Source organism: Schistocerca nitens, chromosome 6 (genome assembly GCF_023898315.1).
Source record: "Schistocerca nitens isolate TAMUIC-IGC-003100 chromosome 6, iqSchNite1.1, whole genome shotgun sequence".
NCBI classification, from domain to species: domain Eukaryota; kingdom Metazoa; phylum Arthropoda; class Insecta; order Orthoptera; family Acrididae; genus Schistocerca; species Schistocerca nitens.
Window position 1 is genome coordinate 698,297,302 of NC_064619.1, and position 576,716 is coordinate 698,874,017.

The following is a 576,716-nucleotide window of genomic DNA, read 5'->3' on the forward strand; positions in this document are numbered from 1 at the left end:
ACATTCACTGGTTTTAGCCACTTAATCTTCTCCATACGGCTATCGTGCAGTGCTGGCGCAAAGGAGCAGTGACAGTTCTGAGCAACCTATTGCCTCTGCGTTGAAGATGCAGACACTCACTCAGAAGAACTACTGGGAAATCGTTTTAGAAGCTTTGGCAATCATCTTTGCCCTTGAGAAGTTTCTTGTCTGCCTATTCAGGACCAAGTTTAGCCTCATTACCGACCACAAACCACAGGTATTCCTCTTTGGGCTTAACCCTCGGCATCTGGATTGAATGACACAATGGCACCAGCATTAAGTGGATGACACAATGACACCAGCATTAGGCACTTGGTCTCGGCTGCTACAACTATACCTCTAACTACAAGCCCACAGCATTGTGCAAATGCAGATGCTCTCCCTCTCGTCTCCCTTCAAGGCCTGATCTTGCATTTAACGAACAGGAAATCTCATGTTTCCACATCAACACAGAATGACAGCACGGCTTGGACTTGTTTCTCCTTATGGCTATTCGTATCACTGCAGACATGTGCCATGACCCTGTCTTATTGGCTTTTCATGCACTATGTGGCCTTTGGGTGGCCCACTTCATTATTGAAGTCCGCCGATCTGGAACTCCAGGCCTGGGATCGCCTCTCCCACCGTTTGTTGGTTGTCTCTCATGTTCTGCTGCTTGATATGGAAGTAGATACTCATCATGTCGTCATCCCATTGACCCTACACCCTCAGTTTTGCATCTCTTCCATCGTGGGCATTAGCGTATATCACATATGAAAAGCTCTTACAAGGAGACACATTTAGTGGCCAGGACTGAATAAAGGTGTGGAGGCCATGGTGCACAGTTCTTCTGGCTGTGCCTGGAAGCATACTGCTCCTCCCAACCTCTTGCCCACCTCCCATCGCCCCTGGCACCACATTCATCTGGACTTTACTGGCCCCTTTCTGAGTTCTATGTGGCTCGTTATTGTGGAAGCTTATTCTAATAACCCAAATGTGGTAGGCATGGTGTCCACCACCACTGACACCATTTTCACTGATCTCGTCCAGATTGTAGCTGTAGAAGCGTTTCCCCACACCATCTTTTCGGACACAGGCCCCAATTCGTGGCGACGGCTTTTGAACAGTTCTGCACTTCCAATTGCATCAAACAGCTGTTTAAACCACCATTTCACCCATCCTCTAATAGTAGAGTGGAGTTTATGGTGCAAACATTTGAACAAATGTAAAAAAGCGGTGGCCAGTTCCACCACCACTGCTATACTCACTGTGTTTCTGAGCATCTGCAGGGCCAAACCTGACCATTGTCATGTTGTTGTTGTTGTTGTTGTTGTTGTAGTCTTCAGTCCTGAGACTGGTTTGATGCAGCTCTCCATGCTACCCTATCCTGTGCAAGCTTCTTCATCCCCCAGTACTTACTGCAACCTACATCCTTCTGAGTCTGCTTAGTGTATTCATCTCTTGGTCTCCCTCTACGATTTTTACCCTTCAATGTTAAATTTGTGATCTCTTGATGCCTCAGAACATGTCTTACTAACCGGTCCCTTCTTTTTGTCAAGTTGTGCCACAAACTCCTCTTCTCCCCAATTCTATTCAGTACTTCATCATTAGTTATGTGATCTACCCATCTAATCTTTAGCATTCTTCTGTAGCACCACATTTCGAAAGCTTCTATTCTCTTCTTGTCCAAACTATTTATCGTCCATGTTTCACTTCCATTCATGGTTACACTCCATACAAATACTTTCTGACAAATCTATACTCGATGTTGATAAATTTCTCTTCTTCAGAAATGCTTTCCTTGCCATTGCCAGTCTGCAATTTATATCTTCTCTGCATCGACCATCATCAGTTATTTTGCTCCCCAAATAGCAAAACTCCTTTACTACTTTAAGTGTCTCATTTCCTAATCTAATTCCCTCAGCATCACCCGACTTAATTCGACTACATTCCATTATCCTAGTTTTGCTTTTGTTGATGTTCATCTTATATCCTCCTTTCAAGACACTGTCCATTCCGTTCAACTGCTCTTCCAAGTCCTTTGCGGTCTCTGACAGAATTACAATGTCATCGGCGAACCTCAAAGTTTTTATTTCTTCTCCATGGATTTTAATACCTACTCCGAATTTTTCTTTTGTTTCCTTTACTGCCATTGTCATAGCCCAGTAGTATTCCTCCATGGGTGGCAGCCATGTGCTCTCCTCCATCTCCTGGCCCCTCAGCCCAAGGAACACTGTCATCGGCGAACCTCAAAGTTTTTATTTCTTCTCCATGGATTTTAATACCTACTCCGAATTTTTCTTTTGTTTCCTTTACTGCCATTGTCATAGCCCAGTAGTATTCCTCCATGGGTGGCAGCCATGTGCTCTCCTCCATCTCCTGGCCCCTCAGCCCAAGGAACACTGGACCTGCCATGCCAGGGGCTACCACCTGGGCTCAGCCATATGGGCACACTCATACAGGGCGAAACCATTGTGGAAGCCTCCTACAGAGGTTGTTACCCACGGGCAGTGCCTTACAGTGGTCGACACTCCGAGGGGCTTGGAGCGCCGTTACACAAATCTACTTCATCCCCGACTACCAACTGCACCATCTGTGGCTCAGTCGGACCTGGAATGTCCATCTTACCGATGCCCCAATTGCACCGGCTCAACTTGCGCTCCAAGATAGAACTGGCAGTTCCCGTGGATGCAGCCATGGAAGAGGAGGTCTCAGTGCCACCTCCATCCTCTCAGCCACCGTCCCCCATATCGTCGTCTCCCCACTGCCGCGCCCCTGAACATTGCTCTATTCCTCCCTACCAGCTAGCAGACTTCCTTGCTAGGACTCCACCCATGCGACCAGTTCGCCTTCCCGAGCTGCTTACGGCCCTTAGCGCCCGTCTCAGGGAGGCGGGATCTGCTGTCACGGGTCAGCGATTTCGAAGACCCGTCGGAAGATACGGAACTCGATGACAGCTGCTACATCTGCAGGCGCTGGTGTCGCCGCTGCAAACATCGCAAGGACACACCCACCATGTCAGCTTGTCAACATCCGGGGCTCTCCTTTGAAGCCGGCAGCGCAGCGGCTCTCCGGTCAGTCGTGATTTCTCCTCGCTGTTGTATTGATCGTTGTTTTGTTTCTGAATTCGCTGCATCTTAAGTTTTCGTTCTTGGTTTACTCGATGGACATGTTATTCTGCCGTGGTGTCTCTATTGCCCGTCGTTCCCTCATTGTTGTCCACCTGTTCACTCTAAGGCGTCTCGTTGTGACGCTTTCGACCGATCGGTCAGTTTCAACTGGCTCTCGAGTCGTCCGTGGTCTTGTCAAAGTCCTGCTTTTTGTAGGTGGGACTCTGAATAACTACTAGTACGTACAGTTCCTAACACATAAACTGCTGCGGTTGGTGGAAGACATCTGACAGGACATAAGGCAATACCTGTGGTACAAACTTGATGGATGTCCCGTCCATTCTGCACATATAATGAAACATGTGGAGGTCACTGGATCGGTGGTTCGGGAAACACAAAGTGTCATGCATCCGTACCAGATGTAGCATCTCCGTGTGCAAAATTAAAACAGGATATCTACAAACAAGCAACGACTCCCAAAAACACGAAATGCCCGATAAAACGCCCCATTCAGAGGTGAGTACAGATGAAATTCAAATAGCAATATTGTCCGTCCATAGTCGCTTCGTAGTATGTATCAGTACTCCATGTCAACATTTTGAGCACTTTGTCCGACAGTAATAGCATTAAACGCACGAACCGTGCCTGACTCGCATGTTTGCTTTCATTTCGTGCAGTAGCACAAACGTTTGAAGGATCTCGTCACCTGACCGCGGGCAGTGGTTAGTGGCGCTGTTATCAAGTTACTGCATCATCAAGTTAAAATGCTCTTCGAAGGCTCTTTCCAGTGCAACAGCAGAAAATATACATCTCCACTGAAAAACAAGGTCTGTGTCATAATTCGGCAGCTATAAAAATTAAAAATTACTTGCTTAAATCAGAAAAAATCGCCACTTCTCATTCACAATTTAGTACAAAGCGCTCTGGATGGGTTCGGGTGCCCTGTCTTAGTTGCCTCAGAATGCGTGTACTGGATGTACTCTGTTACAAGCACAAACCGAAGGGGCAAGTAGTGGACCATGAAACAAGCAAATAATCCTAATAAACATCTAGAGCTACATCATACTCCGCAAGCCACCTAATGGTGTGTGGCTGGGGTTACCTTTTGTACCACTAACTGAGCCCACCAACCCTGTTCCACTCGCGAATAGTCCGTGGGAAGAATGATTGTCGGTAAGCCTCTGTATTGGCTCTAATTTCTCGAATTTTCTCCTCATTGTCATTACGCGAGACGTATGTGGGGGAAAGTAATATGTTGTCCGACTCATCCCGGAAAGTACTGTATCGAAATTTCAATAGTAAATCTCTCCTTAATGCGCCGGCCGAGGTGGCCGAGCGGTTCTAGGCGCTTCAGTCTGGAACCGTGCGACCGCTACGGTCGCAGGTTCGAATCCTGCCTCTGGCGTGGATATGTGTGATGTCCTTAGGTTAGTTAGGTTTAAGTAGTTCTTAGTTCTAGGGGACTGATGACCTCAGATGTTAAATCCCATAGTTCTCAGAGCCACTTGATTTTGAACTCTCCTTGATGCACAACGCCTCTCTTGTAACGCGTGCCAATGGACTTTGTTGAGCCCAACAGAGAGCCATCCCGTGCTGGTTGAGTTGTCATCAACACTGGCCAGCAACTCGTACCTGTTGCTAGCATGGGAAGCCAGCCGCGCGACGTGCTCCCTCGTTCGAGTTCCGCTCAGTGACACGCGAACACACCACTGTCTGTCACCCACTCTCGAGTGATGACGGACTGGCCACAGTTGCAAAATGGTTCAAATGGCTCTGAGCACTATGGGACTTAACATCTATGGTCATCAGTCCCCTAGAACTTAGAACTACTTAAACCTAACTAACCTAAGGACATCACACAACACCCAGTCATCACGAGGCAGAGAAAATCCCTGACCCCGCCGGGAATCGAACCCGGGAACCCGGGCGTAGGAAGCGAGAACGCTACCGCACGACCACGAGTTGCGGACGCCACAGTTGCATATCAGTAGTGTGTAAAAATAGGTATAAGATCTCAAATGGTACTATCGAGTTTGGAATGTATGCAAAATGGAATGAGGAAAATAAAGAAACACTAAAAACTACTCTGCAGATTGCTGACTATGCCCTGAAATGGCAAATTATAAACAGAAATAAATTTCTCCACTGAAGTGAATATATCTACACTCACCTGCTACTAGAAACTCTGTTTACCAGCGAGTTACTGCACAAGGTAAGTATGCAAACGAGAATGCACTGATCTAAACTATATGCTTTTGCCCGCTCGAGATTTAAAGTTAGTGGCGTGACGTGGCCGTCTGACGGCAGGAAAATTACACTAGGAAGCCTCCTTACTCAAAGATATGCACCAAGACTTAAGCAAAAACAAAAACTTAGCGAACTAAATTACTGTGTCTCAGACAACAGATCCGGGAACCAATGGTTCCCCAAACGACGTATTATGACTGGCAAGGAGACATCACCAAGTTGACCTCATATTTTGAGAAGAAAGAAAGCCCCAGCAATTGATCCCGCCTGAAAATTTGGGCCATTATTTTGACAGCATGCAGTTATGATCTTCTGGAAAGTGAAGCTTTTAACTTTTCTCGCTCATGTAGGGTTCTTATTATATTTTGGAAAGCAAGAAAGTGGGTACTGTTTGTAACTTTTAGGACGGAAAAACAGGACACTTCCCATATTTTAAATTTATTACATAACAAACAGAAAATAAAAACAAAAATATTACATACATCACACATACCTACTTAGGTTTAGAGCTCATGTCCTATATGTATTTTGCATTGGACCGAATCTTTTTGAAAGTTCCTTTTGTCGTCACAAATATTTAAAAAAGTTTTGCAATTCAAATGTCTAAAATTAAATTTCATCATTTCAATCCCTTTTACAGATTCTATTTTGAGTTTATTTCTCCCTTTTTCCACTGTGCCTGCATTAAGAACAACCTCTCAACACAAGCGTTTATCGGTTGCCACTGCAAAGAACTGCCAAATTTTAATTAATTCACTAAACTGCTCCTCACTACTACACGACTCATGCACCATTTCTTCTGGCTTCATTCAGACTTTCCACCATATGTGGCTACGAATTGTTTTATATTTGAAAATTGATGACAACACTTTTCATCATCTCAGGGATAGACGTTACAGCTGTCTGTGAGTTATAAACATCGAAACATCGATTGTAAGGCCGGTAGAGAACAAAGAATGTATTTACCTTGATATCAACATATATATAGCAGTTCATGACAAATTACAAAACTCCGCCATCTCTCTCCCCACATCCACCACTGCTGGCGGCTCACCTCCAACTGTGCAACGCTACGCGCTGTTCGCAGCCAGCTGCCTAACACTACAACGGCGAGTATTACAACAATGCAAAGCAGCCACAGACTGCACACGGCACAGCCAGTGATTTTCATACTGAGGTGGCGTTACCAATAAAAAAACCTAAACAGCCTACTTACATAGCCCCCATGCTACCCACAAAAAATTTTACAAATTTTTTTTGGGCACTGGCCAATACATATTTGTTAAAATTTTTTTTCACAATTACAATAACAAAGAAATCAAATGCACACACTTATTGATACAATGTTGGTCAAAAGCTCAAATTTTCTCACAGTCCATAAAGACAGTCGTGATCGTTCATGACGGTAAAATAGCAGTGTTTTTCTCAAAGTCTGAGCAGTAAAAGAAAATGCACACGGAAGTAGTGGATTTCCATGCAGTCTTGAAGAAGTAGCGTTGTCCTTCCAACGGAAAGACAGTGCTGACTCTTGACATGCTGACAGGTAATGGGCCACAACAGAGCAAACCCACAGCGGAGTCAATCGAAGTTTTGAAGAATATCGTTTGGTAGGTCATCACAGAGCAGACCCACTGTAGTCCTGGTAGAGATTACGGTATTGGTGGGCCACCAGATGTGCAGACCCACTGCAGTCCTTGTAGAGATTGTGGTATTGGTGGGCCACCAGAGGTGCAGACCCACTGTAGTCCTTGTAGAGATTGTGGTATTGGTGGGCCACCAGAGGTGCAGACCCACTGTAGTCCTTGTAGAGATGGCCAGCAGCCATCTGTTGTGACTGTGCAGGTGCACAATCACCATTGAAGAGTCTTGCGGATAATATAGCAAGTCCATAACCACCACTTGTGCACTCACAAAGTTTTTGGAATTGTCCTTAGAACCAGCAATGCTGTTATCCAGTCCCTTGTTGAATTATTAACACACGTGCAAACACTAACAGTCCCTACTTCTCACATATTGTCCATATACTATGACCAACAGAAACGTGTGCAGTGAAATGTAACTTACAAGTTACTTAATTTGATGAACTGCTGTCAATTACAATTTTATAACATGAGAATACAATTACAAAGATACAAAATACATCATTAAAGAACATAACAACACAGATAACATTTGTAGTAAAACAGGCTTTACAAAAGAATAGAAATAGACATATACGTCAATGTTACAGGAATTATGACATAAGTTCATACATAAAAGATCAGAATAACTTTTGAAACATCAACTTCATACCTAAGCATTAACACAGAACAGAATAAATAATATCTAAGCATATTTACAAGTAAAATAACATATTATTAATAGCAATTATATTTGAGGATAACAGTATTCCTCATCATAGTGAATGTAGCTTAGTATTAGAAGAAGAAAAAATTCTATGAAACTACACAGAGACAGGAAGAAAACAAATACACAAGGGTACACAAACACATAGGGGGATAACACAATGGAAAGGACAGGGTTCGTTTTCAGAGTAACTTTTGGTACTGCAGTCCAACCCAAGACTTCATTCCCTAGATCTTTCGTCTTATTTCCACATTTGTTTCCACCAAAAAAATCCTATTCAAGCATGCTTTCTGTATATATAGGTTCACATATTTCTTACCTCATTATTTATTTTCCATTATCTTACTTCATCATTTATTTCCAAGAAAATCCTACCTAAACCTGTTGTCCCTAAAACCTACTTTTTTGTTCATATCCTCTTTCAAAATACTGTTTTGGCCAAACCATTTTCTTATAGATGTTCAATGTATTTCTTCCAATTCATCACAACTTGTTCTCTTATATAGTCTACCCCCTCTTAAGCTAACTTAAATCTACTGAGCTTAGATATATATACCAAGGGACGAGGCAATGCAGCATCACATAAAACAATTAATATAAACAGCAATGAAAAAAAACGCAGATTTGCGAAGCAAGCAGCATTAAGAAATTAGCAAAGCAATTGTAATATTACAACTAATCTAAGGCAATGTGCAGCAAACAATAAAAATAAATCACAAACAATAAAAATAAATCATTAGTAAAACTGGCTTAACAGCGTAATACAAAGTCAAATTCAGTAACATTATGCCTGGCAAACAGCAGAAGCAAAAGCAATAAATTATATCTAAACATGACAACGCTCAGGCAGAAAAATATTACAGTAAAGACAACAATGCAGATAAGGGAAATGTATAATCACATCTTAATATCTAAGTAATTAAAGTGGTGCACCACAAGAAGTTATTCTACCAAAAAAAATTACCCTGTAGTTGAAAAGAAAATTCCGTATGCAATTCCTGTGAAGGGAAATATCTTTTTATGCTGCTTCGTTTTTTTTTAATAGATCATAAAATTATTTACTGGATCTGTAGGCATAAAATATTTATATCAGTACATCTATTAAATTTTATTTTAACCAATGCTGCAGTGCAGCTAGAAACTAGATATTAAACAAAATGAGTTAATAAATACATAAAGCAAGCCATATGGCATTTCTCTCAACTAGCACGACAATAGCCGTGAAATGTTTCTCATCGTTTCATTAGTCATTTTAGTAAATATCATAAATTAAGAACTTTACAGTGTAATCATGTTTTCAAGTTTGCGCGTGTCGTATTTACGAGGATGTCAATAGTGAGGATAATGGCCTCCCTTTTTTTTTTTTCTGCCTGTGCCGCTGGAAGGCACACGCTAATGGCTTTTTTTCTCGGGCGGCTGTCGCCCATCTGGGTGCCCACGACGCATTACGTGCAGGTGGTCACTTAACTTTCTTACCGAAATATTTACGACACCAGTTTCCGCTACAGTGACAGTCTCATATAAAAATTTCATAGGTCAAGAATTTGCGTTACAAATCTGTAGAAACAAAATCGTATGAATATAACAGTGTCCAAAAAAAATATTCGTCAGCATTGTGATACAGTCACACATTTACACACATTTCATAACCTTGAAGTACGATTCTTGGTTTCCAACAACCTTTCCCACAAAGCAGAGTCCCTAATTCATTACTCCTTACCTTATTACACATATACATATTCGTCGACACTTCTTCATTATTTCCTCATAACAGACATGTAGCATAATCAAATTCCTCATATAGCATCAAATTGTTCATCATAAACATACCTCAACAGCATAATACACATCGTCATCGTAAAAATAACATCATAAAACCTCAGCCAAATCTCAAAATCGTCGTAGCTTCCTGAATATTTTAAAACCTAAAAAAAAATTCTCTGCTCATTTCAAAAGTGTTATCTACCTCAAACGTACTTCAAAAATCATGATACCATACCAAATACATCTTTCAAAGCTCTCATAGTATCACAATGGTTCCAAAAAAATATGAACAGTTCACAAAGTACTGACAAAATACAATTTCATAAGTGTGAAGTTATCCAACTGTGTAATTACGTAAACATCTGTCACTGATGTAGTAAAAAAAAATGTTTATCTCTCAGTTAAATGATCAGATAGCTGTGTAATTTGTGTGTTAGAGAAATACGGTACCGATGTGTAAAGTTGTATAAGCAAATACCATATTAGCTAGGGTTCCTTGTGGTTGCCACACACATGGTACACAAAGTAAGCGTGTACCCCCCTGAGGATAAATGTAATTATACCCTCCGGTGTTACAAATTACAGCAATGGAATGAAATGTATCACGGAAAACTTTCTTTGCAATTCAAAAATCTTTAAAAATACATGTTTTAAGTACAAAATTAATCACTCAATTACGTGTCCTGTAGCGCTAAACTGTGCGTCATGTTGTAACATAATCTCTGTGGAAGTGTCGTAGTTATCGTCCTCCGAAAGATAAGTTCTGCAGAAGTCAATGTACTTACCTCATGATACACAAAAGTGAAATGCTTTGCGTATAGATATCTTAGTTATTACGCTTATTGTTGTGATGAAGAAAGTACTGTACTGTAACGTATTGTTGTGCCACGAAAAAGGCTGTCTCATTGTTGCTATACCACAAAAGCTACTACTAAAACATGTTTTTCTTTCCAGAATAATTCAGAAAACTGTGCAGATATAAAACAGATACACCGCAAAAGCAACATTGTAAATTGTCACTCATTAGTAGCGTCGTGATAAAATCGTGTAGCTGTTACATAAACTAACCCCTGTGTCATTTGGTATCTCTCAGAAAGCACTTTAATTTCAGAATGTATTTTCAAATAAACCAAAATGTTGCATTAAAATCTCATTTACAGTACTGGTAAATGTTCTAAGTATGTAAGCCTGATAATCGTTACGTAATCGTGCAGCTAACAAGCAAGAATGTACAAATACAACACTGGTCGTCTGTTCACTATAACAATACATTCGTAATTTCTGTTTAAAAATGTTCCCTAGGTTCTAGACTGGATATTTAACTTCAAACATTGTTGCATGTTAATAGTTTCTCAGTCTGACAAAGCATACTAGAGATGTGAAGTGAAAAGTTTTATGGCAAAGACAAAGTTAAAAAGCAGATTATCTCTCAATAAATGGTTTTACATGTGAAATGTGGTGTAAACCTTTACTCTTCCTAGTACGCAGACTTTCAACTGAAAAGCAATTGTCATATTTTATACTTCGGTAAGGAATGCTAAATCTTTTCTCAAGGTTAGCGTCTGTGTTATTTTTCTCGGAGCCAGCCGGCGCACGCGGCTCCCTGCGGTGCGAGTCATTGTCTGTCCCTTTGTTGGTGCACGTCGTTATTGGGATTAGGAGACCGAACTTCTACAAATTCACCGTGACGAGAGGGCCCAGCTCTGTTTAAATCCCGCCAGTTCTGATGCAATTCAGGTCTGTCGTTACGAATATATCGTCTGTCGTCATGTCGGTAGGTTCCGTAGTTTCTTCCTTGTCCGTCACGTGGTGGAGAATTTCTCCCTGAATCGTAACTGTGCGCCGAACTGTTGCGTCTGAAGTTATTCTGCCTCCCTTGATAATAATTGTTTTGGTTCCCATATTGTCTGTTTCTCTGATTGTCTCTGTGATAGTCATTACTACGGAAATGCGATCTTTCTCTGTAACTATTACTACTCTGCCAACGGTTGTCATACGGGTGGTGTCTGTTTTGGTCACGATTTGTGTTGTGAGAATAGCCTTGTCGTGTCCAGTTCTTGTTTCTGTCGTCACGGAATTGTAACATATGTGACCTGTAGTGATTGTTTTCCTGTTTTCGCATCCGGCAACTGTCAGTGTCAATTTCTAATTCTTGTAAGAGTCCCTGAAATGCTTCAATGTCGTCTTTGCAACGTCCTGCCAAAATAATGTGTCGTAAATGTTCAGGTAATTTCATTAAGCAAATGCGGATGGGTTCTGAGGGGCTGTATGGGTTTGAAAGATACTGATTCTTGTGCAACATGTCTTCAAAATATTTCACAAGACTGGAAAATTCAGATTGTTCGAAATGTTTCATCATTATGATGCTATGTTTTACTCGGTCTTGTGTAGCTTGAGACCAATATGCTGAGAGGAAGGCATGGTAAAATTCTCCTTCACTGTGGCAATCGTGAATGACCGATCGCATTCTTACAGCTGGTTCATTCTCTAAGTAGCCACACATAAATTCTAATCTGTGTTCTAACGACCAGTTGGGAGGAAAACAATGAGAGAATTGATGGAGCCACGCTTGTGGATGAATGTCGTTGGCAGAATTTTTAAACGTTTTGAATTTACGTGTAGTAATGAACAGCTTATAGTCAAAATCATCGTGTCGGCGAGTCGCATATCGGTCATTGTTACGTCGTACCGGCGGTTCCACTTCAAAATTCGGTGCGCCTTGCCAATTTCTGTCATAATTTCCGAAGTGTCCTGTGTTATTATTTTGTGGCTGTTCCATATTTCTAAGTCCCTCTTCCTGTATTGGGTAGCGAGTGTCCTCTGAAATACGTAATTCTTGTATTACCTGTGTCAGCTGATCTTGTACTTCGCGGATTTCTCTTTGGTGTTGCGTGTTAATTTGATTCAGATTTTGTTTCAGTTTCCTAATTTGTTCGCTCTCTTCTGTGTCATTAAAGACTACCGGTTTTGTGTCATTCAGATTATCATCTACCTTCGTAGATAAGTTAGTGAACTGATCCGAAAGTTCGGCTACTTTCTCCGATAGTGTACTTATTTCCTCAGTGTGTTTTTCTGAACCAAGTTTCAGAGTATCTACTGTGTCCTTTAAGTTTTCCTGAGTATTTGCAAGTTGCGTAACCGAATCGGTAGATGCAACTAAGTCAAATTTAGCTTGCAAGGTCTCATGATTTTCATGAACAGTAGTTTGCAGTTCTTTTATGGCAGCTTCGTGATTCTGTAGTGCATTTTCATGACGCGAAAAAATAGGTTGGAAATGCTCACAAATTTGTGTTTTTACGTCATTACAGACTTTTTGACATTTCGATTCAATGTGATGTAACTCGGTAGTTAAATCCTCACGTGTTTGTTCAAGAGTTTGCTCCAATGAGTCTAACTTTTGAAGATTTTGTTCCATTGTGTCTAACTTTTTAAGATTTTGTTCCACTGAGTCTAACTGTTGCTGTGTTTGTCTCTGGTGTTGTTCCATTGTGTTTAACTTTTGCTGTGTTTGACTCTGAATTTGTTCAAGCGTTGTGTCTAACTTTTGTAGCCTTTGTCCCATTTGTTGCATTAACTGTAATAACAATGCACTGGTGTCTGAAACACGTTCCTCAGTGCTTTTCGGCAGTGAAGTTGCACCGGCAACATTCACATTTTGACAAGCAGAAAATGTGTCTTGACTTATTTGAGAAAACGGTGAGGACCCAAATCCTGAATCCACAGCATTTGCGAGATTGTTTCCTGTCATTTCGGATTCCTGAGGCGAGCTGTCACCGACCGATCGATCGATAATGCTTCCCTGTTCTCTAATTGTTTCGCTGTCTACACCATTGTTTGCCGCCCGCTCCATTTCCCTATGCACAATTACCAAATTACTACTTTGAACATCAGTTAATTCATTACTCTGCGGCGCTAACACACTGCTTTCGTCTTCACTGTCATTTCTCAATTTAGTTTGGAGCCTAGTATTATGTTTTTCACATGCCATTATTGTCACAGTATTTCACACGACAACACAGAAAAGCACAATTTGAAGAGCAAAAATAAGAGAACACATTAACATAACACTGAAAATAATATCTAGTTAATTGCAGCTGCGAAATACTTGGTGCAAATCTACATGCATGCCACAACTGTTTTACTGTACAACAATGAAAAACTACAACTACAATGGAAATTCTCTCTATAATTACGTGCTAGCAATAAACAAAATCTACACTAATTACACAAACTACAAGAAAAAATCAGAAGATTCCAGTGAGGTATCCTAGGCTAAGGGTCGGCATATGAAACGTCCCCTTTTGAACAATTTTACGAGACTGTGCTTAGACTGACGCACAATATTTTTAGCGCAACGCAATCTGACTTTCAAAAAATCCCTACAAAAGAATGGCCCTGACTAACATTAAACTATACCTTTCACAAATCACTTACCTCACAAAAATCTTCGCTGCTCAAGCTACTGCAATACAGCGAGCGCCACTACTGCCAGCTAAATAAAAGATTCAAACTATGGAAGGCACTAACTACTGATAGGGATAGTTAGCAAATGAAAGATATTAATAGAGAACAAAGAATGTATTTACCTTGATATCATCATATATATAGCAGTTCATGACAAATTACAAAACTCCGCCATCTCTCTCCCCACATCCACCACTGCTGGCGGCTCACCTCCAACTGCGCAACGCTACGCGCTGTTCGCAGCCAGCTGCCTAACACTACAATGGCGAGTATTACAACAATGCAAAGCAGCCACAGACTGCACACAGCACAGCCAGTGATTTTCATACTGAGGTGGCGTTACCAATAAAAAAACCTAAACAGCCTACTTACAGCACCATTTCTTCTGGCTTCGTTCAGACTTTCCACCATATGTGGCTACGAATTGTTTTATATTTGAAAATTGATGACAACACTTTTCATCATCTCAGGGATAGACGTTACAGCTGTCTGTGAGTTATAAACATCGAAACATCGATTGTAAGGCCGGTATTACACTATCAAATTTCTTTGTCAAAGATTTGATCAAAGATGTGATCAAATATTCCGTCAAATATATTTGACAACGATCTTTGACGTAGCGGTAGAAGGGGCATTACACTGTCATGATATTTTTAGTCAAAGTTCAAGATGGCTGACAACAACAACCTGCTATTAACCGCAGCAGTTGCATGTACCACAATTGCACTGTGTGCACATGCGGAAGAGAAGTGGGGGAAAAAAAAAGAAAACATACCTGAGTGAAGCCGTGGGTTTTACGACAACACGATAAAAGCATTCAACAAAAGTTGTTATGTAAGCTTATAATGGAGGACGTCAAGTCGTACATCAATTAGGCGTACTTAAGAATGGATGAGCATACATTTCTCTATGTGCTCAGTGAAGCGTATCCTCATATCACAAAGCACAGTATTCACTTAAGAACTGCTACATCTGCAGAAGACAGGCTCACTGTAACACTCCGATTCCTTGCTACAGGAGAGAGTTAGGTTAGGTTAGGTCTCCAATCTTCTTAATCTATTTTTGTATTCAGGGTGCCTCATGTTGTAAAGCGCCTCATCAGCTTTATACATCTCTATTAATTTTGTAGCTGTCGGTACACACCAATTGTATTTGCCTGCAATGTTTATGAAAACACTGCAGATGACAGAACGCTGCACGTGGTAACATGTCACACTGCAGTGAATAGAAGACAAGCGACTTCTTTGATCAAATCTACAGCGAGGCCCTAGATTTGATCAAATATCTGACGACATTTGACAAAGTCCCCTATTACACCATCAAATTTCTTTGACAAAGATATTTCAAAAAGGTTCAAATGGCTCTGAGCACTATGGGACTTCACTTCTGAGGTCATCAGTCCCCAGAACTTAGAACTACTTAAACCTAACTAACCTAAGGACATCACACACAGCCATGCTCTTGGCAGGATTCGAACCTGCGACCGCAGCGGTCGCGCGGCTCCAGACTGTAGCGCCTAGAACCGCTCGGCCACTCCGGCCGGCCTAACCTACAGACATCACACACATCCATGCCCGAGGCAGGATTCGAACCTGCGCCCGTAGCGGTCGCAAGGTTCCAGACTGTAGCGCCTAGAACCGCTCGGCCATTCCGGCTGGCGACGAAGATATTTGACAAACATATTGGACAAAGAAATTTGATAGTGTAATACCGGCCTAAGCAATATATTTAAAACAACATTTTCAGTTTTACCAACATAACAGATCGATTGTAAGCAAATAGCAAATGATGTAATTGAAAAACGGAAGTAAAAATATATGAATTGTCGACGATACGAGATGAAACCAAAAACCAAAAGATCTGAATTCCCAAAACAAAAAAAAACAACAAAAAATTCGAACATTAACAGAAATCGTAAAGATATAGGCGGACGCTACACTTAACGTTGAAAACGCGGACATGTGGTAACTCTGCGCACACCGACTGTTTGTCACTCGTTCCGCCTCACTGCTGTGCCCCTAGAAGGCCGAATGCAAGGCACTGCACAGTGGAGTAAGAGGTTTGTGAAATACTGCTTGACACTGGTGCACGGTTTCTAACCTGTAGCGGGCACCAGAGATCTCTTCGATTTAAACATTTTTATGTTGCGATTCAAGAAATTAATGTTAATGAATAAAAAGAATCTGTGTGCCATTAACCTCTTCAGTCCGTGGCTATGCAAAACTGTAGTTCAAGTTTTCTGTTCGAAAATTAAGAAACTGTTTTTACCAACTCAAGACCTATGTGGCACGTTCGTTTCGGTCGCGAAGTTTTAGTTTGTGCCGCCAGGTCGCCTCAAACTCTGCTTGAAGTGCCACTTATCGATGTTTTGATAATATTACTTTGTAGAAAGGCTGCCCAAGCGCGCGCTCTGAAGGTATTTCGAAATAACACGTTATTCTGTAGCTAAGATTTATTTGTTGCTTTTAACACGTGAAAATGACCATATATTTGACTGATTTATTTGTCTGCTAGAGCTATTTCTTATGTTGATTACAGTATACATCGAAATTTGAAGTACACGCGAGTGTACTTCAGCCTCAATGCTTTTCTGTATTTCCGATACAGTGTAATTAGAAGCGTTTTTTGTTTTTACTGAGGGCAGCATCGCAATTATACAAGGTGGGGTAGATTGTGCTCAAAAATAACTCTTAAGAGAAAAAATTCGATACGTTGCGCCGTTTCCAAGATACACTCCTGGAAATTGAAATAAGAACACCGTGAATTCATTGTCCCAGGAAGGGGACACTTTATTGACACATTCCTGGGGTCAGATACATCACATGATCACACTGACAGAACCACAGGCACATAGACACAGGCAACAGAGCATGCACAATGTCGGCACTAGTACAGTGTATATCCACCTTTCGCAGCAATGCAGGCTGCTATTCTCCCATGGAGACGATCGTAGAGATGCTGGATGTAGTCCTGTGGAACGGCTTGCCATGCCATTTCCACCTGGCGCCTCAGTTGGACCAGCGTTCGTGCTGGACGTGCAGACCGCGTGAGATGACGCTTCATCCAGTCCCAAACATGCTCAATGGGGGACAGATCCGGAGATCTTGCTGGCCAGGGTAGTTGACTTACACCTTCTAGAGCACGTTGGGTGGCACGGGATACATGCGGACGTGCATTGTCCTGTTGGAACAGCAAGTTCCCTTGCCGGTCTAGGAATGGTAGAACGATGGGTTCGATGACGGTTTGGATGTACCGTGCACTATTCAGTGTCCCCTCGACGATCACCAGTGGTGTACGGCCAGTGTAGGAGATCGCTCCCCACACCATGATGCCGGGTGTTGGCCCTGTGTGCCTCGGTCGTATGCAGTCCTGATTGTGGCGCTCACCTGCACGGCGCCAAACACGCATACGACCATCATTGGCACCAAGGCAGAAGCGACTCTCATCGCTGAAGACGACACGTCCCCATTCGTCCCTCCATTCACGCCTGTCGCGACACTACTGGAGGCGGGCTGCACGATGTTGGGGCGTGAGCGGAAGATGGCCTAACGGTGTGCGGGACCGTAGCCCAGCTTCATGGAGACGGTTGCGAATGGTCCTCGCCGATACCCCAGGAGCAACAGTGTCCCTAATTTGCTGGGAAGTGGCGGTGCGGTCCCCTACGGCACTGCGTAGGATTCTACGGTCTTGGCGTGCATCCGTGCGTCGCTGCGGTCCGGTCCCAGGGCGACGGGCACGTGCACCTTCCGCCGACCACTGGCGACAACATCGATGTACTGTGGAGACCTCACGCCCCACGTGTTGAGCAATTCGGCGGTACGTCCACCCGGCCTCCCGCATGCCCACTATACGCCCTCGCTCAAAGTCCGTCAACTGCACATACGGTTCACGTCCACGCTGTCGCGGCATGCTACCAGTGTTAAAGACTGCGATGGAGCTCCGTATGCCACGTCAAACTAGCTGACACTGACGGCGGCGGTGCACAAATGCTGCGCAGCTAGCGCCATTCGACGGCCAACACCGCGGTTCCTGGTGTGTCCGCTGTGCCGTGCGTGTGATCATTGCTTGTACAGCCCTCTCGCAGTGTCCGGAGCAAGTATGGTGGGTCTGACACACCGGTGTCAATGTGTTCTTTTTTCCATTTCCAGGAGTGTAGTTAACATCGAAGTTAACCAATCAGGCAGTTATGTGGTCTAATTCAAGTGGCTCGCCAGATACAATCAGTGTCAGTTGCTCCCGTATCGTAGATGATAGATCACGTGACTGTTCAGCCTTTGGCTCTGGTTCGATCCTTACTCCAGCCCATGTTCAGTTTTTTACGTCGCTCCCTTGTTCGGTTTTAAGAAACCAAAAGAAAAACCCGCTTGGCGTTAACGTCTCTAGCGGGCCGCTTAAATTTACGCACTCAATTGCCTGACTGCTTAACTTCAATTCTAATTCACTCAGAAACGGTGCATCGTATCGAATTTTTTCTTAACAATTATTTCTCAGCATAACCTATCCCGCAACACCCTTTCAAACTTTTCATACTCTTTCTGACCACCCTGTGTGACGCTTCGATTATATGTAACTTGATAGTTGGGAAACAGCTTGTTATAATGTCAATAATTGATTCATATTAGAGTTTTCAGTTACCAACTACAAATACCGGGTGATCAAAAAGTCAGTATAAATTTGAAAACTTAATAAACCACGGAATAATGTAGATAGAGAGGTAAAATTTGACACACATGCTTGGAATGCCATGGGGTTTTATTAGAACAAAAAAAAAGGTTCATAAAATGTCCGACAGATGGCGCTGGACAGCAAAACGTCAGTGACTGCACATGACAATCGTGTATAAAAGGAGCTGTAATGAGAGAGAGAATCTCCCGCCTCTGCCTTCTGAAACTCCTGTCTGGCCGGACATGGGGATTGCATCCTTCTACCATCCTCCACACCTACAAATCCCTCATCCGTCCTATCCTCTGTTATGCCAGCGTTGCCTGGATCTCCGCCCCCACCCGCTTTTAAAAGGCCCTCCAAATCCTTGAACGCCATGCACTCCACCTTGCCTTCCGTATCCGCCTTCCTTCCCCCACACGGCTCCTGTATGAACTGATCCCCTTCCCCCACCTCCTCCTGTTCCTCCAACATCTCCGCATCCTTTACATTGTTCGCAGGCTTGATCCGCCCCAGCCTCTGGTTTCCTCCTTCCTCTCCAGCCCCCGCCCGTTGCCGCGCCTCTATCGCTGTATCCCTCCCTCTCTCCACCTCCACACCCTCCATCTCCTTCATCAGGGCAATTTCCAACGCCTCCCCCTCCTGGATGACGAACTTCGCCGTGACATCTACCCTTCCTTCCAACTGTAACCTGGCCTTGTCCCCCCCCCCTCCCCAGGGCCCCCTTTCTCCTCTGCCCTCCTTCTCCCAGAGCGGATTTTCCTCCATCCCCCCCTCCCATGAGACCCTGCACCCCATACTTGCCTCTTTCCTTCCCACATCCCTCCCTACCTGGCCCTCTTCAGTGCGCCCCCCGCTCATCTCCCCCATCTCTTCCTCTCCCTCCCTTCTTCAGGTCTCCCTCATCTCCTAGCTCCTGGCAGATCCTCTGCATTGATCATCATCAGTGTGCCACATCAGTGTTGTGCTTAGTGCTGTTTCTCCTGTGCGTCAAGAGGTGTGATTTTAATTGTGTCCTGCCTTGAGGTTCGCCGTCAGTGTTACGTTATGTGCTATGCCATCCGTCGATACCTTTGTGCTCCAGTCATACTGTGCCTTGTGTTCTTTTAATCGTCGCAGTGTGTGGCTTTTTGTGTGTGCTACTTTTAAACAGTTTTTTATCTCCATTTTACAGTCACCCCGTTTTTTGTCTATTGCCTTCCATGATGTTCCCCCTTTTTATATCTATGTTCACCTTATTCTCTCCTTTGCTGTTTTTAAATGTCTTCTATTGTTTTGCTCTATGTCTTTTGGCTGAAGAGCAGCGCATATGCTGCTGCCAGCCCGCCCCGATGGGGAATTGAAATACAATAAAGAAAAAAAAAAAAAAAAAAAGAGAGAGAGAGAGAGAATCAGATGCGCCAGCAGTCGCAGCATGTTGAAGTTACCTGAAAAGGCGCTTTTAGTGAAGCTGTATTATCAGAATGGGGAATGTGCTAGTTCAGCGTTACGATCCTATCGCCATGGGAAGGGGATTCGAACGGGTAAAGGTCCGTTGACAAAAGCAGCTGTGGCGAGAATGATTTCGAAGTTCGAAGCCACGGGTAGTTTAGACAATAGTCCCCGTAGTGGCCGACCGAGCACAAGGCGTAATGCTGCTGAGACATTTCAGGAAGAAATTACAGAGTACCTGACGGCTCAACACAAAAGTTTTGTCTCAAGTACAGATAGTGTTGAGGATCAGTGGACAAAGTTCAAAACCATCGTACAATATGCGTTAGATGAGTATGTGCCAAGCAAGATCGTAAAAGATGGAAAAGAGCCACCGTGGTACAACAACCGAGTTAGAAAACTGCTGCGGAAGCAAAGGGAACTTCACAGCAAACATAAACATAGCCAAAGCCTTGCAGACAAACAAAAATTACGCGAAGCGAAATGTAGTGTGAGGAGGGCTATGCGAGAGGCGTTCAATGAATTCGAAAGTAAAGTTCTATGTACTGACCTGGCAGAAAATCCTAAGAAATTTTGGTCTTATGTCAAAGCGGTAGGTGGATCAAAACAAAATGTCCAGACACTCTGTGACCAAAATAATACTGAAACAGAGGATGACAGACTAAAGGCCGAAATACTAAATGTCTTTTTCCAAAGATGTTTCACAGAGGAAGACTGCACTGTAGTTCCTTCTCTAGATTGTCGTACAGATGACAAAATGGTAGATATCGAAATAGACGACAGAAGGATAGAGAAACAATTAAAATCGCTCAAAAGAGGAAAGGCCGCTGGACCTGATGGGATACCAGTTCGATTTTACACAGAGTACGCGAAGGAACTTGCCCCCCTTCTTGCAGCGGTGTACTGTAGGTCTCTAGAAGAGCGTAGCGTTCCAAAGGAATGGAAAAGGGCACAGGTCATCCCTGTTTTCAAGAAGGGACGTCGAACGGATGTGCAGAACTATAGACCTATATCTGTAACGTCGATCAGTTGTAGAATTTTGGAACACGTATTATGTTCGAGTATAATGACTTTTTTGGAGACTAGAAATCTACTCTGTAGGAATCAGCATGGGTTTCGAAAAAGACGGTCGTGTGAAACCCAGCTCACGCTATTCGTACACGAGACTCAGAGGGCCATAGACACGGGTTCACAAGTAGATGCCGTGTTTCATGACTTCCGCAAGGCGTTCGATACAGTTCCCCACAGTCGTTTGATGAACAAAGTAAGAGCATATGGACTATCAGACCAATTGTGTGATTGGATTGAAGAGTTCCTAGATAACAGAACGCAGCATGTCATTCTCAATGGAGAGAAGTCTTCCGAAGTAAGAGTGATTTCAGGTGTGCCGCAGGGGAGTGTCATAGGACCGTTGCTATTAACAATATACATAAATGACCTTGTGGATGACATCGGAAGTTCACTGAGGCTTTTTGCAGATGATGCTGTGGTGTATCGAGAGGTTGTAACAATGGAAAACTGTACTGAAATGCAGGAGGATCTGCAGCGAGATGACGCATGGTGCAGGGAATGGCAATTGAATCTCATTGTAGAGAAGTGTAACGTGCTGCGAATACATAGAAAAATAGATCCCTTATCATTTAGCTACCAAATAGCAGGTCAGCAACTCGAAGCAGTTAATTCCATAAATTATCTGGGAGTACGCATTAGGAGTGATTTAAAATGGAACGACTATATAAAGTTGATCGTCGGTAAAGCAGATGCCAGACTGAGATTCATTGGAAGAATCCTAAGGAAATGCAATCCGAAAACAAATGAAGTAGGTTACAGTACGCTTGTTCGCCCACTGCTTGAATACTGCTCAGCAGTGTGGGATCCGTACCAGATAGGGTTGATAGAAGAGATAGAGAGGATCCAACGGAGAGCAGCGCGCTTCGTTACAGGATCATTTACTAATCGCGAAAGCGTTACGGAGATGATAGATAAACTCCAGTGGAAGACTCTGCAGGAGAGACGCTCAGTAGCTCGGTACGGGCTTTTGCTAAAGTTTCGAGAACATACCTTCACCGAAGAGTCAAGCAGTATATTGCTCCCTCCTACATAGAAGAGACCATGAGGATAAAATCAGAGAGATTAGAGCCCACACAGAAGCATACCGACAATCCTCCTTTCCACGAACAATACGAGACTGGAATAGAAGGGAGAACCGATAGAGGTACTCAGGGTACCCTCCGCAACACACCGTCAGGTGGCTTGCGGAGTATGGATGTAGATATGGAAACTGTACTGGGTTCCTCTATGCACGGGGAAGTCAGCGCTCGTGCAGTCGCACGTCGCACCGGCATTCCATATGCTACTGTTTGGTTGGCACTTAGGCGTACCCTCCGATGCTATCCGTACAAAATCCATCGGCATCATGAACTGTTACCTGGCGATTTAGTGAAGCGGAGGGCATTTGCGGTGTGGGCGTTTCAAAAGATGGCGGAAGATGACGATTGGTTGAGTAACGTGTTGTGGACCGACGAAGCTCATTTCACACTCCACGGGTCTGTCAACGCCCACAACTGCAGAATTTGGGCTACCGAAAATCCTAGTACTGTCGTGGAAACTCCATTGCACGACGAGAAAGTCACGGTATGGGTTGGATTTACCACATCTACCGTTGTCGGGCCTTTTTTCTTCGAGGTAATGTGTGATTCTGGTTTTGTAACTGCTACCGTGACGGGTGAGAGGTACGCCGGTATGTTACAGAATCGCATCATCCCCAGCCTGGCTGATAAACAAATGCTGGAACGTACGATGTTTATGCAGGATGGCGCTCCACCCCATATTGCTTGACGCGTGAAACATCTCTTGCGCGCGTCGTTTGGGGTTATTTGAAGTCGCAAATGTATCGTGATCGATCGATATCTCTTGGGATGCTGAAAGACAACATTCGACGCCAGTGCCTCACCATAACTCTCGACATGCTTTACAGTGCTGTTCACATTATTCCTCGACTGCAGCTATTGTTGAGGAATGATGGTGGACATATTGAGCATTTCCTGTAAAGAACATCATATTTGCTTTGTCTTACTTTGTTATGCTAATTATTGCTATTCTGATCAGATGAAGCACCATCTGTCCGACATTTTCCGAACTTTCGTATTTTTTTTGGTTCTAATAAAACCACCACGTCATTCCAAGAATGTGTGTCAGTTTGTACCTCTCTATCTACATTATTCCGTGATTTATTCAGTTTTCAAATTTATACTGACTTTTTGATCACCCGATAAATGCTTTGCATTTTCAATCTGTTATTCTACCCATCCGCCTGTGTTGGAAGTAAGCCACAAGGTATTTGTGCCCAAATAATTGCTAGTTAGGTTGTTTAACCATTTTACTGACTTAGCTGTTGTTAATTGTTTAATTGTGTACAACGGATCTAGTACAGAAGAAGGAGTAGCGAAATGTAATAGATTGTCCCCCAAATAAATTTGAGACTGAATTTGGCTGCTGAACTGCTAAAGTCTTCTCATGTGAGAATTTCCTCTCGGCTCTCCAAGTCGCTGTGGATGAATGGGAGAGCTCTGAAGGCTCTGGATCTGATGGTAATACATCTAAGAGAAGAAATTTTGTCCCTCAGTCAAGAAACTTCAGTCAACATAACCAAGTTTATCACCTTCCGCAACACGTAGATGTGAAGAAGGCCTCTAAATGTCGCTATGAGGGATGCACAACAATATGCAAGAAGTGTATTATATATTTTTGTGTACTTAAAAAATAGGTTTTGAAATTCCATGAACAGTGGTGTCGATATACGTTATAAAATAATCATTCTTCTACTGGTTAAGACCCGAAGTACAAATACGTATGCCTTAAATATTTCAGAAACCATCAAAAATAAAAAATAAAACAATGTAATTTAGAATGTAACTATGCGAAACAACAAGAAAACGCATGATAAAAATATTTTTCTTTTCTTATATTATCGGCAAGAGAGAAGAGGTTAAAGGAGTAGCGTAGCAATGTTTAATTACTAACACCGCTGCTTGGGTTTTTTTGTGTGTAAAAACTGGAACTGTTAAAGCTAAGTAGCCTACATTTTCAGATATGCTATTCTTCAACATGATTTGCGTGATTAAATTGTAAATCGAAAATCGTTAACTTCATTTCATAATTATTCTTCAATGACTTAGGTTTACTAATTTTGATTTTGAGGCGCATGTATAGCTGCAGAGTGCGGTTAAAATAACTTTGAACGTATATGTGCGTGAGTTTGACACATTACCTACTCCTGTTACTTAATATTTTTCGCGTAGAACAACTCGACTGTTCTCGAACAAGCTTACAAAACGCGTTGACCAGAGGTTGAAACGTCCCCTTTGTACAATTATACAAGACTGTGCTTAAACTGACGCACAATATTTTTAGCGCAACGCAATCTGACTTTCAATAATCTCTACAAGAGAATGGCCCTGACTAACATTAACCTGTACTTTTCACAAATCACTTACCTCACAAAAATCTTGGTTACTCCCACTACTGCAATACAGCAGGCGCCACTACTGCCAGCTAAATAAAAGATTCAAACTATGGAAGGCACTAACTACTGATAGGGATGGTTAGCAAATGAAAGATATTAATAGAGAACAAACAATGTATTTACCTTGATATCAGCATATACATATATATATAGAGCAGTTCATGACAAATCTCAAAACTCCGCCATCTCTCTCCCCACATCCACCACTGCTGGCGGCTCACCTCCAACTGCGCAACGCTACGCGCTGTTCACAGCCAGCTGCCTAACACTACAATGGCGAGTATTACAACAATGAAAAGCAGCCACAGACTGCACATGGCACAGCCAGTGATTTTCATACAGAGGTGGCGTTACCAATAAAAAAACCTAAACAGCCTACTTACATAGCCCCCATGCTCCCCACAAAAAATTTAACAAATTTTGTTGGGCACTGGCCAATGCATATTTGTTAAAATTTTTTCACAATTACAATAACAAACAAATCAAATGCACACACTTATTGATACAATGTTGGTCAAAAGCTAAAATTTTCTCACAGTCCATAAAGACAGTCCTGATCGTTGAATTGCAGTGTTTTTCTCAAAGACTGAGCAGTAAAAGACAATGCACACAGACGTAGTGGATTTCCATGCAGTCTTGAAGTAGTAGTGTTGTCCTTCCAACGGAAAGACAGTGCTGACTCGTGACATGCTGACAGGTAATGGGCCACAACAGAGCAAACCCACAGCGGAGTCAGTCGAAGTTTTGAAGAGTATTGGTGGGTAGGTCATCACAGAGCAGACCCACTGTAGTCCTGGTAGAGATTACGGTATTGGTGGGCCACCAGAGGTGCAGACCCACTGCAGTCCTTGTAGAGATTGTGGTATTGGTGGGCCACCTGAGGTGCTATGGCTCTGAGCACTATGGGACTCAACTGCTGTGGTCATAAGTCCCCTAGAACTTAGAACTACTTAAACCTAACTAACCTAAGGACAGCACACAACACCCAGCCATCACGAGGCAGAGAAAATCCCTGACCCCGCCGGGAATCGAACCCGGGAACCCGGACGTGGGAAGCGAGAATGCTACCGCACGACCACGAGATGCGGGCCACCAGAGGTGCAGACCCACTGTAGTCCTTGTAGAGATTGTGGTATTGGTGGGCCACCAGAGGTGCAGACCCACTGTAGTCCTTGTAGAGATGGCCAGCAGCCGTCTGTTGTGACTGTGCAGGTGCACAATCACCATTGAAGAGTCTTGCGGATAATATAGCAAGTCCATAACCACCACTTGTGCACTCACAAAGTTTTTGGAATTGTCCTTAGAACCAGCAATGCTGTTATCCAGTCCCTTGCTGAATTATTAACACACGTGCAAACACTAACAGTCCCTACTTGTCACATGTTGTCCATATAGTATGACCAACAGAAATGTGTGCAGTGAAATGTAACTTAATTTGAAGAACTGGTGTCAATTACAATTTTATAACATGAGAATACAATTACAAAGGTACAAAATACATCATTAAAAACATAATAATACAGATAACATTTGTAGGAATAGGGGCTTTACAAAAGAATAGAAATCAACATATACATCAGTGTTACAGGAATTATGACATGAGTACATACATAAAAGATCAGAATAGCTTTTGAAACATCAACTTTACACATGAGCATTAAAACAGAACAGAATAAATAATATCTAAGCATATTTACAAGTTAAATAACATATTATTAATACCAATTATATTTGAGGATGACAGTATTCCTCATCATAGTGAATGTAGCTGAGTATTAGAAGAAAAAAATTCTATGAAACTACACAAAGACAGGAAGAAAACAAATACACAAGGGTACACAAACACATAGTGGGATAACACAATGGAAAGGACAGGGTTCGTTTTCAGTGTAACTTTTGGTACTGCAGTCCAACCCAAAACTTCATTCCATAGATCTTTCGTCTTATTTCAACCTTTGCTTCCACCAAAAAAATCCTATCCAAGCATGCTTTCTGTATTTATTTCACATATTTCTTAACTCATTATTTATTTCCAAGAAAATCCTACCTATATCTGTTGTCCCTAAACCCTACTTTTTTTGGTTCATATCCTCTTTCAAAATACCCTTTTTTTTTTTTTGGCCAAAGCATTTTCTTTAAGCTTCTCAATGCATTTCTTCCAATCTATCATAGTTAGTTTCTTATATAGTCTACCCCCTCTTAAGCTAACTTAAATCTACTGAGCTCAGATGCTAAACTAAGGGACGAGGCAATGCAGCATCACATAAAACAATTAATATAAACAGCAATGAAAAAAAACGCAGATTTGTGAAGCAAGCAGCATTAAGAAATTAGCAAAGCAATTGTAATATTACAACTAATCTAAGGCACTGTGCAGCAACAATAAAAATAAATCATTAGTAAAACTGGCTTAACAGAATAATACAAAGTCAAATTCAATAACACTATGCCTGGCAAACAGCAGCAACTTATACCTAAACATGACATAGCTCAAGCAGAAAAAATATTACAGTAAAAATGGCCATGTATATCACATCTTAACACTAGAGTAATGCATCACGAGAACTTACACTAGCAGATAAGTTACCAAATCGTAAAGAAATTATTTATGCAATTCCTGTGAAGGGAAATGTCTATTTATGTGCCCTCGTTTTCTTGGAAGTAGATCACAAAACTATTATTTACTGGATCTGTAGACAGAAAATATTTATATTAGTACATCTATAAAATTTTATTTTTACCAATGCTGCAGTGCAGCTAGAAACTGGATGTTAAACAAAATGGGCAAAGCAAGGCGTGAAACGTCATTCACTAGCCATATGGCATTTCTCTCAATTAGCACGACAATAGCCGTGAAATTTTTCTCAGCGTTTTCAAGTTCGACCGTGTCGTTTTTGCGATGCTTTCTACAAAGGAACGTCAATAGCGAGGATAATGGCCCCCCCTTTTTTTTTCTACCTGTGCCGCTGGAAGGCTAATGGCTTTTTTTTCGGGTGGCTGTCGCCCTGGTGGGTGCCCGCGACGCATTACGTGCAGGTGGTCACTTAACTTTCGTACGGAAATATTTACGACAGCAGTTTGCGCTACAGTGGCAGTCTCATATAAAAATATTTCACAGGTCAAGAATTAGCGTTGCAAATCTGTAGAAACAAAACCGTATGAATATAACAGTGTCCGAAAAATTTTCGTAGGCATTGTGGTACATTCACGCATTTACACACATTTCATAACTCTTAAAGTACGATTCTTGGTTTCCAACATCCTTTTTCCCTAACCACTACTCATTATTCCTCACTTTATTACACAAATACATATTCGTCGACACGTCTTCAATATTTCATCTTAGAAATCCGTAGCATAATCAAATTCCTCATATACGGTAGCATCATCTTATTGATCATAAACATATCTCAATAGCATAATACACATCGTCGTCGTAAAAATAACATCATAACACCTCAGTCAAATATCTCAATCGTCGTAGCTTTCTGCAATAATATCAAAACCTAAAAAAAAATTCTCTGCTCATTTCAATGGTGTCATCTACCTCAAACGTACTTTAAAAAATTATGATCCCATACCAAATACATCATTCAAAGCTCTCATAGTATCACAATGGTTCCGAAAAAAATATGAACATTTCACGAAGTACAGACAAAATACAATTTCGTAAGTGTGAAGTTATCCACCTGTGTAATTACGTAAACATGTGTCACTGATGCAGTAAAAAAAATGTTTATCTCTCAGTTAAATGATCAGATAGCTGTGTAATTTGTGTTAGAGAAATATGGTACCGATGTTTAAAGTTGTATAAGCAAATACCATATTAGCTAGGGTTCCTTGTGGTTGCCACACACATGGTACACAAAGTAAGCGTGTACCCCCCTGAGGATAATGTAATTATACCCTCAGGTGTTACAGATTACAGCAATGGAATGAAATATATCACGGAAAACTTTCTTTGTAATTCAAAAACCTTTAAAAATAAATGTTTTAAGTACAAAATTAATCACTCAAATACGTGTCCTGTAGCGCTAAACTGTGCATCATGTTGTAAGATAATCTCTGTGGAAGTCTCGTAGTTATCGTCCTCCAAAAGCTAAGTTCTGCAGAAGTCAATGTACTTACCTCATGATAAACAAAAGTGAAATGTTTTGCGTATAGATATCTTAGTTATTACGCTTATTGTTGTGATGAAGAAAGTACTGTGCTGTGACGTATTGTTGTGCCACGGAAAAGGCTGTCTCATTGTAGCTATACCACAAAAGTTAAATACTAAAACATGTTTTACTTTCCAGAATAATAAATAAAACTGTGCAGACATAAAACAGAACACTGCAAAAGCAACAAGGTAAATTGTGTCACACATTAGTAGCGTCGTGATAACATCGTGTAGCTGTCAAATAAACCAAATGCTAAGTCATCCTTAATCCCACAGAAAGTACTTCAAATAAAGGATGTATTTTCAAGCAAACGAAAATGTTGCATTAAAATCTCATTAGCAGTACCTGTATATGTTCTAAGTATGTGATCCTTATAGTCGTTACGTGATAGTGGAACTAACAAGCAAGAATGTACACACACAATAACACTGTGACGCCGCTCTGTTCACTATAACAATGTATTCGTAATTTCTGTTTCAATAAGTTCTCTTGGTTCTTGACTGGATATTTAACTTCAAACATTGTTGCCTGTTAACAGTTTCTCAGAGTGACAAATTGTACTAGTAGCGTGGAGTGAAAAGTTTTATGGCAAAGACTAAGTTAAAAAGCAGATTATCTCTCAATAAACGGTTTTACATGTGAAATGTGGTGTAAACCTTTACTCTTCCTAGTGCACAGAGTTTCAACTTCAAAGCAATTATCATGTTGTATACATCGGTAAAGAAGGCTAAAATTTTTCTCAAGGCTAGCGTCTTATTTTACTTTTCTCGGAGCCAGCGGGCGCACGCGGCTGCCTGCTGTGCGAGTCATTGTCTGTCTCTTTGTTGGCGCGCGCCATTATTGGGATTAGGAGACCTAACTTCTACAAATTCACTTTGACGAGAAGGCCCTGCCCTGTTTAAATCCCGCCAGTTCTGATGCAATTCAGGTCTGTCGTTACGAATATATCGTCTGTCGTCATGTCGGTAGATTCCGTAGTTTCTTCCTTGTCCGTCACGTGGTGGAGAATTTCTCCCTGAATCGTAACTGTGCGCCGAACTGTGGCGTCTGAAGTTATTCTGCCTCCCTTGATAATAATTGTTTTGGTTCCCATATTGTCTGTTTCTATGGTTATCTCTGTAATAGTCATTACCGCGGAGAGGTGATCTTTCCCTGTAATTATTACTACTCTGCCAACAGTTGTTATACGGGTGGTGTCTGTTTCGGTCACGATTTGTGTTGTGAGAATAGCCTTGTCGCGTCCAGTTATTATTTCTTTCATCGCGGAATTGCGACGGATGTGATCTGTAATTGTTGTGCTCGTGCGTTCCGCGATTGTCAGTGTCAATTTCCAGTTCTTGTAAGAGTCCTTGAAATGCTTCAATGTCGTCTTTGCAACGTCCTGCCAAAATAATATGTCGTAAATGTTCAGGCAGTTTGATTAAGCAAATGCAGATGAGTTCTGAGGGGCTGTATGGGTTTGACAAGTACTGATTCTTGTGCAACATGTCTTCAAAATATTTCACAAGACTGGAGAATTCAGATTGTTCGAAATGTTTCATCATTATGATGCCATGTTTTACTCTGTCTTGCGTGGCTTGAGACCAATATGCTGAGAGGAAGGCATGGTAAAATTCTCCTTCACTATGACAATCGTGAATGACCGAACGCTTTCTTACAGCTGGTTCATTCTCTAAATAGCCACACATAAATTCTAATCTGTGTTCTAACGACCAGTTGGGAGGAAAACAATGAGAGAATTGATGAAGCCACGCTTGTGGATGAATGTCGTTGGCAGAATTCTTAAACGTTTTGAATTTACGTGTAGTAATGAACAGCTTATAGTCAAAATCATCGTGTCGGCGAGTAGCATATCGGTCATTGTTACGTCGTGTCGGCGGTTCCATCTCAAAATTCGGTGCACATTGCCAATTTCTTTCATAATTTCCGAAGTGCCCTGTGTTATTATTTTGTGGTTGTTCCGTATTTCTATTTCCCTCTTCCCGTGTTGGAGCGCGAGTGTCCTCTGAAATACGTAATTCTTGTATTACCTGTGTCAGCTGATCTTGTACTTCCCGGATTTCTCTTTGGTGTTGATTCAGATTTTGTTTCAGTTTCCTAATTTGTTCGCACTCTTCTGTGTCATTAAAGACTACCGGTTTTGTGTCGTTCAGATTATCATCTACCTTCGTAGATAAATTAGTGAACTGATCCGAAAGTTCGGCTACTTTCTCCGATAGTGTACTTATTTCCTCAGTGTATTTTTCTGAACCAAGTTTCAGAGTATCTACTGTGTCCTTTAAGTTTTCTTGAGTTTTTGCAAGTTACGTAACCGAATCGGTAGATGCATCTGAGTCAATTTTAGCCGACAAGGTCTCATGATTTTCATGAACAATGGTTTGCAGTTCTTTTATGGCTGCTTCGTGATTCTGTAATGCATTTTCATGCCGCGAAAAAATAGGTTGAAAATGCTCACAAATTTGTGTTTTTACATCATTACAGACTTTTTGACATTTCGATTCAATATTATGTAACTCGGTAGTTAAATCTTCACGTGTTTGTTCAAGCGTGGTGTGAAGATTTTGTTCCATTGCGTCTGTTGCTGTGTTTGTCTCTGGTGTTGTTCCATTGTGTCTAACTTTTGAAGATTTTGTTCCAGTCTGTCTAACTTTCGTAGCATTTGTTGCATTAATTGCAATAATAATGTATTAGTGTCCGGAATCTGTTTCTCTAGGCTTTTTGGCAGTGCATTTTCACCGGCAACATTCACATTTTGACAAGCAGAAAATGTGTCTTGACTTATGTGAGAAAACGGTGAGGACCCAAAACCTGAATCTGCAGTACTTGCAAGATTGTGTCCTGTCATTCCCGATTCCTGAGGCGAGCTGTTGCCGACCGATCAATCGATAATGCTTCCCTCTTCACTAATTGTTTCACTGTCCACGCCATTGTTTGCCGCCCGCTCCATTTCCCTATGCACAGTTACCAAATTACTACTTTGAATATTAGTTAATTCATTACACGGTGGCGCTAACACACCGCTTTCGTCTTCGCTGTCATTTCTCAATTTACTTTGGAGCCTAGTGTTACGTTTTTCACACGCCATTATTGTCACAATATTTCACACGACAACACAGAAAAACACAATTTGAAGATCAAAAATAGGGGAACACATTAACATAACACTGAAAATAATATCTAGTTAATTGCAGCTGCGAAATACTTGGTGCAAATCTACATGCATGCCACAACTGTTTTACTGTACAACAATGAAAAACTACAACTACAATGGAAATTCTCTCTATAATTACGCGCTGGCAATAAACAAAAACTACACTAATTACACAAACTAAATGAAAAAAAAAAAAATCAGAAGATTCCAGTGAGGTATCCTCGGCTAAGGGTCGACATATGAAACGTCCCCTTTGTACAATTATACAAGACTGTGCTTAAACTGACGCACAATATTTTTAGCGCAACGCAATCTGACTTTCAATAATCTCTACAAGAGAATGGCCCTGACTAACATTAACCTGTACTTTTCACAAATCACTTACCTCACAAAAATCTTGGTTACTCCCACTACTGCAATACAGCAGGCGCCACTACTGCCAGCTAAATAAAAGATTCAAACTATGGAAGGCACTAACTACTGATAGGGATGGTTAGCAAATGAAAGATATTAATAGAGAACAAACAATGTATTTACCTTGATATCAGCATATACATATATATATAGAGCAGTTCATGACAAATCTCAAAACTCCGCCATCTCTCTCCCCACATCCACCACTGCTGGCGGCTCACCTCCAACTGCGCAACGCTACGCGCTGTTCACAGCCAGCTGCCTAACACTACAATGGCGAGTATTACAACAATGAAAAGCAGCCACAGACTGCACACGGCACAGCCAGTGATTTTCATACAGAGGTGGCGTTACCAATAAAAAAACCTAAACAGCCTACTTACAAGGTGTTCAACTCCCCACTCTTCCGCCCTCGCCTTCAACATTCTACTTAATATATGAGGCCGTGTTGCTGCTGTTTCGTTGTCAGTACATGAACACTTTATAACAGAGCCCCCTAACACCCAAACTGCAGATGTGCACTTGAGGACAATCATATTACAGGTGTCTCACACGGCCACCGTTCATGTGAGAATAGACTTCAGCACGTCTCTTCATCGGTGGCTGTACGCATGCAAAAATATCATGCACGTACCGACTGCATTGACGACCATCCACAGTACATTCCCAGAGCACGGCATTGTCAGCAAGGTTGGAATACACCTAAGCTTTCAAATGTCATCACACATAAGAAACCATAGGATTCAAGTCTGCAGATTTGAAATGCCATGACACTGGCAGCCACAACTGTTCTCTAAACAGTATTTACCAGTAATTAGGTATAGGGAAGCCAACATTCTTTCCGCAGTAGTAACATCGGTTTCCGTCAGATCACTGAAGTGAAGCGCAGTCGGGCTTGGCTAGCCCTTGGATGGGTGACCGTTGGCAAGCGGTCTGCACACAACTCTTGTGAGACCAGTTGAGGAGTTCTTGATTGAGAAGTAATGACTCCGGTCTGAAAACACGATGGCTGGGAGAGCGGCGTGCTGACCACGTGCCCCTTCAACTCCACATCCAAAGACGCATATATGTTGTAATGTTGTTGCTTTAATTTGGGCCGTAAGCGGTGCTGCTAGACAAGACAATAAAAGTGGGTTAAAAGCTGCGCAACTGTTTCACCACGTATCCAGTCTAGCTTACCAAATTCCCAACCAGACTAACATTAATTATAATCTTTTAATAGTCATACGACAACCGGTGATATATATATAAGAGAATTTAAATAAAAAGAAATAAATCAGTTTATATTTGGAAATTTATTTTAACATTGATCATTGAAATTTCAACGTATTAAACTTGATTCATAACTAAACTGGTGCCTTATTTAGGATTGTGAAAATGTGAGATTGTAATCTTACCGAACACATAAAATATGGAGCCAAGATTGGGAGACTGCATACAACACTGCATTCATAAAATAACACACGAAGAACGTTGAAACATATGCAAGAGGAAATTAACCATAACCAACCGATTCAATTTTCTCCCAAAGAAGTTACGTTCGTAGCGCAATCCTGTCCATCATGTAGTTACCACACACTGGTATTCTAAATTCATACTAACTCTCTGTGAAATCTTCCCGAAAAGAATAGCTGAGGGCTACTTTGATGATTACACCACATGTTTCATGTGGTCAACTTGGTTTACACAAAGAGTGTAACTACACAATAATTTTGATAATTAAAATAAATTAGATCGAAAAGCAATTTACAAAAGAAAAACCTCGAACTGGTTACTATCGTCTTACTATTAACCTGATGGGTCAAACAATTGTATAAGCACGTGGTACTGGTCTCACAGAGTACACCCCACGTGGGTTGAACATAAAGAAAAGTTGCTATATTGAAAAATATTGTCAAGACGAGACGTTATAATCTCACGCACATTCGCATTTAAGATTGATGAACTTAGTTAGAGTTACTGATCAACACGTGGTTCCACTTTACTCACAAAGTAGTGACAAAGCAACTACTGGAAGATATTCTGAACTGTACACTCGAATCACATTGTGTTGCAATTTAAGATATTATTAGATATTTTAGAGCTAAACCTGAAATAAAGGTGATTAAATTTTCAGTTAGGCTGAACTTAAGAAATCCATTGTCCTACGGACTTAGCAGAGACGCGCTTAGCCGGAGATCTTACCACTTCAGACGCTCGCCACGGACAGACTGCCGTGCGTCCCTCCTGAGGGGTCCCTCACAAATACAAACGGAAGTGACCAGAGAGGCAGCTTCCTATACCAACATGACAAAGGACGGACAGGACCATACTAAGAATAGAAACCTCTCTGCTTTTAGAAAGCGTAGCTACCTGTTCCGACGTTGGTCCTACTGTTCTCTAGCAGACAGGCTTGTCTGCTACCATTAAGCATGCAGCTAGAAATACTTTTGCTCATTCATCCCTTCACACAGAAGGGAAGGTGGATGACAGTATCTTATCATATGCAGTATATAAAAGAAAGCGGATGTAGGTTCTGTATGAGACTGTGTTACATGAATTACATATAAACTGTGTTTTAAAGTGTAGTAGTGTGACAGATCGTTCTTGTTTATGTGTAAATGTAACACATTTCACTGCTCAGTCTCCTCCCAGATAGTCACAAACACCATAGTAAATTTAGAAGAGGAATTTATGCGGTAAATGACAACAGATTTAAGAAATTAAAATGAAAGGAATGCAACAGAGACCTTTCATAACCCCAATGCTCCAGGAAAAGACTGTGCAGGGAATTTTCTGGCCATGCTAGGACATTCCCAAGCAGGCTTCTCATACCCAACTTAAACCAAAAATGTAAAGAAAAGGCAAAGGGTCACCAGCTACTTGCTAAAACACAATAATTTCAACACATCTTTAGAACCTACCAATTTCAAAGAGAAAAAAAAAACAATCTGTGACACCTATTTAAATGATAATGTAGACCTATTTCGGTCAGCAAGTAAAAACAATGGTTCCTGTGTCATTAATCTGAAAACAATTTCTGGTTGTTACCCTTATGGAGTTCACCAGTATTTGCTCATTGCAAGAGCCAACTGATCACAGGAAAATTTATGACTGTTTATTAACAAGTAAAATTTATGAAAATAGCAAAGGTGCCACAGCAATTAAAAAAAAAACATGAAAATAACATCAGTATTATAAAGCAGAACATTACAATGCACAATCCGCAAAAGCAAAAAAAAAGATAAGAGAAAAAACATGTTTTACATAGTGGTTATCGCAAAAAAATTCTATATCTTATAAAACTAATAAGTTGTAGAATTAAAATAACTTTGTGGCACTAATTTAATCACTCTACTATATTTCAGTTAGTTGGCAAACTATGGTCACTGTGTCATTTTACTGAAACTACAATTAATTATGTGATTGTTACCCTTATGGGGTTCCTCACTATAAATATGCCTCATGCAAAGGCTAATCGATCACAGTCCAATGAGAATGAGTAGCTATCGGAATGATAAACGAAGCAATGCCACAGGAATGAATTTACGAAACAAAATATCACAAATCTAATACATCACACAAGAACAAACATTGATCAATAAAACAGCTCTGAAAGTACAATAGTCAACGTCTAAAAAAAAAAAAAAAAACACCTGCAAAATACAAGAGTCAAAGTCTAAAAAAAAAAACAATAAATAGAACACCTGCAAAATACAAGAGTCAGCACAATAAACACCAATAAATCGAACCCCTGCAAAACACACGAGTCAAAGTTTCTCTGGCAGAAACACACGTATATGCATTGAACTAAGAACCGTATAATCACTGTTCACTGACACACTCAGTAGTTCCACTATTCCGAGGCACAATATAAGGGGAGGGGGGGTTCGTCGCCACAGCTGTCAGTAGGGTATTTTGTCCATTTGTTGCGTGCAATCCCGCCGTCTCTTCCCTCTCATGAAGTTTCTCTTGGTGGGCCGTGTCACGTACATCTCGATTTGGTTCCATGTTTGCGGTATCCTCGTTTGACACGCCAGGTTGATATTCCTGGGAAAGGATGACACTTAATGGCTCTTCTTTGTGCCACCCTTAGCTACCAGAGAACATCGAACTATGATTTACTGTCGCTTGACAGTGGGCATCCGCCAGGAAATGTTAATAGGCGTCATCGAAGTCTGCCAGTTTCTCTGGACAGTATGTGTCAAAAGGCTCCATTCCCCTTGTGTTGTTACATTCTTGAGTTATCCTCAATTGGCTCGCCGGTTTGATATTCTTGGGGAAGGATGACACTTAATGGCTCTTCTTTGTGCCACCCTTAGCAACCAGAGAACGTCGAACCATGATTTACCGTCGCCTGACAGTAGGCATCCGTCAGGAAATGTCGATAGGCGTCGTTGACGTCTGCAAGTTTCTCTGGGCAGTACCTGTCAAAAGGCTCCACGCCCCTTTATCCCCTGTCTTTTGTCGTTTCGCCGCGGCCGTCTCGTCACGGTCGCGTGCGTGTGGTGCGTTGCCAGCAGATGGATTTCCGCGCGGTGGACCGCTCGGCCATCTCAGGTCATCGCCTCCATGGAGGGTCGCACTGGTGCGGCCGGCCATTAGCTCCGGGTGCAAGGGAAAGTGTTTGCCGTGAACCCTTCTTTTGTGGTCGACCGCGCTCCCGAAGTGGCCCGGTTGACAGTGTGTCCTGCTGGGAAACCCGCCAGTTTACAACTAGCCCTCCTCCTCGCTGCTCCCGCTGTCTCGTAAGAGTTTAGCCAGTTTGCTTTCACGTTCTCAACTGCATTCACAGAAATTGTTCATCATAGTTATGTGATTACAAAATGTCATACATAATACCACTTAGTATTTTCTTTCACAATTTTTAAGAGCAAAAGTGAGACTTAATTTTTTTAAATAAAAAAGTTAGATGAATCGACAATATAAAAATAAAAGTTAAATGACTTGACAGTATAAAAAAATAAAAGTGAAATGACTTGACAGTATAAAAATAAAAATTAAATAAACTGACAATATAATATCTAAATCCACTACACTAATGTGGTTCACTTGCGTTTTAATAAATCAAATGCTACTTATTAATTCACTAAAATGAATAGGATTATACCTTGTGCAAGTATAGGTCAGGACAGCATAGGGTTCACATGTTATTTACACACACACACACACACACACACACACACACACACACACACACACACACACACACACACACACACATGCACATCTGTTGTCTATACTACAAACTAACTACCCACAAACATGTATTACTCAAAATTCTACTTCAATCCACTACTAGTTAATCCAATAAGCTACTTCAATGCTACATCAACACAGTGTTTGTACCACTACAACATTGTTCTAATTCGTCCTCTTCTTGACGCTTGCGGCATTTGTCTTGTCACATGATAAATATGGAGAAACTTTCCTTAAACATACATAGTAAAAAGAACAATGGTTATTTACACGCCAAAACATTTATACCAACTGACACACCTGATAAGAGACTCGCAATTATACATTTATCATACTCATATTTATACATCAAACAGTAAGACAATTTCATCTAAAATTACGTTATCACAAGAATTAATAACACAGATGACTCTGAGAAGGGTAAAAATATTTTCTTCATACAAGTTATACTACATTTTCTTACCCATTTTGCTGCAATTTCGTTCCTTCTTTAAGTTACCTTTCGCTTCCAAATCAGTTATTTCGCCTGTGGTGGTTATTCTGAATTCATTTCTCATGAATGGCAAAGTTGTGGTCTCCTCTATTCTGTAAAACAGTTTCATCTTAACATCCTATTGAACTTAAAACTGACACAAAATATCCGAATCCTCCTGTAGTTTAAATGGCTCTGAGCACTATGGGACTCAACATCTTAGGTCATAAGTCCCCTAGAACTTAGAACTACTTAAACCTAACTAACCTAAGGACATCACACACACCCATGCCCGAGGCAGGATTCGAACCTGCGACCGTAGCAGTCCCGCGGTTCCGGTAGTTTAAATGACAAATGTTTTGCTTCATCCTTATTACATTAAACCAAGCTTTCCTTCGGCCCCTTAGTCAAAATTATTTAATCTTCCTCTACCGTCGAGAGGGAAATTTCCTCAGTACAACTCATATAGGCTGCAGTGCATCCCGCGCCAGCGAAAACAGTAAGCTGTAATGCTCACATCATCAGCAAAGCTATTTCAGGGCCACGTAAATTACACAAACCACAACTCTTCTTTCACCTTGAAGGGAATCAATCTACTTACGAAATCCACAGACAGCACTTTACATACTCAGCTATAAAGAAGAAAGAAGACATCTGTCATCAATATTAACATATCATCGCATATTGGGAAGCCAATGGTTAAACAATCGTATTATCGCATCCTGTTTTCAAGATTCTAAACTTACTCATTCCTTTCTCAGAGTTCTCCTATCTTAAAATATTCATACAGCACGCATACTATATAGTAAGAGATCCTCATTTATACTGACAGATATAGAATAGTAATAGATAGATAGTAGCACTGAAAGCAGAAAATCGGAAACAAGGCTACTAACAGCTGGGGGCCTGGGTTTGCCAGACCCATAATACCCACAGAACGGATATTCCCCTGAGTTTTGCATTAATTCAACACAGATCTTGCTTCTCTCATGAGCGACTCTTTTCAATTTACGCAAAAAAACATAAACAGCGTTTCACTCGTTCACAAAGAAACCTTTTATCTTCACATTTGAACCAACCTAAGTCCTAATTGCACAAGGAAAGAAAAAAAATTAAAAACATCACTTCAATCAACCACATAGAAACATCTTTATCATTATTTTTACCAACATATTATTCAAAATGCATACGTCACATATTTAAACTAATCAATTCTTCCTCCTCACCGTCCTCTCTACTTCTTACTGTCCTTTCTACTCATTTGCCATGTCGCTCATTTGTTCCGATTGGGCGCCTTCTGCGCTGATCGTTTGTCATTGCCGGTTTTGTTCATTTCCATTTGCTGGATTATGTCTAGGGTTAGCCGGCCGAATTTCAACATCATGAGGTGCTCCGCCTACACTCCTATTCCCACCGTATTCATCGTAGTATAGATTCTGGTTGCCGTACCTGTCGCGTTCACGATGTTGTCCACGTCCTCGATCATTTCCGTTGTTCCACCTGTGTTCGCTACTGTTACGCCAGTTTCTATATGGCCGGTCCCGATTATTGTTCCGTTCGCGTCACGACGACCAGTCACGCCGTTGATTAGTACTACGGCCACGATTGCGATCGCGCTTCTGTGCCCCGTAATAACTTTGTGCCTGATCAGGCGGGCATTCTGCTGTATTATATTCCAACTCTTGGAGAAGTGTCTTAAACGTTTCCACATCCTCTTTGCATCGTCCCGCAAGAATGGCGTGGCGCAAGTGCATCGGCAATTTGGTTATGCATATCCTAATTAGTTCCGCAAGGCCATATGGGTCGTATAGATATTGATTTGCCTGCAGCATGTGGTCAAATAGGCGTGCTGGGCTGCCGAAACCAGACTGGTTCAAATTTGGCAGCATAATTATGCCATGCTTGACCCTATCTTGTGCCGCTTCCGACCAATAGGCGGACAGAAAGGCTTGTCGAAACTCCCGAGTGGAGTTACAGTGACGCGCTGCCAACCTCATGCGAATCGCCGGTTCGCCTTCCAAATAGCCACACATATATTCTATCTTATGTGAACTTGCCCAGTCGGGGGGAAGACAGAACTCAAATTGCTCGAGCCATGCTCGTGGATGTATTCCTTTTTGCGATTTTCGAAATATCTCAAACTTTCTCACCGTAAGGAAATGTTTGAAATCAAATACCCGTATTTCCTCCCGGCAAGGCCCTTGAATGTTTCTATTTTTTCTCATGTCTGCCCCTCAAAATACATTCTTCCCTGTCGTCAAAATCTCCCTCGTGGCCGGAGTCCCTCTCTGCACTGTTCGTACGGCCATTTTTAGTGCTATTGGCGAGTTCGGAATCACACCCAATGCGGCTTTCCAGATGCGCCACGCGTTCTTGTAATTCGCCTGTTACAGCTTTGTGCCGCCTGTTCACTTCGAACTGTCCCTTCTGAAATCTAAGAAGCGAACACTCTTCTTCGGTCTCTGTGACCGCTACCCGAGTAGTATTGTTATCGCTCTCCGTCACCTTCATCGTGCCTACGATGTCCGCTAATGCCTCAATCTTATCATGTATTTGTCTGTTGTCCTCCGTCCCAGTCTGCTTCAATTGTTCTACTTGCTGTTCTAGTGCGTGAATCGCTTGTTTGCAGCTAGGGTGTTGATTTAATTAACATTTCATTCTAGAGAAGCTGCACGCTCATCAATGGTATATGTTCTTTCGGGAACAGACACTACCTTCATATAACGAGAAATTGTAGCTATGACAGGGAATGACAGAGTTTGTTTGCCGCTAGCAATAAAAGTTTTGACACTACATGTTTTCTGCGTCAGTGAGGACAGCAGGGCGGCAGAAGTCAAATAAACAGCCGCAGGCTCTTCAGGAAAGCAGCCAGCTTCTACAAAAGAGCGATGGCTGTGCTTGTGAGCGCAGGCGGTGTCATCTCCCCATAAGGTCGGCCCATGAAGGCAGCTGGTCTTCAGCAAGACAATGGCCAGTGGCCCGCAGACCGGAGGCGTCTTGTCTACCTCGGGTCTGCGAGCGACAAACAGGCGCCGACCTTTATGATTTGTTCAGGAAAGGAGTGCGTTGTCCGCCGCAGGCGTGGGATCGACGCGCGCTTCTCTGGCGCCAAGTTTAGCGCAGGAGAACATAGACTGTGGCTTCAAACATTTTCATTGGAGGGTTACCGCTATGCCACGTGTAGGCGGGTGATCTGGCGCGGTGTTATAAGCATGCCGTTGGTGCAATTAGTGCGGGCAGCTTGGCCATTGGAGCAGACAATTTTTGGCGACTTCGCGTGGATTTAGTGTCGAGGAGGGAAGAGAGGAGAGATTTTCGTGGCATTCGGTGGATGTCCAACATAGGGGACAGTCTGGGCAATACGGCCGAGGTACGCTGTATGCACAGCAAAATTGGCGGAGAGCCGCCACAGAGGACAATCTTGGTTTTTACGGCGCGCAAGCCGTGATTCTCTGCATATCTCGGCGCCAGGGTACACCGGCCGCAGTCTTTACAGCTGCGAAACTACGGCCAGTCTTCACGTCACCCACTAGGCAGTTCAGTGGTGCGCATATCGGCAGACCAGGCGTATCTGCCCCGGGTGGCAAATTCAGAGGGTACCAAATTCACAATCTTGAAGAAGAAAACCTTGTTTTATGAGGCACGTAGCATCCAGCGCACGTTTGTCTATCGATTACTTATATGATTTTCAAATGCATCCCGATTGGTTTTTGAACATTTCTGTAGACATTCTAAGTTGATTTCTGCACAAATCATAATTGATTTTTGAATGCGTGCGTAGTGCACGTGATGTCTCTGCCAGGGGAATCCCCGTCGCGTCAAGAAATAAAAACTTTTCCCACAGATAAAAGGGGACGGGGCCATATGAGCTGAGTCGAATAAGCACGAACGGGTGAATACCAATCGCTGTTTTTCTGTGTGGTTGACTGGGCGTGCGAATGATAAACGTTGTTGTAATTATTAACGTAATCCATAGATTCAAACTTACTAGCAGATTAAAACTGTGTGCCAGACCGAGACTGGAACTCTGACCTTTGCCTTTGCGTGCAAGTGCTCTAGCGACTTTTTTATTTATTTGTTTTTAGTAACTTATTTTGTTCATTATTGTTCGTTGTGTTTATTCGGGGTGAACGTCCCATGACACCCGTTCAAGTTCCTCGTTGATTCGTTCACTCAATTTTTCTTTATTACGGAGGGCAGCCAACCCTCTGACCGAACACGCTGATCTAGCGCGCCGGCACCGACTGAGCTACCCAATCACGACTCGCGATCCGTCTTCACAGCCGTACTTCCGCCATTACCTCGTCTCCATAGATGCAGAATACCAGAGTGGAAATAAATGACTAACAGGAATAACAGGTAAAAAAGATTACATATTATCTTCCTGGTGTATCCAAGAAAATAAAATTCTTTCCCCTGATAACGATGTCCTCTTGAGTAGTCCCCGCCCAGAGATCCGAATGGGGGACAATTTTACCTCTGGAATATTTTACCCAAGAGGACACCATCATCATTTAACCATACAGTAAATGCAAGTGGTTCTCCTTTCTCCAAAGGTCTCTTTAATTTTCCTGTAAGCAGTATCTATTTTACCCCTAGTGAGATAAGCCTCTACAGCCTTACATTTGTCCTCTAGCCATCCCTGCTTTGCCATTTTGCACTTCCTGTCGATCTCATTTTTGAGACGTTTGTATTCCTTTTTGCCTGCTTCATTTACTGCATTTTTATATTTTCTCCTTTCATCAATTAAATTCAATATTTCTTCTGTTACTCAAGGGTTTCTACTAGGCCTCGTCTTTTTACCTAGTTTGATCCTCTGCTGCCTTCACTATTTCATCCCTCAAAGCTACCCATTCTTCTTCTACTGTATTCCTTTCCCCCATTCCTGTCAATTGTTCCCTTGTGCTCTCCCTCAAACTCTGTACAACCTCTGGTTCTTTCAGTTTATCCAGGTCCCATCTCCTTAATTTCCCACCTTTTTGCAGTTTCTTCAGTTTTAGTCTACAGTTCATAACCAATAGATTGTGGTCAGAGTCCACATCTGCCCCTGGAAATGTCTTACAATTTAAAACCTGGTTCCTAAATCTCTGTCTTACCATTATATAATCTATCTGGCACCTTTTAGTATCTCCAGGGTTCTTCCATGTATACAACCTTCTTTTATGATTCTTGAACCAAGTGTTTGCTATGATTAAGTTATGCTCTGCGCAAAATTGTACAAGACGGCTTCCTCTTTCATTTCTTAGCCCCAGTCCATATTCACCTACTATGTTTCCTTCTCTCCCTTTTCCTACTACCGAATTCCAGTCACCCATGACTATTAAATTTTCGTCTCCCTTCACTACCTGAATAATTTCTTTTATCTCATAATACATTTCATCAATTTCTTCGTCATCTGCAGAGCTAGTTGGCATATAAACTTGTACTACTGTAGTAGGCATTGGCTTCGTGTCTATCTTGGCCACAATAATGTGTTCACTATGCTGTTTGTAGCAGCTGACCGGTACTCCTATTTTTTTTATTCATTATTAAACCTACACCTGCATTACCCCTATTTGCTTTTGTATTTATAACCCTGTATTCACCTGACTAAAAGTCTTGTTCCTCCTGCCACCAAACTTCACTAATTCCCACTATATCTAACTTTAACCTATCCATTTCCCTTTTTAAATTTTCTAACCTACCTGCTCGATTAAGGGATCTGACATTCCACGCTCCGATCCGTAGAACGCCAGTTTTCTTTCCCCTGATAACGATGTCCTCTTGAGTAGTCCCTGCCCGGAGATCCGAATGGGGGACAATTTTACCTCCGGAATATTTTACCCAAGAGGACGCCATCATCATTTAACCATACAGTAAAGCTGCATGCCCTCGGGAAAAATTACGGCTGCAGTTTCCCCTTGCTTTCAGCCATTCGCAGTACCAGAACCGCAAGGCCATTTTGGTTAGTGTTACAAGGCCAGATCAGTCAATCATCCAGACTGTTGCCCCTGCAACTACTGAAAAGGCTGCTGCCCCTCTTCAGGAACCACATGTTTGTCTGGCCTCTCAACAGATACCCCTCCGTTGTGGTTGCACCTACGGTACGGCTATCTGTATCGTTGAGGCACACAAGCTTCCCCACCAACGGCAAGGTCCATGGTTCATGGGGGGAGGACTTCTTGTATAAACCTCTGAAATGTGCTAGATGCATTTCAAAGTCCGAGCTGCATATAATTAAATTCATACAGACCAAAAGGAGTAATAAACACTGACTTTGGCTTGTCTTCTTTGGCTAATGGAATTTGATAAAAAGACTTTTAGTTGGTCAATCTTGTAGAATGTCTTCTTATTCTGCAGCATAAAATTTATATCATCTACTCGAGGGACTGGATACCAGTCTGGGAGAGTCCTGTCATTAAGACGACGATAATCTCCACAAACTTGTCACTGACCATTTGACTTCATAACAAGGTACAGTGGACTGTCCCATTGTGATTGTGATGGACATATAATACCATTATTCAACAGAAACTGATATTCTTTCTTAGCTATTTGCAATTTATGTGGTTCCAACCTGCGAGCTTTACTATACACCAGTGGCCCTCTAGAAGTAGTGATATAATGCTGTACTTTACGCTTTAACACCTTTGGTATTATAGATGGTTTTGTTAGCTCAGGAAATTTCTCTTAACAGCTTTGAATACTGACATTTTGCATAGAGTGAGCTGACTGAATTGTTAGCAGTCACAGTGGTTACCTCTGCAGAAATTTTTAGCTTACTAATGTTATCTATCAGCTTTTTATTTTTCAGATCTACGAGTAAACCAAAATGATGAAGAAAATCAGCTCCCAATATCCTTTTTGATACATCTGGCCATTCAAACTTACGTTTAAGACCTAAATCAATGGTTAACAGCTTTGACCCATAAGTTTTTATTTTAGAATGATTTGCGGCATAGAGATTACAGTCAGAGGGTTCAAGCTTCTTATTTTTTGACACTGGTATAACAGAAAAATCTGCACCGCTATCTACCAGATAAGATCGTCCACTAGTTCTGCCTTTAGCAAATAATTGATATTGGTGGCTTACTGTAGGAGCTAGGGCAGAACACTCAGCCACTTTTGACTCTACCCTTTCTTGTTTTCTTTATTTTTCCATTGGCAAGGCAGTACACACTTTTCAGCTTTACACCGTGAGCCAAATTTGAAGTGATAATAACAATATTACCATGTGTTTTGTTTCTACTTCTGCTGCACGATCTGGATCTATTTGATTCTCGGAGCATCTTAACTTCATTTTCTAATTCTTTAATTTTTACAAGAAGATCTTGGACTGATATGGATGTGGAAGGAACTTGCATTGCATCTCCACTATACGATCAGCCATCTGCGCGATTTTGTCTGTCGTTTCTTCTGATATTACTAATATACTTCGACTATTACTAGGAAGTTTATCGAGCCACAATGTTTTTAAAGTGTTTTCCGACAAGTTGGTCCCAGCATAGTTTTTCATTTTTCTTAATAACTGGCTAGGTTTCATATCACTCAGCTCCAACCTACTCAACAGTTTTTCTATTTTACGCTCCTCACTTACCTTGAAATTTGTTAAAGAGTCGTTCTTTTGCCAGCGAATATTTATTATTTTCATCACTGGTTACCAGATCCCAGATGTTTTTGACATATTTTGGTTCAAGCTGGGCCAGCAGGTAATTGAACTTAGTTGCTTCTGTTGCTAAAGCAGTGATTGTAAACTGAGCTTTGGCTTGGCAAAACCAAATATCGGGCTTTTCTACCCAAAAGGGAGGAAGCTTTACACTTACCTTATTAATTTCCAGAGTACTCACAGGATTTCCCCCATCAAGTCCACTTCCTATCAGCATTTTGAGTATTTTTATTAAACACCATCTGCGACAAATTGCAGCAGACTCCGCGTTGGACAATTTGCCGATAATTACGTTGCAGGGTTTTTTTGTTGCCTTGCTGATCACGTCGGGCTCACCACTTTTTGGTGGTGTCTAACTATGGTAAACACACACAAATAAGAACTTATAACTTCTTTATTATATAATTTTGTAAGACATGAAGTGATGTGTTACTTAGGCAACGATACATTTACAACTCTCTAAAACAAGTCAATCTTATTTTGTCTCTTGTGACGTCACAGAACATATATCTCTGAAGCCAATGCCAATGTCAAAACACTCACTGATACACACCAAAACACCATATGGCAGAGCAACCTGCTCCCACAACCTCATACACCCAAGCATTGGGGTTGAAACTGATCTAAGTTGTTTCTGCAGCTGGATTCAATGACAGATCAGTCCAAGAAGTGGAAATCATCACTGAGAAGTTGGATCAGGTTAAGATCAAAGCCTTGACTACGGCATAGAAGTGAAAACTTGTCCGGGAACAAAAAGAAAACAAAGGCAAAGAAAGGCTTCTTAAACATAAATGGAGGGAATTAAAAGGTCTCAAATCTAAGTCCTCCAAAAAAGGCCGTCTCAGAGTGAAGGGGGTACACATAACCATTCAACCTACAGGACAGGGAGCAAGAGAATAAGGGATGAGTCTAATACACCCACTTCTCAGTATAATTGGTTCCAGAAAAAGCCAAGGCAAGAAATAGGGAAACAGACCTATAGTACTGCAGCCTTTGTTTTTAGGATGGCAGTTATCCAACAAGGACATCCACTACACCACGTAGCCCTCACAGCAGAAACCGTTATTTCAGATGGCTCTCTTTGAGAAGACAAAGAGGGATGCAAGTCCAAGCCCAAATTCAGGAGAGTCTATCTGGACCAAGGTGCTCTAAACTGTGTCTGTGAGGGAATGGGAACAGTGGGTTGGCTAAATGGTGCCCAAAATATCTCCAAGGGAGGAGGAGAAGCTGCTGGTCATGACAGCAGCTGACCTCTTCAGGACGGTAAAGACAACAAGAAACTTCTTGAGGATGAGTGTCTAAAGCACTGGTCATCAAACTGCATCCTGCAGGCAGCATGCAGCCTGGCTCAAGTGTTCATACGGCCCACAGTTCTCAGCCATGTTTTATAATACTATACTTCTAACGGGTAACAGTAGAATCTAACAATGTCAACTAACATTAAAAGCCCCTTAAATGTGTATTTTTCTTGCTAAGTAACAGAAATACTTATGTACAATAATAGTTTAAGATGTGCTTAATTTTAACTGAGAGAGAGAGAGCTTGTTCTGTTATCGGCTGTGAGCTAAGTACAGTTGGCTGCTTAGCTCAGGGGGCAGAGTGGTATGTAGCACAGCTACTGCAGGGTTAATAGAAGTTAGAGGAGGAATATTTTATTACTGTCTTCCAATGCTGTTGACTCAAGAGCGTGTGAAACTAGCACTGATCAGTTGGTGTGGTATAAATGTCAAATGGAAGTAACATGGATTCGTGAATGTGCATTAGAGAGACAGTCATTTTGAAATGTGGTACATCTTTGTAGCAAGTAATATGAAATCAAATTTATAAGACTGCTGTGATACAATGCAATGAGTAAAAGGAAAACGACATTCAAAACAGGTAGTAAACATTTGTGATCGTGCCTCATGTTGCAATAACTATTATTAATTAATATAACATACTAATTTATGTAGGTTACCAATTAATAGTAAGATTGGCAGGGGAAGGTGTGGTAAACTGACCAGAACAACAAAAGTAGCCACTGCATATTGTCTGGAACATCGCTGCTGGCTGTGGAGAAGTGATCAGACTAAGTTCTGATAGTACAATTGTTGTCAGTGAGACTAAGAGAGGGAGCTTGTTCTGTTATTTGTAGTAAAAACTATTTTGTTTCTGAGTCATCTGATGTAAGATAATTCATTTGTATTATTGTTATCCCACTTGTATGAAGAGTAATAATTTGTTACAATAAATGACTGAAATTAACCACAGTAAGAGCTAGTTACTTAAAAATAAATAAATAAATAAAGGAAACATGCATAATATAAGAGGAAAAACTGACTTCTAAACCCTTTTATATTCAAAGCTATCATCTGCCATTCTACCCCTTTGTGACAATTTTAAATTAATTGAGTTATATTATTCAAGTCCATCTGTGTTTTGTTATACATATACTAAAGTCCAATTACAAATGGTCTGCTGCAACCACATGATATTCTTTCCGATAATAGGGTTTGAAAACACCTAAAAAATGGTCCTGTGAATTAGAAAAACAAACATGGGATCCTGTAGTGATGACTTGGCCCACTGGCCGCAGTAGCCACTTAGTATGGACAGCTGGTCACTATGTAAGCCTTTAGAAAAATGCATGTTCAAATATATTATTTTTGTTTTCACTTTAAAATAGTTAGTATGATACCTTATAATAAGTAGATGTGTAAGTGATAAGCTTTTATCAATAATCATAGTTTGGTGAAAACTTAATTTCTCTTGGAGTGGCCACTCCCCCCCCCCCTCCCCAATCCCCTTCTTCCTGTGCTGTCCAAGGTGGCGTCATCAATGTCAATACTTGCTCTTAAGCAAAAAAGTTTGATGACCACTGCTCTAAAGACTCTGAGAAAGTATGGGCCGCACATTAGAAGGTCTCCACAGAGGACTATAAAGCAATTTACCAGTAGGTTGTATCTGTAGGCTAAGTCCTTCTGGCTGAAGACAGTGAAGAATCCCTGAGGGCAATGCCAGAACTGTATTTAGGACTCTCACATGTTAAAGTTAGTATAATTACAAAATGACTGTGATGGCAAGCTGGGGGCTGCAAAAATTGCAGAAATACCTGCAACTCAATAAGAAGGCACCTGCTGTCATGAAACTTCTTCTGGGAAGACTGGAGGTGCACATGGCTCTGATCCAGAAACCCTGTTTGTATAAAGATGCATGTGAGGCTTCGGAGGTACTGGAGGTAGGTTTATTTAGGCTAGAAATCTAAAAAAATACAGAATATACATTTATGTCATAAATGGAATTTCATTCATGTTGATGATGGGCTTTTGTTCCCGGGTCCATCAGGATGAAACAACACAAGGAAGAAAGGATGAGGGAAATTGTATTGATTTTACTTACCGTCCTAACAAGGTAAGTGCTCTCCCTTCCCAGGAAGTGAGGAGACTGGTAGACAGCTGATCACAACTGCATGAACAACTGTTGGGTGGTTTTGAGGCCAATGTGTGCAACCTGGGAAGCAGCGACATCAACGACAGAAGTGAGTACCTATCAAGTATCCAATCAAGAGCAACTTGGAGATCTTGAATAAGGATAAGGAATGTACCTTCATGAATAAAAGATGGGATGAAGTAACTGACATAACTTTTGGGACCATCTTAATAGGTTGTTATGTAAAACAATGGCATTGGTGTTAGAGCCATTCTTCTTTGACCATATGTATATTAAGTTAGAGTCTGGAATGCACTATAGGAATACTACGAAAACAGACTGGGACTCATATAGGAAACACCTAAACTCATTTTCATTTGAAATCAGAACTTTGGTAAGAAATGGCAGACAAAGTGATGACTGCCATTATGATTTCATACCAAGAATATGTAATGTAGTTGAGTGGGGCAATACATCAAGAACAGATCGATACCAGGTCAACCAAAGTTTGCCATACCTTGACAGTTTGCTATGTCCATATATAACTTTAATGTTTTGTGCTTCCAATGTTTATTACTTGCATTATTCATATCAAACAAACAGTCTGAGATGCAGTTAACCAACTTACTCTATTACTTCAATGAATTTGCGTGATTACTGTACTGCAAAACACGTTTACTGTACTGAAATATTTTGAGTACTGCTGGAAGAAATAATAAATGTATCAGATAATACATGACAAATTTAACACAAAAACATGCTAGGAACATTCAAAATTACAGAATACTGAAGTAATTAATATTTTATGTAAAGAATAGTTCAGATAAATAACATCGTATATTTATGCATGCTAGGCAGTAAATCTGTGTTAATTATTGTCACCCATAATAGTTCACTCAAAATACCATCTGCATTTACTGTTCTGCTATGTGAATTGTAAAACTTTAATTGTAATATGTGATGATCTAGCAAACATCAATGTAAGTGTTCAGTTCTAATTATTGTAAAATTACAAAAAAAAGCCTGTTTGTAGTCCTGTGTGCATCAGTGTTGTAACAGATTTTGTAGTACCTCCAATGTGATGCTAGGAATTTGTAATGAAATGTTTTGAAGTTACATCCTGCATTTTGAACACATCATTTCTTAGTCAGTATGCCAGAAATAGCTTGACATAGCAAAGAAAAGAAGCACAGGCAAAATATTTTAATGGTGGAGCTATAAAATTAACTGAGTTACACCAACCATTATTCAACAACGGACAGCAAGTGCGACAATTTAACATGGTAACATTTCATTTTGGTTTGAGGAGCTGGGTATGCTGAAAAGGCCAAGGCAGAGGTACTAACCAAATTTTCAAATTTCAGATCTGTATGCATAACAATATATTACAGAAAATATATATATATATATATATATATATATATATATATATATATATATATATATATATATATATATATATAATAGAGGGAAACATTCCACATGGGAAAAATATATCTAAAAACAAAGATGATGTGACTTACCAAATGAAAGTGCTGGCAGGTCGATAGACACACAAACAAACACAAACATACACACAAAATTCGAGCTTTCGCAACAAACTGTTGCCTCATCGGGAAAGAGGGAAGGAGAGGGAAAGACGAAAGGATGTGGGTTTTAAGGCAGAGGGTAAGGAGTCATTCCAATCCCGGGAGCGGAAAGACTTACCTTAGGGGGAAAAAAGGACGGGTATACACTCGCACACACACACATATCCATCCACACATACACAGATACAAGCAGACATATTTAAAGACAAAGAGTTTGGGCAGAGATGTCAGTCGAGGCGGAAGTGCAGAGGCAAAGATGATGTTGAATGACAGGTGAGGTATGAGTGGCGGCAACTTGAAATTAGCGGAGATTGAGGCCTGGTGGGTAACGGGAAGAGAGGATATATTGAAGAGCAAGTTCCCATCTCCGGAGTTCGGATAGGTTGGTGTTGGTGGGAAGTATCCAGATAACCCGGACAGTGTAACACTGTGCCACGATGTGCTGGCCGTGCACCAAGGCATGTTTAGCCACAGGGTGATCCTCATTACCAACAAACACCGTCTGCCTGTGTCCATTCATGCGAATGGACAGTTTGTTGCTGGTCATTCCCACATAGAATGCATCACAGTGTAGGCAGGTCAGTTGGTAAATCACGTGGGTGCTTTCACATGTGTTTGTTTGATCGTGTACACCTTCCGGGTTACAGGACTGGAGTAGGTGGTGGTGGGACGGTGCATGGGACAGGTTTTACACCAGGGTCGGTTACAAGGATAGGAGCCAGAGGGTAGGGAAGGTGGTTTGGGGATTTCATAGGGATGAACTAACAGGTTACGAAGGTTAGGTGGATGGCGGAAAGACACTCTTGGTGGAGTGGGGAGGATTTCATGAAGGATGGATCTCATTTCAGGGCAGGATTTGAGGAAGTCGTATCCCTGCTGGAGAGCCACATTCAGAGTCTGGTCCAGTCCCGGAAAGTATCCTGTCACAAGTGGGGCACTTTTGTGGTTCTTCTGTGGGGGATTCTGGGTTTGAGGGGATGAAGTGGCTCTGGTTATTTGCTTCTGTACCAGGTCGGGAGGGTAGTTGCGGGATGCGAAAGCTGTTGTCAGGTTGTTGGTGTAATGGTTCAGGGATTCTGGACTGGAGCAGATTCGTTTGCCACGAAGACCTAGGCTGAAGGGAAGGGACTGTTTGATGTGGAATGGGTGGCAGCTGTCATAATGGAGGTACTGTTGCTTGTTGGTGGGTTTGATGTGGACGGACGTGTGAAGCTGGCCATTGGACAGGTGGAGGTCAACATCAAGGAAAGTGGCATGGGATTTGGAGTAGGACCAGGTGAATCTGATGGAACCAAAGGAGTTGAGGTTGGAGAGGAAATTCTGGAGTTCTTCTTCACTGTGAGTACAGATGTCATCAATAAATCTGTACCAAACTTTGGGTTGGCAGGCCTGGGTAACCAAGAAGGCTTCCTCTAAGTGACCCATGAATAGGTTGGCGTATGAGGGGGCCATCCTCGTACCCATGGCTGTTCCCTTTAATTGTTGGTATGTCTGGCCTTCAAAAGTGAAGAAGTTGTGGGTCAGGATGAAGCTGGCTAAGGTGATGAGGAAAGAGGTTTTAGGTAGGGTGGCAGGTGATCGGCGTGAAAGGAAATGCAAAATCGCAGCGAGGCCCTGGACGTGCGGAATATTTGTGTATAAATCCTGCCCTGAAATGAGATCCTCAAATGAGATACATCCTTCATGAAATCCTCCCCACTCCACCAAGAGTGTCTTTCCGCCGTCCACCTAACCTTCGTAACCTGTTAGTTCATCCCTATGAAATCCCCAAACCACCTTCCCTACCCTCTGGCTCCTATCCTTGTAACTGCCCCTGATGTAAAACCTGTCCCATGCACCGTCCCACCACCACCTACTCCAGTCCTGTAACCCGGAAGGTGTACACGATCAAACAAACACATGTGAAAGCACCCACGTGATTTACCAACTGACCTGCCTACACTGTGATGCATTCTATGTGGGAATGACCAGCAACAAACTGTCCATTTGCATGAATGGACACAGGCAGACAGTGTTTGTTGGTAATGAGGATCACCCTGTGGCTAAACATGCCTTGGTGCACGGCCAGCACATCTTGGCACAGTGTTACACTGTCCGGGTTATCTGGATACTTCCCACCAACACCAACCTATCCGAACTCCGGAGATGGGAATTTGCTCTTCAATATATCCTCTCTTCCCGTTACCCACCAGGCCTCAATCTCCGCTAATTTCAAGTTGCTGCAACTCATACCTCACCTGTCATTCAACATCATCTTTGCCTCTGCACTTCCGCCTCGACTGACATCTCTGCCCAAACTCTTTGTCTTTAAATATGTCTGCTTGTATCTGTGTATGTGTGGATGGATATGTGTGTGTGTGCGAGTGTATACCCGTCCTTTTTTCCCCCTAAGGTAAGTCTTTCCGCTCCCGGGATTGGAATGACTCCTTACCCTCTGCCTTAAAACCCACATCCTTTCGTCTTTCCCTCTCCTTCCCTCTTTCCCGATGAGGCAACAGTTTGTTGCGAAAGCTCGAATTTTGTGTGTATGTTTGTGTTTGTTTGTGTGTCTATCGACCTGCCAGCACTTTCATTTGGTAAGTCACATCATCTTTGTTTTTAGATATATTTTTCCCATGTGGAATGTTTCCCTCTATTATATATATATATATATATATATATATATATATATATATATATATATATATATATATATATATATATATATATATATATATTTTCTGTAATATATTGTTATGCATACAGATCTGAAATTTGAAAATTTGGTTAGTACCTCTGCCTTGGCCTTTTCAGCATACCCAGCTCCTCAAACCAAAATGAAATGTTACCATGTTAAATTGTCGCACTTGCTGTCCGTTGTTGAATAATGGTTGGTGTAACTCAGTTAATTTTATAGCTCCACCATTAAAATATTTTGCCTGTGCTTCTTTTCTTTGCTATGTCAAGCTATTTCTGGCATACTGACTAAGAAATGATGTGTTCAAAATGCAGGATGTAACTTCAAAACATTTCATTACAAATTCCTAGCATCACATTGGAGGTACTACAAAATCTGTTACAACACTGATGCACACAGGACTACAAACAGGCTTTTTTTTGTAATTTTACAATAATTAGAACTGATGGTGGTGGTGGTGGTTAGTGTTTAACGTCCCGTCGACAACGAGGTCATTAGAGACGGAGCGCAAGCTCGGGTTAGGGATGGATTGGGAAGGAAATCGGCCGTGCCCTTTCAAAGGAACCATCCTGGCATTTGCCTGAAACGATTTAGGGAAATCACGGAAAACCTAAATCAGGATGGCCGGAGACGGGATTGAACCGTCGTCCTCCCGAATGCGAGTCCAGTGTGCTAACCACTGCGCCACCTCGCTCGGTGATTAGAACTGAACACTTACATTGATGTTTGCTAGATCATCACATATTACAATTAAAGTTTTACAATTCACATAGCAGAACAGTAAATGCAGATGGTATTTTGAGTGAACTATTATGGGTGACAATAATTAACACAGATTTACTGCCTAGCATGCATAAATATACGATGTTATTTATCTGAACTATTCTTTACATAAAATATTAATTACTTCAGTATTCTGTAATTTTGAATGTTCCTAGCATGTTTTTGTGTTAAATTTGTCATGTATTATCTGATACATTTATTATTTCTTCCAGCAGTACTCAAAATATTTCAGTACAGTAAACGTGTTTTGCAGTACAGTAATCACGCAAATTCATTGAAGTAATAGAGTAAGTTGGTTAACTGCATCTCAGACTGTTTGTTTGATATGAATAATGCAAGTAATAAACATTGGAAGCACAAAACATTAAAGTTATATATGGACATAGCAAACTGTCAAGGTATGGCAAACTTTGGTTGACCTGGTATCGATCTGTTCTTGATGTATTGCCCCACTCAACTACATTACATATTCTTGGTATGAAATCATAATGGCAGTCATCACTTTGTCTGCCATTTCTTACCAAAGTTCTGATTTCAAATGAAAATGAGTTTAGGTGTTTCCTATATGAGTCCCAGTCTGTTTTCGTAGTATTCCTATAGTGCATTCCAGACTCTAACTTAATATACATATGGTCAAAGAAGAATGGCTCTAACACCAATGCCATTGTTTTACATAACAACCTATTAAGATGGTCCCAAAAGTTATGTCAGTTACTTCATCCCATCTTTTATTCATGAAGGTACATTCCTTATCCTTATTCAAGATCTCCAAGTTGCTCTTGATTGGATACTTGATAGGTACTCACTTCTGTCGTTGATGTCGCTGCTTCCCAGGTTGCACACATTGGCCTCAAAACCGCCCAACAGTTGTTCATGCAGTTGTGATCAGCTGTCTACCAGTCTCCTCACTTCCTGGGAAGGGAGAGCACTTACCTTGTTAGGACGGTAAGTAAAATCAATACAATTTCCCTCATCCTTTCTTCCTTGTGTTGTTTCATCCTGATGGACCCGGGAACAAAAGCCCATCATCAACATGAATGAAATTCCATTTATGACATAAATGTATATTCTGTATTTTTTTAGATTTCTAGCCTAAATAAACCTACCTCCAGTACCTCCGAAGCCTCACATGCATCTTTATACAAACAGGGTTTCTGGATCAGAGCCATGTGCACCTCCAGTCTTCCCAGAAGAAGTTTCATGACAGCAGTTGCCTTCTTATTGAGTTGCAGGTATTTCTGCAATTTTTGCAGCCCCCAGCTTGCCATCACAGTCATTTTGTAATTATACTAACTTTAACATGTGAGAGTCCTAAATACAGTTCTGGCATTGCCCTCAGGGATTCTTCACTGTCTTCAGCCAGAAGGACTTAGCCTACAGATACAACCTACTGGTAAATTGCTTTATAGTCCTCTGTGGAGACCTTCTAATGTGCGGCCCATACTTTCTCAGAGTCTTTAGAGCAGTGGTCATCAAACTTTTTTGCTTAAGAGCAAGTATTGACATTGATGACGCCACCTTGGACAGCACAGGAAGAAGGGGATTGGGGAGGGGGGGGGAGTGGCCACTCCAAGAGAAATTAAGTTTTCACCAAACTATGATTATTGATAAAAGCTTATCACTTACACATCTACTTATTATAAGGTATCATACTAACTATTTTAAAGTGAAAACAAAAATAATATATTTGAACATGCATTTTTCTAAAGGCTTACATAGTGACCAGCTGTCCATACTAAGTGGCTACTGCGGCCAGTGGGCCAAGTCATCACTACAGGATCCCATGTTTGTTTTTCTAATTCACAGGACCATTTTTTAGGTGTTTTCAAACCCTATTATCGGAAAGAATATCATGTGGTTGCAGCAGACCATTTGTAATTGGACTTTAGTATATGTATAACAAAACACAGATGGACTTGAATAATATAACTCAATTAATTTAAAATTGTCACAAAGGGGTAGAATGGCAGATGATAGCTTTGAATATAAAAGGGTTTAGAAGTCAGTTTTTCCTCTTATATTATGCATGTTTCCTTTATTTATTTATTTATTTTTAAGTAACTAGCTCTTACTGTGGTTAATTTCAGTCATTTATTGTAACAAATTATTACTCTTCATACAAGTGGGATAACAATAATACAAATGAATTATCTTACATCAGATGACTCAGAAACAAAATAGTTTTTACTACAAATAACAGAACAAGCTCCCTCTCTTAGTCTCACTGACAACAATTGTACTATCAGAACTTAGTCTGATCACTTCTCCACAGCCAGCAGCGATGTTCCAGACAATATGCAGTGGCTACTTTTGTTGTTCTGGTCAGTTTACCACACCTTCCCCTGCCAATCTTACTATTAATTGGTAACCTACATAAATTAGTATGTTATATTAATTAATAATAGTTATTACAACATGAGGCACGATCACAAATGTTTACTACCTGTTTTGAATGTCGTTTTCCTTTTACTCATTGCATTGTATCACAGCAGTCTTATAAATTTGATTTCATATTACTTGCTACAAAGATGTACCACATTTCAAAATGACTGTCTCTCTAATGCACATTCACGAATCCATGTTACTTCCATTTGACATTTATACCACACCAACTGATCAGTGCTAGTTTCACACGCTCTTGAGTCAACAGCATTGGAAGACAGTAATAAAATATTCCTCCTCTAACTTCTATTAACCCTGCAGTAGCTGTGCTACATACCACTCTGCCCCCTGAGCTAAGCAGCCAACTGTACTTAGCTCACAGCCGATAACAGAACAAGCTCTCTCTCTCTCAGTTAAAATTAAGCACATCTTAAACTATTATTGTACATAAGTATTTCTGTTACTTAGCAAGAAAAATACACATTTAAGGGGCTTTTAATGTTAGTTGACATTGTTAGATTCTACTGTTACCCGTTAGAAGTATAGTATTATAAAACATGGCTGAGAACTGTGGGCCGTATGAACACTTGAGCCAGGCTGCATGCTGCCTGCAGGATGCAGTTTGATGACCAGTGCTTTAGACACTCATCCTCAAGAAGTTTCTTGTTGTCTTTACCGTCCTGAAGAGGTCAGCTGCTGTCATGACCAGCAGCTTCTCCTCCTCCCTTGGAGATATTTTGGGCACCATTTAGCCAACCCACTGTTCCCATTCCCTCACAGACACAGTTTAGAGCACCTTGGTCCAGATAGACTCTCCTGAATTTGGGCTTGGACTTGCATCCCTCTTTGTCTTCTCAAAGAGAGCCATCTGAAATAACGGTTTCTGCTGTGAGGGCTACGTGGTGTAGTGGATGTCCTTGTTGGATAACTGCCATCCTAAAAACAAAGGCTGCAGTACTATAGGTCTGTTTCCCTATTTCTTGCCTTGGCTTTTTCTGGAACCAATTATACTGAGAAGTGGGTGTATTAGACTCATCCCTTATTCTCTTGCTCCCTGTCCTGTAGGTTGAATGGTTATGTGTACCCCCTTCACTCTGAGACGGCCTTTTTTGGAGGACTTAGATTTGAGACCTTTTAATTCCCTCCATTTATGTTTAAGAAGCCTTTCTTTGCCTTTGTTTTCTTTTTGTTCCCGGACAAGTTTTCACTTCTATGCCGTAGTCAAGGCTTTGATCTTAACCTGATCCAACTTCTCAGTGATGATTTCCACTTCTTGGACTGATCTGTCATTGAATCCAGCTGCAGAAACAACTTAGATCAGTTTCAACCCCAATGCTTGGGTGTATGAGGTTGTGGGAGCAGGTTGCTCTGCCATATGGTGTTTTGGTGTGTATCAGTGAGTGTTTTGACATTGGCATTGGCTTCAGAGATATATGTTCTGTGACGTCACAAGAGACAAAATAAGATTGACTTGTTTTAGAGAGTTGTAAATGTATCGTTGCCTAAGTAACACATCACTTCATGTCTTACAAAATTATATAATAAAGAAGTTATAAGTTCTTATTTGTGTGTGTTTACCATAGTTAGACACCACCAAAAAGTGGTGAGCCCGACGTGATCAGCGAGGCAACAAAAAAACCCTGCAACGTAATTATCGGCAAATTGTCCAACGCGGAGTCTGCTGCAATTCGTCGCAGATGGTGTTACTCAAAATGCTGATAGGAAGTGGACTTGATGGGGGAAATCCTGTGAGTACTCTGGAAATCAATAAGGTAAGTGTACAGCTTCCTCCCTTTTGGGTAGAAAAGCCCGATATTTGGTTTTGCCAAGCCAAAGCTCAGTTTACAATCACTGCTTTAGCAACAGAAGCAACTAAGTTCAATTACCTGCTGGCCCAGCTTGAACCAAAATATGTCAAAAACATCTGGGATCTGGTAACCAGTGATGAAAATAATAAATATTCGCTGGCAAAAGAACGACTCTTTAACAAATTTCAAGGTAAGTGAGGAGCGTAAAATAGAAAAACTGTTGAGTAGGTTGGAGCTGAGTGATATGAAACCTAGCCAGTTATTAAGAAAAATGAAAAACTATGCTGGGACCAACTTGTCGGAAAACACTTTAAAAACATTGTGGCTCGATAAACTTCCTAGTAATAGTCGAAGTATATTAGTGATATCAGAAGAAACGACAGACAAAATCGCGCAGATGGCTGATCGTATAGTGGAGATGCAATGCAAGTTCCTTCCACATCCATATCAGTCCAAGATCTTCTTGTAAAAATTAAAGAATTAGAAAATGAAGTTAAGATGCTCCGAGAATCAAATAGATCCAGATCGTGCAGCAGAAGTAGAAACAAAACACATGGTAATATTGTTATTATCACTTCAAATTTGGCTCACGGTGTAAAGCTGAAAAGTGTGTACTGCCTTGCCAATGGAAAAATAAAGAAAACAAGAAAGGGTAGAGTCAAAAGTGGCTGAGTGTTCTGCCCTAGCTCCTACAGTAAGCCACCAATATCAATTATTTGCTAAAGGCAGAACTAGTGGACGATCTTATCTGGTAGATAGCGGTGCAGATTTTTCTGTTATACCAGTGTCAAAAACTAAGAAACTTGAACCCTCTGATTTAGTCTCTATGCCGCAAATCATTCTAAAATAAAAACTTATGGGTCAAAGCTGTTAACCATTGATTTAGGTCTTAAATGTAAGTTTGAATGGCCAGATGTATCAAAAAGGATATTGGGAGCTGATTTTCTTCATCATTTTGGTTTACTCGTAGATCTGAAAAATAAAAAGCTGATAGATAACATTAGTAAGTTAAAAATTTCTGCAGAGGTAACCACTGTGACTCCTAACAATTCAGTCAGCTCACTCTATGCAAAATGTCAGTATTCAAAGCTGTTAAGAGAAATTTCCTGAGCTAACAGAACCATCTATAATACCAAAGGTGTTAAAGCGTAAAGTACAGCATTATATCACTACTTCTAGAGGGCCACTGGTGTATAGTAAAGCTCGCAGGTTGGAACCACATAAATTGCAAATAGCTAAGAAAGAATATCAGTTTCTGTTGAATAATGGTATTATATGTCCATCACAATCACAATGGGACAGTCCACTGTACCTTGTTATGAAGTCAAATGGTCAGTGACAAGTTTGTGGAGATTATCGTCGTCTTAATGACAGGACTCTCCCAGACTGGTATCCAGTCCCTCGAGTAGATGATATAAATTTTATGCTGCAGAATAAGAAGACATTCTACAAGATTGACCAACTAAAAGTCTTTTTATCAAATTCCATTAGCCAAAGAAGACAAGCCAAAGTCAGTGTTTATTACTCCTTTTGGTCTGTATGAATTTAATTATATGCAGCTCGGACTTTGAAATGCATCTAGCACATTTCAGAGGTTTATACAAGAAGTCCTCCCCCCATGAACCATGGACCTTGCCGTTGGTGGGGAAGCTTGTGTGCCTCAACGATACAGATAGCCGTACCGTAGGTGCAACCACAACGGAAGGGTATCTGTTGAGAGGCCAGACAAACATGTGGTTCCTGAAGAGGGGCAGCAGCCTTTTCAGTAGTTGCAGGGGCAACAGTCTGGATGATTGACTGATCTGGCCTTGTAACACTAACCAAAATGGCCTTGCTGTTCTGGTACTGCGAATGGCTGAAAGCAAGGGGAAACTACAGCCGTAATTTTTCCCGAGGGCATGCAGCTTTACTGTATGGTTAAATGATGATGGCGTCCTCTTGGGTAAAATATTCCGGAGGTAAAATAGTCCCCCATTCGGATCTCCGGGCAGGGACTACTCAAGAGGGCATCGTTATCAGGGGAAAGAAAACTGGCGTTCTACGGATCGGAGCGTGGAATGTCAGATCCCTTAATCGGGCAGGTAGGTTAGAAAATTTAAAAAGGGAAATGGACAGGTTAAAGTTAGATATAGTGGGAATTAGTGAAGTTTGGTGGCAGGAGGAACAAGACTTTTGGTCAGGTGAATACAGGGTTATAAATACAAAAGCAAATAGGGGTAATGCAGGTGTAGGTTTAATAATGAATAAAAAAAATTGGAATACGGGTAAGCTGCTACAAACAGCATAGTGAACACATTATTGTGGCCAAGATAGACATGAAGCCAACGCCTACTACAGTAGTACAAGTTTATATGCCAACTAGCTCTGCAGATGTTTAAGAAATTGATGAAATGTATGATGAGATAAAAGAAATTATTCAGGTAGTGAAGGGAGATGAAAATTTAATAGTCATGGGTGACTGGAATTCGGTAGTAGGAAAAGGGAGAGAAGGAAACATAGTAGGTGAATATGGACTGGGGCTAAGAAATGAAAGAGGAAGCCGTCTTGTACAATTTTGTGCAGAGCATAACTTAATCATAGCTAACACTTGGTTCAAGAATCATAAAAGAAGGTTGTATACATGGAAGAACCCTGGAGATACTAAAAGGTGCCAGATAGATTATATAATGGTAAGACAGAGATTTAGGAACCAGGTTTTAAATTGTAAGACATTTCCAGGGGCAGATGTGGACTCTGACCACAATCTATTGGTTATGAACTGTAGACTAAAACTGAAGAAACTGCAAAAAGGTGGGAAATTAAGGAGATGGGACCTGGATAAACTGAAAGAACCAGAGGTTGTACAGAGTTTCAGGGAGAGCATAAGGGAACAATTGACAGGAATGGGGGAAAGGAATACAGTAGAAGAAGAATGGGCAGCTTTGAGGGATGAAATAGTGAAGGCAGCAGAGGATCAAACTAGGTAAAAAGACGAGGCCTAGTAGAAACCCTTGAGTAACAGAAGAAATATTGAATTTAATTGATGAAAGGAGAAAATATAAAAATGCAGTAAATGAAGCAGGCAAAAAGGAATACAAACGTCTCAAAAATGAGATCGACAGGAAGTGCAAAATGGCAAAGCAGGGATGGCTAGAGGACAAATGTAAGGCTGTAGAGGCTTATCTCACTAGGGGTAAAATAGATACTGCTTACAGGAAAATTAAAGAGACCTTTGGAGAAAGGAGAACCACTTGCATGAATATCAAGAGCTTTGATGGAAAACCAGTTCTAAGCACAGAAGGGAAAGCAGAAAGGTGGAAGGAGTATATAGAGGGTCTATACAAGGGCGACGTACTTGAGGACAATATTATGGAAATGGAAGAGGATGTAGATGAAGATGAAATGGGAGATATGATACTGCGTAAAGAGTTTGACAGAGCACTGAAAGACCTGAGTCGAAACAAGGCCCCCAGAGTAGACAACATTCCATTAGAACTACTGACAGCCTTGGGAGAGCCAGTCCTGACAAAACTCTACCATCTGGTGAGCAAGATGTATGAGACAGATGAAATACCCTCAGACTTCAAGAAGAATATAATAATTCCAATCCCAAAGAAAGCAGGTGCTGACAGATGTGAAAATTACCAAACTATCGGTTTAATAAGTCACAGCTGCAAAATACTAACGTGAATTCTTTACAGACGAATGGAAAAATTGTTAGAATCCGACCTCGGGGAAGATCAGTTTGGATTCCGTAGAAATGTTGGAACACGTGAGGCAATACTGACCCTACGACTTATCTTAGAAGAAAGATTAAGGAAAGGCAAACCTACATTTCTAGCAATTGTAGACTTAGAGAAAGCCCTTGACAATGTTGATTGGAATACTCTCTTTCAAATTCTGAAGGTGGCAGGAGTAAAATACAGGGAGCGAAAAGCCATTTACAATTTGTACAGAAACCAGATGGCAGTTATAAGAGTCGAGGGGTGTGAAAGGGAAGCAGTGGTTGGGAAGGGAGTGAGACAGGGTTGTAGCCTATCCCCAATGTTGTTCAATCTGTATATTGAGCAAACAATAAAGGAAACAAAAGAAAAGTTCGGAGCAGGTATTAAAATCCATGAAGAAGAAATAAAAACTTTGAGGTTCGCCGATGACATAGTAATTCTCTCAGAGACAGCAAAGGATTTGGAAGAGCAGTTGAACGGAATGGACAGTGTCTTAAAAGGAGGATATAAGATGAACATCAACAAAAGCAAAACGAGGATAATGGAATGTAGTCGAATAGGGTCGGGTGATGCTGAGGGAATTAGATTAGGAAATGAGACACGTAAAGTAGTAAAAGAGTTTTGCTATTTGGGGAGCAAAATAACTGACGATGGTCAAAGTAGAGAGGATATAAAATGTAGACTGGCAATGGCAAGGAAAGCGTTTCTGAAGAAGAAAAATTTGTTTACATCGAGTATAGATTTAAATGTCAGGAAGTCGTTTCTGAAAGTATTTGTATGGAGCGTAGCCATGTATGGAAGTGAAACATGGACGATAAATAGTTTAGACAAGAAGAGAATAGAAGCTTTCGAAATGTGGTGCTACAGAAGAATGCTGAAGATTAGATGGGTAGATCACATAACTAATGAGGAGGTATTGAATAGAATTGAGGAGAACAGGAGCTTGTGGCACAACTTGACTAGAAGAAGAGATCGGTTGGTAGGACATGTTCTGAGACATCGAGGGATCACCAATTTAGTATTGGAGGGCAGCGTGGAGGGTAAAAATCATAGAGGGAGACCAAGAGATGAATACACTAAGCAGATTCAGAAGGATGTAGGCTGCAGTAGGTACTGGGAGATGAAGAAGCTTGCACAGGATAGAGTAGCATGGAGAGCTGCATCAAACCAGTCTCAGGACTGAAGACCACAACAACAACAACAACAACAACAACAACAACATACTAGAAGTTGTAAGAGAGCTGGATTTCTGCTTTCCATATCTGGATAATATTTTAATAGCATCATAATCTCCAAAACAACATATTGAGCATCTAAATTTACTCTTTAAACAATTGAATCAGTATGGTCTGGTAATAAATGTTGGAAAATCCATATTTGGAGTGCAAGAACTGACATTCTTACGACAATTAATCACACCTGCACAAACGAAGCCAGATCCAGAAAAAGTGCCTGCGCTGATGAAGTACATGCAACCTGAAACTGTTCGCAAACTTTGACAATTTTTAGGAATCATCAATTTTTATCGTAGGCATTTAGAACATGCTGCAGAAAACCAAGCCTTGTTGAATGATTAACTAAAAGGACCAACTAAAAATTACCGAAGGCATATTGACTGGACAGAAGAAGCAATTGCTCAGTTCCAAAAATGTAAAGAAGATCTCGCAAATGCAATGCTTTTCCAGGTTTGCACAGCCAACTCGCATTATTTGTGGATGCATCAGTTTTTGCAGCTGGTGCTGTGCTGCAACAGAGGCAAGATGAACAATGGAAAGCTATTGGATTTTTTTCAAAAAAAGTTCACGATGGCACAGAAGAAGTATTCCACATCTGACAGAGAACTACTTAGTATATATATGGCTGTCAAGTATTTCAAATATCTGTTAGAAGGTAGAGACTTGGTTATTTATACTGATCATGCCCCTCTAACATACGCATTCAAGCAGAAGAATGAGAAAGCAACATCAATCCAATTACATTATCTCCAATATATTTCACAATTTACAACAGATTTGAAACATGTTTCTGGTAAAGCAAATGTTGTGGCTGATAGCTTTTCAAGGCTTGAAGAATTTGTTCCAATTAACTATGAAGAAATAGCCCAGGCACAAGAAAAGGACAAAGAGCTTCATCAACTGCAATCTGGCAATAATACTTCGCTTGAATTAAAATACTATTTGACTCAGACAGGAAAGCAATTGTGGTGTTATGTCTCGACACAAAGTATTCGACCTTATATTCCTGAACAATTCCGTTACGCTATTTTTCAACATTATCATAATTTGGTTCATGCAGGTATCAAGATAACTATAAAAATGGTTATATCATGATATGTCTGGATGAATATGAAAAAGGACATTGCAAACTGGTCACAAGCATGTAATGCTTGTCAAAAAAATAAGGTATCATGAAATGTGCATTCACCAATAGGACACTTTCCCAGCACTGATGAATGTTTTAAAGTAATTCATCTGGATTTGATAGGACCAATGCCTCCTTCTGATGAATATACATATTGCTTAACATGTATTGATAGAGTTACGAATTGGACAGAGGTAATACCAGTTCAGAATATACAAGCAGAGGCTGTAGCTCAAGCTTTCTAGATTTGGCACACCATATCAAATAGTAGCCGATCGTGGATGACAATTTAATTCTGAGCTATTTCAAGCACTATCAAAAATATATAGTTGTAGTCTAACTCAAACTACTGCATATAATCCTCAGTCCAATGGAAAAATAGAAAGATTTTGTCGCACACTTAAAGCAGCAATCCGTTCACATTCAACTACGAAATGGATTCAAACAATAGCTGTAATCCTTCTTAGTCTTTGTTGCTCAATCAGAGAAAACACTAATGCTATGATAGCAGAGATGATTTTTGGTTTGTTCATCAGGATACCTGGTGATTTTTTTCAAGAAGATGGAACAAACAGGGATTCAGAGTTACCCCAATTTGTTTCACAGCTAAAACAATATATGAACCGGCTGAAACCTGCGCAAAAATAGCTCACAAAGTAAAACAGACACCATTTGTATACAAGGACCTCAGCAGGTCAACACACGTATTTGTAAGGATTGACATGGTTAAAAAGTCATTAGAATCTCCATATGAAGGCCCATATGAAGGCCCATACAAAGTCGTGGAAAGAACACCAAAATGTTTTGGACTCAAAATGAATGACCACATAAAAAACATTTCCAGCCACTGATTGAAACCTGCATATTTGCTAAATGAAGATGTTAAATTGCCAGAAGATACTCCAGTTTCACCACCACCCCAGGACAAACAACCTGAAGATAAAAAACCACGAACATCAAGATCAGGCCGCATAATTTGATTTCCCGCAAGACTAGTGTAAGTGGTACAATGAATTGTGACCGTCTTACTGAGAAGGGGGTGATGTGGGAGCAGGTTTCTCTGCCATATGGTGTTTTGGTGTGTGTCGGTGAGTGTTTTGACATCAATAAGGTTGGCTTCAGTGACAGATGTTCTGTGACATCACAAGAGACAAAAGAAGATTGTCTTGTTTTAGAGGACTGTAAATGTATCATTGCCTAAGTAACACACCAATTCATGTCTTACAAAATTATATAATAAAGAAGTTATAAGTTCTTAAGTTCTCTCCAAGTCCCTCAGTTCTTATTTTGTTTCTGTGTTCTCCACTTTGGTCACACAAGGATTGATGACACATCAGTCAACACCACAGAGCCACACCCAGTGCAAGGCTAATAGGGAGATCACCCAGTAGCCCTGAGGCTTCATTCAAGAATCATCTTCCCATTGCCATGAAACCCTTGGCACAGATGGTACCACACCTTGCGTTAGGCACCTGGGTAATGACTATAGGAATTGGTGCGGAAGACAGAGTATTGTGGGACATGCAGCATCCAGTTCATTTGCTGAGACCTGTCTGGTATGGGAGACCCTGCCAGTAGCTGCACCACAGCTGGCATAGATTTCAGCTTCATTGAACATGCAAAACCTCTCCACCCACATTGTCATTGGTGTGACAAGATGGTGTGCTTCAGAGAGGTCAGTTTACTGTGCATGATTTTGAACATCCAGCTGAGACAGCAACTCTCCAGCAGTGACTCATCAAATTCTGCCCTGAAGACATTGTTCTGGTACAAGAGGACATGGGTCCACAACACAAGGAGGAAGGCAAATATAGAAACAGTACTATCAAGGAGAGATGAGAAGGCAAGAACAATAAACCTCCACACACCAGAAGATCATACTTTTGCACCTGAGCATCAACAGATTAATAAATATCTTTTTCAGTGTTATGCATGTGCTCTGACTGTGCAGTTTTGTAACGAGGGTCAAGTGTACCATTTCAGATATGTCTGGATGAGGTGGCTTATCCAAATGAGATGATGAAAAGTGGAACATATTAAGGTAACACTTTCTGTATATGTGCTGTGGACACAACTTTGAGACTAGAAGAAGGATTTCCAAGAAGCAATCACAAAAAAAAAGAAAAGAAAAATGTGTAATCAAATATTGTACATGAAAGCAATACATGATAATTGCCCCCTGGAGTGTAACATAATTTTTTGTTTATTACTTTTTTTACTTTATTAAATGTAGTATGAAACAACTTGTGTTACTTTTATTGTAATGTCTTCACACAATGTAACTGTTCTGTACAACCACCATCGAAACTTTTGTCTTGTCTGTATTAAAACTTCTTGCATGATGTGGCATTTTTTTCATAAATCTCAGTGTTTATGACATATCTCTTGAACTATGCATTGTACAATGACATATTTGTGCAGGTACATTCAGTGGCATATAAGGATACTGTCTGCCAAATATGTAGCAAATAGAGTAAGTAACAAAGAAATAATGAATTTAAACATCATGCATGATGCGGCAGTTTTTAACGCACCTGGTTCTTACCCCCACAGCAGTTGTTTCCCGACAGTAAGGGATATTGTAACAAGTTAGGCCGAAATCGGTTCAGTGGTTTAGAAGATATGGAAGATTCACACATACATGCATCTTTATAATATGTGTGGATACAGATTATTACTGTTTCAGCTTAAATTTGCTTCACACCTTACATTAACATAGCTTTCAATGACACAGCCAGTATAATTATGTAATATTCTGATTATAAAAATTCTTGCTATTTTCAATACGTAAACATTTCCAATATTGCAGTATAGCAGTTTTCTACAGCAAAATTCACCAGTATGTAAAATGTATTTTTTGTAACACTTTTATTATTACACCAGCATTAAGCAGTTTGCTGTAATTTGGCAATAATTTGAATGTTAATTGGAAACACTGTTAGTGCATTTTTTTAATGTTATCATCAGCAAAAATACTGTAGGACATTTCTGCCGTAACTGTGATTTTGATCAAAAACATGTCTGCAATAATACAAGATTATGTAAGGCATTATTGTGATGTTGCTTAAATGACATGGCAGTGACCAAGTGTAGTGCCCCCAGAATTTTACAAAAGTCTGGAGACACTTGTGTTCCAGCATTTTCGAACACGCGTTATTTTAAAGCAGGGCATAAGGATGAGCATGGGATACTGCACCCATTTATTGTTTGTGCAGGCAAAACTGGAAGGGAGATAATTCGTTGGGGCTGGCAAGTGTTCAGCGTGACCTGCCAAGAATAATCAAATACGGCCCGGAAGCTCCGTGACTGGCTGCAAAGAGTAATGTAGCTTTGTATTGTTGAAAAACAAATGGAGTGACTCGAGATAGTGACTGTTTATTAGACATTGAACTGCTGTTGAGAGTACGTGGACTGGACGTGGATAGTCAGCCATGATAAAAGCGTATGTATTAATTGTGTTCAAAAATGTGTAATTAACTGATTCTGGGTGCCCGGTAATGTGTGTGCTTACGTCATAAAGTTCAGTTTTTTTTTTTTTTTTTTTGTACAAAGTAAAAATAAATATGTTCTGGTGCATTGAATGATATTCCAAGAGTAGCGTATTTTTTAAATAAGAAGAGAGAGAGCAAGAGAGTGAAAATTTCCCCTTCCTAGCACTGAAACCTTCGGAGAAGCGTCCAGTGCTAGCAGAAGACATCGGCGCTGCAAGAAAGCAGAATCAGCATTCTTCAACTAGTAAGTCCACGAAAACGCTTAAGCTGTGTAGAGAGAGCTTAACATTACACCGGACCACCGCAAGAACGTGGCGACCGTAAAGAAAGGACCTGAGGAAGAAGGGGAAATATTAAAGAAGTTATCAGAAAAAGAAAAAAAAACTGTTGGGAGTTGCCATAGCAACTGATTACAGCGGAGCTGAAGAGAGATTCCACGATACTTATCCAGAAATATCATGTTGATAAATGGTGAAATGATTAAGGGAATCAAGAAAATCGCACAACGCTGCAGTTAGTCTCAAATCGCCGATGCCGCCGTCTACCTACACTGCCGTCGCCATCCACCAACGCCGACGCCGCCATACACCAACGCCGACATCACATCACACCAACACCAATGCAGCCGTCCACAAAAGCCGAGGCCGTCGCCCACCTACGCCGATGCCGCCGTCCATCGACGCTGACGCCACCGTACACTGGTGCCAACGCCACCTTCCAATGAGGCTGGATGAACTACTACTGACCTTTGATTGTTTGTGAAGTGTGGGGGGTTGTGGAAATAAGCGAATATAATTTTAATGATAACTAGATTAAAGGCAAAACAAAACACAATGGAAAAGGAACATCAATCTGTAGAGTCTGTTGGGGCTATGGGAATTGAAAAACAGGGGCCAGATTTGGGCAAATTAATGAGGTTTATCAAAGCTCAGTTTGAATCACAGAACACAAAACAGGACGAACTGAAGGCAGAATTAAACTCTAAGTTAGATTTGCATAACACAAAACTAGAGGTTCAATTTAATATCCTAAGTAATCAGATGCAAGAATGGAAAAAAGAATTGAAAAAAGAATTGTCCGATTCCCTGAGTGAACAGACAAATATTTTACTTAAGGATTTAGAACAAAGAAATGAAGCTAATCTAAAAGGTTTAGTTCAAAAATTAGAATATGATGTAGACTGTAAATGTAGTAATTTGGAAACACAATTTAACGAAAAATACGACTCTTTGAAAAATGTATGTAATGTCACATTTGAAGTGGTCGAACGAGAATTAACTACGCTAAAAACCAATGTCCAGAAACAAGATAACTTGCTCCCCCAGTACAGGCGCAAATTTCAGGAGTCAAATCACGGGTGGAAACCGTAGAACAGAACTTCAAAGAAAAGTTAATGACTGCAGAGCTTATAAATTTGAATGGCTTAGAAGAACAAGTAGAAGAATTAATAGGACGAAAGGTTGAAGAGAAACTAAGTGTTGATATCTCTTCACCTACAGTAACTTCCGATTTAGATAACACCAAGAAAGACTTAGAAACATTGAGGAAAGAATTCAAGCTTATGCAGGAGAAACTAGAGAAAGGCACAGTTTCCCAAAATATTATATTAAGTAAGGACATGATAACTGATTTGCAATGGGGATCAAATTCAGCTTGTCAAGACAGTTTCCTAAATTCAAACCAGATGGGGAGGTACACCCCACCCATTTCTTAAAACAGTTTAACCAAGCCATACCTAAAAGTTGGGAGGATGCTAAGAAAACAGAGTTTGCAGTAGGTTATTTGGAGGGTGAAGCTTCAGAATGGGACACAGTAAATATTGAAAATTTCACATCCTGGGAAGATTTTCAGAGAAAGTTTAAGAAAAAATATTGGTCTTCAAAGGCAGCACTGAAAAAAGAAACACACAAATTTTTTCTGAAATACATAGGACCTTATCGTATTCAATCAATAGTACACCAAAAAACCCTATATTTAGTAGATCCTGTGATGGGAGAGGAAAAGGGTATGAATAATGTTAAGGATATAAAACGATACGTACAAAACTCCCAGGGACGTTGATGTTCTGTGTCAACGGGCAGAGTGACGTCCGCCGGTTCCCGAGTTGGGGTTGGTGTTACTACCACATTAGTTTTCCTGCACCAAACTCCCTTCAAATCTTCAACTATCCTGTAATCTATTTATAGACCTTAAGCTATCCTATCATATTAGTATTAAAAGAGACCAATTATGACTAATTTAAGGAGTCACAATAAACAGTAACCTCTAAGTGTGAGATAAAACTAACAGGGTAACATTCTAACAGGAGATATAATATGATGGTACTGTTTAGGAAGAATGATACCTAGATGACATAAACTGAACATGTGTATGAAATATAAAGTGAGTAACTATTTGATTATAGTGTATATAATTTCTATTTTTATAGAATGTTTTATATTTTTTGTAAAGTGTGATTTGATTGGGGAGGGTTTATATCTAATTTTGAAAGGGGTGGGTAGCATAGGCACAGACACAACCTACACACCACGACCTTCATACAACCCTCGAAAACAAGTGTGACTGGTTCTTCATCATTTGCCGTTCCATAGGAGTTGCTAAGATCTTTTCTTCGGGGACTTCAAAGGTGATGGTGAGAATGTCCATTCTACAGGAGACGCCGAACGTCATACCTCCTCCGGCTTCTCGCTTAAGTACCGGTGAAGTGGGGATCATGGGGAAGGGGGGTGGGAAGAGTTTCATGTCTTTGGGGCTGTCTTCTTTCTTTCTTTGATCTTAGCAACCAATTCTTTTGTTTCCTTTCTTACTTCTCTTAAGAGTACCAATCTATCTACCCTCTGTCCACATTCATATACTTCTATTGCTGAAGTCCTTCTCTTTTCCGTGATTTCTATAAATCTTCAACTAAGAACCTTAGTGGGCCAAAGAATCAGGATGCATGATCACACTTCCACACTCAAACAATTAAATACAAAGACGCAGACACGTAATACACAGAGAGCTGTAACAACTGTCACAGATAAGGGGGGAGGTAGTGGTCAGGAAGGGTTTGAGCACATGTGCTAAGTAATGATGGTTGCACATCTCAAGTGAAATGGTATAGTACCCTTAAGATAAAGGAACAAGGGGGGATGAAGTGTATATCCACCTGTGTTCATAGCTATAGTAGTACAAAGTAATATGAATGGAGATAAAAAGAAATAGATATTAAGCCAGAGGTATCGAGACAAATAAGTTTCTGATGAATAATAGGATTGTGCAGACTGAATAGCTTGATGAAAAGAAATAAAGTTACGATCATGGACGAAACATATTTAGTTATTAAGGCTATATAAGAGAGCTGTAAGCAATGAACAAGCGAAGAATTTAAGCAGGTATGCTGAAGGACTCAGGAGGAGGAAATGAGAGATAGATAGAAATTTTACCACGAAATTTTAAATAAAATAGTGTGCAGAGGAGTACGAATGAGGCAAGACTATGAATCATTGTTAGAGAAGATAGGGAGGGCACATCTGATATAGATGAAATGAGGGAAAGAGAGGCAGGTAGGCAGACCCAGAGGAGGCTGACCTATACTGTGCGGGCAGGGGCATCAAAAAGGGGATTGACATGTACCATAGTTTAGTATAAATGGAAGGGGCGTACCTACCCAAGGATGAGGAAGAAGATGTTTTCATAGTATCAACCCTTACGTAGATTGGAACCCAAAGGCAAAGGGTGGTATAGTGACCTGGGATTGTAGTGGAAAGTTTCTCCTGGTAAATTTGAATTCTAAAATTTTTTAAATAGAAAAGATGAGTCCTGCGTGAGGAGATAGAAAAAAGAGAAAACCCCCAGTACAACTAATTTTTTCCAGACCCGGAAAACCAGTGGTTATCATTGCAACAGCTTCTTTTTTTTTTTAAAAAAAAAAAAAAAAAAAGGACTCTACTCAGAATAATGCCTGAACTTTGAAACTGGCTAAGGGGAGGGATTTATTTTGGCTCATCCTGGAAGCAGGAGTAGATAAATCTATTGGAAATAGTTAATACTTGTTGTACTATTAGTTTAATATACTACTATGTCTATGGAAGATATTACCAACAGCTTAATGAAATACCGGAGATGGAAGAGAGTTTTTGTACCTAATGTTTTTATGTAGTACAAAGTAACAAGATAAGTGTTAAGAAAAAAAATTATTAAAATATGTGTTGTGTGCAAAATAACAAGTGTTTGAGCTAAGGGGAGGGATATGTAGTGCCCCCAGAATTTTATGAAAGTCTGGAGACACTTGTGTTCCAGCAGTTTCGAACACACGTTACTTTAAAGCAGGGCGTAAGGATGAGCATGGGATACTGCACCCATTTATTGTTTGTGCAGGCAAAACTGGAAGGGAGATAATTCGTCGGCACTGGCAAGTGTTCAGCGCGACCTGCCAAGAATAATCAAATACGGCCCGGAAGCTCCGTGGCCGGCTGCAAAGAGTATTGTTGAAAAACAAATGGAGTGACTCGAGATAGTGACTGTTTATTAGACGTTGAACTGCTGTTGAGATTACGTGGACTGGACGTGGATAGTCAGCCGCGATAAAAGCGTATGTATTAATTGTGTTCAAAAATGTGTAATTAACTGATTCTGGGTGCCCAGTAATGTGTGGGCTTACGTCACAAAAATGTTTAGTTGTTTTTTGAAAATTTCCCATTCCTAGCAGTGAAATCTTCGGAGAAGCGTCCAGTGCTAGCAGAAGACATCAGCACTGCAAGAAAGCAGAACCAGCATTCTTCAACAAGTAAGCCCACGAAAACGCTTAAGCTGTACAGAGAGAGCTTGAACATTACACCGGGCCACCGCACAAGCATGCACAGTCTTATCAATTTTTGTAGGGCTCAATCCTGATTCAAGTTGTGAGACAATTACTCTGATCACAGACAAATATAATGAAAAATGTTAAGTCAGTATGAAAGTTGTGTATACCCACCATTAAAGAGCCATTACAATAGGGATATTATGTAAGCTACTAGTTTACACTGCCTAATCTGCATTTCATTACCAAATATGAGATCAACAACTGGCTGAAAAACCAGGCAACACTATTTTTTGATGAAAGGATAAAGAAGCTGATGTTGCGATAAATCTTTGAATTTGGGTGGCATCTGTGTTGGACATAACGTCAACACATAAGTACCCATTGTATAAAGCAATATCTATTTTTAACAGCCAATCAAAGGTTAATTCATGAACAGCCCTTTTAATAGTGGACATTTTCCCCACACTTCCTTTATGACTGTTCCAGAAAGAAAAAATTGAGGATATAATTTTTGTCTTGCCTTATATCTATCCTTTGGCAAGGAATCTTGTTTGTACAGCATACAGTCAGGCCAGTTACCTACAAAATACGGTAAGTTTATCTATCTCATGGGATGGTTAACACTGAATATTGTGCATACTATTGACCCTTAAAATGTGGTGGCATGTCCAGTTCTGCAGTCACCAACACAGCCACAGAATTCACATTTGGTGCCGCAGGCAAGAGAACTAAATGAGAGAGCTGGTATCACATGTTGGGGAGGACTGTTTAACGTCTCATCAACAAAAAGGTCGTTAGAGACGAGGCATCACTTGTTGCTAGCACTACTGCCAGTAGCATGGCTCACACCCTCTTTCATCATTCACATATAGTGAAGTGCCTACTTGCCAATTAGGGCTGTTCAGCGATTTATTACAGTGAACTTGCTTGTTACCAGACTTGAGCTGGCTTTTATTCCCCACTTTTTCTGTCCACACGTGCAGTCTCTGATGCTCGGTCTACATATCTACATATATAAATCTAAAAACAAAGAAGATGTGACTTACCAAACAAAAGCACTAGCAGGTTGATAGACACACAACAAAGGCAAAGAGTTTGGCCCAAACTCTTTGCCTTTACAAATGTCTGCTTGTGTCTGTGTATGTGCGGATGGATATGTGTGTGTATGCGAGTGTATACCTGTCTTTTTTTCCCCCTAAGGTAAGTCTTTCCGCTCCCGGGATTGGAATGACTCCTTACCCTCTCCCTTAAAACCCACATCCTTTCGTCTTTCCCTCTTTCCTGATGAAGCAACTGTTGGTTGCGAAAGCTTGAATTTTGTGTGTATGTTTGTGTGTCTATCAACCTGCCAGCGCTTTCGTTTGGTAACTCACATCTTCTTTGTTTCTAGATTTATTTTTCACACGTGGAATGTTTCCCTCTATTATATTCATATCTACATATATATCTATATATATACTCCGGTAGCCACCAAGCGGTGTGTGGTGGAGGGTCACTGAAATTGTATTTACTGTGTACTTTGTTATTTGCAATAAAACTGTAGATACTACAGTTTTTGGCAAAAATGTCATTTCGTTGTGTGTGTGTTCCATGAGCACAATGACTACAGCATTGGTTCAGTTGTTACAACTGCTGCAGCAGCAGCAGCAGCAGCAGCAGCTCAAACAGCAACAACAGTAGTCAGACTTGCTCCATTAGCTGGTTACAACTTCACAGGGTGCCATGTCCTTCCACACCCACCTTCAGCACACCCACCCATGCCCACAGCTCCTTCACTGTACCAAGAGGCGAAGGAAGAGTGGGACTTGTACTTGTGGCGTTGGCAGCAGTGTTATGCAGTATTTCAGGTAATGGACCCATATCTGCAAAACTCCTTTTTCTTGTCTTGGATCAAGCCTGAAAACATCTCTTTTACTTCAGAAACACGCTCTGTCAGTGGACCATGCAGCATTATCGTTTTCTCAATCCTGTGAGTTGCTTAATGATAAACATCATAAGCAAACCCATGTTGTGGCTTCCCATATGGAGTTTCACCAGTGACAACAGAAGCCAGGCCAATCCCATCAGGTAAGCATAAGCCGACCTCTGGAGGCTGAATTGGAAGTACAGATTTACAAGTGCTTATTGTCAATGCTCCTTTGCTGACTCTATGATATGCAATGTTGTCGTCCCTTCTGCTCCAGCCAGAGAAGTGTGTCAGGAGGCATTGTGATTAAAAGATGCCACAGTCGAGAAAGTTCTGACAACAGATCAGGTGTTGTAAGTGTCACATGCTGTGATTGAACAGTTTGAGGACACAGTGGGAGTAGCGGCAGTGATTTCCATACCACAGCAACAGCATCATTCACCAACACCTTCATCATTTTCTTCTTGTTCACACTGTTCACCATCAGACTGTGGCTCTACTCGATGCAGTTTCCCGTCTTGTCCTGATGGTTTCGCAGCACATGTCTGTAGTTGCTCCCACATCTGCATGCATAGCTAGCCTTAACTAAGTTCATGTTGCAGCTATCTGCCACAGATGCCAGCATGGCCAGTACTCGGATGGAGACATAAGAGATCCTGGAGGTTCATAGTGTCACACTGATGCTCAGCCAGGAGCTCAGGCTTCCATGCAAGATTTATATTATACTGCAAAGATCATTCCATTTCCAGGCCAATACCAGAACATCTGTGAATCTTGAAAAGTATCATCACTTGAATCACCTTCCTCTTTCCTCCATCACTCATCATTTGGTCTGTTACGGAGATCAACCAATTCTTCTTCAAGGCCAGTTCACGGTCAACATTGAGTATCAGTTTATCATATGCGCACTCATGTTATTTTGGCCATCAACAGTGCAACGTCCAAAAATATTTTTGATCTTGATGCATTCATGTTTTTTTTTTCCGATTCAGGTTGCTGCACATCTCATTTCCAATTTCATCCTGTTCCGGGCACTAGATGACTTCTACCACGAGTTAGGGGCACTGTTTTCACTTGGATTGGGTGCTGCAGAAGATGGGGTACACATCACACTAAGTGATGGCTGTTCTCAAATTTGGTCATGCAGTGCCTATTCCATCTGCTCTGTGGCTGGCAGTTAAGCAAAAATTGGACTGGTTGCACAGCCTGTACATCACTGAACCCATTCCTTCCAGCCAGCAGGCTATGCCTCTGGTTGTTATTGGAAGACTTACAGGGTACCTAGTTTGTGCAGAAATTTTAAGTCCACCATTAACATCTAGTCTGTAGTGGATAGCTACCCCATTCCCCGGCCAAAAATAATACGCAGCTCGTGAATGGTGACTGCTTTTCTAAAATAGACTTGGCTGGATTATGGCTCTCGACAGATAATGATCATCAAGATGTCCCTTGGACTTAACCATTCTATTCACCTGTCATTTGGTACTGCGAGTGTGGTCATCATTTATCATTACACAGACAAAAAATCTACTCACCAATTGGTGGCAGGAGAACACACATATAAAAGGTATTATGTATGCAAGCTTCTGGAGCCAGTGGCTCCTACTTTTGGCTGGAGGCTTGACGTGGAGGGGAGAGGGGTGAAGGAAAAGGACTAGAGAGGTTTAGCAAAATGGGTGGCGTTCGGAAAAGTCATAAGTAATCCCGGATCAGGGGAGACTTAATGGATGGGATAACAAGTCTCTCCTCCTCATCCCGTCCAGTAACTTTCCCCTGACCCAGGGTTCTGGGTGACTTTTCCAAACTCTGCCTCTTTTCCTAAACCCCAAAACTCATTTTCCTTCACCCTTCCTTCTTTCCCTTCAACCCTTCTGCCAAAAGAAGCAGTCACTGCCTCCAAAAACTTGTACTCATAATACCTTTTATATGTATGTTCTCCTGTCACCATTTGGTGAGTATGTTTTATCATCTATCCAATTATATTTTCATACGAAAGCGCTGGCACGTCGATAGACACACAAACAAACACAAACATACACACAAAATTCAAGCTTTCGCAGCAAACTGTTGCCTCATCAGGAAAGAGGGAAGGAGAGGGAAAGACAAAAGGATGTGGGTTTTAAGGGAGAGGGTAAGGGAGAGGGTAAGGAGTCATTCCAATCCCGGGAGCGGAAAGACTTACCTTAGGGGGAAAAAAGGACGGGTATACACTCGCACACACACACACATATCCATCCACACATATATGTGTGGATCCGGGATTGGAATGACTCCTTACCCTCTCCCTTAAAACCCACATCCTTTCGTCTTTCCCTCTCCTTCCCTCTTTCCTGATGAGGCAACAGTTTGTTGTGAAAGCTTGAATTTTGTGTGTATGTTTGTGTTTTGTTTGTGTGTCTATCGACGTGCCAGCGCTTTCGTTTGGTAAGTCACATCATCTTTGTTTTTAGATATATTTTTCCCACGTGGAATGTTTCCCTCTATTAATTTATATCAATTATATTTTCAAAACTATTATTTTCAGGTATATACACAATTTTTCCATTGATTTTTACAACAGTTAACACGAGGTGTTCCATCATGTGCAAACTATCTTAAAGACAATGTCGCAGATTCCTCATGGCAGGAACACTCTCACTAACCCTTGATTCTATTCAGTGAATGGCAAGAGAAGGGCCTTAAGTGTAATCTATAAAAATCAAAGTTTTTTCATATGGAATTTGAACATTTGGGCCACCTTCTTTTAAAGGACAATGTCAAAGCTACGAAGCACCATGTAGTGGCGACTCAAACTCCCTAAACTGTGAAACCTGAAAGAACTTGAATCATTTCTGGGCAAAATCAGTTATTATTCAAAATTTCTCCCTAACTTGGCAGATACAACTCACTCATCAAAAGAATTGCAAAAAAGCAGTGTTTCTTTCTTTTGGTTATCAGCGTGAAAAGGAGTTTCCACGCATATAAAGACACTGCTAAAGACATTGCTGTGCCTTGGTACCTTTATACTGGGCAAAAACTTTGTCCTGGCAATGGTCACTTTCCACTATGGTGTTGGAGGTGTGTGAGCTTACAGAAAGGCAGATGGCTCTGAGCAGCCTCTTGTACCAAAATGTTGACAGCCACTCAACGCAATTATTCACAGATTGGAAAGGTGGCTTTAGCCATCATGTACGCCATCCAGACGTTCTACATTTCACTCTATGGCAGCAAATTACATCTTCTCTCAACACAGACCGTATGTCACTTTTCTCATCGTTTGGCGCCCCCTTCACAACTTCCTGACAACTCCAGTGTCGGACTTAGTTTTTGAGTGTGCACTACTATGAGGTTCATTACAGATCCACAGCACAGCATTCTAATGCTGACAAATTTTTGAATCTGCCCGTGGGACCTGACCCAGACTTTGACAAATCTAAAATTGGCTGTTTCCAGACTGATGCTTAGTTGCAGCACATGGTGGATATACTTCTAGTAGTGCCCCATCGCATTGCACAAGCTACCCACCTAGATCCCTGCTTCGAGAGGTAGTTGATTTTGTGTGTGATGGCAGCCATAGCACCTGCCTGCCGAGGTGTCTGGTCCACTCTGCTCCCATTTTATTCTCCATCAGTGGCTGGCTGTAGGCAATGGCACTTTCCTCCTACGGACTAACTCGGATGACTCCGGGGTCGTTGTCCCTCCAGTCCTGTGGACTCATATCATTGGTCTCTTACACCATGTCCACTGGGGTATGACCTGCATGAAGCCCCTTGTGCAGCTTTTTGTCTACTGGCTTGGCACTAACTCATTGATTGAGAGGATATCTGTAAGAAAAACAGTGCTAAACAGCACCTGGTGCTGCCAAGAACTTTTGCTCCACGGCCCATGCCACCTCAGCTGTGGGACCACATTTACATCATCTTTGTCAATCTCTTCTGTCATTTTATACGGTTGGTGGAGGTCAATATGTTGTCCTTTTACCCACATATTCTGCAAATGCACTCCACCACCAAGGGGGCTACTGAGTGAGCTCTCACACAGGTCTTTGTGATGAAGGGTTGCCCTAATGATTGTCTCCAGTAATGGCCCTCATTTTACATCAGTGCTGTTTCAAGATTTCTGCACCCAAAATTGTATTGCCCATCTCACGTCCATGCCTTTTCACTCAAATTCATGTGGGAAGGTGAAGCATATTGTGTGGACCTTTAAATTGCAGTTACAAAACTGCTTGGCACACTTGGTATTCCTCTGTTTCACGGCATCTACAGAACTACACCGCTGCATGGCAGAAGCGCGGCAAGGATCCTCCACAACTGACAACCCAGGACTCAGGACTCTGCTGCATCCACTCTGCCTTGCGGCATGGCCCAACGTGTGCTCACATCCATTGTGATACACCCAGCATGTATGTCTGGGAACATACTTTTAGTCAGCAGCTTGGATGGGTGCCAGCTACAGTGCAAGTGAAATGCACTACGCAAACATTCATTGTTGACACCAATACTGTGCTGCTCTCCAACCATCAGGGCACTGACCTGCCTTACCCAAAATCACTGTAGACTGCAGCAATGACTCAACATGCAAGTGCTGTGCACAGGTGCACCTTCACTTGAGGAACTGTTGAGCATGAACATTGAGCTGCGGCCACCTGCTGCACTGAGTCCTCTGCCAGTGCTCAACAGAGGGTGCCTGGACACCACCCTCCCACAGAATCGCTCATTGTTCCTGCCCTGTCCCTCATCGCTGATGGCACAGATTTCATGCCAGTGGCATGCGTGGTCTCGTCCCACACCTGGCTCGCCATTGTCTGGACCACTTTTCACTGTACGTCCTGCCAGGCTGGAGATAGCTGACAATCCAGTGCCACAGCAGCAATGCATCATTGGATGCCAACAAGCCAATGGAGGTGATCATCATCATCAACATGCATCTGCCATCGCATCACTGCCAATACTGCAGAATCACCTGGGCATGATTCATGGCATACTTGACCACACCAGTCCCCCTCTGACAATAACCTCATTCACATGGCCCCCCACCTTTTACCACCAATACATGTGGCTCCAGATCCCCAGAGGGGGTATGAGATGTGGAGGTGTGTCCAGTTACATCATGACCATCACACCTGCAGAGTTCACATTTGGCACTGCAGACAAGACTACGAAATTAGAGCGTCAGCACCCCTCATTGGCAGTGCCACCACCAGCAGATTGAGGACACCTGCACACCAACAGTGGGCGCACTCTCTCCCGCAAAGTTTATTTTCTGTGTAGGTTCTATGTGCCAATTAGGACAGTTCAGTGATTTGTTGTGATGAACTTGCCCATTACCAGACTTGGCCTGGGATGTGTTTCCCACTGTTTTTCTCCCTGTGTGTGACCAGCCTCTGGTGCTCAGTCACTACAAGTGCATTTACGATGCACTTTGTAATTTGCAATTAAACCTACTATGCCAAGTTCTTTGCAAAATGTCAAAACATATCAAAAGGTTATACTGAAGGAGCCATTGTTGCTTCTTGATTTTCAAACTTATAAAGGTTGAAATGTATAGTCTATTTTTCATAAAATATTCATTACATAAAATAGCCTATTTTCGGTTAGATATCTGAGTTAAGCCTTCAAGTGATGGAATATTAATATCAATTATGCCACAAAATCAACCCCAGTTTGTACATTTCCAGGAAAACAATCTAAAATATGAACTAATGTGGTCCCTTAAGACACATTTATCCATTAATGCTTGATGCTGTGCAGGATGCTGACATATCATAGCTCTAAAATTCAAATCTCTGTGCATCTGCAACTGCTTTCCTTCATATAAAACATTCACAAAATGATGGGTCATTGTCAGTTTCAAACTTTATGATACACCATACAATGGAAAATCCTGGACAGGATAATATAAAAAAGGATAAACTGCTTCTCGCCACGTAGAGGCAGTCCTGAGTGGTAGGTGCACACATTGGGAGGGGAGGGAGGGGGAGACTGCTATTGGAATACCTCCATCATCAGACACACACGCACGCACGCACGCAGCCCTGTCTCTGCGAGCACCTATGGCTCAACTCTGTAAGGAGCACCCAATGAAGATCTGACTTCTGAGCCACTCCATTTCACCTGCATACAACTTATGGATAAGAGCCTTAGCAGAGTGTAGGTAACACCTCGTGTACCATTGCTGCTCACCTCAGATGCAGTCAGATCTTAGTGCCCAGAGATGACAGTGGCCATGCATAATCATGTGCATGTGTTTCTTCTGTCTATATCTGATAATGGGCTTAGTCTGATAGCTAATAATATTTAGTATTCCCCCCCCCCCCCCCCCCCAATGTGCTTGTGTGAAATTCATGGGTTCCCTACGTGGTGAGTAGCAATCTATCCTCCTCATATTTTTTTTTCTGTTGATACACCAAATATTTACAAGAAGAACTTTAAGTGCTCAATCATTGCAAAGGGAAAACATTAATTCTCAAATTGATTATGTAGCATATATATCATACTTTTGTGATACCAATACAGAGGGTTAGAGGTAAAAATAAGATCTGTTACACACATTATCTAAAATATTATTTACTTTTATGTTCTTTAGTTACCAACATTTCTTATCACTAAACAATTCTTTGGTGATTGTCCATCACAGATTTAAGCAACATCCACTGTTGATATTTTTACATTATTTCACATTCAAACAAAACATGAAATAAGCATGACAAATATATCACATCATGTTACAAAATAGATGTTCAAGTACTGTTACACACAAATTTCTTGAAAAATATCTTGTCAATGGGAACAAATGCAATGATGTGATTCTACTGGTATTAGTATCCATATATAGACACATTACAATTTGTATAGTGTAAAGAAAATAGCTTACAGTTTCAAGTCCCTACAACATTAATGCCATTAAACTCAGCACTCACTCAAATAGAACACAAGTTAGGGAAGATCACCTGAGGTGATTTCAGAGAACAACAAAAGGAAGACTGGAACGTAACAGGACCCTACTCCCATTACTTACACATGCAACATCTCACAAATTTGGGAAGTACTAATCTATACACTACATGTGTAATAATAAGTCCTGGAAGACATGCAAAATAATAAAAAAAGCTAAGCAGCAGAAATGTAGATGAAGGGAAACACAAAATGGAAAGTGTGCAAAAGTTTGAAACTTTGAATTGCATATTCAATACAGCAAGAGGAACTGTAGGGACATACGCTCATGGATACATAATGTCCACTGCTCAAAGTCTTATTCACGTTTCCTTATTTTCTGTAATATCTTGCCATCAGCAGAGAGGAGGTTCTGTATCTAGCCAGTATATGAGATTAAGAAAAGAGGAAGCAATATACAAATTAAAATCTTATTCAACATGAAAGGGGAAATATATCACTAATATTAGTGACATGCAATAGAAGTCTACTTGCCTATTGACAAATTAACGGTATCTGAGGTTAAAGAGAAAATTTAAATTATGGTTGAACCTAGAGTTTAGTGAAGTTTATGTTTACTGATAGGTCTCATCAAGTAACTTTCCTTGGCTATGAACATCAATCCATAAATCTCATATACCTTTTTTATAATCAATACTTCATTTCTTCCAATTCGGAAATTAATGACACTTATAAAAGCTAGAGTGTAATTACATTTTCAGATTTGTGTCTCATCCCTACTCCATATACTGTTTTGACATCTGGTAATAAGTGGCCCATCTTCCATATTCAAAAATTGTTAAAATCTTATACATGTTAAAATATGTTTTATTTTACACTAAATTTTCATTTTATCATAAATAAAATTTAAGATATTTAAAACAATTGCATATATGAATTTGAATCTTCAACAAATTCAACTACAAACAAATTGCAGTTTTACATTTCACAAAGTATGAGATCCATAGACTGTTTCAACTAGGAACAAAACGTATATCCTCCAGTATATTTCCCTCAGCATCACTTTCACTTTCTTCATCATCACTTTCATCATCTCCATTTTTAGGAAGAGTACCCAACAGTCTGCTATCACGTCTGTCTGACAGCTCACATGCTTCAAGTACATGCTGATTAAAAGTTTCACTTTTATCAGCATATACATGGTGTCCAGCACCTGTAATTACCTGCAATATACAAAATGCAATAATTCCTTGTGTGGTGCATTTTACATGCTGCTTGTAACAGAACAGTATTACTTTTATATTTATGCAGTGTGTTGTAAATTTCTGATATGACATAATCATGATTATTTAAAGAGGTATAAAATAATGGTAAAAGAATATTTTGATTAATAATTAAACACTTTATTTCTTTGGTGTATACTTAAGGATTTAAAACAATAACATTTGTAAACTCTGGGATTTATTATTATGAAAAGAGAAGTACTCAGCCAATGAAACGGGGAAGCCATTACGCCAGAGAACTGCCAAGTTTTTTCCTTATCGTTCCATTTCTGGAACACCTTTTCTACAAGAGAAAATGTGCAGTAGGCTAACCCAGTGGGCAGTGTTGATACAGGGTTGGCAGTTGGGCTGTATCGTTAGTGCAAGATTTTTGTGGTTCATTAACATATGAAAATGGAGATACAAAACATTCGTAACAGCCATTGCTTAAATTCTCAAGACTAAAATAAATTCAGTCTGATGACAATAATTAACTTATTTTTCTTTGCACAGTTCATAAAGTAATGTCTGAAAGGGAAGTCTTTCAATTGTTCGTTTCATTCTGGTGCTAAAGCAAAAAATCTGTTTATTCAAACACACATTCATTACTGTTTCAAGTTTAACGTAGATTTACCTTCAAGATTCTGTTCTTTCAGGCCTGGTGGCAGATATCAAAAGGAGGAAAGCTCTGAAGGTGAGTTAGTATTGGTTCTGAGCTCAGTAGTAAATAATGACACTGTGTTTCAGTACAAAACATGACTCTTCAAAATAATTAAAGGTGTGAAGGTAAGTGTAGTGTAGACTGTTTCTGCATAGAGCAACACTCTAGTTTTCGACTAAATGCTATGGAAAAAGTATGATAGCCTAATTAATACTGAGACAGGTACAAACACAGTTATCATTTGTAAGAGAGTTCCGTTTACTTTAAAGGAGAGCTAACAATTTTTTTTTTTTTTTTTAATATAGCCAAGGTTGTAGCAAGGTCACACAGTTTAGCAGGCACAACCAGTCATTTGTAATAAAGGAGGTTAATAGTACATTATAGTTACGAGTAGAGTAGACAGCGCAGGGTCATTATATACAATAGCAAAAACGTTATAAAAATTAGATCCCGCTAATTGTAAACTTACAAATACAAATTGATTTATCAGTATATGATGACTAAAAGTTCATATGTTCTGACGGAGATATTTGGCTATAGGAGTAAAGGAAGATAACAGGATGGAAATAATTAGTAACTATATTTCCCCCTTACCACTCAGGAGTGATTTACTGGTATATACCTCTGTTTTTCTTTCATGTTTAGCAAACGAAATTTTGCATGTTTTTGCTCACACTGCTTAGAATATCTTACCTGCACATTGACATATGAATTTGTGCGAGCTTGCTGTATTGTTTCTCCCGGTGTGTTCTGAACCCAAGATCTTGAACCATATATTATGGTTATTGGAATCTCTGGAGGCAAGGAATGTATACGTTGAATCATTGGGTGTTTTGCCCACCCAAATCCAGACATCATTGCACGAAATGCAGCTTCACCTCTGTAAAAGGAAGCACAAATTTATCATCATAAACACCAACAAATTTGCAAACAATACGGTGAGGAACCATATGAATATCTCATGTGATTTGTATAATACAGCTAACATCACTAATACAAATATCCCCAGTAACTACCAAACAACAAAAGCTAGATATGTGAAACAAGGAAGTTCTGTGCTGATCTATATTATTAGAACACTTCTTATATATCTCTAATCTTGGATAAAAGTCTGAACACATCTACTGGCAACTAAATTACAAGCACCAATTTAATAGGGCGTACCACCACCCCTTTTCCCCTGATAGCAATAACATACTGTTGTGACATGGATTCCACATGCACCACAAGTGTTGTGAAACAATCATGATCCATGGCTGCTCAAGAGCTCCACGAGATAGCTGCATCTAAGGTATACACACCACATTCAATGGGGTCGCAGATGTGTACAACAGAACTGAGGGCAACTGACTGGGAGGAGAGAGGGTGGAGTGAGGTTGAACACACAAGTACTTCCTTATCTGCTGTGGAATGTTTTTCAAATAATTCTGACCAAGTGTGGGATTGATGGGGTGATAGACTGTCTTGTTGTAGGTAGAGGTTGACTAAAATGCTTAGGGTGAACAAACAAATGTGCATGACTGCACATCAGATTCATGGGTCATCTACCTGTGGCCGAGGAAAGTGATATCCTATTTCACCCTGTGTAAATATCCCCAATATGAGAATAACTCCGCTACCTGCCTGGATGGCAGGTTCCACTGCCTTGGGTGGCTTTCAATATACCCCTATCCTGCCACCAGTACACACTAAAAAGTTTCATCTCTAATCAGTAGGGGGTAGGAAAATTCCACATTAATGATAATGCAAAATCAGCAGCTTTTTAACAATGTAACATGAATTTGGCATTTTCCCCAATTCCATGTAATGATCTCTCAAATCAGAGGCCAGCAGTTTACTAATACTGGAAATTGCTAGTAACTGAATATTGATATTAATTCTGACCATTTCTCATGTATAATCTTAAATGACAGTTCATTTACCGCGCAAGGAACTATGGCCGTAGAAACAAAAATAGCCTATGACCGATGAACTCCATTTCAGTAACACTTTTAGTCACCAATGGCTCATTTCCTGATGCTTTTACACCACAAACAGTACCAAAAATAATGTTTATGAGAGTCTTTTATAGAAGTACATCTATTGATCTGCATTTTTTGTAGTACACAATAGTAAATATGAAATATCATGGTTGTTGATTGGTTGATTTGGAGGAGGGAACAAAACAACGAGGTCATCAGTCTCACATCAGATAGGGAAGGAAGTTGGCCGTGACCTTTCAAAGGAATCATCCTGGCATTTGCCTGAAGTGCTTTAGGGAAATCACAACAACCTAATCAGGATGGCTGGACACAGTTTGAACCAGTGTCCTCCCGAATGCGAATCCAGTGTGCTTATCACTGCGCTGCCTCACTCAGTTTTAAATCATGCTGCTTATGTAATATGATAACTTCTTATGGAATCATGTTCACTGGCCTTGCAGCAACTGAATTACGATCTTTCAAGCTAAGATACAGCTCCGGCCATCCAAAGGGTTAAGCTGTCTCCCCAAACTTCATTCATAAAATTGTAAAAAATATTGAATAAATATTAAAGTGAAAACATCATTAGTGTCCTAATTTACTTCCAAAAACAAATTCATGTGACATCTCATGTCCTGTGCTGTGATTAGCTGAAAGAGCCAAGTTGAGGAGGCGCCATGTTGGTTTATGCATTTCCGTAGTTAAATTGCTGTAATTGTTTGCTTCTTGTATATATATTTATGGACTATGAAAATATGCCATTTAGTTAATGCAAATGGGCCTCAATTATGGCCACATATCCACATAAGTCTGTTGTCTTCACCACCGTAAGCTCCTGTTTCAAATACAGGATGATAATTATGACCTCTGTTATTAACGCTCACACTGCATCCGGAATGGCAGGTTTCAGTCGTGTAGATATTCTAAAGGGATATAAATTCCTTCATAATTTTGAGGAAAAGCAACTTCCCATGCCAGAGGAAATGTGGACATTACCAAATGTATCTTCTTGTGCTGAAGACCATGTTCAAATATAGACTCTGGGTGACTGTTTTCACACTGAAATATTCATTTCTCACATGTTTCAGAGCTTCCTGGCACTGTGCGATATCACACTTGCGGCTGTGGTCAGAAACCACACAATCTCGGCAAGGTGTGGTGCACCAGACAAATTACATGGCCAACTGATCTACAATTTTAATTGGAAATGTTTATTATCAGACCCGGACTAATTCTCTGCACTGCTACACATGTACAATCAATGTAAGTGCTGCCAGCCCTGCGTCACCCTATGAGACATGATTAAATTTCTCACAAGTACAAAGCCACTAATTAGTGTCTTCTGGCAACCCAACTCTTGTCAGAAAGACTGCAAGAACTGACAGCTGAACAGGAATACAAACACAGCTAACACTTGAAACAATGCCTCTGGCCTCCGCTTTGCTACTATCAACTCCCACACTCAAACATAATAAATGTCCTTGTTAGTACTCTCAGCTTTCTGTACTTGAAGAAATACTTCCCAGATCACTAGTCTCTGAACATTCCACTCCAAGAAGTCACTCACTAAACACACATGATGCTGGCCAATTGACTACCTCCGATTTCATGAGCTCCAAACCACTCCACATAATTTTGTAACATTCAGGTCTTTCAGCCACTCAGACACAGTAATCACATTTCATTGGCCCATCCCCACTCATGCTAATCGCTCCATTCTAAAACACTCCCTTCTGCCAGATCACCTTTTCCAACAGGTGCTTGGAATGGCCTGCCATCCTGGGGAATTATTTTGCCCTTGAGCCATCCTGTTGGGTCTCCTCCACAACCCACTTGGGAAAGACCAGCTGAAAAAACTTACTTCCTACAATTACCAACTTGGCACACACAACTGATTAGATTTAATAAGTTCCGTGTAAATGTTTTTAATGTTAATGTAGATAAATGTACAGCTGGTGTCAGTAAATATCATATAGTTGGAAAGAATATTTTAATTTTCAACATAACAACATAAGAAAGTGAAATATGACAAAAAGAACTAACTGTCAGAAACTAAAACAACACCAAAATGGGCAGGAAAAAACGCCAAAAATGAGCAGAAAATAGCACTGAAACTGCAAGGAAGTAATGCCGAACCTGTCAAAAAGTAAAACTGAATGACACAAATAACTCCGAAACTACAAAAAAAAGGCCAAAAAATTATGTGAAAACTGAAAAAACGCAATTTGAGGGGGGGAGGGGGGGGGTGAAAGAAGCATCCACTGAAACTGTAAAAAACGGTACTAAAACTGCCAAAAGAGAACACCAAAATCAACAAAAAAATATCAAAATCCCCAAAAAATATTGTCCATGCTAACCAGTTAGTCAAGGTGTATCCACACATCAAACACACAATGGTAGCATTCCTGCATCTGTGCTAATTTCTGTGGCCTGTATCATATAGTGAATTAGGATACATATGTGGACCAGTAGATTCTCTGTCCCACAATCAGGTGGTGGATCTGTGCTATATGAGTGCCTGCTTGTTGCTGTTGCAGTTATTTGATAAATAATTTGCTGCATTTTAACCTTTCTATCCACTGTTAGAATCTACAACAGCTGATAGGAGACCTGTTATCAACATATTGTTGCCCATCAATACACTTGGCTCTCTTGATCAATCTGTCATCAAATGCACAAATATCATGCTTCTTGTTCCTATGCTCAACTGCCATTTCACTGGTGACTACAAGGTCAGATGAGATCCCAACTGCACGACATGCTGAACATCGCCATTTGCCATGGTGACAGAAGTGTGTGTGCCTATCCTACACAGCAGCTGCCATATATTTAAATTATTCCAAATTATTCGCTGACTGCAAACTTCATGATATCAACTGCAATGGATATAGGCATATTACCCAATTGTGACGTGCAAATTTAATCCAAACTAGTAAGTGAACCCCGATTTCTTGCTTATCATGAATGGTCACTTTACGCACTTAATAAAGGAAGATGTACATAGGACTATGATATCAGGATGTAGAAAGAAGGAGATCTGGATTGGGCACAGGAGCGTGCACAGATAGCCAAAATGATTAAGGTGACAGCTTATAAACTGGAACTCTGGGCTCCAGTCCCTGGCCAGTATAAATTTCATGTGTCACAACTGGATAATACATCTATACTCATTGCATCTGATGTCTCTCAATTCCCATTCAGCAAATAATTTGGAATAACATTTGATATAGCTGCTTATCATCATATCATATGTCCTCGGCAGCCAGAGAGAATGGTCGCACACGCACTGGTGTGCGTGTGCGTGTGCGTGTGCGTGTGCGTGTGCGTGTGCGTGTGCGTGTGCGTGTGGTGTGTGTGTGGGGGGGGGGGGGGGGGGGTCTAATTCAGATAATCCCTTTTTGGCCAAATGCTAACCTGTTTGACAGTTTTGTTGTTGTGTCTATCTGCAACTCAACGTCTCCACAATATGGAGAGTAGCAGTCTACCCTTTTCATAATAATATCATATGTAACCATATTTAACTCCTTATGAGTACACAACCACTCAAGATTACAGCAAGAAAATGAAGTTCCATTCTCTTCAGCTACATGTAAATTATACGTGAGGCTATAAATCAGTGCTAAAGTTTTGCAGCTCCAGCATTCCATGCTCTGTGCTAACATTCACTCTGATTTGAGAATAACTGGGAAAATGTTTCACAACTTGATTTAAGAGAATCTGAGGCATTCTTTCTCATCAGTATCTTTAAGAAAAGGAGTCAAATTGTAATTGCAGCAAGAAATATCAACATAAACTAACTGCAGCCTACCTCGAGAAGACTGCACTTCTGCCTACATTGCTGTTAATAAATACAACACTGTAGTGTCCTAGGGCATTTAATATAGTAATATCATAACGGGGATACAGTGAATGAATTCATGTCCAGTTATTTGGTGAGTCCGAATTCAGAACTGGGTTGGTTCAAATGGCTCTAAGCACTATGGGACTTAACATCTGAGGTCATCAGTCCCCTAGGCTTAGAACTACTTAAACCTAACTAACCTAAGGACATCACACACATCCATGCCCAAGGCAGGATTTGAACCTGCGACTGTAGCAGCAGCGCAATTCTGGACTGAAGTGCCTAGAACCGCTCGGCCACAGCGGCCAGCCTCAGAACTAGGCCTGTATACCAGACAATCTTACATTTGTGCATGAAACACCCCAAAATCATTGTGATGCACAGAATGAGGGAATAGCACCTTGGTAAATAAAAGCCCTCTTAAAATTACCCAAAAGATTTCTTTGCTAATTCGTGGGTATAAACAATAATATCAAGCAATCTATGTAGTAACTATTTTGAAATTCCATGTATTTTGTGTGTTGACCTCAATAATATATTACAAATCCACAGGTTATTTTGAAATAGAGTGGTGTAAAGTATGACAGGTAAAATTCAAATGTTTCTTATTTAGTTGCCAAGACAGACCTTACACATAAGGGTGAAATCAATTTTATTTTTGTCTGCTTGTAATAAATTTTTCTATGGACTGAATGAACCATAAAAATACTCAAACAGTACTTACGTGGGATTCTGAGCGTTGCACTGATAAATGTACTGAGGTATCAGGCTAACATTCTCTTCAAGTGCTGGTGCGAATTTTCTTGTAAGATCAGGTCTCGTCTTTGCTATTAACCACTCACCTGAAATATTTCATTGCAGATGTAACACGAGAATACATATTTAAAACTACGCACACAACATTTAACATACTTCAAGATATCAAATAAATCACCAAACACCAAATGTGAGACATCTGGGTGATGATTGAGCACATATAAAATAGTGATAGGCCAGGTCAGCCACTATCAATCACTTTAGAACTTCTGAAAACTTGGTGATTTTTGTGGGGCAGCAGCAGGTGCACAGCACAGAAATGTAATCCATGGGCACTGGCAGCAGTGAGTTCTTGATGCTTACAATGATGTGAAGGAGTAAACAGAAATGATGATGATGATGAGGAGGAGGAGGAGGAGGAGGAGGAGGAGGAGGAGGAGGAGGAGCAGACTTGGGGAAGGAGGTGTGAATGCAGGCAGTCCTGGGATAAGGAGGTCACGGATGTGGGGCATGGGGCTAGCAGAGACTGATGTCAGGAGGACTACAGGAATAAATGATGTATTTCAAGGACAACTCCCAGCTATGAAATTTGGAAAAGCAGGTTTTGGAGGGGGAGGGGGGAGGGGGGGGGGAGGATCCAGATGGAATGGATTGTGAAAGTCATTAATTCAAGTAAGTTGTGCTCTGCAGTGTGTTTCACCATTGGGTTTCCAAATCTGCTTTTGGCCAGTTTGACAGTGACCATTAACTCTCAGGTTTATTGTGGGCAGAATCTAACAAAGTCAAAAAAGACTCCAGCCAATGGCTGTCAATAGCAAGTTGCCAGGTGTGAACAGGAGGATAACAACAGGTGGGAGATGGACAACAGAGACAGCACACCCAAACGAGTATCCAAGAGCGAACACCTAAGGTTTAGCAAATTCTAAGACTAAAACAACACTGTGTACTGACAACGATACAAGAACACAGCAAAATCGTGACTTAAGACAGAGCTGGCACATCACTAGCTTTACAATGTAGCCACAAGCATCAATTGGCTGACAAGATAAGCACGGCTCTGCAACCAGAGCTGCAGCGGTGAGGCTAGCTCTCGCATATGCAGCAGTGCCATCTGCCGGTCATCATCGAATTCTGTGATCTCGGCTGAACTTTCAAAACCGTCAGTCCAGGGTACCAGAGGGTCAACAGCTGGTGGTAGTTACGCACACACAGAATGCTGTGCAGAAATTGCAGCAGAGCTGTATAAGATGGCTGCTTTCACACGTGGCTCTTCCTCTGATGAGACAGGATAAGCCTATACAGGATTGGAATAGAATGTGCTGTGTGGATGACTCAGACAGATCTTGCACCTGAATCTATCACACGTATATGATTCATGTGGCAATGGCTTGGGGAGTGGGTCTGGCACAGGGAAGGACCAGAGTGTTATTTAGATTGACTGGGAAGGGTACTCATTCTGCTAGAATTCATAATTACCATAGTTTAGAACTTCTGCACTAGTAATTATAAGGACTTTGTGACATTACAGTAAGCCAAGTAAGGTAAAACGCAAAGTATAATAAGTTCTGAGGCTGCCCACTAATCAGCAAAAAATTCAATATTTCAAATAAATTATGCCACATGTGCAATGAAATTCACATATAATATACAAATATAAAAATAAGGTTCATTAGATGGAGAGACATCATTACTTATTCATTCAAGTCTCCGGCAGGAGGCATATGACAATTATGTTACTGATTTAGCCTGTTGTATATTATGTTCAACCCTTTCCAGCAACTGTTCTGCTCTAATGCACAAGCACACTCATCAACAGTGGAACTATGGTACGGGAGACAACAAAACAACGTGCAACATTCCCCCTGAATTCCACCTCTGTAGAAGCATTTCTTATCCCCCCCCTCCCAAGTATCTCAGTAAGTATCTCCACCTTGGAGAATGGAGAAAGGGATTCTGGATTACTGGAAGTTTTACTGCATACCTAGAAATTCATAGGCAGTCTGCATTGCACTCATGGACTTTGAGCAAGTAATGAATTTCAACTTCTTACCATATCTAAACTGTCCAAAGACTTTAAGCAGCCTTTTGTTCAGGTCAGTGTAAAATAAATGGTTGATTCTTTTAGAGAAAGAGAATGCCCAGGGCATGTCATAGTTATCTGTCATTTTACACCACTTGGAGCACCGATCAGGTAAATGATGATCATAAACTTCCATAAACCCTGAAAAGTTAAATGCTGGCAACTGTGGTAATCTGATTAATGGCAGTGATAAAGGAATATTAGGAATATTCAGTCTCCACCACTTTGAATTAATGTATTCACCACACTACATATTTCAGATAGCCAGATATCATAAGGTATGGTACAGTGAATAAACTAGTCAGTTCATGAGAATAATTTAGACAGACACACACACACACACACACACACACACACACACACACCTTTTTCCATTGCTCTCAATGTCTCTATACAGTACACCAGTACAACAATGATGCATACCTGCATATAACACACATGTAACACAAACAGAACGAAAGAGTAGCCTGTAAAAACACTGACAACCAGGATTATTTGAGCATAATGGGTTCAGGGAAAGAAATGAGACAAGAGAAAATCTTCCAGAATATTGAGATATTTTTATTAACACTTTTGGAGCAGGAATAAATAGGTATTTTGACCATATTTTGCTGGCCGGGATGGCCGAGCAGTTCTAGGCTCTTCAGCCTGGAACCGCGCAACCGCTACAGTCGCAGGTTTGAATCGTGCCTCGGGCATGGATGTGTGCAATGTCCTTAGGTTAGTTAGGTTTAAGTAGTTCTAAGTTCTAGGGGACTGGTGACCTCAGATGTTAAGTCCCATAGTGCTCAGAGCCATTTGAACCATTTGACCATATTTTAAAGACCACATCACACTCCCAGCACAACATCTTTGCCCTTGGCCAGCAGGCATCTCTTCTCTGCAGACTATTTACAAATACCGCAAAGGCATTGCATGTTGTGGACATATTACTGTATACAAACAGTCTGTTGATACACTGACTGTTAGAGGCTCCACCAGGAGACAACAGCTGCGATTCCAAGTAGCATGTGCATCAGGAAACTGGGGGCACTGCTATCAAGGAAGCAAGTACCTTTCTGCACGCCATGGACATATCTCTGTCTGATAGCTACTTAATGTTAAGTGCAACCTCCTGTCACTGCATTCAACTGCTCACTCAGTTTTGGGCCAGGAACTGGCCACACTCGTAGCCCATCAATAGGAACTTGCCGAGACCGGCCCAGATGCTCTGCTCTACATCGCAGCTGCTCAGGATGAGGCTTCCCTCAGAATTTGTATTATGCCACTGAACTTTGTTTCTGTTATTCTCAACTGATCACAAACGATCTTTCAGTTGTTACTAGAACCAAACTTTGTTGTGAACTTGTGCCATGAATAAAGTATATTCTTAAGTTCGATCTGGGAATTATCATTTACTACAACCATTTACTGCAACGTTCATCACCCACAATTGGTTGTAACAGAGGCAAGAGTTAAACTTTTGATATAATAGAAGCAATGGCACTCTAATCTCATTCCAGGGACATTACTTTACTGCCCAGGTTGGACACTTCGTGTGAGAGAGAAACTTACACTGTGTGTACATTGTTGCACTTTTGTGGAATCTGTAGACCTGAATACCATATGTTTGTTTCCGGAGGTCAGGAGACCATCGCCTGTGGAAAAATAAGGGATAGTTCATCACATGTACATGGTATCACTTGACTGTGTGTCACGGCTGTACAGCGTCACTATTCACACCAGTACCTCCTCTGGCTCCAGTGCCTTTGTCAGCTCTTCCCTTAGTCCATTGCCCGCCTGCTCCCCATGTCCAGCTGTGCCTGACACTGCTCTGCCCATTGCAGTCATGGTCGGCCCTTCTCACAAAGCTGGCTCACCTGGACTTCCATTGGTGATGAGGTTTCAGTCCACATGCTGCAGCTCCTTGGGTCATCAACCCATGCCATCCTGCCCAGCCACCATGGCCCATCCCTTCCCCCATGCCCTATGCTGTCCTACCACTGTGAGCCTTCACCATGAAGATGCAGCCATGTTTGGAATTCCTCATGAGGGTGGCTCAGCTCAAGACATGTCACCTCATGAAGATGGCACACATCATCTACCAGCTGCAAGGTTCCCACTTTCTCTCCTTCTTGCCACATTTGATACTACATCCACAATGATGAAACCATTGTCAGATCCCTACACACAGCACCACGACTCAACTGCCACCTAAACACTGGCCTTTCCCAGTCACACCCGACAGACTCATTTTTTCTATGCCTTTGTCTTTTTTGCAGCCATGGCTGGCCTCCCTTTCCTATGTGGCACTACACTTTGACTTCTGCCAAGCATATAATCTGTAGTCTTTGCATCGTCTTGCAGTTCCACTACAGCTGAACCCGACGCTATCCTCCCACAGCCAAGTCTGTTGCTGCCCGCAAAATCATGCTGCCTCTTCCAGCCGATACATCAGTGGTTGAGCTCTTTCTTTCAAGAGCCACACAACCCTATGCACCTCTGCTTCTATGTAACGTACATCCGTCTCTGTGGTGAAGATTTTTGTATGCACCTAAGCATGCTGCAATGACAACCTTCCTGCTGCCCTTTGGTCTCACTCCATCCAATTGTTCCCATGTTCCAATGAATGCTGTGGAAATGGCCTTCCTGCCACCTCGGTCACCCTTTGGCCCATGTTTTTCCTGTGCTCCTGTGCCTGTGCCCTTTTCATTCCTTTTCGTGGCATCTCTCTGTCCTCTGGAATCCATCCAACATTCCTCTGCTCCTCTCATATGCTCTCAAAGCCGGTGACCACTGTCCACAAGTTAGTTAGTGCCTGCTGACACTGTGTCTGTCATCACCGTGGCAAGCCTTGCATCACACTGGTTGAGCCCAGTCTTCCATCGTATCCAGCAATGCTGCTACTCCATGGCTGCCAGTGCCTTTGCACCTCGTACTGGGCCACTGATCTTTCCTTTGTGGGCCACTGGGAGGCTCACATGTGGTTGCATTCTTCACTACCGCTAATTCTCCTGCGTTTTCTCTTCACAGTACTGGCCAGGTCAGCCACAACCTGGAAATCATTCACTTCAGAATACTCGGTAATCTATTCCTCCAACTAGGTTACAGCTGCTCTGGACTCCTCGTTCTGTTGGACCTCTCCTCAGCCAAAGTAAGTTCCAATGCAGTATTGGTGGCTTCAACAATTGGGCTCCATCATCTGTTCAAAGAACAGGGGTGTTGTAAATAGGCTGACCACATCATACATCCAGCACATCTTCGCCCAGAGTGTTTGCCCGCCCTTTGCGCACAGGCGTCTCTCCTCTGGAGACAATTTACAAATACCACAAGGGCTTCACATGTTGTGGACACAATACTGTATACAAACTGTCTGCTGATACACCCATTTTTACAGGCTTCACCAGGGGCACCAGCCAACAACTGCACCCAGTACCTGCACCAGGAAACTAGTGGAGCTCCTATTGAGGAAATGAGTACCATCCCTACACGTCATGAAGTCGCAGACATACTTCCAACTGCTCGATACTTAAGGTGAAGCAGCAGCATTCAATTGCTCACTAATTTCCAGGCCAGGAGCCGGCCACACTCATAGCCCATCAATCAGAACTCACAGTGACCAGCCCAGATGCTCCGCTCCACACAGCACTGTCTCCATATTGCTCCACAGTACTGCACATGCTACAGCCCCCAGCGAACACCATTCTACAGCCACCTGAGATGAGGCTTCCCCTGGAACTGGTATTATGTCAGTGAAATTTGTTTCTGTTATTGTCAAGCGATCACAAACAATCTTTCAGCTGTTCTCAGAACTAAACTTTATGGTATATTTGTGCTGTGAATAAAATGTTCTTGAGTTCAACCTGGGACTAATCATTTACTAAAGAGTGCATCACACGCAATGGCTCTTAACAGTGATGAGGAAATTTAAACTCTCATTATAACAAATACATATTTTCACAAAACATTTTCTATATAATCTTGTTTTCTATAAAAAGTAAAAACATTCCTGGCTGTAAATGTGCTGAACTTCCCACAAAAAAAATATTTTTGTATACCAAATTATTTTAATACTGAAGTATTTGAAATCTCTTATATAAAGAAATTAATAGTAATCAACTTTTGAAGCAGTGTAATTTGCACGGGCCTACTTGGGCAGTCTCTGGAAACTTGTTTCTTTGCCTAACACTTTTCCAGTCAGCTTCTTGCTTCTCTGAAAACACATTACACTTTGTCTACAATTCAGTTTCCTCCTTTTCTGTTTACATTTTCTTTGAGGAAATGACTGCCACCCAACAATGAGGGAAGGGGGAGATGGTGGGGGGGATGGAGAACAGGACAAGATTCAGAATGTTGGATATTGTTTCATTAAAACAGATGCCTAAGGAATATGATGGAAATGTCGTGTGGCTAGGGCCTCCCACCAGGTAGACCATTCGTCTTTCGAGTTGATGCCACTTCGGCGACTTGCGTGTTGATGGGGACGAAATGGTGATGATAAGGGCAACACAACACCCAGTCCCTGAGTGGAGAAAATCTCTGACCCAGCCGGGAATCGAACCCGGGCCATTAGGTATGACATTCTGTCGCGCTGACCACTCAGCTACCAGAGGCAGACAGGAATATGATTATCTTGAATGAATGCAATTGGCTGGATACTTGTTTGATGTAAAAGGTTGGAGCACTTTAGTTACTTTTTCCATTTCTACTTATACTGGCAATATTGAAAGATATGAACTTTGTTATTTCTAGCTTTTGCTAATAGTCTTAAGGAAAAAACTGACTTCACAAAAACATTATGTTTGGAGGAAGACTTGCAGCTATAAGTGTTTGTTCCAGCTTTCTTTGATGTGGCCTTTTTTGGTCACAAACATTGGCAGTTTAATAGCCTGATATGCAATTCTAATCTTGAAACACAGTCTCCAACAGCCTTCTTTTTCATGCATTTATTCATCTCTAGGAAAATTTGTCAGCTGCATGATTTTCAGAATAGTTTGTTTTATATAAACATACCGTTTTTATTTTACGTACAATTGTGAAACATTTATCACAACTTGTTTGGCTCTTGTATGACATAACATACTCATACTGCTGGCATTTGAAGAATTTCTTTTGGCTGGGCTCATGATCACACTTATGTCAAAGGAACTAGCCTTCTTAGATTCTGACAGCAATGGTGACTTGAAAGTGAGCATTTATGCTACTATTTTCTTGATATCGCGAGTTATTCGTATGGTATTTCCCACTTATGAAATCTTATGCTTCCTACTCATCATAAAATCTCAACAAGAAATGCTGCTTTTGATGAAGTTCGTGATGTTGTGGGACATCACCAGAAATAGGTGATCATCAAGGATTGTTCTCTTCTGTTGCAGCATTGACTATATAGGAGTAAGGATTTCTACAAGAAGTGTTCCATTTCTAAAGGCAGAGGAGTGGAAGGGGGAGGACTATGCCTGGACTTCCATGGGATTTGTGACAGTAATTGAAGGCACCTGACAGCTGCCGACTGCGTGAAAATTATTGTGCACCACCAACATCCTTTCATGTTTGATGTCTTTCTTCACGATGATGGCATCTTCCTGTAGGATAATTGTCCATGTCACAAGGTCAGAATCGTGCTTGAGTGGTTTGAAGTGCATGATGTTTTGACCATGTAATTTGCCTGATTTGAACTTGATGTAACACTTCTTAGATGCTATCAAATGCCAGATGTGCACCCACAAACCACCGGCCAACAATTTATGATAATACTTTACGAATAACTGTGCATCAATATCTGGTGCTCATACCTTCAGAACCATGTCCATGTTACACAGAATTGTCACTATATTGCATTACAAAGGCAGACAAACACAATATTAAGTAGATGGTTATAAAGTTTTGGCTCATCAGCGTATGGAAAAAATAGATCACTTAAAGCTACAGGAAGATTTTGGCAGAGAACTGAAAGACTTGTGTTCAAAGATATTAGCAAGGATGGGAAACATGAAGATTTATTTGTCTGTTGGAAAATTAGAGACAGTACTCGAATCTTGTGTCCAAGAAACATCATTCTAGTTAAAAACAAAAATAACAAAAAAGGCAACAATTATCACTTTATGCCTAGTCATTACATTCTCACTTCATGGTTATTCATTAAAGAAAGCAGTGAGAAATTCAGGATACATTCGGGAAATGTGCTTACTCTGGAAAGATTTTAAAAGTTACATGGGACATCCTATGCCACTGAATGCCTAATAGGAGAGTACACCCACTTTCAGTCCCAAATGTCTGACAATAGCCAATGCAGAGGGGCTTCAGAGACTGCACACTACAGTGTGTCTCACAAGCATGTAAGCCACCTGTACTTATTATGGTATTCTATCAGGTTTATTTATCAGAAATAGGGCATTTCTAGTTATTGAAGTCACAATTTTGTTATACTATTTAACATTTACAATACTTCAATATTTTAATCGTTTAGCTACTTTTAATTTTGGTAGTTACTGCTAGCATCATACTGACACAATAATTTGTAAGCACACTGACACGTTCAGAACTCAGTGGTTCACTATTGAGGCCGATGAATAGCTGCTCAAGAGAACGCAAAAATAAGAAGCAGTTGAGTCCAATATATTATTAAATTATACCAATATTACAAATTCCTGGATGTAATGGTACATTACACAATGGAAAGGCAACACTCGCCTACAGCAGGCTAATGTGTGAGCATAAAGACAAGTAACAGAAAATCACTTTAACTTTAAAGCTCTTGCACTACTTCTAGTAAAATTATACTCATTCACACACAACTACGAAAAACCCTAACGCACAAAGGCAGGCAGGCATGGTGGGAGGGAGGGAGGGAGGGAGGGAGGGAGGGAGGGGATGGGTGGAGGGGAGGGAGACCACATGGAAAGGAGAAAAGTGGTGGGAGAAGGCAGTACATGATCTGAACAGGGAAGGAGTGGTGTGGACATAAGAGAAAATGGGAAATGAAACGTAAGACAGTGAGAAATCTGGTTAGTAGAAGTTTATACCAGGGAGATTCCGAGTGTGCAGGATGAGCTGGAGAGATAATTCACACCTGCATAGTTAAGAGAAATGTGTGCTGGACTGGGGTACCAAGACAGCCCACATAGTGTAGCAGCTATTTAAATCATCAGTGTTGTTGTGTGCAGCGTATTCAGCATGTAAACTGTCACGTTTGTTGTTATCTACAGTTTGTTGGTGGGCGTTCACGCAAGTGGACAGTTGGTTACACGTCATACCCACAAAGTGTGTTGTGTAGTATTTTCAGCATGGCTGATATGTAATGCAGCTGCTAACAAGCATCACCATGCCTTTCATTGGGTAGGAAATGTCTGTGACTAGAATGCAGTTGCAGGAGTGGAGAGTGTATGGAACACATCTTGCACCTGGGTCAATCAAAAGGGAATTACCCTGGGGAGCAGGATTGGAATATGAATGGAAAAGGATATTCTGTAGGTTGGGTGGGTGGTGGAACTCTACTTCGGATTATGTCAATGGAATTTTAGGTAGGATATCCCTCATCTCAGGCCACAATGAGAGGTTGTTGAAGCCCTGGTGAAGCATCTTTTCAAGGTCAGGGTGATACTGGGTGAACAGAGCAGTGCTGGTTGGTGGCTGGTTACAACATTTACTGGTGTCAGAGGATGAGATGCCACACTCCTGTTTATGGATGAGCTGCATAAAATATTGTTTGCCAACACAGAATCTGATAAAGTTAGATTTTGACAACTCCAGCTTTCCCCTGCAGATGTAGCATACACAGGTGGTGGACTGTAAGGTATATACTTTTTGACAGGGAACATGTGGCATCTATCACAGTGGAGGTATCATTGGTGGTTGGTGCACTTGATATGAATAGAAGTATTTATGGAACCATCTGAGCAGTGGAAATCAACATTTAGGAAGGGTGGTAAGTTGTGTTGAGAAGGACCAGGTTAAGTGGATTTGGGAGTCGGTGTTGAGGCTATAGAGAAAAAAGCAAAAGCTGTCCCACTATGGTTCCCGATCATGGAAATGTCGTCAATAAATCTCAACCAGATGATTCATTTTAAGTGTTGACTGGATAAGAAGATTCCTCCAAATATATATATTTCCTATGGCTAATAGAATACAGCAGTAAGTAAGTAGTAACACAAACAACGTATAAAAACAATGAATGGTCAATGTTACAGGCAACAAACAATTATTAGATCTAAAAAAGGAAGTAAAACACAAAATACACAAAAATACATAGAAATTATAGTAATAGTATCTAGTAATAGGTTTTTCAGAAGGAGAAGAGTAGACTAGACTCATGGTTGTATGTCCAAGTCCCTCAGCCAGCCAGAAGCATCTCCCTCCAGGAGGTGCAGCTCCTGCATTGTGCCAGGGAATCTCCTCGTAGGGCAGTCCATTGCGATACGATGTAGAGTTTGTGGATTCCCACAGTCGCAGTTGGGTGAGTCAGTCTGTCCCCATTTGTGCTTCCAGTAATTACATCTACCATAGCCTGTTCGGATACGATTTAAAGTTGTCCAAGATTTTCTGGGAAGACCGAAGCCCTCGGGCCGTACGGTTGGGTCCGAGACTAAGTTAAGGTGATCAGGGTTAGACATATCCCATTCCCGACGCCAGGCTTCGTCGATATCATAATTGTCCTCGATCAGCTGTTGCCCTAATCTCCATGATGGCTTACGGGACTTGAGCCTGTGGCTGGAATTCTTGCAGTCTTCGTGTAAGGGTAGGTCACGGTTGTTAGCGCACTTTTGCCATTCCCTTTTCAGTGCAGATCTTCGCCTTAGATGAGGTGGGGCTATGTTAGCCAGTACCGGGAGCCATTGGTGGGGCGTCTGCTTAATAGTGCCTGAGATGAGCCTCATGGTGTCGTTTAGCTGGGTGTCCACCGTTGCTGTATAAGTGCTGTTTAGCCAGACCGGAGCGCAGTATTCAGCCACCGAATATACTAGTGCAAGAGCAGATGTTCTGAGAACTGTGGCGCTTGCTCGCCCCCCCCCCCCCTCCCCCCAGCTACTTCCAGTGAGTTTGTGTAGGACATTATTTCTGGTTTTGATTTTTGCTGCGCATTTGTATAAGTGCTCCTTGTACGTCAGAGATCGGTCCAATGTAATTCCAAGATACTTTGGGAGGGGATTGTAGTTAAGCAGCTGGCCTCTGAACTCTACGTGGGGTGCATAGTTTGCCTGTCTGTTGTTGAGGTGGAAACAGGAGACTTGGGTTTTAGAAGTATTAGGTCTGAGCCTCCACGTTTCGAAATATTCATCCATTTTGATAAGGTCTTCCTCAATGATTCTTTCGGAATTGTGGAAGTCTCGATGTTGATATGTGAGAGCAGTATCGTCTGCATAGATAAACTTCTTAGAAGATGTCTCTGGTAGGTCTGATGTATGTATATTAAAAAGTAATGGAGCTAGCACGGATCCTTGGGGCAGGCCATCATTTAACCTATATGTCTTGCTTATGTCTCCATCTAGGTGTACTTCAAAAAATCTATTTGAAAGCATATTGTTGATTAGGGTAGCCATTTTCTTGCAACGAATAATGCGTTGGGAGTTTACGAATCATTGCCTCCCTCCACACTGTGTCATACGCTGACGACAGATCTATGAACACGGCGACTGTCTTTTTCATCCTTTGAAATCCACTCTCAATATGTGTGATAAGAGATAATACTTGATCACAGCAGCTCCGACCGGGTCTAAATCCGGCTTGTTCAATAGGAATGAAATTCTCAGCAATGGGTTTTATTCTGTTGAGAATAAGTCTCTCCAATAGTTTGTAGCATACACTTAGAAGAGCTATAGGTCTATAGTCCTCTGGGAGCTTTCCATCTTTGCCAGGCTTAAGAATGGCGACGATCTTGGTTTGTTTAAATAGTGGTGGTAGTGTTTCCCATCGTTGGATGTCATTGTAAAACTGAGTTAGCCACAGTAGAGCTGGAGGTCCTAGGTGCCGTAAGAACTCGGGGTAGACCTCATCTAAACCAGCCGCTTTACCCATTTTCATTTCTTTCAGTGCTTCTGTGATCTCTAGGATGGTAAAGGTTTTTGAGAAATTATTGTTGGGTGTGGATTGTCGGAGCTTGGTTCTCAGTTCTTTCTTTACTTTCATAGTCTTATCCTTGTTGCTGCGTGGTGTTTTCCTCTTAAGGTTAACTATTCTGTTTGCTACCTCTTTGGGGTGTATGTTGCCACCCATACAGGTTTTAATGGAGCTTTCACCTAGGTTTTTAAGAAGGCACCAGGCTTTCTTGCTGGAGTGCTTGAAGTCCATATTTTTCATGAGAGTGTGCCACTTTTCTCGTCTTGCTGAGTCCAGGCATTGGAGAAGCTCGTCCGCAATTTCAGGATCATTGTTTTGCGAATATGCATTATATAGGTCTATGCATTCTTGGCTCCAGCCGGGAATATAAGTTTTCCTGTAGCCTCTGGGAATGTGTTTTTTGGCAATGGCTAGGAGTAATCCCACAAAGCGGTTGTAGTTCTTCGATGCGGGTGGGATCCATTGGATGTTGTGGTCCATTTCCTCCAAATGTGGCCCATAAATAAGTTTGCTAGGATGGCGTCATAGCAGTATAACAATATTAGACTTGTATAAGAACAATACTGTTATAGCACAAGCTTGTTTACAGAGTTGGCCTTCGGAAGTGAAATAACTGTGGGTCAGCATGTAGTTGGCTAGGAGGATTAGGAAAGAGATGGTGTGTTTGGTACCAGGAGGACATCAGGAAAGGATGTTAGGGGATATTCGTGTACAAGAATGTCACACCCACAGAGACCAATGAGTCAGGTGGTTAACGGGACAGGAATTGTGGAGAGAAAGTGAAGGAATTGAACAGTGTCTTGAATGTAAGATGGGAAATTACGGACAATAGTTTGGAGGTGTTGGTCAAGGAAGGTAGAGGTTGATTCTTTGGGAGCATTGTACCCAGCCAAAATGGGATGACTTGTAGAAAGACCTGTGAGGTTGGGTTTGTGGAGTTTGGGGAGTGGGAAAAAGGTTGGAGTGAAGGGGTTTGTTGGTGTGAGGAAGGAGATAAATTCAGATTCACAATTTGGGATGGACCCAAGGCCTTGATAAGCTGCTGGAGGACATGTTGGACTACTGTGATGAGATCACAGTCATCCGGTTTGTATGCAGATGTGTCAGAAAGTGGACAGAGACCTCAGCCACACAGCCACTCGATTTGTGACCACTGTGTAGGGCCTTTGTCTGTGGGAGGGATGACAAGGTTCAGGTTATGGATAACTGTGTGTTCCATTGGACTGCTGTTGGACACGCAATGGAGGGATTCAGGAAAGGAAGGTAAGGTCAGGTTAGAAGTGAGGAATTCCTGAAAGATTATCAGGGGACAACTGGGTGGATGGGGAAGCAGGATCATGGTTGGAGGGAGATTGGATGTGTTTTAAACAGTGTCATATAGGGGGTTTTGGTTGGCTGTTGTTAGTGGGGTGCATGGTGAAGAAATAGAGTAGCAATTCATGATTGGATGGCTGGAAGAAAGGAGGAGTCACTGAAAAAACTGTTAAATAAGGTTGAAAATTGCAAAGTAAAAACTTGTGGTGGTAGTGTTATAATGGAAAAATGGCAAGATTGGTATAGAGAGCTATGTAGGAAGTTTGAATGAAGGCGAGAACAGGTTTTAAAGAAGCAGGACATAGGCGGGGGTGCTCATACATAAATAGGTTCAATCATAAACTGACAAGTGCAACAGTAAGAAACACCTGTGATCATGCAACCCAATCATAAAAACACAGGCATGACTGGTTAACAATCAATCTGGACAGCACAAGAAGGTAGAGGAGAAAAAATTAAAAACAGCACTGGATTGAAATGTTCAAAAAACAGCCATCACCCCAAGAGCAGGAAGTTATAATGTGGCACTTATTAATGGGGTGGGTTGTTACAATAGGGGGTATTTAAATTGCGCAACAGAGGGTGGCTGATGTGTGTTTTGAAGGCAGGTGCAGTAGAGGAACAGAAAGTATAGACATATTAAAGAATGGGCAGTGAGTGGTAGGCACATAAACAAAGACAAACAAAGGTAATAATGTATAGGGAGGGAGAGAGAGAGAGAGAGAGAGAGAGAGAGAGAGAGAGAGAGAGAGAGAGAGAGCTGAATTAGCAAATTAACAATAATCAAAACTCTTGGTTAGAAAAATATGCAAAATATGGTAAAGGTAACCTCACATCTATAGTAAACTGATGTGTGGAGCATAGAAAACATGTAACAGAAAAAAGGAATTCATTCTGGCTTTCGAGCTCTTGCTCTTTTTCTAATAAAACTACAGACATTAACTCACACAACCATACAGACATTCAAAGGTTCATTTGTGTGGCCATGGTGAAATTTATTATCAGTTTTTGGAAGCAGCTGCTTGGGCTGATGGAGATGATGAGGGGATAAGAAAGGACACACAAGGCAAGGAAGGTTAGCAGATGATCAGTGGCTGCACAACAAGATTAAAGAAGTTCAGAGGGTGAAGCATATGAGTGATACACAGTGAGTGGAGGAGGAGAAAGAAGGGAGGGAAAAGGAAAGAGAGAAGGTCGGAGATGAAGAGGGGGGCAGAGGGGACAGGAGTGGAGAAAAGGGGCAGGGAGGGGAGGGGAGGGGAGGGGAGGGGGTTGAGGGAGGGAGGGAGGGAGGGAGGGAGGGAGGGAGGGAGAGAGAGAGAGAGAATTCCTGCATGGCAAGGGGGGGTGGGGGTGAAGGAGGAAGAGTGGAGGAAGGAGGAAGAGTGGAGGAAGGAGGAAGAGTGGAGGAAGGAGGAAGAGTGGAGGAAGGAGGAAGAGTGGAGGAAGGAGGAAGAGTGGAGGAAGGAGGAAGAGTGGAGGAAGGAGGAAGAGCGGAGGAAGGAGGAAGAGCGGAGGAAGGAGGAAGAGCGGAGGAAGGAGGAAGAGTGGAGGAAGGAGGAAGAGTGGAGTAAGAAGTCAGAAACAATGTGGGAGGGGGAGGACTCAAGTGAACAGACAAGAGAAGGAGAAAATAGTAGCATGCAGCAGTGGGAAACGGGTTAGTAGGCCAGGGGATTCCAAGAGCACAAGATATGCTGGAGAGAGAATTCTCACTTGTGTAGTTGAGAGAAACTTGTGCCAGAACAGGATATCCAGATGACCCATATAGTGAAGCAGCTGTTGAAGTTTTTTGTATTGTGGTGTGTAGCATATTTGGCAACTGGATGAATAAGCTTTTGTTTTGTCACAGTTTGGCAGTGGCCATTCATGCAAGGAGACAGTTGATTATTTGTCATGCCCATATCAAAGGTGGAGCAGTAACTGCAACATAGCTGATAAATAACAAGCCTGCTTTCACATGTGGTCCTGAATTTATTGCATATGAACTGCCTGTGACTGGATTGTAGTAGGTGGTGGGAGGGTGTATGTGACAGGTCTTGCACCCGGGCTGGAGACTCATGGGGAGAAAGAATGGAATATGGACAAACACGGATTTATTCTGCAGATTTGGTGGGCAGTGGAACACTATTTTGGGTGATGTTGGTAGGATTTTGGTATGATATCCTTCATCTCATGGGAAGACAATTAGGAGTCAAAGCCATGAGCTTTTCCAGGCCACAGTGACACTGGGTGATCAGAGAAGTGCTGGATGGTGGCCGAATCAGAGGTTTACCCGTGTAAGGCAATGGCATGAGAGATATGTTTATAATACAATCCAAGCTCAAACCATATTTCACAACCTCTACTCTTTTTGAAAAATCCTGTGACTCAGTTACCACAAATTCTTGAATCCCATCACTGTAACAGAAACTCTTGTCCTTAAATGGCTGGAATAGCATTCCCAGCACCATCAGAGGAAGCTGGCCCAGTTACTCCTGTCTCGTGTCAGCATGAGATTACCTAAAGCCAAGAAAGAGCCAACCCCTCTGATCCAACTACCATTAACCCTTCACAGCTCTCCGACATGACTTGTTGACATACTCAGTCTTTCACAACCCCCAGAACTTCCTCCCGTCTCCTCAAAATACATTCATTCGTTAACAACCATCCCATAATTCTGTTTCCAGAGATTGTGCCAAAATTCTGACCCCTATAGAAGTCTCAGTACTAAAACTAACACAAAACTAAGTTCAACCATGCTGAATTTGTAAAGGATGTTCTTTCCTTTACTGATTCTCTGAAGTGGAAATATTTTTTCACCATTCAGTCCACTGACAACAGCCAACCAAAATCCTGCATAGAACCTTGTTTAGAACATATCCAACCTCCCTCCATCCATGATCCTCCTCTCCCTTCCACCCAGTCATCCCCTGGTAATCTTTCAGGAATTCCTCACTTCTAACCTGGCCTCATCTTTCTTTCGTATATCTCTCCCCAGTCAGTCCAACATCACTCCTATGGAACACATACCTAACTGTAACCTGAAAACCAATCCAGATCTTATCATTTCCACAGACAAATGCTCCATCACTGCAATCATGAATTGTAATGCATATGTGCCTGAGGGCCTCTGACTTTCCAACATATTTGCAAACAAACCTTACAACTATAATCCCATTCCATTCCTTGTCAATGCCTTAGGTCCATCCCAAAACCTGAACCTGAATTCACCTCCCTCCTCACAGCAGTACCCCCCATACTTCAATCATTTACCTATTCCTTCAACTCCACAAACTCAACCCCACAGTTCTCCCTACTGGTCATCCTGTTGTGTCCGAGTACAATGCTCCCAGCAGAACAAACCTATGCCTTTGTTAATAAACACCTCCAAACTATTGTCCATAACCTCCCATCCTACACTCTGAACACTGCTCACTTTCTTCATCACCCCTCCACAGTTGTTGGTCACTGTGGATGTGATGTCCTTTTACACCAACATCCACTATATCCATAGCCTTGTGGCCATGGAACACTACCTTTCCCAATGTCGTCCTGATACTAAGCCCACCACCTCTTTCCTAATACTCCCAGTCAAATATATAAACAAGTCCATGGTCCTGCCATGGATACTTGTGTGGCACCATTCTGTGCCAACTTATTCATGGTACATCTGGACAAATCTTTTTCATCTAGTCAATGTCTAAAACCTATAGTCTTGTTCAGATTATTTGATGATATTTCCATGATATGCACTCATGGCAAAGACAACCTTTGGTCTTTCCTCCATAACCTCAACACCTACTCCCAAATCTGCTTTGCCTGATCCTTCTCAGCTCAACTTGCCATCTTCCTAGAAGTTCATTTCCACCATTAAGATGGCTCCATAAAAACTTATTGATCATGTCAAGAGCACCAACCATCAATAGTATCTCCAATCTGACAGCTGTCACCCATTCCTTATCAAAACATCTCTTTTCGACAGCCTCACTACCCTTGGGCACCACATCAAGACTGGAAGGCAGAAGTTGTCAAAGCGTACTTATCACCTTACCTGAAAGTTAACTGACAGACAATATTCTACCCAGCTCATCCATAAATAGATGTCCTGTGCAGTCTCCTGACACAAGCAAATGTGCTAACAAGCACCAATCAGCAGAAAAATTCAATGCTATCCTTCACCAGGGCTTCGACCACCTCTCAACAGTGCCCAAGATTAGGGGTAACCTACCACCATCCAAATAGTGTTCTGGCAGCCACCCACCTACAGAATATCCTTGTCCATCCTTAATCCACTCCTGCTCCCTATCCTGCACCCCATACAAACCCCATACAATGGCATGAGAGATCTGTTTATCACACAATCCAAGCTCAAACCATATTTCACAACCTCTACTCTTTTTGAAACCTTGTGTTCAGCTCAGGTGCAACACCTCTCCCATGCATCCACCCACTGCCTGCTAATGGAGTCTGGTCACGGGCATTTTCTAGCTAATAAAAGGCAGGGTCACGTGTGAAAGCAGATATATCAAACAATAGATATGCAGTCATTACAGCACCACATTCTGTGTGCATAACAAGGAACGAACTGTTCACTTGCATGAATGGCCTCTGCCGAACTATGAAAAACTGCAAACTTGACCTTCCAGCTGCCAAACATGCTGCAAACCACAGCACAAATCCCTTCAGCAGCTACTTGACTACACGGCCCATTTGGATATTCTCAATGTCAATGAAATTCACCAACAGCTGTATACTTTAAGATATTTTATTTTATTCTGAAAGCAACCAGTTTTGGCATTTCATTTTTCTATCTTCAGGCCCCTGAATAATAAAAGAGTATATATGTAGTATATAAGGGTGTACAAAGCACACTTACAGAAAGTGACGGGTAATCATAATACTGCTTAGCTTAAAAATGAAAGTACTGGCATTCAATCAAATCTTTTTGTGTATACAGCACACTAGATTAAAACATGTGCACATATTTGTTAGTAGCATTAAACCATATCTCTGTGTACATCCAGCACAATATACTAAAACATGTGTACATCTTTGTTAGTCATAAAACTAACACCAGAGATTTACAATGGAACATGTAAATACATTAAAAGATCAGCACTAGACTGTATACAATCAAGAGCTTCGTTGAAACAAAACTCATCTCTCTTCTTATATATATAAAGTAAAATGTCATACAGTAAGCTATGAAGTACAATAGCACATATATTTACAGCCTAGGCACTATCACAGAGGGTAATACAATTGCATACTATTGTACTTCATAGCTTACTGTGTGACATTTTATTTTAAATGAAGATTGGTCCTCATATGTACTAGGCACTTCCTGATCTGAGATGAGCTTTGTTACAACAGAGCTCTTGATTGTATACTGTCTAGTGCTGATCTTATTAATGTATTTACATGTTCCCTTGTAAATCTGTCTCATTAGCCTAAGCAACTGCTTTCCAATAATCAATAATTAGTATCATCACGGCCGTGGAAATGTACATTCGGGCATCTGTGCAGTTGTATGAGTGAATGTATGTACTTTTACTAGAAAAAGCAAGAGCTCAAAAGCTGGTATGACTACTGTTTTTCTTTTACATGTCTCTATGCGTCACACACCATTCCTCAATGAGTGAGCGATTGCTTTTCCCTTATTTTACATATTACTAAAAGTTAATAATATGAATGACATGAATGAGGAAAACTAGAATTAAAGTAAAAAAGTGGCTCTTCAAAGTTAAAGAGTCTGATATAATATGAACCTCAATGAGTGAGATCATGATTAGAGATCAGTTTCAAATGGCTCTGAGCACTATGGGACTTAACATCAGTCCCTTAGACTTAGAACTACTTCAACCTAACTAACCTAAGGACATCACACACATCCCTGCCCGAGGCAGGATTCGAACCTGTGACCGTAGCAGCAGCGCGGTTCTGGACTGAAGTGCCTAGAACCGCTCGGCCACAGTGGCCGGCTAGAGACCAGTTTGCTGAAGTAGATAAATAGTGGAGAAATGTAAATGTATCTGTGTTCTCAGTGCAATAACTATTACATGCTATTGAGTATAAAACAGGTCTTGGGTAACATTTGTTCATGGTTAGGAATTTGTGTTGGCTTGACACTTGCCATAGATTATGATGCTGACTAGTCATCTAGGGAAAGGCTGATGTATACACACAGTAGGTGAAAGTTATCATTAAAAGAATAAAACAATATCAGAAGTAAATCAAATGAAATCTTGCAACAGAATTAGCTGAAGTTTACAATGCTTTTCTAATCACAACAGTTATTCAAAAATACACTGGATTACTACTCACAACACAATGTTTATATATCAATTTTAACTTCATGACTAATGACTTACCAAATGGTCCTGCCAACCGAATAGGCCACAATGGATTAAATGGTTGCATAAGAAAAGCAATTGCTCGAACCCAGAGTGGAATGCGTCTTGAAGCTTCAGGTGGTCTTTCTGGGAAGCCCCATGGATCAGCCAGTATCAGATGCTTCACTCTGCACTTATTAAAAACATTAATGAAGCTAACTAAAACATATCTTTCATCAAGTATCATTTCATAAATTTATTACTGTGCAAATATAATAACAGTCACAATTATTTACAATATTAAAAGTATGTAAGTGAGTATACTATCAGTGAAAACAGCACCGAACACACACACACACACACACACACACACACACACACACACACACACACACACACACACACACACACACACACACACATAAATAAGTAAGAAACATAACCTTAATAACTAAAATTTGCTGGAGAGAAACTTCACAAAACTCAAAGTTTCATAATGGTTCAGATTTGAAACAGAGCGTATGAAAAAGCAATACATTGCTCTTGACAACTGCTACACATGCCGATGGGTGTGCACAAGTACACAAGAGGAATAGAACATTGTGTGAACAGTACACAGTAATGTAGAAGCCTCTGAAGTTAGGAAATGACTGCTACATTTGTCACGTAACTCACAGAAACCTGTTGAAATTAGTACTGTCTAATCACTTAGTTATGAAACACCATTAAGCAAAAGGAAAGCATCACTGTAGATCATTTACATTGTTAATGTCTTGATTTAGGCACTGGTATTTACCTCTGTGGGTGAGCAAGTGCATAAGATGCAGCAAGGAATCCACCCATACTGTGTCCCAAGAGTATAATTTTTTCCAGTTTCATTTCACGCCGCCATTCCTCCACAGAGCGCACAAATTGCTGTTCTGCTTCCATTGCATCTTTGCTGAATGTTGGTCTTGAACTTCGACCAAAACCTGAAGTGAAAGGATTTTAATTTAAAAAGCAGTGATAACACACTGTACTGGTTTGATGTGTTAATATTACTAAGAGATTTACAAATAAAACCTGCCATAATGGCCAAACAACTTGCTCTTTCAATCATTTTCAACACAGTAAATGTTTCACAATTCTTTTCTCTCCAAAAAATTATAGTAACAAAATGTTTGTGATTTTAAAAACAATTCAAACATTTTGTTAAACAGTATCTTTTTTAAGTCATAAAAATTTAATATATTGATATCAATTATTAACACACTGAGGCTCATGATATTCTTTGTAAAAGACAGGCCTCATATTTTATTTCTCAGCCAAATCATTTTTGAGTGGAAAGGCACCATTCATTCATGAATATTTATTAAACTTTATATTAGGCCATCCATATTATCAGTAATGATGGGGACAGAGATTAACAAAGAAATAACAAGAAACAAAAACAAAACAATCTTTCAACAAATATTCTCCCACAGATAGGATGAAAAGTTATGCATATGACAGATCAAAGGATTCAACTATCGTTCAAGTACACAAAATAAAATAATTGTGTAGGATGAATATAGTAATATGTTTCAAAAGAAACTGCATGGTGACATTCATTTTATTTTGTTAAACATGAAGAAATTGTCTTTTAAACTAACTAAAACTACTGATTAAGTATTCTTCTTCTGCATCCTCCAAAAGTCTCTACACTCATTGCTTCCTCTCTTCAGCAAACCTCTCCATCTTCATGTATGAAGAACATCCCATGACAGTTATAACATTTTTAAATAAGATATTCATGGTCATTCACTTGTTTCCTTTCCTATGACCCTGGATTCAAAAATGTTTTGTAAAAAACATCACCTTCAATTAAGTGGCAAAAGAGTTTTATTTTGTGATGGCCTACAACTAACAATACTTCTCTCTCTTATCTCTTACACACACACACAAAAATGACCATTGTCTTTGGGCACTAACACCCAACCGTGACTGTGTCCGACATGGGCAGCAATCTAGCTGGGGTGGGTAGTGAAGGTAAGGAAGAGGTGTGGCGCTGGAAGGAGAATGAATAGCAGGAAACAGGTGGGGAAAGATGCTAGAGATGGGAGTGTGCAGGGGTGTGGTGGGGACAGGATAGGGTTGTTAGATGCAACATTGGGAGGCTCCACATGGGGAAGGGGAGAGGATTTAAAGGGAGAAGAGGAAAGTAGGGAAGAGGAAACGTGTGTGTGTGTTGGGGTTTATGGGCGCTCAACAGCGAGGTCATCAGTGCCCTGACACACATGAAAAGGAACGAATGTGGAGAGACCTAATAAAACTGAAAAAACACTCAAAGAAAGCAGAAAAAGAGGGAAAATACTACATAAGAATGTAAAACCTAAGGAAAGGGAAAACATAGCAACAAGAATGACACAGGAAATTGTCATTGGCTGGCCACTTACATAAAATATGGGCGAGCTTGTCACACAGTGATCAAATTAAAATCCTCTCCCTAAAATCTTTGTAAAAACATTTGACATGGCACAGAACTTTAAAACTTTAACCACATTCGTCCGAGCGTTGCCTAAAAGAGTTGGCAGGTCCGCTGGCAAGTCAGCCGCAGCCCGCTGGTCAGAAAATAAAACGCAATCCAGTAAAACGTGGCGCACAGTGACCTGGACGCCGTAAGCACCACACAATGGAGGGTCTTCTCGCCGTAGCAGGAAGCCATGCGTCATAGGGCTGTGGCCTATTCGAAGCCGAGTGAGGAGAACCTCGTCCCGTCGATGGGGCTGAAAGGAAGTACACCACACACGTGTTGTGGGCTTGACTAGACGGAGCTTATTGTCAGTCACTTCCAGCCACTCATCCTCCCACCGACACATGACTCGGGAGCTCATCAGCGAGGTGAGTGTGTGCAAGGGGATAGCACACTGAGATACGTGTGGATCAAGACACGCCTCCTTGGCTGCGAGATCGGCCCTTTCATTCCCAGCAATGCCGACATGCCCCGGAACCCAGCAGAAAGCTACAACCTTCCCCAGTCGCTGTAGTCGGAGGAGGGCATCCTGGATGGTCTGGACTACTTTATCTGCCGGATACAAATGGTGCAATGATTGAAGGGCACTGAGTGAATCGGAACAGACAAGAAATTTAGGAGAGGAAGAACGTCTCATCTGCTCCAGCGCCCGCAAGATCGCAGACAATTCTGCATCAAAGACAGTAAAAGTCTGAGGCAGTCGGACCTTGAGGACACGATCCGGAAAAACAACTGAGCAACCAACGGAATCCCCTTGTTTCGACCCATCCGTAAAAACAGCTACATAGTCGTGGTGCTCAGATAAAATAGCAGAAAATGCTGCATTAAAAACGGTGGCGGGAGTGCAATCTCTCTTGTACTGCAATAAATCGAAAATCACACGTGGCCTCTTCAGTAACCAGGGTGGCAGGCGGTTAAAACCCAGGATTTGGGGTTGTACAGACTCCACACCGAGGGACTCAAGCACACGTTGCACTCGGATCCCAAACGGCAACGTAGCCCGGGGACGGCGGGAAAAAAGGCGGTCCAGAGGTGGATCTGGGAGCTGCAAGAAAGTGACAAGCCTGGCGCACCAGCAGGAGCTGCAGCCGGATGGTAAGTGGCGGTTCACCAGCCTCAGCACAGAGGCTGGGTATGGGACTGGTCCGATAAGCACCCGTGGCCAGTCGAATCCCAGCATGGTGAACAGCGTCAAGGATCCGCAAATAAGACGGCCTCGATGACCCATATACTGTGCACCCATAGTCCAGCCGGGAGCGCACGAAAGCTCGATAAAACTGAAGGAGACGCGCCCTGTCCGCTCCCCAAGACCTGTGGCTGAGGCACTTGAGGATGTTCAGTGCCTTCAGCGTTCTGGCTTTCAAGTCGCGTAGTTGTGGCAACCATGACAACTTGGAGTCAAAAATTAGGCCCAGAAACCGCACTGTGTCTCCAAAATGTAGGACAGTATCCCCCATATGCAAGGCAGGCAACGTAAAAAGACGACGAGAACGATTAAAATGAACACAAACACACTTATCGGCAGAAAACCTAAAACCCGTCTTTGCAGCCCACTCCTCTAACCGCCGCACTGTTAGTTGCAATTGACGGCTCGCGGATGCAACACTAGAGGAGGAACAGAAAACAGCAAAGTCGTCCACAAACAAGGAGCACTGTACTGGACTCCTCACTGTAGACGTTATACTGTTGATTGCTATGGTAAAGAGAGTAACGCTTAAAACACTGCCCTGGGGGACACCGTTCTCTTGCTCAAAGCGATCAGACAGTGTGTTACCAACGCGGGTCCGAAAAAACCGCTGAGACAGGAAAGACCGAATGAAAATGGGGAGGCGGCCACGAAAGCCCCATTGATGCAGTTGTGCAAGAATACAGTGTCTCCAAGTAGTATCATATGCCTTACTGATTTCAAAGAAGATACCGATACAGTGATGCCGATGGAGGAAAGCCTGCTGAATAGCCGCCTCGAGGAGGGTCAGGTTGTCGACTGTGGACCGAAATTTTCGGAATCCACACTGAAAGGGGCTAAGGAGCTGTCTGGTCTCTAGCAGCCAGACCAGACGACGGTTAACCATCCGTTCCAGGGCCTTTCCGACACAGCTTGTCAAGGCGATACTACGATAACTACTGGGACGTGTGCGCTCCTTTCCTGGTTTGAGGAGAGGGATGAGGATTGCCTCCCTCCACGAGGTGGGGAGCACTCCTGTCTGCCATATGAGATTAAAACATTCGAGGAGGATTTCCTTTGACGCCGCTGGCAGATGGCGAAGCATGGAGTACCGGATGCGGTCGTAACCTGGTGCAGTGTCAGAAGTCGCAGTAAGTGCCGATTCAAGTTCCCACATGGAGAAAGGGGAGTTGTAGGCCTCAGAACTGTTCGATCGAAAGTCCAACTTTGCTCGTTCGACAGTCGCACGGTAGCGACGAAATGCTGGATCCTGGGTTGCAGCGGCAGTACTTTGTGCAAAATGCCCTGCCAGCGTCTGAGCAATGGCTCTGGGTGTTGTGTGGAGGCATCCCTGGTTCAGGACTGCAGCTATTGGTAGACGGCTGCGTTTACCGGAAATCCTCCGGATGGCTTCCCATACTTTTGTGGAACAAGTGGAACGGTTGATGGAGTCCAGGAACTCCTGCCATGACCTTTTCTTGCTCTCTTTAATGACACGGCGTGCCCTGGCTCTCGCAATGCGAAAGGCGGTAAGATTGACTGCTGTTGGGCGGCATTTAAATCGGCGAAGAGCCGCACGCCTGTCCCGGATGGCTGAATGGCACTCATCCGTCCACCAAGGCACAATGCGCCGCTTAGGAGGGCCAGAAGACTGTGGTATGGACAGGTCAGCAGCATGATGGATCACAAGTGTGATGTGATCCACCCATTCCTGTACGCTGTTGTGGCGTTCAAAGACAGCCAATCGAGTGAACAGAGGCCAGTTAGCCCTGCCAATCATCCACGATGGCGGCCTCTGCTCCAGCAATACACCATCCAGGAGATGAATGCGGATGGGGAAGTGATCGCTGGAATGAAGGTCGTCAATGACCTCCCAGTGAACAGAGTCGGTGAGGGCGGGAGAGCAGAAAGATAGGTCAATGGCTGAGAATGACCCAGTAGCGGCAGAGAAATGAGTTGGAGTACCTGTGTTGAGGATGCACAACACTTGAGATGTTAGGAGGCTCTCCAAAATTCGACCTCGAGTGCAAAGAGAAGTGGAGCCCCACAGCACATGATGGGCATTGAAGTCTCCCAGGAGGAGAAAGGGGCGGGGGAGTTGGTCGATAAGATCTGTGAGAGCGTCTAAGGTCATTGCATCCAGAGGGGGTAAATAAAGGGAGCAAACAGTAAGCCTTCGACGGGAATGAATTTCAACTGCAACTGCTTGCAGGTCAGTATCCAGGGGGAGTGCAGAGGAGTGGTGGTCATTATTGACAAACACGGCGACTCCGCCTTTGGCTCTGTCGCCAGTCAGGTCATCTTTGCGATACAACGTATAGCCCCTGAGTACAGGAGCATCAGATGGTTTTAGATGTGTTTCCTGTAAACACAAGCACAGGGGGCGTTGCCGTGCTAGGAGGTGCAGTTCCTCCACATGTGCCCGGAATCCATTCATGTTCCACTGTATAATGGGAGCCATCGATCAGGGTGTGAGGACCTTCAGTCTCACTTTCTGTCGGGGAGGAGAGCCCACAACAGGTCGAGGTTCAGTTTTGGGGCGAGATGATTGCCCCAGTCTGACATCAACCTCCATCGCCTCTGAAGAGGAGTCGAGAGAGACGTCAGAAAGAATGACATCAACATCAGCAGACTGTAGAACTTCAGTCTCCTTTAGCGGTCGAGTCTTCACCTTTGGTTTGGGCTTCGATTTTCTGGCCTGAGGTGGCAGTGGAGCCAAAACCTCAGAAGCAGTAGGGGGTGTAGCAGCGCTGGGCATTGCACAAGACTGGACCTGGGAAGGGGCAGGAAGTTCCATGACGTTAGCTACCACGGCCTGGTCAGAAGGCAGGGGAGGAGCAGCAGGCTTCACAGGAACAGCAGCAGCACACGTACATTGACAAACGCAGGTGCTAGTTCTGACAGTAGCAACCTCCGTTTGTGTAGCGGCATCAGTTTTCAAGACTGGCTGTTTCAGAACGGAAGAAAAGGAAGCAGCGAACGTGGGCGGCTGCAGGGACTTGTAAATTTTCTTTGCCTCACCGTACGGGATGCGTTTGGTGGTTTTAAGTTCCTGGATCTTCCGTTCCTCAAGGAAAACTCTACATTCCCTACTCCACACAGGGTGATCCCCAGAGCAACCAACTCCCTCATGGGCGGCTTTACCACAGTTCCCGCAAGTGGCTTCCCCTTTACAGCCGAGAGTAGCGTGTCCAAAGCGTTGGCATTTAAAACACCGCATGGGGTTGGGGTAATAAGGCCGTACACTGAGACGGAGGAAACCTGCCTTCACATGCTCGGGCAATTTGGTGCTGTTAAACGTAAGGATAAACGAGTCAGATTTCATGAGAGCACCATCCACCCGTTTCATAACGTGTTGCACGTCGACAATTCCTTCCCGGGACCATTCAGCCTTCAGTTCGTCTTGGGGAATGTCAACGAGATCTCTGCAAGTCACAACACCCTTGCTGTAGTTCAAGGTGTTGTGAAATTCAGTCTCTATCGCAAACTCCCCAAGAAATTGTGCCTTCTGAAGGTTCTGAACTTGCTGGAAGCTAGATGTTTCAACCAGCAAGGTGCCATTGCGCAAGCGCTTTACAGACTTTAACGTGCCAGCAATACCCTCTAAGCCCTTCTGTATATAAAATGGCGAAACTTTTTCAAAACTCCCATCTTTTCTTTTAATTATGAGAAACACATTCTGGGAAGCAGCATGCGTTCTGTTACTAGTACCGAAATCAGGAGGACTGGCTACACGAGCCCTCTTGTTAGATTGGGTGTTAGAACCTACCAGCGGCCCACCCTTTCCGCTGGGAGGAGGAGAAGAAAAGTTCGAGGGTTCCATCTCGATCCCACGAGCAGCTAGGGAACTAGAAGTCCACCTAGACAGAGCCCCGCGTGCCTAGGTAAGCCTCATACAACTGAGGTGCGGCAGGTTCCCCAGAGGTTGCCCGCTATCGACTGTTCCACCTCAACAGCCATGCATCTCATCAGCGCGCAGCACACCTTGAGATTGAGGGTTTTTTTATAGAGGTTTATTCCATCCTCGCGATCCGGGCGGTCAAGCCAAGATCCCCATTCCCTGAGACACACAACGTTCCACCGCCGCGCCGCACGGTGGTCGCTGAAGTATGCTCAGAGCTTACGGTGACAGGGGACTGGCGGCGCTTACCAGTCCCCAGCTCAGGAACCCCGGGGTCGCCAAGCCCGTTCCCAGCAAATGAATGCTGAGCCCCTGGGGGCGAAGAGGAAACGAATATGTACATGTGTTGGTGGGCAAAAGATGTGTAGCTCTGGAGTGGGAGCAGGGATCCCACAGTGGTTTTCTATCGCACACCCAACCTACACAACATCATTGTCCATTGCTACTCTATCCCTGCTCCCTAGCCACTTGGCTCATAGCCTGCAACTGACCTAAAAGCAAAACCTATCCCATCCATCCTCCCACTACAACCTTCTCCAGTCCTGTCACTGCCACCTCTATCCCATCAAGGGCAAGGCCACCTGTGAATGTACATATGTGATCTACCAACTTAGCTGCAACCACTGTGCTGCATTCTACTTGGGCATGACAACTAACAAGCTGTCTGGCCATACAAATGGTCACAACCTAACTATGGCCAAGGTGCAGCTGGACCAGTCTGTTGCTGCAAAGACAATGTGCTTCCTTTTAATGACAGCTTCACAGCCTGTACTAATTGGACTCTTCTGACCAACATCAGCTTTTCTGAAATGCACAAGTAAGAACTCTCCTTGCAACATATCCTTCATCCCCATAATTGGTTTCAGTTCTTTTCCTTTCATTGCTGTTACCCCCTCCTCAATGAACATACAAAATAAGTAAAATGATAGAGGGCACTATTCACGCACTCTCCTTCTGTTTTTTGCTTCTTTCTTGCTATCATTATCATCTAATTCAGTACTTTGACTTTTGTATATACTCAAACTCAGTCGCCTGTCCCAGTCAAGCCCTACTTTGAGCAAAGCTTTGAAGTGTTAACAGAGTAATAGTAATAATAAAATTAATAATAAAGAAAGTAATAGAAAATAAAAACAATAGTTTCAGGTAGTAGTTTAATAAAAACCAGAGAGGGGGATGAATGCAGACTGCTGAGAAAGGAAGCAAAATACATGATGGCAAAAAGAAGAAAAATAGAATGGGCAGAATAATTCATGAAAATGACAGAACAGAGCTGTGATGGAAAAATCAACATGTTGCACAGAATGTGAAAAAGGAAGAGATGCGTTACAACAGATACCCCAAGTATGATAAATAAAGCAAGCAAGGAAGTTGAGAAAGTGGATGGAATAAAACAACTGCAGTGGAAACATTTCAGGTAACTCATCCAAACCAAGACAGAACTAAAGAGAAGGAATGAAAAGAAGATGAGTCAGAAGGGAACATAAGTATTCACATAATTAACACAAGAAGTAGTACAATGGGTGTTAAGAAAAATTAATGGAGGAAAGGAAGTGAGAGTTGAGATGAAGGCAGGAGGTAAGTAGGAAAGCTGTATCACAATCATGAAGGAAATGTGGAAGGAGATACACACACTTGTAGACTGAAAGGAGGACATTGTTACACCTGTTTTGAAGAAAGTATTGTAAAAAAAGTGGGATCATGCTACTTGAGGTCTTATTTCTAAGAGCATGGAGCAAGGAAGAAAAGGAAGTATGAGAAGAACAATAAGATTTCAGATTTTGTAGGCTGAACAAGTGCCGAGTATGGATAGAACATGGTGATGACTTTCCTTGACAGAGGAAATGCATGTGATAGGGTATGCAGAAGGTATGGGAAGCTTTCCAGAATAGGTGTTGATAATCACACCGAATGGATGGTAAGAAAAAAGGTGTATGAAGACAACTGAAGATTGAAGATGTGTAAAGGTTGGAGAGAACAGACTGTATGGAATAGAGACAAAGACTACAATAAAGAATTGTTCTTTCACCATTACTTTTCATCAAAGTGTCACAACATAATGGCACAAAATACTGTTAAAGAAAATAAGGAGCTATGCTAGTCGCAGAACAGTTAATCGAAAGGTGCAGGGAGAACAGCAAGTCCAACAGCAATTAGACACAGAGAAGGAAGAAGTGAAAGATTGTCTAATGAAGTTTAGTATAAAAGAGAGGGGAAGTTTTGATCACAAGAAATGAGATAAAGTGTATTAATGCAGAGGGCAGAACTGAAGAAAGTGAAAAGTTTTAAATATTTCGTCAGTGCAACAGATCAGGGTGGACAATGACACAGAATGTAATGAATGACAGTCGAAAGTTCAAACCTTCTACAAGTCCACCAGAAGCTTGATATCGAGCAAGGGATTGTACCCTAAAAAGACAATAGTGATACGCTACACATACCGCACACTAATACTGATGAATGTAGTTGGGAGATGGGTAATCAAGGAAAGAGACAAGAGTAACATACATTAAACATAATGCAATACCTGAGGAGCAGCATAAGAGACACACACAGTGATAGGGTAAGAAACATGGCAGTCAGAGGGACATAAAAAGTGAAACCCTGCAGGAAAAGAGAGAGAATCGAAATAGTAAAGACAAACAGAAAGTGAGTGGTCAAATGAAGAATACCAAATGTGATGCATGAAATGAATGTAGAGCAGGAAAGGTCATGTGGAAAAACAAAGGATAGTAGGCTAATGGGAGTACAAGAAGCGGTGCACAAGTGAAGGGAAGACTGGATAAAAATGTGTTCTCACATATAGTGGGAAAATGCACAGTTCATGCCCAGTAAAAGAAGGACATTAGTTATACATGTAAATAATCTACAGTTCATTACAACAATTTAATACATTTCAAGAAAAAAAAAGTATATCAGAATTCAAAACTGATGCTGCTACCTCCTGATTCCCTATTTAAATTATCTGAAGCACTACATTTTTAGACTGTCATTCATTTTGAGAAAACACGATGTAGTGCAGCTTTACCATAATTTACCTATCTAGCACAGATAAAAATGGTTAAAACATGAAGTAAGAGCATGTTTCTCTGAGTCTTACAAGAATGACAGAAGGGCAACAAACACTAAAATGGACAAAATCGGACATGAAAACCACAGAGACGAAAGAAACAGCTAGAAGAGATAAAAACAAGAGAGCAGATTACCATGGCTGGCTAACAATGAGAATAAAAAGGAGAAGCCAGCCACTGCAACACATTAAAACCTCCACCCTAAAAGCACTAGAATGGACACAGAGGGACAAAGGACATGCGCTAAAACTTAAGAGCAAATGATAAAATCCATCCTCATGAATAAAATGTAAAACTAAAGTGCTGTTGAGGCATTGTCGCCCAACACCGAAGGTAGGGTGCTAGTAAAGTTACAAGTCCGCCGCAGACCAGCTAAAACTGAGCAGTCCAGCAAGAGGTGGACAACCGTCATTTGTGAGCCACAGTGACACTGAGGTGGGTCCTCGCAACAGAGGAGGTAACCACGCGTTAGCCACATACAGCCAATGCGGAGCCGGCAGAGGACAACTGATTCCCTGCGAGAGGACCGCATGGAAGGCTTCCACACATTCATAGTCTCCTTAACGACACACAGTCTGTTGTGCGTACTGTTATGCCATTCCATCTCCCAAAGCCAAAAAACCCTGCAGCGTAAGATAGAATGCAAGTCAGTTTCAGAGATGCTCATCTCCAGAAGCGGTTTCCGCATACCCTGTTTGGCCAGCATGTTAGCAAGTTCGTTGCCTGGGATTCCGACGTGTCCTGGGTCCACACATCACCACTGAATGACAGGACCGTTCCAGGGCACAGATGGACTCCTGAATGGAAGCTACCAAAGGATGGCGAGGGTAACACTGGTCCATAGCTTGTAGGCTGCTCAAGGAGTCAGTGCACAGGAGAAATTACTCACCAGGGAATGAGCGGATGTGCCCAAGAGCATGAGATATGGCTGCCAGCTCTGCTGTGAAAGCACTGCAGCCATCTGGCAAGGAGTGCTGTTCAATATGTCCTCCATGAACATATAAAAAGCCTATGTGACCATCAGCCATCGAGCCATTGGTGTAAACCACTTCATGGGCCCGGTACTTGTTGAGAATCAAGAGGAAGTGATAGCGGAGATCCACGGGGATAATGGAGTCCTTAGGGCCATGCGAAAGCTCCATAAGGATCTGCGGCCTCTGTGTACACCGTGGAGGTGTACGTGAATGGACCTCAAGGAGAGGTGGCAATGGGAAGGACTCCAGTTCACACAGAAGGGACCGGACGCGAACCACAGTCATAAGCCTGACCTGGGCCACTGATGCGGGAGATGAACCACTGTGGTTGGGAAAAGGAGATGGTAATTCGGATACGCACAAGAACTATGAACATGTACAATGTAACTGGCAAGCAGTTGTGCACGCCTAACCTTCAATGGAGGGACTCAGGCCTCCACCAAGACACTGGTCACCAGACTCGTTCTAAAAGCTCCCATCACTGGGCGAACACCGCAGTGGTGCACTGGGTCAAGTAAATGCAATGCTGAGGGCACTGCTGAATAATAAACCAGACTCCCATAGTCAGGGCGGGATTGAACAAGGGCTCTGTTGAGCTGCAGCAGCATAGAGCGATACGTACCCCAGTTGGTGTTGCTCAGGCAGAGGAGGGCATTGAGGTACTGCCAGCACTTTCGGTTAAGCCGATGAACGTGAGGTAGCCAAGTCAATTATGCACTGAAAACCAGTCCTAATAATCAAAATGTCTCCGCTACAGTGAGTGGATTGTCATTAAGGTGAAGTTCTGGTTCTGGATGAATGGTGCGATGCCGACACAAATGCATGACACATGACTTCACGGCTGAAAACTGGAAACTGTGGGCTAGAGCCCAAGACTGTGCCTTGTGAATGGTTCACATAGGCACAGCTCAGCAACACCAGTACCGGAGGAGGAGTATGAAATGCAGAAGTCATCTGCATACAGAGAAGGTGAGACCGACGGCCCTAAAGCTGCTGTTAGACCGTTAATTGCCACTTAAAATAGAGACACACTCAATACGGAGCCCTGCGGAACGCCATACTCCTGAATTCGGGGGAACTATGGGAGGCACCAACTTGGACACTGAAAGTACGGAGCACAGGAAGTTTTAGATAAAAATCAGGAGTGGGCTCTGGAGACCCCACTCATACAATGTGGAAAGGATATGATGTCGCCAGGTTGTGTCGTATGCTTTACGTACCTCAAAAAAGATGGCAACCAGATGTTGGCATCTGGAAAAGGCTGTTTGGATGGCAGACTCAAGGGACACAAGATTATCAGTGGTAGAGTGACCCTGGCGGAAGCCGCCCTGACATAGAGCCAGTAGGCATCGTGACTCCAGGAAACAACCCAACCACTGACACACCATATGTTCCAGAAGCTTACAAAGAAAGCTGGTGAGGCTGATGAGCCAGTAACTATCCACATCAAGTGAGTTTTGACTGGGTTTGAGCACCGGAATGATGGTGCTCTCCTGCCATTGCGATGGAAAGACACCATCACACCAGATCCAGTTGAAGATGATGAGGGGATGTTGCTTGTAGTCAGACGAGAGATGTTTAATCATCTGACTGTGGATCCAATCCAGCCCAGGAGCTGTGTGGGGGCAATGTGCAAGGGCAATAAGGAACCCCCAATCTGTAAATGGGCACTATAGGGTTCACTATGGCATGTAGTGAACAAGAGGACTTTACTTTCCATCCGCTGTTTGAGGGTGTGAAAGGCTGGGGGTTAGTTATCCGACGCAGAGGCTCGAGCATAGTCCTCAGCAAAGTTCTCAGCAACTGTGTCTGCGTTGGTAGATAACACGCGATTGATGTTAATGCCAGGGGCACTTGTTGGGGTCTGGTTTCCCAAAAAGACATCTGATCTTCGTCCAGGCTTGGGAAGGTGACATATTGCACCCAATGGTCGACACATACCTCTCCCAACACTCATTTCCATTATTTTATAAGCTGGCGAAGGCAGGCATGGAGCTGCTTAAATGCTATTAGGTGCTCTAGGGAAGGGTGCTGCCTATGTCGCTGTAGAGCTCGCCGATGCTCTTTAATTGTCTCAGTGATTTCCGGTGGCCATCAAGGGACTGTCTTTCGCTGGGGGCACTCTAAAGAACGAGGGATCATGTTTTCTGCCACAAAGACGATTGTTGTAGTGATCTGCTCAATGACAACATTGATGGCACCATGTGGGGGATATTCAGCATTGACAGCAGAGGTGAAGGCTTCCCAATCTGCCTTGTTTAAATCCCATCTGGGTAGGCGCCCATGGGCATGATGCCAGGGGAATGACAGGAATATGGGGAAATGGTCACTACCACAAAGGTTGTCATGTGTTCTCCAGTGGATAGGCAGAAGGCCAGGACTGCAAACTGAGAAATCAAAGGCCAGATATGTGCCATGTGCCACAATGAAATGTGTGGGGACACCTGTATTTAAGAGGCATGAGTATAGAGGGAATGGGCACTACAAATGTAGTGTGTGGACAGTAAGTTGGAAGTGTGGGTCTCACCGGGAGCATGCCAGAGATAAGTCACTGCAGTCGCACCATCATCCGTGTCCTCGATGACTCACTCGGATAGTGTGTCTGCCATGTAAACAGGAGATCCCAGGATTAGATTAGGTTAGATTAGGTTCAAGTACTGGTTAGGGCACACATTGTCAACTGTCCATGTTGATATTTAGCAATGCCTGTAAGCACCTAATGGTCTGGATTTCATTGTTAATTACAGAATGGTAGTTTGAGCAAGATGAATGGGACATTAATTTCTAAAAGTCATTACCAAAGTCAATATTTCGAGATCCACATTGTCAAGAGCATGCCCAGAATACCACACGTCAGGCACTACCTCTCCACCACACACAACAAACTGGCTGACAGCTTTCACTTAACAGCTGAGAGCAGCAGCATTTGTGTGCAGTTGGCAGTGCTAACAGACAATGCTACTGTGAAATAATCACACAAATCAATGTGGGACGTACAACGAACATATCCTTTAGGACAGTGCAATGAAATTTAGCATATGTAGGCAGTGGCAGCAGGAGACCAATGCGAGTGCCTTTGCTAGCAGCACAAAATCACTTGCTGTATCTCTCCTGGGCTTGTGACCATATCGGTTAGATCCTAGATGATTGGAAAACTGTGGGCTGATCAGATTAGTCCCAATTTCAGTTGGTATGAGCTGATGGTAGGAATCGAGTGGGGTGCAGATCCCATAAAGCCATGGACTCAAGCTGTCAATAAGGCACAGTGCAAGCTGGCTGCACCTCCATAATGGTATGGGCTGTGTTTAAATGGAATGGACTGAGTCCTCTGGTCCAATTAAACTTATCACTGACTGAAAATGGTCATGTTCGGTTACTTGGAGCTAATTTGCAGTCATTCGTGGACTTGACATTCCCAAACATCTCATCAGGCTACAATTGTTTGCAACTGGTTTGAAGAACGTTCTGGACAATTCAACTAAACGATTTGGCCACCCACATTCCCTGACATGAATCCCATAAAACATTTATGGGACATAACGAAGTATGCAAGAGGTCAGTTTATGCACAAAATACTGCACCAGGAACACTTTCACAATTACGGAAAGTTACAGAGGCAGCATGGCTCAATATTTCTGCAGGGGACTTCCAACAACTTTTTGAGTCAATGCCATGTAGAGTTGCTACACTATACCAAGCAAAACTAGGTTTCCTGAATGAAATTTTCACTCTGCAGCGGAGTGAGTGCTGATTTGAAACTTCCTGGCGAATTAAAACTGTGTGCTGGACTGAGACTCGAACTCAGGACCTTTGCCTTTCATGGGCAAGTGCTCTACCAACTGAACTACCCAAGCAGAACTCACGACCCGTACACAATTTTAATCCACCAGGAAGTTTCAAATCAGCACACTCTCCACTGCAGAGTGAAAATTTCATTCTGGAAATATCCCCCAGGCTGTGGCAAAGCCACGTCTCTGCAATATCCTTTCTTCCAGGAGTGCAGTTCTGCAAGTTTTGCAGGAGAGCTTCTGTGAAGTTTGTAAGGTAGAAGACTAGGTACTAGCGAAAGTGAAGCTGTGAGGGCAGGTCGCAAATCATGCTTGGATAGCTCAGTTGGTAGAGCACTTGCCTGCGAAAGGCAAAGGTCCTGAGTTCAAGTCTCAGTCTGGCACACAGTTTTAATCCACCAGGAAGTTTCAAAAATAGGTTTGACACGATATTGGGATGTATCCCATTACTTTTGTCACCTCACTGTGTGTGTACAGACACTGGCACATTTTATGTAACAAAGTTTATCGTAAATAATATCTACAAAGCTTAACTAGCTAAACAACCTGTCTAACTAGAACTATGTTTTGATTTTTTCATTTTTTTAAACTATTACACAGCGGTTCTACACATCGTCAAAAGTAGTAATAACACTAACCCAGAAGATCAATTGCATATACAGGTCTTTTGCTGGCCAATGAATCATAATTAAGACACCACAAAGCAACACCTGCTGCGAGACCATGCAGTAATACAATTGGTGTTCGTGGAGATTCTTCATTAAGAGAAACGGTCCATACTTTGTCTGATGTCCCGACAACAGCTCCTATATCGACATACCATCCACGATATTTTGTTTTTAAACCTGTAACAATAACATAATTTTAAAACCTGATATCAATAATAAAAAGTTGTTCTACATAACATAGCAGCAATTGGAGAGCACTGACTTTATTTATGGTGAAGCCAAGTTTGCAGCACCAGCCGTTGGCTTTGATCCATGATGTAGCGGTGTTGTGTAACATCATTGTGATCATGTTTGCAGATGGCATGTTGGAGTAAGTACTGGCATACTTTAATGAGGGATGTTTATGTTTCTAAACTGATTGTGACTGATGTTGATGTGGCACTGGACTCAGTGTCAAGGGTACCCTGTGCTCAGGAAGTCTGTTTCTGCTTGTTTGGCAGTGAATAATTTTAATGTCATTAGTTATTGGCCACTGATATGTTTTTGGAATTGCTAGTTCATCATGTTATTAATGGTTCACAGTTAGAATTTTTTTTATTTTTTAGCTTGGTACTAGGCATGGCTCTTACTAGTGATTCATTAGTTGCTGCTATTAAACTTCCCTGGTTAAATGGTATTATGGTTGAATGTATGACATGTTGGCAGTGTGGGACATTGTATTGGGGTCAGGTATTAGCTGTTTAGTTGTTGTTGGGTGGTGGTGGTGGTGGTGGTGGTGGTGGTTTGTGTGTGTGTGTGTGTGTGTGTGTGTGTGTGTGTGTGTGTGTGTGTTTTTTGGGGGGGGAGGGGGGCTCTGTTTATGTACATAATTTTCTTTGAGGTGTGGCTATAGAAATTTATGTTGGAGTAGTTTTTTGCGACTTTATATTTCAGATTGGTACCTGCAGTTCACATTTAGTAGTTTATAATGGTGGGTATCTGTGGAGTGTGGTGGTACTATTTTGGTCTGGTACGATTTTGATAACAGTTATATTAGTTTGGCTCGTGGGTATCACAAGCTTTTTCCAAGCTATATAGGTCAAGCGAAATTTCCAGTACCCCTTTTTTAATGGTTTTTTAATTGTGATTTTGCTGAGGGCTGAGGTTTTCATTGGTTGAATTTTGCATTAGTATTTGATTTTGTATGTCTTCATTATTCTGATTGTCCCCGCCCAAAACACACAATTCCTATGCTTATTCCATTAGTTTCATGTTAGTTCTGACATTACTTTTTTGTATTGTTTGTGTGTATTCACATGTGTAATGTGTGACATAACGGTTGCCATATTGTACAAATTTTAAATAGGGGTATCTACCATCTTGATGACATCATGGGTCAAAGTTGATGTCTGGTACTGCAATCTTCAGTATTCTCTAATTTATAAATGTCTTCTTTAAACAGAAAAAAAAATTCAATTGCATTTAGAAAATCAATAGATCTCAATTACATTGTACACTTACATGTCATTATTTTCTTTTCAATTGTCCGAAGAGTATCTGTTGAAACTGGACACCATTGCAACCATTCCCACAATTGGCTGAAAGAAAACATTATCAGAGATGTTACAGTTTTGAAAGCACCATTCTCTTTTTACTTCAAACACCAATTGTTTTTAATAAATCAGAACACTAGCATTACTCAAAGATAAATAAAAATTGCCACTTTCTACTGGAAACAGTAATGTAGAGTGCTACAGAGTTCTGTAATACAGAGGATTATGCCTTCACCAAGGAAGATATAAAGAGCATTTATATTGTTCTACCACAGAGTGCAGCTGCACACCGCATACATACACTCTATCAGATGTTCCATGATTACCATCAGCTGAACACGCTCTTAGAAAGTGCTTAGAAATTATGACATCTACATCAGTAGTAAAATAAAGGAAGATTCAGGTTTTACAGCCCATCAACACAAGTTCAGATTGGACAAAGAAGTGGAAGGAAATCTTAGTGTTTGCTTTATGGGCAACCTTGGTGCAGCAACTCCAACTGATTACTGTTAGGTATTTTTGTGGCACTCCTATGCTGACTAAAATTTGACTTATATGATCTGTTCTGCTATGCTATGAATATTTTTTTTGGTCTTAAATTAAAGTAAACTTGGTAAGTATCCCACAAAGATTATGCATCACTTAATATTTTGTCAAACAAAATTCGTTGAGAAATAACCTTCATAAATGACAGACATTGTTACAGTGAATTCACATAACCCAATTTGGCAAAACCAAAGAATTCAGTAGCACCTGTTAACTTGGACCTGTGACATCAACATGGCAGACCCTTACTTCAGGCTTATTCAATATGGCAACCATGATGTCACCCATCACAGACGCAAAAATATACATAAAAAGATTTTAAAAAATTGCAGAAATAACATGAAACTAAGGAGACAGTCATGGGGTTTTCGGAGGCGAACAAAACAAATGTGTATGACAATTCTAATAATTAAGGTGCACCGAAACAAATACTAATGCAAAAATCAAGCACACAAAATCCTGTCATAAAACCAAAAATTTTGATTTCATGAAGCATCTATTAACAAATCTGTCACAGTTGCAATAAGTATATTTGACAACTAGTATCAAATGAACTGGCTCATTCTGAAGTTGGCCTACTGCGGCTGCACTGAAGGTGCCTGACCTTAATAACAAACATCAAAATGGCAATAAATGCTTTACAAAATGTTCACAGATGATTGTCACAATCAACATGGGCTATGTGGCAAGTCAGAATCAAACTTTATCACACACAGTCATCTGTGAACACTTTATAAAGCATGTACTGCCATTTTGATGTTTGTTATTAAGATCAGGCACTTTCAGTGCAGCTTCAACAGGTCAGGCTTGATACTAGTTGCCAACTATATGTACTGCAACTATAACAGATCTGCTGATAAACACTCTATGAAATATTAACCCTTAACTATAGTTGTGGGTCCAATGTACCCAGGTTGAATTTTTGAAGTAGCATGCAAGACCGTCTCCCCCCCCCCCCCCCCCCTCTCTCTCTCTCTCTCTCTCAGCACCTACCTTTAGTGCGTTGGAGTGCACATTGTGAGATGGATGCGTTTCACTTGCTACTCCTATGGTACATATTGGCTTTCGCGAGTGACCAATGGACTCATGACTATAGATACGTAACTTTTTTTATTTTTGTTAATCTATTTATTTTTGTTTATTGGTGCAGTTTATCATGATGGAAAATTGTAAACGTGTATGTGGTAATGGGGATGACATAATAGAAAAGTGGCTGAATGAAGAATTAGAAACCAATGATGAAGAAATTAATGAAAACTCCTTATTTTCTTGTAATGCTGAAACATATTCAGACAACGAGTTCTCAGACAATGACGAGGGCACTGTAATAGACAGCGACCGTGTCATGAGCTTTGAAATATCTGGCTGCGGAAGTTCTGATGACAATAGGGTGAGTGAACAACCACATTGCAACTGGGTATTTTTACAGGGAAAATTGGTATAGGTGGGCTAAAGCAACAACAACATGAAATACTCGAGTCAGAAGCCATAATACTATGAGATTGCCATCTACTACATCTCAATCAAGACCTGTTGAGCCATACCATCCAAAGGAAGCACCCACTTTACTGCTTGACAGTGATACGAACAACAAAATACTGTTTTGGACCAATAAAAAATTAGAAACTTTGATGTTGAGTTACAAATCTCCTGATCATACAGAACTGAGGGAAGAACTGGACTGTTTCTTAAGTCTGTTGATGTATTCTACTGTATTCATATCAAATCATGATGCTATTGTATCACTCTTTGTGAGAGATGGAATTGGAAGAGAGTTTTCCAACAAAGCATGTCTTCTTTATGATTTTATATAGTTCTAATATGCCTCCGCTTCAACAATCCTGAATATATAGAAAAGCACAAAAAAACCAACCCAAAATGTATCACTACAGAAATAATAAACTTGATACGCATTCCCAGCAAACCGAATAAATATGGTCTGAAAATGAAATGTCTTGCACATTCTATAACACACTATGTTCTAAATATGTATTTGTAGTATGGTAAAAATACTGATGGGCTCACTTTGACAGATGAAGAGGAGAAAGTACCAATACCAGTACAAGTTTGTCTACAATTAAGCCAACCAATTCTGAACCCCAATCATAACATTATGACTGACAGCTGGTACACCTCATTGGAATGTGTCAATACTATGTGAACAAAAGGCATTATAGTGGTAGGGATGATGAAAAACAAAAAGGAAATTCCTAAAGAATTTTTGCCACAGAAGGATCATTCAATTGTCAAATATGTACTCAAAAAATAAGAGCATCATACTTGTGTCTTCGATGCAGAACGACAACACAAGTCTGAAATCATTCTGCACCATAACGTCACAAAAGGTGGCATCAATGCTGTTGACCAGATGTGCTCTGTATATTCAAGCACTCTCAGAACACATCGTTGGACTTTGCCTTTTCTATATACACCGTTGGATATGAGTGCATTGAATGCTTACATCATTCAATAGTCATGAAAGAGCTGAAATGACACACATGTTGTTCTTGAAAGCATTGCTAAGGCTTTATGTGATCTATATATAAAATTGAGATACTGTAGTCAGAGACTGTCCGCACAACTTTAAATAAGCATTGCCACAACTATCACAATTCCACTGGCAGGGAAGAGAACTTCTTGGGAGACTCTAAAACTGGATAAGAACAAAACGAAGCGATGCTCATTCCATTTGCCTGGAAAGAGTGTGAAGACTGTCTACTGATATAGACTAAGTGTAGATGAAGTGTAAGCAGCCCGTATGCATGACTTGTGGAAATACTGCATGCAATTCATGCCTGTAATTGGGCAAGCGGTAGATTTTTTTACAAACATGCTATAATTTTTTGTTAATTTTGTGATACAACATACTTTTATTAATTAGGAGACAAAATATTGGTTTAGTTAACTTCTTTATTTTGTATTTTCTTTATATTTTTGTACATCACACATTTTCAGCCTACGAAAACTGATAACGTAAGTGTCATTTAGACAAAGAATTGTAAGCTCCTACTGTTGATTTTGATGGGTCAACGGAAGCGTCCAATTCCATCTATTGACTCTGACCCGTGACGTACTCCCGCTGTGGCGTGACGTCACAACGGTGCGGAGTTTAGTTTGTGAGTGTGGCGTGTTTATAAGTGTCGTTTTGATGCAGTCGGCGGTGCTCGCTGTTGGTGTGTTTATGGGTTGCGTGTTATGTGGTGTATAGGGTTTAGTTTGCAAGTGTGGCGTGTTTATTGGTGTCGTTTTGATGCGGTCGGAGGTGCTCTCTGTTGGTGTGTTTATGGGTGGCGTTTTTATATGGTGTATTGGGTTCAGTTGCGTGTTAGTCCTTGACGTGTGCGGTATTGCTGTTGACTGTGCGTTTACAGGAATAGTTTTCAGTGAGTTATCGATTTAGTTTTTGTTGTATCTAAGTTATTGTAGTGTTGTTTGCTGTTCGTCGTGTGTGAATTTTTTTACACTACTTTGTTTATGCCCTTGTTAGGTATGGATATGTCTGACAAATTGAACAGTACACCTTTGTGTGTGCAGGTGGAGGACAGTGCTTTGTCCCTTATCAAGTTTCTCTAGCTTTTTGAGCTGTTGGCCAAAGGGGTGAAGTGCTCTGTCTGATGCGATGGATGAAAGTTCTGGTGCCTCGGACCAGGGACGGCTTCATGTGGAGCTGCCATAGGGATAACCTATGGTGCTCTATAAGGTGAGGTTCCTGGTTCGAGAAGTCCAGAGTGGGCATGCGAGAAATTGTGTTAATGACTTATCATTTTTGTTACAGATCCTCTCTCAGTTTCTGTGCGCATGAGATTGGTGTGAGAGGACCGTGCTTGATTGGTATTCATTTTGTCGTGAGGTGTATTCAGCGTATATTAAGCACAGTAGTAAGTTGGATGGGCCTGGGGTGGTGGTGGTGGTGGTGGTGGTGGTGGTGGTGGTTGAGGAGTCGCAGTTTGGGAAGAAGTAGTATGGGAGGGGTAAGTCTTTGGTTGGTGTATGGGTGTGGGGGCCTGTTTTATCGGGAGGGGAGGGGGTTTCAGAATGTGTATTTAGGGTTTTGGAGCGACGGACAAAAAGGGAATTAGTGGGATTAATTGAGGATTCCATAGAAGAGGGGAGTACCATAGTTTCATATGCATTTTCATCTTCTAGGGAGTTTAGTAGTTAAACATGCAGTTGAGTTTTAAAATGATGAGACCGGGGCCTGTACGAATACCATGGAGGGGTTCTGGGGAGCCGTTAAGTCAGTCATTGGAAGGGGGAAGAGGCACTCTTCTAATCTTCAATCTCATTTAGATGAGTACAATTGGCAGAACAGCGTCACTGAGGGCTATTGTATTTTTAGGTTTTTTTTTAAAGGTCAGTTAGTACGATGTATCTGAAGGTTGTTGGTTAGGGAAGTGCCATGTGGGGGGGGGGGGGGGTTAGTTGTTGGCAAGTTTTTTGGAGGTAGACAGGTGGTGGTTGTTTCGTGATTTTGTTGTGGAATATCTCTTTTGTTCCTGTTGTTGAGTTGTAGTGTGTGATTGAGAGTTTTTTGGTTTTTATTGTTTATGGGTCTTTGATTTGGGGGGGGGGAGGGGGGGTGGGGTGGCTTGGGATTTTTTTTTTTGTTGTGGTTTTTTTTTCTTTCCTTGAGTGAGTGTGTGAGTGTGTGTGTGTGTGTGTGTGTGTGTGTGTGTGTGTGTGTGTGTGTGTGGTGTGTCTGACCTAGAATGCAGTGCCGGAACTTTTTTGTGGTAAGTTGTTTTTCTTTTCGGTGGTTTTTTTGTCTGTTTAGATGGTTGGTGGAGTATTTGTGAGTTGTTTGGTTGTTGGTATTGGTGATTTGGTATCGTGAGTTGCTGTTGATCTATATAGGTAAAGGGAAGTGTTTGATTCCAATTTGGTTTTTCTAGCTTTTTTTTGTGATAACAATAATTGTGGCAGTGGTGAAAGTTTTGAAGTTTTATAATGTGGTATCAATAGTTGCTGTTGAGCTATATAGGTCAAGGGAAGTGACAGACTCCAGAGGATATGATGTGTAGTGGAATTTGGTAAGGTTGTGGGGTCATTTTATTTTGTCGTTTTGTGTCATTTCGTACAGTGACGTGTGTTTATATTTAGTTTGTTCCCACCCAAAAACCCCCAATTTCCCACGGTTGTCCCATTAGTTTCATTACATTTTTTGAGGAAGATGTGTGTGATGATTTTTGATCTGTTTTCGAGTTTGTTGTCATGTTTACGTAATGACGTCATAGGCACGATATGGGAGTTGTGAAAGGTCGTTTCTGCCATATTGGTGACATCATGGGTCAAAGCAGACGGGTGGAATCTGACGCTTCCGTATTCCCATTTTGATAAATGTGTGTTACAAAATATTAATTTTAATTTAAATATCCTGAAAAATCCCCATATACACGGTTCCAATGGGCTCACGATTATAGAAGCGTAAGTATTTTTCACTACTATACATGAACCATGGACCTTGCCGTTGGTGGGGAGGCTTGCGTGCCTCAGCGATACAGATGGCCATACCGTAGGTGCAACCACAACGGAGGGGTATCTGTTGAGAGGCCAGACAAACATGTGGTTCCTGAAGACGGGCAGCAGCCTTTTCAGTAGTTGCAGGGGCAACAGTCTGGATGATTGACTGATCTGGCCTTGTAACATTAACCAAAATGGCCATGCTGTGCTGGTACTGCGAACAGCAGAAAGCAATGGGAAACTACAGCCGTAATTTTTTCCGAGGACATGCAGCTTTACTGTATGATTAAATGATGATGGCGTCCTCTTGGGTAAAATATTCCGGAGGTAAAATAGTCCCCCATTCGGATCTCCGGGCGGGGACTACTCAAGAGGACGTCGTTATCAGGAGAAAGAAAACTGGCGTTCTACAGATCGGAGCGTGGAATGTCAGATCCCTTAATCGGGCAGGTAGGTTAGAAAATTTAAAAAGGGAAATGGATAGGTTAAAGTTAGATATAGTGGGAATTAGTGAAGTTCGGTGGCAGGAGGAACAAGACTTTTGGTCAGGTGATTACAGGGTTATAAATACAAAATCAAATAGGGGTAATGCAGGAGTAGGTTTAATAATGAATAAAAAAATAGGAGTGCGGGTTAGCTACTACAAACAGCATAGTGAACGCATTATTGTGGCCAAGATAGACACAAAGCCCATGCCTACTACAGTAGTACAAGTTTATATGCCAACTAGCTCTGCAGATGATGAAGAAATTGATGAAATGTATGACGAGATAAAAGAAATTATTCAGGTAGTGAAGGGAGACGAAAATTTAATAGTCATGGGTGACTGGAATTCGTCAGTAGGAAAAGGGAGAGAAGGAAACATAGTAGGTGAATATGGATTGGGGGGAATAAATGAAAGAGGAAGCCGCCTTGTAGAATTTTGCACAGAGCATAACTTAATCATAGCTAACACTTGGTTCAAGAATCATAAAAGAAGGTTGTATACCTGGAAGAATCCTGGAGATACTAAAAGGTATCAGATAGATTATATAATGGTAAGACAGAGATTTAGGAACCAGGTTTTAAATTGTAAGACATTTCCAGGGGCAGATGTGGATTCTGACCACAATCTATTGGTTACGAACTGCAGATTGAAACTGAAGAAACTGCAAAAAGGTGGGAATTTAAGGAGATGGGACCCGGATAAACTGAAAGAACCAGAGGTTGTAGAGAGTTTGAGGGAGAGCATAAGGGAACAATTGACAGGAATGGGGGAAAGAAATACAGTAGAAGAAGAATGGGTAGCCCTGAGGGATGAAGTAGTGAAGGCAGCAGAGGATCAAGTAGGTAAAAAGACGAGGGCTAATAGAAATCCTTGGGGTAACAGAAGAAATATTGAATTTAATTGATGAAAGGAGAAAACATAAAAATGCAGTAAATGAAGCAGGCAAAAAGGAATACAACCGTCTCAAAAATGAGATCGACAGGAAGTGCAAAATGGCTAAGCAGGGATGGCTAGAGGACAAATGTAAGGATGTAGAGGCTTGTCTCACTAGGGGTAAGATAGATACTGCCTACAGTAAAATTAAAGAGACCTTTGGAGAGAAGAGATCCACTTGTATGAATATCAAGAGCTCAGATGGCAACCCAGTTCTAAGCAAAGAAGGGAAGGCAGAAAGGTGGAAGGAGTATATAGAGGTTTTATACAAGGGCGATGTACTTGAGGACAATATTATGGAAATGGAAGAGGATGTAGATGAAGATGAAATGGGAGATAAGATACTGCGTGAAGAGTTTGACAGAGCACTGATAGACCTGAGTCAAAACAAGGTCCCGGGAGTAGAAAACATTCCATTAGAACTACTGATGGCCTTGGGAGAGCCAGTCATGACAAAACTCTACCATCTGGTGAGCAAGATGTATGAGACAGGCGAAATACCCTCAGACTTCAAGAAGAATATAATAATTCCAATCCCAAAGAAAGCAGGTGTTGACAGATGTGAAAATTACCGAACTATCAGTGTGATAAGTCACGGCTGCAAAATACTATCGCGAATTCTTTACAGACGAATGGAAAAACTGGTAGAAGCTGACCTCGGGGAAGATCAGTTTGGATTCCGTAGCAATGTTGGAACACGTGAGGCAATACTAACCTTACGACTTATCTTAGAAGAAAGATTAAGAAAAGGCAAACCTACGTTTCTAGCATTTGTAGACTTAGAGAAATGCTTTTGACAATTTTAACTGGAATACTCTCTTTCAAATTCTGAAGGTGGCGGGGGTAAAATACAGGGAGCGAAAGGCTATTTACAATTTGTACAGAAACCAGATGGCAGTTATAAGAGTCGAGGGGCATGAAAGGGAAGCAGTGGTTGGGAAAGGAGTGAGACAGGGTTGTAGCCTCTCCCCAATGTTATTCAATCTGTATATTGAGCAAGCAGTAAAGGAAACAAAAGAAAAATTCGGAGTAGGTATTAAAATCCATGGAGAAGAGATAAAAACTTTGAGGTTCGCCGATGACATTGTAATTCTGTCAGAGACAGCAAAGGACTTGGAAGAGCAGTTGAACAGAATGGACAGTGTCTTGAAAGGAGGATATAAGATGAACATCAACAAAAGCAAAACGAGGATAATGGAATGTAGTCAAATTAAATCGGGTGATGCTGAGGGAATTAGATTAGGAAATGAGATACTTAAAGTAGTAAAGGAGTTTTGCTATTTAGGGAGTAAAATAACTGACGATGGTCAAAGTAGAGAGGATATAAAATGTAGACTGGCAATGGCAAGGAAATCGTTTCTGAAGAAGAGAAATTTGTTAACATCGAGTATAGATTTAAATGTCAGGAAGTCGTTTCTGAAAGTATTTGTATGGAGTGTAGCCATGTATGGAAGTGAAACATGGACGATAACTAGTTTGGACAAGAAGAGAATAGAAGCTTTCAAAATGTGGTGCTACAGAAGAATGCTGAAGATAAGGTGGGTAGATCACGTAACTAATGAGGAGGTATTGAATAGGATTGGGGAGAAGAGAAGTGTGTGGCACAACTTGACTAGAAGAAGGGATCGGTTGGTAGGACATATTTTGAGGCATCAAGGGATCACAAATTTAGCATTGGAGGGCAGTGTGGAGGGTAAAAATCGTAGAGGGAGGCCAAGAGATGAATACACCAAGCAGATTCAGAAGGATGTAGGTTGCAGTAGGTACTGGGAGATGATGAAGCTTGCACAGGATAGTAGAGTAGCATGGAGAGATGCATCAAACCAGTCTCAGGACTGAAGACCACAACAACAACAACAACAGTTAAGGGTTAAAAAAGTTGCTGATACTGTGTTAACAAAATGCTGAAACTGAAAAATTCTGGTATCTAACACTTCACTTGGCCTATACAGCTAAAACAAAGTGCCCTGTATCACGAGACCGAAGCTCATTCATACAACTAATACTGAAAACCTGATCTTAGCAATGTAGGTAAAACAAGTGCCACGATTCCTACTAATCACAATCCAAAATAATTACCAACAATGAACACAACAACCCAAAAGATTGTAAAAAAACAGCACTAACACCAATTTTGAAATGCAATTTCTACAGTTGCTCCACCACTGAATTGTCCTGAATAGAAAACCCTGTACATATTTGGTGACTGAAGCTCATCACTGTTATTGCTAAACAATGGTATAGGTGGATAACTTTTGGTCTTTCTGACTATTTATGTGTATGACTTTACAGGCAACGTTGAGAGGTCGGCTGCCAGAAACGGACTAAATGCTGACCTTCTGTGGGTCTTCCTGTACTTTGTACATGCTGATAAATTCTCTGTTGCACTATATCACATCCACTATTATTCACTAATATACCCACACAGTAATAAAAGCTGTCTTCAGATTACAAAATAGGTACAAGATTTGGAAATATGGAAGCGTCCGATCCCGCCCGTCTGCTTTGACCCATGACGTCACAAATACGGCGGAAACAAAAACACACACACACACTTTCCACAAGAAGCCTAATGACACTAACGGGACAAGCGCGGGAAATGGGGTGTTTTGGGTGGGGGGCAAACTAAATATAAACAAATTTAGACGCCCTGCGTAGCTACAAAGTGTAAGTGAAGACAGCCATGCATGAATACCCACCCACCTCCCCAGGGGTCGTAACCCCTGCAACCCATAGAAGATAAAGATGCTTCAGTAGCTGATTAGTGTTTTTTTGTCTTTAAAAAAAAAAAAAATCTCTCGGGATAGAATGAACAGATCAGAAAGATAAATATAATGAACTAAAACAGAAATTGGAGGAAACAGATAATTAAAATAAGTAATAAGTGTTTTTAAATTAAAAAAAAAAAAAATCTCACGAGATAGAACGAACAGATCAGAAAAGTAAATAAAATAAGATAAAACAGAACTGGAGACAGCCACACTCAAACCAAACTCCGCACCGTCATGACGTCACACACGACAACCCCCTTACGTCACTGGTCAAAGCCGACGCGCGGGATCGGACGCTTCTGTCGACCCCAAGATTTAACACTAGAACTGCCAACAGGACATTTCTGTCCCTTAGCAAAATTTTGTTCTCTCTGCCAATTCTATCTGTTTTAGGAGGTCGATGAGTGTTTGTTACTTTCAGAATTTCTTAGCCTACCTCATTCTGAAATAAAGTCTTAACACTTTCCGAGAAAAAAAAAAAAAAATAAATACCTAGGACTGCCGATGTGACATTTTTGTCCCATTTCATAAACTAGGTGCCAATTAATGCTACACATGTTGGTAACCTTTATTGTGTCTGTTGCTGCAATGGAGATGTGAACTTTAAGTGTGGCTTCTTCGTCAGAATAAAACATTACATAAATAAAACAAACAGGCACTGTAACAGTTTAGCTCATCACTGCTGTCTATTGATGAGCAGATGTTAGCTTTGACAAATAATACTGCAGAAGCTGAATCAGAAAAATAAGGTGTAAATGGTATTTCAACTGATTCTGATACTAAAACAATTACATGACGGAGTTCAAATGGCTCTGGGGCAGCAATGTAAATTGTGATGAATCTTCACGTGTACATGGTAATGGAAATTTGAAGAAATAAAATGTTTCCGAAATCAAATGGTTTTGTTTTATTGATCAAAGAGAGGTGTGTACAGCACTGAGGGATGAAGTATCATTAGAAGAGCTTGATGCATTTCTTGCTATTCTCTATGAAAAGGTAGCACTTAACACACAGGAACAGAGGTAGATCTTCTCTGGTCAAGAAATGGGCAATCTATAGGTTTCTAAAATTGACACTAACTTCCGTTTGCCACACAGTCTACATCCTTCAATTGTAGTCCACTAAATTCACCATCTAATGCTTGCAACATTACTTGGATACCCTGAAAAGGAAGAAAGAGACAATGAAGAATAGAGACCAATATTGTTATCACTGTGTGCCACCCAGGCTCGTAATACTTGAACGATCTCTGGATCATCAACACTGTCTGCTCTTTCAGACATGCATGTAAATTTGATAATTAGTTTCATGCACCATGGCTCATTTGAACAATAAATTGTAATGATGCACAACGAGTAATTTCACATTCACATCACAAGTTAAATTGTAAATACGATGTCATACTGTTCATTTGTAACGTTATTATGTCACACAGCACAACTACCGTTTTGCAATCTTTGGCTGTACTTATCTACCCCTGCTATCCAATTATGCTTCTCATTCTTCTTGCATTATTGTTTTATTTTCAATTTGGAACAGTTAATTCTTCAGGTTTTGTTGTCTTTATCTAAAGTCCCATTTGCAATGGTAGCCAGCAACATATTTTCCATTGAGTTTGTAGAGAAGAAAAGTGCTCTGATCAATTTCAATTGAGGTGTATTTCTACAATCACAATGATATTCATATAAACTTCACCATATTGTTTACAGTTTAGTTTGGGGTTCTATATTCTTGTGTTGAGGTCTTCAACAAGATTCCATCTGACAAGTAATTGAAAACCACTACAAATTGAAAGGAAATTAAAAACTAACTTCATTAACTACTACTCCAACAAATTAGCTGAGTATTTAGTTTCAAGTAATAAAAATTCCTAATGAACACATTGTTGTTTTTGTCCTCGAGCCAAAGATGGAAGTGATTCAGCTATCAAGGGGTAGCCTATCCTCTGCAAGCCTCTTCCTCTCTGGATAACTATTACGTCGTACATCAAGTTGGCCCTGCTTGCAGTACCAAGTCTTGGATTCCCTCCACATTTCACACCACCACCACATCATGGCTCAAATCAGACGGGCAGTATCTAAGGCTCAAGTTTTATCAAAGTCTGCATATAGTGTCTCATTGTAGACAGTGAACTTCTGGCACGAGGGGTAATATTTTCCAAAACGTTGAAAATTAAGTAGCCAATATTGGTTACAGGTAAAGATGTCAATTACAATAATTTTACAGAACTCTGAACGGAAATGTTTTCAAGAGGGGAGAGCATATACAAGCCTTGGGAGAGCACATACAAGACACCAAAAGAAGAACACATTCTGAATGGCAAACAGTGGGACGTTCTTCAAACAGCGCTGGTATAACAACTGCAAAGTTTACTTACACTACAAAATCTCAAATAACGATAGATTCATCAAATAATTTCTGTTCGGTGAGACATCCTACAGTGTGGCATTGCACGGTGGAGTGTGCAGCTTAAAAATTCTCAAGTTGCGTCTAATGTAACGAAAGGCCTTCCTACAAATAAAACTTTCCTACACAGAGAGCTTGCCAAACCAACTAGAACTGATACTGCTCTGTCGGTCTACCTTATTTTCAAACACTCCTAAACCTTATTTCCAACAATACTATTATTTATGATTACAGAAAATACTCAACCTGAATCGGCTTTTCACGCTCACAACCCCACCTTCAGCTGCCATTTTCAATTAGCAACGTTCTTATCAGGTGGTACTGAAATGACACTTCACGTAAACTAATACGTTGCCGGCTATTGTCAGTTCATGTTCATATTAAAGTGAGAAGGAGCCATGAATAAGGAATGATATAACTTCGCAAAACACATTACGTCATCCATTCCCAAATATAGGCCAAACAACAAAAATACTAAAAATTTTCCAAATTAATTACATGACGCCTTTCAAGGCTAACACAGTCAAAGACTAAACTACAACTGTCATTCGCTGAACTCTATTATACAATCTTTGCTTTCTCGCTAAACCAAAGAGAATACATTAATCCAAAGACAATTTCACGCTCAGCAATTACGGTGGATTCACGTTTGAAGGAACGTCACCGTCATGTGCTTGAACGTCGACGGTCAGAGGAACTCCTGAGCAAACACACTACACGGTACGTCAACGTCGACAGAACGTCGTTACCTTACAACTGGTTCATAAAATACTCAGCATTTCGTAGTTCATGGTAGAACGTCATAAACTGTCGAAATTTACTTTACAGCAGTTTGAATATTGCTGTTGCTCATGATGATGAGGAACAGAGAGCAAAAAGAGTATGGGTTAGAAAAATGTTAGAGTCGAGACTGTGAAGGAGAGTTCCACACTCTACAAGGCGCTGGAAGAGGAGGAGTAATCGTTCTATAAATATTTCAGAATGTCTAAACAATAGTTTTTATCTGTTAAGCAAAATACAAATAAAAATTACGAAGTTAAATAAAGATTTAGACGTCCAACATCACCTTGACACAAGAAGATGGTTTGTGTACAGTATATCTAGATGGGCCATTTTAGTATACTTGAACTATGTTCACATATATTTCTGCTACTTGCTGTTCATCGTTAATTTATTACGAATCTTATTTCCAATTTTTGCACGCCGTTTAAGCTTTATCATAGATTTACTTTTCGCTGTTCCACTGGAAAAATCGCCAGTTATGCACACTGAACAAGACATGTGTCCTTTATTTTGCAGTCTATTCCTTCAGTGTAGAAAATAAAATGCTTTAACCTAGTATTGTCTTCCAGTACGCATTAACACCTTTTTGCAATGGCAGTCAGTGGGGAATACTTTCGTATAAGTTCACATTGTGTACATAACGTAGCAGTTGCTCGCCAAGTAGGCCTCACTATGGCCCATCGAAACATACTTCCATCTTCCCGAGAAACTTTGACATGAGGTGAAGTGTCGATGACATTCCGCTGACGGCGTGTGTGAATGCCACCATCTGAACTACAGAAGAAAATCTTTTGATGTGGTGGTGACGTTCCGTCAAGTGCGAAGTCACATTTATTCAATATAACATCAACAGAAAAGAACAGATCATCACTTGATGTCGCCGTTAAATGTTGAAGGTTCACACTATCAGATCAGAAATTAGCTACATGTACTCCTTTTAAATTCGCCAGTGGGGTCCTACTACATCGCCTCCGAACTCGCAGTCTCTGTAATTTCAGAAACTTCACTCGGTGGTTCCGCTGCTGCCCATTTAGCTCAAAACTCGCCACTTGACCATGTTGTCATATACAAGTGAACTATACCAGCTTCAAAAGGAAATCGAATATACGAGTCCGCAAGGATAACCGAGGACTCGTGGCACTGCCGCTCATATGCAACCGTCGGGCGTGACGATTGTAATATTACCAATAAAGTCACTAATCGGTTGCAGCTTTCACAAAATGGATTCGTAGTCAGCGCTGACTTGTATTGTTAGCTAATAAACAGGTCGTAATAATACTTAGAAAGTGTATTTATGTGCAAACATACACTTTTTTAAATGGAAAAATGTTTATTGACCCTAACAAACTAAAAGTAGGGTAAATTAGCATGTCAGTGGTGTTTGTTGCAGAATTCTACTGCAAGTCGTTTACGAGATATCGCTTTTTGAATAGTTTCCACACCTACGCTTGTTTGTGCCATTCAAGCTGCGTAGTTGCTTATAGTGTGCTTGTGCGTCGCTTAAGTACCTTATAACTTGCTAGACAGTTCATGTGTGACACTCTACACAGAAAGTCGTGAGTGGGCGATGGGATTAACAACGCAGAAAAAGCTTATATGCTCATGGCGTATGGGGAGTGTAGGAAGAATGCAGTTCATTCTTGTATGATGTATGCTGCAAGATATCTCAATAGACGTCAACCATCTTGGCAATTATTTATCAGCCTCCTCAACCAGTTATGTGAAAGTGGTAGTGTAACACCTACACAACGTAAGAGAAGGAAACAAGTGACGACAGAAAAGGGGGAAATTAATGTTCTTGCCGCTGTTGCAATTGACCTGCAGGTTAGCTCCTGTGTAATCACACGAGGAAGTTGCATGAGTTAGGCAAGTGTCCTACACATTGTTCATCGACATAGGTTCCACGCACACCACATCTCTCTCCATCAAGAGCTGCATGGAAACGATTTTGAGAATAGTGTTTACTTCTGTACATGACCATTAAGACAGGATACTCCAGACGTATGTATCTTGTTTAGTGATGGAGCCACATTTACCAGTCATAGCAAGGTAAACCGCCTACACATGCACTATTGGTCTTTCGACAATTCCTATTGGCTTCATCATGTGGAACACCAGCGTACATGGAGTGCAAATTTGTGGTGTGGGATACTGAACCACTAAGCTCAAAGGCCTGTTTGGCATACAGGGAACACTGAATCTGCATAAATATCACAGCCTCCTAACAGACCATCTTCCATGGATGCTAGAAGACCTTCCTCTGCAGACAAGGAGGAAACCTATGGTACCAACATGATGATGCACTACAGCATGTCTTCATCAATTGTTTCGAAATCGTTGAATTGAACACAGAAGATCTGTACCTTGGTCGGCCCATTCCCTGGATTTGACACCTGAAGACTTTTTCTGTGGGGAAAGCTGAAAGACGCTGTCTACACGGACTTACCAACTACGCCTGATGATATGCAATGACATATTACTGCTGCCTGCTGGGACATCTCCGCTGAAATACTAGCATGTGTGCAACAGTCCTTCGATATCAGACAGGAAGAATGTATTGCCATACCTAGTGGTCATTTTGAACATAGACTGTGATCGTCACTTGTCTCGTTAATGGTCAGAATCCACATAACTAGTATATACTCTTGTGTTGTTCCTCAGTGGGTGTTAGCACAGGTATTTACAAGTTTCAGCGGGGCAACGTTTCAAAATAAGATATCTCGTAAGCGACTTATGCTAGAATCCTGTAACAAACGCCGCTGACATATTGCTTCATCATCATCATCATCATCATCATTTAAGACTGATTATGCCTTTCAGCGTTCAGTCTGGAGCATAGACCCCCTTCTAAAATTCCTCCATGATCCCCTATTCAGTGCTAACATTCGTGCCTCTTCTGATGTTAAACCTATTACTTCAAAATCATTCTTAACCGAATCCAGGTACCTTCTCCTTGGTCTGCCCCGACTCATCCTACCCTCTACTGCTGAACCCATGAGTCTCTTGGGTAACCTTGCTTCTCCCATGCGTGTAACATGACCCCACCATCTAAGCCTGTTCGCACTGACTGCTACATCTATAGAGTTCATTCCCAGTTTTTCTTTGATTTCCTCATTGTGGACACCCTCCTACCATTGTTCCCATCTACTAGTACCTGCAATCATCCTATCTACTTTCATATCCGTAACCTCAACCTTGTTGATAAGGTAACCTGAATCCACCCAGCTTTCGCTCCCATTCAACAAAGTTGTTCGAAAGATTGAACGGTGCACAGATAACTTAGTCTTCGTACTGACTTCCTACTTGCAGAAGAGAGTAGATCGTAGCTGAGCGCTCACTGCATTAGCTTTGCTACACCTCGCTTCCAGTTCTTTCACTATGTTACCATCCTGTGAGAATATGCATCCTAAATACTTGAAACCGTCCACCTGTTCTAACTTTGTTCCTCCTATTTGGCACTCAATCCGTTTATATTTCTTTCCCACTGACATTACTTTCGTTTTGGAGATGCTAATCTTCATACCATAGTCCTTACATTTCTGATCTAGCTCTGAAATATTACTTTGCAAACTTTCAATCGAATTTGTCATCACAACTAAGTCATCCACATATGCAGGACTGCTTATTTTGTGTTCACATATCTTAATCTCACCCAGCCAATCTATTGTTTTCAACATATGATCCATAAATAATATGAACAACAGTGGAGACAGGTTACAGCCTTGTCTTACCCCTGAAACTACTCTGAACCATGAACTCAATTTACTGTCAACTCTAACTGCTGCCTGACTATCCATGTAAAGACCTTTAATTGCTTGCAAAAGTTTGCCTCCTATTCCATCATCTCGTAGAACAGACAATAACTTCCTCCTAGGAACCCGGTCATATGCCTTTTCTAGATCTATAAAGCATAGATACAATTCCCTGTTCCACTCGTAACACTTCTCCATTATTTGCTGTAAGCTAAATATCTGGTCCTGACAACCTCTAAGAGGCGTAAACCCACACTGATTTTCATCCAATTGGTCCTCAACTAATACTCGCACTTTCCTTTCAACAATACCTGAGAAGATTTTACCCACAACGCTGATTAAAGAGATACCTCTGAAGTTGTTACAATCTTTTCTGTTTCCATGTTTAAAGATTGGTGTGATTACTGCTTTTGTCCAGTCTGATGGAACCTGTCCCGACTCCCAGGCCATTTCAGTTATCCTGTGTAGCCATTTAAGACCTGACATTGCACTGTATTTGATGAGTTCTGACTTGATTTCATCCACCCCAGCTGCTTTATTGCACTGCAATCTATTGACCATTTTCTCCACTTCCTTAAATGTGATCCTATTTCCATCATCATGCCTATCCCATTCTACCTCGAAATCTGAAACATTACTGATCGTATTTTTCACCTACATTGAGCAACTCTTCAAAATATTCCCTCCATCTGCCCAAGGCATCCACAGGATTCACCAGCAGTTTTCCTGACCTGTCCAAAATACTTGTCATTTCCTTCTTACCTCCCTTTCGAAGAATGCTAATTACACTCCAGAATGGTTTTCCAGCAGCTTGACCCTTAGTCTCCAACCTGTTTCCAAAGTCTTCCCAAGATTTCTTCTTGGATGCTGCAGTTATCTGTTTGGCTTTGTTTCTTTCTTCAACATAACTTTCTCTGTCTACCTGAGTTCTAGTATGTAGCTATTTTGATACGCCTTCTTTTTCCTTTTACAGGCTGCCTTGACTGTGTCATTCCACCAAGCTGTTTGCTTCATCCTACTTTTACACACTACTGTTCCGAGACATTCTTTAGCCACTTCTAGTACTGTGTCCCTGTACCTTGTCCATTCCTTTTCCAATGACTGTAATTTACTACATTCAACTAATTGGTACCTTTCTGAGATCGCTGTTATGTACTTGTGCCTGATTTCCTTATCCTGAAGTTTCTCCACTCTTATCCTCCTACATGTGGACCTGACCTCCTGCACTTTCGGCCTCACAATCCCAATTTCACTGCAGATTAAATAATGATCAGTGTCATCAAAGAATCCCCTGAATACACGTGTGTCCCTCACAGCCTTCCTGAATTCCTGATCTGTTATTATATAATCAATGACAGATCTGGTTCCCCTGCCTTCCCAAGTATACCGGTGAATGTTCTTATGTTTAAAAAAGGAGTTTGTGATTACTAAGCCCATACTGGCACAGAAATCCATGAGTTGTTTCCCGTTCCTGTTGGCCTCCATGTCCTCTCCAAATTTACACATAACCATTTCATACCCTTCTGTTCGATTTCCAATCCTGGCGTTAAAATCACCCATGAGCAGAACACTGTCCTTGTCCTTTACTCTAACAACTACATCACTGAGTGCCTCATAAAAACTATCCATCTTATTTTGATCTGTCCCTTCACAATGCGAATATACTGACACAATCCTAATTTTCTTGCTAGACACTGTGAAATCTATCCACATCAGTCGTTCGTTTACATACCTTATTGCAACTACGCTGGGTTCCATTTATTTCCTGATGTAAAGCCCTACACCACATTGTGCTATTCCTGCTTTGACTCCTGACAGGTAGACCTTGTATTCTCCCACTTCCTCTTCTTTCTCACCCCTTACCCGAATGTCACTAACAGCTAAAACGTCCAGCCCCATCTTACTTGCAGCCTCTGCCAGCTCTACCTTCTTCCCAGAGTAGCCCCCATTGATATTAATAGCTCCCCATCTCATTACCATTTGTTTGCCAAGTTGTATCTTAGGAGTCCCTGGTTTTTCAGTTAGAGGTGGGACTCCGTCACCTCCAAAGGTCCGAGGCATTTTGCTCTGATTGTTGCCAGCATCATATTTAAAGTACCAGGGAAGCAGGTTGCTAGCCTTACTTGCCCCGAGTCCCATTGGGTTTTACCCCTAACAGCTGAGGGACTAACCGGTGGATTTGGTAGTCTTTGCCGTATGAGCACAAAGGTGACCACGACGCAGAATATGTCCGAGATGCCCAGCCTTATTCCAAAGTAACTGATATCCCGACTGTCGGGACCACTTACTTGGCCACTCATACGTTGCCCGTGGTTCATGAACTAGGACATGACTACAGGAACCCACACCATGAACCACACATTTTGCTTTACCCTACTTTTAGTTTGTTAATGTCAACAGACATTGTTCGATTTAAAAAAAAAGTTGTGTTTCCACAAAACATACACTTCCTTGAATAACAATACAAGCCTCTGACTATGGATCATTATGTGAAAACAACACATCAATATTTGTTGTGCAAGTTTTAGGTGATTTACCCTGTGAATATACACACGCAGGATGTCGACCTAAGTTTGCCACCTCATACATTTCCGAAACGACACAAAATGTGAAAAATAAAATTGTCCAGGGATACACTTGTGCCGGTGGCTCACACAGTGGGCAGGAATGTACAATTCCTGCAAGTAAACAAATGTCACTTTCAAAAGAAAGTTTCGTTATTTAAACAGTAGATGTGTATTTTTCTTACTGAAATGAAGCCTAAAGGTACAATTAGTGATGGCAGACATGGTTTCACTCCTCTAAACCTTAAACCTTCTGGAATTTAAATAATAGAAATGGTGCCATAGTTTCTATTGTAATGCTGCAATGAGGGTTGCCTGCATTGTCCTGATGCTTTCTGTAGGCAACCCTTTTTCTGCACATTATGGCAGAAACTGTGGTGCTGTTATCATCCCTTCAAATCTAGGTATGTCGGAAGATATAAGGTTTAGAAAAGAGAAAACAGGTCTGATGCCATAATTGTACCTCTAGTTTTCATTTCAGTAGAGTACACATACATGTGCCATAAATAAAACGTAACTGTGTGTTGAAAGTGATGTTTCTTCACACTTATGTGCTGCACATTGTGGGAGCCCCTGACATAGGTGCATCCCCAGCCAACTCCAACTATTTACATTTTATTTCATTTCAGAAATACATGAGGTGGCATAATTAGTTGGGATATATATACAGGGTGAGTCACTAACTATTGCCATCAAGAATAACTCCGTAAGTATAACAGGAGCTGAAAAGCTTGTGGGACGGAAGTTGTACGGGACAGTGGAGGACATAATACGACCTTTTTTTTTGCTAGGTGAGGTCGCTTCAGAGATATGAAGGACAACATTGTTTTTTTTTAAATGGGATGCTATAGTTTGATACTTATTTTCTGATAGCAGCTATCAAGGTGAATCGAATGATGTGTGACAGTAAGGTCTCTGAAGGTTAATCAAGGTCACAAAGGTGGCATGAACGTCCATTTACAGAAGGTGTTCGAAGTGATGACGTCTGGTATCAATTCAGTGCTGCAATTGTCTTATCATGGATTGAGTGGTATTCATTGTTGGCACTTATCGAAGCACATGCTCTGACAATTCTCTCTCACATGTCTTCAGGTGTAGTTGAACCATATTTGTAAACAATGACTTTTACGAATCCCCACAAGAAGAAATCCAGAGGCTTCAAGTCTGGTGAATGAGCCGGCCAAGACACATCTGCTCTGCGTCCAATCCAACAATTTGGGAATTGTCTCTGCAACTCATTTCTAGCCATCAGTGAAAAATGTGCTGGACACCCATTGTCTTGATACCACATTCCGTTCCTTGTTCCTAAAAGTTTTTCTTCCAATAACAGATCTAGTGTTTCTTGCAGGAATGTGGTGTACTTCCTACCATTAAGATTTCCTGCGATGAAATAGCGGCCTAGAATTCTGTCCTCCAGAATCCCGCACCATACATTCACTGTCCACGGTTTTCCATGTGAAACTTACCACAGCCAACATGGATTTTCAGCTGCCCAATAATGCTTGTTATGCACATTAACATTTCCATGGTACATCAATGTAGTCTCGTCAGTAAAGAAAATCAAATTAATAAACGTGTCATTCCTCGGAATCTGAAGTTGAGCCCATCAGCAGAATTCAATGCGATGCATACAAGCTGTACCAGTTAATTATTGGTGGAGACTGATATGGTAACAATGATATTTAGGGCGATACAGAACACAAAAAACACTACTCTGGCTCATGCCAGGTTCCCTTGCGATTTGACGCGAACTAACACAAGGATTCCGAACCACAGTGCCAAGAGTATCAATTTCCATTTCCTTGTTATTAGCTTTCCTTTGCCGGATATGTTTCCGATGCATTAAAGATCCAGTTATTCTCAGTTTATCATACACACATTTAAATGTACGACGTGTATGGTGAGTACATTGAGGTTATTTTTCAGCTCTCGCTGAATCTCGTTGGCATTCTCAGTAAAAGAGAAGCGTATAGAGAATTGTCAGAGCATGTGCTTTGATAAGTGTTGAAGTGGTAAGGATACCCCTCAATCCATTATAAGAAGATTGCAGCAATGCATTGACACCAGTGGTCATTATTTCAAAACCCTTCTGTAAATGGACGTTGATGGCACCTTTTTGACCTTCATTGACCTTCAAAGACCATACTGTGACACATTATTGGCTTTGTCTTGACAGCTGCTATCAGAAAATAAGTACCAAACGATAGCATCCTATTTTTAAAAAAGCAAGGTTGACCTTCATATCTCTGAAGCGACCCAACCTAGCAACAAAAAACCGACGTCATATTATGACTCCCATTGTCCCATGCAACTTTAGTCCCACAAACTTTTCAGCAACTATCACACTTTCAAAGTTATTCTAGGAGGCAATAGTTTGTGACTGGGCCAAATATCTCGCGAAATAAGCATCAAACGAAACAACTACAAAGAACAAAACTTGTCTAGCTTGAAGGGGGAAACCAGATGGCGCTATGATTGGCCCACTAGGTGACGCTACCATAAGTCAAACGGATGTCAACTGCGTTTTTTTTAAATAGGAACCCCCATTTCTAATACATATTCGTGTAGTACATAAAGAAGTATGAATGTTTTAGTTGGACCACTTTTTTCGCTTTGTGATAGATGGCGCTGTAATAGTCACAAACGTATAAGTACGTGGTATCACATAACATTCCGGCCGTGCGGACGGTATTTGCTTCGTGATACATTACCCGTGTTAAAATGGACTGTTTACCAATTGCGGAAAAGGTCGAAATCGTGTTGATGCATGTCTGTTGTGATCAAAATGCCCAACAGGCGTGTGCTATGTATGCTGCTCGGTATCCTGGACGACATTATCCAAGTGTCCGCACCGTTCGCCGGATAGTTACGTTATTTTAGGAAACAGGAAGTGTTCAGCCACATGTGAAACGTAAACCACGACCTGCAACAAATGATGATGCCCAAGTAGGTGTTTTAGCTGTTGTCGTGGCTAATCTGCACATCAGTAGCAGACAAATTGCGCGAGAATCGGGAATCTCAAAAGCGTCGGTGTTGAGAATGCTACATCACCATTGATTGCACCCGTACCATATTTCTATGCACCAGGAATTGCATGGCGATGACTTTGAACGTCGTGTACAGTTCTGCCACTAGGCACAAGAGAAATTATGAGACGATGACAGATCTTTAGCACGCGTTCTATTTAGCGACGAAGCGTCATTCACCAACAGTGGTAACGTAAACCGGCATAATATGCACTGTTCGGCAACGGAAAATCCACGATGACTGCGACAAGTGGAACACAGCGACCTTGGCGGATTAATGTATGGTGCGGCATTATGGGAGTAAGAATAATTGGCCCCCATTTTATCAATGGCAATCTAAATCGTGCAATGTATGCTGATTTCCTATGTAATGTTCTACCGTTGTTACTACAAGATGTTTCACTGCATGACAGAATGGCGATGTACTTCCAACATGATGGATGTCCAGCACATAGCTCGCATGCAGTTGAAGCGTTATTGAATAGCATATTTCATGACAGGTGGATTGGTTGTCGAAGCACCATACCATGGCCCGCACGTTCACAGGATCTGACGTCCCCGGATTTCTTTCTGTAGGGAAAGTTGAAGGATATTTGTTGACGTAATCCACCGACAACGCCTAACAACATGCGACAGTGCATTGTCAATGCATGTGCGAACATTATGCAAGGCTAACTACTCGCTGTTGAGAGGAATGTCGTTACACGTATTGCGAAATGCATTGAGGTTCATGGACATCATTTTGAGTATTTATTGCATTAATGTGATATTACAGGTAATCACGCTGTAACAGCATGCGTTTTCAGAAATGACAAGTTCACAAAGGTACATGTATCACATTGGAACAACAGAAATAAAATGTTCAAATGTACCTACGTTCTGTATTTTAATTTAAAAAACCTACCTGTTACCAACTGTTCGTCTATAATTGTCAGACATATATTTATGACTATTACAGCGCCATCTATCGCAAAGCAAAAAAAGTGGTATAACTAAAACATTCATATTTCTTTACGTACTATACGAATATGTAATAAAAAATGGGGGTTCCTATTTTTAAAAACGAAGTTGATATCCATTTGACCTATGGCAGCGCCATCTAGCGGGCCAACCATAGCGCCATCTGGTTTCCCCCTTCAACCTAGACAAGTTTCGTCTTTGTAGTTTTAGTTTTTTCGTTTCTCGCTTATTTCGTGAGATATTTGGCCCGGTCAGCATCAATGGACCACCCTGTATATATATATATATATATATATATATATATATATATATATATATATATATATATATATATATATATATGTATGTATATACAGGGCGAACTAGAATGCCACCTACAAACTTTCACACACGCATTCTCAGTATTTTTGAATAAGGGACACAGGGTCTCTGGTGGTTTAGTACAGAGTAATAACATAATTATAACTTATTTGGTTTATTACCCCAATTACCCCAGTTTTTGCAATAATACCACCACAACACGAAAAAGCCTGTAACACACAATTAGTAGTATCTACAGTACAAAACAGAGATTAATGCAATAACTTTCAGGTGCTCAAGTATTGTGATGTGTGGTCGCCATAGCTATGGGAAGAATTCAGCATAGCGCCATTGTGACACTTTTCTGTTGCATTCAGTGATCCGTACACTATGTGAATATTGGCCAACCCTATCCACGTTGCCATGAATCAAAGTCAACATGCAATTAACACTGCTAGAAAAATAAACCCGAAACAGAACCAGTCAGTACTGAATAAATTCTTGAGAGGAATAATAAAATGGATATTATTGTTGAAAACAGGAAGAACTGTGAGAGAATGGAACAAGTTTGTTTCTGAATAAGACACAGTCATACCGTCGATATTTACATTGTTGCCCACTATTTTCAGTGCAGTGCAGTTACTTATGTATGTTTAACTATAATTATATAAAGTGCAATCAAAATTTTTCCATTTGACAGCGTTTCTGCAGCATATATGCTATGCAAAGTTGTATGACTCCAACCCGGATGTATAACCACCAATATGTAGACAAAGGATTCGTGGGTCATTTGAGTCTTTCTAATGTGCTTGCGGTAAATACAAAAATGCAAGCTATTGTGACATTATTGCCAAATGCGTCCAAATAGAGCCAATATGCTGATACTATTTTCCTGCGTACCGAAGAATGAACACAGACATTCACCGGAGAAAGAAGAATGTGTATGGGGCAGTATGTCTGCCATAAACCACTGTTGTGGTATGGTGTGCCAAGTTCCATGCTGCTACAATAATGCATCTTCCCATATCTCAAACATAATGCAGAAGTTATCGCAACTCAACAGGGTACACCCGAGCACGCCACCCCCCCCCCCCCCACACTATAGTTTTGATCTCTCCCCATGCTATAATCATGCCTGCAGTCCCTTAGAAAAGGCCTTGAAGAGTTGACGATTTCTGTCGGACGAGATGTGCAGCAGGCAGTAATGGATTTCAACCAGCAGTTTGTGGTATTTTACCAGATTGGTATGTTCAACCTGGTGCAGGTTGTTAAGTGTCTCCATCACATACAAGCGTTTTATTTGATGGAGACACTTAACACTTATAATGTCATCTCTCTTGGACGCCTATGTGCTACTAACGACAATTTTGTAAGGTCTGCGTGTTATAGGCAACTATTAATATCACCATAGTTTGCCATTATGTTGTAACCTGTATGTGTCCTAAGATCCAATGATGGCGGCTTTAGTTTCGCCGAAACCGGTAATCATTGAATAAAAAGATTTCCTGCGATCTTGGCAACCAGTTTATTGTTTTACAAGCATCTAGATCGCTCCACATGAGCACAATGTGCTCCCTACAAAACTTTCTATGTTCTTCATCTGAAGCTTGGACTATACCATCAATATTTTTCCAGATATCACCCTTTTTCTAAGCACTGTGTCACTTAACTTTTGGCACCACAGTCTCACAAAACACTGTTCTGTTAGACATCATATGATCCTGACAATTGGTATTCCACACTGTCAGTGTTGCTTTACAGTAGCATGTGCATTCAACTTCTGCCTATGCTGCGACAAGCTTCAATCCAGTAATCCAGTAATAGAGAACAAAACAATAAGTTGCAAGTGACTGTAGTGCTACAATTCTCAGTCTCGTCATACTCCCAGAACTACAGTGGGAAGGAATGAAGCTGGTATGGCAACGATGTAATGACAGTGCCTTGATTTATAGCGTATGCAACCCTTAACAGTAGACTCCTACTCAATCTGTTTTTTATCTCTAGTATATACTAGGTGGAATGTCAACATGATGTCAGTCCACTTAGCCCAGTACAGGATGATGAAAGTGAGATTACGAGGTATGTGATATAAGAGCCAGAGCATAGTATCACAATAAAGGAACTAGCAGTGATAAAGTTTATTAATGGCCAAAGCAAAATTCATAATGGATGCTCTTGATTAACGTTGAATGGCAAATTGCTGTGAAGTGAAGCAGCTTTTCAAAACACCGAAATTTATTTGCTACCAAAAACATAGCGCGATAGCGACGGAAATGTTATGTATGATGATACCACTAAAGCAGAGTTACTAAATACTGTTTTTCATATTTCACATAAAAGTAGATATCTTATGTGTTGCGAAACAATTCAAATTACTTAAAAAAGGAAAGTCTTCTGGTCTAGATGGTATACCAACCAGGTTCCTTTCAGAGTATGCTGATGCAATAGTGCCTTTCTTAGCAATCATACACAACCGCTCACTTGATGAAAGGTCTGTTCTTAAAGACTGGAAAGTAGCATAGGTGACACCAATATTCAAGAAAAGAAATAGGAGTAACCCATTGAATTACAGTCCCATATAACTGACCTCAATTTGCAGTACGATTTTGGAGCATATACTGTACTCGAACATTATTAATCACCTTGAAGAAATTGACTTATTGATACATAACCAACACGGATTCAGAAAATATCGTTCTTGTGCAACACAGCTAGCTCTTTATTCCCCTGAAGTAATGAGTGCTGTCAACAAGAGATCTCAGATCGATTCCATATTCCTAGATTTCCAAAAGGCTTTTGATATCGTTCCTCACAAGCGACTATTAATCAAATTGCGTGCACATGGAGTATCGTCTCGCTTGTGTGACTGGATTCGTGATTTCCTCTCAGAGAGGTCACAGTTCGTATTGATAGACGGCAAGTCATTGAGCAGAACAGAAGTGCTATCTGGCGTTCTGCAAAGTAGTGATATAGGCCCTCTGCTGTTCTTGATTTACATAAATGATCTACGTGATAATCTGAGCATCCCCCTTAGATTGTTTGCAGATGATGTTGTAATTTACCATCTAGTAAAATCATCAGACAATCAATTCCAATTACAAAATGATCTAGAGAGAATTTCTGTATGGTGCGAAAAGTGGCAATTAGCACTAAATAAAGAAAAGTGCGAGTTCATCCACATGGGTACTAAAAGAATTGCGATAAATTTTGGGTATAGGATAAATCGCGCAAATATAAGGGCTGTCAATTCGACTAAATACCTAGGAATTACAATTATGAGCAACTTAAATTGGAATGACCAAATAGATAATATTGTGGGGAAGATAAAACAAAGACTGCACTTTGTTGGCAGAACACTTAGAAGATGTGACAAACCCACTAAAGAGACAGCCTACATTACACTTGTCCGTCCTCTGCTGTAAAATTGCTGCATGGTTTGGGACCCTTACCAGGTAGTATTGGCAGAGGACATCGAAAAAGTGCAAAGAAGATCAGTTCGTTTCGTGTTATCGCGCAATAAGAGTGAGAGTGTCACTGATGTGATACGCGAGTTGGGGTGGCACTCATTGAAACAAAGGCGAATTTCTTTGTGGCGAGATCTATTTACGAAATTTCATTCACCAACTTTCTCTTCCGAATACGAAAATATTTTGTTGACGCCCACCTACGTAGGGAGAAATGATCATAATAAAATAAGAGAATTCAGAGATCGAACGGAAACACTTAGGTGTTTCTCTTTCCCATGTGCCATTCGAGAGTGGAAGGTAGAGAAGTAGTATGTAAATGATTCAATGAACCCTCTGCCAGGCACTTAAGTGTCAATTGCCGAGTAATCATGTAGATGTAGACGTAAGTCTACATACAAATACATCAAACAATATTTATAAGGAAATGTGTAGAGTTTTCCTACCTTACTCATAATTTTTTCTACATAGCAAATAACGTCGTAACCAACTATATTTTTCTCCTTCAACAGAACTGAATTTTTCAGTTAATAGAAGGTTATTTAATGAAAATAGCTTTGTCAATTTGTGTTATTATTTATATGCTGTGCAGGTATCAGCTGTGTTCAGTAAATGGAAAAATAAATCAGTTTTCGTTTTTAGGTACCTGATCTGTCACGTGTAATGTGAAAAATGCCGAAGTCGTTATGGAACATTTGCAATTTGTCACGAAAACAATGCAATACTATAAAATAAACACTAAGAAGAAGCAGGAGCACAAAATACACTGCCATAACATGAAATAGTACAGTGAAAATAGGTCAACTTCCGATGTTAGCTGATGAAGATACACTTTCCCTCATCAACGTTGCAAGTCATAACTTTCTCACCGATATTCAAGACATTGTTAGCCTTTGTGGAAGAGGTGATTTTAAATTCATTGTTGAATGTTTTCACACAGTATCACATGACCTTCTGTTCCAGTCATCTTTAAATGTGTTGGCTGAAAGCTTCAGTTTTACAGCAAATATTTATATATCTACAAAAACCAATGGTAATTTTAGTTTTGGATTCAATGATTGCCTCTTCCTTATGGAACGAAAAACAGTTTTTCGTGGATTTTCTTAGTTGGCTGTAACTACATGAAATGTTGGGGGAGAGTATTTCCGTATCACAAATGATTACACCTAATGAACGCACCCCACCAGTTTTGACGTGATTCATACAAAGGTTTTATTAGAAATGTCACTCGCTTACAGCAGTTGGGAGAACAGTGCACGTGAACGGCGATGATTAGAGCTCGACCCCAATCTGGTATGCTGTTTTAATGTGACTGGAAACTGCAATCTATGAATCTGGTCAAGAAAGAGATCCTACATGGCTATAAGATTAAAGAAGGAAGTGTGTTAAGAGTTTAGCGATATGCTGAAGTCTAGGTTGTTTGAGTGGAAGGTTCGATTGGATGAAGATGTGAGATGAAAAATCTGCAATCTCTTCTCGATCAAAATATCATGGCAATTTATAGTATTTCAAACGAGAATTTATAGACAGTGATTTGCAACTGGGTCTTTTCAAATAAAATTTGGCTCAGTTAATGATATACTTCACTTTTTGCTATGGGATAAATTAAAGAATGAGAAAAGGCAGCATGTCATACGCTACAACTGAAATAAAACCTCAAGAACATCACAAACAAGCAAGAAAAGCTAGTCTTTGTTGAGGTAGGAGATTGTCACAAAGCTAATGTCAGGACCTACTCTTACACCTTACTATGGTAAAGTTTTAGTTCTGCAAGCAGTGTAACATATGAATACCAAATATAAAAGCAAAGTATCAAGAAACCTTTAAGTTGTTTTAAATGGCAAAGTCAGGAGTATTGCCGTTAATATTTCTTTCCCTCCCTGAGAGGACCTGCAGTTTAATTCTCCAACTTACAGCAAAACTGGGCATACCTTTTCACATTCACAAAACCTTACATGGGTGGTAAGAAATAATGTAACTGTTACAAACGAGAAGGTATTGAGAATTTGCATTTATTTCCTATAACAAATTGTCAGTGTCCAGTCATGATTTCAGTAGCCATTAAATAGCAAATATACAGAGGCTGTATGCAGATGGTCTCTGTTAACAACCAAATCTGCTTGCCATCTATTATTTTGAATGTTCTCAAGAGCAGTAAACAACTTTCACATTACAACATTCAACACCGTGTGCCATCTGTTGGCTGGAATTTGTACTTCTTTCTCAGAACCTTGTGTCATGTTTTTGGTTTTTTATAATGTTATTTCTGCTGTTCTCAATAACAGTGTAACAGGTTAACAGTGAAATGTACGCTTATAACATCGAGCACCATGTGTCTGTTCTCAAGAACAGCATAACAGCGAAAAAATCATTATAACACCATGACTGCACAATTTTCGATAGTTAAACTAAATTAAATTGACAGTAGAGTAGATGGAATAAGATGTCCTCAGACATAACTTGTAAACGTCTCCCGCACTAATTGGTGTTACATATTCCATCAGAAACAACAGCCTTGAGAAATTTTACTTTCTGTCAGATACACACGAACATGGTCGAACATGTTTTAGCAGAAAGGTTGTATTTGAAGTGTTACGTTACAGGCTCTTGGCTAGTACTGTTTCTGAAACTCCATTGCCATTGGCGACAAATCAATCCTGTGGTTCAGAATGTGCCTGCACAGTGGTTACTTGGCTTCTCAGATAAGTTAGTCACTAGCAGACTTGGTGGTCCATCATACACTGCCGCCAAATACAAAATGTAGGATGCCGTGTGAGGTGGAATCTGTTGTTGAAGACCCGGTGGCAAGCATCACATACACTGCCATGGGAATCTGAACATTTAGAGCAGAGGAATTTCAAGCACCTGTAAACGCCACCACATACTGTACATTTATTAAAACCAAACCAGTTGATGAGGCACATGAAGAACTTAAAAATGAACCGGAATTAGAGGGACAACCGAACCTTCTGGGTAAAATAATTAACTTGTTAAGTATTTTGCTTGTTAAAATGGAGGTACAAGAAAAGAAAATAGATACTTAGGGTGTATCGATTCAAAAGGAAGGAGATACCCAAGAAAAGGAAATACATGTGCAGGGTACTTCGAACAAAACTGATATGGAGACATAGTCAAAGAAATTAGGCAAATCGTTTACCATTGTCAATAACAATATTATTACAGTGAATAAAAAAAGTAGATTCCTTAAAGAATAAAATGCATCAATGAATACCGAAATCGGTAGTCTTAAACTCGACTTGACAACAATGGAGTCGCAGGTTCAGAATACAAATGGATGACATGACTCAGAAATAGTTAAGTTTCAAGAAAAGGTTGAGCCTATTGTCGAATACTAAGTGGTCAAGTTGAGGGATGTACTTAAAGAACAAGATAGCTACAGCGCAACTGGGACAATTGAATGAAATCTCAAATCTGAAAAATTTTGAATTCATAGTTGGTTCGAAACTTAACAAGCAGAGTGAGACTTGTCAATAGAAAAAGATATAGGTGGAACATTGGCCACAACCACAGCCGAAATAGCGAGTGAAGTTGCGAAACTTGAACTAACAGTTCAAGGCAAACAGTTTCATATCCTGTCATTGTTGTTGTTGTGGTCTTCATTCGTGAGACTGGTTTGATGCAGCTCTCCATGCTACTCTATCCTGTGCAAACTCCTTCATCTCCCAGTACCTGCTGCAACTTACATCCTTCTGAATCTGCTTAGTGTATTCATCTCTTGGTCTCCCTCTACGATTTTTACCCTCTACGTTGTCCTCCAATACTAAATAGGTGATCCCTTGATGTCTCAGAACATGTCCTACTAACTGATCCCTTTTTCTAGTGAAGTTGTGCCGAACTTCGCTAATTCCCACTATATTTAACTTTAACCTATCCATTTCTCTTTTCAAATTTTCTAACCTACCTGCCCGATTAAGGGATCTGATATTCCACGCTTCGATCCATAGAACGCCAGTTTTCTTTCTCCTGATAACGACGTCATCCTGAGTAGTCCCCGCCCGGAGATCCGAATGGGGGACTATTTTACCTCCGGAATATATTACCCAAGAGGACACCATCATCATTTAACCGATCTGTAGAACGCCAGTTTTCTCTCTCCTGATAACGCCGTCCTCTCATGTACATGCCGATTTATTAGTGAAGGAAGAGAATTTTGACTCACTCAGAAATCAAAGTGGAGCTCATCCGACAGATTTTATTAAAGATTGTGAAAGGGTATTGCTAACAATAGGACAGACAAACAAAAGATAAATCCTTGATTGAAGTGATTGCAGAAGAAGCCAGCTGATAGGGTTTCAACCTTAGTATTTTAAAGTGAGTTTTCAAGAGTTCAGAACCGAATGCATGAAAAAACAATTGTACGAGGTGCATTCAAGTTTAAGGCCTCCGATTTTTTTTCTCCGGACTGGAAAGAGATAGAAACATGCACATTGTTTTAAAATGAGGCTGCGTTCATTGTCAATACGTCCCAGAGATGGCAGCACCGTACGGCAAATGGAATTTTACCGCCAGCGGCGAGAATGAGAACTGTTTTAAATGCTTAAATTGCGACGTTTTCCTTACTTGAACAGTGTGCAATCATTCGTTTTCTGAATTTGCGTGGTGTGAAACCAATTGAAATTCATCGACAGTTGAAGGAGACATGTGGTGATGGAGTTATGGATGTGTCGAAAGTGCGTTCGTGGGTGCGACAGTTTAATGAAGGCAGAACATCGTGTGACAACAAACCGAAACAACCTCGGGCTCGCAGAAGCCGGTCTGACGACATGATCGAGAAAGTGGAGAGAATTGTTTTGGGGATCGCCGAATTACTGTTGAACAGATCGCCTCCAGAGTTGGCATTTCTTTGGGTTCTGTGCACACGATCCTACATGACGACCTGAAAATGTTAAAAGTGTCATCCAGGGGGTGCCACGAATGCTGACGGACGACCACATGGCTGCCCGTGCGGCATGTTGCCAAGCAATGTTGACGCGCAACGACAGCATGAATGGGACTTTCTTTTCGTCGGTTGTGACGATGGATGAGACGTGGATGCCATTTTTCAATCAGAGACACAAAGCGCCAGTCAGCTCAATGGAAGCACACACATTCACCGCCACCAAAAAAATTTCGGGTAACCACCAGTGCTGAAAAAATGATGGTGTCCATGTTCTGGGACAGCGAGGGCGTAATTCTTACCCATTGCATTCCAAAGGGCACTACGGTAACAGGTGCATCCTACGAAAATGTTTTGAAGAACAAATTCCTTCCTGCACTGCAGCAAAAACGTCCAGGAAGGGCTGCGCGCGTGCTGTTTCACCAAGACAATGCACCCGCACATCGAGCTAACATTACGCAACAGTTTCTTCGTGATAACAACTTTGAAGTGATTCCTCATGCTCCCTACTCACCTGACCTGGCTCCTAGTGACTTTTGGCTTTTTCCAACAATGAAAGACACTCTCCGTGGCCGCACATTCACCAGCCGTGCTGCTATTGCCTCAGCGATTTTCCAGTGGTCAAAACAGACTCCTAAAGAAGCCGTCGCCGCTGCGATGAAATCATGGCGTCAGCGTTGTGAAAAATGTGTACGTCTGCAGGGCGATTACGTCGAGAAGTAACGCCAGTTTCATCGATTTCGGGTGAGTAGTTAATTAGAAAAAAAATCGGAGGCCTTAGAACTTGAATGCACCTCGTATGAGCAGAAGCAGGAAAGTGTATGCCGGGATTCTGTAGTGTCAAGACCCTATGACAATAACAGTTGAACCTCAGTGCGAGAGTTTTGTGAAAACTGCGTCCGCAAATTGGAGTATTTTGCGTGACCGACTATCAGAATCGAAGATCTTGTGAAGACTTTGGAAGAAGGTGCTGATGACTCCAAGTGGTACATTGGCAGTAAATGGAGAGCAATTACTGCGTTTTTAGGAAAAGTAAAGGACGAAGACAACTGGAGGAGTAAGTGTGAAAATTTTAGAAATTGCAGTCATAATAATGGAGAAAGAAACGGGAAGGGAAATACCTGCTAAACGTGATATAAGGACTGCAGATTGATAATGGAAAAAATAGAAGCAATCCAAATTACAGAATAACCGACAGGACTGGTGTTGCCAACACCTATCAGGAAAACCATAAGCGAACTGGTCAGGAGCCTAACGGGTATGGGGAGGTTTTGGCGGGACCAGAAAAGAAAAAAATCTGTATTGCTGTTATAAATTCGAATACGTAAATCGGCGATACGAAAGATAGTGCATTAACTCGGACCATGATGTACCTGCTGTAACGACCGTTAAGTTAGACGAAGGGATAGTAAAGTGCTTAACTTGAAGGGAAATGAAGAAGAAGTAGTACTGACCATAAACGAAGAGGCAGATGTTGTTAAAGCAACAGCGGAACTGCAGGCTCCGGTAAGGAGTGATTCACTGAATAAACTAAAGGAACCCATAGTGGAAAAAGCTGCCGTTATTGGTTGCAACTGTGAGGCGAAATCTACCGACGTTTCGTTAAATCAATTCAGTCTTACGTACGATGGGTTGAAACAGTGTAAGAAGAGATTTTGGAGTTGTGTTAATGGGAATAGCGGACAAAAACTGACACCTCTGACACCTGCACATGTTAGCAAATCTAAGGTGGAATGCTATGTGCAAGAGATACAGGCATGTCCGGACGATGTAGATATTGTTACCAAATGCAGTCCAGCTAGTCGTTGCGACCTCCACATAATCTATGTGAGAAGAGACAAAGTGACATAGAAAACGATGGGAGTGTACAATTTATCGAAAACTATGTACATTATAACGTCTATGAGGTAAAGGCAGATGTGGTACAGTTTGACGATAATGGAGGGGATGCGACAGCTCAAAAGACATCAGACTGTTACCGGTGAGATGCATTCCTCAAAATGAATCAGAAGATGTTATCTGTCTTTCCAAGGAATCATGAACATTATAGATTTGTGGGAAAAAACGGTTGACTGATGAATTAAGCGAAAATCTTACCATGCATATATCAATTCGATTGGCACATATTCATAATGAAATGAGAGAAATCAAACGTGTAGAAGAGCACAAGGAGGAACAAACCACCAGATAAATCTTGTTCGAAAATAGAACCAGATGGATTTTTTGTTAAAAGACGTTCCAGAGGTGGCAATAGTGCCAGTAGTGGGAGTAAGTCTAGTGGCAGCTACACGAAAAAGTAACAGACCTGTAAGTGATCATACATTAGTTTGTCTCAGAAGACAATGGGCAAAATTTGAACATGAATTTGTAGTGGTGCCCAGGATAAATGTGGAATTAGTTTCCAGACTTGACTAGTTACTGAAGCAACAAGCAATCATCGATTGTAGCAAATGCACTATGACATCTGTTGAAAAAGATAATAATGAAGTGAGAAGAAAATCTGATGAAATAAACAATGATGCAAGTTATAATTATCAACAACTTCCTATTGTGACATTACCTAGTAATGTAGTTTTAGGTGGAGGAAAGTATTCACAACATTTTAGAGGGTGTATTAGAAATTATTGACGACAAAGTACCAGATATTACACCCTAGCAAAGGGGAGATTTGTTTGAGATTTTAATGAAAACATATTCTTCGACAAGCCATTTAATTTGAGTGTCATTTAGATGTGAAACCTCATAAACCGTTTTTTGTTCGACAGTATACTTTACTATCAGCCAAAAAGGAAGTTGTTCAGCAAGAGATAGATCGAATGCTAGAGTGAAATGTTATGAAAGGAGCACTAGCTTAATTAGTGTTTTAAATCATGATGCAGCATCAGAGTCATGATCAATACTCGTACAACTGAAACAGATCGACCTGAGGGTATGGACGAAGCACTACAAAATTTCAGTAACATACACTTATGCAAGACTTTATCTCATATACAGCTACTGGAAATTGCTCTTGGAGCCAGAATCGCTAAAATATACTGCAGTTTTGTTCGCAGGCAGGTATTAGCAGTATACAGTCATATCAATCGGACCAGAAATATCCATTTCAGTATTAATGTGAGCTATTGACAGTTTGTTAGGTGCATCTTTAAGATCCAAGCCAATCATTTAGGGTGATGGCTTGTTGGTGGCTACATTCACCTGAGAGGAACATTGCAATTTACTGAATGTAGTATTCAATGAAATATGCAAGGGCAGAATGATACCCAATCTTATGAAGTGCGAATTTGCACAAAAAGAATTTAACTTTCGTGGTCACATAGTCACAATGCCAGGAATTGCTAAAGATCCACAGAAGATGGAGGCGATAAAGATTTGTCCTCCAACGAAAACGAAGAATGAACTTAAAAGTTTCCTTGGTTTAAGTGGATTCTAACGTATTTTATACAGGGGCAAGCGTTCAACGACAGAAACTTGAACAACCTGTTAAGAAAGAACACACCTTTTGTTTGGACTGACGAGCGAATGGACATTGTCGAAATGTGAACACAACTACACGATGTCGGAGAAAGAAGATTTAGCCATCGTTTTAAAAAGTATAAGGTTTATTTACGGGAGGATAAAGTTATCACAACGACTCTAAAGCTCTTTCCTACCTCAAATAATGCCATTTGTCGCATGAGTGACTGACCAGGTCGTCAGTGTTCTTGCGTCAATTTGACTGTGATATACAGTATATAAACGGCATTGACAACTGCATAGCTCATGCATTGTCATGTATTTGAGGGACGGACTGCACAAGTTCGGTGATCTCATGTTGATTAAGACCGACAAAAGTCAAGCGAGATTGATAGTGGGATATCCAACTTAAATTTATATGTAACAGACGCTTCAAATATATTGCCATACCTCGTACTAAAGCTTAGTATTTACCTATCCAGTTTATTATTTACCTATTGGACTGAAAATTATGGATCCATAATGTGGTAAATCTAAAATGGTATTAGTTACAAACTTTCTAAGAAAATGTGAAGTTCTCAGAAGTAATTTTTCAGTAATTATTTCTTTGGCATAAATGATCATTAAATACAATTTTTCGTGAGTTAAAAGTTTTGCTTCCAAAGCTAAGCAATAATATTAGGCCACTACAAGCCAAGGCAAGAGTACAAGAACTAGTAATTATATATTGTGATTATGTTTGACAAATGTACGAATGTAAAATTTTTATTTATAAAACGTGTAATGTGTCTGTAATTTATTGATGAACTTAAACGAGTTGTATAAGTTGCAGATACCAGTGTTTGTGGCAGAAATGGACAATGTTGAGTATGTCACTGTGATGGTGAGTAATGGACTTATTTGTGATTATTCCGGAGTGATATTTGTGAATGGAATGCGCTTGGATGTTGTATATGGTGCCACTGAATGAACAAAAGCTAGATGTGACATGCTGCGGTGGTGCAAACAACAGTGCTATAACTACACTGATCCACTGGCGGCTCTTCCCGATGCTGTACCTTAATATACCATTGCTCACAGAGCAGAATGTTTATTTTCTAAAGGACTGACTATGTCAGTCTACATATTTCTTCTATTTTTAAACAGTTTATGATTTTTAGATATAATGGATGATTTTATTTATTGTACAATGTAATTTGTTGAGAGGCAAATGTGTATTGAGATGTTAATTACGCTGACTTTATTTGAACTGATAATTTTCTGGTAAAAATAATTAATTAATTTGCTGTAAGTAATTTTTTCTCATTTATGAAACGCAAAGCTAGAAATGTTATGCTTATGTTATATATTACCACTGATACTAAAAATATTTGTTTTCGTTCAGATACACAAAGTACATTTTTTCTGAATCTGAAGGCTTATTGCCATCAATTGTATGATGTTCCTGTATTTATGTTGTGGACTGTTTCGTTTTCTATTTCGATGGAAAAGCGATGCAGAGAATAGTGAGTAAGATTACGAACACATCAACTCAGACAGAGTAACACATGAGTTTAATTGCACATCTGTATAAGCATTATTTTTTTTTTTTTGGACATTTCCTGATTCTGTACTTTTCACGATAGACCGATGAAATGTAGGGCATATGTAACACTTTAATACAAATTTACATTCTTAAAATTTTTTCCATTGTATTCTATAAATATTGCATTTCGATTTTCTTGTGAATCTTAAAAGATATTTGTATGTGTAAAGAATGTTTATAGATCTATGTAAACAATAATGTAAATAACTGTAACTTATACTGGGTCAGGGAAATGTTAATGACATGTATGAAAGAGCAAAAACGCACTGTGTAGTGGCGTGTCTGGATGTGAGGGTAGTGACTTTAGAATGTGTGCACTGCACAGGCACTTGGCTGTGGAGTCTGATGTGATCAGATGCGCGAATTGTGTGCTAAGTCAATGTGAGGAGAAGTTTTAATTAGCAACACAACAGCAGTTGACGAGTGTAAACAGATTAAAAGGCAGTTCCATTCATATTAAGATCCTGCTCTGTCAATGGCCATTGCTTAGTTAATCGCCGATCGCAAATTTTGTTTGGATCTACTGCAGCAATGTCGAAGATGTCTATGGTTTCATCTCCTCAACAACAAACGACTGTAAGATTGTTCCTCTTAGCTCACGTTTTTAGAACTGTAACAGCGTTACTCAGTGATATTGATGAACTTTTAGTTTTAAAAATAATTACTGCAGGATCTTAGAAACTTTAATCTAATAATTATCCCAAGTCATTATTACCGAACGAGGTGGCACAGTAGTTAGCACACTGGAGTTGCATTCAGGAGGACGGCAGTTCAAACCCGTGTCCAGCCATCCTTATTTAGGCTTTCTGTGATTTCCCTAAATCGCTTCAGGCAAATGCCAGCAAGCTTCCTTTGAAAGGGCATGGCTGACTTCCTACCCTAATCCATTGGGACCGATAACCTTGAAACAATCTGAGTGCTGTTTGTTTGAAAGGAAAGAAATATTTCAAAATTAATTTCAGTGCCATTTTCGTCCCATGTTTCTTAATAATTTAGAAAACACAAAAAAAAATACTTTTTAATGCGCCTCAGTAACCTCATGGGTGATATAAATATTGTTTAGAGGCAAAGTTACTTTTGTAGATCAAAAGAAAATTCAATTTTCTGAACTTAAATTATTTTCTGGCACTTCAAACTAAAGATTTCATGTGAAAGAAAACTATTATTCATACTTGCTAAATTTACATTAACTTGTAATGCTGTTTTGGGTGTTGCGCTGGTTCAAATTTTGGCATTGGAATTGTATTGATATTCAGCGGAAGAACTTTTACTTAAATAATTCTAAAGTCATCTGAAGTTTTCTTTCGTGTTTCAGTGCCAATTCCCAAGTTAACAAAAGTGAGTAAACACTACTGTGAGGTTATGCAGTTCTTCAGCATAACAGTAGGCAGCCTCCAGTTGCTTAGTGTGAGATTTATTTATTCCAGATTAATTTAATTGTGTTTCATAATGAGCATCACAATAACTGCAGTTCTTTCTCATTGTTATTTCGTGATGTGTTTTGTTACTGCAGACGTGTGTGAAGCCTTCTGTTGCCACATATGTTCAAATTATTCCTTACTCATTGCTGTTCACAGTTTTAATTACTTAGTGAAGAGACAGTGCCCAGTTGGTGTGGCGACCATTTTTTCATTTATTCCAAAAGTGTTCGTTGAGTTCACTGTTTTGCATCCTGAGTCCTGTGGTATCCATTTTCGTTGGAACAACATGTAAATGACGGCACAATTTTGATAATTGAAGTAAATTTAATTGAAAGTCGAGTAGGCAAAATAAGTTGTCCTCAGAGATAATTTGTTTTAAGCCTTTCCCTCACTAATCGGTGTTACATTTTCTTTCAGAAACGGTAGCCTTGCCAAATTTTGATTTCTGTTAGGCACAAGAGAACATGGTCAAACATATTTTAGCAAACGCCCACTGTGTAGAGGGGGACGTTAGTAGATCTTGGCTAGTACTTTTTCTGAGTCTCGGTGTGGCAGGCCGTTGGTGGCAAATCGATCACCTAGTTCAGAGTGTGCCTGCACGTCTCAGATAAGTGAGTCGCCAGCAGGACTAGCGGACTAGTGGTCCATCGTCTCCCACCTCCCAATACCGAATACTCTTGGAGGATGCTGTGTTATGTGGCAGCTTATCCATAAACTGTTATGCAACATATTTCATGACGTTACACGCACATCCCTATGGTCGAAGTAATCGCCCATTTAACGATGCATCCTAACCACAGCCAATATTCAGTACTATCAGTGACTGCTCAGTTAATTTACCTCTTCTCTTACTTTCCTTTATTTGGCAAGCGCCTGCTGTTTTCTACAGCCACAGAACAAGGGAATTCACTCAAAGGAACAGGGGAAGTCATAAATTCGTTCGGAAAGTTCTTGAAAGCACGTAAAGAATGCACAATTTGCACCATCCCAGATCTCTGCAGCAGGCGACTGAGGACGTGGCTACCTGCAATAAAAATCTTTTTAAGAAAAGTAAATGTCTAAGTCAGGTGCAGCTTTTAGAAATGGTAAGGCATGAGAACTGCAGATTTTCTAGGTAGCCACGCTACAGAAGAACGTTTATTTCAAGTCATTGAAACTGGCTTTCTGACTGGTTCATAATATTTATTTCTGATATATACACACATTCTCATGTGTGCCTATGTGTAAACCCTTCGATTAATCAGCTTCAGAATCATGTCATGGATTGGGAGAGGCTTTTGCCTTCCTCCCGACGCCATGGATCCATTGGTTTATTATAGCAAAATCTGCAGGAGTAGGAGTTCGTTTAAATTACGTACAAAATTATTACTGGGCAGAACTCACAAGGTCTGCTGCAACTGGCCAATGTTATTCCTGTACTGGCAGAAACAACCAAGTTTCAGAAACTTAAGTCAAAGAATATCTTGTGGTAGAGTAAAGACTTGCTTGTGAGGGTCTCATGAGTCTTGCTGTCGCACCAAAGATGTCTGCACTTTAGTACTGAGTACAGTGTGTTAACTGTAAGACGGCAGAGTTGTGCGGGGAGAGGAGGAAGCAAGCATTGGCTGGGGTGGGGAGGGGAGTGGGCCCTTTTGGGGGGGGGGGGGGGAGAAGGCACGACTACCAGTTGCAGTGCTGGCACTACAAATTGCGCGTCATGCTTACATGAAAGCAGACGAAAGGCTTCTTGTAAAAGTAGGCCTACCGGTAGGGGTTGCTGGCGACTCCCGAGATGGGCCAGCAACTGCATCTTCACTCACTTTGATAATGTTTAGCACAACTGCACAATAAAAACACGCAGAACAGTACTGCGCAAAACAATAACGAAGCAGACGACAATAGCTACCTTGTACAACACAGTCAGCTACGTAATGTTGGCAGCAGTCGAAACTGCGTGCCTACCGAAACCTCCCGACGTTTACCGACTTCTACCGATTCAGGACTAGGGAGATGTCTGCCATCTAAAAGTTTACACACTGTACAGAGGGTGAGCTAGACTCAGAATCCCCAGCCACTACCGCCACCGTCTTCTGCAGTCATACTACATAAGAGCGGTAAGAATGAGCTAGGAATGCAATGAGCTGCTAGTTAACTTTCATCGGGAATAATTTCATAGTTTTAATGTTCACAGCCTGTTAGTTGCTCCCAACATGCATTTTGGCGATTCTAATGGTTTTCATACTTATTTTCTGGGTTCTTCGTTTAATCCACGAACCAGTCTTGTCGTCATTGGCCATATCCACGATTTATTCTCTTGATTGTGCTTTCATTATATTCACCCACCTGTATCAAAGTTAGACTTCACTATTAAAATCCCTGTCCATTTATTAAATGTTCACTGACTTAATCTCAGTGTGTAATTTATATGCTGATGGTTTACAGTAATAAACCTAATTGTTATTGTTACTTCTTGTTTCTGTTATAAAACGATGACCCCCTCCTCTCATTAATATATCCATGTACGGTGTGGTACCCGTATTTTCACGCTTGATTGGGCCACCCCTTTACAGTATTATTTCATATGGCATTTCTGTTGCAGAATGTTGTCATTTTCTTAAAATCTGCATGATTTTATTAAGAGCTTCCCTTCTCTGTAGGTCATCAGAGACTAGATTTACAGCATTATAGTGTTATTCTAAACATTTCACAACTGGCATCCATCATCTGACTGCTCACTGCATTATCATGTGTGATTCCGAGCACAGACTGTTTCCAGAGATTCTAGGCAGTTGGGCCAGGTGCGGATAATATCTTGCAGAGACAATTGTGTACAAATTAGGATCCTTTTGAATTTCACCATATTACCGATAGCGATGGCCTGGGGAGCCAGGAGGATGCTTCTGGATAATTTGGGCATTAGCTTGGACTGCTTGTAGGACCTTGTGGAAGACGTAGAGAGTTATCTCGCAAATTAGCCTGCTCCTGAATTTCGCCACCGTCATCCTCGTGGTTACTGATCTGAGCTTTTGACATAGGAAATAGCGCACTCATTGCTGGACGATGTCTTGAAAATTAGTCATAGCGGAAGAACTGTTGTCGACTTTTGAAGATGCAGAAGATGAGTTTCTTGCCTTGGCCAGGGCTTTCACATTTTTTCCAGGTGGGAGTCTAGCACCAAATTATTGAAGACTTGTTTTAACAGAAAAATTTAGGACAGTCTCAAGTAATACCAAACTTTTAGAAAGAGAAAGGGAAATGTTTACTACATTCCCTCTCAGCGGCGATGTTTCTAAAAATCTGTCTAGCTGAACAACCAGTAATTTTTGATGGTGTTTCCACATACAGATGAGAGGAGCGACGTTTTTAAAGTATTCTCAGGTGGGATATGAAGCAGTTGAGTACTCTTTGCTGGGATGAAGAGGAACAAAGTTCTTTCAGTTAGAATGTGAAGCAGATCAGTACTCTTGATTGGGACTGAGCTGTTACAGTTCTCTTTGTCTGGATGGGGACCAAATCGAGAAACTCAAATTCTGTGCAAGTCGTGGGCAGCACTAGCAGCTCAGATGCCTTCTGCAATTGCTGAAGTCGCAGCTGGTCTTTTCGCCCCTTAAAGTTGGTAAGTTCTAGCAGCAGAGCAAGGCAAGATGTTATTGATGAGATAGGAGTAAATGCGTTTTCAGTTAAAGCATAAGGGGTCTCATTTTAAACCAAGCTCTGACAGGTGATGGCTCATCCATGAGTCAGTTATTTGAGTTCTTGCATGTATTTTTCTAAAACCACCAGAACGACACAATAACCATATCCAGTGTGAAAATGTTTTCTTAATTTATTTGAATATTCTCGTTGGTTAGTTCCCAGACTATTTCCTTCTCTTCCTCGTGGACTTCGCCATTCAGTTTCTGTCACTATTTTACTATATGGATTTCATGTTACCGATTTCTACTCATCCCCTGTATGTGATAGAATTAACTACTACGTTTGTTCATCATGTGCTGTTCTTCCTGTGGAGTATTTTGTAATAAATTATAGTCTAAGATACAGTTCATTCAGTTTGGCATTTAGAGATGAATCCTTTGGTCCTTGTTATAACTATTCACTTCAACAAAAACCATGCCCAAGACTCACTTGTCAGAGCCAAACCTTTTTCTATCTGTTTCCACTGCATGCAGTTTTCTGAATACATAAGAGTCATAAGATGACATTGTGCTTATCGAACAGGTTCCTTTGATTTAAACCAAAGGATTGTTTCTGTTTAGCCATAGCCGAGTGGCATCTTGCCACATTAACAATTTGAACAACTAATTGCGTATGTGGGAGCTGCTTTGAGTCTGCTTTGTGAATTTGGCTTTCAGGTATAGCTTACTGCAGTAACTAATGCCAACAGTACAGTTGTGTTTAATGGATAAATAATAAAAGTTTGAAAATATTCATTCTGTCATGTAACTTATCTGTTATGAACAACTGCAGCTACAATCTTTTATTTAGACCTTAATTAACAAATATGCAAAGAATTTTTTTGAGTCATTAGTAATCTGACTGGTTTGATGTGAGCTACCACAAATTCTCTCATGTGCTAACCTTTTCATCTCATAGAAGCACTTGCACGCTACATTCTCAATTATATTCTGCATGTATTCAAATCTCTGTCTTCCTATACAGTTTTTAAACCTATACTGAACCCTGATGTTGTAATATAAGTCTTAACATATTGTCCCTTCTTCTTGTCAGAGTTTTCCATGTGTTCTTTGCTTTGCCGATTCTGTGAAGAACCTCCTCAATCTTTACCTTACCAATTCACCTAATTTTCAAATTTCTTCTGTAATACTACATCTCAAGTGCTTCGATTCACGTCTGTTCTGATTTTCTGGCTGACCAAGATTCACTTCCATGCGACGCTGTGCTTCAAAACTACATTCTCAGAAATTTCTTCTTAAAATTGAGACTTATGTTTGATACCAGCAGACTTCTCCTGGGCATGAATGTCTTCGTTGCCAGTGCTAGTCTTGCTTCATTTGTCATTGGCAATTTTACCTCCAAGGTAGTAGAACCTTCATCTACTTCATGACCACCAATTTTTGTGTTGAGTTCATCGCTATTCTCACCTCTGCCAATTCTCTTTAAATAGAATTAAAAACGACCTTGACAACATAAAACATTTTTTTAATAATTCTAACCTGTTTTTGTCAGACTGTGGCCATCTTCGAACGATTTATACCATGACAGTAGTCAGGGGCAGTGACTGGAGCTGGTGACATGGCTCCACAAATGCCGAGTTGATGTTCTTGGAGTCACAACACGTTTTCTGTTCACTGCCACTACCTACCATCATGGACTGAATGATCTGAAAGTGCTTACATTCTGGACGAAATACAAATAAATATTTTATAGCGGTCAAGACTGAATTTAATCCATTTCAAAGTATTTTAGCTAGAGTGATGATGTTCTCCAAGAGAATTATTACTCCTCATTACCTTTGCCTTTCTCCAGTTTACTCTAAATCCACATTTTATGTCACTAGATTGTTGGTTCTGTCCAGCAGTTCTTATATTTCTTCTTCACATTCACTGAGGACAGCAGTATTACCAATGTCATCAGTGGATCATAGTCACCATGAATGTCATGCCACTCTTCATGCTTCCTTGATGTATAGATTTAACAGCTGGGGCAGAAGGCTGCATCCCTGTCTTACAACCTTTTTAACCCAAGTACTTCCTTCTTGATCTTCTATCTTATTGTTCCTTCTTCATATATATATATTACCCACCTTTCCTCGTAGTTTATTCGTATTTTACTCATAATTTGGAACAGCTTGCACCTTTTACATTGTCTACCGCTTTTTCTAAGTCGATGAAACCTATGAGGATGCCTTGATTTTTCTTTAGTCTTGTTTCCATTATCAAGCCTAATGTGAGAAATACCTCATTAACATTTCATAAAGCCAAACTGATCATCATCTAAGAGATACTAAATAATCCTTTCTTTCTCTATATTATTCTTGTCAGCAACTTGGGCATATTAACTGTGAAGCTGATGTCATCTGCCCCTGCTACCATCGGAATTGTGTAGATGATACTTTTCCGAAATTCTGATGGTACATCGCCAGTCTCATAGATTCTACTCTCCAACTTGAATGGTTGTTCGAATTTTGTCAACATTCGTTACCAAGTTTGCTTTGCACCTAACATCCCTCAGAGCACCAAGGTGAGATACTAAAAGTAGACCACAGCTACACTACCCTTACACTACTGGTTCCTTAATTCAGATATTATATTTCGAATTCTTGTATTTAGAATGGTACCTCATTATCTCAATATCACGGATCGTTACTGGGCTGAGGGAACTGGTGAATAGAGCTTTACGAACTCACAAATAACAATGATTTAAGGCAGATTAACACTGTATGTCAACAGTATGGAACGTAAAGTCAGGCGACGTCACCATGAAATGGTCGAAAATTCGCGCTAGATGGTACATCTACGTGATGTCAATTCGCTGAGCCTAGTACCGACCGGTGCAAGTGAGGTTGTGAGGTAACATCCGTGACACAAAAGTCGCGGTATAGTTCCGGAATTAGCAATTAAACAGTGATATAATTTGTTGATGAACAAAATAACTTTATAATGGGTGTTTTTGATCCTTTTCATATGGTAAATTGTTGAGAAGAGAAACAGCATTGTAAATATCAACATTTATTTGCTACCGAAAATATAGACGTAAAAACGCGCCAGACAAGTTTTATAGGGAAAGACATTGAGCTTCCTTACCTTATCCAATATGTAATTTTTTCCTAAGCAGCAAATAATCTAATACAATCACGCTGAAGGAAAAAATTATTCAGGTCGTCATGAGACAATTGCAATATACCATGAAAATAAAACAAAAATATGAAATAAATATTTAGAAAACACGGAAGCACAGAATCAACTGTTGTAACATGAATGAGAGCGATCAAAATGATTTTGCAGATGACGACATAGTTCCTGTCAGCAACGTCGGAGTCAAAACATTGTTCCCGAGAAACCTTGGCGGTGACATACTGTTCAGTGTCATAGACGGCTTGTGTGAATTCCGCTATTTGTAATCAATAGTGAAATGTTTTGACATGACGTTGCTTTGTTTTGTCAAGTGCGAACTGTCATTTATAAAGCAAGTCTTGCAGCAAGCATCGTAACAGCTAGTATGATATTTGGTGGCAACTAGGACTGCAGCTTCCAAGTTAAGTGAATAATATATACAGTTCCACGAAGTATAATGTATGGAGTAAAAAGTTTAAATGATAACTGCCACGGTCACTATTTTAAACAGCCGTGTTCCTGATCGATTACCCTCTCGATATGGCAATTGTTCGTGGAATTGTAGCTTTTGTGTTTATATTGTGATGTCTTCCGTTGAAGCTCTTGAGCGCGCGCGAATTTCCCGCGCTTTGTGTGTATTTTGCGACTTGGGAGAATAGATGTGTGGTGAAGCTTAGTAAAGTTTGTTGTGTATTACGTTTATACAGCGTGGGGTAAGTAGAAATGTAATGTTTTGAAACCTTATAAGTTATGCAGCTGTAACTAATTTCAATTCACCACCTTTTACGATTTACAATAACAGTTGGGGTGGAAGGACTCGTAAGGGGAAACTTAGTTTGTTTCCAAATTTTCTTCCAGTATTGTGCGCCCTTTACTATGTTGAAGAGAACTGTAATGTGTAGTAATGAATGTCATTGTCCCATTTGGTAGTTTAGTTATGTTCATCATTGTTTTTGTAGTGTAAATGATCATTTACAACAAGCGTTATGTGGGAATATGTATACTGTGAAGCAGTAGTCAAAGTGCCCAATTTCTTTGATAGGTGTTTATAAGATGATAGTATGTTTGCAGCCTTTATTATTCTTAAAGCATGTTTGTAAGCAAGGAAGACTTTCGTAAAGATTAGTTACCCCAGAACATAATTCTGCTTGTTGTGTATTATACATAAGATTGTTTACTCTAATGGGAAACGAAGTGTGGGAACCCCTCATGTGAGTTATCCACAGTCAGAATTATATGCCCAGACTATATTAGTTGAATTACGTAGTACAACTTTCTGCATTCTTTTGGTTAGATGTGGCATTTATTGGTTGGCTATACCATAAAACCCATAAAAATTACTTTTATCTAGGAGAATTCTGTGTTTCACACATTCAAGTGCCTTAAATAGGTCACATAAAATACTGACCAGTACCATTTTATTATTTAATGCTTGCAAAAGCAGATGAGTGAGCATGTAAATGGCATTGTCAGCAGAGCAGCTCTTCCGAAATCCAAATTATGGCACGCTATAGATATTATTTTTGTTGTTGTTAAGATGAGATACTGTTCTAGAATATATCACCGTCTCATATGTTTTGGAAAATGATGTCAGAAGGGAAACAGGTTTGTAGTTATTGATATCTCTCTTATTACCTTTCTTATAGAGGGGTTTAACAATGCGTGGAGTTAGTGACATGTTAAAAATTTCGGATAAACCAGGCTTATTATATCGTAACCAATCTTTGGTACTCTATTGAAACTCTGTCAAAGCAAAATGAGCTTTCATTTTTGAGAAATTTTTAATTTTCCTAATTTCAGGGGACATTGGTGATACATTTGTATGAGTGATTCTTATGAGAGTAACTTTTTGTCCCTATACACTCTGCTATATTTAAGAAATATTTATTAAATACGTTTGCTACCTGTGACTCATCAGTTATAGCCCTTTCATTCAGTTCAGTAGTGATGATGTCCAGTTCTGTGGCTGGTTGTCCTTTCTCCTATTCACTAAATTCCTTATAATATCAAGTATGTTGTCAGAATTAATGATTTATGACATTGTTTGGGTTAGAGATTAGAATTAAGATTTACATCATAACTATGTTTTGGTAATGATTTTCTTTTATGTAGCCATAAACTATAATGCCAACACCAACTAAAGATTCTGAGCCATCTTCTGCAAGGAAGGATGGAACACCATCACGAAGACGAGGAAGGGCTGGTTCAGAATCACGGGATGCCCCTTCTACCCCCGGAAGGGGCACACCTCGAAGGCGTCGTGAAAGAGGTGAAGAAGCGCCTGGTACACCTTCTAGATTGCTTACACCTCGTAGGGTACAGCCAGTGGAAGAAGAAGATACACAGAGTCCAGCGCGCCGCGGAACACCAAGGCGAGGTACTCCAAGGAGACCACAGCAACAAGAAAATGGTTCACCTGAACAAGCTGCTGAACAAGGACCAAGCAGTGCGTCAACGGAGAGAACACCAGCTAAACGTCAACGCAGATCAGCAACAGCTGAAGAAAATCTGGATGATGGGACAAGTGCAGCAGGTAGTGATAATCCACGTACACCAGCCGGAGCAGGCCCACCAACACACACACCTACTAGTTCCAGGCGGCGTCCCCGGGACACACCCTCAAAGTCTTCAGTATCCACTGGTGTAGGGACACCACGTCAACGGAGACGTGTAACCACTGGTGATCCAAGTATTATTTCGGAATCAGATCATCAGTCAGTTCCGCCTGCTTCGCCAGCAATAAGTCTTAATCCATCGAGTCCTTTTGGTAAGTGTATACAAGTGTCAAACCTGTGATTGCTATTTTGTGTTAGTAATATGTAATTTACTATTAATTTTCTTGTTTGACAGGTATGACAGAAATAGATTTAAGTTCACCGTTAAACTATGGCACCCCAAGCTCAATTTCCTCAATACGGACTCCTCGGTCAGGTATTCGAGGCACACCAATTAGAATGAGATCTGACATAAGGACAGACAAGAGAATTCGCCAAGTGAATATGAATGCAGAACCAGTGAGTATATAAACATTTATATCTATATTATCTAATTGGACTTACAATAAAATAATTATAAATTGACATACATATTTTCTCGCTGTTTTATAGTTCCTGAAACACCATAAAAAGGCTACAAACGTTATGGTCTTAAAGTAGCAGCACTTCCATGTAGGGAACATTGTTTACTTTTGTTCTTTCTGTCAACATTAGCTCCTTTTTCTTGTGTTTTTTGTGTGCATTAGTAGTACCTTTATTCACTTTACCTCCATCACAGTCCCCACAGAGCATGGTTCATGGTCTGAGATTGTTCAGTAGTCACTTGTTCTGCGTTTTACCAATTTACCATTATATCTTTATTCTTTTCCCTTTTCAGTTGAATTCCAGTGTTAAAAATAATTACATATAGTTCTGCTACTAAACGTTTGTAGTTCATTGAAGGCACCCACTTACCTATGCAGATAATGTGTGGTTTGAAACCGATGCATTTATCTAGCATGAAAGTACATACCGGTTTCTAGTTTCTCTCTATAAACTTCCATTCTTCATGATATTTTGTGTTTATTCCCAAATCATAGGTCGGTTTGGGGAATTATGTTATCTGTTCACAAGGCTGTACTCTGAAAATAGAATTTCATGAATCGGAAGTCTTATCTGCTTGGCCAGCACCATACCATACCTTTAGTATTGTCTTGGAAAGGTGTTGGACTTACGTGATTATTATGGCACACATATTCTATAAGTTCTGCTAAAACATTTTCCTTTCAAGGCTTCCATACATGTGCTGACTGCTGCTAGCAAGTAAGGCTACTAACTGACAAGTATTGGTGTGACTGGTAGACCACACTACTTGAATTTTATGTGGTACATTGCATCAATCAGTTCATTATTGCCTTCCACTCAATGTAAATTTTGAAGTGAATTTTATTAAGAAAATTGCTCATACACGATGAGATTGTACATACTGTATTAATAGTGTAAAAAATTCTCACTTGGCAATCCACATCTTTGGAAATGAATGTTCAAGAAGAGTCTTCAGTCAGGGGCAGTGCCATTAAATACACATTGTGTGGGGTCAGTGTTAGTGATGCTCACCAAGACGAGTGACAGGAACACAAGAAGGACATGTGCCAGTGCGTGGATAAAGTATCCAATGAGAGAGTGTCTTTATGCACCTGCAGATTCTCATGCTCAAGTGTCAGTAATTATACTTACTAATAAGTGAGAATTCAGAATGGATTGCACAGTTAACAGCCATAATATTAGAAGTGAAAAAAATTCTCATATAGACTATTTGCGCTCCAGGATTTAGAATGGAGTCTGGTGCAGAAGTCCTTCATGTCTAGATGAGGACTAGTACCAGTCAGAGCGATGTTTCTCTGCTGCTCTTAGGTCGGCAACACCTCAGTTCCACTTAGCCAGTGGTATGCTGCCTTCCACATAACTATTGAGAGGTGAGAAGAGAGAGAGAGAATTCCTATTGCTGAAATTCTCTTCACTTGTGTCACAAAAATGTTACCTTTTTTTCCAAATGTCACAAATTTCAAGGTTGTGATTAAGTTGGAACCTAATTGCACTGCTTACAATGCTGTGAGTGAATTGAGTAGCCATTAAATTTATAATTTTGGTTGCCACAAATATTTGAATTATTTTTTGTAATGTGTTAAAATTTCTGAGGTTGTGGTATATTGACGTGAGACTGTGACAGTATTCCTCTCTCTTTCTTTGAAAAACATGCCCTTTCATTCCTCTCATATCTCGCACTGAGCGTTGACAACATTGCTACACAAAACGTGTAAGTATGCCACTGGCCCTGATCTTTTTACCCAAAAGTTTATAACAGTTTGCTACTGGGTTTTGGGCAGAAAATTGAAAGTCCCTTAATATTCAAAGATATAGGCAAATACCTCACTAGCACTCCTACAGTTTATCAGAATATTTTGACTTGGGAATGTAAATTTTGGATTACTGTAATATTTGTGTTAGGTAGAGCCTGACTTTGTCTGGACAGCTGATAGTGGTCTGTATAAAGATATATAAATGCTTTGTCTGAAGTCTTAAGATAAAAACAGTAGCTGTTTTTCTCCCTAATCCATGTATACAAAGTAATCTAGACCCAGTTTCCATAATTATCAGTATGAGTAACTTAGCACCAATAGTAATATTTAAGAGAAGTAGCTAGCATTTGTTGCTTTAGCAAAACTTCACAAATGGGTGTCCACATGCTGCACATCTTCACAAAATAGATCAGAATGTGTCAGTGTGTCACCATATCAAATTGAAGGCAGCGAACAGGATGATAGTACATGGTATGCCACTCATATATGAAATATTCACTTGTGGTGGGTGGCCTTTTCATCAAATTCTTTTTTTTGCCACACACTGATATTTCTGTTAATAATTTTGCATTTGTTGCAAAGTTATTTCTGTTATTGATTATGTGCAACAGTTTTGCACTGTCAGATTTGAAATATTATTAATGATTCTTTCTCAAAAACAGATTCTAGGTGATGCTAACAGATAGATCTGTAGTATAGGTCTGTGTTAGCTGACATATTGGCAATTTTATTTTGTGATTCATGCATCCCAAGTGCTGTAGTATTTACAGGGTGTATACGACCCGGGAAAAACCTGGGAATTTTTCGTAATTCCGGGCATTTTTCATTCTTTTAGCTCTCAGTTAAATTTTTGTAATTTTGACTGGTATGAATTGATCCTCTAGCAAAGAATGTTACTGTATCCTGCTACTGGAGAATGATACTGCAGCAATAAAGTATAAAAGAGAGGAAAAAATAAAACTTTAGTGGCAAAGGAAATGCGCAATTTACAACAACAAAACACCATGCATGCAAAAGCGTCTGCAAATAGCAAAAATATGTCAAAAGGCCGCAGGGCGAAGACTATGTTAATCTTCGTAACAATAAACTGCTTGCTGTTAGCGTGTTGTCACAACTATTCACATTAGGTACGTTTGACCACTTGCCAGCGGGCTGGTGCGCATGCGTACTTGACTCGCGTATGAGCAGTACCTTCTCCCACTTCCCGCTACTTGAAGTGTGGCTGTTAGCTGTATGGGCAGTAGCAGCAAACAGCCAGATACACATGAGAAAAAATTTTCCTCCGCGCCCTAGTTGTCAGATTCGCGCGTGCGCAGAGTTGTCTGAGTTGTAGCGGGGTAGTTGTAGTCTCCACGTGACCCGTGTTTGCGTTAAGTGAGGCTGCTTCTCTTGGTTTACAGCTCCCACGTGAAATGAAAACAAAACGGATTTCTGTGGCTGGGAGCTATCAAGGGAATCAAAATACATTCACATAATTACGGAGGGCAAAAATATATTATTAGTTTCAGTTTTCTGATTTAATTTTATTTCCAAGTTATTAGCAGTCTAACATTAACCGCCTTGCAGAACAGTGAAGTTAGTTTTGCAAATCTGCTAAAGAAATTGGGCTTTATTAACCTTTCCGCTGAGGCAGCCATTTTATTTCGAACGAAGTGTTTCATTCCACAGTATTGGCTAGTTCCAACTGTTCGCTGAATTTCAAGTTCACGTTATCATATTCTGCCATGTATGACATTATGCCATAATAAACAACCAAAAATGAGATCGTAGAGTATCAGATGGGACCTACTTCATTGTGAATCTGGAAAAAAACCAATGTGCACTTCAAGCCGAATTGTGCATTTTAGTATGGTTTACGAAATTACGATGCCCTGGGGAGTATCCTCTGATGCCCTGTTTGTTTTATGGTGTAATTTAAGCGGCCTTAGTGCTTTATACATACGAACATGCGGTCTTCCTACACCACTGCAGCTGCGCACGCGGAATAATGCCTGTTTTCTGGCGCTCTCTGGCAACTGCTAAATCGAACCTAACAGTCTCCGGATAGTATTGTGAACGGTGGTTCGAAACGTGTTACTTTCAAAGTAAATTTCTTTTTACGCAAGCTGAATTATGTTACGTGCGAAAAAGTGGGAGGAATTTCTAAATCACAGAGCGTTTAAAACTGAACACTTTGAGGACCAGCTACTTACAAGAATTTCGAGCCCAGACATTTATGTCATAACTTTAAATTTACTGGCACATTTGTGTGATGTATCTTAAAGTATAAAACACACAAAAAAAGATCAATATTATATGAGAAAGCTTAGCTTTTCTAGTAGCTAAACTATGTATATTAATGTAAACCTTTAACTTTTCCTCTTCGTGTGTTCGCGCTACGTACCCAGTGATCTTGCTATTGGCTGAGTATAACAGGTGTCCTATGCTCTGGTATATCTGCTGTCATCGGCTGGCAAGATCACGTGGCATGAGGTATGATCGGCTTACACAAGGATATCGCAACCGCGGTTTCAACGCTCCGGAAACTAACGCGCTGTGTTTGGTGCAATTCGAATTTATACTTTCGTAATACGAAAATATGCAGCGTGTATGTAGCTGCAAATCGAAGGTCTTTCCAAAACTTCTCTCCCCCGTCTTTTCTTTTTTTTCCGGGAAATTCTACGCCAGTGTGTATAACGTCTTGATAAGTTCTACAGTTCCGAGGGAAAATCTATGGAAAACCCACTGTCACTTAGCACGGAAAAAGTGTATTTCCTCCCGGGAAAAAGCATATTTTTTAAACGGGATATCCGGGAATTTTTTTCCTTGTCCCTGTGTACACCCTGTATTTAGAAATAACATGCTCTACATTGATTATTTTTATGTTTATTAATTTACAAATCCTGATTTTAGATATCGTGACACTCGGGTAAAATAATAGCTGTAACAGCAAACATTTGCTAATAAATCCTTTCAATACTGGGAATACATTCTGTTATAAAAAGAAATATAAAAAGTAATTTATGTTTTGAAAGGTTTCCTCCAATCTCATTATGAAGTGTGTCAATGCATATTCATTCCTATTAAGAGCACATTGTCCTCTGTAAACCATAACATTTCATTCTCTCTGTCTGTCGTATCTATCTCTGTGTGTGTGTGTGTGTGTGTGTGTGTGTGTGTGTGTGTTGGAGGCGGGGGGGGGGGGGGGTCCTGGAACACCAAGATACAGTTAAAGCACTGCCGTATCCTAGTCTTGACCTACATAAGTGATTTATGTGGGACATTAGAGGACATCATGAAAATTGTGATGTTTGCCAGTGACACAAGTATAGTGATAAAGTGCACAAACACATCCATATCAGACGTAACCAAGACAGTAGTGAGCTGACTGAAGACACAATCACTGCACACACATTAACTCTTACAGAGACCTCACATTAGTGCAGTTACAAACAAATGAAAATGATGTACTATACTCCACCAGTTCGCCAGACATCATGTAGCAAGTGAAAAACTGCTAAATATTTTAAAAACCAGAATGAAAGATTGCCTTATGAGGCACTACTATAGTGTATTAAACAGGTGTTAATCTTGCCAGTACAGAAGGGTTTCAACTATCTTAACTGGGTTTATTTGGGCAATTGAACTGTATACATGTATTTATCAATAAAACAACACATAATTATAATGACATGACCTCTCTTGTTATTAGAAAGGCAAGTACAGGAGGATGGTGTGTAGTGCAGCATAGTAAACAAAAAAATATTTCATAATATGCATTCTGCATATACTGTACATACGTAAAGAATAAATGCTTTAAAAACGATACTTTTGGTCTGTTTAAGCAAGTGTACCCACTTACGAGCAGCACGTAAGTCACACAGTTTTTTCAGGACTGATACCTAGTACTGGTCACTTTCATCTTGAGCTTGAAACCATCACAAGGATGTAAACATGTAAATAAATGAGAAGCAGCCAAATTTTCATCTACATTTTTTGGGCCCCTAGTTGATACGATGCTGGCAGCATCAATTGTACCAGTGTGGATGTTTACAGTTTCTCTATCCTGCATGGTTTGATACTTTGGATCTGCATCATCTACACTTGTACATTCTTGATCATCATCTTTATCACTGACTAGCAACTGAGTTGTTTTAACCTTGTACATGCCAAGCGTGTCATTCTGTTCATTGTTTACAATCAGGCTGAGATTGCCAAACCCAGAGGTTTATTCCAGGCTCTCTTTTTTTCCATCCCCCCCCCCCCCCCCCCCAGATTCTTCTCCTTTACACTATATCAAGCTGCTGTAGTAATGTAGGACATATCTTTAAAATCAATATTTTTATGATTTCTTAAGACTTCCTTCTCTTTCTAACATAACAATTCTTTTTTTGTAATACTGTTTGAACATCCGAATGCCTGTATCCATTATGTTAGATGAAAGAAAAATCATTTTTATGAACTCGCCCTTTTCATTTAAGGTAATTGTGGTGGATGAGTTGATGGGTTGTTAAGGAGCAGTTTTTTTTACCATTCTTGGACTGATAAGCTTTTACAGAGGGTATAAAAACTCCCTTAAACCATTCTGTGAAATTCATATTTCACATCCCTGCACTCTTCTACCATATGTACACAGTGTGCATGCAGACATGTAACATGTTTGAAACAAAACAATTTTTTATTTTTACCAATGACGAAGATAGACCATGGATAGCTACCAGTAGCATTAGTACAAGCTAAAACAGTAATATGATCCTTGCTAATTTTTAGTGGTTTTAAGAAGCCCCGTCCACTACTGACCATTTGCACCTACAACATGGCATTACCACATTAACAAATAAAGCTTTCAGGGCTACCTGCCATTATATCACTTCGACTGTTTGGTGTTTGAATGGGCACAACCCATAATAGTGAAAATGTTCCAAGACAATGAGTTCCCACAGGGAATAGTACTCTACATCTTTGTACCCTGCAGAACGTCGACTTCACAGAGCTATACACAAAGCATGACTGCTGAGAATCATGGGTGTTGTTTCTCACCAGTGAAATCCTGTGTTGTACATTTTTATAGCCTTGTTGTACATTTTTATAGCCTTGTTGTATATTTCTGTAGCCTCTAGTTGATTCGTCCCAATACCGCACTTTGCTTAGGAGATAAACTGCTACAAGTATTCAACAATCATACTTTTTGCCTGTACTATTTGACAACTAATTAATGTAATTAACTCTCATTACCAACTAAAGGCAAACTATATGAGGAGGAAACTTCACATCTTCAGTTTCCTCAACACCACCACCTGTGGAGCAGATAGGATCATTTTATTATGGCTAAATCTTCTTGCCTAGTCTGTGTCACCTATGGTTCAGCAGAACCATTACAGCTCAGTTATGAGATCCTATCCACCATAGTGAAGTAAAACTATCAACTGGCATGGCTGCAAACTGTTACGGATTGTCCATAATTGTTACAGATTTATCACCTTAATTACCGAGTTATGGGAAGTTATTAAAAAATTACAGGAATAGACATTTTACAGTTTGGTGATTTTAAAAAAATACTGATCAGGTACAGTTTACATTTTGCTGATCATATGCTACCAAAATATGTTATAGATTTATAGATTGTAAAAATTTCCTTCCCGAGCATGTAGTAGACCTGTACCCTGTACACCCCACCTCTAGCAACTTCATCTGTTTTCAACCTTTGAGTAAACCAGACTGTCACATGAATGATATCATGGTTCTTTCTTCCACTGCTCATTCTCCTGTGGTTACATAGAAATATTTATTGCGGCAGCTGGAGATTATTGCATAGTCAGCTGACATTTCCCCTGACCATTTGTATGCTTACCGCAACAGTGGGAGTGCTGCTAATTCCATTGTTATGGCTAGGCCGACCAATCTCTGCACCTTCTTGTGCTTCTTAGCATCCACTTTATTCCACTATGTCACTCCACAAATTATCATAGGCCTGATTACTGGATTGAGATCCGTTGAGTGACTAAGACTCCAGGATTTTCCACATGTCGTCCTAGTGCACATAAGAGAGCACCTCTTGCCTAGGGACATGTATTCCTTTTATAAACGTTCTGTCAAATCATAACTGACAACAAGAAAATAGATGAAGATAAAAGGTGTTTCTGGTTACGACATCTCCAGTAAATGGCTAGTATCAAATAACAACAATCATTTTTCTGCTGACAACTATCAGGGATGGATTAAGCTGGAACAACTGTTTGAATCTGGTTGTTAGTAAGGTAACTATTCAGCTAGTATTCATTTTAAGAAAACTAAATAAATATGAATCACTGCACAGAAGGTTTAGTAACTGTTCTTGTGTATTTTGTTAGCTATACATTCCAAGTTGAATTAATTTAATGGTGTGGAAAAGCTTTAGAGACTCTTCACTGGTTTTTAAAAGTTTCATTGAAAGACTCAGTGTACTACAGTGGGTGGTAACGGTAACAATTTTGTGCCTTGGAATATTCAAGACAAATTTAGAAACATAGTGCTCGGAGCCACATACACCTCTCTACATAATAGTCTAATCAAAGGAAATCAGAAGGTGGGGAATGAAATAATACTGAAATTGTGTTGACATATCATTATTGCACGTATTCTTGTTATTAGGGTGTAACAGCAAAAATAATCAATTTTTGACAATATAACATAATTGGATTGATATAAAATGTACTCACCAAGTGGTGGCAGGAAACAGACACATAAAAAAGGACTTTACTTATGCAAACTTCCGTAGCCAGTTGCTCCTTCTTCCAGCAGAAGGGCTGAAGGGAAAGGAACTGGAGAGGAACCCAGTTTCTTTCCCTTCACACCTCTTCCTTCCCCTTCAACCCTTCTGCTGGAAGAAAGAGCCATTGGCTCCGGAAGCCCCTCCGAAAGCTTGCATAAGTAAAACATTTGTGTGTGTGTGTGTGTGTGTGTGTGTGTGTGTGTGTGTGTGTGTGGTCCTACTGCTGCTTGATGAGTAGATTCTTTTATCTATCTATGTTATATTGTGATTAGGTTATAAATGTTATATTGTGATTAGGTTGTAATAGAGTAGTTTCATGATTCTCTATCATCCAGTCAAAATTTAGAATAAACGGAAATTAAGCTCAATCATTTCTTTTTTGTACTGTTTTTGTGAACATTTCGGTTATCTTCTGAACTGATTTGAATTATTGGTAGCAAATATCTGAAAAGTATGCATTTCAACCGTGCGCGTAGTTCTAATAGTTCTGCCTTTGTGTAGAATCACCTCACTTTACTATATTGCAGGACATCATCGGATGTATGAAAGAAACAATCACATATGTGGAAGAAGAAATCACAAGTTGGTAATTACTTTCTCAGCAAAAGCCGATTCACTCTAAATTTTCATCAGTGTCTATTTGAGGAAAGGGATATGCGTGAGAGATATAGACTGATAAATGAAGTAGTGGAGAATACATGGGCATACACAGGTGATGGGAAGGAAACCAAGAATGCAATTTTAAAAAATAATTGGTGATTTTCACAGCTGGACACAATTCAAGAACAACCTGGTCCTGAAGCAGAGCCTCAGTTGGTCATCTGGGGAACAGATGTCGTCGTAAACAGATGCAAGGAAAAATTCAAGCGTTTTGTGGAAAATTATGTTGATCCAGAAGCAGATGATGATGAACGGACTGAGGGAATGGATGTTAACCAACCACTTTACATTCAGAAGTTGGAAGAGGTAGAGGTCACATATTATTTTCATTCATATTGATAACTTTAATTGCCACTGTTTGAAATATGTAGTTCAATACATAGTATTGTTTCATTATTTCAATGTAATAGTACTTAGATTGTTTTTCCTAGATTCATACGTTGGAAGAACCATTCTTGAATGTGAATTGTGCACATTTAGAATCTTTCGATAAAGAACTCTACAGGCAGTTGGTGTGTTATCCGCAAGAAGTTATTCCTACATTTGACATGGCAGTGAATGAGATGTTCTTTGAGCGTCACCCAGCTGCTGTTTTGGAACACCAGATTCAAGTACGACCATTCAATGCCCATAAAACAAGAAACATGAGGGGTCTAAACCCAGAAGGTATGTTGGATGAAGTCGTCGTTAATAATTTTAAGTGATATTATTTTAATGTTGTAGGAAGGCTGCCTATTAAAAAACAATACTCGTATCAGATGGCTTCATGACTGACTTGCTATTCTGTTTGTTGTCAAATTTTATCTTACAAAGTACACATTAATATATCTAAAAACAAAGATGATGTGACTTATCGAACGAAAGCGCTGGCAGGTCGATAGACACACAAACATACACACAAAATTCAAGCTTACGCAACAAACTGTTGCCTCATCAGGAAAGAGGGAAGGAGAGGGAAAGACGAAAGGATGTGGGTTTTAAGGGAGAGGGTAAGGAGTCATTCAAATCCCGGGAGCGGAAAGACTTACCTTAGGGGGAAAAAAGGATGGGTATACACTTGCGCGCACACACACACATATCCATCCACACATATACAGACACAAGCAGACATCTTACACATTAAGTATTTCAAGAGTAAAGGTTGGTTTGTCATAATTCTCTAGTCCTGGCAAAGTATTTGTTCAGTTGTTCCGGTCCAGCAGCAAAGGAGTTCTTGTCACTACAGATATGCCATCCTAAGTAGGTAAGGCTGTACGGGAGGAATTTTCTGGTGCAGAAGTGGCTGTCAAAATGCAGGTGCTGTAAAGGTGAGCATCCTGAAAGGTGGCACATTGCATTGAGAAGAAATGGGTGAAGTTGATGTGAGATAAGCTGTTGGAGGAATGAGGACAGGGTGTCTTGGTCATGAGTTCAGAAGTCAGAGATATCATCATTGAACCTGAAAAAGAGGTTTAGGGTTTGAGAGGCTAGCAAGGTTTCCTCTGAATGGCCCACAAAAAAGATTGACGTAGGAGGGTACCGTGCGAGTACTCAACATTACCATGGGTTTGTTTAAAGATTTGACCTTCAAAAACAAAAGTGAAATAATGGTGGTTTAGGATGTGGTTGGCTCGAGGTGGTAGATTTGATATCAAGAGGATGTTGACCTTTGCATCCGCAGGCATGAGAGGTGTTAGTGTAAGACATTACATCCTCAGTGATCCTAAACCTTGCTAATCCTTTTTCTTCGTCCCTTTTCCTTCGCCAGCAACCCTTCTACCAGAAGAAGCCGCCAATCTGAAAGCTTGCCCATTTTTACAGCTTTTATATGCGTCTTCTCCTGTCACCACTGTGACTAGATTTTTTAAATCAATCTATATTATATTTTCAAACACTGGTTATTTTTGTTGATTTTTTATTATTTTATGAGTAATCTCTACTGTCACTATATAGGCTTTTATTTTATTTTATTTTGTGTGGTTAACAAGTAGTGCTATGAAATCCACTAATGTGTTTTCAAGTTATTTACTTTACTTTTTATGTAATTTAAAATATTACTAATAATGAGGTGATTCAGACATCATTCATATACTCTGTTATTGTTGTTAAATGTGTATGCAAAATTACTTAATTATAAATGAAAAGTCTGGTGATGGTCTTGTAAGCAAAAAAAAAAAAAAAAAAACTGTTAATGAAATTAGTTAACACTGTAGAACATCCACAATTTTGCGCTGGTTATTTGTTCTGTGGTGGAAGAACCCATTAATATCCATGATTAATTTCTTATGTAAAAATATGAGGCAATGAATGTTACATGTAACTGTAACATCTTTTATGCCTTGATTGGATGCAGTCTTGAATGAAGTTCTTTCTAAATTTCTCAGGTTCAGCCCTTTATTTCACCTATCCTGTTAGCCTGTTGGTATTATTGTAAACCAAATTTTAGTTGACTTGTTTGTAGATAAAAAGAAATACATATGTTTTGCAGATATTGACCAGTTGATTACTGTCAGTGGAATGATAACAAGAACATCAAATATCATACCAGATATGCGAGAAGCGTTTTTTAAATGCCTTGTGTGCTCATTCAGTACAACTGTGGAGATTGATCGTGGGCGAATTGCAGAGCCTACCCTGTGTACGAATTGTAATACAAACCACTGTTTCTCATTGGTACATAATCGGTCACAGTTCACAGATAAACAAATAGTGAAACTTCAGGAATCACCTGGTATGTATATGCTAGTAGTTTAGATTTTTATGTCTATGTAACTATGTTTCGTCATTCTCCCTGTTGCCATTCCTTCTGATTTCATATCTTCATTGCAGTAGGCCAGTTTTCATTGCATAAACTTCATTTATATTTTTTGTTGTGTGTTAATTAAAGATGAGATGTTGAGCCTTTGTGAGAGAAACTTCTCATCCTAAGTAATAGTTTAATGCGCATTACCGAAAGATAGTTAAGACTTGTTCTTGTATTACTGTGAGAGTGAAAGAGCACATTGAATGAATATAGTAAAAACACATGTTCCTGGGGTTTGATAATACAGATATTAACTGGGTAATTTAAAGTTTCCATTTGCACTATTGTATGCTAAACTATTCTGAAGAATGTATTCACATAGAACTAAGTAGTATTGCTGTTGGCTCAGTGCAACCTATTTTACTGTCCACATCATACTGCCTGTATAACAAAGAGGAGGAAAAGGTTCGGGTGAAATTTTTGTGCTTGGAATCTATAGTTTGATGTTCTTTGCTCAGTTTTCTGAAGACTAATGTCAGTTCTAGTGTAGTGCGGAGTCACTTCTGTTTTGCTTTTGAAGCCTGACAGTAAATGTGAAATACACAGTGATGATCAGAAAATCTAATTTATAGGTTTGTTGGTCTGTCTCAGTAATGTCAGAAAAAATTAATAAAAGAAACCTTCAACAGAATTAGCTGAGCTGTTATTTTGTTTCTTACATTGCATTATTTGCGATTGTTGCCGCATGTTTCCATCTGCAGTCTCGAAATATTCGTAGAATGATTGGATTTATATATCAATTAATTATGTCTGTAGGTTTTACTTTGCTTTTTTTTGTTACTGTAACAATAGTTGACCTAATTTGGTTCATTACTGCCTTACATCTCACAAGTATTTTAAACAGTGCTTGGAACTGTTTCCAGAATCAATCATTCACTCTGTAATTGTTCTGAAGCTTCCTGGTGGATTCAGTCTGTGTGCTGGACCAGCAGTTGAACCTAAAGCCTTTCCCTTTTAGAGGCAGTGCTCTTACTAATTTGACTTATTCATGCATATCTCATGACCCACCCTCATTGCTTCAGTTCTGCCAATACCTCACTTCTAGTTTCCAAAATAAAAGTGCTTCCACAGCCATGTTACTCTTATACTTAATATAACAGGCAGTTTTTGACTTTAAGAGAGACAACTCAAAATGACCGTGTTTTGGACATGTTATATTAGAGGAGCAGTATGGCGCAGGGCATTCAATGCACGTTGTGTTCTACCTCTGTCAATCAGAGGTTTAATTTTCCCAGTCGCAATTTTGGTATTTATGCCTTTCTCGTGTACAAATACTTGTATCTATTCATGACTTGGCACTAATTATAGTCCTTCATAATGCTGTGAACAATAAAATTGCAAAAGTAGCAACAAAACCTTTGACAGCAATAAGTGGAATGTGATGTTATTGCAACAGTTTGATAGCTGCTGTTTTTACAAGGCATTCAATGTTTGTTAATTTTACAGTTATCTTTGATAATTTTATTACAATATCAGATACCAAATATGAATTAATTCAATATATTTTGGGTCTGTTTGTGGTTCCATTCAGATAATTCAGAAATTTTACTGTGTGTGTGTGTGGGGGGGGGGGGTGTTGTGTTATCAGAATTATAATTGTACTACCAGTTCTATTACAATGTAGTCTCAAAGAATAACTTTCTGTTTGTGATTTTAGACTTAAGATACTGTGACTGTGTATTTGCCTGCACTAATTTAACTTACAGTTAAACATAATCTAATTGATAAAAAAAATGTAGGTTTTATGTTCCAGTTTGAGCATTATTAGTGGAGTAATATTTACATAAAACATTTAAGACTTTCTTAATAATTTTGTTGCAATGTTTTACCTGTTTCATTATTTCTTGAAATACATGTGAAACAAGATTTTTTGTGTGTTTTCAACACTAGCTAAACTCAAAATAGTCACTCATAACTAATGCAAAGGTGCCACGTATTACGAATCAGTTGTAATAATTACAAATTTCCCTCAGTAATAACGACTTTCATGGCTCATGTGGCAAAAGTTACAATTTTTTCCATATTTTATTCATTTATAAGTGTAAATATATAAACCGCTCAAAAGGATGCAAAAGAGAAAACCATTCTCACTAATATTTCTTTCCACTTATTTCGTAAACAGTTCATATACTTGTCCGTTTCTGCCTCTTGCAGAATTTTGATTATGTCAAACACCATGAATGGTATATGCCTTCACTTATCGCAACCTGTAATCAAGTATGAACTGATTTATCTTGCAGAGTTGTTCTCTTTGCTAGTCACATGATGACCCTTCCTGGCATGCTACCACACATGTCTCTGTTTAGTTGTGATTGATGACAAATTGAAGTCAAGCTCTCTTTAATGAATAATGTGTATGTGTGTGACGTATTAACAAGCATTTATTGCATTGATCATAAACAAATTAACATCCAGTGCTCTTCTAGTGCATTCTAAGCATGTGTTGAGGAAATAGGTTTGTAATATATTGAATTAACAGGGTGTATTTGCCCTGGGAAAAACCTGGGAAGTTTCTCATCCAGAGAAATGAATGAAAAACAAGGATTTTTTTAAAATTATGGGAACATTTCATTGTTTTTGTTTTCAGTTAAATGTTTATTTTTCTGTCTGGTAAGAAATGATATTCTAACTAAGAATTTTACATCAGCCAGAATGACAATGTTGCAATAAAACATAGAGAGAATAACACCAAAAGAAAAATTCAGTTGCAAAGAAAGTGCACCATTCACAAAATCAAAAACACACAAGTGTCTGCCAACAGCAGAATGTCGGAATATGCAATACTTCGTAACAACCAACTGCTTTTGATGAGCACAATGTTACAACTGACAAACTGCCTATTGGCTTCTGTCTCGGGTTCTTCGGCCGACGTTCATCTAATGATTTTTCTGACGTTTCGCCAGCACCAGTGGCTGGCATTGTCAAAGCTTCACCCTCCATTGCTGGTGGTGAACTGGAGCCGAGCTCGCGGGTGCATACTAATATGTACCTGGCGCGCCAACGTCCGAGGGCTTCTCCGTGGTCATTTCCGGTGCGGTTCTCCTCTTGCTACCTGCGACGGTTGTTCGCTGCAGTACGGGAAGCCAGGATCCGTTTACCTTAAGGGTTTCCTCTTTCTTGTTGAAACTGTTCGCGTGTTTTTGTATTTCTACAGCTTCTCACGCATACGAACACGGCCATCACCTTGCGTCAATCTGGACTCGTCTGTGAATAACACGTTTCGCCAATGACGAAGTTGCCAGTTGACATGGGAACGGCAGAACTGAAGGCGAAATGAAGGCGCTGTCGTGTCAAGCGAGGTACTCAAACAGGACGTCTGGGACGTAAGGTCCTATCTAGTAACCTGTCCATTACCGTCTAATTGGAAACAAGGGCTCCAGTGGCCCGTCTGAAATCATCTTGCTGTGTTCTGACGTTATCCATACGACGCCACAACGCAGAGATGGCTGGACTGGCCTTCACGCGGGATTGTAACGCTTTGGTGACCTTGGCCAACTTGCATCGTGTGTGCCCTGTCTCCCTGCAGCCTGTCCACAACCTACGGATGACACATGGAGAGGCATTGGCATCTGCAGCAACACGAGCGAAAGTGTATCCGTTTTGGATGAAACCCCTTGCAACCTGCGCTGCGTTAAGATGTTGCACAGCATGTGCTTGGTTGAATACAACATTCACAAATGACATCTGCCACCTGCATACCTCGCTAGAACACAATGGGCCACCGGTACTCAATTCAGACTGAGGGATCACCTGCCATCGTAGTGGATAACACAGCCAGTAGACGGCTGTGTGCCGACACTGATAATGATGATCTCAAGCGATGCAATAAAACCAAAAATGGTTCAAATGGCTCTGAGCACTATGGGACTTAACTTATGAGGTCATCAGTCCCCTAGAACTTAGAACTACTTAAACCTAACTAACCTAAGGACATCACGCACATCCATGCCGAGGTAGGATTCGATCCTGCGACCGTAGCGGTCGCGGGGTTCCAGACTGTAGTGCCTAGAACCGCTCGGCCACTCCGGCCGGCCAATAAGACCACAGAAACCGCCTGCATCAAAACAGATACAACTTACCGGACGTTGAGTTACGTGTTCTCCCAATTCTTTTGAACCGTGTATTACACTCATCAAAAAAAGTTTTGCATCACCTCGGTTCCGAGAGTTCCGGAAACTGTACACAAAATTGGAATACAGATCAACATAAACATCATTTCCGCCCTTTTTATTGCTCATGAAAACCGAACATTGCATGTTGTACCATCATACAGCGAGACCTTCAGAGGTGGTGATCCAGATTGCTGTACACATCGGTACATCTAATACCCAGTAGCATGTCCTCCTGCATTGATGCATGCCTGTATTCGTCGTGGCATACTATCCACAAGTTCATCACGGCACTGTTGGCCCAGATTGTCCCACTCCTCAACGGCGATTGGGCGTACATCCCACAGAGTAGTTGGTGGGTCACGTCGTCCATAAAAAGCCCTTTTCAATCTATCCCAGGCATGTTCGATGGGGTTCATGTCTGGAGAACATGCTGGTCACTCTAGTTGAGCGATGTCGTTATCCTGAAGGAAGGTATTCACAAGATGTGCACGATGGGGGCGCGAATTGTCGTCCATGAAGACGAATGCCTCGCCAGTATGCTGCCAATGTGGTTGCACTATCGGTCGGAGGATGGCATTCAATTATCGTACAGCCTTTACGGCGTCTTTCATGACCACCAGCGGTGTGCGTCGTCCCAACATAATGCCACCCCAAAACATCAGGGAACCTCCACTTCACTGCACTCGCTGGACAGTGCGTCTAAGGCGTTCAGCCTGACCTGGTTGCCTGCAAACATGTCTCAAACGATTGTCTGGTTGAAGGCATATGCTACACTCATCGGTGAAGAGAACGTGATGCCAATCCTGAGCGGTCCATTCGGCATTTTGTTGGGCCCATCTGTACCATGCTGCATGGTGCCGTGGTTGCAAAGACGGACCTCGCCATGGACGTCGGGAGTGAAGCTGTGCATCATGCAGCCTATTGCGCACAGTTTGAGTCGTAACACGACGTCTTGTGGCTGCACGAAAAGCATTATTCAACATGGTGGCGTTGCTGTCAGGGTTCCTCCGAGCCATAATCCGTAGGTAGCGGTCATCCACGGCAGTTGTAGCCCTTGGGTGGCCTGAGCGAGGCATGTCATCGACAGTTCCTCTCTCTCTGTATCTCCTCCATGTCCGAATAACATCGCTTTGGTTCAATCCGAGACGCCTGGACACTTCCCTTGTTGAGAGCCCTTCCTGGAACAAAGTACCAATGCGGATGCTATCGAACTGCGGTATTGACCGTCTGGGCATGGATGAACTACACACTATACGAGCCGTGTACCTCTTTCCTGGTGGAATGACTGAAACTAATCGGCTGTCGGACCCAGTTCGCCTAATAGGCACTGCTAATGCATGGTTGTTTACATCTTTGGGTGGGTTTAGTGACATCTCTGAACAGTCAAATGGACTGTGATACGATGTCCACGGTCAACATCTATCTTCTGGAGTTCTGGAAACTGGGGTGATGCAAAACTTTTTTTGATGTGTGTGTATTAGGATCTAATGCGTTCAGTGTCGAAGTAATTCTTAGCGAACAAAGACGTTACGCGCAGAGAGAAATTGTCAGATGAAACTTGTTCGTTTCTTTAAACTTGCATTCGAAGAAGAGATTCCGTTAAAATCAGTAACAAGAGTTTAGAGGCAATAAGGTTTTTGGAAATGAGCAGGAAGAGACCACGAAGAAGGCAATATCCATTTTTTTTTTTTTTTAAATCAGGACTTTCTCTAAATCCGAAAAAAGTTCTAAAATTGGAAATACCATCGCCTCAGGCAAAACATTTATGTAATTTAACTTATGGCTGGCACACTCGGGAACAAAGAAAACGAGACACTTCTAATTTTGTGTTTGTGATCACACGCAATACCCGGTGAGTGGCGAAATGTAAATGAAGTTTTTAATGCACGGAGAAGTATAAGGAGCTCTTGGTCCAGCAATGGATGACAAATTCTTCGTGATGATGATGAACATCTGCACCTTCACAAACTTTTGCTGGTAACATTTTACTCTCCACAAGCAGCTTTGTCATTCCAGGGTCCCCTTTATTATATAGATGCCTCCCATCACACATGTTGCTCATAATTCACTGTGCTATAGCCTTCAATTAGATCTGCCTAGCGTAACACTGCTAAAGCTATCAGTAGGTATAAAAGAAGTTCAATATTGGTAACAAAAATTATTTCACCATTGGTCCAATAACGTAAAGTATCTCATAGGCAGCAAAGACATTTCAAACCTAATCTAGAGAAGCTGTAGAAATACAAAAACACGCGAACAGTTTCAGCAAGAACGAGGAAAGCCTTAAGGTAAACGGATCCTGGCTTCCCGTACTGCAGCGAACGACCGTCGCAGGTAGCAAGAGGAGAACCGCACTGGAAATGACCGCGGAGAAGCCCTCGGATGTTGGCGCACCAGGTACATATAGTCTGCGCCCGCGAGCTCGGCTCCAGTTCACCACCGGCAATGAAGGGTGAAGCTTTGACAATGCCAGCCACTCGTGCTGGCGAAACGTCAGAAAAATCATTAGATGAACGTCGGCCGAAGAACCCGAGACAGAAGCCAATAGGCATTTTGTCAACAAGTGGCCACGAAAGCCTCAACAATGTTACAACTGGTAATGTTTCTAACAGATCACGTGAAAGTATTGTGAATGGTGGTTTGAGAAGCGTTACTTTTAAAGTAAATTTTCGTTTATGGAAAATCAGTTGTATTACATGTGAGAATGTGCGATGTATTTCTTAAATCGAGTGTTTAATTCTCATTCAAAACACTTCAAGGACCAGACACTTAGAAAAATTTCAAGTACAGAAGACCAGCCATTTATGCCATTATTTAAAAATTCGCAGGCACATTGTGTTTGGTGCACCTTAAAGGATAACGCATGCTAGAAAAGACCACGACTCAAGTTAGCTTTTCATACTTATTTTAGTTCTTTCATAGATTACAAATTATGAAATAATAATGGCAAAAAGTATAATTATCCTTCAAAAAACAGTGCAAACTGAGTTCTTAAGCAGTTTCACCCTTAATTAGCTTTTCTATAAAAACATCAAAGTGCTCGATGGAACATATATTCAGCCAGGTAACCCATGAAACTTTTGGTGCACAGTAATGCAATTTATAATCTTGCTTGTCAGAAATATTCAGCTGCTGCAATTCAAACAGTGTTCCTAGGATCCTGCCTAACCACACAATCAGAAAAAAAGCAATACATTAAGTTTTGCCGTGCATTAAAGATCTTTCCAAAACTCAATGTTTTCTTGCTGCATTTCATTTCCTATGTGCTGGGAAGTTCTATGCTGGTGTATAAAACCTTCACCATTCAAAGGATTGACAAGTTTTACTGCTCCAATAGAAAGTATGTTGTTACTCAATTCTATAGGGGGGGGGGGGTGACTTTCGCCCAGGAAAAACTGCACTTTTATTTAGGAAAAAGTGTACTCGTAACTGGGATATCTGGGAATTACCCTCCGCCCACCACCACCACTCTCACTCTGCTCCCTGTCTGCATATACACCCTCAATAAACAATAAAGCAATTTCTGGTGCAGCAAAATGTGTGTGGTGTGGTACTGGGTTTAGTGACACAATCAAACCAAAAATTGTTGAAAAGTTGAGGGAGGAATACTTCTGATTGAGCGACACATCAAAATATCCTGCCACAACCGCCAGTGACTCCCCCACCCCCTAGACCAACAATGTCTGCACTATCTGGTACATTTCTAATTGGCTTTCTTAAAAGTTGCTAACTAAATGCAGAAAGCCAGTAAACTGTGAAGAACAGCTGTGTTGGAGGGCAGGAATTACAAAATTTTAAAAGGTGTTTATGACTAATTGCAGAAATATTAATTTTTATTTTGTTATTCCTTTATCCATCTCTACTGGATCAATAGCTTGGCCAGTATTCTTAACTCTTGTTTCTTGGGAATTCACGCGTGTTGTATGTATGTGTGGGGGGTGGGGTGTAAATACATTTATTGTTATAAATGGACCCTTGTTTTATATTGTTTCTGATTACTTATCATTTTTCCTTAACATTTCTAAAGTGTGAAGTTTTGCAGTAAGTATGGTGACTTGAATAAGATACTTAACATACAATAAATTATTTCAGATGACATGCCTGCTGGACAAACTCCACACACAGTGTTGCTGTTTGCTCATAATGACTTGGTAGATGCTGTGCATGCTGGTGACCGTGTGACAGTGACGGGAATATACCGTGCAACACCTCTGCAAGTCAACCCAAGAGTCAGTAGTGTGCGTTCTGTATACAAGACTCACATTGATGTTGTGCATTACCGGAAAACAGATAATCGCCGCCTACATGAGCAGGAAGATGGGTAGGTAACTTATTCATTGTTGATAACTTCTATATTCCCCATTTGTATTCGCTATGAATTAATATTTTTGAGTTGAACAGGTTGCCGCTGACAGTTGTTAGATCACTATGGTGGTGTTCTTATTGCAGTTATTATGAGATAAAAATACTATAATTCTAGTCCACATTTAAATGATAAAAGCCACTCAGCTTCAAATGACAAGTGTTTGAGGGTGGGGTGGCAGAGGAGGGCATGATACCACAAGAAAGGGCTCCTCTGATACGGAAGTCGCAGCTCTTTTTGTTAAGAAAGAAATCACCATGAAAACAAAGTACTTAACAACATAAATGTGTTCAGAAGTAGTGTGAGAGACTTGCTTGTCTTAATATATGTAGAAACTTGTTGCCCAGAAGCATTCTAGAAGAAAATTACGCAATGCTCATCCAACTCTTCAAAGAAATAGGGATATTCATGACAGCTTCAAATAGCAATATTCTGTAATTTAATTTCTTGTAAGTTTAGTGGTTAATTTTGGTTCAAAAAGATCAGCATTATATGTATCTGAATCTCTCTGACACGTCAGATGGTGTTCGCTGCAAGATGATAGTAGATGCATAATAAGTTAATGGAAAACCTTCGGTTTTATGATTTTAAAAAAATTTACAAGTCAGAGAAATTCTTATGTGGTGAACAAGCACATAAGCTGTTGAACATTGTTACTCTATGTTCAAACTTTCCTTTGTGTAATTTTCTGGGTTCTCTGACAAACAAATGGAGTTCAGTTAGAGTGAAGTTGAGTTACAGTGTGTAAAATCTTAGTGTCATGCCTACTGTTTAACATTTCCTCCACACAATTTTTTCGTAGTACAATTGTTTAAATGGGGAAGTTTATTTTGACAGCAAATTAAAAGTGCTTCCAACTATTGCTTGGCTGAAGGAACTGAAGACTTGTTAAAAGAGTAGCAGAATCAGAATCATCTTGTTTAGTCATAAGAAACAGCGAGGGGAAAGTGATAACAGTGTACACTCCGGTTAAAGTGGAGCATTGTCACATACTGAAAATCTGTGCACCAATGCCCTGCATAGAACAACAGTTACGGTAGACAATTTTGTAGTGGTACAGGGTACTCTCTCCCATGCACCTTAAAGTGGTTTGCGGAGTATCTACGTAGATGTATGTCTAATGTGTTTTTAAAATCACTTGCAAACAAGCCACCTCCCCTGAATTCTGTTCAATGTAGCACATGGAAACATGAAAATTTATGCTATAAATAGCTGACATGGTAAGCAGATCACTCTTGTTTTTATTGTGATGTACTGACTGTCTTTGCGTAGATATGTAGTGCGTGTTTAAACACGTTTTTGGATGTCTGTATAATGTGGCTATGTTCTTGCTGTATCCTCTAAAAAAAAAAAACTGCTCAACAGCCAAAATAGCAATTGCGGTAATTAAAGCATAATCCGTATCATTTCAGGCAGGGGGGTTACCTTCATAGTCTCAGATGTTATTGAATTTAGCGTATGTTAAAATTCAGGAGTGAGAAACATGTATGTTTTTGTTTTCTCCAAAAAAATTCCTGCCGTGAGACACAGGCCTCCAAAGATGGCACTGCGAACACAATTTTGAAGATTCAAATTTTGGAAAAAATTTGAAAATGCTGTATCTCCGTAACAGTTGTAATATTTTGTTAGTTTTTTTTTTTATTTGAAAGAAAATTGCTTTATGATTACAATGGTTATCCTCTGTTTGGACATATCTGTCAAAGTTCTTTTACTGTCGCCTTTTGAATTTTTTTTTAATTTAAAGATTTTTTTTTCTTTCAGAATTCCAATCCAGAAAAGTTACACTTATTTCCCGTTGATTAGTACCATGTAGTACTACTATATTCTCTGTAAAGGAGAGCTTCCACTTTTAAGTTGGACAGGTTTTATTTTTTAAAAAAATTCAAGGGTAATGTGTGTCTTCACTGAAGTTTTTTCTTACTAATTTCTTTGCTACAATGTTTATTTCTGTTGTCTTTGTTGTAGTTATTTCATATCACTTTCTTAGTTGCAGTTATTCCTTTTCACTTTCATTGTTGCGGATATTTCTTACACTTTGTTGTAGTTTCTTGTCAGTTTCTTTGTCATGGTTGTTCAGTGCAGATCTCTGTATTGTAGTTGTTCAGTGCTAATTTGTTTGCTGAAGAGGCTTCTAAGAAATCTGAGACCATCCGGTGAGTTCTGTGTTTTCATGAGGAATTTGACAGTTGACACAGTTGCATTGTGTTTTGTGAAAAGGACTGTTTGAAATGTCTTCTGACTGGGGCCACGGGAGAGTGAAGTGTGCTGATTATTTGCATATCCATAAAAGTGATGTATAAGACACCCCCCCCTCCCCCCCAAGGAACCATGGACCTTGCCGTTGGTGGGGAGGCTTGCGTGCCTCAGCGTACCGTAGGTGCAACTAACAACGGAGGGGTATCTGTTGAGAGGCCAGACAAACGTGTGGTTCCTGAAGAGGGGCAGCAGCCTTTTCAGTAGTTGCAGGGGCAACAGTCTGGATAATTGACTGATCTGGCCTTGTAACACTAACCAAAACGGCCTTGCTGTGCTGGTACTGCAAACGGCTGAAAGCAAGGGGAAACTACAGCCGTAATTTTTCCCGGGGGCATGCAGCTTTACTGTATGGTTAAATGATGTTGGCGTCCTCTTGGGTAAAATATTCAGGAGGTAAAAAAGTCCCCCATTCGGATCTCCGGGCGGGGACTACTCCGGAGGACGTCGTTATCAGGAGAAAGAAAACTGGCGTTCTATGGATCGAAGCGTGGAATATCAGATCCCTTAATTGGGCAGGTAGGTTAGAAAATTTAAAAAGGGAAATGGATAGGTTAAAGTTAGATATAGTGGGAATTAGCGAAGTTTGGTGGCAGGAGGAACAAGACTTTTGGTCAGGTGAATACAGGATTATAAATACAAAATCAAATAAGGGTAATGCAGGAGTAGATTTAATAATGAATAGGAAAATAGGAGTGTGGGTAAGCTACTACAAACAGCATAGTGAACGCATTATTGTGGCCAAGATAAACACGAAGCCCACGCCTACTACAGTAGTACAAGTTTATATGCCAACTAGCTCTGCAAATGACGAAGAAATTGAAGAAATGTATGATGAGATAAAAGAAATTATTCAGATAGTGAAGGGAGACAAAAATTTAAGTCATGCGTGACTGGAATTCGATAGTGGGAAAAGGGAGAGAAGGAAATGTAGTTGGTAGATACGGATTGGGGCTAAGAAATGAAAGAGGAAGCCGCCTGGTAGAATTTTGCATAGAGCATAACTTAATCATAGCTAACACTTGGTTCAAGAATCATAAAAGAAGGTTGTATACATGGAAGAATCCTGGAGATACTAGAAGGTATCAGATAGATTATATAATGGTAAGGCAGAGATTTAGGAACCAGTTTTTAAATTGTAAGACATTTCTAGGGACAGATGTGGACTCTGACCACAATCTACTGGTTATGAACTATAGATTACAACTGAAGAAATTGCAAAAAGGTGGGAATTTAAGGAGATGGGACATGGATAAACTGACTAAACCAGAGGTTGTACAGAGCTTCAGAGAGAGCATAAGGGAACAATTGACAAGAATGGTGGAAAGAAATACAGTAGAAGAAGAATGTGTAGCTTTGAGGGATGAAGTAGTGAAGGCAGCGGAGGGTCAAGTAGGTAAAAAGACGAGGGCTAGTAGAAATCCTTGGGTAACAGAAGAAATATTGAATTTAATTGATGAAATGAGAAAATATAAAAATGCAGTAAATTAAGCAGGCAAAAAGGAATACAAACGTCTCAAAAATGAGATTGACAGGAAGTGTAAAATGGCTAAGCAGGGATGGCTAGAGTACAAATGTAAGGATGTAGAGGCTTATCTCACTAGGGGTAAGATAGATACTGCCTACAAGAAAATTACAGAGACGTTTGGAGAAAAGAGAACCACTTGTATGAATATCAAGATCTCAGATAGAAAACCAGTTCTAAGCAAAGAAGGGAAAGCAGAAAGTTTGAAGGAGTATATAGAGGGTCTATACGAGGGCGATGTACTTGAGGACAATACTATGGAAATGGAAGAGGATGTAGATGAAGATGAAATGGGAGATATGATACTGTGTGAAGAGTTTGACAGAGAACTGAAAGACCTGAGTCGAAGCAAGGCCCCGGGAGTAGACAACATTCCATTAGAACTACTGATGGCCTTGGGAGAGCCAGTCATGGCAAAACTCTATCATCTGGTGAGCAAGATGTATGAGACAGGCGAAATACCCTCAGACTTCAAGAAGAATATAATAATTCCAATCCCAAGGAAAGCAGGTGTTGACAGATGTGAGAATTACCGAACAATCAGTTTAATAAGCCACAGCTGCAAAATACTAACACGAATTCATTACAGACGAATGGAAAAACTAGTAGAAGCCGACCTCAGGGAAGATCAGTTTGGATTCCATAGAAATATTGGAACATGTGAGGCAATATTAACCCTATGACTTATCTTAGAAGAAAGATTAAGGAAAGGCAAACCTACGTTTCTAGCATTTGTAGACTTAGAGAAAGCGTTTGACAATGTTGGCTGGAATACTCTCTTTCAAATTCTGAAGGTGGCAGGATACAGGGTGCGAAAGGCTCGTTACAATTTGTACAGAAAACAGATAGCAGTTATAAGAGTCGAGGGGCATGAAAGGGAAGCAGTGGCTGGGAAGGGAGTGAGACAGGGTTGTAGCCTATCCCCGTTGTTATTCAATCTGTATATTGAGCAAGCAGTAAAGGAAACAAAAGAAAAATTCAGAGTAGGAATTAAAATCCATGGAGAAGAAATAAAAACTTTGAGGATGACATTGTAATTCTGTCTGTGACAGCAAAGGACCTGGAAGAGCAGCTGAACGGAATGGACAAGAGTCTTGAAAGGAGGATATAAGATGAACATCAACAAAAGCAAAACTAGGATAATGGAATGTAGTCGAATTAAGTTGGGTGAAGCTGAGGAAATTAGATTAGGAAATGAGACACTTAAAAGTAGTAAATGAGTTTTGCTATTTGGGGAGCAAAATAACTGACGATGGTCGAAGTATAGAGGATATAAAATGTAGACTAGCAATGGCAAGGAAAGTGTTTCTGAAGAAGAGAAATTTGTTAACATCGAGTATAGATTTAAGTGTCAGGAAGTCATTTCTGAAAGTATTTGTATGGAGTGTAGCTATGTATGGAAGTGAAACGTGGATGATAAATAGTTCAGACAGGAAGAGAATAGAAGCTTTCGAAATTTGGTGCTACAGAAGAATGCTGAAGATTAGATGGGTAGATCACATAACTAATGAGGAGGTATTGAATAGAATTTGGGAGAAGTTTGTGGCACAACTTGACTAGAAGAAGGATTCGGTTGGTAGGACATGTTCTGAGGCATCAAGGGATGACCAATTTAGTAGTGGAGGGTAAAAATCGTAGAGGGGGACCAAGAGATGAATACACTAAGCAGATTCAGAAGGATGTAGGTTGCAATAGGTACTGGGAGATGAAGAAGCTTGCACAGGATAGGGTAGCATGGAGAGCTGCATCAAACCAGTCTGAGGACTAAAGGCCACAACAACAACAACAATAAGGCAAACAAAAAACTTACTTCGTTAAGGTTGGCAATAAGTGTTCTCATTTGAAGACTGTTTCAAAGTGAAGATGTTTCCAGTGACCACATTTTGTGTTCAAAATGTTTTGACAGAATGATAACAATGATAGTGTCTGAACAAGGTGAAGCCCCCCATGGTGCTGATGATGCAGTTTTGCATCAATAGAGGAAGAAATGAAATGAAATGTCGTGTGACGAGGGCCCCCCGTCGGGTAGACCGTTCGCCTGGTGCAAGTCCTTCGATTTGACGCCACTTCGGAGACTTGCGCGTCGATGGGGATGAAATGATGATGATTAGGACAACACAACACCTAGTCCCTGAGCGGAGAAAATCTCCGACCCAGCCGGGAATCGAACCTGGGCCCTTTGGATTGACAGTCTGTCGCGCTGACCACTCAGCTACCAGGGGCGGACAATAGAGGAAGAATTAAATACACTGAATCAGTCAACTACATAGGTATGTGTTAGTCCTGTTAAGAAACTGTGGTCAGTGAAGTTGAGTCATAAGCTCTATGCATCAAGAAAGTGCAAATAAATTACTAAAGGTATGGATGAATACACTACAGAAAAACTGACCATACTCTTCAAAGTAGAAATTCAGTCTTCAGAAGAAAATAAACCAAAGCACTCTTACACCTCTTGTTACGAATTTTTCACAAATATCAATTCAGCTGTTGAATATTGTGCATCTCACAGTGAAAAGGTTCAAGTTTTAAGTATTATTCCAGATACATTTTCAAAGAAATCAATTTTGAACCGCATCCCATAAGTATCCAAGTACATGGTAGACAAATCAAGAAATGTGAGGTCTGTTAAAGGAGTGTTTGGAAGATTACATCCCTATTGTGGTCATCCTGTAGAAGCAGCTCAAATTCAAATAGTGCGGTCATTTTATCTTGAAGATAAATGAGACTGTTGTGCCAGAGTGCCAACAAAAAAGACACTGTAACTGTAACAGTTGAAGGTCAAAAAGTTGTGAAGTGAAGAGGTACATGACTCACAGTAATAAAGAAACTTCAGCAATTTAGAAGAGTAACTGTACAACTTCAGATATTGGAAGATTAAAATTTTATGCACTACGACCTAAGTGGGTAGTTCCACATCTGCCTAGAGATGTTTGTTTCTTTTGACACTGCACAAATTTTGAACTTTGTGTCGTAACCTTGAAGAACTTGCTGGAATGCGTGACATATGACACGGCACCTTGGTTGGGCATGTGAAGTCATTGGTAGTCTTTGACATAAGGCAAGAGACTTGTTTTCTTCAACAGTGTGGTGACTGCCCTGGAAAGGGAGGACTGTCTATACAAACACTTGGTCTGGAAGGCTACGTTTAATGCTTCACTGTGATTTTGCTGAGAACTGGTCTGTAACTCTCCCACAAGAAGTACAAGGGTATCATTGGAGTAATGACCCGGTTTCAGTTTTTACAGGAGTGACATATATTCAAAATAAGACCACATATCATCACTTAACACTTCCGGGCTGAGATGCCGTGGTCCATACATAAGACTCTCCCCTGATGTTTCGCCTTCGACTGCGGAAGGCATCCTCAGAGGACAATCGGAGGATGCCTTCCGCAGTCATCAGGGGGTAGTCTTATGTATGGTCCACGACATCTCAGCCCGGAAGTGTTAAGTGATGACAACACCTGTCGTGAAAGCCTTCATTCTATGATAAGACCACAAGTGTTGCAGTTATAAGTGATGACACAGGGCATAGCAGTGAGCAAAATTCTTCAACTGCAAACAGGGGCAGAGAAGATAATCATTATTTCTGATGATGCTCCTAGTCATTTTAAAAATCGTTACCAGCTGTTTGAATTGAGTAAGTTGCTTTTGCCAACTGACTGGGTATACAGTGGTACTGGTCATGGGAAGGGCTTTGTGATGGTGTAGGAGGCCTGCTGAAGCATCATGCTACAAAACATAATCTTTCCAGACCAAATATAGCTGTGATTCAGAATGCTGAGGCTTTTACAAGAGTCGTGAAATCTTACACATCCACAGCCCTCATTCTTTTGTCCAAAGAGGAAATCGAAGAATTCCGTGAACAGAAAAAAAGAATGGTCCAAACAAAGTACTCCTGTGAAAGGAATTCAGAAGACACACTTTTGGACTCAGAGATGGGCGAACTCATAATGCACGCAATTTAAAGAGCAAGAAAGAAGAAATTTAATTCATTTGGTCACCTTGGAAACAGCAGGATAATATTCAGTTCCATAACCTGAGAAGGGAGATGTTTGTGGCATGTTTGTATGACTGTGACTGGTGGATTGCAGATTATAGACACCAGTTATGAGTTAAACGAAATTGTAGTGAACCTTATGCTACCACTTGGACCAGTTGCTGGATATAGGTTTCCAGCTGAAGGACAGCAACAACGCTGTCAGTGCTCGCTTCCTGTTCACAATGTTTTGAAGATTGTAAGTGCTCCAGTTCCTATTGGTTCAACAGGAAGGCATCACTCTATATCAAAGGAAGATACTAAAGCAGTGGAACGCATTTTTAGTTCATTGTCTCGCTAATTTCAGTACAAAACGAGTGCACAGAAGTTCTATAAATTGAAACCTTTAAGTCTTTGGAACTGTTTAAAATGCTTGAAAAATGAGTCTCTTACTCACGTTTCAAAACTAAAATTATGTTTAATAAGGCTAGGTTTTCATTTTTATGGTCCTGTTATGTGATAATGTGTTAATAAGAGGTTTTGTGTATGGCAAAAATTTCAATTGTTTATAGAACCTATTCAACCAAAAAGTGGAAGCTCTCCTTTTCAGGGAATGTGGAACTATATGGTACTAACCAACAGAAAAAAATCAAAATTTTATGGATTGGCATTTTTGAGAAAAAAAATTACCATAACTTACAAAAAAAAAGATCAGAACGCTATAGTAAAAGAACTTTGACAGGTAAGTCCAAATGGAGAGTTTCTTTGTAATCATAAAGCAGTTATCTTAAAAAAAAAAAAATCTAGAACTGTTAGAGATACAGCATTTTAAATATTTTTCCAAAATTATTCGCTGTGTCATCTTGGAGGGCTGTATCTCAGAGCAGAAATTAAATAATAATAATAATAATATAGTGTTCCTTACTTAATCCTTCATTTTAACATATGCTAAATTCAATAACATCCGAGACTATGAAGGTAAGATCTTTTCCTAGCCTGCCTGAATTGATATGGATTATGCCTTAAATACACTCATTGTCATTTAAAAAAGTGTAGTTTGAAAAAGTCAGTGAGACTGATAATCCAGTAAATCAAGGAATCGAATGACGGAAATAAGAATTCTGGTATTCCATTAAATGTGTACACTCTGTTAAGTTTCCTTTGTGTTTTCACAGGAAAGCTCACCGCTTCCCACCAGAGAGAATTGAACTCTTGGAAGCTCTGTCAAAGAAGGATGATATTTATGAACGCTTGGCACATGCAATTGCTCCATCCATTTATGAAAATGAAGATATAAAGAAGGGTATCCTCTTACAACTGTTTGGGGGAACGAAAAAGAATTTCTCCAACAGTGGAAGAGGAAATTTCAGGTTAGTGCTGTAATCTATTGCACGGGGTGCAGTAGAAACTTTGTAATGGGAATGCCTATTGGAGTCCCCGTCCTTCACTTGCTATCCTTCCCTCACTCCCATTCCAGTATTAAACATGCCCTCTATCCCACCCAGCTACATAGTCCTTTCCCCTCCTCTTTTGGCTTCTCCAATCACCTCCGCACCACCAACCCTGTGTCACAACCACAATCACAGCCTCCCAATGCTGCATCTAGCACCCCTATCCTGTCCCCACTATGTGCCTTCACACTTCTACAGGGCAGCACTATCTCATTCCTCCACCTCTACCCTGTTATCCCTGCTTCTCACTGTTCCCTCCCCACACCTTTTCCATATTCCCACCACCCACCCCAGCCTAGCTGGTGCTCACCCTGGATGCAGTGAGGTCTTAGTGCCTGGAGACGGCAGTTTTGTGTGTGTGTGTGTGTGTGTGTGCGCGCGCGCGCGTCATGTGTGCTCGTTTCCCCCAGCTCCCCACTCCCGCCCCTACTTCTTGTGTACTTAGTTAGAAAGCTGAAACTTCTTAATATTTTTTCTTGTTGTGCTCATCTGCCATTCAGTGCCTTCTTTATGTGTGGAGTAACAGTCTGTCTTTTCCATATAGTTACTCCATTCCATACTGGACCTTCAAATTCAAAGTAATGTGAGGCACCTTTAACCTCTTACAACTAAACGTCCTGTGAGTCGTTTCTTGAACTACTCATTACCAATTGGTTTAAATTTTAGCACTATTTTGTTACCTCATTTGTTACATACAAGTGTTCGTTCACCCACTGCTTGAATTTGAAGCATTGCTAACTCATATGTTGTAGAAAAAAAGTGCCATAGTAAGTGCTGCGTCTCTTGTAGAATTCAGCTGTGTGCATTTCAACTTTGGTCTTTCCGCTCAATTCCAGACTGCTGGATGCAGTTCCCATTGGTTTTTTATCTTTATTGTGGTTCAAAATGCTACAGAACATGCTCTTTCATATACCAGTAGTTACTTGCAATACAGAATGCAAAAATCATAAAAGCCCAATGTTGTGATACATAGAAACAACACCTACTGAATGCAAATAAATTCTGTAACAATGACATAAAATTGATTAATCCTTCAACCAAACAGTAATAATAGTTCGTGAAATATTCATCCAAGCCACAATCGAAATTAATATTGGATGGTTTCAGATTAGATGAAATAACTCCAAACATATGTTACCCACTTACATATGACTTGAGAATGGTGTCGATTCCTCATGGTGATGTCATTCTCTAAAGGGGAATCAGTTAATGTTGTAAGCTTAAAGGGTGACCTAGGTAGGAATATGAAACGTGAAATGTGATATACGGAGGTTTGGGTTGGGCCAGGGAAGCTTGCACAAGTAGTCAAAAGTGGTTAAGGGGACCACTTATGATAAGCAGTAAATCCGGGTTTAATTCCACGTGTGATACAAATTATGATGTGTCACATTTGGGTAATAAATCTATACCAGCTGCAGCTGTTGACATGAAATTCACATCCAGTGCTGTGCAATCTAAGGTGCCTTGTCGCAGTCCGTGCGGCTTCTCCTGTCGAAGGTTTGAGTCCTCCCTCGGGTGTGTGTGTGTGTGTGTGTGTGTGTGTGTGTGTGTTTTGTACATGGTGTAAGTTAGATTAAGTAGTGTGTAGGCTTAGGGACCAATGAATTCTGCAGTTCAGTCCCATAAGACCTTACCACCAACTCCCAATTTTTCACATTCAGTGAATAATTTGGAATGCAATAGTATGTAACCAAAATTCCATGTTGGTGGAGGTGGGGAATCGACAAGTTGTTTTACTGTAGCACTAAACACACAGTAAACAATTGTAGAATCCACATGTACAGGCGAGTTGCATAACAGCAAACAGGCAGAGACCCCCATCGAGCGGCTTCGTATTTGGCTTGCTATGGAGTCTCATGTGACAGCCTGTGATATCAGCCTTGTTCCTGCCAAAGGTGCACACGCTGGATGCATGAGATGCTACACATACTGATACGTACATATGGTGCACCCGCTGGATGCATGAGATGCTACACATACTGATACGTACGTATCATCCATCTGGATGTCCATTGGGTTTACTAAACCCAGCATAACTATCATACACAAGCCTCAAAGACCCTTGACTTGAAGGGACCGTGAATTAAGCTGTTACTGAATATATGCAATTAATTTTAATGAGTCTTAATGTTTGCTTTCTCTCAAGCTGATTTTTCTCTCTCTTCTTGTACTGTACGAAATAATTTGCATTGTCGGGCTTCTTAGCAAACGGAAAGTTTACATTTACTATTTCTTGAAACTTGTAGATTCTTTGTGTGTGTTAATCAGAACATTTTTATCCTGCTTTACATTCACAGAGCAGACATCAATATACTTCTCTGTGGAGACCCTGGAACAAGTAAATCCCAATTGTTGCAGTATGTTTTCAATCTGGTTCCACGTAGTCAGTACACATCGGGTAAAGGTTCTTCAGCAGTTGGTCTTACAGCATATGTAACCAAGGATACTGAGACAAAACAACTTGTCCTACAAACGTAAGTAGACTTTATTGTTTTAATTGATTATAAACATGTTTAGTTCATTTCTTTGTGAAACTGCAGTTCTAGTTGTTGATTCAGTGGACGTAATTCAGCCAATTTCAGATATACGCTATGTGATCAAAAGTATCTGGACCGCCCCTTCCCAAAAAAAAAAGTATGTTTTTCATATGAGGTGCATTGTGCTGCCACCTACTGCCAGGTACTCCATATCAGTGACCTCAGTAGTCATTGGAGATTGTGAGAGAGCAGAATGGGGTGCTCCGTGGAACTCGTGGACATCGAATGTGGTCAGGTGATTGGGTGTCACTTGTGTCATCCGTCTGTAAGTGAAATTTCCACACTCCTAAGCATCCCCACGTCCACTGTTTCCGATGTGATAGTGAAGTGAAAACATGAAGAGACACCATATAAGTGAACAGGCCAGCCTAGTCTGGTGACTGACAGAGACTGCCTACAGTTAAAGAGGGTCGTAATGTGTAATAGACAGACATCTGTCCAGACCATTAAACAGGAATTCCAAACTGCAACAGGATCCCCTGCAAATACTATGACAGTTAGGTGGGAGGTGAGAAAACTTGGATTTCGTGGTCAAGCAGCCGCTCATAAGCCACACATCAGGCTGGTAAATGCCAAATGATGCCTCATTTGGTGTAAGGAGTGTAAACATTGGATGACTGAACAGTGGAAAAACGTGTTGAGTGATGAATCACGGTACAATGTGGCAATCCAGTGGCAGGGTGGGGGTATGGCGAATGCCCGGTGAACGTCATCTGCCAGCATGTGTAGTGCCAACAGTAAAATTTGGAGGCAGTGGTGTTATGGTGCGGTCGTGTTTTTCATGGAGGGGGCTTGCACCCCTTGTTGTTTTGCATGGCACTTTCACAGCACAGGCCTACAATGATGTTTCAAGCACCTTCTTGCTTCCTGCTGCCAAAAGAGTAATTGGGGATGGTGATTGTATCTTTAAACACGATCGAGCACATGTTCATAATGCACGGCCTGTGGCAAAGTGGTTAGGCATCAATAATATCCCTGTAATGGACTGGCCTGCACAGAGTCCTGATCTGAATCATGTAGATGTTTTGGAACTCTGACTTCGTGCCAGGCCTCACCGACCGACATCGATACCTCTCCCCAGTGCAGCACTCCGTGAAGAATGGGCTGCCATTCCCCAAGAAACCTTCCAGCACCTGATTGAACGTATGCCTGTGAGAGTATAAGCTTGTCATCCAGGCTAAGGGTGGGCCAACACCATATTGAATTCCAGCATTACCGATGGAGGGTGCCACAAACTTGTAAGTCATTTTCAGCCAGGTGCCTGCATACTTTTGATCGCATGGTGTACACTTTTTTATTGAATGATTTTACAGTTACTGAGTGATTGTTGCCTTCAAGGTATTTCTGAAACAAACATAAAAAATCTTCTGACGTGGGACAAATGACACCTCAGTCTTTGCTGAGTTTGGTTATAGTATACCAAATGGGCCTACTCAGTGCCACCATTCCTCTGGTAGCTGTAGCATTTCAACAGGATGAGTGACTACCGTTAGGCATGATGGTGTAATGTTGTGTGTCAAGGGACTGGGGATATGGTTCAAATTCTGAGACTGCAGAGAGGGTACAAACATTTTTATAGCGAAACAATTATTGGTGAGCGATACGTGCTTAATTAAAATTTTAGAATGCTAAAGATGTTGATTTGTGAAAGGAAATTTTATTGGTGTTGGGCACAGTTCTCCAAATGATATTGTGGGTGTATGTAATAATCCTTACTTTCACAGCTGCATGTGTTACTTCTTCATATTTTAACTAACTTTGTTGTCAATAGGGTGTTAAACACTCCTCTTCCTTCCTTAACATCTGGTTATAAAAGTATGTCATACGAGATGAAGGTACCTCCAAAAACCATCTCTCTATGAGAATTTAAAAGGGATTGCAGAGGCATTGTACTCAAGAGATAGATCGCAAAATGATACCCTTCTAGTCATGGCAACAAGAGTTGATGAAGTAAGTAGTTGAGGAGTATGATGTAACTGTAAAATTGCATCCTTCACTCTAGTGAAGTTCGGATTTATGAGCTAATATGATATTATATACATTGATGCGAGAGAGCTGCTGCAGGAATGGGAAAAGTGAAAAAAAAAATACATAAATATGGTTGCATTGTCCTGGCCACTTGCGTTGTTCCATCACTGCAGCTTGTCTGCAATGAGGGACTGTTTTGGAAAGAATGGACAAAGGGAGAAATGAGGTGGCAAGCAGGAGGGAGAGTTAGAGGGAAGGGTGGCTGAAGGCTGCAAGAGCGCAGTAGAAAAGTGCATGGGATAGGAATGCGGCTCCAGTGATCTCACTCTGTTGCAGGCAGGTGTGTTACGTATGGCTCACAGCAATGTGGAGAATTGGATTGCAAAGGGGATATACAACAGAAAAAAGGACTGAGAGGAGGATGTGAGTGTAGAAGGAGTGAAATGATGGAATACCACTTTGGGAAAGATGAGTTGAATGTTGCTCATTTATGGGCATTATATGTAGTTGAAACACTGGTAAAGGATATGGTTAAGATGTTCCAGTTTTGGTAATGAGTTGGGAGCTCCTGTTTCATGGTGGTGGTTGGAGGGCTAGGGGTGTGAGTGTGTGTCACAGCAAATCTGTTTGTGACTAGGTTCAGTGGGTCCTCATATCCCTAATCCCAACACTCCCTCATTATTATGTATCACCCAGAGAACTTAACAGTAACCTTAGCCCCTGCTTTTGTTGCTAATCATTGCGCCACAAACTGAGGAACATTTTACCCACAAGCCTTCACACTCCCACCCAAAGTGGTATTCCACTGACCACCTAATATAAAAAATGTCAAGGTGCATCCTTATACCGCTCTTACTCCCAACAACTTGCCCCCATGGCTCATGCCCCTGTGAGCTTAAACAGACTGTAGCCTTTATTCTCACCTTTAGTGTACACCACTGAAGAAGGCGCTGAGGAACTGAACTTTATTCTACAATGCTAGGGCTCAAATTCTCGTTGAGTTGTTCATAGTTAAAGTTTTTTTGTTGTTTCACTAAATTTTCTTATGAAAAATGCTGGACTGATTTCATTGAAGAAAGAAGGTTGGAAGATTAGGGTGTAACATCATGTCGACAACAAGGTCATTAGAGGTGGGATTCCAGTGAAAAGGATGCAGCCAATTTCCATCCTTAGTCGGGGCTTGAACTGATAGTGACTATACATTAATCCTTAACTTTCCTGTCAGCATATCCATGCTGCGAGAACATTTTACAGTTGAATTCATTTGCTTGGATGACAGTTCATACCAAATCTATACATTGCATTGAATGCCAATAATATGGACACACAGTCATCTTTTATGTAAAACATTGCAGGAGATGTAGTTCATTTGTACATATATTAACCACCACCCTATTATCCAACCTGTCTGTATAATTGCTCAAAAGCCTATCCACCTTCTAATCATGTGTCCCATTTTCATAAAAGAGAAGGGAATGAGAAATAAAGGCAAGAAGCATATACCACAAATGGAAGTGAAAATGATATTTAAGACAAAACACTGTTAAACAACCTACACCAGAGACTGATGATGCTAGAACATGAACATCAGCAATAACTGATGACCCCAAAACCCGCATTTGTAAACGTAGTTGCTGAAGAGCAGCCGTTAACAAACAAGTGCCCAAAAAAAAAGGCATAGCCAAAGAATCTGCACCCTGGCTGCTGAAACATGTCATTTCAAGGTCATCCCACAAGTGCCATAAATTTGGCAGTATGATTGACAAACAACCCAGGAACATGAGGCACTGTGTCTTCTGAACCAATTATAGCACAGCAACAAAAGCTGGTTTTGGTGTTGATGCTACCATGTTGCTGGCTACTGTGTAAACATTGTGTGTTAGTGTGCGACCGCCTGATTCTTTATAGCTGTGTTGCGTTATCACGTCACCTACAGTTTCTCTTTATTAAAGGCTGTCACCAAAATGACGATGTTCATATTCAAAACAGTAGAAAGTCTTTTACAATAACAGAAGTGGAAAGGCTGCTATGTGAATGTCGCACTGCTGTAGATGATGCCTCGTGCAGAAAGAAAATAGACAATGTCGGTAAGCTCATTAAAGCAGCACAGGCTATAGATGGAACTATAGACGGGAATGAACAATTAATGATTCCTCTTGATAACAAAGGCGAAGAAGCTTTTGGCACCGATTAAGATTATGGTGAAGTAGAGCTGCATGGAGTTGCTGCTGAATTACCAATTTCTCTCTGCAACCGAGTACACTATCCATCTTTTCCTTTATTTCGTTCTACGATTGTGGATAGCGTGTTCTTAGGTATGCTTAGGTTTACATTATTATGAAACCTTTTATATGCACCTATCCCAGTAACAATTCGGAACGACTTCTCATAGACGTTGTCATTAATTTTGGGTGTTGTTTATTTCCCAGTTTTGTGTACGGTACTGGCAAATGCTTTTTCTTCATCGTTCTCCCCATTGTTAGAAAAAAGTTCTTTGCTGTACTTGCGTATACATTATTATGCCATGGCTTATATACACACTGATTGTGGCTTACATTTACAAAACATACTTCGGAGTTGTCAGGTGTGGGCCTCTGCAGTGGCAGCTGTTGCAATCTTGCAATTGCAGTATAGCCAACTACTCATGAGCTGTCTAGTGACATGTTTCAGTGACCCAGGTATAGTGTTTGCATATTAATATAATAGATAAAGGAAAGCAAAACAGTACAACTAAACAGAGTTACACCACAATCTTCAGGGCACAATTTAATTACAGTCAATCGCAGGGCCAAAAGGGGGAAAAGAAACATCAGATCATGACAGCATAACATTTGTTTGTGACCAATCATCCATGGCTCAACCAATGATGGAATGGCACTTGAAATTTGTGTCAAGGAGCTTGCAAGCTTTTCAAGCAATCTTACAAATGTCACAAGCATCTCATTTTGGCCTGTAAGACAGGGTCAAGGATGAAATGAAATCTCAGAGATAAGATAGCTTCAATACTGCAGTGGAATATCAGAGGGTTTCAGCATTCAACTAAGAAACTGATGTTCTTGACAAGTGCAAATTTCTTGTGTCTTTGTCTCCAGGAGACTCATTTGGGGGATACTGAAATCCTGTGGCGAGAGATTGTAATCCCAGGAAGGATAACAGTGCGGAGAAGGTTGAAGGTTGTTTGGCCGTATTTCTTTGATAAATACTACTCCACATTTCGCTTAAACTTGCTAGCAGTTACTGCAGTAGTACCAAGTGCCATATAGAGTAAGCGTCAGCTTTATGCACATGCCTTTAAGCAGAACTCTAGACTAAGAGACTTTAAACAACTTCATTATAACTCTACCCCAGCTGTACATCCTTTATGGAATCTGTAAGGCAAATAATGTACTATGAGGCTCTACTATGACGTGCCCCTAAGATAGACCAGTTGAGTACCTCATACTGAGAGGAGAGTTGTCATGTCTTAACAAACACAGGACAGAGCATGTACGACAACAGGCTTGCTCTTAGGACAGAGCATGTACGACAACAGGCTTGCTCTTCACAATCTCTCTCTCTCTCTCTCTCTCTCTCTCTCTCTCTCTCTCTGTCTCTCTCTGTGTTATGCCTCCACCGAAACTGCTCAGTGACCAAGTAGCCAAATATTTGTACTCCAGTAGCCACTGCCTGATATGATTGTACTTGACAGACAAGTCAGTTACTGAAAGAAAGCTTATGAGGTGGATGTAATGCAAGATAAACTGGATGCTCTACAGAAAATGTCTGTGTTTGAATACCATTCCAGTGTCTAGGAGTGGGCAGATCACTTTAAGATCCTGTTTTACCAAGTCACCGGTGTTTGGTTTCAGAAAGTGAAAACACAGCTAATACACATTTGGTTTCAAAAAGAGAAAACACAGCTAATACACTATGCACTGCGTGTTCTTTCATTCATCATGTTTTGTAGATACCATTAAGAAGATGAGAGAACCTTCAGGAATGTGGAATGGCTCAAGGTATATATAACCATAAGACAGGATTTTCCCCACATTGATGTGCACCATTTTACATAGCATAGAATTTTTCACTTACCATAGAATTGTGTTAATAGATTTTGCATCCATGTGATTCAGTTATAAGAAGCATAATGTAAAAGCTAATTGAGCTTACATGTGAATCTTTGAATTATATACTGTGTTCTTTCCCTGAAATGTTTCTGAGCAAGGCCAGTGGAGCATATTTGATCCAGACTGTAAAATAAATTTTGCAGTCTTCCTGTGTTATGTGTGGAAGGATCATGTAAAAAACAAGATAACGGTTTGTGTGTCAAGTCTTGATTTTTCACCACCACATTTGTAAGTGAAACAGAAAAGAAAATACAAATAATAGTATGAAGTACTGTTCACCAGGTACTAAGGGTAGCTTATGAAGTGTTATTATATAAATACAGAAACAAATGGCCTTGTGGAAGAATGAACACGCTGAACGTAATTAAAGAATAGGACAGGCAGGACTAAGTTTTACTCTGAATCTACGTTATTTCAGGGTACTTGGTATAATTCGTGTTAAAATAAGTACTTGTTCTTTTTACTGTGTGGCTTTAGGGGTGCGTTAGTTCTGGCTGACAATGGAATTTGCTGCATTGACGAATTTGACAAAATGAATGATTCAACACGCAGTGTCCTACATGAGGTGAGCTGCTTCAAAATTAATTAGTCTTACCAGTAGGTGTACCTGTAAACATACGATGTGTTATACATTCCATGCCTTTCTTTTTCTTCTACAGGTTATGGAACAGCAGACATTAAGTATTGCAAAGGCTGGAATTATTTGTCAACTAAATGCACGTACCTCAATATTAGCTGCAGCAAATCCTTGTGAATCTCAGTGGAACAAAAACAAAACAATTATAGAAAATATTATGTTACCCCACACATTAATGTCCCGGTAAGACATATTTTTATGCTTTTTTAATATTTTATTTCTTCCTTCATTTTTTCATAACAATAGATTGCAAATAGTATTTCAAATCATCTTGTTTCAGATTTGATCTAATCTTTTTAATGCTTGATCCTCAAAACGAGGTGTATGACAGGCGACTTGCACGTCATCTTGTTTCACTCTATTATCAGAGTCGTGAGAGGGAACAAGAAGAACTTATGGTAATTACATTTTTTATTTATTTATTTTTACTCATATTTTAAAGTCCATGTTACGAGGGTGATTCAGATATAGACCTTGTCCACAGCCTGTGGTCTAGTGGCTAGTGTTGCTGCCCCGGGGTCCCGGATTTGATTCCTGGCCGGTTTGGGGATTTTCTCTGCCAGGGGACTGGGTGTTTGTGTTGTCTTCATCATTTGACTATCATCATCATTATCATTCGTGACAGTGGTTCGATTGGAGTGTGGAAAAATTGGGACTTTGTATGGGCGCCGATGACTGCGCAGTTGAGCACCCAACAAACCAAACATAGTCATCAGGTATAAACCTTAAAGGTACCATAAAATTTCCAAACGCTATACTACCGACTTGGCAGTTTGTTGCGTAACAGGAAAGGAAGCTGTGCGTCACTACAAAGATGACCACCCCATTGTCAATTTACACTACATTGAAGTAGCAATCTCATGTACATGTCATTGAATGTAAGGAACTTCAGTGTCATTTCCAGATCAAAGGTGATGGATGTATTGACAGAGTTGTTTCAGGGGAACACTCTGTATTATCACCAACCTGAAATGAAAAGATTGAATAAGGATTGGTGCCATGGCTCATATGAGTCAAGAGGGACAGACCTGCTAGTATAATAGGAGGCAGTGGAGTATTGTGTTTTCAGTAGAACAGCAGAATGCGTCAGTCAGCAGAGCTCAGTGACTTTGAACATAGACTAGTCATCGGGTGTCACCTTAGTAACGAATCCATCGAGGGCATTCCAACCCGTCTAAAGCTGTCCAAGTCAACTATAGATGATAGTATTGTGAAGCAGAAATGTGAAGGAACAACTACAGTTAAATCATAACCATGCAGATTTCATGTACTGATGGACAGGGACTGTTGTGTGTTTTGTAAAAAATGGTGTGAAATCAACAGAAGAAATCGCTTGAGTTCCAAATTGCTACCAGCAGTCCAGCTAGCACATTTACTGTGACTAGGGAGTTAAAAAGAATAGGTGATAATAGTAGACCATGTTTATGTAATCAGTGCTAAGTGATGCTTGAGGAGGTGAACAGAGTGACATCAGTGGTCAGTACTAAGCGACACTCAGTGTGATGAAAAGAGCTACATAATTTGTCAGTGGATGACTGGTAACAAGTGATTGGCAGTGATGAATCGTGCTATATTGTGGCAATCTGGCAGAAGAATTTGGATTTGGTGAATGCCTGCCCTCATGTGTTGTGCTAACAATGGAAAAGGTGGTGTTATGGCATGAGGGTGTTTCTTGTGGTTAGGGTGTGGTCCACTTATTATGCTTAAGACAATGCTAAATTTGGAAGGATATGCATACAGTTCGGCAACAGTTAGGAGGTGGTGATTTATTTATCAGCATGAAAATGCAGCCTGTCGCAAAGCTGTCTTTTATGAGGTAGTGGTTTGTGGACAACAGCATTATTGAAGTGGACTGGCCTCCAGAGAATCCATGGATGAACTCAGTTGGAATGGGTTAGAACATATACTTTACTCCAAATCTCAGTGTCAAACATCACTTCTGTCTCTGTTTTGGACTTTGAGTAAGAATGGGCTGCCAGGCCTCCAGACATCTCTTTGAATGTGTCCCCAGCATAGTTCAGGCCTTAATAAAGGTGAAAGGTGGGAATGTCCCATAGTAATGCCCGCTAACACGTTTCCAGATACTTTTGAACAAAGAGTGTGCGCAAGGTGAGGAAAAAAATGGACTGTTTTGTTGAACATCAGTGCAAGACATTGCATAGGCCATTGTTGTATGACACTGAGAAAACAGTTCCAAACCTATTATGAAGAACACAAACCATCATGAATAAATTGTCATTAAGAAATTGAAAGCTAGAAATGTCAATCATGAAAAGCCCTGATCAGGTTAATTTATCAAGAAGCTTGTCTTTCCTGCTGGAATCTCGTCATACGTACCTTTTCCTGACTGCTGCTCATTGCTTTTGTAGTCATTCATAATTATTTCAAATGATTAGCAATGACAATAATGCTACATTACAAATAAAACATGGAGAGGAGTTGGATGTCAAAATAAAACATGGAGAGGAGTTGGATGTCAAAAGGTATTGTCAATTTTTTAGAAAACAGAGTGAAGGAAGCCTGTAGATTTATGTAAAGGAAAGACAAAGGTAAAGACATTATTGGCAGTGTAATCTTAGTGTTTGTAATTGGTATTTGTACAGAGTAGTGAAAGGTACGAATTGATCATAACTGATACAGCTACTCTTTAACAATTGACGAAATTAACATTCCTCCTGCTGTAAAGAAATGTAACCTTTCTTTTTCTAGGATATGGCTTTGTTACGAGACTACATTGTTTATGCCAAAGAGCATATTCATCCAAAACTAAGTGAGCTCGCATCACAAAGACTTATACAAGCATATGTCGACATGCGTAAAGTAGGCAGTGGGCATGGTCAGATAACGGCATATCCTCGCCAGCTGGAATCCCTCATACGTCTGGCTGAAGCTCATGCCAAAGTAAGGTTTTCTCAAGTTGTTGAAGTTCTGGATGTTGAAGAAGCCTATAGGTGAGTGGGGTCAGCAAATATCTCAATAAATTTTATGTTGCCACAAGATTTAAAATTGAAAACAGTTCTTTTCTGATTTAATTGAGACTTCATAGTGGTACCAAAAGTGACATTAGAAGTGTTGTGGAAGCTTTAGTGTATAACATCAATGATGGTCTATGGTTCAGGAGTACTTATTTATGAAAAGTCTCTGAGCATTAGATAAGTGATTTTGAAGTTACATCTGTATGCAATTTAGAAAATGTTTTATCCAGTTGCACAGGGATGTAACCTCAAAACCATTTATGTAATATCTGTATATGTAGAAACTAGGATTGGTAGGTCAAAACATTAAAGAAGTATCCACGAGCGTTGCTTTACAATGAGACCACGTGACTGTTGGATTTTTGTAATTTTTTTTAAATATGTGAGAAGTTCATAACTCAAATATAAATCTTTCAAAGTAGTATGATGCAACTTGCAAAAATTCTTGAAAAAATTGGCTTCAAAGTTTCCAAGTTTCCTGGGCATTTTCATTTGTTCCTACAGTCTGCATACATGCATCAAAGGTAGTTCATTTGTTACATATGTTTCCATCTTTATACATCTCTTACATAAAATAGTTCATTTTATTTTCAAGATATTTCAATTTGATAACAATTCTACTTCCTTTTCATTGCTATAAAGGAAATGCCAATAAATACATTACTTAATACGGGTGTCTATTCAATTTTGAAAAACATGCATTGGTTTTTTATGCTTGTGTCATAAGAATTGTTTTTCTCATTGTGCATGAAAATTTTGTAATTTTCATATTTATTTTGTGGTCTTTGTTTTACTAAGTACAGTTAGATATTTGTTATCAGAAGTTTGTCATGTTTAACATTGAGTGAATAGTTACCTCAGACTGACATGGTGTGTCAAATTGAAATTTATTTAGATGTTCTATAGATCTTGTCTAAATATATTGGTTGGGCTAACAGACCTATTGTACAGGACATTTGTTGCTTAGAAAGCAAGTCTTATTTTGTATAGACCTAAATATAGCTGCATTTTATCTGAGCTGCCACCAAAATGTTGAATGTGAAATGTGCAGTGTGTTGATGTATTGTTGTTTTTAGTTTTATTGTTGTATTCCTTCTCTAGTGCTCTTTGACTTACTGTGTGTAAGTGAAGGTGGAAATACATTTGGCGTGTCTGTGTCTAATATTTAACACAACAACATCCATGCAGCTTTGAATCCACCTCTCTCTCTCTCTCTCTCTCTCTCTCTCTCTCTCTCAAACAAAGCACAAAGCTGCCATCATGGTAGGTGGTGCTTACAAGGGAACCTCCCCATCGCACCCCCCTCAGATTTAGTTATAAGTTGGCACAGTGGATAGGCCTTGAAAACTGAACACAGATCAGTCGAGAAAACAGGAAGAAGTTGTGTGGAACTATGAAAAAAAATAAGCAAAATATACATACTGAGTACTCCATGCGCATCGTAGGCAACATCAAGGACAATAATAGCTCAGGAGCGCCGTGGTCCCGTGGTTAGCATGAGCAGCTCCGAAACGAGAAGTCCTTGGTTCAAGTCTTCCTGCTTGGACATATGCAGGATTTGATGGTCTACACACGGAAAAATTTGAAAACGTTAAAAACATATGTTTTGACAGAGCACAGGGAAAACTGCGCGACTGTGAAACTGTTGCATTCATTTGTTGCAGTTCATGTGACAAACTCGTATGTTTTCATCACTTTTTTGGGAGTGATTATCACATCCACAAGAAAACGTAAATCGGGCAAGGTAGAAGAAACTTTTTACCCGTTCGCCAAGTGTACAAATTAGGTGGGTCGACAACATATTCCTGTCATGTGACGCACATGCCGTCACCAGTGTCGTATAGAATATGTCAGACGTGTTTTCCTGTGGAGGAATCGGTTGACCTATGACCTTGCGATCAAATGTTTTCGGTTCCCATTGGAGAGGCACGTCCTTTCGTCTACTAATCGCACGGTTTTGCGGTGCGGTCACAAAAACACAGGCACTAAATTTATTACAGTGAACAGAGACATCAACGACCGAACGGACAGATCATAACTTTGCGATAATAAAGAAAGTAAATTTTTCGCTCGAGGGAAGACTTGAACCAAGGACTTCTCATTCCGGAGTTGCTCACGCTAACCACGGGACCATGGCGCTGCTGGGGTCATAGTATCCTTAATGTTGCCTATCTTCCGCATGGACTAGTCAGTTTGTATATTTTGCTTATTTTTTTCATAAGTTCCACACAACTTCTTCCTGTTTTCTCGATTTATCTGTGTTCAGTTTTTCAAGGCCTATCCACTGTGCCAACTTATAACTAAATCTGAGGGGGGTGCGATGGGGAGGTTCCCTTGTTAGAGGCAAGTGCCTGGATGGTTTCACACACACACACACACACACACACACACACACACACACACACACACTTGCCATACTTCTAATGATTAACTGCAGTGCTTTAACATTATGTCACAGAATAATGCCTAGTCAAAGGTTATTAATTCAGTACTTTGATGCCGCTTGTGCCACTGAAATAGGAGTGTGCAGCACATTGTAGATGACAATATTAATGTTGGACGCCTAGTTCAAATCCTTGGATTTGCAGCCTTGTTGGATCCTAGGGGTTATTGTTTGAAACAAAAATTGTGATTGCTGGAAAATATTTCATTATGAGAAAGAAATGTTGTCACTCTTGGTGTTAAAATCGAAATTAAGCTCCTCATACCTCTGTTCTTAAATTTTTTTCCAGAGGTAAAGAATAGATAAGAACAAGTCCCCTCCAATAGTGAAGCACTGTAGTTTTTAAAGAGATCTTGGTGTGACGGCCTTTGTTTGAAATTGGCTTTGAGACCAGTCTTAATAATGCTTGCTGCCACATGCCCTATCACTGAAAGCACAAGTTTTGCATAAGGAGGTTCTGGTCAAATTTTGTTGCTTGCGTTCAAATATGAGAGTCACAGCTGCAGTTTCAGTAGCTACTGTGTGCCACTTACATTCACACATATGTAATTAGAACTTCTTGGCTGTCTGTGAGAAGGCTGATGTTCTTTTCTTATACAAGACCAAAGTGAATCAGTCACATCTCTGACAATGGGTAAAAATACAAATTTGTTGACTTTTGGGCATTCAGTGTAATCATACGAAAGATGGTCCATCAATAATCATAGCTTCACTGCACTAAAATATTTTGGGACAATTCTATCAAATGGACAGTTAGACCTACTACTTCAATTTGTTACCAAAAAAAAAGTTTGTTTACTAAGAAACAGATCAATATTTTTGTTTATACTAAAAACAGAAATAGATCATGATTCTGCAACAAAATTTGAAGTGTTTCTGATGTAACATAATGTGTAAACTTAAGTGTTTCTATTTTCCTCCAGGCTACACAGAGAGGCTTTGAAGCAGTCAGCAACAGACCCACTATCTGGCAAGATTGATGTAAGCATCTTGACTACAGGCATTAGTACAGCTGGCCGTAAGCGTCGCCTTGAAGTGAAGCAAGCTTTAGCTAAATTAATTAGTGCTAAGGGCAAAGTTACAAGTTTGAACTACCAGAAGACTTTCAGTGAATTCAAAGATAGCTCTGAACTGGTGAGTGAAGAAATCTAGTTTGTCCCCTAGTTAATTTGCTCACTAATAATCACAAAAGATATATATAACTTGTTGCCATACTTTTGTTGCAGATGATAACACGAGAAATGTTTGAAGATGCGCTGAAGGACTTGCAGGACGATGGTGTCGTCAATGTGGTTGCAAAAAATATGATCAGACTGAATGTTCTTAGCTAGTTTTGGGGTGCCTCGTAAAGTTAATTTTTCATTTGTCCTTTTTACACTGTCAGTTTCACACTGTATATTATGTGGACATATTTTAATTCCTTGTTAATGAGTTGCGAAGTATGCACAATAATTGTAAAACTATAAATAATTGTTACATTTTAATTGCATTAATTACATTATAACCCAAGAAAAATTCTACTTTAAATGCTTTCCACGCTCTTATATGTTGCTGTGTTGTAGTAATTTCAAATGAATTAAATGTCAGCTGGTTATCTAATATCTGTCTGCGTATTTCATGAGCCACATAGAGAACCTGTTTAATTCAATTAGTGTTATGATTGAGGATCAGAATTCAGCCATAGCACTAATGTTACGTATAATGTTGCTTAATTGTTTTATTCCATTCTGAGACTATGCATGGACCAAATGTGTTAGAAAAACAAATTAGTAATTACACCTTGTCTATGTAACAATTTAATTTTTTAATGATTCATTATGTAAAACGTTCATGTCTGTAGCTGTGTTGCCAGCATGACAGGAGGCCATGCAGAGGACCCGTGTTTGATTCCAGGTACTGTCATTAATTTTTCCTTGGTGGGAGGACTGAAATGAGGTACACTCAGCCTCATGATGCCAATTGAGCAGCTACCTGACTGTGCAGTAATGGCTTCGGGTCACAAAAACTGACAAAGGCTGGGGGATCTGTGTGCTGACCCCATGCCCCTTCATACAACATTCGATGATGCCACTGGTGGGAGATGAAAGGGCTGTCAGTCGGTGCCAATGGACCACCCAGGGCTTGTGGATGGAATTCATTATCTAAAAGACTGTTGTTATATATACAGAATATTTTATTTCCAGCTGATTAGCAGCTCAATAGGAAGGACAGCTGACGGGTCTCAAAGAGGTTTGGGGCGGGGGGGGGGGGGGAGAACTTTCTTCTACTGTGGTATTATTGTTTATTGATTGGGGTAGATTTTGATCACCCTCTTTCCATCCTGCTCCTTGAAATAAACAGATGGCTTCACAAAACTTTAGCACATTTTGGAGTAGAGGTAGAAGCATTCTTAACATTTCATTGTGCTTTTTAAGAAAGAAATTTGCCAAACAGCTGTGCAGATTGAGAAGTTACTTCATTTTTGCTACCAGTTTCGGCAATTCAATATGCCCTCTTCAGGCCCATGTGCACCTCTCAAAAACCATCAATATTGGCATACTGGGAGCATCTGTTTCTGCATTTCTTGAATTCTCGAGTGCTTCCTTTGAAGACCTGATTACAGCTTGGGAGTTTTAGTCAAGCCTCTAAAGGAAGCAGTAGATAAGTCATGACTCCAAGAAACAGGTTGCTTCAGTATGTCAATATTGATAATTTTTTTAGAGGTGCATATGGGGCCTGAAGATCGCATATTGAGTTGCCAAAACTGGTAGTGAAAATAAAATAACTTCTCAATTTGCACAGCTGTTTGGCAAATTTATTTTAAAATGTTTGACCAGCTGTTGTCCCACATCCATAATGGATCAACATAGACCTTCATTGTAGAGTCTTGCCATCCCATAATTTTAGTGAAGTTTTTCCATCCAGGAACAATACATGTGCTGACAATTTCACATACTTAAAACTGCATGTTACTAAAAACTCTTTTTCTTTTCCATTCAACATGCAAAATTTTCTAGGTAATCTCTCTCTCTCTCTCTCTCTCTCTCTCTCTCTCTCTCTCTCTCTCTCTCCCCCTCCCTCCCTCCCTCCCCCTCTCTCTCTCCCCCTCCCTCCCTCCCCCCCTCTCTCTCCCCCTCCCTCCCTCCCCCCCTCTCTCTCTCTCCCCCTCCCTCTCTCTCTCTCCCCCTCCCTCTCTCCCCCTCTCCCTCCCTCCCCCTCCCTCTCCCTCCCTTCCCCCTCCCTCTCCCCCTATCCCCTCCCTATCTCCCGCCCTCACCAATTCAGATGAAGTTAATATACGAACTATTAAACAACTTTTTTCATATGTGGACGGTACTTTGCAGTTTCCTCATTCGTGACCTCACATTACTTATGGACTAGTCACTTGCTTTGCAGCCTGACGTTTAGCCTCTAAGCCCAATATCAATGTCTTATTCAGACAAATACCCTGCTCTGATAAATAATGTCTGATGAGCCCAGAGAATTGGTACGACTACCACTATGTACTTAATACTTCAATAAGGTGTATTGAAATAATAGGAAGTTCAGAAATTTTGTAGATAATGCAGTTGTCTGCGTAAGAAAAGTTGAACCAACTTTCATATAAACTATTTTGTTATTTTTACCATTACAAATTGTAGAAGAATGATGCAGTGCATCTCGTGTGTGCTCTGTGAACATAGTTTCTCCAAGAACACACAAATTATTCTGCACTATTTGGCATCTCTGGTGTTCACTGGTCTTGTCAGCAAAAATACTTTTAAATTCATTCGAATCCCACATTCAGCCATTTTGACCATTCTCAAACTTGGATGATTAATAGCCACTGGGACAAGGTTGCATAAATGCAGAATGGTGTTATTTTCCTGGGATCCTTGTTCTTAACAACTTTTTGGCAAAAATCGTATAAGTCATTAGTTTTATTTTTTAACTTGGTAGAAATCAAGTTCTTGGTTTTCAGGTTTAGTTTTGCCTTAGTTTGTGTTCGTTTTATTGCTGCAAGACCACCAGCTCTGTACACAGCTTTCTTCAAACCTCAGTTGAAGCTAACATGTTTTTTTTCTGAAGGTATTATTGCTTTACCCATTTAAGAGAATAAAAGTAACTTATCTGGAGATTTTTGTAGTAACAGTTCCAAAGCCATATTTGACTGAATTTGTATTTTTTCTGTAGATTTTTAAAACTAGACCAGATGAAATGATATCTTTGAGTGTGATAATTGCTTTTGTTCAAACTTAAATTTCTGGTTTCATTGTATGGTGAGGACACAGTTCTATATGCAGCTTAGATGTGGCCTCAAAGAAGGAAAGTTGGGAACAAAATTAGGACAATGGCAATGGGCTATATGAGAGGGTTTCTGCAGTTAATGTTGCCAGATATGATAACAAAAGCAGGTAGTACAGAGAAGAATGGAAATAACTTGCTTCATAACAAAAACAGTGGAGATTTGATTGCTTTAGTGGTATGGGAATGCATAGAGAATGCCTAACCATAGGTAGAAGGAACTTTTTAAACTGGGAACCACTTGAAAGAAGAAAGGGATGAAAGCCAGTGGTGAGAAGGGAAAAATACGTACATTTAGTAATCGAAGACTGAATGACTGGAACAATAAGAGGGCTGTGGAAGTCGGAAATAGCTAACTCATATTGGGGAATACCCAAGAATATATTTCTTATTATTCCCCCACAAATTGCTCGGGTGTTCGACAATTGTAGTGTAATAGGAGATAAACTTCCTTAAGCATCCTGTTAGTCCTAGGAAACTTTTTATTGCTGGAGATAGATTTTGTTTCTGGAAAGCTTTGAGTAGCTTCTATCTTCTAGAAGGGTGTTAGTTTTACCCACACTGTGTAACACATAAAAGCTGCTTTCCAAACCATATTTGGTAAACTTGGTTCTGGAAGTGTTTGCCAACAATTTCTCTCTCTTCTGGTGGCTGTCATCAGGGCCTTCTACATGTTAGCGGCTCTTATCTCCACAGTGTATACGCCCCGGGAAAAACGTGGAAATTTTTTAGAATTCTGGGAATTTTTCATTGTTTTAGTTTTCAGTTGAATTTTTGTAATTTTGGCTGGTAAGTACTCATATTCTAACAAACAATTTTAGTGTATCCCACTACTGCAGGATAATACTGCAGCAATAAAACATAAACGAAAGGAATAAATAAATAAGACTTTTATGTTCCAGAGGAAATGCGCCATTAACAACAATAAAACACCGTGCACACACAAGCATCTGCAAACAGCAAAATGTGTCGAAGGCTTTAGGGCGAAGACTATGCAGTACCTCATAACAACAAAGTACAGACTGCTTCTGATGAGCGTGGCATCATAACGGTTCACGTTAGGTTCATTGCCAACGGACTTGTGCAGTTGAGTCACGTATGCTTCTCCCGCTTCTGGGTACTTCCAGTGTGGCTGTTAGCTGTATCAGCAGTAGCGACAAGTACCATGACACTATCCAAAAAAAATTTCGCATTGCACCCATGCTGTCAAATTTGCGCATGTGCAGAGCAGTCTGAGTTGTGGGGAGGGGGTAGTCTCCGCGTGACCCATGTTTATGTTTAATGATTTTTGCTGTTCCTTCTTGGTTTACAGATCTCACATCAAATGAAAACTATTGATCTCTGTGGTTGGGAGCTATCAAGTGAATTAAAACACACAATTTCAACTCTTTTGGCACTTCCGTTAGCGTCTTTTTGTTGGTTTCCTCAAGAAATTTGTCTTTCATTAATCTTTTTCCGCAGAGGCAGTCAATTTACTTGAAGCGAAGTGTTTCATACTGCATTGTTGGCTAGTTTCAACTGATTGCTGAATTTCAAGTACACGGTTTTGTCTTCTGTTATGTATAGCATTATATCATAATAAAAGAATCAAACATGAAATGATACAGTACTGGTACTCCAAGAAAATTTGCATCCTGAAACCCACACCGAAAAGGTTAAAATCAGGTTGGAACCTACTTTGTGAATCTGGACATACGGATCTGCACTTCAAGCCAAACTACGCACTATAGTGTGGTTTGTGAAATTCCAATGCTCTAGGAATATTTTCCAGTGTCCTGTTTCTTTTATGAGGTAATGTAAGAGCTCTTAATGCTGTATGCGTATGAACATGTGGGCTTCATACGTAGTCATAGCTGTGTACACGTAGTAATGCCCATTCTCTGGCAACTGCTGAAACAAACCTATTTGTTACAGGTCATGGGAAAATATTGCGAATGGTAGTTGGAAAAGTTTTATGTGCAAAGTAAAATGCCTTTTACACAAGATGAATTATCTTACATGTAAGAATGTGCGATGAATTTCTTCTTAAATCACTGAGCGTTTGACTCTCATTTAAAACTTAACACTTTGAGGACCAGGTACTTAGGAAGTATTTCAAGCCCGGAAGACCAGACATTTATGTCATTATTTTAAGTTTTATGGGATATTAGTGTGATGTATCTTAAAGTGTAACACACGAACAACGTGGAACTGACTGCCCAAGTGAACCAAGGGGCTACCAACTGTGTCTCCTCAACGGTTGTTGCTGCATAAGGGCCTGCGCAGCGGGCGCTTGGTTCATGCCCCTTGCCGAGTGCTGTCCATTGGCGACGGAGGTTGGAATTTGCACACCAGTACCGCAGCTGGACGTCTGTTGAGTGACAACATGTTGGCTTTTGGGACAAATTATGTTTTATGCACCATCGGACTGATGGCTGTTGCCGTGTATGGCGTGAAACGTCTAAAAGCAAACAGCCTTCAATGCGTTACGGTTTGGGGAATGTTGACGTTTCAATCACAGATGATCTCGTCATTCTGGAAGGCACAGTGGATCAACACGAGTATGCATCTATCCTTGGGGACCATGTCCACCTCAGCATGCAGTTCGGTTTTTCTTCGGCTCGATGGCATCTGCCAGCAGGACAGTGCAATGTGTCACACAATTCGTAATGTGGGTGCGCGGTTCGAAGAGCACCAGGTTGGATTTATCGCACACCCCTGGCCACCAAACTCCCCAGATTTAAATAAACCCATCCGAGAAACTGTGGTACCCACTCGATCGGGCTGTACGCTTCACGGATCCTCAGCTGAGAGACCTATCGCAACTGGCCACGGCCCTGGAGTCGGCTGGGCTGCACACCTCTGTGGGTACTTTCCAGAACATGAGTAACATAAGTACTGCAGCGGCCCGCGCACTGCAGAAGGTGGTCATTCAGGCTCTCAGCAGGTGGTCACATTAATGTGACTGGGCAGTACGTTCAAGCATACATTTCTCCGTTTTCAGATTTTTGTGCAATGCTTGTGTTTGCTTCTTGTATTACTAAAATGACTTTTCCTTGTGATTGTGGGTGCAAAATAGTGTTATTTTACAAAAAATATGAATTTTGTGCGCTTTCATTTTTTATGTAAGTTATACATCTACATTTGTTCTATGCGAATCACTGGAAAAATGAATCCTTCTGTGAAAACTGTTATTTCCATAATTTTATCTTTATGATCGCTGCGGCATGGATGCGTAGAGAACTAGGGGACTAAGGAACATTCGCAGTTTCTAGAGTAAAACATGACTCTTGAATTTTTAGAAGCACGTTCTTCAGTTCTTAGCTACAACACCACCACTTAAAATTTTCTAACACTTCTGTTACACTCGCTCGCCAGTCAAACAAATCTGTTTCCATTCGAGCCACCTTTATTCCACTGATAGTATTTCCAAACCAGACAACGAGTCCTGCCTCACTGTGGAACGTGAGTACTTTCTAATTATGTTTTTAGCTTGGAAAAAGAACGTACAGGTTTTGCAGCAGCCGTGAGTTCTGTTAGATACATTCAGACGGCACTACATAAAGTTCTTATCAATATTAGCCGTTCTGGAAACAGTAGGTGCTTCATTTTTTAGATCTTCGTCACAGGCGGTAGATTAAAAAAAACATTATTACCACTTATGCATCCATAACGTGCTTCGTTCCTTATAACAGGTAGACAGTTGCGAATAAATATTGTCAACACTGGATGAAACTGTTATTTTAAGCCCTTTTACGGGCATCTCATCTTTGGAAACATCGTCGAAGAGCTTCTCTGCCGCTTTAATTGGTTTGCTATGTAATATGGCCCATCTTTCACAGGTATTGGAAGTTTCGTCAGGTAGTTTGTCGTATAATCCTTTGATGCTAGGTATTTCTGACAGCAACCAAGCGATAAGGCGCAGTGGTTCAGACACACTTGACTCTCAGCTTGGAGGCCGGCGATTCAAATCCCCGACTTCCCATCCTGGTTGAGGTTTTCCGTGAATATCCCCTAAATCTTTTGAAGCAAAAACCGGGATGATTCCTTTAAAAATGATACTGCCCGTTTCTTTACCCATCCTGCGACCTGTGTCTAATAATGTCGTCTTCCACGGGTCGTTAAACTCTTATTCTCTCACCCTTTTTTCTGACAGTGCCGTTCCTAAGAAGTTAAATACAGTCGCAACGTCCATACTTGCAAACTGAGAGGCTTTAGGCAGTGTATTAATTGTTTACAGTAGTTTACTTTTAGCCGGAAAGGGTAAGTTTATGTTTTTAAGACCTGTTGCTTCATTTCATTGCATTTCTTACTCTTGCGTATTATACAGCGTGGCGCACGAAATGTGTTACCATTTTGTTTTTGAATATAAACTTTATTGTCAATACAATCTGCTCAATATGTCCACCATTTCATTTTCTAACTTCCTTCAAACGAACACTGAAGTTAGTGATTACCCTATGGCACATGTCTTCGTAATTTCACTGCAAGCTTGAAGAATATGGCTTCTGAGCTCCATTAAATCACGTGGACGTTTCAGGAAAATTTTTCCTTTAGGTACCCCCAAAGAAAAAAGTCACATGGATTGAGGTCGGGACTATTGGGGGGGGGGGGGCAATTTTGTCCGTCATTGAAGCGATCTGGAAACCTGAGTGAAATGATCCACATGTCGAAAAGCTCGCGTAAAAACTCCAACACAGAGTTTGCAGTATCTGGCCTTGCTCCATCCTGCATTAACCACTGCTTGTTGAAGGGCAAGGCAGTAGCAAGAAGCTGTGGAATAAAGCTATTGCGAAGCATGCTCAAATAACGTTCGCTGTTCAGTTTCTTGAAAGAAAAAGGGTCCAATAAGTCCGTGACTGGAAATTGCTGCCCACACTGTAATCCTCGGAGCATAATGTTGTCGTTCATGAAGCACTTGTGGGTTTTCAGTGGCCCAAAAGCGTACATTTTGTTTGTTAACCACACAGTCTAAATGAAAATGCGCCTCGTCTGAAAACCAAACGTTTTTGAGAGTTTCTTCCCTATCCTCCGCCCACTGAGCAAACAGTAGTCTCTGCTGCTTGTGTTCTTCAGTGAGCTGTGCACAGGTATCTTGTATGGGTACATATGGAGGTCACTTTTAAGAATGCGTTGAACGGAGCGTCTGGATATTCCGAGTTGCGCTGCTGCTTTTCTACACGATTTCCCGGAACTTCTCTGTACAGCAACTCGTACCGCTTCAATATTCTCCGGCGAACAAACAGGCTTAGGCCGAGGTCGATTCGCTTACAATACTGTTCCTTCCTGTACAAATTTATCGTACTACCTGTGGATGGTCTTCTTTCAAGTGACCCATCGTGTGTTAAACTGTTGTAGAAAACGCCTCTGAGTCACAACAAGGCTTTTCGTTTCATGAAAAAGTAACACAATTGCCGATCGTTGCTGTGTCGTCAGGCTTCCATTGTCAGCCATTGCTGCTTACTATATAGTCTCCTAGCGGCAGTATGGTGAAATACACGTCATTTCGTAACTCATTTGTTTTTCCAAGCTCTGCTGGTACTGCTGTAGAGATCCCCGTGGGATATGTAATGTGCGTCGTTAATTGTGAAAGAAACAATTGGTAACACATTTCGTGCGCCACACTGTTTTTGTTATGGACTGAAGAACGTCAATGAATCTCTAAGTGCACAGGTGGTTTCTCGTCTGTCATTAGCATTATTCAATGTTCTCGAAACAAGTTTTTAAATCGTACCACTGGAGACTACTGTGACCAAAAAAATTTGTTGAGGTTATGATCCGTTTCTAAATACAGTGCCCTTTCTTGGCTAGTCTCTACAGCACCTTTAAGCTTCATTTTGCTTTGCACCTCTTTGTATGTGTCACTCGTGAAGGATGCTCCGTCAGTCTTGGACAGTTCACTTGCTTACATTTACCTTCTATATACTCAAGTAACTGATGTTCGTATCCTAGTGTTGTTGTTGTCTTCAGTCCTGAGACTGTTTTGACGCAGCTCTCCATGCTACTCTATCCTGTGCAAGTTTCTTCATCTCCCAGTACCTACTGCAGCCTACATCCTTCTGAATCTGCTTAGTGTATTCATGTCTTGGTCTCCCTCTACGAATTTTACCCTCCACGCTGCCCTCCAGTACTAAATTGGTGATCCCTTGATGCTTCAGAACATGTACTACCAACCGATCCCTTCTTCTGGTCAAGTTGTGCCACAAACTCCTCCCCAATTCTATTCAATACCTCCTCATTAGTTATGTGATCTACCCATCTAATCTTAAGCATTCTTCTGTAGCACCACATTTCGAAAGCTTCTATTCTCTTCTTGTCCAAACTAGTTATCGTCCATGTTTCACTTCCATACATGGCTACACTCCATACAAATACTTTCAGAAACGACTTCCTGACACTTAAATCTATACTCATTGTTAACAAATTTTTCTTCTTCAGAAACGCTTTCCTCGCCATTGCCAGTCTACATTTTATATCCTCTCTACTTCGACCAATGATAATTGACGTCGACAAAGGAGGTCAGTGACTCGCACATTCAAATGATTTTCAAAACAATCCTTTGGTTATTTTAACAAAGCGAAAGACTTTCCTTGACCGATCGATTTTATTACATTTTTACACTTCTACCTCCGATTTTAATTTTTCACTATTTTTCGTCTTCTTTCTTAATCTTTCTTAAATGCCAGAGGCAACTTATCTTCTGGGGCACTGTGCGGTCGTCCCAGTCCAGTTACGCCCTTCTATTATCGCTGGATAGTTTCCTTCATTGTGCGGTTATTATTTTCCGCGTATCCTATTAGAGCAAGCAACATACCACTACGCGACAGAGTTCTCAACAATACAGGAGTGACTGCAGGGGACCACGCCGTTGCGTAGCATCAGTTTCGAGATGAGGTGACTGGCGAGCAACATGGATGTGCCCATGCCCAGTAAGTAAAACCTTCAAAAAACCGTGACATGCAGTAACAACACGGAGCAACGATAGCAATCAGAAGATAGACCACTAATAAACAACTAAGTTTTGATAACCTTGGCACCTAAAACACAGGGTCAAATAGATTGCACCTTTCATACATAAATAGATACAGGCATGTATGGTTAATGAATATGCAGATCTTCGACGCTGCAGTTACATTCAGGATAATTTGAGTTCGCAAACCAATCACCCAGACTGTTTGACAAGGTTTGAGGCAGTTTGTGTTGGAGGAACATGGATTTTATAAATATTCCAATTATAGAAAAATCTGAATACTACAAATTATACATTCTGTATTCGCTCATACAGACATTATTTGACAAGTCGAGTGTGTCACCGTGGTGTCGTGATACAAAAGTTTCCCATACACACACAATTTTTTTTTCCTTCAAGAAAATCTATCGCATTTTAAACGAATTTCATGAATGAAACACTGTTTTTGTCGAAAAATTAATTTGCCTTTTAATCGTAGGTGTCTTATACATGGAATGAAATGCGACTTGAATTTGTTGTTTCTGCTTGCGTGTAATGAAAACACGTAATTCTTATGGCAGAGCCGTTTGTATCCTCAATCCCAGTATAGTGTGCTCAAATTTTCTTGGCTTCTCGTTTTCCTACTATTGAATCGGTAGAGGTTGCTGGAACTCGAGCTGCTAATACACTATTTGATCAGACACCTATTAGTGGCCATTAATATGGGGTGTACCTGCACTTTGCTTTTATGACGAGTATAACTCTGACAGGGATAGTTTCAGTGTGGCGTTTGACAGGGTGTATTTTCATGCTGATACGATTAATTATAGTTTTCGGCTTATTATGCTACTGTTCGCAGTACCAGCGTTTTCTAAAGTGCAGTAATGGGAGCACACCCTAACCACGAAAAAAACCATACCATAACACCACCACCTCCGTACTCGACTGATTGCATTACACATGGTGGTAGGTAATGTTCTCCAGCCATTCGCCAAACTCACGCGCTTCCACCGGATTTCCACAGGGTATATAGCGTGATTCATCACTCGTTTCCAGTCCCACTCTCCTGTGGCGTCGCTGTTTAGACCACCTCTGAGGCTTCGCTTATCATTGATTACAGAAATTTGTGGCTTATGAGGAGTTGCTCGACTATCGTACCCCATTCTTTTTAACTGCCTACTAAGAGTCATTGCGATAGCTGGACTGCTATTCGTACTTTAGAAACTCACGAGTTATTCCTTCCGCTTATTTCATACGACTCTGCAATACTCTACAGCCCCCTCTGTTTGTATACTAGGCCTGCCTCGGCTTTGTTTAGCTGTTGGCTGTTGATTAATCTTATCCATAACGGGTATTTTTGAACCTATGACTGTTAACTGAATGTAAATACAGGGGATGGGCAAAATAATGTGAACACCTGTAGTTACGAGGTACATTCAAGTTCTAAGATCTCCGATTTTTTTTCTCCGGACTGGAAAGAGATAGAAACATGCGCGTTGTTTTAAAATGAGGCCGCGTTCATTGTCAATACGTCCCAGAGATGGCAACACCGTACGGCAGATGGAATTTTACCGCCAGCGGCGAGAATGAGAACTGTTTTAAATACTTAAAATGGCGACGTTTTCCTTACTTGAACAGCGTGCAATCATTCGTTTTCTGAATTTGCGTGGTGTGAAACCAATTGAAATTCATCGACAGTTGAAGGAGACATGTGGTGATGGAGTTATGGATGTGTCGAAAGTGTGTTTGTGGGTGCGACAGTTTAATGAAGGCAGAACATCGTGTGACAACAAACCGAAACAACCTCGGGCTCGCACAAGCCGGTCTGACGACATGATCGAGAAAGTGGAGAGAATTGTTTTGGGGGATCGCCGAATGACTGTTGAACAGATCGCCTCCAGAGTTGGCATTTCTGTGGGTTCTGTGCACACAATCCTGCATGACGACCTGAAAAAACGAAAAGTGTCATCCAGGTGGGTGCCACGAATGCTGACGGACGACCACATGGCTGCCCGTGTGGCATATTGCCAAGCAATGTTGACGCGCAACGACAGCATGAATGGGACTTTCTTTTCGTCGGTTGTGACAATGGATGAGACGTGGATGCCATTTTTCAATCCAGAAACAAAACGCCAGTCAGCTCAATGGAAGCACACACATTCACCGCCACCAAAAAAATTTCGGGTAACTGCCAGTGCTGAAAAAATGATGGTGTCCATGTTCTGGGACAGCGAGGGCGTAATCCTTACCATTGCGTTCCAAAGGACACTACGGTAACAGGTGCATCCTACGAAAATGTTTTGAAGAACAAATTCCTTCCTGCACTGCAACAAAAACGTCCGGGAAGTGCTGTTTCACCAAGACAACGCACCCGCACATCGAGCTAACGTTACGCAACAGTTTCTTCGCGATAACAACTTTGAAGTGATTCCTCATGCTCCCTACTCACCTGACCTGGCTCCTAGTGACTTTTGGCTTTTTCCAATAATGAAAGACACTCTCCGTGGCCGCACATTCACCAGCCGTGCTGCTATTACCTCAGCGATTTTCCAGTGGTCAAAACAGACTCCTAAAGAAGCCTTCGCCGCTGCCATGGAATCATGGCGTCAGCGTTGTGAAAAATGTGTACGTCTGCAGGGCGATTACGTCGAGAAGTAACGCCAGTTTCATCGATTTCGGGTGAGTAGTTAATTAGAAAAAAAATCGGAGGCCTTAGAACTTGAATGCACCTCGTACTTGGGACTAGTTTATTTGGACCCCCATTTACCCATAATACAGCTGCGATTCTTCTTGGAATGCTGGCATGCCTCCAGTGGAAGGGTATGCCACTCTTCGATCAGAACCTTTTCTAACTCCTGTAGTGACGAGGGAGGCTCCGGAGTCTGCACTCCAGTACCGCCCAAAAGGGTTCTATAATGGACTGTGCTGGACAGGGAAGACGGTGCAGTTCAGTTGCGTGCTCCTCATACCACGATTGTATTGTCCTGACTGTGTGAATGGGTGCATTATCATCTTGAAATATGGCATCACTGTTGGGGAACAATATTTGAATCATGGGGTGCAGATGATCACCTACAATTTCACATAATTGTTGACTGTACACGGCCTTTGCGAGTAATCACGGGACTAGCAGAATACCATGATAGGATGATGATGCTGTTTGGTTTGTGGGGCAGTCAACTGCGTGGTTATCAGCGCCCGTACAAATTCCCAACCTTTGCTCAGTCCAATCACGCCACTTTCATGAATGATGATGAAATGATGACAACACAAACACCCAGTCATCTTGAGGCAGGTGAAAATTCCTGACCCAGCCGGGAATCGAACCCGGGGCCTCGTGTCCGGGAAGCGAGAACGCGACCGCGGGACCACAAGCTGCCGACAACCATGACAGGGTTGCCCACACCATCACACTTCCACCTCCATGCTTAACCGTTGGAATCAAGCAATCAGGATTGTAGGCTTCTTTTGGCGTTCTCGAGACGTAAACGAGCCCGATGTTGAAAATAACGAGAACGTTGACTTTTCGGACTATATGACGTGTTTTCGTCCGTCCCGGATTTATGCTCCTGTTTTACACTTCTTTGCGTTGATTGTCGTCACTGTTTCGGTATAGCAGCTCGTTCATGAACATTCGCGTTATGGAGTTCCCGGCGGACAGTGTCGATCGATACGGGGTCTCGAAGATGGCTATTGTTCTGCAGTCATTTTAGTCGCCGTAGTTTAGTGTTGTTTTGACACAATTCGTGTTAGCGCACGCTGATTTATGTCTTTTAGTTTTGGTTTGCGCTCACTATTACGTTTACACGATGACTGACGCTCCAGCTAGTCGGGCCCTCACAGTCTGCCCTCTTTGGAAGTCTGTTAGTTCTTTCACTGCACGTCGACCTCGGCCTCTGAATGCAAATACGAAGTGTGCACGTAAACAATCTGCATTGATGCGTAGTCCGTACTGGACACGGGCAGTCCAGCGCAACACGGGTCTTACCCGCGTTGCTGACCGTCAAACACAACCATCCCATTGCTATCACTGTTCACATTATTTTACCTATCCCACGTACATAATACTGCAAACACTCACTTTTTTGAATAGTTGTTTAGTATTCCATGAACCGGTTTTCGAACATTTTCAGGTTCATGTTCAGATGGTTTTGTGGAAGTTTGATCACTATTTCTAGCATAATGCTGGGTGGCCTCTATGACAAGAAGATGGAACACGCTTTAATTTATCGCCACGACCACTGTTTATTTGTCGATATGGATGCAAATTTTAATTTTGTACTCACTACGACAGTATAAGCGGCTTTTGTCAGTGTCCATCTGTCTGTTTCCATTTTGATGGTCAGTTGGTACATCACTTCGCACACTTTTACACAATCTGTATTCATTTACACTGTGATAGCGAAACGTTAATACATGTAAACAAGATCAAATTACATCTCTGAGCAAAGCGGGCCTACGTCATATCTTTTTGCCAAGATCTTTGTTACAAGCGACAGTTGTATAGCACATGCTGGACGCTGGCAAAGCTTCGTTATCATCCTGGGTATCTTTGATCAGATAATGTATGTTGGCTCTTCTCGCTAAACCTTTGGCGGTCAGTTAATAGTAGGCACTATTGTCGTCATTGCTTGATGCTGTGTTTCATTTGTAGCGATGGGTGCTATTTGTATGTGCCCTGTTACGCCATTGTGAATCCTCCCCCTGATCTGACACAAGAAGTATTAATTGTTTACTGTGAGAAGCCTCTCGGAGCAGTAACTGACCGAATAGCTGTTTCGATACATTTCGAAATACTGTGTATGATTTTGTGCTTATTAACTTGTTTCTATCCGCTACGAACAGGGGCGGATTCCGTTACTGAGTGTTAAGAGTATCTTCGTTAAACGTCTTAATAAATTTAAACCATTTCAATTTCTATGATCATTAACGCAGTGTTTGCTTTTGTTTGCGAGTACGTATACACCCTGAACACACGGTGCTAGCTGAAGTTGACTAAATGATTGGCATATGTATATGCCAAGATTATTTCCAAAACCAATTTTTATTATTTTAATAAATACAGGGAAAAAACTTCACATGACACATCCGTTGTACTATTTTCTCCATTTCAATTTTTCCGTGTCCTGTTCGTTTCTTTCTTGTTGAGTCAGGTGCCCCTAATCCTTGGGATCTCGGGCATTGGGATGGTTGCCCCAAACTAATTACGGCTCTGTTTAGAAAGTCACAAAACTTATGCGTTTATAAACCTGTCGTTGTGGATTACAACTCGGCGTACCACTTTCTTTTTCCTGTCGAGAGTTTACAACAGATGTGGGGTTCGGATGGGGAAGATCGAAAGATTTACCTGCCTGAGACAAGTGTCGTACCAAAGAAACCGAATACTGTACAGTAGTTTTTGTGTGTTCGTGGAGAACTTCGTTCACGAAGATGACGCGAGTCACACTAAATAGTTGTTTTGTTTCATACAGTAGTTTTTATTTCGTGAGATATTTACCCTTTTGTCACAGCGTTTAAAATGTCTCAATACGTTGTTCTGCTATTGCTAATTGTCGTGAAAATGTTAATCCTCGTCATAGATCCGTCGTTCACGCAATCACACGCCTCTACTTCGCCATAGCAAAACCGAGGCATACGTCAGAGCACGTAACACGGTAGGTCTTACGAGTGCCGGCAGCCGTCTCCGGCGCGAAGCGAATAACTATTTCCGATGAGTTTAATAATTCTTCACTGTGGTTTAAATGCATGCAAGTTTTCGATAGTACACGATAAAATTAAGACTCCTAGTGGGTACTATTTCAATTAAATATTGATTTCCCGTGGGCCCTGCACGAAGCTGAGCGTTCGCGAAGTGTGACAGACAAGCCGTATAGTGTGACGTCACAAACCGTTGACCCCGAGAAAAACAGTGCCCAGAAAAGTTCGTCGTAAACTTCGTAGAGAGGCAGCTAAAACCGTGTCGTCACTCGTTCAGTCGATCGTTGGAGAGCTCCCAAAATTTGCAGAAAAAAAACGATCTTCACGTTAAATTATTTATTACTTTCATCTTTACAAACTATAATAACGAACGAAACAAAAGAACTGTTCAGTGTAACTCGCGTCATCTCCGTGAACATAGTTCTCCAAGACCACACAAAAACTACTGTACAGTATTCGGTTTCTATGGTGCATCACTAGTGTCGTCGGCAGGAAAATCTTTCAATCTTCCCCATTCGAACCCCACATCTGCTGTAAACTCTCGACCGGGAAAAAAATAGCTGCTCAAATATCTGCTCAGGTCTTGGCGCCAAACTTGTGCAAAAATTAAAGATGTAGGGAAATGCAAAATCGTGTAATTCACGAAGTGTCATAATGCAGTTGTTTGGCGATGCCATTAATAGATCAGAACTGGAGAGAAACATATGCAAATGCCTGCGATCAATCATGTGTGGTAACCTGAAACGGAATTACTTCAGCAGTGAATAAAGACTTCATCTGGCTTTATATCATCAGTACAATTCTGCGAACTATGGTTGTGGTGTAGACTAAAATATTGTTTTACGTTCGTTGTATCCAAATTCCACAAGAATCTCGTTTATTCTGTCCTCGCTGATCCGAATCTCCTGTTTATTCCATTTCATTTTTGTTGCCTTTTCAATTTTTTATCCAGAATATGTGCTGTATACAGTTGGTTCGTATATACAGAAGACATGCATATTTAGGAGTTTTGTGCTGCGTGGTGTTCAAGTTAAATATCTACCCACCTTGGCGTTGAAGGCCTTTCTTAACCACAGATTCCACCCTCTCGCCCCCTCACACCCGACACTCCGCTGTGTCGCAGTGTGGAGCGAGAAGTCTAAGCGGCCACAATGTAGGCGAAGCGTTTAGAAGCGCCCTTCTTTCACGCCAACTGGCTGGATCTTTGATGCTTCATAGGAAACTGGCAGCAATATTATTTTAGGTGTGGTTCAACTACAGTTGCCTTTTCTATACAAATCAAAGGATGATCGCGACTATCTCTTCAGAAATATTTCCGTTTTCCAGTTGCCTTCTAAATAAAACTGTACATTACCTGGAGAGTCCACATGATTTACACTTCTGAAGATATTTTTATGAGGTTATTGCTATTTCCCTTACGTGCATATAACACATCCTCCATTACGTAAATTTCTTGGAACCTTGGATGAAATTAATTGGTATTGCCATAGTGATTTTTTAATCTGTCACCCCAAACACTAAAGAAATACGTGTTTATTTTACCATAAACGGTTCTTTTTATTCATTTAAACACATTTATACACTACAATATCTACTGTAATTAACTGTTTATACATCTGGAACAAAAAAACAAGGAGTTTCATTCCAGACCACTGTTGACCTTTTAAATGAAGAAAAGGAAACGCATAAGGTAAAATAAACATCCTGTTTGCAGTTGCAAACGTGGATCAAATATTCACCCAAGTCTCTTGGGAATTTTCTGGAGAACTACGTATTGTCTACATGGAATGTATTTTTTGTATGTGAATTCCATCGAAGCTGCAATTTACTCTCTTTTTCACGTTTTGTGAAATATTTCCGCTACCGTTTTGGAGCATGAATTATTTTCAAGAGGTAGATTTACGGGGTGTTCACCGTGATTTATGAATACTGACATTATTTTGCTTTGTCATATTTGTATTCCATAATTACGCTTTGTCATTTTAGTTTATAGTTTATAAATAACGTCAGAGGTACAGTAAATGTACCGCTTGAAAATGAGCCATGTTCGAAGCTAGTAGCAGAAAAATAAAAGGAAACGCAAAAAAGAATAAACTGCAGCTCTGGAAGGATGCACACATAAAAAATGAATTTCACACGATTTATTGAACTTGCGGAACAGGACATATGAAAAACACTTACATGATAGGAATGGGATCAGCCTGTTTTCGCAAACGTACCCTGCGATGGCAGTAAACACACCGTAAATCTTTCTGAAAGGTTTGAAGTTGTTAGTCCTTATGGACGATTATCGGAGACGTATTAACTTTATCAAATGGGGTGTTGGACTGGTCTTCTAATTGCTTGGGACACATTCAGTAACATGTTCCGAAGAGCTGAACAGGTTGAATTTGATCGGTAACTTCTCATTTCAATAATAGCCCAAAAACAAACACGTTTAAATGACCTTTCTCCGTAATTTTGGCGTGAGGCTTTAGACCCCTGACTTTGCCCATGAATTTTTAATACATCCTGTGTATCAATGACCTGCCGCTGAGCCTCACAAATGATTCAAATACTCTTTCTTGTAGATGCTATAAAGAATAACTGAGTTTAATGTAATTAATTTAGTAAATAGATAACTGGAGAACATTAGCGTGTGGTTATCGCTATACTGCAGCAAAACTAAATGCGAATAATTCCTTACATACATGACCGAGCGAGGTGGCGCAGTGGTTAGACACTGGACTCGCATTCGGGAGGACGACGGTTCAATCCCGCGTCCGGCCATCCTGATTTAGGTTTTCCGTGATTTCCCTAAATCACTCCAGGCAAATGCCGGGATGGTTCCTCTGAAAGGGCACGGCCGACTTCCTTCCCTAATCCGATGAGACCGATGACCTCGCTGTCTGGTCTCCTTCCCCGAAACAACCAACCAACCTTACATACATGTCTTATGAAAGCGGTATTGTAATATCACACTAAGATCAAATAGTCAATGGATCTGAACGTTTTATACTTCTCGGACAAAAGATGGACGTCATGTATTCTTGGAAATTTAATACTCAGGGACTTATGCAGAAACTGATTGGAATTGTGTTCAACAACAAGATAATCTTCATCGTCCCTTGTCAGTAGCAATGACTCAATAAAGGTTATTTCCACTCTACTATATTTTCTGTCCATCCACAAAAAATATTCTTTCCCCAGCGTAAGGCTTTCGCAGCGATGTACATAACGTTTGAGATTTGACATTATCGGTATGGATTCAAACGAAAGAATAACGACAACTCAAAGAAAAGTAGTCCTAAAGATCTCCACGTGGGTGTGTGGTTCGGTGGCTAAGCGGATAAGTTTCAGCTACGATCGAAAAGTTTGGATGTCAACATGCGATTGGTTCTAGGGTTTCTTTCAGTTACTTATTTATTCACATGTGGCAACGATGGTTTGGAGGCACTGTTAAGCTGTACGCCCTCCACGGTTGGATTTGTAAGTTCAACGGTAAACATATAGAAAAGTAGAATTTTTCACTTCACAAAACGAAATATCGTAGTATCCTATGGCTACAATATCAGTGAGTCACAACTGGATTCAGTCAACTAATACAAATAGCTGGTTGTAAAAAAAAAAAAAAATTAAGGATAGGAAATTATCACATAGGCTCAGTTGTATGCAAAATAGGCGGCAGAGTTCGGATGGTTGGTAGACCCTAGGACAATGCTATCTACAAAGGAGAATGCTTACAAAACACTGGCGCGACTAGAGTTGCCAGATTAAACTGACAAATTACCGAACACTGCCTGGCCAAAGAATTTGCTGAACTGCGGGTGAACACACTAAAACATTAAAAATTATGTGAATTGCTGCTAGTTACAACTTTCATGAAATTCTTATTGCCTCTATGTTGCAAACTTCAGATTACAACGAAGGCATAATTGTGCTTTTAGTTTATCGACATTCAATTTTTTTCTCGCACCAGACCATAAATGATTCATGCGACTGAAGACCCTTTTCACACAGTCATTGCTGCATGGAGCCGCCATTGTCCTTTCGATAATTTCTTACACTAGGCGTTTCTTCTTCGTTTAAAACCATTTTCCACAAAAACGAGTTCTTGCATTTGACTTTGTCATTGTTCTAAAGTTTTATTCAGTATATCGATGTATTCGTAAAAACTATTTATCAGTGTCTTCGTCAATAGCCACCATCTTTGATACCTGCACGTATTTTTCTTATGTAGGAGCTATTTTTCTTACAACCACGTAACTGAAAATTTTAAAAGGAGAGTCTCGCAAATCGGCAAATAAATTAGTGGTATGAATGGGATTCTTACAAATACCGAACCACTGATACTTCGGGACCGAACACCGAACACGGGGATCAAATACCGAACAGTTCGGTGAAAAAAACCAATATCTGGTAATCCGGTGTGCGACTCATCCAAGAACGTTGCTCATGTGTGTGGGACCTGCACCAGGTAGGACTAACACAGGATTTTGAAGATACACAAAGCATGGCAACACGAATGGTCACAGATTTGTTTGACTACGAATCGTTCCTCTAGGAATTTCGAATGTAGGAACAGATAAATTACAGCGTACAGAGGCGTTTAGCAATCATTCTCATTGCACCTCAGATGCGAATGGAACAAAGATAAGCCCTAATAACGGGTGCAATGGAAAGTAACCACTGCCGTGCACTTCACTGTGGTTTGCGACGCAGAGATGCAGATTAGCTGGAGGAAAGCAACGGCGTATCACCGTAGGACCATGCCACTGCGCTGAAGTACAAATTTACGTTTAACTCTTTGTTAGCCATAGTACCAAACAATGAGAAGTATTTAGCTGTTTATTGTTTGAACGAGATTCCAACAGAAATGAAAAATGTGAGCTCTAAACTGCTGGCTTTCAAATATTAGTTGGAACGATGCCGTGTGGCTCACCCCCTATATTCCGTACGGGAGTCTCTTGTAGTGATATAGTACTCAAACGCCCATATTAAATCAAATCTATTTCCATACATCAACATTTCATGAACTGCAGAGTATTCCTAAGCGCGCATTATTCGCGTTGAAACCTTGTAGTGGATCTCGAACAGATACAACTTTGCATAAGAACTTACGTTTGGGAAGATACTTATTGTTACTCTGGGAAAGAGCGAACACCCCGCAGATATTTACTTCGATCGCACAAACTCCAAAGTGCTGCCCATTGCAACGTCTATGAGGATCAACGCATTTTTATTTGAATTCATTCTTCATACAAGCGGCAACTTCACTTTTGAGTGTGGTTTGTGCTTCTTGAATAATTATAAATTATAACTCACAGTCCTGACTCCACGTGGACATAGCGAAACGAAACACAACTGCATAACCAAGCTTAATAACAAAGACAAACGTGTGACTGCCATATTGGCATTTATGGTCGATACATCGCTTGCGATTTATCAGCTTGCTCGGGAATTATTACGAACGATAAGAGATTGATCGCTATCATCTGCGATATGCCCACTGCTTGGTACAGACGTATGGATCGCGCGTCCTGCCGACGGATTGCTGCGATCTGTAGCTGGTATGTGGTGCACTTAACGCAGGAAGGTGGTATGTTGTATTTTACATAATTTTCACTTATCATCTAACTGCCAACAAGACTGGGTATGCAGCAGCAAAATGCTTGAAGGAATTAATTGCCAAAGTGCTGCACTTTGTTAATACATTAGCTTAAAACATTACCGGTTTCGGAATAGCAAGTTCGGTTTCCAGATGGCACCACGTACAAATACCAGGCAGAGGATCACAGAACAAGAACGCCTCTGAGTAAGGGAAGAAACGTACGACAACGCGACAATTACAATTTTGCATGAGTTAACGTATAATGTTTCAAGTAAATGATTAGTTTTTTGCATGAATACCTCACTTGTGACTCCTGTGAATCCACTTGTCATAATTGTGAGTTAAATAGTGTTGTTATTCAACAGATTGTGCTTCAAACATCGATTGTAAACAGATGCTAAGATTTATGTGGTGCACTTAACGCAGGAAGGTGGTATTTGGTATTTTACATAATTTTCACTTATCATCTAACTGCCGACAAGACTGGGTATGCAGCAGCAAAATGCTTGAAGGAATTAATTGCCAAAGTGCTGCCCTTTGTTAATACATTAGCTTAAAACATTACCGGTTTCGGAATAGCAAGTTCGGTTTCCAGATGGCACCACGTACAAATACCAGGCTGAGGATCACAGAACAAGAACGTCTCTGAGTAAGGGAAGAAACGTACGACAACGCGACAATTACAATTTTGCATGAGTTAACGTATAATGTTTCAAGTAAATGATTAGTTTTTTGCATGAATACCTCACTTGTGACTCCTGTGAATCAACTTGTCATAATTGTGTGTTAAAGAGTGTTGTTACTCAACAGATTGTGCTTCAAACATCGATTGTAAACAGATGCTAAGATTTACAGAACTATGAACGTAATGGCTGACAGAACAGGCGCATGTCCATATTTAACAATTTTTTTTTCTACACGTTTTAGTTATCGAGGTGGTGCACTTCGAATGTGAGTCGAATGCTCTTCGGAATCAAGAAATACTGCATCCATCTGTTTAATTTGAACCATGACTTTCGTATGTCATGTGGAAGAACTGCGAGTTGGTTTTCGCGTGACCTATTGCATTTGGAATCCGTGCTGGTTGCCGTAGAGGTCATACTGATCGAGGTACCTCATTACGTTTGTTCGAAATGTGTTCTTAGATTCTACAACAGGTGGATGTCAGGATTGGGAATAAGTAAGACCTGTGCTCCTTTACAGTCAATAGGAATATATCACTCCTCAAGGGATCCGCAGTAAATTTTGCTCAAGGAACTAATGAGAACTAAGCTAATGACGATTAAGAAATAGCGAGTGTAGTGTGTGGTCCGTTACCAATTACTGTTGTTGCGAAGGAGATAAAACGTGAAAGAAGTTAATTACGTCGCACGAACGGCGGAATTTTCGTAGTAGTATAGGAGGTTACAGATTCGCCTATCATTCTTCGATCTGTGTCATCGTAATCCAATAATGCTACGCTAAATCGTAGGCATATCTTGCGCTTAATGGTACCTCAAACGTTCAAGAATATTGTCAAACTGTCAATATATTGAGCATTTGAGGGCGCTTATGGACGTATTGTCAGTACTAGAAATACTGACGAGCAGTAAGGATGGCCCTGAAAATATTGTCAGTACTGACAATGCATACTGCATGTGTAAGATTAAGTATTGACTGTTTGACAATGTTCTCCATTCAGATGTTGACAGAGCACATGAACCAGCCACACGGCACTAGTCTGCACTGTTTATATTCACAATACATCTTCGTGCGTATCATACCTCAGATTCAATTTTTCAAATCACAAAACAATTTTAATAGGCCTGTGCAATGGTAATCATTGCACATACAACTTTAGGGCGGTCAACGAAGGATTCTCTATGACATGGCTTATTTTATTAATTTTAAAATATAATACAGGTTGGTTAATTACATAACAGTTTGGACAAAGGCTTCCACTTCGAAAAGATATATTTACAATGACTACTGAGAGGTCTGCAGATAGCATGTCAATTTCACCAATTATCACAAAACAAGAAAAATTTTTTACGTTAATTGCCTGAAAAGATCCTTGCCAAGCAGGTATAATTGCTTCACATGGTTACATCTACGACTACTTTTACGTACATTTTCTGCAAGCCACCGTTTGGAGCGTGTCTGTACCAGTACTGGTCCTTGCCTGTTCCATTTGCAGAAAGGGTTTCCGTTCGAGCCCTAATCTCTCTAATCTTATCGTAATGGTCCTTACGCGAAATGTACGTTGGCGGCAGTAGAATCGTTCCGCAGTCAGCTTCAAATACAGGTTCTCTAAATCTTCTTAATAGTGCTCCTCGAAAACATCCTCGCCTTTCCTCCAGTCATTCCCATTTGAGATCCCGAAGCATCTCCGTAGTACTTGACTGTTGCTCGAACCTAACTGGCAACAAATCTAACTGCCTGCCTCTGAATTGCTTCGATGTCTTCCTTTAATCCGACCTGCTGCGGATCCCAAACACTCGAACAGTGCTCAACAATGGGCCGCATTAGTGTCCTATATGCGGTCTCCTTTACAGATGAATCACACTTTCCTAAAATTCTCGCAATAAATCGAAGTCGAACATTTGTCTCTCCTCCTACAATCCTTACATGCTCATTCCATTTCATATTGCTTTGCAACATTACGCCTTGAGTTTTAATCGACGTGATTGTGTCAAACAGCACATTACTAATGCTGTACTCGAACATTATAGGTTTGTTTTTCGTACGATTCTGTCTTTTCTAGCTAGCTGCCTTTCATCAACCCACTAGAAAATCTGTCTAAGTCATTTTGTATCCTCCTACACTCACTCAACGACAACACCTTCCCACACACCACAGCATCATCAGCAAACAGCCGCTGATTCCTGCTTACCCTGCTTCCCTGGAACACTCATGAGCCGGCCGCGGTGGCCGTGCGGTTCTAGGCACTTCAGTCCGGAACCGCGTGACTGCTACGGTCGCAGGTTCGAATCCTGTCTCGGGCATGGATGTGTGTGATGTCCTTAGGTTAGTTAGGTTTAAGTAGTTCTAAGTTCTAGGGGACTGATGACCTCAAATGTTGAGTCCCATAGAGCTAAAAAATGGTTCAAATAGCTCTGAGCCCTATGCGACTTAACTTCTGAGGTCATCAGTCGCCTAGAACTTAGAACTAATTAAACCTAACTAACCTAAGGACATCACACACATCCATGCCCGAGGCAGGATTCGAACCTGCGACCAGAGCGGTCGCCCGGCTCCAGACTGCAGCGCCTAGAACCGCACGGCCACACCGGCCGGCCCCATAGTGCTCAGAGCCATTTAAACCATTTGAACACTCCTGATCATACTCTTGTCTTTGTTGAACACTAGCCGTTCAGTACAATTCTGCTACTTGTGTTTGTTGATATTACAGAACTAAACTTCAAACATTCGAGTAATCTGCCTGTCGCCAAAAATCTCGAAGTTAGTTTTAATCTCCCGTGACAGTGACTCGTCTCTCATTAATGTACTTTCTTCTCCATTGTATTATGTATCTACATCAATAATTTGTAGTACTATGAAAGACTAACCCGGAAATAATTTCTGAAATCTTTCGGGTACGCGATTTTGATTTCAGTCAGTAAATTAAAATGAGACAATTCGCTTCTCTTTTTCAACCATTTTCCGACCAATTTCCTCTTTTCTGCTGTTTTCTGTTGTAACAACTAATGTAACTGTGGCACACGCTTGCTTTTGGGTGTTCGACATTTTAGCCTTGTAAACTCGTGAGGGAATTTAGTTCAGTCGTTACAACCACAAGAAAATGCTTGTTTTTCTCGCTAAACGCGTTTCGCTTTATTGAGATAAAGCATCATCAGTGGTCTGTAACCAAAAATATTTACAATTTGATTCGTTTTTAAGATCAAAAACAGTTCCTTAACAGTTTGTTGGTTTTTACTTTGAGTAATTTCTGCTTGGTTTCTCGTCTACATCAGGAAATGCCGTCTGCTAGACGTAATTGATTTCTTTCTTCATTAGACACTAATACTTGGATCTTATCCTTCCCTGCTTTACAGAACTATGCATTTTTTACGTTTGACACAGCACACTTTTTCTTACACAACTATTTACTGTCCATTTTTATACTTCTAAGTGTGTGTTGTATTTTGTAGTGTTGCCAACATTGTCACTAGTTTGTCTTTGACCTACACTTTTTCGTAGCTAATTATATGTGTGTTATTTTATTATATTGCTGTGTATTTATACACGGTGTTACAAAAAGGTAAGGCCAAACTTTCAGGAAACATTCCTCACACACAAATAAAGAAAAGATGTTATGTGGACACGTGTCCGGAAACGCTTAATTTCACTGTTCGAGCTCATTTTAGTTTCGTCAGTCACCTACGCTCAATGGAGCACGTTATCATGATTTCATACGGGATACTCTACCTGTGCTGCTAGAACATGTGCCTTTACAAGTACGACACAACATGTGGTTCATGCACGATGAAGCTCCTGCACATTTCAGTCGAAGTGTTCGTACGCTTCTCAACAACAGATTCGGTGACCGATGGATTGGTAGAGGCGGACCAATTCCATGGCCTCCACGCTCTCCTGACCTCAACCCTCTCGACTTTCATTTATGGGGGCATTTGAAAGCTCTTGTCTACGCAACCCCGGTACCAAATGTAGAGACTCTTCGTGCTCGTATTGTGGACGGCTGTGATACAATACGCCATTCTCCAGGGCTGCATCAGCGCATCAGGGATTCCATGCGACGGAGGGTGGATGCATGTATCCGCGCTAACGGAGGACATTTTGAATATTTCCTGTAACAAAGTGTTTGAAGTCACGCTTGTACGTTCTGTTGCTGTGTGTTTCCATTCCATGATTAATGTGATTTGAATAGAAGTAATAAAATGAGCTCTAACATGGAAAGTAAGCGTTTCCGGACACATGTCCACATAACATATTTTGTTTCTTTGTGTGTGAGGAATGTTTCCTGAAAGTTTGGCCGTACCTTTTTGTAACACCCTGTATGTGTAATAGTAATGAAGGAAGAGTGATGGAGTGTTTTTCTTTTTCTTTTTTTGCTTTTGTGTTTGGTGTCTAGATGGTGGAGGAATCAGAAAAGATGAGTGGACGTAAATGTATAGTTGGGTGATGGAGAGTGAGTTGGAGGTAAGGTGAGGTACAAGGTATAAAAATAAACAGTAAATAGTGGTGGAGGAAAAAATGTGCTGTGTAAAACGTAAAAAAATGCACAGTTCTGCAAAACAGTGAAAAATTAGACTGCGAGTATCGGTGTCTAATGAAGAAAGAAATCAAACATATGCTGGCAGATGGCATTTGGTGATGCAGGCGGGAAACCAAGCAGAAACTACCGTAAGTAAAAACCCGAACTGTTTCCCGATCTAAAAAATAAATCACATTATAAATATCTTTAAAAACGGACCTCTGATGATGCTTTACCTCAATAAAGAAGAGTGTTTAGTGAGAAAAACTCTCATTTTCTTGTAGTTGTAACGACGGAACGAAAATGCCCTCAGGAATTGTCACGGAACTACAGACAATATGACCATACAAATGAAGAATTTAACCTCGTAAAATCGCGTTTCCCGCTGAAAATATTGGTGTGTCGGTTGCTTCAGTATACTGAAAGCTTGACAGACTAGTATTGTCAACAGATATTGAACGTGTGCAGGCCCTCTTAGTTAGGGACCTCGTCTAGACGGCTCTCTCTTGGGTATCAGTCTTTTTTTTCTGGTGCCGCTTTGGCCTGCAGGGCCGTCCGTGCAGTAAAGTGGACAAAGCAGGAAGGAGGTGCCATATTCCCCGGGGCTATCGCTGCCACCATCTGTGGGCGATGAGGCTCGGCCTGGAGGAATGCGCCGGGTTTGTTTGGCACTTGTTCGGCGCGGTCGCCGCTTTCGGCTTTCCCCCGGCGTCTGGGAGGGGCACAAAGGACGCAGGTAGAGCTCAGGCCGTTGAACCGTACGAGGAAGAGGGTTGCTTCCCAGCGGGCCCGATTCCGCTTACCGCCTTTGTGCGCACATCCATGCGAACCGTGCGCACTTTCCCCCAAACGGACACATTTTCATACCTACCTACTCTTCCGACTTACGCGAGAGACTACCGAGTTATCAATTTTTCTCCAGTCTCCCGATTATTCCATTATTTCTCCCGATTTTTAGCTTATCATCGTCAAACCAAAGACATTTGCTTTGAAAACCGGCCATTTCAATTTTTTGGGCAGTGGCTGGAATTTCTTCGCTCATTAGACGTTTTTTTAATCTGTATACGGTCGACACCGTTTATACCGACATCGCCTTTAACACAAGCTGTAACAGTAAATCTAACGGTCCCGTCTAAATCCTTCGTGAACGCTGTGTTTAAAAAAATCGCTTAGTACAACATCGCTTATTGCGACTTATCCTATAAAACGACGTATTATTATTACATTTTCGGAGATATACCGTATATCGGCTATTACGTCCAATGTTCATTTTTGTTTGTCACTTATCTGGGGATTACCAACAACAATGCAACGTTTATTTTCTTGCTCTGGTTTCTGCAGATGTTTAGTTTCAAATCAGATGTTAAAACGAATGGATCGTCAAAAGCAAAATGCGTACGCACATTTTAAATACAGAAAGCCAACAAAGATAACTGATTACCTTAAGTGGGACAGTAGTAAATGTTACTGTATTGCATTTTAAAGTTAAAGCAAATGGTTAAAAAACTAAACAACACTGTCTTTACTGTTCGTCATATTCTTAGTATTTTGATTTGGTGTTTTGTTTTTCATTATGGCAGAAAATACAGCTTTTTTCCTTAAGCAATGGTTCAAATGGCTCTGAGCACTATTGGACTTAACATCTGAGGTCATCAGTCCCCTAGAACTTAGAACTACTTAAAACTAACTAACGTAAGGACATCACACACATCCATGCCCGAGGCAGGATTCGAAACTGCGACCGTAGCGGTCGCGCGGTTCCAGACTGAAGCGCCTAGAACCGCCGGCCCTTAAGCAATATTCGGAACAGTTTCCGTGCATTACTAACTCCAGGAAAGGTTCTTTGTTTGCATTTTGTACTCTTTGCCGGTGTGACAAATGTATATAACACGGTGGAAAAAGCGAAATTTTAAAAACGTGGACATAAAGAAGCACCGACAAAATGGCAAGCGTATGAAAACAATAAAATACTGGAATTCGGTGTTAAAAGTGAAAGTGACGGGGTGACAAACACGGACCGCTTATTTACATTGTTTATTTTAGAACACAATTTGCCAATCAACTTAGCTGACCACGCGAGTCACTTGTTTAGGAAAATGTTCTCGGACAGCGATACAGCGAAAAATATAGCTGCGCAAGACACGAACTGTCGCAGCTATAGCACAAGTGGCTAAAAGGGAAAGAGAAAAAGTCGTAGAAACTTTGAAAGAATGGCCATTTGATGTTTCAACAGACGGTGGTAACAAAGGCGATACTAAATTACGTATATTACGTAGTTCTCATAGTTTATAACAAGACGACCCAAAAAAACAGAAAGCATCTTATCCCTTAGTAACCTAAAAGGGGATTCCACTGGTATTAACACAGGAACACTTCTCCTTAACACTCTGAAGGAATGTAATAACCAACCGAATAACTGTTGAACCATGGCCGGCCGTGGTGGTCTAGCGGTTCTAGGCGCACAGTCCGGAACCGCGCGACTGCTACGGTCGCAGGTTCGAATCCTGCCTCGGGCATGGATGTGTGTGATGTCCTTAGGTTAGTTAGGTTTAAGTAGTTCTAAGTTCTAGGGGACTGATGACCACAGATGCTAAGTCTCATAGTGCTCAGAGCCATTTGAACTGTTTAACCATATGTTGTGATAATACACCTTCAATGGCTGGAATGAAAAACGAAGTTGCAGGTGTATTGAAAAACATTCCAACCTAATTCCGGTTACCCGGGCTACGATACAGAAAAAGGGTATGGAATCAACGTTTTGAATAGTTCTAGTGTTTTCATTTGCTTTTTTTTTTATAGCCGTTCTATATCTTTGTGACGTCATTGGGAAGGGCTCACATCAGTTGTCTCGTGATAATGCTGAAATTAGCACTGGGTTTTGATCATTTGTATCTCCTGATTTTTAAGACTGAATGTTCCGATTTTCGGTTTTTAAAAGTTAAAGTTGGCAGGTATGCATTTTTGGCGGTCTGTATGGAAACTGCGACCATTCATTTCTTTTTAAGCCAGGTTACGAGCCATTGCAGGTCCGTCATCAAATATTGCGTATTTACAGGAACTTTATATTCTGCACGGAAACTAGACAGCAGTTATGAAAGGTTGAAGGGCAGCAAGGAAAGGCAATACTGTATTTGAGAAGAAGTAAGACATCGTTGTAGCCTATTCCCAATATAATTCCGCCAGTACATTGAACAAGCTGAAGGAAACATTCTTTGTGCGTGGGTTTCGACAACGCATGAACATGCAAATGTGGATAGATACTGCGAAAATACGTGAAAGTACTCGCGCAATGTTGCCGAGAAATAATTTCGTTCAAGAAAATTACGTTTTGAAATAAGGTAATTTCAGAACTCGTTTACCAAACTCGCAATACCATTGTTTCCCTGTAGATGGCACGTTAAGGTCCCACTGAAGGTAACACCTACAAACTAAGGTAACATTCATAACAGACAAAATAAGCTTTTAGGCCTAATTTCGTTACGATAATTGCTACTTAAAATACGTTTCCATTTTACTGAACTGAATATAAGTAACTACTGATGTTGGTACAAAGCTCCTGAAACATGTTTGGACACTAAAATGAACAATTTTTTGCATAATAGGCGGATCTGAATTTCCACAAAAACTGTGAGGTTTGGCGATTACACTGTATTCTTGAGAATTTTATGAGGAGAATGAAGGAGCTCGTCTTCAATCCTTTATCAGCAATGAGTAAAACAGGTTATCATGAATAGGCTTATGTCCGACAAAGTGCGAAACTAAGCTGACTTTTTCCTTTTATATATGTTTTTGAATGATTTCTTGAAGCCTTCAGCGGCCATTTTCTTTATTTATGTATGTTTTGTGAACGTGCAAATGTGTCACACATTGAAAATAAAATATTAATAATAAGCGACCGACTCAAGAGTGTTTAGATTGCCCCCTACTTAAAAGGTATGTTTATGATGCTGCAGAATATGCTGCCCACGATTATACGTGTAAAACTGCGCGGTTTATTTCTTTAAATGAACTGTAACTAAGCTCTAACATCCCACTCATTTACACACACACACACACACACACACAGGGCCAACTGAAGAGTGGGGTACAGTCCGTCGCCTTTGACCAATGACGTCATAGTTTACTTATAGATGTTAAGTCTTTATTTTCGAGTCATAGATAATAAATCCGTTATCTTCTGAGACGAGGTATCATCATTGTAAACTGAAATAAATAAATGTGTTTTTAAAAGAAAGGGCTAGATATCGTGTAATTTTACTGTAGCTTGTATTAATTTAAATTATTTTTTCGTTCCAATTCAGTCGGTACTTATTTTCATTCTCACTGAGTTTTAGATATTTTGAAGAACTGTTTCTCATTCTGGACAATTTTTACTTTTTGATTTGCGTTTGTAAGCATGGATTTAGCTATTTCTATGAATACCGAAGACTTGAAGCAGGGTACGTCAACTGCAGTAAGGGACACAATTTTTACAGTTGTCACTTTTTTTAGCGTTCGCTAGCACTAGTATTACTACGATATATTTCAGTCCATACTAATACTATCGAAGGGTAAAAGACCGACATACCGTATTTCAGTCGACCTATACAGGTAAACTGAAGAATAGGACACCAGCAAAGACGAAAAAAGCAGTTGAACTACAAAGGTAGTATTTTGTTCTTCAGTTGACATATTTAGGTCAACTGAAATACGGGATACAGTTCTTCAGTTGACCTATATAGGTCACTGACCAATAGGATACAAGAACTCAAAGAAGCGATATACTTAACATTATGTTCGAAATATGAATGTACGTGATATATGTCTGCCGTCTCTTGTCTCTGTCCTGCATTCGTTTGTTTCTCAACATCCATCTTTGGTGTTAAATCTGTGGAATACATCATCTGGGATAACTAATGACGTCAGTGGTTAAAGCCGACGGTTGTATCCAATTCTTCAGCAATCTCCCCCCCCCCCCCCCCCCCTCCACACACATAAACAAGAGGTGATGCTGGCACAGATGTATACTATCTTTCGTGAACCGAATTCCATCATGTCAAACAACGGTAAAGTGTCATATCTCGTTATTCCATCTACAATATTCCGCATACCACCTTACGGTGTGCGACGGAGGGTACTTTGTTTACCATTGTCACTTTCCGTTTACCTGTAACAGAAATACGATTGCTGGTAATCGTCTGTGCAGGCTCGAATCTCTCTAATTTTACTTTCATAGGCTTTTCGCGAGATATACGTAGGAGGAAGCAATATATTGACTGATGTATTGCCGGAACTTTAACAGTACACCACACCGAGATGCAGAACGCCTCACTTTTAGTCTCTGCTACTGGAGTTCGATGGGCATCTCCAGGACGCTTGCGTGCGCTACTCTTCTTTTGCTCTCTGTTTTCTCTGTCGGTGCTGTCTGGTACGGACCCCACAACAATATTCAAGTATTGGTCGAACGAAGGTTTTGTAATAACTTTTCTCTTTCAGAAATTAACTTGAATGTTTATATGTTGTATGCTGAACCTGGTGCCTCTAAGTATTAAGTTGCCTACTCTGGAGAGTACAACTTTCTGTGTTTCATGACGAGTAAGGAACTAAATAACGTCGCTGTCCTTTATTTAGATGCATAGTTCGGCAGACCTACATAAAACCTACTTTTTCACCAATGCTACGAATGCAGCGGCCAGCTGCAATTGCTACCGCATATAAAGTGTCTTTAAATACACACCATCTCATTATGGGACTGCAATGGCTCAAAAGCTGGTTAATGGGACGATCTAAAGTTTTACAGGAACAATTATAACGCGACTGGTCGCAGTTTGATGCATATTACCAGCAAGCATAGCGACAATCGCTGTGTTCAGCTCTCTTAATGGATAAGATAAATTTACAGATACATTTCGTTTTGTAAGCATTATTTCTCCGTTGCCCTTTAATCACAAACAGTGGCTCAAAAACATGGAAGTTCGAGCTTCCTAGAAATTGCACTAAATGAAAATAAATTAATTTTTATGTACTATTTCCAAGATAAACGCTCTCTCTAATCACTCTGACAATTCTTTATTTCCAGGCGTCCCATACAGATGTGTCTTGAGTGCTCATCGTATGGTATTTTTAATTTGTTGCAACACTGTGTTTCTCTCTCAAAAGTACCATATTTCAGGAACTCTGTCTAGCGTATGAGAGCGAAACGAAATGTGTCTGGTTGCAGAAGAATATGAATAAGTATGTATCAGAAAATTAGCGATTTTACTTACGCCACTCACGAATTTCACCCCAAAATACTGCACGTCGCGGCCACAACACGCCGTTCTCATTGTTCCTTATGGGAAGTTTGTATTTTACGTCAAAATCTTGTAAACAGATCCAACTGCGCACATAACAAATCGTTATACAGATTTTACAGAGATCTTGCATTTTTGTCAAAGATAACACTGTGTGTGTTTCTGTTTTCGTCTGTGCGGGAGCACTTCAAAAACTTACTTTTGCCACATCCGCTTAAGAATGACTTAGATTCGGTTTCGATTTTTTTTCAGTTAGTAATTTCTTTCCTAGAAATGTATCCATCTTTTTTAAATTGTACTCTACTCTGATTTTAATTTGTTGTTTTTGTGGTCTTCAGTCCAGAGACTGGTTTGATGCAGCTCTCCATGCTACCCTATCCTGTGCAAGCTGCTTCATCTCCCAGTACCTACTGCAACCTACATCCTTCTGAATCTGTTTAGTGTTCCCAGTACCTACTGCAACCTACATCCTTCTGAATCTGTTTAGTGTATTCATCTCTTGATCTCCCTCTACGATTTTTACCCTCCGCGCTGCCCTCCAATACTAAATTTGTGATCCGTTGATGTCTCAGACAGAATATGTCCTACCAACCGACCCCTTCTTCTAGTCAAGTTGTGCCACAAATTTCTCTTCTCCCCAATTGTGTTCAATACCTCCTTATTAGTTATGTGATCTACCCTCAAAATCTTGTAAACAGATCCAACTGCGCACATAACAAATCGTTATACAGATTTTACAGAGATCTTGCATTTTTGTCAAAGATAACACTGTGTGTGTTTCTGTTTTCGTCTGTGCGGGAGCACTTCAAAAACTTACTTTTGCCACATCCGCTTAAGAATGACTTAGATTCGGTTTCGATTTTTTTTCAGTTAGTAATTTCTTTCCTAGAAATGTATCCATCTTTTTTAAATTGTACTCTACTCTGATTTTAATTTGTTGTTTTTGTGGTCTTCAGTCCAGAGACTGGTTTGATGCAGCTCTCCATGCTACCCTATCCTGTGCAAGCTGCTTCATCTCCCAGTACCTACTGCAACCTACATCCTTCTGAATCTGTTTAGTGTTCCCAGTACCTACTGCAACCTACATCCTTCTGAATCTGTTTAGTGTATTCATCTCTTGATCTCCCTCTACGATTTTTACCCTCCGCGCTGCCCTCCAATACTAAATTTGTGATCCGTTGATGTCTCAGACAGAATATGTCCTACCAACCGACCCCTTCTTCTAGTCAAGTTGTGCCACAAATTTCTCTTCTCCCCAATTGTGTTCAATACCTCCTTATTAGTTATGTGATCTACCCATCTAATATTCAGCATTCCTCTGTAGCACCACATTTCGAAAGCTTCTATTCTCTCTTTGTCTAAACTATTTATCGTCTACGTTTCACTTCCATACATGGCTACACTACATACAAATACTTTCAGAAACGACTTCCTAACACTTAAATCTATGCTCGATGTTAACAAATTTCTCTTCTTCAGAAACGCTTTGCTTGCCACTGCCAGTCTACATTTTATATCCTCTCTACTTCGACAATCATCGGTTATTTTGCTCCCCAAATAGCAAAACTCATTTACTACTTTAAGCATGTTATTTCATAATCTAATACCCTCAGCATCACCCGATTTAATTCGACTACAATCCATTATCCTCGTTTTGCTTTTGTTGATGTTCATCTTATTCCTCCTTTCAAGACACTGTCCATTCCGTTCAGCTGCTCTTCCAGGTCCTTTGCTGTCTCTGACAGAATTACAATGTTATCGGCGAACCTCAAAGTTTTAATTTCTTCTCCATGGATTTTAATTCCTACTCCGAATTTTTATTTTGTTTCCTTTACTGCTTGTTCAATATAGAGATTGAATAATATCGGGGAGAAGCTACAACCTTGTCTCACTCCCTTTCCAACCATTGCTTCCCTTTCATGCCATTCAACCCTTATAACTGCAAACTGGTTTCTGTACAAATTGTAAATAGCCTATCTCTCCCTGTATTTTACCCCTGCCACCATCAGAATTTGAAAGAGAGTATTCCAGTCAACATTGTCAACAACTTTCTCTAAGTCTACAAATGCTAGAAACGTAGGTTTGCCTTTCCTTAATCTATTTTCTAAGATAAGTCGTAGGGTCAGTATTGCCTCACGTGTTCCAACATTTCTACGGAATCCAAATTGATCTTCCCCGAGGTCGGCTTCTACCGGTTTTCCATTCGTCTGTAAAGAATTCGTGTTAGTATTCTGCAGCCGTGGCTTATTAAACTGATAGTTCGGTAATTTTCACATCTGTCAACCTCTGCTTACTTTGGGATTGGAATTGTTATATTCTTCTTGAAGTCTGAGGGTATTTCGCCTGTTTCATACATCTTGCTCACCAGATGGTAGAGTTTTGTCAGGGCTGGTTCTCCCAAGGCTATCAGTAGTTCTAATGGAATGTTGTCTACTCCCAGGGCCTTGTTTCGACTTAGGTCTTTCAGTGCTCTGTCAAACTCTTCACGCAGTATCATATTTCCCATTTCATTTTCATCCACATCCTCTTCCATTTCTATAATATTGTCCTCAAGAACATCGCCCTTGTATAGACCCTCTATATGCTCCTTCCACCTCTCTGCTTTCCCTTCTTTGCTTAGAACTGGGTTTCCATCTGAGCTCTTGATATTAATGCAAGTGGTTCTCTTTTCTCGAAAGGTCTCTTTAATTTTCCTGTAGGCAGAATCTATCTTACCCCTAGTGATATACGCCTCTACATCCTTACATTTGTCTTCTAGCCATCCCTGCTTAGCCATTTTAATTTAGAATACATTTAGTTCCTTATTTTAGTACTACTGTAATAAAACATCGTGGAACAGATCTTCACTTGTTTAGAGTCGCTACGAAACTTAGCGCACTATACACTGCCAATACTGTCGCCAGCTGTAATAAAGTCTAGAATTAAAATCTGTTTTAATCTTTCAGTGCTAATTTTCCAGCTGCTCAAATTTTTTGATGTGCTAGTCTTTAGAATTTAGAGTGTTCGTTTTGCTTAGGTTCCTAATGTAGCCTCTAGTTATGTGTAATTTTCTACACAGTGTTTTGAGATATTATTCATCGTGTTGGTGAAGGAGAGAACTTCCAGTTTTTGCTGGCATCAACAAACAGATAGCCAGTATCTATCTGAACATGTTATTTTGATCAGTCTGTATGTTGATTTTATCTAAATATTGGGAATGAACAGGTATCTTTGGCGCGCACCTGTGGTGACCGATGATGGCTAACTGAATCTATACATATCGAACGCACTCGAGTGACACAGTCAGCTTTCGCTCGCTGCCAACTGGGCTCACATCTCTAGGTTTGGTACGGTGTCTGTTTTTGTACACGCAGAGTTAACGACACACAAAACAAAATTGAGCGCAGCGAAGACAACACAGAGTGGCGACAATATTGGGAGTGTACAGTGCGCTAAGTTTGGTTGCGACTCGAAACAATTGAAGTCCTATTCCACAAGGTTTCGTGATTGCACCAAGATGACGTAGACATCTTACAACAGTATTTCGACCAACATCCATTCAACAATCTCCAAATGAGTGTTTTACTCTGTGTAGAACACCCACATGGAGTTTGTTGAATGGTTTTCTGCCAAATATCGTGGCAGGTTGTCGACGTCATTGGGCTCCAATCCCGAATTCTCATGGAGTACGCATTACACGGGGAAAACTTCAAGAATCACAAATGAAGATCATCTTAAAGTCGCACACCGTTCTGCGATTTTTGCCGATAGTGTTATTCCCAACAGCCACCGTCCCGAGTGTTTTCCTGGAGTGCACGGATAGTAGAGTTGGTTTTCTTAAATTTCCGAAAAATATGGTCCACAGTGCACCACGTGACAAGTATGTGAAATATAAAACACCTTCGCAAATACCTACTTGAGTCGAAAAATATTTGAGTAATGGAACCCAGTACGGTATATTGGTCGTCAAGGATTCCGCTGGAACTAAAGTAACAACGATTGTGATCCAAGGAAGCGCAACAGATTCTGAATATACATAAACGTCTTACGAAATAGCGTCGGCAGCATTATCAGATGGTTCGCTGAAGATGCTTTTGTCTACAGCAGGGGTTTTCAAACTCTTTCCGTGGCGTCCCCCTCCTGAAACAAATTATTTTGCCTCCCTCCCCCAAATTTTTGTTCTTCCTTAGCACTTATACTCGGTGCGGATCCCAAACCCTCGAGCAGGACTCAATGATAGGTCGCACTAGCGTCCTATATGCGGCCTCCTTTACCACACTTTCCTAAAATTTTCCGAATAAACCGAAGTCGACCATTCGCTTTCCCTGTCACAGTCCTTACATGACGTTCCAGTTCATAGCGCTTTGCAACTTACCCCCAGATGTTTAAACAACGTGACTGGATCACGCAGGACACTGCTAATGCTGTGTCCGGACATTATAGGTTTGTTTTTCCTTCTCATCTGCATTAACTTACATTTTCCTACATTTAGAGCCAGGTGCCAATCATTACACCAACCAGAAATTTTGTCTAAGTCGTCTTATATCTTCCTACAGTCACTCATCTTCGACACCTTACCGTACGCCACACCATCAGCATAAAAAGACCGCAGATTGGTGTCCACCCTGTCTACCAGAATCAATTGTGTATACAGAAAATAACAGCGGTCCCGTCACACTGCCCTGGGGGACTCCTGACGCTACCCTCGTCTCTCATGAACACTCACCATGGAGGACAACATACTGGGTTCTGTTACTTAAGAAGTCTTGGAGCCTCTCACATATCTAGGAACCAGTTTCCATATTCTCATATCTTCGTTAACAGTCTGCAGCTTGGTACCTTGTGAAATGCTTTTCGGAAATCCAGGAATATGGAGTCTGCCTTTTACCCTTAACACAGAATTTCCATTACATCATGTGAGAAAAGGGCAGGCTGTGGTAATAATAATAAGAGAGTATCTTCGAGCACTTTGGACTTAAACATTTTTTAATATCATCATACATTTGTGTTACTTGAAGGTGGTGGAATTTAACAATTAGAACTAAGAATACAAATAACCGCAGCTACTTGTGCAATTACTAGAACCGATCAGATACGAATATATGTATTTCACTATATATTTTTTAATAATTAGTTCAAAAGTTGGTTAAATTTAAACTGTTTCCATCTATATTGGTTTTAATTAATTAATTTATAATGTTGTAATATTTGAAAGGTCACGATCTACGAATCACGATAGAGCAATAGTCAACATTTAACTGCAAATTTAAAAACTGTTGTATTCAAGTTGATCATTCAAAAAGAAAATAAAAAAGAACAAAAATGCACACGGTTCAAAGTTCGGAACTTTTCCGTCGTTTGCACACTTAGTGTGATGTGTGTACTTGAATTTATTCAGAGAGCAGATCCAGTCTTTGTCGGATATTTGAAACAGCAACTCGCAGGTCCCAATCCAATTGCAGTCGAGACGGACGTTTCTTCTTGATTAATGCCATTGCGTGTAATGTTGACTAACACAGATAAGCTGATGCGAAGGGTAATAACAAGTCCACTGTCCTTATTGCTAAATTTGGATATTCATTCGGAGTCTGCACCATAAATTTATTTGGAAGTGCTCTATCATTTGATATTTCTGTTAGAACCTCCTGTTCTTCTTTTGATAAGTGGTCTGTTATGATCGTATCGAACGGCTTGTGGACCCAGTCATTCTCACGTAAGGATTCTGGAAATTTATCCTCGAATTATTGACGAGGGTTTTCGAGATATACTATGCAAAATCTATTAATTTAGCAACATCCAACTCTTTTTCCTTCATGAAATCGTACAGACAAGTAAAATCTCGCAATTACACTCCTCCATCTGGGTTTGACAAGTCCAAGCTTACTCTTAAATGCAGGCAAATCCCCGCTTAGAAAGATGGTGTTCCAATTTCGGCCTTTAAGTGATACATGAAGATCATTCAGTTTCTCAAAAACGTCGGTGAGATAGCACAATATCAGAAGTCATTTTTCATCCAGAAGCAAAGCCACGAGTGTATGACTGCTGGTGTGCAGCCGAACAGAATCGTAAGTACAAGGCGTCCGCCTCCATAGCGTAGCGGTAGTGTTACCGCCTCTCACTCAGGGGGCCGGGTTCGATTCCCGGCGGGGGACTGGGTGTTGTGTGTCCTTCATCATCATTCTCATGATCATTGACTCGCAAGTCGCCGATGTGGCGTCACCCGAATGGGGCCTCCCGGCCAACAATGCCATACGATCATCTCATTTTTATAAGTACAACGCATCTTCTCGTAAGGAACTGAAAATATGTTATTGTTTTTCATTTGATGCTTTAACAAATTGCGTAAGACTGATCGCATCGTTCAGCACTTCCAGCTCTTGTATAAGTCAGTGCCTCCCTGTGTATCGTGCAATGTATGTGTTTTGTAGGAGGAGAAACAGCACACTCTCTTGGCCTTTTATAGTTCCAGTAAATGCTGCCGCCCCATCGGTACATATACCAACATAATTTCACAGATTTTTGTCAACGAAAAAGGAGTTCACTAGAAAGAAAATATCTTCGTGTGCATCCTCCCTTCCAGAGATTTAAAAAATGTAGAGTCACTTGTTTTTCATAACAGCAGAAACTGCGAAAGATTTCCGGTATCAGAACTGTCATCAAGTCGCAGGGCGAATTTTGGGCTCTCATGAGGGCGTGGTAGCAACTGACTCTTCGTGTCAGTAGCTATTGCATCAATACGACGAGGCACGGTATCGTCTGAGAGAGGTATCGACTCGAGACACTCGACAAACCTTTCCTCATGCATGATTTCGCACACTTTGACGACCGCTGGGAGCAGTAATTTCACACCAATAATGTTTGGTGATTTTGATTTTGCAGTTAATTCGAATAGCTCTAGAGATGCCTTGGGCCTTTGTTAGGGAGTGATACCTATTTTTTGATGAAGCTGACATTTACTTTTAGTTGCTGCTCACGACGCTTAAAAATTCGATGTGTTTACCTACACTCCTGGAAATGGAAAAAAGAACACATTGACACCGGTGTGTCAGACCCACCATACTTGCTCCGGACACTGCGAGAGGGCTGTACAAGCAATGATCACACGCACGGCACAGCGGACACACCAGGAACCGCGGTGTTGGCCGTCGAATGGCGCTAGCTGCGCAGCATTTGTGCACCGCCGCCGTCAGTGTCAGCCAGTTTGCCGTGGCATACGGAGCTCCATCGCAGTCTTTAACACTGGTAGCATGCCGCGACAGCGTGGACGTGAACCGTATGTGCAGTTGACGGACTTTGAGCGAGGGCGTATAGTGGGCATGCGGGAGGCCGGGTGGACGTACCGCCGAATTGCTCAACACGTGGGACGTGAGGTCTCCACAGTACATCGATGTTGTCGCCAGTGGTCGGCGGAAGGTGCACGTGCCCGTCGACCTGGGACCGGACCGCAGCGACGCACGGATGCACGCCAAGACCGTAGGATCCTACGCAGTGCCGTAGGGGACCGCACCGCCACTTCCCAGCAAATTAGGGACACTGTTGCTCCTGGGGTATCGGCGAGGACCATTCGCAACCGTCTCCATGAAGCTGGGCTACGGTCCCGCACACCGTTAGGCCGTCTTCCGCTCACGCCCCAACATCGTGCAGCCCGCCTCCAGTGGTGTCGCGACAGGCGTGAATGGAGGGACGAATGGAGACGTGTCGTCTTCAGCGATGAGAGTCGCTTCTGCCTTGGTGCCAATGATGGTCGTATGCGTGTTTGGCGCCGTGCAGGTGAGCGCCACAATCAGGATTGCATACGACCGAGGCACACAGGGCCAACACCCGGCATCATGGTGTGGGGAGCGATCTCCTACACTGGCCGTACACCACTGGTGATCGTCGAGGGGACACTGAATAGTGCACGGTACATCCAAACCGTCATCGAACCCATCGTTCTACCATTCCTAGACCGGCAAGGGAACTTGCTGTTCCAACAGGACAATGCACGTCCGCATGTATCCCGTGCCACCCAACGTGCTCTAGAAGGTGTAAGTCAACTCCCCTGGCCAGCAAGATCTCCGGATCTGTCCCCCATTGAGCATGTTTGGGACTGGATGAAGCGTCGTCTCACGCGGTCTGCACGTCCAGCACGAACGCTGGTCCAACTGAGGCGCCAGGTGGAAATGGCATGGCAAGCCGTTCCACAGGACTACATCCAGCATCTCTACGAACGTCTCCATGGGAGAATAGCAGCCTGCATTGCTGCGAAAGGTGGATATACACTGTACTAGTGCCGACATTGTGCATACTCTGTTGCCTGTGTCTATGTGCCTGTGGTTCTGTCAGTGTGATCATGTGATGTATCTGACCCCAGGAATGTGTCAATAAAGTTTCCCCTTCCTGGGACAATGAATTCACGGTGTTCTTATTTCAATTTCCAGGAGTGTATATGGTCTAGATGTTTGGTCCGCAGGGGTGTCCTTAGTTTTATACGTTTCAAGCTGTCGTTGGGTAAAATCTCCAAACAAACAACACGTTGGGGTCATACATCATTATTCAAAAGAATGCTGGTAAAGCCTAGTGTCAGATAATCAACTTGATATGTACGCACTTTGGTTTTACGTTTAGACCTAACATTGCTGATAGGAACAGCGGAAGACGCTAAAGAGGAATGTACTTTGATTAAATTCTAATATTTTTCCTTATTAAAAAAAATGTTCAAATGTGTGTGATTTCCTAAGGGACCAAACTGCTGAGATCATCGGTTCCTAGACTTACACACTACTTAAACTAACTTATGCTAAGAATAGCACATACACCCATGCCCGAGGGAGGACTCGAATCTCCTGCGGGAAGGGCCGCGCTATTCGTGAGTTGGTGCCTCAAACCGCTCTGTCCTTATTAGAACATCATACATTAGGACCAGTGTGCGATTTGTGCTTTTACCAAGGGGGGGGGGATGACTTAGGGGGTTGGTATAATCACATATGTTACTAGCTTGGACCGTAGCGTTACCCATGGTTAAACAGTTATTTATAAATAGATGCTAATGCCGAAACTCACTATTCACGCGTATGCACTATCAGAAAAGCCATCCCTTGTTATATCTTTAAAAATGCATTATAGGTAAAGCTTATTTACAAAATCATCTACGTACAGGTATACGACGGGAATTCAAAAAGTAAAGGCACATTTGTGAAAAGCTGTACTTATTCTGATGATAGAAAACTGAAACGTGCGTTATTTTTCTACGTAACCTCCCTGGACTTCAATGCAGTTTTCCCGACGTTTTACGAGTTTTTTTTTTTTATTTCATCAGAAAATACGGTTTTCGGTTGAATCTGTAACCAATTTTGCACCGCAACAATGATGTCTTCATCACATTCAAATCTTCTTGCCTATAGTGCTTCCGTTAAGGGTCCAAACATGTGAAAATCGCTTGGAGCCAGCACCTCGAATCTCAACTCCTTTATTGCGTCGGCTGTCCCTTTGGCAGAATGTGGGCGAGCGTTATCTTGTTGCAGGATGACACCTCTTCACAGTTTTCCACGACGTTTGGATCTGATGGGAGGTTTTAGTTTCGTATGCAACACATCACATCCACCATACAATACAGACCTGGCTCTAAAGCCACGTTTACGCTGGGGCGACGTCTTGCAACATTGTGGCATGCTACGGAAATGTGGTGTGCGTCGGCTTGTAGCATGCTACAACAGGCAACATCTTGTGGCGTATGTTGCATGCGGCAGGTTAATTTATACCAAAGCAACAGAATTTGTGCCACACGTGTGTCGGTCTTGCAGTATAAAGGATGGTAAAGTATCGCAGCGGCGGCCTACTTGGTACTTGCACATGCAGCTAACAACGGAAATGAAAACCAAAGGAAAAGAAAACGATGGTAGAAGAGTATTTAAAGAAGGTCCACGAAGTAGTATCCTAGGAACTAGAAGCAGACGATGGCGCGTTATTTAGTAAGGTGTGCTTTCGTCCCAGGCGCGTTAGTCCGCTCCATACCGTTGCCAAAAGGTGGCCTAACGGTAAATGTTCGCACAGGTACCGGGCCGGTCACCAGCCTGTGTCAGGGCCCGGGGTGGGAATTTCAGCCCCCAGCTCACCCAACTCTGCGGTACGACTGCTGCGGTATGACTGACACACTACTTCCCTCGCAAGCTCGCAAGTAAACGGATGACGCACCTTAGACGAAAGCAACAATGACAACATGAGAATGATGATTTAGTTCTAAATGTTTTGAAATGCTTAACTACTATATAACACTTTTTCAAAATTAATAAGCAAACACATTAATAGTATTAATAGTAAGACTATTAAAAACTTTCAGAGCTCGGCTCCACAAATTTAAATTATATGTAAAGTTTTACTCCAGTCCGTGGGAAATAAACATCCCAGGTTGGGATGCATAAACTAAAACCAGAGGAAGGGATGGTCTGATGCAGAGGGGGGGAAATCCTCCCCCATCCCCCCCTGCAAATCGCACACTGATTAGGACGACAAGAGATACTCGGCAAATCACTTCCGTGAGAGTTCGTTCTTGTTACCACTACGAATCTGTCACTCAAACCGCTCTGTCCTTACTAGAACATCATACATTAGAACGACAAGAGATACTCGGCAAATCACTTCCGTGAGAGTTCTTTCTACCACTACGAATCCGTCACTTACTTATGGCTATGGCGGAAATTGTATCACTTCATTTTTATTCATTTTGTAGCTAACTTACTACCTTTGAAATGACTCCAGAGGCCTGGCTGAAATGGAGTCGACAGTCACAATGGCTGTGATTAACAATCTTTCTTGCAGTCAATGCTGCAAGGAAATGGCGATCACGTTGTTAAGCGGCTTATTGCCATTAGTGGTTGTTAAACGTTTGGTAAGTAGCAAACACTGCGGGTGATCGGTGACGGGGAATGTGTTATGAAATATTATTTGCGTCTTTTTTCACCAGTCCTGCTGACAGGATCTACTGGTCGGTTCTCGTGAAATAAGACAGCAAATTAACGACGAGGAAGTTTAACCAACTTAGTTCATGGGAACGAGAATCTGACGCTAGCAATATTTGTTTGTCGGAAGTCTTTTTATCACATAATAAGAAATATATGTGCTTCAATGAAAGCCGGCGCCCCCTCGTATTACATTCTGCGACCCTCCTTCATCCCCCAAGGGTGCTCGTCTCCCACTTTGGGGACTGCTGGTCTGTAGGTTATTGTTACTGTTGGATGATACTAAGGAAATGTAGAACGAGTTAGAGAGTGTTTCCATTTATTAAAAATGCTATACAGATAACTTGAAGAGACTTCGACGGCTTGTCTCACCCAACCTGCCACATTCCCCAGACATCGTCCCTTCCGATTACCAATGTGTCGGTCTAAGCAGCTTGGCCTTTCTGAACAACACATATTTTAATGTTCTCGAGAACTGGCTCCATGTGCGGATCACTTAAAAAGAAACTGATTTTTTTTTATCGCGGAATCCATTTGTTACCTGAAAAGTGGGCAAAAGTTTGTAACTGCCGTAATCACTACTTTCAGTATACTCTCTTATGCCATTCTATTAAAACAAATTGTGCTTTTTTACCAACAAAAATGGAGAAGTAATTCAAGTACCCAGTATGTTTCTCGCGCTTGAAATACAGCCGTGATCAGAAAAAAAAACTGAACACCTCGAACGACTACAGATAGGACGTTCATATTCACATGTACATCAGTATGTTCTGCAGAAATGTTTAGCATTTGAATCATGTCGGCCCATGGCTCCAAGGTCAACATCAAAATCGCAGCGCAACACCACCTACTGGTTACATATGCTGCGGCTCTCGCCATAAACCGAAGGTAATGGATCAATGTGAGTGAGCAGACGTGCAGGATGCCTCGCAGACGTATGTGCGAACCGTATCGTCAGATCAGTGAATTTGAAAGACGGCGCATTGTTTACATGAGAAAATGTAATGCACATCATCCGGGGAATTGCTGCTCGTGTGGGATGAAGTGTTTCGGCAGTGCTACGGAAGTATGCAGAATTTGTCCACGGAAGACAGTAGAACACGACGAAATGGGCGAGGTCACACCATCCAGGCAACCCTCCCCAGAAAATCGACACCTCATCCGAAAGGCATTGTAGGATAAATCTGCATCCACGTCGTCTCTGGCACAACAGTGGAACAGTCCGTCTCCGTTTATTACGGCGTGGATTACGTGCGCGTCGTCCACTTCTCCGCCTATCTTTGACGAATGTCCAGCAACAAGCTTGACGGCAAAGATGTTTGGTACGACATTACTGGAGACAGGAATGCCATCAGACAGTGTTTTCAGACGAATCCAGGCTCTGTTTGTTTGAAAACGATGGCAGCAGACAGGAGGAGCAGCATCACAGTGACTGCGTTCACACAAAACACACAGCGCCAACTCAAGGTGTTATGGTGTGGGGTGCTATTGGGTACAACCACAAATCAAAGTTGGTGCGTGTCCAGGGCACTGCGAGCAGTGTGACCTACGTGAATGACATCCTGTCACCCGTAACCATACTCTTCCTGCACAACACCCCAGGCGCCATTTTTCAGCAGGACAATGCACGACCACATGTATACACGAGCCGGTGAAACATGTCACTTGACAGCTCGCGTGCTGTTGGCTACACTGCGATTGCGAGGTTGCAATAGCTGCCACCGCACACGCCCACAACTCCGAAGTACGTTTTGTAAATGTAAGCTACAAAATGGTTCAAATGGCTCTGAACACTATGGGACTTAACATCTGAGGTCATCAGTCCCCTAGAACTTAGAACTAGTTAAACCTAACTAACCTAAGGACAGAATGAGATTTTCACTCTGCAGCGGAGTGTGCGCTGATATGAAACTTCCTGGCAGATTAAAACTGTGTGCCCGACCGAGACTCGAACTCGGTAGAGCACTTGCCCGCGAAAGGCAAAGGTCCCGAGTTCGAGTCTCGGTCGGGCACACAGTTTTAATCTGCCAGGAAGTATCCTAAGGACATCACACACATCCATGCCCGAGGCAGCGGTCGCGCGGTTCCAGACTGAAACGCCTAGAACCGATCGGCCACTCCGGCCGGCTGTAAGCTACAATCAATGTTTATACGTAAGTGCAACAAAGTAGTTTTTTTAACAATGGAGAGAGCGACGACGGATACCAAGCGTTTGATAGTGTATTAAACCGGGAAATAAAAACACCTGAAGTTAATGACAATATCTATGAAAAGTCGTCCAAACTGTTACAATAATAGCTGCATGTAAAGCGTCGTATAATAATGCAAATCTAAGCATACCAACTAACACGCTATCCACACTCATAGAAAGAAATAAAGCAAAACATACATAACCCACCGGATTGCAAAGAGGAAAATAATTAATTCTGTATACATTTACACCCACCAATTTACGATGTCAATGGCGCAATTCCATCCAGTTCTCCTTCACTGTCATCGGTATCGGGGCCAAAACCGTTGTATTCGTCATCATCATCATCATTAAGAGAAATCATTAACTGGCCGGCCGGAGTGGCCGTGCGGTTCTAGGCGCTGCAGTGTGGAGCCGAGCGACCGCTACGGCGCAGGTTCGAATCCTGCCTTGGGCATGGATGTATGAGATGTCCTTAGGTTAGTTAGGTTTAATTAGTTCTAAGTTCTAGGCGACTGATGACATCAGAAGTTAAGTCGCATAGTGCTCAGGGCCAAATCATTAACTGTTCGTTTTCGTTTATAATACCATCTATAGTCTGTGCTTCTCTTATCAGTTTAGCTACATGGTCTACTTTTTTCCTCCATGAGGCAACGTCTACCGTAGCAAGACCTTCACGTAGTAGTCTTTCCACTTCTGTTACAGTAAAAGTCTTGTTGTTACTTCTAATGTACGCCTTGACTTCAAACCAATTCAACTGGATTAAAATGACATTGATAAGGCGGTAGCCTAATTACCAAGTGTCCCTGTTCGCTTGCAATTTCATTTACGACGTATTTAGGCGTCACAGGCTTATTTTGTTTTACGAGCGAGTATAACAGCAATTTTGTCATGCTCATGTCCGCAGCAATGTCTCTCGCCTGCAACCACTGCACCATAGTTGCTTTACGGTCACTAGTGGTGGGAGCTTTATCTAAAATCAGGGAATGGTACGGTGCATTGTCCATCACAAAAACGGTCGGAACACTAAACTGGAGCAACAAGTTTTTAAACCACTGTAGAAACCGTGGGTGGTCCATATCCTCATAATAGTCGCCGGTTTTTTTCGATCGAAAAACACGAAGTCCCTCAGGCACAAAGCCGTTTTAAGATCCTACATGGGCCACAATTAATCGTGAACCTCTTCCTGTTGGCTGATGATCGCTGCTATTCGGAGTATCATCTGTCCAGCACTTCTCAACTGATTCTCCAGCGTTGACCCAGCTGCACGAACACGCGCCTTCTTGATGTCACAGGATGTCAGTCTTTTGTCCTGGCCCGCCATATCACCAGACTTGTCAGTCGAAAATGTTGGGAAATGGTACAACGATGGGTGCAGCGCTGTGTCCCAACGTCAACTACCACAGATGAACTTTGGAACCAGGTCAGTGTAGCGTGGATGGTTACACCAAAGGAAGCCTTATATGCGTCGATGCCATCAGGCATGGAACAAGTTATTGGACCGGACCCTGTGCCTACTAGGCAACAGGACACAAGCTGAACCAAGATGACTAAAATGCTTATCATTTCTGCAGAACTTACTAATGTACATGTCCTGTAAGTATAACGTCCTATCTCTAGTCGTTCAAGGTGTTCTATTTTTTCTGAACATGAATGTTCTGTGTTAATATGCTCATACTTTCAGCGGAGTAAGCTGGATTTGAAAGCAAATTCAAACGTATTTCTTCATGAATACATCGCAGTTTACGACAGTGAATCGGTGATATTCGGCTCTTTTTATATTTATCGTTCATGTATCTTGACACGTACTAATCTTGGTAAGCAAAAATATAATAAATTCTTCGTAAATTAAGAAGAAAAATAATTAAAAACGAACGTTAGTTTTGTGGCTGGCTTTCTTGAAGCTTTGAGCCCAAGAGTTTTACCCAGTTGTCAGACAATAATTTGCGACCGCGGCTTTTACGTCGCGTGCTGTATTGGTAACGGTTCCTTCGATGGTCAGGAAGTGAGCACGACGAATCATTAGTCGATGTGGGTAGCCAGGTCACATAGTTCGCCGGTAGTTTCCTATCCTTCGTAAATGAAGTTAGCAGATATTTTGCTTCACTCGCAGCAAAGTTTTGCTAATATTAGGTCCGAACGTAGCCACATCTAAAACAAGCAAATATTTGTGACTACCGAGGCTGTGTTATTAGGTCTCCATTTAACCACAACCTTGGAAATCAAGACATATTCGGAAAAAAATGATTACATTGAACGATTCACACTTTCTACCGCATACATTCACGTGATTGGCTACGGACAATAATAACGAATTGCCAATAGCAGTAGGCAACGGAAGAGTCATGGACTCCGTAAGGCCATGTTACACTTTATTGTTATTTTATCTACATTTTGTTTCATGAAAAAATGTGTTAGTTATGAAATAAAAAGTGTTAGAGGCAAACGGTGTTTCGTTTACACTCCTGGAAATTGAAATAAGAACACCGTGAATTCATTGTCCCAGGAAGGGGAAACTTTATTGACACATTCCTGGGGTCAGATACATCACATGATCACACTGACAGAACCACAGGCACATAGACACAGGCAACAGAGCATGCACAATGTCGGCACTAGTACAGTGTATATCCACCTTTCGCAGCAATGCAGGCTGCTACTCTCCCATGGAGACGATCGTAGAGATGCTGGATGTAGTCCTGTGGAACGGCTTGCCATGCCATTTCCACCTGGCGCCTCAGTTGGACCAGCGTTCGTGCTGGACGTGCAGACCGCGTGAGACGACGCTTCATCCAGTCCCAAACATGCTCAATGGGGGACAGATCCGGAGATCTTGCTGGCCAGGGTAGTTGACTTACACCTTCTAGAGCACGTTGGGTGGCACGGGATACATGCGGACGTGCATTGTCCTGTTGGAACAGCAAGTTCCCTTGCCGGTCTAGGAATGGTAGAACTATGGGTTCGATGACGGTTTGGATGTACCGTGCACTATTCAGTGTCCCCTCGACGATCACCAGTGGTGTACGGCCAGTGTAGGAGATCGCTCCCCACACCATGATGCCGGGTGTTGGCCCTGTGTGCCTCGGTAGTATGCAGTCCTGATTGTGGCGCTCACCTGCACGGCGCCAAACACGCATACGACCATCATTGGCACCAAGGCAGAAGCGACTCTCATCGCTGAAGACGACACGTCTCCATTCGTCCCTCCATTCACGCCTGTCGCGACACCACTGGAGGCGGGCTGCACGATGTTGGGGCGTGAGCGGAAGACGGCCTAACGGTGTGCGGGACCGTAGCCCAGCTTCATGGAGACGGTTGCGAATGGTCCTCGCCGATACCCCAGGAGCAACAGTGTCCCTAATTTGCTGGGAAGTGGCGGTGCGGTCCCCTACGGCACTGCGTAGGATCCTACGGTCTTGGCGTGCATCCGTGCGTCGCTGCGGTCCGGTCCCAGGTCGACGGGCACGTGCACCTTCCGCCGACCACTGGCGACAACATCGATGTACTGTGGAGACCTCACGCCCCACGTGTTGAGCAATTCGGCGGTACGTCCACCCGGCCTCCCGCATGCCCACTATACGCCCTCGCTCAAAGTCCGTCAACTGCACATACGGTTCACGTCCACGCTGTCGCGGCATGCTACCAGTGTTAAAGACTGCGATGGAGCTCCGTATGCCACGGCAAACTGGCTGACACTGACGGCGGCGGTGCACAAATGCTGCGCAGCTAGCGCCATTCGACGGCCAACACCGCGGTTCCTGGTGTGTCCGCTGTGCCGTGCGTGTGATCATTGCTTGTACAGCCCTCTCGCAGTGTCCGGAGCAAGTATGGTGGGTCTGACACACCGGTGTCAATGTGTTCTTTTTTCCATTTCCAGGAGTGTATTACGCTTTGCGCAAAAAGATTACTAAATGTAAGAAATAATAGCCCTCTCTGATGTGATACACAAGGCACGACAGAGAAATGAATGACCATAGAAACTGCTGACGAAAACACTGCGGCTTCAGGTAAAATACAAGCGTGAAATGACCGCTATTTTTGATAGAAAATCCCGTTCGTTCATTTTGACAAACTGAAGCACAGTTTCATGTCGCAGGTATAACAACTGAAACTACGAAATCTAATTGTTTACTAACGCAGCTTGAGCCATATGCCGCTGTAAATTGGGATTTAGTTGCCAGTTCTGGGTCAAATAAGTATTCATTAGCTAAAGAAGGGCTCTGAAGAGTGATGCAGCAGAGTGAAGAATGACAAATAAAAACATGAGAGAGTGAATTGCTGAGGAAAATGGAAGATTATGCAGAGATAACGTGAGCGAAAATATTCTTGGAAATTTCGGGCTACATTCAAAATATTCTGTTTCTGAAGAGAGTGAAGGTAAAATGGCTCTGATCGAATGATAGAAATGCGATGAAGTGAGAATCAGGCCCTACACACAAGTTGTCATCGGCTGTAGATCTTACATTACACTTGCCTGAATAATGGGCTAATCGACGAACTACACTCCTGGAAATGGAAAAAAGAACACATTGACACCGGTGTGTCAGACCCACCATACTTGCTCCGGACACTGCGAGAGGGCTGTGGCTGTACAAGCAATGATCACACGCACGGCACAGCGGACACACCAGGACCCGCGGTATTGGCCGTCGAATGGCGCTAGCTGCGCAGCATTTGTGCACCGCCACCGTCAGTGTCAGCCAGTTTGCCGTGGCATACGGAGCTCCATCGCAGTCTTTAACACTGGTAGCATGCCGCGACAGCGTGGACGTGAACCGTATGTGCAGTTGACGGACGTTGAGCGAGGGCGTATAGTGGGCATGCGGGAGGCCGGGTGGACGTACCGCCGAATTGCTCAACACGTGGGACGTGAGGTCTCCACAGTACATCGATGTTGTCGCCAGTGGTCGGCGGAAGGTGCACGTGCCCGTCGACCTGGGACCGGACCGCAGCGACGCACGGATGCACGCCAAGACCGTAGGATCCTACGCAGTGCCGTAGGGGACCGCACCGCCACTTCCCAGCAAATTAGGGACACTGTTGCTCCTGGGGTATCGGCGAGGACCATTCGCAACCGTCTCCATGAAGCTGGGCTACGGTCCCGCACACCGTTAGGCCGTCTTCCGCTCACGCCCCAACATCGTGCAGCCCGCCTCCAGTGGTGTCGCGACAGGCGTGAATGGAGGGACGAATGGAGACGTGTCGTCTTCAGCGATGAGAGTCACTTCTGCCTTGGTGCCAATGATGGTCGTATGCGTGTTTGGCGCCGTGCAGGTGAGCGCCACAATCAGGACTGCATACGACCGAGGCACACAGGGCCAACACCCGGCATCATGGTGTGGGGAGCGATCTCCTACACTGCCGTACACCACTGGTGATCGTCGAGGGGACACTGAATAGTGCACGGTACATCCAAACCGTCATCGAACCCATCGTTCTACCATTCCTAGACCGGCAAGGGAACTTGCTGTTCCAACAGGACAATGCACGTACGCATGTATCCCGTGCCACCCAACGTGCTCTAGAAGGTGTAAGTCAACTACCCTGGCCAGCAAGATCTCCGGATCTGTCCCCCATTGAGCATGTCTGGGACTGGATGAAGCATCGTCTCACGCGGTCTGCACGTCCAGCACGAACGCTGGTCCAACTGAGGCGCCAGGTGGAAATGGCATGGCACGCCGTTCCACAGGACTACATCCAGCATCTCTACGATCGTCTCCATGGGAGAGTAGCAGCCTGCATTGCTGCGAAAGGTGGATATACACTGTACTAGTGCCGACATTGTGCATGCTCTGTTGCCTGTGTCTATGTGCCTGTGGTTCTGTCAGTGTGATCATGTGATGTATCTGACCCCAGGAATGTGTCAATAAAGTTTCCCCTTCCTGGGACAATGAATTCACGGTGTTCTTATTTCAATTTCCAGGAGTGTAGAATGTCAGCTAAATGGCTCTGAGCACTATGGGACTTAACATCTGTGGTCATCAGTCCCCTAGAACTTAGAACTACTTAAACCTAACTAACCTAAGGACATCACACACATCCATGCCCGAGGCAGGATTCGAACCTGCGACCGTGCAGTCGCGTGGTTCCGGACTGAGCGCCTAGAACCGCTAGACCACCGTGGCCGGCAGAATGTCAGCTAAAATAAAATAGGAATCAAGAGCCGACAACGTTCTCGTAGCAGGAGCAGACGGCGACCAAGTTATCAAAAAAATAAAGTACTGCTTTCGCCAGTTTCGTTCTCGTGCATGTTCAGGCTTTTTTGAACGGCAATATCAGTGAAACGAGAAGGGGAAGACACCATAGCGTTCAAATGTTCAGGAGTTAGATATAAATTATTTACGGAATGGTACTCAAGCACCAACCTATGGATCAAAATTGCTGAATGTTGACTGATTCGCGACATCCTGTCGGAAAGATTGCACTTCGTAGTAATTGACGGGAAGTCATTGAGTAAAATAAAATAGGCATAATATCTGGCGTTTCCCTAGGAAGCGTTATGGGCCTTCTTTTGTTCCTGATATGCATAAACGATTTAAGAAACAATCTGAGCAGCCTTCTTAAACTATTTGCAGATGACGCTGTAATTTACAGGTTCGTGAAGCCATCAGGGGGAATTAAACCAATTGCAAAATGATTTAGATATCTGTATCATGCGAAGAGTGGAAATTGACTCGAAAAAATGAAAAGTGTGAAGTCATCGTCATGAGTGGTAAAAGGAGACCACTAAAATACAGTTATATGATAAATCACACAAATCTAAAGGTTATCAATTCAAACAGTGCTTGGGGATTACAATTACGAGTAACTTAAATTGGAACGATGACCTAGGTAATGTGGGGAAAGCGAACTAAAGACTGCTATATATTGGCAGTACGCTTAAAAATACATCAGGTCCACTCAAAGAGACTGCTTACCGTCTTATGGAGTACTGCTGCGCGGTATAGGATCCGTATCAGATAGGATTGTCGGAGGACATCGAATAATTTCAAAGGAGGGCAACTCATTTTGTACTATAGCGAGATAGGGGAGAGAGCGCCACGTATATGATATGCCAACTGTGGTGGCAATCATTAAAACAAAGCCATTTTTCGTTGCGGCAGGATCTTCTCACGAAATTTCAAACTTCTCCACCGAATGCGAAAATATTTTGTTAGCGCCCACCTACATAGGGAGAAATGATCATTTAAGATTTAAATGTTTCCCGCGCAATGTTCGAGAGTGGAAAAGTAGAGAATTAGCTTGAATGTGATTCGATGAACCCTCTGCAGGCACTTTGTAATGAACAGCAGACTAATTATGTAGGTGTAGATGCAGATGTAGTAGTAGTTTTCAATGGCGATCTATTTCTAAGGCTTATTAGGAACCGATTTTCTTCATCATCTCCACCTTCTGATTGATCTAAAAATGTGGGCAATGAACAAGCAGATTAGTTACATAGAACTTTGCAAAAATATTTAGTAAAATAAGTGAAACAAGTAAAGAAACTATTATGAGCTACTTTAAAGAAAAAGTTACTTTTCAGTCACTGTTTTCATTTTTATGTCTCCACAGGATGACCATATGAAATGAGGATAAAAAATGTTGAATCGAAGACGTTTTTTGTTGGGAGGATTCTGAGAAAATGGAATCTCGGACGTCAATAAACTTATAAAACTGTCACGTGATCGCCAGATCCCCCATTCCCAGCTGCAAATTATCTATCTAACAGCTTCCAGGCGCAACAAAAATTTGATTTTCAGTATTTCATGTCATTATTGACCGAATTTAAAATCTTTCATAATTTGCTCATTAAGAAGTATAATCTTGTGTTAAAGGTTTGTTAAAGGTTTAACACAATAAGTCAAGTGTTAAAGTTAGAAACTATGGATCATCTCTTGATGCAGCATATAGCTCATGACCCGCAAATTACCCAGACTATATTCACCCTTTATTTTCGAATTAGAACTGACAGCCACTTCCAACGAACTTTACATTTAATTCCAAACCCTTTCTCGTGTTTTCGTAGACACCAATCACAAAATTATGAAAGGAAGAAAGAATATAACTTCAGCATCGGGAATGACTTTTAATTTATTACTTCTTTAGTACTACTTCTGTTCATAACGCATTTTGCAGACAATGCGAAAATATTTTGTTAGCGCCCACCTACATAGGGAGAAATGATCATTTAAGATTTAAATGTTTCCCGCGCAATGTTCGAGAGTGGAAAAGTAGAGAATTAGCTTGAATGTGATTCGATGAACCCTCTGCAGGCACTTTGTAATGAACAGCAGACTAATTATGTAGGTGTAGATGCAGATGTAGTAGTAGTTTTCAATGGCGATTTATTTCTAAGGCTTATTAGGAACCGACTTTCTTCATCATCTCCACCTTCTGATTGATCTAAAAATGTGGGCAATGAACAAGCAGATTAGTTACATAGAACTTTGCAAAAATATTTAGTAAAATAAGTGAAATAAGTAAAGAAACTATTATGAGCTACTTTAAAGAAAAAGTTACTTTTCAGTCACTGTTTTCATTTTTATGTCTCCACAGGATGACCATATGAAATGGGGATAAAAAATGTTGAATCGAAGACGTTTTTTGTTGGGAGGATTCTGAGAAAATGGAATCTCGGACGTCAATAAACTTACAAAACTGTCACGTGATCGCCAGATCCCCCATTCCCAGCTGCAAATTATCTATCTAACAGCTTCCAGGCGCAACAAATATTTGATTTTCAGTATTTCATGTCATTATTGACCGAATTTAAAATCTTTCATAATTTGCTCATTAAGAAGTATAATCTTGTGTTAAAGGTTTAACACAATAAGTCAAGTGTTAAAGTTAGAAACTATGGATCATCTCTTGATGCAGCATATAGCTCATGACCCGCAAATTACCCAGACTATATTCACCCTTTATTTTCGAATTAGAACTGACAGCCACTTCCAACGAACTTTACATTTAATTCCAAACCCTTTCACGTGTTTTCGTAGACACCAATCACAAAATTATGAAAGGAAGAAAGAATATAACTTCAGCATCGGGAATGACTTTTAATTTATTACTTCTTTAGTACTACTTCTGTTCATAACGCATTTTGCAGACAATATCCACACATACCAAGTAATGTACTTGGAAAATTGTATGATTTTACGTCATTTGGTTCAGAAGCTATGATATCATGAACGCTGAGATGCGTGGTAAAACTAGCTTTTCTTATAACGGAGAGCAAATAACCTATGCTATACTCAAATAATATTTGCTAATGAGATCACTTAATGACTTCCGACAAACTTTAAAAAAATTGGGGTTTCGCGTCTTCATCCATAAAGGTTTTACATGTTTAACGCGAAATATTTAACATATTACCTCATTGCGAAAGACGGTTGAAGGTGTTTTATACACGAGAACTCCATTCTTTAAAAAATCGGGGGCGAGGGAGTTAGGCTATTGGTATATATCTCTAAAGAGAAAAGCACACGAGAGGCAGCGACTTATTCTAAAGTACTACTCATGCGTTTGCAGTCATCAAGTGGTCATGACAGCAGACTTCGAACGGAAGCAATGGCACGCTTTTAGGATCGTAACAGAACAGTGTAGCTCCAAATTATGGAAGTGTAACAGAGATGATCACGAAATTGATAGAAAATCTTCAGAAGACAGGCGACGTCCTCACAAAATACTGATGCATAAATGTAGAGCATCGATATTCAAGGTAGACCGTGCGACAACTCTGCTGCATCCGTTCTGTACCTCGAACGGGGTCCAGGAAAATAACAAACACCGGCCCAGGTATCGAGACATTAGACAGTCATTTTTTTCCGCATCATACACAAGTGCAGTCGCACACAAGGCACGGGAAGTAAAATCGTCGTATTACCCTTGGTCGCTAAAATAGCTTTTGCGTGTCTGGCACTACTGAAGACATTTCTTTGTATGCAATGGCAAGCATTGTTATAAAGTTCTCCCCTCCATATACGAGATGTGGCTAGAAAAAAACCGGACTAGTACTGGTGAAACAATAAAACGAATGCAATAAGGCTGAAAGTCGCGTGGCCTGTCACGTGTCTCTCGCTCCGCCTACTGCTCGAGTTTCATCTGCCTCCTGCACTCAGTCTGCCCGTGGCGTCTGTTTTAAGTAGTTGACGTTTTGTCTGTGCGTCGGAAAATGTTGAGTGTACAGAAAGAACAGCGTGTTAACATCAAATTTTGTTTCAAACTAGGAAAATCTGCAAGTGAAACGTTTGTAATGTTACAACAAGTGTACGGCGATGATTGTTTATCGCGAACACAAGTGTTTGAGTGGTTTAAACGATTTAAAGATGGCCGCGAAGACACCAGTGATGACACTCGCACTGGCAGACCATTGTCAGCAAAAACTGATGCAAACATTGAAAAAATCGGTAAACTTGTTCGACACTTTCCTTGTCAACTCCTGTTAACTCAGACACTGCTCTGATTGTTAAACGGCGATCTTGTCGAACAAGTTTACCGATTTTTTCAATGTTTGCATCAGTTTTTGCTGACAATGGTCTGCCAGTGCGAGTGTCATCACTGGTGTCTTCGCGGCCATCTTTAAATCGTTTAAAACACTCAAACACTTGTGTTCGCGATAAACAATCATCGCCGTACACTTGTTGTAACATTACAAACGTTTCACTTGAAGATTTTCCTAGTTTGAAACAAAATTTGATGTTAACACGCTGTTCTTTCTGTACACTCAACATTTTCCGACGCACAGACAAAACGTCAACTACTTAAAACAGACGCCACGGGCAGACTGAGTGCAGGAGGCAGATGAAACTTGAGCAGTAGGCGGAGCGAGTCACGTGACAGGCCACGCGACTTTCAGCCTTATTGCATTCGTTTTATTGTTTCACCAGTACTAGTCCGGTTTTTTTCTAGCCACACCTCGTAGTTTTTGGCGTCGTGCGAGCGGTGTATGTATGTAGAAACACATATATATTGTCGCTGATAGCGATCGTTTTTTCGAGTTGGACAAAATAGTATGAACAGGGAAACATTTAGCATCGATAACATCCTGAATGCCTCTGAAAATCGACGCATATTAATAATGAATGAAGCTCAGTGGGATTTTATACCTTTTGGCTCGCAAAGAAACTTCCAGGGGAGATGCGTGGTCTCATCTTCTTGTTGATGAAAGTAATCTAGGATGTTTGAACGGTATTATATAGTGGGAGAATTACAATCTCCAGTAGTAAGATTAAAGTTTGTGCCATGGGGCGTAGAATAATTGTCACACATTAGCAGACCTTGATATACTTAGGGAACAGGGAAACTACTGATACCACTATAAAAAAGGAAAATACGATATTATCGTCCAAATCAACACAATTGTAAGATGAAAGTCTGAGCTGCTCTCTTTCCGAGGGAATTTCTTTAGGTGAGATTTCCTGTCAAAGGGGATTCTGTAAAGCAACGTCGTCGTGTTATCCTTGATCGATAGTTCGGGTGCTACTGAAGAAATTTGCTTGTATACGATATGCGGCAATATTACGAACGTGCATTAAATGCATTTAGACTCACACAGTGTTTATTGAAATTGTGTTCTCTACACCAGGGCTCGGCGACATTTTAGTATTCGTGGATCGCATTGTCGGTTGTACATGTTTCCAACGTATTATATTAAAGGTGCCGAATACTGAATAAGTTAAAATTCTGCAATTTTTGTTCTGCTAGTAATGACGTTAGAGCTTAAAATAAAACGTGTGCAATGTTTTGTGACGAACCCCAAATGGCGCGTGACTAACGCGAAACAAGATTAAGGACGAACTAGCTCATTCAGTTGTGTCGTTGGTCAAGGCAACGACCAGACCATATGATCCAGCGCTGCGCCGTCATCGGCATTGTTTACGTGACTTAACTGCTAATACTACTAGTATAGCATACTGACCTGTTAAACACTGTACCACGCGGATCGCACTTGAACTACGGTACTGGTTCCTGTTCTAACTGGTTGCTTTCAAATCTATTTTTTTAAGGAAAAATACACCAAAAAGCTGGTCGGCAACTCGTGGTCTGTTGTCGAGAGTTGCTGCCTCTTCATCACGGGGTCCCGGGTTCGATTCCCGGCCGGGTTGGGGATTTTCTCTATCCGGGGGCTGGGTGTCTGTGTTGTCCTCATCAATAATTATCATCATCGTTCGTGACAGTGGCTAGATTGTTGTTGTTGTTGTTGTGGTCTTCAGTCCTGAGACTGGTTTGATGCAGCTCTCCATGCTACTCTATCCTGTGCAAGCTTCTTCATCTCCCAGTACCTACTGCAACCTACATCCTTCTGAATCTGCTTAGTGTATGCATCTCTTGGTCTCCCCCTACGATTTTTACCCTCCACGCTGCCCTCCAATACTAAATTGGTGATCCCTTGATGCCTCAGAACATGTCCTACCAACCGATCCCTTCTTCTGGTCAAGTTGTGCCACAAACTCCTCTTCTCCCCAATCCTATTCAGTACCTCCTCATTAGTTATGTGATCTACCCATCTAATCTTCAGCATTCTTCTGTAGCACCACATTTCGAAAGCTTCTATTCTCTTCTTGTCCAAACTATTTATTGTCCATGTTTCACTTCCATACATGGCTACACTCCATACAAATACTTTCAGAAAAGACTTCCTGACACTTAAATCTATACTCGATGTTAACAAATTTCTCTTCTTCAGAAACGCTTTCCTTGCCATTGCCAGTCTACATTTTATATCCTCTCTACTTCGTCCATCATCAGTTATTTTGCTCCCCAAATAGCAAAACTCCTTTACTACTTTAAGTGTCTCATTTCCTAATCTAATACCTTCAACATCACCCGACTTAATTCGACTACATTCCATTATCCTCGTTTTGCTTTTGTTGATGTTCATCTTATACCCTCCTTTCAAGACACTGTCCATTCCGTTCAACTGCTCTTCCAAGTCCTTTGCTGTCTCTGACAGAATTACAATGTCATCGGCGAACCTCAAAGTTTTTATTTCTTCTCCATGGATTTTAATACCTACTCCGAATTTTTCTTTTGTTTCCTTTACTGCTTGCTCAATATACAGATTGAATAACATCGGGGAGAGGCTACAACCCTGTCTTACTCCCTTCCCAACCACTGCTTCCCTTTCATGCCCCTCGACTCTTATAACCGCCATCTGGTTTCTGTACAAATTGTAAATAGCCTTTCGCTCCCTGTATTTTACCCCTGCCACCTTTAGATTGGCTAGATTGGATTGTGCAAAAATTGGGATTTTGTACGGGCGCTGATGACCGCTCCACAGACCAAACATCATCATCAAACAAAAGACTGTGATAATTTTGTTCAATGTAACATCACCAAAACAAGACTCGGCAGGCCTTTTCGTGGTACTGACATTGTTAGAGGTAACAGTTCACTTTAACTGTCTCTGCGTGTATCTGTATGTTCGCTGCTCTTTTCAGTACTGTGTTCGGCAGTCCAGGTTTTTTCATGAAATAATTACGTTGCCTCAACACTAGGCACAATAGTTGTACATGGTGTTTCCGTAAGAATGATAAAATATTTATGGGGTAACGAATAAGGGCTAGTGTATGAATGTGAGACAAGGAAATATAGCCCACAGATGACGGAGTCGCAAATTACGACGTCAAATATGTTATGAGGTAACTGCATCACAGAAATAAGAGAACCTGCAAATAGAAAAGTGTCACAGTAGGAATCAATCAACTCGAACAACGAGCTGGGTGTAGCAATCCCTGGGGATATGGGACGGAACTATGACATCGGCTCAGTTACAGCCAAAGCCGCTGTCAGGTTTCGGTTCAAAGTTAGGAATCTGAGAAAATGCAATCGGTATACAAGAGAAATAGGTTACATAAGGCTTGTCTCTCTCATTCTAGCACACTGCTCAAGCGCAGGGGTATTTTCACGTAGGACTAGCGGGGGATACCGAACATACAGAGAAGGGCAGCACGAATGGTCACAGGTTAATTTGACGCAGATGGTGGAAATACAAAATTATTGAGGCTTTGCGGCCGCTTGTTATTGTCCATAGGCTTCTGTCCCGGATTCTTCGGCGCACGTTTGTTTGGCGACGTTTCTAAAGTTTCGTCAGCACGAGCAGGTCTGTCACCAGCAGTGGAGGATTAAACTGTGCCAACACTAGCGACTATTTTGAATAGGAATCCATATCCGGAAACGTACCGTTTCCGTGCTACGACAGTTTCAGCTCAGATATTTAACTCGTCCACTTTTGCTTGAGGGAGCGGTTCTAGGCGCTTCAGTCTGGAACCGCGCGACCGCTACGGTCGCAGGTTCGAATCTTGCCTCGGGCATGGTGTGTTTGATGTTCTTAGGTTGGTTAGGTTTAAGTAGTTCTAAGTTCTAGGGGACTGATGACCTCAGATGTTAAGTCCCATAGTGCTCAGAGCGATTTGAACCACTTTTTTGCTAGAGGAATTGAAGTAAGCATGGCGCAGTACAATTATTAGGTAGTCTAACAATACGAATGGAAAAATAACGAAACATCCATTTATCACTTTGGCACATTTGTTTGTATTAATACTTAAACATTACGTGTTTTTATTATACCAGAACGAAGAACAGCATAGTGTACGTACAGAACAATCACGGATGAATTACAACAGCGGCTCAATGTGGCGACCATCAACGTTGTTACAGACCATGTATCTATGCTCTGGTACACATTGTCTATCCCACCTGGTGTCTCTTCAGTTTCTAGTGTAGCGACTAGAGCTCGTGCCAGCAGATCTTCCTCTGTCTCTACACAAGTAATCCACAGGCGTTAAATCCGGCGATCGGGGCGGCCATGCGGTTGGAACACCTCGGCCTAACCAGCTTTCACCACATCATCTGTTAAGATGTCTCCGAACTGCTTGTGAGAGGTGAGGGGGCGCACCATCATGCTGAAACCACATTTCCTGACGGATTTTCAGTGGTACAGCTTCCAAGAACGGGTCCAATAGATTTTGCCGGAGGATCAAGTATGCTGGACCAGTTACCTTGAGTGGAAGGAGGTATGGTCCCATCACATGACTGTCCAGAATACCTGCCCACACGTTAATACCAAACCGGTACTGAAATCCCCAAACATGTGTGCCGCGAAGGTTTCCTTCTGCCCAGACATGGCTGTTTCGCGAATTCAAAACGTGCAAGGACACGTTACACATCTGAACTGAAACCATCGTGGAACGGAAACAGTACGTTTCCGAACATGGGTGCCTCTTCAAAATATTATTTACTCACTCCCTTCTACAAGTCCTAGAAGTTTTCAATGGGAATTTCCGAATACCCTGTATGTCAGATGCTGAAGAGCGGTTCTAGGCGCTACAGTCTGGAACCGTACGACCGCTACGGTCGCAGGTTCGAATCCTGCCTCGGGCATGGATGTGTGTGATGTCCTTAGGTTGGTTAAGTTTAAGTAGTTCTAAGTTCTAGGGGACTGATGACCACAGCAGTTAAGTCCCATAGTGCTCAGAGCCATTTCAACCATTTGACAGGCACTTGCAGGTTTCAGTGTTCCAAGAAGCAATATTTACCCTTTTAGACATGAATCTTTTCTGGAGAAAGGAAATTTTTTTATGCTCTAATTCTCTTAGGTGATTTTGTGGTGATTTTAGACGCCGGATTTATAAACATATATGTATCCGTTTTCAAAACCTACTTTGTACACAACGCATCTTTTTATGGACTGAAATAATTAATATTGAAATATTTACTGTTATAATGAATGAAATGATCGTTCAATAATTACCATGCAAAATAACAATAATAAAAAAATGGCTCTGAGCACTATGGGACTCAACTGCTGAGGTCATTAGTCCCCTAGAACTTAGAACTAGTTAAACCTAACTAACCTAAGGACATCACAAACATCCATGCCCGAGGCAGGATTCGAACCTGCGACCGTAGCGGCTCTGAGCACTATGGGACTCAACTGCTGAGGTCATTAGTCCCCTAGAACTTAGAACTAGTTAAACCTAACTAACCTAAGGACATAACAAACATCCATGCCCGAGGCAGGATTCGAACCTGCGACCGTAGCGGTCCTGCGGTTCCAGACTGCAGCGCCTTTAACCGCACGGCCACTTCGGCCGGCTAACAATAATAATATTTAACTGTACAGTGGAGTATAACTGACCAATGGCTTCTGTGTATTCTGCCTGCCTCAAGCTGCTGCGTACTGCTACATTCACTTGTTGATATTTTTATAGTTATGCACAACATGTGGCAGCACTGTCGCATTATGAAAAGACTAAACTTTCACAAGTGTATACATGAGGTTTACATTGATCAAATAGATTTCTGTTGCAGCTAAATAACAGCAAACATTAATGTAAACAGTTATAGCCAGGGATGTCCGGAAGAGTTGACTGAGGAATCTAAGAATGCGCTACATCCTTCTAAGTGTCGAAGCCGTAGACACCACGTAGACAAGATTAGACTGATTACAGCGGGTACCGAGATATTTATGCCGTCATTCTTCTCCCGCTCCACACCTCACGCGAGTGGCCTGGGAAGATAGACTAATACATGGTGCAATAGGAAGTACCCTCTGCTATGCGTTTTCAGTGTTTTGTCGAGTATGTCCCGTCAGTGCAAAAAGTTTTGAGACTGGATAAAAGAGAGAGAGAGAGAGAGAGAGAGAGAGAGAGAAGGTTACGATTGTGGTTTTAATGCTTCTGGTCTCTACCCGCCCCCCCCCCCCCCGCCCCCCTCACTTGAATACAATTCACTGAACGTTCATACAACTATGTGAGGGGCAAATAGCTCTGAGCACTATGGGACTTACCTTCTGAGGTCATCAGTCCCCTAGAACTTAGAACTACTTAAACCTAACTAACCTAAGGACATCACACACATCCATGCTCGAGGCAGGATTCGAACCTGCGACCGTAGCGGTCGCGCTATTCCAGACTGTAGCGCCTAGAACCGCTCGGCCACCCCAGCCGGCATACAACTATGTGAAGCTGTCAGAAAAGTTCTTTGGGATATCGTTCACCTCACGCATAGGATTTGCACCTTTGAGGTCTTGGCGAATCATCAGGACCCATTCTGGACACTGTCGTTTTGTTGTAGGTTCGTTCTGAAAACGCCAGGTCTCTTCACCCGTAATATACTTTTTTTCGGAAAAGTCAAACTGTATCGTGATCATGAAGAAGGTAATCCGCTATTTTCGGGTCTCCGCTTTTTAGAAACTCACCCTATTGACTCTAATTAGTTTCGTTCCAGTCTGGAATACACTGCTTTAGGTAGCCCCTAGAGACTCCTTCTTTGCTGCATTTATCATAGCTCCAACAAGCCTCTCATAGATTTCTGCTTTTGGAGGAATCCAACGAAGACACTTGTCCAGATGTTTAGCAAATACATCCCACTTTGCTTTTCTTAAGTTCCACATAGATCGTGCAAAGGATGACACGAGTAGGAAATTTGTCCCTATTTCAGTCAAGAATGGACGGTGTTGGCTTTGTCGGAAGTCTTGTGATACGAACCGCGAACTTTGGAGAGGTAATTTATTTTTAATAGTTGTTACAAAGCGTAGATCGGGATCCTGTGTCGAAGCTGCTGTTACAAAATGTTACTTTACCCTTTGCATCATTCACCAAATATAAGCTATTGTCTTCCGCCCAATTTACGACAGGTTCACCATTTTCATTACTTCCCTTATGTTTCCGTTGAGCATGATGACTGTTAAAATCTCCGAGATATATGGCGGGGTGTTCTGATACTAGGATGACCCGTGGAGGCCAAGAGATAGCTGGAGGTCTGTATATATTAATTACTGTTAGTTCTCCAATTTCTACGGTAACTTCGACGGCGTCATTGAGATCAGATGCAGAGCATAGATGTGCATTTTTGATTGACGATCATACGTATGTTGGCACTCCATAAGCACTATGGTACGTTGCTCCTAGTAAATCAAAGCCAGGAATTTCCCTCCCTGGCTCATCTGCTTTTCATTTTCAGTATATATTTCCTGAACACATAAAAGTTCGATTGATGCCTTCCTAAGAGAGAGTCTCCATTCCTTGCAAGCTAATTATGTAGGTGTAGACCAGATACGACTGAAATTCAAAGATATAGTATCGACAGCAACAGATAGATTCACACCGCATAAGTTAATAAGAGACGGAACTGATCCACCATTGTACACAAAACACGTCAGAGCACTGTTGCAGAAGCTACGAAAAAAGCATGCCAAATTCAGAAGAACGCAAAATCCCCAAGACGCAAAGTTTCACGGAAGCTCGAAATTTAGTGCGGACGTCAATGCAAGATGCTTTTAATAGTTTCCACAATGAAATATTGTCTCAAAATATGGTAGATAACCCAAAGAGATTCTGGTCGTATGTAAACTACACCAGTGGCAAAAAAAAAGAAAAAAAAAAACAGTCAATAACGACACTGCGCGATAGGGATGGAAATGTTACTGATGATGGCCACTAAAGCGGAGTTACTAAATACAGTTTTCCGTAATTCCTTCACGAAAGAAAACGAAGTAAATATTCCAGTATTCGAAACCAGAACAGCTGTTAGCATGAGTGACGAAAGTAGATATCTTAGATGTTGCGCAACAACTCAAATCACTTAAGAAAGGCAAGTTTTCCGGTCCAGACGGCATACCAATCAGGTTCCTTTCAGAGTATGCAGACACAATAGCACCTTTCTTAGCAATCACACACAACCGCTCACTTGACGAAAGGTCTGTTCCTAAAGACTGGAAAGTAGCTCAGGTCACAACAATATTCAAGAAGAAAGGAAACAGGAGTAGCCCATTGAATTACAGACCCATATCACTGACCTCAATTTGTAGTAGGATTTTGGCGCATATACTGTACTCGAACATTATGAATCACCTTGAAGAAAATGACTTATTGACACATGACCAACACGGATTCAGAAAATATCGTTCTTGTGCAACACAGCTAGCTGTTTATGCCCATGAAGTAATGAGTGCTGTCGACAAGGGATCTCAGATCGATTCCAGAAGGCTTTTGATACCTTTCCTCACAAGCGACTATTAATCAAATTTCGTGCATATGGAGTATCGTCTCAGTTGTGTGACGGGATTCGTGATTTCCTCTCAGAGAGGTCACAGTTCGTAGTGATGGACGGTAAATCATTGAGTAGAACAGAAGTGATATCTGGCGTTCCGCAAGGTAGTGTCATAGGCCCTCTGTTGTTCCTGATTCACATAAATGATCTAGGTGATAATCTGAGCAGCCCCCTTAGATTGTTTGCAGATGACGCTGTAATTTACGGTCTAGTAAAATGACCAGACGATCAATTCCAATTACAAAATGAGCTAGAGAGAATTTATGTATGGTGCGAAAAGTGGCAATTGGCACTAAACAAAGAAAAGTGCGAGGTGACCCACATGGGTACTAAAAGAAATCCGATAAATTTTGGGTATACGTTAAGTTGCACAAATCTAAGGGCTGTCAGTTCGACTAAATCCTGGGAATTACAATTACGAGCAACTTAAATTGGAAAGACCATACAGATGATATTGTGGGGAAGGCGAAAAAAAGACTGCGTTTTGTTGGCAGAACACTTAGAAGATGCGACAAACCCACTAAAAAGACAGCCTACATTACACTTGTCCGTCCTCTGTTGGAATATTGCTGCGCGGTATTGGATCCTTACCAGGTAGGATTGACAGAGGACATCGAAAAAGTGCAAAGAAGGGCAGCTCGTTTCGTGTTATCGCGCAATAGGGGTGAGAGTGTCACTGATATGATACGCGAGTTGGGTTCAAAATGGCTCTGAGCACTATGGGACTTAACTTCTAAGGTCATCAGTCCCCTAGAACTTGAGAACTACTTAAACCTAACTAACCTAAGGATATCACACACATCCATGCCCGAGGCAGGATTCGAACCTGTGACCGTAGCGGTTCCAGACTAGCGCGTAGAACCGCTCGGCCACCTCGGCCGGCCGCGAGTTGGGGTGGCAGTCACTGAGATAAAGGCGGTTTTCTTTGCGGCGAGATCTATTTACGAAATTTCAATCGGCAACTTTCTCTTCCGAATGCGAAAATATTTTGTTGACGCTCACCTACGTAGGCAGAAATGATCATCATAATTAAATAAGAGAAATCAGAGTTTGAACGGAAAGATTAGGTGTTCCTTTTTCCCACGCGCCGTTCGAGAGTGGTATGGTAGAGAAGTAGTATGAAAATGGTTCGATGAATCCTCTGCCAGGCTCTTGAGAGTGAATCGCAGAGTAACCATGTAGTTGTAGACGTAGAACAGCAACAACATCAATGTTATATTTTGATAAAATCTTCTGTAATACTTGACATTTTGATTCACTTATGCCTTTAATACTGATGTGACAGATTCTGATAACAGGTCCAAAGTTTGTAGCTGGAGGGTCCTAAGAAGAACCGTACGCGTTCATGACTGGTGACAGATTCATTTTAGCCAGGTGATCTATGGCATTATGTGGCTGTCTCTGCTTCTTAGCTTTAGATATCTTCCTCGAAGCGACTGTTCTTTAGCAGTACCCACTTGTAGAATACGGACGCGAACAGAAGATATGCAGACGCCCTTTACAAGTGAGACAAATTATCATCAACATCGCGTGACTGTGGTGCGGAACGACGAACAGTTGCTCATGTCTTATCAACAGCCGGCCGTGGTGGCCGTGCGGTTCTAGGCGCTACAGTCTGGAACCGCAGGACCGCTACGACCGCAGGTTCGAATCCTGCCTCGGGCATGGATGTGTGTGATGACCTTAGGTTAGTTAGGTTTAAGTAGTTCTAAGTTCTAGGGGACTGATGACCTCAGGAGTTAAGTCCCATAGTGCTCACAGCCATGTGAACCATTCTTATCATGTTCCGTTCGTGCCTACAAGGGTCCCTTCGTAGATTTTCTGAGAGCGACGAGTGACCTTGATATCCGAACATAGCCGTTGTCATTTGTGTTATTTTTTGCTGGAGAACTGTGTTTAAATGTTGACGTGTAGTAGGTTTGTAATCTTTGTATATGTATTGCCATACGATAAATAAATAAATTTCAGTCAAGTCGTGGCAGGTATCCGAGCATAGTGGTTTTTTGTTCGGGAGTCAAGGCGTGCGGGACAAACTCTGCACTCACTTTTCTCTTCCTCGAAACATTCAGGAGAACATGTTGAACGCTTGATTAAAAGATGTTCAGTTTGTACTGGATGGACTCAACTGACTAATCGAACGCACATCAGTTGTGTATGGCTGTTTGTTCAAGCTACCACACCGTAGTTACTGCGCTATCGTCGCTTATTCGCCAGATCGGTCTCTGAAATTTTTACGACGGGCGGTGTAGGTGCAGACGTAGAGGTGTGGAAAGAGGGTATCTGTAAATGAAGCGTGTACACAGCTACATCTGTACAACGTGAGCAAAATGGTTCAAATGGCTCTGAGCACTATGGGACTCAACTGCTGAGGTCATTAGTCCCTTAGAACTAGTTAAACCTAACTAACCTAAGGACATCACAAACATCCATGCCCGAGGCAGGATTCGAACCTGCGACCGTAGCGGTCTTGCGGTTCCAGACTGCAGCGCCTTTAACCGCACGGCCACTTCGGCCGGCTACAACGTGAGCAGCTGAACAGCCTGTGACAGAGAGTTTCTCGCGTTGTCCTGTCCAACGGCTGTGCGTGGCGGTCTTGGTTGTTTTCTGCTGGCCTTCGCCTACAATCGACGCGCCGCAGCCGGCGGCCGACCTACCCCACTGTGCGCTGTGGGTGGGGAGGAGATGGGGGTGGTGGTGGGGGTGGATCCCGCAAGGCAGGCACACAAATAACGGCGTGGCGCGGCGTGGGCCGCAGGCTGGCGCGCATCCGTCAACTGCCGCCTCCTCTCCAGGGGAGGAGGGGGGAGGGCGGGGGCGTGGATACGGGAAGACACGTGCAGACGGCAGCCGTCATCACGTGCAAGGGGCCCTCGCACAGTCAATAAGGATGTCACTGATTCGACCGTTGGGGCGCGTATTGACATTGTCAATACTACTAGGGGCGTTTAATAAGTAAGCTAATTTCGATTGAAAAAATGGGGAATTTGTTGTGGAACACAGTGGAATATTTTCGCTTCAGTCCCTATAGTTTCCTGAATTTCAGATAGGTAGCGGCTCTATACGTTGCCTTCCAAATGTCGTCTGTAGAGGAGGTGCGTTCCAAGCAGCGAGCTGGGCTAGGGGAAATAAAGTTAATTGTGGGGCGTTATTACCGGCCACCAGGTTCATCCGTGACAGTTCCTGAATCATTCAAAGGAAGTCTATACACTGTATCGCAGAAGTACCCGGATCATGCTATATTAGTCGGAGGCGACTTCAACCTACCTAGTATAGACTGGGATGTCTATGGATTCGTTACAGGTGGTACAGACAAGCCGTGGTGTGAATTACTTTTGAACACATTATCCGAAAACTGTCTTGAGCAGCTAAATCGACAGTCGACGCGTAATGGAAATATTTTAGATCTGGTAGCCACGAACAGACAAGACCTCATCGACGGTGTCAGTGTTGAGACAGGGATTAGTGATCATGATGTTGTCATTACGACTATGGTTACGAAAGTTAAAAAGTCGGTTAAGAAGGCTAGGAGAGTATTCTTACTAGAAAGAGCAGATAAGCATTTGTTAGCATCCCACTTAGTAAATGAATCGACTTCATTTACTTCCGGTACGATGGACGTGGAAGAATTATGGGCAAATTTTAAACACATTGTAAATCACGCATTGGACAAGTATGTGCCGAAAAAGTGGGTTTAACAGCGCAATTCGGAGAATGCTCAGGAAGCAAAGTCAGTTGCACTCGCGGTACAAGAAAGATCGGGAGAATGAGGACAGGCAAAAGTTAGTAGAGACTCGTGCTGCTGTAAAAAGAGCGATGCGCGAAGCATTCAACCACTACCACCGTCATACCTTGGCAAAAGATCTTGCTGAAAACCCAAGGAAATTCTGGTCTTACGTAAAATCGGTAAGCGGGTCGAAGGCTTCCATCCAGTCAGTCACTGATCAGTCTGGCCTGGCAACGGAAGACAGCAAAACGTAAGCTGAAATTTTAAATTTAGCATTTGAGAAATCTTTCACGCAGGAGGATCGTACAAACATACCGCCGTTTGAGTCTCGTACAGATTCCCGTATGGAGGACATAGTGATAGACATCCCTGGGGTTGTGAAGCAGCTGAACGGGTTGAAAATAAATAAATCGCCAGGTCCTGATGGGATTCCAATTCGGTTTTACAGAGAGTACTCTACTGCATTGGCTCCTTACTTAGCTAGCATTTATCGCGAATCTCTTGCCCAGCGTAAAGTCCCGAGCAACTGGAAAAAAGCGCAGGTGGCGGCTGTATATAAGAAGGGTAGAAGGACGGATCCTCAAAATTACAGACCAATATCCTTAACATCGGTTTGTTGCAGGGTTCTCGAACATATTCTCAGTTCGAATATAATGAATTTCGTTGAGACAGAGAAGTTGCTGTCCATGCATCAGCACGGTTTTAGAAAGCATCGCTCCTGCGAAACGCAACTCGCCCTTTTTTCACATATCTTGCGAACCATGGATGAAGGGTACCAGACGGATGCCACATTCCTTGACTTCCGGAAAGCGTTTGACTCGGTACCCCACTGCAGACTCCTAACTAAAGTACGAGCATATGGGATTGGTTCCCAAGTACGTGAGTGGCTCGAAGTCTTCTTAAGTAATAGAACCCAGTACGTTGTCCTCGATGGTGAGTGTTCATTGGAGATGAGTGTATCATCTGGAGTGCCCCAGGGAAGTGTGGTAGGTGTGGTGTCACTGCCAGACACCACACTTGCTAGGTGGTAGCTTAAATCGGCCGCGGTCCATTAGTACATGTCGGACCCGCGTGTCGCCACTGTGTGATCGCAGACCGAGCGCCACCACACGGCAGGTCTCGAGAGACGTACGAGAACTCGCCCCAGTTGTACGACGATGTTGCTAGCGACTATACGGACGAAGCCATTTCTCTCATTTGCCGAGAGACAGTTAGAATAGCCTTCAGCTAAGTTAATGGCTACGACTTAGCAAGGCGCCATTAGCCTTAAATAGCTTGTATATAAAGAGTCACTTGTATCGCCACAATCTCCAGATGTCTCATCAAGAACGATGTATACAAGGATGTATTAAAAGTTAAGTATATTCCAAAGATACGTATTTTCTTTATCACATTCATTAAGTCTCCTGTTTCAGACCTCACTCCATCCTTCGTGAGTTAGCGCGTGCATCTTGGCCGCCTCTTTCAATTAGTGTGCGTAGTGTTGGCAAGTCTGCCGACACTACAGTAGGTCCGCTGTTGTTTTCTATCTACATAAATGATCTTTTGGATAGGGTGGATAGCAATGTGCGGCTGTTTACTGATGATGCTGTGGTGTACGGGAAGGTGTCGTCGTTGAGTGACTGTAGGAGGATACAAGACGACTTGGACAGGATTTGTGATTGGTGTAAAGAATGGCAGCTAACTCTAAATATAGATAAATGTAAATTAATGCAGATGAATAGGAAAAAGAATCCTGTAATGTTTGAATACTCCATTAGTAGTGTAGCGCTTGACACAGTCACGTCGATTAAATATTTGGGGGTAACATTGCAGTGCGATATGAGGCATGTAATGGCAGTTGTGGGGAAGGCGGATAGTCGTCTTCGCTTCATTGGTAGAATTTTGGGAAGATGTGGTTCATCTGTAAAGGAGACCGCTTATAAAACGCTAATACGACCTATTCTTGAGTACTGCTCGAGCGTTTGGGATCCCTATCAGGTCGGATTGAGGGAGGACATAGAAGCAATTCAGAGGCGGGCTGCTAGATTTGTTACTGGTAGGTTTGATCATCACGCGAATGTTACGAAAAAGCTTCAGGAACTGGGGTGGGAGTCTCCAGAAGAAAGGAGGCGTTCTTTTTGTGAATCGCTACTGAGGAAATTTAGAGAACCAGCATTTGAGGCTGACTGCAGTACAATTTTACTGCCGCCAACATGCATTTCGCGGAAAGACCACAAAGATAAGATAGGAGAGATTAGGGCTCGTACAGACGCATATAGGCAGTCATTTTTCCCTCGTTCTGTTTGAGAGTGGAACATGGAGAGAAGATGCTAGTTGTGGTACGAGGTAACCTCCGCCACGCACCGTATGGTGGACTGCGGAGTATGTATGTAGATGTTATTGAGTTCCGTTTTTGCGGAAAACCAGAGCATCGTAGATATTATAGGCGCTTGCAGAATGTCTACGGAGACGTGGCAGTGAAGAAAAGCACGATGTATCATTGGGCGAGACGTCTGTCATCAACGGAAAAAGATCGCTGAAACATGTCTGATCTCCCGCGTGCCCATCGGCCGCACATACCTTTGACAATTGCAGTGTTGGAGCGAGCGGACACTGTGATTCGAGGTGATTGACGGATCGCAGTCAAACGCCTCACTGAACGACTGGACGTCTCTGTTGGTAGTGTTTACCCACTTTCCTCCAGTTGAGGTATTAAAAGGTGCGTGCCGCTGGTTGACTCTCCTGCTAACAAAAGACCGTAAAGAGAAAAGATGGACCATCTCTGCGGAATTGCTTGCGAGTCACGAGCCAGGTTCAAATGGTTCAAATGGCTCTGAGCACTATGGGACTCAACTGCTGTGGTCATAAGTCGCCTAGAACTTAGAACTACTTAAACCTAACTAACCTAAGGACATCACACACACCCATGCCCGAGGCAGGATTCGAACCTGCGACCGTAGCAGTCGCACGGTTCCGGACTGCGCGCCTAGAACCGCGAGACCACCGCGGCCGGCCACGAGCCAGGTCGTGACAGTTTTTTGTCGAACATCGTCACAGGCGATGAAACGTTGGTTCATTACTTCAAACGGGAAACAAAACGGTAGTCCACAGAGTGGCGCCACACCACCTCACCTCCTAAGGAAAAGTTCAAAAGCGCACCCGCAGCAGGTAATGTTACGACGACGCTCATCTGCGACTCTGAAGGTGTTGTTTTGTTTGATGTCTTCCCCCATGGTGCAACGATCAACTCAGAAGTTTATTGTACTGCCCTCAGAAAATTGTTCAGCATGTTCGTCGCCTCCAAAAACGCAACCGAACTTATCTCTAGTCTGCGCAGTCGAGAGGAGCCCACATACCTTCCACATCCACCATACAGCGGACCTAGCACCCTCCGACTTCCATGTGTTTGACCCAATGAAGGATGCACTCAGCGGTAACCAGTACGTGAATGATGGGGAGGTTATTTCTACAGCAAGACTTTGGCTCCGACGTCGACCAGTAGAGCGGTACTTTGCGGGCATACAGGCGCTCCCAGAAAGGAGGAGTAAGGCCGTCGCATTGGACGGAGATCACGTTGAGAAATCGGGTTTTGAAGCCAAAAGAGTGGGGTGTAATATGGTGCACTGGAATAAAACCAACCCGCTTTCAGAAAAAAAGTCTTGTATAACTTATTGAACGTCCCTCGTAGAAATACTGACGGCAGTACAGATGGCCCTCAAAACATTCTCAGTATTGGATTTTATCAGAGTATTATTTTACTTTTTTTCTATTTACTTCAGCCCCAAAGGTGGTTCACAGCAGCTCCCTATGCTCTTCAACATCTACGTGACTGCTCTGCAATTCACCATTAGGTGCCTTCACTTTCAACCTGTTTTACTACTGTTACATCGTCGAGCAACGCACGGGAAGAACCAGCACTTTTAATCTTTCCGCGCGAGATCTGATTTCTCTTATTTTATTACGATGATCATTTCTCCGCGTGTAGGTGGGCGCCAACGAATTATTTGCGAACTCGGAGGACACAGTTAGTGATTGAAATTTCATGAAAATATCCCGCCGCAACGAAAATACCGTTTGTTTTAACGACTGCCAACCCAATACGCGTATCGTATCTGTGGCACTCTCTCCTCCATTTCGCGCTGATAGAGGACGAGCTGCCCTTCTTTGTACTTTTTCGATGTCTTTCGTCAATCCTAGCTGAAGCGGATACCGCACCGCACAGCAATACTTTAGAAGGGGGTGGACAAGCGTAGTGTAAGCATTCTTTGTTTCCTATAGTGTTTCGGCAGATACTTTCAATTTCTTACTTGCAATGTGTAGCCGGAATCAGATCGTCCGCAGCTCGTGGTCGTGCGGTAGCGTTCTCGCTTCCCACGCCCGGGTTCCCGGGTTCTATTCCCGGCGGGGTCAGGGATTTTCTCTGCCTCGTGATGACTGGGTGTTGTGTGCTGTCCTTAGGTTAGTCAGGTTTAAGTAGTTCTAAGTTCTAGGGGACTGATGACCAGAGATGTTAAGTCCGATAGTGCTCAGAGCCATTTGAACCATTTGAACCCGGAATCAGATCAAACAAATACTGCTAATCACGTCTTTCATGAGAGCCCAGAGCCGACAGTTTGTTTCCCGTTACGAGCAAAAAAGTGGAATTTTACGTGCTCTATCGATTGATTTCGTCTAGTGCGTCATTCGTTTTATAGATAAGTATTAATAGGACCTTGCTCTCGCTGCTGGAGTACTAGTTACTCTTCGTATTTTACTGTCCCTGTTAATACATATCGATAAAACAAATATCGCACTAGATTAATTTGCATCCGCTCAGTCGAATAGGCAAGTAAAATTACGCTTTAAAAATCATTTTGCCCGTAACTGTAAATAAACTGATACTGTCTGTCGGCTCTGGGCGTCGCATGAAAGAGTTAATGAGCAGTATTTGTTTGGATTGTCACCAGCTGAACATCAAGAAAACTAAATTGCAAATATCTACCGTAAAAACAGAGAAATGCACCTGACGACCGAAAGGAGAGACACACTGTATAGATTAGAACCAGCAGAGGGCGTGCAACACTTCGTTGGGGAATGCTGATATCACTTCTGTCTTACTCGATGACTTTCAGTCAATTGCTACGATCTGTGACCTTCGTGACAGGAAATCACGAATCCAGTCACACAGCTGAGACGATACTCCAGAGCAGTTTCTTTCAAAGTCGCTTGTGAGGAGCAGTGTCGGAAGCCTTCTAGAAATACAGAAGTATGGAATCAATTTGAGATCCCCCGTCGATAGCACTCGCTACTTCCTATAAATAAAGCGCTACTTGTGTTTCACAAGACTGATGTTTTCTTAGTCTGTGATGACTAGCTATCGATAGATCATTTTGTTCGAAGTGATTCATAATGTTCGAAAACAGTATACGTTCCAAAATCCTACTGCAAATCGACGTCAGCGATACGGGCCTGTAATTCAGCCGATTACTCCTACTTCCTTTCTTGAGTGTTCGTATGACGTGTGCAATTTTCCCGTCTTATGATACGGATCTCTCGTCGAGCGAGCGGTTATACAATATATGATTATCCCAAGTATGGGGCTGTTATATCAGTACACTCTGAAAGGAACCTAACTGCTATACAATTTGGACCTGAGACGTCGCTTTCATTAAGTGATTTAAGCTGCTTCGCTACGCTGAGGATATCTACTTCTAAGTTACTCGTGTTGCACGTGTTCTTGATTCGAATTCTGCAATATTTACGCCGTCTTCTTTGATGAAGTAATTTCAGAAAACCGTATTTAGTAACTTCGCTTTCGTGGCACGTCATCGGTAACATTGTCATTTCTATAGTGCAGTGAAGATACTGATTGTGCCTCACTGCTTGTGTACTTTACATATGCTAAGAACCTCTTTGCGTTTTCTGTCGCATTTCGAGACAGAGTTTCATTGTGGAAACCATTAAAAGCATCCAACATTGAAGTCCGCGCTAACTTTCGAGCCTGAGTAAAAAATTGCCAGTCGTGGACATTTAGCGTTCTTTTAAATGTGGCATGCTTTTTATGTTGCTTCTGTCTTCGACGCTCCTCTTCAGAGCGGTATAGATGATGTATCCTCAATAATTTGGTTCCTGTCTACTGTCGTTTCAATGATACTTTTAAAGACATAATCATGTCTGAGCAGATGACTCACTCATGTGTTCCTTCTGTGTTGGATAATCTTTCAAACACACAGTTCCCATTTCTCCACTCCGTGCACAATCTCTTCGCGTGATACCTTACCTACACAGGTAGTCTTCAGCATTCTGCGGTAGCACCACATCTCGAAGGTTATTATTTGTTTTTCTCTCTGCTTGCCTGAGTGTCCACGTTTCACTTTCTTACAGTAGCAAACTTCAAATAAACGTCTTTGTCACATCTTTCCTGGGGCGTTCGTCTATTCAAATGAATGTGAAAAGGTTTCTTCTCTTGTTAAGAGCAGCCTTTGCTGGTAGATTCGTCTTGCAATACCCTTTCTACGATCTTCCATCTCACGTACTTTAACCATCACAAACGTTTGGTGAAAGCCTGCGACTGAATTAAAAAAAAAAAAAACAAAAAAAACGCACTTTAGTTTGCGAAATAACTTTTTCTAATGCCAGTCACTATTTTCTTTCATTTGTTCATTGCACAGCGCTTGTTAAATGGTGTCCACTTTCAAGGGTGTTTTTCGTGTACTGCAACATTTATTTGTGACGTTCTCGATGTGTGAAGTGCTGAATTTCTGGATAAACTTACTTCAAGAAAACATAAAGGGAACAGAATAATGAAGCACATATCACATCGTTAACAGCACACATAATACACAAAAAAGCCCTTGCAAATAAGAATTATTTCAAAAATGGTTCAAATGGCTCTGAGCACTATGGGACTTAACATCTATGGTCATCAGTCCCCTAGAACTTAGAACTACTTAAACCTAACTAACCTAAGGACATCACACAACACCCAGCCATCACGAGGCAGAGAAAATCCCTGACCCCGCCGGGAATCGAACCCGAGAACCCGGGCGTGGGAAGCGAGAACGCTACCGCGCGACCACGAGATGCGGGCTAAGAATTATTTCCCTAAAGTCATATACTGAGGTGACGAAAGTCATGGGACGCCTACCAATATCGTGTCGGACCTCCTTTTGCTCTGCGTAGTGCAGCAGCTGGCCGTGGAACGAACTGAACAACTCGTTGGAAGTCCCCTGCAGAAATGCTGAGCCATGCTGACCCTATAGCTGTCCATAATTGCGAAAGTGTTGCCGATTACGTCTCATAAATGTTCGATGGGATTAATGTCGGGCGACCTGTGTGGCCAAATCTTCCGCTCGATTGTCCGGAATGTTCTTCAAACCATTCGCGAACATCTGTGGGCCAGTGACATGGCATCTTAGTTTGGAAACATGAAGTTCATGAATGGCTGCAGATGGTCTTCAGTGGCTGAATCTAATCACATGCAGTCAATGATGGCTGCAGCTGAACCAGAGGACCCAGTGCATTCCACGTAAACACTCCACAGCATTGTGGAGCCACCACCAGCTTGCAGAATGCATTGTTGACAACTTAGGTCCATGGCTTCGTGAGGTCTGCGCCACTCGCGAACTCTACCATCAGCTCTTACCAACTGAAATCGGACTCATCCGACAACGGCACGGTTTTTCAGTCGTCTAGACACCAACAGATATGGTCACAAGCCACGGAGAGGCGCTTCAGGCGATGTCGTGCTTTTAGCAAAGGCACTGGCGTTGGTCGTCTGCTGCCATAATTCATTAATGCTAAATTTCGCCGCGCTGTCCTAACGCATAAGATTGTCGTACGTCTCACATTTATTTCACTCGGTGTTGTTTTAGATGTATGAGACAGGCGAAATACCCACAGACTTCAAGAAGAGTATAATAATTCCAATCCCAAAGAAAGCAGGTGTTGACAGATGTGAAAATTACCGAACTATCAGTTTAATAAGTCACAGCTGCAAAATACTAACGCGAATTCTTTACAGACGAATGGAAAAACTGGTAGAAGCGGACCTCGGGGAAGATCAGTTTGGATTCCGTAGAAATGTTGGAACACGTGAGGCAATACTAACCTTATGACTTATCTTAGAAGAAAGATTAAGGAAAGGCAAACCTACGTTTCTAGCATTTGTAGACTTAGAGAAAGCTTTTGACAACGTTAACTGCAATACTCTCTTTCAAATTCTGAAGGTGGCAGGGGTAAAATACAGGGAGCGAAAGGCTATTTACAATTTGTACAGAAACCAGATGGCAGTTATAAGAGTCGAGGGGCATGAAAGGGGAGCAGTGGTTGGGAAAGGAGTGAGACAGGGTTGTAGCCTCTCCCCGATGTTATTCAATCTGTATATTGAGCAAGCAGTAAAGGAAATAAAAGAAAAATTCGGAGTAGGTATTAAAATTCATGGAGAAGAAGTAAAAACTTTGAGGTTCGCCGATGACATTGTAATTCTGTCAGAGACAGCAAAGCGCTTGGAAGAGCAGTTGAACGGAATGGATAGTGTCTTGAAAGGAGGATATAAGATGAACATCAACAAAAGCAAAACAAAGATAATGGGATGTAGTCAAATTAAATCGGGTGATGCTGAGGGGATTAGATTAGGAAATGAGACACTTAAAGTGGTAAAGGAGTTTTGCTACTTGGGGAGTAAAATAACTGATAATGGTCGAAGTAGAGAGGATATAAAATGTAGACTGGCAATGGCAAGGAAAGCGTTTCTGAAGAAGAGAAATTTGTTAACATCGAGTATAGATTTAAGTGTCAGGAAGTCGTTTCTGAAAGTATTTGTATGGAGTGTAGCCATGTATGGAAGTGAAACATGGACGATAACCAGTTTGGACAAGAAGAGAATAGAAGCTTTCGAAATGTGGTGCTACAGAAGAATGCTGAAGATAAGGTGGGTAGATCACGTAACGAATGAGGAGGTATTGAATAGGATTGGGGAGAAGAGAAGTTTGTGGCACAACTTGACTAGAAGAAGGGATCGGTTGGTAGGAGATGTTTTGAGGCATCAAGGGATCACAAATTTAGCATTGGAGGGCAGCGTGGAGGGTAAAAATCGTAGAGGGAGACCAAGAGATGAATACACTAAGCAGATTCAGAAGGATGTAGGTTGCAGTAGGTACTGGGAGATGAAGAAGCTTGCACAGGATAGAGTAGCATGGAGAGCTGCATCAAACCAGTCTCTGGACTGAAGACCACAACAACAACAACAACAAAAACAACAACAGTGTTGCTTGTCTGTTAGCACTAACAACTCTGCGCAAACGCCGCTGCTCTCGGTCGCTTAGTGAAGGTCGTGGGCCACTGCGTTATCCGTTGTGAGAGATATCCGCGTTCAGAGTCTGCACCTGATGCTGGTGGGAATAAAGGAAAGTTAGCTAACGAAATGCGTAAAAAACGAAAATATCGTTATTTTTTAGTATACTTACATTGCTCTGCTTCTTGGTATCCATGACAAACACTTACTGGTATGAATTTGTCATGGATACCACGTTGTAGTGAAATGTAAGTACCGTAAAACATAACGGTCTTATCGTTTTGTATACATTTCGAGAGTTACATATCTGTTATTTCTGCCAACACCACCACCTTAGCAGCTGCAAGTGGTCCAGAATATAATGTTCCTGTAACACTCCATCTGGTGGTGAACCTGCAGTGGCTCGAAATCTAGTTAACGGTACAACAAATAGTATCACATCCAAAAAGCGAATGATTGCATATTATAACTACATACACCGCTAATTTAAATCACAGTTGTAGTTAGTCTTGCACAGTGGATGTAATGAATTCTCAGTATTGAAAATACGTACTGAGCGTGTGATGTCGAATATTGTCGTTCTTCCAATGTTCTCCATTTATACAGAGTGTTACAAAAAGGTACGGCCAAACTTTCAGGAAACATTCCTCACACACAAAGAAAGAAAATATGTTATGTGGACATGTGTCCGGAAACGCTTACTTTCCATGTTAGAGCTCATTTTATTACTTCTCTTCAAATCGCGTTAATCATGGAATGGAAACACACAGCAACAGACCGTACCAGCGTGACTTCAAACACTTTGTTACAGGAAATGTTCAAAATGTCATCCGTTAGCGAGGATACATGCATCCACCCTCCGTCGCATGGAATCCGTGATGCGCTGATGCAGCCCTGGAGAATGGCGTATTGTACCACAGCCGTTCACAATACGAGCACGAAGAGTCTCTACATTTGGTACCGGGGTTGCGTAGACAAGAGCTTTCAAATGCCCCCATAAATGAAAGTCAAGAGGGTTGAGATCAGGAGAGCGTGGAGGCCATGGAATTGGTCCGCCTCTACCAATCCATCGGTCACCGAATCTGTTGTTGAGAAGCGTACGAACACTTCGACTGAAATGTGCAGGAGCTCCATCGTGCATGAACCACATGTTGTGTCGTACTTGTAAAGGCACATGTTCTAGCAGCACAGGTAGAGTATCCCGTATGAAATCATGATAACGTGCTGCATTGAGCGTAGGTGGAAGAACATGGGGCCCAATCAAGACATCACCAACAATGCCTGCCCAAACGTTCACAGAAAATCTGTGTTGATGGCGTGATTGCACAATTGCGTGCGGATTCTCGTCAGCCCACACATGTTGATTGTGAAAATTTACAATTTGATCACATCGGAATGAAGCCTCATCCGTAAAGAGAACATTTGCACTGAAATGAGGATTGACACATTGTTGGATGAACTACCCGTGAAGTGTACCCGTGGAGGCCAATCAGCTGCTGATAGTGCCTGCACACGCTGTACATGGTACGGAAACAAGTGGTTCTCCCGTAGCACTCTCCATACAGTGACGTGGTCAACCTTACCTTGTACAGCTGCAACGTCTCTGACGCTGACATTAGGGTTATCGTCAACTGCACGAAGAATTGCCTCGTCCAATGCAGGTGTCCTCGTCGTTCTACGTCTTCCCCGGTCGCGAGTCATAGGCTGGAATGTTCCGTGCTCCCTAAGACGCCGATCAATTGCTTCGAACGTCTTCCTGTCGGGACACCTTCGTTCTGGAAATCTGTCTCGATACAAACGTACCGCGCCACGGCTATTGCCCCGTGCTAATCCATACATCAAATGGGCATCTGCCAACTCCGCATTTGTAAACATTGCACTGACTGCAAAACCACGTTCGTGATGAATAACCTGTTGATGCTACGTACTGATGTGCTTGATGCTAGTACTGTAGAGCAATGAGTCGCATGTCAACACAAGCACCGAAGTCAACATTACCTTCCTTCAATTGGGCCAACTGGCGGTGAATCGAGGAAGTACAGTATATGTATACTGACGAAACTAAAATGAGCTCTAACATGGAAATTAAGCGTTTCCGGACACGTGTACACATAACATCTTTTCTTTATTTGTGTGTGAGGAATGTTTTCTGAAAGTTTGGCCGTACCTTTTTGTAACACTCTGTATATTGACGCCGTTTCTTGGACAAGGCACACGGCGTTTTAGTGCGCACTGCTTACGCTTTAAGTACGTCTCTGCTCCTTTTGCTAGATGTTCACCGGTCACTGTTCTACAGTACATTCTAAAATTAACATACAAATGACTATTGAATTCATCGAATGTTACAGAGAAAGAAATAATCCCTATGAAATAAGTCTTCAAAGGAAAATATGGACAAAAAATTCGCCTATGAAGAATTAGTAAAGAATTACCTACCACTGTGCTTAAGTGTCCATTTCGTTTCATACGCCTACAAATTGTTCATAATGGGTATTCGTACGAGTAGATTCATCTTAATTGTGATTCATTGATTCTCATATTGTAGTCACATGTTCCATGCCTTCAGAAGATGTGCGGAAAAAGTCCGCAGCTACGGCGCAAAAGTCTGGAACTAGAAAGCAGATGACGTCACGAGTTTCTTTGCGGAACTCTCCGTCCAGCGACAATAGTGTCTGAGACAAAGGCACCGCTTGTGTTACATCGCAGCCTATATGGAAGACGAAGTGGGAAGAGATGATACTTTTATATCCTATTACGGGTCAGCTATTCGGAGCAAACGAAAGTGTCGACAGGATTTTCAGCGGTCTTATCGTCCGAAGTTCCCGTAGTGCTTAGTTCTGAAATTATGGAGCGTGGAATGTACTTTTAGAGGAGCAGATTTTCACGTTTCTATACACTTTGAAATCTTATCAAGATATGACTGAACTTTTGTACAATTATTTTCAGATTCACTTCTTTCTGGATAAATATGTAATGTGCAAATAGTTTGTAGTCTGTGTTAATACTCTCTGCCTGGCCATTAATACAACATAATGGTTTCATAGTATTGCAACTAAACTGGTACGGAACTAATCGTCGTTGTGCACTTCGTACAATTCTTTTCCCAGCGTGTACGATATCCTGAGGGCATGGCAAGTTTCATGAAAACCGATGGGATCAGAGGCAGTGCGCGAGAACTGTACTACAAATGCATTCTTGGGGTTTGTTGCAAAATATCGTGTACTATATACGACAAAAGCAACAAGACTGATAGTATAAATCTGGGTATTTACCAAGTGCAAAGGATATCGACCCAAGTTGGCTTGCGTGACTTCAGGCGTGTAGCTAACACATTCTGGACTGTGCTGCTTAGAAATGAATTCTTATGCGACACTATCTTCTTAGGAACTTGCATCTTGCCGGCTTCTCTTCTGAGACCCGGGAGGCCGATGCTACAGAAAACAGGCAACCATCGATTGATGGCAAATCTGACCGTGCCAGTTATGGTCCTCATGGCCTCATTTAGACGTACATCAATCCTTGTTGTGTGTGCGCTGTTTTTCCACACGGAGCAGTACACAAGTGAAATTTTGGCTTTGTGTAGCGCATCTGCATTCCGTTTCCGGCTGTTTTGTGGAGTGGATTTACTCTTGCGCTAAGATTCTGTGACAGGTACGGGCAGTGCTGCTTAAATGAAAGTATAATGTTACTTATAATCCGTCCTGATTGCAAAAAATTTTTTTATTCATAAGACCGGTTTCGGTTCATCCTGAACGCAGCATGTGAAAGTTGCTGGATTTGGACGGGTTACTCCTGTAACTGAAATATCAGATCTGAAGATGGTTCTGGATGAACCGAAAACGGTCATATGAATAAAACAAATTTTGCAATGAAGACGGATTATAAGTGTAGTGGACTGACAAGGCAGCCAGTCCACAGAGACGGGTAGCCGATAGGGCACACGTACACACACGCCGACTGGCGCGAAGTCTGGAACAGGATACGTGATGAATGTGATAAAGAAAAGAACGTAGCTACTAGAACACTTAACTTTTATATCGTCCTTTGGTATACAGCATTCTTGATGATACAAGTGAGACTCTTTAGATTCATGAAGTAACTAATGGCGCCTTGCTAGGTCGTAGCCATGGACTTAGCTGAAGGCTATTCTAACTGTCTCTCGGTAAATGAGAGAAAGGCTTCGTCAGTGTAGTCGCTAGCAACGTCGTCGTACAACTGGGGCGAGTGCTAGTACGTCTCTCGAGACCTGCCTTGTGGTGGCGCTCGGTCTGCGATCACTGGCAGTGGCGACACGCGGGTCCGACATGTACTAATGGACCGCGGCCGATTTAAGCTACCACCTAGCAAGTGTGGTGTCTGGCGGTGACACCACAATAAGTAACATTATACAATCACTGATTGCTGCTATCCCATCAGACATTTTGTCTGTTTTTGCAAAACATTGTTAAATGAAAGTGGTCGATAGAGGGTGATACCTGTAGGTATGAAGAAACGTAGTTAAGGGAAACTTAAGATCCCATTAAATAACACATGTAGCTTCTTGTGTGCCTCTTTATTGTCGAGATGGAATACAGTCTCCGTATGTGAAAGTACTCGTTCAGTATGCTGAGGTCACTTGAGAGTGTACTTTCACACTGTTTGATATCTTTGTTCTGATATGTTAATGACAGGTCATATGCGCTGTGGATTTTCTTGGAACTAGCAGCTGGAATGTCGTAGACATACAAAGCAAACAGAATGGGAACGAGGTTTGATCCTTGAGGCAGGCTATTGTTCTGGGTTCTCTGCTAACTTCTTCCATTCAGAAGAACTGGAAACCTTCGATCATAGTACTCGTTGCTGAGTAAACTTGATCGCTTCTGATGTGGAATTACATCAACGAACTTGAGCATCAATCCTTCTGTCCATTGTGTTGTTGTTGTTGTGGTCTTCAGTCCTGAGACTGGTTTGATGCAGCTCTCCATAATACTCTATCCTGTGCAAGCTTCTTCATCTCCCAGTACTTACTGCAACCTACATCCTTCTGAATCTGCTTAGTGTATTCATCTCTTGGTCTCCCTCTACGATTTTTACCCTCCACGCTGCCCTCAAATGCTAAGTTGGTGATCCCTTGATGCCTCAGGACATGTCCCACTAACCGGTCCCTTCTTCTCGTCAAGTTGTGCCACAAACTCCTCCCCAATTCTATTCAATACCTCCTCATTAGTTATGTTATCTACCCATCTAATTTTCAGCATTCTTCTGTAGCACCAATTTCGAAAGCTTCTATTCTCTTCTTGTCTAAACTATTTATCATCCATGTTTCACTTCCATACATGGCTACACTCCATACAAATACTTTCAGAAACGACTTCCTGACACTTAAATCTATACTCGATGTTAACAAATTTCTCTTCTTCAGAAACGCTTTCCTTGCCATTGCCAGTCTACATTTTATATCCTGTCTACTTCGACCATCATTAGTTATTTTGCTCCCCAAATAGCAAAACTCCTTTACTACTTTAAGCGTTTCATTTCCTATCCATACTGTACCGTAAACTGCTGTCTGATCGACGAAAGCTGATTTGAATTCTCTCTTAAATCCAGACTCAACCAATGTTGTGAGCGTTATTCCTGAAGGGACCAGGGGGTCAGAGCCGACTAGTTCTCTTGTGAGCTCGCTCTAGCTTCAGATACGCTATGGATGTGTGTTTGTGCGTTTCTTCTAAAGCGTGACACCACAAAGATGGTGTATTAGTCGACCACCGTATTATTTCACTTAGGAATGAAAGCGCTTCGGTCGGCTTATCGTGAGTTTTTATATTGCTATTTCACGAGGACGTGCTGAAGCAGTTGATAGTGTATGCATAACTGCCTTGAAATAACTCACAGTGCGATGGGTTTTCCTTAGGCATCACTGTACTTGTTCAGTGTAAAGTCAAAGCGTGTTTACGATAACGGCCAGGAGACCAGGTGCAATAATATCGTGGTCGGCTAATGCCTGTACGATTACCACAGTAAGAAAGTCATCGCAGTGAACTTCGCTTGAACCGCCAATGCAACAGTAATTTCTAACAAGGGAACCTCCCCATCGCAATCCCCTCAGATTTAGTTATAAGTTGGCACAGTGGATAGGCCTTGAAAAACTGAACACAGATCAATCGAGAAAGGAAGAAGTTGTGTGGAACTATGAAAAAAATTAGCAAAATATACGAACTGAGTAGTCCACGTGTAATATATGCAACTTCAAGGGTAAAGAATAGTCAGGAGCGTCGTGGTCCTGTGGTTAGCCTGAGGAGCTGTGGAGGAAGAGGTCCGTGGTTCAAGTCGTCCCTCGACTGAAAATTTTAATTTTTTTGTTTTCAGACAATTATTATCTGTCCGTCCGAAGCGATCACTTTTTTGGGAGTGATAATCACATCCACAAAAAAACCTAAATCGGGCAAGGTAGAAGAATCCTTTTACACATTCGCCAAGTGTACAAGTTAGGTGGGTCGACAACATATTCCTGTCATGTGACGCACATGCCGTCAACAGTATCGTATAGAATATATCAGACGTGTTTTCCTGTGGAGGAATCGGTTGACCTATGACCTTGCGATGAAATGTTTTCAGTTCCCATTGGAGAGGCACGTCCTTCCGTCTACTAATCGCACGGTTTTGCGGTGCGGTCGCAAAACACAGACACTAAACTTATTACAGTGAACAGAGACGTCAATGAACGAACGGACAGATCATAACTTTGCGAAAATAAAGAAAGTAAATTTTTCACTAGGGGGCAGGACTTGAACCGTGCACCTCTCATTCCGCAGCTGCTCACGCTAACCACAGGACCACGGCGCTCCTGACTGCACATCACCCTTGAAGTTGCACATGTTGCACGTGAACTACTCAGTTTGTATATTTTGCTTATTTTTTTCATAGTTCCACACAACTTCTTCCTGTTTTCTCGATTGATCTGTGTTCAGTTTTCAAGGCCTATCCACTGTTCTAACTTATAGCTAAATCTGAGGGGGGTGCGATGGGGAGGTTCCCTTGTAAGCCGTTCTGAGTCGGATTTTCTTGTTTGCTATATGAAAATTATTTCTCACCAATGACGTATCAGCCGCTTGTTACGGCAGAGGGGAGGTGGACTTGGCTGATTGGTTGGTGGAGGGGGTGTGTGGAGGGGTAGGGGGGATAGGGCGGCTGAGTGGTGCGCTATCCGCATTTCACGGCGCATCTAATCGCGGTGGGAGGGACTCCCTCCTTCACGGTGGCGGCTGCAGCAGCAGCGGCTACACCGCTTCATCACTTAATGTGCCGTCCAAAAAAGCGACAACCCTTCCTCTCTTGTGCTACGACGGGCAACTAATCAAATAACTCATCGATTGATAAAGCAAGCCCGAGCTCGGGATATCCCCTACTGGAGGGTTGCAAGGAGCGGCAGCAGGGGTGGAAACGGATTCCATCAAGGCATACGGCGCACGCCGAAGGGGTCAAGGCGTACTGCGGCACGTAGATACTACACTCACGCTCATAAATTAAGGATAATGCTGATACATGGTGAAACAACGCTCTGGTGGGCGGTTTGTGGGTTTAAATCACCTCAGGGTATGACCATATGGTGCATTTGACCTTCGGTCGTCGCACGGTGGCGCTGGCAGCAGTCCACATACGCAGAGGTGTGTTGGTGCATGTCGGAGTACGGTGCAGCGAGTAAGTATGCAGACGTTTCCAGACGTGCTAATGGTGACTGTGTGTTGAAAATGGCTCAGAGAACACATATCGATGACGTTATGAGAGGTAGAACACTAGGGCGACTGGAGGCTGGTCAAACACAGTAGGTCGTAGCACGAGCCCACCGTGTGCCGCAAAGTGTGATCTCAAGATTATGGCAACGATTCCAGCAGGCAGGAGACGTGTCCAGGCGCTACAGTAGTCCACAATGTACAACACCACAAGAAGATCGATACCCCCCATCAGTGCCCGCAGACGCCCACGGAGTACTGCAGGTAGCCTTGCTCGGGACCTTACCGCAGCCTCTGGAACAGTTGTCTCCAGACACACAGTCTACAGACGACTGAACAGACATGGTTTGTTCGCCCGGAGCCCTCCAAGGTGCATTCCGCTGACAACTGGTCACAGGAGAGCCCGTAAAGCCTTGTGTCTAGAACACAGTACATGGTCGCTGGAACAGTGGTCCCAGGTTATGTTCATGGACTAGTCCAGGTATAGTCTGAACAGTGATTCTCGCCGAGTTTTCATCTGGTGTGAACCAGGAACCAGATACCAACCCCTTAATGTCCTTGAAAGGGACCTGTATGGAGGTCGCTGTTTGATGGTGTGGGGTGGGATTATGATTGGTGCACGTACACCCTTGCATGTCTTTGACAGAGGAACTGTAACAGGTTAGGTGTATCGGGACGTCATTTTGCACCAGTATGTCCACCTTTTCAGTGGTGCAGTGGGTCCCACCTTCCTTCTGATGGATGATAACGGACGGCCCCACCGAGCTGCCATCCTGGAGGAGTACCTTGAAACAGAAGATATCAGGTGAATGGAGCTGCCTGCCTGTTCTCCCGACCTAAACCACATCGAGCACGTCTGGGATGCTGTCGGTCGACGTATCGCTGCACGTCTTCAAACCCCTAGGACACTTCAGGAGCTCCGACAGGCGATGGTGCGAGAATTGGAGGCTATACCCCAGCAGCTGCTCGACCACCTGATCCAGACTATGCCAACCCGTTGTGCAGCCTGTGTACGTGCGCATGGTGATCATATCCCATATTGGTGTCAGAGTACATGCGCAGGAAACAGTGGCGTTTTGTAGCTCACGTGTTTCGGGACGGGTTTCTGCCAGTTTTATGTAGTGCCAAGTTGTGTGGCACCACATTCTGCAGTTATCCTTAATTTATGAGCCTGAGTGTAGATCTGTTCAAAAAATTCCGGAATATTCATAAATTCGCGCCAGTGACGTGTTGGAGTGAAATGCGATAGGCATCCCTCACGCGCCTGTGTTTAATGTGTAACTGACGGGGGTTTCATTGTTGTATGTCTGTTAGGTATTGTCCAGTGCTGTATTGAGTAGAACGTTGTGTCGCACAGTTTGCGGACTTCGAGATGGCAGAGTTAGAGGACCAACGCGTCTGCATTAAATTTTGTGTGAAACTGAAGGAAACCTTTACAGAGACACGCCAAATGACGCAGGAAGCCTACGGTGACGAGTGCTTAAGCCGTACTCGGCGTTACGGATGTCCGGACGGAAGTTATGGATGACGCTCGTCCAGGACGCCGTTCGACGCCTGCCCACGGCCCTCATGTGAGGAACGTCAACCAAGTCGTGCACGCCAATCGAAGACTAACAGTCCGAGGGACTACAGAACAGTGTAAGCTTTCATGTTATGAAATTCTGTGAGAAGGAAACAGCCTGAAATTGGTGAGACAATTCATGGCTCTTGCATCACGATTATGTTATCGCACATTCATGCATTTATATTGCACAAAAAACGAAATCACTGTGCTGCCTCATCCTCCGTACTCATCAGATCTACCCTCTGAGGACTTCTTTTATTTCTAAAGTTGAAAACTACTTTGAAAGGAAGAGATAAAACAAAAGTCGTAGAGGACGCTTCGCGCGATCGTACCAGAGGCGTACCAAGACTGCTTCCGTATGTGGAAACGTCGTTGGGAGAGGCCTGTAAAATGTGGAGGAGAGTATTTCGAAGGAGCGTATGCACAATAAGTAAAAGGTAAGAGTAGAAAAATTTTGTGGACAAAGTTCCGGAAGTTTTTGAACAGACTTCGTTGTTGTTGTTGTGGTCTTCAGTCCTGAGACTGGTTTGATGCAGCTCTCCATGCTACTCTATCCTGTGCAAGCTGCTTCATCTCCCAGTACGTACTGAAGCCTACATCCTTCTGAACCTGCTTAGTGTATTCATCTCTAGGTCTCCCTCTACGATTTTTACCCTCCACGCTGTCCTCCAATGCTAAATTGGTGATCCCTTGATGCCTCAGAACATGTCCTACAAACCGATCCCTTCTTCTAGACAAGTTGTGCCACAAATTCCTCTTCTCCCCAATTCTGTTCAATACCTCCTCGTTAGTTATGTGATCTACCCATCTAATATTCAGCATTCTTCTGTAGCACCACATTTCGAAAGCTTCTATTCTCTTCTTGTCCAAACTATTTACCGTCCATGTTTCACTTCCATACATGGCTACACTCCATACAAATACTTTTAGAAAAGACTTCCTGGCATTTAAATCTAAACTCGATGTTAACAAATTTCTCTTCTTCAAAAACGCTTTCCTTGCCATTGCCAGTCTACATTTTATATCCTCTCTACTTCGACCATCATCAGTTCAGACTTCGTATGTTGACCGTAATAACTGTGGCACAACCGGGAAGAGATTGTAGAAGGGAGCCAGAGAGATACTTTAAATAATTTCTGGGACTCAGGCAATGATTTCAAAGGCAAAGGTTATGCGTGTAATTCATTATATCCATGGTGGGTGACGAAATGCGACTGTTATTTAAATTGGCGGTTTATCTGGGTTACATTCCAACAGTTGGTTTTTGAATTTCATACGATTCATTGCACAGTTAACTAGTTTTCGAGCCACAGCAGGTTCATCATAGAGGGAAGCGTTACACAACCATAATTCTCCGTATGCTACAATGATACAAAAAACGTTGAGCGTTTGTTTCTGTGAAACTAAGAGCAGTGTGTGTGTGTGTGTGTGTGTGTGTGTGTGTGTGTGTGTGTGTGTGTCTGTCTTACTTTACAGAACCGACAAGCCACCGTACCTCACGTTCTCTGAAGAGTGTACATTCTAATAAAAAAGCGTAAAAGGTCTCGTCAGTGGTTAAAGAGTTTTCGTACCTCGTTGTTTTTGCGTTATAACTTGCTGTTATAAAAGTACATCGATTTACCACAGAAAATGGTTCAAATGGCTCTGAGCACTATGGGACTTAACAAATGGTTCAAATGGCTCTGAGCACCATGGGACTCAACATCTTAGGTCATAAGTCCCCTAGAACTTAGAACTACTTAAACCTAACTAACCTAAGGACATCACACACACCCATGCCCGAGGCAGGATTCGAACCTGCGACCGTAGCAGTCCCGCGGTTCGGGACTGCAGCGCCAGAACCGCTAGACCACCGCGGCCGGCTTTGGGACTTAACATTTGAGGTCTTCAGTACCCCAGAACTTAGAACTACTTAAACGTAACTAACCTAAGGACATCACACACATCCATGCCCGAGGCAGGATTCGAACCTGCGACCATAGCAATCGCGCGGTTCCGGACTTTTTTTTTTTTTCGAACCCGGGACCTGCAGGTAAGAAGAAAACAAATAAAAACCTCGTGTGTATGAAAATAAAAGACGACGTTCTTCATAAAATAACACAATATCCTTTGAAAACGTAAAACATAAAAGGTAGCTATATTTCCGCAACGGCCTTTCTTTTTTTATTCTTTTTTTATGTTTATTTTTTTTGTTAACATAAATGAGTATAGAGTCTCACCATCAGCAGCAACCTCAGTTTTTTTTTTTTTTTTGGGAGCACAGGAGAAAGAAAACAAATAGGCTGCAGATAGAGAGCTATGTGTGAAAAGGATAAAACATGTGTAAGGAGAAAAAAACTTAGAAGAGGAGGAGAAAAGAGAAGTGAAATAAAATAGGAATACTTTCCGCGCCATGCTCCACTTTTACGCGCCATCCGAAGAAAATGCATTCTATCATTGACCATTGAAGGGGAACGTGGGATCGTCCAGTCATGGCTGGCACAGTTCGTTGAGATTCCAGCTTTGAGGCGGGTTGGTGAAAATACTCTGTAAATAAAACTTCCTGGCAGATTAAAACTGTGTGCCCGACCGAGACTCGAACTCGAGTCTCGGTCGGGCACACAGTTTTAATCTGCCAGGAAGTTTCATATCAGCGCACAGTCCGCTGCAGAGTGAAAATCTCATTCTGGAAACTCTGTAAATAGTTCGCGAAAGAGGCCCGATAGTGTCGATGTCGGCGAAGGGTGTGATGATGTACTTGGAGGCGTGTCCAAAAGTCCGCCGGATCGACGATGTCGTCCCGGAAGAGGTAGTTGACAGCCATGCCACTGATCCATCTGATGGCGTGCCACTTAGCCGATGGAAAGTAGGTGGTGTCGGGATGTATCATCATAGTGGGAGAAACGTGATGTGGTGGTACTCGGAGGTAGAAAGCCACAATCTACGAGGGTCGAGACAGCTGCTGCTGGCCCACACTCAAAACGATGTGAATCTGTATCTTCGACATTGCACTTGAGGCACAGGGGTGAGTCCACCAGTGCGATGCGATGCAGTTTCTGTCTTGTAGTATACTTGCCGTTGACGAGAAGGTACCACGTAGAGGTGGTGTCAGTGGTGTGATATGGTTGGTGGATCGTTTTCCAAACTGTAGGCCATGAAACCTGGGGGTGACGTGTTTCGACGGGGTTGCGGAGTGGAGACTTTCGGAGATGTCGCGGGTGGTCGTCTTCCTGGTCCTGGGGAGCTCGGTGCATATGTAGCTGTACTACAAAAAGAAACGGCCGATATGTGACATCGGAGGTGGGATGTGTGCCAAAGACGTCGGTGGGCGTTTCGAAACAGGTGCGAGCTCGGTGGTCAACATTCCAGTGAAACTAGCATTTTGGCTTTTCCATAACCGGAGCATAGTATTGGTGTCCCCCCCCCCCCCCATGAACCATGGACCTTGCCGTTGGTGGGGAGGCTTGCGTGCCTCATCGATACAGATAGCCGTACCGTAGGTACAACCACAACGGAGGGGTATCTGTTGAGAGGCCAGACAAACGTGTGGTTCCTGAAGAGGGGCAGCAGCCTTTTCAGTAGTTGCAAGGGCAACAGTCTGGATGATTGACTGATCTGGCCTTGTAACAATAACCAAAACGGCCTTGCTGTGCTGGTACTGCGAACGGCTGAAAGCAAGGGGAAACTACGGCCGTAATTTTTCCCGAGGGCATGCAGCCTTACTGTATGATTAAATGATGATGGCGTCCTCTTGGGTAAAATATTCCGGAGGTAAAATAGTCCCCCATTCGGATCTCCGGGCGGGGACTACTCAAGAGGATGTCGTTATCAGGAGAAAGAAAACTGGCGTTCTATGGATCGGAGCGTGGAATGTCAGGTCCCTTAATCGGGCAGGTAGGTTAGAAAATTTGAAAAGGGAAATGAATAGGTTAAAGTTAGATATAGTGGGAATTAGTGAAGTTCGGTGGCAGGAGGAACAAGACTTCTGGTCAGGTGACTACAGGGTTATAAACACAAAGTCAAATAGGGGTAATGCAGGAGTAGGTTTATTAATGAATAGGAAAATAGGAACGCGGGTAAGCTACTACAAACAGCTTAGTGAACGCATTATTGTGGCCAAGATAGATACGAAGCCCACACCTACTACAGTAGTACAAGTTTATATGCCAACTAGCTCTGCAGATGACGAAGAAATTGAAGAAATGTATGATGAAATAAAAGAAATTATTCAGATTGTGAAGGGAGACGAAAATTTAATAGTCATGGGTGACTGGAATTCGAGTGTAGGAAAAGGGAGAGAAGGAAACGTAGTAGGTGAATATGGATTGGGGCTAAGAAATGAAAGAGGAAGCCGCCTGGTAGAATTTTGCACAGAGCACAATTTAATCATAGCTAACACTTGGTTTAAGAATCATGATAGAAGGTTGTATACATGGAAGAACCCTGGAGATACTAAAAGGTATCAGATTGATTATATAATGGTAAGACAGAGATTTAGGAACCAGGTTTTAAATTGTAAGACATTTCCAGGGGCAGATGTGGACTCTGACCACAATCTATTGGTTATGACCTGTAGATTAAAACTGAAGAAACTGCAAAAAGGTGGGAATTTAAGGAGATGGGACCTGGATAAACTGAAAGAACCAGAGGTTGTAGAGAGTTTCAGGGAGAGCATAAGGGAACAATTGACAGGAATGGAGGAAAGAAATACAGTAGAAGAAGAATGGGTAGCTTTGAGGGATGAAGTAGTGAAGGCAGCAGAGGATCAAGTAGGTAAAAAGACGAGGGCTAGTAGAAATCCTTGGGTAACAGAAGAAATATTAAATTTAATTGATGAAAGGAGAAAATATAAAAATGCAGTAAATGAAGCAGGCAAAAAGGAATACAAACGTCTCAAAAATGAGATCGACAGGAAGTGCAAAATGGCTAAGCAGGGATGGCTAGAGGACAAATGTAAGGATGTAGAGGCTTATCTCACTAGGGGTAAGATAGATACTGCCTACAGGAAAATTAAAGAGACCTTTGGAGATAAGAGAACCACTTGTATGAACATCAAGAGCTCAGATGGAAACCCAGTTCTAAGCAAAGAAGGGAAAGCAGAAAGGTGGAAGGAGTATATAGAGGGTCTGTACAAGGGCGATGTACTTGAGGACAATATTATGGAAATGGAAGAGGATGTAGATGAAGATGAAATGGGAGATACGATACTACGTGAAGAGTTTGACAGAGCACTGAAAGACCTGAGTCGAAACAAGGCCCCCGGAGTAGACAACATTCCATTGGAATTACTGACGGCCTTGGGAGAGCCAGTCCTGACAAAACTCTACCATCTGGTGAGCAAGATGTATGAAACAGGCGAAATACCCTCAGACTTCAAGAAGAATATAATAATTCCAATCCCAAAGAAAGCAGGTGCTGACAGATGTGAGAAATACCGAACAATCAGTTTAATAAGCCACAGTTGCAAAATACTAACACGAATTCTTTACAGACGAATGGAAAAACTAGTAGAAGCCGACCTCGGGGAAGATCAGTTTGGATTCCGTAGAAATACTGGAACACGTGAGGCAATACTGACCTTACGACTTATCTTAGAAGAAAGATTAAGGAAAGGCAAACCTACGTTCCTAGCATTTGTAGACTTAGAGAAAGCTTTTGACAATGTTGACTGGAATACTCTCTTTCAAATTCTAAAGGTGGCAGGGGTAAAATACAGAGAGCGAAAGGCTATTTACAATTTGTACAGAAACCAGATGGCAGTTATAAGAGTCGAGGGATATGAAAGGGAAGCAGTGGTTGGGAAGGGAGTAAGACAGGGTTGTAGCCTCTCCCCGATGTTATTCAATCTGTATATTGAGCAAGCAGTAAAGGAAACAAAAGAAAAATTCGGAGTAGGTATTAAAATCCATGGAGAAGAAATAAAAACTTTGAGGTTCGCCGATGACATTGTAATTCTGTCAGAGACAGCAAAGGACTTGGAAGAGCAGTTGAACGGAATGGATGGTGTCTTGAAGGGAGGATATAAGATGAACATCAACAAAAGCAAAACAAGGATAATGGAATGTAGTCGAATTAAGTCGGGTGATGTTGAGGGTATTAGATTAGGAAATGAGACACTTAAAGTAGTAAAGGAGTTTTGCTATTTGGGGAGCAAAATAACTGATGATGGTCGAAGTAGAGAGGATATAAAATGTAGACTGGCAATGGCAAGGAAAGCGTTTCTGAAGAAGAGAAATTTGTTAACATCGAGTATAGATTTAAGTGTCAGGAAGTCTTTTCTGAAAGTATTTGTATGGAGTGTAGCCATGTATGGAAGTGAAACATGGACGATAAATAGTTTGGACAAGAAGAGAATAGAAGCTTTCGAAATTTGGTGCTACAGAAGAATGCTGAAGATTAGATGGGTAGATCACATAACTAATGAGGAGGTACTGAACGGGGTTGGGGAGAAGAGGAGTTTGTGGCACAACTTGACTAGAAGAAGGGATCGGTTGGTAGGACATGTTCTGAGGCATCAAGGGATCACCAATTTAGTATTGGAGGGCAGCGTGGAGGGTAAAAATCGTAGGGGGAGACCAAGAGATGCATACACTAAGCAGATTCAGAAGGATGTAGGTTGCAGTAGGTACTGGGAGATGAAGAAGCTTGCACAGGATAGAGTAGCATGGAGAGCTGTATCAAACCAGTCTCAGGACTGAAGACCACAACAACAACAGTATTGGTGTAAAGTGCCGTAGTCCTGGCTCTCACATTAACCAGATCGAGGCCACCATCCCGCTTCGGTAAGGTGAGAGCTTCATACTGGACTTTGAAGACGTGTCCAGAACAAATGAAATAGCCGAAAGCCGCCTGTAATCTGGCCGCCATTGTCGCAGTGTTGGGCAGAATCTGCGCTATATGGGGTATCCGGGCTGCCAGATGGGTATTGACGAAGGTGACTCTCTGGCACATATTCAGCGGGCGTAGTATGTGATTTTGTATGTTGGTCCGGATGCGTTGCAGCAGCGCCCGAAAACTGATCGCCGAGGTGCGGCGAATGTCTCGCGTGTACACTAATCCGAGACAACGAAGGATGTCCACCAGTTGAAATGGGACTACGCTGTCTGCGGGAAGGCCGCGGCCGCTCTTCATGGCGCATGATTTTGCCACGTTCATAGCGCTCCCTGCCCCTGCACTGTAACGGGTAATCCACTGCATCGCAGCTTGTACGTCGGCCGCTGAACGTACGACGAGGGCCAAGTCGTCCGCGTAAGCTCGGCAGCGGAACATATGATCCCGGAGTGGAATACCTGTCAAACGTCGCCGTAAGCCGCAAATGAGTGGTTCCATCGCAATGGCATAAGGCACCGTCGACAAAGGGCAACCCTGCCGTACTGAGCGTTCAATTCGTATAGGTTCTGTAAGTATGCCGTTGACGAGAAGTCTGGACGTTGCTCCACGAAGGAGCCGCATAATCACTTGCGTGAACGTCGGCGAAATTGCCATTCGGTCCATCACTGCGTTGAGGAATGCATGATTGACGCGCTCAAACGCTTGTTTGAAGTCGATGGAGATTAAAGCGCCTGGCAGTCGCGAGTGTGTAGCCACAGCGATCACATCTCGATATTCACTGAGGGCTGTCTGTATATTACGATCGCCGCCTAAGGATGTTTGTTCGTGGGAAACAATGTCCCGTAAGACATGTTTGAGTCGCACTGCTAGAAGGCGTGTGAATTGAGTAACGTGATCGGCCGATAACTGTCGAGTCGTGTTCCTCCTGCGGGTTTCGGGACTGGTACAAGTAAGCCTTCCATGAACATTGGTGGCGGGTTCGCCGCGCCGGACAAAAGTTCCCAGTACATGTCCCTCCAGCGTGGCATCATCAAATCTTGGAAGGTTCTGTAAAATTCGAGAGGTAAACCATCCGGGCCGGGAGATTGATTCAGAGACCCTTTGGCCACAGCGCCTTGGACGTCGTCGGTGGTCACTTCAGAAGTCAGGAGGGTTGCAGCTGCTGCGTTTAGAGTACCAAGTGTCTCCTGGGCAACCTCAGCAATGGCCTCTGCACCGGCAGGTACTTCCTGATAGAAAAGTCTATAGTGCGTTGTGAATGCATCCGCAATGGTAGCTTGCGAAGTCAGCCGTCGTCCATCAGGTAAGTCTAAAGTTGTCATTAAAGCCTGTCGGCGTCGACAAACATTTTGAACAATATGATGCATAGAAGGTTCTTCACCGTTAATCCTATCTTGGCTGCGTGCTCGTACAATGCCTCCCTCTAGACGGCACCTGGTCAAGGTTAAAATCTTTGCCTTGATGCGTTGAGCTTCTTTTAGACGATCCGGGGATGGAGGATGATCCATGAGTTCACGTAGAGCGCTATAGCAGAATTCAGTGGTGTGGTGATTCCACCTGGCTTCGGCTCTGCCATAGTGTGTCAATGTGCGTCGGATGGCCGGTTTGGCGCACAGCAACCACCACTGAAGTGTGGTCTCGTAAAGCATAATGCGTTGAACACAGGTGTGCCACGTGTCGGTGACCTGTTGTCGACATTCAGGGTCCCGCAGTAGCGCGACATTGAGTTTCTAAGGTCCTGCACTGCGCCATATAGGTTGTCGACGTAGGTTTATGGTACAGATGTAGATGTCATGTTCCGAAAAGGCAGACGGCCAACGTTCCGCGTCGAGGAGAACTGATTTTAGAGCGTTAGAGATGTATATCCTATCAAGTCGGCTGGCGGAGTGGCTCGTGATGTGTGTATACCCCGGGCGGTCGCCGTGTACCACTCGCCAAGTGTCGAGGAGACGAAGGCGGCGGACGAGGAAGCGAAGCTCCGGACATGTGGTGAAATGGGGGTATTGGTCTGTGCGCTCGAGAACACAGTTGAAATCTCCACCTACGATGAGATGATCGTGTCGGCCGAGGAATAAAGGCGTGATATCTTCTGCGTAGAACTGGGAGCGATCCCTCCGTTTATCAGTGCCCGATGGGGCGTAGAGATTTATGATTTTGAGTCCTTCAACTGTTATGGACACCCCCCGTGCTGTTGGGAGATATGCGACATCGGAAACTGCAATCCCTTCTTGGAGGAGGATGGCTGCGCTTGTGTGTTCCATAGCTGTAGGGGCGGCGTACGTCTCATATCCATAACACCCAGTCCAAGTTGCTGTCCTCAGTTCTTGTAACAGGGCGATGTCGACGTCCGCTGCTCTTAGCGTGTCTCGGAGCAGTTGAAGTTTAGCGTGGGAGCCGATATTATTAGTATTGATAGTAGCTATTCGGTACGCCTGATGGGATATCCGTGCTGCCGATAGGTTCGTAGCTGGTGAAGATTGTCGTGGTGGATGCTGGAAGTCCATAGAAGTCGCAGGAGTCGCCGTAGAAACTTCCCCCATTTTAGTGTTGGTCTAACGGAAAAACAGATCTCATTTCCGCATCAAATGGAGGTGGGAAATCCGTGTCATCCGCCGATGAAAAGTGTCCGACAGGTTTGACATCGGCGAGAGGGGGCAGCGCTGGCCGAGTCGGCTCAATTGCGTCGGTGACAACAGGAGTGCTGTGTTCCTTGGCTTCTGGGCGCGGGGCTTGCTCACGATCTCTGTTGGACGGTTCACCGTCTTGCGGATGACGCGTCTCCGTGGCAGAGGAGAAAGTGTTATCGTGTTCTCCGTCAGAGTGATGTGCCATCTCTTCGTCCTGCGGAGGGGGCTCAATGGTCGATTCTGATGTCTTGCGGCGTTTTTTTCGTCGTTTGGGCGACTTCTGCTTTCGGCAATGAGTTTCGGTGTCCGAGGAAGGAAGAGATTCACGTCGTTCGGGTACAAAAGCCGCGGGTGCTATCATGCGGTCGTCATTCTCCAGAACATTCTCATTGGTATCCTTGTGATCTTCTAGCGTGGGTGTGTCCGGCTGTTGGGCATGTTCACGGGCGGCATCGCCGGTGTCAAGGTGCTGGGACGCCTCCGGGTGTATCGGACCAGAGAGACGCTCACGAATGGCGTCTTGTGAGGGCTGGACGTGCAGTGTCGCCGCATAGGTGACTGGAAGGGTGGTCGTGGTTCTGTCGGTGTTCGTATCGTCGGGCCTTAGTTGTGCGATGCGGCGTTGTAGGCATTCATTACGGACGTGGCCTTCTTTGCCACAACCGGAACATGTTTGAGGTTGTCCGTCGTAAATGACCAACGCACGGCAGCCGCCGATAGAAATGTACGATGGAACGTGCTGTTTGAGATCGATTCGGACTTGCCTCACACCATTAAGCACCGGATACGTCGTAAATTGTGCCCATGTCTCGGCTACGAGGCTCTGGACTTTTCCGAACGGGCTTAGCGCCGCGATGACTTCATCCTCGAAAGGCAGTTCGAATACACGGATCGTCCGAAGGCCAAGTCGTGCATGATCGACATCCACAGGCCCGACGTTTTCGTCGGAGTGCCGAAATTTTAGGCCATGTCGCGTCCTTTGAATTATCTCGTTGCAGGCAGCGTCGGAAGTCATCTTAACATAAACGACGCTGCTGATGATCGATAGGTGTATGCCGATGAGTTCGTCACGGGGGATCTTCACGTCTTCGCGTAGGAAGCGTTCGACGGCCAGTGCTTTGGGTTGTGCGTATTCATTTGAGAAGGTGAACTTAAGAGTGTTCTTCCTGTAAGAGTTGGCCATTAGAGAGTGTTCGACTGAGAAGCGCTGTGACGAAGAAGTAAACAAAACACTCCGCGCGCGCAGCGGCGTGGACGGCCGAGCGCGGTGCGTACTGCTGCCCTGCCGAACGCAGAAAGCCGACTGCAGGACTGAAGCGTCTCGAACCGCTCGGCCACCGCGGCCGGCGATTTACCACAACGGCACATTAAAGATGTAATAAAAAAAGCGATGTTTTTAGTCTGACTTGGTATGGTTAAATGTCAGTGACATATCAGCAATTAAGGTCTTCGAAAGTTCTAAAATAAAAGACATGCTCTTGGTATACACCAGCTCACCAGTGTAGCTGATAGTGGTGCGGGATTACGAAGTTAAATGTAAACGGTTTGTGTCTTGCTACATGAAAGTATTTTTTTTATCCACTTTCGCATTTTCTAATAGGTCACGGGACTGTCTTATTAATTTAATAGAAACAAGTTCTGTAATATTCTAAGTTATGTCCGTATAAGAGTGGTCTCTCTTAGAAGTCAGTTTACTCGCTTTTGTGAACATACCAGGGAAGATGGAGCAACAAATTACAAGAATGCTCTCTACGTCACTGCCTGATTAGATTGCAATTCAGTATTTACTTATCAATCCATGACCACAGCAGTTTTGCGCCCTAAAACCAAAACAAACAAAAAACTCTCCAGATAGTGAGATACAAATTCCTTTATATATATTCTTTATCATTGTGTGCAAAGACTTACGTACATACGTGTTGGTACACACACACACCAAATATAGGCTTGTTAACAAGTTATCTACTGACAAAGAGCGTTGGCAATGTACATGTGAGAATGAGTTTTGCTTACATTTTAGGTGGCAAGTGTTGGCACGTCTGTATTATGTGTTGGATATTTCAGGATGGCTCACAACCTTCGTTCCGCTTTGGGGTTCCGAAGAGCAGACTATGAAAATGTTGCCAATAGTAATGAACAAACCCAAGGTATGCAACATCACGCAGCTGATCCTTCTCCGTCAAACAGTACAACGGAAGAGTCTTCACAACCTGAATTTGACGACGGATGGGAGGTGCCGCTGTCGCGCTTGCCAGCGTACCTATTCGGAGCTTCGAGGCCATCCGCTTCGAGTGAGAACCCCGTGGGCGCCTCTTTAGACAGTCAATCGTTGCCACCTAGTATTACTAGTGGCACGATTCCGCGTTGTAGGGATTACGTCACCTCTTCAAGGCCGCGTGCAGGCCAGGACGTGCCTGACCGGCTTCGACATGTTCCAGACGTTTCTGCAACCACACGCCGCCAGGGATATAAGATGCGTAGCGAGAGCTTTCTCATTACGGTTGATGCTAGTAGTGTTGGAGGAAAGCAGCACTTTATTGAAACTGTTCTTGCTGTTTGGAATATTTTTGAGTATTGTGTTTCTGAGGAACTGTTTGCGCAAGGTAATTCAACCCATTTGCACTGTTACATTAAGTTGCAGGAAAAGAAACTTTTGAACAAAGTTCGAAGTGGTCTTGAATTTATGTTCGGTAGTATTAACGGTGTTTTTGACATTCAGGATTGTCGTAGTCGAAAATCCGCCCTCATTTACATTACTAACAAGGGGAGGCCGCCAATTGTGAAATTCAGATTCGATTCATACTGCGCATAATAAAAGCTCATGGCCAGAGGTGTAATGTGGCAAAGCACCAAGATGCACTTCTCAGCCGTTGTCGAGAAAATCGACAGTTAAAAGAAACCGTAGCGGTGAAATACTGTCTACGAGGAATAGCTTCTGATATATATATATATATATATATATATATATATATATATATATAAACTATTAATGAATTGCTTATGCATGTTGGTGAAGGCGGATCGCTCTCCAATTGTACCGCCTCCATTTTTCCGTTTTTTTAACAGGGTGTACCAAAGCTCTCCCGTCCGCACTGATTTTCGACGATGTTATAAGTTGCGCTAGGGACCGCATCTACCTTCTTTCGAAGTTAGCAGGCAACTACGCTGTTATGCGGCGGCTCGTTTCGGCCCATTCAACATCTGTCCTTCAAGTGTAACGAGCGAGTAACGGAGTTTATATTTCATACCTGCCGCAGCAAATTTGTGTTCGTGGGGTCTCTATTCTAATTCGAACGTTTGACTTACGCTATACGCATTCGTTTCGGAATACCGTTTCTACGTCTTACGTTAACTATACGTGGTTAACATTATGAAGACAATAACATTTGTGAAATACAACTTTGTTTGCGGAAAACATAATGATGTTCGAAGTCGCCAGTTTTTCCACGACAAACGACTTTCAACAACTTATTATATGCATAATTGTTGCAACTGATTGCCGGGAATTATATATATATATATATATATGAATTACAAAAAAAAATACTAAAAAAAAGGGTTGCATGGCGCGAGATTCGATCCGACGACCTTCGGATTACGAAACCGAGCGCTTACCACTGCGCCACGACGCTGTAGAAAATTATTACTCGTAGAGAGTATTTCACGGCAACGGTTTCTTTTAACTGTCGATTTTCTCGACAACGGTTGAGAAGTGCATCTTGGTACTTTGCCACATTTCACCTCTGGCCATGAGCTTTTATTATGCGCAGTATGAATCGAATCTGAATTTTACAATTGGCGGTCTCCCCTTGTAAGTATGATTCTGTTCCTATTTCCAATTGTAATGACTCGGCTTTATCATTTAATGTTCGTTTGCGTAGGTGGGCCGAACGTACTAATGTAATAGATTACACTGACCCATTTTTAGTAAATAATTGGTCCCGTATTCGATTTATTGAGAAATACTTTGAATCATTCCAGGCTAATCGTTTGGTCGTTAGGTGCCTGACGGAGTGTCATTTGAAGTACAATGGCTGGGCGGGCCGCGTTGTACGGTGGTATAATAAGGCCTTTCGGTCCACGGAGGTACGGCAAAAGCAGTTATATCTTTATGGAGATACAAATATAGGCAAGTCTACATTAATTGAGAAAATACTGTCAAGGAAGCATCATGTATACCTTCCATTTTGTTCCGAATTCGGATTTGGTGGATACGATGCTCGCGTCCATAATGTAATTGTTTTTGAGGAATTTGAGTGGTCTAGGTGGAGGCCGTATGCATCGATATTGAAGCGTATAGTTGAAGGACGGCCTGTCACAGTTAATGTAAAGAATAAACCTGGTATGGTTATCAAACACCGTGGCTTGGTCATATTTGTATCTAATGAATTTTCAATTGGTGATGAAGCTTTGATTTCCCAACTTACCGTAATACATGCAGATTGTCATATATTGCACTGTTGTTCAATGAAGGAGGAGGTGGACGCGTCGGACACGTCCGATATGGAAACCCCGGAGGAGGTTATTTGCCTTTCGTCGGATGAGGATGAACCGCAGGGGTCGCGCAGCACGCCCGAGGCGTTGGATACGCCGACGGACGATTCTCAGTAGGCCATACTTCGGTCGGATGTGCAGGTGGCGCACAGAATATACGCAATCGGATGGCGTGAGGTTTGAATATGGAAAGATGGGCGCCACGGAGAAATATGATGAAAATGCTATTAACTTTACCACACTAAAACATTATGACATAACAGATGAATATAAGTTTTTTGCTAACAAGTATGCATCAGTAATAATTAATAAAGTAGTTACGTATGTATATAGGATTAATGTAAGAGTTGAACCTTTGACATTGAATGATAGAGCAAATAAGAAAATATTTGAAGACCAAGGTGCTTTGGAGAGAGTTCATATAGCTTGTAGTCTTAGACCTGAACGATAATCTGGAGTTCCATGGCTTAAATATAGTAGAAAAAATAGATTTAAGTTTGTAACGTATTCAAATCCTGAGACAAGTGCAGACATATCAAAAGTAAAATCTTGGACAGATTTGGAAACACAATGTCGAGCAAAAAACAAAATATTTCAAGGTATTAACCCCTTTTATATTGGATTGGAAATTGCTGGTGATGAACCTGCGAAAAATGATGTAGTTCAAAGTGAATATGTAACATTTGTTGTTAGAAATAGAGTGTACATGACTTTTTGTAAACGCAAGGGTACAGTAACCTTCTGAATAAAGATTGTTATTTACAGCTAATGTCTGTGTTGGAATTTTTTTATGGCAACTGGGACCATATCAGAAATTACCCGGACGACCTGCGCCTCGCCTTCCTTGTTCCTACCAATCAAGAAAGGATTGATGAATTAGCAATTACATTCTACGGAAATTAAAGAGTAATACTGTAATAAATAAATGACTTTTTGGCTGTTTCTACAAGAGAGCTTGCATTACATGCAGTTACATATTTTGCACTTTCTTGTTTAAAGTGTTGTATTTTACATGTTCTTAAACTCCTGCTACTGAATAGAAACAGTGATCTAGTAAGCATAATCTTTGGGTCCCACTAGAAAGTGAGAATGATGGAATAATTTTTGTAATATGTGGAAGACCACAGTAAAATTATTTCGCGCTATTTGTAATGGAAGTTTCGGAAGTGATGTTCTTACTGATTAGACATGGAACTTCTCTTTAAGTCCTATAACATGTTCATGGATAATGAAGTTTTTATTTATGTATACTACAGAGAAACATCATGGACAAGGAAGTAAATCTACGCTGCAATAGAGCTAACGTGGCCATTTTACATGCGTCCATTTTCTTAAACAAACTGTATGACATGTGAGCCAGGCGCAGACAACTGCCTCTGGAGAGCGCTGCGATCGCAAATCATGCTGAGGAGCACTTTCCGTGCGATGCACCAGCTTCTTTCTGAGCGAGTACCGACCACGCTGTGAACCTCATCTGGCGTACTTAATGATGAGAAACATGTCCCGCGTGAGGACGGATTTACGGAGCGCCTGCGTAACAGGAGATAGAAATTAAAGTTTAAAGAGAAATATGCCCCGTCAGTTTACTCAGTTCCGAGCTGACTAGCTACCTCAGAAACTTTGGAAATTAATATCAGATAGTGTTCTCTCACTTGGGAGAAATTTACTAGAGGATGAGAGAACAGAAGTCTCGAGTTCCTGGCGACAGATCCCCTACAGCGACAGCTGTTTCAGGAGGGGCGATGTGTCTGGCGATGGCCAAAAATAAGAACAAAGCGTTTTACTTTTGTTGTAATGATCACCGGGGCTTTTTAAATTGTATCAGTTGGTTTTGTGCATGTTATCTGAAGAGTAGGGCTTGTTTTAGTAACGTACGACATGACAGAAATTCTCAAAGAAGCCATAGCAGTTATTAAAACAAATGAAGTTCCTTAGAGATTGGGGTTGCCATATCTAGCTTGCACCTCGTCGGGACACTGAGACTGGACGGCAGAAATCGAGCAAAAAATTTATTTAATGTAATTACTGCTTATTTAGAACAAAATTACAGAGAACTTGTTGCTGCAGAAGTAGTTGGTACGCCATATTTTTCGTAAGATTTCACCGTTTTCACGAAGTCTTTTTTTTTCATTTACGTATTTATAACAGTCCATGCAAGTCAGCTAGTTGAACTGGCTCTGTAAGAAAATACTCTTTCCTCAGTGATGTTGTCTGCAGGAATAGAAATTTTAGCAGTTGGCATTTGCGTCCAGGATTTTCGGTTTTCTTAAGAAAGTAAATGCACCTTTATTCCGTGGAGTGTTTAGACCTGCATTTTTCCGAGTCACGCTTAGTTCTTCAGACAGATATATTCCTGAAATCAATTGTCGTCTGAATACTTCACATCAGTTTCAGTCAGTTATATAATAGTGTTCAGTCATTTAAGTACACGTCACACTATACACTTCACACCCTATATGCCCAGAATAAACGGTTCAAACATTACTAACTTGCACTCGTTGCTCGTATTACGTCTAGAAAGAATCGTCTTATCAAATCGCTGTTCAAACGGGAATACTTCATTCTTCTGCGTGGCGCTGCTGAAATAGTTCCAGCTTCGTACTAATGGAGAAGTCTGGTAATTTTTCGAATAATGGCGCTAAATCTAGAAGGTGGTTGCATCGTCGGTGTGGGATGCACAACATGCAACGCCATCTGTGAGACGACCTTGTTAATGTAAACTTGTTGACATAAATAAAACACAGACTGCATTTACATGTTGCGCTAACAGATGACGTTCCGTCAGTACTTGAGCCAAGCTCATAACAGTATTTTGCAAAATCGTGAAAAACTGGGTCTTGTCGGGACACGAAGGTCCATGAAGGTGACGGTCCCGATCTACGGGACAGCTGGCAACTCTATTACAGATGCAATTCGTTTTACAACAGTTAAACAAGGAACGCAGTTCTTGAAGCTCACGTCTTTAAGCACTGACGAAGAAATGTGCAGTGCTACTTCCTAGAAAATAAAATTTATATTAATTGCAAGCAGTGAAAAAGTAGTGAATTATTTACTCTCTACACCAATAAGTAAATAACCTACATCACATGAAGAAAGTTTTTAGAAGCACAGTCATAATATTCTTCGGTTTTTTCTTTTTTGTTACTTCAGCAGCACCTCCTCTCTGAGTTCTTTCGGCGTCTGTTGTGATTATTACTTCATAAGACACTCAAAATGAGTCGCACTGTGGAAAACAACGCACATTTTAAACAATTCATCTGCATAAACAACATACCCGTTGTTCTTCAGTATTAATCGGTATACCCACACGACTGTTAATTACGTCATAGTAGATGGATAGTACAAATTAGAAAAGGAGCAACAGTTTGGAAAGTAATGGCTATCTGTTAGTTAGGTGAGACACTATTTTGCAGGCATTTTAGCTGCTGAGTAGAGTACGTCTAATGTCTCTGACAAGTAACAAGCTGATGATTGTCGCTAACGTACAGTACAGAAACAGTTCACAATAGTGTCATGTTACGATAGTGTGTGCTTAGTCACTCCACATCCTTAAGACGGAGCATGTGGTGTATATCACGGTGAGTGGAGCAATGAATTTCGTTTAATCTGAAATATTTCTTTTTATCTTACTTGAAGTAGCACCTGCTTTGGATTCGTCGTGATGGCGTGGGAAATCTTACAACTGAAGAATATTTGCTGGCATTATAGAAATTGCGATTTTAATTCAGTCAATGTTCTGTCAATATAAAAAAATGATCACTTTACGTATAGTACCAGGAGTGCAGCCAGAATGTTACAGAGTGTGGAAGACTTGTATGAGGTAGACATTTACAATAATTTGTCTTATTTATGGATTCTTCCGTCACTTCTTGGTAGAAAAATTCCATATTTAAGATTAAATAACAAGTAAACTGTTTTTATTCTACTGACTTTTTTTTTTAATTTCTAGCTAGTTTTCGGCTTATTGCGCCATCTTCATAAGAAAATTGACTGGCGTCCGCAGGCAACACTAGTTCTTAGGTAACCAAACATTATAAACAAAGATAAAGTCCACTTGCACACAATGTTATGCATCAAATTTTTTTTTTAGTTTGTAAATTGCCAATGTCACTACCTCACAAACTTCAGCATTATAACTACGAGGGTTGAATGAAAAGTAATGCCTCCACCTTCGTTAATTGGGTTTGGATGAGAATATTTTAATAAATCATATGCAGTAATAATCTTTAGAATGTAATATTTAATTACCAATATTCACTTTTCCACTTAATCACCAGCCATTTGGATAAATTTCTGCCAACGATGAACAAGTTTTCTGAAGCCGTCACGGAAGAAGTCGACACTCTCTTTCCGCAACCACAGTCTCACAGTTCTCTCAACGTCTTCATCAGAAGCATAATGTTCCCGCAGATCGTCTTTCATTATCGGGAACAGATGGAAGTCAGACGGTGCTAAATCTGCACTGTATGGAGGAGGCGGCGAGATTCAGTCTCAGAAGTTCTGCCGTGGTGGCACGTAAAGTGTTTGGTTTGGCATTGTCATGCTGCAGGAAAACGTTCCCCTTTTCCTTTCGGACCCTTGTTAGCCATCGTTTCAGAGTTCGCAGCGTCGCGATGTAAAGGGGAAATCAACATGGGTAACACGAGCTGCGTCCCAGAACACTGTGGCCATGATTTTTCTAGCTTTGTGTTGGTATTTCATACGTTTCGTCTCCGGGTCGTATTGGTGTACCCACGTTTCGTCTCCTGTCACAACTGACTGGAAAAAGGCGTCACCTTCATTCCCGTAAGGCGAGAGGAGTTCCTGGCAAATTTCAAGTCGGTGTGCTTTCATTTCAGGAGTCAGCATCCGGAGTACCCATCGTCCACAGATCTTACGACAGCCAACCAAAGCAATAATGTGACCCACACGCTCTTGTGGAATGCTGATTGTGCTTGCAATTTCTCTCTGAGTGATACGACGATCGTCCTGTCAACATTTTGCTGGTGAAACTCGGTGCTTGCTGTCACAGGACGTCCAACTGTTCGTCACTCAGGTCAGATGTTCCCGCCTCAACATCTTTAAACTTACTCGCCCAACCACGCACAGTACTCACATCAACACAATCACCATAAACTGCTTTCATTCTCTGATAAATCTCCTTTGGGTTGACATCTTCTGCTGTTAAGAATTAAATGACTGAACGTTGCTTAAATCGCATTGACCGATCCTCTGCGCGGGGTTCCATACTTTGCACTGTAACAACACAACCTTTCAATGGTGAGGCTTCCCGCCAACTGGAGCTGTAGAGAAGAGGCTACGGAACAAGCCAGTACCTGCCGCATACCAGTGCTGCCAACTGTTGAAGAGTTACAAAGGTGGAGGCATTACTTTTCAATCAACCCTAGTATATAACCTGTAATACTCTAATATTGTGTTCTTCAATTATTTAATGCGTTTAATATTGGTCATTGCGTAAAGTATACTTTACAATGTTAAAAAAACAAGTCTGGTGCATGACATCCTGTGCTAGTGCATTGTATCTTTGTTTATAGTGGTTGGTTACCTAAAAACTAGTGTTCTTTGCGGACGGTAATCAGTTATTTCTAGGGTTGTGTTTGAACACTACTCGAACTGTTCGAACAGTTTACGTCACAGTTCGGGAAATTTAGGGTTCTGTTCGATCTTTTGATCGGTCAGCGATCTAGTGACTTTTGTTGGTAGTATCGCAGCGACCATTCTGGATTTTAATAATAAAAATAAATGTGAAACAATGACTGAAATATCTTCCAGGGTGCAGGTCATGCCTAACAACTGCAACTAATAAATAAATAAAAGATTGCAATCATGATTCTGCACAATTCTCGATCTGGTGACATTTATTGGTACTATCTCCAAGACGGGTGTTGTCGCTGTAAATCATTCTCGCGATAAAAAAATCTGTAACTTTATTACGATATATTTCTTTTGTTCGGCAATTAGTTCTTGATTAATTGTCTTGGTTGTTTCATCTGGGCGTTGCTTTCTTGCTTTCGTCCGCCCCCGGTAGCTGAGTGGTCAGCGCGACAGACTGTCAATCCTAAGGGCCCGGGTTCGATTACCGGCTGAGACGGAGATTTTCTCCACTCAGGGACTGGGTGTTGCGTTGTCCTCATCATTTCATCCCCATCGACACGCAAGTCGCCGAAGTGGCGTCAAATCGAAAGACTTGCACCAGGCGAGCGGTCTACCCGACGGGAGGCCCTCGTCACACGCCTTCAATTCAATCTTGCTTTCAAAGTGATCAAAAGCTGGTAAAGTTTTAGCTGTTACTCTAATATGTGAAGGGACTAAATTGCTCATTTGCAACATACTTGGCACATCATTAGCGCCTTTCAAAAACAAATAAAATGTTATACTGGATTTACTCAAGTAATATTTTCTGCAAGACAATATTTTCGTATTTGTCTGTTACCATTACTTTAATCCTGTTTCCCCCAGTGTTTTATGAAACGTCAAATTGTAACCGCAGGCATAGATTATTGTTGTGGCTAATTCGTGGTGTATTGCTTATCCCTTGCAGTCGCTTCGCGGGATTCAAATGTCACGTGATTGTTCGAACAAGTTCGATACTGTATCGAACGCTGCGAAGCATCGGGAAATTTCGAACCCGTTAGAACTTGGGTATCGTTTACGCAGACTTAGTTATCTCCTGAAGACGGCCCAATAATCCGAAAACTAGTTAGCAATGAACAAAAACCAGTAGAACAAGAATAGTTTACTTGCTATTCAACATTAAATAATACATATGCTATCGAGAGTATAAAAGCTGGAGAGGATACACGTTCACAGAAATTTATCACTTCTTGCAGCTTAATGAAGTAGTTAGAAATCAGACGTACTCTAGTCACGAGTCTGCCCACTTCATCTGGACAGTGCCAAAGTCTGAAGTGAATCATATACATACGTCACTGCGCGGCAGGCGTATAAATGCGTCAGCGAGGTGAGCCGTCGGTAAGACACTGGACTTCAGGAGAAGCGAACTTCAAACCTTGTCCGGCCACGCTGATTCGCGTTTTCCGTAGTTTCACGAAATTATTTTCGGGGAATGCCGGGAAGATTTCTAAAACACACGCTTCCCTCTCTGTCCCTCAATCGAGCTTAACGCTTCGTGTCTAATGATCCGAGAAGTGACAACACACTGAACCCTAAATGTCTTTCCTCCCTAGCTTCGTACTAACGAAGTAATCCAGAAGTTAGAGATTTCTTTATTACTGTTCAAAAATGGTTCAAATGGCTCTGAGCACTATGGGACAACTGCTGTGGTCATCAGTCGCCTAGAACTTAGAACTACTTAAACCTAACTAACCTAAGGACATCACGCACATCCATGCCCGTGGCAGGATTCGAACCTGCGACCGTAGCGGTCACGCGGTTCCAGACTGTAGCGCCTAGAACCGCACGGCCACTCCGGCCGGCCTTTATTACTGTAATGCATACTAGTGCTGGTAGTACAACCGAATTTCGTACGCACATCACTGCGTTAGAGGCGATATGGCAGGTAAGTTCTGTTCAGAAATATGAAATTTATGACTGTATGGTCATCACCTACAAAATACAATTTACATTACCTCGTAAATTATCTGTGCCGCTCTTCATCTAAAAGTGAGTGCTTGCACAGTTGCTAACAACACCTAAAGATAACGACTTGTTCGATGGAGGATAACTGTTTAAGTGAGCACACTGATAGGAAAAGAAAAATCCCTGCGGCAAATATCTAAAATCATAACATAATGATCAGACGGGAAACTTATTGTAGGTGAGGACAAAGTAACTGCACTGCTCAAAAGAATTAGGAGAACATGCAGTTGGGCGTCTGCCGTACTCCACTCAGCAATTATTGAGAACTGGGTGTGTTACCAAATTATACCTTTATCTTCCACAAATTAATTATGCCATAAAACATCATTACATACTCGATCGCTTCCATAAAAGAAAAAAAAAACTGAAATGTCCGACAGCTGTAGTAAACAAAGTGGAAACATTCATCCCGTCATCCTGGGTGCTTTTCGATGGACTTTGAGAGCATCAATAACGTGTATGCCCTCCGTGAGCATTTATCACTGCCAGACACCTGCGTGGCATGCACCTTATAAGTCTACAGAGGTCACCCTGTCGTATCCGTTCCCATTCTTAAACGAGAGCCCATAAGGGTTCTTGGAGAGTCTGTGGTGGAACAGGACGACAACGAACACGTTTGTCAAGCATGTCCTACATATCCACGATGTGGGTGTAGGTTGGGAGACTCTGCCGGCGATTTCATTACTTCAATGTCCAGGCTTCACAAGACATTCTTGCTGACGCCTGCCACATAGGTCCTAGCTTTAGATGGAATCCAGGGCCACCACCGTATGCAGCAGGCGCCACGTGGTCCAACAGGATCTGTTCGATGTACTGCCTGGCGGTAAGGCGCCATGGACAACGACAAGATCCGCATGGCTGTCAACACTGAAACCTCCCAATAACATCACAGAAATTAGGAAATCTGTCGATTTCCTGGACAACATTTTGCGGGTACCGCTCACCGCGGGTCACCGCACACGAACACGGCCATCACCTTGCGTCAATCTGGACTCGTCTGTGAATAACACGTTTCGCCAATGACGAAGTTGCCAGTTGACATGGGAACGGCAGAACTGAAGGCGAAATGAAGGCGCTGTCGTGTCAAGCGAGGTACTCGAACAGGACGTCTGGGACGTAAGGTCCTATCTAGTAACCTGTCCATTACCGTCTAATCGGAAACAAGGGCTCCAGTGGCCCGTCTGAAATCATCTTGCTGCGTTCTGACGTTATCCATACGACGCCACAACGCAGAGATGGCTGGACTGGCCTTCACGCGGGATTGTAACGCTTTGGTGACCTTGGCCAACTCGCATCGTGTGTGCCCTGTCTCCCTGCAGCCTGTCCACAACCTACGGATGACACATGGAGAGGCATTGGCATCTGCAGCAACACGAGCGAAAGTGTATCCGTTTTGGATGAAACCCCTTGCAACCTGCGCTGCGTTAAGATGTTGCACAGCATGTGCTTGGTTGAATACAACGTTCACAAATGACATCTGCCACCTGCATACCTCGCTAGAACACAATGGGCCACCGGTACTCAATTTAGACTGAGGGATCACCTGCCATCGTAGTGGATAACACAGCCAGTAGACGGCTGTGTGCCGACACTGATAATGATGATCTCAAGCGATGCAATAAAACCAAAAAATGGTTCAAATGGCTCTGAGCACTATGGGACTTAACTTCTGAGGTCATCAGTCCCCTAGAACTTAGAACTACTTAAACCTAACTAACCTAAGGACATCACGCACACCCATGCCCTTGGCAGGATTCGAACCTGCGACCGTAGCGGTCACGCGGTTCCAGACTGTAGCGCCTAGAACCGCACGGCCACTCCGGCCGGCCTTTATTACTGTAATTCATACTAGTGCTGGTAGTACAACCGAATTTCGTACGCACATCACTGCGTTAGAGACGATATGGCAGGTAAGTTCTGTTCAGAAATATGAAATTTATGACTGTATGGTCATCACCTACAAAATACAATTTACATTACCTCGTAAATTATCTGTGCCGCTCTTCATCTAAATGTGAGTGCTTGCACAGTTGCTAACAACACCTAAAGATAACGACTTGTTCGATGGAAGATAACTGTTTAAGTGAGCACACTGATAAGAAAAGAAAAATCCCTGCGGCAAATTTCTAAAATCATAACATAATGATCAGACGGGAAACTTATTGTAGGTGAGGACAAAAGGTAGGATTCGAACCTGCGACCGTAGCGGTCGCGGGGTTCCAGACTGTAGTGCCTAGAACCGCTCGGCCACTCCGGCCGGCCAATAAGACCACAGAAACCGCCTGCATCAAAACAGATATAACTTACCGGACGTTGAGTTACGTGTTCTCCCAAATCTTTTGAACAGTGTATTACACACATCAAAAAAAGTTTTGCATCACCTCGGTTTCGAGAGTTCCGGAAACTGTACACAAAATTGGAATATAGATCAACATAAACATCATTTCCGCCCTTTTTATTGCTCATGAAAACCGAACATTGCATGTTGTACCATCATACAGCGAGACCTTCAGAGGTGGTGGTCCAGATTGCTGTAAACACCGGTACCTCTAAAACCCAGTAGAACGTCCTCCCGCATTGATGCATGCCTGTATTCGTCGTGGAATACTATCCATAAGTTCATCAAGGCACTGTTGGCCCAGATTGTCCCACTCCTCAACGGCGATTCGGCGTACATCCCACAGAGTAGTTGGTGCGTCACGTCGTCCATAAAAAGCCCTTTTCAATCTATTTCAGGCATGTTCGATGGGGTTCATGTCTGGAGAACATGCTGGTCACTCTAGTCGAGCGATGTCGTTATCCTGAAGGAAGGTATTCACAAGATGTGCACGATGGGGGCGCGAATTGTCGTCCATGAAGACGAATGCCTCGCCAGTATGCTGCCGATGTGGTTGGACTATCGGTCGGAGGATGGCATTCACTTATCGTACAGCCTTTACGGCGTCTTTCATGACCACCAGCGGCGTGCGTCGTCCCAACATAATGCCACCCCAAAACATCAGGGAACCTCCACTTCGCTGCACTCGCTGGACAGTGCGTCTAAGGCGTTCAGCCTGACCTGGTTGCCTGCAAACATGTCTCCAACGATTGTCTGGTTGAAGGCATATGCGACACTCATCGGTGAAGAGAACGTGATGCCAATCCTGAGCGGTCCATTCGGCATTTTGTTGGGCTCATCTGTACCATGCTGCATGGTGCCGTGGTTGCAAAGACGGACCTCGCCATGGACGTCGGGAGTGAAGCTGTGCATCATGCAGCCTATTGGGTACAGTTTGAGTCGTAATACCACGTCTTGTGGCTGCACGAAAAGCATTATTCAACATGGTGGCGTTAATGTCAGGGTTCCTCCGAGCCATAATCCGTAGGTAGCGGTCATCCACGGCAGTTGTAGCCCTTGGGTGGCCTGAGCGAGGCATGTCATCGACAGTTCCTCTCTCTCTGTATCTCCTCCATGTCCGAATAACATCGCTTTGGTTCAATCCGAGACGCCTGGACACTTCCCTTGTTGAGAGCCCTTCCTGGAACAAAGTACCAATGCGGACGCTATCGAACTGCGGTATTGACCGTCTAGGCATGGATGAACTACACACTATACGAGCCGTGTACCTCTTTCCTGGTGGAATGACTGAAACTAATCGGCTGTCGGACCCCGTTCGTCTAATAGGCGCTGCTAATGCGTGGTTGTTTACATCTTTGGGCGGGTTTAGTGACATCTCTGAAAAGTCAAATGGACTGTGATACGATGTCCACAGTCAACATCTATCTTCTGGAGTTCTGGAAACTGGGGTGATGCAAAACCTTTTTTGATGTGTGTGTATTAGGATCTAATGCGTTCAGTGTCGAAGTAATTCTTAGCGAACAAAGACGTTACGCGCGGAGAGAAATTGTCAGATGAAACTTGTTCGTTTCTTTAAACTTGCATTCGAAGAAGAGATTCCGTTAAAATCAGTAACAAGAGTTTAGAGGCAATAAGGTTTTTGGAAACGAGCAGGAAGAGTACACGAAGAAGGCAATATCCAGTTTTTTTTTAAATCAGAACTTTCTCTAAATCCGAAAGAAGTTCTAAAATTGGAAATACCATCGCTTCAGGCAAAACATTTATGTAATTTAACTTATGGCTGGCACACTCGGGAACAAAGAAAACGAGACACTTCTAATTTTGTGTTTGTGATCACACGCAATACCCGGTGAGTGGCGAAGTGTAAATGAAGTTTTTAATGCACGGAGAAGTATAAGGAGCTCTTGGTCCAGCAATGGATGACAAATTCCTCGTAATGATGATGAACATCTGCACCTTCACCAACTTTTGCTGGTAACATTTTACTCTCCACAAGCAGCTTTGTTATTCCAGGGTCCCCTTTATTATATAGATGCCTCCCATCACACATGCTCATAATTCACTGTGCTATAGCCTTCAATTAGATCTGCCTAGCGTAACACTGCTAAAGCTATCAGTAGGTATAAAAGAAGTTCAATATGGGTGACAAAAATTATTTCACCATTGGTCCAATAACGTAAAGTATCTCATAGGCAGCAAAGACATTTCAAACCTAATCTAGAGAAGCTGTAGAAATACAAAAACACGCGAACAGTTTCAACAAGAACGAGGAAAGCCTTAAGGTAAACGGATCCTGGCTTCCCGTACTGCAGCGAACGACCGTCGCAGGTAGCAAGAGGAGAACCGCACCGGAAATGACCGCGGAGAAGCCCTCGGACTTTGGCGCGCTAGGTGCATAAGTCTGCGGCCGCGAGCTCGGCTCCAGTTCACCACCGGCAATGGAGGGTGAAGCTTTGACAATGACAGCCACTCGTGCTGGCGAAACGTCAGAAAAGTCATTAGATGAACGTCGGCCGAAGAACCCGAGACAGAAGCCAATAGGCAGTTTGCTAATCTAGAATCATTACTTATGGACAACTCCTTGCAGTCTTGTACTTAAAAACTGGTAACATGTGTAGTATAGTAGACAAAGATGTTTATATTGTAGGTAAATTTGTTTTTCCCTTGTAACGTGAGTTGTAACAAAGACTACAATTATTTAGTTATTTATATGTTTCGTTAGTCGGGCATAGAAGCTCTACGATAAGCTCACAACCATTATGACAGCTGTGCTGTCTTTTTGCTTTAAGTTAGATGTTTCTTCATAAATGCACTACTCCTCTGATCATTTGCAACCACTTGCTCGTCTCTTGTCTCGCAAAGTCCCAACGTCACTACAACTATTCTGAAAATGATTCGGTTTCCCGCGTCTACGGGTTGTACACCCTTTTCGTCTAGATATTTTTTGACCTTCGTGTACCAAGGTACTATTATTTTCTCTTTTGAGTGAAATATGCTGAAGATGCGTTTTGTCGATTTCGAATCTTTCATTTCCGAACTCTGCGTTTGTGTATTATGTCGGTAATGTTTCCTGTTTTGGAATATTTTTTCTTGTTTCGGTTTTTCATGTACGTCCAGATTTTACAATTTGGACCCCACATGTTGTGTAAAATCTTTCTCTCTTCTCGTTCTAATTCCGATAGTAAACTCTCGGAGATGATAAGACACTTGGATGTATACAGGATGATCAGGAACGGTCTGAAAAGCTTGTATTAGTGTTGCAGGGTAGGTTGTGCTTAGAAATAATTGTTTAAAAAATCGATATGTTGCGTCGTTTACGAGTAAATGAGAATTGAAGCTAACCAATCAGGTCGTTGCACAAATAAAAGTGGCCCGCCAGAGAGGTGTTGCCAAACATTTTCTGCATTTGGTTTCCTGAAGCCGAACAAGAGAGCGATACTAGAATTGGACGTGGAATGGTAGTAAGGGTCGAGCGCGAGCCAAAGCTGAGCCGTCTCGTGTGCTATCATCTACGCTGTGGGTATGAGACACACTAATTGCATTTGGCGGGGCGTTTGAATTTGCGCTCGCAACGTCCTGCTAATTAACTCGGAAACGGCGCAACGTACTGAATTTTTTGGTTAACAGTTATTTTTCAGGGCAACCTACCCTGCAACACACTTATAACCTTTACAGACTATTTCTGACTACCCTGTATAGACATACTGGTTTTATGACAAGAGTTGTAATGATTAATATTGGAATGTAAGGAAAACCACTTTTTATATGCTTGGAAAGCCTTTTCCATTGTTTTGGCTCTTGCTTGTTAAGGTTCTTTATCTACTCTATTGGCTGTAATCCATTCAGCCAAATAGTTAAAGGTGTTCGCGTATTTCGTAGTTCTGTATCTGGCGTTTAACTTGTTAGTGAGTCAGTTCGAACTATTTCCACATACTGGTTAACTAACTTGAGTCATATTCTATCTCCTGATATCAGAATGAAAAGAGTGAGAGTGACAAGATGAGTAACAAACTATACAAAAGACCATGATAGTCGACCATAGCTCTTGTCATCACTATTATATTACGCTGGACAGCAGTGCTCAGGGATTGAGATGTAGTAGCATAGTATAACTGTTCTTCTGATTCCAAAATTCTTGATGTGTCCCATTTGGTAAACAAATAAATAAAGGAAATTGTGTTGTCTTTGATATTTTACATTACTTATTTTTTTAAACTTATTCACGAGTCAGTTTGCACAGCTACTTCCTTCTGTATATTAATTTGTTGAGCTGCTTTCCCAAAATGTTCTTTTATTATGGCTACATCGTCTGCAAAAGGTATTTCCAAACCTTTCTTCCTAACGAAAATCCTTAAAAGTTTAAACAGGTTCAAACGGCTCTGAGCACTAAGGGACTTAACTTCTGAGGTCATAAGTCCCCTAGAACTTAGAACTACTTAAACCTAACTAACCTAAGGACATCACACACATCCATGCCCGAGACAGGATTCGAATCTGCGACCATAGCGGTCGCGCGGTTCCAGACTGTAGCGCCTAGAACCGCATGGCCACTCCGGCCGGCGTTTAAACAGGTTCCAGAGTCGTAATACGAGGGGGTCGAGAAAGTCAGTTCCTATCGATAGCGAAATGGAAACCACAGTAAAAATCCGATGATGCTTTGCACAGATGTGTTAGGCTGTGCCTCTAGTATGCCTGTTGATTGCGTCACGTTGCACTTTGCAGTTCTGTAGTGTACAAAGTGAGGATGATGCTTTGCACAGATGTGTTAGGCTGTGCCTCTAGTATGCCTGTTGATTGCGTCGCGTTGCACTTTGCAGTTCTGTAGTGTACAAAGTGAGAACATAAAGACGCCTAGAAAATAAGGTCTCCCATCAAGTATGAGTTTGTGTTGAGAAAGATTTCGCCTGATTTCATGCAACCCCACATAACGTAAACGTCATGCATTTCCTTCTTCATGACAATTCTCGGCCGCACACTGCAGGGGCAATGAAGACGCTCCTGCAGCGTTTTCGAGGGGAAATGTTTGGTCACCCACCATACAGCCCGGACTTGGCTCCCTCAGATTTTCGTCTCTGCTCGCATGAACCGCTGGCTATGACGACAACATTGTGGCACAGAGAATGAGCTGCAGACAAGCTTAGAGAACTGACGGAACGTATGAGCGGCCACCTCCTACGACGAGCATATTGGAAAGTTGGTATAACGCTACGCCTAATGTCTAAGCCGGAGTGACGATTATATAGAGAAGTAGCTAAGAGGAGAAGCTAACTGTTGAAAAAAAAAACATTTCCTATTTTCACTGTGGTTTCCATTTCGCCACCGATCGGAACTTACTTTCTGGACTACCCTCGTATTATCACAAAAGAATCGCTTTGCTTAGGTTCTGCAACTCGCAGTTATTTAATCAGAGACCCTAGACCATTGTCAAGTGACAATAGTTGACGACGGATTAAGACGCCAAAAATCAGTTTGTGGTTAAATGAATCATTGTTGCAGAACATCAGGAAAGTTTTACTTCTTGATACTACGGCAATATTCTGCTGAGCACCCGCATAAAATACAAATAAAGACTGAGATGTTTATGTTTATTAGACATAAGCCAGCGTATTATTTAATTTTCTGTAAACGGCCAACGTGCAGTCATACGAAAAAGGCGTGTCTACAAAGCGTGTAAACAAATTCCTATCACACCATTTCGATCGAAATTGTGCAAATGACTTTTGGGACGTGTAACAGATTATCTAGATGTGTGGAAATAGACTTGCGACATAAACGTAAGGCTGCGGAGATCGTAATAAACAGTTAATCTTCACTTTGGCTTTATGTGGGAACGAAACTGTCAGAGCTGACGGTAGAACGCGAGACGTGTGACTTACTGGCGACGTTGCCTTGCCTACGTGGATCGATTCCTGATGCGATGCCTGGCAGCATGTTCGCCTGCTCGACTCCTCGATCCGAAGGCTACCGATGCGTGAGTACCGGGGAGTGAGAAGGTAATGGGGGAGGGCCGTCTGTCCCCCAGGCATTAATTACTCAGATGGGAACACCGCCTGGCAGATTGACGGTAATTCCATTCGCACCAGAGTTGCGCTCCTTCAGACCCGCTCTCGAAATGGCCTCTGCCTCCTGCAAAAGTTAAAGGGCGAAATCTCCGATCTAGAGAGAGTAGAATTCTTAGGTTTCGTTACGCTTGTATAATTCTGTTACATATTTGTACCCGAGTACCACGTTTATAAAGTAGAAATCTGCGCGAACAGCCATAAGGCCAGCAGAAACCCTATGTTACTGAAGACCGAGAAAACACTTAGGAATTGATAATCTTGAGCAGGTGTCTATTAAAGTGTTTTGTCTTCCTCTTTTTTTATATAGAAGGATTTGTTCAACGTTTCTGTTAATTGCAACAAAGAATGCTCTGGACCGTTATTTTCAACCTCCTTTACAGTTGTTCTGTGCAACGACAGTGTGCAATTTCAAAATGGTTCAAATGGCTCTGAGCACTATGGCACTTAACAGCTGAGGTCATCAGTCCCCTAGAACTTAGAACTACTTAAATCTAACTAACCTAAGGACATCACACACATCCATGGCCGAGGCCGGAACGAACCTGCGACCGTAGCGGTCGCGCGGTTCCAGACTGAAGCGCCTAGAACCGCTCGGCCACCCCGGCCGGCTGCAGTTTCAAGAGCGTCACATACTGTTTTTAACCAATACAGAATGTGCCACGTTAGACAAAAATACATGTGCATCTGCATATTGGTACGCATGCAACAGCATTCTTTATTAATTATTAGTAGGCTGTTTAGGTTTTTATGTTGGTAACGCCATGTAGCGCTCTATATGAAAATCACTGACTGTGCTGTGTGAAGTCTGTGCCTGGTTTGCATTATTGCAATATTCGCTATTGTAGTGTTCGGCAATTGGATGTGAAAAGCGCGTAGCGTTGCGCAGCTGGAGCTGAGCCGCCAGCAGTGGTGGATGTAGTGACAGAGATGGCAGAATTTTAAGAGCGGACTGTGTCCGCCAGAAAGAGTAAATTTGTAATACTGGATATCATGAAAATTCTAAAGGTGGCAGGGGTAAAATACAGGGAGCGAAAGGCTATTTGCAATTTGCACAGAAACCAGATGACAGTTATAAGAGTCGAGGGGCATGAAAGGGAAGCAGCGGTTGGGAAGGGAGTGAGACAGGCTTGTAGCCTCTCCCCAATGTTATTCCATCTGTATATAGAGCAAGCAGTAAAGGAAACAAAAGAAAAATTCGGAGTAGGTATTAAAGTCCATGGAGAAGAAATAAAAACGTTGAGGTTCGCCGATGACATTGTAATTCTGAGACAGCAAAGGACTTGGAAGAGCAGTTGAACGGAATGGACAGCGTCTTGAAAGGAGGATATAAGATGAACATCAACAAAAGCAAAACGAGGATAATGGAATGTAGTCGAATTAAGTCGGGTGATGCTGAGAGAATTAGATTAGGAAATGAGACACTTAAAGTAGTAAAGGAGTTTTGCTATTTGGGAAGCAAAATAACTGATGATGGTCGAAGCAGAGAGGATATAAAATGTAGACTGACAACGGAAGGGAAAGCGTTTCTGAAGAAGAGAAATTTGTTAACATCGAGTATAGATTTAAGTGTTAGGAAGTCGTTTCTGAAAGTATTTGTATGGAGTGTAGCCATGTATGGAAGTGAAACATGGACGATAAATAGTTTGGACAAGAGAATAGAAGCTTTCGAAATGTGGTGCTACAGAAGAATGCTGAAAATTAGATGGGTAGATGACATAACTAATGAGGAGTTATTGAATAGAATTGGGGAGAAGAGGAGTCTGTGGCACAACTTGACAAGAAGAAGGGACCGGTTGGTAGGACATGTTCTGAGGCATCAAGGGATCACAAATTTAGCATTGGAGGGCAGCATGGAGGGTAAAAATCGTAGAGGGAGACCAAGAGATGAATACACTAAGCAGATTCGGAAGGATGTATGTTGCAGTAAGTACTGGGAGATGAAACAGCTTGCACAGGATAGTGTAGCATGGAGAGCTGCATCAAACCAGTCTGAGGGCTGAAAACAACAACAACAACACACACACACACACACACACACACACACACACATATATATATATATATATATATATATATATATATATATATATATATATATATATTTATATATATAAAATGGCTTTTGAACATTATTAAGGTAAATACATTGTTTGTTCTCTACCAAAATCTTTCATTTGCTGACTGTGCCTATCAGTAGTTAGTGCCTTCAGTAGTTACAATTTTTTATCTAGCTGGCAGTAGTGTCGCTCGCTGTATTACAATAGTTCCAGTAACGAAGATTTTTGTGAGATAAGTGATTCATGAAAGGTCTAGGTTATTGTTAGTCAGGGCCATTCTTTTGTAGGGATTTTTGAAAGTCAGATTGCATTGCGCTAAAAATATTGTGTGGCAGTTTAGTGTTGATCAGAATAAGTAAAGAGAGTAATGTCTGAGTACGTTCAGTTTTGCTCAGCTGTTTGAAAATCAAATGACGTAAGAGGTTTATCAGCACAGTAATTCATTAATTTTTCTAAGGGGACGTTTCATAATATGTCCCAAAACACCACGCATAAAAAAGAATTTTTTTGGGACGGGGATGGGAGGAAGGGTCATACACCGGGTTTTGCTGGTGGTGGAAAGGTAGGGTCAAGTGTTTTAGATACCTCCTGGGCTAAGGACCATTTCTATACCCAGCAGAATAATCGTCTTACTACAGTACAGGTCCGAAGCTGGAATGTAATGCACTTCCTCCTGCTTAGGGAGATGGAGCAAATCGGTTGGTTCATTTTTGTGTTAGATGTAGACTACCGAGTGCCTTACGGAGCTAATGGAGGTACCATTTCGTTCATGGGCGGTACCTGAGACAAATCGAAAAAAGTGTTTTTCACCATTTTTCGCCCACAGCAGCAGGTACCTAATTAACAACAGCAAATTTCTCAGAGTTTAACGGTATATTCGATAGACATTTATCTAGAAGTTCCATCTTCCCATATTATCGAGAAACACCACAAGAACATAGTTTTTGCGTACGAAAACCGAGCCGCTCATTCCAAGACCGCTATACACAGCATACGGCTTTAGTTTTTGCGATATATTCCTGAGATTTCGATCTCGAACAACCTTGAAATTTTGCTGGATATTTTTATCCGTTCCCGAGATAAACAGGTTTCAAAGTTACTTTACTTGTACATGTCAAATACGCACGTAAAACCTGGTGTGACGTATCACGGAGAAATATTCCGTAAAGTGTCTTCACTTCCATAATAAGCGTTCTGGGAATCCCATGTTGTAGTACTGAAGCACACGCAAAATTTTTGTGCAAGTACAATCCTGTCTGAGGTGTCAAATTAGTTATGCGTTATTCCAATTTCAAGGTAACTATCAAAACTTTATCACCCATTAACCTATTTTCATAACTGACTCCGTTACAGTTAGGGAACCTTATGGGAGTGATAGCTGAGTTGCGTGTTAAAAAGAGTGCCAATATGTTCGCATGGCGAAGTGTTCGGGAATATTTATAAACGTGCTCAGAAGGGCAGAGTGAGGCAGCTGGCACCCCAATTTTCACAGTCTTTTAAACAGGAGCACATTCTTCTTTTTGTGCTCCGGTACCGACATTCCCAGAATCTTGAACCCGGTACCACTTGAAGGTTGCGTATCTAATGACTTCCAGCGGCAACAAAAATTTGATTTCCATTATTTCGCTCACCTTTTACCGAATTTAAAAACTTAAAATGCTGCCATAATCTACTCATTAAGAGGTATAATCTAATGTTAAAAGTTAACACAATAAGACAAGTACACACATCAAAAACGTTTTGCATCACCCTGGTTCTGAGAACTCCTGAAGGTAGACGTTGACTATGGATATTGTTCACTGACACTGTCCCTATGACTGTTCAGAGATGTCACTAAACCCGACCAAAGACGTAAACAACCATGCATGAGCAGCGCCTATTACAGGGAGGTGGTCTGACAACCGATCCGTTCCAGTCATTCCACCAGGAAGGACGTACACGGCTCGTGTTGGCTGTAGATCAACCATGCCTAGACGGTCGATACCGCGGTTCGATCGCGATCGCATAGTTACTTTGTGCCAGGAAGGGTTTCAACAAGGGAAGCGACCAGACGTCTCGGAGTGAACCAAAGCAGTGTTGTTCGGACGTGGAGGGGGTACAGAGAGACAGGAACTGTAGATGACATGCCTCGCTCAGGCCGCCCAATTGCTACCTCTGCAATGGATGACAGCTGCCTACGGATTATGGCTCGGAGGAACCCTGACAGCAACGTCACCATGTTGTATAATGCTTTTCGTGCAGCCACAATACGTCGTGTTACGACTCAAACTGTGCGCAATAGGCTGCATGATGCGCAACTTCACTCCCGACGAGAATGGCGAGGTCCATCTTTGCAACCACGACACCATGCAGTGCGGCACAGATGGGCCCAACAACATACCGAATGGACCGTTCAAGATTGGCATCACGTTCTCTTCACCGGTGAGTGCCGCTTATGCCTTCAACCAGACAAGCGTCGGAGACGTGTTTGGATGCTGAAAGCGTTAGACACACTGTCCAGCGAGTACAGCAAGGTGGAGGTTCCCTGATGATTTGGGGTGGTATTATGTGGGGCCAACGTACGATGCTGGTGGTCATGGAAGGCGCTGTAACGGCTGTACGAAACGTGAATGCCATCCTCCGACCGATAGTGCAACCATATCGGCAGCGTATTGGTGAGGCATTCGTCTTCATGGACGACAATTCGTTCCCCCATCGTGCACATCTTGTGAATGACTTCCTTCAGGATAACGACTACGCTCGATTAGAGTGGGCAGCATGTTCTCCAGACATAAACCCTATCGAAAATGCCTAGGATAGATTGAAAAGGGCTGTTTATGGACGACGTGACCCACCAACCACTCTGAGGGATGTACACCGAATCGCCCTTGAGGTGTGGGACAATCTGGTCAAACAGTGCCTTGATGAACTTGTGGATAGTATTCCACGACGAATACAGGCATGCATCAATGCGGGAGGACGTGCTACTGGGTTTTAGAGGTACCGGTGTTTACAGCAATCTGGACCACCACCTCTGAAGGTCTCGCTGTATGGTGGTACAACATACAATGAGTGGTTTTCATGAGCAATAAAAAGGGCAGAAATGAAGTTCATGTCGCTCTCTATTAAAATTTTCTGTACAGGTTCCGGAACTCTCGGAACCGAGGTGATGCATAACTTTTTTTGATGTATATATTACAGTTAGCAACTTTGTGGTTGTCCTGAGGCAGCGTCAACGACGCCCAAATACTCGGACTTTATTCGTCCAGTATTTGAGTATGGTTGAAATTAGTGTTTTCCAATAAACCTTGCACGTTATTTCAAATCTTTACGAAACTTTCTGTTATTGACACACCCACAAAATGATGAAAGCAAAAAATTTTATCGCTTACTACATTTTCCGTGTTCGCACAGTAAAACTTAACCATCAGAACTTTTTTTAACTTATTATCTCTTTACTACCGACTCTACTGGCAATACATTTTGCAGACAATATCCACATATACCAAGATTATATCATTGTACGACACATGATTCAAAAGATATGACGTTGTAGACATTTAGATGCGTGGAAAACTAGCTTTTGCTTAAAATGGAGTGCAAATTACCCAGGATATACTCATTCAGAGTTCGATAGTGAGAGCACTTAGTGGCTCCCAACAAACTAAGCACAATTTCAAATCTTTTCTAAACTTTTTCTCGCTTATATCCTTACGTCAGATATTCAGCACATTGTCTCACATATAATCAGATGTTTGAAGCTGTTCTATGTGTGTGAATTCCACTCATTAAAGAATCGGGAGTTTATTGATATTCACTTAACCACTGCGAAGTACATGGCAGAGGGTACTTAGCGTACTGCCACATTTTTGGGTTTCTTCCTATTCCAAGCGCATTTGGAGGGCGTGTAGCATTAGTCTAATCTTGTCGTCACGATACCTACAGGGGTTTGAAGAATATCTCCAGAAACGTCACTTAATACTATTTCTTGTTTTAATAAACAGACTTCCGCGCGATAATTTGCGTCAGATTTCAAGAGTCTGTCAATTCCGGTTTTTCAACATTTCCGTGATGCTCCCCCCCCCCCCCCCCCCCCCCGGCGTCAAACAAAACTGTGACTATTCGTTACACCCTTCATTGTGCTGGCGGCGTTCAGCAAGTAATGCATCGCAATTTTTTTCTTGCTCAATTTTTGTTGAAAAAATGCGGAATTTGTTGTGGAACGTCGTGGAATATTCCCGCTTCAGCCTCTACGGTTACATGAAGTTCCGATATGTGGCGGCGCTATAGTATCCTTCAAAATAGCATCTGTAGCAGAGATACGTTCCAAGAAGAGAGCTATCACTGATTTTCTTTTGGCGCAAAACTAGAGCATCGCAGATATTAATGGGGGCCTGTTGGATGTCTACGGAGACCTGGTAGTGACCAACAGCACAGTGAGTTGTTGGGCGAGGCGTCTATTAGCCTCATGGTAGCCGATCGGACATAGCTTGGCTATCCTCAGGAAATTGAAGAAACGATTTCAGCGAGTTCATTGCCACAAAAATACAAACAAATTTCCCGTCCTCCATGACGATGCAAACCCTCAAACAAATCTGCCCACCCGAGAGGAGCTAACGAAACTTTACTGGATTGTTCTTCCTCATCCACTCTACAGTTCGAATCTCGCACCTTCCGACTCCCATCAGTTTGGCCCAGTCAGAGATGGACTCTGCGGGAAGCAGAGCAGTACGTGGCTGGCAGGGAGGTAACTGATGGAACCATGCTGCCATACAGACCCCTCCCTCCCCCCCCCCCCCCCCCTTGACTAAGGCGGAGTAAGGCCGTCGCATTGAACGGAGGTTAAATTGAAAAATCCTGGGCTGTGAATGACATGGTGTGTAGAAAACTTGAATAAAACCGAGCTGCTTTCAGAGAAAATGCGCTGTATTAGTTATTGAACGCCCCTCGACTTTGGAAGTAGGCTTTCGTGCAGTAACTTGCTTCAATATTCAAGTGCATGCCAATTCTGGTTTTTCAACAATTCCGTCACGCTCTTTTCTGAGTCAGACAAAACTGTGATTATTCGCTGCGGTCTTCATTGTATATGTTTAATATCCCCTGTTAGTCATATTTAGTTTGGGTACCAAACAGTTGAGCAATATTATAAGATGGGACGCACGAGTGATTTGTAGGCAGTCTCCATTGTAGAACCTTTTGCCAGTATCGTGCCAGTGAAGCGAAATCTGCTGCCCACCTTAATCACGAGTGTGCCAATGTGATCAATGTATTTAAACATTTTGCTAGAAATTGTTTCAGCTACTGTATGTATGTATGTAAAAGTTGACTAATTCTTACTGAGAATCAGTAATGTTGTAGTGATAGGAAATTGCGTTTTCTTGTTTCCTGTAGTGAATAATTTTCCTTTATACTATGTGATCAAAAGTATCCGGACACCCTCAAAAACTTACGTTTCTCATATTAGATGCATTGTGCTGCCACCTACTGCCAGGTACACCATATCAGCGACCTCAGAAGTCATTTGACATCGTGAGAGAGCAGAATGGGGCGCTCCGCATAACTCACGGACTTCGAACGTGATCAGGTGATACGGTGTCACTTGTGTCATACGTCTGTATGCGAGATTTCCACACTTCTAAGCATCCCTATGTCCACTGTTTCCGATATGGTAGTGAAGTGGAAACGTGAAGAGACACGAACAGCACATAAGCGTACAGGTTGTAAGTAGGCTGTTTATGTTTTCTTATTGGCAACGTTACGTAGCGCTCTGTATGAAAATCACTGGCTGTGCTGTGTGCAGTCTGTGGCTAGTTTGCATTGTTGTCTGCCATTGTAGTGTTGGGCAGCTGGATGTGAACAGCGCGTAGCGTTGCGCAGTTGGAGGTGAGCCGCCAGCAGTGGTGGATGTGGGGAGAGAGATGGCGGAGTTTTGAAATTTTTAAAATTGGATGTCATGAACTGCTATGTATATTATGAGTTTTCAACATTATTAAGCTGGCAGTAGTGGCGCTCGCTGTATTGCAGTAGTTCGAGTAACGAAGATTTTTGTGAGGTAAGTGATTTGTGGAAGGTATAGGTTAATGGTAGTCAGGGCCATTCTTTTGTAGGGATTTTTGAAAGTCAGATTGCGTTGCGCTAAAAAATATTGTGTGTCAGTTTAAGCACAGTCATGTATAATTTTTCATAAGGGGACGTTTCATAAGCTCGTTTGTTGACTGACACACACCGCCGACAGTTGAAGAGGGTCGTATGCGCAATAGGCAGACGTCTATCGTCACACAGGAATTCCAAACTGCATCGGTATCCACTACAAGTACTATGACAGGCGGGAGGTGTTAAAAAGCTTGGATTTCATGGTCCAGCGGCTGCTCATAAGCCACACATCACGCCGGTAAATGCCAAACGGCGGCTCGCTTGGTGTAAGGAGCGTAAACATTAAACGATTGAGCAGTGGTAAAATGTTGTGTAGAGTACACAATGTGGCGATCCGATGGCAGGGTGTGGCTATGGCGAACGCCCGGTGAACGTCATCTGCCATCGAGCACCTGTTCATAATGCGCGGCCTGTGGCGGAGTGGTTACACGACAATAACATCCCTGTAATGGACTGTCCTGCACGGGGTCTTGACCTGAATCCTATAGAACACCTTTGGGATGTTTTGGAACGCCGGCTTCGTGCCAGGCCTCACCGACCGACATCGATACCTATCCTCAGTGCAGCACTCCGTGAAAAATGGGCTGCCATTCCCCCAGCAACCTTCGAGCACCTGATTGAACTAATGCCTGCGAGAGTGGAAGCTGTCATCAAGGCTAGGGGCGGGCCAACACCACAATGTATTCCAGCATTACCGATGGAGGGCGCCACGAACTTTTCCAGCCAGGTGTCCAGATACCTTTGATCACATAGTGTATGTTGTTTAAAGCAAGTTGTCAATCTTTGCAACATTTGAAATCCTGCCAAGGACTGACTGAATACCTTTCTGCACTCCTTTTCACACAGTACTTCATCATAAATAACTACATCATCTGCGAAAAGTCTGAGGTTACTGTGAATATAATCTAGCAAGGTCATAATATTCTGCATGAACAGCAAGGGTCTCAGTACACTTCCCTGGGGCACTGAGGTTACTTCTGCAGTTGTTGATGGCTCTCCAATCAAGATAGCAAGCAGCGTCACCACTACCACAAAATCCTCATCCAGTCACAAATACTGTCCGATACTTCATATAATCGTTCTTTCGTTAATAACACTTGAGGTGGTGCCTACGGTAAACCCGCAGTTACTGCTACCTTAAACCCCCGCCTCACTCCAGATCCGTACGCTGCACAGGTGCCGGCACACTGCATATATTACTCGATGTACTGAGTGAAGGCTCACTAGCCGTGGATGCGGGGGGTCGAATCCTGAGCGTGTCTACAACACAGGCTGGGCGCGCCAACTCAAAACTAGCGCCACCAACATTAGCGCTGTTTACATTTGTCTATATCTAGGCCGATGTGAGCTTCCCGGCTTCAGTGTACGCCATGCTGTAAACTATTATAGAAATTCTTCCAGTCCATATGTGGCATAACAGCAAACCAGTGGATTGGATTGGATTGTTTGGGGGAGGAGACCAGACAGCAACGTCATCGGTCTCATCGGATTAGGGAAGGACGTGGAAGGAAGGCGGCCGTGCCCTTTCAAAGGAACCATCCCGGCATTTGCCTGGAGCGATTTAGGGAAATCACGGAAAACCTAAATCAGGATGGCCGGACGCGGGATTGAACCATCGTCCTCCCGAATGCGAGTCCAGTGTGCTAGCCACTGCGCCACCTCGCTCGATGCAAACCAGTGCTTAACAGTATTGGTTAAAAACAGTCTTGGTTGCAATTTTAGGTTTTTTTTTCAACGACGCGTTTCGCCTTATTTAGGCATCTTCAGGTTATCTTTTCTAGATGGACGCGAGAGACACCAAGATCTGCATAACGCAGTAAGATATCCTACTGTTACTCAATCCTGTGAACGGGAACGAGTTATGCGGATCTTGGTGCCTCTCACGTCCATCTATAAAAGATAACCTGAAGATGCCTAAATAAGGCGAAACGCGTCGTTGAAAAACAAAAAAACTAAAATTGCAACCAAGACTGTTTTTAACCAATACTGTAAACTATTATCTTTAAGATTTCGACGTTATTATGCTACTGAATTTGTATCTCCTCCTGGAAGTTTCCTGATTGTACATCGTGCCGTCGTGTATTGCAGTCTACCAACAAAAATATTACAAAAACCAATGTTCGTTTGTGTTGTGTGGCACGACAGTACCGACTTAAATGCTTTTAGGAAGTCAGGAAAGATCGCATACACTTGCTTGCCTTTATACATTGCTTTCAGTATGTTGTGCAATACGCAGTGCAATATTGGCGTCAAATATCAATGCCAGAACGCTTATACGCTATAAAGATTATAAACCTGCAGTCTCGCTCTAGTTTCTTTCGTTGTTTTAATATCATTGTTCGCATGCTAAGCAAGGACGGTGAATCGTCTTCTTCCATAATTAGAAGCTGCTTCCATATTTATCGCATTATGTTCTTACAACAAGAGCTGGTGAGATTCCCGCCGGTCAGATAGGAAGAACTAGAAGATTTGCGTTTACTATAGAACTTGAACATTAGTAGATCGCGTGCCATTTCATCAGGATAATTTCAGTAATCAAGAAACATACACTTTTGTGATGTCCTACACATCTTCCTTCCATTTAAGTTAGACGTTTAGGAAACTTGTTTTTTTATTTAGAGTTAAATTAAGGTGTCTTTTTAAGCGTTGACACACCACTCATTTGTAGGATCAGGCCGCTGTCTTCCGCTGTGTGTAAATAATGATGTTGTCAAAGTTGTGATTGCGCGCCAACCAGCGACGCTGTACACACCAGCACCAGTGGGAGTGTTTACTCATTGACTTGTGTACATACAAGAGTAACGCTCGTTTCACAATTCCCGCGAACGTGAAATCATTTTGACGTCATCCATAATATCGACGACTGCGTGTCGGCTATTGACTTTCATTAGCATTCGGTACGGACCCCTCACAAGATTTCATGCTCGCGTACTGAGATTTACGTAAACAAGTCATTCTTAGGATGATGTATTACAATTATTGCTAGAATAAAATGTCACGTAATGATTTATCGACGGTTAATGCGTTCATATGATGGTATTCTCCTAGAAGTGAGTTGTTATCGTCACTAACTTACAAATTAAGAACGAAACACACTGATTTTATAATTTGTACTACGCCGTTTCAATGTAAAGGAGCACTGAAAATTTATCAGAAACACATCACCATTGTCATTAAATGTCGCTAACGCATCATCGATACAGGCCTTCAAGATAGACTATGATAACCAAGACCGGAGTTACAGACTGTATGAGCAAATGCTAGCGTAATGAATAACGTCGTGGAGTCGAAAGTTGTTGGTTCGCATCCTGTTCTCCGCAGTTTTTTTTTTTCGTGTTAGCGTTGTTAATATGTTCTGTTATTTTCTTGTGAATATAATACAAACGTGTTCTGCAATATTGGCTGTTATTTACATTCAGTCTGCTTCGAGAACGAAGGATGAAATAAATATGTATCGGTTTCCAAGTATGTGGCTAGGCAGGAACCTAAGAAGACAGTTAAAATTGCAGCGAGCCAAACGAGGAGTACTAACATTCATATTATTCCCTGTCACAAATATTTCGATGTTTATTTACGAATGTGTGGCGTTTTCCGAGGGTGTGGCTACGCAGGAACCTCAGAGTACAGCTTAAATTGCTGTGACTGAAACGAGCAGCAAGAAAATTCATATTCTGCCTTTTCACTAATATTAGGCTCTTTATTTCCGAATATGTGGCGATTTCCGAGGGTGTGGTTAGTCTGGAACTTAAGAGTAGAGCTTTAAATGCTGCGACTAAAACGGGCTGCAACAAAATTTGTATTTTTTTCTTCTCACAAATATTTGTCTCTTTTTTCCTGAATATGCAGCGACTTCCGAGTTTGTGGTTAGGCAGGAACCTAAGGGGACAGCTTAAATTGCTGCAAGAGAATCGAGCAGCAATAATATTCATATTCTTCCCTGTCACAAAGTGGACATCCGAACATGCGGCTGTGGATATTGCGCATGACGATATAATGACGTCACGTTTACCAGAATTATTGTGACATGAGCATTATCCTTCGTACAACTTACTCTTGTCTGTGAATCTTGTACATAGTTACACAGTTTTTCCGTCTCAACTGTGGTATTTGAGGGACCGTTCTACATTCATGTGTAACGTTTCCTGCGCCTGCTAGTTCAGCGCGTTAGTCAAGGAAAGAAAGTTCTAACTTTCCTGATTTCCGAGAGTGCTAATTGGGGCTTGTGGCGACGGCGGTGATCGCGTGTTCCACAGTGCGATCAGCTGATCGCCAAGTTACGTCAAAGAAGTTCACGCGCTCGCCACCTGGGGCGCTGACGTGCGCGCTTATTCCATGCCTAAGAAGAGACACTATTGAACCCTGTGGCTTTAGTTTTTTATATTATTATTGCGTTGTCATTTTTCATAGCGACAAGTTTACTTATCCTTTTCATTTCAAATAAGTGTTCCTGGTCTCAATTTACACGACTTTCCTGCACGTAGTTGAGAATGGAGAGTCTTTTAAATACTTGAGAAAGAATAACACTCGCATTTGCCGCATGCTGTACGCCCACGTATCACACGCGATGTAGAATGTAGTGGCTGTCTTATAGCCGTATAAGCTTCAGGGTCTACCGAGGTTGGACTGCCCTAATTCAAGCAGTTGTTACAAAGAAGGGATACGAAAAACTGACGGTGTACATTATACACATTTTGTGTGGTCGTCGCTAGTGAAGTTGGGTGTCCGGAAACTACTTCTCTTTCTTGACTGTCTCATTACTAACTTAATAAAAGAGATGCAGTGTTACCAATACTGCTTCCGCTGCGCTGCTGAAGTTTCGCTGGGGAGCCCTTAAGCGGGCTCCATACAGTCCTGATCTCTCAGCATGCTATTTCCATACTTTTTGGACGGCTGAATAAAGACATTTGTGGCTACCGATCTGCTTCGGACGAAGAGATGCTCGTCTCGGTACAACTACGGTTCTGTAGGCATCTGAAATCATTTTTGCACGAAGGCTCTGGTCGTCTTGTCTTCCAGTGAGATAAACGTATTAACACCTATGGTGATTACTTTTGAAATAATAGACAGTTTACTTACTTTTTCCCCATCTGTCTCGGTTTGATTTGACTACCCCTCATACAATGGATGCCGGGGCTGGTTGGTGTCAGGGGAAACGAATATGCAGATCATTTGACGGGAACGATGCGATGACTGAAACGGGGTACACTTAGCCTCTTGGTGCTAAATGAATAGAAATAGTGGCTCCAAGATCTGGGGAGCTGGCGATTGCTGGGGAACGGTATACTGACCCCGTGGCCTCACATAACTCAGCCGCATGACTCACTGTAGCAGAGGATGAGAGGATGACACCGCGGTCATCGATAACCGGTAGTCCGTCAGCGCCAATTTGCGGGGCTTTTGTTTTGTATTGGACAGTTCAGCAACAGATACCACACCACCCTTGGTTTCTCAACTCGACGCTGACGAGAAAAAGACTGACACTATTAACAGACTAAGAGCTAGTCACTGAACAGTCGCCATAGTACACAGTCCAAGCGACAGGGGCCCCACTGTTGCTACGTTTCAGTACTGTCACCGCTGAGATAGGCGAACGGCACAGTGCCAGATGACAGGTGTCCGCAGTTCCTGGGTTATAACGTTGGTTTTTTAAGTACGGGTCTAGTCTGTTCGTCCAGCTGTTGACATGGAGTAAGGCAAAGAGGAGCAGAGAGGTGTGGTTCGGTGTTTGGTGGCCACGGGTACGCGAAATTCATCGTAGTACGCGAAATTCATCGTAGCACGTCTACTGTGCACGGTGAACACTGCATGTGGCTGAGGGTGTGTGCACGAGTAGCAGAGGGAATTCCGCGAAGGGCACACATCACTGCAATGCAATCCGCGCCGGGGTAAACCCATCGAGCCATTACCCCTGATGTGATGGGGCGGATCGAGGGCCTTATACGGGGAGATCACCGAATCGCGGAGGATGAAATAGGTGTTCAGGTCGGCATTAGCCGTGGCTCCGCGCATGCTATCATCAAAGACACTTCCATTATCACGATATCTGCCGCGTGATGGAGGGACAGAAGATGGACAGAATGGCGTCAAGTCTGAGTCATCCGCTGCGATACGACGAGAGAGGACATGCGTTTCTGTCCCGTACCGTCGCATTGGACGAAACGTGGTGCCACCATTTTAAGGCTGAGGGAGAACGCCAAAGCCAACAGTGGAAACATCTCACATCTCCCCCACCAAAGAAATCCAAAACTATTCACAGAAATTCCGGTAAGGTCATGACGACGTTCTTTTTCTACAGCAGGGGCCCTCTGCTAGTCGACTTCTTCTAGCATACGATATTGTCGATTTAAATGAATTTTTAAAACGGTCTGGAAAAGGGATTGTGCTACATGCAAACATCAGTACGTATAAATCTGAAATAAAGACAACGGTTGCAACAGTTGACCTTCTGATGGTTCAAATGGCTCTGAGCACTCTGGGACTTAACATCTGTGGTCATCAGTCCCATAGAACTTACAACTACTTAAACCTAACTAACCTAAGGACATCACACACATCCATGCCCGTGGCAGGATTCGAACCAGCGACCGTAGCGGTTGCGCGGCTCCAGACTGAAGCGTCTAGAACCGCTCGACCACAGCGGCCGGCTGATTGGAAGGCACTTTCGCGACTTGCGTGTCCCTAACCTATCCAATTTATCAAACCGGGGAAAGGGGACCTACAGCTTAACATTGAATCTCAGTCGAGAGGTTTTATTTTTCTTCTTTTAACTACACAGATTTATACCTTACATAATGCTGAAAATTACATTGCGATAGTAGTGTCAACTTCTTGTTAGATCCTGTCGGAGTTTACGATGCTGTTGTCGTGTTTTTTAGACGTGTTAAAGAACCTGTTTTATTCACTACAGCTGCTTTAACTATTAAACACGTATTCTGGTGCTTTTATTTTATTTTACACTGAAAACACAAATTTTATGCAGTCATTCCGAGTGTTAATGTAGTTAACACCAAAGATATGACAAGTAAAACGTATTTTAGATCATTTCTAAATCGTTCAGTTATTCAAATGTACCAGCTTTGTTGTTTGCCCTGCAAATTCCTTACGAAGAAAGGCGTGAAACTGGTAAATTGCTTAGGAAATGTGTGGAAAAGAAATCGTAAATCGTTTGAAATATGTAAACTATGAAATTCAGTCGAAATTGGTCGAGCAGTTGTTACTACACTACTTCCTCGTAGTTGTTCGTTTTCATCAGTTTTAGAGTTTTGTGGTCTTTTGTTTTCGGAACGATTCGGAACATTCAGGTATGTTAGAATAAAAAAAAGAAACTGAGGTTGACGTAGAGGGCTAGATTTTACACCAAACGAAATCCGACCATGCTGTTGAAAGTGCTGGCATATCAGCAATATTTTATCTCCAAATACCTTTTCAGTTCAATGTTACGTTTTCTAGATAAAGAGAAGTCTTTGCTCCGAAGTTCAGTCGTTTGCTACAAAGGCAGTAATTCAAGGAAATCAGCTGTTATCTTTTCACGTGTTAAGGAATATGCGTCGTTAGAGTGTTATCTGGATATGTAGAATGTGTAATATAGATTCCCCGTTTGCCCGCCGAAGGACAGAGCATCTTACTGTTGCTATGAAAAAATTTATATCGCATTTTGGATCGTGTGCGTGGAGTGAAAAATTCCGTGCTTTTAATGGTACTAGGTGATTAGAATTTTGTTTTTGTATGTTCGCTTAATCGCAAGATAAAGAAAATCTTCTCATTCAAGTTTTAAACGCCTCCTTTCAAATTCCACGGTTAAGGTGTTACAATTTGCATGAATATTTTGTTTCTTTTGTTTAATGCTATCGGGATGAGGGAGTTAAAATCAGCTGTACTAAACGCGTTCCCGGAAATGATTTCATTCAATTATGAAATGCCGACAACTTCAGCGCTTTCTTACTTTAAAAACAGATAACAGATGACAGTTTGCTAGCGGAAACCTGAAATAGTGACGTTTCCATCGAACCAGATTTTCGTTTCAGCGGATTTTCTTCGTACCATACTATGATAGACCAATTTTTGTAAAAAGGATCTTGCTGACGATTTTCAGGCGTGCAGGGAAAGATGAAGAGGGAGAGTTATGTCTGATGACACAACCAAAACTTTAGCAAAATACGTCACATTAAATTAAATGCAAGAAAATTTAGCGGTGAGGCAAATCAGGTTATAGGCTACGAACTACACTGCAACTACACTTAAATTTAATTCACAGTGATTACCCACTATTGCCAGCTACGAATATCGGAGCATGTTCGTGGAACGTATCATAAATTCGTAACTAAGAGTACAGGAGCTACACTCCCGGAAATGGAAAAAAGAACACATTGACACCGGTGTGTCAGACCCACCATACTTGCTCCGGACACTGCGAGAGGGCTGTACAAGCAATGATCACACGCACGGCACAGCGGACACACCAGGAACCGCAGTGTTGGCCGTCGAATGGCGCTAGCTGCGCAGCATTTGTGCACCGCCGCCGTCAGTGTCAGCCAGTTTGCCGTGGCATACGGAGCTCCATCGCAGTCTTTAACACTGGTAGCATGCCGCGACAGCGTGGACGTGAACCGTATGTGCAGTTGACGGACTTTGAGCCAGGGCGTATAGTGGGCATGCGGGAGGCCGGGTGGACGTACTGCCGAATTGCTCAACACGTGGGGCGTGAGGTCTCCACAGTACATCGATGTTGTCGCCAGTGGTCGGCGGAAGGTGCACGTGCCCGTCGACCTGGGACCGGACCGCAGCGACGCACGGATGCACGCCAAGACCGTAGGATCCTACGCAGTGCCGTAGGGGACCGCACCGCCACTTCCCAGCAAATTAGGGACACTGTTGCTCCTGGGGTATCGGCGAGGACCATTCGCAACCGTCTCCATGGGCTACGGTCCCGCACACCGTTAGGCCGTCTTCCGCTCACGCCCCAACATCGTGCAGCCCGCCTCCAGTGGTGTCGCGACAGGCGTGAATGGAGGGACGAATGGAGACGTGTCGTCTTCAGCGATGAGAGTCGCTTCTGCCTTGGTGCCAATGATGGTCGTATGCGTGTTTGGCGCCGTGCAGGTGAGCGCCGCAATCAGGACTGCATACGACCGAGGCACACAGGGCCAACACCCGGCATCATGGTGTGGGGAGCGATCTCCTACATTGGCCGTACACCACTGGTGATCGTCGAGGGGACACTGAATAGTGCACGGTACATCCAAACCGTCATCGAACCCATCGTTCTACCATTCCTAGACCGGCAAGGGAACTTGCTGTTCCAACAGGACAATGCACGTCCGCATGTATCCCGTGCCACCCAACGTGCTCTAGAAGGTGTAAGTCAACTACCCTGGCCAGCAAGATCTCCGGATCTGTCCCCCATTGAGCATGTTTGGGACTGGATGAAGCGTCGTCTCACGCGGTCTGCACGTCCAGCACGAACGCTGGTCCAACTGAGGCGCCAGGTGGAAATGGCATGGCAAGCCGTTCCACAGGACTACATCCAGCATCTCTACGATCGTCTCCATGGGAGAATAGCAGCCTGCATTGCTGCGAAAGGTGGATATGCACTGTACTAGTGCCGACATTGTGCATGCTCTGTTACCTGTGTCTATGTGCCTGTGGTTCTGTCAGTGTGATCATGTGATGTATCTGACCCCAGTAATGTGTCAATAAAGTTTCCCCTTCCTGGGACAATGAATTCACGGTGTTCTTATTTCAATTTCCAGGAGTGTATATGGAAAGCAATGCGCGTCTCCAAGTCATGACGGAAATACGTAGTTGAGGAACGGAGCATTTTGTACACTGACTCACACAGTAGATTAGAAAGAATCAAGCAGCGATAGCGGGAAGATTAACAGTGCTCTTCCTTCGCATTCAGACGTTCATAATCAGTTTGCAACTGACAATCAAATTCCACTGATCCAATTTGATTGTACTCAAGGCTACTGTGTTTTGGTTTCCTTGAACGTGGCGCAAGAATTAGAGAGGTTTTGTCAAACATTGACAAAATTTTGACCGTCGATACAAAACAAGCGTCGGGGAAAACTTAAGGCAAAAGTTTTGTTTCTTCACGACATCGCACGTCCACACAAGCCCAATAGCATCCAAGAGTTCCTTCGGGGTTTTGGTGTGGGAGGTGGGGGGAGTTGGATCGCCCACCGTACAGCTCGGGTTTGACGCCGAGCTACTACCGCCTCTTCCCAGCAATGTAGACACGGCTCGCTGCACAACGCTTGTAGAGTGAGGAGGGCTATGCGAGATGCATTCAATGAATTCGAAAGTCCTATGTACTGACTTGGCAGAAAATTCTAAGAAATTTTGGTCTCATGTCAAAGCGGTAGGTGGATCAAAACAAAATGTCCAGACGCTCTGTGACCAAAATGGTACTGAAACAGAGGATGACAGACTAAAGGCCGAAATACTAAATGTCTTTTTCCAAAGCTGTTTCACAGAGGAAGACTGCCCTGTAGTTCCTTCTCTAGATTGTCGCACAGATGACAAAATGGTAGATATCGAAATAGACGACAGAGGGATAGAGAAACAATTAAAATCGATCAAAAGAGGAAAGGCCGCTGGACCTGATGGGATACCAGTTCCATTTTACACAGAGCACGCGAAGGAACTTGCCCCCCTTCTTGCAGCGGTGTGCCGTAGGTCTCTAGAAGAGCGTAGCGTTCCAAAGGATTGGAAAAGGGCACAGGTCATCCCCGTTTTCAAGAAGGGACGTCGAACAGATGTGCAGTAGATCTATATCTCTAACGTCGATCAGTTGTAGAAGTTTGGAACACGTATTATGTTCGAGTGTAATGACTTTTCTGGAGACTAGAAATCTACTCTGTAGGAATCAGCATGGGTTTCGAAAAAGACGGTCGTGTGAAACACAGCTCGCGCTATTCGTACACGAGACTCAGAGGGCCATAGACACGGGTTCACAAGTAGATGCCGTGTTTCATGACTTCCGCAAGGTGTTCGATACAGTTCCCCACAGTCCTTTAACAAACAAAGTAAGAGCACATGGACTATCAAACCAATTGTGTGATTGGATTGAAGAGTTCCTAGATAACAGAACGCAGCACGTCATTCTCAATGGAGAGAAGTCTTCCGAAGTAAGAGTGATTTCAGGTGTGCCGCAGGGGAGTGTCGTAGGACCGTTGCTATTCACAATATACAAAATGACCTTGTGGATGTCATCGGAAGTTCACTAAGGCTTTTTTCAGATGATGCTGTGGTATATCGGGAGGTTGTAACAATGGAAAATTGTACTGAAATGCAGGAGGATCTGCAGCGAATTGACGCATGGTGCAGGGAATGGCAATTGAATTTCAATGTAGACAAGTGTAATGTGCTGCGAATACATAGAAAGAAAGATCCCTTATCATTTAGCTACAATATAGCAGATCAGCAACTGGAAGCAGTTAATTCCATAATTTATCTGGGAGTAGGCATTAGGAGTGATTTAAAATGTAATGAGCGTATAAAGTTGATCGTCGGTAAAGCAGATGCCAGTCTGAGATTCATTGGAAGAGTCCTAAGGAAATGCAATCCGAAAACAAAGGAAGTAGGTTACAGTACGCCTGTTCGCCCACTGCCTGAATACTGCTCAGCAGTGTGGGATCCGTACCAGATAGGGTTGATAGAAGAGATAGAGAAGATCCAACGGAGAGCAGCGCGCTTCGTTACAGGATCATTTAGTAATCGCGAAAGCGTTACGGAGATGATAGATAAACTCCAGTGGAAGACTGCAGGAGAGACGCTCAGTAGCTCGGTACGGGCTTTTGTTGAAGTTTCGAGAACATACCTTCACCGAGGAGTCAAGCAGTATATTGCTCCCTCCTACACATATCTCGCGAAGAGACCATGAGGATAAAATCAGAGAGATTAGAGCCCACACAGAGGCATACCGACAATCCTTCTTTCCACGAACAATACGAGACTGGAATAGAAGGGAAAACCGATAGAGGTACTCAAGGTACCCTCCGCCACACACCGTCAGGTGGCTTGCGGAGTATGGGTGTAGATGTAGATGTAGATGTAGATAATGACGCCGAGCTGCATACCGGTATAAACCAATGGTTGCAATCGCTGTAGGCAGATTTCTACAGAGACGGTATTGAAAAACTTGTGCCACGGTAGGCTAAGTGCCTGTATTTGAACGGAGATTATGTAGCAAAATAGCTTAAGAGTGTACCTTTAAATTGTATGTAATAAAACTTGCTTTTTCCATATTGTTAATTTTTTATTTCAAAATGTCTGTTGCTTTCTGGGCAGCCCTCGTACCTTTTTAAGTCAATGTGCTCATCACTAAACACAGATGTAGAAGTGTTAAATGTACAACAAGAGCAACTACATCTCCAATATAAAATTTCGGTTCAGTGTATACACGGACATATGCCATTAGGGAGAAACATTGCAAAAATTGTTTGGTTGCAAAGATGTTTAGTTGTCTCTGCTGGCGAACTCATTATCGTTGGAAGTATCTTTGGTTTCACGTATGGTACGTACCGAGTGTGGGCAGACTGAGTCTCAAAGTGTGATCTGTATAGTAGGTCCAGCTTTTCCACTTCAGCTACTCACATAGCCACTCAAGTTTTCATGTATCCTTGCTCCTCTCCTATGTTTCTTGACTCAGACTCTCTTACGAAGTTATGGGTAACGACCCGGGGAAAATAGATATAGCATTTAATTTGTTTTCATTACAGTCTCGCGACCGAATATGAGGATGGTACACAGTGTTATGTCTGACAATCTAAGCCTGTACACATCACTGGGACTCCAGTCCAAACACGCCGACGTAATTTGAGTTTTGCCTTGAGGCGGTCGCCGACGGCTCAGCTCGAAGGTCACTGCCCACCAAAGGTAGACTCCCAAGACCGATACACAGAGTTGCTGTGTGTGAAGTATCAGCACAATGTGTAATCTGTAATAACTGTAAAAATTCATTCCTCAGCTGAAGCTTCGAGGCTGTACAAGTGTCAGACTTTCCGTTACAGTCATTGCCTCTGGGGAACAATCCTCGCAGAATTTTGGGAGGAACCAGTGTGGAGGTGGAATGGAGATGAGCAATGGCAAGTTAATATTATAAATACGATTACGGGTGTTCACCTTTTCGCAAAACACAGTCATATTTGTGTCTTTACCCACCCCAGTTTCTCCAGAGCTATAGCATCCTCGGTGGCAGCTTTCTTATTTTCTCTTTAAATTATATTATTTTTGTGACACAAGTCCGTTTCAGTCATTTATCTATAATAAATGGAGCCTGCCATTCTTGTTGTGCGCCTTCTCTGAGACTTGTTACATGGCTTCCTGCTGACTCTTGTTACACTTTTGTCATTTGGCGATATTATATTTGTTCGCGGTTTTTAGCTGTTTCTTGCATCACAACTCGAATTCGAGATTATTTCACTTCATTTTGTCTTGCTGTTGCCCAGCAGTGACTAGGAAAACATGATCAAAAACACACACGGTACAACGAAACAGAGCAGTAAGTTTAACTTCTCTCACAAGGGAAAGAACAGATCAACAACAACAACAATAACATGCCGTATTTAATATACATCTGAGGCTGAAACGGATAGACACTCATGGAAAACATAAAATGTGACCTACAGAAGAAATAAATAAACGGCTACCAATGGTAGTACAGTTGTGATGAAAAGTGCTTTGATAATGACAAACATATAACTATAATTTTCGTTACAGAGGTGCTCAACAAACTCGAGTTCACACGCTACAAGAGAGGTATTGTGGAGCACAGAGAGGTTTAGGTCTACCGTTAACGTTCTGAGACCATATATTCCAAGAAGAGTCTCGCAACATATTAATTTCTCCCATGTGTATCTTGATGAATGGTCACGATGAGAACCACAGAAATGATAGCTCATAGAGAGGCTTACAAACAGCCGTTCTTCCCACGAATTAGTCGGTAATGGTACAGAGAGAGAGAGAGAGAGAGAGAGAAAGTGGTATTGGTGCCAGAACTACCCTGCGGCACACATCATAAAATGGCTGGGTGGAATGCTGATGTAGGTGCTACAGAGCGGAGTCTAATAATCATATTATGTGCATACATACAGAGAGTGCACAAAAATATTGAAACAGCACAAAGACAACTCATTACTACACTTAATTTGGTATAGGAAAAACGTTCACGTTCAAGACAGATTCCAGTCATCTCGGAATGGATAAATACAGGTTCCTGTATGGTTTTCAAAGGAACCTTGTATCATTCTTCCTGAAAAATAGTGGCAACTTCAGGTAATGATGATGGAGGTGGACAGCGATCACCCACTCTTTTATACAAAGCAGTTCCCAAAGTCTCGATAATACTGAGATCTGGTGAGTGTGATGATCACGGAACTAGTCCTGGACGATGCTAGCTGTAGGGACCGTCTTGCCTTGGTAAACAGCATCACTACTGGGGAACAAACACTGTACCATGGGATGGACGCGATCAGCCAAAATTGTCACATGATCTTTAACAGGATTGCGACCTTGCAGAGTAGCTATGGGACCCATGGAATACCATGATATGGTTATCCAAATCATCACCGAACCCTACCGTGTTTCACTCTTTGGACGTAAACATAGCTAGAAGCTGGAAACAAGACTCACCCTCCGAATCACATTTTCCTATTGCTCCATACTTCAGGTTTATGGTTTGGGCAACACGTTTTCCTGTTACGGGCATTTGCAACACTGACGTTCACCTCTGTAGTGACTTTTGCAGCTGTAGTCCTCTCATTTTACGTCACAACCCTCTTCATCAACCGTCCGTCACGATCAGTCAACATGCACTTTCGTCCACGTTGCGACATGGCGGATGATGTTTTCCAGCTTCCACTTTATGCTGTATAAATATTCGATACGCTTCTTCTTGAAACAACAAACACTTCTGCGACCTTGGTTACTGAAGCATCCACCGTACAAGCACTAACAATTTCTCCACGTTCTAAGTCATTCAGGTCCGGCGTAATGCACTCACGACTACACAGAACACTGTTTCGACCACACCTGACACTTGCAACGTATTGGGGACATTGCACAGATGCCATTCGTGGCCAACTACAACAGCACAACCTGCGGATTTGCCTAGCATCTGCATTTGTGTTCGAGCATGCATTTCTCGCGGTGTTTTCATACACTCCTGGAAATGGAAAAAAGAACACATTGACACCGGTGTGTCAGACCCACCATACTTGCTCCGGACACTGCGAGAGGGCTGTACAAGCAATGATCACACGCACGGCACAGCGGACACACCAGGAACCGCGGTGTTGGCCGTCGAATGGCGCTAGCTGCGCAGCATTTGTGCACCGCCGCCGTCAGTGTCAGCCAGTTTGCCGTGGCATACGGAGCTCCATCGCAGTCTTTAACACTGGTAGCATGCCGCGACAGCGTGGACGTGAACCGTATGTGCAGTTGACGGACTTTGAGCGAGGGCGTATAGTGGGCATGCGGGAGGCCGGGTGGACGTACCGCCGAATTGCTCAACACGTGGGGCGTGAGGTCTCCACAGTACATCGATGTTGTCGCCAGTGGTCGGCGGAGGGTGCACGTGCCCGTCGACCTGGGACCGGACCGCAGCGACGCACGGATGCACGCCAAGACGGTAGGATCCTACGCAGTGCCGTAGGGGACCGCACCGCCACTTCCCAGCAAATTAGGGACACTGTTGCTCCTGGGGTATCGGCGAGGACCATTCGCAACCGTCTCCATGAAGCTGGGCTACGGTCCCTCACACCGTTAGGCCGTCTTCCGCTCACGCCCCAACATCGTGCAGCCCGCCTCCAGTGGTGTCGCGACAGGCGTGAATGGAGGGACGAATGGAGACGTGTCGTCTTCAGCGATGAGAGACGCTTCTGCCTTGGTGCCAATGATGGTCGTATGCGTGTTTGGCGCCGTGCAGGTGAGCGCCACAATCAGGACTGCATACGACCGAGGCACACAGGGCCAACACCCGGCATCATGGTGTGGGGAGCGATCTCCTACACTGGCCGTACACCACTGGTGATCGTCGAGGGGACACTGAATAGTGCACGGTACATCGAAACCGTCATCGAACCCATCGTTCTACCATTCCTAGACCGGCAAGGGAACTTGCTGTTCCAACAGGACAATGCAGGTCCGCATGTACCTGTGCCACTCAACGTGCTCTAGAAGGTGTAAGTCAACTACCCTGGCCAGTAAGATCTCCGGATCTGTCCCCCATTGAGCATGTTTGGGACTGGATGAAGCGTCGTCTCACGCGGTCTGCACGTCCAGCACGAACGCTGGTCCAACTGAGGCGCCAGGTGGAAATGGCATGGCAAGCCGTTCCACAGGACTACATCCAGCATCTCTACGATCGTCTCCATGGGAGAATAGCAGCCTGCATTGCTGCGAAAGGTGGATATACACTGTACTAGTGCCGACATTGTGCATGTTCTGTTGCCTGTGTCTATGTGCCTGTGGTTCTGTCAGTGTGATCATGTGATGTATCTGACCCCAGGAATGTGTCAATAAAGTTTCCCCTTCCTGGGACAATGAATTCACGGTGTTCTTATTTCAATTTCCAGGAGTGTATTTATGTCCAACCCCTGTAGGTACAGTGCTTAAAGTGCAGCACGATTCAGACAATATAACGGATAGGGAGGCGTGTTCAGTTGGCTCCGTGTGAAGAACACTCACCATGAAAAACAGCTATCAGAATTTGAGTGCTGATCCGATATATTGATTTATGGTATCGCAAACAAAACAGTAAACCATATATCTCGTCGAGAATAAATCAGTTTCTCCTTCACTCTACCTCATATCTTCATGCAAGCTACACCATACACATGCTGTACCCAGTCATGATTGCCCAATAACTTTATTTTTATTCGCGTGCTTCTTTCACGGCTTTGAAATACTCGCGGACAGGAGAGCAGTTTGACGAGTGGTCGTCAAACTGCGGCCCACGGGCCGCCTATGGCCCAGATCAAGTATTCTTGCGGCCCACGGTTCTCAGCGGCATTTTATAACAACACGCATTCAGCAACTAACAGCCGAATCCAAAAATGTCAACTAACGTTAAGAGGTGTAAGAAATGTTCAGTTGTGTTGAAATCCTAAGGGACTAAGCTGATGAGGCCATCGGTCCCTAGACTTACACACTACTTTGGCTAACTTCAACTTACGCTAAGAAAAACACACACACCAATGCCGGAGGGAGGACTCGAACCTCCGACTGGAGGGGTCGCGCAATCCGTGACATAGCGCCCAAGACAGCGCGGATACTCCGTGGGGCTAAGAGGTGTAGTTTTGCTAGCAGTAACAAAGAAAAGTACTTACGGGAGGTGGTATTTTAAGATAATTACATAATTTGAATTGATGTTGATGGATTCGGTCGTGAACAAAGATAGTTGGCAGCTTACATTAAGGTCAGAGAGGTAAGCAGCGCACCCACTGGAAAGTTAGAACAGGGTTCATCAACCTTTCTTACCTACCGCCCTGTTAGCAGCAAAGGCAAAGGTTTCTAACGCCCACCGGTTTATGAAGTAGTAAAATAACTTTACTTTGTAAAAGTAGAACTTGCAGAACAATAACAATAATTACTTACAATTACAACCGACAGTCACACATGCAAGTGAAGAACTCTCATTGAATCGAAAATTAAATCTCCATGAAATTAAGAAAGTAGAGAGAAAGTTTAGTATAAAAATTCTGGGGCCACGATACACACAAGATAGATACAGACTGCCAACCATCGAGGCAAGAGAAAAAAAGTATCAAACAACGTAACTGACGTCAGAAAGAGACGAATGAAGTTCTATGGACACTTAGACAGATTACCTGGAAACAGACTGACTAAACGTCTATTGGACTATGTGACATCACTTAAAGCTTCAATACCTTGGGTAACTGAAGTTAAGAAGGTTTTGACAAAAGCAAAAACTGAGAAAACAAACTCATAAGAGAGGGATGCATTCAAAAGCAAAATTGACAAGTGGAACTTTACACCTTGACACGAAACCAAAACCATACCGACCCAAGTGGACCAAAGCAAGAAAGAAGGCCTTCGGGGAGAAACTGAAGAAATATTGAGAAAATAAGAAGAATCTTAAGAAAGACTGAAAATGGCCTACTTATCGTTCTTCAACGGGGCCATTCGCTAATAATAATAATAATATTACTTAGCATAGACTTTATGCCGAAATGTCTTGGAAATCTAATGAAAACGTTTTGAGAACCCCACCTTCTATTGCCGACCGTCACGGATCACAGCTGGAACGCCCATTAGTCGGACCTTAGGGTTAGAGGATATGAGAAACGGAATGTTTCGTTATACGTCTTCCAGTACTGACAAGACACGAGAGTGCGCGACTCGTGCCGATCAGCTGGTATGGTATGAACTTTGACACGGAAGTAAGATCGATTCGTAAATGGTCATTTTAAAATGCGGTATTTATTTGTAGCAAGTAACATTAAATTAATTAAGGCTGTGGTAGTGCAACAAAATGAGCAGAAGAAAACTGGCATAAAACATAATGAACATCGTGTTTTTTGTGGCATAGTGCATTTAAACGTAAGCACAGTCTCTGTTATTAATCAATTAATCATCCGCTCACGCAGACAACATAACAACATTTCGCTGGGCAAGTGGAGTGTCACAAATTTGGGGGTCGATAAGGGTGCAGCAACCTGAAACAGAGAGCAGTTGACCCGAAGTGTTCCGAATGGTGCTGACTGTTAATAATCAGTACTTGGGGATGCCGGCTGACAAGTACCGCAACCTTACTACACGTAGTCTTTTGGCGGCTCATAACATACAAATTTATGTAGCTTAGCAATTACTGAGATCAATACATGTGCGGCCCGAGGTACCTCCGCACATTGGTCCACATTGGCTCTTGAGCGAGAAGGTTGGAGGACCACTGAACTGAAGTAACATGATCTGCTTAGAACGTTATACGCAGCAAAGCACAGCGGATTCAACTGGCGTCCTACCTGCGGCCGTTTGCCACCGAGCCGTCCTTGGGCTGGTTCCCCTGCTGGTGCTCCATTGTAACAGGCAGTGAGCTACTTTCACAGGTGAGTGCCGAGTGCTGACTGGGATATCGACTGCTGCCGTCAGATAACTTGGCCGTCACGTGGGGGCGTGTCAGGCTCTTATCGCGGAGAGTGTAACAGCTGATGACTAAACACGACGCGGTCTTGCAGACCTCGGACCTCGTAACGTGCACAGTCGGCATTTAGGAAATGCCTTCGCCAGCCCAAGAAGTTTCAGACGCAACGGACACGTGTTTCTCAGCCGTTGGCAGAGCTACTCTCAGGCAACGAGAAAAGCGAGTCAGCATGACGGGACAGAAGAGAACAGCTTTGGGCGCACGCGTCTGTGGGCGTGATTCAGCACGTTACACGGGAATTCCGGAGAAGTCACGTGTGCGAAATGTGTTGCTTCTCCCTCCTGCCTGAACACAAGAATTGCAGTATAACAGTTAACTTTTCATCACCCTCTGTATAGCCACGGCAAATGCGGGAAATTGCAATCATTGCCTCACAGTTAGCGTCGACTAAATGACGTATAGTACTGGTACTGTAATAATTTTGATCATTGTGTCGGATTGTTTTTTGTGGTCTTCAGCCTCAAGGCTGTTTGGTGCGACTCTCCACGCTGCTCTATCATGTGCAAACCTCCTCACTTCATAACTAAAGCAGCCTACATCCATCTGAAGCTGCTTACCACGAAAGGTGTTCATAAGTAATTATAACGATATGTTTACGTAATGTGTATACATAAACATACAGTTATAAATGTCCCCGTTCGTAGTCGCTAATTATAACAATATGTTTCCTTTTGTGCTGTAACATATAGCTATAATCAGCGGTGGTAATATATTTGCGAACGCCGACCGTGTGCGGCTGTTTCTTGTTGGATCGTCTGATCAGTCGGAAGTTGCATTGCAGAGGAGAGTAAATGCCTATTCAAAATATAATTATTTTTGGATAGCTCAACATGAATTTCCTAAGGGACCGTAGTTTATCATGCATTTACCAGTAGAATATGGCGCGGAGAAAATATTTCGCCGCATACAACTTCCGTCCGTTTTCGACGAAAGAAATCGTGACTGTGAACTCTCTATTTGGCAGAAACATAAAGAAAATTAAATAAATTCATGAAGGAGTGAGACAGAGATTCTATATTAAATAAATAGTCCATACACCAATTCCATTTAAATCTGAATTTATGGCAATTAATAGATGAACTTACACTGCAATGAAAGATTTAACATGGATGCCGTTTTGACTGGCACTTCTCTTCTCGTAATAAAAATAATTGCTTTGACGTTTTCGCACACACGTCGCACAATAAATCTACTGCCATGCAGTATTGCACTTTTAGTATTGCACTTTTACTTTACACTAAAATAATATTATTTTTAACGATAATAATACGGCGGCAAGACATGCGCGTCCGACACAAGTTACAAGAGACAAGAGAAAAAATGAGTAACTGAGTAACTGTTCATCGAGAATATCTCGTACATCAAAAGAATGTGTAAAAGTGTTCTTCTTCTGTCCGTTTTTCGCGCCGCGGTTTTCAAAGTCAGTAACTCAGTGCATCTCTGACGGCGCTTCGACAATAAACACGTTACGTCACAGGTCGTTCACCTTTTACATTCTCGCAACATTATTTGCTAACTGTAGCTGTTGCCGAGCGACTGCTCGATTAGTGAATGATTTAAAATGATAAGGCAATCACATAATGTTACATAATGCATTACATTTTTTTTTCTGAAAGCAGGTTGGTTATATTAGGGATTGCAGTACACCATATTATTTGCCAATCTTTTGGCTAGAAAACCCTATTTTTGAGCATAATCTCCGTCCAATGGGACGGCCTTACGCCTCCTCTCTGAGATAGCCTTTATAGTCGCTTGGTACCACCCTAATGGTCGACGTAGCAGCCAACGTCTTGCAACATCAATAACCTCCACGTCATCCACCTACTGCTACAAACAGATGAAAGTCGAAAGGAGGGCTGTAGGGTGGATGAGGAACAACAGTCCAATGGAGTTCTGTGAGCTCCTCTTGGGTACGCAGACTTGTGTGAGGCCTTGCGTTGTCATGGAGAAGGAGAAGCTTTTTGCATTTCTATGGTGACGAACACGTTGCAGTCGTCTCTTCAATTACCTGAGGGTAGCACAATACAATTCAGAGATGACCGTTGCATCATCAGGGAGGACACCCCTTCAGAGTCCTGGGAGGCTGTCGACATAACTTTACCGGCAGAGTTGCGACTTTGAACGTTTGCTTCGGAGGAGAGGTAGGGTGGCGCTATTCCATAGGTTGCCGTTTTGTTTCCGGTGTCCGCTGAGTGGTAACGTGTTTGCCTACCATGCAGCGGGACCGGGTTCGATTCCCGGCCCTGCCACACGGGATTAGCCGAGCGGTCTGAGGCGCTGCAGGAGGAGGAGGATATTAGTGTTTAACGTCCCGTCGACAACGAGGTCATTAGAGACGGAGCGCAAGCTCGGGTGAGGGAAGGATGGGGAAGGAAATCGGCCGTGCCCTTTCAAAGGAACCATCCCGGCATTTGCCTGAAGCGATTTAGGGAAATCACGGGAAACCTAAATCAGGATGGCCGGAGACGGGATTGAACCGTCGTCCTCCCGAATGCGAGTCCAGTGTGCTAACCACTGCTCCACCTCGCTCGGTGAGGCGCTGCAGTCATGGACTGTGCGGCTGGTCCCGGCGGAGGTTCGAGTTCTCCCTCGGGCATGGGTGTGCGTGTTTGTCCTTAGGATAATTTAGGTTAAGTAGTGTGTAAGGTTAGGGACTGATGACCTTAGCAGTTAAGTCTCATAAGATTTCACACGCATTCCCGGCCCGGTCGGAGATTTTCTCCCCTCGTGGACTAGGTGTTGTGTTGTCCTTATCATCATCCCATCATCACCGACGCGCAAGACGTCCAATGTGGCGTCAGTTGAAATAAGACCTGCAACCCGGCGGCCGAACTTCTCCGGGTGGGGCCTCCCGACCATCAATGCCTCTTGATCATTTTTTTTTTCCTGTTTGAAGTGATGAACCCATTTTTGATCGTCTGTGACGATGTTCGAAAAAAAAAATGCCGTGATCAGACTCGTGAAGCGTAAGCAATTTCGCTCAGATTGTCCTTCGTTGCTCTTTAAGGTCTTCTGTTGGGCAGCGAGGAACCCAGTGCTCGGACACATCTGAGTACCCCAACTGGTGAACGAGTGTGTCAGCATTACCAGCAGGGACGTCGACTTGAGCAGTGAGGAGTTTGAATATCATCCGTCGACTGCCTCGAATGACGGTGTCCGCACGTTCCAATATCGCAGGAATCATAGCTGTGTGCGGACACGAGAGACGGGTTTGCGACCTTGTTGCAATGTTGACAGACGCCTCGCCCAACGACTCACCGTGCTTAAATCATCAACGTAGGCCTATCCTGTGATAGTGCCACGCAAAACAACAAGGGGTGCAAGCCCTCACCATGAAAAACACGGCCACACCATAACACCACCGCCTCCGAATTTTACTGTTGGCACTACACACGGTGGCAGCTGACGTTCACCGGACATTCGCCATACCCACACCCTGCCATCGGATCGCCACATTGTGTACTGTGATTCTTCACTTCATACAACGTTTTTCCACTTTCACTCGTCCAATGTATACGCTCCTTACACCAAGCGAGGCGTCGTTTGGCATTTACTGGTGTGATGTGAGGCTTATGAGCAGCCGCTCGACCATGAAACCCAAGTTTTCTCACCTCCCGCCTAACTGTCGTAGTACTTGCAGTGGATCCTAATGTAGTTTGGAATTCCTGTGTGATGGCCTGGATAGATGCCTACCTATTACACATTACGAACCTATTCAACTTCAAATGGTTCAAATGGCTCTGGGCACTATGGGACTTAACATCTGAGGTCATCAGTCCCCTAGACTTAGACCTACTTAAACCTAACTAACCTAAGGACATCACACACATCCATGCCCGAGGCAGTATTCGAATCTGCGACCGTAGCGGTCGCGCGGTTCCAGGCTGAAGCGCCTAGAACCGCTCGGCCACTTCCGCCGGCCCCTCTTCAACTGTTGACGGTCTCTGTCAGTCAACAGACGAGGTCGGCCTGTATGCTTCTGTGCTGTACGTGTTTCTTCAAGTTTACACTTCACTATCACATCGGAACAGTGGACCTAGGCATGTGTAGGAGTCTAAAAATCTTGCGTACAGAAGTATGACACAGGTGACACCCAGTCACCTGACCACGTTCGAAGTCAGTGAGTTCTGCGGAGCTCCCCATTCTGCTCTCCCCGATGTCTAATGACTACTGAGGTCGCTGATATGGACTACCTGGCAGCAGGTGGCAACACAATGCACCTAATATAAAAAATGTATGATTCTGGGGGTGTCTGGATACTTTTGATCACATAGTGTATGATATTATACTCCGGACAGATGCTTACATATTACCGCTCGTAAGCGTGTTTCCTCTACTTGTAGATTTCACCAGACTTGTTGTTCAAACAGTTATAAGAAGGCTGAAAATTTATAAACATGAAAGTATTGGATTTTGTGTTACATTTAAAGAGCTGTATCTCATGATATTCGGTTACAAAATTTGGTTATTACTAAGTGCTTATCGTCTGGCAACTTGAATAATTTCTAGCACATCAGGGTGACAGCGAACAGTCGTTTCTGCAGTTGTGCAATATTGCATGGTAGTGACTCTCCTTTTTGCTGACGAAGCGTGACGCAGCTCAAGTGTGATTGCAACGCAGGCAGTTTCCAATGATAACTGCAAAAAACTCAACTGTGTAGATTTCGTCAGCACCTGTAGCTTGCAATATCTGTGACAGTTACAGATGGTTTCCATAATACCAATCGTTAATATAAAATTGTCGGTATCTGGCAAAGCAGTAATCCTGTCAGATCTTGATAAGATTTCGAAGTGATGTACAGATTTGCAGCTTGCTTTAAACGTTCAGAAATTTAAAATAACTACCTGACATAGAATAGAGATCTGTAAATTGGGCTGTTGCAGATTTTGTTAAAAACTTTATTTGTCCAAGATAGCAATACAGAAAACACAGACTACTAGTTTCAACCGCTTAAACGGTCATCTTCAGGCCAGAATACAAACCTACAGTGTCTAAATCGAGGGAATAAGCAAGACACATTGTCAATATAGCGTCAACATTCTTAAGGAAATGTAACTTAACAATCGTATTTATAATACACGTATGCGAAACACTGCACAAACATAATTGTTGTATATGACATGAGATACAGACATTCAGTCATCATGCCTGGCCACAGTGTCATTCAGAGCCTGTTTGCTACTTTGATTCGGTTAACGTTGACTGTCACCTTTGACGCCTGTATCTCGTCTCATAAACGACAACGATGTTTGCTCAGTATACGTGTGAGCCTATTCACACAGTACCAGTCTGGCTGTTATTGATCCGGTTGACTCTGACTGACTCAGTGGCCGGGCATGATGACTGTATCTGATGTCGTATACAACAACGATGTTTGTGCAATATTTGTCATACTTATATTGTACAAACGATTGTAAGTAACTTTCCCTTAAGGATGTTCTTTACACTATAACGACAAAGTATCTGACTTATCCATTCGATTTAAATGCAACATGTCCGTTTTCTGATATGAAGATAACCGTTTAAGCTTTTGAAACTAGTAATCCGTGTTCCTTCTCTTGCGATCGGGGCCAAATAAAAGTTTTTGACAAAATCTGCAACAATTACGAAATTTAAAACTTGATGCCTCATAAAAAAAGTGGTATCCTAACGCTACTGTATTAACGAGTCAGAACTGGAACCAGTCAACTCATATAACTACATGGATGTAATAGAGGAATGTTGGAAATGATGGTTACATTGAGGAATTAATGACGGGGTACTGAATCTAATAGGAATTAAAAGAAATTCATGGCACATCTTGACGACTACAAGAAGAGATTGGTTGATGTCCTCAGAACCAAGGAATCGTAGGATGCAGAAGTTATTCAGAGAGGAATTGACAGAGTAGTGTGGGAAGCGGTGTGAAACCAGTCTTCAGACTGAAGATCACAATAATAATATACGGGGTGTTAAGAAGTACAAGTGCTGGTACTTATATTGGTAACTAAGGACATCGTACTGAACAACATTACACGAATATTTGCTTCATCCGTAGGTTAATAACTGTAGGTATTATGAGTAGTATGTTTTTAGGTTAGTTAGTACCTCCAAGCGCCTGTGGAAAGAGCAAACCATAAATGTTAATTTTCCCCTGGGCAGCAGGTCAGGTTGTGAAGTGTGGACACAAAACGAGCAGTCTATATTGATAGGCATAGTCCGCTTCGTGGTGCATTTACGACCGTGCAGAAAACATCAGGTAGGAAATTATGTAACAATTAACACAGTGAAGTGAGTACATATTAAGGTACCAAATGGTCACAATATCCGAACTTGTACCACTAGCACCCACTGTGAAATTTAACGATCACGTAGACAGAGACGCAGGTAAAGCAAGTCACCGACTTCGGTTTATGGATAGCATACTGCAAAAATGTGGTCAGTCAGCTGACGTACTGCATACAAAACACCAATGCGTTCCTTTGAAGATTTTTTGTTTTGTTTTTTTGTCATCAGTTTCTGACTGGTTTGATGCCGTCTGCCACGAATTCCTCTCCTGTGCCAACCTCTTCGTCTCAGGGTAGCAGTTGCAACCTACGTTCCTCAATTATTTGCTGGATGTAGCCAGTTCTTGCTCTCTACAGCTCCCTCTACTTTCATGGAAGTCATACCCTCATGTCTTAACAGATGTCCTATCATCCTGTCCCTTCTCCTTATCAGTGTTCTCCACATATTCCTTTCCTCTCCGATCCTGCGGAGAACTTCCTCGTTCCTTACCTCATCAGTCCACTTAATTTTCAACATTCGTCTGTAGCAACCCTTCGATTCTCTTCTGTTCTGGTTTTCCCTCACTCCATGTTTCACTATCATACAATGCTGTACTCCAGACGTACATTCTCAGAAATTTCTTCCTGAAATTAAGGCCGATATCTGATATTAATTGACTTCTGGTGGCCAGGAATGCCCTTTTTGCCATTGCTAATCTGCTTTTGATGTCCTCCTTGCTCCGTCCGTCATTGGTTATTTTACTGCCTAGGTAACTGAATTCCTTAACTTCATCTATTTCGTGACCATCAATCCTGATGTTAAGTCTCTCGCCGTTCTCAGTTCTGCTACATATCATTACTTTCGGCTGTATTCGATGTACTTCAATCCTTATTCTGTACTCATTAGATTGTTCATTCTATTCAGCAGATCATGTAATTCTTCTTCACTTTCACTCAGGATAGCAATGTCATCAGCGAATCGTATCGTTTCACCTTGAATTTTAATTCCACTTCTCAACTTTTATTTCCATAGTTGCTTCTCCGATGTACAGATTAAACAGTAGGGTCGAAAGACTACATCCCTGTCTTACACCCTTTTTAATCCGAGCACTTTGTTTTTGGTCACCCATTCTTATTATTCCATCCTAGTTCTTGTACATATTGTACGAGGTCGTTTAATAAGTAATGCCCCACATTTTTTTCTCAAAACATATTTATTGTTATGAGTCCGAATTTGCTGACAATATACAGCGACATGTCTTGTCCAGGTCCTATTTCTACGTTGTCTCCATCACGTTCTATGGCCGTACGCCAACGTTGGGGAAGAGCATGTATTCCCTGCTGGTAAAAGCTCCTGTCCTGTAGGCGAAGACATGTTTTCACTGTATGACTGAACTCTCATCATCTTCAAAGTGTGTTCCCCGTAAAGAATATTTAAGCACGAATAATGGCATCCGCACGATTCAGCGTGTCTGGGGCAGTGGCTGTGACAGGACGTCCCGAGCGTGGCTGATCATGGAGCTCTGTTTCTGCATTACCTGAGGCTGTAACTTTCTTTTTCTATCGCCCAACTGCACTCTTGTCAACTGCAGCATCGCCATACACTGCACACAAATGTTTACGGATGTTCACCACGGTTTCTTTTTCTGCACACAAGAATTCAATAACAGCACGCTGCTTGTAACGGGGGTCGTATGTAGATGCCATTTTGATGCTGTACTAAGACTCAGCCATCTGCGAGAACGGTTCGAAACTTCACCGGCCCACAGAACAAACATCAAATGTGAAGTACCAACAAGGACGTTTGTCTAAGTATGTTAATGGTTTTTTTAAAAAAAAAATTGGGGCGTTATTTACTGAACGACCCTCCTATATTAACCGTCTCTCCCTATAGCTTACCCCTATTTTTCTCAGAATTTCGAACAGCTTACACCACTTTACATTGTCGAAGGCTTTTTCCAGGTCTACAAAACCTATTAACGTGACTTAATTTTTCTTTAATTTTGCTTCCATTATCAACCGCAACGTCAGAATTACTTCTCTGGTGGCTTTAGCGTTCCTACAGCCAAACTGATCGTCATATAACACATCCTCAACTTCGTTTTCCATTCTTCTGTATATTATTCTTGTCAGCAACGTGGATGCACCAGCTGTTAAGCTGATTGTGCGATAATTCTCGCACTTGTCAGCTCTTGCAGTCTTGGAAAATGTGTGGATGGAGGTCAGATGGTATGTCGCCAGACTCATAAACACCTACGTGAATAGTCATTTTGTTGCCACTTCCTCCAATGATTTTAGAAATTCTGATGGAATGTTATGTATCCCTTCTGCCTTATTTGATCTTAAGTCCTCGAAAGCTCTTTTAAAGTCTGATTCTAATACTGGATCCCCTATCTCTTCTAAACCGACTCCTGTTTCTTCTTCTATCACATCAGACAAATCTCCCCCCTCATGGAGGCTTTCAATGTATTCATTCCAAGTATCCGCTGTCTCCTCTGAATTTAACAGTGGAATTCCCGTAACACCCTTAATTTTACCAACCTTGCTTTTAATGTCACCGAAGGCTCTTTTAACTTTCCTGTTTGCTGGGTCTGTCCTCCCGACAATGATTTCGTTTTCGATCTCTTCACATTTTTCAGGCAGCCATTTTGTCTTAGCTTCCCTGCACTTGCTCTTTATTTCATTCCTCAGTGACTTGCATTTCTTTATTGCTGAGCTTCCCGGAACCCTTTTGAACTTCCTCCTTCATCGATCCACTGAAGTATTTCTTCTTTTATCCACCGTTTCTTCGCAGTTACCTTCTTTGTACCTGTGTTTTTCTGTCTGTGATGGCCCTTTTTAGAGATGTCCATTCCTCTTCAACTGTACTGCCTACTGAGCTATTCCTTATTGCTGTATCTATAGCCTTGGAGAACTTCAAGCGTATCTCGTCATTCCTTAGTACTTCTGTATCCCACTTCTTTGTGTATTGATTCTTCCTGACCAATCTCATAAACTTCAGCCTACTTTTCGTCATTACTAGTACGCCTTAAAATCCAGTATCTCATTTCGGAATCTCTGTCTGACCATGATGTAATCTAACTGAAATCTTCCCGTATCACCCGACCCTTGCCAAGTATACCTCTCTCTTCCTCTTGTGGTTCTTGAACGGAGTATTTGCTATTACTAGTGAAATTTATTATAGAACCCAATTAGTCTTTTTCCTCTCTCATTCCTTGTCCCAAACCCATATTTTCACTTTACCATCTTTTCTGCTTCTTCCCTTACAACAGCATTCCAGTTTCCCATAGTTATTAGATTTTCATCTCCCTTCACATACTGTATTATCCTTTCAATATCCTATTATACTTTCTCTATCTCTTCATCTTCAACTTGCGACGTCGGGATGTATACCTGAACTATCATTGCCGGTGTTAGTTTGCTGTCGATTCTGATAAGAATAACGCTGTCACTGAACTGTTGACAGCAACACACATTCTGCCCTACGTTCCTATCCATAACGAATCCTACTCCCGTTATAGGTCCTTGCTTCCCTAACAACACATCTTCAAGTTTTTTCTCACGATCTAATGCACTCTGACATTTCTCTTGTAAAACTTGTTCCGTAGCAGCTTGGTCCAGCTTCTCTACGATCACAGTCTTTTGATCATCTGCTTGAATATTTCGTTTTTCATCCGCAGACAACACATTTGAATCCATGCCAAATATTTTAGCATTAGATTCAGTACTATATGACATACGCATTTACTAGTTGTTTCGTCATCTAAGATTGCAGCACCTGGCACTCCGCTTGAGAAGTTAAGTTCAGAGCTATGTGTTGTAGGGAAGCAGCCTACTCGCGCCTTATAAAATTCTCATCAGTCTTTCTATTGTGTGCCAGCCTAGTCTGCTGTAACTAGCTCTGACGTCATAAATGTTGCGCAATACTTTAAAAATCAAGTAAATAACCTGAAACGTTTCTAGCATGTCAGGAGTAATACTAAATCAATATGTGCTGAATATCAGTTCAATAACTTTAACCATTTTCGAAATTTGGATGTTTTCCTGTAAAAATCATTGGCGCAACAGAAAAGAGCTAGAAACTTAAAAATTTATATTTAGATTCCTTTTTCATAATAATTTAGTAGAAACAGTATTTTGGATCTCACAAATTAAAATTTTAGTTGAAATTCATAATTTTCTGGTTTTTGTCTTAGAAATTAAGGAAGCAAGATAGATTAAGTAGGCGAATAAATAAGGCTAGGATGTTTAAATTTAAGTAGAAGGGAGATCCGCTATAATCATAAAGATGTGAGAAGTTTCAATTGAATAACTATAAAACTATAGCGATAGCGTATCTCCAAAGGGCAAGTTCAGAGCTCGTCTACTGCGTGTAGTGTAATTAAATTAATTCTCTCGCCCAAAATATTTGACTTAGCCACATCAGACTTTTATTATGATTACTTACCTGTGTGCTGATTGCATATTTAAATTGAGAGCTTCATCGGCCATCAGCAAAGGAAGCAATGATTTATTCGATAACTTAAAGTGGTGCATTACTAGCCCAGCGGCTAGTCGGGAGAGCCGATTTGATCAGGCGTTCCCTTAGCCGTCCGCACCGCGGCTTTATATATAAGAAAGCTGCGTCAGGAAGTAAGGCCCCAGTTCTCTCCAGACACTGATTAGCGCACCATCTGTGCCAGGAGTCGCGTCGCATCGGTATCATTGCTATAAACAGCCTCGGATGCCGTAATAAGTTACTCGGGATACACGTAACCATGAAATCGTTTTCGAGTGAAGTGTTAATTCTGGGATGACTTTAATGATCTATCTTCAGTTTGCGTATGTCTTAATTTTCACGTGCCGCCGCAGGACAAACATTCTACCATTATTTAGCGTGGCGTTTGATGAACATTATCATCAAATTATGGCGAGCATTCACTTAAACATTTAGTTTGAACAGTTATAGTTGAATCAGCGCATTAGACTCTTAACTGCTCTGGTAGTTGGATTGTGTGGATTCTTTTTGGTCTGTGACTTTCAGAATATAGTGAACATTTTAGAGAGAATCGTTTTTGATTATGAATCCCAGACAATCTCCTAATTCCTCAGAGCTATAAGCTGTAGCTATAAATGTATTTCTCAGATGAAGTGGGCACTAGGAATTCTAATTACAGGCTTCACGTTTTGCTAATCACTTTTTGGTTGCCAATATTGTAGTTAGAGAGCCAGTGTTGAGAACGGCAAACCACAGCATTAAATAAATAATAGGAATATTTTATATAAGAATTAATTCCACCCGCCGCCCCACATATGGTTAATCGGCCGGGAAATGCATCTTTTCTACATTACATTCTACATTTTAAATAACAACATAAAATCCACCAGCCACCCCACAATTGGTGCATCGGCTGGGAAATGCACCTACATTAGAAAACATGCTACATTTTATATTGCAACATAAATTCCACCAGCTGCCCCACAGTGTTTCAGTTAACAAGTCAAAGTTGCTTCTAATTGCGACTGTGAAGGTAACGAACATTCCATAAGAATCTGACTTTTACTTATCGCGTTGAGTAATGCCATCATATCCAACTGATTGCTGCTTGTATGTGGTTGATGTTCGGTTTTACGGCTAAGTGTAAAACCCTTTCCGGTTCTATATCTGCGGTGTTACAGTTTTCCTCGTGCTTAGTTCCGCTGTTAGTTCCATGTCTACAGATTATCTGTCAGTCATGTCCTCAAACCCAGACTCTTTTAAATCATACATTTAGCAAGTCCATGTTTGACGTTACTTCCAACTGTGGCTCCATAGGTGTTCAACATCCTGGAAAAATAGTCGTGTTTTGCGTCTTATTACCTAAATCCGTCTAATTCTCTTCTTGTCTCACTTCATATATCTTCATCGTTTCTTCTCTACTCTCCTTAACCATTGATTTTACTTCACCTGCAATTTCCGTGCTTTCAGCTGTGGCTCCGTTTGTAGCAAACACGCTGCAGTAAGAGTAGGTGTACTTTGCGTTTATTTACATGCTTCTGCTTCGTTCATTGGTAGGCTTACTGCACCTAATCTCTCTAACTTCTTTCGAGTTTTGTTTTTATGTGTATTCATTTCCTCCATAAGTCTTCGTCTCTTTTTCTCATCAATCTTATTCTTCAACTCCTTAATCTTTAATGCATCACTAATTTCTTTGTGATTCTCCTCATCATATCCCTCAAATACTGGTATAAATTCATTGCTAAAACTGATTACCTCCATTACCTCCGCCTTTTCCTTCTATCAAACTGGACTCCTGCAGCACTAACTACTGGTGCATGTACATCAAATAAAGAGAATGTCACCTGAAGGCATCACGAAAACGTTAAAAAAATTAATCAGAGCTTCAAATCCTATTGCAATGAATGTTGGGGGAATAAGTAGGCTAACGACTTTTTTGAACTGAAATAACACAATGCTGTATGACCTATGTATTGGTCATTTTGGACTTAGGACGACAATTGTGTAAATGGTGACATCAGAGGTTAATTGTTTAACTCAGGGCAAACAGGATGGAAATTCACACTTAGAATAAGTTACCTGGCTGCTATAAATAGCCCCACAGGTATCTACAGCATGGCGCTTTCTAGCAGGCAAGTTATTTGTCCCAGCATCTCGGATTCTGGCATCATAAAGCTACGCCAGTACTCCAGATCAGCCATCTTGGATTGTGACGTTATACTAAGGCAGCACCAGTATTCCAGGGGGTCCTACACTCAGGACAAGTGACCTATTTCCCCATGTGTGAGAATGCACCATCTTGCAGTTTTGAATTTCCCACCAATTCATACTTAGGGCAACAGCCTTACTTCCACAGTGGAGGAGTAGGGGAAAATGTTGGGTATTTTTGAAGTTCATGTCAAAATTTGAATTCTCATCATTTTATACATAGGGCAATTGGCCTTTGTTAGAGGCGTGTGGTGGAGGAAGGCGTGGGGAAATCCGATGACTCAGTGATGACGTCATCGATGTCACCAGTGACGTCATCAGCGACCTCCTTTGCGGCAGAACCCACCTAGCCTACCTACTTTGGCAAACTTGTCTTTGATGTGAACATGTCGGCTACTGTAAGGAAATAGCTTTTGTTGTGAGTATGAGATGTTTAGAGACTCTAGTTGCATGAATGTTTTGCAATTTACCAAAGTTATCAAAGAACCGTTGTCTACTGATAGGTTATGGGCTTTGAGTGTACCAGAAGTTGGTTCCCTAGCTTAGCTGGCGATGACCTCTGGTTCCAAATACTTAATTAGTTTCTATGGAGCGAACTTCTCGAGACGTTGCTTTGGCAAGTTTCTAACTGGTGGCTGATGAAACACAAGAGGCGAGGAGGCGGCTGCCGCGCGGAACCTTGTCGTGGTGTGGCCGAAGCTGGTTTTGATGTCTGTGCTGGTCTGCTGGAGACAGCATTTAACAGACGCAGATCGAAAGATGGAAGAGGGCCATGATTGCCAATGTTTTAAACCATAAACATTTTGTAAGTTTCTCACAATAAAGCCTCACTTGGAGAAAAATCGCGGGAGCAAAGTTGTAGTTCTAAAAGCGAGACCTGAAAAAAAGCCGCAAAAGAACTGTGCTAATCGGTAATGTAAACAATTACGATTTTACTGAAACATTTTATATGTTTTATTTTTATTATTATTATTAAAATCTTTGGTATTTCTTACGCGTTTAATGTGTGTGTGACAGTAAGTCCGCGCTTGGCATTTAGCACAGTCAATTTCACGGTTTTCAGATAGGGTTAACGGAACGCCATTATGTAGACAAACATTGCTGTATAGTAGCAAACTTTAATTTTTAGTGAGAAGGGTGCAGGGTAAATATTTATGTAACGATTCTCTGTAAAGCTTTCCTGAATTATTGCATTTTGGCCCTTCAATATTTGAAAATATTTTTCTTGTCAATACGAAAAGACAGACTCTTTGCTCCGTGAGCGAGTTATTTTGTCAGCATACACGATTAAATGAAATTATGCAATAATCAATGTGTGTTTGTCCTATCTGCCTAGCAACCATATTTGACTGTAATTTCATTGATACCCTGTGCTTTATTCAAAATTTTGCAGGTCCTTTTCTCTATTTCCGTTTCATCTAATTTATATTATATTACACTAGTGTGCAAAACTGAAGGACGAAAATATCTCTCGTCTGATGTGTCACTGACAAGTAACAACGCTTGATGAAAGTTCGATCATGCATAGAAAGAACTGCTACAATAAAGTACAGTACAGAAGGCAACTGAAAGAAATGCGCTATGAAACGAACAGAAATGACACTTTTACTCGAAGGTAATAATTACGCTGAAGTCACCACTATTCATGATAGTGCCCTGGACGTTAGAAACGGCGAAACATGCTTCTTAATAGCGTGTGTGCAATCACCAAGGATGGCACTGCATGATCTGCAACACGCACCCGTTCTGGTCACAAGGTTGTTAAGTTGTTGTTGTTGTTGGGTGTTCCATTGCTCCAGCAGCGCCACTGACGACTGCTTGATGGTTGTTGATGCATGTGGACAGGCTGCAGTGCATCTGCCAAACGTATCCCACACCTGATAGATCCGATGTAAGTCGGGGGAACGGGGTGGCCAGTCCATTTTTCGAGTATCCTATCTTTCCTAGAGCTCCGCCAACTCTACTGCACAGTTCGAAGTGGTCGCGCATTGTTATCCATAAAAATAAAGTCAGGGCAGAAACCCTGGAAAGACTCACGAAGGGAAGGAGTAGAGCGTCACAATAATGTGGACCAGTGAGCGTGCCATGTTCAAAGATCTGGAGGTCAGCACGCCCACGCAACGTTTTGCCTCTCATAATGGTATAGCCTCCCCCAGGGCTCATATGAAATGTCCCATACCACCTCTTTTTTATATGCGTCCGGATAGTTATCGGACAATTCAGTGCTTCCTAAGGCCTTGTATGTGTGTCTTTATATACATCATTCTGTCCTATTTGATAAAAAACTTGATATTCATTGCGAAAGCATATGGAATGTTCTGGAAGGACGTGCGTTGTCATAATTATCGGTGGATTGTTGTCATTGACAAAATTATGTACATATGCTAAATTAAGTAACTAATCAAGAAATTGAAGTAAAAAGTCCTTAGAAATAAACAACTAGAGACTGCAGAGATGTTAGCATGAAAAATAAATGCTTCTAATTAACAAAATGGAAATCTAAAAATCCAATAACTCACAATCTTGAGGAAGAGCTTAAAAGTTATTACCAAGCGATGTGTTTTTGTTGTTTGTTTTTATGTCTTCCAATGTAATTAATATTCTTTGTAATTACATTTCTAATTAACTCTCCAATTCTTTACATCTCACAGTTTTCCAATTTCCAGAACTTGAGGCCTTATTTGTGCATTTTATGTATGTAATCCGATAACGCACGGACTCTGTACTACCACTGAATTTTAGCAACTAAATCCATAAAGGTCAGAATGATTTTCCTATGGAAAACTAATTACTACAAAAGACTGTCATTGAATATTGCATTTTACACCTTATTCGGCTGTGACATCAATTTCTTTACGTTTTGTAAATTTTAATTGTAACATCAAAATTGTACAAAATTAATAATGCTTTATTTTGGAAGTTATTGTTAAAATTCGGTACAAAGCGATGCAGCGATGCTGCGAGGGGTCATTTTTGAAATTACTTTTGGAAGTCAAAGAGATCAGTGAAGTTTGTCTGTTTTTTGTTTACATGACGAGTGCGCAGCTCGGATGTCAATTAATGTGAATAAATTTTGTGAAGCATGACAATTTTCCATTCATTCATAAATTGACCAGACAGATGAAACTTAAGTAACATTCAACATGAATCTTTATACTCTCCACACCATGACACCTGGACCACCAAAACGATCATGTTCGACAATGCTGGACGTACCCTCATGTGGCGAGAGGTGGGAACGCGCAGTGCGCCCAGGAACAACTTCAGGAGCATCCAACCTCGCTGGTGGAAGAAGGGGAAGCCTTACCACAAGTACTCCTGATCAATCTTGTGGTTGGTATGGGAGTACATTGCAGAGCGTGCACTACCATCCACAGAGATCACACAACGTATTAAGAATCAGGCAATGTCCAGGGTACCATTATAAACTGCTGTGACTACAGTATAATTATTGTACTTGAATAAAAGCTTCATTGCTGTTCGTCTCATTATGTATTTCTTCCAGTTTCATTCTGTGCTATACTGTCGAAGACCTTTCCATGTTTGGTCCAAGTTTCACCGACCTATGTTACTTGGCAGTGACACGTCATGCGAAGGTTAGTCCTATCCTTAAGTTTTTTACAACATCGTAAATAATATATGTTTGAAGCCTAAGTGAGGAGGTTGTAAACGTTACACCTCAAAATAACTTGTTGTACACTTTCCGCTCTAATCTGTTGTTGCCAGCCGGTGTGGCTCAGCGGTTGTAGGCGCTTCAGTCTGGAACCGCACGACCGCTACGGTCGCCGGTTCGAATCCTGCATTGGGCATGGATGTGTGTGATGTCCATAGGTTAGTTAGGTTTTAGTAGTTCTAAGTTCTAGGGGACTGTTGACCTCAGATGTTAAGTCCCATAGTGCTCAGAGCCATTTTTGAACCAATCTGTTGTTACGAAACGACCGCTTTACATTCTGATCTACAAGTATTATGCACACATTGGTAAGTTGATTAGGAGCACATTGCCTAACAATGGAAAACATATAAATCTTCTCTTCTATGTGGTCTTACAATGCTGTTAGTAATTTTATGTATTTACTCTCGGTCCTTGGGGGAAGCTAATTTTGTGGCAGTTGTTAGTTTTTGTCCTCTGATATCGAAGCCTGAACCCAGATTGTGGGTATCAGGTTGCTACACGATTTGTCTTACATTATAATGCCAAAGTTGAGGGCAGTAAAAACCGTTCCAGAGTCCTGACGTATGTCCATCTAACAACTATAGAGATTTATGATTCTTTTTGTGCATGTTGAAACAGTTGTAAGGTGGCAGAATAAATGGAGGTCAGATTTACACCTTGAGCTTTATTCATTGCAACGAGAATGTGAATATGACACCTAATGTAATTCGTCAGTTATGAGCAAATTTGCCTACCAGTATGAATCGACGGTAATTAACACACCGTTCCTATATAATTCATGTCTTTGAGTGGAAGGTGGAACAAGCAGTGCGAGTCGTTTTAGTTTGAAAGCCAGAGGGACAAGGCCAGAAGCAAAGGTACGTCACAGGGGTTACCACAGAAACCACTTAAAGGGGTGGCAGGTGGAAAGACAATGACCAGACAAGGTGATTCAGGTGGGAGAAATGTGTGTAGCGGCACATCTGCAGAGGGACAGAGAAAAATGTTTAGAAAGCTGCATTTCGGAATTCCAAATGGATACGAACAAAAACCAGTGACGCATTTCGATCACCTGTCCAGCGAGTGTGACACACATGAAGGTCAATGTACTTTAGACGTCTAGAAAACGTCCGATTAGCGGAAACGCACTAGGAAGGGGAAAAATACTGAAGTTTCGATGCAGTATAATGCATGGGGCATTGTGACTATTAGAGAGAGTTTCCACAAAATAAGAGGAATGCTCCTATTGGTCGAGAAAGGCCGTGACGTAAGAACGAATGAACTCAGGTGGAGGAGCAGTTCGGTCATGAGTATGAAAAGAGAGAAATTTTCGTGGACTCCTCTCTGAACTGGCGTCAAGTGCAGAACGGAGCGCATAACGCTCTGTACGACACAGAGAAGAAACACACTCCTGGAAATGGAAAAAAGAACACATTGACAACGGTGTGTCAGACCCACCATACTTGCTCCGGACACTGCGAGAGGGCTGTACAAGCAATGATCACACGCACGGCACAGCGGACACACCAGGAACCGCGGTGTTGGCCGTCGAATGGCGCTAGCTGCGCAGCATTTGTGCACCGCCGCCGTCAGTGTCAGCCAGTTTGCCGTGGCATACGGAGCTCCATCGCAGTCTTTAACACTGGTAGCATGCCGCGACAGCGTGGACGTGAACCGTATGTGCAGTTGACGGACTTTGAGCGAGGGCGTATAGTGGGCATGCGGGAGGCCAGGCGGACGTACCGCCGAATTGCTCAACACGTGGAGCGTGAGGTCTCCACAGTACATCGATGTTGTCGCCAGTGGTCGGCGGAAGGTGCACGTGCCCGTCGACCTGGGACCGGACCGCAGCGACGCACGGATGCACGCCAAGACCGTAGGATCCTACGCAGTGCCGTAGGGGACCGCACCGCCACTTCCCAGCAAATTAGGGACACTGTTGCTCCTGGGGTATCGGCGAGGACCATTCGCAACCGTCTCCATGAAGCTGGGCTACGGTCCCGCACACCGTTAGGCCGTCTTCCGCTCACGCCCCAACATCGTGCAGCCCGCCTCCAGTGGTGTCGCGACAGGCGTGAATGGAGGGACGAATGGAGACGTGTCGTCTTCAGCGATGAGAGTCGCTTCTGCCTTGGTGCCAATGATGGTCGTATGCGTGTTTGGCGCCGTGCAGGTGAGCGCCACAATCAGGACTGCATACGACCGAGGCACACAGGGCCAACACCCGGCATCATGGTGTGGGGAGCGATCTCCTACACTGGCCGTACACCACTGGTGATCGTCGAGGGGACACTGAATAGTGCACGGTACATCCAAACCGTCATCGAACCCATCGTTCTACCATTCCTAGACCGGCAAGGGAACTTGCTGTTCCAACAGGACAATGCACGTCCGCATGTATCCCGTGCCACCCAACGTGCTCTAGAAGGTGTAAGTCAACTACCCTGGCCAGCAAGATCTCCGGATCTGTCCACCATTGAGCATGTTTGGGACTGGATGAAGCGTCGTCTCACGCGGTCTGCACGTCCAGCACGAACGGTGGTCCAACTGAGGCGCCAGGTGGAAATGGCATGGCAAGCCGTTCCACAGGACTACATCCAGCATCTCTACGATCGTCTCCATGGGAGAATAGCAGCCTGCATTGCTGCGAAAGGTGGATATACACTGTACTAGTGCCGACATTGTGCATGCTCTGTTGCCTGTGTCTATGTGCCTGTGGTTCTGTCAGTGTGATCATGTGATGTATCTGACCCCAGGAATGTGTCAATAAAGTTTCCCCTTCCTGGGACAATGAATTCACGGTGTTCTTATTTCAATTTCCAGGAGTGTATGTGTGAACGCTGCGTTCACAGTGGCTGAAATCCAGCTAAAATTAGCTGTAGCATCGTTTAGCTTCAACTGTGGAAAAACGAACCAGCCAATTAGTTAATGGTTCTTGCGAGAACTGAGAGGGCACTATAATATGCACGCTGCTGCAACCATGCGCGTGTATATCGCCACATGATAAGACTAGGGCTGAGTACATGTTTTCTTGCATAACGATAAACATAGGGAAACTTTCTGCTAGAAAGTTCAGCAAAGGTTTAATTAGTTTTATACGAATTTCAGCGGAATACAGCGGGCTAACAGACGACAGCTCGATGCAGCTTAAGGTAAATACCTCGTGCAGAGGCGTAAACTTGATGGTTCACGACCTTGCATCCACTGTAAACTCGAGCGACCTTGGGTAACCTTTCGCTCAATTTGTCACGTAACTAACCATCCACTGTAGACTTGATTGTCATCCGAAATAGTACCGAACTTTGAACTGGAATCGGACGATTTTAATACTACTGACCAACATCATAAGGTATGTGTAGCAATATTTTGTAAAGAAACTTCTAATTAAACTTTAATATTGTTGTGTATAGGATTAATATTCTTTCTGAGAGCTAATATTTAATATTGTTCTGTATAGGATTATTTCACTTTCTGATGTTGGCCAGATGCGTTATCCTGACAATTGTTTTTATGTTGTCAAATTGAAAACTGTGTAGAAGCATGGGTTTTGTGCTAAAATTTCGACATTAAACATGTCATTTCACCTTACACAATTGTTCTCAATCCTAGAATAAGTAACCATGTTACACAGTTTGCATCGTCTTAAAGCTTCGTGGGAAATGACTCTGTTTACGTTCTGCGGATTTCACGTATCTTATCAGGTAACCGTGTGGGCAGCTACGCAAATGTGTGCCAAGGATGTCTTATCTGGCTGTCTACGTTTTGTCAAAACAACGAACTCGACGTTTGTTCAAGTGATAGCCTTCACTCTATCCTTGGTCTCAGAAATATTTTTCGCGATGTACTTGCGATACGTGGTAACCGAATCGTGAACGAGATTTTGATAAAAGTTTGATGTGTCTGTAAAAATCTGTGGATGTTAAAATCCTCCAGTAACAGTGTTCTAAGTATTTAGAATGTTAACAGTCTACAGTGTGCTACCGTGTCAAAAGCTTTCCAGGTCTACGAATATACGAGTAGAATTGTGCCGGCCGCGGTGGCTGAACGGTTCTACGTGCTTCAGTCTGGAACTGCGCGATCGCTACGGTCGCAGGTTCGAATCCTGCCTCGGGCATGGATGTATATGATGTCCTTAGGTTATTTAGGTTTAAGTAGTTCTAACTCTAGGGGACTGATGATCTCAGATGTTAAGTCCCATAGTGCTCAGAGCCATTTGAACCATTTGAGTATAGAATTGCCTGTTGTCCTTCATTCATGGTTCGTAGGATATCACGTAACAAAAGGGCAAGCTGAGTTTCGCACGAGCAGTGCTTTCTAAATTGGCACCGCTTTGATCCAGATGCTTTTTTGTCTCAGAGAAACGTAATATGTTCGAACTTGGAGTATGTTCAAGAATTCTGTAGGAAAATGACTTAAGGGTATTGGTTTGTAATTTTGCGGGTCCGTTCTTTACCTTCCCTACATTCGGGAGTGATCTGTGCCGTTTTCCAGTCATCTGAGACTTTGTTCTGAACGAGAGATTCACGATAAACGCAAGCTGAGTAAGGGACCAATGCAGTACAGTACTGTCTGTAATCCCAAATTGGGACTGGAGCTCGATTTGATGACTTTTTCAACACTTCCAGCTGCTGCTCAACGCCAGGGTCGCCTATTTATATGTCCTCCGTACGGCAGTTTGTTGGACGGTCAGATGATGGTATGTCTGCACGATCCTCCTGCGTGAACGATTTTTTAAACGCGGAGCTTCAAACTTCAACTTTCCTTTTGCTATCTTCTTTTGCCACACTAGGTTGGTCGACGGATTCTCGGCAAGGCCTTTCGCTAATGTATGAAGGTGCAAGGTGTTTGCTTTATGCATCGGTCAAGCGAATTTCTACTAACTTTTGCCTGTCGATATTTCTGAGTTCCTTTTTCAGCTGTGGGTGCAACAACCTGTTTTCTCAGCATTTCGCGAATTTCGTTATTAGGACTACAACTTTGCTCCCGCCGTTTTTTCTGGAAGTTCGAGGCTTTATTGCGAGAAACTTACAAAACGTGTATGATTTAAAGCATTGGTAATAGCTGGTCACCACTCTCTCCAGTCTTTCGGGCAGGATATGAACCTCGCGACAGAAGAACAGGGCACCTTTTATGGAGATCCATGAATCAACCGAATTTTACCCTTACTCATATTACCGAAAGTGCTGGTCACCGAGACTTTATGCCATTGATCGGAAAAGGTGGTAGTCAGAATGAGCGATGTGTGGAGAATAGGGCAAGTAGTATAGGACTTCCCTTTTCAACGTTTCCAAGTACATAGGGTGTTTCCGTGAGAGCGTGCAAAAGTTTAACAGGACGTAGAGGATGCTCCACTGAACAATTTGAGGTAGGGAACCTGTGGTCGGAGAAGATAGCCTAAGCAGGTAATAGGAATAAAATCACATTACTGTGTACTTTTTTATTTACAGTAGTTACAGTTAACCGCAAATACCATCACTGACACAGTGAACCTACCATTTGTACTGTATCTTACAAAATGTGCTGAAACTGACGGCCATCAACCTTCATGCCAGCATGACATCGGCAAACTACACTCCTGGAAATTGAAATAAGAACACCGTGAATTCATTGTGCCAGGAAGGGGAAACTTTATTGACACATTCCTGGGGTCAGATACATCACATGATCACACTGACAGAACCACAGGCACATAGACACACGCAACAGAGCATGCACAATGTCGGCACTAGTACAGTGTATATCCACCTTTCGCAGCAATGCAGGCTGCTATTCTCCCATGGAGACGATCGTAGAGATGCTGGATGTAGTCCTGTGGAACGGCTTGCCATGCCATTTCCACCTGGCGCCTCAGTTGGACCAGCGTTCGTGCCGGACGTGCAGACCGCGTGAGACTACGCTTCATCCAGTCCCAAACATGCTCAATGGGGGACAGATCCGGAGATCTTGCTGGCCAGGGTAGTTGACTTACACCTTCTAGAGCACGTTGGGTGGCACGGGATACATGTGGACGTGCATTGTCCTGTTGGAACAGCAAGTTCCCTTGCCGGTCTAGGAATGGTAGAACGATGGGTTCGATGACGGTTTGGATGTACCGTGCACTATTCAGTGTCCCCTCGACGATCACCAGTGGTGTACGGCCAGTGTAGGAGATCGCTCCCCACACCATGATGCCGGGTGTTGGCCCTGTGTGCCTCGGTCGTATGCAGTCCTGATTGTGGCGCTCACCTGCACGGCGCCAAACACGCATACGACCATCATTGGCACCAAGGCAGAAGCGACTCTCATCGCTGAAGACGACACGTCTTCATTCGTCCCTCCATTCACGCCTGTCGCGACACCACTGGAGGCGGGCTGCACGATGTTGGGGCGTGAGCGGAAGACGGCCTAACGGTGTGCGGGACCGTAGCCCAGCTTCGTGGAGACGGTTGCGAATGGTCCTCGCCGATACCCCAGGAGCAACAGTGTCCCTAATTTGCTGGGAAGTGGCGGTGCGGTCCCCTACGGCACTGCGTAGGATCCTACGGTCTTGGCGTGCATCCGTGCGTCGCTGCGGTCCGGTCCCAGGTCGACGGACACGTGCACCTTCCGCCGACCACTGGCGACAACATCGATGTACTGTGGAGACCTCACGCCCCACGTGTTGAGCAATTCGGCGGTACGTCCACCCGGCCTCCCGCATGCCCACTATACGCCCTCGCTCAAAGTCCGTCAACTGCACATACGGTTCACGTCCACGCTGTCGCGGCATGCTACCAGTGTTAAAGACTGCGATGGAGCTCCGTATGCCACGGCAAACTGGCTGACACTGACGGCGGCGGTGCACAAATGCTGCGCAGCTAGCGCCATTCGACGGCCAACACCGCGGTTCCTAGTGTGTCCGCTGTGCCGTGCGTGTGATCATTGCTTGTACAGCCCTCTCGCAGTGTCCGGAGCAAGTATGGTGGGTCTGACACACCGGTGTCAATGTGTTCTTTTTTCCATTTCCAAGAGTGTAGATTCTGAAGGACCCTGACAAATATTCCTGGTGTGTTTCGAATCACATCACAGGTAGTTAAACTTCTGGTAACTAATTCCACCTCCGTGTCCACTGGGGTCTCATACACAAGTGACTTTAGGTATCCCCATTGGAAAGAATCAAGGGGATTCAGGTGAGGCAACCTCGCAGGCCATGGAATAGGACCTCCTCTTCCAATCCACCGACCAGGAAATACAGGACTGAGATGGTTGCGGACATCCACACTGAAGTAAGGCGATACACCGTCATCATGTATCCACATCCTCTCACGAACAGCCAAGGGTGCGTTCTCCAACAACTCAGGCAGAACTCTTTGCACGAACCTCAAGTACAGGTGGGCATTGAGACTGTCAGGTAGAAGATAAGGCCCAATGAGATTGTCGCCTAAAATGCTGGTCTGGATACTCGCAACACAGCGTACTTGATGGTGTGACTCTACTACAGCATGAGTGTTTTCCTCATCCCACACATGGCTCGAAATACCTTGATCATCAAATGAGACCTCGTCAGTAAACTACACGACTTGGAGGAAATATGGTCGTTCAGTTCATAGTTGGAGCAACCACTGACGCAATGTGAACCCTGTTGCAAAGTCAGTCGCAAGCATTGCAAGGACTCTATGTGGGTGATAAGGGTATAGTTGTTGTTCGTGTACTGTGCGGCTGGTCCCGGCGGAGGTTCGAGTTCTCCCTTCGGCATGGGTGTGTGTGTGTGTTTGTCCTTAGAATAATTTAGGTTAAGCAGTGTATAAGCTTAGGGACTGATGACCTTAGCAGTTAAGTCCCATAAGATTTCACACACATTTGAACATTTTTGTTGTTGTTCGTGGAGTACTTGCCACATGCTTGTATGCGCAGCGCTCATTTCACGTGCGCAATACGACGAGTACTTGCAGTGCGGTCCGCTGCAACACGTTCCAGCACGTCCTCTTCAAAATCGGGATTGCGAGTGGTTGTCATGTTGCCAGGCCCCTCGTTTTTTCTTTTCAATTAACCTGTCTCCCGCATTCGTCGATCGAGAGAAATAAACACTCGTGACGAATGGTGCCTGTTCGGTAATCGTTACCTTTACAGCCTTTCAGCAGCGAGAGCATTGCAGTGTACTTCCCCATACACAAGGTGCATGTCAGTGAGTTCTGCGAAACTGTACCGGTACTGCTCCATCGTATTGTACTGTGCGTCTCCGAATAGCACAGAGTAATGAATGGGTCTGTCATTGACTCATAGCACGTTCTGTCATGGGACAATACGACACTACAAAATGGTTCAAATGGCTCTGAGCAGTATGGGACTTAACATCTGTGGTCGTCAGTCCCCTAGAACTTAGAACTACTTAAACCTAACTAACCTAAGGACAGCACACACATCCATGCCCGAGGCAGGATTCGAACCTGCGACCGTAGCGGTCACGCGGTTCCAGACTGTAGCGTCTAGAACCGCACGGCCACACCTGCCGGCAATACGATACTACACAGCCACCTTATGAGCAAGTAAAGTAAACGAAATCTGCACCACGACTTCCTCGTAATCAGGCTCGTTCTCCTTGTTTCCTTGCAGGAAATAAGGAATGTACATGTAAATAAACAGCACAGTAGCTGTAGACTTGTACGCATGCTAGTTGTAAATAAGCTGGAAAACAGTAATACCAGACAAAGTGGTAGACAAGTTTACTTCCATGTCTCCTTAAGCTGGCTTCTCTGATCGCAGGTTCCCTACCGCAAATTGTCCCGTGGAGTATTCTCTACGCCCTGTTACATTTTTGCACGGTCTTACGGCAACACACTGTATTTTGGCGGTTTTTCGACATCGGGTCAAGCATTATCAAGTTGCAAAATCGCCTATTCATTTCTATCTTTGTATTGTATCCATTTGCCTTTCACTGTTCGGTGCAAACGCATCAACTCCTTTAGATAATTACCTCCTGTGATTATTTCCGTCGGTTTCAGTAGCTTCCAAATCCTTCCCTCTTCGACCGCCATGCCGGTCTTCGACGTCAAAATCACCGTTCTTGAAGCGTTGAAACCATGCTCTGTGCACGCTCTTTGACTAATAGGTGGCTCATCTTAAATATTGCCCAGCATTTTATTAGCCTTAGCCGCAGATTCCTTCACGTTAAAGCAGGAAATTAAAACCTCCCGAAAACTGGGCTCGTAAGTTGACATATTCAATCGACAAAAGTTTATGATGCAATCACAAGTCGGCTAATATTGCGATAGCGTTACATTTACAAACGCCTCAGGGTACTGCATGGCACTTACGACATACCAACTGCACCATCGCTTATCACTAATGCCATCTGTTGCAAAACGGCGGAGGAGAAGTTGTCGACCTAAAATTAAACCACGGCGAGTCTTTTTCCGGTCTTAATCCACTTGCTTCTCCAGAGCGCAATGCGCTATCAGTTCAAACTTTGCCCGTAATTCCTCTTCTTCCATAATATTGGAACCAAAGAATGTCCATATATCTTCTGAGTCGGACGCTAACAACTGCTAATCTGCTCGCCCCAGCATAAAATCTCTCCAAGCCTCCTACGGTGGTTAACTTTGGTAACCATCGTAAAATGTAAACTTTCACGGCAGGAATTGTCACAATTAATAAAATATTCTGGGCTATGATGACGTCATGATCACTAAACCCTCTCTATGCTGACACTGTCGATAAGGTCAAGCGTGACTGTAGCTACAAAGTCTAAAACATTTCCATTTCTCGTAGGTTTCTGAACTAGCTGCTCAGTACAATTTTCAGAGATCGAGTTCAGAACTACTTCACGAGACTGTATGCCCGTACTACCTGCAATGAATCCATAGGCGTCCCAGTCTATACTCGGTAGCTTAAAGTCGCCTCTTGACAATAGTCCGGAGAATTCCATCTGCTTGCGAACGTCAACTAATTTATTCCATGCACGAGAACAGCATACACTATGGAAGTGGTCTTCAAACTGCGGCCCGCGGGCCGAAGGCGGCCCGAATCAAGTATTTGTGCGGCCCGCGGTTCTGAGCCATATTTTATAATACGAGGGTGAGTCAAATGAAAACCTTAAATTTGTAATAACAAATCGAAATTTCGCGCCGTTATCCTGTAAGTTGGTAAGCGTGCTACAAACAGCGTGTAGAATGGCCTGTAGGTGGCAGCATCGTGCAGATGCATACATACCGTCGCAGCATCAGTATAAAGGTGGCCGCCCCAGTTGCGACTTGCACCAGGGAAGAACAGCGTTCTGTTATTCGATTTTTGCGTAGTGAAGGTGTGTTGAAATTCATCGACGAATGAAGGTTCAATACGGTGGTGCATGTTTGTCACAGCAGCAGGTCTACGAATGGAGTAGCAAGTTCGCAAATGGTGTGACTTCAGTGGAAGATGCTCTTCGTCCAGGTCAGGCCCAACGAGTTGCGACTCCAAGGAACATTGCAGCAGTTGAAGCTATAGTGAAGGAAAACCGCCGACTGACACTGAATGACATTGCAGCATGTTTACAGATTAGTCATGGGTCAGCACACCACATTGTGCATGATGTGCTCCAGTTTCACAAAGTGTCTGCAAGATGGGTACCACGGCAGCTGACTCCTGAAATGAGAGAACGATGTGTTGATGCTTGTGACGATCTTCTTCGGCGCTTTGATCGAGAAGGTGATGGCTTCCTTACAAGAATCGTTACTGAGGACGAAACCTGGGTTCACTTCCACCAACTGGAAACGAAGAGAGCGAGCAAGGAATGGCGCCATTCCTAATCACCAAAACCAAAGACGTTTCGAACAGAACCATCAGCAGGGAAGGTTATGCTGACTCTCTTTTGGGACGAAAAAGGCGTCATTTTGGAGCATTACATGCCAGAGCGACCACTGTCACTAGCGCATCATACACAGATCTCCTAAAAAATCATCTGCGGCCTGCAATCAAATCAAAGGGACTTGGAGTGCTGTCAGCAGGTGTCCTTTGACAATGCAAGGCCCCACACTGCCCGTACAACAGTTGCAACAATCACAGACCTGCATTTTGAGTGTCTTCCTCATCCACCATACTCACCAGACCTTGCCCCAAGTGATTTCCATATGTTTGGATCACTCAAAGACGCAATGGGAGGAAAGAAGCTCCATTCTGATGAAGAGGTACGCCATGCGGTGCATGAGTGGTTGCGCGGAGTAAAAAAAGAATTTTTTTCTAAAGAAATTTATGCACTTTGTAAGCTCTGGAGGACTTGCATTGAGCGTGGGGAAGATTATGTTGAAAAGTGATGCAGCTTCGTACCACTTCTGCACAATAAATAATATTTAAGGTTTTCATTTGACTCACCGTCGTAGTATGCGCCTAGCAAGTACGTGCCGAATCCGAAAATGTCAGCTAACGTTAAGAGCTTTTTTTAATAGTGTAGTTTTCCTGATAAGTAACAAAAAAGTATTAAGAAAGATGTGCTTAATTTTAATTGATTTGGTGAATTCGATCTTGAACTAAGTGATGTTGCGCGTTTACCCCAGGGTCAGAGGCATAAGTAGCGCGCCCATTACGGGTTTAGAAGATGTGACAGGGGGAATGCCTATGCTAGTTGTACCGATCAGGTGCTGTGGTATAAATTTCGACACGGAAGTAGTATGGATGTGTGACTAGCATTAGACAACGGTCATCTTTAAAGGTGGTACTTATTTATAGCAAGGAACACTAAATTAATTGAAGCTGTTGTAACACAACTCAACAAGTAGAAAAAATAACATTCAAAACATTCAGTAAAACTTTGTGATCGTGTTTAATACTGCATAATACGCTTAAATACAGCCGCCACCGTAACTCAGTGACTGCCGGCAAGGTAGGTCAGCGTGTTCGGTCAGGGAACTGGCGATTCTCTGTAGTAAAACAACTGAGTGAAATTCTCATCGAGGCACTCTGAAAGACGTCATGCGGCATCAGCACAGAACCACTGACGGCATAACAGACTGAAAGAAAGAAGGCGGGAAAAAAATCGTCGGCGTGCCCGGCTACCATGCGGAGGACCCGTGTTCGATTACTGATAACGCCGTGCATATTTCGTTGGTCGCAGGACTGGAACGGGGTGGACTGAGCCTCGTGATGCCAACTGAGGAGCTGCTTCAGTGAGACGTAAGAACTCATAGGTCCAGAAAGGCGACAACCGCAGCGACGTGGAGCGCTGACACATCATCCCTCCACTGGCAGAGGAAGACTAGACGGTCAGCGCCAGAAGGCGGAGCTATAGCTATTTAAGTGTAAGATCAGTTGTTCTTATTAATTAGTTAATCATCCGCCCACACACACACGACACAACACTTCATCAGGCAATGACAGTGTCACCACTTCGGGATGGCTGAGGCTGGAAGCAAGCTGAAACAGAGAACAGTCAACAAGAAGTGTTCTGAATGGCGCCGACTTTTAATGATCAGTGCTTGGAGTCGACGGCAACATGTCGCGACCTTTCTATTGCTGGCTCATAACTTAATCGTTCATACATATTCCCAGTTAATAATATGGTCGGTAGTTCAGTACATACCCCGCCCCACAACGTTAATGTTGGCTCTTGAGCAGGAAAGTTTGACCACGACTGCACTACAGAGTGGATTCTGGATGATGCAGTATTTTAAAAAAATGGTTCAAATGGCTCTGAGCACTATGGGACTTAACATCTGTGGTCGTCAGTCCCCTAGAACTTAGAACTACTTAAACCTAACTAACCTAAGGACATCACACACATCCATGCCCGAGGCAGGATTCGAACCTGCGACCGTAGCAGTCGCGCGGTTCCGGACTGCAGTATTTTACAGAACAGTAAACTAAACTTGCAGAATCTCTTTTAATTTATGGGCCTGATATGCGGCATGGATTACTAGTTGCCTTTAAGAAATGAAGCGATCAGCAGCCAAAGAGAGAAACACTAGTGAGCCATAACATTATGACCGCCTGCTTATTGCTTGTTTGTCCATTTTTGGAGCAACTGGTTCTGGGTATCAGGGATCCGACAATTTGTTGGTAGGTTTGTGGAGGTATGTGGCATTTGATGTCTAAGCACAGGTCACGTAATTCCCGTAAATAAAGGTATACTGCCTCAGACGTTCGATTAAACATTGGGACTGAGGAAGATAAATATCTCTGTTAATGAGCACATGAAGCCTAATAACGATCACCAAAGGCAGTATTTCAACTTAGTAAAGTCCAGTAATTGCTATGCAAATGAAACTAGTACCTCCCATGTTCCCGTGAAATTACGTAAAAATTCTCTATTTTGAACGGAAAGAGCAAAGATATATTTTAAACTTTACAACACTGAAAACTGAATACCTCCTATTTCGAGCTGAAATTAATTTCATATAGATTCTGATGTGAATCTAGAATAAAAATCACTATTTATCCTTTGTGATGTAACATCTAGGGTTGCTCAAGCCAATGTTAACCCTTGCTGCGGCTAATGTGGTTTTAGCGTACGAAATCAATCTAAAACTCAAAAGATAAAATTTGACCGTGAATTATTTTCCTATCGGACTTTGTAAACCACAAATTACTTCTCGCAAGCTCAGAGATTAGGGGTTGCAATTTAACATGAAATGAAATTCTGAATAACAACTAACTTAAAAAAAAAGAAGAAACGAAGAATCGCCAAATCACGTACGCGTTCGGCCGCACAACTACTGGCCACATTTATGAAGGATGAGATAGAGGAGAGGTTTCTGAAATATGAACACAGTTTTTAAATAACACTTAATTATTATTTAGTAAAAAAAACCATGAGCACTAATATCTGCATAGGCAATGAAAACATTATACCGATAATCCAGCAACTGCAGTACGTAACAAATCTGGTACTCTAATAATCTAGAAATTTAATAACCGGTGTATCTGAGTGTCTGAATATCTAATAACATGAGTATCTGATAATAATGCGAATAAATCTCCGAATATCTAATTGACTGAAACTTGGAGAATAGAATAAAATAGAATAGACAAAATGAATACGGCGACTCCGCCTTGTCTTTCAGGGAGGTTCTTTACCTCACTAAGAAAAAACAATCATTCATTACTGATCCAAAGTTTTACGTATACTGCGTGAAAGAGTTAGTCTTATTATTAACACTAGAAATGGAGTTGTCACACAGCGTCATGGAAGGCTGAAAGCATATGTTGAATGGCTTTGCCTTTAAGCTTCCATATCTAAAAAGTCTAACAGGAGTTTATTTCTGAAAATTAAATAAAGTATGTCACATGCTTCAATTAAAAAAAATTCATTTTTAATTAATATATCATGCTGTCCCTTGACAGTCCAAGTTTATCTGAATATCACAGTCCATGTTTGCCATTACATTTTCATTTATGTTAAAACTTCAGGCTAAAGTCTCTGCCTAATTCAACACATGCTAATTATCTTCAGTTACTTTTTCTTATGGTCACACTACTGACAAACTTCTTGTATGACAACTAGCCTTTAGGGAGTATGTAAAAAAAAATTAACTTGCGCGTAGGACAACAACATTTAGCTCTCCCATTTGGGCAAGGTCCGAGACAAACCTGTTCTTAAAACCTGGACAGAGCTACGACATGTTCTCTGGCATTTAACGACAATGTTAATATACAAGCACTTTTATGCGAAAATATTTTGAACTGCAATATTAACTTAATTATTCATTCAGAAATGAGATTATTAATTGTACAATCTTTGATGTTGTTGTGGTCTTCAGTCCTGAGACTGGCTTGAAGCAACTCTCCATGCTACTCTATCCTGTGCAAGCTTCTTCATCTCCCAGTACTTACTGCAACTTACATCCTTCTGAATCTGCTTAGTGTATTCATCTCTTGGTCTCCCTCTACGATTTTTACTCTCCACGCTGCCCTCCAATGCTAAATTTGTAATCCCTTGATGCCTCAGAACATGTCCCACCAACCGATCCCTTCTTCTAGTCAAGTTGTGCCACAAACTCCTCCCCAATTCTATTCAATACCTCTTCATTAGTTATGTGAACTACCCATCCAATCATCAGCATTCTTCTGTAGCACCACGTTTCAAAAGCTTCTATTCTCTTCTTGTCCAAACTATTTATCGTCCATGTTTCACTTTCATACATGGCTACACTCCATACAAATACTTTCAGAAACGACTTCCTGACACTTAAATCTATACTCGATGTTAACAAATTTCTCTTCTTCAGAAACGCTTTCCTTGCCATTGCCAGTCTACATTTTATATCCTCTCTACTTCGACCATCATCAGTTATTTTGCTCCTCAAATAGCAAAAGTCCCTTACTACTTTAAGTGTTACATTTCCTAATCTAATTCCCTCAGAATCACCCGACTTAATTCGACAACATTCCATTATCCTCTTGTTGATGTTCATTTTATATCCTCCTTTCAAGACACTGTCCATTGCGTTCAACTGCTCTTCCAAGTCATTTGCTGTCTCCGACAGAATTACAATGCCTTCGGCTAACCTCAAAGTTTTTATTTATTCTCCATGGATTTTAATACCTACTCCGAATCTTAACTTTCATAATAATTTGGCATAAATATTAATTTTGATTACAAGTGTTAAGGCACTCGTTGCCACTTGTTGTCTGTAGTGAAGAACTATCACATCCGCTTGTTCAGAGAAACTATAGAAATACACAAAGACGGGAACAGCTTCAACAAGAAAGAAGAAAAGGTGAACGGATTCTGGATTCCCGTGCTGCAGCGAACGACCGTTGCAGGTAGGAAGAGGAGAACCGCACCGGAAATGAGTAGGCAGAAGCCCTTGGTCGTTGGCGCGCCAGGTACATATAATCTGCGACTGTGAACTCTACTCCAGTCCACCACCAACAGCAATGACAGTCACCCGTGCTAGCGAAACGTCAGAAAAATCGGCAAACAAACGTCGGGGGAAGAAACCGAGACAGAAGCCAACAACTTTGATTAAGTTTTCAGAAATTTGATTTCAAATAATCAAATTGCTAACTATTCAGTTGGTAGCATGACACTGAAAATTCAAGAAATTTTGGCCATAGCATAACATACAACACTCTAGTTGGGGAATGTCTTTTAGTATTCAGTGAAAATTTCGACGATTACAAAAATATCGTTTTCATATTCACGCCTTTATACAAATCAAAGTAGACTATCTTCTCCGACGGATGGGTGTATAGGTTGTTGACCTAGCAGCTGATTCGGTGATGGTATGGCGATGACGCCATCAGCTGACTCGACGGCCGGCTGGCGCGCCTTCATTTGTTGCCGTGTGGGAGGCTGCAGGCCGATGGTTCGATGAAATCTCCTCGTCAAGCAGCTCACCGCCTAGCCCCCAGTCTGACATGAAATATAAACAGGCGTCTAAGCGTCGACTCTCCGCATCCGTCATTTACACAAGTACTTATACACCCAACGACTTTAGTATACGAATGATTACTATTTGTCATTGTAAAATTTCCAGTCAGTCTCCATGTATGGGGTGTCATTCAAATAATGTAGAATTACTTTTAAAAAAGATGATCATTACAATTATGCGTGATTACGTGTTTGATGTAATAATGCCCATAGTCTTCATGTTTTGCTCAGATTGTGTTACACGCGTTTAACAGCGTCCTCGTCACATCAAATCCACTTAGAACAGTTTGCATTACGCTTACATTTATTGTACATTGTCTTTCCGATGAACGGTTCTCATTCAAGAGAGCGTCTTTATATTGACCACTCAATCAACATCTTTAAAACCTCGTGCAATCTGAAGCCCTAACGTTCACGTAACTTTATATCTGTCAGAGACTTCGTTTTCCAGTAGAACACGCTATAGAAAGCACTCCGTCTTCATTCCAGTACTACGTGTATGAGACATTTAGTCACGAAATTGTATGATTTATACATTTTCAGTGACTGATAAGCAAAGCTCGCCCCCACATGGACTTACATACAGCGATTACCTGCAGTTGCACCTTTTCCTCTTTACAAATTCTATCACAAAATACCTTTTTTCTCTATACCAAATGGCCGTAAAGAGATTAACTTAGCTTGAGTTCACAGACTGCCATACACAAACTGTAAAATGAACTTCGAATGTCAGTGTTCCGATTTTTTGTTCATGCTAGGGGAGATCGGCGTTGAGATCTCCGCTATTTAAAAAGTATCTTTCTGGCAACCTGTTTATATTGGTATTGAACCCGTCTGGAAAACATTAAGCAGACTCAAGCATTAAGAGCATTAAAATAGCTCTTACGCGAATCTAGATTTTGCGATACGGACGGAGACACGGTCCTCTCTTCAGTAAGGATTCGCCGCGGGATATGATGCATGCAGTAATTAATGTTTAAATGTTCAGGGTGCCTCAGGGTAAGTTATTTAGCCTGACGTAAGAAAATTTTTAACACTGTTGTCTACATAAGTAATCATACATGAGAAATCTCTTCCTACTAAAGTTCGTCGTGAAAATTACGACACTATAATCACTTACTCATTTCTAGGCACTCTTGACTATAATGTCAAAAGACGCTACACAAAGAAATAGCCTGCAGGCTACAGTCCATCTATTTGCATCAAATCTTCCAAAGTAACTCCTCGGTTATATAGTATGTTATAAACTAACGACCTTAAATTAAAAATAAGTTTTTCCAATACTTAAAACTATCTTACTTAGAGACTACAAAGTATTAAATACATATTTATACATTTTCCTTTACTCTTTCACTTTAGTTGTCTGATATGAAACATGCTCTACAAAGGGAGCCTGCATTTCATACCTGCAGTCACAATAATATCTCTAGGTTTACTTCTGCCCGTATTTCTTAATGTCATTATGGTGATATAAGCCTTCTAGGTTCTGTATTTCGGGGTAGACTAGAAAATAGCTCCCCTCATGTGGAATACTCTTTATTATAAACGATCCAGTGTACAAAAGTTGCCATTTCCTATTATTTTTCTTGAGAAGGGAAGATTTTGGAAATGCACTTAGCAGAAATTTATCACCAACTTGGAACTTTTGCACACTCTTTACATATTTATCATACATACTTTTCCTAGCCTGGGCTGACAAAGCGAAAGCGTCTTGTAGCTTTTCATCTTTACTTACTTCTATCCCTGGGGCTTTAGGGACGTGGCATGAACACGATTAATGTCTGAAGTAGTGTTGGAGGGAATTCATACCATGAATACTGCAGGGCTGTCCATAAATCTGTAAGACTACAAGGGTGTGGATATCTTTTCTGAACAGCACGTTGCAAGGCATCCAGGATATGCTCAATAATGTTCATGTTTGGGAAGAATATTGACCAGCGGAAATGTTTAAACCCAGAAGAGTGTTCCTGGAGCCACTCTGTTGCAATTATGAACGTGGGGGTGTCGCATTGTCCTTCTGGAATTGCCCAAGCCTGTCGGAATGCACAATGGACATGAATGGATCCAGTTGATCAGACAGGATGCTTACGTACGTGTCACCTGTCAGAGTCGTATCTAGACGTATCAAGGGTCCCATATCACACCAACTGCACACGCCCCACACGATTACAGAGCCTCCACCAGCTTGAACAGTCCCTGCTGACATCCTGGGTCCAGTGATTCATGAGGTTGTCTCCATATCCGTAGACATCCATCTGCTCGATACAATTTGAAATGAGACTCGTCCGACCAGGCAACATGTTTCAAGTCATCAATGTCGGCCCTGATGGGCCCAGGCGAGGCGTAAAGCTTTATGTCGTGCAGTAATCAAGGGTACACGCGTGGGCCTTCGGCTCCAAAATCCCATACCGATGATGTTTGGTTGAATGGTTCACACGCCGACACTTGTTGATGGCCCAGCATTGAAATCTGCAGCAATTTGCGGAACGGTTGTACTTCCGTCACGTTGAACGATTCTCTTCAGTCGTCGTTGGTCCCGCTCTTATCGTGCGCAGCGATGTCGGAGATTTGATGTTTTGCCGGATTTCTGATATTCACTGTGCACTCGTGAAATGGTTGTATGGGGAAATTTCGTATCTCTGTATTTGAATACGCATGCCTAAACCGATTTCTTTGACGCTTCAGTGTAAATCTGCACAGTCGTAATCTGTAAGCTAAAGAAAATCTTCAGGGAGTGGTTGAATAATCATATCAGGGACAGCTTAGTATCAGCGTTTGGGCGGGGATTATTTCCCATCACCTATTTGGAAGATGCACTCATGTTCAGAAAAAAGCAGAACACTTTGAACGATTAGATATAGAATGTTGATATTTGCAAAACATGTATATTAGTATCTTCTGCAGAAATGATTAGCATTTGAACCATGTCGGTCCGCGGGTTCAACATCAATATCGATATAGCGGCACAACACCACCTACTGGTTAAATACTATGTTGCGGCTCTCGTCATAAACCGAAGGTAACGGATCAGTGTGAGTGAGCAGACGTGCAGGATGCCTCGCAGACGTACGCGCGAACCGTGCCAATAAATCTGTTGGTTTGAAAGAGGGCGTATTATTGACATGAGAAAATGTGATGCATCCTTCCAGGAAATTGCTGCTAGTGTGGGATGAAGTGTTTCGGCAGTGCAGCAGATATGTGCAGAGTGGTTCATGGAAGGGCGTAGAACACGATGAGGTGGGTCAAGTCGCACCACTCACCAACTCCCGCGAAGGTCTACACCTCATCTGAATGGCATTGTAGGACAAATCAGCGTCCTCTTGGCCTCTGGCGCAACAGTGGAACAGTGTAACGTATTGAACACTATCAGGGACAGTCCGTTGTCGTTTATTACAGCATGGGTTACACCCGCATTGTCCAATTCTCCGCCTACCTTTGACGAACGTGCAGAAATATGAAAGACGGCAATGGTGTTTGGAACTACGTCACCGGGGACAGGAATGCCATCAGATCATGTTTTCAGACGAATACAGGTTCTGTTTGTTTGAAAATGATGGCCACATTTTGATTCGCTGCAGACAGGGTGAGTGCCATCACCGTGACAGCATTCGCACAAAATATACAGCGCCAAATCAAGGTGTTATGGTGTGTAGTGCTATTGGTTGCAACCACAAATCGCAGCTGGCGCTTGTCCAGGGCACTATGACCAGTGTGACCTACGTGAATGATAAACATCCTGCAGACCGTAGGCATATCCTTTCTACACAACACCCCAGACGCCATTTTTCAGCAAGACACTTTACGATCAGGCATGTTACTGCACAAACACGTGCCTTGTTGGAGTCACAGAATTTCAAACTTTTTCCCTGGTCCACCAGATCACCAGCCTTATCACCAGTCGAAAATGTGTGGATATGGTGAAACGACAGGTGCAGCGTTGTAACCCAGAGCCAACCACCACAGGTGAACTTTGGAACCAGGTGAATGCTGCATGGATGGCTTTACCACAGGACGCCATTTGCACCTTATACACACCACTCATGGAACAATTTATCGGGGTCCATGGTAGACCAGGTGCCTGCTAGGCAATAGGACACACGTTGAACCGAGCTGACTGAAATACTAATGTACATGCCTTGTGAATATGAACGTCCTATGTATAGTCGTTCAAGGTGTTCTGTTTTTTCTGAGCATGAGTGTGTGTTTGATCACCACGCTTTAACCGACACACGTATGTGGGATTTCTGGATAATACACTGCCTGTTTCACTGCGGAATGTGCCCTAACGGAAAGGACAGCTAATGTGGCCGACACATAATGGCGCAGGTGTTCGCTTCTTTACCAGTGTTCGTCAACACAGCAAACGAATAGCGTGAAGAAAGCATTGGGTCTTGCCGTCTCGGTCACTGCTTTTAAATCCCTTCGATTTTTACTTGTGGAAGTGTCTGGAAAGTGTTGTGTATGCTGAACTAGTTGCTGATATGCAGACCACTGAACAGCGAGTACATGCAGCATTTGACACTATTCGCCTGCAGTATGGAACATTCGAAAGAGTGAGACAGTTACGAGGAGCGTTCAGTAATTAACGCAACAAATTTTTGTCGCCCAATTTAAGTTGAAAAAATGCGGAATTTGTTGTGCAACATCATAGAATATTTGCGCTTCAGCCTCTATACTTTAAGAAGTTGCGACAGCTGGTGACACTAAACGTAGCCTTCAAAATGGCGTGCGTAACGGATGTGCTTTCCAAGCAGAGAGCCGTCATTCACAAAGTTTTAAACATGGCTGCTTGGTTTAGTGCCCGTTTCTAAATTAAAATGGAAACAAATGAGCCCTCGGTCACAATTATTTTTAGTCTCATTAACCAGGTTTCAACACTTCTAAGAGTGCCTTCATCAGAATTAAAACAATTAAAATGGCCTATAACATAGTTACAAATTTATACAAAAAGACATATTTTTTATAAAAAGTGTAAGTACTGACTAACAATAAAAGACAGAGGCAATACTTACATATCACATATAAAATAATTAACAGACCAGAAGGGCTTTAGTCAGAAACTATATAAAACGGAATGCGTGAAAGCGAGCCACTATGAGCCGCTCACACCTGTACAGCCACAGGTTGTAACTATGTTATAGCCCATTTTAATTGTTTTAAATTCTGATGAAGGCACTCTTATAAGAGTTGAAACCTGGTCAATAAGACTAAAAATAATTGTGAACAAGGCTCATTTGTTTCAATTTTTTTAGCTGTCAGTCAGTTTCTTTTGGAGGAAAAACACAGCATCTCAGATGTTCATAGGCGCTTGAAAAAAGGCTACCGAGACCTAGCAGTGAACAAAAGCACTGTGAGTCGTTGGGCGAGGCGTTTGTCATCATCGAAACAAGGTCACGCAAACCTACCCGGGCCGCGCGGGGTAGCCGTGCGATCTGAGGCGTTTTATCACGGTTCGCACGGCTCCTCGCCCCTCCCCCCTCCCCCCTCGTCGGAGGTTCGAGTCCTCCGTCGGGCATGGGTGTGTGAGTTGTCCTTAGCGTAAGTTAGTTTAAGTTAGATTAACTAGCGCGTAAGCCTAGGGATCGATGACCTCAGCAGTTTGGTCCCCTAGTCCTTACAACAAATACATTGTTATACCTACCCGATTTCTCACGTGCCGACTGGCCGCACGCGCCTGTGACTCCTCCATTGTTGGAACGTGCGAACGCTCTCATTCGAGGTGATTGGCGGATCTCAGTCAAACACGTCACTGCACAACTGACTGTTTCTGTTGGTAGTACTAACACATTCGTCTACCACCAGTTGGTGTGTGCCTGCTGGGTTCAAATGGTTCAAATGGCTCTGAGCACTATGGGACTTAACATCTGAGGTCATCAGTCCCCTAGAACTTAGAACTATTGAAACCTAACTAACCTAAGGACATCACACACATCCATGCCAGAGGCAGGATTAGAACCTGCGACCGTAGTGGTCGCGCGGTTCCAGACTGAAGCGCCTAGAACCGCTCGGTCACACCCGCGGGCCTGCTGGGTTCCTCGCAACCTAAAAGGAGACCATAAAGAGCGGTGTAGCTTGCGCGTTACGAGGCTGATCGTAACAATTTTTTGTCGAACATCGACACAGGTGATGAATGAGGTTTCATCACTTCGAACCAGTGACACCACACCTCCACCCCTCGAAAGAAAAAGTTCAAAACCGCAATCTCAACCAGTGAAGTCATAGGGACGGCCTTCTTTGACGCTGAACGGATAATTCGGTTTGACGCCCTCTTTCATGGTGCAACGATCAACTATAAAGTATACACTGCTACTCTCAAGAACCTGAAGAAATGAGTTCAGCGTGTTCGTAGTCACAAAAATTCACACTAACTTCTTCTTCTCGATGACAATACATTGCCTCACACAAGACTGTGCACCCGAGAGGAGCTCACAAAACTCCATTGGGCTGTTCTTCCTCATCCACCAGCTTTCAGTCCGAATCTCGCGACTTCTGACTTTCATCTGGTTGGTCCAATGAAAAAGGGCATCGTTGGAAGCAGTACGTGGATGATGCAGAGGTTATTGATACAGCAAGAGGTTGTCTCAGTCGTCGACCAGTAGAGTGGTACCACGCGAACATACAGGTCCTCCCAATAGGGTGGGGTAAGGCCGTCGGATTGGACGTATATTATGCTAAGAAATAGGATTTTGTAGCAAAAAGAATGGAGAATAGTATGGCGCACTGGAATCCTGAATAAAACCGACGTGCTTTCTGGAAAAAAATTGCAGCCTTACTTATTGAACGCTCCTCTTATGATGAGACATGTGAAGAATTCGATTGGATGCGACTGCGGCCACTTGAAATATCTTTTGTAAACTGGGTTATATTAATACCAGCTGGTCCAGAGTAATGAGTCCCCACAGTCCGTTTCCAGATGTAGGTAAATACGAACTTTTTTTGTACTCTTTGTTTGTTGGAGTCCTTTTGGCGTCTGTGTTTGCGTAGGAGCGCTTCCGCACTGCCTCCATCGGGAGGGACACGATGTATTTGTCGCGCAGTGTATAGCGGTGGAACGAGTTCCCTGGCGCACTTGTGGCATGTGGTGGTCTCTCGGAGATTTATCGACAGGGGCCGTAGCTGGCCGGCCACACGCGCCCTGAATTTATGGCCGGCGGTCGGTCGCGAGCACTTCATAAACGCGGTCCCCTGCTCTGCCCTGCTGGAGGTGCCCGATGGCGAGAGGGCGCGCCCGCAACCGACGCTGTCCGAGGGGCTGGCGGCTCGGGTGTCGCGGAAAACTGGGCCTCGCCCCAGCTGCAACTCCGCCAAACGGTACGGGATTTCGCAAATGGGAGCAGGCACTGGGAGAAAGACTGGGATGTAACGTCCTATAGACGACGGTGAAGTCAGGGAGGGGGGGGGGGGGGGTGGAACACAAGTTCGGGTTATGGTATGGTAGTATACAATTAGGATCTAATAGTCAAATAAACGACTGCTTTAATTTGCATATTAGCAATTTAACCCGTTTCATGGTCAAAGGAAATACCCTCTAACAAAAAAAAAAAAAAAAAAAAAAAAAAAAAAAAAAAAAAAAAAAAAGCTCCACGAAGGAATTATTCCAATGGGCATCAGACAGTCAGTAATGCGTTGGTGCACCTCTGTCCCTAATGCAAGCAGTTACTCCCATCGGCGTACCCAGCGAGGGGCAGGGGGGGGGGAATGCTGCGGCCCCCCCCCCCCCTCCCCAGAAGATATTTGAACTCGTTCGCGCAGAGCCTGGAGTAATTTTCGTCTTCGGCACGTTACTGTCGGCAAATACTAGAAGATTATTACTGAATTAAAAAGTTGTATTTTTAAACAAGTGTATTCTTATATTTAAAATGTTTATTGAAAGCAGTTTTTCACTAGTTTACTATTTTATTTTTAATAAGAAGTGCTGTATGTTGTCTCGAGTCCTTGTTTCCTGAGACTAGTATGACCTGCCCCCCCCCCCCCCCCCCCCCTAGTTCAGATCCTGGGTACGCCCTTGGTTATTCCGCTTGGTTGGTGTCCTCCTGAGCGCTGCCGTACGAAATGGTGAATTGGATCGTCAAAATCCCGAGCTGCCTATCATGCTTCAAATGTTCTCAACTGGGGAGAGATCCCGTGACCTTACTGGTCAAGGTAGTGTTTGGCAAGCACGAAGACGAACAGTGGTGACTCTCGCCGTATGTGGGCGGCTATTATCTCACTGAAACGTAAGTGCAAGATGACTTGCAGTGAGGGGCAACAAAACTGTCATGGAATATCGACGATGTAACTCTGTGCTGTAAAGTTTCCGCAGATGACAAACAAAGGCGTGCTGTTACGAAAAGAAACGGCACCCCAGATCATCACTCCCAGTTGTTGGTCCAAATGGTGGGCGACAGTCAGAAAGGTATCCCACCAATGTCGGGGGCGTCTACAGACGCATCTTTGCTAGTGATTGGGGCCCAGGTCGAAGCGGTGCCCATCACTGAAGACGATTCTACTCCAGTGAATGAGATCCCAGACCGAATGTACCAGACATCGCGGCAGACGCGCTTATTGGTGTACGGCGATCAACGATAGTCGGCACAAGGAGAGTCGTGAGCTCATCCCCCTTATTGTGAGCCGCCTATTAGTGGTCTCTGCGGTGGCTGAAGCATAGTTGTAAGCCGGATCGATGATAAAGATGAGTACGGGTCTCTGACTGCCTCTCTGCTGATTTCTTGGTCTGCGCGTTCTGCCGTCTCTCTCGGTCCGGGATGGGCAAATGATGCCCGCGGGCGCTTTGGGCCAACAATCCCCCCGCTCCAACTCCCTGTCAACATCACTCGTTTGTAAATAAAGCGCGCGTGGCGAGATGGGCTTTTCTACCTCGTGTCAGTAATGTTGTCAGTGTCGGATGTCTCACTGGCGTACGTGGTAGAAGGAAACTAGGTAGTAGGAAATGGCTGAGCAGGAGTTCAGATCCTCAAAACGAAAATGGTGACTCGGCATGGGTATTAGGTCTTGCATCTCTAACCGATCTTACAAAGCACCTGAATATCGTGAGTAGAAGTTTGCAGAGAAGTCATCAACTAATTACCACTATTTTCTGAAACAGTTCTGGGTTTTTAAAAAAATTACTGTTATGGACAAAACAACTTTCAGAAAAGCCAGTTGGCCGGCCGTTGTGGCCGAGCGGTTCTAGGCGCTTCAGTCTGGAACCGCGCTGCCGCTAGGGTCGCAGGATCGAATACTGCCTCGGCATGGATGTGTGTGATGTCCTTAGGTTAGATAGGTTTAAGTAGTTCTAAGTTCTAGGGGACTGATGACATCAAATGTTAAGTCCCATAGCGCTCAGAGCCATTTGAACCAAAAGGCCAGTTGCGCACTTTTCGAATGTTGCATTAAATAAGGAAAAGGAGACATTGTGCGAACTGCTTCACGAATTTGTTACAGTGCTATAGGCACTGACAGAAATCATAGATAGTATATTTGGCGACTTAAATCTATTTCAGATTGATTTTCTTGTTCTTGCAACTCCTTTTTCAGTGGGCATTCCCAGTGAGCATCCTCAAATTCAGTTTGAGCTTACTGACTTTCAGTGTAATCGTGTGCTCAGGGAGAGGTTTTGTACTGCAGAAAATACTTGAGAACAGTTCCCGCAGTTGTTTCGAACAGCTGCTAAAGTCGGCACCATATATTTGTGTCAAAGTGTTTTTACAACGATGAAATTACGAAAATCGAAGTCTTAGTGACGTTCGTCTGACTGTATCAATGCGTTTGATGACGTGTGATCTCATTCCAAACATCGAGATCCTAGTAAAATGACATTTAAAGATAATTAAAGAGCGATGATAACAATTGTTTCTTTCTCCTGCATACATGGTAGGGTAGCTCTGACCTTAACACTACAGTGTAAGATCAAATGTATTAACTTTAATAGATGTGTAGTGAAAAAAGCATTTGTTTTTTGTTTATTAGCTTATGTTTGATATTTGTGACGAGGAAAGTAAGTCGATAAGAGTGATATCTTATTTATTTATTTATTTATCTTGCATGATCAAAAATGGTTCAAATGGCTCTGAGCACTATGGGACTCAACTGCTGTGGTTATCAGTCCCCTAGAACTTAGAACTACTTAAACCTAACTAACCTAAGGACATCACACACATCCATGCCCGAGGCAGGATTCGAACCTGCGACCGTAGCAGTCCCACGGTTCCGGACTGCGCGCCTAGCACCGCGAGACCACCGCGGCCGGCTTGCATGATCCCTTACCCCCTCCCCTCCCCCGTCCCACCACTACTTCTCCCACTGAACTGGACGACAGAAGTTGGAACATTTTGTACTGCTTTAAACCGCTGTCAACTCGTGCAATGTATTAGTTTGCGGGGCTGTAATACTCATTACGACATTAGGCTGTTAAGAATTTTTCTTTTATTGGGTTGTTTGTCGCTGTGTTGTGACTCTACCGAACAGCAGACTGTCGACAGCTACTGTGTCGTCTGCTGGAGTGATCTGAACGAGCGCACCTGTCTTCAGCTTCTTTCGCGCTCAGAGGGAAGTCGAACATGAAGGGCGAACTGGTCACCCAGAGGAAAATAACTGAAATAAAATTTCAGCCAGCCACAATCATAGGATAGCAACACGACTCCTTCACAACCTAATAAATGACGTGCAAAGCCTTATGTGAAGAGATGGCTCAGAAAAGCGTGCACACTAACGTAAGTTCATGTGCTTTATTTCACAACAGTATCGTTGTAAATTAACTGTTAATAAATTTTCGTTCGGTGGCACTTTTTTACAACGCAAGATTGGCCTTTCAGGCTACACCTTCACATTGTTTCATCGTACTTTAACAGTTACAGTCGCGTGTAACCTTTCAGATTAAACAAAAAGACCAGTTAGTCTTGCAGTGACACCTATAAAATTTGAAGGAAGGTCAGCGTTGGCCGTAATTTTGATGATCGATTAACAGCAAAATCGATTTTCGATTACATAATGATCATATTCAGTGCTTTAGCGTACAAATTAAAAGCACTGAAGATGATCATTATGTGATCGAAAATGGATTTTGCTGCTTTATCGTACAAATTAAAAGCAGGCTGTTTAGGTTTTTATGTTGGTAACGTCACGTAGCGCTCTGTATGAAAATCACTGGCTGTGCTGTGTGCAGTCTGTGGCTGGTTGGCATTGTTGGAATATTCGCTATTGTAGTGTTGGGCAGTTTGATGTGAACAGCGCGTAGCGTTGCGCAGTTGGAGGTGAGCCGCCAGCAGTGGTGGATGTGGGGAGAGAGATGGCGGAGTTTTGAGAGCGGACGATCTGGACGTGTGTCCATCAGAAAGAGAAAATTTTCAAATAACTTCCGGGAATTCAGCCAGGTAACACTTTCAGCGACCGCCGATATTTCGGCGGGAGAACACCCCGCCATTTTCAAGGCAAACTGCAACGGACAGGCGGCGTGCATGCAAATTTAATACCTCGGTTCTGCGACAGAAGCAGGAAAGATAACACACACACTGAACACTAGTGCCACCAAAGATGACCAACGTCAGAGCTATCGATAGTGAGACTATGAATTCACAGGTGAGGCAGCATTGACTCTGTTCCTCTGTTTTTTGACAAGGGAGAGAGCCGGATTCCAAACAGAGTTTAAACAGAAACCTCCATCCCTGTTAACGAGGTTGCTCGCTAGTTTAATCTCAACTGCCTCCTTAATGACACTGTCCCAATAGCTGGACGTGCATGCCAATATCTCGGTGTTATTATATAACATGGGGTGACCAGTATCCAAGCAATGTTCGGCAATAGCAGATCTATTTGGCTGCTGTAATCGTGTGTGCCGTTTATGCTCAGTACATCTGTCCTCCACGGTCCTGATAGTTTGACCAATATATGCCATACCGCAGCTACAGGGAATACGATACACACCTGCCTTACGCAATCCAAGATCATCCTTAACGGAACTCAAAAGTGCTCTAATTTTAGATGGAGGTCGGAAAACACATTTCACATCGTATTTCCGTAAAATACGACCGATCTTATTCGACGTGTTTCCTACGTAAGGCAAAAAAGCAGTAGACTTAGGTGTTGACTCAGAATTATCATCAATCACCCGATGTACAGTTGGTCGATAGCGCAACGCACGTTCAATCTGTCTATCACTATAACCATTTCGACGAAATGTAACTTCAAGATGGGACAGCTCAGCTGGCAAAGTCTCAGCGTCAGAAACGACATGTGCCCTGTGTACCAAGGTACGAAGTACCCCTTCACGCTGAGCCGAATGGTGACAACTATTAGCTTGTAAGTACAAATCGGTGTGAGTACGTTTCCTGTAGACTGCATGTCCCAATGATCCATCATCCTTCCTCCTAACCAACACGTCGAGAAAGGGAAGGCAACCATCCTCTTCCACCTCCATCGTAAAACGAATGTTCGGGTGGATCGAGTTCAGATGTTCTAGAAAAACATTCAAATTTTCCCTACCGTGAGGCCAAACAACGAAGGTATCGTCAACGTATCTAAAGAAACAGGCGGGTTTTAAAGGCGCCGACTCCAATGCACGTTCCTCGAAGTCTTCCATAAATAAATTTGCGATCACAGGAGACAACGGACTACCCATCGCAACTCCATCTGTCTGCTCGTAATACTGGTCATTAAATAAAAAGTAAGTGGATGTCAACACATGCCTAAAGAGATTAGTTAAATCAGCACCAAACCTGGCTTCAATTAACCGCAACGAATCAGACAGAGGAACACGAGTGAAGAGAGAGACCACATCGAAACTCACTAAAATATCAGAGTCATTCAGCCTCAGTCCCTCCAAACGACGTAAAAAATCAGCTGAGTTCCTGATATGATGTTCACACTGTCCTACTTGTGGACTCAACAGAGAAGCAAGATGCTTGGATACACGATATGTCGGAGCGCCGATGTTACTCACTATAGGACGGAAAGGAACCCCTTCCTTATGAACCTTTGGAAGGCCATATAACCTAGGGGGAACGGCACTATAGGTGTTAAGCCTCTTGATTGTGTCCTGCGAAAAACCACTTTTCTTCAGGAGGCTGTTGGTCTTTCTCTCAACACTTTTCGTGGGGTCAGCATCGATTCTGCGATACGCTGAATCAGATAGTAAACGTTGCATCTTTTGTACATAATCAGGTTTATTTAAAACAACGGCGGCATTGCCCTTGTCAGCAGGTAAAATAACAATACTGGGATCAACTTTGAGAGAGCGTAAAGCAGCCCTCTCTGCTGCTGTTACATTACTCTTGGGTGGACGAGCCCTAGTCAAAACACGGCATGCCTCCCTCCTAACTTCCTCTGCAGCGTCAGGAGGTAGTTTGCAAACTGCCTGTTCAATTGAACTAATAAAATCAACTACCGGCAAATTCTTCGGAGTGGGTGCAAAATTTAAACCCTTCCCTAGCACGGATAAGGTTGCGTCGTCAAAAGATTTCTCTGTGAGATTTATCACAGAACGTCGAGATATAACATCCGACTCCGCGCGATGAAAACGTTCAAACTTCGCCAAATGCCGGGCAGTAACGGAGTTGTACTCCCAGTCAGCTTGGGTCCATGAGGCACCGTCCAACCAATCCCAAGTGAAATCAGACACTTCAGATGCAACCGTTAAATGAAAACGATACAATTCTTTGGAAACAGAATCCAAACGTCGACGAGTAAAACGAATCCTTTCGCGAACAAGAGCCAAGCCAGCACGTTGCTTGATACGATTGGCGGCAGGTGAATTAATATGGTGCACAACCTTAGCAAATGTTGGGACATGATTTTCATCACGACACCTCAATAAAAACGACAAAGCACATTGCAGTCTAACTCGACAGCTACGAAGTTTATCCAACTTACGTAAACACCGATACATTTCCTCCCCGTAGAGGTAAACAATGTGAGACCTGAGTTTCTCCTGGCGTATACAACTTTCAAATAACTTCCGGGAATTCAGCCAGGTAACACTTTCAGCGACCGCCGATATTTCGGCGGGAGAACACCCCGCCATTTTCAAGGCAAACTGCAACGGACAGGCGGCGTGCATGCAAATTTAATACCTCGGTTCTGCGACAGAAGCAGGAAAGATAACACACACACTGAACACTAGTGCCACCAAAGATGACCAACGTCAGAGCTATCGATAGTGAGACTATGAATTCACAGGTGAGGCAGCATTGACTCTGTTCCTCTGTTTTTTGACAAGGGAGAGAGCCGGATTCCAAACAGAGTTTAAACAGAAACCTCCATCCCTGTTAACGAGGTTGCTCGCTAGTTTAATCTCAACTGCCTCCTTAATGACACTGTCCCAATAGCTGGACGTGCATGCCAATATCTCGGTGTTATTATATAACATGGGGTGACCAGTATCCAAGCAATGTTCGGCAATAGCAGATCTATTTGGCTGCTGTAATCGTGTGTGCCGTTTATGCTCAGTACATCTGTCCTCCACGGTCCTGATAGTTTGACCAATATATGCCATACCGCAGCTACAGGGAATACGATACACACCTGCCTTACGCAATCCAAGATCATCCTTAACGGAACTCAAAAGTGCTCTAATTTTAGATGGAGGTCGGAAAACACATTTCACATCGTATTTCCGTAAAATACGACCGATCTTATTCGACGTGTTTCCTACGTAAGGCAAAAAAGCAGTAGACTTAGGTGTTGACTCAGAATTATCATCAATCACCCGATGTACAGTTGGTCGATAGCGCAACGCACGTTCAATCTGTCTATCACTATAACCATTTCGACGAAATGTAACTTCAAGATGGGACAGCTCAGCTGGCAAAGTCTCAGCGTCAGAAACGACATGTGCCCTGTGTACCAAGGTACGAAGTACCCCTTCACGCTGAGCCGAATGGTGACAACTATTAGCTTGTAAGTCCGTTGTCTCCTGTGATCGCAAATTTATTTATGGAAGACTTCGAGGAACGTGCATTGGAGTCGGCGCCTTTAAAACCCGCCTGTTTCTTTAGATACGTTGACGATACCTTCGTTGTTTGGCCTCACGGTAGGGAAAATTTGAATGTTTTTCTAGAACATCTGAACTCGATCCACCCGAACATTCGTTTTACGATGGAGGTGTGAAGAGGATGGTTGCCTTCCCTTGCTCGACGTGTTGGTTAGGAGGAAGGATGATGGATCATTGGGACATGCAGTCTACAGGAAACGTACTCACACCGATTTGTACTTACAAGCTAATAGTTGTCACCATTCGGCTCAGCGTGAAGGGGTACTTCGTACCTTGGTACACAGGGCACATGTCGTTTCTGACGCTGAGACTTTGCCAGCTGAGCTGTCCCATCTTGAAGTTACATTTCGTCGAAATGGTTATAGTGATAGACAGATTGAACGTGCGTTGCGCTATCGACCAACTGTACATCGGGTGATTGATGATAATTCTGAGTCAACACCTAAGTCTACTGCTTTTTTGCCTTACGTAGGAAACACGTCGAATAAGATCGGTCGTATTTTACGGAAATACGATGTGAAATGTGTTTTCCGACCTCCATCTAAAATTAGAGCACTTTTGAGTTCCGTTAAGGATGATCTTGGATTGCGTAAGGCAGGTGTGTATCGTATTCCCTGTAGCTGCGGTATGGCATATATTGGTCAAACTATCAGGACCGTGGAGGACAGATGTACTGAGCATAAACGGCACACACGATTACAGCAGCCAAATAGATCTGCTATTGCCGAACATTGCTTGGATACTGGTCACCCCATGTTATATAATAACACCGAGATATTGGCATGCACGTCCAGCTATTGGGACAGTGTCATTAAGGAGGCAGTTGAGATTAAACTAGCGAGCAACCTCGTTAACAGGGATGGAGGTTTCTGTTTAAACTCTGTTTGGAATCCGGCTCTCTCCCTTGTCAAAAAACAGAGGAACAGAGTCAATGCTGCCTCACCTGTGAATTCATAGTCTCACTATCGATAGCTCTGACGTTGGTCATCTTTGGTGGCACTAGTGTTCAGTGTGTGTGTTATCTTTCCTGCTTCTGTCGCAGAACCGAGGTATTAAATTTGCATGCACGCCGCCTGTCCGTTGCAGTTTGCCTTGAAAATGGCGGGGTGTTCTCCCGCCGAAATATCGGCGGTCGCTGAAAGTGTTACCTGGCTGAATTCCCGGAAGTTATTTGAAAGTTGTATACGCCAGGAGAAACTCAGGTCTCACATTGTTTACCTCTACGGGGAGGAAATGTATCGGTGTTTACGTAAGTTGGATAAACTTCGTAGCTGTCGAGTTAGACTGCAATGTGCTTTGTCGTTTTTATTGAGGTGTCGTGATGAAAATCATGTCCCAACATTTGCTAAGGTTGTGCACCATATTAATTCACCTGCCGCCAGTCGTATCAAGCAACGTGCTGGCTTGGCTCTTGTTCGCGAAAGGATTCGTTTTACTCGTCGACGTTTGGATTCTGTTTCCAAAGAATTGTATCGTTTTCATTTAATGGTTGCATCTGAAGTGTCTGATTTCACTTGGGATTGGTTGGACGGTGCCTCATGGACCCAAGCTGACTGGGAGTACAACTCCGTTACTGCCCGGCATTTGGCGAAGTTTGAACGTTTTCATCGCGCGGAGTCGGATGTTATATCTCGACGTTCTGTGATAAATCTCACAGAGAAATCTTTTGACGACGCAACCTTATCCGTGCTAGGGAAGGGTTTAAATTTTGCACCCACTCCGAAGAATTTGCCGGTAGTTGATTTTATTAGTTCAATTGAACAGGCAGTTTGCAAACTACCTCCTGACGCTGCAGAGGAAGTTAGGAGGGAGGCATGCCGTGTTTTGACTAGGGCTCGTCCACCCAAGAGTAATGTAACAGCAGCAGAGAGGGCTGCTTTACGCTCTCTCAAAGTTGATCCCAGTATTGTTATTTTACCTGCTGACAAGGGCAATGCCGCCGTTGTTTTAAATAAACCTGATTATGTACAAAAGATGCAACGTTTACTATCTGATTCAGCGTATCGCAGAATCGATGCTGACCCCACGAAAAGTGTTGAGAGAAAGACCAACAGCCTCCTGAAGAAAAGTGGTTTTTCGCAGGACACAATCAAGAGGCTTAACACCTATAGTGCCGTTCCCCCTAGGTTATATGGCCTTCCAAAGGTTCATAAGGAAGGGGTTCCTTTCCGTCCTATAGTGAGTAACATCGGCGCTCCGACATATCGTGTATCCAAGCATCTTGCTTCTCTGTTGAGTCCACAAGTAGGACAGTGTGAACATCATATCAGGAACTCAGCTGATTTTTTACGTCGTTTGGAGGGACTGAGGCTGAATGACTCTGATATTTTAGTGAGTTTCGATGTGGTCTCTCTCTTCACTCGTGTTCCTCTGTCTGATTCGTTGCGGTTAATTGAAGCCAGGTTTGGTGCTGATTTAACTAATCTCTTTAGGCATGTGTTGACATCCACTTACTTTTTATTTAATGACCAGTATTACGAGCAGACAGATGGAGTTGCGATGGGTAGTCCGTTGTCTCCTGTGATCGCAAATTTATTTATGGAAGACTTCGAGGAACGTGCATTGGAGTCGGCGCCTTTAAAACCCGCCTGTTTCTTTAGATACGTTGACGATACCTTCGTTGTTTGGCCTCACGGTAGGGAAAATTTGAATGTTTTTCTAGAACATCTGAACTCGATCCACCCGAACATTCGTTTTACGATGGAGGTGGAAGAGGATGGTTGCCTTCCCTTGCTCGACGTGTTGGTTAGGAGGAAGGATGATGGATCATTGGGACATGCAGTCTACAGGAAACGTACTCACACCGATTTGTACTTACAAGCTAATAGTTGTCACCATTCGGCTCAGCGTGAAGGGGTACTTCGTACCTTGGTACACAGGGCACATGTCGTTTCTGACGCTGAGACTTTGCCAGCTGAGCTGTCCCATCTTGAAGTTACATTTCGTCGAAATGGTTATAGTGATAGACAGATTGAACGTGCGTTGCGCTATCGACCAACTGTACATCGGGTGATTGATGATAATTCTGAGTCAACACCTAAGTCTACTGCTTTTTTGCCTTACGTAGGAAACACGTCGAATAAGATCGGTCGTATTTTACGGAAATACGATGTGAAATGTGTTTTCCGACCTCCATCTAAAATTAGAGCACTTTTGAGTTCCGTTAAGGATGATCTTGGATTGCGTAAGGCAGGTGTGTATCGTATTCCCTGTAGCTGCGGTATGGCATATATTGGTCAAACTATCAGGACCGTGGAGGACAGATGTACTGAGCATAAACGGCACACACGATTACAGCAGCCAAATAGATCTGCTATTGCCGAACATTGCTTGGATACTGGTCACCCCATGTTATATAATAACACCGAGATATTGGCATGCACGTCCAGCTATTGGGACAGTGTCATTAAGGAGGCAGTTGAGATTAAACTAGCGAGCAACCTCGTTAACAGGGATGGAGGTTTCTGTTTAAACTCTGTTTGGAATCCGGCTCTCTCCCTTGTCAAAAAACAGAGGAACAGAGTCAATGCTGCCTCACCTGTGAATTCATAGTCTCACTATCGATAGCTCTGACGTTGGTCATCTTTGGTGGCACTAGTGTTCAGTGTGTGTGTTATCTTTCCTGCTTCTGTCGCAGAACCGAGGTATTAAATTTGCATGCACGCCGCCTGTCCGTTGCAGTTTGCCTTGAAAATGGCGGGGTGTTCTCCCGCCGAAATATCGGCGGTCGCTGAAAGTGTTACCTGGCTGAATTCCCGGAAGTTATTTGAAAGTTGTATACGCCAGGAGAAACTCAGGTCTCACAAGAGAAAATTTGTAGGACTGGATGTCATGAAGTGATATATATATATATATATATATATATATATATATATATATATATATATATATATATATATATATATATATAAAATGTCATTTGCTAACTATGCCTATCAGTAGTTAGTGCCTTCAGTAGTTAGAATCCTTCATATAGCTGGCAGTGTTGGCGCTCGCTGTATTGCGGTACTTCGAGTAACGAAGATTTTTGTGAGGCTAGTGATTCATGAAAGGTATAGGTTATTGTAAGTCAGGGCCATTCTTTTGTAGGGATTATTGAACGTCAGATTGCGTTGCTCTAAAAATATTGTGTGTCAGTCTAGTGTTGATCAGAATAAGTAAAGAGCGAAATGTCTGAGTACGTTCAGTTTTGCTCAGCTGTTTGAAAATCAAATAACGTAAAGGGTTTACCAGCACAGTAATTCATAAATTTTTCTAAGGGGAGGTTTCACACTGAAGATGATCATTATGTGATCTAAAATCGATTTTGCTGTTAATAAATCATCAAAATTACGGCGAACGCTGACCTTCCTTCTAATTTTATTTAACATATGGTCGTTGTGCACACAGTACACTATGGAGTCGCCAATCAATAAATGGCACCTATATTGCTACCAAGAAATTTTAAAACTGGAGCAGGCGTACTCTGTCTACTCGTATGGCTCCTGGCTTCTTCTAGGTTTCCACATGTGACTAAGGCCACTCCACTCCAGTGACGTCATTGAAGTTGCATGCAGAAACACCCAGATTCCAGTCAAATCATTCGAGTGACGGCATTTTTTGCCATGCCACTAAAAGTTAATAGTCTTTTTAACTTTGTAACCCCATTAGCTTCCTTCAACCACCGTGTGGCTAAAGCCCCTTATAGGGAAGACATGGCCATCCTTTGCCCCTTCTCTTGTCGCCGCCTGCAGTTAATGATTGGCTGCAGTCTAGAGAAACTAGTTTCACTCGAAGCTTATTGGAAGGTGTCGTCCACATGATAGCCAGCACATTTATCACCTGCTGAGTTTTTGTGGTTGCGTCGAGTTTTACGGAGGTAAATGTGTGAGTGGACCCTCAGAAATTGTGATATACGAGTATTCGTAAAAAATAAACTAAATTTTTTGTGACAAGCAAAAATGCAAACATTATTGCTTTTCGATTCACTCGCAGCAGTTTAAGATGTCTTAGGTTCCAGCATAGCCACATCCTCTGAAAAAAGCAGCCAGATATTTGTGACAAGCAAGAATGCAAATGTCACTGCTGCTCATTTCACTCGCAGCAGTTTACAGACGGCTGCGTGGAGACACCTCTGCATGAAGCCTGGATAGATGTTGGGAATCTGTGAAGTGTCAATGACACTAGTAAAACATTGTTAGGGTTCAGTCATTTATTTTCAATATTTACAAGTCTTTGTTCTTCTGCACCACCATCAGCTGTTGCTCATTGAACTGCGTGTTGCATTTTAGCTGACATCTACCGAGTCAGCTCGATGTCTGCACGCCGAGGCGAAGATGCCAGCGGCCGTGGCGCCATGGCGAGTTGCCAGCTGACAGGCGTAGCCGTTGCCCAGCATGAAGTGATACTTGGCGCTGGTTGCTGGAGTGCCTTCAGTCCCAGACCAAATTCTATGGTGACTCTCAATGTCCCATCTGCGATGTACTTGGTGTCGGTACTCGTGTAGTCAGTTGGTCTCCTCCCTACTGGCTAGTAGGTATCAACACTCACAGGTGCCTGAATGTTGAAGAGGAATGTGGACCACAAAGAGGCACTGCTGCTGGCTTTTGCGTTGGAGTTCCGCGCTGGCAGCACTTGGTGACGTAGTGTTGTTGGAAGACTGTCGGTTCCCCTATCAGCAGATGCTAGGCGACGAGCAGCATGAAATTCATCAGGTGGAGACCGTCATCTTGAGTACATCTTCAACTTGCTCATAGACGGTGAAGGAGCAACTATGACACAGATTACCCACAGTATCATAATCACAGAATGCAATAAATGTTGCGGGGTTTCCAAATAACTACGCACCCTCAGACTCAACGTTGCAATATTAAAAGTTTTGGCTGGTTTCGTTGTCCACAGGCTGGAATACGTAGTTGACGGATTATAGGCCAAAAACTGCTTAGTCTACAGTATACGATAAGAATACACACATGAATCGAATGGTCGAAGGTTTCTATCACCCGGCAAATTGTGAATTATGAATGTAACACATAAATTTATAAATGAAAGATTGTGAAACCTCCCCTTAGAAAAATTGATAAATTGCTGTGCTGGTAAACCCTTTACGTTATTTCATTTTCAAACAGCTGAGCAGAACTGAACGTACTCAGACATTTCGCTCTTTACTTATTCTGATCAACACTAAACTGACACACAATATTTTTAGCGCAACGCAATCTGACTTTCAATAATCCCTACAAAAGAATGGCCCTGACTAATAATAACCTATACCTTTCATGAATCACTTACCTCACAAAAATCTTCGTTACTCGAACTACTGCAATACAGCGTGCGCCAATATTGCCAACTAAATAAAAGATTCTAACTACTGAAGGCACTAACTACTGATAGGTATAGTTAGCAAATGAAAGATTTTGATAGAGAACAAACAATGTATTTATCTTAATAATGTTCAAAAGTGATCATATATATATATATCAGTTCATGGTATCCAGTATTACAAATTTACTCTTTCTGATGGACACACGTCCAGATCGTCCGCTCTCAAAATTCTGCCATCTCTCTCCCCACATCCACCACTGCTGGCGGCTCACCTCCAACTGCGCAACGCTACGCGCTGTTCACATCCAACTGCCCAACACTACAATAGCGAATATTCCAACAATGCCAACCAGCCACAGACTGCACACAGCACAGCTAGTGATTTTCATACAGAGCGCTACGTGACGTTACCAACATGAAAACCTAAACAGCCTACTCACAACTGTAATTAAATGAAATCTGCAGGTACTATCTTAACGACTTTAAATGATGAGAACGATAGTAGAAGTATTTTTGAGAATGTGGTTTATTTCCCCAAAACACTTATTGGTGTCGATGGTCCAGCAATAAAATAATATATAAGATGAATAACAGGGAAACAATAGAATCCTACTGCACGTAATTAGTTATGAACAACAACATAGCTCGCGAGATATTCACTTCTAAACGCACACTACGTCTTTATTGCAGAAGCCACGGAAATCACACAAGTGCACAGGTCGGCACTCCGAAATATTTCTATTCTCCGCGAGCACGCGCAAAAATGCTCAACTTGAAAGGTCTCTGTTGGATTCCTTTCATGTTAATTTCTTAAATCTTCATCGCTCATTTGGTCGGTATCACTCATGATGTGTTTACCAGGAGATCCAGCCAAGATTATCTGGATTATCTGGTTGCCTTTAGTGCTAGTTCATTTAGCGTTACCCAGGGTGCACGTGTAGTATTCTACTACGGACGCGAACTAGCCAGTAGGCAAGCATGGACCCTACTTCGTAACCTGGGAGGCAGTAAACGTAAAATAAAAGACACCCACCCGATAACCCCTAACAATGTGGCCGCACACATAGTTAGAACCTCAAGAGCACCAAGGGACAGAACACACACCACGACCGTCAAACGTGAATTAAGATCCTTAAAACGAAGGGCATCGCCTACCTCCGAATTTTCCCAGCCTATCACAGCGGGAGAAGTTGCAGCAGCCTTGTCAAAAATCAAAAGTGGCAAGGCTCCCGGCTTCGATGGCATCCACCCGGAATTCCTACTTCACTGTGGAAAATATACTAGAACATGGCTCGCAAACTTCTTAACAAATATTTTAGAATTGGGTAACATCCCACACCAGCTTAAACGAGCAAAGATTATAGCGATACTAAAGCCAGGCAAACCTAATGACATGCCCCAAAACTACCGCCCTATCGCTCTGCTGAACTGTGTCTATAAGCTGTTGGAACGTATCATCTACAACAGAATAAGCGGAAAAATTCTTGAAGTGGTACCGATTGAACAGCCAGGTTTTCGACCCAACCGCAGTTGCACCGACCAGATCCTCTCCCTAGCAACTCATAAAGAGGCGAGCTTTCAGAAAAAACTCAAAACATCAGTAGCCTTTATCGAACTATCAGCCGCTTATGATACCGTTTGGCGACAAGGCCTGATATTTAAGTTGCTGCGGGTCATACCATGTAATAAGCTGGCCAACCTCATTGATAACATGCTCACAGATAGAAGTTTCAGAGTCATAATGGGCGACTTAAAAAGTGACCAAATGAAGCTCAACAATGGTTTACCACAAGGCTCCGTTCTGGCGCCATTGATGTTTAACCTCTACATATCTGACTTACCTGAAACCACTTCTCAAAAATTCGGATATGCCGACGACTGGGCAATAGCTGCAAGAGGCAGATCAATGGAGGCAACGGAAAACACATTAACTGCGGATCTAACAAAGCTGGGAGATTACTTCCGAAGGTGGAGATTACGGCCAAACGCGACAAAAACGGAGGTGACATGCTTTCACCTCGACAATGCCCAAGCAAAAAGAAAGCTCAACGTTCATTTCGAAAACAGGCAGCTAAACCATAATAATTACCTCAGATATCTAGGCGTCACCTTTGACAGAACCCTAACATTCAAGGAACACCTACGTAATACAGCCGCAAAACTTATAACTCGAAACAATATCATACAGAAGCTATGTGGGACCACGTGGGGCTCTTCCGCGGCTGTACTGAGATCTTCGGCTCTGGGACTTGTCTACACAACAGCAGAATATGCCGCACCGGTATGGCTAAACAGTAAACACACAGGCTTGATCGATGCTCAACTAAACTACACAATGAGGATGATATCAGGAACAATAAAGCCAACGCCTTTATACTGGCTACCTATACTGAGCAACATTCCCCCACCGGACCTGCGCAGAGAGAACGCTCTCTTACGCGAGTATGGAAAAGTGCTGAACAACGAGAAACTGCCAATCCATAAGGATGTTCCTGCCCTGGAGATGAACAGATTGCGCTCCAGACACCCCTCTTTAAAAAAGACAAAAAATACGCATCCTCTCAACCCGGATTATGGCAACCTCTGGAAAACGCGGTGGAGAGAATCTGTGCCCCAAAACGTGCAGAATATGCCATGCATCAATGTCCAACCACCAGGATTCAATTTGCCAAGGAAAACTTGGACGACGCTGAATCGAATCCGGACAAATAACGGCAGATGTGCAGACAGCCTCCACAGGTGGGGTAAAATCACCACCCCGAGATGTGACTGCGGTGCGGACCGGCAGACGATTCGTCACATCGTGGAAGATTGCCCTCTGAGACGTTTTGCAGGAGACCCCAATGAGTTTCTGACCGCGACTGAAAGTGCAATAGACTATGTCACAAATCTGGATGTTTGTTTGTGAACTTTTGTTTGTTATATACACTATTTTTAAACACTTTTATATCTACAACTATATGTTACACACTGTGACTACTCTTTATTTCTGTGTCTTATGATTTTTATGTCTTTTCTATACGATGTGTTACATGCCATAAGCTAAATAAAAAAATAAATAAATTTTAAATGTGTTGTCATTTGCGGCATAAATTCCTCTTCTAAATTACTGTGGTGTTTCTGACTATCTGGGAGGAGACTGAGCAGTGAAACGTGTTACTTTTACACATAAACAAGAACGATCTGTCACACTACTACACTTTAAAACACAGTTTATATGTAATTCATGTCACACCGTCTCATACGGAACCTACATCCGCTTTCTTTTATATACTGTATATGATAAGATACTGTCATCCCCTTCCCTTCTGTGTGAGAGGATGAATGAGCAAATGTATTTCTAGTTGCATGCTGGATGGTAGCAGACAAGCCTGTCTGCTAGAGAACAGTAGGACCAACGTCGGAACAGGTAGCTACGCTTTCTAAAAGCAAAGAGGTTTCTATCCTTAGTATGGTCCTGTCCGTCCGTTGTCATGTTGGTATAGGAAGCTGCCCCTCTGGCCATTTCCGTTTGTATTTGTGAGCCACTCCTCAGGAAGGGACCAGGCAGTCGGTCCGTGGCGAGCGTCTGAAGTGGTAAGATCTCCGGCTAAGCGCGTGTCTGCTAAGTCCGTAGGACAATGGATTTCTTAAGTTCAGCCTAACTGAAAATTTAATCACCTTTATTTCAGGTTTAGCTCTAAAATATCTAATGTTACCTTAAATTGCAGCGCAGTGTATTTCGAGTGTGAAGTTCAGAATATCTTCCAGTAGTTGCTTTGTCACTATTTTGTGAGTAAAGTGGAACCACGTGTTGATCAGTAACTCTTACTACGATCATCAATCTTAAATGCGAATGTGCATGAGATTATAACGTCTCGTCTTGACAATATTTTTCAATATAGCAACTTTTCTTTATGTTCAACCCACGTGGGGTGTACTTTGTGAGACCAGTACCACGTGCTTATACAATTGTTTGACCCATCAGGTTAATAGTAAGACGATAGTATCCAGTTTGAGGTTTTTCTTTTGTAAATTGCTTTTCGATCTAATTTATTTTAATTATCAAAATTATTGTGGAGTTACATTCTTTGTGTAAACCATGTTGACCACGTGAAGCATGTGGTGTAATCATCAAAGTAGCCCTCAGCTATTCTTTTCGGGAAGATTTCACAGAGAGTTAGTATGAATTTAGTATACCAGTGTGTGGTAATTTCATGACGGACAGGATTGCGCTACGAACGTAACTTCTTTGGGTGAAAATTGAATCGGTTGGTTGTGGTTAATTTCCTCTTGCATATGTTTCAACGTTCTTCGTGTGTTATTTTATGAATGCAGTGTTGTATGCAGTCTCCCAATCTTGGCTCCATATTTGATGTGTTCCGTAAGATTACAAACTCACATTTGCACAATCCTAAATAAGGCACCAATTTAGTTATGAATCAAGTTGAATATGCTGAAATTCGAATGATCAATGTTAAAATAAATTTCCAAATATGAACTGATTTATTTCTTTTTATTTAAATTCTCTTTATATATATATATATATATATATATATATATATATATATATATATATATATATATATACACCCCTGGAAATGGAAAAAAAAACACATTGACACCGGTGTGTCAGACCGACCATACTTGCTCCGGACACTGCGAGAGGGCTGTACAAGCAATGATCACACGCACGGCACAGCGGACACACCAGGAACCGCGGTGTTGGCCGTCGAATGGCGCTAGCTGCGCAGCATTTGTGCACCGCCGCCGTCAGTGTCAGCCAGTTTGCCGTGGCATACGGAGCTCCATCGCAGTCTTTAACACTGGTAGCATGCCGCGACAGCGTGGACGTGAACCGTATGTGCAGTTGACGGACTTTGAGCGAGGGCGTATAGTGGGCATGCGGGAGGCCGGCTGGACGTACCGCCGAATTGCTCAACACGTGGGGCGTGAGGTCTCCACAGTACATCGATGTTGTCGCCAGTGGTCGGCGGAAGGTGCACGTGCCCGTCGACCTGGGACCGGACCGCAGCGACGCACGGATGCACGCCAAGACCGTAGGATCCTACGCAGTGCCGTAGGGGACCGCACCGCCACTTCCCAGCAAATTAGGGACACTGTTGCTCCTGGGGTGTCGGCGAGGACCATTCGCAACCGTCTCCATGAAGCTGGGCTACGGTCCCGCACACCGTTAGGCCGTCTTCCGCTCACGCCCCAACATCGTGCAGCCCGCCTCCAGTGGTGCCGCGACAGGCGTGAATGGAGGGACGAATGGAGACGTGTCGTCTTCAGCGATGAGAGTCGCTTCTGCCTTGGTGCCAATGATGGTCGTATGCGTGTTTGGCGCCGTGCAGGTGAGCGCCACAATCAGGACTGCATACGACCGAGGCACACAGGGCCAACACCCGGCATCATGGTGTGGGGAGCGATCTCCTACACTGGCCGTACACCACTGGTGATCGTCGAGGGGACACTGAATAGTGCACGGTACATCCAAACCGTCATCGAACCCATCGTTCTACCATTCCTAGACCGGCAAGGGAACTTGCTGTTCCAACAGGACAATGCACGTCCGCATGTATCCCGTGCCACCCAACGTGCTCTAGAAGGTGTAAGTCAACTACCCTGGCCAGCAAGATCTCCGGATCTGTCCCCCATTGAGCATGTTCGGGACTGGATGAAGCGTCGTCTCACGCGGTCTGCACGTCCAGCACGAACGCTGGTCCAACTGAGGCGCCAGGTGGAAATGGCATGGCAAGCCGTTCCACAGGAGAATAGCAGCCTGCATTGCTGCGAAAGGTGCATATACACTGTACTAGTGCCGACATTGTGCATGCTCTGTTGCCTGTGTCTATGTGCCTGTGGTTCTGTCAGTGTGGTCATGTGATGTATCTGACCCCAGGAATGTGTCAATAAAGTTTCCCCTTCCTGGGACAATGAATTCACGGTGTTCTTATTTCAATTTCCAGGAGTATATATATATATATATATATATATATATATATATATATATATATATATATATATATCACCGGTTGTCGTATGACGATTAAAAGATTATAATTAATGTTAGTCTGGTTGGGAATTTGGTAAGATAGACTGGATACCTGGCGAAACAGTTGCTCAGTAATGCAAGGTTAACTTCCCCAGACAGCTCACAGCTTTTAACCCACTTTTAAGGTCTTGGTTAGCAGCACCGCTTGCAGAACAAATTAAAGCAACAACATTACAAACTGTCCAAATCTTTCCGGCGACTGTGCGTCCGTCGCGCTGTATCAACCCGGCCTGTCCGTGACCTGTGCCGTACCGTCTAGAACTGCCTGCTCCAAACCGCCCTGTTCTCTCTCGAAACGATCCTGCTCCTCCATTTCCATACAGTCTCACCATTAACGAGCGTTGTGATTGGCTAGAGCCTTCGCGCCATGTCTTCATGCCAACGGAGTCACAAACATAATGAAACATGAATCTTCCTGGCAGATTAAAACTGTGTTCGGGACCGAGACTCGAACTCGGGACGTTTGCCTTTCGCGGGCAAGTGCTCTACCAACTGAGCTACCCAAGCACGACTCACGCCCCGTCCTCAGAGCTTTACTTCTACCAGTACCTCGTCTCCTACCTTCGAAACTTTACAGAAGCTCTCCTGCGAACCTTGCAGAACTAGCACTCCTGAAAGAAAGGATACTGCGGAGACATGGCTTAGCCACAGCCTGGGGGATGTTTCCAGAATGAGATTTTCACTCTGCAGCGGAGTGTGCGCTGTGAGGACGGGGCGTGAGTCGTGCTTGGGTAGCTCAGTTGGTAGAGCACTTGCCCACAAAAGTCAAAGGTCCCGAGTTCGAGTCTCGGTCCGGCACACAGTTTTAATCTGCCAGGGAGTTTCATATCAGCGCACACTCCACTGCAGAGTGAAAATCTCATTCTGATAATGAAACATATTCGAAATACTGGATTTACATTTAAATATTTGAAATTCCTACGACTGGACCATAAACACGCTCTAACACACATTATTAAATACATAAACAATTAAATAAACGTATATCAAAAGAAAAGAAGCAAATGGTAGGCCAGTAGCCTAATATCTCTGTGCTTTCTAACACACAGTAAATATTTACCAATTTCTTCATGAATAGCATATATCGGATATTAACAAAGAGATGGATGAATCACTATATTTATAAGCCCGCTGCTACCGTTTTTTCGTGTAGCTGTGGAGTACTTGTGGCCTGACGCGATCGATAATAATCGGCCAATAACTCATGTACTATTTAAGTTACATGCCTGTAATTCATACCAATTTAGGTTTACACCAATAGCTTTTTAAAGACACGGCGATTGACAAAATCGGATGAATCGTTTATATTTTGGAAATTCGTTGCTGGGTGTTACTTGTACAATTTACCGTCAGACACTAAACTTTAAACTAATAAAGATATTGAAAATCTGATTACACCAACAGAATCGTTGTGCAAATAATGGTAATGTATATGTTTCTCTTTAAGCTACTATTAATTTCTAGAACTGTGAAATGTCTGCCATTAAGGTTTCACTAAGTCTGCCAACTTTGACACTCCCGGCATAGACATCTCCTTCATCGACACAAAGCACCGTCCTCGTCACAGCGGAATTCCCAGCCACGCTGCTGGACCATGCGCTGGGACCACCCCTCTCGTCCGGCTAAAGCCGTTGGCTCACGGACCGTGCATCGGAACGTTGAGCGTTGAGCGTGCCGAGTTTCTGACGTCATAGCGAGGAACAGCACGTTCGGGAGTCTTTCCGAACGTGCAGAGTAATATCTGGCATGTCAGACATTCTGAGCGCGCATCTGAGCGTTGACCAATGAGATGGCACAACGCCACCTACGTCAGAAGCATGCCGTGTCCCTTCAGTACAGAGTTGTGAGGCGCCATATTGGCATTCATTTCAAGCGTATATGTATATATGCCGTTTCTGAGCACCAGCAAATTGAGAATCACTGGAAAACCCGTTGTTAACTGTATGATTCGTTCCAATAAAATTATGAGAATCATCATATTCGTGGCAAAAGAATTATTGTGACTTGTGTATTATGAGAGTAGGCTATTTGAAGGCAGCGACACACTGAAGATCCACCCAAAACCCATTGTTCTTGGTGCAATTTGTTATAATTAAATTTCAGTTAGTAACATATCTACCATTATGGTTTTTAGCAAGCGGTAAGATACTATGATTAGATGCGAAACGTGTGATGTTGGTTTAGCGTAATGAATAGCGTCACCCTCCTAATACGAGTTTTTTTGTTGGGGCGGTGGTTTGCGTCCTGACACAACCATTTTTTTCCTAACATTCGCGTTTTTATAAGGTTCTGATACTTTATTATTAGTTTAATATAAGTATAGACTATAATATTTGCTGTTACGTAAATACAAATTCACCTTTTTTTGAGGGGTGACTTCGTTCGATTGGCTTAATCTACAGGACAGCTTGCGCTACTTGTATAAAGATATTTTGATCCTTTTTCTTTTACGCTTCGTAATTCACATGTTGCAAAGATTCTGCTACTGGGTAGTAACAGTGATCAAGTAAGACTGACCTTGGGGTTTTACTAAAATGTGGGAATGATGAAATAATGTTTATCTTATGCGGAGAAGCATTCCAAATTTGTACCGCACTGTTTGTAATGGAACTTTTATAAGCCTGTGTCCTTGATGATTGGACATGGTACTTTCCTTTTCGTGGACGATGGAGGAAATGTGCGTCTTAATAGAGCTAACGTGGGAATTTTACGCGCGTCCGTTGAGTAAACAGTGTGATTTACGAACTAGAAACATCCCTCAAACTGCCGCTGGAGTGCGTTGCGATCGCGTATACCACGTTGGGGCCCGCGTACCGTATGCACAAGTCGCATCGTTCCTGGGAGTTCAGCAGCACGTTGAACTTGGCACGCTCAACGTTAACGTTCGACAGCACGGTCCGTGTGCCGACGGCTTAACGTTCGCCACCACGTGGTTCAGCTATCACGCCATCACGCGGTTGCTAACGGGCCGCGGCTTTGACGAGCGTCCTGTGCGGCCGCCTCAACTCCGAACATAGAATATTTCCAGGGCGCTACAGCTCGCCCGTTACCTCACAGTGTCATCAATCCCAATGATCAGTTCATCACAAGAGATGGAGAGCTGGAATAATTAAAGGGAGCTGGCGTAAGACCGCGACACAAGGCTCAGTTCGCAATGACTACATGTGTCCTCCTTTTACTGCTGTATTGACTTAACAGGCTGTTAACTGCTGTGTTGGTTCCACACTATGTGCTTTTATGAGAGAGCTAGAGTTTCATGCAAAATATTTTATGAGCTAACGAATATGCTTGTCTCACTTCCCTTGGTTTTCTGTAGCAGTCTCCTTTCTTCTGAATGAGTATCTTCACTTGGCAGACAATGCCATAATGTAGAATGAAATTTTCACTCTACAGCGGAGTGTGCGCTGATATGAAACTTCCTGGCAGATTAAAACTGTTTTTGGAAGGTAGGAGACGAGGTACTGGCGGAATTAAAGCTGTGAGGACGGGGCGTGAGTCGTGCTTGGGTATCTCAGTCGGTAGAGCACTTGCCCGCGAAAGGCAAAGGTCCCGAGTTCGAGTCTCGGTCCGGCACACAGTTTTAATCTGCCAGGAGGTTTCATATCAGCGCACACTCCGCTGTAGAGTGAAAATTTCATTCTAGAAACTACCCCCAGGCTGTGGCTAAGCTATGTCTCCGCAATATCCTTTCTTTCAGGAGTGCTAGTTCTGCAAGGTTCGCAAGAGAGCTTCTGTAAAGTTTGGAAGGTAGGAGACGAGGTACTGGCCAATGTCATAATGTGTCAGCGACCTGACCCACATGCGACATACTGCCCCGATTCCTGATTCTGCCTCTGTGTCTGGGTGACTTGACGTTGCCCACGGCAATACGAATGACTTTTAATAAAGTTTTCTAATTTCTGTGCCATAACAAATTTAATTTTCGCTTTTTAGTCTCACTGAAGACACAAAGTTTATCTGTAAATAAAATCGTATATTGCAGAAGATACTTCCGTTACATAATTCGAAAAATCCCAGCTTCTTTTACAAACTCAAAGACTTATAAAAAATTCTTGGAGGTATGTAACGTCTACGCAACCAATTGAAGGCAGTTTGTTTGTTGCCATACGCATTTCGCTTCATTTATTTCGGAAGCATCATCAGTGGCCTGTAATACATGTTTCCTTTTTTACATGCAATAATTGTATTATGTGGTGGATATAATATGCTGCTATACTACATTTTGTTGTGTCTTTATCTTGTTTTTTTAGGTTAAAATCAACTTTTGTAGCACAAGTTCGTAATGAACTAATCGCTCAGCGCTGTTAACACGTGTGTATGGTCCTGGAGATGTATTAGTTATCTTCCATAGTCCAGCTGCCCGATTTCTGGCGTTCTTTCACACACACTTGTCACATTGCATATATCGCTCGCACTTCCATTTTGTGATCCACATATGAATGTTCTCGGTGTGCAGTCTTCCCAACTGTGTTGTGTGTTTGTCTTTCTATTGTTTTCCCAAATAAATGAAGAGAAACTCGTATGGCAACAAACAAACTGCCTTCGATTGGTTGCATAGATGGTACATACCTTCAAGAATTTAAAGCAACTAAATGAAAGACGAAAAGCAGAAAAAAATGACGTATAAAAATGTATGAATATAGCAGAACGCAAAACCCTACTTCTTTCAATTCTGTTATTAACGTCTCTAACGACTGCACCACGGCAAACACACACAGCATTCAATAACTGTGTCTATCGTCTTACGATCTCCTGAAAACTTTTACCACACGTCATTTTGACGTCACTTCACAGTAAGCTTCAGTGACCCTAGCTTCTCCCACGGAAGTTACATTTCGTGATAATTGCTGCTATATTGCTCCGTCTTGTTATGTGTGTGACACAAGATGTGTTAAGTGCTTCTAGAAGTTTTGAGTGGAATTATACCACATTGTTGTGCTTTTCGATATCAAAAGGGAGGGAAGCTTTATAAGATTCCTGCTAAAGGGAAAGACACACACATTTGATTGAAACATTCAAGAAAAGGTATTGTGTAACAAACTGATTATCGTTTCGTTTCATAGTTTCTTGAAGAGTGCTTTTCTCATTCATTCTCATGTGTTTAGTGTGTCGCTAAAGAAAACAAATATGAATCAAGAAAAGCACATAAAATGACGAAATGCAATCGGAATAGCACAGTAGATTTTTTTAGATTCTTGGTAATTAATGCCCGTTTCTTTGCTACACTAAGCAATTTCAGACTCAACAACTAGTTACAACACATACATCAAACAATGTTCCCAGTCTCACATGGAACCTAATGATAATTAAACATTATGATTTTCAGGTTGGTACACCTTTTCTGAACGGTACATGTTTTTAAACATGTAAAACGTAACGGTCAGTTCTGGTAAGCAGCGCTGATGTCTTGCAGCATAATTATTGCTTGTACTCTTCTGTTACCGCTTTCATTGCTGCTCTTTTATTTAGTGTACGGATAGCAACACTTTTTGCGGGAAGTTCAGAACCTAAAGAAAGCCATTTACGCATGAGATATGTCTCACACTGTAGTCGAGGTACGTGTGTGTAGATTGTTGGTTAATAAGCCAGGATACTGTGAATGTTTCATTCTTCCTTGACGCATCTGTGTGGATGATAATGTACCCATTATCCCTAATGCATTTTTGTTTCGCGTAGTACTTCTCTTCAATAAAAATTCACCAACAAATCTGCAACAATATTGCTGCATGCACAGTATATAATGTGAAGTGAGTCTGTACGTGCACTAAGTGAGAGCTTGTGGAAGCAGTGTACGAAGAGACCTTCTAAAGAAAAAACAAATTAATCAGATTTCTTAAATAATCGTTGCTGCCAGAGGAGCGTGTTTTGCATACCGGCAAAAGGTTTGTGTTAAATAGTTTCTTAAACATTTAGTTAACAAAAGCTGCTCCGGTACTGAGCTGTCTGTCCCGCAAATTTGATTTTTCTTAGTAAAAACTATGTTTTCCGTTCTAGTGTTGTTTTCGATTTCTGCTGAGGATTCGAGATGATCAGTTTGTAACTACTTGTGGTAACACTAATTATTTGAGCAGCTTCCATAACAGGAACTGCAGAATCTTTGTCGCTTTTAATAAAAATGTTCAGATGTGTGTGAAACCTTACGGGACTTAACTGCTAAGGTCATCAGTCCCTAAGCTTACACACTACTTAACCTAAATTATCCTAAGGACAAACTCACACACACACCCATGCCCGAGGGAGGACTCGAACCTCCGCCGGGACCAACCACACAGTCCATGACTGCAGCGCCTTGGACCGCTCGGCTAATCCCGCGCATTTTAATAAATGATAGCAGGATGAAAACTGGGAATTTATCCTTGTTACAGAAGATATTGTTCGACACATTTTGCTTACATTCAAGTCTTTCAGTTTGAAGCTAGTAGTGTACTTTAACAACACTTGAGGCAGATGAACTCGCATTTTTAATACACTGACAAGGGGAGGCCGCCAATTGTGAAATTCAGATTCGATTCATACTGCGCATAATAAAAGCTCATGGCCAGAGGTGTAATGTGGCAAAGCACCAAGATGCACTTCTCAGCCGTTGTCGAGAAAATCGACAGTTAAAAGAAACCGTTGCAGTGAAATTTCTCTCTACGATTTTTAACATTCTCCAGCGTCGTGGCGCAGCGGTAAGCGTTCGGGTTCGTAATCCAGAAGTTGCCGGATCGAATCTCGCGCCATGCAATTTTTTTTTATAATTAGTTTTTTGTAATTCAAATATATATATATATATATATATATATATATATATATATATATATATATACTATTAATGAATTGCTTATGCATGTTGGTGAAGGCGGATCGCTCTCCAATTGTACCGCCTCCATTTTTCCGTTTGTTTAATAGGGTGTACCAAAGCTCTCCCGTCCGCACTGATTTTCGACGATGTTATAAGTTGGGCTAGGGACCGGATCTACCTTCTTTCGAAGTTAGCAGGCAACTACGCTAGTTATGCGGCGGCTCGTTTCGGCCCATTCAACGTCTGTTCTTCAAGTGTAACGAGCGAGTAACGGAGTTTATATTTCATACCTGCCACAGCAAATTTGTGTTCGTGGCGTGTCTATTCTAATTCGAACGTTTGACTTTACGCTATACGTATTCGTTTCGGAATATCGTTTCTACGTCTTCCGTTAACTATACGTGGTTAACATTATGAAGACAATTAATAACATTTGTGAAATACATCTTTGTTTACGGAAAACATAATGATGTTCGAAGTCGCCAGTTTTTCCACGACAAACGACATTCAACAACTTATTATATGCATAATTGTTACAACTGATTGCCGGGAATTATATATATATATATATATATATATATATATATATATATATATATATATATATATATATATTTGAATTACAAAAAACAAATACTAAAAAAAAAGTTGCATGGCGCGAGATTCGATCCGGCGACCTTTGGATTACGAAGCCGAACGCTTACCGCTGCACCACGATGCTGTAGAAAGTTATTAATCGTAGAGAGTATTTCACCGCAACGGTTTCTTTTAACTGTCGATTTTCTCGACAACGGCTGAGAAGTGCATCTTGGTGCTTTGCCACATTACACCTCTGGCCATGAGCTTTTATTATGCGCAGTATGAATCGAATCTGAATTTCACAATTGGCGGCCTCTCCTCGTGAGTTGACAAAAGTCAAGAGATACCTCCTAATATCGTGTCGGATCTTCTTTTGCCCGGCATAGTGAGACAGCTCGACGTGGCATGGGTTAAACAAGACATTGGCTGTCCCCTACAGAAATATTGAGCCATGCTGCGTCTCCTGCCGTCCATAATTGCAAGTGTTGCCGGTGCAGGATTTTGTGCACGAACTGACTTCTCGATTATGTCCCATAAATTTTCAATGGGATTCATGTCGGGCCATCTGGATGACCAGAATGTCCTTCGAATCAATCGCAAACAACTGTGGCACGCTGACATAGCTCATTGTCATCCACAGAAATTTCATCGTTGTTTGGGAACATGAAGCCCATGAGTAGCTGCAAATGTCTCCAAATAGAAAATACCATTTCCAGTCAATGATCAGTCCGACTAGAGGACCCAGCCCATTCCATGTAAACACGGCCCACACTATTATGAAACCACCACGAACTTTCACAGTGCCTCGTTGATAACTTGGGTCCATGGCTTCGTGGGGTCAGCGCCACCCTCGAACCCTGCTATCAGCTATTACCAAGTGGAAATCGTTACTTCTCTGACCAGGCCAGGGTCCTACCGAGACGCCCACGATCCCAGGAGAGGCGCTGAAGGTGATGTCGAGCTGTTAGCTAAGGTATTCGCTTCGGTCGCCTGCTGCCGTAGCCCATTAACGCCAAATTTCGCCATCCTGTCGTAACAGATACGTTCGTCGTGCGTCCCACATTCATTTCTGGGCTTATTTAACGCAGTGTTGCTTGTCTGTTTTAGCACCGACAACTCTACGCAAACACCGCGTTCTCGATCGTTAAGTGAAGGTCGTCGGCCACTGCGTTGTCCGTGGTGAGAGGTAGTGCCTGAAATGTGGTGTTCTCGGCGCACTCTTGGCACAGTGGATCTCGGAGTATTGAATCCCATAGCGATTTGTTGTTGTTGTTGTGGTCTTCAGTCCTGAGACTGCTTTAATGCAGCTCTCCATGCTACTCTGTCCTGTGCAAGCTTCTTCATCTCCCAGTACCTACTGCAACCTACATCCTTCTGAATCTGCTTAGTGTATTCATCTCTTGGTCTCCCTCTACGATTTTTACCCTCCACGCTGCCCTCAAATACTAAATTGGTGATCCGTTGATGCCTCAGAACATGTCCTACCAACCGATCCCTTCTTCTGGTCAAGTTGTGCCACAAACTCCTCTTCTCCCCAATCCTATTCAGTACCTCCTCATTAATTATGTGATCTACCCATCTAATCTTCAGCATTCTTCTGTAGCACCACATTTCGAAAGCTTCTATTCTCTTCTTGTCCAAACTATTGACCGTCCATGTTTCACTTCCATACATGGCTACACTCCATACAAATACTTTCAGAAATGACTTCCTGACACTTAAATCTATACTCGATGTTAACAAATTTCTCTTCTTCAGAAACGCTTCCCCTGCCATTGCCAGTCTACATTTTATATCCTCTCTACTTCGACCATCATCAGTTATTTTGCTCCCCAAATAGCAAAACTCCTTTACTACTTTAAGTGTCTCATTTCCTAATCTGATACCCTCAACATCAACCGACTTAATTCGACTACATTCCATTATCTTTGTTTTGCTTTTGTTGATGTTCATCTTATATCCTCCCTTCAAGACACCATCCATTCCGTTCAACTGCTCTTCCAAGTCCTTTGCTGTCTCTGACAGAATTACAATGTCATCGGCGAACCTCAAACTTTTTATTTCTTCTCCATGGATTTTAATACCTACTCCGAATTTTTCTTTTGTTTCCTTTACTGCTTGCTCAATATACAGATTGAATAACATCGGGGAGAGGCTACAACCCTGTCTCACTCCCTTCCCAACCACTGCTTACCTTTCATGTCCCTCGACTCTTATAACTGCCATCTGGTTTCTGTACAAATTGTAAATAGCCTTCCACTCCCTGTATTTTACCCCTGCCACCTTTAGAATTTGAAAGAGAGTATTCCAGTCAACATTGTCAAAAGCTTTCTCTAAGTCTACAAATGCTAGAAACGTAGGTTTGCCTTTCCTTAATCTTTCTTCTAAGATAAGTCGTAAGGTCAGTATTGCCTCACGTGTTCCAGTATTTCTACGGAATCCAAACTGATCTTCCCCGAGGTCGGCTTCTACTAGTTTTTCCATTCGTCTGTAAAGAATTCGTGTTAGTATTTTGCAGCTGTGGCTTATTAAACTGATTGTTCGGTAATTCTCACATCTTTCAACACCTGTTTTCTTTGGGATTGGAATTATTATATTCTTCTTGAAGTCTGAGGGTATTTCGCCTGTTTCATACATCTTGCTCACCAGATGGTAGAGTTTTGTCAGGACTGGCTCTCCCAAGGCCGTCAGTAGTTCCAATGGAATGTTATCTACTCCGGGGGCCTTGTTTCGACTCAGGTCTTTCAGTGCTCTGTCAAACTCTTCACGCAGTATCGTATCTCCTATTTCATCTTCATCTACATCCTCTTCCATTTCCATAATATTGTCCTCAGGTACATCGCCCTTGTATAGACCCTCTATATACTCCATCCACCTTTCTGCTTTCCCTTCTTTGCTTAGAACTGGGTTTCCATCTGAGCTCTCGATGTTCATACAAGTGGTTCTCTTATCTCCAAAGGTCTCTTTAATTCTCCTGTAGGCAGTATCTATCTTACCCCTAGTGAGATAAGCCTCTACATCCTTACAGATTTACGAAATGGAATATCGTATGCGTCTAGCTCCAGTTACCATTCCGCGTTCAAAATCTGTTAACCTCCGTCGTGCGGCCACAATCACGCCGGAAACCTTTTCACACGAATCACCTGAGAGCTAACGACAGCTTCGCCAATTCACTGCCCTTTGGTACCTTGCGTACGCGATAATACCGACGTCAGTATACAAGCATTTGGCTACCCCATGACTTTTGTCACTTCAGGGTACAGACGGCTAAGTGTACCATAATGGTCAATGACCAGCAGCACTATGAACCCAATATGTTGGTCGCCAGAAAAGTCGGGGTGCATTCCTTACACAGTCTTTAAAATTAGCTACACAGCCTTATAGGAATGGTATTCGTGAGAGCGACATTCCAGACAACAAGTCGGAAGTTCTGCTTTAGTGTTACTTGTCAGATCAACCTCTTGTTATAACCGATTGGCGACTGCATATCACGTTGTAGCCCTACCCGATTGTTCCGTGCACATTCTGGAAAAAACATGGAGGCCGCCTGAGGGTTGACCCCTCTCTTTAAATACAGACTCTCTGCGATTAGAGCTGTTCGACTGGAAACCGACGACTGCGTTTCAAAACATTGTCCACCTGCTTAGGTTTTTGCTGAGTACCACAACAATGAGTAATCCATACTGCTAGAAGAATGTGACAGAGCTCTGATAGATTTGAGTCGAGACAAGGCTCCGGCAATAGACGATATTCCATCAGAACTACTGATAGTTTTGGGAGAGCCAGCCATGACAAAACTCTTAATCTGGTGTGCAAGGTGTATGAGACATACGAAATACCTTCAGACTTCTAGAAGTATGTAATACTTCCAGCAGGTGCTGACAGGTGTGAAAATTACCGACTATCAAATAACTCATCGTTGCTAAATAATAATATAAAGTCTTTACGGAAGAATGGAAAAACTATTAGAAGCCAAACTTGGGAAAGATCAGTTTGGATTCCTCAGATATGTAGGAAAACGCAGGGTATTACTGAGCGTACGGTTTATATTAGTAGACAGGTTAAGGAAATGAAAACATAGTATTTGTAGAGAAAGCTTTTGGCAATGTTGGCAGAAATACTCTCTTTCAAATTCTAAAGGTGGCAGGGGTCAAATACAGGGAGCGAGAGGCTGTTTACAATTTGTACGGAAACCAGACGGCAGTTGTAAGAGTCGAGGGGCATGAAAGGGAAACGATGGCTGGGAAGGGAGCGAGACAGCGTTGTTCCCTATCCCCAACGTTCTTCAATCTGTATATTCAGCAAGCAGAAAAGGAAACGAAAGCAAAATCCATGGAGAAGAAATAAAAGCTTTGAGGCTTGCCGATGACATTTTAATTCTGTCAGAGACAGCAAAGGATCTGGAAAAGCAGTTGAACGGAATGCACAGTGTCTTGAAAGGAGATTATAAGATGAACATCAACAAAAGCAAAACGAGGATGATGGCCGAAGTAGAGAGAAAATAAAATGTAGGTGACAATGGCAAGGAGAGAATTTCTGAAGAAGAGAAATTTGTTAATATCGAATATGGATTTAAGGTTAGAAATATTTTCTGAAGATATTCGTCTGGAGTGTAGCAATATATGGAAGTGAAAAATGGACGATAAACGGTTTAGTGAAGATGAGAATAGGTTAGATGCGTAGATCACATAATTTATGAGGAGATAATAGAATTGGGGAGAAAAGAAATTTGTGGCAGAATCTGACCAGAAGGAGGGATCTGTAGGTAGCATACATTGTGATACAGCCAGGCATCACCAATTTCGTGCTGGAGGGAGGTGTGGGTGGTATAAATGGTAGAGGGAGACTAAGAGATGAATACAGTAAGCAAAGTCAGAAGGATCTTCAGAGAGGAAGAGGCTCGCACAGGATAGAGTAGAATTGAGAGCTGAATCAAACCAGACTTCGGACTAAAGACAACAACAGCAACAACATCTACATCTACATCTACGTGATTACTCTGCTATTCACAATTAAGTGCCTGGCAGAGGGTTCAATGAACCACCTTCATGCTGTCTCTCTACCGTTCCACTCTCGAACGGCACGCGGGAAAAACGAGCACTTAAATTTTTTCGTGCGAGCCCTGATTTCTCTTATTTTATCGTGATGATCATTTCTCCCTATGTAGGTGGGTGCCAACAGAATGTTTTCGCAATCGGTGGTGAAAACTTGTGATTTAAATTGCATGAGAAGATCCTGTCGCGACGAAAAACGCCTTTGTTTTAATGATTGCCACTCTAATTCACGTATCATGTCTGTGACACATCTCCCCTATTTCACGATAATACAAAACGAGCTGCCCTTCTTTGTACTTTTTCGATGTCATCCGTCGGTCCCACCTGATGCGGATCCCACACCGCACAGCAGTACTGCAGAATAGGGCGGACAAGCGTAGTGTAAGCAGTCTCTTTGGTAGACCTGTTGCACGTTCTAAGTGTTCTGCCAATGAATTGCAGTCTTTGGTTTGCTCTACCCACAATATTATCTATGTGATCGTTCCAATTTAGGTTATTTGTAATTGTAATCCCTAAGTATTTAGTTGAATTTACAGCCCTCAGATTTGTGTGACTTATCGCGTAATCGAAATTTAGCTGATTTCTTTTAGTACTCATGTGAATAACTTCGCACTTTTCTTTATTCGGGGCCAATTGCCACTTTTCGCACCACACAGATACCTAATCTAAATCATTTTGCAAGTCGTTTTGATCATCTGATGACTTTACAAGACGGTAATTGCCACATCATCTGCAAACAATCTAAGACGGCTACTCAGATTGTCTCCTATATTTTTAATATAGATCAGGAACAATAGAGGGCCTGCAACACTTTCTTGGGAACGCCGGATATTACTTCTGTTTTACTCGATGACTTTCCGTCTATTTTTACGAACTGTGACCTTTCTGACAGTCGCACAACTGTGGCGATACTCCGTAGCACGCAGTTTGATTAGAAGACGCTTGTGAGGAACGGTGTCGAAAGCTTTCTGGAAATCTAAAAATATGGAATCAATTTGACATCCCCTGTCGATAACATTACTTCATGAGTATAAAGAGCTAGTTGTGTTTCACAAGAACGATATTTTCTGAATCCGTGCTGACTATATGTCAAGAAATCGTTTTCTTCGAGGTACTTCATAATGTTCGAATACATTATATGTTTTAAAACCCTACTGCAAATCGACGTTAGTGATATAGGCCTGTAATTCAGCGGATTACTCCTACTTCCCTTTTTGGGTATTGGTGTGACTTGAGCAATTTTCCAGTCTTTAGGTAGGTATCTTTCTGTGAGCGGGTCGTTGTATAAAATTGCTAAATATGGAGCTATTTTATCAGCATACTCTGAGAGGAACCTGACTGGTATACAATCTGGACCGGAGGCCTTGCCTTTATTAAGGGATTTAAGCTGCTTTGTTACACCGAGGATATCTACTTCTATGTTTCTCATCTTGGCAGTTGTTCTTAGGTGAAGGAGTTTCGGAAAACCGTGTTCAATAACTCTAATTTAGTGGCACTGTAATCAGTGACTTCACCGTTGTTATCGCGCAGTGAAGGTATCGATTGTGTCTGGCCACTGGTGTGCTTTATGTATGACCAGAATCTCTTTGGGTTTTCTGCCAAATTTCGAGACAGAATTTCGTTGTGGAAATTATTAAAAGCATCTCGCATTGAAGTACGCGCCATATTTCGAACTTCTGTAAAGCTTTGCCAATCTTGCAACAGCTGTTGCGTTACCTGTTTGGTTCACTTGGTGAAAGCTCCTGAATGCGATATGTAGTGTTCGGTTGTTCAATTTGTGCTACGGTGCTTTCAACTGAGGAACGTATTTTTCTTGCTGAACATGTGTTCCGACAGATTTAGTGCAGGAAGCATTTGCTGAAAAATTCTCGTCAACGTCTGTGTTTCATCGTAATGCCGTTTGCCGACTTCCCAAGAAAGACAAGCTCAGTGTTAGCTCCTGAACAGTCTGGAAGGCACTTAAAGTAAACGAATAGAAGCTGTTGGATATTTTAATTCTATGCAGCAATCCCTGCAACAACATTGCCAAAGTTGGCACAGGAGACAGCGGTTAGACAAACATCGAAATTGTTCCCGCATAAAGCGACAGCAGTGCATGATTTAAAGGATGTGGACCACGAAGAAGTTAACCCGTTAATGAAAATGGTTTACATCTTTCACTGAGAGGAATGCCATCAATATTCTTCAGGTCACCTTGTATATGGATGACGCATGGTCGTGCTAATACACAAAACACACGATGAAGGCCGACTGAGAATCCTCGTGCTGTGATGTAAACATCACTGCATGGCCAGCAAACTGGAGTGAGGGTAGCGTTACCCGGACTGCGCATTACTGGATCTTTACGTCTTCAAGAAACCTTAGGCAGTTAGCATTACTGTTTAATGATCCATGATTTTACTGTCGGCTAAAGAAAGATGAAATAAATTACTAATGATTTCAACAAGATAGCGCTATGCGCACACAGCTAACAACATTATGCGTCTTACGGAAGAGTTTGCTGGGGAACGTGTCAACTGTAAAAGACTGTGGCCTCTCGCTCGCCGGGCCTTTCTACACCATGCTTTTTCCTTTTGGAAGCAGCAGAAATCTGTAATGTATCGCAATAGTCCACGCGCGCTTCGTGCCGCAAAAACTGAAGTAACAGCGTACGGAAGATCAGATCTGGTGAAAGTGTTATCCACAAAAATTCTGCGCGTTCGGACATAGCTGCTCGTGGGCGTCATATATCTTGTAACTACGCAGAAACTTTCCGAACATCCTGTACTTTCAGAAGAGCTTTGGTCATGATTTTTTTAGGTACTTTAGAAGATTATTACAATACAAGTAAGGTAATTTATGTGAGACGGATAAGTATCCGACGCTAAAAAAATTCGCGGTTACGTTTAATTTGTTGTTGTTACACCGAGTACCAACACTTGACGATGTGAGCATGTTGTGTTATGATATCCTAGGAATCACAACAACACTATAACACTTTGTGCTTTAACAATGTAAGGTCTATTACTAGTTCATCCTGCACAAAAGTCCTTACTATTAGAAACATACATCGTTGAATGGAAAGCTAAATTTATGCTTTTATAAGAAGCCAGTGTACCCGGCAGTGCTTCGCAACTGCCAAACGTGTATGGAAACTGGATTTGGACCTAATCTCCCTCCTCTCTCTATCCATCCCTACTTCCCCTACTCTTTGTCCATCTCCTCTTCCTCCTCCTCTCTTTGCCGGCCGCGGCGGCCGTGCGGTTCTAGGCGCTGCAGTCCGGAACCGCGGGACTGCTACGGTCGCAGGTTCGAATCCTGCCTCGGGCATGGATGTGTGTGATGTCCTTAGGTTAGTTCGGTTTAAGTAGTTCTAAGTTCTAGGGGGCTGATGACCTAAGATGTTAAGTCCCATAGTGCTCAGAGGGTCCTCCTCTCTTTGTTCATCATCTCCTTGGTCTCTGTCCATCTCCTCCGTCCCCTATCTCTCACTGTCTCTTTCTCCAACCTCCCTCTGTCCCTTTCCCTCTCTCTATATCTATTTCTTCACTGCCCTCTCCCCGCTCTACCGCTCTACTCGTCTCTTCTTCTTCTGTGGTACAAATAGTTCAAATGGCTCAAAGCACTATGGAACTTAACCTCTGAGGTCGTCAGTCACCTAGAACTACTTAAACCTAACTAATCTAAGGACATCACACACATCCATGCCCGAGGCAGGATTCGAACCTGCGACCGTAGCAGCAGTGCGGTTCCGGACTGAAGTACCTAGAACCCTCGGCCACAGCAGCCGGCTTCTTCTTCTGTGTCTGTAACTGTCCGCCTGCTTAGCTGAGTGGTAACTTGCTTGCCTACCGTCCAGCGGGCCGGGTTCTATTCCAGGCCGGGTTGGAGATTTTCCCCGGTCGTGGACTGGGTGTTCTGTTGTCCTCATCATCCTCACCACAGGCACGCAAGTCGCCCAATGTGGCGTCGACTGAAATAAGACTTGCACTCAGCAGCCGAACTTCCCCGTATACGGCGTCCCGGCCAACAATGCCACACGATCATTTCATTTTCTCTGTAAATTTGAGCTTTGTTCATTGTTATTGCCAACGAATCTTTGATTGGGAATTGAAATCGATTAAAATGAACGTGGAAATCGTATACGGGGGTCGGATAGTTTTCTATTCCTGCTTTATCTGTGAGGATATTAACTTCAGTGACATAATTTTGCCGGCCGGTGTGGCCGTGCGGTTAAAGGCGCTTCAGTCTGGAACCGCGTGACCGCTACGGTCGCAGGTTCGAATCCTGCCTCGGGCATGGATGTGTGTGATGTCCTTAGGTTAGTTAGGTTTAATTAGTTCTAAGTTCTAGGCGACTGATGACCTCAGAAGTTAAGTCGCATAGTGCTCAGAGCCATTTTGACATAATTTCACATAGCTTAAGTTTGCGAACGGGTACGGTTACGAAGCTTCTGACAATTCATAAGCCAATAAGCCCCAAATACACATTTCCCCTTTTCTATTAAAACCAACCGCACGGAAGAAAACAAAACAGCAGATATTTGTGTATACAGTTTTTGTTAAAAATTTAAATTATTTAGCCCGCTTCTCGTGGTCGTGCGGTAGCGTCCTCGCTTCCCACGCCCGGGTTCCCGGGTTCGATTCCCGGCGGGGTCAGGGATTTTCACTGCCTCGTGATGGCTGGGTGTTGTGTGCTGTCCTTAGGTTAGTTAGGTTTAAGTAGTTCTAAGTTCTAGGGGACTGATGACCATAGATGTTAAGTCCCATAGTGCTCAGAGCCATTTGAACCAAATTTCAAATAAAACGATCAAGAACTTTTCGAGATTTTTGGTAACAACTTTAAATAATGATCTATCGTTATGTAATAGTGTATATACCACATACATTGAAAGGTGCCTGTACCCATCCGCACGTTTATTATAGTATCATGCATGTATTTGAAATATGTCGGTCAAGAACATTTCGACGTTTGTGTTAACAACCATTCGCCTTTACACAGTATACATGTATTTACACTGAGGTGGCGAAAGCCATGGCATACCTCCTAATATTGCATCGGACCCCCTGTTGCTCGTGGTGTGGACTCAACAAGTCCTTGGCTGTCCCCTGCAGAAACAATGAGGCATACTGTCCCTATTGCTGTACATAACTACAAAAGTGTTGCCATTGCAGGATTTTGTGCACGAACTGGCGTGTCGATTATGTCGCATAAATGTTCGATGGGGTTCATATCGGGCGACCTGGGTGGCCAGCTCATTCGCTCGAATTGTTCACAACGTTCTTCAAACCAATTGCGAACACTTGTGGCCCGGTGACATGGGGCATTGTCATCTATAGAAATTCCGTCGTTGTTTGGGAACATGAAGCCCATGAATAGCAGCAAAAGGTCTCCAAGTAGAACATAACCATTTCCAGTCAATAATCGGTTCAGTTGGACCAGAGGACCCCAGCTTGCACACAGCCATGTTGAAAATTTTATGTCCATGGCTTCGCGGGAGTCTGTGCCATACTCCAGGCCTACTATCATCTCTTACCAACTGTAATCGGGCTCATCTCACCGGGGCACGGTTTTTCAGTTGTCTAGGGTCCAACCGTTACGGTCACGCCCCCCAAGAGAGACCCTGCAGGTGATATCGTGCTGTTAGCAAAGGCACACGCGTCGGTCGTCTGCTGCCCATTAACACCAAATTTCGCAGCACTGTCCTAACGGATACATTCGTCGTAGGTCCCACATTGATTTCTGCTATCATTTCACGCAGTGTTGCCTGTCTGTTAACACTGACAACTGTATGCAAATGCCGCTGCTCTCCGTTTTCAATTGAAGGCCGTCGGCCACTGTGTTGTGGCCGTAGTGAGAGGAAATGCCTAAACTTTGGTATTCTTGGCACATTCTTGACAATGTGGATCTCGGGATATTGGATTCCCTAACGATTTCCGAAATGGAATGTCCCATGCGTCTGGCTCCGACTACGCGATCAAAGTCTGTTGATTCCCGTCGTACAGCCATAATCTGTTCGCATGAGTCACCTGAGTACAAACAACAGCTCCGCCAATCAACTGCCCTGTTACATCTTGTGTACACGATATTACGCTATCTGTGTATGCTCATATAGTTTCCCCATGACTTATGTTACCTCAGTGTGAATACAAGATATATTAAAGAAATGTGTAGCTTATGTCCATCCGGACGCTTATTAGGGAACTGCATACAAATTAGAAGTAAATCGGTCAAGTACACTTCGTGATTTTTGGTAGCAACATTAAACAACGACTTCTCTTTGAATAGTAGTATGATAGTAAAATTTACACCTGAAGGTATATACACACTTAAATGTATGGCCTTAGACAATATAGTACAAAAATAACTGTCAGGATTGTTTTATTATTTTTAAGTTTGGATCACAGCGTGTGTTCTCTGTTCGCAGTACAGATTACGAAGCAGAAGGCCGTTGAATTTGTACATACGTTAAATTATCAACAGCATACTTGAAAGGTCTCTGTTGGATTCCTTTCATGTTAATTTCTTAAATCTGTTGTCATTTACGGCATACATTCCACTTCTAAATTTACTATGGTGTTTCTGACTATCTGGGAGGAGACTGAGCAGTGAAACGTGTTACTTTTATACATTAACAAGAACGATCTGTCACACTACTACACTTTAAAACACAGTTTATATGTAATTCATGTCACAGTCTCATACGCAACCTACATCCGCTTTCTTTTATATACTGTATATGATAAGATACTGTCATCCCCCTTCCCTTCTGCGTGAAAGAATGAATGATCAAATGTATTTCTAAGTGGATGCTTGATGGTAGCAGACAAGCCTGTCTGCTAGAGAACAGTAGGACCAACGTCGGAACAGGTAGCTACGCTTTCTAGAAGCAATGAGGTTTCTATTCTTAGTATGGTCCTGTCCGTCCCTTGTCATGTTGGTATAGGAAGCTGCCTCTCTGGTCACTTCCGTTTGTATTTGTGAGGCACCCCTCAGGAGGGACCCATGGCAGGCTGTCCGCAGTGAGCGTCTGAAGTGGTAAGATCTCCGGCTAAACGTGTGTCTGCTAAGTCCGTAGGACAATGGATTTCTTAAGTTCAGCCTAACTGAAAATTTAATCACCTTTGTTTCAGGTTTTGATCTAAAATATCTAATGTTATCTTAAATTGCAACGCAGTGTATTTCGAGTGTGAAGTTCAGAATATCTTCCAGTAGTTGCTTTGTCACTACTTTGTGAGTAAAGTGGAAGTTGATCAGTAACTCTAACTAAGATCATCAATCTTAAATGCGAATGGGCGTGATATTATAACGTCTCGTCTTGACAATATTTTTCAATATAGCAATTTTGCTTTATGTTCAACCCACGTGGGTTGTACTTTGTGAGACCAGTACCACGTGCTTATACAGTTGTTTGACCCATCAGGTTAATAGTAAGACGATAGTAACCAGTTCGAGGTTTTCCTTTTGTAAATTGCGTTTCGATCTAATTTATTTTAATTATCAAAATTATTGTGGAGTTACACTCTTTGTGTAAACCAAGTTGACCACGTGAAGCATGTGGTGTAAGCATCAAAGTAGCCCTCAGCTATTCTTTTCAGGAAGATTTCACAGAGAGTTAGTATGAATTTAGTATACCAGTGTGTGGTAATTTCATGACGGACAGGATTGCGCTACGAACGTAACTTGTTTGCCTGGAAATTTAATCGGTTGGTTGTGGTTAACTTCCTCTTGCATATGTTTCAACGTTCTTCGTGTGTTATTTTATGAATGCAGTGTTGTATGTAGTCTCCCAATCTTGGCTCCCTATTTATGTGTTCCGTAAGATTACAAACTCACATTTACACAATCCTAAATAAGGCACCAGTTTAGTTATGAATCAAGTTTGATATGCTGAAATTTTAACGGAACAATGATCTATGTTAAAATAAATGTCCAAATGTAAACTGATTTATTTCTTTTTATTTAAATTGTCTTTATATTATACATATATATATAATCACCGGTTATCGTAAGATGAGTACTAAAAGATTATAATTAATGTTAGTCTGGTTGGGAATTTGGTAAGCTAGACTGGATACCTGGTGAAACAGTTGCTCAGTAATGCATCGTTAACTTCCTCAGATAGCTCACAGCTTTTAACTCACTTTTATGGTCTTGAATATCAGCACCGCTTTCAGAACAAATTAATGCAACAACATTACATACTTATTTCTAGTGTCATACAGGAACAATATGCTACGAAAGTCATGGTAAATGGGTCCTGCTCATTGAGTTAGGGCGTCAGAGACATTATTACCAGCAAGTTATTGATACAGACTACATGAAAATAAGCACTCAATCAGGTAATTTTTGTTTTGTTTCATAGAATGTGCGAATATGATAAATTAAAGGCATTGTCTTTTATAAGATATCCAATGATAGATGAGAAGCACTACACTTTGTTTCTCTTCTTGAGTCTGAGTTGGATACCGCTTTTTGGTTTCAGGATGACTGATCTGGGTTCGAAGGACAAGTGGCGAACTGCCTTCTCACATGGCACTACGCTGAAGTTTGCGAGTACGTTCGTAAGGCCGACTTTGGTCTGGAGCAGTCCAAACCGCATACCTGGAACAAAAATCAGTAAAACAAAAGAGTGTACTTCTTACTCAACCTTAAAATAATAATAATAATATGTTAATGTAGAAAAATGGCTCTGTCATTTTTTTCCTCTAGAATTAAAGATGTTTTGAGAAATGGGTAGTCATCACAACTTCCTGAAAGATTGAAGTCATATGTCGGATCGGGTGTTGAACTCAGACCCTTACCATTTGCGGGCAATGCCGTTACCCACTTTTTTTTTGCATTTTGTTATTTATAGTTCGTAATATTTGATCATAGCGGACATCACATGACATCCGTTGAAGTTCGTTATTGATCCCTTCACACAGTTTTTTTTTAATATTACAGAGACCAGCTACTTCTCTGACCGAACACGCTGAGCTACCGTGCCGGCTCCCATTGCGCTGTCCAGGAAAGTAGGAGAACGATGCTGGTAGTACTGAAGCTGTGATGGAGTGTTGTGAGTTGTAGGTGGACAGCTCACTCGCTAAAAGTACTGCCCGGCAAGATTCTAGGTTCGACTACCGATCTCATACATTGTTCTAATCTGCCAGAAAGTTTCAATACGTGGCACGTTCCGCTGCGGAGTGGAAGATTCACTCTGGAGCTGTCATTGTTTCTGGAGGTATGTTGTCCATTTTATGTCAGATAGTACTGGTGGGGAACACCTTGAACTGTTGATTCCCAGCTTTGGATTATGTGCCGTACTGAAATTCAGCAGGAGGAACAAAGAAAATAGTGCAGCAGCCATTGACAGTTTGCTTTTAGACCCAGTAAGATGCAATGAATTACCTAAAAAACATAGGGTTAAATGTTAACAATAAAAAAAGCAGTGACCAGTTAGGTACAAATTACAGACGAAGAGTTTCACATAGCAGAAATGTAAACAATGACTTAATCATTGTGTTCAGGGTGATCCAGGGGATATTTCACGATACACAACGATGAGTTATACTATCAGCAATCCATAAAACTGGAGATAATCAAACCACCTCCAACCATAGACTTATTTCACCCTTTACAATACTTTCAAAAGAGTCTGAGGAAGTGGTCTATGCCAGACTGCTAATGCAATTAAGGGGGCATACCTTGATAATTGCCTTTCACCTTTGTAAAGGATTCATTAGAGAGAAAGTAATACAAAACCACACGAAAGAAGTCTTAGTAGAATCAAGCAAGAAAAACTATCCTGTAGATATACTATGTACCATTGCCAAAGTCTTTGATTGTGTGGACCACAAAATTTTACTTGGCAGACTAAATTGTTATACGTTTTGCATCGATAATGTTACCTTCATAATAGAAAGTAGAGAGTCTTATTGACAGACTGTGTTACAGGCATCAAAATATTCTCAGGTTGGCGTAATGTAACATATGGAGCTATATAAGGATCGGTGTAGACACAATCTTATTCTTATACTACATAAATGATTTCCCAATGACTTTACAGTAAGTTCAAACACAGTAAATAAACAGAAGTATATTAATTAATGGTGCAAACTCATTGTTGTCAAACACATCTCAGATGATAGCTGAAAATACCTACAAGTAGTTCAAAGTTAACGGTTTAGGTCTTAATCAGACAAACACACACATTATTCGCTTAGAAAAGTAAAAATGACATGCTGCCACTAGAAGTTGTCATTAATGATCATGCTCTAAATGAAACACCCTACGTAATATTTCTTGGAGTAAAGCGGGTTGACAATTTAAAATGGAATCACCAGATGGAAAACAAATCACTTTGCCCCCAGAAACATCTATCATTGTATTGACCTAAACAGAAGAGGGTTGGCTTATTTTGGGTATTTCATGCATTATGGAATTATCTTTTAGGATAATGTACTCAAAGTAAATAAAGCGTTTATCCAGTAAATGATAGTTTCAGTTGAACTGTGATTTGCACAATCACAATACAAGCTACAAAAATAATTTTCGCATGTAATTTGCCCCCCTGGTCCAGGATTTTGTAAAGTAATGTAAGCTGGTGAAAAGGTATTCAAGAAGCTGCCATCTAGCAGAAAGCAAATTCAACGAATCTGAAAGTAAATTAGGAACATACACTACTAGCCATTAAAATTGCTATACCAAGAAGAAATGTAGATGATAAACGAGTATGCATTGGACAAATATATTATAATAGAACTGACATGTGATTACATTTTCACGCAATTTGGGTGCATAGATCCCGAGAAATCAGTACCCAGAACAACCACCTCTGGCCGTAATAATGGCCTTGATACGCCTGCGCATTGAGTCAAACAGAGCTTGGATGGCGTGTAAAGGTACAGCTGCCCATGCAGCTGCAACACGATACCACAGTTCATCAAGAGTAGTGACTGGCGTATTGTGACGAGCCAGTAGCTCGACCACCATTGACCAGACGTTTTCAATTGGTGAGAGATCTGGAGAATGTGCTGGCCAGGGCAGCAGTCGAACATTTTCTGTATCCAGAAAGGCCCGTACAGGACCTGCAACATGCGGTCGTACATTATCCTGCTGAAATGTAGGGTTTCGCAGGGATCGAATGAAGTGTCGAGCCACGGGTCGTAACACATCTGAAATGTAACGTCCACTGTTCAAAGTGCCGTCAATGCGAACAAGAGGTGACCGAGACGTGTAACCAACGGCACCCCATACCATCACGCCGGGGGATAAGCCAGTATGGCGATGACGAATACATGCTTCCAATGTGCATTCACCGCGATGTCGCCAAACACGGCTGAGACCATCATGATGCTGTAAACAGAACCTGGATTCATCTGAAAAAAAATGACATTTTGCCATTCGTGCACCCAGGTTCGTTGTTGAGTATACCATCACAAGCGCTCCTGTCTGTGATGCAACATCAAGGGTGACCGCAGCCATGTCTCCGAGCTGATAGTCCATGCTGCTGAAAACGTCGTCGAACTGTTCGTGCAGATGGTTGTTGTCTTGCAAACGTCCCCATCTGTTGACTCAGGGATCGAGACGTGGCTGCACGATCCGTTACAGGCATGCGGATAAGATGCATGTCATCTCGACTGCTAGTGATACGAGGCCGTTGGGATCCAGCACGGCGTTCCGTATTACCCTCCTGAACCCACCGATTCCATATTCTGATAACAGTCATTGGATCTCGACCAACGCGAGCGGCAATGTGTCGATACGATAAACCGCAATCGAGATAGGCTACAATCCGACCTTTATCAAAGTCGGAAACGTGATCGTACGCATTTATCCTCCTTACACGAGGCATCACAACAACGTTTCACCAGGCAAGGCCGGTCAACTGCTGTTTGTGTATGAGAAATCGGCTGGAAACTTTCCTCATGTCAGCACGTTGTAGGTGTCACCACCGGCGCTACGGCCTCATATCACTAGCAGTCTAGATGGCAGGCACCTTATCCGCATGGCTGTAACGGATCGTGCAGCCACGTCTCGATCCCTGAGTCAACAGATGGGGACGTTTGCAAGACGACATTCAATGTTGGCATTACCAGAGACAATCTCATAGCCGACGCCACGTGATCGACAGTGGCGCCCTCTGTACTGCCTATATAATCAGCGCCTCCTCGAGTCCTCTTCGCACTTCGCCGCTTTACCTCCGAAGATGTCTCCCGCAGTCGGAGACGAAACGTTAGGAGACAGTTTTATACTTCGACTACGGCCTATCAGCCCGGAAGTTTTAAGTGAAGACAATACCGGCCGTGAAAGTTTACATTGTATAATCTTAGAACATATTCTGAGCTCAAATATAATGAGATATCTTGGAACAGAATGACCTCCTCATTGCCAACAAGCATAGATTCTAAAAACATATATCATGTAAAACCCAACTCGGATTCTTTTCACAAGATGTACTGAAAGCTCTGGATCAAGGCGATCAGGTAGATGCAGTGTTTCTTGATTCCGAAAAGCCTTTGATTCAGCACCACACCTAAGCATATTGTCAAAATTACCATCATATTGTGTATCAAGTGAAATCTGTGACTGGACTGAGACTTTTTGCTATGGAGAACGCAGAATGTTATCTTGGTCGGAGAGTCATCTTCAGATGTAGAAGTACCTTCAGGTGTGCCCCAGGGAATTGTTTGGGAACGTTGCTGTTCACGTTGTATGTTAATGAATCTGCAGTCAATGTTAATAGTAACATCAGGCGTTTTGCAGATGATGCAGTTATCTATAGTAAAGTAGTATCTGAAAGAAGCTGCATAAATACTCAGTCAGATCTTGATAAGATTTCAAAGTGGTGCAAAGACTGACAACTTGCTCTCAATGTTCAGAAATGTAAAATTGTGCACTTCACAAAATTAAAAAAATCGTAGTATCCTATGAGTATAACATCAATCAGTCGCTGTTGGAATCAGGCAACTCGTACAAATACCTGAGTGTAGCACTTCGTAGAGATATGAAGTGGAATGGTCACATAGGTTCAGTTGTGGGTAAAGCAAGCGGTAGACTTCGGTTTATTGTCAGAATCCCGGGGAAGTGCAATCAGTCTACAAAGGAGATTGTTCACAAATCACTCTTGCGACTCATCGCAGAATACTGCAAAGGTGTGTGTGCGACCCTTGTCAAATAGGACTAACAGGGGATATTGAACTAATACACAGAAGGGCAGCACGAATGGTCACAGGTTCATTTAATCTGTGGGAGAGTGCCACAGAGATACTGGAGGAACTAAGCTGGCAGCCTCTTGAAGACAAACGTAAAATATTCCGAGAAAGTCGATTAACAAAGTTTCCCCTAAGTATCGCGCTAACATAGGGATCGACAAGATAGTTATTGCACGCACAGGGGCACTAAAACAGTCATTTTTCCCGCGCTCCATACGCGGGACGGGAAGAAACCCTAATAACTGGTACACCTCACCATGGTTTGAACAGAGTAACACAGGAGTATATATATATATATATATATATATATATATATATATATATATATATATATATATATATAATCAGTTAAATGTTGTTGTTTTTGTGATCTTCAGGCCAAAGACTGGTTTGATGCAGCTCTCCATGCTACTCTATCCTGTACAAGCTGCCTCATCTCCCAGTACCTACTGCAACTTACATCCTTCTGAATCTGCTTCGTGTGTTCACCTCTTGATCTCCCTCTGCGATTTTTACTCTCCACGCTGCCCTCCAATACTAAATTGGTGATCCCTTGATGTCTCAGAACATGTCCTACCAACCGATTCCTTCTTCTAGTCAAGTTGTGCCACAAACTTCTCTTCTCCCCAATTCTATTCAATACCTCCTAATTAGTTATGTGATCTACTCATTTAATATTTAGCATTCTTCTGTAGCATCACATTTCGAAAACTTCTAATCTCTTCTTGTCCGAAGTATTTATCGTCCATGTTTCACTTCCATACATGGCTACACTCCGTACAAATACTTTCAGAAACGACTTCCTCACACTTCTTCATTTTATATCCTCTCTACATCGACCATCATCAGTTATTTTGCTCCCCAAATAGCAAAACTCATTTACTACTTTATGTGTCTCATTACCTAATCTAATTCCCTCAGCATCACCCGATTTAATTCGACTACATTCCATTATCCTCGTTTTGCTTTTGTTGATGTTCATCTTATACCCTCCTTTCAAGACACTGTCCATTCCGTTCAACTGCTCTTCCAAGTCCTTTGCTGTCTCTGGCAGAATTACAATGTCATCGGCGAACCTCAAAGTTTTTATTTCTTCTCCATGGATTTTAATTCCTACTCCGAATTTTTCTTTTGTCTCCATTACTGCTTGCTCAATACACAGATTGAATAACATCGGGGAGAGGCTACAACTCTGTCTCACTTCCTTCCCAACCACTGCTTCCCTTTAATGCCCCTCTACTTTTCTAACTGCCATCTGGTTACTGTACAAATTGCAAATAGCCTTTTGCTCCCTGTATTTCTATCCTGCCACCTTCAGTATATGAGAGTATTCTAGTCAGCATTGTCAAAATCTTTCTCTAAGTCTACAAATGTTAGAAACATAGGTTTGCCTTTCGTTAATCTATGTTGTAAGATAGGTTGTAGTGTCAGTATTGCCTCACGTGTTCCAACATTTCTACGGAATCCAAACTGATCTTCCCTGAGGTCAGATTCTACCAGTTTTTCCATTCTTCTGCAAGGAATTCGTGTTATATTTTGCAACCATGGCTTATTAAATTGATAGTTCGGTAATTTTCACATCTGTCAACAAATGCTTACTTTGGGATTGGAATTATTATATTCTTCTTGAAGTCTGAGGGTATTTCGCCTGTGTCATACATCTTGCTCACCAGATGGTAGAGTTTTGTCAGGGCTGGCTCTCCCAAGGCTGTCAGTAGTTCTAATGGAATGTTGTCTACTCCCGGGGCCTTGTTTCGACTTAGGTCTTTCAGTGCTCTGTAAAACTCTTCACGCAGTATCAAATGGTTCAGTTGGGTCCGAGTACTATGGGTCTTAACATCTGAGGTCATCAGTCCCCTAGAACTTAGAACTACTTAAACCTAATTAACCTAAGGACATCACACACATCCATGCCCGAGGCAGGATTCGAACTTGCTACCGTAGCGGTCGCGCGGTTCCAGGCTGTAGCGCCTAGAACCGCTCGGCCACTCCAGCCGGCCACGCAGTATCATATCTCCCATTTCATCTTCATCCACATCCTCTTCCATTTCCATAACATTGTCCTCAAGTACATCGCCCTTGTATAGACCCTGTATATACTCCTTCCACCTTTCTGCTTTCCCTTCTTTGGTTAGAACTGGGTTTCCATCTGAGCTCTTGATATTCATGAAAGTGGTTATCTTTTCTCCAAAGGTCTCTTTAATTTTCCTGTAGCCAGTATCTATCTTACCCCTGGTGAGATAAGCCTCAACAGCCTTATATTTGTCCTCTAGCCGTCCCTGCTTAGCCATTTTTCACTTCTCAATCTCATTTTTTAGATGTTTGTATTCCTTTTTGCCTGATTCATTTACTGCATTTTTATATTTTCTCCTTTCATAAATTAAATTCAATATCTCTTCTGTTACCCAAGGATTTCTATTAGCCCTCGTCTTTTTACCTACTTGATCCTCTGGTACGTTCACTAATTCATCTCTCAAAGCTACCCATTCTTCTTCTACTGTGTTTCTTTCCCCCATTCTTGTCAATCATTCCCTTATGCTCTCCCTGAAAGTCTGTACAAACTCTGGTTTAGTCAGTTTATCCAGGTCCCATCTTCTTAAATTCCCACCTTTTTGCAGTTTCTTCAGTTTTAATCTACAGTTCATAACCAATAGATTATGTTCAGAGTCCACATCTTCCCCTGGAAATATCTTACAATTTAAAACCTGGTTCCTGAATCTCTGTCTTACCATTATATAATCTGAAACGTTCCAGTATCTCCAGGCTTCTTCCGTGTATACAACCTTCTTTCATGATTCTTGAACCAAGTGTTAGCTACGATTAAGTTATTAAGTTAAATGTTAAGCTGCAAATTGGAGATAAACAGTAGTTATTTAATAATAAATGAAAAGCACCAGTTTGCTTTTGTTCTACAATAGTTATTTAGTATAAGCGACAAAGTACTCGGAACTTTGAAGTAGCATCTTTCTGTCCAGTTTGTATGACTGAATTTAGATGGTGTAAGTAAGAATAGCATTAAGCAATATAGTGATCGCCTATTTTTAGCACAACATACTGATGAAGCTTTTGTGAGGTATCTGTCTGTTGCTATTGAATACCTGAGGTTTCTCATTCTTAAATATGGGATCCTCAGACCAGGAGGTATGAATGATTGAATGAGTGAATAAATAAAAAATCAATAAAAGAAATAACAAAGCACAGACCGAGAATCCCTTTTTGAAGTATTAGCTGAATTTGGACTAGATCAAAAGACAACAAACATCATAAAAGAAACACTCACGGAGACCAAATCCAAAGTAAAATTTACGGGAGAATTGAGCACAGAATTTGAAATAGACACAGGAGTACGACAAGGGGATGAACTGTCACCAGTACTCTTCAATTGTGCTCTTGAAAAAGTTGTTAGAGAATGGAGAAAAGCAGGTGCACCAGCACACAGACTGGGACCAAGACGTAAGGGCATAGAATTAGACTGTTTAGCATTTGATGATGACATGGCACTGATCGCACAAGACATTACCGATGCACAGAAACATCTAGAATTATCACAAGAGCAGGCAGCAAAAATAGGATTACAAATTTCATTTGAAAAAACAAAATTTATGAGTGACATCAAAGATGCACCTTCTGATCACAAAATTGGTAATAACTACATCTCTCGAGTAAAAGAATTTAAATATTTAGGTGACTGGATTGCAGAAAATTGTAATGAAAAGAAATCTGTCTGATCAAGAGTCCAGGAAATGGAGACGGCGTTTCAATTAACAAAAAACATTTACAACAAAAAGAGTCTCTCGTGGAACTGCAAAATACGACACTATACAACAGTAATTAAACCCGAAGCTCCCTACGCATCTGAGACACTAAACCTTCAACACAGAACACTAAAAGAGGAATTAGAAGTGAAAGAACGTAAAATAATGAGGAAAATCCTAGGAGCAAGAACTTATTATCCAAAACCCAATACAGAAATATATAAAAATATCTCCAAAATGGCAAACACAATCCGCATGAGAAGAACCCAATTCATGAGGCATTTAGAAAGAATGGACTAAAACAGGTTAACGCTCAAAATCCATACATTTTTAAAGAACAAAACTACAAGACCGAACTGGTACAAACAGACGGAAAAAGACCTGAGAGAATTAGGGTCTCCAGATCTACATGATAGAAATGAAATCAGAAAAATCACAAACACACGGGGTTTTGAGGAAGAAGCGAGAAAAACTAACCGACATATGTGGTCTACGCAACGAAAGCTAGCCCATTCGTTGTTTATGAAGGGATACTGGGCGAAAAGGAAGGCCAACAAATGTAGATTATGCGTGGTCCTAAGTGATCCATCCGCGAAGAAGAAAGAAGAAGAAAGCACAGACTCACTTGTGTCTATGTACTAAACACAGTATCAATCATTGTGCAATATCGTTTTCGGTATTCTATGTAAGTGATTAAAAGTGGTGAAATACACCCTCCAGTCACATTCGTTTGACCACCTGTCAAAAGTCAGAATAACCGCTTTTTGCACCGTGGACCACTGAGAGACGTGCAGGAAGAGAGCCAGTGAGGTTCTGAAAGGTGCCAACAGGGATGCCGAGTCACGCCGAGTCCTGTGCCCAGTTACGCTAGGTTTCTCGGCTTAGAATCCAGGGCGGGAACAGCCCCGATCGATAAGGTCCCAGAGACTCTCGACTGAGTTTAAATCCGAGGAGTTTGGTGGCCAGGAGAGTACGGTAAACACATACTGGTGCTCTTCGAAACAAACATGTACACCGTGAGCTACATGGCATGTTGCTTTTCCTGCTGGTAGATGCCGCCATGCCGAGGAGAAAAAAAAAAACTGCATGTATGGGTGAACATGGTTCCCAAGGATAGATGCACCCTTGTGTTCATCCACTGTGCCTTCGAGAGTGAGAAGATAACCCAATGAGCGCCGCCTAAACATTCTCCATACAACAACGCTCTCTCCTGCCTGGATCCTTCCTACGATCCAGCGCCGATCTGTCCAATGGAGTATAAAACGTGATCCATCTGTAAAGGCCACCTTTCGCCACTCAGTGGATGTCCACATGCGGTATGGGCGTGAAAATGTCAAGCCGCGTCGCCGATGAGCGGCAGTCGGCGCGGGTACATGAACAAGACGCCTGCTGGAAGACCCGTATGTAGAAAGGTTCCCTGAATGGTCTCTGGGGAAACCCTATTGATAGACCCTCGGTTTATCTGGCCTGTCTGTTTCTCGGCAGTCGCACGCCTATTTGCTCATACACATGTCTGCAGCCATCGCTCACCCCTGTCGTCTATGGCTCGTTGTGTACCGAAGTTGCCTCGGCGCCGGTTTTAGATAGCGGCGTTTTACCAGTCGCGGTACACTCTAATGACAACGGCACGTGAAGAGTTTAGAAACTTATCTGTTACGCAAATACATCCACCTATGACCCGGAAGCCAGTGACCCCGCTGATAAATCGTCCCGTTTCCGCATTACGACAACGACTGCACTGTTTTCCGCGTCCCGCCGTCACGCTTCGTATACCCTCCGCTGCTAGTGGTGCTACCTGCCGTCTGTGAGTGGTCATTAAATGCTGACGTCGAACATAGGCAGTGGTCACATTAATACACTCCTGGAAATTGAAATAAGAACACCGTGAATTCATTGTCCCAGGAAGGGGAAACTTTATTGACACATTCCTGGGGTCAGATACATCACATGATCACACTGACAGAACCACAGGCACATAGACACAGGCAACAGAGCATGCACAATGTCGGCACTAGTACAGTGTATATCCACCTTTCGCAGCAATGCAGGCTCCTATTCTCCCATGGAGACGATCGTAGACATGCTGGATGTAGTCCTGTGGAACGGCTTGCAAAGCCATTTCCACCTGGCGCCTCAGTTGGACCAGCGTTCGTGCTGGACGTGCAGACCGCGTGAGACGACGCTTTATCCAGTCCCAAACATGCTCAATGGGGGACAGATCCGGAGATCTTGCTGGCCAGGGTAGTTGACTTACACCTTCTAGAGCACGTTGGGTGGCACGGGATACATGCGGACGTGCATTGTCCTGTTGGAACAGCAAGTTCCCTTGCCGGTCTAGGAATGGTAGACCGATGGGTTCGATGACGGTTTGGATGTACCGTGCACTATTCAGTGTCCCCTCGACGATCACCAGTGGTGTACGGCCAGTGTAGGAGATCGCTCCCCACACCATGATGCCGGGTGTTGGCCCTGTGTGCCTCGGTCGTATGCAGTCCTGATTGTGGCGCTCACCTGCACGGCGCCAAACACGCATACGACCATCATTGGCACCAAGGCAGAAGCGGCTCTCATCGCTGAAGACGACACGTCTCCATTCGTCCCTCCATTCACGCCTGTCGCGACACCACTGGAGGCGGGCTGCACGATGTTGGGGCGTGAGCGGAAGACGGCCTAACGGTGTGCGGGACCGTAGCCCAGCTTCATGGAGACGGTTGCGAATGGTCCTCGCCGATACCCCAGGAGCAACAGTGTCCCTAATTTGCTGGGAAGTGGCGGTGCGGTCCCCTACGGCACTGCGTAGGATCCTACGGTCTTGGCGTGCATCCGTGCGTCGCTGCGGTCCGGTCCCAGGTCGACGGGGACGTGCACCTTCCGCCGACCACTGGCGACAACATCGATGTACTGTGGAGACCTCACGCCCCACGTGTTGAGCAATTCGGCGGTATGTCCACCCGGCCTCCCGCATGCCCACTATACGCCCTCGCTCAAAGTCCGTCAACTGCACATACCGTTCACGTCCACGCTGTCGTGGCACGCTACCAGTGTTAAAGACTGCGATGGAGCTCCGTATGCCACTGCAAACTGGCTGACACTGACGGCGGCGGTGCACAAATGCTGCGCAGCTAGCGCCATTCGACGGCCAACACCGCTGGTCCTGGTGTGTCCGCTGTGCCGTGCGTGTGATCATTGCTTGTACAGCCCTCTCGCAGTGTCCGGAGCAAGTATGGTGGGTCTGACACCCCGGTGTCAATGTGTTCTTTTTTCCATTTCCAGGAGTGTATGACTGGACCGTGTGGTGAAACATTAGATTCAGATATGCAGTTATAGTGTCAGTCGAAGGTAATCCACTACAAAAATACTGCATTCAGTTCTTACATTTTCTAAACCACGGGTCTCCAAACTTTTTAGTCCGCGGGCCACATTGACTCCTGCACGAAGTCATAAGGGCCAAGATCTACCTAGTGGGATTAAAGCACCCTAGCACTCCATGACCACCGTAATGTAAGGCTAAAGGAAAGATGAAATCGCAAAAATCTAAGGTTGTGGGAATAGCTAGCACTGAAACGAACTACAATTTTTATGTAATTACATAATTTTGATTGGTGGACGTATCTGACCGAAATTCCGGCGTATTTTATTCTGGCGAATTTCACCGACAAAAAAGTATGTCACTGCACATTCTGTATGTATTTTACAACGTTATCAAAAGAAAGTGAAACCTCGCTTAAGAAGCATCTTCCATAATGATTGATGACTAAGGCTAGTCGCCGTAGTGACGTCCATTTGAAAGACTTGCACCAGACTCGTGAGTAGAATAAAATGAAAAGATTTTTTTTATTTAAAATGTTTTCGCCAAACTAGTCAGTTATCCGTTCTTTCTTTTTTTTTTTTCACTATCGCACGGAGAATGGTCTGTCTGTTTATTGTGGATAGCCACAAGTTTAACCATGACCTTCCGCTTTGTAAAGATAGAGCTCCGACAATGTCGCGGTGTACTGGTCGCGATAGGCCTCGAAACGCAATTGTTGCCAGTGCAGGTAGCAACTCAAATACACTCCTGGAAATGGAAAAAAGAACACATTGACACCGGTGTGTCAGACCCAACATACTTGCTCCGGACACTGCGAGAGGGCTGTACAAGCAATGATCACACGCACGGCACAGCGGACACACCAGGAACCGCGGTGTTGGCCGTCGAATGGCGCTAGCTGCGCAGCATTCGTGCACCGCCGCCGTCAGTGTCAGCCAGTTTGCCGTGGCATACAGAGCTCCATCGCAGTCTTTAACACTGGTAGCATGCCGCGACAGCGTGGACGTGAACCGTATGTGCAGTTGACGGACTTTGAGCGAGGGCGTATAGTGGGCATGCGGGAGGCCGGGTGGACGTACCGCCGAATTGCTCAACACGTGGGGCGTGAGGTCTCCACAGTACATCGATGTTGTCGCCAGTGGTCGGCGGAAGGTGCACGTCCCCGTCGACCTGGGACCGGACCGCAGCGACGCACGGATGCACGCCAAGACCGTAAGATCCTACGCAGTGCCGTAGGGGACCGCACCGCCATTTCCCAGCAAATTAGGGACACTGTTGCTCCTGGGGTATCGGCGAGGACCATTCGCAACCGTCTCCATGAAGCTGGGCTACGGTCCCGCACACCGTTAGGCCGTCTTCCGCTCACGCCCCAACATCGTGCAGCCCGCCTCCAGTGGTGTCGCGACAGGCGTGAATGGAGGGACGAATGGAGACGTGTCGTCTTCAGCGATGAGAGTCGCTTCTGCCTTGGTGCCAATGATGGTCGTATGCGTGTTTGGCGCCGTGCAGGTGAGCGCCACAATCAGGACTGCATACGACCGAGGCACACAGGGCCAACACCCGGCATCATGGTGTGGGGAGCGATCTCCTACACTGGCCGTACACCACTGGTGATCGTCGAGGGGACACTGAATAGTGCACGGTACTTCCAAACCGTCATCGAACCCATCGTTCTACCATCCCTAGACCGGCAAGGGAACTTGCTGTTCCAACAGGACAATGCACGTCCGCATGTAACCGGTGCCACCCAACGTGCTCTAGAAGGTGTAAGTCAACTACCCTGGCCAGCAAGATCTCCGGATCTGTCCCCCATTGAGCATGTTTGGGACTGGATGAAGCGTCGTCTCACGCGGTCTGCACGTCCAGCACGAACGCTGGTCCAACTGAGGCGCCTGGTGGAAATGGCATGGCAAGCCGTTCCACAGGACTACATCCAGCATCTCCACGATCGTCTCCATGGGAGAATAGCAGCCTGCATTGCTGCGAAAGGTGGATATACACTGTACTAGTGCCGACATTGTGCATGCTCTGTTGCCTGTGTCTATGTGCCTGTGGTTCTGTCAGTGTGATCATGTGATGTATCTGACCCCAGGAATGTGTCAATAAAGTTTCCCCTTCCTGGGACAATGAATTCACGGTGTTCTTATTTCAATTTCCAGGAGTGTATTTGGCGGGCCGGATACCGGGGATGCCCGGCCAGCTAACGCGGGCCAGCTTGCCGGTCCTCGCGGGCCGGTTTCGGCCCGCGGGCCGTAGTTTGGAGACCCCTGTTCTAAACGTATCTACATAGAAGTTGGTGTCATTATGGTGAACACTGACTCAAAGCAATAGGATGCACCATGTAAGTCAGTACGTTAGAAGAAGTAGTTGAAGCTAGTTCAGACAGGCTATTCTGGGCCCGTAAAAAGAACCACAGATCTGGGAGATGCAGTAGATTATTAAGACTGGTAGACTTACAAAGGTTTGCACAAAAAACCAGCAGATGGCAGCGAGCAACATGACGTAGATGGATATGTTATGTGAGTTCCGCAACGGGGGTGTAGAAAGCCTAGCGCACTCTAATTTTCCAACGTAGACGTGTTTTAGTTTATCACAATATTCAATAATCAGCATGATGTGTCTGACCCTCTTAAAAGTACCCCCATCTACTGTTTCCTGGGATATTTGCTTATCTGCAGGTCAGACGAACACAGTAGGGCAACGAAAAGCCGAGAGTACTCTGAGGTGACAAAAGTCATGGCTTAGCGATATACGCATACACATATGGTGGTGGAATCGTATACACAAGATACAAGAGATCAGTGTATTGGTGGAGTACTCATGTGATTCACGTGACGAGGTTTACGCTTGATTGTGGCCACACGATGGGAATTAAAAGACTCTGAATGCGGAGCAGCAGTTTGAGCTAAATGCATGGGACATTTTATGTCGCAAATCGTTGGGGTATTCGGTATTCCGAGAGCCACAATTTCAAGTGTGTGCCGAGCATACTAAATTCCAGGCGTTATCTTCCACCACGGAAAAGACAGTGGCGAATGGCCTTCACTTAACGATCGCGAGCAGCGGTGTTTGTGTAGAGTTGTCAGTGTTAATAGACAACCAAATAACAGCACAAATCAATGTGTGTCATGGCCTGGTTAGATTAGTCCCTCTTACAGTTATTAAGAGTTGATGGTAGCGTTTGTATGTGGTGCAGACTCCAAGAAGCCATAGATCCAAGCTCTCGACAAGGCACAATGCAAGCTGGTGGTGGCTGCATAATCTTGTGTGCTGTGTTTACATGGAAATTGACTGGATCCTCTTGTCGAATTGAATCGATCATTGACCTGAAATGGTTATGTTCGGGTACTTGGGGACCATTTTCAGCTATTCATGGACTTCATGTTACCACAGAAAGATGGGATTTTTATAGATGACATTGCACCATGTAACTAGGGTACAACTGTTCGTGAGTGGTCTGAAGAACATTCTAGACAATTCGAGCGAATGGTTCGGTCATTCAGGTCGCCCAACATGAATCCCATCGAACATTTATAGGACCTAATGGAGAGGTCAGTTCTCGCACGAAATCCTGCACTGGCAACGTTTTCGCAATTATGGACGAGTATAGAGGCAACATTGCTCAATAATTCTTCAGTGGCTTTACAACGATTGGTTGAATTCATACCATGTCGTGTTGCTGCACTTCGCCGGGCAAAAGGAGGTCCGACGCGATATCAGGAGGCAGCCCCTGACTTCTAACACAGCAATGTGGGTCCTGTCGACGAAAGACCCACTTCCCCCTCTCGCACATACTTCGACACAAGTGACAGCCGAACCAGTTGTGTGATATACACTCCTGAAAATGGAAAAAAGAATACATTGACACCGGTGTGTCAGACCCACCATACTTGCTCCGGACACTGCGAGAGGGCTGTACAAGCAATGATCACACGCACGGCACTGCGGACACACCAGGAACCGCGGTGTAGGCCGTCGAATGGCGCTAGCTGCGCAGCATTTGTGCACCGCCGCCGTCAGTGTCAGCCAGTTTGCCGTGGCATACGGAGCTCCATCGCAGTCTTTAACACTGGTAGCATGCCGCGACAGCGTGGACGTGAACCGTATGTGCAGTTGACGGACTTTGAGCGAGGGCGTATAGTGGGCATGCGGGAGGCCGGGTGGACGTAACGCCGAATTGCTCAACACGTGGGGCGTGATGTCTCCACAGTACATCGATGTTGTCGCCAGTGGTCGGCGGAAGGTGCACGTGCCCGTCGACCTGGGACCGGACCGCAGCGACGCACGGATGCACGCCAAGACCGTAGGATGCTACGCAGTGCCGTAGGGGACCGCACCGCCACTTCCCAGCAAATTAGGGACACTGTTGCTCCTGGGGTATCGGCGAGGACCATTCGGAACCGTCTCCATGAAGCTGGGCTACGGTCCCGCACACCGTTAGGCCGTCTTCCGCTCACGCCCCAACATCGTGCAGCCCGCCTCCAGTGGTGTCGCGACAGGCGTGAATGGAGGGACGAATGGAGACGTGTCGTCTTCAGCGATGAGAGTCGCTTCTGCCTTGGTGCCAATGATGGTCGTATGTGTGTTTGGCGCCGTGCAGGTGAGCGCCACAATCAGGACTGCATACGACCGAGGCACACAGGGCCAACACCCGGCATCATGGTGTGGGGAGCGATCTCCTACACTGGCCGTACACCACTGGTGATCGTCGAGGGGACACTGAATAGTGCACGGTACATCCAAACCGTCATCGAACCCATCGTTCTACCATTCCTAGACCGGCAAGGGAACTTGCTGTTCCAACAGGACAATGCACGTCCGCATGTATCCCGTGCCACCCGACGTGCTCTAGAAGGTGTAAGTCAACTACCCTGGCCAGCAAGATCTCCGGATCTGTGCCCCATTGAGCATGTTTGGGACTGGATGAAGTGTCGTCTCACGCGGTCTGCACGTCCAGCACGAACGCTGGTCCAACTGAGGCGCCAGGTGGAAATGGCATGCAAGCCGTTCCACAGGACTACATCCAGCATCTCTACGATCGTCTCCATGGGAGAATAGCAGCCTGCATTGCTGCGAAAGGTGGATATACACTGTACTAGTGCCGACATTGTGCATGCTCTGTTGCCTGTGTCTATGTGCCTGTGGTTCTGTCAGTGTGATCATGTGATGTATCTGACCCCAGGAATGTGTCAATAAAGTTTCCCCTTCCTGGGACAATGAATTCACGGTGTTCTTATTTCAATATCCAGGAGTGTATATCTCAGGTTTGTGTATGGAGTTGCTGAGATAGGATTGACTCCTCCACAGTGAAGTCGTAGACAGCATTCTGTTGCAATACTCACCTATGCAGTTGCGTGGACCCTCTCCGAACGGGAGGTAGACGTAGGGGTGTCTCTGGGCCTTCTGCTCCTCAGAGAACCTCTCGGGATCGAAACGCTCGGGGTCCGGGAAGATCTGTGGGTCGTGGTGCAGTCCATACACAGGTATAAAAACAGAGGTTCCTTTGTCCAGGACTACGTCACTGTCAGGTATCTTGTAATCTCGATTGCATATTCTGTTCAGCAACGGGATTGGCGGATATTTCCTCAGGGTCTCTGTAACAGAATCAACAGAGTAAATTAGGTTGCTATAAATTATGAGCCAATGTTTCCGACATTAGGTACACGGAACTAAACTCCGGACTCCTGACTCAAGATACTGCACATGTAGAAAATTATACCGGAGATGTCAGCCTTTCTGTGACTATCAAGCACAATACAGTGAAGAAAGTAATTTTTTCGAACGAAACACACAAGTTTACCATTACCAGTCACTGTCTATTTATATCCACAAAGCGTTTCGAAGGTTTAAACTTCCATCATCATGTAGGTTTACATGTGTAGAACTAATGAGGAAGTACTGAATAGAATTGGGGAGAAAAGCAATTTGTGGCTAATACTGATTAGAAGAAGGGATCCGTTAACAGGACACATTGTGAGACATCAAGGAATCACCAACTTACTATTGGAGGGAAGTGTGGGGGATAAAAATCGTAAGGGAGACCAAGAGATGAATACGTTAAGGAAATACAGAAGGGTGTAAGTTGTAGTAGTTATTGGGAGAGGAAGAGATTTGCTCAGGAAAGAGCAGCATGGAGACCTGCATCAAACCAGTCCTCAGACTGAAGATCACAACAACATACTGTGACATATATGTGTGACATATATCTGTGTGTGTTGTGTTACGATTTTGGGGTAACTTGTAGCACTATCCACTGCACAAACATAAAACACTATATTAAAACTAAAAACAAAACTTTTTCTAAAGGTGAAATTGAGACAAGTAAAACAGAATACCTCCAGTGCTCACAGGCTCCATTCTGTGTTGTTACACATCACATATAACATGTTGTATTCTGTACATAAAGATGGTATGTGGAAAGTACTAGGCGCAAAGAACATGTAGTAAAAGAGAAACACTATCTCGAAGTACAAAGAATATATATCGTAATAACGTTATTATATCGGAATAAGTTTTAAAGGATTGTGGAGATCTTTGTTTGAGTTGCTAAATATATGGTTCAGGATAAATATTTCGACCGATACAAAAATCTGATTCTGTCAAGCTTATATGGCTTAAATTTCGTATTCGGTTTTATAGTCAGGTGGCATGTTGCAAACTTTATGTACAATAATCATACTGCCAATAGTGGTAAAATCATGCATAAACAACAATTCTAAGTAACATTGAGAGATAGGGATGAAAGCATGGAGACAGAGAGAGAGAGAGAAAGAGAGAGAGAATAAAAAGGTTGAAAGGAATGATTGGAGGAGAGCAGTGACACAGGCAGCAGCATACTCATTGATTCACTCCATGTCAGCAACAATCACAGTAAAACCTAACCTAATTTGCTGTTTCATTCGATATCGCTGTGTCCGTAGCTCGTGGTCTTGCGGTAGCGTTCTCGCTTCCGGCGCACGGGGTCCCGGGTTCGATTCCCGGCGGGGTCAGGGGTTTTCTCTGCCTCGTGATGACTGGGCGTTGTGTGTTCTTCATCATTTCATCATCATTGACTCGCAAGTCGCCGGCGTCAACTAAAAAGGACTTGCAATACGGCGGCCGAACTTCCCCGCATGCCAGACGATCATTTCATTTCAACAGTCGCTGTAAAGCCTAGCCTAAAATGTTGATATCTTAAGTAATTGTTTTGATGTCATGCGTAAGGAAAATTCGATTGCTGGAAATCTCAAAGGCATGTCCATCGTATGTCATCATCGTGTTACATTTCCTGGGTATGAAATTCTCCTACCTTACTGAAGGATTAGTTCATACAGATAAAAATCTCTACCCAAGTACGCTGACCAGCCAGAACATTGTCACCATCGACCTACTATCTATATACACTCCTGGAAATGGAAAAAAGAACACATTGACACCGGTGTGTCAGACCCACCATACTTGCTCCGGACACTGCGAGAGGGCACACGCACGGCACAGCGGACACACCAGGAACCGCGGTGTTGGCCGTCGAATGGCGCTAGCTGCGCAGCATTTGTGCACCGCCGCCGTCAGTGTCAGCCAGTTTGCCGTGGCATACGGAGCTCCATCGCAGTCTTTAACACTGGTAGCATGCCGCGACAGCGTGGACGTGAACCGTATGTGCAGTTGACGGACTTTGAGCGAGGGCGTATAGTGGGCATGCGGGAGGCCGGGTGGACGTAACGCCGAATTGCTCAACACGTGGGGCGTGATGTCTCCACAGTACATCGATGTTGTCGCCAGTGGTCGGCGGAAGGTGCACGTGCCCGTCGACCTGGGACCGGACCGCAGCGACGCACGGATGCACGCCAAGACCGTAGGATGCTACGCAGTGCCGTAGGGGACCGCACCGCCACTTCCCAGCAAATTAGGGACACTGTTGCTCCTGGGGTATCGGCGAGGACCATTCGGAACCGTCTCCATGAAGCTGGGCTACGGTCCCGCACACCGTTAGGCCGTCTTCCGCTCACGCCCCAACATCGTGCAGCCCGCCTCCAGTGGTGTCGCGACAGGCGTGAATGGAGGGACGAATGGAGACGTGTCGTCTTCAGCGATGAGAGTCGCTTCTGCCTTGGTGCCAATGATGGTCGTATGTGTGTTTGGCGCCGTGCAGGTGAGCGCCACAATCAGGACTGCATACGACCGAGGCACACAGGGCCAACACCCGGCATCATGGTGTGGGGAGCGATCTCCTACACTGGCCGTACACCACTGGTGATCGTCGAGGGGACACTGAATAGTGCACGGTACATCCAAACCGTCATCGAACCCATCGTTCTACCATTCCTAGACCGGCAAGGGAACTTGCTGTTCCAACAGGACAATGCACGTCCGCATGTATCCCGTGCCACCCGACGTGCTCTAGAAGGTGTAAGTCAACTACCCTGGCCAGCAAGATCTCCGGATCTGTGCCCCATTGAGCATGTTTGGGACTGGATGAAGTGTCGTCTCACGCGGTCTGCACGTCCAGCACGAACGCTGGTCCAACTGAGGCGCCAGGTGGAAATGGCATGGCAAGCCGTTCCACAGGACTACATCCAGCATCTCTACGATCGTCTCCATGGGAGAATAGCCTGCATTGCTGCGAAAGGTGGATATACACTGTACTAGTGCCGACATTGTGCATGCTCTGTTGCCTGTGTCTATGTGCCTGTGGTTCTGTCAGTGTGATCATGTGATGTATCTGACCCCAGGAATGTGTCAATAAAGTTTCCCCTTCCTGGGACAATGAATTCACGGTGTTCTTATGTCAATTTCCAGGAGTGTAGACCCACCCAGGCAATAGCAGCGTCCTCTGGCGAGGAATTGCTTGTCAGACACATGAATGGTGCAAGATGTATTGGTGAGTGGGCTATCCTTGTGTAGAATGGGGAAAGTGTGTGATCTACCTGAGTTTGTCCTAGGGTAAATTGTGATGGCCCAGAGGCTCGGCACGAGTATTTCGGAAACTGCACGACTTGTTGGGTGTACGAAGAGTGCTCTGGTGAGTGTCTTCAACACGTGACGAAAGCGATGTGAAATCACATCCAGACGTCGTGGGGCTGTGTGGCTATCCCTTATTACAGATTTTGCATATCGTAGGTTGGGCAGACTGATGAAACAGAACAGTCGGCGAACTGTGGCGAAACTAACATCAGACGTTAATGCTGGCCAGAGACAAGTCCGTCTCAACACACAATGAACTGATCACTCTAGCGATGGCCCTCTGCAGCTGATGCATGTGCCAATGTTAACACCGCGACATAGGCAACTACGACGGAAATGGTCACATGACCATCGGCACTGGAAGTTGGTGCAGTGGCAGAGCCTTGCATGGTCTGATGAATCACAGTACCTGTGGTGTGCGTACTGTAAGACCTTCGGTACGTACACCATCAGATTATTTGACTTGTCGCTCTAACGAAGTAGGCGAGTGTCAGCAATATGTCTCGTGGTCTTATCGTGGCGTGTTTATCTTCTGCCGTTAGGTCAGACGATAGAAATGCCACTTGCACGCTTAGAGTAGCAGATTGACGGTGACCAACTTTAAACAGAACTTGATTAATTTTCACACACATTTATTAGAATAATAAAAATCATAGATATTACGTAACTTGATTCTGGATGCTGTTCACAATTGACAATCTGAAGTTCCTTTGGTCTTGTTACGTTAATCTTATTCTCACATATCTCTGATACTTGACAAAGTGTCTATACGTTTCTCTTCATGGCTATGTACAGGAATATGATAATCTTATTGGGCGCAGACTGAAACTTGACTATAGACTGGTACAGACAAATGCAGGCTAATGCAGACTGACTATCGGAGGTCTGTACACTCGTTATAATACCTCGAGCGTCCAGGTATCACTGCGCGATTGTGGTCCGCGAGGAGAAAAGGTTCTACGTTAGCAGCAATCTCATTGGCTGCGTTACATATTAATACGCGGATCGGCGGAAGCAGAATTTGGTCCATCTCTAAGGCAGCGCCATCTCGTTGTGCGGAGACTGACGAGCGCTGCGCCTGCGCTGTTGTGCTTAGTGGGGCGCGCTCTATTAGGAAAGCTGTGTACGCGCTGACTACGCGGAACTATGTACATAACAGTACCATCTTCACCATGCCCATGGGTGGGTGCGAATCCGTCATCTTCCAGGGGAACACCTCCTTGACGCCTGAACTGCGGAACGGAGACGAGCTGGCAGCGGCACCACTATGCTGTGGGGAAGATTCACGGGGGTATCCACGGTTCCAGAGGATCTCGTGCAAGGCAACATGATGGCCAAGGAGTATCGTACACTGGTTGCAGACCATGTACACCTCTTCATGACGATCATGTTACCCGACGGCAGTGGTATTTGATAATCTGCCATGCCAAAGGCCAGGAGTATGATGGAGTGGTTCGAGGAACACAAAAAGAAAAATATTTTATATTGAGAGCATGCTAAAAGTTTTTAAGGGAACAAGATTGGCGATTAAAAAACTGTCCATGCTAAAATGATTAGTCGAGACACTTTGCAAATTACTGTGTGGAATGTATCAGGTGGCAGTGTCTTACCAACACGACGGCAGGGCAACCAGGTGTTGGCCAAATTAAAAGCGGCCAGCTCGAACGACGAAGACTAGTTGGCTGGCGGAACGGATGCTATTCACATGAACAGAGTGATGTCATTTACTCATGGCTAATACCACTGGTTCGCTGCCTTTACAAACGAGAATAACACAGAATTTTATTATGTGCTAATACCTAATCGTATAAGTACTTAAATTATCCAGAACCATGATTTAACTCTAATTCGTTATTCAAGGTGAACTGTGTATTTTCTTTTTTATGTTTAAAATATCTTCTTCTCCCAATATACTCAAAATATGGTTTTTTTTCCTTTTTCTCACTGCCTCCTGATACATTCCACATGGTGATTTGCACAGTGCCACGACTAATCATGTTGGCAGTGATAATTGTTTATCACCAATCTGGTACCTTACAAACTTTTAACGTCCATTTACTATAAAATATTTTCTTTCGTCTTTTTAGATGTAGGCAGCCCAACATCACGCCTTTCAATATCTGCAGAAGTCCGGAATATAAAGTAGTTTGTGACATGTATAGTCGCTTTCAATAGATGAGGTAAGCAATATACAACGGAAATAGCCATTCATTTATCACACTATCTGTGGAATATATATGGACAGTTCTTTAGATTTGATGCAATTCCGGCTTCCCCTGAAGAAAACTCACTGACTGACAAACGATTATTGAAACGGGTTATGTAACAAATGTGGAGAGTGTGAATATTAAAATAGTAATTGTCAACTACTGAAGCGTTCACACGCAGTTCGTACAACTCAGCTATCTTCTAGAAATACGTCTCGCTCAGGTGATGTATGGAATAAAGAATCGAGAACTAGGAACTAGACACATTTACAACAACACGTGGAATGTATAACAAAAAATAATGAACTCTGTGGACGAGAGTGGCTGGTTGTGGTGAGCTTGGATTGATAGTACGATGTTTCGTCCGGCCTCTTTACTAGACGACACATCGGTCATGAAGTCTTTCAAAGAAATTTCACTGGGGTACTCCCGAGATAAATTACTCCCGAGATAAATTAGTTAAAGATGTGTCGTGCAATCACAGACTTCTGGAGTTCCTCTACGTCATCATATCTTGTTAGCCAGTCGACTATAGTGGTGAAAGCTTTTCGTGTATCTAGGAACAGGTAAACTAGCTGCTTACCTGAATCTTCCACTTGCAAGATATTGCGTGTAGAATTAGTGAGCTGTATTTTATACGAGTGTGGTTTTTTTCTTCATACCCGTGCTGATTCTTTGTGTGCTTTTGCTCCAGTTACTTGATCATGTTTGAGCTTAGAATATGCTCTGGAATGCTGCAGTGGTGGTCGTTAGGGACAATGGGGTGTTCTCTTGCCAAGCCGTGGACTGTGCTCTTTTCGTGTCATGCGTTAGAGGGTGAAGGACTCGCGATACATATAAACTAAAAATGGGGCTAGGTCTGTAGCGATTTTAGTGTAAAACTAATGAGAACTCTTGCCAGTGCCTGCGATTTACGTGCTCTGAAAGGCGGAAATTGTTTTGTAATGCCGGGAGTGTTTTTCACAAATATGGTTATCTCATTGTGGGTGTGTGAGGCGGTCGTGCTTGAATAAATTTTTGAGTGCAGAATGTGACGACTTTGTTTTCCGCTTGTTGCTTTCAGTCTGAACACCAGAGTCATCCATGATGGGAGGCTGTGTCTGTTCATCGAATTAATACATGATACGAATTTTCTATAATTTTCTGATAGTTCACCACCATCGTTCTGTCAGAATAGTTGTATACTTCACGCCGAGCCTTTTATTACAGGTTCTTGAGTTGAAGTCACAGTTTCTCTTTCCGTTTCGCTACATTATCTTTTGTAGCGAAAATACACTAATCTCAAATTTCAAAATATTCTCCGAATGATTAGTTTTCCATCTTTTATTGCCTTACTTGAGACGTAATTACCTCGAACTCTTATCAACAGTCCTTCTACGATTGTCGGATTCGAACTGAAAGTTCTCAGTGCGTCTTTTATATATGAAGTTAGTAATTATCTCTTTGTTCTACAAGACACATACTCTTTATGACCGTCCTTCTCGAATATTTTGCGTTTAGTAACTGTATTCGCTTTAATAACATCATGGTCACTAATCCCCATTGCTTTGATGATTCTGCAGAAAACATCCGGTCTGATTGTAGACAGAAGATGTAAAATGCTTCTCTCGATTGTGGGCTGTCTGACTAACTGCACTGTGAAGATATCTGATTTTCGGTCCGTATTGCTATATGGGATTCTAGGAATCAGTAGCAGTAAGACTGAGGAAGTGATTAATCAGTACGGTCGTTTCTAGTTGTATACCTCATGAAATCCTGTCACTGTGAAACATAGTGCTGTGTTTATCCGACAACTTTCTGTTAATGTACCCATCGAAAATTGTCCGTCTGATACCTATAGGACGAGCTTTCCCCATGGGGGTCGTTCGGAGCAAAGCACAGACCTACATCAGATGCACACGTGCTCAAGTAACGCCTGAACAGTGTTCTACAACTACACGTTGCATGTATAGCGATTTCTTAAATAGAGGAGTTGATTGAGTTTTCGCGAAGCGTCAGAGGCCTCTCTCTTCCAGACCCAGGAATCTTTCCTAATATCTACTCATCCCGCCAGCTATAGCCCTAACCACGAATTGTTTTCCCAGATTAAGGCTCCAATATCTCCCAGTCGCCCGACGCAAACTTGGCCCCTCGTGTTCCACCATCCATATGTACGTCCCACTTTCCAGTTCCCCACTCCCAGACCTAGCGACCCTTGCCCTCGTCCCTCCATCTTTCCTTCCTGTCCTCCAACCGCTTTCTGCGAGGTGACTTCGACGGGCTTGCCAGAAGCAAAATAATCATCGTCATCAACACCTGTCACACGTTCTCTACCTGTTTTTGTACCATCAAAGGAAACTACTTTATTGGATAGCAATCCTGTTATTTTAACCTTTTGACTGTAATTAACTATAGGTACGTATTTTTTAACATCATTTGACTGAAAAACGTCAATGTGACTGCTATCACCCCGTCCGTTTCCCCATTTACGGGGAATGAAATGACCAATAAAGGGAAAAAATACTCTCGCGAGTATGCACCTGAAGATGACCGGGACACTGTATATCGCAATGTTGTGGCAGGAAGCTACCGACGTTCAGCTGTTCTCCTGCAGTTTTACGGAGCAGAGTCCAAAGTAATAGGCGATTAAAGAACTATATTTCAATACACAAATGATAACCGTCAGTTTGTGTTGATAGTGCCAAGGTGGGTTAAAATAACACATGGAGAAATTGTTCTTTTCAAGTGAAAATAAGCCAATGGTGCACAGCTGTGCAGTTCATTTGAATTGCGATGAAATTTTGAGGGAAAACAATACACTCATACATACCTGCAACTACTTTATCGAGGTAGTGCATACTGCTGATTGCGTCGTAGGTGACTTGCCCACTGTGCTGCTTGAGGACTGAATCAATCTCCTCCTGCAAACGCGCTTGGACGTCTGGGTGGTGAGCCAGCTCATGAAGGGCGAAGCTCATGGTGGTGGACGAGGTCTCGAAACCAGCGATGAAAAACACGAACGCCTGGGCTGCGACGTCGTCGATCGATAACTCTGAAAGAGACGGGCAACTTTTACATTTTGGCCCTTATTTGTAAAAGTTTGTGGCACCAAAGTATGAATGTACTATTTTTGTCTTGTTGGAAGACGTAGGAACGTACGCTACTAAACTGATAAAACTGATAATATCAGAAAGTAAATACCATTTGTTCCCTTCATTGTACAAATATCTGTGTCTATTCAAATGGTTCAAATGGCTCTGAGCACTATGGGACTCAACTGCTGTGGTCATCAGTCCCCTAGAACTTAGAACTACTTAAACCTAACTAACCTAAGGACATCACACACATCCATGCCCGAGGCAGGATTCGAACCTGCGACCGTAGCGGTCGCGCCGGTCCAGATTGAAGCGCCTAGAATCGCGCTATTTCGGTCGGGTCTTTATGCACGGGTGTGGACCATCACTGCAACATCATTTCTGAGCTGCGAGCTGTCGGCGCGAGGCCCGTCTTGCAGGTGGTAATGTATTTGCAGTACCAGCGCTGTAGGGACGTGTCTGATTAACACGACCCCTCCTGGCTTACAGTCCCACCTTGTCACCATACACAGCTATGGCTAACACTTGTGATGCGTATCAAGGACTCTCATTCTCAATCAATATTGTCCGTAATAGTCAGGGATAACAGGTTAAGGCGTACTCTCACAAAATTTATAGGATGCTATAACGTGATAGTTGATCCCATTCCTGTACGCGAATACAGCCAACATCTCATTTCCGAAATTACACTGTTCTTATTTATAGTCCATTCAATATTTATGCCTTGTAATGCTTTAGGAATTCTTGCAATAATTCACTTTGTGATGCCAAAATCTTCGTATTATTTAATAGTTGAATTTCACCTTTATAATCATGACACTTAGCCGGATACGAGTGACCAACTACCGAATTACCATAAATAGAATTATGTCGAAGTCGCAACTGTTAAACAGACCACAACAGAGCCATATTATAATTTCCTTAATAAGCTGTCTTTTACGTAATAGGAACTGTGTTAATTAAAAGGGGGTGAGGAGTTGAGTGTATTAGCCTAACTAATATGGATTTCCGTAATGAATTTCGTTGACTTTGTAAGTACGTTGTTTAGGTTTTTATGCTGGTAACGCCACGTAGCGCTCTATATGAAAATCACTGACTGTGCTGTGTGCAGTCTGTATGTGGCTGGTTTGCATTGTTAGAATCTGCTATTGTAGTGTTGTGCAGTTGGCTGTTAACAGTGCGTAGCGTTGCGCAGTTGGAGGTGAGCCGTCAACAGTGGTGGATGTGGGGAGAGAGATGGCAGAATTTTAAGAGCGGACGATCTGGACGTGTGTCCGGCAGAAAGAGTAAATTTGTAATACTGGATATCATGAACTGACATATATATTATGACTTTTGAACATTATTAAGGTAAATAAATTGTTTGTTCTCTATCAAAATCTTTCATTAGCTAACTATGCCTATCAGTAGTTAGTGCCTCCAGTAGTTATGACCCTTTATTTAGCTGACAGTATTGGCGCTCGCTGTATTGCAGTAGTTCGAGTAACGAAGATTTTTATGAGGTAAGTGATTCATGAAAGGTATAGGTTATTGTTAGTCAGGGCCATTGTTTTGTAGGGATTATTGAAATTCAGATTGCGTTGCGCTAAAAATATTGTGTGTCAGTTTAGTGTTGATCAGAATAAGTAAAGAGCGAAATGTCTGAGTACGTTCAGTTTTGCTCAGCTGTTTAAAAATCAAATAACGTAAGGGGTTTATCAGCACAGTAATACATAAACTTTTCTAAGGGGACGTTTCGGTGACTTCTCCACCTCTCAACACCGGCACCTCGCATACTTGCGGATGTACTATGGATCTGTTCCCTCACTACGAGCCTAAAGAAAAATCCTCGTGACTTTAAAATTGACTGCTATTGAGGTGGAATGTAGTAGAGACTATATGTAACCGTTAAGACATGGAAATGAAAATAGCAATAAATTATATTTAATTTCCGACGAGAAAAGACGTAGTAAAAATATTTAATATAATTTTATTTGCTGTATAGGAATGTATTTTATCAAAGAATATCGATGAAATACAGAACCGTTATCTAACAGTGACCGCGTCTGATCGCAATACAACAAACACACTTTTAGTTTGCTGATCAATTTTCATACACAGCTCGTTATTTAGCAGCCAGTGCTTTGCATTTTCTGGGTTTCGGATCATCCGTTGCTGCAGTTCGCTTCCACGACTTTAGAGGAATGTGTCATTGGCTGACTTTCGTCATAGAGGTTATCCTCGATGCCTAAACTATTTTGCAGGTAAAATCGAGGACGTGATTGTTCAGCCCTCACAGAAAGATGACTACACATGCACTGACGGAAAAAGAATCACAACATCAAGGACGAGTTGTGCGAAATAAACAAAAGTTGGTAGGCGTGTTTCTATAGCTGAAACATGATGACTATTCACATTTTGCGTCAGTCACATAAAAGTGTCGCTAACAGCGCCACTATGAGAATGCAAATCAGGTTTGCTGTAAACTACACAATTTAACCACCGTGAGCGTTATTTACCTTTGAGACTGGACGTGGTGAGTTGATTTTAGTAAGAATGCCTTTAAGGCGACAAAGACGCTCTTATTAACACCTCACTGAGTTTGAACGTGGTCGTGTAACAGAACTATGAGAATCTGATGCTGCTTCTGCGATATTGCAGGAAGACTTCGCAGTAATGTAGCCACTGTGCATGACTGCCGGCAGCGGTGGTCACGAGGATGTACGGGCTCCTGATGGGCAAGCGGCGACACCGAGTGGGAAGACCATCGTATTCGGCGTACGGCTGTGGCGCTCGTACTGCATGTGCAGCGGCAATATGGGTAGCAGTTGGTATCACAGTGACACAACGAATTGCTGGAAATCGTTTACTTCAAGGACAGCTCTGACTGAGACGCCCGGTGGCATGCATTCCACTGACGCCAAACCACGGCCACGAGCGACTTCAGTGGTGTCAAGCGAGAGCTCACTGGAGGGCAGGTGGGAAAACCACCAACACGCCGCCACGCGTTTTGTGAGCGAGCCCCTGTGTCTTCTCCTTGTCCTCGGCCACGTGGCTCCCGCTAAGCCGCGCTCCACCCGCCTGGGGTTTCCAGAGTAGCTTACGGGCGCTGTTGTCTTCAGCTCTCAGGCCTGCCTGCCACGCTTGTGTCTTTCCCGTTCTCCTGCCAGCCTCCCGTCTCCGTCCGCTTCACTATCGCCCAACGTGCAGATATTCTGCTACAAATTAAGATCCCTAGCCGATGTCAGTATCGCTAATGGTTTCCTGTCTCGATGTTTATACTTCCGGAGTGGTAGTTGTAATGTCGCTCAAAATGATGCCACCTTACAATGTCAGTTCTAGTGCTATATATTTGTCCAATGAATACACGTTTATCAGCTGCATTTCTTCTTGGTGTAGCAATTTTAATGGCCACTAGTGTAGTTTTTGGTGTTGTGATCTTTTTCCATCAGTGTACGTTAAAGTAAGGAGTAATTTCTACCCAAACGCCATCCTCACCTGCACGTGGTGCGCCCTGCTTTAGACTAACGAGGCTCTGGTGACCGAATGACTCTTGGGGTAAGGAGTCCCCCTCTTTCTTACCAATAGCGGATAGAAGTTAGGGCACTCTTTTGCCCTAGAATTGGGAAACTGGCTCTAAAGGCGGAGCCTGAAGATAGTCAAGGATGTAGAATGCACTGGACAACGACTATATTAGAGGCCTTATGGCATGTCCCAGTAATCTTCATGGCTAAGCTAGTGGCGAAATTAGCATACCATACGGAATAAGTTCCTCAATAGGATGTCTGGGAGGTACAGTTCTGAGTACAGACATGAGGAAAACCAAATGGCAAGAAAAAATAAAAGTGGCAACGTGGAATGTAAAATCAGTGAGTCAAAGAAGGGAAAGACATAATATACACTCCTGGAAATGGAAAAAAGAACACATTGACACCGGTGTGTCAGACCCACCATACTTGCTCCGGACACTGCGAGAGGGCTGTACAAGCAATGATCACACGCACGGCACAGCGGACACACCAGGAACCGCGGTGTTGGCCGTCGAATGGCGCTAGCTGCGCAGCATTTGTGCACCGCCGCCGTCAGTGTCAGCCAGTTTGCCGTGGCATACGGAGCTCCATCGCAGTCTTTAACGCTGGTAGCATGCCGCGACAGCGTGGACGTGAACCGTATGTGCAGTTGACGGACTTTGAGCGAGGGCGTATAGTGGGCATGCGGGAGGCCGGGTGGACGTACCGCCGAATTGCTCAACACGTGGGGCGGGAGGTCTCCACAGTACATCGATGTTGTCGCCAGTGGTCGGCGGAAGGTGCACGTGCCCGTCGACCTGGGACCGGACCGCAGCGACGCACGGATGCACGCCAAGACCGTAGGATCCTACGCAGTGCCGTAAAGGACCGCACCGCCACTTCCCAGCAAATTAGGGACACTGTTGCTCCTGGGGTATCGGCGAGGACCATTCGCAACCGTCTCCATGAAGCTGGGCTACGGTCCCGCACACCGTTAGGCCGTCTTCCGCTCACGCCCCAACATCGTGCAGCCCGCCTCCAGTGGTGTCGCGACAGGCGTGAATGGAGGGACGAATGGAGACGTGTCGTCTTCAGCGATGAGAGTCGCTTCTGCCTTGGTGCCAATGATGGTCGTATGCGTGTTTGGCGCCGTGCAGGTGAGCGCCACAATCAGGACTGCATACGAGCGAGGCACACAGGGCCAACACCCGGCATCATGGTGTGGGGAGCGATCTCCTACACTGGCCGTACACCACTGGTGATCGTCGAGGGGACACTGAATAGTGCACGGTACATCCAAACCGTCATCGAACCCATCGTTCTACCATTCCTAGACCGGCAAGGGAACTTGCTGTTCCAACAGGACAATGCACGTCCGCATGTATCCCGTGCCACCCAACGTGCTCTAGAAGGTGTAAGTCAACTACCCTGGCCAGCAAGATCTCCGGATCTGTCCCCCATTGAGCATGTTTGGGACTGGATGAAGCGTCGTCTCACGCGGTCTGCACGTCCAGCACGAACGCTGGTCCAACTGAGGCGCCAGGTGGAAATGGCATGGCAAGCCGTTCCACAGGACTACATCCAGCATCTCTACGATCGTCTCCATGAGAGAATAGCAGCCTGCATTGCTGCGAAAGGTGGATATACACTGTACTAGTGCCGACATTGTGCATGCTCTGTTGCCTGTGTCTATGTGCCTGTGGTTCTGTCAGTGTGATCATGTGATGTATCTGACCCCAGGAATGTGTCAATAAAGTTTCCCCTTCCTGGGACAATGAATTCACGGTGTTCTTATTTCAATTTCCAGGAGTGTAGTTTAAGAAATGGATCGGATGTGAACAGAGATACTTGGAGTTATCGAGATGCGATAGCCAAACACAGGAGATATTTACATAAATGGACACAGAGTGCAATACTCAGGAAGAGAAGAAGGGAAGCTTGTGCATAGCGCCGGTGTAATGCTATCAGCGAAACTGGCAAGACGTCTCAAAAGTTTCATACCTGTATCAGCCCCTATAATGTATTTGCAGCTGAGAGGTAGCCCTAGTGATATAAATATAATACAACTGTATGCCCCCAAAATGGACAAGGAAGATGAAGAGATAGAAGAATTTTATGATAACATAACCTGGGAAATATGTGCGAAATCAGATTGATTTCATAGTAGTAAATAATCGTTTCAGGAAATGTTGTACATCAGTAAAAACATACCCATGAGCAGACGTAAACTCTGATCACAGACCGCTTGTAGGAGTTTTTAAAGTTAGAATGAAGAGAGTGAAGAGAACGAGAAAGCAGATCTACATTTTGAGGAAAACAGATGTGATTTGACAGTTGTGATGGGAGATTGTAATTCGAAAGTAGGGGAAGATAGAACATCAGACATGGTAGGACCATTTGGACTAGGAGAGAAGAATTCTAGAGGGGACGATCTTGAATATTTTGCGGTATCAAATGATCAAGTGATTATGAACACCTGGTTTAAACTTCCACCGAGAAGACTGTATACATGGAAGTCTCCAATGGTTAGACCTGGGAAATATGTGCGAAATCAGATTGATTTCATAGTAGTAAATAATCATTTCAGGAAAAGTTGTACGTCAGTAAAAACATACCCATGAGCAGATGTAAACTCTGATCACAGACCGCTTGTAGGAGTTTTTAAAGTTAGAATGAAGAGAGTGAAGAGAACGAGAAAGCAGATCTACATTTTGAGGAAAATGAAAGACCTGATACTAAAACAGAATATATAAACAGAACTCAACTTGGTGATTAACACAGAAGACATCGCAAGTAACAATGTCTATTTAGAATATAGCAAATTACAGAATGTTGTACAGTATATAAAAAAGGAGTACATGAAACCAAAGAGAAAGAAGAGGAAGTCACGAATGACAGATGAGGTTCTGAATGTAATGGAGGAAAGGAGATTAAACAAGGCAAAACCGAATGGAATACAGGAAGATAAATAAGGACATCATAAAAAGTAAGGGAGGCTAATGAAAAGGGGAATGTGGAGCAGTGCGAGGAAATAGAGTTTTATCAAAGTAAATATGATAGCTGCAACGTACACTACAAAGTAAAAGAAACAACAGTGAAATACTGGAAGACAATCAGTGGAAACTTGTGGATGAAGCAGACAACTTGATGGTGGAATTAGAAGACAAGAAAGAGACATGGAAAAAATATGTAGAAAATTTATTTCATGACAATAGATGTGCTTTTAATCAAATACAAATGAAATAAGTGGTACAGATATACTAGAAGTACAGGTTCAAACAGCCATCAGTTGGATGAAAGCGGGAAGGCTGTGAGACCAGATAAATTAGAAGCAGAGTTCTTAAAACTGATGGATGAAAATCATGTAAAATGGTTAACCAAAATTTTCGATCAAATCTGTGTATCTGGAAACATTCCACTGGAATAGCTGAAATCAGAGTTCATTTGCCCAAAAAGACAAATACAAAACACTATGGAGATAGTCGTATGATACGGCTAATGAGTCATCTATCTTGAAATTGTTTTTGAGGGTGATACACAGAAGAATACATAGACTATATGAGGAACAGATAGCCCGTAATCAGCTTGGGTTTACCGACCGCTGTGGCCTAGCGGTTCTAGGTGCTTCAGTCTGGAACCGCGCTGCTGCTACGGTCGCAGGTTCGAATCCTGCCTCAGGCATGGATCTGTGTGATGTCCTTAGGTTGGTTAGGTTTAAGTAGTTCTAAGTCTATGGGACTGATGACCTCAGATGTTAAGTACCATAGTGCTCACAGCCATTTGAACCATTCAGTTTGGGTTTGTTAATGCCCTGGGTATGACAGAGGCCTTGTTCAGTGTACAACTACTGTTTCAGAGATGTTGGGATGAACATTAGAAGTATTTACATCCCTAATAGATTACCAGAAGGCTTTTGACAGAGTACAACAAGACAAACTGATGGAGATTTTGAAAAATATTGGAATGGAGGAAAGAGATCTGCGAATCACCAAGAACCTGTGCTGAAATCACATAGCAGTGTTGCGTATTGATGGAGAACACATCGAAGCAGTCAAAATTCTCAGAGTAGTAAATCACCCATACTATTTAATATATACTGAGAATTCATATTCAGTGTCCCTGGAAGAACTAGAAGAAGGAATTGGGATAAATGGAATAAGATTAAACAACATTCGATATGCTGATGATGCTATTGTATTTGCTGACATTACCCAAGCGTTACAATCATTGATAGATAGAATTGTAAGAGTTAGCACTCAGTATGGGTTTGAAATAAACAGCACAAAGACAAAATTCATGGTCGTAAGTAAGGAAAATATTACAGGAGTAAACTTAGGCATAAATCAAAGAACTGTCGAAAGGGTAAAATAATATACATTCCATGGAACCATAATAAATGAAAATTGGAATAACTCACAAGAAATCAAGACTCGCATTGGGAAAGCAAGAAGTATGGTTCAGAAAAAGAGTGCTGTTTCCAAAAGCTATAACCTAACTTTAAGAACAAAAATCAGAGTTTTGCACTGCTATGTACATTCTGTCCTCCTGTGTGGGGTAGAGACATGGACCCTAAATGAAAACATGGAGAATAATCTGGAGATTTTTGAATTTTGGTCTTATAGACGGATCCTGAGAATACCTTGGTCCCAGAGAGTGACAAACATGGAAGTTATGAGAAGAATGAACGCTACACCTAGATTAATCAAGATAGTGAAATTCTGAAAGGTGTAATACCAAGGACGTATCATGTGGAATAGAAATAGATATGATTTGCTACAAAAAATACTTTCCAGAATGAGATTTTCACTCTGCAGCGGAGTGTGTGCTGATATGAAACTTCCTGGCAGATTAAAACTGTGTGCCGGACCGAGAGTCGAACTCGGGACCTTTCCCGCGAAAGGCAAAGGTCCCGAGTTCGACTCTCGGTCCGGTACACAGTTTTAATCTGCCAGGAAGTTTCAAAAAATACTTTAAGCAAAAATCAACAGCAAAAGAGATTCTAGAAGAAGACAAATATCTTGGTCTGATAACCGTAAATGTTGGTTCAATAAGTCTTCAACAGAACTATTCCATGTTGCTATGAACAAGAGAAGAACAGCCATCATGATCGCCAACATGCGAACCGGATAGGCACCGAAAGAAGAAGAGGAAGAAGAAGTATGTTAAAGTAGTACTGGTCTTATATGCTTTTGTATGTCCATCCTTTTAGCAGGATGGTCTCTGGGACGACGGCCGTTTACCATCGTGACAAATAAATAAAAACACCTACAGCCGTCCTTATGATTTTATTTTATTTTATCGCTACCAGTTTCAACACTTCAGTGCGTCATCTTCAGTTGGCAGTTGATGATTGAAGTGCTGACACATTATATGCGTGGGGATCATATCAACCTGTATCGCATCAAAAACAGCCTGAAGATGACGCACTGAAGCGTAGCGACAAAATAAAATAAAATCATAAGGACGGCTGTAGGTGTTTTTATTTAAGGGTCATGATCTTATATGGTTGTAAAAAGGAAATAAATAAGATTTAGACGCCGGATGACGACGTGTTCATTACAGATCAACGCTAGGTTGACTGACTATGATGGGGAAGGATAAATGAAGGATAACAACAAGTGCTTCCACCATAGTGGCTCTCAAGGACACGATATATTTCATTAATACTAAATGGAAAAATACTCTTTATTTATGATGAACCTGCAATATCCACATTCACGATATATGCCACCTATACGTTTGTCAAGTTCTGTCACATGCTGAGTGAGACACACACTGTATCTTCACGATATAAAGAACGGATACGAACTTCTAACCCTACTTCCATGGTTAGTACACACATTGTAATATGATATATTTGAACTTCTCGTGCTCCAAAGACAAACTAGAGTAGCTGCTGACTGCCGAACAATTCCGTTATGTGAGTGGAAGCTCCTGGTAGCAGGATTTTATTTAGTTAGGGAAAAAAATCTGTCGAAGACTGGCTTAGCCGCGCCAAAAAGGTTTGTTAAAGCAACATATGCTCTCTTTGTCTGGAGGGTTAATATGTCAAACAGACCTTTGTGAGACTGAATGGTTATAATTCAAGTGCAGCTACTCACAGAGTTCCATTATGGGTTGTAATTATCGTTTGGCAACGAAACTTGTTAGATATTATAATGCGGAACCCATTTAACGCTGGAAAAAAAATTAGTTCAGTTTCGGTCACCAGGTGCAAAACTGCCATTGTGAAAGCAAGAAAGACGTATTGAAATGTTTCCATAGGTAATGAATTAGAAAAGAGATGTGGACAGAAAAGATCAATTAAGTGAGAAAGTCATATAGCCCATTTTATAATTAAGCGTCGCTTATACACTTTGTTCAGTATGAGAACTGGACACGTCGACGAGATATCGCGTTCATAAAATGACGTGATCTACAGTTCCTCGTGATCTACAAGCGACGTGTTCCTTTGTACTCGCCTCTAGATCAGGGAGATATGAAACGCGTCCCTGGTAACCGCATTCTTTTAGATAGCCGTAGAGTCAAAAGTCACATGGATTCAAATCAGGTGATCTTGCAGCCCATGCATCGGAAAAACCTCTGGATACAAGACGTGTGTTGAAGTTTGCATTAAGCAGATCTTTCACTTGGCGAGCCAAATGAAGAGTTACCCCAGCTTGTGTGAAAACCACCCATGCAGGGCAAAGACTCAGCTACACAATGAAAACAAAACTAAAGAAAAATGAAAATAATCACAGAACACAAACACCACAGCATCCCACAGACAAAACAGACACTATAGCACACACAGAAATACAAAACAGTAATACTCATGACATCACTAACAGAAAGAAATGGTACACAATGTTGTTGTCGTCGTCGTCGTCTTCAGTTCTGAGACTGGTTTGATGCAGCTCTCCATGCTACTTTAACCATACAGTAAAGCTGCATGCCCTTGGGAAAAATTACGGTTGTAGTTTCCCCCTTGCTTTCAGCCGTTCGCAGTACCAGCACAGCGAGGCTGTTTTGGTTAGTGTTACAAGGCCAGATCAGTCAATCATCCAGACTGTTGCCCCTGCAACTACTGAAAAGGCTGCTGCCCCTCTTCAGGAACCACACGTTTGTCTGGCCTCTCAACAGATACCCCTCCGTTGTGGTTGCACCTACGGTACGGCCATCTGTATCGGTGAGGAACGCAAGCCTCCCCACCAACGGCAAGGTCCATGACCTTAATATACAAACACAAATCAACACAGAGTATATTAAATGTACAAAAGAAACAAGAATTACACATTGGTTACTGTAGTAACCACAACCAACAGGGGGAACGCCTTGGGCTGCGGATCGGAGCCGCCAGGCGGGGAAGCCGCCGGCGGTGGAGCACGTACCAACGGGTAAACACAGAAGTCGGACGACAGACCAACGACAACTGACAACAACCGACCAAGACCGACTATGAGCGACACAACAAGGAAGAGATAAACAACGGAGGCTTGCGGAAACCACAACACCAAACACCAAACGTAAATCCACTCGGAACCAGAGCCAGGCAAATGTCAACAACGAGCAACGACCAGAACGCAGTACTGCCGAGATGGAAACGAAATCCAGAGCGAGTACCAGACTGGCTGGACTAGGTTTTTTTTTTCTTTATTGTATTTCAATTCCCCTTCGGGGCGGGCTGGCAGCAGCATATGCGCTGCTCTTCAGCCGAAAGACATAGAACAAAAACAAGAGAAGACATTTAAAAACAGCAAAGGAGAGAATAAGGTGAACATAGATATAAAAAAGGGGGAACATCATGGAAGGCAATAGACAAAAAACGGGGTGACTGTAAAATGGAGATAAAAAAGTGTTTAAAAGTAGCACACACAAAAAGCCACACACTGCGACGATTAAAAGAACACAAGGCACAGTATGACTGGAGCATAAAGGTATCGACGGATGGCATAGCACATAACGTAACACTGACGGCGAACCTCAAGGCAGTACACAATTAAAATCAAACCTCTTGACGCACAGGAGATACAGCACTAAACACAACACTGATGTGGCACACTGATGACACATCAATACAGAGGATCTGCCAGGCGCTAGGAGATGAGGGAGACCTGAAGAAGGGAGGGAGGGGAAGAGATGGGGGAGATGAGCGGGGGGCGCGCTGAAGAGGGCCAGGTAGGGAGGGATGTGGGAAGGAAAGAGGCAAGTATGGGGTGCAGGGTCTCAGGGGAGGGGGGGATGGAGGAAAATCCACTCTGGGAGAAGGAGGGAAGAGGAAAAAGGGGGCCCTGGGGAGGGGGGAGGGGAACAAGGCCAGGTTATAGTTGGAAGGAAGGGTAGATGTCACGGCGAAGTTCATCATCCGGGAGGGGGAGGCGTTGGAAATTGCCCTGATGAAGGAGATGGAGGGTGTGGAGGTGGAGAGAGGGAGGGATACAGCGATAGAGGCGCGACAACGGGCGGGGGGTGGAGAGGAAGGAGGAAACCAGAGGGTGTGGGGGATCAAGCCTGCGGACAATGTAAAGGATGCGGAGATGTTGGAGGAACAGGAGGAGGTGGGGGAAGGGGATCAGGTCATACAGGAGCCCTGTGGGGGAAGGAAGGCGCATACGGAAGGCAAGGCGGAGCGCATGGCGTTCAAGGATTTGGAGGGCCTTGTAAAAGCGGGTGGGGGCGGAGATCCAGGCAACGCTGGCATAACAGAGGATAGGACAGATGGATTTGTAGGTGTGGAGGATGGTAGAAGGATGCAATCCCCATGTCTGGCCAGACAGGAGTTTCAGAAGGCAGAGGCGGGAATGGGCTTTCTGCTGGATGGTCTGGAGATGAGGGGTCCAGGTGAGGTGTTGGTCAAGGGTGAGGCCAAGGTATTTCAGGGTGGGGGTGTGCTGGATAGGACGACCATAAAGGGTGAGGTAGAAATCATGGAGGCGAAAGGAGCGAGTGGTGCGGCCTATGATGATTGCCTGGGTTTTGGAGGGGTTGTGTTTGGACTGGAGGATAAGTTTAACGTCTTGTGCTGTGATGGGAGTGTTTATGTCGGAGGGGGGGCAACTGCCCCAAGTAGTGGAGACTAGGAGCAAGTGGAGCGACCGAGGTATCGGCACGTTCCATGACGGTGGGGAAAAGAGAATAATCGAAGTGGGGATCATCGGGGATGGAGAAGACCTCGGAAAGGTGGGAAGCGAAGTGGTTGGCCTTACTGAGGTTGTCAGGAAGAGGGCGATCGTTATGGAGAAGGGGGTAGTGGGGAGCGGAAAGGGAACCAGTAAGACATGGAAGGTGGACCAGTACTTGGAGGAGTTGATAGGGAGGGTGGCGTTGAGACGTGTGCAGGTCTGGCGCCAGTCTCGGCGTTTCGTTGCTGTAATAAGGGTCCGTGCGTGTCGCTGTATTTGCCGGTGGCGTTGGAGTGTATCCCTGTCACGAGTGCGCAGGAAGGAGCGATAGAGGCGGCGGGATTCACGGAGGAGGAGGACAGCCCGCGGAGGGAGAGTGGGACGGTGTGGGTGGATGGTTTTAGTAGGATCATGGGCCTCCACGGCGTCAGTAATTAGGAAGGACGAGGCGTGGATGATGTCGTCAGGATGGCGATAGGTAAGAGGGTGGCTTTCGACCTGGGTGGTGATGGAGTCCCGGTAGGCATGCCAGTTGGCACGGCGATAGTCATGGACGACCTTGGGAGGGGGTGCAAGGTGCGGCGCCGGAGGGGGGCGGTGAGCAGACGTTATGGTGAGAAGGACAGGGAGGTGATCGCTACCTGTGGGGTCAAGGACGGTGACAGCGATACGCCCAAGGAGGTTGGCAGAGGCAATGACAACATTGGGGGTGGTGTCACTTTTGGGTCGGGTGTGCTGGGGAAGGGGAACAAGGTCACCTTGGATTGTGGAGAGGAACTGATGCCACCGCCGAAGGGCAGCAGGAGTGCGGCTATGGATGTTGAGGTCGGCGGCAATCACATAGGTGGAGAAGGTGTGGTCAATGTGTGAGATGAAGTCATAAGGAAGAGGAGCAGTGGAGCAGACATAGATGGTAGCACAGGTAATGGTGAGGGAGGGGAAGAAGACACTAAGGATAAGGTGTTCAGTGGGGTCATTGAGGAGAGGTTGTGGCCGGACGGGGATATGCTTAAGGTGGCCAATCGCGACTCCACCCTGCGCTCGAGGACCAGGAGCGTCAGTGCGGTGGAGGACATAGGGGGAGGTGCGGATAGAAAGGTGGGGCTGGAGAAGGGTTTCGTTCAAGAGGAAGGTGTCGACCTGGTGGTGGGAGAGGGTGTGCATGAGGAGGTATTTGTTGGAGCGGAAGGAGCGAATGTTCTGGAAGAGGATGCGAGACTCGTGCCGCGCCATGACGGGAAGGAGGGGGGGGGAAGAGAGGGAAGGGTAGAGACTTAAACTAGGGTGTCGAGGCGGGTGGTGAAGTAGGCTTGGTTGTGGGAGTAAGTGGCGAAGGTGTTCAGGTGGAAAACAGAGCGAGCAGCAAGGGAGATTTGTTGGAATGTGTGCGTGCGCTGAAAAGGGTGAATGTTTTGGAGTACAACGGTAATGAACCGAATGATGTCCTCGGCCAAGGGGGTGGACGGAGGGAATTGTTGGGATGGACAGGGGGATCGACGGGATGAACGGGGACTGTAAGTTCAGGGGTGGCTGGAGGGGGTTTAGCTTTACACTTGTGGGAGTATGTGGAATGGGGGCCATTGCAGGTATTACAGGAAGGAGGAGCAGCGAGGTTGGGGCAGTTCTTAAGAAAGTGGGAGGCCTTGCAATGGGGACAGGTGGGGGGGTTTTTGCAGTTGGGAGTCAGGTGGTCATTGTACATCAGGCACCGCTGTCAACGGTAGGATTGGGGAGGGGATTTGGAGGATTCAACAAGGTGGCGACGGTGGTATATCAGGGCACCCTGGGTGAGGAGATGGTCTATGGATGGGGCGGATTCAGAGAATACCCGCATGAGGTAGGTGGGACCAGAGGCAATGTGGATACGGCGGGCAGAGCAGATTTCCAAGTCCGGGTGGGAGTTCAGTTCTACCAACACCTCATCCTCTGTGATCACCGGGCTGAGCTTGGTGATCACAGCGGTGTAGGTGGGGGAGGCGATGGGGAGGCTGGGGCTGACGAGGAGTGGAAGCAGAAAGGAAGGGTGTCAGAGAGGTGTGGGGGCCAAACATAACTCGTGGGAGTTTTCGCAGGAGGTCTGTGTGAAAGGATGGGGACGGGGACTTGATAAGGACTGAGTCCCTGCGGGGAATGAGTTGGGAGATGGGAGCACCAGGTAAGTACTTTCGTATTTCCTTGGTGAGGGTACGAGCATCGAGGAATTGAGAATCGGGAGTTGACAGGACAAAGGTGTGGGGGGTGGTGGCCAAGGTATGGGTGGCAGGAGGAGGGGTGGTGTCCATGGTGACGGCAGGGGGAGGGGTAGGTGGTGTTGATTTTTTGTGGGAAGTGGCGGGAACAGAGTCGGTAAGGACGCGCTTTTGGGGTTTTTTGGAGACTGGTGGCTGGGAGGAGGGGAGAGGGACGGGGAGGAGAGGGAGGTGGCGGGTGGCAGATCCCTGTGGCGTAGTGGAGGCACCGGGACAAGCAGCTGGTTCAGTGGTGGCGATGGTGGTTCGGCGCGACGTGATGCGTGCAGGAGATGCAGATGACGAAGCGACGGGGTCGGTGAGACAGGGGAAGCCAACCACCTGAGGGGCGGCAGCAGAGGCGGCAACAGAGGCGTACGTGAGGGTGGGGGTAGTAGTGGGAGCTGTTGAGGGTGTGGAGGCTGGAGAAAGGGTGTAGAGGTGTGGGTATACAGCAGGGGAGGAGATAGGGGGATGGGTAAGTGGGGGAAGGGAAGGGGAGGTGGAAGGAGGGAGGGCAGGGGCGGCACTCCAGGAAGTGACTGTGGGAGAGGGGGAGGGGGAGGTGTAGATGACGGTGGAGGTGGGAGTACTCATTGCAGACGAACGGCGACGGACAGACGGACGTGCAGCAGCAGGCGGCGGCGGCGGCGGCGGCGGCCGGCGGCGAACAGACGGACGAACAGCAGGCGGTGGCAGCAACAGCGGCGGCGGCGGCGGCGGCGGCAGCGGTTACGACGACGGCGATGGACAGCGAGCAGGCAGGCGGACGGACGAACAGCGACAGCAGCAAGCGGCGGGCAGACAGACAGACAGACAGACAAACACAATCTTCGAAGACGGAGATTCCACCCTGAGAGTAGCCCAGGCTTTGCAATCTGACGCTTTCGAAGGAGGGGATCCAACCCTCTAGATGGCTGGACTATGGCAGAGCGGGTCCCTATATGCGAAACCGGAGGGAGCGGCTATTGGCCGCTGTCTGTACGTGGCTTAGCGGTGGCGCCCTCGCAGCGTGAGAGCCGCTGCGCGGAATAGCCGCCGTGGAGGGGGAGCCCTCTATGGGCTCACCACGTCCATTTGTTCTGCTGCGTGTTCGACTTCCACGGCGGAAGGTACTAGAGTTACAGAACAAGAAACACACTCCAGTCACATTTACCGAGCGAGGTAGCGCAATGGCTAGCACACTGGATTCGAAATCGGGCGGACAATGGTTCAAACCTGCTTCTGGCCATCCAGATTTAAGTTTTCTATGATTTCCCGAAATAGCTTGAGGCAAAGGCTGGGATGGTTCCTCCGAAAGGGGACAGCCGATTTCCTTCTCTATCCCCCCCTAATCCGAGCTTGTGCTCCATCTCTAATGAGGTCATCGACGGGGTGCTAAACACTAATCTCCTCCTCTTCTTCCAGTCAGATTAACAAAAAATTAGCAAGGAGCAGATACAAACCAGTCAGAATATCAAGAATGTGAATCAGTGTAACTGGGAATGACATGCAAGAATTTCAAACCTAGATATAAAGAACAATAGCCATTCTAACTCTGCTGAACAGTTGATAAAACATGGACATTAACCATCTAATATGGAAGAGGACATGAAAATTTTTAGAGTGAAGATTTAGAACAAAAAACTCCTGTCATTACAGGAAGACTTTCATATATAAAAGGCCCTTGCAATGAAAAAGAAAGCAAGCAATGACCACAGCAACATAAGCAATAACTCATTGGCCGTGTCAGCCACTAAAGCAATAACAAACAGAAATGTAAAACACATTCACACTAAATAATTAATGAATCCCACATCTCCCTCCCTCCTACCCCCCCCCCCCCCCACTCCATCACACACACTCTCTCTCTCTCTCCCCCACCCAACCCCACCCCTACACACACACACACACACACACACACACACACACACACACACACACACACACACACACACACACACACACACACACACACACATATATATATATATATATATATATATATATATATATACCAGAGAAGGAAAGTTGCTACTCACCATATAGCGGAGATGCTGAGTCGCAATAGGCACTATTAAAAGGTTCACACACTCACAGCTTTCAGCCATTAAGGCCTTTGTCAGCAGTAGACACGTATACACACACGCACACACACACACTCACGCAAACGCAACTCGCCCACACGTCTGCAGTCTCAGAGAGCTGAAACTACACTGCGAGCAGCAGCACCAGTATATATATCAAACTAAAAATACACAACACAAACAAACGACGAAATATAAACACACAGCGACAGTTGGCGACACTACATACTGTAAACACAAACACATTCAACACATAGCGAAAGAGCAAGTGAAGTGTTGTAACAATGTCGGCGAGAAAACGCCGAACACGGGTCATCTAGAGTATAGAGACCGCAAAAGTTGTTTCTGAAAACAAGAGAGCGACATGCGAAAACATATTAACATATTTTAGATACTAATACATAAACATGTTTCACAGGCCACTGAAGATGTTTCATAAACAAAAAAAGCAAAAAAAAGATTACATTTAATTCAGTTGGAAACGCGGAACATACCTCCATGAAAGACCCTTTGGAATGTGAGTGTTGTGTGTGAGAGCAGTGAAAATTTCTGCCAGGTGAATGTGAAAACACAGCTCCTATGTCAGGCCGGTGCTTCTACAGGGTGTTTAAAAAATGACCGGTATATTTGAAACCGCAATAAAAACTAAACGAGCAGCGATAGAAATACACCGTTTGTTGCAATATGCTTGGGACAACAGTACATTTTCAGGCAGACAAACTTTCGAAATTACAGTAGTTACAATTTTCAACAACAGATGGCGCTGCGGTCTGGGAAACTCTATAGTACGATATTTTCTACATATCCACCATGCGTAGCAATAATATGGCGTAGTCTCTGAATGAAATTACCCGAAACCTTTGAAAACGTGTCTGGCGGAATGGCTTCACATGCAGATGAGATGTACTGCTTCAGCTGTTCAATTGTTTCTGGATTCTGGCGGTACACCTGGTCTTTCAAGTGTCCCCACAGAAAGAAGTCACAGGGGTTCATGTCTGGCGAATACGGAGGCCAATCCACGCCGCCTCCTGTATGTTTCGGATAGCCCAAAGCAATCACACGATCATCGAAATATTCATTCAGGAAATTAAAGACGTCGGCCGTGCGATGTGGCCGGGCACCATCTTGCATAAACCACGAGGTGTTCGCAGTGTCGTCTAAGGCAGTTTGTACCGCCACAAATTCACGAAGAATGTCCAGATAGCGTGATGCAGTAATCGTTTCGGATCTGAAAAATGGGCCAATGATTCCTTTGGAAGAAATGGCGGCCCAGACCAGTACTTTTTGAGGATGCAGGGACGATGGGACTGCAACATGGGGCTTTTCGGTTCCCCATATGCGCCAGTTCTGTTTATTGACGAAGCCGTCCAGGTAAAAATAAGCTTCGTCAGTAAACCAAATGCTGCCCACATCCATATCGCCGTCATCAATCCTGTGCACTATATCGTTAGCGAATGTCTCTCGTGCAGCGCTGAGGGGTTGCCGCGTTTGAATTTTGTATGGATAGAGGTGTAAACTCTGGCGCATGAGACGATACGTGGACGTTGGCGTCATTTGGACTGCAGCTGCAACACGGAGAACGGAAACCCGAGGCCGCTGTTGGATCACCTGCTGCACTAGCTGCGCGTTGCCCTCTGTGGTTGCCGTACGCGGTCGCCCTACCTTTCCAGCACATTCATCCGTCACGTTCCCAGTCCGATGAAATTTTTCAAACAGATCCTTTATTGTATCGCTTTTCGGTCCTTTGGTTACATTAAACCTCCGTTGAAAACTTCGTCTTGTTGCAACAAGACTGTGTTCTAGGCGGTGGAATTCCAACACCAGAAAAATCCTCTGTTCTAAGGAATAAACCATGTTGTCTACAGCACACTTGCACGTTGTGAACAGCACACGCTTACAGCAGAAAGACGACGTACAGAATGGCGCACCCACAGACTGCGTTGTCTTCTATATCTTTCACATCACTTGCAGCGCCATCTGTTGTTGAAAATTGTAACTACTGTAATTTCGAAAGTTTGTCCGCCTGAAAATGTACTGTTGTCCCAAGCATATTGCAACAAACGGTGTATTTCTATCGCTGCTCGTTTAGTTTTTATTGCCGTTTCAAATATACCGGTCATTTTTGAAACACCCTGTACATTTGTTTACATTGTCGGACGTGAAGCAAAGCGGTCACAAACGAATGTAGAAACAGAGGACAATACTTACTCCAGACATCTCCTCCAGCCTCCTCGTGCTCTCCACCCTTGGCGCTGTCGACGCTTCCCTTGTTCTTGAGTTGGATCATCAGCTGCATGAAGTCATTCCTCGTTATGTTGTTCTCCTCCCTGTACTTCACTGTCTCCCTCACCATGCCCCGGAAGTACGCTGAGATGACTGAAAGATTACTTTTTACCCTGTACAAATAAGAAACAATTAATGACTTACTCGTCATTTTTTGCTTGGTAGACACTGATACATAATATTAGCTTCTTTTCCACTGTTGACAACGCCTCGTTCTAAATGCAGCTAATCTACTATCCTAGAGATTAAGACATATGAACAGCAATACTCCCATATCATTTAGATTTTCTCTTTCCGTGGTGTGGATCACTCCTGAAGGAGGTTCCGAACAGAAGGAGAGAAAGGGAGAGAGAGAGAGAGAGAACAGAAAGAGAGAGAGATAGTAATGTGGAGATGATGTTTACTTGCGCATGGTGGCAGAGGGAGGACAAACGTATTCCTTGTTGCCAAGTCATACAAACGGTTAATGCAGCCAACAATGAACAAATGATTATAATTTCAGAAAAGTTGGATGATTTAATCAAGAGAAAGAGCTTCACAAATTGAGCAACTCAACAACGTGTTCTTCGTACATCCATATTTAAGTTGGATGATGGTGTGACATCAGCTGGTATAATTTTTATTAAAAATGAAACTCCTCCAGCTGGAGATGGCGTTGATACAATGTCGAAACAAGTAGCCAAATAAATATGAAATCTTAAGTACAGCTGGAGGAGTTTCATTTTTAATGAAAACAACAACGTGTTGGTCCACCTCTGTGCCTTAAGCAAGGAGCAATTCGACTTGGCCCTGATTCACAGAGTTCTTGGATGTGAGCGACACCATGCCAAATCATGTCCAACTGGCGCGTTAGATGGTCAAAATCTCGAGTTAGTGATCCAAACGTTCTCAGTTGGGGAGATATCTGGTTACATTGGTGACCAAGGTATGGTTTGGCAAGCACGAAGAACAGAAGCAGAAACTTTCGCTGCTTGTGGATGGGAATTGTCTTACTAAAATATAATCCCAGGATGGATTGGCATGAAGGGCAACAAAATAGGGCGTAGAATATCGTAGACGTGCCGCGGTGCTGCGGAAGACAACCAAAGGACTCCTGCTATGAAAATAAATGGCATCCCACACCACTACTGTTTGTCGTACCGTATGTCAGGTGACAGTAAGGTTGGTACCACACCGCTGTACAGGGAGTCCACATAGACATCGACAATGGTCATCAGGGCTGGATCTGAAGTGGGACTCATCACGGAAGACAATTGTACTGCATTCAAAGATATTCCAAGCCGAAGACTACATGAGAGCTTCAGCTCTCTGTCGCTAGCATTTTTTAGGATTCTCAGATGAATTCAACTCATTCAGCACATTCATAACCCAGGTGTCGTTTATGTCCTTTTCATAACTGTTATCTGCTGACAAATGCATCATCGGTGAAGCATGCTCTGGGCGACTTATGAATTCTACCAAAATATATTTTATGACACGTAGTTTTAGGAAGTGCAGCCCAACAATGTATAAAGGAGAGATTGTCGTTAGAATGGGAACACCAGTATTGGACCAAGCTCGACGTCAGGCTGTTTGAGAACCTGTATGGTGAATCCGCCGCTCGTTTCGACAAGCTTGCATCTCCGAAGGGACATTGCATCGTACTTTTTAACAACAGAGGCACTGCAGTATCGTACTTATCCGCCGATTCCAATCTGGGACCTCCAGTTAAAATGTCTTCCTCCCCCCCCCCCCCCCCCCACTACCACCGCCATGTGGGAATTACTTAATGTGAACGAGTGCAGGTTGTGATGCATAGACGACGACATAAGGGAAGTCTGGGGCAGGCCGTGAGTCGTGCACGGATAGCCAAAGCGATGAAGGCGACCGCTCACCTAAATCGGGAAATGCGAGTTCGAATCCCGGCCCAGCATTGTCGTCATTCCATTATACAGCTGATGGTTGTCCGTATTCGCAACTGTGAATACATTTCCTGACGGCTGTAGTCGCCGCAGTGACTGTTCCTTCAGACATGCATACGTGCATTTCGCGTTCTACACATCGAAGTGTTGAATAATATATTAAACCTGTTTGGAATATAACGTTTCTTCTCACAAGTACAGAATTTTATGGCAAGTAAAATTCTATATATATTTTAGAACTATTTATGTAACACGTCCACAGTTATGTTTTTTGGTCGTGCGCCATCTTGTACCTTGAAAAAGAAGAAGAGTTTTTACCATAGAACACGTGATACTTGCATATGAACCGATTTTCTTTAATGTTTTAACAATGTTACCTGTCTTGATATTGGAAATTTGTGTTAGTTTCCAGTAGCTTCTGTTTCAAAATGTATTTAACTTGCAACTGGTTTTCAATAATACTTCTACTTGATTTGATTTCGATTACTGGTTATTGGCGTGTAGTAGGGTAGTAACGCAGTAGACTATTAACACGGTACTGACAAAACAGACTATTAAATACGGTATTTATAAGATTTTCTTGATTGTATCGATTTCTCTCGTTTGAATTTAAATCGAATATTTGTTCCTAGGTACATGATCTTGCTGTACCGTGGAACATCCTTTCACATTTGGAAAAATTTTCCGGAACTATTTTGGTGACTTCAGTAAAAAACTACAGCACATAAAAGTGCATACCATTAGTTTTAAATGAAATAAAAAGATATTTTAAATTTCTATTAAGGTCTGGCCAAAAGCGGGTGTCTGAAAAATGTACCAATGTAGAATACTCTCCCATACAGCGTGTCGTTGACGTTTCCAAATCGAAACAGTGAACATGCATATGCCAGTCGAAGACGATCAAAGCTAATCGACATTCCAACAACGAAACACAATCATTATTCTGATATCGTGAGGTAAGGGAACTAAGTGGCCGCTGACTAAAGGTCACAGCTATTCTGAATCGTAGGAGCATATTTGTATGGTGACAATTACTGAACTATGTGAAATAAAATCGTCATAACACCTGAGCGGTTTGCTTTAGGACGTTCAAACTGCACGGTTGGACGCGGGGTGTGGCGGGAATTAGTATATGCTGTATGCTTTGGTTTACCAACGGAACCCACTTTCATTTGGATGGCTTCGTCAATACACAAAATTGACGCATTTGGGAGACTGAGAATCCGCATTTCGCGATCGAGAAGTAACTATTGAAACTGGTAGGGAATGCGACTGTTTTGGTGATTACCTTAGTGTAGTCAGCAGTTTGGGACTGATGGAGGAGACGAGAGCGTTGAGGGTGGCCAGCAGACCCGGCTCGAAGACGCGCCGCCCCCACTGCCGGAATTCGTTCTCCGGGTTCCGCTGGCAGTCGACCTGGATGCCGAAGGCGACGGACGCGATGACGTCAGTGGAGTAGCGGGCGCTCAGCTCCCGCATCTCGACCACCTCCCCGCGCGACGCTGGTCCCTCCAGCACCTCCGCAATCTCGCGGCCGCAGTCCGCCATTGTCTGCAAGGATAAGGGTCCAGATTTGTTACTGACAGCGAATTATGTGGCTGTGATCGTCGGTAGAGGTTTCTCCAGGATATAAAAGTTGCCATATCTGACATCGCTGGACTGCTAAACTTGAAGACCTACTGTGCCCTAATAACTAAATTTTGCTAGATGTACCCCAAAACTTCTGTATTCTAAACTATTGCTGGTTATAAGCTCAATAATATTTTTTTGAAAGTAGATTACTTTGTACCTGAAAGGCAAGCTCATTCTATTGTTGATGTCGTCATCCTAGTTGCTGTTGCCCTCTTAAGATGGAATACATCCTACTGCGCACAACACTGTTCAAGGACCATTTTTGGAAACGCTGTAATTGTCTCCTATTGCAACGCATAAGATTTAAATTTGGCTCATAGGTGCCTACAACATTCGTCTGTAATGGTGCAAGAGCGTTGATCCCTGCGACACCACCTTTTTTTTTTTAATCTCATTTTGTTCGTTTTTGTTCGTTGAATCTGCTCGGGGCGACGTCCTAAGACATCCGTCTAAGTTCGTTGTTGATCGATTAGCTCAGTTTTTTTTATTACAGAGGGCTGCTAACCCTCTGACCGAACACGCTGAGGTACCATGCCGGCGGCCCTCGGGCTAGGTGACGCTTCAAACAGCAAGATGTCGACACATGCGGAAACAAAGGCTAGTGCTCACAAGCTCACGCCTTGCGTCAGCAGTAGAAACCACCGACAGTGCACGACATCTTGATGCGCATAATTCCTACTACAGAAAGCAACATGGGGCTTCATCCTCCATTGTCCTGCATGGGAACGATGAACTCCCGCACAAGACGGCCGTAAGAGCCGACCAGCTGTTTCTAGTAAATGGTGCCCATAAACTGTTGATATTGTAGTTCGAGGAAAGGCAAAGGCAATAACATAAGGTGTTAAAGGAGCGCTGTGCGTGAAATTTACAAAGGGAGGGATCTTTATGAAGAATTTCGCAATTTATATCATCAACTATGATCACCAAATTCTTCGAAAACACGAGAATGAGCACAGATATACTCGATTATCTCGTCAATGAATTAAGGAGGGTCGTTGATGAAAAACTCACACTATTTCAAAAATGCACTAAATCCACAGATTTAGGAGATATGGCAATGAAATTTTGTACCATGCTTTGCATGAAAGTAACAAATTTACATATAAAATCCTTTTATTATATATATTCAACTTTTTTTAAATGAAATTTGAAGTTTTATTTTCAAAAAATAGTGTATGTTCCTTTTTGTCAGAAATTCTTCAAGAGATTTCTACAAAAATTTCTCTGTTCCATCTCTTTATATGTTGTAAGCTTCTCTCATGAGGTTTTTGGAATAAGTCAAATAGGAGAATTTTCATAATTTTTTAATTACAATTCCACAAGTAGAATTTTAAATTCATGCAAAATTCCAACCACTTTGCCCCATATCTCAGCTTCCAATCAGAATTTCAAAATTCGCTCTTGAGACAACGTTTATTAGGTTTGCAGAAATATCTGCACGAAATTTCATAGTTCTAGCATTCATAGAATCTGACGAAAAGGCACATAAACTTTAAAAAAACAAACTTTTCAGGAAACGGAATTTAAAGTTCAACCTAACTTTTTTCCTTATGTCACTTCTTCAGAGGGCAGCACATTTGTACTCTGGGGCGTATTTCCCTTCAAGGCTTGTCTTCTGGTTTCTTGTTGTCTGTCTTCTTTCCTTTACCAGGTCTTCAACTGACTTTTCAGCTGCAGAGACTCGCTGTAAATCTATTTTTCTCAGGATGTCTTGAGTAAAATTTCCTATCTTGAAGCCCATTCTTTATAATACCTTTATCCTTCCGACGTTTCCATCATTAAATACAATGAGTGCATCATAAGTTGCAATTCTGACAACTGTAGCAGATGCAAATGTGTTTTTAGGGCATCGTTTCCATATGAGTGAATTTAGAGACTCATTTGGATTTTGGGTTTTGCCATGAACACAGTTTTTGAGAAGTGCGGGATCGGCCAAAGGTGATCTATAAAACCAAAGAGTATGTATCACGGCCTTCTAGATGTATCCCGCACAAGTTTGGTTGAAAGTAATATAGAGACTCGTTGTTCACTGAGCTGGTATTGAAGTGCTGATTCAAACCGTGGGAGTGGCAGAGAGGCCGCGTCACACTTTTAATTAAATTTCAGGAATTTCGGATGCGATTTCAACATTGAAACTTTGGGAACTTATTGTCCATGAGTTGTACTAACAAATAAAAAATAAGAAACTTCCTGGCAGATTAAAACTGTGTGCCCGACCGAAACTCGAACTCGGGACCTTTGCCTTTCGCGGGCAAGTGCTCTACCAACTGAGCTACCGAAGCACGACTCACGCCCGGTACCCACAGCTTCACTTCTGCCAGTACCTCGTCTCCTACCTTCCAAACTTTACAGAAGCTCTCCTGCGAACCATGCAGAACTAGCACTCCTGAAAGAAAGTGCTAGTTCTGCATGGTTCGCAGGAGAGCTTCTGCAAAGTTTGGAAGGTAGGAGACGAGGTACTGGCAGAAGTGAAGCTGTGGGTACCGGGCGTGAGTCGTGCTTCGGTAGCTCAGTTGGTAGAGCACTTGCCCGCGAAAGGCAAAGGTCCCGAGTTCGAGTCTCGGTCGGGCACACAGTTTTAATGTGCCAGGAAGTTTCATACACTCCTGGAAATTGAAATAAGAACACCGTGAATTCATTGTCCCAGGAAGGGGAAACTTTATTGACACATTCCTGGGGTCAGATACATCACATGATCACACTGACAGAACCACAGGCACATAGACACAGGCAACAGAGCATGCACAATGTCGGCACTAGTACAGTGTATATCCACCTTTCGCAGCAATGCAGGCTGCTATTCTCCCATGGAGACGATCGTAGAGATGCTGGATGTAGTCCTGTGGAACGGCTTGCCATGCCATTTCCACCTGGCGCCTCAGTTGGACCAGCGTTCGTGCTGGACGTGCAGACCGCGTGAGACGACGCTTCATCCAGTCCCAAACATGCTCAATGGGGGACAGATCCGGAGATCTTGCTGGCCAGGGTAGTTGACTTACACCTTCTAGAGCACGTTGGGTGGCACGGGATACATGCGGACGTGCATTGTCCTGTTGGAACAGCAAGTTCCCTTGCCGGTCTAGGAATGGTAGAACGATGGGTTCGATGACGGTTTGGATGTACCGTGCACTATTCAGTGTCCCCTCGACGATCACCAGTGGTGTACGGCCAGTGTAGGAGATCGCTCCCCGCACCATGATGCCGGGTGTTGGCCCTGTGTGCCACGGTCGTATGCAGTCCTGATTGTGGCGTTCACCTGCACGGCGCCAAACACGCATACGACCATCATTGGCACCAAGGCAGAAGCGACTCCCATCGCTGAAGACGACACGTCTCCATTCGTCCCTCCATTCACGCCTGTCGCGACACCACTGGAGGCGGGCTGCACGATGTTGGGGCGTGAGCGGAAGACGGCCTAATGGTGTGCGGGACCGTAGCCCAGCTTCATGGAGACGGTTGCGAATGGTCCTTGCCGATACCCCAGGAGCAACAGTGTCCCTAATTTGCTGGGAAGTGGCGGTGCGGTCCCCTACGGCACTGCGTAGGATCCTACGGTCTTGGCGTGCATCCGTGCGTCGCTGCGGTCCGGTCCCAGGTCGACGGGCACGTGCACCTTCCGCCGACCACTGGCGACAACATCGATGTACTGTGGAGACCTCACGCCCCACGTGTTGAGCAATTCGGCGGTACGTCCACCCGGCCTCCCGCATGCCCACTATACGCCCTCGCTCAAAGTCCGTCAACTGCACATACGGTTCACGTCCACGCTGTCGCGGCATGCTACCAGTGTTAAAGACTGCGATGGAGCTCCGTATGCCACGGCAAACTGGCTGACACTGACGGCGGCGGTGCACAAATGCTGCGCAGCTAGCGCCATTCGACGGCCAACACCGCGGTTCCTGGTGTGTCCGCTGTGCCGTGCGTGTGATCATTGCTTGTACAGCCCTCTCGCAGTGTCCGGAGCAAGTATGGTGGGTCTGACATCCCGGTGTCAATGTGTTCTTTTTTCCATTTCCAGGGGTGTATCAGCGCACACTCCGCTGCAGAGTGAAAATCTCATTCTGGAAATAAAAAATAAATTGAAAATCGACAGTTTTGGTCAATTTCATCAACGTCCCCCCTTAAAGACAACTTTTTTTTAATGTGACAACAAACTTTTAGTGGTTGATAAGTGCAGTGTGGCTTGAGCAGCCGAGAGTGGACGCTCTGTATGTTTACGCCATAGCGCGACAAGATGATGGCAAACCAATACTGGGAATCAACGTTGAAATTCGCTTTTAGAAACGACTTCGCTAGACCAAATGCACGCGATGTCGAGAGCTCTTTCAAGATACCGGCTGCCGATATACTCGGCATCTACTTTTCGATCGTAACGTGAAACTTATTACCGACGCTGTATGTCAAAGGGTTGTTTGGGAGATGAAACAAAGACTCCGCTTCTGCCACGCAAAACGTCGAGGCCGACCATGCCGGACTGGAGCTGCAGCTACACGCGTATCTGAGCTACCCTTAGAACTCTCAGCGGCATACGTCGCGGCGGCGGTCTGACCCTACACTACAGCACAAGAACATGCGGCAGGAAAGTGGACCCAACTTAAGGTGTATCCAGTCGTCAGCGGAGTACACTAGGTGCCCACTGTACTCCGATGACACATACCATAATACCTCGACATAGCAGGCTGCTGGGCCAAAACCATAAAAATCAGTGTGTGGCCATATGTACATTCTGCTTGCTCGTCATCAATTGGATGATGAAGAACACCAATCATACGTATCCTGTATCGTTACAGATGACGGAAAATAGTGTCTTTATGCCAACACAAGGAAAAGAAAGGAACGGCTGAGCTCTAACAAGGCAGCAAATCTCCATACAAAGACCTGATTGCAACCACATAAGATCATTTTATGGATGTGGTGGAAGAGCGATGGCACTGTGCACTACGAATTGCTTCCCTAAGGTGTAAGCTTCACTGCTGACATGTATTGTCAGTAACTGAGACGCCTTGCAGAGACAATCCAAGAACAATGAGCAGCAGGACTGGATGAAGTGACGCTAATCCGTGATAACACCTCCCCGCATTCTGCTAGACAGATAAAAACACTATACAGGAGTTGACTTGGGAAGTCATTGTGCACCCTCCTTAGTCACCTGATTTCCCGTCCCTATAGAAGAACCGTCAAGTAACTTCCTTTCTGGATGAAAATGCACTCTGAACACGACTCGATGAGTTCTTCATAACAAGACCAAGTGATTTCTACAGTTGTGGAACTGAAAAGTTACCCCAGTGTTGACAAGACTATTGTAAATGGTGAAGGAGAACATATTGCCGGTCTCTGTGGCCGAGCGGTTCTAGGCACTTGAGTCCCAAACCCCGCTGCAGCTACGGTCGCAGGATCGAATCCTGCCTTGAGCATTGATGTGTGTGATGTCCTTAGGTTAGTTAGGTTTAAGTAGTTCTGAGTCTAGGGGACTGATGACCTCAGATGTTAAATCTCATAGTGCTTAGAGCCATTTGAACCATTTGAGAACATATTATTGATGACTAAAGTCTCTGTTATGTGTATCTGCTGTCTTTATTAAACTTATGAAAAAATGCTATGAACTCATGCACCAGGCCCAATATTAAAAATACATAAACGTACTGGCACAACTAGTGTAGCTTACAGATTACACTGCACTTGGCACTGAACTAGTTTGGATTTTTGGCAGTTCAGTTCAGTGGCTGGTGGGTGATGACTGGGAGATCAAGAAGTGTGTGTGTGTGTGTGTGTGTGTGTGTGTGTGTGTGTGTGTGCATGCGTGCGCATTTTTGGGCGCATGCATCTAAAGTGTGTCAGGTGTCTGCTGTGAAGCACCCTCCACCCTCCGCCACATAACATTGGTAAAAGCACTCTCTGCAACTTTGGTAGGATTCAACCTCTACCATACAACATTGACAGGAAGGACTCTCTACCATATATCATTGCTACAAAGACTCGTTGCAATGCAACATTGGTATGAATCACGCTTTGCCATTGATGATGTCTTACAGCGACAGCCATCACGACAATGCCCTTGCATGTTGGTTACCTGGCCATTGCATTTGTTATGTTGCCATTGCATTCCATCCATTCTTCATTTAGTCCAGAATACCCATTGGCCTACTACTATTCTGTAGCAGACCTTCTAAGAAGCTTTTATTCTCTTCTTGTCCGAACTGCTTGTCGTCCACATTTCACTTTCGTACAAGACTACACGCCATTACTCCTTTTACTTTATTTCTGCTATCTTCAGAACTTCAAAGAGTGCATTCCACTCAACATATTTCATAAGTACATCCTTTTATATTATTAATACCGCTATTTATATGACCTATAATGAATTAATGATCTGATAAAATATCCTCATATGATTGAATCAAGAACATTTGATCAGCTATGAAACAATGTTAACAAAAGTTATTTCAGATGAAATTATATATTTCTGAGACATATTAAATCTCAGCTTTATTTATGATAATGAATACAAGCTGAAGCAATTAACTAAAATTTGTACCAACACTGGGATTCGAACATGGATCTCCACTTACTAGGCAGATGCTCTAACCATTGCGCCACAAGACTCCAGATATGTTTATTTAAAAGGATTTATTGTCTTATTTTAATTTTTTATATTTTTTTAATACTGACTGGTGTAATTAAATATCAGCCAAAGTGCTTCGAAAATTATGTATTTTATTTTGTTTGGGGTATAGATAAAACTCCCCCCATGAACCACAGACCTTGCCGTTGGTGGGGAGGCTTGCGTGCCTCAACTATACAGATAGCCGTACCGTAGGTGCAACCACAACGGAGGGGTATGTGTTGAGAGGCCAGACAAACGTGTGGTTCCTGAAGAGGGGCAGCAGCCTTTTCAGTAGTTGCAGGGGAAACAGTCTGGATGATTGACTGATCTGGCCTTGTAGCATTAACCAAAATGGCCTTGCTATTCTGGTACTGCGAACGGCTGAAACCAAGGGGAAACTACAGTCGTAATTTTTCCCGAGGGCATGCAGCTTTACTGTATGATTAAATGATGATGGCGTCCTCTTGGGAAAAATATTCCGGAGGTAAAATAGTCAAAAATGGTTCAAATGGCTCTGAGCACTATGGGACTCAACATCTTAGGTCATAAGTCCCCTAGAACTTAGAACTACTTAAACCTAACTAACCTAAGGACATCACACACATCCATGCCCGAGGCAGGATTCGAACCTGCGACCGTAGCAGTCCCGCGGTTCCGGACTGCAGCGCCAGAACCGCTAGACCACCGCGGCCGGCTAAAATAGTCCCCCATTCGGATCTCCAGGTGGGGACTACCTAAGAGGACGTTGTTATCAGGAGAAAGAAAACTGGCGTTCTACGGATCGGAGCGTGGAATGTCAGATCCCTTAATCGAGCAGGTTGGTTAGAAAAAATTAAATAGGGAAATGGATAGGTTAAAGTTAGATATAGTGGGAATTAGTGAAGTTCGGTGGCAGGAGGAACAAGACTTTTGGTCAGGTTATTACAGGGTTATAAATACAAAATCAAATAGGGGTAATGCAGGAGTAGATTTAATAATGAATAAAAAAATGGAAGTGCGGGTAAGCTACTACAAACAGCATAGTGAACGCATTATTGTGGCCAAGATAGACACGAAGCCCACGCCTATTACAGTAGTACAAGTTTATATGCCAACTAGCTCTGCAGATGACGAAGAAATTGATGAAATGTATGATGAGATAAAAGAAATTATTCAGGTAGTGAAGGCAGATGAAAATTTAATAGTCATGGGTGACTGGAATTCAAGAGTAGGAAAAGGGAGAGAAGGAAACGTAGTAGGTGAATATGGATTGAGGCTAAGAAATGAAAGTGGAAGCCGCCTGGTAGAATTTTGCATAGAGCATAACTTAATCATAGCTAACACTTGGTTTAAGAATCATGAAAGAAGGTTGTATACATGGAAGAACCCTGGAGATACTAAAAGGTATCAGATAGATTATATAATGGTAAGACAGAGATTTAGGAACCAGGTTTTAAATTGTAAGACGTTTCCAGGGGCAGATGTGGACTCCGACCACAATCTATTGGTTATGAACTGTAGATTAAAACTGAAGAAACTGCAAAAAGGTGGGAATTTAAGGAGATGGGACCTGGATAAACTGAAAGAACCGGGGGTTGTACAGGGTTTCAGGGAGAGCATAAGGGAACAATTGACAGGAATGGGGGAAAGAAATACAGTAGAAGAAGAATGGGTAGCTTTGAGGGATGAAATAGTGAAGGCAGCAGAGGATCAAATAGGTAAAAAGACGAGGGCTAGTAGAAACCCTTGGGTAACAGAAGAAATATCGAATTTGATTGATGAAAGGAGAAAATATAAAAATGCAGCAAATGAAGCAGGCAAAAAGGAATACAAACGTCTCAAAAATGATATCGACAGGAAGTGCAAAATGGCTAAGCAGGGGTGGGTAGAGGATAAATGTAAGGATGTAGAGGCTTATCTCACTAGGGGTAAGATAGATACTGCCTACAGGAAAATTAAGGAGACCTTTGGAGAAAGGAGAACCACTTGCATGAATATCAAGAGCTTTGATGGAAACCTAGTTCTAAGCAAAGAAGGGAAAGCGGAAGATGGAAGGAGTATATAGAGGGTCTATGCAAGGGCGATGTACTTGAGGACAATATTATGGAAATGGAAGAGGATGTAGATGAAGATGAAATGGGAGATATGATTTTGCGTGAAGAGTTTGACAGAGCACTGAAAGACCTGAGTCGAAACAAGGCCCCCGGAGTAGACAACATTCCATTAGAACTACTGACAGCCTTGGGAGAGCCAGTCCTGACAAAACTCTACCATCTGGTGAGCAAGATGTATGAGACAGGCGAAATACCCTCAGACTTCAAGAAGAATATAATAATCCCAATCTCCAAGAAAGGAGGTGTTGACAGATGGGAAAATTACCGAACTATCAGTTTAATAAGTCACAGCTGCACAATACTAACGCGAATTCTTTACAGACGAATGGAAAAACTGGTAGAAGCCAACCTCGGGGAAGATCAGTTTGGATTCCGTAGAAATGTTGGAACACGAGAGGCAATACTGACCTTACGACTTATCTTAGAAGAAACATTAAGGAAAGGCAAACCTATGTTTCTAGCATTTGTAGACTTAGAGAAAGCTTTTGACAATGTTGACTGGAATACTCTCTATCAAATTCTGAAGGTGGCAGGGGTAAAATACAGGGAGCGAAAGGCTATTTACAATTTGTACAGAAAGCAGATGGCAGTCATACGAGACGAGGGGTATGAAAGGGAAGCAGTGGTTGGGAAGGGAGTGAGACAGGGTTGTAGCCTATCCCCGATGTTATTCAATCTGTATATTGAGCAAGCAATATAGGAAACAAAAGAAAAATTCGGAGTAGGTATTAAAATCCATGGAGAAGAAATAAAAACTTTGAGGTTCGCCGATGACATTGTAATTCTGTCAGAGACAGCATAGGACTTGGAAGAGCAGTTGAACGGCATGGACAGTGTCTTGAAAGGAGAATATAAGATGAACATCAACAAAAGCAAAACGAGGATAATGGAATGTAGTCGAATTAAGTCGGGTGATGCTGAGGGAATTAGATTAGGAAATGAGACAGTTAAAGTAGTAAAGGAGTTTTGCTATTTGGGGAGCAGAACAACTGATGATGGTCGAAGTAGAGAGGATATAAAATGTAGACTGGCAATGGCAAGGAAAGCGTTTCTGAAGAAGAAAAATTTGTTAACATCGAGTATAGATTTAAGTGTCAGGAAGTCGTTTCTGAAAGTATTTGTATGGAGTGAAGTCATGTATGGAAGTGAAACATGGACGATAAATAACTTAGACAAGAAGAGAATAGAAGCTTTCGAAATGTGGTGCTACAGAAGAATGCTGAAGATTAGATGGTTAGATCACATAAGTAATGAGGAGGTATTGAATAGAATTGGGGAGAAGAGCAGCTTGTGGCACAACTTGACTAGAAGAAGGGATCGGTTGGTAGGACAAGTTCTGAGGCATCAAGGGATCACAAATTTAGCATTGGAGGGCATCGTGGAGGGTAAAAATCGTAGAGGGAGACCAAGAGATGAATACACTAAGCAGATTCAGAAGGATGTAGGATGCAGTAGGTACTGGGAGATGAAGAAGCTTGCACAGGATAGAGTGGCATGGAGAGCTGCATCAAACCAGTCTCAGGACTGAGGACCACAACACAGATAAAACTAGGGATAACATTTGACTACAGGAATGTGGGAAACTTATTCAAACATACACTCCAGGAAATGGAAAAAAGAACACATTGACACCGGTGTGTCAGACCCACCATACTTGCTCCGGACACTGCGAGAGGGCTGTACAAGCAATGATCATACGCACGGCACAGCGGACACACCAGGAACCGCGGTGTTGGCTGTCGAATGGCGCTAGCTGCGCAGCATTTGTGCACCGCCGCCGTCAGTGTCAGCCAGTTTGCCGTGGCATACGGAGCTCCATCGCAGTCTTTAACACTGGTAGCATGCCGCGACAGCGTGGACGTGAACCGTATGTGCAGTTGACGGACTTTGAGCGAGGGCGTATAGTGGGCATGCGGGAGGCCGGGTGGACGTACCGCCGAATTGCTCAACACGTGGGGCGTGAGGTCTCCACAGTACATCGATGTTGTCGCCAGTGGTCGGCGGAAGGTGCACGTGCCCGTCGACCTGGGACCGGACCGCAGCGACGCACGGATGCACGCCAAGACCGTAGGATCCTACGCAGTGCCGTAGGGGACCGCATCGCCACTTCCCAGCAAATTAGGGACACTGTTGCTCCTGGGGTATCGGCGAGGACCATTCGCAACCGTCTCCATGAAGCTGGGCTACGGTCCCGCACACCGTTAGGCCGTCTTCCGCTCACGCCCCAACACCGTGCAGCCCGCCTCCAGTGGTGTCGCGACAGGCGTGAATGGAGGGACGAATGGAGACGTGTCGTCTTCAGCGATGAGAGTCGCTTCTGCCTTGGTGCCAATGATGGTCGTATGCGTGTTTGGCGCCGTGCAGGTGAGCGCCACAATCAGGACTGCATACGACCGAGGCACACAGGGCCAACACCTGGCATCATGGTGTGGGGAGCGATCTCCTACACTGGCCGTACACCACTGGTGATCGTCGAGGGTACACTGAATAGTGCACGGTACATCCAAACCGTCATCGAACCCATCGTTCTACCATTCCTAGACCGGCAAGGGAACTTGCTGTTCCAACAGGACAATGCACGTCCGCATGTATGCCGTGCCACCCAACGTGCTCTAGAAGGTGTACGTCAACTACCCTGGCCAGCAAGATCTCCGGATCTGTCCCCCATTGAGCATGTTTGGGACTGGATGAAGCGTCGTCTCACGCGGTCTGCACGTCCAGCACGAACGCTGGTCCAACTGAGGCGCCAGGTGGAAATGGCATGGCAAGCCGTTCCACAGGACTACATCCAGCATCTCTACGATCGTCTCCATGGGAGAATAGCAGCCTGCATTGCTGCGAAAGGTGGATATACACTGTACTAGTGCCGACATTGTGCATGCTCTGTTGCCTGTGTCTATGTGCCTGTGGTTCTGTCAGTGTGATCATGTGATGTATCTGACCCCAGGAATGTGTCAATAAAGTTTCCCCTTCCTGGGACAATGAATTCACGGTGTTCTTATTTCAATTTCCAGGAGTGTATAATTATCCAGTAGAAGGGTGTCCCAACAGGCAAGGTTTATCGAATATCGTTCTTGTCTTCCCAGTTAGATGGGGTACGTGCAGCCCTGTGAACTGGGTTTGCAGAAATCGTAACTCTGACTGTATGCCGCTTTGTGTTCCACCACACTGTGTTCGATAAGGCGGAATGGACATCTTTTCCCGCCATAAAATTTGCGGTTTTCCGTCTTCTGGCAACAGACAATGGCGTTTTTTCTCTCGAGCTATTGCGTTTTGGTCCACACACGAAGGACGAGGTGCGATTGGAAAGTTTTAAGAATGGGCTTGTATTTGTACAATGGTAGTACTTACATGCTACTGTGATGCATCTCCTTCAAGATACTCCCCTTCTGACCGAACATACCGACTCCAACGGTGTTTCCACTTTTGAAAACATTCCTGGAAATTTTTTTCCTGAAGTGTGTTAAGGATGCTCTCCGTATTTGTCTGGATGTTTTCAATCGAGTCAAATCGCTTCCCTTTCTGTGAAAATTTCAGTTTAGGAACAGGTAGAAGTCCGCAGGGGCCAGATCGGGGGAATATGGCGGTTGTGGAATCACAGGAATTCTGAATTTGGTAAAAAATTCAGCGATGGAAAAGGCACGATGAGTGGGAGCGTTGCCGTGGTGTATACCACCCAGCTCCTGTCTTTCCACAATGCATGCCTTTTATTCCGCACCTTTTCGCGCAAACGCTCAAGGAAACATTTGTAGTATTCCTGGTTAATTGTCTGTCCTCCAGGGTAAATTCATGATGCACAATACCGGCAGAATCGAAAAAACAAAACCCACCAACATTGTCTTCACCTTCAACCGACTTTGCCGTGCTTTTTCGGTCGTGGTGAACCTGGAGTTTTCCACTGCGAAGACTGCACTTTGGTTTCAGGTTCATATCCATTTATTCGTCACCTGTAATTATCCTGTTTAACAAATCTGGATCATTTTTAGTCCGGTTAATCAGTTCTTGGCACACTTCAAGTCGGTATTGTCTCTGGTCGCTTGACAACACTTTTGGAATGAATTTTGCGGACACTCGATGCATGTTCAGATCTTCATTTAAAATCGGCTGAACTGCATAGAAACTTAAATTAAGTTCATCAGAAATCTCCCTAATTGTAAGTCTACGATCAGAACGCACTAAGTAGTGAACTTTCACAACATTTTCATTCGTTTTTGAGATGGAAGGACGGCTGGACCGTGGTTCATCTTCAAATGATTCGCGGCCATTTTTAAATCTTTTGAACCAGACAAAAACATTTGACTGGCTTATACAATTATCTCCAAAGGCTATTTTCAATAGTTTGTAAGTCTCAGAAGCTGATTTCCCGGTTTAAAAACAAAATTTCACACAAACTCGTTGCTCCGTTTTTACATCAATTTTCACGCAGACAGAATCCGGCAACAAGCCCTAACAGACCCGCACTCAACCTGCTGCCACTACGAACTGAATCAAGGAAACGCAGTTTCCTGTCAGAGGGCATATAAGGACAAGACAATGACTCACTCCGCACCCTCCATGGACCTGTCTACCAAACCAGTAAGCAGTAGTGGATCCATTCTTAAAACTTTCCAATGACACCTCGTATAGGTGAGTACACGTCATGTATAAAATGGCGGTGTTCTTTGCAATCTACTAATATCGGTTTGTGCAGTAGAACAATGTAGTTCGGAATAAGAATGCATATTTCAAAATTTAGATTATAAGGTGTAGAACTGATTGGGGTAGTTCTAAATAAAGAACCTTCATTGTACCGATCAGTGTATGGATAAACATGGACCTCTAGAAGTTACAAGTAGATCATAAGCAGTCACATCGGATAGTGAGCCAAAACACAGTTGACTGCAGTTGGTCGATGTTAGTAAATTCCATGTTCCGTGTACTATTTTTTCGCACAAATGGCAGAAGGAACATCGTAATGATGTGGATTGAGTCACTTTACACCCGCATTATACATTCATACATACACTCCTGGAAATGGAAAAAAGAACACATTGACACCGGTGTGTCAGACCCACCATACTTGCTCCGGACACTGCGAGAAGGCTGTACAAGCAATGATCATACGCACGGCACAGCGGACACACCAGGAACCGCGGTGTTGGCCGTCGAATGGCGCTAGCTGCGCAGCATTTGTGCACCGCCGCCGTCAGTGTCAGCCAGTTTGCCGTGGCATACGGAGCTCCATCGCAGTCTTTAACACTGGTAGCATGCCGCGACAGCGTGGACGTGAACCGTATGTGCAGTTGACGGACTTTGAGCGAGGGCGTATAGTGGGCATGTGGGAGGCCGGGTGGACGTACCGCCGAATTGCTCAACACGTGGGGCGTGAGGTCTCCACAGTACATCGATGTTGTCGCCAGTGGTCGGCGGAAGGTGCACGTGCCCGTCGACCTGGGACCGGACCGCAGCGACGCACGGATGCACGCCACGACTGTAGGATCCTACGCAGTGCCGTAGGGGACCGCACCGCCACTTCCCAGCAAATTAGGGACACTGTTGCTCCTGGGGTATCGGCGAGGACCATTCACAACCGTCTCCATGAAGCTGGGCTACGGTCCCGCACACCGTTAGGCCGTCTTCCGCTCACGCCCCAACATCGTGCAGCCCGCCTCCAGTGGTGTCGCGACAGGCGTGAATGGAGGGACGAATGGAGACGTGTCGTCTTCAGCGATGAGAGTCGCTTCTGCCTTGGTGCCAATGATGGTCGTATGCGTGTTTGGCGCCGTGCAGGTGAGCGCCACAATCAGGACTGCATACGACCGAGGCACACAGGGCCAACACCCGGCATCATGGTGTGGGGAGCGATCTCCTACACTGGCCGTACACCACTGGTGATCGTCGAGGGGACACTGAATAGTGCACGGTACATCCAAACCGTCATCGAACCCATCGTTCTACCATTCCTAGACCGGCAAGGGAACTTGCTGTTGCAACAGGACAATGCACGTCCGCATGTATCCCGTGCCACCCAACGTGCTCTAGAAGGTGTAAGTCAACTACCCTGGCCAGCAAGATCTCCGGATCTGTCCCCCATTGAGCATGTTTGGGACTGGATGAAGCGTCGTCTCACGCGGTCTGCACGTCCAGCACGAACGCTGGTCCAACTGAGGCGCCAGGTGGAAATGGCATGGCAAGCCGTTCCACAGGACTACATCCAGCATCTCTACGATCGTCTCCATGGGAGAATAGCAGCCTGCATTGCTGCGAAAGGTGGATATACACTGTACTAGTGCCGACATTGTGCATGCTCTGTTGCCTGTGTCTATGTGCCTGTGGTTCTGTCAGTGTGATCATGTGATGTATCTGACCCCAGGAATGTGTCAATAAAGTTTCCCCTTCCTGGGACAATGAATTCACGGTGTTCTTATTTCAATTTCCAGGAGTGTAAATATGATTACAATCTGAGCAATAACAATTGATTTTGTTTCGGTGTATAGTTATGAGTTAGTAATTCCTGCCAATCACCTGCTACAAAGTTACCATGATTCGAAGTTCAAGTATGGCGGAATTAAGTTGTTTTAGTAGTTACAAAATGTGTTTTTTCCGGTTTAAATTATAAATATGCCGGGCAGTAGTCTCACCTGGAACATCATCTTCATTTTTCCAGATGTAAACGTGGGCGTCAACTTCACACGTAACCTGCGCCATTTGTTCCCACGAATAGCAAAAAGGTGTTGGCTTATGGGTTCGTTCTCGTTTACGAGTGCCATTCTGTCTTGGAAGGTCCAGAAGTCCTTGACGAGAATGCAACGGATCAAATCCGGATCCAGCACCACCAGGGTTGGTCGAGTGAAGAAATATATTCCGCCGAAACGATTGCCTGGAAAAAAAGTTTCAAATGATAAACTCGATAATATTGTATATAAAACGAAAATCTGCCCAATTTTGGCATTGTGTATGCACACATACATACTCTGCAAACTTCTGTCAAATTCATGGCAGAAAAGTATTTAGAAATATGCGTCCATGAACAAAAACTATGGAAATTTTCACAGTAAGTAATCCACTAGCCTCTATACTATAGTTTATAGCTATGAGGATGTACACTGTTATTCTCGCCGTCGTGTAACCCATTGAGTACCAATAGTTTCTGCATGAAACCAACATTATATTATTATTATTATTATTTGGAAGTTCCAGTGCGTTCGCTTGAAACATCTGATGCTATTGCAAGTCAGAGACATCTAGTGGTACACTGAGGTGTTATGTGATTGTAGGAGATTGTGGCGTGTATTTTTTTATGTTGATCATGTTGAGGAGGTCATTAATAGTCAAAATAAGTATATCTAAAGTAACTGTAACGTAAATTTGAGTTTGTACTACTGCTGTTACATGTGCTTTCTAAACTGAATCACTAGAGCATTCAGTACATTTGATAAAGTTCATTAAATTTTAGGTCCGTTTTTTACTTGTTGTTTAGGACTATAATTTGTTTTAGGCACTATGAGATCATAGAAGTTCCGATGTGTGGGATTGTGTCTAGGAAAAATGTGAAATTGCTTTCAAGGGGTGGTTGAAAACTGTATGTCCCAGTGGTTCCAAAATAAAACCACAACATTAATATCATTTTGATTGTTTACTTTTCACTAATTTACTCTTGTATTCGTTGCTTACTGTTAAGGTAAAAGTTAATTTTGTGAAAAAATTTAAAATTATATTCCCAAGTCAAACCACCTCTTAAAACAATTTGTTGTTTACTTTTTGAGTAATTATTCTGTATTCGTTGCTCACTACAATGAAAAAGGTCAATTTTGTGAAAAATATAAATTTTTTATGTTGTTGGCACTCAAAGAGTTCTTGGATCCCTTTTACTGCGCTCATAGGAATCTTTTACAGGTAGCTTAATGTTGATGAGGATAAAAGATGAACTGAACTAATTTCTTTCTCCTCTGGAGTGGCTAGAATGGTATCCACTTAAGAATGAGAGAATGACTTGGTTTATGACATGGAAGAAATTTAGAGGCACGACAAACTGTCACATGTTCACTTACCGACCTCACTAGGCTTCATTAAAATGTATTTCTTGCCTTTATTTATTCAGGGTAATTTAGGGACCTAGTCCTACCATTTTGTATACATGGGCGTAAACATTGCTTACATGTTACAAGGCTGAGGCTGGGGAGGTAGTGTCATGAAGGAGACAATGGTCACCAACATTCACACACCAAGGACACATCGGGTTTCACATTTACCTCTTAGCTGGCAAGACGCGTGACAATTTATGCTTGTGCAAATCAGAAAACAAAGAATAGGAGAAATACACTCCTGGAAATGGAAAAAAGAACACATTGACACCGGTGTGTCAGACCCACCATACTTGCTCCGGACACTGCGAGAGGGCTGTACAAGCAATGATCACACGCACGGCACAGTGGACACACCAGGAACAGCGGTGTTGGCCGTCGAATGGCGCTAGCTGCGCAGCATTTGTGCACCGCCGCCGTCAGTGTCAGCCAGTTTGCCGTGGCATACGGAGCTCCATCGCAGTCTTTAACACTGGTAGCATGCCGCGACAGCGTGGACGTGAACCGTATGTGCAGTTGACGGACTTTGAGCGAGGGCGTATAGTGGGCATGCGGGAGGCCGGGTGGACGTACCGCCGAATTGCTCAACACGTGGGGCGTGAGGTCTCCACAGTACATCGATGTTGTCGCCAGTGGTCGGCGGAAGGTGCACGTGCCCGTCGACCTGGGACCGGACCGCAGCGACGCACGGATGCACGCCAAGACCGTAGGATCCTACGCAGTGCCGTAGGGGACCGCACCGCCACTTCCCAGCAAATTAGGGACACTGTTGCTCCTGGGGTATCGGCGAGGACCATTCGCAACCGTCTCCATGAAGCTGGGCTACGGTCCCGCACACCGTTAGGCCGTCTTCCGCTCACGCCCCAACATCGTGCAGCCCGCCTCCAGTGGTGTCGCGACAGGCGTGAATGGAGGGACGAATGGAGACGTGTCGTCTTCAGCGATGAGAGTCGCTTCTGCCTTGGTGCCAATGATGGTCGTATGCGTGTTTGGCGCCGTGCAGGTGAGCGCCACAATCAGGACTGCATACGACCGAGGCACACAGGGCCAACACCCGGCATCATGGTGTGGGGAGCGATCTCCTACACTGGCCGTACACCACTGGTGATCGTCGAGGGGACACTGAATAGTGCACGGTACACCCAAACCGTCATCGAACCCATCGTTCTACCATTCCTAGACCGGCAAGGGAACTTGCTGTTCCAACAGGACAATGCACGTCCGCATGTATCCCGTGCCACCCAACGTGCTCTAGAAGGTGTAAGTCAACTACCCTGGCCAGCAAGATCTCCGGATCTGTCCCCCATTGAGCATGTTTGGGACTGGATGAAGCGTCGTCTCACGCGGTCTGCACGTCCAGCACGAACGCTGGTCCAACTGAGGCGCCAGGTGGAAATGGCATGGCAAGCCGTTCCACAGGACTACATCCAGCATCTCTACGATCGTCTCCATGGGAGAATAGCAGCCTGCATTGCTGCGAAAGGTGGATATACACTGTACTAGTGCCGACATTGTGCATGCTCTGTTGGCTGTGTCTATGTGCCTGTGGTTCTGTCAGTGTGATCATGTGATGTATCTGACCCCAGGAATGTGTCAATAAAGTTTCCCCTTCCTGGGACAATGAATTCACGGTGTTCTTATTTCAATTTCCAGGAGTGTATATCTTTTCACTCTTCATTACGACTTTCGACTGGTATGATGTGGCACTTCGTGATTTGCTGTCTTGTGCTAATATATTCAAACCTACATAACTACTATATCCAACATCGTCTTTAATTTGTTCTACTTACTCTAGTCTATTATCCCCCCCCCCGCCCTCTGTCCACCATTACGTTTTCCAGCCCTAAGTTAACTGTTCCTGGTTGACATAACAAATTTTCCTCCGGCTTTCAAACATACTTAAAAAGTGCAACGTCAGTTGCGACGGTAGAACAAAGGTAAAACATAAATGCTGTTCTCATTTCATTAGGGCTCACATTCTGCATTTAAGAGTTTCTGATTTTTGCATATGAAGCTATCACTGGATGCTGCGAGAGAGGTGCTGGATATTTTACAAAGTTGCTTATGTGTCCACCTTTGTGTGAAAGTGGACAAAGATTACAGAAATTCATTTATAATAAAGGAAATGAAGTTGTAAGAGAAATTCAAAGCTGAAGCATATTATTCAAATACGTAATAATTTTTTGGTGCTCTTCACTTCCATTTAGATTATCCGCGTATTTATTTTATTAAAGACTTTACACACCACATTTTGTAATTATTGCCCACAACCTGTACCAGTTTCATCTGTGTCACACGTTGTAATGTTGCCATGCAGTCTTCCCACACACGTAGGCATCTGCGTCGAATTATTTAATGGATATTGAAGGTTTCTCAATGTTTGATACTGACTGTGTGTGATACTATATCTCTGTCAGTATTTTTTCCCTCACCCTTGTTCTGTATTACCAAAACAATGTAAATAGAAATTACAGGTGGCGAGAAATCTGTTTCCCGTTTCGTAAATCTGTAATCCGAGGTATCCTTGAAAGAGAATGCTGTTTAAACGAACTCCATACCCATTCTGAAGCAATGGTATGGTAGAAGTATAAGCGCCTTTGTTGCTTGATGTTTCGGTTACTCAGTCTAATATGATTCTGATCCTGTGACATTTCACTCATGGCCACCCAGTTGTGCTCGTCCCATGGTTAATAGGCTCCCATAGACGGCTTAACCAGTTGGCTGCCCCCCACCCCCATTTGGGTCTGACCTGACCCTTTCGCCTTTGTGTGGGCGATTTTATAGCAGTGAGGTCCGTGGCATGAATGTGTCGGTTTTCCTGACAGACCTCTACCTGTTTACCCAACTGTTACCTGCCAGCTCATACTCTTCTCAGTGCAGGCAAGTAAGAGTGTGCCCACACAAATTCAGACAGGTCTCTGACCCACTCAGCGGTGACGGGAGGGGGAGATTCAAAAATGGCTCTGAGCACTATGGGAATTAACTTCTGAGGTCATCAGTCCCCTAGAACTTGTTGTTGTTGTGGTCTTCAGTCCTGAGACTGGTTTGATGCAGCTCTCCATGCTACTCTATCCTGTGCAAGCTTCTTCATCTCCCAGTACCTACTGCAACCTACATCCTTCTGAAACTGCTTAGTGTATTCATCTCTTGGTCTCCCTCTACGATTTTTACCCTCCACGCTGCCCTCCAATGCTAAATTTGTGATCCCTTGATGCCTCAAAACATGTCCTACCAACCAATCCCTTCTTCTAGTCAAGTTGTGCCACAAACTTCTCTTCTCCCCAATCCTATTCAATACCTCCTCATTAGTTACGTGATCTACCCACCTTATCTTCAGCATTCTTCTGTAGCACCACATTTCGAAAGCTTCTATTCTCTTCTTGTCCAAACTGGTTATCGTCCATGTTTCACTTCCATACATGGCTACACTCCATACAAATACTTTCAGAAACGACTTCCTGACACTTAAATCTATACTCGATGTTAACAAATTTCTCTTCTTCAGAAACGATTTCCTTGCCATTGCCAGTATACATTTTATATCCTCTCTACTTCGACCATCATCAGTTATTTTACTCCCCAAATAGCAAAACTCATTTACTACTTTAAGTGTCTCATTTCCTAATCTAATCCCCTCAGCATCACCCGATTTAATTTGACTACATTCCATTATCCTCGTTTTGTTTTTGTTGATGTTCATCTTATATCCTCCTTTCAAGACACTGTCCATTCCGTTCAACTGCTCTTCCAAGTCCTTTGCTGTCTCTGACAGAATTACAATGTCATCGGCGAACCTCAAAGTTTTTACTTCTTCTCCATGAATTTTAATACCTACTCCGAATTTTTCTTTTGTTTCCTTTACTGCTTGCTCAATATACAGATTGAATAACATCGGGGAGAGGCTACAACCCTGTCTCACTCCTTTCCCAACCACTGCTTCCCTTTCATGCCCCTCGACTCTTATAACTGCCATCTGGTTTCTGTACAAATTGTAAATAGCCTTTCGCTCCCTGTATTTTACCCCTGCCACCTTCAGAATTTGAAAGAGAGTATTCCAGTTAACGTTGTCAAAAGCTTCCTCTAAGTCTACAAATGCTAGAAACGTAGGTTTGCCTTTTCTTAATCTTTCTTCTAAGATAAGTCGTAAGGTTAGTATTGCCTCACATGTTCCAATATTTCTACGGAATCCAAACTGATCTTCCCCGAGGTCCGCTTCTACCAGTTTTTCCATTCGTCTCAGAACTACTTAAACCTAACTAACCTAAGGACATCCCACACATCCATGCCCGAGGCAGGATTCGAACCCGCGACCGTAGCGGTAGCGCGGTTCCAGACTGTAGCGCCTATAACCGCTCGGCCAGTCCGGCCGTCGGAGGGGGAGATGGTGGGGGTCAGGTAACAAGTCTGGCTGTGAATGGATGGCTTAATAAGTACGCTTGAGTCATTTTCTGGTATCGAAGGTGACAAGGGCTGTTTCCCAGTCTGGGGGTAGCATTATCTAAATAAGCTATGGTCTGAGTCTACTAGACTGGTTTAAGGGCTTGTCACTTTCCATGATGGCAGGTATCTTCCAATACCACTAGGAAAGAAATTCTGAGTGTCTCAGCAGGAAGCAGCACTTTGCAGAGGAGTGTCATTAGTGAGAACAGGAAATGACCAATGAAAATGCTTGCACTCTGCTGCCGAGGTTGGTTTGCTAAAAGCTGTTAAGCTGGGTTTACACTAGCATGTCGTTTGCATAAGTCATCGCTGCAAGTTACTACGAGCCACTTGCTGCTGCGATTCCACAGCACTCGGAAGAAATAAGCAAGAAGTTCTGCAACATGTGTTTTTAGTCTGAGTGCGGGAGCAAGTAAAATGACGAGCACGCGGCTCAGATATACTGCAGGTCTTCTAATTATTAAAAAGAATGCGAACAAGAAAACGAGAAGTATCTGGTTTAGTGATTGGATACTGAGAAGACCACAGTGTGGAACCTGCAATAACCTGTTGCAAGAACAGAGTATTGAGGACATGGAAAGCTTCGAAAACCTTTGTAGAATTCTTACAAAACAATGTGAAGTACTTGCTAACATAGATACGAGACGTCATTTCAAATCAGGACCAAACATTTCACACAGCTATTTCAGCGAAGATGTGATTACTTGGCACGCAACGATTTATCGCTGCAGGTGAGCTACGAATTAAACAGCACTTTTTATTTTCCAGAATGAGATTTTCACTCTGCAGCGGAGTGTGCGCTGATATGAAACTTCCTGGCAGATTAAAACTGTGTGCCGGACCGAGACTCGAACTCGGCACCTTTTTCCTTTCGCGGGCAAGTGCTCTACCAACTGAGCTACCCAAGCACGACTCACGTCCCGTCCTCACAGCTTTACTTCTGCCAGTACGTCGTCTCCTACCTTCCAAACTTAACACAAGCTCTCCTGCGAACCTTGCAGAACTAGCAAGGTAGAGCACTTGCCCGCGAAAGGCGAAGGTCCCGAGTTCGAGTCTCGGTCCGGCACACAGTTTTAATCTGCCAGGGAGTTTCACTTTTTATTTATTTGTATGAAACATACATTTTAAAAAAGTGGAATTCCGAAATACTAACTTTGTAGGAGACTCATACAGGTCCCCGATGTACCTGTTTCGCATGCCTGGGAGCACTATTTCTCTAATCATACCTGATATATGTGGAGTCATTTTTTATGTCATGGAAAGAGAATTTATTTAAACATTTGTGAAAGCACAGCACAGAAAGTAAATTAAATTTTTATTGCATAAAGTAGTTCCTTCTACTTTTCAAAATTATCTGGTCAGAACTCCAAACACGTAGATTTGTTGCTGTTCTCCAAGGGCGAGAAGGAGCGTTACGTCTGGATCAGAAACCTGTCCCCCTATTTTCCCAGTAGTTATCAAACCACGATGGTGTTCGGCATTCTTACGATAGGTGCCTCAACCGTTTTACCAAGAGTTAGTATCTAGAAAGGCACCTGAATGACTGTTCGAGCCAGGAACTGGTAAATGTGGAAATGCCTACAAAGGATAAGAAGTTCTTAAAATTTAAGCGATGCCCCTTCATCGTTTATGCTGATTTCAGCTGCCCCCTAAGCTCCTGTGGCGCATTGTGAAGGTGACCCTGATGTCTCTCATAAACCTTCAGAGAACGGCACGTACTGTGTGTGGCAGCATATATCGTCGTACGACTCCTCAGAGGGAATTACATCAGGCCAAGTCTTTTACATGGGCACAATGTTAAGGTGAGCAAATGTGAATGTGGAAGTGTTGACTGATATTGACGTGCTGCTCTTCTTCGAATGTGGGATTCACAGGGGACTCTGCCAATGTCTATATAGGCATACCATAGTGAATAACCCACAAATCAGCGAGTAGGAGTACAGGCCATCTGATGATATAAGTTACATTCTCTACTTGGATGTACGCAATCCCTATGGGCACGCCATGCCAACAATCTCTACATCTGGAGGGTACTGCTGGCTGTTTAGAGTGGAAATCGTCAGATTGGGAGAAAACATCCATGATATGGCTGCAGATTCTGGTGAAGGATTTGTCTTGGGGGCAGACCTGGCATCTCCTACCTCATCTGCATGGTGTGCAAAGTGACTTGCCACTGTGTCGAGAGCGCCTAGTCCAGCGCGATGGTTCCATCTGAAACCTGATGGTAACACTGGGGCTATCAGTGATGTAAACGAGCGATATGTATAGTTTGCTGAGAGAAAAAGGTGTTAGAATCTTGTTGGATCAAATGCATTTATCTCAGTTGATGTTATAGAAAAAAAAATGTTTCCGAAAAAATGGATTTTCAATAAAGACGTATAACAAATATCTATTCTATTATGGAATTTAATCAAAAGTAAGTATGACACTATCTCTGCGAGTGGTCATGGGGAAAATAATGGATTTAAATAATATTTGCGTCCAGTCATACCTTTCAGTTGCCAGTAGGCGTCAACTATATCCAATGGCATTGAGAGCTTGCCCACGAAACTTTTGTAGACGTTACCAAAGGGCAACTGCGGTTCCAGGTAGGGCGCTCCCTTCTTCTTCCAGTACTTGTACGAGTGGGAAAACCACACGTACGCCGCCGCCACTACCAGTGACAGGGCTACCAACAGCTCTGTCAGCCACGATTCTGCGTAGAAAGCCATGTTGAAGAATCTGAAACAGAACCGGATATAAGTGAAATGAGTGTGACGTCTCCTTGCTTCCCTGTAACATCTCGTCCTTCCGTCGCATTGTACCGTCCTTGTACTAGCATGTAAAATAACTGTCACCAACAGAAACTAACTTTCCAGTGTCATTATTATCACCTCGTTTTATATGCGATGTTTACAGACTGTAGCCGATGATGTTTGCCACATTATGCGTGTACTGACAGTACTCGTAGGTGCGTAAGGAAATTGAGTTGTTGATTCAAATGGCTCTGAGCACTATGGGACTCAACTGCTGTGGTCATTAGTCCCCTAGAACTTAGAACTACTTAAACCTAACTAACCTAAGGACATCACAAACATCAATGCCCGAGGCAGGATTCGAACCTGCGGCCGTAGCAGTCGCACGGTTCCGGACTGCGCGCCTAGAACCACGAGACCACCGCGGCCGGCTTGAGTTGTTGTTTGTAGCCATTTAGGCCAGTGGCGTTTTGTGCAAAGGAAGCTTTGGCTGCAGTTGAAAAAGAAATCATCATTATCACCATCATCCAGACCAAGAACTATATGGTTTTTTGAAATGCCCCTGTACCTGAAGCAGTTAGTGAATCCTGCGGCCGGCCTGGGCCGAGCGGTTCTAGGCGCTACAGTCTGGAACCGCGCGACCGCTACGGTCGCAGGTTCGATCCATGCCTCGGGTATGGATGTGTGTGATGTCCTTAGTTAGGTTTAAGTAGTTCTAAGTTCTAGGGGACTGATGACCACTGCAGTTAAGTCCCATAGTGCTCAGAGCCATGTGAAGCATTTTTGAATCCTGCGACTGTGGGGCATAGGTATATGCTGCGCATATAAATGCAGCATGAGAAATTAATGCAAAGATTATTGAGAAAAGAGTTCAGATAAAAGTGGAAGTCACCTTATTGCTACAGCGTACAGAATCGCAGGAGGGGCTATTTGACCTTGGAACGTGAGGTGAAAAGTTTTTGGTTTAGCCCAGATCCTCGGCCACTTTAATAGCCAACAGAACATCTATCTTTCTGTAGGTATGTTACAGGATATTGACCAAGGTTAGAGCGACGAACTGGAGCTAGTGTCAAGACTGTTTCATCAAATCTTTATCTGCTTCCACGATATAAGTAAAATGGTTTGAAAGATAATAAAAAACCTATACCGGATTACTCACCGGCTGAGTAAAAAAAAAAAAAAATCTACATCGTTTGCTAAGATATGGCGATTTAATTAGAACAATATAGTAGAGTAAAAGTTTAAAACCAGAATGAAAAATGCTCCTATCAAAGCACAGGAAAAAGCGAATATGCACTGGGCAGTTAGGGATATAAAAGAAGTTAACTAGCTTCGGGCTACTTGGCAGCTTCAGAGACATTAAAATCAAAATACACTCCTGGAAATTGAAATAAGAACACCATGAATTCATTGTCCCAGGAAGGGGAAACTTTATTGACACATTCCTGGGGTCAGATACATCACATGATCACACTGACAGAACCACAGGCACATAGACACAGGCAACAGAGCATGCACAATGTCGGCACTAGTACAGTGTATATCCACCTTTCGCAGCAATGCAGGCTGCTATTCTCCCATGGAGACGATCGTAGAGATGCTGGATGTAGTCCTGTGGAACGGCTTGCCATGCCATTTCCACCTGGCGCCTCAGTTGGACCAGCGTTCGTGCTGGACGTGCAGACCGCGTGAGACGACGCTTCATCCAGTCCCAAACATGCTCAATGGGGGACAGATCCGGAGATCTTGCTGGCCAGGGTAGTTGACTTACACCTTCTAGAGCACGTTGGGTGGCACGGGATACATGCGGACGTGCATTGTCCTGTTGCAACAGCAAGTTCCCTTGCCGGTCTAGGAATGGTAGAACGATGGGTTCGATGACGGTTTGTATGTACCGTGCACTATTCAGTGTCCCCTCGACGATCACCAGTGGTGTACGGCCAGTGTAGGAGATCGCTCCCCACACCATGATGCCGGGTGTTGGCCCTGTGTGCCTCGGTCGTATGCAGTCCTGATTGTGGCGCTCACCTGCACGGCGCCAAACACGCATACGACCATCATTGGCACCAAGGCAGAAGCGACTCTCATCGCTGAAGACGACACGTCTCCATTCGTCCCTCCATTCACGCCTGTCGCGACACCACTGGAGGCGGGCTGCACGATGTTGGGGCGTGAGCGGAAGACGGCCTAACGGTGTGCGGGACCGTAGCCCAGCTTCATGGAGACGGTTGTGAATGGTCCTCGCCGATACCCCAGGAGCAACAGTGTCCCTAATTTGCTGGGAAGTGGCGGTGCGGTCCCCTACGGCACTGCGTAGGATCCTACAGTCGTGGCGTGCATCCGTGCGTCGCTGCGGTCCGGTCCCAGGTCGACGAGCACGTGCACCTTCCGCCGACCACTGGCGACAACATCGATGTACTGTGGAGACCTCACGCCCCACGTGTTGAGCAATTCGGCGGTACGTCCACCCGGCCTCCCGCATGCCCACTATACGCCCTCGCTCAAAGTCCGTCAACTGCACATACGGTTCACGTCCACGCTGTCGCGGCATGCTACTAGTGTTAAAGACTGCGATGGAGCTCCGTATGCCACGGCAAACTGGCTGACACTGACGGCGGCGGTGCACAAATGCTGCGCAGCTAGCGCCATTCGACGGCCAACACCGCGGTTCCTGGTGTGTCCGCTGTGCCGTGCGTGTGATCATTGCTTGTACAGCCCTCTCGCAGTGTCCGGAGCAAGTATGGTGGGTCTGACACACCGGTGTCAATGTGTTCTTTTTTCCATTTCCAGGAGTGTATTTTCACATACTCGGCCTTATTTACGACTTAAACGTATTTCCCCAACGCCCAATGCAGTGAGCTCTTCTAGCTGCGTAGTGTTGGCACAGCGTCGTCTTGCAATTTATATGCTGAAGTTCCTGATCCTTTGCCCAAAATCCACACTATTAGCCAGCCATAATAAAGAACATATCATACGGCTGAAGAGCATGCAGGTCAAAAACAAGTTTTACGGAGGGGATAAAATTTCTTTGATGGCTGCATTATATTACATGACATGGGTACTAATACTAAAAAGTAAAAAAGCACGAATACGTCGGGAAGTTTTGATCTGAATGTCTTTGAAGCTGTCACGTAAGTCCCTCCTTTTACATTCGTAACTTTGCCCTAGTTTTGGAAAATAGAGGGTTGTACAGTCAATGCTTTTATACTGGAACAAACTACGTAAGGTCGAATGGAGTTTAGCTAAGATACTTATATTCTGTAATTTAAAATTATCCATTACGGATTTGAGGTAACTGCTGTTATGTTCTGACGGTAATAACTGATAGCGTGCAACCGTAATTTTTGTCCTGCACGCAACTCAGCAACGTGTTTTGGAGAGGCAATGCTGAAAAGTCTTCCAACGCAGTTGCGACTTTCACAAGATGGAATGGAATGAAAACATACTGGACTGTCTGTTCTCGTCTTACATTAAGATCTACGACTTCCGCCAGTGGTCGTGTCATCTCGCACCGAGGCCTCGTCTTGCTGATAGCTATGTGCTCCAAGAACGTCAACTTGACGCTTGTGCAGGGGTTCAGGTAATTGTTGCGAACTCACGATAATACAACGTGGACGCAGTTATTAACTGAACCAAAATGCTGTTCTACAGGTGGCCTACATTTTCCTCATTTCCTAAGTGTGCAGTCCTCCTCAAAGAGTTATTGCAACTTTACAATTATGTTGTTGTTGCTGTTGTTGTTATGGTCTTCAGTCCGAAGACTGTTTTCAGGCAGCTCTCCATGCTACTCCATCCTACGCGAGCTTCTTCATCTTCCAGTACCTACTGCAACCTACATCCTTCTGAATCTGCCATCTCTATTCATCTCTTGGTCTCCCTCTACAATTTTTACCATGAAACTTCCCTCCAATACTAAATTAGTCATGCATTGATGACTCAGAATGCATCCTATCAACCGACCCCTCCTTTTAGTCATGTTATGCCACAAACTTGTTGTCTCCCCAGTTCTGTACAATATCTCCTCATCAGTTACGTGATCTACCCATTTAATCTTCAGCATTGTTCTGTAGCACCACATTTGATAGTCTTCTATTCTCTTCTTGTCCAAACTCCTTACTGTCCTTGTTTCACTTCTACACGTGGCTACGCTTCGGACAAAGACCTTCAGAAAAGATTTCAGAACGCTTACGTCTGTAATCAATGTTAACAAACTTCCTTCTTCGGAAACGCTTTCCTACCCCTTGTCAGTCTACATTTTATATCCTCTCCACTTCGACCATCAACAATAATTTTGCTGCTCAAATAACAAAACTCATCTACTACTTTAAGTGTCTTGTTTCCTAACCTCATTCGCTCAGCATCGTCTGATTTAATTCGACTACATTCCGTTATTCTTGTTTCGCGTTTTGTTGCTATTCATCTTATATCTTACTCTCAAGACAATGTGCGCTCCATTCGACTGCTCTTCCAAGTACGAAGCTGTGCCTGGCGGAATTACAATACCACTGGCGAACCTTAAGGTTTTTTTTCTCTCTTCTCCCTGAAATTGGATTCCAACTCCAAAATTTTATTTGGTTTATCTTACTGCTTGCTCAATGTACAGATTGAATAATATAGGGGATAGGCTAAAACCCTGTCGCACTCCTTTCTCTACCAATGACTGCCTTTCATGCCCCTCGACTCTCATAATAACCGTCTGTTTCCTTAAAACTGTGTGCCGGACCGAGACTCGAACTCGGGACCTTTGCCATTCGCGGGCAAGTGCTCTTCCATCCGAGCTACCCAAGCACGACTCACGCCCCGTCCTCACAGCTTCACTTCTGCCAGTATCTCGTCTCCTACCTTCCATAGCTGTGAGGACGGGGCGTGAGTCGTGCTTGGTTAGCTCAGATGGTAGAGCACTTGCCCGCGAAAGGCAAAGATTCCGAGTCTCGGTCCGGCAAACAGTTTTAATCTGCCAGGAAGTTTCATATCAGCGCACACTCGGCTGCAGAGTGAAAATGTCATTACATTCCAGTTAACATTGTAAAAATGCTGTGTCGTAGAAACAGTATTGCCTCGCGTATTTCTACATTTCTCCGAAATCTGATCTTTCCTGGGGTCGGCCATAATTGTGTATCTGTCTTAAAATAATTCCGCGAAGGCGTTCAGAAATCTCATTCCGTTGACATTAAATTATGCATTCAGTATACTGCCATGTATCTTTTCGTGAATGACGGTCTCCAGTTCTTCCAGCGGAGCGAGTTTCCTCTCTTTCCAAGTCTTCTTCTCCCCTTCCCTTTATGAGGTAGGCCTATTTCGTATACGGGACTCGCAACAGCTTATTTGTCATAATTACCCAGTCTGAATGCCTCTTTATGTCCCATGTATGTGACCGAAAATGCTCTTCCCGTCTGTCCAATACACACTGTCCAGTCATATTAACGTGACCACCTGTCAAAAGCCTGAATAGCCAACTTTAGCTGCGCGGACCGCATCGAGACGTGCTGAAAGAGAGTCAGTGAGGTTCTGGAATGTACCAATTGGGATGCTAAGCCATGCTGACTCCAATGCCGTGAACAGCTGTGATAGTTTTCTCGATTGAGAATCCATGGCGCGAACAGCCCGATCGAGCTTGTCCCACAGCCTATCGATTGAGTTTACAGCCGACGAGACTGGCGACCGTGGCCGGCCGGAGTGGCCGTGCGGTTCTAGGCGCTACAGTCTGGAACCGAGCGACCGCTACGGTCGCAGGTTCGAATCCTGCCTCGGGCATGGATGTGTGTGATGTCCTTAGGTTAGTTAGGTTTAATTAGTTCTAAGTTCTACGCGACTGATGACCTCAGAAGTTAAGTCACATAGTGCTCAGAGCCATTTGAACCATTTGAACTGGCGACCGTGTGGGACGTTACATTGTCCTGCTGGTAGATGCCACCGCATCGAGGAAAAACCAACCACACGTAGGCGTGGTTGCCTCGGCGCAGGGTTTGGATAGCTCCATTTTGCCATGCACGAAGTACTTTCAACTCGGTGGCACGAGAACATCCGCAATTTTTTTTACGCGTCCCGCCGTAATTCTTCATACACACTCCGCTGCTAGAGCTGCCAGCTGCCATCTGTGAGTGGCTATTGCACGCTGAGGTCGAACGTAGATGGCGATCACATTATTGTGACTGGACGATACAGTTTTCACCATAGGATGTGCACCCAGTTTTATAAAATCCCAATCTTTCGAACTTATTTGTCTTTTTAACGACGACATGTTTCAGGTTATACTGACTACGAGGGGCGTTTGAAAAGTCCGTGCAAAGTCCGAGAGATGGCACCACTGGCACATATCGAGGTCATGTTTAGTTAGTAGCATCTTTGGAAAGAACTCACACCAAGTTTCAGCCATATTGGTCTATTTCTTTGTGTTTGGCATTAGTGTGAATCAAGGGAGTCGAGTGATTGTCAAAAAAGGACGAAGAAGAATTTCGTGTGGTGATCAAACATTATGAAAGGCAAAACGCCTCAGGAGACTAAAGAGAAGCTTGATAAACATTACAGTGACTCTGCAGCTTCGATTAGAACAGTTTATAAGTGGTTTCAAAATTTTTTGGAGTGGTCATATGAGCCCAAGTGATGCTGAACGTTCTGGACGCCTTGTGGAGGTTACAACTCCAGAAATCATTGATAAAATCCATGATATGGTGATGGATGACAGAAGAGTTAAGGTGCGTGAGATTGCTAGTGCTGTGGGAATCTCGAATGAACGGGTACATAATATTTTGCATAAAAATTTGGACATGAGAAAGCTATCAGCAAGATTGGTTTTGCGATTACTCACGCTTGACCAAAAACGGAATCGTGCGAAGAGTTGCAAGGATTGTTTGTAGCTGTTCAGGAAGAATCCACAGGACTTTAAGCGTCGTTTCGTCACTGTGTATGAAACATGGATACATTACTATACTCCTGAGACCAAACAACAATCTAAACAATGGGTTACCAAGGGAGAATCTGCACCAAAAAAGGCGAAGACCGTCCTTCTGCCGGAAAGGTTATGGCGACTGCTTTTGGGATTCGCAAGGGATAATCCTCATAGACTATTTGGAAAAGGGTAAAACTATTACAGGTGCATATTATTCATCGTTATTGGACCGTCTGAAGACCGAGCTGCAGGATAAACGCCGGAGATTGGACTGCAAACAAGTCCTTTTCCATCACGACAATGCACCAGCACACACTTTAGCAGTTGAAATGGAAGTAGGATTCCAACTCGTTTCACATCCCCCCTATTTTTCAGACTTGGCTCCCTCGCACTACTATTTGTTCCCCAATTTGAAGAAATGGCTGGGGGGACAAAGATTTTATTCAAACGAGGAGGTGATTGCAGCAACTAATAGCTATTTTGCAGACTTGGACAATTCCTATTATTCGGAAGGGATCAACAAATTAGAACAGCGTTGGACGAAGTGTTTAAGTCTAAAAGGAGACTATGTTCAAAAATAAAAAAGGTTTACCCCAAACACGTAAGTAGTTTTTATTTCTGCACGAACTTTTCAAACGCCCCTCGTAGATCATTTGTCTGTAACGCTGTTTTAACAGCATCTGGTTTAATAATCTTCGCAGAATTTTGTGAGACTAGCTAATGAGAACGGAAAGACGATTTCTTAACGCCTGTGTAGTTTTCTTTTAAGGCATCTACATAATTATAAATTTGCAAACTCTCTTTGAAGAAGCAACTATAAACTGACGACCGCTCGCTTGGGTAATGAGGAAAATGTGGGCGACCTACAGAACAGCATTGTGGTTGAGCCAACATCTACGCATACCCTGTCTTACCACGAACATGTTAGTTCACAAAAACCTCCGGATCTCTTGAGAATCGTCAGCTTGGGACTATGGAAGACCACAGCAGATCAGCGGGATCCTATCTGTTGCAGTGTGCGGTGTGACTCGGGACAGCCTATGACGGACGACGATTTTAGTGTAAGACGAGGATACATAGTCTGGGTCAACTGAAGATGGGATGGAATCCGTCGGTTTTGACCAATGACGCCATAGTTTATTCATAGATATTAATGTCTTTATTTTCGAGTCATAGATACTAAATCGGTTATCTTCTGTGTCGGGGCATCATTATTGTAAATTGAAATAAATGAATGTGTTTTTAAAAGATAGTGCTAGACGTTTATGATTAGCGTCTCTTGTATTAATTTATTTCTTCATTCCAATTCACTCGGTACTAATTTTCATTCTTCGTGAGTTTTAGAGATTTGGGAAGAACTATTTTTCGTTCTGGAGAATTTTTACTTTCTGATTTTCCTTCGTAGATATGGATTTATCTATCTTAACTGCAGTACGGTGTACAAATTTTACAACTCTTGCTGTTTTTCGCCTTCACAGCAGTAGAATTACTACGACATTTTTCAGCTGATACTAGTAATATCGAAGGCGAAAAGATCGACATGCGAAAAATTTGTATCCCTTACTTCAGTTGACCTAGGCTATATAGGTAAGCTGAAATATGGGATTCAAATTTTACGTACAATATTTCGGTCTTTTCGCCTTCGCTAGTACTACTGCCAACTGCAGATTAGGATGCTAAAACTGGTGGAGGCGAAAAACGCAACAACTGTAAAATTTGTCTCCCGTACTTCAGTTGACCCACGTAAATCAGCTGAAGAACAGGGTACTGGCGTTAGCGAAGACGACACGTCGACATACGTTTAGTTTGTATCCCGTACTGCAGTTAACCTGTATAGATCAACAGAAGATCGGTACACAACTCGTATTTGTCAGCTGAGTTACTCCATGCTAACATTACTTCTGTCCATTTTTTTCTTTCTTTTTTGCACTCGTATCCCATTCTTCAGTTGAGCTATATAGGTCAACTGAACAATAGGATACTAGGACCCGAAGAAGTGATATATTTAACATTATTTTCGAAATGCGGATATACGTGATATATGTGTACCATTTGTTTTCTCTATCCCGCATTCGTTTGTTTCTCAACATTCGTCTTTGCTGTTAAATCTGTGCAATACATCATCTCTGGTAACTTCTGACGTCATTGGTCAAAGCCGATGGGTTCTACCTCATTCTTTAGTAATCCCGATAATCCAATGTGCTTTTATTCCATTTTATTTTGTGAACAATGTAATTGTTTTGGCAGTCTCTTTAACGTTTTAATTTCATGAGCTAAGTTTTACAACCTGATGGTGAGATAAAGGTCTCTCCAAACTTACGTTCAGTTCATCATTTTTTAAAAATGTTTTTGATTGAGTAGCTGAGAAGAATCTATAAGAAAAGAAAAGAGATATCGGAAGCATTCCATAACATCAGGAGTTTTGACGAAATTAAACCACTGAAATTCAATAGCGACCAGTTGCAGGCAGTAAAATTAGTAGGGGTCTGAACATAAGCCGTAGACTTACTCAGACGTTATTTAATATTTACGCTGAACATGTCCTCGAGGAACGAGGTTCTAAGTTAAGATAGGCCGTTAAATTCGATTGTAATTCGAATGGCGTGGTGGTAGGGTAACAAGACGGTGTCCCTGTTGCTTCGCTGTTTCATCTGCTCCTGTATTCGCTGAATAGGCTCGTGGCCTTTGAAAGGACCAACAACTCCGCTCTGAAATTTTAATGAAAAAGGTGTCATTTTGTTAGAGATCAACGACGTAATAATGTCTGAGTGTTTATCATTAATGACTGGCACAGGTTAGTTGCTAGCGTAGTCCACGAAAATAACTGAACACGCATGGTAGTAAGGTAGAAATTGTTATTCAAAGCATTATTCGTAGTCAGTCGCTTCTGACGAAGACGATGAAGGTGAATGACAAAACAATGAGGTTTCACCCTCTTTTCTCCTGATCCGGTTCGAAGCACTCCATCATATACGTAGCTTGTTTCCAGCACATACCCCTTGCATAATTTTCTTGTACGTAAATTTTGTCAGCGCAATTAATTCGAGATGCGCCGCTCTCAAAAATACAAATCTGTCAACCAGAATGTCACTAAATTTCCTTTAAAGTCCTCTGCAAAAATCATGCTGTGGGGTACGCACTTTCGATATGTAAACTATATTAATAAAAAATCGCAACACCAAGAACGAGCGACATAAACGAAAGTTGGTAGGGGTGTTTCTGCATGATGATGTACGAGGCGTGTTTTTAAAGTAAGTACCGTTTTGAAATTTAAAAAAAAAACGTGCTATGATATCTCAATAATTTTATTTTTACATGCAAGCCTGTAGCTTAATCTACTTTTCTACATAATTTCCTTCAATATTGAGGCACTTGTCATACCGTTGTACCAGTTTTTAACACCCTCCTCATAGAAGTCCGCCGCCTGACTTGTTAACCACTGCATCACCACTGATTTGACGTCGTCATCGTCTTGAAGACACTGACTGCCCAGGTGTTTCTTCAAGTGCAGGAACAGATGGTAGTCACCGGGCGCAAGATCGGGGCTGTACGGAGAATGATTTAGAGTTTCCCATAGAAAAGATGTTATGAGATCTTTGGTCTGATTCGCCACATGCGGACGGGCATTGTCTTGCAGCAAAACGATGCCCTTGCTCAACTTGCCACGTCTTTTGTTCTGAATTGAACGGCGCAGATTGTGCAATGTCTTACAGCAAACTGCTACATTGATTGTCTCATTACGAGGCAGAAATTCCACAAGCAATACTCCTTTTCTGTCCCAAAAAACTGTGCACATGATTTTTTGGACAGAAATTGTTGGCTTAAACTTCACTTTTCTGGGTGAATCTGAATGCCGCCATTCCATGGACTGTTGCTTTGATTCTGGTGTGACGTAGGCCACCCATGTTTCATCGCCCATAACAATTTGGCTTACGAAATCATCACCGTTGTTGTGGTACCGCTCAAGGAAAGTCAATGCACTGTCTAAACATCTGGTTTTGTGCACATCCGTCAACATTATCAGTACCCAACGTGCGCACAATTTTCGGTAATTCAAGTGCTCGGTCACAATACCATACAAAACACTATGAGAAACATTAGGGAAGTCATCCCGCAAGGAGGAAATCGTAAAGCATCTGTTTTCTCTCACCTTATTGTCCACTTCCTGCACCAAACTTTCATTAACGACCGAAGGACGCCCACTCCGTTGTTATATCATGCACATTTGTGCGGCCATCTTTAAATGCTCTCACCCACTTTCTTACAATTCCATCACTCATAATGTTTTCTCCGTAAACTGCTCAGATCTCACGATGAATATCGATCGCTTTTAGGCCTTTAGCGCTAAGAAATCTTATAACAGCCCGTACTTCACAGTCGGTGGGACTCACGATTATCGGAGACATCTTAAACACTCAGTACAGAACGTAAACAAAGAAGAATCAGACTGTAATGGCGTCAGTGCGTAGACAACAGATGTAGGTACCCAGTGCGCATGCGCAGAACGCCGGCCGCAGCGCTGCGGCCGCGGTGTGGCAAAACGGTACTTACTTTAAAAAAAAGGGGCCTCGTATATTTATATTTCTTGTCGGTCGCATAAGAGTGGCGTTAGTAATGCCACTATGCAGATGCAAACCAGGTTTGCTTTACATACACAATGTGGTGAGTGTTAGTTACCTCTGAGATTGGACGTGGTGACATGATGTTAGTCAAGAATGTCTTTATGGTGACAAAGACGCATTATCAACACGTCACGGAGTTTGAACGACGTCGTGTAATACAGCTACGAGAAGCGGGATGATCCTTCTGCGATACGGCAGAAAGACTTGGCAGGGACATAGCCATTGTATACGATTGCTGGTAGCGGTGATCACGATAATGTACTGTCGCAAGGAGACTGGTCTACAGACGGCCATGAGGCACTTCTAGAAGGGAAGACTCTCATACTCGGCATATGACTTTGGTGCAGCCGGCCGGAGTGGCCGAGCGGTTCTAGGCGCTACAGTCTGGAACCGCGCGACCGCTACCGTCGCAGGTTCGAATCCTGCCTCGGGCATGGATGTGTGCGATGTCCTTAGGTTAGTTAGGATTAAGTGGTTCTAAGTTCTAGGGGACTGATGGTCTCAGCTGTTAAGTCCCATAGTGCTCAGAGCCATTTGAACCATTTTTGAACTCTGGTGCATCGTGCTGCATCTGCAGCAGCAATCTGAGCAGCAGTTGGTACCAAGGGACACAGCGAAATGATACGACTCAGTTACTTCAAGGACAGCTCCGAGCCAGACGCTCTGTGGCGTACATATGTAAATCTGGTTATTCGACGTGTTGTGCAGCCGTTCAGAAAAGTCATTGCCGGCGGTATTTTCAAACACGATAACACTCGCCTGCATACCGCTGTTGTAACCCAATATGCTTTGCAGGGTGTCGATATGCTACCTTGGCCTGTTCGATCACTAGAGCTGTCTCCAGTCGAGCACATATGGGACATCATCGGATGACAACTCCAGCGTCATCCACAAACAGCATTAACCGCCCCTGTATTGGCTGACCAAGTACAGAAGGCATCGAACTCCATCCCACAAACTGACATCGGACACATGTGCAATGTATGCACGTTTGCAAGCTTGCATTCAACATTCCGGCGATTACACCAGTTATTAATGTACCATAATTTCAAATTTGCAATGGCTTGTGTCTTGTCTGTAATCTTGCAATGTTAATCAGTTAAATATGTTACCTAGACAAATTCATTCCCGACATTTCATTATACTACGTTACTTATTTGCCGGCCGCGGTGGCCGAGCGGTTCTAGGTGCTGCTGCTACGGTCGCAGGTTCGAATCCTGCCTTGGGCATGGACGTGTGTGATGTCCTTAGGGTTGTTAGGTTTAAGTAGTTCTAAGTTTAGGGGACTAATGACCTCACGTGTTAAGTCCCATAGAGCTTAGAGCCATTTGAACAATTTTTAATTATTTGTTGGTGTTGCGTTTTTTTTCAGTCCTTTATTCTCCTGGCAGTTTCATACCTGCAGTGTACAAAGTGAACATGATGCGTTGGAAAAAGTTTTTTGCGAAGCCTCCGTTTTCTTTTTTGCGATTGTATTGCCTGGCTGATGATATGAAAATTGCGAGCAAGGGACTAGAACCGACACGGAAATTCTCTCCGTAGTTCTAAATACACCACCATATTCTCCTGTTCTTGTTTTGGCTCTACGAATTGGGGTTCCTTATTCCAACAATTTTTGAAGGAGTGATACAAACGGATCCACTATTCTTTTTGTTTAATATTACAATAAATTAATGTTTATATCAATATTAGAATATTTTGTATAAGATATGTAGGATATGACGTTACATATGAATATGATATAGATACAGTGGAGAATTTAGGAATGAATTGAACATTTATATATTGGGAACTAAAATAAATACAGGCAGAACAGAATGGAATGAACACATTGACGGAATGAGTATCCAAAGATTATCTCTGAATGCCTTAGATACAAACGAAAAAGGGAGAATTCAAGGAAGCCAGAGGAAAAGATCAGTATCATAACAGGTAAATACCTAAACAGTTCAATTGTAGAAGAGGAAGAAGAAGAAGAAAGAGGAGAAGGTTCCTATTGCTTTCTTGTGAAGCACTTGACCAGCCGTCACTGTAAACTATGTCATATATGAATTGTGGTTAAGAACGCAGCGCGATCCGCACAGGACGAAACGGTGAAAACGGGCCTGGCTTACTACCACACACCCGTCCGTAAGTAGTCTCCACCATGCCCCGAGCTCTGACTCACATTCGCTTGCCAGGAAACGCAACGCCGTCGCTCGAAAACACGAGTTCGGAAATACGCACCTGGCCTCGTGGCGTGATTGACGTTATTTTAAAAATCACTTTCTTGAATATAACACTACGTAGACAGCGAAATACGGAAAACTCCTTAATGGCTGCGTATACAATTAGTGGTAGTAACTACGTCAACCCTCCCAATAACGAATAAACCAGTCGTGCATTTAGACAGGCTGTTAAAATTCACAAACATAACACGTTTTAATCAGTTATTAAAAGCATTAAATACATCTCCTGTAGGTGACACGGTTCTTCAAGATTTAAACATCAGAAATGTTAAAAATACAGTTAGTTAGTTGTCAACACGTCAGTTCAAGGGGGAATACGATCTGTACAACTTTGTAGTGAATCTAAATTTGGTACAGAGTGAGAGTGAGATATACACTTAATAAATCTACCCTTGCAAATAACATGTCTCAGAAACTCCAGCGTAATATCAAGTTCACACTGAGTTAGGCGGAGTTATTGAGCGCAGTTTTCCGAAACTCCTTCACCAGGGAAGACAAATAGAATATTCCAGAATTTGAAACACGAACAGCTGCTAGCATGAGTTTCTTAGAAGTAGATACCTTAGGGGTTGCGAAGCAACTCAAATCGCTTGATACGGGCAAGTCTTCAGGTCCAGATTGTATACCGATTAGGTTCCTTTCAGATTACGCTGATACAATAGCTCCCTACTTAGCAATCATACGAGGTGTGGCTAGAAAAAAACCGGACTAGTACTGGTGAAACAATAAAACGAATGCAATAAGGCTGAAAGTCGCGTGGCCTGTCGCGTGACTCTCGCTCCGCCTAGTGCTCGAGTTTCATCTGCCTCCTGCACTCAGTCTGCCCGTGGCGTCTGTTTTAAGTAGTTGACGTTTTGTCTGTGCGTTGGAAAATGTTGAGTGTACAGAAAGAACAGCGTGTTAACATCAAATTTTGTTTCAAACTAGGAAAATCTGCAAGTGAAACGTTTGTAATGTTACAACAAGTGTACGGCGATGATCGTTTATCGCGAACACAAGTGTTTGAGTGGTTTAAACGATTTAAAGATGGCCGCGAAGACACCAGTGATGACACTCGCACTGGCAGACCATTGTCAGCAAAAACTGATGCAAACATTGAAAAAATCGGTAAACTTGTTCGACAAGATCGCCGTTTAACAATCAGAGCAGTGTCTGAGTTAACAGGAGTTGACAAGGAAAGTGTTAGGCAGATTCTTCATGAAAGTTTCAACATGAACAAAGTGTGTTCAAAAATGGTTCCAAAGTGTCTCACAATTGAACAGAAGGAACGCCGAAGAATGATTTGTTCTGACATCCTGGAAAACATTGAAAGTGATCCCACCTTCTTACAAAATGTTATTACTTGCGATGAATCGTGGTTTTTTACTTACAATCCCGAAACTAAACGCCAATCGATGCATTGGAAAACTCCTGGTTCTCCACGACAAAAAAAAAAAAAAAAAAAAAAAAAGCACGAATGTCAAAATCGAAATTCAAGGCAATGATGATTGTTTTTTTTGACATCAAAGGGATTGTGCACATTGGTTGGGTACCAGAGGGGCAAACAGTGAATCAGCATTACTACATTAGCGTCCTGGCTACCCTACGTGAGCGAGTACAGAGAAAACGGAACGATTTGTGGAGAAAAAAGTCATGGATACTTCACCAAGACAATGCCCCAGCTCACAGTGCGTTGTCAGTGAAGACGTTTTTGGCAAAACACAACATTCCCATCTTAGATCATCCACCCTACTCACCTGATTTGGCCCCCTGTGACTTTTTTATTTTCCCTGAAGTCAAGTCAGCTTTGAAAGGAACTAGATTTGAGACTGTTGAAGCAGTAAAAGAAAAAGCGACGGAAGTAATGTATGGACTTACCGAAAATGATCTGCAGTATTGCTATGAACAGTGGAAAATTCGTATGGAGAGGTGTAGAGACCGAGGAGGAGAGTACATTGAAGGAGGTAACATGAAATTGTAAATAATTGTAAATAAATGTTTTTTCCAGCATCAGTCCGGTTTTTTTTGTAGCCGCACCTCGTATACAACCGCTCGCTCACCGATAGAACTGTACCTACAGATTGGAAAATTGCGCAGGTCACACCAGTGTTTAAGAAGGGTAGTAAGAGTAATCCATCGAACTACAGACCTATATCATTGACGTCGGTTTGCAGTAGGGTTTTGGAGCATATACTGTATTCAAACATTATGAATCACCTCGAAGGGAACGATCTATTGATACGTAATCATCATGGTTTCAGAAAACATCGTTCTTGTGCAACGCAGACCTATTCGCACGAAGTAATGGCCGCTATCGACAGGGGATCTCAAGTTGATTCCGTATTTCTAGATTTCCGGAAAGCTTTCGACACCGTTTCTCACAAGCGACTTCTAATCAAGCTGCGGGCCTATGGGGTATCGTCTCAGTTGCGCGACTGGATTCGTGATTTCCTGTCAGGAAGGTCGCAGTTCGTAGTACTAGACGGCAAATCGTCGAGTAAAACTGAAGTGATATCAGGTGTTCCCCAGGGAAGCGTCCTGGAACCTCTGCTGTTCCTGATCTGTATGAATGACCTGAGTGACAATCTGAGCAGTTCTCTTAGGTCGTTCGCAGATGATGCTGTAATTTACCGTCTAGTAAGGTCATCCGAAGACCAATATCAGTTGCAAAGCGATTTAGAAAAGATTGCTGTATGGTGTGGCAGGTGGCAGTTGACGCTAAATAACGAAAAGTGTGAGGTGATCCACATGAGTTCCAAAAGAAATCCGTTGGAATTCGATTACTCGATAAATAGTACAATTCTCAAGGCTGTCAATTCAACTAAGTACCTGGGTGTTAAAATTACGAACAACTTCAGTTGGAAAGACCACATAGATAATATTGTGGGGAAGGCGAGCCAAAGGTTGCATTTCAGTGGCAGGATACTTAGAAGATGCAACAAGTCCACTAAAGAGACAGCTTACACTACACTCGTTCGTCCTCTGTTAGAATATTGCTGCGCGGTGTGGGATCCTTACCAGGTGGGATTGACGGAGGACATCGAAACGGTGCAAGAAAGGGCAGCTCGTTTTGTATTATCACGTAATAGGGGAGAGAGTGTGGCAGATATGATACGCGAGTTGGGATGGAAGTCATTTAAGCAAAGACGTTTTTCGTCGCGGAGAGATTTATTTACGAAACTTCAGTCACTAACTTTCTCTTCCGAATGCGAAAATATTTTGTTGAGCCCAACCTACATAGGTAGGAATGATCATCGAAATAAAATAAGAGAAATGAGAGCTCGAAGAGAGAGGTTTAGGTGTTCGTTTTCCCCGCGCGCTGTTCGGGAGTGGAATGGTAGTGAGATAGTATGATTGTGGTTCGATGAACCCTCTGCCAAGCACTTAAATGTGAATTGCAGAGTAATCATGTAGATGTAGATGTAGGCTGTTTCTCCTACTCCATCAAAGAGTTGAGATAAATAATACCCAGTCAACTACAAACTTACAACCATATAAGTAAATGTAGTTTAAAATAGTGCTGTATTTGTCAATCGGCACATTCGACATCGTTAAGTTTGTTGCGAGAGTGAAAATGAAACAATGAAGTGACTAAACTGAACACAACATGAAATCAGTAGCCCTCGTTCTGACAATACTGGCAGCGGATCGTCAGTCAGTCGAAAACACTCACTTCGCAATCAAAAACTAGGAAGTTAACCCGAAGATTACGAACGCACGCATTTCTCACAGAGAGTTTTGTTACAATGCAAACGGAGACTAGTTTTGAAATTCATTCGTGTCGTTTGTAGAACAAACCCACACCCACTACTGACAGACTGAGCGATACTGCAACCAAGACAGATAAACAAGTGAGGCGGCACCAACAGCGCATGCGCAGTGAAGATGAAGGTCGACCGTTCGTGGAAGGTCTCAGGCTGCGTGAGTCTCATAGATATACGCTGACTGCCAGTTTCTACTACGGACATGAATGTGCGAATGGACCCTACGGTTAAGTTGACAGAGAGAGAGAGAGAGAGAGAGCGCTGCTACACTCACCCGTCGCTACCGCAGCTCGTGTGCAACTCCCGATAGTCTAAGTATGAATGAGGCATACCGTTAAACTGGGAGGGAGAGATGGAAGGGTGGGAGGGAGGGAGGGAGAGTGTGTGTGTGTGTGTGTGTGAGAGAGAGAGAGAGAGAGAGAGAGAGAGAGAAACTACGCGAGAGCGCTGCCACACTCACCTGCCTGTTGCCTCAGCTCCAACTCCTTACGCCTCACCTCGCCATCTGTATATAAGAAGTGGGCCGCCCTGACAGATAATCAACGGAGCAAATTATCTCCGGCGGAGAATTCCTGAGTCATCTGTTGTCAGCAGAAGAGCTGTGTGTCCAAGAGGAAAGTGCACCGTCATAGTGGCTCAGGTAAAATCGAAGCTACTACGCTTGTGACGGATCTATCTATAATAGTGAGTCATAAGATATGTAAATAGCTCCGGTGACATCATTATTCTTATCGTATATGATCGGATAGTTTCATGTTCCATGGATCGGGTGGAGGATTTATTATGATTTTGTACGTCGAGACACTTAATATTCATATTATACAGTCATACATAAATGCAGCTATGTGCTGAACATTTAGCGCTTTTTTAACTTTTTCCCAAAGTAAATTAGTAATTCCTATGCACCACCTCTTACGTACTTCGAAACTAGGAATTATCCTACAAAGTAGAAGAAGGTGTCAAGGAGAAGTTTTTTCAACATTTTATTCACATTTAACTTTGCTGTCTGTCAGACATTTTATATTACAGAGTAGGTAATCAAAAATTTTGGTGTAGCTCTTAAAAGTCAACTTTAATACGGAGTAATGAATGTTATTTTTGCTTGGTGTTGTAATTGTGCACATAATTGTTTCTGTTCAACTATGGTGAATTATTTACAACGAAGTTCACGAGGGAATACGAATAATGAGACGCGGTTGTCAAAATGTCTAAATACGTTCTGCAAGATGCTCGTGTGTCGGCACCATATATTACTCTTACAGCATGTTTTTGGGCATTGAAAACTTCCTTTCTTAAAGACAAGTTATTCCAGAATATTATTCCATACATTATTAACTAGAATTACGCGAAGTATATTAACTTACTGATTTTTTTCCCTCAAGGGTAGCAATCTTTCGAAGTGCAAATCTGCTTTAACTGAGTGCTTTTTCCAGTTTAAATTAGTTTAAATTCTCATCATTATGGAGACTAAACTTTTGAAATTTCCTCCTCACTTATTATTTCCTCACCATTAGTTGTATTATTGTCGGTGCAGTACCTATAAATATGCAGAACTTAATATTTTGTGTCCCTCTGGATATGAAAGAGAGACAACCTTTTGAAAACTGGTCAATAATACTTCCGACAACATTAATATTTCTTTCGTTGTTAATGTGTGTTTACATTTATTTACAGTACGGTACTACTGTCATCTCCAAAAATAATTAATTCTGCTTGTTGTATGTTAGATGGGAGGTCGTTTATAAACTAGAATATCAGAAACATCAGTCAGAGCAGGAAGGGAAAAGATGCTCCGCTCAGTGAATGTGTGATACGCACTGGGTCTTGAATTCAAAAAATGGTTCAGATGGCTCTAAGCACTGTGGGACTTAACATCTGAGGTCATCAGTCCCCTAGACTTAGAACTACTTAAACCTAACTAACCTAAGGACATCACACACATCCATGCCCGAGGCAGGATTCGAACCTGCGACCGTAGCAGCAGCATGGTTCCGGACTGAAGCGCCTAGAACCGCTCGGCCACGGCGGCCGGCCACGAGGTGCCGTGCTCGTGCGAGTACTCCACTGTGGTGTTCCTTTCTAAAGCTGTTCTGTTCACTGTGTTGTTTCGGTCCAGTGCTTCTTTGAAAGCATTTGGTGTCAGTTTTTGTGAACATATTGCACATCATGGAGAGGAGTCTGGTGGATCCAGGGTTTTTTATGTCTTGCCTCTCTCCTTTCAGGTGAAGTAGATGAACTACAGAATATTTATAATTTTGGGGTCTTGTCTCTGGAAGGTCCTTTTCTATGGCTTCGCTTGCAGCTCTGACCATTCTTTTCAAAAAGCGTCATTTGCAGGCATTCCCTTCTATTTCTGAATGGCTATATATACGCGCCATCTGGCAGCAATTTTGGAAAGTTATTACTTCATTACATGTGTTTTCGAGTCACCTTTGGGTGATTCCAGGTCAAATGATTAAGGGATGTCTTTCGCCCTTCCCCCACGATCCTCGAAGAGTTGGTTCAAATTTTGTGTGTAAGTTTGCTAATCGACTCAGTGGTTTGTGAATAGCGGTACCTGAAATAAAGAACAACAAAACATCGCGGCAAAATTTCAGAATTTATGGCAGTATATGAATTACTGTATACCACTTAATAATTATGACAATTAAGTAAAAGCTTCCAACCTTAGCACGCTTCTATAACAGTTAATGTTGTGCATTCTGCATAGATTTTATATCGCTTGATTCATTCTTTCTGCGCCAAGCGACACTAAAAATGGTCAGTAAATTTTTTTATGATGCCATGTCTCCCAAGCTTAAATACGAGGGGCGTTCAATAAACAATGAAACACATTTTTTCAATTGAAAAAATGCACATTTTGTTGTGGGACCTCATGGAATATTCCCATTTCGTCCCCCATAGTTTCGTGAAGTTCCAATAGGTGGGGGCGTTGTAAGCAGCCCTCAAAATGACGTCTTTACGGAGTTGCGTTCCAAGCAGAGACCTGTCACAGATTTTTTTTGATTTTTTACGGAAAACCAAAGCATCGCTGATATTCATGGGCGGAGACCTGGCAGTGAACAAAAGCACGGTGAGTCGTTGGGCGAGGCGCCTGTTATTATCGCATCTCCTGCGTGCGAGCCATTTGCACACAGCTGCGACTCTGCAGTGTTTTAACGTCCGGACACCTTCATTCCAGGTGATCGACGGATCACAATCAAACACTTTGCTGCACAACTGGACGTCTCTATTGGTGCTGTTGACACACTCGTCCACCAGTTGGGATACTCAAAGGTGTGTGCCCGCTGGATTCCTTACCCCCCTACAGAAGACCATAAAGAGCAACTAAGGATCGTATGTGAGGAATTGCTTGCGCGTTACGAGGCTGAACGTAACGATTTTTTGTCGAATATCGCAAAGACGATGGGTTCATCACTTCGAACCGTAATGGGGCCACACCACCTCTCCTCCGAAGTAAAAGTTCAACGCCGCACCCTCAACCGTTTAAGTGATGGCGACGGTCTTCTGGGACTCTGAAGTGGTTGTTCTGTTTGATGTCCTCCCTCAAAGTGCAGCAGTCGACTAGGAAGTGTTCTGTGCTAACCTCAACAAATTGAGGAAACGATTTCATCTTGTTCAATGCCACGAAAATACAAACGAATTCCTCAGTCCCCGTGACGGCACAAGATTTCACCCAAGTCTGACCACCCGAGAGGTGCTCACAAAACTTCATTGGTCTGTCCTTCCTCATCCACCCTACTGCCCCGATCTCGCATCTTCCGACTTCTATGTGTATGGCCCAATGAAGGATTAACGCCGAGGGAACAGTACGTGGATGATGGGGTGGGGTTATGGGTGCAGCATTGGTGTAGAGTGGTACCACGCGGGCGTACAGGCCCTCCCAGTAGGACTGCATGAAGCCGTCGCACTGAACGTTGGAAAACAGGGTTTTGTAGCCAAGAGAGTGGGGAATAATATGGTATATTGGAATCCTGAATAAAACTAACCTGTTTTCGGAAAAAAATGTGTTGCATGTCGTACTGAACGCCCCTCGTATCTTGGTCTCCTCACTTACTTGGCTTAGACGGGTTCCCTGTTGCGGCCTTGTTGTCTAATAGCTGGTTCATTACAGATGCAACACCTCATTTGGTTGTTGTGCGCTCGACTACCTGCATTACTTATCACTTTTAGTTTTATAATTTTTAAAATAAATGGGAGAGAAAGTAACCGAAAGGTACCATTTGCTGCAAAAACAATGACATGAAAATTCTTGTAACTTAAAGTGACACCTATCCAGACTTAAATTAACTACCATTTTAAAGAGCATTCCTTTCTCTGTAACATACCTACGATTGAGCTTCTCCCTGAAAATCCACAATTTACCACGAAAGTTTGTCATTCATAACACTATTTCGGAGTAGCATTTCCTAAGATCACCCAATTTGTTGGAATGTGGTGTAAATGCACGCATAAACTTAGTATCGCTTGAATGTAAAATGAAACATGAAGCTTTTTTTGTAATTTTCAGCTTTTTAGAACAGTACAGTACAAGCAAAAAGTAATCGAATTTTATAAAAATGTATTCAAATTTTGTTTGGCTTTAGACAGTAAAGTTTGGAGAAGTAGTTTTCTTTGACAGTGCCGAGCAGATCCAATGTACAGAGTCCGCCAGAAAAATCTATACACTCTTTGTCAGGCTCTATCGAGATATCGATATTCTCAAATGTTCAAATGTGTGTGAAATCGTATGGGACTTAACTGCTAAGGTCATCAGTCCCTAAGCTTACACACTACTTAACCTAAATTATCCTAAGGACAAACACACACACACCCATGCCCGAGGGAGGACTCGAACCTCCGCCGGGACTAGCCGTACAGTCCATGACTGCAGCACCTTAGACCGCTCGGTATCGATATTGTCATTCGATTTGAGTTACGAGTGTGTTGTAGTATGGTATTGGCTCAACAGATGTTAGTACTTTCATCTCGGTATTGAGAAATCAAGGTGGCTGGAGCACGCTGGACATTCGAGCAACGAAAATGTATTGTGAAGTCGTTTTTGAAATTTGATAATGCCGTTGGAGCGCAACGTCAATGGAGACGGGAGTTTGAAACAGAACCACCAACTCGCCTAACAATTAAATGCGTCATTGACAAGTTTGATTTGGATGCAACGATTTGTGATACTTACAAAGGAAGATCAGGAAGACTGCGTACAGCTACAAGCCCTGCTTCGTCGGCTCTCGTGCTGGAAACGTTTGTTAATTCTCCACAGAAGTCTGATACGCAATATGCACGTGAAGTGGCGGTTAGCAGTACAAGTGTACGAAGAATTCTCAAAGCTGCAAAGTGGAAAGTTTACATTCCACAATTACTGCACGCTATTAATGGTGATGATCCTGATCGCCGAATGCAATTTTGCGAATGCTACCAGCAAATGGTAACTGATGAAGAACAATTTGTGACGAAGGTGGTGTGGAGTGACGAAGCACAATTTCATCTTAATGGAACTGTGAATTGGCATAACAGTGCGTACTTGGCACTGGAAAATCCGTATGTTTATGTGGATAAAGCGGTCAGTGCACTAGGGGTTCATGTGTGGTGTGGATTGTCATCCAGGGGCTTAGTAGGACCCTTTTTCTTCTATGCTACTGTCACTGGAGAAGTGTACCTGGAAATGTTACGCACATCGGTTTTGATAGGTATACGTCCGCTTTATGGAGCCGATGAAGAGGTCTTCTACCAACAGGACAGGGCGCCACTACACTACCACCTAGATGTACGAGCTTCCCTGGATGAGAATTTTCCGGGGCATTGGATGGGCGAAGAGGGCCCATTGACCTCCCTCCACGGTCGCCAGATCTAACACCTATGGACTTTTATTTGTGGGGAACTGTGAAAGGTCGACGAAAGCCACGCAAGCTGGAGGAACTTCGCCAGGAGCTTACAGTGACATGTGCAGCGGTCTCCACTGTAACATTGACTGACGTAGTTGCGGCGACAGCTCGTCGTTCTGTTATGTGTATAGCCGCCAACGGTGAACATTTTGAACATTTAAAGTAACCACGTGCTAAACTGAAGGTTGTACAACATGTGAGATCAATTATTAAATGTAAAATAAACACACAAGTAATACCTTTCGTTCCTTAAAATGTGTATACATTTTTCTGGCGGAGTCTGTATTTAATGTAAGACATCGTGGAAGCACCTAAAACTATTGTAACGAATATTTAAGGGAGAGTTTCCAAAGTTGGGCCGTTGCCTAAGTTGTGCCACCTTCGTATTGTGCTTTGTGTTGCTAATTTAAACCTTCAAGTGGCTCTACTGGAGAGAAATGTTCTCAAGGTCGCGTGACACAGCAGTCGGTCGACTGTAGCCATGGAGCAAAAAATAGTTGCCATTGTTATATTCTCTCCGTTTTCGTTAAAAGTGTTGCGCAACAAACCTTAAGCAGTTTTACACAGTACGAGTAACAAATAAGTTATCTGCAAACTAGTCCATGACTGCCTTTTGTTAATTAATAACTAGACATTGCAAAACTAGAGTTTAATTTAGTGCATTCCTGTAGTTTTTCCTTTTCTTTTACGGCGGCCGTTTGCCGAAGTCGAACTAACGCGTGTTTCCTAATCTGAACCGGTCTATTTTAGGAAACACTCATAACAATTAATTTTGAAATGCACTTTTACAATAAGTGATAGGAAGGTGATAAGTTTTTAGCTTCTCAAGGAGGATGCATGGGAAATAGAACATGAAGGACACCGTGGCAGCAGACAGAAACTGTGACTATTGATTTAATGAGTGTGCTCGTGTGTATGGTAAACACACATGCTGATAGTAAACACACATTCGGAAGACAGTAAACTTCTACGTCTGAAATGGAAAAAAACTCGCAAACCACTTCCTATTACTTGAAGGGAGTTTTTCGGGTATACCATCTAAGATATTCATAAACTAGCATTTACGTAGCAAAGATATGTGAGCTACTTCATTGTTTCAACAAAGAGAAGGAAATGACGAGGAAAAAGTGGTTTTACTCATGAGATGAAATCCACAACTTTCCCCCTGTCAGCCAGAAGGAAGGTCAATGGTAGGAGTTGAGGGGTTTAATGGAGTGAATGTGAATCAATTTTTCGAAAAAGACAGCTGCAAGTCGTCGTGCAAAGCAAGAACCAATTGTCGTGCCTCACGTAATATTGCAGTCATGTGGGCACACCACCCACAGATCTCAGCCACTTGATGTTTCGTTCTGTGCACCTCGTCAAACCTTTCTCATTCAAGCCCAGAACAAATGGTTGCTGAAAACGTAGGTGAAACTATAACACAGATTCAGATATCTGGACTGTTGAACGAAACCCATGGCCTACCAACAACAACTGGAACCGCAGAGAGTGCCTTCTGTCCAGCAGAAATTTGGACTGTGAATATGAACGCGTTTTCAGATCACAATTTTTCTCCAGCAGAGTGTTTCAAAATTGATCATAGTTTCCAAGAGAAATTCATCTCTAGAAACAGTGGAAGCCAGGAATCTTCTTCAGAAGACATTTTAAGTGATGACCAGCGTACGGCACTTACAAGGATGTTCAGGAAGGTTGTGAACAAGGTGTTACTCCCTCCAGATTCAAGCAGGGTGGGACAAATAAAAGTGGCCCGGACAAATGGATACGATTGGACGTGAATATATGCATATAACCACACCAACTAACTTCCAACAGGATGGGGCAACTGCCCATACAGCCGGCCGAACCGTAGACCACGTTTACACAATCTTCACGCCTAACAGGGGTGTTAGCAGAGGTCAGCCTGGTCGCAGTCCTAGCTAGCCAACAAGGTCACCTGATATGACAGTGTGCGATTATCTTCTGCGTGGAGCGCTCAAGTCTAAGGTGTACTGCAACAACCCTCATAGTCATCAAGAACTGCAGGAGAACATTTCGGATGAAACTGGAGAAATTCCAGCAGTCCAGCTTCGGTCCGTCCTCAGCAATTGCTGACCAGAGCTCAAAAGTGCCAAGAGACGAGTGGGGGGTCTCTTTAAACATCTGCTGTTGTCAGGTTAGTGCTGTATTTCCTTTCATCTTACTAGTGATGAATACTACAAAAATATTGGTTTTGTGTAATATGGCATAATTACCTAAATATCTTGTATGTCTAATAAATGTGTTGAAATACAACTTCTTTAAAGTATTAGAGTTTTTATTTATCTTTTACTCACAGTTTTACGATTGGTCCAGCTTTATGTAAATGGTCTAACTACCTAATTATCAGGTGTCTAATAAATGTGTTGCAATACAAGTTCTTTAAAATATTACAGTTTTTGTTTATTTTTTACTCATAGTTCGCCACAAGTACAACTTAAGCAACTGAAGGTCCAAATTAAACAACCTGTTTTCTAATATTCGGAACATTTATATACTTCTAAATTTTAAATTATACGCCTTTAAGTTACGTCTTTATTCATAATGTAATACCGGGTGATGCAAGTGTATAACATGTAAATTATCTTACAGTATTTTCCGTTTCAATTAAATATATAACAAAGGCTTGGGGGTAGCAAAATATAAAAGTGGTCCAATGTGGGCAAACTTCCCCTGTTTTCAGAAAAATATTCTCAGCAAGCGACCATCTTCAGGTCACAAATTAACAGACACTGCAGATACACTAAGAAAGGTTAACTCTTAATACTGGCCTATCACCAAGCTGTTTCAAGATAAAACTGTGTGCCCGACCGAGACTCGAACTCGGGACCTTTGCCTTTCGCGGGCAAGTGCTCTACCATCTGAGCTACTGAAGCAGAGTGAAAATCTCATTCTGTTTCAAGATACATTACCAAACAATATGGTTTACTTGGAGACCAAGTCCCTTCGTATACTGAGCATGGAATTCCATACTGAATTTGCTCGACCTTCCTGACCCTGGGTTTGAAGCAAGTATACATGGACTGTTATCAAAATCATTGAAACTGAAATAAAAATTGCTGTCTTTATAGCATGAGTTATCCCTCTCCGCTAACACAGAAATAACATTTCTTAGGTGGAAAGCAAGTTGGTGGTTGCATGCAAGACAGTCCACACAACTGTCGTGTATGTAGTGTAAACACTGTTAACTGATATCCTGGATATCTGTGTCGCCCACTACGCCTGAGATATAACCAACCTACAGCCTGGTTCAACCCATGTGCAGGTACTGGGTCTCTTATTAAATGTGGTAGTGTGGGATGAAGGAAAACCAAAAAACTACTAAGGTTTCCAATCTCACCGTTTTATATGCTTAATTTCGATTAAGATAACAACGTGACTTGGTAGCAGCGTATGCTAAAAGTGTGGGCCACCATCCTTGAACGACACGTATCAGTTGCTTAGCACTTTGCTTTACCAGTTTCTTGTTTCCCCTGTGCTTGCTAGAGAAAAAAAGTCTGCTGTTTAAAGTACCACCACAGAACTACCTGGGAGACACTTCATATGACACAAAATATGGAATCAGTGTTTTGTAGTAGAAATTTTGCAGTTGTGTATGTCTGCTTTAGGATTGCAAACATCGGCTGGTATATCCTCTCGCATGATGGAGACAACACTGGAATGGGCTGTCTAGCCCCCAGCCTATTTACATCTCAGGAATAAAAGGCAGAAAAACCCACAGTGTAAACAGCTAGCACTAACTACAAAGCCGATCTTTTTTTACTATTTTTTGGATGACGCCTCCCAATACATGGTATAAGAACCTTGCTTCAAGTCCAGGGATGAAAAGTTCCAAGCAATTTAAACGTGTGACTCCCTTTTTAAAACGCAAGAGCAGTGTAGTAATGGCGATGTCATACCATTTGCTAACGTGTCTCATTGTCTCATTAACATTTGCCTACGTGCCAATTTTTCTTGATATATCGTGAGCAGTTTCCAATTTATAGTTCAATAACACATCTCAGGGAACCATTCTTCACAGGCCCTAGCTCCTTGAAAAAACTCTTTAGACCCTATATTGTACGAGAGTTATTCGGAAAGTAAGGAAAGATCGGTTGCGAAATGCAAAATACAGTGAAAATCTGTTGAAGCTCAGCACAGATGCGTTGGGCACTGTGTCTAGTACGCTCGTCGATCGCATCATGTCGCTCTTTTCAGTTCTGAGTCCACAGTGAGAACGCGAAGATGGCTACAAATTAGCGTCTCCCGCCAAGTATGAGGGCCTGGCGAAAGATGTCGCCTGAAGCTATGCAATCCACATAACATAACTGTCATGCAGTTCGCTCTACACGACAATTATCGGCCGCACTCTGCAGGGGCAATGAAGATGCTCTTGCAGCATTTTCGATGGGAAGTGTCTGATCACCCATAATACAGAAAGTAATTGGCTACCCATGAGGTTCATCTATGCTCAAATAAACCGCTGGCTATGAAGCCAATATTTTGACACACCAGACAACGAGCTGCAGTCCAGAGTAGAAACTTATCGAAAACCACTGGCGGCTGTCTTCTATAACGAGGGAATTGAAAAGTTGGTACAACGCCACGACAGATGTCGAAGTCTGAGCGGTGACTGCGCAGATAAGTAGCTGGAAGGTGTAGCAAACCGTTGCAAATAAAACGGTTTTGATTTTCACTGTGGTTTCCATTTCGCGATCTATCGTTCCTTACTTTCCGAATAGCCCTCGTATGTATGTTTCTCTATTTCCCAAGCTATCTGTTTACACTTGGCTGAAGCTATGCAATCCACATAACTGTCATGCAGTTCGTTCTACACGACAATTATCGGCCGCACTCTGCAGGGGCAATGAAGATGCTCCTGCAGCATTTTCGATGGGAAGTGTCTGATCACCCACAATACAGCCAGTAATTGGCTACCCATGAGGTTCATCTCTGCTCAAATAAACCGCTGGCTATGAAGCCAATATTTTGACACACCAGACAACGAGCTGCAGTCCAGAGTAGAAACTTGTCGAAAACCACTGGCGGCTGTCTTCTATAACGAGGGAATTGAAAAGTTGGTACAACGCCACGACAGATGTCGAAGTCTGACCGGCGACTGTGTAGAGAAGTAGCTGGAAGGTGTAGCAAACCGTTGCAAATAAATCGGTTTTGATTTTCACTGTGGTTTCCATTTCGCGATCTACCGTTCCTTACTTTCCGAATAGCCCTCTTATGTATGTTTCCCTATTTCCCAAGCTATCTGTTTACCCTTGGCTATCATACAATAATCAGGCAGTTTGTATCTTCTTGAGCAATTACGTTTCTTAGACTCGCACTTTGCTTTTCTCCGCGAACATCGCTTGGCCCCGTCGTTCAGTGAACGTAGAAAAACACAAAGCGAGAAATCTATTCTTAGACTCTGAAAATTGATAACTACATATTCTTCGCTCTCACTACCATGTTTCAGAAGCGGTACAAATGCGAATGTCACAGTTTACTTTCGTGGCACTACATATTTATAACATATTTCAACAGCCTTTTAGTTTTTCTACAATGTTTTGAACTGTTACGGACCTGCCGGCCGATGTGGCCGAGGGGTTCTAGGCGCTTCAGTCCGGAACCACGCGGCTGCTACGGTCGCAGGTTCGAATCCTGCCTCGGGCATGGATGTGTGATGTCCTTAGGTTAGTTAGGTTTAAGTAGTCCAGGGGACTGATGAACTCAGATGTTAAAATCCATAGTGCTTAGAGTCATTTGAACCATTTTTGTTACGGACCCGCTAAAATCGTGTACCGGTCGGTTTATAACCAACAAAACTACATAAAACAGTTTGACGTTATTTAAACAGCCGTAATAAATACTTAGATAAAAACTGCACATGACACATGCTTTTTCCGTTCTTTGCAACTGGTGCATCCAGCCACATTTTCGTACTTAATTGCTGTTACCATACTCAGGTGCAGTTTTCCATTAACGCATTTCCTTAAAAGTGGTGTTCATTGCGACTTTTATCGTAGCACGTGAACTTCTTTCTCGCTCAAGCACGTGCTTCTTAGTAATCTGATATAGAATGCGTTAGGACACAGCTTTTTCGATAAACCTGCTCAAAACGACAGCTAACAGAGTCTTTGTGACGACATCCGATATCTCGCGAGAGTGGAAAAAATATTTCGATAAGGAAGTGATATAATATTTATTCCTGGTGTACTGCGTATGACCGTAATAATCCGACGATAAACAAAGCGAGGTCTCGGAAGGAGCGCAAGATACACTTCAGCGCTGATAAGCCCTGGAGAGAAGATGATTTGCTTAACGTGATATCTTACTATTGCTGTCGTCACAAAAGCAGACATTGAACGCATATGAATAAAACATGTTCGCAACTTACAATGTCTGTTGGTGAAGGTAAAATATGAATTTACGCATGGTGAAAATCGATCACAATCGATACAATAAATAAGTACACTTTCTAAGATTGTCGATTTATGTTACCTCAGCAACAAATCGACGAATCTACCGGACGGAGGTGACAAGTAGTTTCCGCTGTGAAACACGTTTCTCTGGACAGTTTCTGATGTCGCTGCGCCACCAAATTATATCTATTTTAATCACAACACACTTACTTAACAGAGCAAGGTGATTTTTTGTAGGACATCATCACACGTGAGCGATAGAACAACCAATCTTTAGACACAAGACTTCAATACTCAAGTCTGGTAACGAGATGTGATTCTCGTGCATCCTTCGTACAATAAAATGAAAGTAAATACTTTCGTTTTACGTTTATTGCAACAGGCAAAAATACAGAGCCTTCAGCTATCCAGTCGTAAGTAACAAAAAGCCACCGGCCAACAACTCACTAAAAACGGTGCCCTCTGCCCTCTGCCATCGTCATACTTATATCTTATGAATAATTCCTACTTTACGTTTCTTTGTTTCAGTATTAGTCTCAAATCATTTTATTACGAGGACGTGTTAAAACTTAATACCTTCGAATTTTTATGTATAAACTCTTAAAACAAATTTTTTAACATTCTACATCTTTATTCTTCATGCTCCATATTTATTTCTCATCATAATTATTCTGACAACAAACACATTTCTTCCAATGAGAGACGAATTTGCTGACAGTGTCACTGTAGATGGTGTCACAATCTCACTTCCTATCAACGTCAAGTCCTCGAAGGTGTTCTTTAAGTTTTGGAAACAATAGTAGTTGGTTCTGGCGGATAACGTGCAGACATCAGCATCAGCGCTTTATGATCATCAATACCGTTCCTAAAAGTTATCTGTCATCAAATCCAGCCACGTGGCACCGAGACCATGCCTGAAATGGTCGAATAAAATCAATCGAGAGACTTATGACTCAAAAAACCATAACAAAATTCCAGTTGTCGCATTTGTCCTCGTGACCCGTTTCTCTCGGCACAGTTCTCTTCCGCTCCGCAAGATTCGCTGCTTCAGCTCGTTCCGTGTTCAACCGTACTGATCAGCCCTTATCCACAACGTCTCCGTTACGTAATCTGTGATTACTTTTACATTGTCGCAGACGTCCCTGCTTAAAATTCCTTCATACGGGAGATCTAACTCATCCTCCACTATCTGAAACTTGTGTTCCACACACACATCGGCATATATCCTCAGCGTTAACATTGCTGTTATGTGCGTCTCTATTGCTGCTTTAGTGATCCCTTTAAGTTTTACTCTTTCGTCAGCGTTACTGGCAAACGTACCCGACAGTGCTGATTCCTTTATTAAACTCACCTGAGCAGCACTATCTACAATGAAACTTGTAGTTCCTGCCCTTCCCTGCGCACATCTTATATTCACAGAATCATTCCTGCTCTTGCAGTCTGCTGAGTATAACTTTGCCACTCTTTCGTTTCCCGTTTTTTGAGTCTTTGTATTCGTTAACGTAGCATCGGCGTTACAATGTCGGGATAGGTGTCCTGTTTCTTTATAAATGTAACATACCACGAGTCTTGCCTGGCTGCACTTGGTGATCTCATCGACAACACACCTTCGGTAACTTGCTTCCAGTTCCTCTCTGATGACCTCTCCATAGCGTTTACTGTGTCCTTCTCGGCGATGATGGAGTATGGCATGCTTGTTTCTCTGCTCCACTACAACGCTGCTGCATGGCGTCTATTTTCCTGACGCGTTTCCCTGTAGTGCAGTTCCTCGCATGTTGGCCTCCTTTCTTACGTCTGAAACAGTGATCTCTCAGGCGACCGGATTCATCGAACTTTTCTTTACAAGGGGCGGTGGGTGCTTCTTCGGTTTACACTGGATCTTCGTGTTGTGTTAACGCTGAAAACCTCTCCTCCTGCTTTCACGACTCCAGTTCCCTGTGTAAACACTGCTTACGCCAGCTTCCCAATTAGAGAAGGCTACTCGGAACGTCTGATGCCATCATTCCCTGGACGACTTCTCGAAACTGGTGTTGCAAAGCGTCAACGTGATTGGCCCATTTTACCATACTTTCGGCCCTTTTCTATCTAAAAAAAAAAACGAAAGTCCGTTTTGGCTCAAATTCTCATTTAAAATTCCTTTCACCTCCGGCCTAGTTGCTGTCAAATCGCGTACGACTAGTTTACTCCGAGCTGCAACGAGAATCCAAGTTTTAACAAATTTTAGTAGCACACAATGTCAGAGGCTTGGCGTTAGCTCGATGCTAGGTCACAACTGTCTATGACTTGTCGAAGTTCACCTTTGTTTCCATCAAAAGCTCTCGGGATTAACTTAAATGTGTCAGACAAGACTATCTCTTGAACGGGTACTCCACTACCTTCGTCATTCATATTAGAAGTTTCTTCGTTCTTTTTCGCAGCTGTAGACGTCGTTCCTATGTGATCAAAAGTATCCGGGCACCCCCCAAAAACCTACGTTTTTCATATTAGGTGCATTGTGCTGCCACCTGCTGCCAGGTACTCCATATCAGCGACCTCAGTAGTCACTAGACATCGTGAGAGAGGAGAGTGGGGCGCTCCGCGGAACTCAGGAACTTCGAACGTGGTCAGGTGAAGGAGTGTCACTTGTGTCATATCTTTGTACGCGAGATTTCTACACTCCTAAACATCCATAGTCCACTGTTTCCGATGTGATAGGGAAGTGGAAACGTGAAGGGACACGTACATAACAAAAGCGTACAGGCCGATCTCGTCTGTTGACTGACAGAGATCGCCGACAGTTGAAGAAAGTCGTAATGTGAAATAGGCAGATATCTATCCAGACCATCACACAGGGATTCCAAACTACATCAGGATCCATTGCAAGTACTATGACAGTTAGGCGGGAGGTGAGAAAACTCGGATTTCATGGCCGAGCGGCACACATCACGCCGGTAAATGCCAAACGGCACCTCGCTTGGTGTATTGAGCGTAAAAATTGGACGATTGTACAGTGGAAAAAGTTGTGTGGAGTGACGAATCACGGTACACAATGTGGTGATACGATGGCAGGGTGTGGGTATGGCGAATTCCCCGTGAACGTCATCTGCCAGCGTGTGTAGTGCCAAAAGTAAAATTCGGAGGCGGTGGTGTTATGGTGTGGTCGTTTTTCATGGAGGGGGCTTGCACCCCTTGTTGTTTTGCGTGGCACTATCACAGCACAGGCTTAGATACATGTTTTAAGCACCTTCTGACTTCCCACTATTGAAGAGCGATTCGGGGATGGTGATTGCATCTTTCAACACTATCGAGTATCTGTTCATAATGCACGGCCTGTGGCGGAGTGGTTGCACGACAGTAACATCCATGTAATGGACTGATATGAATCCTATAAAACACCTTTGCGATGTTTTGGAACGCCGACTTCGTGCCAGTCCTCACCGACCGACATCGATACTTCTCCTCAGTGCAGCACTCCGTGAAGAATGGACTGCCATTCCGTAAGAAAGCTTCCAGCTCCTGATTGAACGTATGCCCGCGAGAGTGGAAGCTGTCATCAAGGCTAAGTGTGGGCCAACACCATACTCAATTCCAGCATTACCGATGGGGCGCGCTACGAACTTGTAAGTCATTTTCAGCCACGTTTCCGGGTACTTTTTCTCGGTCAGGCGGCGGTGTTGTGTTGACATGTCGTGCAGGCATGACGGAGAATCCGATGCGTTCAGCACACATTTGATGCTGGTTCAAGTGTCGGTGTCCTCGACCTTGGCTGTCGTAACTGCTACGAAGGCATCCTGTCTTGTAAACAACAGCTGCGGGCTGCTAGCTGCGGTCTCATAATTCTTCCACACAGCACGGTGACTTCTTCTCCTTCCTTCTTGCTTCTCTTCTGCTGTACACTAAATATAACGGCCTTACCTGTGCACTCTACCTAATCTATGTCGAAAGCTCAAGTTGGTTCGTCCTACGACGGTTCTTGCTATTTGTGATAAGAGAAAATCCTATTACTTTTGAATACATTACAGGAGCGCACAGTGATCAATGTGTTACAAATATTTACTATCAAAAACAGTCTTGATCACGATTTATTTATTACGGTGACCGGTTTCGACCACTACTGTGGTCGTCTTCAGACCAATGAGTAAGAACCTCCTTCTGCTGAGTAGTGATTCCCCAGCAGAAGGAGGTTCTTACTCATTGGTCTGAAGATGACCACAGTAGTGGCATAAACTGATCACTGTAATAATAAAGTTGTGATCAAGACTGTTTTTGATAGTAAGAAAAGAAAATCCTATCTTCCGCATTTTAAGGCACTTTACATTTAATAAAGGTACTCAACCAAAAATCTAAGCCAAATACTCCACATCTTACACTAGTTTTATAGGTCTCAAGCCCCCCTGGGTTGCGACACATTTATTTTAGATGCTCACGCTCAGATCAGAGGTGAAGCGGAATTTTTGGCCATCCGTTTCTTGGAAAACGAGCGTCTGCATACAGTCTGCATGGGCTGAAGCAGAGATTTGTTAAGTCTCTTTGGTTGCAGACAGTCCAGAATGGCTTTGATGTTAGTCTATGGAGGTAGACATGGCGATGACAGGAGAAATGAGACTCAGGGCTCGTTTACTGGTCTGCTTTTTATTACTTTTTCACATGATAGTAAGGAACATGCAGAAGACCACAGACACTGGTTTATAATTTCAGCAGGTGTAGATCATAGATTATGCTTACATGCAATTACCAGAACAAAAGGTCCAGTCTAGCCTATAACTTTGTCAAGATTCGGATACATCCATTAATGTGTGGTACTACAGCAGACAACAAGTGTTTGTCATAATGTAACACACAGACATAGGCATATGTAGATAATTGAATGATGGAATGATGGAAATCAATAACGCTAGCCCAGAGATACGTAGAGGCAAATTTTGCAATTCCTTCTTAGTGCACAAAGTTAACTGAATATGACTGCTCTCTTAAATAGCATCTGCTGTACACTCGTTCATCCGAGGTGGCAATCGCTGGATCCCTCCCGTTTGCGAGAACCCTCGGACTCTTACCTAACTGTCTGGATTGGCGCCTGAGAGCCTCTTTATATCGCGTTGCAGCTGATTGCTTGTGGATGATACGAGACTGTGTCGCTTTCTACATCCAATTCGCCATCAGTGCATGTGAAATCGGCGGTTTCTCTATGCGTACGATCTCTCAATGGACTGACGAAAGCGGTTTCAACTTTATTCCTCTACCTAAGTTACGAGGCTTACAGCTAATATTCATACTTGGACAATTTTATTTTTGTGGCACCCTTTCATGATTCGGTCATTACAAGCTAAACTTTGTCTATTTTTCTGATTTCCCATTTCATGTCTTTTGTGATTTCTTATGCGATTGTTTCTGTCCTTCTTTATGCTCATTAGAGTATGTTGGGCGTGCTATAGTTTTCTGCGAGCGATTGCTTTGTTTTATATAGAATGAATACCTATATTTATAGCAGAATTTTATTAATTATCAGTTTTCTCAATTTAACGAGTTTTCACGGTTTGTGTCCCTCTTCATCGTGATGTCTTACTTCTCTGCCCAGTTTGCAGTACTTCCAGTAGATGTGGTGGTGTGGTAATTTCTCTCTTTCTAAATCCATTTTTGCTTGAGTGACGGAGTGTTTGTACCTGTTTAATCATTTTCCTCAGGAAACTACACTATGTCATCAAAAGTATCCGGACACCTGGCCGAAAATGACTTACAAGTTCGTGGCGCTCGCCATCGGTAATGCTGGAATTTAGTATGGTGTTGGCCCGTCCTTAGCCTTGATGACAGCTTCCATTCTCGCCGGCATACGTTCAATGAGGTGCTGGTAGGTTTCTTGGGAAATGGCAGCCCATTCTTCACGGAATGCTGCACTAAAGAGAAGTATCGATGTCGGTCGGTGAGAGCTGGCACGAAGTCGGCGTTTCAAAACATCCCAAAGGTGTTCTATAGGATTAAGGTCAGGGCTCAATGCAGGCCAGTCCATTACAGGGATGTTAATGACGTGTAACCACTCCGCCACAGGCCATGCATTATGAACAGGTGCTCGATCGTGTTGAACGATGCAATCACCATCCCCTAATCACTCTTCAACAGTGGGCGGCAAGAAGGTGTTTGAAACATCAATGTAGGCCTGTGCTGTGATAGTACCATGCAAAACAAGAAGGGGTGCAATCCCCTCCACGAAAAACACGAAAACACCATAACACCACCACCTACGAATTTTACTGTTGGCACGACACACGCTGGCAGATGACGCTCACCCGGCATTCGCCATACCCACACCCTGATCACCACATTGTGTACTGTGATTCGTCACTCCACACAACTTTTTCCACTGTTCAATCGACCAATGTTTACGCTTCTTACACAAAGCGAGGCGTCGCTTGGCATTTACCGACGTGATTTACCGGCACGACCATGAAATCCAAGTTTTCTCACCTCCCGCCTAACTGTCATAGTAATTGCAGTGGATCCTGATGCAGTTTGGAATTCCTGTGTGACGGTCCGGATAGATGTCCGCCTATTACATATTACGACCCTCTTCAACTATCGACGGTCTCTGTCAGTCAACAGACGAGGTCCGCCTGTACGCTTTTGTGCTGTACGTGTCCCTTCACGTTTCCACTTCACTATAACATTGGAAACAGTGGACCTAGGGATGTTTAGGAGTGTGGAAATCTCGTGTACAGACGTATGACACAAGTGACATCCAATCACCTGACCACGTTCGAAGTTCGTGAGTTCCGCCGAGAGCCCCATTCTGCTCTCTCACGATGTCTAATGACTACTGAGGCCGCTGATATGGAGTACCTGGCAGTAGGTAGCAGCACAATGCACCTAATATGAAAAACGTATATTTTTGGAATGTTACTTATACTCCGTCGTGATTGCATAAAATGTTTATTCACAAGGCCGGTTTCGGTTCCTCTAGAACCACCTTCAGATCTGTAACGATAATGATACTAATTTACTACGGTATTTCACGAATTCCAAACATCTTCATCCTATCCAATCACCATCAAATGTACCAGAACGTACCTGCTATTTCGGTTACAGGGGTAACCCGTCCACACACAGCAACCTTCACATGTTGTGTCACATGAAATTGGTTGGCAGAATGCACGTCACTTATATTAGTTATAACACTATTAACGACAGGTGGCGTCTGGTACATTTGTTACATTACATATGCACATATTGTATTAAGTAGATTTTTATGATTTACATTTGTCTCTAAAAATACTTAATTAAAATCTGTAGATGTCAGGGTTAAAATCTATACTTGTCAAAACTGAAATACACAGTAAAATTATCATTTTTATACGATCTAAAAACAAAGGGCGATATCTATATCCATGGCGCTGATGTAGACTTGTTATCCTCCATGGTCTGCTTCCGTGGTTTCAGCCATTTCGGTGTTGTGCTGCGATCCGCTCAGTCGTCTGACGTCCACCGCCGTGGGCAAGAGGGCCGCGCAGGAGGGCACTGTCAACGACGCAAGGCGCTGCACGCGTCTTCCAGCTTCTCCATCACGCACCATCTCTCACCCCTCGGCCTGGACCTCCACACTCAACAGTTGTCATCTCAGTAAGTCGTCATAAATACTAAAATAGGCGTCATGATTGAACTCGCTTTGCTCGTTGAGGATTAACTCCGGATCTTTCTTTTTGTGGGTGTATATTTCAAATTCTTCCAAAATGTTAAGAAACCGTCCCTTATGAACTCTATGCAGGATGTCTAAATTTTGTTTAATGTTCGTGGCTGAGTGCTTTAAGGCAGCCATATGCGAACCAAACGCTTTTTTTGTTTTGAGAGTAGGTGTGCTCCCTGAATCTGGTCTCAGAGTTCCTACCAGTCTGCCCTACATATTGTTTACAGCAGTCATCACATTTGATCTTATACACACCTGAATCCTGAAATTTATTCCTACTATTACATATTTTGTGCCGGAGCATCAATTTTAGCGTGTTATTTCTTCGGAACCCTATTTTAACGTCGGATTTACGAAAGCATCTTTCAATCTCATCTGTAATTCTTCCACTGTACGTGAGAACCATGTATTTTTTCTTGTTGTTCCTCTTAACTGCGAATTCACTTCCTTCTGTTCGTTTCATCTGCCTATTCTTTATATTATTATAAATATTCATCAACTCCTTGCACGTAAATGCTTAGCTCCTTTTCTACTTCTTGATGGCTTAGTGGCAATCTTAGTGCCAGCCGCTGTGACCGAGCAGTTCTAGGCGCTTCACTCTGGAACCGCACGACCGCTACGGTCGAAGATTCGAATTCTGCCTCGGGCATCGATGTGTCTGATGTCCTTAGGTTAGTTAGGTTACGTAGTTCTGAGTTCTAGGGGACTGAGCACTATGGGACATAGCAGCTGAGGTCATCAGTCCCCTAGAACTTACAACTACTTAAACCTAACTAACCTAAGGACATCACACACATCCATGCCCGAGGCAGGATTCGAACCTGCATCCGTAGCAGTCGCGCAGTTCCAGACTGAAGTGCCTAGAACTGCTTGGCCGCACTGGCTGGCTGAGTTTGAGAGGTGGCATGCCTTTACGATGCACATAGTGACTTGCCCCCTCTCATATTTATATCTTACTCTGAGTAGTTCGATTTGGGGAAGTATAACCGAGTATGGTCATTACAAGGCTAGTATTGAGAACTCAGAAGATATGAATATTTTCCTCTCTAATTGCATGCGGTGAAGAGTTGATATTACTTCCCACGCAGCGTCTCTCGTCACCCGGTGATAGGCGGGCTCCGCTGATCTTGAAAGGGTTATGCCGACGGGTGTGAGGGAGTCGAGTGGATGCTGTCCAGACGCCGACATTGTCGTAAGAGTGGAGGCGACACGCCAACACGGACCTGAAGGAGAGGCTGGGGTTAGAGATGTCGTTACTTCGCAGAAATTTAGTGAAAACAATTTCTGACAGGCTACCAGCAAGGCGCGGGAATGACTTGTGTTCCCAGGCAGTGTTGCATGGGCAAATTCCCGTGTTTTCTGCAAAATCATAACTGTGATTGGCTTGCTCAGTGGATAGCTCCGTGACGTAGCAAAATCGACGCAGAAATTGGCGCCAAGTATCTCCATTGGTGGAATAGCAGCACTTCGGCAATAGAGTGGAATTTTCCGCCGGTTTTCGAGTTGCTGATTGGCACATTTAACCACGGTCACTGTCGTTGGGGCGGTAATGTTCTGTGTTCGGCTTGTACAGGTGCTCTTTGTAGAGTCGAGTCTCGCCTTTCGGGCGGGGCAGATTACAAGACTGGGCTCTCGCTGCTCTGGACAGCCTGCCTTCCATTGGCTGTCTAATATACTTCCATTTAATTGTAACTGTTTGACGAAGTTGCTGAAATTTCGACTTCAATGTTACTTTCCGAGTACAGTTGGCAATTGAGCGTTCTCCTTACAGGCGGTCTATGTTGTCCGTCTTGAGCAGTTTTGGCTAAAGTTGACTGTATCGGAGTTACTGTATGACTTCGCTTGTTAAAATCTATCACTGTACCGTCAGTGATTGTGTGGCAAGCTTTCTTCTTCTCCCTCAGAGGCTAATTTGAATTGCTAGGAAGTCTTTAGTTTGGAACAACCAGACCAGGATAGTTTGTTTTGGGCTATACTCGCGACACTATCATCACCACGACGGGACGTCGAAGCAACCAGCCATCGCCTCCGGTACGCCAGATCGTGTCCTTGCAGTTAAGAAGACAGCTTGGTAATGTATGTCCGCAGGACCGGCAGATTAGGGAACTTAGCTATGTGACAATCAGTGCTCAGCAGAGCGCGCCTGTTCCCGTCTTTTCTAACGTGGTTCTGTCTTGGGTGTTCATTGTCTGAGTTCTCACTACTGTAGCAGCAATTAATGTTGGGTTGGCTGGGTGTTTCTCTTAAGATTTGAGTTGCAAGGAAGTGGCTCCACATACCACTTGATCATAAATGTCACGAGCTAGTTTATGGACAACTTCACCTCCACAGCATTTTTTTGAGTATTCAATTTGACGTATTGTAAATGTTTTACGTGTTTTGTTAATTATTTTGAGTTTATTCATAATAAATCAAATTGTTATTTTGGACAGAACTTTCATTCTGTAGATCGGTATAGCAACCCTGTCATTCCTCACTATGTTAATGAAACTTTCCTTTATCAAATTAAGTTATTGCAGGTGCCAAACTCTTTTCTACTTCACTTGCAGGGTCGATTACAGTCAGTTCGTGTTTCTTCTTAATCCATGTGGAACAGCAAAAGTTGGAGTTAGAAAAGGGGGGGGGGGCTTAGAGCATCATTTCCATATGAAGATTCTAGAAGAATTTAGCGTTAAATACACTGCTAGCTCCGGCACCTCGCAAGTACAATCATAACGCCTATCTTAGCATTTATGACGATTTATTGTGATGACAACTGTTGCGTTTGGAGGTCCAGCGATGAGAGATGGTGCGTTTACTGTAGTATACTGAGGCATTCTACTTACGTGTTGCCACCGTTTTTCAGCCCACACTACCACATTTTAATGAGAGACGTGAAACCAGCTTATAGATGAACCAGGTTGTTGGTTGGCTGTCTCTCCGGCACAATGGGCGGCACACAAAGTCAGGACATAAGCTTACAGTGTTTACACTACATTCATGACAGATCTGTGGGCTGCCTTTCAGACTACCGCTACTTGTTGTTCACCTAAAAACAATTATTTTTGCGTTAGCGGAGAGGGGCCAACCCCCTTGCCGCAGTGGTAACACCGGGGCCTGTCAGATCACCGAAGTTGTTACTGCAGGCCTGTGTTGCGACAGTGCAACGAAAAACAACAAGGGGTGCAAGCCCCCTCCATGAAAAGCACGACCACACTATAACACCACCATCTCCGAATTTTACTGTTCGCTCTACACACGTTGGCAGATGACGTTCACCGGGCATTCCCCATACCCACACCCTGCCATCAGATCGCCACATTGTATGCCGTGATTCGTCACTCCATACAACGTTTTTCCACTGTTCAGTTGTCCAATGTTTGCGCTCCTTGCGCCAAGCGAGGTGCCGTTTGGCATTTACCTGCCTGTGGCATATGAGCAGCCGCTCGACCGTGAAATCCAAGTTTTTTCTCCTCCCGCCTAACTGTCAAAGTACTTGCAGTGGATCCTGATGCAGTTTGGAATTCTTTTGTGATGGTCTGGATAGATGTCTGTCTATTACACATTAAGACCCTCTTCAACTGTCGGCGGTCTCTGTCAGTCAACAGACGAGGTCGTCCTGTACGCTTTTGTTATGTACGTGTCCCTTCACGTTTCCACTTCACTATCACATCGGAAACAGTAGAGCTAGGGATGTTTAGGAGTATGGAAAACTTGCGTAGCAACGTACGACACAACTGACACCCAATCACCTGACTACGTTCGAAGTGCATAAGTTTCGCGGAGCGCCCCATTCTGCTCTCTCACTATGTCTAATGACTACTGAGGTCGCTGATATGGAGTCCCTGGCAGTAAGTGGCAGTGCAGTGGACCTAATATGAAAAACTTATGTTTTTGGGGATGTCCGGATACTTTTGATCACGCAGTGTACGCTTTGGTACACTGTCTTTTGTGCAGAACCTCATCAGAGTTTTGTCTATATCGACCCTCATTCAGTTTCCTACTTTTATTAATAACCAGAAAGTCATACTGTAAATTAATAAATATTAGTTGAAACCCTCAGCTGCCGACAGGCATTGTTAATATACCTCGATGACGACAGCTGATTCTCGCGCCCGGGTTCGATTCTCGGCGGGGTCAGGGATTTTCTCTGCCTCGTGATGACTGGGTGTTGTGTGATGTCCTTAGGTTTGTTAGGTTTAAGTAGTTCTAAGTTCTAGGGGACTGATAACCATAGATGTTAAGTCCCATAGTGCTCAGAGCCATTTGAACCATTTTGAACGACAGCTGAAAATGTGTGCCCCGACCGGGACTCGAACCCGGGATCTCCTGTTTACATGGTAGACGCTCTATGTATCTGAGCCACCGAGGACACAGATGAATAGCACGACTGCAGGGACTTACCCCTTGCACGCTTCGCGTGATACTCACATTGTGCCATGTAAGCAGGAGATCCCGGGTTCGATTCCCGGTTGGGGCACACATTTTCTGCTGTCCCCATTGAGGTTATCAACAACACCTGTCGGCAGCTGAGGTTTCAACTAATTATCATTTATTCTAGAAAAGCTGCACGGTCATCAATGGTGTCTGTTTTTTCGAGAACATTTACTCTCTTCATATATACCGTAAATTATTCTAGTCATCCCTGCATATGGTAACATAATCATAGAATAACATGTAAGTTCCAGCCTATGCTTGGTAGATATGATCTAAATTCAGACTGTCCTGTTTGAAAGTCATAATATGATTCAAATTATTCCAAACCAATTTCTTCATGATCCTTGAATATGTCTGGCTCAAATAAAGTATAGTAACTTGCATATGGGGGTCAAAGCAGAAATATCTCCACATCTCATCCTGATTTTCCACTACAACGTTATTAAATATGGCCGGCCGCTGTGGCCCAGCTGTTCTAGGCGCTTCAGTCTGGAACCACGCTGCTGCTACGGTTGCAGGATCGAATCCTGCCTCGGGGATGGATGTGTGTGATGGCCTTAGGTTAGTTAGGTGTAGGTAGTTCTAAGTCTAGGGGACTGATGACCTCAGATGTTAAGTCCCATAGTGCTTAGAGTCATTCGAATTTGATTGTCAAATATGAAAACGCTGCTTGGCTTTCCTTTCTCAGGCGGTGGAATATCGCTGCTTTCACTGAACATCTTGTTTATTACTCCCTCAATGTTATGCAAAACTTCTGCCACAGTGGCTATTTTGGCTGAAACAGGATTTCTGAAAAAATATGTACGTGCTCGAAGCGGACTCCCTCCGGATGTATTGGTAGTCGATTCTACGAACACATTTCCCTTCGATAAACCCCTGCCTGTCTAAGATGGGAGTGTGCACGCCGTCCTCGCAGCATTGCCTAGAGCAATAGAGGGTCTAGTTGGCTCTGTAATACCGCCGGCGCAAGTGACCTACGCCGCTTTCCGATCAGGTAAACCATATTTCGTCCCGAAGTTTCGACGAAGGTATAGGTGTTTACGTAAATGTTGGTTCGTCGAAATGACTAACGTGTGGTATTCACGAACAAAATGGATTCGTCGATTCGACAAAAGTTTAGTAATGAGCGATCAATTTGCGGTACGTATCTTATTGGATGTTTGTTGAAAAGAGCGTTTTTGGTTTCAAGTTGGTTGTGGTACCTATTCCACATCTTTCATTTCCTTTTTAGGTCCTGATGAGCTATCCAATCTGAGCATTATGGATGAAATGGAATCGGATCTTGACATGTCATCATTTGATGATTCTGTCGAAGACTACAGAGTTGAAGAAGAAGACTTCGTTTCTGATGACATTATTCACTCTGCATCAGATTGGGGGGAAGAAGAAGGTTACCGCAGCGGGGACCCAAATTGAGAAGGAAATGTCTGTTGGGAAAAACAAGGAGGGAAAACAGTCAACTATTCTACCCCAAAATAGTGGCCTGAAAAATGTGCAGAACACAAGTAACGGGAATGGTTCAAGGAAGAAATGCTTCTCAGCAGCTTGCTAGTCATGAGCCACGATTTCATCCTCTGGAGACAGCTGCCAGTACACCTTGGTACCATCCAAATGCGAGTTAATACCTAAGACAGGAACGACCTGGAATGGTCTGTCTCAGCTGGATTTCATATTCTCCCTTACAGATGCTTTGCCATAGGAACGGTGCACTGAAAGAAAAGATATTGCAGGGTAACATCGGCACGTGAAATCCGCAGCTGGTAGTGTAGCGGATAGCATTGCCGTCTCTGGATCATGGGGTCCCGGGTACGAATCCTGGCCGGTTTGAGGATTTTCTCTGCCCGGGGACTGGGTGTTTGTGTTGTCCTTATCATCTTCACCTCCACCTCCACCTCCACCTCCACCTCCACCTCCACCCTCATCCTCATCTTCATCTACATTTATACTCCGCAAGCCACCCAACGGTGTGTGGCGGAGGGCACTTTACGTGCCACTGTCATTACCTCCCTTTTCTGTTCCACTCGCGTATGGTTCGCGGGAAGAACGACTGTCGGAAAGCCTCCGTGCGCGCTCGAATCTCTCTAATTTTACATTCGTGATCTCCTCTGGAGGTATAAGTAGGGGGAAGCAATATATTCGATACCTCAACCACAAACGCACCCTCTCGAAACCTGGCGAGCAAGCTACACCGCGATGCAGAGCGCCTCTCTTGCAGAGTCTGCCACTTGAGTTTGCTAAACATCTCCGTAACGCTATCACGGTTACCAAATAACCCTGTGACGAAACGCGCCGCTCTTCTTTGGATCTTCTCTATCTCCTCCGTCAACCCGGATCCCACACTGATGAGCAATACTCAAGTATAGGTCGAACGAGTGTTTTGTAAGCCACCTCCTTTGTTGATGGGCTACATTTTCTAAGGACTCTCCCAATGAATCTCATCCTGGTATCCACCTTACCAACAATTAATTTTATATGATCATTCCACTTCAAATCGTTACGCACGCACACTCCCAAATATTTTACAGGAGTAACTGCTACCAGTGTTTGTTCCGCTATCATATAATCATACAATAAAGGATCCTTCTTTCTATGTATTCGCAATACATTACATTTAAGGGTCAGTTGCCACTCCCTGCACCAAGTGCCTGCCCGCTGCAGATCTTCCTGCATTTAGCTGCAATTTTCTAATGCTGCAACTTCTCTGTATACTACAGCATCATCCGCGAAAAGCCGCATGGAACTTCCGACACTATCTACTAGGTCATTTATATATTTTGTGAAAAGCAGTGGTCCCATAACACTCCCCTGTGGCACGCCAATCCAGCCACACAGCTGGTCTGATATTCCGTAGGCGCTGATGACTGCGCAGTTGAGCGCCCCACAAACCAAACATTATCATCATCATCATCATCATCGGCACGTGAAGCAGAGAATAGAAAACGTGTTGAGGTTACAAACTGTGCCCGAAACGAAACGAAGAGGAACTCTGCCCCTCTTCAAGCAGTTCCCAACTCAGGCGCAAGAGGAGCCTCCCAACCCAGCCCTCTAAGCCTAAAAAACGTCGCGTTTGCAGAGACTGCAATTATAATCTGAGAAGCATGACAAAAAGCAACTGTGTAACGTCTGATAGACCTGTGTGTGGGGGACCTCACAATATTGTGTTGCAATACATGTCGTCAGCAACAGGTATGGAGCCTGAAGAAATGCACATTATCGGAACGAGTTACCTGTCTCCCAGAGAGTTTTTTCCTTTGAAGTCGATTTTGTACAGTTCCTCAACCCAACATTTGTAGTCAACAGGCCATTTTTCGATACGTAGCCATGTTCTTTAGTCAAGGGAACCTATCATTTGTTTTTTGTACCTTTTTCGTATGTTGTATTGGTTTTTAGGTCAGCTATTCTGATTACTTCTTTAGGTGTAGGTACTTTCTGCGTTTACACATTTTTTTTCAACCTACTTTTGATTCTGAAGATAAAGTGAGCAAGTATTTTTCTTCTTATGTTGTTTGCGTAACTATTGTTTGTATTCATTACTCTTGGCAGACGATCACTCAGATTATCGTGCAAGAGTTGATGTAATTTTCTTTTGGATACTTTTCCTCGGTGCTCCTGCTGTGTGAGAAATATGTATAAACGGCCTTTCGTTGGTGGAATTGTGCAATGCCAGCTTTTGTGAATTATTGCAACGGAAAGACCGTGGAAGCCTTGAAACGTATTTTTCTTTAACTTTCGTTCAGTAAAATGTTTATAATTCTCCCGTTGCGTCTCTTTTAACCATTTTACTGGCGAAACGTAGGTATGGAAGTCGAATCCACGAAAGTACAGTTATGGAAGTGTTTGAATTCGGTATAGTATTCTAGTGTTAAGGATGAGAATGTTAGAACAAGATTAGTCTTTCCCACGATGTGAAGGTCCAGTAATTAAAGCATGTACGTTATCAGAAGGTAATGATCCATTCTTCTTCTGTTTCTGGTTTCCAGCATCACCACTGAGGGACCAGTCGCTTACTTCTAGACCTCTCTGGTGAGGTTGTTTCATCCACTCGAAATCAGTCATCGTGGTGACTTTTGATTTACGTTAGGATGCAGGGGTTTTTATAGGGAAACAGAAAACACACATCTGGCTCTTAAGCTTTTATTTTAATTTATTAACACTTACATGTAGCTGGGTATAAAAACTAAAAAGTAAACTCCGCCCGAACAGGGCTTGGATGGCCCAACGGTACCGACCGGCCGTCGTGTCATCCTTAGCCCACAGGCATCACTGGATGCGTATATGGAGGGGCATATGGGCAGCACACCGCTCTCCCAGCTCTGTGTCAGTTTACGATACCGGAGCCGCTACTTCTCAGTCGAGTAGCTCCTCAGTTTGCCTCACAAGGGCTGAGTGCACCCCGCTTGGCAACAGCCAAGTACTAGCCCAGCCCGACAGCGCTTAACTTCGGTGATCTGATGGGAAGCCGTGTTAACACTGAGGCAAGGCCATTGGCAGCTGGGTATAAAGACCAATTTAAATCATACTGTATTACATACATTAAACACTTAGAGATCTGCCCCTGAAGAGGTGTGCACTGAATGCTGTTCAGCATTTAAACTCTTCCGTTAAGTCCTCTGCTGACATTGTTCGATCTTTCAGTATCACTGATAGCGAGTGAATCTTTCCATGCAACAAGGATGAAATTTGCATTGACACATTGCATAGTCAACATCTTTCATGTGGAAAACGCGGCATGGGGGCACGGGGGACAGGGATGACCTCAGTGGTAAGAAAGTGCAGATGATGAAGTCAGGATTCCCGGAGTAGCCTCGGTGCCTCATGGCTGGATTTGATGACAGCAGAATTCTGGGAAAGGTATTGATGACAAGAAAGCGCTAATGCTGATGTCTGCACGTTTTCCGCCAGAACCCGCAGTGGCTCACTGCCACTGTCATCAGTCATTCCCCATACAGACCCCAGTGGGTCCCTTCCGATTTTCATCTGTTTTCAAAAGTTGATAGTGATGAAGTGGTGTAAGCTGAGATGAGTTTGTTGCCGGATCAACAAAATGAAACGTTTCACAGTGATAGTGTCAACAAACTGGTCTCTCGTTGGGAGAAATGTGTTCGTCGCCAGGATGATTATGCTGAGAAATAAATATGAAGACATCAAGAATAAAGACGTAGAATGTTAATAAAGTTCGTTTTATTGCAAACGTTTTAAGAGTTTATACATAAAAATTCGGAGGCATTACGTTTCAGCACGTCCTCGTAATAAAATCATTTGAGATTAATACTGTAACAAAGAAACGTAAAGTAGGAATTATTCATAAAATATAAATATGACGATAGCAGAGGGCACCGTTTCTAGTGAGTTGTTGGCTGATGGCTTTTTGTTACTTACGACTGAAAAGCTGAAGGCTGTGTATTTTCGCCTGTTGCAATAAGCAGAAAACAGAAGCATTTACTTTCATTTTACTTTACGTAGGATGCACAATCATCACATCTCGCCAGAAAACCTAAGTATTTAAGTCTTATATTGAATATTTTGTTGCTTTATCACACGTGTGTGATGATGTCCTACAAAAATATCACATTGCTGTGATCGTTACATGTGAAGTGATTAATTTAGATATTCTTATTTATTGTACGATTGTGATAGATTTTCACTATGCTACTCTTTTAAGGAAATGCGTTAACGGAATAATTCACTTGCGTACGGAAACAGCAATTAAGTATGAAGGTGGGACTGGGCGCACCAGTTGCAAAGAATGGAAAAAAACATATACCATGTCCAGTTTTTATTAGTGTAGTTATTACGGATGTTTGAATCACCAGAAAATGTGTTAGAAGACGATTTAGCGGGTCTGCAACAATAATTCAGAGCGTTACAGAAAAACTGACAGCCTGTCACAAATGTAAATTGTGAAGCTGTGATCGTTACATGTGAAGTGATTAATTTAGATATGGTCTGGTGGCGTAGCGATGTTAGAAACTGTCCAGGAAAATGTAATTCACTGCGAAAACTATTTCCCATCTTCGTCCGGTAGGTTTGTCGCTTTCTTGCTGAGGTACCATACATCGACAATCTTAGAACGTATTCGTATTTATTGTACGATTGTGATAGATTTTCACTATGCATAAATTCATTTCATATCTTCACCGAGATGTATCTCGAATCGCGAACATGTTTCATTCCACTGCGTTCAATGGCTGCTTTTGTGACGACAGCAATGGCAGATATCAGTTTAAGCAAATCACCTTCTCTCCAGCGCTTATCAGCGCTAAAGCGGTATCTTGCGCTCTTTCCGAAAACTCTCTTTGTTTACCGTCGCATTATTACGGTCACACGCAATATACCAACAATAAATATTAAATCACTTTCTTATCGAAATATCTTGCTACTCTCGCGAGATATCGGGCGTCGTCATGAAGACTCTGATGGCGTTTTTTTGAGCTGGTTTATCGAAGGAGCTGTTGTCTCCTAACGCACGCAGATTACTAATAAGCACGTGCTTCAGCGAGAAAGAAACTGATGTGCTACGATGAGCACCATTTTTAAGGAAATGCGTTAACGGAATAATTCACTTGCGTACGGAAACAGCAATTAAGTATGAAGGTGGGACTGGGCACACCAGTTGCAAAGAATGGAAAAAAGCATATACCATGTCCAGTTTTTATTAGTGTAGTTATTACGGATGTTTGAATCACCAGAAAATGTGTTAGAAGACGATTTAGCGGGTCTGCAACAATAATTCAGAGCGTTACAGAAAAACTGACAGCCTGTCACAAATGTAAATTGTGAAGCATTTCTGTCGTTTCTGCAACACGGTAATGTGAGCGAAGAATGGTAGTTATTAATTTTTAAAGCGTAACAGTGGATTTATGTTTTTGTATGTTCACCGAACGACGAGGCAGGGCGATGTCCATCCGGGTCGCGGAACACAGCAAAGTGTGAGTCTGCAATAGAAAGAGGATCGACTACGGCGAACTGCGATACCGTTGACTGAAATGTGTTTCTTCTTTTGTATTTAATAGTACAACCACATCAACTTTTTTTAGAGCTAACTCCGTCTTCTGTTTAATATCATTTACATGCCAAATGAGTAATTTAGCTGGTGTCCTCTATGGCATTTTGCACAATCCTTTAGGTTCTTTTTAGATTTTCACTATAGGAAAACATTAAAATCCACGTTTATTAAAGGAAAATTATTTGCATTGAACTAAGAGTTCGAAACACGCTTCAATATTCCATGAAAATGCGTTATTAGACTGAACTTTTAAAAAAGCACAATGAAGCAAACTAAAACTAGGTTGGTATTCCTTCATTCCTTCCGGGCTCGTCAGCACAGACGCATACACATACACACACACATACACACAGTCGATACCCTGACTGGAAACCCTGTTGCAGCATAGCTTACATCACCAAAGCACCGCAGCTTCACAATAAAGAAGGAAGCTCTTCTAAGCGGAGCAGCCCTTTGATTTATGCAGCAAGAATCAGAAGCCAGTTGCAATAAACAATGTGCCAGCGTATGAACTGAGGAGAGGAACAGCGAACTTTTATTAAGTGCAGCAGTTTTCTAAGTGTGAGAAATAATGTAGTGTTACAGTTGCAAAGTTCGTCCTGTAAGTTTCTAGCAGAAACATTATTTCTGTTTTATTATAAGAAAAAGAAAATTTTGCGGAATGAACTGAAATGAACACGTTTATTTAAATACATTTTTGCCTTAAAATGTTGAGATTTTACAAATGGGCTGATATTTTGTATCCGTATCATAGAAGTGAAATATCATATTGTTACATCTACATTCGAAGCGCAAGTGCATCCAGAAATCATTCCTCCAACGCTATGCACAAGGCATGCCTCTAAATTTATATTCTTTTGTGATTTCAGGAAGCTTTATATTTTTGAATGTCTATACATTTTCTTTCCGGCTATTAAAGCCATTAAAATGAAACGTCATACAAGCAGTTAAGGAGTAATACAAAATCCTATGGAACAGTTATTTCCTGAAGCTTTTTAAAATTCATTACATACTAGGTACGAGTAAATGTAAGTAAATTATTTTTCAAGAACTTTATTCTAAAGAAATAAAAATACGTCAAAATAATATCACAGTTGATTAAAATTTGCTTCGTCTATGTGTAACATTTGATCCAATAGTTTTTAATGAAGCTGGACTTCTACCTTACCGATTTTCGTGTACATCTCTCCCCCTCTTAAATACCTTTACGCAATATACTTGTTGCAAATATAAAACTTTTACACCTTGTTTCACTTCAATTTTTTTCTGGCCTTTTTTGTAGATACTTTTACCTTATTTCGTTTCAGAGACTTGGCCACACCGGTATTTACGTTCAATACCCATGCTGACATTCCAAGGGATATAAGGCGCTGTCTTGAATCTCAGATGTGCTTACACTGCTGGCCATTAAAATTGCTACACCAAGAAGAAATGCAGATGATAAACGGGTATTCATTGGACAAATATACTAGAACTGACATGTGATTACATTTTCACGCAATTTGGGTGCTTTTTTTTTTTTTTTTTTTTTTGGCCATCAATCTACTGACTGGTTTGATGCGGCCCGCCACAAATTCCTTTCCTGTGCTAACCTCTTCATCTCAGAGTAGCACTTGCAACCTACATCCTCAATTATTTGCTTGACGTATTCCAATCTCTGTCTTCCTCTACAGTTTTTGCCCTCTACAGCTCCCTCTAGTACCATGGAAGTCATTCCCTCATGTCTTAGCAGATGTCCTATCATCCTGTCCCTTCTCCTTATCAGTGTTTTCCACATATTCCTTTCCTCTCCGATTCTACGTAGAACCTCCTCATTCCTTACCTTATCAGTCCACCTAATTTTCAACATTCGTCTATAGCACCACATCTCAAATGCTTCGATTCTCTTCTGTTCCGGTTTTCCCACAGTCCATGTTTCACTGCCATACAATGCTGTACTCCAGACGTACATCCCCAGAAATTTCTTCCTCAAATTAAGGCCGGTATTTGATATTAGTAGACTTCTCTTGGCCAGGAATGCCTTTTTTGCCATAGCGAGTCTGCTTTTGATGTCCTCCTTGCTCCGTAAGTCATTGGTTATTTTACTGTCTAGGTAGTAGAATTCCTTAACTTCATTGACTTCGTGACCATCAATCCTGATGTTAAGTTTCTCGCTGTTCTCATTTCTACTACTTCTCATTACCTTCGTCTTTCTCCGATTTACTCTCAAACCATACTGTGTACTCATTAGACTGTTCATTCCGTTCAGCAGATCATTTAATTCTTCTTCCCTTTCACTCAGGATAGCAATGTCATCAGCGAATCGTGTCATTGATATCCTTTCACCTTGTATTTTAATTCCACTCCTGAACCTTTCTTTTCTTTCCATCATTGCTTCCTCGATGTACAGATTGAAGAGTAGGGGCGAAAGGCTACAGCCTTGTCTTACACCCTTCTTAATACGAGCACTTCGTTCTTGATCGTCCACTCTTATTATTCCCTCTTGGTTGTTGTGCATATTGTATATGACCCGTCTCTCCCTATACCTTACCCCTACTTTTTTCAGAATCTCGAACAGCTTGCACCATTTTATATTGTCGAACGCTTTTTCCAGGTCGACAAATCCTATGAAAGTGTCTTGGTTTTTCTTTAGCCTTGCTTCCATTATTAGCCGTAACGTCAGAATTGCCTCTTGTCCCTTTACTTTTCCTAAAGCCAAACTGATCGTCACCTAACGCATTCTCAATTTTCTTTTCCATTCTTCTGTATATCATTCTTGTAAGCAGCTTCGATGCATGAGCTGTTAAGCTGATTGTGCGATAATTCTCGCACTTGTCAGCTCTTGCCGTCTTCGGAATTGTATGGATGATGCTTTTCCGAAAGTCAGATGGTATATCGCCAGACTCACATATTCTACACACCAACGTGAATAGTCGTTTTGTTGCCACTTCCCCCAATGATTTTAGAAATTCTGATGGAATATTATCTATCCCTTCTGCCTTATTTGACCGTAATTCCTCCAAAGCTCTTTTAAATTCCGATTCTAATACTGGATCCCCTATCTCTTCTAAATCGACTCCTGTTTCTTCTTCTATCACATCAGACAAATCTTCACCCTCATAGAGGCTTTCAATGTATTTTCCACTTATCTGCTCTCTCCTCTGCATTTAACAGTGGAATTCCCGTTGCACTCTTAATGTTACCACCGTTGCTTTTAATGTCACCAAAGGTTGTTTTGACTTTCCTGTATGCTGAGTCTGTCCTTCCGACAATCATATCTTTTTCGATGTCTTCACATTTTTCCTGCAGCCATTTCGTCTTAGCTTAAATGCACTTCCTATTTATTTCATTCCTCAGCGACTTGTATTTCTGTATTCCTGATTTTCCCGGAACATGTTTGTACTTCCTCCTATCATCAATCAACTGAAGTATTTCTTCTGTTACCCATGGTTTCTTCGCAGCTACCTTCTTTGTACCTATGTTTTCCTTCCCAACTTCTGTGATGGCCCTTTTTAGAGATGTCCATTCCTCTTCAACTGTACTGCCTACTGCGCTATTCCTTATTGCTGTATCTATAGCGTTAGAGAACTTCAAACGTACCTCGTCATTCCTTAGTACTTCCGTTCCCCACTTCTTTGCGTATTGATTCTTCCTGACTAATGTCTTGAACTTCAGCCTACTCTTTATCACTACTATATTGTGATCTGAGTCTATATCTGCTCCTGGGTACGCCTTACAATCCAGTATCTGAATTCGGAATCTCTGTCTGACCATGATGTAATCTAATTGAAATCTTCCCGTATCTCCCGGCCTTTTCCAAGTATACCTCCTCCTCTTGTGATTCTTGAACAGGGTATTCGCTATTACTAGCTGAAACTTGTTACAGAACTCAATTAGTCTTTCTCCTCTTTCATTCCTTGTCCCAAGCCCATATTCTCTTGTAACGTTTTCTTCTACTCCTTCCCCCACAACTGCATTCCAGTCGCCCATGACTATTAGATTTTCGTCCCCCTTTACATACTGCATTACCCTTTCAATATCTTCATACACTTTCTCTACCTGTTCATCTTCAGCTTGCGACGTCGGCATGTGTACCTGAACTATCGTTGTCGGTGTTGGTCTGCTGTCGATTCTGATTAGAACAGCCCGGTCACTGAACTGTTCGCAGTAACACACCCTCTGCCCTACCTTCCAATTCATAACGAATCCTACACCTGTTATACCATTTTCTGCTGCTGTTGATATTACCCGATACTCATCTGACCAGAAATTCTTGTCTTCCTTCCACTTCACTTCACTGACCCCTACTATATCTAAATTGAGCCTTTGCATTTCCATTTTCAGATTTTCTAGTTTCCCTACCACGTTCAAGCTTCTGACATTCCACGCCCCGACTCGTAGAACGTTATCCTTTCGTAGATTATTCAATCTTTTTCTCATGGTAACCTCCACCTTGGCAGTCCCCTCCCGGAGATCCGAATGGGGGACTATTCCGGAATCTTTTGCCAATGGAGAGATCATCATAACAGGTCTTCAATAACAGGCCACATGTCCTGTGGATACACGTTACGTGTCTTTAATGCAGTGGTTTCCATTGCCTTCTGCATCCTCATGTCGTTGATCATTGCTGATTCTTCCGCCTTTAGGGGCAATTTCCCACCCCTAGGACAAGAGAGTGCCCTGAACCTCTATCCGCTCCTCCGCCCTCTTTGACAAGGCCGTTGGCAGAATGAGGCTAACTTCTTATGCCGGCTGTCTTCGGCTGCCAACGCTATTTATCAAAATTTAGGCAGTGGCGGGGATCGAACCGGGGACCAAAGACGTTTTGATTATGAATCAAAGACGCTACCCCTAGACCACGGGTACTGAGGTGCAGATTTCTGGGAAATCAGTACCGAGAACAACCATCTCTGGCCATAATAACGGCCTTGGTATTCCTGGGCATTGAGTCAAACGGAGCTTCGATGGCGTGTACAGGTACAGCTGCCCATGCAGCTTCAAACGATACCACAGTTCATCAAGAGTAGTGACTGGCGTATTGTCACGAGCCAGTTGCTCGGCCACCAGTGACCAGACGTTTTCAGCTGGTGAGAATGTGCTCGCCAGGGCAGCAGTCGAACATTTTCTGTATCCAGAAAGACCCGTACAAGACCTGCAACATGCGGTCGTGCATTATCCTGCTGAAATTTAACGTTCGCAGGGATCGAATGAAGGGTAGAGCCACGAGTCGTAACACATCTGAAATGTAACGTCCACTGTTCAAAGTGCCGTCAATGTGAACAAAAGGTGACCGAGACGTGTAACCAGTGGAACCCCATACCATCACGCCGACGAATACACACTTCCAATGGCCCGCATCTCGTGGTCGTGCGGTAGCGTTCTCGCTTCCCGCTCCCGGGTTCGATTCCCGGCGGGGTCAGGGATTTTCTTTGCCTCGTGATGGCTGGGTGTTGTGTGATGTCCCTAGGTTAGTTAGGTTTAAGTAGTTCTAAGTTCTAGGGGACTGATGACCATAGATGAAGTCCCATAGTGCTCAGAGCCATTTGAACCATTTGAACCACACTTCCAATGTGCATTCACCGCGATGTCGCCAAACACGGATGCGACCTTCACGATGCTGTAAACAGAACTTGGATTTATCCGACAAAATGACGTTTTGTCATTCGTGCACCCAGATTCGTCGTTGAGTACACCATCGCAGGTGCTCCTGTCTGTGATGCAGGGTCAAGGGCAACCGCAGCCATGGTCTCCGAGATGATAGTCCATGCTGCTGCAAACGTCGTCGAACTGTTCGTGCAGATGGTTCTTGTCTTGCAAACGTCCCCATCTGTTGACTCAGGGATCGAGACGTGGCTGCACGATCCGTTACAGATATGCGGATAAAATGCCTGCCATCTCGACTGCTAGTGATACGAGGCAGTTGGGATCCAGCACGGCGTCCCGTATTACCATCCTGAAGCCACCGATTCCCCATTCTGCTAACAGTCATTGGATCTCGACTAACGCGAGCACCAATGTCTCGATACGATATACCGCAATCGTATAGGCTACAATACGACCTTTATGAAAGTCGGGAACGTGATGGTACGCATTCCTCCTCCTCACAAGAGACATCACAACAACGTTTCACCAGGCAACGCCGGTCAACTGCTGTTTGTGTATCAGAAATCGGTTGGAAACTTTCCTCATGTCAGCACGTTGTAGGTGTCGCCACCGGCGCTGTGCCGTTTAGATTACCATTGATAAAACAAGGGCTAATAAGTGTGGTGCCAAGTATTCCACACCAGACGTTAACTCTCCACTGATGCTGATGTTCCACCTGTCTAAGCCATCCTGGGTTGTCGTTGGACCAATAATGCATGTTCCTTGTATTTACCTGTCCTTTGTTTGAGAAGGAACATTCATTGGTAAATAGAAGATTGAAGAAGAAGTTCGGGTTGGCGAGAATTTGCTGCTGTGCCCGTTGACAGAACTGTACACGTTTCTGGAAATCATTCCCATGCAATTCTTGATGTAGGTGTACATGGTAAGGATGAAACCGGTGACGTGTAAGAATACGATGTACATTGGTTTTAGGAATGCCAATCTCGTGGTCAAGCTGTCGTGTGCTCACATGTGGATTCATAGCAACGGAAGCGAGAACAGTAACTTCGGCAGCCTCGTCTGTGCGAGTGCGACGACGATTGCGTTGTCGTTGGCTGAAACGTCCTGTTTCCTGAAGCGTCGCAACATGACGAGAAAACATCCGTTTTTTGTCAGGATATCGCTCTCTGTACATTTCCGCTGCCTGCGTAGAATTCGCCTACCTTCAACAACAACAATAAAAGAAACGTTATGTCGATTCAGTTTGTCGTAAAGACAGCCTTTATTGTATGCCTACTCTACACAACAGTATTTAAAAGGACTAAACTATTCTACTAAATGTATCTGTACATAAGATAACAGTACTGCAATTAGAGTTCTGCTAACTTACATTCTCCATAGATGAGTAGCATTTCTACCTTCTCTTCGTTGGTGTAATACTACTCACACAACTTGCAACTGGCGACGGTTGACGGAATGACGGGTGTGCAGTCTACTTATGTTTGCATTTGTCCTCTGTCAGCACGTGGATATGTTCCATTACCTGCACTAAGCGCTGGGAGCGTCAACGTCAATGTTGTGTTGTGTATTTAATATCGTTGTGCTTCAGTGAATGGTGCACTGTGATATATTTTTGAAAAGGTCCTTATGAGAGGAAATGAATGACCGAATAAGAAATACAGGGTACGATTTAAAACAGTCACACTACTGTTCATATCTTTGCAAAAAACAAAGCTACAACGAAGGCAAACATGCAGATTGAAGTCGCCCTCAGGGCTAAAGAACATTTGCTTGAAACATTTTATAATTTGCAACTGGACAAACAGTTATTTAGGGTGGTCAAGATAAATGGGACACCCTGTATATGTCTATATGTTTAATTACTGAATTTCAAGAGAAGAATGAACATGTTTTTAAACGCATAGAGTGATTTTTTGTGAAGTATATTTCTTTATCAAATGAAAGGACAACAGGAATGGTACAGAATGTGCGCCGACCGATAATCAGCAATGGAAAAGAAATGCTTACTTGGCGAAAATATTATCATCGCCATCTTTTGTGCTGAGATTTCATTTAAAATCTTCCGAAATAATAATAGTAAAGGATAAATCCATGTATGCCAAGTTATGACAACAACCCAATTCGTACAGTCGCTATGTCCTGCTTATTTTTGTCACACTCCGACAGTAACGCGCCAGGCACCAGAAACCCATACCGTTGGGAATAGTTTGTATTGAATTGTAATATGCTTGGTACAAAAGGAGGCGTATGTAGCACAATAAATATGAGCAATAAAAAAAAGAATACATCAAAGTCGCCATTCTGTGTTTTCTAAGGATCAGAAGAGGTATTAAACAGCACGTTACAGTATTGTTTAGTTATGATCCTGCTGTAACTTACAGATATTTTTACTGAAGTATGATGTTTCGTATATCTAGACAATAACGTGAAGAGCTGTTCCCTACCGGTTTATGGACGCATACAATAGAAAATTTGTGTGGAATGCAGCACCTGCATTATTCAACGTACCAGATAAGCCACTGTAACTGTTAACTGAAGAGAAAACTACCAGACAGACGTGCTAATAAAACTACAATAACAATTAAACTCTTTCCCAGTTCAAAAGAAATCAATTCCTCTATTGTTGCTACATTAAAGCTACAAACGTTAGAATTTTTTGACGAAGCATTCATTTGAACAAAAAGTGATTGTATTAAAAAACATTCCTGAATTGGACAGTCGATTGAAATGCAACAGTGAACAACTTAGTACAAAATTTTGGCTTGTGAAACAAAATGACAATCACAACAGCAGACAGAAACAGAAATATTTGCTACTTATACGTGAATATGTTTCTGTTCTCTGGCTTTCAGAAGGATAAATTGCAAAT

At 42.8% G+C, this 576,716-nt stretch overlaps 3 protein-coding genes across 5 annotated transcripts; 1 reads left to right on the forward strand and 2 right to left on the reverse strand.

Moving 5' to 3' along the window:
• Positions 1-81,038: 81,038 nt before the first annotated feature.
• LOC126263635 (1-acylglycerol-3-phosphate O-acyltransferase ABHD5-like) lies at positions 81,039-365,720 on the reverse strand. Of its 2 annotated transcripts, none has more exons than XM_049960728.1 (8): positions 365,536-365,720; positions 127,119-127,195; positions 125,589-125,795; positions 110,360-110,534; positions 109,603-109,751; positions 89,792-89,909; positions 83,959-84,145; positions 81,039-82,565 (listed from the first exon to the last, which is right to left on the reverse strand). In XM_049960728.1, the coding sequence occupies exons 1-8, from the start codon at positions 365,589-365,591 to the stop codon at positions 82,356-82,358; spliced, it is 1,179 nt and encodes a 392-aa protein (XP_049816685.1). In that variant the 5' UTR covers positions 365,592-365,720; the 3' UTR covers positions 81,039-82,355. The 2 variants fall into 2 exon arrangements, with proteins under 2 accessions (XP_049816685.1, XP_049816686.1); XM_049960729.1 differs by lacking the exon at positions 365,536-365,720 and adding an exon at positions 140,000-140,283 and having other exon boundaries at positions 81,042-82,565.
• On the forward strand, positions 173,333-221,638 carry LOC126263634 (DNA replication licensing factor MCM4). Its single transcript, XM_049960727.1, has 15 exons — positions 173,333-173,447; positions 174,847-175,501; positions 175,585-175,748; positions 185,067-185,264; positions 185,390-185,624; positions 187,426-187,668; positions 195,945-196,173; positions 205,147-205,341; positions 207,720-207,896; positions 214,511-214,598; positions 214,693-214,853; positions 214,951-215,068; positions 217,380-217,621; positions 221,012-221,222; positions 221,315-221,638. The coding sequence occupies exons 2-15, from the start codon at positions 174,859-174,861 to the stop codon at positions 221,417-221,419; spliced, it is 3,009 nt and encodes a 1,002-aa protein (XP_049816684.1). The 5' UTR covers positions 173,333-173,447; positions 174,847-174,858; the 3' UTR covers positions 221,420-221,638.
• An 80,583-nt stretch (positions 365,721-446,303) lies between the features above and the next one.
• LOC126263016 (cytochrome P450 6k1-like) lies at positions 446,304-537,420 on the reverse strand. Of its 2 annotated transcripts, none has more exons than XM_049959981.1 (8): positions 537,360-537,420; positions 519,174-519,403; positions 510,800-511,038; positions 495,139-495,401; positions 491,875-492,062; positions 472,519-472,740; positions 463,902-464,153; positions 446,304-446,902 (listed from the first exon to the last, which is right to left on the reverse strand). In XM_049959981.1, the coding sequence occupies exons 2-8, from the start codon at positions 519,391-519,393 to the stop codon at positions 446,730-446,732; spliced, it is 1,557 nt and encodes a 518-aa protein (XP_049815938.1). In that variant the 5' UTR covers positions 519,394-519,403; positions 537,360-537,420; the 3' UTR covers positions 446,304-446,729. The 2 variants fall into 2 exon arrangements, with proteins under 2 accessions (XP_049815938.1, XP_049815937.1); XM_049959980.1 differs by lacking the exon at positions 537,360-537,420 and adding an exon at positions 537,174-537,221.
• Between the last annotated feature and the right edge of the window lie 39,296 nt (positions 537,421-576,716).

Coding starts and splice junctions, on each gene's coding strand:
- LOC126263634 (XM_049960727.1), top strand. CDS start 174,859: ATGCCAACACCAACTAAAGATTCTGAGCCATCTTCTGCAAGGAAGGAT. Junction 214,599..214,692: donor CACGCAGTGTCCTACATGAG/GTGAGCTGCTTC, acceptor TTTCTTCTACAG/GTTATGGAACAGCAGACATT. Junction 221,223..221,314: donor TCAAAGATAGCTCTGAACTG/GTGAGTGAAGAA, acceptor CTTTTGTTGCAG/ATGATAACACGAGAAATGTT.
- LOC126263016 (XM_049959981.1), bottom strand. CDS start 519,393: ATGGCTTTCTACGCAGAATCGTGGCTGACAGAGCTGTTGGTAGCCCTG. Junction 511,039..519,173: donor CGCCTACTGGCAACTGAAAG/GTATGACTGGAC, acceptor CTTTTTTTCCAG/GCAATCGTTTCGGCGGAATA. Junction 495,402..510,799: donor AAATGAAGATGATGTTCCAG/GTGAGACTACTG, acceptor TTATCCTTGCAG/ACAATGGCGGACTGCGGCCG.
- LOC126263635 (XM_049960728.1), bottom strand. CDS start 365,591: ATGGAGCACCAGCAGGGGAACCAGCCCAAGGACGGCTCGGTGGCAAAC. Junction 125,796..127,118: donor TGAAAAGAAAATAATGACAT/GTAAGTGTACAA, acceptor TTATTGTTACAG/GTTTAAAAACAAAATATCGT. Junction 84,146..89,791: donor TGCAACGCTCAGAATCCCAC/GTAAGTACTGTT, acceptor TTCCTTTTACAG/AGGTGAAGCTGCATTTCGTG.